Source organism: Lissotriton vulgaris, chromosome 7, assembly GCF_964263255.1.
Source record: "Lissotriton vulgaris chromosome 7, aLisVul1.2, whole genome shotgun sequence".
Classification (NCBI taxonomy): Eukaryota; Metazoa; Chordata; class Amphibia; order Caudata; family Salamandridae; genus Lissotriton; species Lissotriton vulgaris.
Window position 1 is genome coordinate 547,273,248 of NC_141695.1, and position 576,716 is coordinate 547,849,963.

Below are 576,716 nucleotides of genomic sequence, written 5' to 3' on the forward strand. Positions count from 1 at the left end.
AAATTAAATACAGCTATTTACACCATTGCAAGGTGAATGGGGTCGGATGTGTTCCAAGAAAACAAACCTTTAGTTTGTCTTTCTTGAAGCAAGACATCCCTTTGACTTGGGTGATTGGCTTTGCAGGGCCTTCTGTCAACAATCACCCCAGACACCTTGCGGTTCCATTGGATGCCTCTGCCCCCGAGTGGTGCAGAATGATGCACCGTTGTTATTTTCCTTGCTCTTTAAGTCCCAGGTGTTATTTTGACTCGACACTGTTGCTCTGCACGCCTGGGATCCAGCCTGGAATGCACTGCATTCTTCCAGAAGAATGGAAACAAAAGAGAAAAATGCAGCTTCGGGCAATGTCTCCAACCCGGCGTTTCAGAGGACATCCTCACCAAAAGATGCTCAAAATCAAATCAACATTTGTTTATGCCATTCTCTCTACAAGGTGCGTGTGGAGTGAATGAAGCGAGGTATGTGTGCATTCCCACCAGAAGAGATGGAATGACTAATGGGCGGAGTAGGAGATTTCATCAACATGCGAACTGAACCAGTGCTTAGTTTGTAAAGCAATAACTGCCAGAGCTATCATCAGGGGGCCACTGCAGCTTGCACCACACTGTCCCTGGCATGCTGACAATGATAGTAGCAAATGACACACTGATGATGGACGGAATGTACAGCAAATCAAACATTCACCCCAGTCAAAGGGTCTGGGTTAAATTCATCGTTCTTTTTGCTCACCATGCCGCCCTATTCTGGGGTGTCATCTCCACTGGATTCAAGCTAGCTGGGCTGATGAGGGCTAATGCCCTGAAAGCTGTCCCTGGATGCTTGTTTCCATGCCAGGGATTGCCTGGCTTGGCAGTTCGGTCTGGATGGCTCCCATGAGGCACAGGGTCAAGACAGGTTTGCATATGGCTGAGTCTAAACTGGGGTGCTATGGTAAGCCATAGAACAATAGATTTAACCCAGATCTATCGAATGGGGAAGAATGTTTGATTTTCTCTGCATTCCATCCATCGTCTGTGTGGTTTTTGCCTTCTCACCCTAGGTTTGCCGGGTATGCCCAGACGTGGGTCCTGGGCTCACTGTGCCACTAGATTCAAATTAGCCTGGCTGATGAGGTGTGATGCCATGAATCCGGTTCCAGGATGCTTGTTTCTGGTCCAGGGAGGACTTGGCTTGGCAGTTCGGTCTGGACTGTTCCCATGAAGCACAGGGTCAAGACTGATTTGCATATGGCAGGGTCTTAACTGGGGTGGCATGGTAAGCAAAAGAACAATGGATTTAACCCGGATCTATTGACTGGATGAGAATGTTTGATTTTCTCTGCATCCTGTCCATCATCTATGTGTCTTTTGCCAATGATAGTTGCAGCACAACTACTAAACATCGCACTTCTACAAGTATGACAATTCGGAGCATTTCAGGCCCCCAAAGTTAAAAGACTGACTTGGGTGGAAGTTAATAGTCATTTTATTTGTATATTTAATTAACTGTTGTTGTGGTCATCTCTAAATTAGCCAGACAGCTCAACCATGTGGCAGGCTGTCACAAGCTTCAGTGTTGACAATTAAGCGCTGGTGCCGAGCACCGGAAATCCCCAGTTCAAATTAAGGGCTGAAATTAACACTGCATACACTCTCACTAGAGAGGGAATAGGTTGAAGGAAACATTTGAGATTTCTGGTACAGTTGGTAGGCTGGAGAACTTTTAAACATGTATCAGGCCAGCCATGTGATTGACTCTGCCCCTGACCGTTTGACAATTCAGACGTCTTGGCCTCTTGGAAATCTTCACTTATATGACTGGTAGTGTGCCTCTGCATGGCTGTCGCTACAGGTAGAAGATATGTTTGCTCTGAGCACTTACAGGCCTATTTACAAGGGCATTTTTTATTAAGTAAAGTTATACTCCTAGGCTACTGTTTAACATTGTATTATATGCCTTTGTGAATTGGCACCAAAACATCTTAATTAGGAATAAAATTGAAATATTCAGGGAATATTCAGATACATTTAGTGCAAAAAGGAATCTGCCTGCTTTGCATTTGTACTAATAAAAAGCTAGCCGATCACAAAGGCTTGTAAGGAAAAGAGTACTCATGAAGTATTACTTCTGAAACTCATAAATGCTCAGTGATAAATGCGGTGCGATGCCATGCAGGTGATCAGGGTATACAATTACTATAGACCCAAGCCAGGGTAATAGGGGCAGCTGATTTGAACAGCCATCAGATACCAAAAAATCAAGCAGGCATTCATTATCAATATCAATTCAATATCAAATCAAGAACAATTATGAATTTTACATTCATACATTAAAACCCAACAGAGCAGGAACAGGAAAGCAGGAAAATTATTTCCCTACATAGATTCAATGACTGATAGGTTAAGCACACTTATAAACTACACTCATAGCCAGTGAAGTTCTCAAGGCCCTCATGGCTGGAATCTGCGGTTAGAATAAATGTACCTTAATGAGGCACTTAAAAGTTGTCAAGTTTGGATTGTTGGACTGTTCCAGATTAAGGCTTCCTGGGCAGTAACCCTACTCCCTCTTCACAGGAAAATGTCCTTGTGGAATGTAAAGTGTTTAGGAGCATTACTGCATGATTTGCTGAAACAGATTCACCATCAAAAAAATCTTCATAGGTATAATTCTCATAGGTATAGTTTGGGGAAGTAAAGGGGCTCCTAGAAATATATGACTGATGACATCCGGAAACTACTCCAAACATAAGGTGGAGTCTACAGTATTAGACTTCTGATTTTTTGAAGCTGCCCTTGTAAAATAGGGCCCATAGTGATCATCTGAAACCTAGAAATAAGGCTGTATTTCACTCCTTGACTTGCAACCGAAACGGTACACTGGAGGCATCATGGTTTTTTAGGTCTCGCCTTTTCCATTCCGAAGGAATGGGAAATGGCGAGAATTCAAGTGCTCAAAATGCTCGTCAAACCAAGGGCTTTTCGGTGCGGTTTTCTTTGAGTTCACGTGAATCACGTGACCAAACAAGCACGCGCATCAGCCTCCCTCCCTTCCTCCTAATTGCATTTTTTCACGGCCGCCACCACATCAAAGGGCTTCTCCCAGCGTGCGCTCTGCAGCTTCTCCTCCCCTAATTATTCATGGCTGGCCGGCCGTACTTTCAGTTTCCCGGCCGCTCTTGTTTTATTTGAGTATTTTCGCATGGCTTTGCCTGCAGACTCATCCCCTATGCTTAACTCGGTTTTAAATGCAAATCCAGCTTGTTAGACAGTGTGCATTTTAATGGAGATATGAGAACAACGTGCCTGTTTATTGAACATTCACTTTCAGCGGAGTTCCTCTCATTTGCAGTGCTTTTATAAAAGCAAAAGCAGCTTTACACAAAATGTCAACACTGTTAGGTATTTCGAAAAAACACCGATGTTTACATGCAGCTACTTAATGAATGGAAGTGCGGGTTATCGGCTTACCACACTCCTGGAAAATACCACAGGCGAACTCAGCAGCACACACATTCGAATGTTGCATAATGAAGACGCACACCAGCATGCAAGAAATGCTGAACTAACAACAAAAGCGAAAGAAGGTAAAGAAACAAGTGCCTGCCTCGAAACATCGCAGTTGCAGTCCGGGAGGTCGTCGGAATCCACGCTGCCGCTGCCGTCGTCGGACCCGCTGCCCACACCGAAATCTGAAGCTGCAGCCGCGACCACCATGGCCATCAACGGCTTGAACATCACAAATAAGTTTATTGGAAGCAAATCTTCCGAATTTCACAGTCGAATGTTAGGTTTTCCCCTTGTAGACACAGCAGTGTGCCAACAGCACTAGTGAGCTTCTGACACGCTGCCCCGCGCATATCTTACGTATCTTGTTACGCGAGCCTCGGCGCAGACACAAGCTGGTCATGTTTCTAAATAAAACTTTTGCTCTGCGACAAGTGCCAGGCTAAGTCCCTTGGAATGCGCGGCACAGGCCCGGAGAGCACAGCCCTCACAGTCACAGTGATTGGGGAAAGACGAGGGCAGCAGCAGCGGCGCAACGCAAGATGGAGGCGTCCCCCAGCAATAATGACCGAATGTGCGGTATGAATGAAGAGTGACCCCCAGTCCCGCACCTCAGGGACAGGAGAGGCCTATGCTACACAAGGCAGTTGTACTGCCCTCTGAGGACTGAAAGTGAAATGCCACTGTTCCACCGAGGAAGAGGTCAGCAAACGGAAATGCATAAATTACTCTGCAGTTTGAAGGGGAACATTTATATACAAAACATAAACCTACGGACATCTACATTAATTTCTTATAATGCTTAAGTTAGACATTTTGGAAAGCAGTAGTAGTCAAGTCAGGAGGCGCGCAGAAACATTTGTATAATACACGGAAGTATGCATCACTTCTTGACAAACCTGCTCCCAGATGCAGCATCAGTATGCACCTGTAGACCCAAGTTAGTTATCTTTGGTAACGCTCTTTCTGTTTCCGATGAGTGCTCTATCACGCCACAGATTCCTCATCTTTAGAATATTCGCTGGACTGAGCCCTGGAAACTTTCAGCAATTCTAAAGTACGCTGACATCAGCCAAATATGAGCATCACCCCAGTGCTCCTACGTCAGTTTCTTGCTTGGCTCGTCCAGCGCTCTCAGAAGCAGAGCATTTAACACTTGTCAGTACCAGTGTGCAGATTTATAACTTGGGATCTTTTTAATATGTTAAAGGAGGCCCTTCACAGAACGCTTTTTGCCCTTGGCGCATCTCCAGGACCCGGATTATTGCAGGTAAAGTATCAAGAGCCCACACACCGTGCCCCCAATCAAGTAAAAAAAAAGCCAGTTGCTTTTTCAGCAACCAGTCGCCAAAGAGGAAAAGAGGTGAATAACGTGGAAGGATAAACTTACCAGGCGGCTGCGAAGGGGGGGCCTCCATCATGTTGCAGACGGGGATTTGACTGGACACGGAGCGCGCGCTAATAGGATAATGTGGCTGTGATGTGAGCGAGTACAGCCTGCTCCTCGTCCTGACCTGCCGTAGTTTACGAATGGTGCTGGCGGCTAATTCCATCTCAGCTTGCAGCGCTTAGGCAACGCCACCTGCAGATAATTACCCGGCCGTCTGCTGAGGCAATCAGCAGCGCTGCTCTCGAAGAATAGCACGGGGGTCCATAGCAGGGCCATGCGACCGGTCCGGCGCGATCTCCTCCCTGCTACCGGGGGCCAAGACAGGCAGGGATATCCTTGAATTGCACAGCCAACGAAACTCCTGGGCAAATGTGGTAAGGGGATAAACAAGGGCACGGCGAAAACATGGCAACAGTCACCGCATGCAAAACTCGATTGCTGTTTAATTTCCTACACCACCACCATACACGCATACAACCACTCACACATACAACCACTCACACATACAACCACTCACACATACAACCACACACACATACAACCACCCACACATACAACCACTCACACATTCAACCACTCAAACAACTACACACACAACCACACACAACCGCACACACACAAACACACACATCTGTCGCCCTCACTCTATCTATTCCCCTCACTCTATCTATTGCCCTCACTCTATCTCTCTATCGCACTCACTCTCTATCAATCTATCTATTTATCGCCCACACTCTATCTATCGCCCTCACTCTATCTATCGCCCTCACTCTATCTATCGCCCTCACTGTCTATCTATCTATCGCCCTCACTCTGTCTATCAATCTATCGCCGTGACTCTGTCTATCTATCTATTGCACTCTATCTATCTATCGCTCCATCCCCAGCATCACTCAGGGTCACCACAGCATCACTCAGCACCACCACAGCATCACTCAGCACCACCACAGCATCACTCAGCACCACCACAGCATCACTCAGCACTACCACAGCATCACTGGTTCAAATATGTCCTCTCAATGTTTGAAGCTTTATTGCAAATGTCACAATTTTTTTTTTAATATTTCACTTCTGTTCTTGGATTTTAGTCAATGAACATAATCTTCACAACAGTTATTTACGAAAGTTTAAGCTATTGCCATTAAAAAATACAAACACTTTTATTTAATTATTAATTAAGTAAAAAAATTAAAAGCCAATGTTAATTGTAATATCAATACATCTAAGTAAAGGCAATACAAAACATGTAAGAAGAAATTAATGAGGAGGCCCCCTTTAAGTAATTGTCTGGGACTAGGGGGAATATGTATAAAAAATATAGGATGTCCCACGTTTGTGGATCCACAGATCCTATTATCCAATAGGACAAATCTGCGTGTGTCAGAGTCTGGGGAGGTCTAGTTTGGATTTGACAATGATATACGGTTGCTGTTTAATATGCTTGTTTGTAAGTAGACAATCATAGACCCTTTGGAAACATATTCAAAAGACAAATTAAAAAGACATAGAATACTTGTACTACAGGGTGACTCTGATAAAAATTAATGTGAATACAAATTAAGTTCTGGTAGAAAAATACAAATGTATTCTTTCAATATAAATTAAAACATGTCATAGTATTAAAAACAATGGTAAAAGTCGTGAATATCAATACACACAATATTATACATATAAATAAAAACAAATTGGGTACATAACACCAAGAATCGAAGATTTAGGTCGACGCGGAGTTTCGGTTTTCTTTATGTGACACCTTCTTCAGGACAGATTCTAAAAGGTATTTTAAAAACATACAATTACACACTTTATTGATTTGTACATGTTCTACAGTTACAAACTACATTGTTGTTCCTATACATATGACTATTTAGCACCCTGCACTTGTGCAGTTCTATAGTTTTGATAAAAAAGCATTGAAAACATCATTTTGGTGAAAGGCATGATTAATTATTAGTCAAACAGCAAATTTTCTACAGGTCATGCTGTTCTCAACCGTGTTTATACAGACTGTACATAACGAGAGGCTCCCATGTTATATAGTGTCGCTGGTTGGTGGTTCAAATCCACACTAAAGCCCCTCACCCTATCACCCTTTCAACAAATAGTCTCTATTGACTACATTCGTAATTGGACATCTGGAAATGGGACTAAGATGTCCCTACCACTCTCCTGTGAATATATAGACTGGTATTTGGGGGACGTGACTATCATTCCTCCATTCCAATTTGGATTCGGTTTTTTTTTTGGGAAAGAACAGCTTAATTTGACTGACCCAGGGTAGGTTGTCTTACCTTAAATTTCACTCTTATCATCCACTTTTATCAATGTAAATGGGAAATATTGCCACAGTCTTATACGATCTGTTTGGCCATGAATCAATGGGCTGTAAGGAAGATTATCTATTTAGGAGAAACAAAAATGTATTTATTCATCTTTGTCCTATGTGATTTCTTTTTGCGCTAATTATTAGAAAAGGTGATTTGATGTACCTTTTTTCTTTAGATGACAGGCCTTATACACTGTGCAAGGGAGCCACCGTTATGTCCTTTGGTGTGGAGTTTCCTTTTAAACGAATAATGCAAAAAAAATTCAAATTAACCAAATTGAGCAGATGTTTGGGAGGTTTTTGGAGAAAGTCTTTTTTGCTCTATGGTTGTAACAACTTTACTCACCAATAGTTATGGTTGCAAACCGCTGCAGTAGGCTGCACCTATTTCGGAATATGCCCAGGAAGTTTTCTGAAAGTTTTCTCCTGTTCAGGTTTTCTCATGCCACCGTGCTCTATGGATGGATTACAATAAATATATATGGTTTTACCTGATATATTGATTCCATTTGTGTCTATATTTTTTATGCCCTTATGTACAACAATTCTTAATTATTGTGGCTCTGTTCGTGGACTTGTCCAGGTTATTTACTTGTCACACGCTGTGATGAACAGATTTGTGTCTAGACTTTAACATCCTATTACATCCTTATGGGTGCGCAGGGGTGACGGTAGATTAAATAGAAGCTTTAAGGGCTTTCTGATCACATGATTTAACTCCAACCTAGTTGATATTTTCTGATGGGAGTGATGGCTATTTAAAATATAGCTGCCCTTATGGGTTCTAATTCCCCAACGGCCGTTCTTACTTTGGACATACCTTTTAGAGTAGATCCGGCCTCCCTGCTCCTCGTCACAGCGTCGCCTGATTACCTTCGTCTTCGAGTCCGAAAGTAATGTGGTACTTTTTCGTCTTTGTTTTTATAAGAGGGGTTTTAATTGGTTAAACCGTCATCTAGTTACTGATTGGGCAAAATGTGACCAATAGTAATTGGGTTGTCATGGGGATAAGACGCATTTCACTCTCCTGCTGTATTACTTCTCCCGCGCTGTTACGTTTGTATTCATGTTTTCATTGGATAGAAACTAGCCAATCAGATCGCCGTAACCACGGTTACTGAGCGCGGAATGTTTTCGTTTAGACTCTTCTCAAAATACACTTCGGGACAACTGGATTCCGTTTGTGCAATATTGATACAATATATTCGTCTATGATCAATAGTATGTGTTGAAAGAGGTTTCATATGATTTGTTCTCCTCGCATACTGCATTTGCTACGCTGGTTCGCGGGTTTCCATAAGCCTGATTGGCCTGGATTTGGCCAATGGAATTACCGTTACTATGGTAACCTGACGCTGTATGTCTGTGTTTATATAGACTATACAGCTACGTCAACGAAGTGTTTGAATCTATGAGCGAGTGTGTTATTTTTAATTGTTAGTACCGACAAAAGAGTTGATTTAACGTCTCATTGCTAATTATATATTACACATTCCTAATATTATGAATTCAGTAAACGTCTTCCTATGGTGACGATTACACTAATTTGTTGCCATCTTGGTTATCTGTGTTATAGTTCACCTATTGTGGTTGTTAAGTGCAAAAAATGCTTAATCGAATTCCCGCTGTTTCATTGATTAAAAGCATTATGTGTTTATTCTGAGTTGCCCAGTGTGTATGTGAGCTGTTTAGGCATAGGATTAACCATTGAGGTAAACTATACCTACACCCAACACATGACACCAGCATGTTTTTCTTTTATTTTTAGCTCTCACCATCACTAGGTCCTGAAGAATCGCGGGAAATTATTTCCATGCGAGAAACATGTCGACCAACCCTCACTCTAGTCTCTTCTAGGGTTACGCTACCTAACCTGCCGTCACCCAGCGAGCTAGATTCACGTTTTTAACTGCAGTAGGGGGACCCCCAGAATAAAGTGTTTTCCGGCACCCCCTGCTACATTTTAATCACTTTCTCCAGGAAACTTACTGCCCTAAGCCACACACCCGCACTTCACCAATAGGCTGTTGGACAAAAAGATCTCCGCCAAAGAGCCCCTCTCCGAGGTGAGCCCATCGGGGATTGCACCGCCTCCCCGACGAGGAGCAACGCCTATGATGAAGCATGACACCCTTTTGGGTGTGTGAGGCAAACACGTCCAACAAAATGGATGTCCAAAGGTGTAACACACACACCTCCCGTCACGCCAGTCTCGTTTAATTCCTCACTGTCTATAGGAACAGTTCAGCAACCTCCTTTGTTTAACGTTTATTCTGAGTTGCCCAGTTTGTATGTGAGCGTAGTTCACTACACTCACCCTTCGACGAGCCTATGCGTGTACACTATCCGTTAGATACATGTCAGAGTGTATAGACCATGGTTATTGGCAAGTGTGTCATATGAATGGGGAATATGTTCGATTTATATTAAAGATATAGCATGTTACATTTGCATTATGAGGAATGTGACTCGCTTGTACATTCATTGACTAGAGGGGATTTTATTAATATTCACTTATATCTAGTCGTGATAGGTAAATACTAGGATGTGTTAAGGCAATCCTTGTTATAAATGAAAAGTAACATTCTCTGAGGTTGATCTATATGTACACTTAAGGATTAAAACGTATCTATGTCTAAGGGTGACATTGTATGTACTTGATCTTCTGGGATTGGTATGTGTGTACTCTTGAAGATTAAAGAGTATCTATATCTAAGCATAAAATTGATCTTCTGAATAGTTATCTGGTTGACACGCGTGATGTGAACTATTAGTAGGGACCCTTCGGATTTAAACGGACCTGATTGGGTTTAAATTAATGCACAATTTTCTCCCAGTCTTCTCTGCTGTTTAAGCCGCATCTTACACTATTGAACCTTGACATGAAGAATTGTTCTCTCTTCTTTCTTTTGGCATTTGTGTTGTCTCTACTGGAATTCAAGGTTACAATTTCAAGACCACACCATCTAAGGTCTTCTACTTTATGGTTTGCTGACCGCCAATGGTCGGTGAGAAAGAAATTGAGGAACTTGAAGCGAAACTAAATGACAGTACAGCTCTAGATGATGCTAAATCCAAACTGCATGACATACAAAATGATGTAGCAGGATATAGTGACTATCTGGCGAATAAAAAAAGCAACAAACTTAGAAAAGACATCTCTAATTACAATCCTGAGTTTGTGTATCCATACCTACAAAAAGACTTCTATGACCGCCCAAGGGAACAATATCAACAACGTAAACCATGGCAACATCAGCCCCGTAATTTCCCTAAAAAAAAGGTACGTTTCTTTGATACATCATATACCAGCTCGGACTCTGAGGGAGAACAATCAAGCGACAAAAGAAACAATAACGAGAGAGACATTCCAACAGGCCCAAATAGGGAGGGTCTGTATTTTTTAGAACAAAGACATCAGAATTTTGGACAGCCGAGAGGGAGGGGGAGAGGATGGGGGAACTACAATGCTCAGCCGCAGTTCATTCAACGTCCAAGGACAAGGAGCCATAAAATCTGGGACTAAATAGGCAACAGAAAGCAGCCATTATATACCTTTCCACATACACATTAACTCCATCACAAACAACCCTCTTAGAAAAAGGATTAGGATATGCAATCTGCACCCCTGTGGACAGGTACTCGTTGGAAAGAGACCTACAGAGTTTTTTTTAGGAAAATTAGGCTAAGCATCTTTTTTGAAGGAAAAGACAAGCATCAAACTAGGAATAAATCTGGGTTAAAAACAAATCAGCCTGGACCCCTGCGCTTAACATGGTCAATAAAGACATCGAGACATTTGAAAGAGTAGTGGATAAAAGTATAGATTCCCTCTTAAATCAGTAAAATTGGATTAATTGTAACCTAAACAAAACAGAATCTGAAGCCCTAAAAACGTTAGAATTAAGAGAGGACCTAACAATTAAACCAGCAGACAAGGGTGGCAGCATTGTCATAATGTCCACCCCAGACTACGAAAATAGGATGAATCTCCTGCTAGACAAGACAGACCACTACTGCAAAACCAATAAAAGAGAGTGGGTTGATCTACAAGAAAAAATTCAGAGATTGCTGAGATATGACAAAGACGACGAAATCATTTGTGAGGACGAATACGCGTTTCTAATGAACACTAACCCGGTGATCCCCGCGTTATATGGCCTTCCAAAGGTACATAAAAATATAGGAGACCCTCCAATGAGACCCATCGTATCGAGCATAGGCTCACTAACCGAACCACTCAGCAAATACGCTGATGTATTTTTACAACCCCTTGTTGTCAAACAAAAAGTCTATATCAAAGACACTACATCAATGATAAAAAAAAATAGAGTGCCTCAATTTTAACCCTGACACCCAGATTTTAGTAACTCTAGACATAGAGGCACTCTATACAAATATTCCACAAGATAGTACGATCATGATGATCAAGGATATGCTTACTACAGAAGGGCAAGACCTAACAGCACACCAAACATTCATAATAGATTGTATCACAATAGTCCTGAAAAATAACATCTTTTTATTCGGGAGCAACCTCTACAGGCAGGTCATGGGGACTAGCATGGGGGCTACCTGTGCCCCTAGTCTGGCCTGCCTGTACGTTTCCCACTTCGAAGAGAAGCACATTTTCAACACCAATGCACCATTCTTTGATAACATCAGTGAGTGGTCTAGGTATATAGATGACATTTTCTTTATTTGGACAGGTGAGATGGATATGTTAACTGAATTTTTGGAATGGCTTAACTTAGGCGACATGAATCTCAAATTCACTTCACTCCAAAACCGTGAACAATGTGAATTTTTAGACATAATCATCAAACACATAGACGGAAGGCTTAATGTGGAATCGTTTACTAAAACAACTGATAGAAACACAATGTTACACTATGACAGCAATCACCCACCCTGCCAAAAAAACAACATCCCGTTTGGTCAGTTTTTAAGATTAAAAAGAAACTGCACAACAATGAGTGATTATGAGAAACATTCAGATACCCTTAAAAAAAAGTTCACAGATAGAGGGTACCCTAGACGTCTAATACGTCAAGCGTATAAAAGAGCAAAATATTTCAATCGTGAGACCCTATTTGAAGAAAAAGCAACTTCCACCACCCAAGCACAACCATTAATCTTTGTAACTAATTTTAGCCAAGTCAGTAATAAAATTTAAAACATAATAAACAGAAACTGGCATCTAATTACCAACAAAGCTCAAGAAAAACTCCCAAAACCAATGTTTTCTTTTCGAAGAAACATGACGATTCGCAATAAACTGGTTCATACTTACAGAGAAAACAAACAACAATCGCAACCATGCATAAACAATGCACCATTGCCCAAGGGCACTTTTCCATGCCAGGGCAGCGTGAACTGCACGAATATCATCAAGGGCAATCCTATAGTTACTAAGAATGCAAAAGTTCATATCAAAAACTTCATAAATTTCCACACAAAAAATCTGATATACTTAATACAATGTCCCTGCCAATTATGTTATGTGGGGGAAACATCGAGAGAGATACAGGTGCGCCTTAATGAGCATAAATCAGCCATTAGAAACAACAAAAAGGGCGCCCCTCTCACCGACCATTGGCGGTCAGCAAACCATAAAGTAGAAGACCTTAGATGGTGTGGTCTTGAAATTGTAACCTTGAATTCCAGAGGAGGCAACACAAATGCCAAAAGAAAGAAGAGAGAACAATTCTTCATGTCAAGGTTCAATAGTGTAAGATGCGGCTTAAACAGCAGGGAAGACTGGGAGAAAATTGTGCATTCATTTAAACCCAATCAGGTTCGTTTAAATCCGAAAATGCCAAAAAAATGCCAAAAAACAACATCCTGTTTGGTCAGTTTTTAAGATTAAAAAGAAACTGCACAACAATGAGTGATTATGAGAAACATTCAGATACCCTTAAAAAAAAGTTCACAGATAGAGGGTACCCTAGACGTCTAATACGTCAAGCGTATAAAAGAGCAACATATTTCAATCGTGAGACCCTATTTGAAGAAAAAGCAACTTCCACCACCCAAGCACAACCATTAATCTTTGTAACTAATTTTAGCCAAGTCAGTAATAAAATTAAAAACATAATAAACAGAAACTGGCATCTAATTACCAACAAAGCCCAAGAAAAACTCCCAAAACCAATGTTTTCTTTTCGAAGAAACATGACGATTCGCAATAAACTGGTTCATACTTACAGAGAAAACAAACAACAATCGCAACCATGCATAAACAATGCACCATTGCCCAAGGGCACTTTTCCATGCCAGGGCTGCGTGAACTGCACGAATATCATCAAGGGCAATCCTATAGTTACTAAGAATGCAAAAGTTCATATCAAAAACTTCATAAATTTCCACACAAAAAATCTGATATACTTAATACAATGTCCCTGCCAATTATGTTATGTGGAGGAAACATCGAGAGAGATACAGGTGCGCCTTAATGAGCATAAATCAGTCATTAGAAACAACAAAAAGGGCGCCCCTCTCACCGACCATTGGCGGTCAGCAAACCATAAAGTAGAAGACCTTAGATGGTGTGGTCTTGAAATTGTAACCTTGAATTCCAGAGGAGGCAACACAAATGCCAAAAGAAAGAAGAGAGAACAATTCTTCATGTCAAGGTTCAATAGTGTAAGATGCGGCTTAAACAGCAGGGAAGACTGGGAGAAAATTGTGCATTCATTTAAACCCAATCAGGTTCGTTTAAATCCGAAAATGCCAAAAAAATGCCAAAAAACAACATCCTGTTTGGTCAGTTTTTAAGATTAAAAAGAAACTGCACAACAATGAGTGATTATGAGAAACATTCAGATACCCTTAAAAAAAAGTTCACAGATAGAGGGTACCCTAGACGTCTAATACGTCAAGCGTATAAAAGAGCAACATATTTCAATCGTGAGACCCTATTTGAAGAAAAAGCAACTTCCACCACCCAAGCACAACCATTAATCTTTGTAACTAATTTTAGCCAAGTCAGTAATAAAATTAAAAACATAATAAACAGAAACTGGCATCTAATTACCAACAAAGCCCAAGAAAAACTCCCAAAACCAATGTTTTCTTTTCGAAGAAACATGACGATTCGCAATAAACTGGTTCATACTTACAGAGAAAACAAACAACAATCGCAACCATGCATAAACAATGCACCATTGCCCAAGGGCACTTTTCCATGCCAGGCTGCGTGAACTGCACGAATATCATCAAGGGCAATCCTATAGTTACTAAGAATGCAAAAGTTCATATCAAAAACTTCATAAATTTCCACACAAAAAATCTGATATACTTAATACAATGTCCCTGCCAATTATGTTATGTGGAGGAAACATCGAGAGAGATACAGGTGCGCCTTAATGAGCATAAATCAGTCATTAGAAACAACAAAAAGGGCGCCCCTCTCACCGACCATTGGCGGTCAGCAAACCATAAAGTAGAAGACCTTAGATGGTGTGGTCTTGAAATTGTAACCTTGAATTCCAGAGGAGGCAACACAAATGCCAAAAGAAAGAAGAGAGAACAATTCTTCATGTCAAGGTTCAATAGTGTAAGATGCGGCTTAAACAGCAGAGAAGACTGGGAGAAAACTGTGCATTAATTTAAACCCAATCAGGTTCATTTAAATCCGAAGGGTCCCTACTAATAGTTCACATCACGCGTGTCAACCAGATAACTATTCAGAAGATCAATTTTATGCTTAGATATAGATACTCTTTAATCTTCAAGAGTACACACATACCAACCCCAGAAGATCAAGTACATACAATATCACCCTTAGACATAGATACGTTTTAATCCTTAAGTGTACATATAGATCAACCTCAGAGAATGTTACTTTTCATTTATAACAAGGATTGCCTTAACACATCCTAGTATTTACCTATCACGACTAGATATAAGTGAATATTAATAAAATCCCCTCTAGTCAATGAATGTACAAGCGAGTCACATTCCTCATAATGCAAATGTAACATGCTATATCTTTAATATAAATCAAACATATTCCCAATTCATATGACACACTTGCCAATAACCATGGTCTATACACTCTGACATGTATCTAATGGATAGTGTACACACATAGGCTCGTCGAAGGGTGAGTGTAGTGAACTACGCTCACATACACACTGGGCAACTCGGAATAAACACATAATGCTTTTAATCAATGAAACAGCGGGAATTCGATTAAGCATTTTTTGCACTTAACAACCACAATAGGTGAACTATAACACAGATAACCAAGATGGCAACAAATTAGTGTAATCGTCACCATAGGAAGACGTTGTTTACTGAATTCATAATATTAGGAATGTGTGATATATAATTAGCAATGAGACGTTAAATCAACTCTTTTGTCGGTACTAACAATTAAAAATAACACACTCGCTCATAGATTCAAACACTTCGTTGACGTAGCCGTATAGTCTATATCAAAACAGACATACAGCGTCACGTTACCATAGTAACGGTAATTCCATTGGCCAAATCCAGGCCAATCAGGCTTATGGAAACCCGCGAACCAGCGTAGCAAATGCAGTATGCGAGGAAAACAAATCATATGAAACCTCTTTTAACACATACTATTGATCATAGACGAATATATTGTATCAATATTTCACAAACGGAATCCAGTTGTCCCGAAGTGTATTTTGAGAAGAGTCTAAACGAAAACATTCTGCGCTCAGTAACCGTGGTTACGGCGATCTGATTGGCTAGTTTTTATCCAATGAAAACATGAATACAAACGTAACAGCGCGGGAGAAGTAATACAGCAGGAGAGTGAAATGCGTCTTATCCCCATGACGACCCAATTACTATTGTTCACATTTTGCCCAATCAGTAACTAGATGACGGTTTAACCAATTAAAACCCCGCTTATAAAAACAAAGTCAAAAAAGTACCACATTACTTTCGGACTCGAAGACGAAGGTAATGGGGCAACGCTGTGACGAGGAGCAGGGAGGCCGGATCTACTCTAAAAGGTATGTCCAAAGTAAGAACGGCCATTGGGGAATTAGAACCCATAAGGGCAGCTATATTTTAAATAGCCATCACTCCCATCAGAAAATATCAACTAGGTTGGAGTTAAATCATGTGACCAGAAAGCCCTTAAAGGTTCTATTTAATCTACCGTCACCCCTGCACACCCATATGGATGTAATAGGATGTTAAAGCCTAGACACAAATCTGTTCATCACAGCGTGTGACAAGTAAATAACCTGGACAAGTCCATGAACAGAGCCACAATAATTAAGAATTGTTGTACATAAGGGCATAAAAAATATAGACACAAATGGAATCAATATATCAGGTAAAACCATATATATTTATTGTAATCCATCCATAGAGCACGGTGGCATGAGAAAACCTGAACAGGAGAAAACTTTCAGAAAACTTCCTGGGCATATCCCGAAATAGGTGCAGCCTACTGCAGCGGTTTGCAACCATAACTATTGGTGAGTAAAGTTGTTACAACCATAGAGCAAAAAAGACTTTCTCCAAAAACCTCCCAAACATCTGCTCAATTTGGTTAATTTGAATTTTTTTGCATTATTCGTTTAAAAGGAAACTCCACACCAAAGGACATAACGGTGGCTCCCTCACACAGTGTATAAGGCCTGTCATCTAAAGAAGAAAGGTACATCAAATTACCTTTTCTATTAATTAGCGCAAAAAGAAATCACATAGGACAAAGATGAATAAATACATTTGTGTTTCTCCTAAATAGATAATCTTCCTTACAACCCATTGATTCATGGCCAAACAGATCGTATAAGACTGTGGCAATATTTCCCACTTACATTGATAAAAGTGGATGATAAGAGTGAAATTTAAGGTAAGACAACCTACCCTGGGTCAGTCAAATTAAGCTGTTCTTTCCCAAAAAAAAACCCGAATCCAAATTGGAATGGAGGAATGATAGTCACGTCCCCCAAATACCAGTCTATATATTCACAGAAGACTGGTAGGGACATCTTAGTCCCATTTCCAGATGTCCAATTACGAATTTAGTCAATAGAGACTATTTGTTGAAAGCGTGATAGGGTGAGGGGCTTTAGTGTGGATTTGAACCACCAACCAGCAACACTATATAACATGGGAGCCTCTCGTTATGTACAGTCTGTATAAACACGGTTGAGAACAGCATGACCTGTAGAAAATTTGCTGTTTGACTAATAATTAATCATGTCTTTCATCAAAATGATGTTTTCAATGCTTTATTATCAAAACTATAGAACTGTACAAGTGCAGGGTGCTAAATAGTCATATGTATAGGAACAACAATGTAGTTTGTAACTGTAGAACATGTACAAATCAATAAACAGTGGGTAATTGTATGTTTTTAAAATAACCTTTTAGAATCGGTCCTGAAGAAGGTGTCACATAAAGAAAACCGAAACGCTGCGTCGACCTAAATCTTCGATTCTTGATGTTATGTACCCAATTTGTTTTTATTTATATGTATAATATTGTGTGTATTGATATTCACGTTTTTTACCATTGTTTTTAATACCATGACATGTTTTAATTTATATTGAAAGAATAAATTTGTATTTCTTCTACCAGAACTTAATTTGTATTCACATTAATTTTTATCAGTCACCCTGTAGTACAAGTTTTCTATGTCTTTTTAATTTGTCTTTTGAATATGTTTCCAAAGGGTCTATGATTGTCTACTTACAAACAAGCATATTAAACAGCAACCGTATATCATTGTCAAATCCAAACTAGATCTCCCCAGACTCTCACACACGCAGATTTGTCCTATTGGATAATAGGATCTGTGGATCCACAAGCGTGGGACATCCTATATTTTTTAATACAAAACATGTGACATTACAAATACTAAAAGTGTCTCATATGCTAAAGTTAAAAGTATTGGCATTGTAAATCACAAAACATAAATATAAAATGTCATTTACAAAACCAATAGCTCCAACTTTCCTACTGCGAGACCTATTGGCAACGCCAGTGCTTGTGCTTAGATGGAGGCGGCTCAATGGCAATGAAACGAGCCAAGTAAACAATTGCATCTTATGGTATAGTGAAAAGGAAAGCAATCTGGAACTGTAGAATAAGGCACCATCAACAAAATGACAGTAACAAATTTAAAAGATACATTTAAATCACATACACAAATGCACATTCACATATCTGGCCTATCAGAGTCCTAACTCACAACAAGAAGGTGACCATTCATTATGGTCAAATATTCAAAAGACAATTCCAAAGTTATAAAAATCTGTTCAGATTATTCCAAGACAAAAAAGAATAAGTGTAACAAAACATTTTGGGAAATAGTTTGAAAATGTACATTATGGTATTTGTTCAGAAGAGTAGCAATGTAAGGTAATTACAGAATAGAAAGATTCAATGATGTATACATGGCAATGCACGCACATTGCAGTGCTTTGATCTGCTTATGAAGCACCTCCCGAATGACTGGTCAACATTATTCTTCAGGGTTTATCCTGCTTTCTTCTTTCTTCTTCTGGTGCTACACAGTTATAAGTTATGAGTTTATACTCCCAATTAAATATTTGGTATCTGGTATGCACTTATTTGTACATTTATTTTTAGTCCCACAATGCAATACGTTTATGAAGTTGGACTAGGACAAAAAACTGCCCGGGGACTAAAGTAAAAGTGGCCCCATTAGTGAATCAGATAGCTAAAAAAAGTGGCCACATTGGCATATAAGGCTAATTTTGAACATGTAAAGACATGGGGCCTAATTTATGAAGGCTTTGCGCCACTGGTACGTCACTTTTTCCCATATTAAAAGTGACGCACCAGCGGCGCAAGGCCTTCATAAATAAGGCCCATGGTGTATGGGTGTTTTGCATTATATGGGAGACTGCATGAATTTGCAAATACTGCAATATTTGTGGTAATATTAGGGAAATCAACAATAAAAACTGGCCTACATGGCCATAAAAACAGCCCACAAACTGCTACAAAGTGGCCCACCGACTGATCTGTCAGACAAGTCCATTGGACTCTGCTTGAATGCCCTATAGGCCAGTCCTACCCTGGGGATTAGTTGATGTGTTCACAGCCTCAGGAGCAGGTCTAGGTTTTCTTAGGGGTCATTACGATATCGGGCGGATTGCCTCCGCCAGGCTTGCGGTGGCGACTGCATGCCTCGCGGAGGTAATCCGCCCGATTTCGTCTTTCCGTTTCCCCCCGCCATATTAGTATGGCTTGGGGGACCTGAGCGGTCAAAAACACCGCCCGCTACTCTTCCGCTCCGGGCGCCTTGCGGCCAGGGCGAAAAAGGAATAATACGGTGGCGGTGTCTATCAGACACCGCCAGCCACATTATGATGGGGTTTTCGGCAAGCCCGAAAGGCAGGCGGTCTTCACTCTGGGGGCCCCCTGTGGGCCCCCAGAGTGAAGGTGGGTGGGGGGGTGCACACGGGGGTACCTGTGGTACCCCGCCTGCATTTGCATAATGAAAGCGGCAGGCACCATGCGGTGCCTGCCGCTTTCATTATGCAAATACATGCATTTACTTTTGACATTGTGGCGGCCGGTGCAGTGAGCACCGCCCGCCACAATGTTAAATGGAGGATTGCGCCCGCCACTGTGGCGGGCGCATCCTAATTGCACCCCCGGGACCCCCGCCCTTATGGCGGGCGGTCCCGATTCACGATGGAATGACGGGCGGGCAAAGTCCGCCCGTCATCCTAATGAGGCCCTTAGAGTGCACAGGTTCACAGTTACTAACTTTCATTAATATTAGGAAGACTGTGGGGCCCATTAGGATGTAGGGCTGATTGCCACCGCCCGCATGGTAGTGGCGATCCGCCCTACATCCTAGCCCTCCCGCCCGCCACCCATTTCCACCCGCCTTATTAGTATGACGGGTGGACCGCGGTGGACGGGAAGACCGTCCACCGCTTTTCTGCCCAGTCAGTGAGTTGACCGGGCGGAAAAGGGTTTCATATGGTGGCAGTGTCTGCTAGACACTGCCATCCATATCAGGATGCAGGCGGGAGGGTGCCATTACGTGGCGCCGCCGCCATGGAAAGGCATGCAGTGTTTGTGCTTGGGGGCCTTTTGCGGGCCCCCAGGATGTTGGGGGGTGGCACATGGGGGTACCTATGGTACCCCCCAGCAGTTCCATGTACAACATGACAGGCACTGCGCGGTGCCTGCCATGTTGTGCATGGAAGTGCACAACAGGCCTTCCTGGAATTGTGGCGGGCGGTGCTGGGTGCACCGCCCACCACAATGCCAGGAATGCAGGATGCTCCCGCCACTGTGGTGGGCGCATCGTAATAGCCCACACCGGACACCTGCCCTTATGGCGGGCGGTCCCAATCCCCGAAAGGAAGCCCGCCATCCTAATGACCCCCTGTGTGTTGAGTGAACCATCCCCCCTATTCTATTGAACACAGTGACCGATGATGTGTCATTAGTAAGGTTATGGTGGGAGAAATGTCTGACATGATATCGACGTCAAGAAAATCAACATCAAAAATATCGGAGGCAGAATATCGATGTCAAGAATATCGAAGTCTTATCTACATTAAGGTAAGTACAAAAATATCGCGAAAAAAATATTGTAAAAAATATCGCTGTAAAAAAATATTGTTTTTTTAATTTTTAAAAATAATATAAAATTAAATAAATAATACATATAATTAAAATAAACATAGTTAAAATATGTTTAAAATTATAAGTAATACATATAATGTAAAATAAGTTAAACATATACAAATAAAATATAATATATACTTAATAATATTTACAATTGATAACTGTAATACTTATAAATTGTTAACAAAACATTCAATACATTATAAATACATACACACACATACAATAATAAAAATAAAAATATCAAAACTATATATAACAAATTATAAAAAATAATTTAAAATACATTATACACTATATTAACTAAAACAGTAAAAGTTGGATAGCGTAGGGGTAAAAACTTACTGTTCCAACTCCAGAGAGTGCAACAGTAGGGAAAGTGTTGGATAGCGTAGGGGTAAAAATTACTATTCCAACTCCAGAGGGTGTAACAGTAGGGAAAATATATGATAGCGTAGGGATTAAAATTATTATTCCAACTCCAGAGGATGCAACAGTAGGGAAAGTGTTGGATAGCGTAGGGGTTAAAATTACTATTCCAACTCCAGAGGGTGCAACAGTAGGGAAAGTGTTGGATAGCGTAGGGGTTAAAATTACTATTCCAATTCTAGAGGGTGCAACAGTAGGGAAAGTGTTGGATAGCATAGGGGTCAAAATAACTTGATAATAATTAAAATATTTTTTGGGTAAAAAATAAGAATTTAATTATTAAATCACAACAAATTTATTAACAATACCAATAAATAATTATTTTATAATTATTACCAATTAATAATAAATTAACAATTAAAATAAATACAATTAAATAATCATTATTTAAAATGTATTACCAAATAATAATAAAGTAAACATTTAATTTTCAATACCAAAAAACAATAATTATTAAAAAACATTTAGCAATTAATAATTAACAATACATTATTGATAAAAACCAATACATTATAAATGAGCAAATTTAATTCCTAAATATTAATTAATGAGCAATAAATTAATATTTTGTTAATTATCAAAAATGTATTTCCAATTAATAATTGATTAACAATAATTGTATTACCAATACTCAACACTAAAATAAATAAAAACTTAATTTAAATTAAATTACTTCCTACATTATTACTCTATAACCTCACAACACACTTCAATAATACATTAATTCACTTAATATAATTACCAATTAATCAATTCATAAACATTAATTACCAATTAATAAAAAATAATTACCAAATATCAATTATTTAACATAAAATTAATTAACAACCCACCCTATTCCCCTATAAACCCACAACCCACTACAGAACTAAAACGCACAATTTACTTAAAATAATTTTTTCTAAGTTCTAAAAATGTAATATATATATATATATATATATTTTGAAAGAAGTACAATAATTAACAAAAATTTTAAAAACAAATATATAAAATACATAGTAAAATACATAACACTAATATTAATACCGATATTAGTAACATCAATATTTTTGCTAAGGATATTACTAACTTTGATATTAACAAAAACGATATTTCTTACCTTCAGGTCGATATTCTGGTTGTGGATATTCTTGATTTCGATATTCTGTACCTACGATATTTAAAACTCGATATTCTTGTGGGTTGAAAAAATAAAGTGGATATTTATACTGTTTAGCGGTGGGAGAGCCCAGGGATAACAATCATTTTGTGATGACATACTGTTAATCGTCACTGTAGCCACCCATATCCCAATGTATTGTGGGTAGAAACAGGGAAACCCCCTTCAGTAAGGATTATGACTACTACGAACAAATGCACACTGTTGATGTGGAACATTAGAGGCAAGGGGGGCCTGGCTAAGTGCTATAACATATACTCTTACATAGGGGGGAGGGGCTCAGACATATTCTTTGTAAGAAAAGTACTTATATACAATAGAGATGTTGAAGCTCCAAACTAAATGGAGGAGGGAGATCTTTGGAACTGGATTCTCTTCTTATTCCCCACTTGGCCCACCAACTGATTCAAACTTCATGTCCAGCCATCAGAGCTCATCTGCTGTTTTTGGAGTAATTCTCGAGAGGTCACTGTCCTCATACGAGGTGTGGTTCGGGCCAATCCATCTGTGGACTATTGGGATGAAACAGCTGCATTGAGCCTTCCTAAGCTGTTCTTGGGGCTGAGTCCACTTCTACCACCACATCCTGTTTCATGTCTAACTGAGAATTAGTTGATTTCTTCATGTTTTTTTGGGATGGTCTGGGTTTTTGTCTCTTTTGTAGTGCAAATGTTGTTACCAGTGACTGATGTCTGTTCTTGCTTTGTGGATTTCCATTTTAGTATTTGCGGATGGTTCAGTGAAGAAAAGTGATTTCCCATCCATGATGATTTTTTGGTTTTGCTGAGAACAGTGGATTCCATATTCTCTCAGGCTTCTTTTAACTTAAAAAAAGGAAGCCCTCTTCTGCTGGACTACAGCGAAATAGTCTGGAATGATAGCCACTGAGTCATTCTTTGTCTTGAAGTGCCGTGCAGTTCTGCTTTTTTCTAAAACCCTATTTCGGTCTCTGAAGTGGAGCCGCCTCCCAATCCCCGATCAGGGTGCTGCTCAGAGTGAATGCCTCCTCACTTGGAATCTTGTGTGCTCATTCCAACTCAAACAAATTGGACAGATAAGTCTGTGCCACGTCCTCCTTCAGCCACTCTTCCCCAAAAATTCCCATGTCAGGCCCCTTTGATCCTTTTGGTAGGCCAGTCACATTTATGTTATATTTTCTGTTGCTCCCCTCAGTCTTCCTCCGGGTATTCAAGAAACCTCACTCTTTTCATCAGGCCTTTAAGCTGTAGTTGAATCAAAGGCAGGGCAAGGCTCTTCTATGGTGTGTTTATTTGTTGACTCTCTCCCGCAGTTTCTTCTAGTCTTCCTGAAGTAAAGACATTTTAAACTTCTATTTAGCTTTGTCAGAAATCCCTGTGTTCAAACATTTGAATAAAAATCCTTATTTTAAAGGTGCAGAGATTGCAGGTAAATATTTTGTGTCCCTTAAATTATTAGACGCTGCATATGCTCATAGGCATAATTTGAATTGCTTCATGTCAGATGTGGAAAATAAAATTTTGTATTTGTTAGAAGATCGCAGAAGAGAATTGGGGGCACATTAGGATGGTGGGCGGACTTTGTCTGCACGCCACCCTAACGGAGAACCGGACCGCCCGCCATAAGTGCGGGGGTCCCGTAGAGGGAATTAGGATGTGCCCGCCACAGTGGCGGGCACATCCTGTATTTTCAGTATTGTGGCGGACGGTGCTCTCTGCACCGCCTGCCACAATACTGAAAATGACTGGCAGCATTTGCATAACCAAAGCAGCAGGCACCGCGCGGTGCCTGCCGCTTTGATTATGTAAATGTGGGAGGGGTACCACAGATACCCCCCGTGTGCACCCCCCTATTCTCCTTCACTCTGGCGGCCCACATGGGGCCCCCAGAGTGAAAACCGCCTGCCTTTCCGTGGCGGCATTGCCGCCACAGAAAGGCATGTCAATTTGCCCATTGTAATATGGCTGGCGGTGTCTCACAGACCCCGCCACCATATTAAACAATTTCCGCCCCGGCCGCAAGGCGACCGGGGCGGAAAACAGGCGGGCAGTGTTTTACACCGCCGCAGTCCCCCCCGCCATCCTAATATGGCGGGGGGGAATTGGGCAGTGGATGTCGGGCGGATTGCCTCCGCCAGACCAGCGGTGGCTGCCGCCAGCCTGGCGGAGGCAATCCGCCTGACATCCCAATGATCTCCTTAGAGTCTAGATCTGGAAATGATGCAAATCTTCAGAGACAACCTGGATGCAGTGCTGAAGAGATTAAACATCAGTTGAAGGGAAATTTACCTGCTCTAACCTTAGATTGGTAGCATGAAGGGACGGTATGTATGCATGTTGACAAGAGTTTTATTGACCCAATATTTTCGGGAGAGAGTGATTGTGAGCATGTTTTTGAGGCAATAGGAAAGAATGATCTTTATTTGGCGGGACAGGGACCTCTGATTCCTGGAGTATATTTTATATGTGCACAATGTGTGTATTTTAAAGGGCTGCATCGTGGATGGCATGGTGCATGCTATCTTGGTATTGTTTTTATTAAGATTTACCATGTAGAACATTTTAATGATATAGTGTAGGACAAGGAACACAGGACAAAACAAGGTGTTAGTGCAGCTGAAGTGGTGGGTGATATATTGTTGGTGCCATCATCCCTTCTGTAGCTGTGATTTTGAATGATCTGAAGATTAGAATGCTAAATACTATTGTGGACAAGTTAGCTACTAGTACTGCAAATTCCTTATTGCTTGTAAATACTGATTAGGTACATGGTTTTGCAGAACAGACTTGCGTTAGACCTTTTCTTTGCAAAAGAAGGCTTATAGTTCAGCAATGCTGTACTTATATAACAGGTGAAAGTTATGCTCTGGATAAATACATCTGAAATATATCTGGGTTGGCGAAGGAGTTTGAAGGGTTGGACACAACAGGAGCTTGGGAAGCCATTTGGAATATATTGTCTGCTGTAGACAGGTGGTTTGGAAATCTGGAAAGTGGAATTCTTGGCTCCATTTTGAAGCCCCTTTTGTTAATTTCTCTGTATGTGATACTTCAATTCATGATCTTTAAGGGATATAAGTATGCTCAAGTTAGATGGATAGTGAACAGAAAGAGAGCAGATGTAGAGTTAGAGAAGAGTCAGAGTAGATACTATGATGATGATATGAAATATCTGGAGTATTCAAGGTTAACAATGCTTAAGACCTCCAGTTTTTAGATGGTCCGTCTAATAAGATCAGATTGTCATGTGATGGCTTGATACTCCATCAGAGGGTGGACTGGAGCAGTGCAATTTTAGCTCCACCCTCATTATTATTGATTAGGCCACATATATGCTTATTAAGGATCGTATGTACTCATATGGTATGATGTGATAAATTAAATGAAGTGTACTTAAAGCCCTATAGAAATTGCATCTACCATGTAAAATCAATATTTATATATGTGTGTATACTAATGTTTCTTTTACATGTACAACAAATTGCAGTTCTCCTGTATATTTCCACGTATGTGTATTAATAACATTGATTAATTTTCATGTATTCACATATTTGCTTATTGGTATCCTTTATTTAATTTATAATGGAATATGTATCTATCAGAATTGCATTTTATACTTATAATGTGTCTGTCTTAGTAGTTGTATTCATGCAATTACAACGTATATTGAAATATTAGCTTTCCTAACTTGACTAAAGGCCTTAATTATTTGGATTTAGTAATGTTTGACCTTCAACGTGAATGTTTTCTGTGGGTATAGTGTTTTGCTTTCCTCTGAGGGGCCTGGTGCATGATATAATGAATGGAGGAAGGCCCATTGTGTGAACAAGATAGGGAAGCATGAGGGGAGTGAGGATGATAAAAATAAATGAGCAGAAGTGTGGACTACTATCTGTGTGGAATGAGAAGATGGAATTCAAGGTCGCTTCAAATATGTGTATCAAAGAAGAGGAATTACAGGTGTGTCTGCCAAAGAGTATCGTTTGAAGGTGGGTACTAATTGGACCTGTGATACTGTTCTAGAAGGGTATTTTGTGGGTATAACTAGGGAATACTTTTAAGATTTGTTTCATATTCCTTTCAGACTAGGAGCGGTACAGACCTCTATGCTCTATTCTCATTGTTTGGCTTCATGTTATGCAATGCTCCACCTTTAGAGAACTTCTATAAAAGCTATCCTATGCTGACAACTTTCCATTTTGAAGGATCAAATTGGGATTTCATTTAGCATTCCTTCGTTTAAGTTAGCTGAGAAATAAGAATTCCTTGTGCACAATAGACAAGAAGACCGCAACTTTCTATTCCACCAACAGGTTGTCTTTATTATACCTTGCATTATTGCTACTGAAGTCCTCATCTGTTACTTGCTATTGAAGATAAACTTTGTAAGTTCTTTTGGCTTTACTTTGATAATCCTGCACTGCTATACTATGTTTCTGAGACTGATTTATATTACTTTGGCTTTGAATTTGTAATAAATCCATACTTAATCCTACTTATCAACTCCGAGCTTCACTGTGTGACCAAATGGGCTGCACTGCAATTGTGAAATGAAACTGAACCTAACTCTTTTATTCCTCAAGCACTCTTAAAAGGTCCATCGCAAGGGGATATATTAGGGGACCTGACTCCACTGAGTTAGCAGGACTTTTCCATGTCTACGGGGCACAGAGCCATTTTCTCCGCATTGTTTAGAGGTTCTGCTGAACTTGTGCAAAGTGCTCCAAACTAAAGGCAGTATTTTATGAATCAAAAACTCACTCTGGTATTTATGAATTTGACCTAATATAATCTGTTTCCCAATACCCTATCAAAATTGACATCTGACACCAAGGGGTCCATTAGGATGTCGGGCTGTGGCACCACCGCGGAGCTGGCGGTGTGTAAAAACACATTTTACCGCCCGCGAGCCACGGGAAACAGGTCCGCCATATTAGTATTTCCAAACATAGGCAAATTCCCATCCGCCGCGGAGCGACGCACACCGCCATCAAAGTGCACCTGCCACCGCGGCGGAGTGAGCCAATAGAGACTCACCACCATGCGGAATGATGTCCGCTCCGCAGATTAGGATGGCCCAAACAAGCTGATGCACCGCAGCGGAGATGCCGCACAATCAGTCACGACCGCCATGTACCGAGCTTTACACGTGTTCCCGATGCTGTACCTGCTACATCACTATGAACTCATGGCTCGCCGCGGATGCCACGGCAGGTACGCAACTACACAAATACAACCCATAACACACAGGCTGAAACAGGGTCCAAATCCACAACAGACACCGTGCTGGGGCAGTAACACATCCACAAGGGCACCCACACATGACCCAACTGCCACCATGTGACCCCTCTGCATCCAGGAAACACATATACCGCGAACTTGCAGCAATGTCCCGGTCACGTCACTGCAACGGTGAATACAAGGGAATACATGCACACAATGCAGAAGGCAGGACCAGTCCAAGGCATGGGCAGGGCACTAAGACCTCAGGGACACACCTCCCCTCACCACACATCAGCACACCCCCTGAAGGCACAGGCCATGTGCCCATCCTGTGCACAACAAGCCAGTTGAATCCACACCCTGCACCACACAACAAATAACCAGGGAGACAGACACTGTAGGAATGGCTGCACAGGTACACACAACACACAGCACAGTGCCAGGGGAACACACATACTACAACACCACCACATACATGGAAACAAACATGAGTACAAGCACCAAATGAACACCTACAAGGAACAAACATACACATGGACACACGGCCTGCACAGTCACACCTACATACCACACACTGACACACAGACACCCAAAATGCCAACAGCAATAGAGCACAACAAATCAGCCAGCCAAAGTGGATGTACACAATGGAAGGCCATGGAGACACACAACAAACATGTGCACTTCACGTGCAAGACAATGAACACAGAACACCTCCCTCAGACCATCAAACCACACATGGCTGGTACAGTCAGTGAAGTCAAACCAGAGACATCACAGTGCAACAACACAGGGAGACAGCAAGGCAAACCATGTTTAGGCACAAGGATGAAAGGAAGGCCTGGAAGTCAAACTGTGTACAACCACAAGTGCATACAACCACCTTACAGGAGTACACCAGCAGCACAACACACAGGGCCCATTGACACGCTCCATGACTGCCAAACACCAGGAGGAATGTACACACCTACCCCTTCACCAGCAGCACACAACACCAGTGCCACACACTGAAGGCTGCCAATACTTGCCAGTCCATACACACAAAAACAAAAACACAGCCTGGGTGTAGCCACAAACATCACACACAGGGATGCCACAGCAAATGTCTGAATTACAACACCACACAAACACATAACCCAAATGAAACTCACACAGAACCGCAACAAAAGCAGACATACCCTGTCAGCCAAACTGTGGCAAGGCAATGGGAGCACAGACACAACAGGAGTGCACAACCTCATCACTCAGGAACAGAGCATACACAACATACCACAAATCACACAAAAAGGCACCATCACAGAACAACACAGCCACATCAAACCAACTACAGATGCACAGGCCAAACAAACTAAACAAGCACTGCATGACATTAGGGGCTGCACCTCAGGCAATGTCAAGGCCACATACACACAGCACTGTACGCACAACAAGCAGTGTGTGCACACCACGCATACCAATCACACACAGACACGAGTGACACAACACCAACCCATACAACACAAAACAGCACAGCACAAACACAACAGCACGCCCTGGAAGTAAAGCAACAACACAGCCAACACACATACATCCAACACAACCACAACAGATGCACAGATCTGTGACACAATGGTGGAATCAAATTGTACCTAGCACTGACCAGCACACACAGCTGAACAGCAGATGAGCAACCATGACTGCCAAACAGCACAAGAACACCACAAAGGAACAATTAGGGAAAGAACCTGAGTGGTACATAGCCCCAGCCCAAAGAAATGCACCACACAGCACAATGTCACAAATCATGTGATGACGAGGCACAGACACACACACAAACCAAGGGGACAGCCGACATCCAAGTGAAGTGAACTGCACGTCATTAGTGTACATGGCAAGAATGCACAAAACACAATCAGAGAGAGTCCAGGCCCAAAAAGAGTAAGCACCAGAAGCACACATAGGGATGGCATTACACCACACACACCATGCCATACAGGAGGATAAAAGGCACCATGTGCCTGCAATGCATGAGAAACACAATCACAATGGCAGTGTGGAGCAGCAGGTCTGCAGAAACAGAATAAAGACACATGGATGATCAAACAAACACAACACTGATGTGCCAGTCACACACTCACAAGTGACTAAAAAAACAAGTAGGAGTCACACAGAACAGCATGGACACACCAACACACTGCACACATCTTGACAACCCAAGAGCACACATCTCATGTAGGCCATGGGACCAGGATGACGGCCCATCACAAGATGACCATATACATACACAGCTGGGCACACAAAAAGGAATAACACACATACATGATGACATTGCCCAGCCTGTATGCAAACATGTGTACAGAGTCACACTCTGTGCTGGCAGTGTCCCCCAACCTGACATGTGAACTATGTAGCCAATATTTGAAAAGCTGGAAATTGAGAACTGCAACACAGGGTAAATTGACACTACAGATGCCACAAGTCCCAGTGTCAGTAAGAACTTAAGTCCCTGTCAGCCCTATTAAAAAAGACTAGGCGAGCAAAGACCTTGGCAATGTATAAGTGCCACATAGATCATGGGGCATAGATAGGCACCAACAGTAGAGTAGAGCAAGGTACAAAATGTACAGCATATCCATGAGAATCTGCACAGGCAAGGGCAAAACAGCAAGGCCAGTGGCCAGTCCATGGTGCAGAGCCAGTACATGAGAATCTGCGCAGGGAACAGTCCAACAAAGCAGAGTAACAGAGCCAGTGTCCAGGGCAAAGTTCACAGCAAGTACATGAGAGACTGCACAGGGAATAGTCCAACACAGCAGAGCAACAGGGCCAGCGGCCAGCTCAGGGTGCAGAGCGAGTACATGAGAGGCTGTACAGGGAATAGTCCAACACAGCAGAGCAACAGGGCCAGTGTCCAGGGCAAAGTTCACAGCGAGTGGCCGGTTCAGGGTGCAGAGCGAATACATGAGCGGCTGCACAGGGAATAGTCCAACACAACAGAGCAACAGGGCCAGTGTCCAGGGCAAAGTTCACAGCAAGTACATGAGAGGCTGCACAGGGAATTGTCCAGCACAGCAGAGCAACAGGGCCAGTGGCTAGTTCAGAGTACAGAGCGAGTACATGAGAGGCTGCACAGGGAATAGTCCAACACAGCAGAGCAACAGGGCCAGTGGCCAGTTCAGGATGCAGAGCGAGTACATGAGAATCTGCACAGGCAAGGCCAGAACAGGAAGGCTAGGGGGCATGGCAAAGTGCAGAGCGAGTACATGAGAATCTGCACAGGGAGTGTGTGCGACTCTTCCATGGGCAGCAACACAGTCAGGGGGGTAACAATGGGCAGACCAGGCCCACCTGTGAGAGCGACAGGTGTGTGAGGGGGACTAGCACTCAAACCTGGCTGTCAGGCTTACTGGGAGCTGGCTGTGTGTTGGGGACATCAGGAGCACCTGCTTGGGGAGAGAGCGGCCCAGGTTAGGTAGGGCTGTCAGTGGCTTGTCAATCCAAAGGGCTGCTTGGACCAGGTGTTGTAGTGGCATGTGGAGGTGGAGTCATGCAGACCTGAGACACAGCGTGGGTGGGAGAGGTTTGAGGGTGCCTTTCCACTTCGTGGGAATTCGAAATGGCTTCCCTGTATTGGGGTTAATGGGAACTGGTGTTGACACAACAGGCACACACACCAACAGAGCCGCATCAGGTGCAGATACTGGCACTCCCTCTGGGGACGTGCTGGATCCTACGGAACGCTTTGTCTGGCTACAACGCTGGCCCTCCTTCCCCTGTTTGCCAGCTGTAACCCCTACAGTGCCTTCCTTCCCCTGTTTGCCAGGTCTACCCCTACAGTGCCCTCCTTCTCCTGTTTGCCAGGGGTAGCCCCTACAGTGCCCTCCTTCACCTGCTTCACTGGGCCTGGAATCAGTGTCGATGTGGTGGGGGAATGTGGCCCTGAGCCCTACCTAGGTGTACCCTTCCTCACTCACCAAAAAAGCCGCTAAACGCTTTAAACACAACTTACTGAGGTCCCACCCAGAAACCCCCTTTGCCGACACCTACTTCTCACCGGTCAATGGATCCCTGAACATTGATATCATCTTCTACACCACACGCAGAGCTCAATGGAGAAAAGCGTTCCTCACCTTACTCACCGTCTCCACCTCCAGGAAATCCGCTCATGGCCTAACTCTCTCCATCACACCATCACAACTCTTCCCAGGTAGATCCACCATTACTATATACAACAACGGGATTGTCCTAATTCAATCCACAGACAGGAACTTGGAACTACTAGACAACCTGTTCCCCACTTTCAAGGAGCACCTCTGTAATCCTCGGACCTCCACTCATATCTCCTCCAATACTATCACCCCTGACGTCACAGCCCCCACCCACAACACTTCTAACCTAGCTCCGCACCAGAACGAAGCGCACCTCACCTCTACCCCCAGCACCCTAGTCAATCACCCACCTGTTGTAACCACCCCTCACTCCTCAATCGCAGACACAATCTCTCCCCTTCATACACCAGCCACCCCACTACCACCAACCCTTGGACCCCCATTCATACCTCTCCCATTCTCTCCCCTGACTTCACAGCTCCCACTCACAACCCCTCTAGCATAGTTCAGCACCAGAACGACACGCATAATGACAAATCCCACCCTCTATCCCCTCCCATTCTCAGTCCCCACTACCACCCTCTAACCAACCATGCAGAGCACACCACATCCATTAATTTAACTCCCCCTCCCCACAACAGGACCCTCTCCAATCCCATTTCCCCCCCCCACTCTCAGCCCCTACTACCCTACCTGCTCCCCCACCACCACTAACATACACTCAACCCCCACTCGGCTCTCTCCGCCTGCCACCAATGCCCTCATCCACACCACCAACCTCCTCCCTACTGCATCGACACCCATCCCCCTCAACCCCTCTCTCCTATCTAACACCAACCCGTACACCGCCACCATGGAGCCTTGCACGAACACCAACCCACCCCCCCCACCCGCACGCTAATTCACAGGTCAGTCACTCACCCATAATTTCTATCCCAAACACCAACATTTATCCTACGCTGGACAAGATTATTTCCACCCTCCTCCAGCTCAAAGAAGACATTCACACCATCAAAGAAGACACTCACACCATCAAAGAACTACTCCTCACACACCCCAGACAAACCTCGCACACCACCATCCCCCCTCCCAATCTGCGCCCCACCCTTCCGGATGACTCTCCCACTCTGCACCCCTCACTCCAGACCGCGATCCCTGTCCACAATCGCAACAACCGCCCCCGTCACCCATGCAACCCTCTTTCGGACCTCGACACACTCACCCTCCTCCGCTCCTACGACCCAGCTCCCCTAAACCACACAACCGCCACACACCTCTCCATTTCCAGGGTACACTCAAATCCCCGTAGACCCCTCACACTAAACAACAGAATCTCCGTCCCTAATAACCTTAGAAAAGTCCCCCTCACCCTAGAACCCTCTACCTCCCCTGACACACCCCGTCTCAAGTGCACTCTCCTCAACTGCAGATCGGCCTCTAGACACTCCTCCGCCATCGCTGATCTCATATTAACATTGGACCTTGACCTAATCATCTTGACGGAAACCTGGCTAACCGAATCTTCTACACCTATAATGGACATTCTGGTGCCCCCCAACTACCACATCATTAGACTTGACAGGTCTGGCAAGATAGGTGGTGGAATCGCATGCATATACAGGAACAATCTTTCTGTTCTGAAAGTCACCGCACCTTCCCTACCCTCCCCAACTTCCTATGAATACATCTGCCTCGATATTATCAGTGAGGGCAAACCGATATGCTCTCTTCACGGCATCTACCACCCATCCAAGGACAACCTCACCTTCGCCCAACAAATCATGGATTTGATCTCTATTAATTCCGGACGACAGGTCACTCAGATTTACCTTGGCGACTTCAACCTCCACTGGAACGATCACAATGATGGAGTGGTAAACAGTCTTAAAAACTTCCTCAATGCCCTTGACCTCACACAACTATGCAACAGCCCGACCCACGAGAAAGGCTCTATCCTCGACCTCATCATCTTCATAGAGGACACTATCCAACTTGAGTCTATTCAACCCTGTGACTGGTCAGATCATCATATTGTTACATTCTTCATCAAGGAGAAAGTCAAATTCAACACGGTTCAATCCTCCAAGCCTAAAGTCTGGAAAAGAGACCTGAAAAAACTCAACCCAAACTCCCTACCCCCGAACAGTTACGACCTCCTACTCCCTCCGACTGGTGCTTCAGACGTCCAATCCTTGACTGACCACTATCTCAATGCCATGACCTCAATAATTAATGAGGCTGCACCCATGCAGCTAAAAAGAGTCTCCGCCAAAATCTCCAATCCATGGTATGACGGGAGTCTTAATGAGGATAGACGAGCCATGCGATTGGCAGAGCGCACCTGGAGATCAGCCCCCTCTACACTGCACCTAAAAACTCTGAAGGAAAAGAGAAACGCCTACTTCAGGAAAATAAAGCGCTCAAAATCAGCCTTCTTCAGCCTCCAGCTCGACCAAGCAAAAAACCGCCCGAGAAAACTTTTCGAGCTAATCAGAACACAATCTAAGGAACAACCCCAACTACCCATCACTGTGCGCGAAGCACCCTCCTGTGAAGACTTTGCTGCTTTCTTTACCCAAAAAACTGACAACATAAAGAGTGATCTCCTCATTGACGCAAGCCTTTACCCCAAACGCCACTGCATAGCACCTACTGAACCAAAAAAACAATGCTACATGCTCATCCTTTGACAACTACTCTGAAGAGGAAATTGGCAAACTGCTCAGCACCTTGAAACCATCCAATCACCTCACGGACCCCCTCCCTGCTAACGCTGTCAAAGACTTCACCCCGTTGCTCCTTCCACTCTGGACTAAAATTATCAACAGCTCACTCCAACAAGGAACCATCCCTGACTCCCTCAAAGTCGGACAAGTTACACCTTTACTAAAGAAACCTACAGCCGACCAATCTGATCTAAACAACTACCGTCCCATTACCAATACTCCCACTCTCGCCAAACTCCTGGAAAAATGCGCACAACTACAACTGACCAAACACATTGATCAGTTTGATCTCCTCAACTCTCATCAATCAGGCTTCCGAGCAGGACACAGTACAGAAACCGCTATGACTCACATAATTGACGACGCCCTACAAATCCTTGATCAAAATGATACCTGCCTCCTCATCCTTCTTGATCTCTCCTCAGCATTCGACACCGTTAAACATGAGAATTTACTCGAACTATTAAACACAAGAATGGGTCTATCTGGGACTGTCCTTAAGTGGTTCACTTCCTTTCTACACAACAGGTCGCAGAAATTCAAGTGCAACAACCTTATGTCCTCGCCAATACCTGTATCGTTAGGCGTCCCCCAAGGATCCTCCTTATCCCCAACTTTGTTCAGCCTAGTTATGGAACCTCTCACCACCTTGTTACAAACATCCAATGTTCTCTTTCACATGTACGCCGATGACACCCAACTATATCTCAAATTGCAATCCCCAAAGACATTGTACTCCTGAACTCAACGATCGGAAGCACCCAATCCTGGCTTGCCAATAATCATCTCAAACTCAATGCTTTGAAAACAGAGTTCCTTCTGATCTCACCTCCCGCGAAGATCTCTACCACTCAAACTTGGCTTAACCTCTTGGCTGCTAGGCGTTTTCCCGCTGTGTGCTGGAAAATGCCATTTTAGTGGCACTATGACGAGCTCAGCTCGTCATCAGCACACGACACCCGTGGGTGATGACGAGCTGAGCTCGTCATCAGCATTGAAAGGGTTAAACACCTAACTGCACTCAATGTCCAACCAACCATTGTAGACTCAGCAAAATCTTTGGGCATAACACTCGACACCAATCTCAACATGCAGCAACACATCAGCAAGGCAACTAAGGGTGCGAACTACCAAATCAATACACTGAGGAAACTTAAACCCTTCCTCCCAGCCAAAGACTTCCAAACTGCAGTACAAGCACTAGTCATCCCTCAAATAGAATACGGCAGCATCGCCCTCTGCGGTCTCCCTCTAACTACTACGGCACCCCTAAGAGCTTCTCTAAACGCTGCAGCGAGACTCATCACTGGGTCAAAAAAACACTTGCATATCTCCCCTGACTTGAAATCCCTGAACTGGCTGCCTTTTGAAGCCAGAATACATCTGAAAATCGCCTGCATGACACACAAGGCTGTACACCTGAGCTCACCCGGTTACCTCACCCAGAAGCTGACAATCTCTGGCGGCTCTAGAAACACTAGGGGCACAAACAATCTTCTGCTAAAACCTCGAAGATTCCGGAAGGAAAAAACTTATAAACGCTCCTTCTCAGGAATGGCACCCAGGATCTGGAACTCACTCCCTCCTGAAACTAGACTCATCCCCTCCACCCCTCTTTTTAGGAAAGAAGTAAAAGCTATCCTCATGGCTAAATACACTTGATCTATTAACGTGGATTTTTAAAGTCTCTGCACCGATCTGTATTATCTACGATCCCTCGATTATTCGTATTACTTGTATTATTGAATTACCAGACGGTCTATGCTTACACCTATTTTTACTATCTGCATTATTGATGTACCTGTTTTACTATGCCCCCCATGTACATACCCCACCCCACCTATACCTACAACTACGCTGTACCTAATGGCCTGTTATTCACTCTCCTGTTGTTATTCTATGCTCTGTAAAGCACTCTGATATCTGCAAAGATCTTGTTCGCGCTATATAAAACTTTCAAAATAAAATAAAATAAATAAATCATTAGTAGGGAGTGCTCATAGAGATTGGTAAAATATAGTAGGTAGGCGGGCCTCCTACCTCTCTACGTCCCCATCGCTTTTTAATTTACCTAGGATGTTACAAAGTGTTTAAATGCATTCTAGCACGATGAAAATTGTTAGTAGAGATTGTATTTTAGGTATATATTAGACCTAGGTTGTTACAAAGTGTCTAAATTCACTCTAGTATGATTAAAATTTGGGGAGAAATATCAGTTGAGACATCATTAGGTATAGACATTTTATCATCCTTAGAACACTGTCTAATTGTACCTATTGCTTTATATAGGTTATTTATGCCATTATAAGATGAAAGCTTGCTTTACATACACATTGTCCTGAAGAAGGTGGCATAGAGAAACGCATGCGCCACCGAAACGAGCCGACGCATCATTGAATCTTACATCCGAAGAACCGCACGGGTGTCGCCCTTGATGAAATAACCTATAGACACCTGCTTTAAGAGATACATTTTGAGTTCTACATGGAGTAACCAACTAGAGATGCTTTTCATTTGTTTGCACTAAATTTGGTCGCTAGCTTTCATATTCAGATCTATGTACCCAGTGGTATCTTTTTTTGTATAGTTTGTTTTTTATTTGAGGATTGTGCTAAAATGACTGGTCAATAGGACTTTTAAATGGTTTTGTATATACAAATTGTTTTATAAATGTTGTAGAACATACTATTACTAATTTTATTAAAGATACATGGTATTTTTCATATTTAGTTATGTTGTTTTTGATGTCACTTCTCTACCTTTGAGGAATTGAACCCGGTATGAATGGATGCATGATATAGCTGAGTGTGAGTTATTGGTTAGGGTAACCTTCCACCGTCAATACTGATTGGTGGGGATTTTAACAGTCCCAGGAGAAATCCTTCTATTTGACTTACCAGACAGAAGAAGAACAGGTTCAGGCAGATGGAGAACAAACTACAATAAGACCTGAACAGGACCAGTTAGAAGTAGAAGAACAAGTACAAGAACAGGTAGAATAAGAACAAAATATAGAAAATACAGAACAAAGACAAACAGAAAGTGAGGGAGAGCAAGAGCAAATTGTGCCTAGACAAAGAGAAAATAAAAGTACCTTAGAGAAAGACGGAGAAGGTGAAAGTGCGGTTCAGGTCAAAAGAGTTAAAAAGGGTGATAATTGGCCAAGTGGAGTTAAAAGACAAAAAAATAATTAGGAAAATCAGGGAAGAATCCTGAACAAGTAAATGAGGTTTCAAGTCAAACTGAATCACAGAATTAATTATCAAAGTCCACATGAAGAAGCCCAAGATTGGGAGTTTTGAACAGAAAATATAAGGCCCCTGAGTGTTCCTGAATTATACTTGAGGAATTTGAAAATGTTGATTTACGTGAAGAATCAGAGAGAGTCTCTGTTATTCAGATTGTTGAAAGCAAATTTAAGCCACCTTAAACAAAAGATCATATTCTTTCCTTCAGAACTGATTAAGAAAAGAAAAGAGAAAAGATTAAAAATGGCAGAAGTTGAAGTCACTGAACAACCAAAATGAAGTTGGAAAACGAAAATGTCTTAGAGTTTGTTTATGTAGTATTTCATTATTAATATTAACATGGTTATTTCTAACAGTGGTGGTACCTTTATAATGGTACCTAATAACAGGAACAATACAGTTACTAATGAGAGAGTAGATAAAAATACAGAAAGAACTAAAATGGGATTAGAACAAGTAGATTAATTTATGTATCTTCATGATGAATCTAATAATGATTCATTTTTGAATGTGTTTACTAAATTGTTGTTTCAGTATGTTGATACAGGGCAGATTCATGATTTTTACGTCTGTATGAAATTACCCTCATCCGTATCAGAAGGGGTAACTTATCACCATATTCCTTTAACATATGGCGTGTCATGTAGTGTATTATCTAGTTTATTTTATGTCATTGGAAAGTTGCAGTATTTCTATTCAAACATAGATGTAGTGTTTCCAGAATTACCTGTTTGAATGAATATGAATCCAGTATTTAGTAGTAAGGATGCACAGTTCATGGGTGAATGAACACCCATGAGCCCAATAGATATAGAGCAGGCACACAAGAATAATCTAACATGTATATTACATGAAGAAAAAATTGAGTTTCTTAATGTAGTTGAATAAAGGAGACAGGATTTAACAAAGAAAGCTTATGAAGAGAAAACCCATGTACCTCCATGGGTTGGGAAGAGGGAATTTATGCAAAGAGAGAGGCTCATGCTGCAATGTCCCTAGATTTTGTGAAGAAGGGACATTTTTGCCTCCGTAGGTTAAAGACAGAGTATAATAACATTTTCATTGGTTCCAGGGAATGTGAACACAACTTCCTGATCATAGGGGAATGGGGACTAAAAGGGGGACTGATCCTGTATTTCCAGGAATATTATATGTGTGCAGAAATAAATGTTATTATAGGTTACCTGCCAGGTGGTACGGTAGCTGTTACTTTGGAATAGTATTTCCAAAAATCTATCATGTGGACAGAACCAATGTAATCAATGAAATATCTAATGGACTAACACAAATTAAAAGAGCTATTTTTTCTGAAATAGTGGGTGATATATTTGGTGCATTAATACCCTCAGTTGGAGTCCTTCTGAATTCACACAAAATTTGTAAATTGTCTACAGTAGTTGATCGTCTGCCGACTGATACTGCTGGAGGTTTCTTGATGATTAATACAGAAATGGTTGCAATGAGATCTATGGTTTTCCAAATTGTCTTGCTCTTGACATTTTATTAGCAAAAGGAAGAGGAGTCTGTGGAATGTTGAAAATTCAACATTGTTGCACTTACATTCCTGACAAAAGTAGGGAAATTAAAGGGGATATTAAAAATATTACAAAAGTTCATGAAGATTTGACCCAACTGGAGGTTGACAGTGTATGGAAAAGACTAACAAAGAGTATCACTTCAATAGGGAATTGGTTTTGTGATTCTGGAAAGAGTTTCCTAGGTCAAATAATAATACCAGTAGTTGTAATAATGACAATAATGTTAATGCTAATGATTACAGGTAAGTGTTGCAAGGGCAAGGAAAAAAGGAGAATACATGCAGACATTTATTTATTTATTTATAAAGTTTTACATAGCGCGAACAAGATCCCGAGGAATATCAGAGCACTTTACAATAGAATGGGAGGAAGGACATAAATGCAAAATCGACAACAGGTAGGAGTAAAAAAAACAGGAATTATAGCATATTCAGCGACAGTTACATAAGAAAGAACCATAACAGATGATTTTCCAATGGAAGTACGAGTGATTGTCTTCAAGCAGGTGCGCCTAGCACACTTAGGGTAAGAATTTATTCATAAAGAATTTTTTGGCTTCCAATTTGAATGCCGTTGTTGAAGAGATTTGGCGTACTTCCGGTGGAAGTGAGTTCCATAGCAGACATATATGGGAAAGGAAAGAAAAGAAAGAGAGAGTTTGAAGAAATCCAATTAGAAGAGATAAACAGGAAATTATATAAAAGAATAAAATAATTAAAAGGAAAAGAATTAAAAGATGAAAATATAAAAGAAGAGGAAATTGAGAATTATTGTTGTTGGCATTTAGAAGGGATGGGTAATTTTGTGATGGCTCAAAATGCCACCAGAGAGGGGATTAATGGAGCAAGGTCTCGGAGAAAAGAGACTTGCTCGAAAGCAAACCGCTAATTTAACTCACTAACAAGTTATTAATAAAGTTTTGTGAAAACGAATGCGCATGCATGTACTAACGAGAATAACAATGAAGAAGGACTAATACCGCTTTCAACGGGAAAATTGTTTTGCACATGCGTCAACTACGTCTACGTAGGATGACAAAGTAACGCTTGGAGGGAAATTCTTGTGCATGAGCAGAAGCTTATAAAATGGAGTCTTGAAGACTCGCGTGTATGGCACCTGCTCCGCTGAAAATAAAAGCTAGCTATTATATTAATGCTAATGCGGGAAAAGTATTAATAAATAGGATGGGATAGAGTAGAGGTGGGTGGTATACAGTGCAAACATTTATTTGAGAAATTAACATTTGTATTCTAACTTTATCATTAGTGCGTATTTGGGCCTTTCTCTCATAACTGAACTGAGCTGAGTGAAGCGAAGTCTGCGCATGCCCACTGAGGGGAGCTATGAAGGCCATGACTGTGCATTTGAATGAGTTCCAAGATCAAGTGCAACATCATGGGAACAGGATAGTGCAAAGTTCAACCATGAAACACGTTCATAATAAAGTCAAATTTGTATCAACATCATTACATTAGCACATGGGAATAAAGTTATGAATAAAAAGTAAGAGGTTGGGTTTATGAACAATGGTTTAACTGAAACCTGTGACATGTAAGTATGGTGTGATGAAGACCCCCCCCCCCCCCCCACCCCTCCTTTGCCGGACCAATCAAATTTCGTATTTTCCCGATATTGAAACATCAGTGGGTGGAACATTCAGAACAAAAGGTATAATTAAAATAGCTTTAGTTAGTTAGTGGGAGATGGTGAACCCTAGCTGCTTGGGAGAGGAGCTGATGCTGGGAGATGTGGGAGTTGCTTATGGAGAACTGATTGCAGAATCTAAAGCAGAACTTTCTATCTTAATTTAATTGGGTTAGATCTGAAGATTGCGGAAGAATCTCGAGAAGGAAGAGAGTGTCAGAGAGGGGTGCAAAGCAACCGTCAGTATCTCAGAGAGGTCAACTATTCTGTTGTGATTCCTGTCCTGAAGTCTTTGTCTCCTGAATCTTTCTCAGGGGACCCCTACCAGCCCTTTGACCAGGGGGTTGGTCTTCCATACCATCCTTGGTAATTATAAATTTGTTATTTGCTGATTTTTTAAAAATATTTTCTTTTGTCCTCTCTCATTGAGCATTGATTATTGTGTGAGTCTGAGATACATGCATTGTGTTTATTCATTGAATTTTCTCTCCCATACATGATGGTGACTGCACTGTATTTGAGTTTGTTCACATGCACCTGACATTTTAGATAAAGATTTAAAACTTTCTTGAGTCTGAGGTTATTTACTTTAAAGTATAGAAAAGTTACTTTATGTTAATTATCACCGTTAACTAGTTCAACTAATGGTCCATTGACCAGAGTAAAGAACTTGTTGATCTGTGAAGGGTTAGTTACAAATGATCAGAAGTATTGAATAAACGAATTCTAATAGCTTCTGAATTTTTTTTTTTAAGTTGACCAACCAGTGGTTTTAACCACTCTGAGTATATGGGCCCAGGTCAGTATATGGTAGTGGAGAATCTGTTGTTGGTGAATCGCTGGATCACAATGATGGCTTTTTGGGCCTTAAAAACCAGGTATGTTTTACATTACTTCATCATCAATACACTTTATTTGACTTTTTAAACAAACAATAATAAAATTACTTGAACATTTAAAATACATTGCTATTGTAAAAACAGTACAAAAACACAAAACTAATCAGCATTAGTGAAAATATCAATAACATCAATCATTGTTTATAATTTAAAATAGAGATTCAAAACTTGAATTGATTACATTTGTGTAAAGCAGCTTTTAAAAAACATCCCACAGAATTTCATACAAGCTGACCGGGTAGCAAACGTGAAAAGTAAAGAGCTGGTTTGCATTGATAAAATCCAGGTATTAAAAAGTTCTTCATACAAGGCACATAATATTTACAAAAGAAAACAAAATAAATATATCATGTTCTGGACAGATGATTCTTCACACTGCAAATCAGTACAGATGCAATAGTAGATTGGCCAGAGGGAAACACAGCTGGCTTCTAATGGTCCCCAACCCAAAGTTTTGTAAAAAGCAATCTTTTCAATTGGTTCCAAACCCAAGTCAAATATGGTTCAATACATTATTTGCTTGAACTATTGCATAGTCCTGCAACAAAGGTTTGCCCAAATCCTTCACTTCTTTGGCCACATTCGAAAATAATGAATATAATTTTTTCACCCCACAAATATTAGCTTTCTTTAGCGAGTAAGGGGATGTGTACAGGTCAGCTCTACCAATTGCTTTTGAAATGTCCCTAGGATATTTAAAAAGTGGGATTATATGGCACCTATTGCATGAAATGTAGTCAGCTATAATTTGTTCATTACGGGCTGCGTGTTTGCTACCCCATACGGTTCTAATGTAATTCGATCTTCCCCTTAAGTTATAACTACCTCCTGGTGGGTAAAAACATGAGGTGTGGAAGATCTAATAAGCACCCACAGAAATAGCACTCCTCTACTTCCAATTTTGTAACATCAAGAAATACCCAGATAACTGCTTCATAAGTCAAAATATTGTATATAAAGGGGGGTAACCCATATATACTACCTGACCTGGGTTAGACAAAAACAGTATTAAACAATGTGGTCGCGGCAGTTTGAGCAACTATTCATGTATTTACAGCAACACAAAAACACAACACAATTAGAAATGTGGTCATTAGATCCACTTCTGTATCATTTGTATTGTTCAAGAGTATCAGATGCAGTACAAATCAAAGCATCTAACAATATGAGTCTTACATATGCTCAATAGGACAAGAGTGCAAAAGATCCTTTTATATATACAGTGCTCAAGGTGACATGGAAAGAAAGAAAGATGGGGATAAAGTGTTCACGTGTGGGTAGGGGACAAGGAAAAGTAGTGGTGACATATATACATCAGTATGATTCGCTGTATATGTTTCCATACATGATCAACATGTTCCCATTACAATACATAACTCTACATGATCCTGAATGTATCTTGTTGTGTGTCACTAGAGTTTGTATTCGGATTGTAGTCAACGTTTTGACCCCGGATAAGTAGTGGTCCTTGTGGTGGGGTCTTCATCGGGAGTAGGGGAGCACGTGTAGTAAAAACGGGGGAAAGAATCCGCTGTATTCAGTATGTGTTACTGTACATACATGAATAGTTGCTCAAACTGCCGCGACCACATTGTTTAATACTCCATAAGTCAAAATAGGTAGACATTTGTGTTCATAAATTTCCAAAAGGGGATGAATTGGTTTAGTACCAACACTGCTGGCAAAATCAAATAATGCACCCTCCGAACAGGTAAAACGAAAACATCTACAAGAAAGGCATGTCAACCATGTGCAATGAGAAATAAAAATCATGCCTAAGGGTGGGAAATCATAATACTATCTCCATGTGCTTCTCTTTGATGTAGATATAGCCTATTGTTTTTAATTGGAGTAACACAGGGATGCATTTTAGCTCCTTTCTTCTTTCTGGTTTATAAAAATAGAATAACAGAACACTTACTATGGGCGGGCGCGGATGTTCCAAAGATGGGAGATCAATCAGTGCTCATATTTTTATACGCAGCCAATGCCTTACTGATCGCCTGCACGCCAAATGCACTCCAAAAGCTGTTAGACTATTTTAGACTATATGTAGGGGTTGGATCTAAAAGTGAATCACTCGAAATCATATACTATGACTTAGGCCATTATGCGCGAAATCTAAGCCCTGCTGAAAAGGCAAGTGATTTTAGCTATCTGAGAATAGTTTTTAGCTCACCCCTTAGATGGAAATCACACTTCCATATGAAACTACAACTAATGGGAAGGAATATGGAGGCCATGCTCCTCTTTTAAAATATACAACCTTGGCGGAGATGAAGCCTGTATAAATCAAAATGCATCACTGCTACCTTACATGGAGCGGGGATATAAAGGTACCAAAAAGCGGACACGGTCTGACACATAGAAAACTGTTTTACACATCGTTGGCTTGCAGTCCCAAAAAATACCGCACATTTTATATGCCACGATGAACTGGGCTTAGCTTTGATAAGAGATCAGATAAAAATTGCACCACTACTCTTATGCATCAAAAACCAGAACAAAATCCATAGGCGAATTTGGTGAGAGCATGTATGTCACACTGTCTATCCCTAGATAATTTGAACAGGATACCGTGACTGATGTATGTAAAATCATGTTTTCACAAACTGGGCCTAATAAAAATGTTTACATCCCCCATCATATTATGGTCTAGGCTAAGGCCAGTGTGAAATGTCTCCATGCGGTGAGATTACGGGGTGTATTGAAAATGAGAACAGTTGAGCAATATCTGCAATTTTCAATGGTCAAGATTGCTGAGCCATTTTTGGGATGGACCGAGAATGCAAATTATCAACTTTATTTAATTTATCTAAGATTAAATGTAATTCATTTTAAAGTTGCTGTTCCAACACAAAGCACATGGCAGTGCGAATTACCCCCATGTAATTTTAACAATGTTACAAAGCAGTGCACATGTCACTTAATTTTATTCTGCCCACTATACTTGGGCCAAGAAGCACTTTTTTGGTACCCTTGCAGCGTATCGCAGAGATTAAGCAACATTGTTTATCAATAGAACTTTTACAAAAACTGACAACGATAGACATATGCCACGCAGTTTTAAATTTGATTAGAAGTGCGATCCAGATTAGAAATCGTTATGAGTTTGTAACTCTCTAATGGATATTTTAATGATATCTTGCTCTTATTACCTTTTAATATTATTTATGAGGTAAAAATCTTAGAATGTCAACTAATGCAAAGTTTTTATTGATGTAATGTTTGAAATCATATTTTGCACACGTTTATTTATGATTTAAGATATTTAATATGCTTTTTATGGCAAACTGCCAAAATAAAGATGTTTTGGTTAGCTGATAGTTTTAGAGCTATTCATCTCTAAATCAAAATAATGCATAAATGCAAATTTCAGTTAAAACCTCTTGGACCATTTGGGGTGCATGAAGGCAAAATTGCATCATGGGTATACAATAGGGCCTGGGTTGCATTTGAATTAATCATTGGCATATCCTTCCCAGAGGAGATCAAGCAAGCGTTCAAGCTGTTAATATACAAAAAAACAAAATTGGCGCCAAGGCACACACTTGGCGTACATCTCTCGACAAAAAACCCAATTCAGAGCATTCTCCCCCAACCCAAATCTGACTATTGGATATTCCCTAGATAACCTTGGTTAAGCCGGTCATAGGCACTACTGAGATCCATAAAGGGGAGATACAAAGCCTCCCTTTTGCCACATAATATTTGCTAATAATCAGGTGTAGGTTGAAGCTCTGTTCCTGGGTACCAACATCATCCAGAAAACCATACTGCACCCAAGAAATCACCTTGGTCTATTCTGCCCAAGTATCTAAACTCCTGAGGACAATACTCCTAATGATTTTAACTATGGAATCTAACAGTGAAATCTGCCTATAACACCAGGGATCTTGGCTACTGCCCTTTTTATAAACGGGAGCAATCACAGTCAAGTGCCGGGAACTGGGCAGCTTGGTAACGAGAGCACAATTGAAAATGTTTGTAATTATGAGTACCCAGAACTCAGTGTCTTAGTTATAGATATCCAAAAGGGCCCCATCTGGGCCGGTGGCCTTGCGAAAAGGACTAGATCTCATTTCTTGTTTATTTTGGTGCAGTTCGCATGGAAACAATAAGAGAAAGACTGGGCTTTACTGTTTGCTTATCTGTAGTAAAAAGAAGAGACAGCTGTTTAGTTATTATGTTCAAAATGCTGGAGGGCACATCTACAAGGAAGTGCCGCAGCATTGTACCACAAGCACTTTGGCTGTGCCACGCTGCAGCACTTCCGAAGCACAGGAATGCTACATACTTAAAAATATATGTTGCATCTCAGTGCTTCCCCCTGCGCTGGCGTACAAACTGCAGCCATGCGCTGGCACAGGCACCCTTGTGCCATGGTGCAAGGATGCCTGCGTCGTGGGTAGATTGTTTTTGTGCAGGAAGGGGCACCTTCCTGCACAAAAACAATCACCACAGGCATTTTCCTCTTTCAATACGTGCTGTACAATGCAGCATGCATTGAAAGAGGAAAAAACAAGGAGAAATTAAAACAGTTCTCCTCGTTGCGCCTCGCTACGCCACCTCTAGGGTGGCATAGCATTCAGGCGCATCTCCAGATTTACGATTTCTCTTAAATCTGGAGATGTGTCTTGTTCCATGGGTGTTGCGTGGGAACGCCCACAGCAACTCTCATGGAACGCCCCTTCAACGCAAAGTGCTGCATGTGAAGGGGCCGTATTTACAAGGAGACGAAAAGTCACGCAGGGTGGCTTTTCCTGTCCTTGTAAATATGGAGGAGCACCCTGGGCCACCAGTACGTCACGAAAAGTGACGTACTGGTGGCGCAGGGCGCTTGTAAATCTGCCCCTCGGTTTTTATGACAACGTTTTATTGAGTTAAGAAGGACATTCTACCTGTACATGGATTTTGAAGCTGCTGGATGCAAGGTTCAGTTAACTGCATTTAGAGTCTTCAGGTTTTGTTTACCTGTTATTAAAAGATTCTTATTAAACAGACGGCAATTAGTAATCTTAGATCAGTGAGTTGGTGGTTTCATTTTATAAAAACATTGTCATGCTTAGAAGCTAATGTACTGCTGTCAACAAAGACTAATAATAGGCACCCACAGGGTAAAATCGAAAGTTGATAGGAATTATGTAATTTCTGTGAATTATGGAAGATACTTAGTGGGTACTACATTTGCTCCATGTAATATGGTGTTTAAACAATGCTTTTATTCCAATAAAGTCAGACAAACATAAACAAAAGAGAAGGGGAGAGTGGTGTGGGTGAGATAAAGAGTAATAAAGAGAAAAGGAAAGAGAGAGAGACAGGGACAAAGAATGAGACAGAGAGGAAGGGAGAACTGAATGAGTTAGTGATATGAGAGAAAAGGAGAGGCGAGGCATACCTAGGTCACGTCCAAGGTGGCAGCTTCCTGATCAAATTCCTTAAGTTGGAACCTTAGCTGGACTGACACCAGGCTAATGGAAGCTGCACCACAGTACTAAAAGGAATGAGGGATGAGGCATATGGACAAGTTCATCTTTGATCTCATCTTTCAGACTTCAGCTGAACATAGTTAATGAGGTTCACTTTATTCACTGGGTCTCTGCAGCCAATCATCTTATCCTTTGGCCGGATTTAATATCTGGAGGATGGAGTAGTGTCCATCAGCATGGTGAGGAACATTACCTCATCGTCCTGAGGGTACCCCACCCACCAAATTTAGAGATGACCACCAACCCTGCGGTCATCTCTATGCAGTGAAAGGAACCACTGTGGTGTTGGTTCCTTTCAGTGCACTAAAGGTTTGGTGTACAGCAGCTGTCGGTTTTGACAACTGTACACCAAACTACTGACTTTGAAAGAAAAAAAACAGAGTACCAAACTGGAAGTTTGTTTTCAAAAACCAAAAACATTAGGACCCTCTCACCCAGATAGTTTTCTCCCAGTGTATGGGGGTCATTATTGTATTTTTTGTTCACTCATTACCACGTTTTTCCTGTCAGTGATGGACAGGGGAAAACTGGAATTATACCATAAGAAGGACAGATGGTGTAATGTCTTTCCTCTGAGGACTTTACTCTGTCAAGCCATCTGAGGAAGTATTACATTGACAGAGCCAATGGGTACTCTGTTGACAGAATACTTAGGTCCACCCTTCTCTAAATGAGGCAAGCAGATCAAGAGTTTAGTGGGCAGGGTAATCGCTGTATTTGTGACAGACACACCCCTGTGTGCCAAACTCTAAATCTAGCTCTTAGTTACATGACTCCGTGAAAGCCCTGTTAGATTTTGCAAACAGCCTCTTTAGCTGAATATTCCACATCAGATCATCTGGCAGAACTCATTAAGAAACTGATTATAATCATTTAGACTGGTATCTTAGGAGTTTCCCAATGGCATAGCCCACAATAAAGCATCTCCAGTCGCAGAGCTAACCAGGTAACCCAACTTCATTTTATCCCAGAAAACTGTGTGGGTCCTAAGGAAAAATGGACAATCAAGGCATCAAAAAAGTCCCTCAGTGTCACTTGGTTACCATCAAATCCTAAGGCTCCTGCATGCGCTAGTGGCAGATCTCCTGACTCATGAGACGCCAGGATTGCAGTAAAGCTGTATTCTCATTCCTTAATTATTTAGTTTCAGAATTCTGTTGCTGAATTGTAGCTTAGAACTCTTGTGTAGGGTCCATATTCTCTGGACATGCAGGAAGATGTTGGTGTTGCGATCTCTCAAGAGCTGGTTGTGACAGACATCTCTAAATCCATGAGAGCCCTCCTCCTGTGGCTTGTTGGAGGATGAAGTACCCTTGGCTGCTGAGGGTGCTTGGGGGCAATAACCTCTCCAGTTATCACCAGTAAGTGTCACAGCGGGATTGCTGAGAGTTCATCGGAGGCCCTGCTCCCTTTCTCAATGACTCTGCAAACATGCCTCCTGTTGGACTACTCGTTGGGGGATGACGTCCTCTTGGATGTTGGAGGTCCTCGGGGCCAATGACCCCTCCTGTTACCACCAGTAAGTCCAACACAGTGGGATTGCTGACAGCTCATTGGAGGCACCACTCTCTTTGTCCATCACTCTGCCAACGTGCCTCCCAGCACACTACTCATTGGGGACAGCTACTCACACACCCACATAACCACTCACACCCCAAGTCACAGACCTATACAGCCACTCATACACCAACTCACCAACCTATACAGCCACTCAAACACCCACTCACTGGCCCATACAGCCACTCACACATCCACTCTGAAAGGTTGCAAGTTAGAGTTAGGAGATAAAATTTAAAAAAAACTTTGAAATTCTCTGAAAAAACAAAAAATTACAGGGACGGTATAGTAGGAAATAGAATTTCAAAAACCTTAGAAATTCACTGAAAAAACAAAGATTACAGGGACATTATAGTTAGGCTCACATTTCACTTGTGCAAAACCATAGAAATTCAGCAGTTATAGTTATCTGAGTAACTAAAAAGTATATCCCCGCAATGCACTGCTTCTGATCTGACATACTACATCACTCATGACATGGTCAGTGACACTACTGATGACATCACTGAAGACATCTCAAATGACATCACTGATGACATCATCCACAGAACCACTCACAGACCCATACAACCACTCACACACCACACAACCACACATACACCACACAACCACTCACACACCCACTCACAGATCCATACAACCTCTCACAAACCCATACCACCACTCACATAGCCACTCACTCACCCACACAGCTATCAACAGAGCAGACACCCAAACATCCACTCACACACCCATTCACTCACCAACAAAATCAGTTACATACCTATTCATACAAGCACTCACATGCCCACTCACCTATACAACACCCACACATACACTTAGGAAGAGATATGACCACTTACACACCCACTCACTAACCCAATACCCACTCAAACAAGCACTACCTCACCCATACACTCACTTGCACACTTAGTCACTCACTCATAGAGCCGTTCACAGAGTTACTCATTCACTCATACACCCACTAAGGCACCCACTCATAGAGCCACTCACATAGCCACTCAGTCCCCAATACAATCACTCACACACATACTTATCCACCCATACAGCTACTCACATAGATAGATAGATAGATAGATAGATAGATAGATAGATAGATAGATAGATAGATAGATAGATAGATAGATAGATAGATAGATAGATAGATAGATAGATAGATAGATAGACAGATAGACAGATAGACAGATAGACAGATAGACAGATAGATAGACAGATAGATAGACAGATATAGACAGATAGATATATAGATAGATATGTCTATATCTGTAAATATACACAGACAGACAGACCGGAAATCTTTGCAGAACTATTCTTTTTTCTACATTGGCAAAAAGTGATACAAAGTTTTGTGGTGATTAGTTAAGGGGTGCAAAGAAAAAGGGATGACCCCAAAACATGTTTTTCCGTCAATGCATTTTCCATAGACTTTGTAAAAGACGTAACTACAAAGTGGCTGAACGGATTTACATGAAATTTGTCAGCAAAAGATTATTGTATGGAAAGGGTACTTTTTGCTATTTGATCTGAGTTTCTTCAATTGTTTGTAAGTAATAAGGGACAAAAACATAGTCATATATTGGGGCGCAGTATACCACTGTACCTTTGCAGCATACCATGGTACATGGCGATGATGAAACAAAAGCCCTTGCCAAATAAAAGGCAGTGTTAGACCTGGCACCATTGGCGTGGGTCTCCCTTCCATTTTTGCTGTTGCCTCATGTATTTTTGCTGGTGTTAGATGCTTTGGGCACTGTGCCACTGCTATCCAGTGCCACAGTGCAACTGCTCCCTATTGTAAATTGATGTATTAATAAGTGGTTCCATGTTTGGCTATTTGGTTTACTTGTCAGACCCTAGCCTAGTGCACTGAGTGTGCCCAGGGTGTGTACATCCAAATGTTGCTGGTGGGCCTGCAGCACTAGTTGTGCCACCCACAAAAGCAGCCTTGTAAAATGTGTCTAAGGTCTGCCATTGCTGAGCCTGCGTGCAGTCTGGTACTGTCATGCCATTGCTGACTGGGCAAGTGCACCCACTTGCCAGTCCCTAAACCTTCCCTTTTCTTCATATCCAGTCACCCCTATGGTAGGCCCAAGGGCAGGGTGCATTGTAAGTATAAGGTATGACAAGCCCTGATGTGTGTGGCCTGTCCTAATAGCGAATTAAAGCCCTTTTCGTTTTTTTCACTATTGCAAGGCTACCGGTTCTCCATAGGCCAGAATGGGCTGTTAGAATTACTACATCTTATTATCCTTACTGACTCAGAGAACATGGTAGAAATTCGAGTTTGGTATGTCTGAACTCAGAATGATAAAATACATCTTTTAGTGAAGTTGGTTTTAACATTCTGTGTTTGCTAATACCACTTTTAAAAAGTAGGTATTTGCTTGTCTAACCTTTCAAGTCTGCCTCTGCTAGGTTGTGTATTCCTTTGTCTGGTTTTGTGAGTGACAGGGCTGGGGGGTTCCAAGAGACAGGATGAGTCAGCCCAGTGGTGAATAGAGAGATCTGCATCTAGATGGGAGGGAGGAGTTGCACCTGAACCTTGAATAGGGCTGTGCCTGCCTTCCACAATGCTGGCTCCACCTCCTGGGGAGCGGCTGATGTATCTGCCCTGCACACTGAAAGAAGAGAAGGAGTCCTGTAAACAAAGTGTTCCAGGGCTGTAGTTTCCTACCACAATGCAGGCTCCACCTCCTGTGGGGAGTCTGATGTGCCTGCCCTGCACTGTGAAAGGAAAGGAGAAGTCTGATAAACAGAGTGTTCAGAACTGGTTTGGACTGGGCTAAGGCCCCTCTCCCCTCAGAGAACAAAGGATTTTGGGGTATAAATATTTGGACCCTGATCCCATGAAATTAGATCACTTTGGACTACAAGAAGAAACCTTTACTGAGAAGAGGAACCTGAAGAAACTGAGGAGAGACTATTCCCAATCTTAAGTGCTGCTTGGGGGATTGGCCTGCAGTGGTTTGCTTAATGCCAAAGGAAGAAGAAAGGAACTTTGTGTACTTTGCTTTCAACTTGTGAAGGATCTCCAAGGGCTTGAAAAAGAGCTTGCCTCCTACTGAAGTCTCAGCGACAACAGATTTCAACCCCCAGCTCCCCAAGGTTCTTTGGAAGTGCCTGCTGCTGTTTTGGGCCTTCTGAGGGACTGTGTGTCGCAAGGAGCTGGAAGCGCGACTCATCGAAGAAGAAGCATGTCGCCGCCGCTGTGCCTGCCGTCGCAACTCCGAAGGAGGGTGTCGCTGCTGAAACTGTCACACTGCACCGCATCGAGAGAAGCGTGCAGCAACGAAGAGGAAGCCTGTCGCCGTCGCTGCTGCTGCTGTCGCAACTCCGCAGGAGGGGGTCGCCACTGTAGCTGTCGCATTGCACCGCATCGAGAGAAGAGTCTCGCAATGAGGTTGGAGCGTGTCGCCGTCGCTGTGCCTGCCGTCGCAACTCCGAAGGAGGGTGTCGCCGCTGGAACTGTCGCACTGCACCACATCAACGAAAAACGCCTTGCATCCCCAAGAAGTGCACCGCCATCAGAGCTGCTGTTGTCGCATTGTGGATGTCGCCGCTGTAGTTGTCGCATCGTGCGGAAGCTTCACGCATCGTGGGAGAAGAGTGTCACAAGTGGAGCAGCTGCCGTCGCATCGCGGAACAAGGGTGTCGCCGCTGCAGTCCACACATTGAACCGAGAACATCTTGCATCCCCGGAGAAGCCTGCTGCATCTGGAAGATCTTCACGTCTTTATTTCTTTGCACCTGAACTTTGCCGCATTTCCCTCGCTGCGACATTGCTTGTCGTGGAAGCGTGACGCAACCTAAGGTACATTGAAGCAAAGTGTTGCATCTTAAGAACTGAAGTGAACTAAGCTAAGTCTACCATCTTAAAGTAACAGTATTGTGTATTTTTTTCGTTTATGGTCTTGTGGTAACTCTATATAAAGAATACTTATTTTGGATATAAAACCTTGTGTGGTGTCCATCTGTAGTGTTGTCACTGAGTTACTGTATGTGGTCACAAATGCTTTTCACACTGCCTCTGAGAAAAGCCTGTCTGTTCGTGCCAAGCTACCAAGGGGGTGAGCAGGCGTTATTTTAGTAGTGTAATCCCCTTATCCTGACTAGAGGCAAGGGTTTCTATTTGTCACAAGTACCTACCTGTGCCAACTCGAGACCCCCAAATCTAACAGGCAGCCATATTGTTTAGACTAAAGTTTATCTTGTGTTTTAATGTGAAATATAGCTTCTTACATTGGTTGTAATGTATATGAAGAAATAAGCCAGTTTAGCAAAGTCTGTAGAGTAAGGAAAAAGTATTTTTATTGATGTATGTGCTTTTGAAAGGTTTACGGAGTACTGTGTTACTTTCTCGAAACTGTTGAGAAAGCACCACAGTGCTTATTGAAATAAAAATAAATATAGACTTTTGACGAAATATCATAGATGATTGGCAATTAGTAAACTACATCATACTGGCAACTTATAATAAGGACAATTATTGGAAGCAAAATGATCACACAGACAACTCTGACGTTAAAAATAAACTTTTACCTAATATTTGGCCAACCTGTAAGCGAGCGCTTACAGCATGAGAGATGGCTTTTATTGCCCGATATTAGCCTTCAGCTATCCACAGCCTGTGGTTGTTCACAAGGTTGATATGCACAACCTACCCTAGGGAGGTCACCCGCCACCGCCCACCCATTATGCCTCCAAACCCACACAGCTGGACAGCTTTTTAATTGACAGCTAGCCCCGTTGCATACAACCTTTGGGGTGCACATCAGGGGGCCGCTTCGGCTGTGTGCAGTGTGGGTTTGTGTGCAGAGCCTTACTCCTGTGCTCAGCGGCTCACAGGCAGTCAACCCACACCTGCACATGACCTTCAACAATGTACAGCGTGGGGAAGCCCAGCGCCCAACTCCCTATGGGCAGTCATTCGCCCTTGTGGCTGAACCCCTGCTGCGCACAGCCAAAGGCCACGCACAGCAGGAATTGGTCATCTGTAGGTGGGATTGGTGAGTCATGGGGGTTGGCTGCAGGTCCTGGCTGCCTGCCGACCGGGCCCTGCCCCAAACCCTCACAGATGGCCAATCCCCCTGCGGTCAGCCAACCCCCATTGAGCATGGCTTTTTGGCCATGCGCAACAGAAGGTCAGCCAGAAGTCCTGACCTGTGGCCAGGCCCTACATCCAGCCCCCTGTGGATAGCCTACCCCTGATGGTGTCTGGAGCAGTCACAGAGGAGACATTGTGTTCTGTTCTCTGGTCGTTTTCAAGAATAAACTTTATCTAGAAATTTTCCTTTTGGTTCTCACCCTGCAAGATCACAAAATACATTCAATGATGTAGAAGCAAAAACCATTACCTTCTATACACTTCCTTTGGTTTTAGATAAAACTGCACCCACACCATCAACACACACATTCACAGTTCATATGCATGCGACTTTCCACTTACTTCATTTTTAATCCTTCTGAAATCTTCCTCCTATGTCTTCCCCACATACATTCTTTCCCATTTTAGAGTTTAGCATATGGCATACTCTGTCACAAATGTGGTAAATATCCCTTCTCCCTTAATATAATTCCCATATTATATAATGTCCTATTACTTACCGGTAATCTTCATTACTCATCTCACTGACAGAAAAAAAGAACGAAGGAATGCTGGACCTACCCTCCCCCTCCCGCTGGGAATACATAAGTGTACAGGTCCCAGCATTCCCTCTAAAATACCAAGCCAAGGATGAAGGCGGGCAGGTCGGGAGGGAGGGAGGGAAGCCATGAAGGTGTTGAGGATTACGGGACCCGGAGTAATGAAGATTACCGGTAAGTAATAGGACATTACCCCCAGGTCCCTACGTCCTCGACACCTTCATAACAAAGTGAGAAATACCAAAGCAGACCCCGGCATTCATCCAAAAAACACAAAAAACCACCAGGACAGCAAAGAAACCCAGAGATTTATTGACAATTCAGAAGAATCAGGAGCGAACACAGCCCAACACCCCCAAAGCAAACCCGCCCTCATCCCCCAGCAGATCGAGAAGGCGGTAATGCCTGATGAAAGTATTAGAAGAAGCCCAAGTGGCCGCCCTACAGATCTCAGAGAGGGGAACACCCCGGACCGCCGCCCAAGAGGCCGCCACCCCCCTCGTAGAACGACCCTGAACACCCACAGAAGGAGGGGACCCAGAAAGAGAGTAGGCCAAGGAAATGACCTGCTTCAGCCAAGGACCGATCGACCCAGAGGAAGCCCTACTCCCACGGGAAGCAGCCCCAAAGGAGACAAAAAGTGAATCAGTCACGCGAAACAACGCTTTGCGCTCAAGATAAATGCGCAAAGCCCGGCACACATCCAACAAAGACCAACTGGGACACCAGGGGAATCCAGAACAGAGCCCAAAGCAGGCAAGACCAATCCTGGCATCTGTGAAACTGCGAAGCAACCTTCGGCACAAATGACGAATCAAGGCAAAGCACCACCCCACCCTCCGAGAAGGACAAGAAAGGCTGACGCACCATCAAAGCCCCCAACTCGCCAAGGCGACGAGCAGAGGTGAGGCCCACCAGAAAAACAACCTTGAGAGTAACGAACTTCAAGTCCACCTCAGCCAAGGGCTCAAACGGAGGATCAATCAAAGCTCGAAGAACCAAGGACAAATCCCACAGGGGAAAGGAAGTGCACGATACAGGACAAGAAAGAGAAAAGCTGCGTAGCAGACGAGGAACCAAGTCCTCACCATCCAAAAGGTCCCCCAACGGGGAACGAAATGCCCGAACAGAGGTCCACTGGACACGCAAAGTGGACACAGCCCAACCCTTCTCGAAACCTTCCCACAAAAACTGAAACAAGACCTGCAAAGAACAGTGCAAAGGGGAAAGGCCCAATGCCGAACACCAGTGACTGAAATTACCCCAATGCCGATCATATGATTTGAGGGTAGACAGCCGGCGGGAACTCTGAAAGGCCACCGCTAAATGTTCAGGGAAACCGCGCTGCCTCCACCCCTGCCTCTCAACCTCCACACCAACAGCCGCTATCGGAGAAGAGACGGGGATGGGGAAGACCTCAGGGGAGATGGGGACAAGGGAAGAAACCAGGGGCCCGCACCGCCAAAAGACGAACCGTCGGAAACCACGACCTCCGAGGCCAAAAGGGCAGGACCACCTCCCGATCCCTGGACACAGAAATCGGGGAATCAGAGCCAGGGGAGGAAAGGCATAGAGAAGGCAGGAAGGCCAAGGAATCGACAGGGCATCCATCCCCCAACAACCCTCCTGCAGAAACCGGGAGCAAAAGTGAGGAAGCTGTGCATTGTGCCGAGAGGCAAAGAGGTCCAGAAAGGGAAGACCACACCTCCTGCATACAAGCTGAAACGCAACCGGGGTGAGAGACAACTCCAGAGTACCCGGAAAGCAACAACTCAGGACATCCGCCATACAGTTGTCCACTCCCCGCACATGAATTGCAGTCAGAGACAGCAGATGACTCTCCGCCCAACAGAACAGGGGAACAACCACCGCGTTCAAAGAGACCAAACAAACCCCCCCTTGATGATTGAGATAAGCCACTGTCACCATATTGTTGGACCGCACCAAAACGTTCCGGCCGAGCAACAGACCCCGAAACCCCATCACAGCACGGAACACAGCCGTCAACTCCCACCAGTTGGAAGACCGGCGACTCTCCAGGAGAGACCAATAACCCTGAAGGGACCGAGACCCCAAGGTCACCCCCCACCCCAAGGAGCTGGCATCCGTCGTTAAGACCAGAGAAGGAGAAGCCTGCAAAGGGAGACCTTGAGACAGATGGACACTCACCGACCACTAAAGAAGAACCGGGAGGACCACAGCAGACACCGGCAGAAGAAAATCCAAATCGCGGTACACTGGATTCCAGCGAGACAGGAGATACACCCAAAGGGGGCGCAGGTGAAAACGCGCCCAGGCCACCGTAAAGACAGTCGCTGCCATCAGACCCATAAGACGCAACCAGAGGCGCACCGGAAAGGAACCCCTCCGCCCGGAAACGCAGAGCAAGTGACACCAGGGTCACAACCCGTGGACCGGGCAGGAACACACGGTTGAGATCCGTACGGAAGCGAGCCCCAATGAACACCAGGTCCTGAGACGGAGTCAACTGGCATTTAGGCAAGTTGATCAGAAACCTGTGTTGACGCAACGCAGAACACACCAACTCCCGGGCCTCCAACAACAGGACCCGAGATGGAGCATGGACCAACCAGTCGTCCAGGTATAGATACACCATCACCCCGCTGAGATGAATCCAGGCGACCAAAGGTGCCACCACCTTCGAAAAGACCCTCGGGCCGACCGAAGACCGAAGGGCAAGACCTGGAACTGTTAGTGACGCCCCTGAACACAAAACCGCAGAAAGCGGCGGGACCGAGGATGCACTGAGACATTCTAATACGCGTCCTGAAGATCCAGGGTACACATGAAGTGACCCAGAAGCACCAAAGGAATCACCTTTTGCAAAGTCTCCATTCGAAAGGGCAACCGTACCACCCACCGGTTCATCACCTTTAAGTCCAAAACCAGGTAGAAACCCCCCGTAAATTTGGGTACCAGAAAGATCAGGGAATAGAAGCCCGTCCCCACCTCCAAAGGAGGAACCTCCTGAATGGCACCCTTCAGAAGAAGAGCCTCCACCCCTTGAGAAAGATGAGCCCTCTTGGATCGGCAAGCAGGCCAGGGAGTCGGGCGAACGTCGTAATCCAGAGGGGGAACAGAGAACTCCACAACATAACCCACACGATTGACATCCAACACCCAGGCGTCGGAACAAGACTGAACCCAGGCATCCAGGAAGAAGTGCACCCACCCTCTTACCAACAACCCAGGAACCACAGCCAAAGAGTCAGGAACGCGGCTTTGCAGGAGGAGGGGACCTAGCCTTACGATCCCGACCCCGGCCAGAATCAAACCTCACTTGGCCCCTCCCAAACTGCCTACAATAGGAAGGGCGAAAGAAAGATTTAGGCTTAGAAGGGACAGGAGCAGCAGAAGAGACCTTAAACGAAGAAGAGTGCTTCTTCTATTTTTTTTTTTGGTTTTTTTTGGTGTAAGACATTTATTATGAGAAAAGGGACAAAAGGTTACACTGCGTCACGCCAACAACCCGGAGGCAGGCCGCTATGAGGTTTACACATAATCCAAGTCAGGAAAGCAGTCAGTAGTAACATAACTTTCATGGAGCTCCGAGCTCCCAGCAGGGTTCACAATATTGCAATGAATTGTACGTGAGCGATGTAACCTTAGCACAGTTAGTGATCTTACTTTTTTCAGTGCAGTAGATAGATGACCATAACAGGAGCTGTGGAAGCTGTCTCGGGGCAATCAGCAAGCCCCAGCTCTAAAAACAGCAAGTGGGACACATACATCTAGTAGCACTGTTTTCGCCCAACCGTCCCCAACAAAATAGAAAAGGAAAGAAAGGAAACTTAAACAACGTAACATTGGTGCAATCACAGCAATTCAATCACGCAGTGCCCCACACTTTGACGGGGCCGCGCGTGTCTGCGCCAAGGGTCTGTCGGCTGGTAGCGATCTGTGGCAGTGGTGGAGGTGTGGCAGGCAACAAGCATACATGGCGGAAGCGGAGAGGGGGGGGGGGGCGCAGGGGGAGAAGGGAGATATCGAAGCAAGACAAGAGGTTGGGACAAGTGGCCCAAGGGGAGGTAAAAAGGAGAACAGGACACGCTGCTAGTGCAAAGTTAAAGAGGGACAGCAGGGCAAGCGTGGGTCATGGCCAGGGCATGGCAGTGCCAGAAGGGATCATCAGTGCCAAAACAATTCAAGTTCGCACAACAACCATTCAGCCCATATCATCCGAAACACCCACATCAGGCGATCCTCCAGATACGACCGATCCCGCCTGCTCTCTCGTCCATTGCAGAAATGGCTCCCAAATGTCATTCGGTCTAGAGGCAGTGGGCATGGTCTCCCAGTAGTGAGTAAGTTGTGCATGCCCACAGGTGACATCCCCGATCCACCCAGTGAACAATGGTAGCGCCTTCCTGCCCCAGTGTAGTGCAATCTGTCGTTTAGCATAAAGGAGGAGGAGTGCATGTAATTTTCTGTCACAAGGTTCAGTGTCCTTGACGTAGCCCAACAGGCCCAGGAGTGGCGACGGCGTGTCGTTCCTGCTCAAGATTTGGTTGATAGCTGTAAAGACATCTGTCCAGTAGTCTGTCAGTTTGGGGCAGCTCCATGCCACATGTATGAAGGACGCATCCTCCCTTCCGCACTTCCAGCAGGACGCATCCGTGCGGATGCCCATGCGATGAAGTAGCATCGGTGTCCGATAGTATCGGTGTAAGAATTTAAAGTGAATGAGCCGCAGCCGGTAGTTCGGGGACAGTGCCGTCAGCTGTTTACAGCAGTACTCCCACATTTCGTCTGTGAGAGGGACTTCCAGGTCTGCAGCCCAAGCAACTTTGGCTGTGGCCACAGTGATCGGGCCTGTTCTTGCATGCAGTTGTAGAGCCTCAATACCAATTTTTTGGGAGAGGGTTTCGACAGCAGGTTCTGTAGGGCATCCAGTGCCTGCGGCTCCTCCGGGAAGTGGGGTCCCAACTGTTTGCAAGATTCCCTAAGGGAGTGGTACAGCAGCGTGTCCGCAAAAGATTCAGGTTGGTCCCCAACATCTGTGCGCAACTCAACGAAGGTGCCTTCAGGGTATAAGTCGGCGAATGTGTGTAGCCTTTTCCCTCGGAGCGTGAGAACATCGCCTCTGGCAGCTAAGCAGGGCAGCATCGGGTTCCCACGCAGTGGGACTGCAGGCGCGTACAGGGAGGAGAGGCCAGCTCTTCTCTGCAGTTCTCGCCAGGTCCAGCGTACCATTTCTATGGTGTCGACCTCCACTGAAGGGCGCGTAACTTTCCCGTATAGGGCCACGCGCAGAGGCAACGGGGTTAGCGCAGCCAATTCCACCGCTACGTGCGGTTGGTAGGGAGTGGGGAAGGCCCAAAAATGCAGAAACTGCGCCTGTGCACACAGAGAGTATAGCTTCAAGTCGGGGGCTCCGAGGCCCCCCTGCCGAAGTGGGAGTGTGAGCAAGTCCCAGGAGACCCTCGCCTGTCCTCCAGCCCAAACCAGTTTCAACAACAACGAGCGCACCCGCGCATGGAAGTGCGATGTCATGGGCAGCGAGATGATCACAAACAGATACAGGAATTTGGGAAGAATCACCATTTTCGCCAACGCTATTCGTGCAACTAGGGACAAAGGTAGTTTGTTCCAAACCTCAATCTTCCCTTCCATCCAATCCACTGCCCTTCCAAAGTTCAGGGACCATAGCTCCTGCACATCTCGACTGATCCATATCCCCAGGTACTTAACAGCCTCAGCTTCCCAACGTATAGGGTAGTCTGCAGGTGGCCGACTCGTCTCGTCCGTCAGTGGGAAAGCTACGGACTTAGACCAATTTATGGATATTCCCGCCAGGCCCTCGAACCTCACAAACTCACGGAGAAGCGGGTTCATGTTGTCCTTCGGGTTGACAATGTACAAAGTCACATCGTCAGCATATAACGAGATCAAAAGGCTCCGAGAGCTAAACCCGATGCCCCTCGCAGTGTGGTGTTGTCGTATCCGAGCCGCAAGCGGCTCCATCGCGATAGCGAAGAGGAGGGGGGACAGTGGGCACCCTTGCCTGGTTCCTCTAGTGATATCAAAAGATTCAGAAACCAGGCCGTTTACGCTCACTCTGGCTCTGGGTCCAGTGTACAGCAGTTTGATCAGGGTCATGAAATTGCGACTGAAGCCCATTCTTTCCAGCACCTTAAATAAATACGGCCATTCCAAAGAGTCAAACGCTTTGGTCGCGTCCAAGAACACCACCGCCGCCTGCACAGATAGGTGTAGGTAATGAAGGACCGAGAAAATGGTTCTGAGGTTATGGGACGTGGCTCTACCGGGGATAAATCCGGACTGGTCAGGCAAAGCTATAATCGGCAACATCGGTTGCAGCTTGTCCGCGATTATTTTAGCATAAATTTTGGCATCTACATTAATGAGGGAGAGGGGCCTATAGAAGTCCAGGAGCATCTCATCTTTGTCAGGTTTTAGAAGTGTGATTATTAAGGCTTCGTGCATGGAATCAGGCAGGGAGTTCAATTCAAGGGCCTCCACAAACACGGAGTGTAGTTTCTGCGCCAGTTCATCCACATAAGTTTTGTAAAAGGACGTTGTCAGGCCATCAGGGCCAGGGGCCTTGTTAGCCGGCATGCTTTTTATCACCTGAGCAATGTCCTGGATGGTAACAGGCAGGTCCATGTACTGTCTGTGGTTGCTGTTAAACCAAACTAATGCAATGGAGTCAAGGAAACTGGCTAAGGAGGCCAGGGCAGTGGGTTGTTTAGAGGCGTATAGGGACGCATAAAAGTCAGCGAAGGCGCGCAATACAGCCTCTTGGCCTACGGCTAAAGATCCCTCCTTGTCATATATAGTGTGGATGTAGTGTGATTGTGCACGAGAGTCTATCAGCCTGGCAAGTGTTCTGCTGGGCCTGTCTCCCTCTCCGTATCTGCGGGCCTCAGCTCGTCTCCCCAGAAACCGCACCTCTCGCTCTGCTTCCTCCTGGAAGGCAGTTTCGTCTTGATATCACCTGCAATTGCTAACGTCGGGTCTAAGCTAAAGGCCGCATCTAGCCCTCGTAACTCTCCCTCCAGTTTAGCCAGGGTGTCACGTATCGTGCGCAGCACACCTGCCTGTCGCGCTATGCACTGGCCCCTTATCACTGCCTTAAAGGCATCCCATTAAACAGCCTCCGAGGTGACGGAGCCTGCATTCTCAGCAAAGTATTTAACAATGTCATCTCTCATCTCCTCAACGAATACCTGGTCCGTGAGTGCGTGTGGGGGTAATCGCCATGTGAATGCTCTGTTAATGGTGTCAGGAAGGCATAGCTCAAGCTCACAAGGGGAATGGTCTGATAGGGACCTAGCCTGTATTTCGACCCTTGTCACCCATGTCGCAACCTCAGGAGACACCAGCCAGAAATCCAATCTTGACCAAGCCGCTTTGTGGCACGTGTAACAGGTCCCCATTCTCACATCTGGGTGACGAACTCTCCACACATCCGACAACAATCCCTCACTCATCACATCAAGGACAGCCTGGCGCGCACGGGCATGCATAGGTCTACTCACACCTCGTCTGTCCATGTCATCATCCAGCACAACATTAAAATCTCCCCCTATCACCACTGATGAACAGTCAAGCAACGCAATCTGCGCCCATACGTCCCTAAAGAAGTCCGGGTCATCTACATTAGGACCGTAAACAGCGGCCAGCACGATAGGCCGCCCCTGCAGGGAGCCATACAAGATCACGTATCTGCGATTCACGTCTTGCACGTGAGCACGTTCCCGCCAGTCCAGCCCCCTGCGCACAAGAATAGCCACCCCTCTTGCATAGTTAGAGTAAACAGCAGAATACACCTGAGACCATCTAGAGTTCTTCAATCTGGGCGAAGGAGTTATATTAATATGCGTCTCTTGCAGAAAGCAGACGTCAACCTTATGCCTGGCCAACGTGCCAATCATCAATCGGGCTTTTCTGTAGTCCCCGAGGCCTCTAATGTTCCAAGTCCAAAGTTTAATCCCTCCCATATCCAAAGTACTTCAGTGTCGGGACCATCCACGTCCCAGCCCGCCCCCCACACCCATAACGGACACCACATCCCCTTGCCACTAACCGCGCGCATGAAAGTGAGAATATAGCATCAGGCTCTATGCACCATGTCAGAACAGAAATTAAACAAGTCAACAAACCCCCCCCATTCCCCTCCACCCTCAGCAACCTCCCAATCAGGTCGTGAAATACCCCATAGTAAGGCACACAAGGTGTAACCTAAAACCAACAGCAAAAACAGCGGGAGGCACCCCATGCGGCGTGGTGTGCCCAGCGAACAGCCCCGTGTGAACGGGGTGGCTACAATTAGGGATAAGGTTCCATGAGTTCTGCGAATCCCCCACCTCGGGGTCCCGTAGTCTTACCGCCTTCAAAATGTCCATAGTCAGTAGGGCACCATGAAACACAGCCGGAAGTCCTGAGGCAGGACACGGTCCCACCCAGCTCGTCCCCAGGGAGCATGTTACAGCAGCGATCGTAATGAATCCGCGCCAACCCATGTAATGCATAAGGTGGCAAACTCACGACGTCTCAGCACCCACACCAGAACACCATTTAGTCATTGTCACTTAGCTAGAGTGCTTCTTCTATTTAAAGAGTTTATGCAACTTGGATTCCAACTCCCCCCCCCAAACAGCATAGTACCCTGGAAGGGCAAACGCAAAGCACAAGCCTTCTGAGCAGAGTCCGTTTTTCAGTCTTTAAGGACAAGACTGCGATGCGCCACCACACAAGCCCCACTGGACAGTGCAGAAGCACGCATCACATCAAAGGGGATATCGGACAGAAGTTCCACCTGACTATATATCTGCTCAAGAATACCGGAACAGTCAGTGGCATCGTCCATCGACTGATAGAGCATTTTAATGTCAGACAGCAGCGACTGCGAAACATATGTCTCATAGACACCAGCTCGCAAGGCCAGGTGGGAACAGGAATGAACCTTCCTGAGTGCAGCATCCGCCTTTTTATCCACCGGATCCTTCAGCACTGCGTCCTCAGCCAGAGAAGTGCGACCCACCAAACTAGCCACAAAGGAGTCAATAGGTATAGAATCAGGAAGTTCAGTACCCATCTCCTGCAGAGGATAAAGTCGAGCCATAAAACGTGGAACCAAAATGCGATCTGGATCAACCTACTCCCTCTTCAGGACATCCCTAATGAAGGGATGCACAGGAACATCAACCGTGGCCGCACTCTGAAATTGTCGCAACAAAGGACCCCTAGAGCTACTGGGAACTGCCTCATACGGAAATCCCATGTTCTCCTTCACATGCTTCAGAATGCCAGGCAAAGCGTCCTTATCAACATACTTGCCCGTCAGGTCAGCGTCCCCAACCCAGGCAGACTCATTGCCAGAAGACTTAAAAGTCACTGGAGCCGGGCCCCTGGTGCGGGCCCCAACATCACACATCTCAGACAAAGTCTCCCTGATCAAGCAATTAAGACGCGCATCCTCATCCCCACCACGGCGCCTGGACCGGGCAGGAGACGGAGACAGGGAAGCATCCGAGGACGAGGAGGAGGAAGACCGTTCCCTATGACGTCGCTTCCTCGAACTTTTCCCCATCTTACACAACGTATGTGGAGGAAAAAAATCAACTCAGCACAAGTAGCCGTGAAAAGACTGCTATGCGGTACTCACCCCACCGAACCGGTTTTAACAGGAGCAAAACCGCCGGGAAATGAAGCGCCTGATCCTTGTCCGGAAGGAAGACAGGCACCATCAAACCGGAAGGCGTCATCAACCAACAGCCAATCCGGAGATACGGAGATGCCCTCCCTCCCCCCCCCCCCAGTACGCCCGGCAGACCAGGAGGGGCGGCCATCAGGCAAATTCGGAGCCCACGCGGTATTACCATCGCCGCGCGACTCGGGAATCATGCAGCACAGCCCGCGCCACTTCCACCAAGCCCGGCAGGGAGGGAGAGGCAATTACTACCGGAGGGACCGAACATCAGCCCCCCCCACGTAAGTACAGCAAACACAGGAGCGCCCACGCTCCTGTCACGTGGGCGCTCCTGTCACGTCCAAGATCACTGTCAGAATGACAGAAAAAACAGAACAGAGGGAATGCTGGGACCTGTACGCTTATGTACTCCCAGCGGGAGGGGAGGGTAGGTCCAGCATTCCTTTGTTTTTTTTTTCTGTCAGTGAGATGGATTATCTCACTTTCTTATGAAGGTGTCGAGGACGTAGGGACTTGGGGGTAATGCGCTTGCAATAAGTTTGTTCTTTTTTTCTGTCAGTGAGATGGATTGTCTCACTTTGTTATGAAGGTGTCGAGGACGTAGGGACCTGGGGGTAATGAGCTTGCAATAAGGCACACAGGATATCACCACGTTTGTGGTGGGGCCAAACCCTCTGTCTTTTCTACAAAACTGCTGACCAACTTTGAGTGGCAGTCAAGAAACTCCATGAATGCCAGGAGTTGGTCCTTTCCTTCGGGAGACGGAGGTGGCCTGGTGGCCTCTGAGAGGTTACCAGCATTATAAAAGTAAGAATGGAAGAGTAGGACCAGCTCTCACCTGACCTTGAACCCTACACCAATAATATTCCACAGTTCTTTTCTTCTACACAAACACATATCCATTCCCGTGCTATTTACTGGTAATACTTCACAATTCCACACAACATTCCTTTACTGCCTAACCTATTGGCATTGCTAGTGCTGGTTTCGAAATGTGCTTTTGTTTATTTCCACTACTGCCTATGTGCGTAAAGAACAGCGAGGACAGGTCTTATGAACGTGTTCTTTATTTTATGCTGGTTTGTCTCATGCGTATTGTGTTGAAGAGTCGGGACACGCCTTTATTTTGATGTTCACGAACACAACTCACGAGCCGGGGGAAGAGGTTTTGTGGGAGTGGCTGCGGACTCCGCCCAAACCCACATGGTTCCTTATTCAGGCTCTTACAGTAAGTGCTTTCTACACCCTGTGAATGAGGTGGGAGGATGGGGTAGTCCGACAGTTCCTGTTTCGTCTGACATCAGTGTTTACGCAGCTACTCCACAGGTGGGGGGGGGGGGAGGTAAGATTTCCTCCATCTACAATAGTCCTGTTCCACTCCTCCCCTCTAAGTGCCCTGGGCACTCCCTTTCTCCACCCTCTCGCGCCTTCTGAGACCCTAGCAGAGACTGTCCCCAGGCAGAGAGGATGTATTCATCCTGAGTCCTTGGTACTCGAGGGGGCTGAGCTGTAGACATGGCAGGTGTGAGAGGACAGCAAGATGCCCCCTGCGACATAAGCCGGCCAGACAAATAACTCCCACCACTAGCAAGCGATATCCTGGCAGCTAAAAGCCACTAGAAGCAAAACAAGTCAGAAGGAGGAGCTGACGGGGACCTATCTGCCCCCAGGGGCAGGTGCCAACCTCGCATCAAACTGCTGCCAATACATTCGGAGAAAGGTCAATGTTTCCGCGCGCTATGGACGAAACCGGCCCGGCCGTTCCGGAGAGCAACAGGTGAGTAGTGTCACTGTTTGCCCGCACCACTTGCCCCTCGCCCCCATCTCCAGCACACACGCCAGCCCCAGGTGCGCGGGCGGCTCCCCCTCGCAGAAAGAGCATCACCGAGCTCTGCTTGGAGCAGGCGGACCTTAGAGTGTTGTCACGGAAAGCATCCCGTGAGCATCCCCCGGGGGAGCCTCAGAATAGGGCCCGGGATGTGTTTGGACAGCGCTTGTAGGACCGCCATGTATACCACTCAAAAGCTAATCTGCATTACCATGCAGGACCACCTCCCTGCTGCATCATATGCAGTGCGGCCCCATGCGTTACTACAAGCATCATATGCAGTACTAGTACTTTTGTTATCACTGGTGTGCCGCCCGCAGTACTTCTCTTAGACAATCGTTGGCACCGTCTGCAGTGCTACTGGAGGGACTACAAGCAGTGACAGCAGTTCCTGTTTCAGTATTACTTCGAGTAACACCTGGACCGCCACACCTGGTACCACCCGAAGTTCTACTATCTTCAGTTGCAGCTGCATTGCAACGTCCAGCACTTTATTCAGTGCCACCTGCAGTACTATCTATGCACACCTTACAGCGCCACCTGCCATTCCATGTACAGCAGGCCTGCACTACAACTTGTAACACCACCAGCAGTAAACCCCCGAGAATCACTGTCTGCTACCTGCATAGGCCACCTGCAGTAGAGTCTTGGATAGTACCCGCATTACCACCCCCAGTAACGCACCCATCCATGTGGAAGTATCACCTGCAGCGCTTCCAGCACTACCACCTGCCGTAAAGCGCACAGGACACCCTGCATGTTTTTGTCTGACGCACATCCATACGTGTTTGGGGTTGTTGATTTCGGGGATATTTATCTCATTGTGTGGTGGGAGAACTGTAACGAGTGATGCCATTGAACAACATACCATGGCTCAATAGAACTGGATACAACATGAGCCGACGGTATTGGGGCCGTTTCAAAGGATGATATTATCATGGGTGCAGGCCATTGCCATTAGGAAATGTTTCATGACGTGATGCTGTTGGAGATACTCGCTGGTGGACGTCTCTAGGGCATATTTAATGAGCAGTGGCGCCATCCCATGGGACTTTTCATTGTTAATGTTGGTATTTCGTGTTATCATGTTATGAGTGCTGATGCCTTATGGGAGGGTTGTTTCTGTTGCTGTGGAGTAGTTCATGAATTACCGGATTACATTTCAGATCTATTTTTACTAAGTTTTTGGCAACGTTTTTTACTTAATTTTGGTAAGAAAAACAATCATTCCAAATTTGGGTCAAGGCAACCCCCTTCTCAAAATTTGCCACTAATATACATTAATTTCTGAGAAATCTGTTAGGAAAATGACGATTAGCAAATGCACGATTTTACTTTGGTTTTTTCTATTCATTGCCCATGCACAAAATAAACGTTCACTTTATTTCGCTGAATTTTATAATGCTTTGGCTGATAGCCAGTCCAAAAGTGAGAATATTTTCAAGCTGGCAGACGGTTTGGCTCGTCTCCTGCCTGCCACAGCTGGGCCATCTCATTCGTTCCTGGGATCACTACCAGACCCCGGCAACTGCCTGGCTTCTGTCTCTCCTCTGCCCCTTGACCGGTCATCTTAAGTCTACCAAGGTCTGGATAGTTTTTTTGTTGAAGGGTGGCATTTGCAGGTTGCAGGCTGTGAGCTATCACTAAACCCCATACTTAAAGTTGGAAAATTTGAAACTATATATTCCATAGCACTCAAGATGAAGGCCAACACGTTTCTGTTCACAGCCATCGGAAGGGGAGTTGTTTTACTAAAGGCGGGGTTCCCATTTAATTTCATTTTCATTTGCACTTTTTACCCTCGCCTTTCGTGGAGACAGTGGAGAATCGTGAGTTCTTAGTGGGCAGTTATGGCAACCTTAAGAGGAATTCATGAGCTTTGTGACTGGACTTCACACATACTTTGAGAACTGGGAATGAGTATTTTTAGGAAATCTATTAGCAGCATGGTGGAATTTATGGTAGGGGTGGGCATAACTCATAATTCAGTGTAGTGTAATTAATCAATCAATCAATCAATCAATCAGACATTTGTAAAGCGCGCTACTCACCAGTGAGGGTCTCAAGGCGCTGGAGGGAGAGGAAAGACGCAGCTACTGATCGAACAGCCAGGTTTTGAGGAGTCTCCTGAAGGTCAGCAGGTCCTGGGTCTGCCGCAAGGGGATGGGGAGGGTGTTCCATGTCTTGGCAGCGAGGTGGAAGAATGATCTTCCGCGGGTGGTCACTCGGCGGATGCGTGGGACGGTTGTGAGGGCGAGGTCAGTGGAGCGAAGCTGGCGGTTCGGGGTGTAGAAGGAGTTGCTCGTTGAGATATGCTGGTCCGGCGTTCTGGAGGGCCTTGTGAGCGTGGGTGAGGAGTTTGAAGGTGATCCTCTTGTTGACCGGGAGCTAGTGCAGGTCTCTCAGGTGGGCGGTGATGTGGCAGTGGCGAGGGAGTCCAAGGATGAGGCGTGCGGAGGCGTTCTGTATTCGTTGGAGTAGTTTCTGGAGTTTGGCAGTGGTTCCCACATAGAGGGCGTCGCCGTAGTCCAGTCTGCTGCTGATGAGGGCTTGGGTGACCGTCTTTCTGGTTTCGTTGGGGACCAATCTGTAGATTTTGTGGAGCATGCGGAGGGTGTTGAAGCAGGAGGAAGAGACAGCGTTGACTTGCTGTGTCATAGAGAGCGTTGAGTCCAGGATGAACCCCAGGCTGCGTGCGTGGTTGGTGGGTGTCGGGCAGCTCCCAGCGTGGTCGGCCACCAGGAGCCATCTCACGCGCAGGGGTTGGAGCCAAGGATGAGGACCTCCGTTTTGTCAGAGTTCAGTTACAAATGGCTGGTCTTCATCCACTCTGTGACGGCCTTCATTCCCTCGTGTAGGTTGGATTTGGTGGAGGCTGGTTCCTTGTTGAGAGAAAAGATCAGGTGAGTGTTGAAGCAGGAGGAGGAGGCAGCGTTGACTTGCTGGGTCATAGAGAGCGTTGAGTCCAGGAGGAACCCCAGGTTGTGTGCGTGGTTGGTGGGTGTCGGGCAGCTCCCAGCGTGGTCGGCCACCAGGAGCCGTTTCACGTGCAGGGGTTGGAGCCAAGGATGAGGACCTCCGTTTTGTCAGAGTTCAGTTACAAATGGCTGGTCTTCATCCACTCTGCGACGGCCTTCATTCCCTCATGTAGGTTGGATTTGGTGGAGGCTGGGTCCTTGGTGAGAGAAAAGATCAGCTGGGTGTCGTCAGCATAAGAGATGGTGTTGAGGTAGTGCGCTTGGACGATGTCGCGTGCGGTGCCATGTTAATGTTGAAAAGGGTCAGGCTGAGGGTTGATCCTTGGGGTATGCCGCAGTTCATCCTGGAGGCTTCAGATTGGAAGGAGGGGAGGCGGACCCTCTGGAATCTGATGGAGAGGAAGGAGGTGATCGGGTTCAGGGTTTTGTCCCGGATCCCTTCATCGTGGAGGCTTGTGCGCAGGGTGTGGTGGCAGACGGTGTCGAAAGCGGCCGAGAGGTCTAGGAGAATGAGGACCGCTGTTTCGCCGTTGTCCAGCAGGGTCCTGATGTCATTGGTGTTGGTGCTGTGGTTGCAGCTGAAGCCTGATTGGGATTAGTCCAGGATGTTGTTCTCCTCCAGGAAGTGGGCCAGTTGTTGGTTTGCGGTATTCTCAATGACTTTCGCCAGGAATGGGAGCAGGGAGATTTGGCAAAAGTTCTTGAGGTCCTTTAGGTCTGCTTTGGGCTTTTTAAGTAGGGCATTGATTTTGGCATGTTTCCTGCTCTCCGGGAAGGTGGCAGTTTCGAAGGAGCTGTTGATGATCTTTCGGAGATGGGGTGCGATGATGGAGCTTGCTTTGTTGAAGATGTTGTGTGGGCAGGGGTCGGAGGATTAGCCGGAGTGGAAGGTGTTCATGATTTTGATGGCGTCTTCGTCATTGATGTTGTTCCAGGAGGGCAGGAGGTTGGTATGTTTGGTGGGAGTTGGGTTGGGGGTGCAGGCAGCTGCCGCCGGAGTCTGGGTGTCGAAGCTGTTGTGGATGTCAGCGATCTTGCTGTGGAAGAAGGTGGCCAGGGAGTTGCAGAGTCCTTGTGACGGTGGGATGTCATTGGAGCTGGAGTTGGGGGAGGCAAGTTCTTTCACAATGCTAAAGAGCTCTTTGCTGTTGTGTGCATTGTTGTTGATGCGTTCCTTGAAAAAGGTCATTTTGGTGGGTCGGATGAGTTGGTGGTGCTTGCGTCTGGCTTCCTTGGTGGCCGCGTGGTTGTCTGGTGTCTGGTCTTGGCGCCACTGCTTCTCGAGTCTTCGGCAGGTTTGCTTGGAAGTCTGGAGGTCCGAGTTGAACCAGATGGCTCTTGTGATGGTGCGCCTGTTAGAGGTCTTCCTGAACGGGGTGAGGATGTTGGCGCAGTTGTTGATCCATTGTCTGAAGTTGTGGGCTGCTGCGTCGGTGTCTGAGGGCTTAGATAGTGGGTCTCGGGCGAGGGTTGTGAGGAGCTGGTCTTCGGTGACTTTTTTTCCAGCTGCGGTGTGGGATTCATTGTGATTGGCTGTGCGCTGTGTGTTTCTAGAAGGAGAAGTTAATGCAGTGGTGGTGTGTCCAGTGGAGTTCGGTCGTGTGGCTGATGGTGACATGATTACTGACAGAAAAGATGGGGTTGAGCGTGTGTCCGGCGGAGTGGGTGGGAGTTGTGACAAGCTGTTTGAGTTCAAGGTTCTCAAGGTTGTCGATCAGGGTTGTGGAGTTGTTGTCCTTGGCGTTCTTGAGGTGGAAGTTCAGGTCTCCGAGGAGAATGACGTTTGTGGAGGTGAGGGCGTGCGTGCTGATGAGGTCGGCAATGGAGTCGCTGAACTGTGGTCGAGGGCCCGTGGGTCTGTAGACAAGGGTTCCTCTGAGGGTGGTGTTGTGATCGATGGGGATCTGGAAGTGTAGGTGTTGGGCCATGCTGAGGGAGTCTTCAGCATTGGTTGAGATTCTGATGGTGTTCCTGTGGAGGATGGCGATTCCTCCTCCCGGTTTGTTATTTCGGTTCCTGCGGGTGATCTTGTAGCCGTCCGGGATGGCTATGGCTATGTCGGGCGCCGAGGAGGCGTTCATCCAGGTCCTCCATCAGGAAGGTACATCCGGGGAGGTAGAATCGAGAAGGTCCCAGAGCTCGACGGCATGCTTGTGGACTGAGTGGGTGTTGAGAAGTATGCATCCGAGATTGGTGTGGCCTGCTTTGTTGGGATGGGCAGGACGCGCTGGAGTGCGCTGGCTGGTGTAGCTGCAGTTTTGGCAGGTGAATGGTCTGTGGGTGAACTTCTGGCGTCCTGGAAGCAGGTGGAGATTCGGGCGTCATTGAGTGTGTGGTGGGAGTTGGAGTCGTACCTGCGTCGGGTGTCGTGGCGTTCACTGGGGCAGGGGTCTAGCGCTGGGCACCGTCCAGGCGGGGACGGGCGCAGACTGGCTTGTCTTAGGCATGCACCGCTGTGCGCGTCCGCTGCGTGACCGTGCAGCGGTCTCCATTATGTAGGGGCGGGGGAGGGAATAGGAGCAGCATAGAGGCGGATGCGGCGTGGGCGGGAAAGACGAATGCAAAAGGACGAGCCAGGGGACAGAGAGAGGAGTCAGCTGGGCCAAAACAAAATACCAACAGGACAGAACCAAGATGAAATATAGACCAGACAAGGCAAAATACAGTGACACAATCAAATAAAATAAAGCAGAAAAAAAACAGTACCAGCAAGGTGCAGACTCGAACCCTGCCTGGGCAGACCGCAGGCACAGGACAGAACGGAGGAGCTGGCGGGAAGGAGCTGATCACTGGCCAGAATGCATTTGATTTTGCACTAAGAAATAGTGCAAAATGCAACAGAACATGAACAACTCGCGCGAGCAGCTGCTAAATATGCTCTTGGCCGTAGGATTTTCCCCCACTTTACTCCTGGCATTTGGTGCAGTTTTCTTTGCGCAAAAATGTACTGTTGTGTCCAAAAGGAACTCGAGGATGCATTTGCGCTAACAAATAGTGCTAAATCCAGCAGAATACAAATAGCAAGTGCAAGCAGCCGCTTGTGATTTCTAAATGTACTTACGTCTGTGCTAGTATTTTCTTCCCCAAATTACTCTTAATATCATGAGCAGGAGTAATTGTGGTATTATAGACAATTGTGCATCATTAACAAAATGACTCTGATTACACCCTAGCGTAATTTAAAATCCGCCTGGGTCTAATGTATTAATTTATGGACACTGCTGGAGTAATTGATTGGTGCAGACTGACAGCACTGCATGTGGAATACATAAACAGTGTAAAAAGAATTCAGGCTCACCATCACAAAAACAGCAATTGAGTTCGTGGAAATGTAGTGGGGATCTATGGGAGTGGCCAGGTCATTAACTAGAAATGTTAGGGTGGTGGCTGGCCTACGAGGAGGAATGTATGAAGAGAGTATATGCAATTCATGAAAATGAATGGAAATATGAGAGTTGTAAATGGTTAGAAGGAGGGAATTTGTGGTTACTGTGGGCAGGGCATGCGTAGTGTTTGGAAAATCCCAGAAAGTGTAAATGGAGTAAACACAGATAATTAATGGAAAGTGTGTGGGCAGGTCATTGTCAATGAGGTAATATTCACCAAAGGTCAAAGGGAATTTAGTGTAACGACAGGTCATGTGCATGGACAGCGTGGGGGAATTCATGGGGATTTTACAAGTGCGTAATGGGGAGTATGGGAACAATGGCTGGGGCTTGACAAGGAGGAACTGGTGGAAAGTGTGAGATGAATTTGTATTTGCGATTAATAGCGTAGCAGGGTTGCCATGTGTCCCATGTGTCCTAATACAAACAAGGAAAAGGTCCCTATCTCCTAGTTTTATTGTAAATAAAATGCTGTAAATGGGGTGCAGTGGGCTCCTCCTACCTCTAAGCCTGGGTGCCACTACACCTACTGCTCTACTGATTGCTAAGCCCCTGTACTTTGGTGGAAATAGTAGTTGTAGTGATTAAGGAATTCCTGGATAATGTGCAGTTAATTAATTGGAAATTCGGAGAGTAAATGGGCACTGTGGGGAATTAATAGTGTGAGTGGAAATCCATGAAGATTTGGCAGTAGTGAATGAGAATTGGGTGGGAATTTGTGGAAATTGTGAATGGAATTCATGGATGCTGACAGTTGTGTTGGAACAATTTTCAGAGTGGGAATGCTGCCATTAGTGTGACATTACTGAACTCATTAAGATTGTCCCAAAAAATCCAAGCGTCACGCAAAGACCCAGGCCCTGATTCCGAGTTCAGTTGAATCAAGGCGCTGTTTATCGCACCTCATAAATAATGATACCCCATGTTACGTACTCTATCGGGTGCAATAAATAGCGCCTATTCTGAAAGTTTGAAAAATAACATGCGGATTTTGGTGCTTAATTAATTAATTGTGGGTTTGTAATGCGCTAGAATCGACTCCCGAAGGAATATCTCTGCGCAGTATACCGCTGGGGGACCCGTCCTGGCTTTCCCTGTGAGATGGTCCCTACTGGGTATCTCCAAGGTGAAACCAGGCATCCCCGGCATATGTGGGGGCCATTGTGGAGATGAGGCAAGCTAATGCCCAGAGTTGCTGAGTGTGATCCCTGGTTAGAATAGGCACAGAGGTGAGAATTATCGAGTCCGCTGACCCTGGTTCACGACCCTGCCGCATCGGGAATTGAACCCTGGTCCCGGGCCATCCTCTGCTCTCGGGTCTGCCGCCTCTAACCAGTGAGCCACACCACTCCACCAAACACCAGATGGTATGGTTTACATTTTTTACCGTTCACTTTCCCTCTGTTAAATTTCAACAGGCTTAGCCTGTTGAAATTTAATGAAGTGTGAGGTATTCATCACACCCATTTATTAATGGGTGCATTGAATAATACCGGGAATAACATAGTTTGCTCAGGGTCAGTAAATACCAATCCTCTCATAGTCAGGCTCCAAGTGTAGAAAAGGAGCCACACATATTCAACTAGAGCGGTGCAGGTATTATCTAGTTAGTAGTTTCTTTTCGAGCACACTGCTACGTGTATTTATTTATAAAGTTTGGTGTGGTAGCACGCTGTCATTTACACACAGTACATTCTCCTTTGAAATGGCCACTTCATTTGTACAGACATATTTTACTGATAAAACTCACAAATAATAATGTGTGGACATTTGAATTCCGCAAATATCTCTCATTTGTGGAACACTAAAAAAAGTGTCTTGATTTGTTTTGATTCTATTAAAATGTAGGGCCTGATTTAGATTTTGTTGGACGGGTACCTCCGTCACAGCGGGAACGGATATCCCGTCTGCCGAAATATCAATACCATAATATCCTATGGGATTCATATTTCAGCACACGGGATATCCGTCACCGTTGTGACGGAGGAACCCGTCCACCGAAATGTAAATCAGGCCCTAAGTTTCCATCACACTTCGGAATTACAAAACAGTGCTTCTTTTGTGCTTTCATGACTGTTGATATATTTTGAAATTTGCACATTTATAGGTATTCATCATAATTTGTTGTGTGTTTGAAAAAAGAAACACCTTACAACCTTTCCTTGCACACCAGCAAGATTATCACATAGTTCACTTTTCAAAATACTCTAATTTTGCAATTTGACAAAGAAAAATAAACATCAATCAGCATATTAAAAGGATAAACAGCAATTTGTCAGAGGAAATAGCCTGGCATTTGACGTATGCCTTGAATGTACAGCAAATGTGACAAGATAAAACCTACGTTTAAAGGCATCTTCATTGCTCATTCAACTTCAGAATTCCAGCATGGGTGTTTTGGGAGTGCTGCAGCACCCCTGCACCCTTACTCCCAGCACCTATGGATGTTGCATGTACGGTTCATGGATTCAGAACAAAAATCAATAGCTTTACAAGGTGTCGCTGAGTATTTAAGAGAAATTCATTGACAATGCGGGAGGAACAGATAGTTGATGGAGCCTGGAGGAAGTGTGGAGTCACTGAGAAAGTGCTGTGGGAGTTATAGGGATGCTCATTGACAATACAACCCATGCATGAACATGGTGGATGGATGACAAACACTGGGGCCATTCACTGGCATCAGGGAAGAGGTTTGTTTTGTTGAATTGAAAAGTTGGCCATGTGGAATTGACTCTGTCGATGATGAGACTCGGTTTGTGACCTAAGGATGTGCTTGGTTGGCAGAGTGCGGGAGGCTTGTGTTTGCATGCATGTTGGCTTTGAACAAAGAAGCTCAGTTGGTTTTGAATCATGGCTGACTGTACAGAGAGGTGTAGGTGGCATTAGCTTCATAGAGAGGAATGGTTGGTTTTGGCTTAGTATAGCGAGCCTTAGTTCGTTCTGAAGGCTCGCTGGTTGTGAATAAAGCGTGAGCTGGTTTTGAAGTGTGTGTAGCTCATTAGGCTTAGATTGTGTTGAAGTGTTGGTGACTCTACTTAGAGGTGTGTCCTCGGCATCCTCTCCAGAAAGTCTGAGTTAATTTTTTGAAACTCATAGGTTCCATACAAAAAGCTCAGATGAAGGTGGAATTTGGTCGCTTCTGTTAGGAGAGGCTTATATATGTTTGAAGCATAGTTGCCTCTACACAGAAAAGCCTAGAGAAACCTGAAGCTTGGTTGATGAAGAAAGACTCTGTTTGGTTTATAGCTCTATTTCTAGGAGTTGGTAGGGTCTATGGACGTGTCCTATTGAAGCCACATTTTATTGCACTGTGTACAAAGAAGACGCCAATTGGTCTGAAGTTCGACAGAATCTATTTACAGAAGCTCATTTGGTTGAAGTTCTCTGTTGTCTCGTTGCAGAAAAGTCCCATTGAAGTCCGTGTCATAAGCCTCTACACGGACAGACTTGTTTGGTTCGGCTGCTCGGTTGGCAGTCTGCTAAAAAGCTTAGATTTGTCTGGAGCTCGAGTTAATGTATACACAGAAGCTCAGTTAGTTTACGTTCTATGTTGTCTCAGTGCAGAAGAAACACTTGTTTGGTTCTAAAGCTAGGTTGACTGTCTGCCGAAAAACTTAGGCTAGGCTGGTTTCTTGCTTATTTGGCTCTGTACAGAAAGGCTCAGTTGGTTCTGACGCTCAGTTGTCTGTACACAGCAGGTCAGCTGGTTTTGAAGCGCCTTTGGTGAGGTGCAAATTTCTATTTGCTGTACGGATAGTCTCCGTTGGGAGGGAAGGGTGGGGGGAGGGAACCAGACCACAAACTCGGTGCTGTGTGGTAAAGGCCGCTTTATTGAAACAGGTGCACATCACATAAAAAATTCCTTGGCAAACGCCTTACAAAACTAGTCCTCACTAAATAACTATACAATGACCTTTAACCTTGTCCCGCCCCTAAATTTTCCATGAACCCGCCCCCACCCATACATTACAAAATTACACCATATAGATCAATGCCTCAAAACATAAACACTTTAAATTCAACCCATCCGTTCAACCACTTCCCCTGCCTGCTTCTTTACCCCTGTCAAACCCTGAACATGCGTGATCGAACTATCACATAACTTGCCTACCCTTTCTATGATGATAATCTATATCCAACAATAACCTAACAAACTTTGTCAACTTTGACCAAAACTTCCAATAATCCCCGCCACCCAGAAAACAGGGAGGGAGCGAAACTGACCCCCCTTTCTGCCCCCCAACTAGAGCCACTGGTTGTCCTCTAATCAGAATGCTCCTGAACCTTCAGACATCTCTCCAGCACCTCCCTAATCTCCAACAAGTAGAGATCCATGCCCATCCTCGATAAATGCACCCCATCACCTCTGAAAAACTCCACAGTCTCAAAACGCAGCTCCTTTTGGGTAATTCTTCCAAAGCCTAGGTGACGACAGAACCTAGATATTTCCGAATTCACTTTCCTTCGGGCCCTGTCAATGTCCCTTGGGTTCAAAGCATCCCTCCAAACTCTGCGAGGGACCAACTCCGTCCACAACATATGGCACCCAGCCCACTGCTCCTTTAACCTCGACAAATTCTTCTTCATGGCCCTCATCAATACCACCCCTTTCACCTCGCACAAATCGTTCTACCCCAGATGAATCAACAAAACGTCTGGGCACCGCCCCTGCACCATCCATTTATTAAGGCACGGCAGCAATTCCTTCCTCCGCATCCCACCTTTACCTTTCCAAACGATGTTAAACAAACGATCATTAGAGCCCAACATTGCCCCAAAATAACGCTAACATGCCTGGACCTGTGCCCATTTAATAAAAGAATACCCCACAATCCAAATGGTCATTTCCTTCACCTGGGGCCCAGCCACCGAACCTGTAACGAGAAAAAAGGAATGAGACTCACACAAAAGAGGATGACGCATGCGCCTCCTCCACATTTCGTCACACGTATCGAGTGTAACAGTCTGAAGACCAGTGCCGCAGCCTCATTATGCCCCCTTGCGACCAGCCCCTGTTATGCGGTTCCGTTGCCGCCCTAATCCTGAATGAATGCGTCCCATACTCCGTCCCATCCACCCTAATTCTGACCAAAGCTTTCCACAGCACCATGCCCTTTTTCCATTAGCATGTGCAAAAACCACCTCTGACCCCAGGCTTCTTTACATACCTCGCCATCAACGTGCCCACCGCAGTGGGCATGTTGTGGCTGGCACCGATGCTTCCAACCTGACCCCCTTTCCTACACCCCTCTGGTCCATTTTTGAACTTGCCAACCAGATATGTATGCCGTCCTCCCCATGTACACCTCTTCCCAACGCACTCGATTCTTGACCTTGCTGCCCAGTAGTTCAGAAACCCTGAAAGCCCCAAAAAACATCCATACCATAAGGGTGGAGAAAAAAACATGCTTCAAAACCCTCCCCACAGACTACCGGTAGTGCTTCCAATATCTGCGCACGCTTCTGCCAAGAGAGGGGGCGCCGCACTGCTCTCTCCCCCCTTTTCCCTAGCCCAACCTTCCAACATCCTCCTACCCACTTCTCCTGCCGACTGAGTGTACCCCCACAGAAGTTTCCCCATGACCGCAATGACCGCCAACTTGCCAGCAATAGTAACTTTCATAAGACCTTTGTCAATGAGTGTCAGAATAAACTGTATTACATCTTCAGACCGACGGCAGACCTCTGCCCTTTTACCTGCCCCGGATGCCAAAAAATCTCTCCAGGCCAGTTGATATGCTACCCATGTTGACGCCGACAGAGAACCTACCAGCAGTTGTAGCACCCTATGTTGCCTACATACCAAAGGTGTTCCGGCATCAGGGTAGCTGTCCTGTCTGCCTCCTTGGCCAGCCCACGGAATCTCACCCACTGCGAACGAGATAAAGCATCCGCTATGTCATTGTCCACACAAGGTATATGCAATGCCCTGAAAGCAATGTTGTGTCTGAGACAACCAAGCACAAAAACCCGCAACAGTTTCAGAACTTGCTCCTCTCTGGCGAAATGTATGTTAATGACCTCCACTACCGCCATATTGTCAACCTGAAACAACACTTTTTTGTGCGCCAGCTGCTCGCCCCACAGTGTCAAAGCTACCAGTAACGGGAAAAGCTCAAGGAATGCTATGCTCCTCCCACCATCCTTCCACTGCCACGGCCACTGCTCCGCGTACCACCTGCCCTGCCAATACACACCAAATCCTTCGCCGCCTGCCGCATCTGAAAAGCTTTGCACATCCCACTGTACGTCCTTCGACCTCACCAAAGGCACTCCATTAAAAGACTGCAGAAAAACCGCCCACATGCGCAAATCCTCCTTCACTCCTGCTGATAAGCGAACATGGTGGTGAGGTAGCTGCCTTCCTCCCAACAGCCTGCAAAACGTCCTCCCTGCTCTGACCACCCTGCATGCGAAGTTAAGATGACCCAGAAGCACCTGAATGTCTTTCACTGTCACTTTCTGTTGAGACAACATCCTGTCTAACAACTACATCATTTTAACGAGCCCGCATTGCCACAGAGGCAATCTCAATCCCTAGGAAGGCCATAGCCGTACAAGGACCCATTGTCTTCTCGGGAGCCAGCGGCATCCCCATGTCACTCATGAGCTCATGGAAGTTGTCCAGGGCTGCCCGGCACTCTGTGGAGCCTGGTGCACCGACAAAGAAGAAATCATCCAGGTAATGTGTCACCTATGTGTGACCTGAACGCTTCATGAAGTGCCACTGTAAAAACGTGCTAAAGCATTCGAATAAAGCACATGACATAGAACAACCCATCAGTAAAGCTATATCCATGTACCATTACCCTCGAAATGGATACCCAGAAACTCCCAATCATCTGGATGAACTGGCAGCAACCGAAAAGCTTTGGGCCCAGCCCCCTAAGGCCCCTTGCCTCCCCTATTATTCTAGAATTGCTGAGCTGTACTAGGGGCATTGCTGCTTCCTTGCTGCCTTTGCTGGGTACCCTGTGGATTGACGCCCCAACAATTAACAAGGGGGTTGCGCTTTCCACATTTAGAACACTCATGGCGGAACTTACAGTATTCCCTTGTGCACAGGCCTTCGTTAAAGTCCCAGCACGCTCCAGTCCCTGTCTGTGTTGTCGCAGCGCTTCCCACCCCTCCCCGGGTGGGCTTCCCCTGAAAGGGCCGATATACCAGCGGTAAGCCGCTAGCTGTGAACACCGTCTTACCGCCTGTGGCGGACCCCATTGTGTGTTGCCACAAATCTGTATCCAGTTTCCCCCACTTCGCCTCTGGGTCCCATGCCATGTGGGCCCGAAACTCCTCATCACATTGAGACCAAGCGTATCCACCCCCTGTGAACTGCGCCTTCCTAATGACGTCCATGTATTTAAACAATGCCACACAGCGCTCGGGGAACTTTTCGCAGTAAACACTAGCGTAAATTAGAAATGCTGCCGTCCAATTCTCTATAGTCACCGGCACCTTAGGCCTTTTGGCCAGCTCATACTCCTCCTCCTTAGAGCCCTCTTTGGACCTCACCTTCCTGTGTAGCAGCTTCAGTAGCTCTACATATTCTCCTTTCCAGATACGTACCTTGGTGGCGAGCATTAGATGCGCCCCAAATGGTTTTGTCACCCCCATATACAGCAGTTTTTAAATCTTTAGCTCCTTAATTGGCAACGGCTCTTTGCCCCCCCCCCCCAGTAGTTCCTTTGTTTGACAGCGCTCCTTGCCCCTACAGCAGCCTCTGTATTGGTTCCGGTCTCCACCTTCGCGCCCTGCCCTGCCCCTCCGCCCACCGTCCCTACTCCAGTATCCCTGACATATTTTCCTTTATGCAGTCTCCCCTCAGTCCCCACGCTCTCCTCATTTCCTGTCCCCACAGACACCATGTTTGGTTTGGCCTGTAGTCTAAGGATCTCACCTGGCTTTAAGGAGGGTGCCTGGACGGGCGCCGGCCGCCATGCCACTCCGATGGGCTGTCCTCTCTCCTGGCTCTAGCCGCCGTTGCTTTTCTCTCTGACACTTTCATAGGTGCCTGTAAAATACTATGAAGAACATGAGACGACCTCCCCCCTCTTCAAACCCCTCCCTTCCCCTTCCTCTGGGCTGTGCTCGTCGTAATCCAGAACAATAGGCTCCTCTGCCTGAAACATCTCTGTTGAAAAATTCACTTCCAGGGCCTTACCGAGCCCAACCTGCCCTATGCCGGCCTCATCGGGCCCATCATGTCCTCGGTGCGGGGGAGCCGGCTGTTCCCGCCAATACTCCCCCATGCGTTGCCGCCACTGAAAATCCATCTCTTCTGATAAAGCTGGCAATCTCGTGGTGCGTGTGGTTGGGGCCAGCGAGGTCGTGCTGGACCTTCTTGCCCTGGCCGCGCCAGGATCCCCCACAGGTACAGGCTACTCCGTGCAGGGCTCTACCCTCCCTTCTCCTCGACGTACATGGGCCACACCCCGCCCTACCGAGTCTGCCACATCGCGCCGCTCCCTTACCTGTAAAGCAAAAGGTTGGACTGGTGTGCTGGGCCCCATACTCCTGCCTATAGACCCCTCACTTCGCAAAACCGCTGAACACTCCCAGGCCCTCCTGCCCGTGACCTGCCCTGACCTACACGTACTCACCAAGGTGGGGTGGGAATCCCCCATCCTCCTCCCCACTCCACTCCAACATTGCCTGCACCACCACCGAGGTGGGTCCCAGGGGCCCGCCTGCCCCCCCCACAACTGCCCCCCAAATCCCTCGGGCGCCCCCCCTCCCCCCCCCCCCCACAGCCCCATTCCCCAGAAATGGACCGCTGGGCCCCCCAAAACCTGTCATACACTCCTGGGTGAGATGTCCCAGAACGTCTTCACCCCTTCCGATGCCCCGGACCCCTCCCGACCAGGCAGGGAAAATATCTAGGCCCTCCCATGCTGGGCCCCCGCTGGCTCCTATTCCGACTGCGGGTCTGGCTCCCCTCTAGAAAGTCTGCTCCTGTGATCTGGCCCCCCACCTGGTCCCTACTGCACGACTCAATAGCCCCAGGCCACACATTGCCTGATTGAGGGCCAAAAATGACCTCCCAGACAACCCTGTCTGTTAATAAACTAGGCATGCTCCTCCAACCCCCCACCTGAGCCCACTATCCCTCCCCCGAAGAATCCCCCCCCCCCCCCCCCCCCCAGATAGCCTCACGCCTCTCAATGAGCCCTGCGGGGAAAAAAGGAGGGGGCTGGCAATATGCCCCTCCAAATATGCGTTCCCACCCACTGTAATGTGGGCCGCTCATCCTGCTTGTCCCTAGAGTAGTTCCCTGCCCGAATCCTGCGCCTCCGGGCTGGAGATGCTGCCAGAGAACCCACCCCACCCTCCACTCCGCTGGGGATGTCGTTTGTGAAAGGCGCCCGCGCTACGTGGAAGGTCCCGCCCCCCTGCCCCCCTGCCTCCCTGCTGCCGGCGTCCGCTAACTGAGGGTTGAAAGATACCCCCGGCCGGCCCGACCTCACTTGCCGCCCGCCCCTCCGATACAAACAAGAGCGATGGGAAACGCCGTTTCCCTTAGCTTTCCCAACACAGCGGGGGCGGAAACGGCCAGATCCCCTGGCTCAAAAACCCCGCTCGGCTCTATGGCCCCCACCCGGCCACCCTCCTGCCCCCCCCCCCCCGCGGCTCCGTCCCCCACCATCCCAAACCCGCCTGCTCCCACAGGCCCTCCTCCCACTCCCGCCTGCCGTATAGCTACCGGGGCTTCCTTTTTGGAGCGAGGGAAGCCTGTTCGCTTACCGGTGACGACTTGGATCTTTAAGGGGACGTGCAGGCGGCCACAGCCGCCGCCACACCCTTGGATGCAAGTCGCGGTGAGCACGCCGGCCAGGCCACCTCACCCATACATGCCAACATTTCAGAAGAGCAAAGTGGGAGATTAAAAAAAAAAAATCGGGAGAATGTGGTCTTGAATCGGGTTACTGGCATGTATAGGCTTTGGAAGTGTGCCACTGCAGGATCGGACATTTGAAATGCAAATGCACTTTTTTCTTACCTTTCAGAAGCATGGAGTGCAATGGCAGGCAGAGAGAGGGTGATGCAAGTATAGTGCACTGGCCTGGCAGGTTGCTGGCAGTGCTTGCCCCCCCCCCACCTCCTCTCCCCCTCTCTCCCCACCCCCCTGCCCTGTGTGGCAGCCCGGGCTGAAACAGCTTCCCGGGCACACACACAGCCGCCCCTACCCCCCACCCCCAACAACTTAACAGGTCTTTAAAAGACCATTCCCTTGTTAATGACGCTTTGTTTGTTTCTCACCTATTCTAGAGCCCCTGCATCGCCACTCTGACGATTGTTGGAAGAATTAACACATTACACAATAAATACCAAGCCCTGTCAGCTGAAACCCCTGAGGAATCGGGTTTTTGCTTGCAGGAATCGGGAGGCGGGAGACTAGCCTTGAAATCGGTAGTCTCACGCCTGAATCGGGAGGGTTGGCATGTCTGACCTCACCCACTACCAGGTCCATCCGGCCCGCCTCACTTAGGAGCTGGAGGGCCTCCAAAACACGGTAGTCTTCCTGCACCATGAAAACACCCCAAGACTGCGCTCTGAAATGCTGACCAAACAACCCCTAGACACAATCACCTAAGCTCCAAAAAACAATTACCACCTAAGCTCCCCAGCCACCAGGTCACCAGAAGCTAAAATGGTGGCTGGGAGCAGGAGCCCAACCTATTTATGGTTGGGCTCCAATTGGGCTATATTTGGACTGCAACGTTTTGTAGCCCTTCGGTCGGCCGCACCACCCAAGCTCCCCTTGAGGCCAAAGCTCGACTGGTTCAGTGCAGACAGGCTTGTGTGTTTGAAGCTCAGTTGGTGAACTGTGAAGTTCAGCTGGCTGCAAAAATAAAGTCTATTGAGACAAAGCTCGCTGGCCCGACACAGAAAGACTTTTTGTTTTTGAAGCTCACTTGGTGAATTCTGAACCGTAGCTGGCTGTAAAGATAAGCTGCATTGAGGTCAAAGCTCAGGTTATACAGAAAGGTTTAGTTGCTTTTGAACAGCTGCTGAGTTTGCACAGAAAGGTTCTCTTGGGTTAATGCTCAGTTGGTTGTGTACAGAATTTCGCAGGTGGATATGTTTTGAAACTCGGTACAATAGGTTGTGAAGATGCTTAAAAAACTCTCTACAGAAAGGCTCCGTACGTTTTGAAGGTCGGTTGAATGCCTAGGAGCATGCTGCCCATGCCTGTGACACTGTGACAAGGCCATGCAGTCAGCAGGGTGACTGTTAGCTCACCCCTGGGCTTGACTCACTCACTGTGTTGTCTTACCACTGGTGGGAGGAGAGGTGGTATCGCCAGGGCCCCCAAGGCAGGCAGAGTAGAATTGCCCTCGAGCCTTTTTCAAGAAGACCAGGAGGGAGTTTCCTGAGGCCATTTTACCTCTCTGAGCCAAGCACAAGCAATGATTCGCAGATCACACCTGTGCGCATTCACCCACCTCTTCACTCACTCCTCTCCCTTCCCCCTGGTGCTTTCCTAGGCTTTCCTCTGGTGACCACTCACGTCTTTAGAAGGGCAGGAAAGGCCTGCCTGTGTCTGTCTCCACTTCCCCCACGCACTTTAATGCTTGTGGCGCTTTGCTTGAGTAGGTTTTTTTTCGGTGGCTTCCCCAGAGATGTGGGGATTTTACAGAGCGGTGGGGGAGGGGCGAGTGTGGTCTTCTCTGAATGGTTCCATATCTGCACTCGCGTAAAGCTCGCTGTCCACACTCTGCCAGGTACACTCACAATGTTTATCAGCTTTATACAGGTACAAGGTTTCAGAAAGAATCTGCTTACATGCACACCCTCCAGTCCACAAGATAATGTTCTTCCGAGCTCAGCCCATCCGCTAGCGAGCACCCAGCGTCCTGGGGCTGAGCCTCGCTCTCTCAGAACACTCTTACCCATGACACCCCCGCACCCTTCCAGGCAGCACACATACACTGCATTCACAGCACACCCACACCCCCACCTGGATGGCACAGTCGTGATCTCCGCTGGCAGATTGTGAAATGTGACTGACATTTCCTTGCTCGGAGCCTGATGCACAGCTGACTCTCTTTCAGACTTGATTCTTCTCAGAGACACTGGCTTGATACCACACATTTACTCTACAACTCACACTAGCTACAATCAGTGTGCTGTCAAATACCAGTGTGCGTCACAGACAACACCGGCCTTTTGTTGTCATATCCTATCTACTATGTAATATCTTTACCATCTGCCACCTCCCACTTATCAGTGTTATTGGACCGTAAGACATGCTGGGGGGGTGAGCGCCATGACACCGGTCCAGAGGGTCTACTGAGACTGGTGTCTAGATAGGTTGGGGTCAGGGCCGGACTCGGAACCAAAGCAGCCCTGGCAATTTTCTCAGACCAACATAGGGAAAACCTGCCTGACCCTGGAATGCCGGAAACGCTTGCTGCTATTGTTACTGGGGACCGATATCGCAGCACTCCTCTGAAACCGGTCCCAAGTAACAAAACTGGCCCCCATCCTTGCAAAACTGGTCCCCACCCTTCCAGCTCGATGCCCGGTCCGGCCAGTCCTGGGCAATAACTTGTTGGCAACACTGTCAGCTAAGAGGCCATGAGCAGAAGGGGCATATTCATGCCTGCAGTTCTCAAACAGATTATTACTCTTGAATCTATTCATATACTAAGTTGATGAGATATCTCAGGAGGTTCCTGCACTTGCTGCAGAAATGGCTGCTGAAATTAGTATGGGTTCAAATTATCTAGGGCCGAACTGGAAAGCAAAATCATCCCTCAATCAATCAATCAGCCGATTAGTAGAGCGATACCTGTCACCCGTGGGGGTATCGTAGCGCTGGCAGGGTCCAGTTGATTAGCCAAATAGCCAGGTCTTTCGGGACTTTCAGAACTCTGGAAGAGCTAGGGAGGTCCGTAGATAAAAGGGTAACTCGATATCTAGCCCCCCTGCTGTAATGGTGGACTGGTTCAACAGTAATATCTTCTGAAGTTCAAGCGCCAGGATTCCCGTGGGGTGACAGTTTTTGCGCTATATAAGTGCCTGTTACATTACATTACATTACATGTCTTCACTGCTAGGTAGGAGAAGGAGCAACCTCTACATCTGCTGCATTGGATGTGGGGGTGATGGTTACAGAAAGGGACACAGAGGGAAGGGGTCTGCTGAGCTGATGGAAGTTCAGGCAGTGGTTCAAGTAGGCGGATCCACTTGTAGGGCCTTGTATGCATGAGTCAGGAGCTTGAACGGGCATCTTTTCTGTACAAGGAGCCAGCGGAGTTCCCTGAAGTAGGGGTTTGTCTAGGGAGTTCCAGGATAATTCTGGCTGTTTAGTTCTGAATGGTCTGTAAGGTGAGCTGCGATTCCTGCATAGCAAGCGCTTCTGTAGTCCAGTCGGCTGGAGATGAGGGCCTGGTTGATGGTGTTTCTTGAGCTTTGCGGTAGTCATTTGGATATCCTACGAAGCATACGGAGGATGAAGAATCAGGAGGAGGAGACAGAGTTGACCTGACTCGTCATACTTAGCTTGTCCAGAATGATGCCTTGGTTCCACGCGCAGTCATTGGGGGTAGGAGTAGATCAGAGTTCAAAGGGCCACCAGGATGCGTCCCATCAGGAGCCTATGTTTCTGAAAATTATAACCTCTCGTCCGTGAATTATAACCTCTGTCTCGTCCCTGTTGAGTTTCAGGCAGTCGCTAATCATTCTGTTAGTGATGTCTGTCATGCAGTTGTGGAAGTTGCTCTTGGTGGTGGTGTCTTCAGAGAGGGAGAGAATAAGTTGTGTGTCGTCAGCATAGGATATCATTAATATTATACATTTGTATTTATTGAGCTCATAGCTACGCTTTGGCATCCCAGCACTAACAGCAGAACAGGGGGGAAGGTTTGATGGCTGAAAGGGTGGTATTCTGAAACAGCCAGGTTTTGAGGTGCTTTCGGAATGGGGAATGGTGAGTTTCTGAGCGTAAGTGCAGGGGAAGCGTACTCCAAAGTCTAGCTATGTTGTAGGAAAAGGAACTGCCCCCACTCCTCATCCTTTGGATCTTAGGGATGGTGGCTAAAGTCAGGTTAGCAGATCGGAGGAGTTTCCTGGGACGGTAAAAAGTGATAAGGGAGCTATTGATAGAAGGGCCTTTGCCCCAGAGGCATTTACATTTTATTCTTTCTGGGATCTGCAGCCAGTGTAAGGTCGTCAGACCTGGCTTAGCCAATTAAGTTTTAGGAATGCCAAGCAGCAACCGAGCGGCACAGTTCTGAACAACATGAAGTTTCCTTGTTGTAGATTTAGGTGCTCCCAGATATATGGAGTTACCATAGTCCAGGCGAAAGAGAACCAGGGCCTGAACCATAATTCTCCTGACCTCCCCGGGAAGGAGGGGTAGAACTTTCCCCAGCATTCTAAGAATCCCATAGCAGACTCCTGTTACTTCCACTTCTTGGTGGTCAAATTTGAGTGATTTGTCCAGCCAGACGCCTAAGCTTTTAAACTTGGACTTAGGGGTCGGTCTAGGTCCAAGGCAGGTTGGCCATGCATGTTTGAGGTCAATGTTAGACGAGTTGCCCAAGAGCATTATTTCGGTTTTTTCTCCATTGAGCCTGACACATGAGTGTTGCATCCATGTTGCCACCTTCTCCAGACAAGATTCCAGATCAGAAGGAGAATCCTGAGGATGGTCAAGGGATACTACTAACCCTGGGCAAAGCACTACTCTACGCTCGTGTAGTTTGCGAAGTTTACGCTACTTCACATTAGGCGAATTGCACGAAGCACAGTGCAAACACGCGTAGCGTGGTGTAGCTTAGTGCAGCGGTAATTTTTTGCTTGCTCGCGGTCTCAACGTCAAGTAGGGGACCACGAGCAAGCAAAATGACATTCTGGCGAGACTTTTTCCTCGTTCGCGTTCAGCAACATCAAGATACCGATCGCGAGTGTGGAAAATAAACATCCTGGCGAGATTCTCAACGCAGGGAGGTCAGGTTTCTCATTGCGAGTGGTCGCGTATGCTAGCGACCGCTCGCGATGAGAAACTACCAGTCCGCGTTGATAAAGTAATGTAAATGTAAATTGATACTTGTATAGCGCACTACGCACCCGCAAGGGTCTCAAGGCGCTTGTATGAATACTGCTGTGAAACCCATCCTGGCTTTCCCTGTGAGGTGTCCACTCCTGGGCACCCCCAAGGAGGAGGCCAGGCATCCTTAGCATTGTGGGGGCTGTTGTGGAGATTAAGCAAGCTATTACCCAGAGTTGCAGAGTGGGACTCCATGATTGGAATAGGCACCGAGGCGAGAATTATCAGGTCCATGGAATTTTGAGCCCAAGACCCGCCGAGGTGGGGAATTGAACCCTGGTCCCGGGCTAGACCTCTGCATCAGGGTCTGCCGCTCTAATCATTGAGCCACACTTCCGCTTGAGTAGAAATCTACTCGAGCGGAAGAAAATGACCGCTTGCACTGTGCAAGATGCAGTTTACACTGATTGCACAGTGCCATCAGTGAAAACTGCATCTTGCACAGTGCACAATGCAGTTCACGTAGCTACGCGTAGCGCGAAGTGCACTTCGCTTAGCTTCATGTAGCTCTACTTCGCGAACTACGTCCAGGGTTAGATACTACCAACTGAGCATCGCCCGCATATGTGGCAATTTTAATCCCATATGTCAAGATAATATCAGCAAGCGGTCTCATGTACACATTAAATAGAGTAGGGCTCGGAGATAAGCCTTAAGGGTACTCCACAACTGAGAGATAGACAACTTGAAGTTGTTTCTCCCGCAAAGATCTGGAATGTTCTATCATTTAGATAGGATTGAAGCCAGGTAATGGCTCCAACTGACACCCCAGCAATTCTAAATCTGTTAAGAAGAATGTCAAGATTAACCGAATCAAATGCGGAACTAAGATCAAGGAGGATGATAGCTACTGCTCCTCCTTGGTCAATTTTTCCCCCGATTCTTTGGCTACAGCAAGGAATGCAGTTTCTTTTCCATGTTGAGGATGAAAACCAGTCTGAGCGTGATGCAGAAGACTATGGGTCTCTAAGAAGTCAGAAAGAATCGAGTTGATATACTTTTCCAAGACCTTACAGACCTTAGGCAGCAGAAAGATAGGGCGATAGTTACCCAGGACATCAGGGTTTAAGCTTGACTTTTTCAACTAAGCTTTCACCATGGAGAGAGATCATTTTGTGGAAACCACATGATTTAAGCATCGACAATTGAGCCTATATATTGTATTGTACTGTTTTTTATTCAAATTTATATAATGCTTACTACCCCCGATTAAGCTCTTTGTTCATTATTATTTGTTACCTATTACTAGTAAATTTGACTTCGGAGCCATCAATCAATCACAAGACAAAGGGCAAGTCCTTCTGGGCAAAGGACGTGCCAATGTTTTTTTAAGTGATTTTGCAGAATGTAAAGCGGTGGGATTTGTTAACAAGGGGGCATATTTATGAGGGCTTTATGTCATGCTTGAACAATGCAAAGAGGTAGATGCATGAAGCAAACCTCTAAGTCATATTTGTGAAGCTACGCAAAGCCACTTTGCAAGCCTTTGAATGGTTTATAAAATATGGAGTAATGCAACGCAGCGCAAATCGCGGCGTCCCATTACTCTCTGCAAGGGAGGCACTTCATGGGTGTTGCTGTGTTTGTTCCCACACAAATCCCATAGTTTTTGACACAATCCCAGATTTACCAATACGGGTAAACTTGGGGATGCACCAAAAAGATACTCCTCGCGAGGTGAGGCGTAACTAGAAGAAATATCTTTATTTCTCCTCGTTTTTTCCTCTTTCTATGTATGATGCATTCTGCAGCACACATAGAAAGTGGAAAACGCCTCTATTGATTGTTTTGTGCAAGAAGGTGCACTTCCGGCACAAAAACAATCCTGCCTACAACACAGGCACCCTTGCTCCATGGTGCAAGGGTGCCTGCGTTGGTGCTAGGCTGCCGAAACAGCGCAAGTGGAAAGAACAGAAAATCGATATATTGGATAACTACAGCGCATTCTTGCCCTTTCCCTGTGACACAGGGTAGTGCAGCAAGGTTTCTTGCTGTGCTGCCCTGCGCCACAATTTTCGTAAGTATGCCCCAAAGTTTTTTTCTACAGTCTATACAGAATTTCATATAGCTTCAGAAACCTCTAGAAGAAGCCCAATATTTAGAATCATTGCTCTGATGAAAAACGAGAAAGAGCAGCGCAGTTCTGCAGAAGAGGAACTGGAATACTGGAAGCTATTTGTGGTCACAGTGTTGGTGTTAGTAAATAGCTCTGTTTCTTAGAGGCGCAGCTATCACTAGTACTTTAAGTGCAGTGGGATCAGGACCTGGTATGCTCCTGTACCCTACTTTCAACTGCATTAGGCCCCATTTTCTTGCTTTAGTGTCCTTAGAACATTTGCTACTTCATGGTTTTTGTAGAGTTCACCAGGTTGTCCTTCAACGCAAACCTGTCTCTCCTCTCATTCTACCCCACATTTCCCTCCTCCCCACCAGCTCTGCTTCCCCTGCCGTACCGACGAAAAGTCTAAGATAAGCTGTGAAGCTGAAATTTTGCAACATAAACAAAGTCTTTCTGCCTCCTGCTGTCCCTGGTTTACTCATGATGTGTTTGGCTTCAGAGGCAGGCAGTGAGGCAGCCTGCAGTGCCATCTTAAATAAGGTTTTTGGGGACCCAGGACAACCGTATTTTTGACCCCTGTTCAGAACAACTTGAATGTCTTAGCATTTTTCATCTTTTTCAAGTCTTCATGATTCCCAAAAATATTGAAAAAAGGGTAGTGCTTAATTTGAGCCGGTTGTTGCCGGTAGGGGGCACTGGCACTTATGGTTTTGGAACCGGCACTTATTTTTCATTATCAGATATTTACCGAGTGTAAGGGAAGGAAATACAAAGATCAGAAAGTCGAAGGAAGACAATGACGGTAAAACCACCACAATCCGAAGGCAGGAACCTGCATGAGCGAGAAAAAGGGGCAGGGGTGTCTGGTAGTGGATTCAAGCCTACCAGCCTTGGTATTCGGTATTGCTCCAACCGCTAACTTTTCAGGAGAGCTTCTGGCACCAGCACTCTTTCTTTTACTAACTAAGCACTGAGAAAGGGGACACAAAAGCTCTACCTATTTCAAATATCAAAAAGAAAACTTGATAAGGCATTGATAAAGCTATTTCTTTTTGAGACTGGATCTATTTTTCGTCTTGCACAAATAATTTAAAATTCAATGTCTAAGCACTTGTTTCTCACATTGTATAAAAGGTGCATTTGGGTGACTAGGTGGGTGCTAACTAGAATAGGGTATAGTGCACAAATAAAACATACACCCTTAGTGTATATTCATAATCACAAGCATATCCCTTTCACAATGAGCATTCTCACTTAAGTAGTGAAGATCAAAGCACCAAAATTCTCTGCCTTCTCTCTCTCTCCTCTTCCTATCGTGTAGCCAGTGACTCCAGCTCTGTCGAGTAAGAGAAATTGGAGGGGCCGAGAGGCAGGACAAGGAAACCGAGGTGATGAGACATGCATAGTGAGAGGTGAAGTCGATGGAGAAAAGATGAGGTAGGGAGATTGGTTAGATGGGTGAGAAAGGGCGAGGTGCAAGATCAAGTAAGGACAATGCGAGGCACCCCAAAAGAAAAATACAAAGAGATAGAAAGAGATCAAGAATGAAGACACTGACTGAAGTAGAGAGGGGTAAGGCAGACAGCGAGGTGAGTTAGAGAAAACTAGAGTTAGTTGATGAAGTGCAGTGAGCTGGAGGGTTTAGAGAAGAAAACATTGAGAAATCATGTATAAACTGCACAGTCAGGTAAAAAAAATAGTGAAGCAGAGAGCAAGGTAGAGCAAGATGGGTGAAGGGGAGAAAGAGAAATGACTTTTAGAGAGGTAAGAGGTGAAATGGAGAGGCACGGGTAAGGTACAGAAGTAGAAGAGAGGCTAATGCAGAGGTAGAGAATGTGTGTGGTGGCGAGCGTGGTGAGATGGAGCCAGAGGTGAGTTAGACATATAAAGAGAGAGAGAGAGAGAGAGAGAGAGAGGGAGAGGTAGATAGAGAGGCAGAGCAGGTGGGTTTATAAAGAGGGGATACAGTGAAAGATAAGTAAGAGGAAAAGAGAGAAAAGGTAATGATAAATTGTAAAAGGCAGGGGCAGCGAAAGAATAGTAGCAAAAAACGAAATTAGTGAGAAAGGGTACGGAGAGTCAATAGAAGCAAAAGGAGGATGTTGATCATTTAAGGAGCAAATCAACTGTGAGGTCAATTGAAGTCAATTGAGAGAGTGTGTATTAACAGAGGGGGTAGGAGATAAAGATGAGGTTGTGAGTGAGGTTATGAAGCGAGTGTTAGAGAGAAGTGAGGAATAGAGAGTGAGAGAGAGAATGAGGTAAACAGAGAAATAAGGTTGAGAGAGGTAGACAAGGTTATGAGAGAGAGAGATAGAGGTGTATTTGAGATAAAGAGATGTCATAGACAGATGTGAATTTCTTAAAATAAAACAGTGGTTTATCTGTAACACATTAAAAAAAAATCGAATGATTTTGCAGTGGAAATCAATGCATAAAACAAATGTCACCACAATGCAGTAGACAGATGTGAGGCATGGAGAGTTAACACAGTGCGAGATATGGTCGGTAACTAGAAATGTAGAGAGAGAACGAAAGAGAGAGAGATATGGTATCAGAGAGGAGGTGGTGTTAAGGGGAGACACATGAGTGAGAAAGGTGAGTGAGCTTCAGTAAGAAGGATAGTATAGAGAGGTGGCCCTTAGCCATCAGAGAGGAGGTGTTGTTAAGAGGAGACACATGAGTGAGAGCGGTGAGTGAGCTACAGTAAGAAAGATAGTATAGAGAGGTGGCCCTTAGCTAGTCAGCGAGATGGAGAGAGAGAAGCGTGTTGGATGTTGTGATTGAGGAGGTAGAAAGACACGGTTCAACAAGATAAAGAGGTAGAAAGGTGAAATACAGCAAGGTGATGAAGTACGAGGAGAGAGATAGAGAGCAAGGAAAGATCGATAAGGACAGGTAAGGTGGTAGAAATGCTAAAGCAAGGGACAGGCAAGGAATGAGAGAGGTAGATAGAAAGATAGACATTGGTGAAATAGTCCAAGTAATAGAGGCACTTTATCAGGGGCCCTCAGAAGGTGGAGACCACGGACAACTGGCCTATTTCCCTGTGCCTCAAAGCGGCTCAAAGTGTTGTAGTTTGCGATATGTAAGTGTTCTCTTGCACTCAATCAGGCCTTAACTTGTCTAAACTAAAAATATACCTGCATGGATTAAGAATTATGCACTGGGATTTAACATTGTCATGGCAACAGCAATGGCACTTTCGTGTCTGAGAGAACGGCAGAGGCAATAAATAGCACTATAACCCTGATGTGCAAATTATCTTTTGCACTTCCAAGGACAGCCATTAACAAACTCACTTGGTTTGTGACCACAGAATACCCTTTGAGTGTATTACAAAAGCCTTAGTATGAGTAAGAAACGTTTTTCTATCTTGTAAAAGGACTTTTGCGACTGTCTAAATCGCAAATAAAGGAGGTCTTGAAAGGGCTGTCCGCCTCCTATCTGGGATCTGTAGAGGAATGTATCAATAGTTTGTGACTGCAATTGAGGTGAATCCATTGATCAGAAACTGACCCTCCAAAGGGGGTGGTATCTGATTCGCAAACGGGAACCAGTCCCCATGAGACATCTTCCCCTTTAGGAGTTGAGACAGCGACCTCGGGTGGACCAGACAGTGTTCTAGAAAACAGCCCGCTGCTTTCCCTTCTTCCAAAATAGGAAACTTACCGTTTTTAAAAGCAGCACTGGTGACTTTAATAGAAAAGGGCTGCTTTAAAAACAGAATGTTTCTCAGTCAGTCAAGAGGTCTTTATTCGATTTACATCATAAAAGACAAAATACATAAAAAAACAGTTCATACAATTTTACATATAAGATAATAAATACGTTACATTTTAAAACCATGTTAAAAAGAGTATTACATTTAGACAATGATGTACAAAGGACCCCTGACTACATAAGAGCAATACTAAGTTGCAACTAAAAACTCATAAAAACAAATACAATGGTAACTTCATTTACCAAGGTTGCGAATGCGGAGTGACCAAGCCCAACTCACGAATTTTGCTACACCAATGGCGATAGGGGCAGAAGTATCCGTTTTTAGAATCCTAATAGCTGCAACAGCAGATCTAGTACCTAATAAGTGGCAAACTGGTAAAAGCCAAACATTTCTGGGTAACGAGTACATAGGGCAGCAGAAGAAAAAGTGTTCAATATTCTCTACTGCTGTTACACAGAAAGGACACTTATCGCTGCCACCAGTCGACCAGGAGTACGTAAGCCCCGCACGGGTAACGAGCCTACTCGTAATTGATGATACAGTTTACGATCATTTGGCTTGGTTATTAAGTCCCAGTAAGCTTCGTATTTAGGGACATCCTTAACAACCAAAAATTCCAGTGACATGGTAGGACCAACAACCATGGTGGATCTCCTCTCAGCGATCCAGTGCCAATAAATATCTTTGAGTGCCTTTTTTGATGGAAAGGTAGCACGTGCTGGATCAACCCATAGTGCCTCCAGGCTCAGATTTTTCAAAAGCATCCTGAGATGAGAGAACCAGGGTACCCTATGGGCCCCTTCGAGCCCCCTCACCTCAACGATGGCCTCAGCAAACAGGGATAATTCGGGTGTAGTCCACAGACGACGCCAGAACGCCAGTGGTCTATACCGTACCACGTCCTCGATAGATTTAACACCTAAATCAAGCTGCAGGGGTAAGCAAGGTGTTGATTGTGGGAGACCAGTTGCTATTCTGAGGAACCTATTCTGAGCCACCCTCAGAGTGGATAAATCACTATACCCCCACAGTTCTGCACCGTAGATAATTGCAGGAATTATCTTGGAGCCATAGATTTTTACCAACGGTGCCAGAGGTTTAGTGAAAGATTTTGCGTGCTCCTTCAATAAGGCTCCCCAAAGTTGAGCATGTTTCAGGGTCATAAGATCCAATTGGGGTTTCCAGCTCAAGTTCTCACTTAATGTGACACCCAAATATGTAAAGACCTCCGTTTGATCCAAAATGGCTCCGCTCATCGACACCTTGGCCTTCACAGCCTTGGGGCCTCACAGAACCATAAATTTGGTCTTGCAGACATTCACCTCTAACTCATGCTCACTACAGAAACACTCAAAACGGGCCAGCATGGACTGAAGGCCCTGCCTCGTTTTAGAAATAATAAGAGTGTCGTCCACGAACATGAGGAGGGGAATTTTCCTTCCAGCAAGGGAGGGGGCCGTTGGAAAGTTAGAAAAATACTTGGTCACCCCATTAATAAACAAAGAAAAAAGGGTGGGGGCCAACACACACCCTTGTCTAACTCCCTTGGCGACTTTGAAACTGTCGGTGACCTCCCCGGGACCACCCCATCTTACTTTGGCATAGGTGTTTAAATGCAGATTGATAAGCAACACCACCTGCTCTTTGGGCATGCCCAAATCCAACAAGACTTCCCAGAGCTTAATCCTAGGCACTAGGTCGAAAGCGGACCTAAGGTCCACAAATGCCGCAAACAGCAGACCTCCCCTAGGTAGACCACCTTCCAATATAATAGCATAAATCTAAAAACTTGCTCTAAGGTCCCCATATGTTGCCGAAAACCCGCCTGGAGAGGACTTAAAACATCATAATCAGAGATCCAACTCTGGATCCTACCCAGAAGTAGGCGAGCCACAATCTTTTGTACAGCATCAATAAGGCTAATAGGTCGATAATTAGCCGTTACTGAGCGATCACCCTTCTTATGAATTGGGAGGATCTCCGCCCCCAGCCAAGAGTCAGGGACTTTCGCACCCCTTGCCAGAGCATTGGCTAAAAGAACAATGTATGGGACCCAAAGGTCCTGTTCCTGCTTAAACAAATCAGCTGGTATGCAGTCAGGTCCTGGTGCTTTACCCCCCGGGATAACCCTTAACACTGCCCTCACTTCAGTAGAAGTAAAAACCAGGGCTTCATCAGTAGTGATGGGCAGCAGAGTGGCAGAACTAGTGACATTCGCTTTGAATTGATTCCCATAGTAAACAGAATGTTTCTCATTTGGTAATGGGAGTGCAGGGAGGGAGGTCTGCTGTCCCTTGCAGGCTTCCATTCCTGTGTTTGCAGCCAATCACAGGGGGCCGCAATCTGCACCTGTTTAAGTAATATTTATTAAACAGTCCATTTTGCTAACCCCTTGGAAGGTCGTTTCTGATGCAACAAAGTGCAAATTGCATTCCCTTTTGCAAAGCACTCGGTGTGCAAACTGCACATCCCTGGTTTGCGAATGGGAATTGTACATAAGGCCCCCACAGACAGGTATACTGCCTGTCATCCGACAGGGAGGGGTGATGTCAGAGTCCACGGATTACGGGTGCAATTGACCTTCTCCTGCCCTCCGCAGACTTCCTCTCTGCTGCCGCCACAGATAGTGAGCTGAGAGGGGGCTTTGTGCCAAATGCAGAAGTGAGAGGCTGACCATGAGATTGGCTTCATGTTTCAAAGCCTGTCATGGTTGCCGGGAAGGCCCAGCCATTTGCCTAGTTAAATAGCTCAAAAAGGAAGGAAAGCAGCTGTAGGTTATTCATTTATGTTTGTCTTCCTCTGGTAGTTGCTTTGCATACACATCATCTGGAGAGAGCCTGTGTAGGGCGTAGATGTATCTGTCGTAAAAGTGCTCCAATATGATCTGTGGGCAGCCGCCAAAAATGGGAGTATATGACGTCCTTTTGGTAAGGGTACTGGTCAGTCGCTTATTGATCTCTGAACGGGCTGATGTATGTTGTTTTGTGATAATGCAGGTTAGCATTGCTTAATCCTGATGCAGGTGTGTAGTTCTCTGTGATAATGAAGCTGTTTAACGTTTTGAATGCGAGTGTATATTGCTCAGTGATAATGCAGATGTATATAATCTGCGACAGTGTAGGTGTATATCTCGCTGTGATAATATAGTAATCTGTCAATTTCTGATGACGTTGATGTATAGTGTTCTAAGAATATTCTGGTGTATAGTGGTCTGTGGAAATGCAGACATGCAAGCCTGCATTATGAGTGGCCGGATTATTTCCAATATATGTGATAACATAGGAGAACATTTGTGTTACTATGGCTTCTGTTTGTGACCTTCTTCAGGACTGAGATTACAGGAAAAAGACGGGGAAGTATAAAGAGACAGTGATAAAAGCCAGCAGCAAGGAATAAAAATAGATGGCGGCTGAGAGCGGTGGGGCTGGGCGGTGGCGGGGCAGGAGTGAGGGAAGTCGAGAGACAACCGAATAAAGAAAATTAACTAAATAAATAAATCCTATTCCATTGTCTATCGACATCCCCCTGGGAAGGGAAGAATAAAACATTCACAGGGGAAACAGAGGGAGGCAGAAACTGAAAAGAGACAATGGGGGAACAGAGGAGGATGTCCCCATTGTAATCATCAACATGTTTAGCTTACACATGCAACTAGGAAAACACAGTACCACCAGCCTGGGTCACAGTCTGGAACACAACAGCAAGAAACACACACAGATGAACTAGGGCAGCTAAAGGCGATAGGAAGGGGCCCATCAAGCTGAGTGGTGGCCACTAGAGCAAAATACCATACAAACCACTAACACAAGATCAGGTCTGTTTTTGTTTTTGAGATTTTACTCTCAGGCTTACAACTCATTTTATTTGCATTAGCACAGCTTACTTGCTCCCGCTCTACACAATCCTGCCAGTTTGTGATAACGATTAACAACTCTTTTTCTATGGGCGACATGCTTGTTTATATAACACTCCTTAGCACACGTTTATCAATCTTTGAAGTAACACAGGTACGTAGTGTGTTCAGTAACTACAAACATAAATAATAGACAAGAAATTGTTCTTCTTTCTTAGTCGTTCAATTTAAAATGTAAGTCTTCACAAATTGTTCTCTACAGCCAACACGTGTTTCGTCGCAACCGGGAGGTCGTCCCGCGACTTTCTCAAGGCTATTTGTTGTGTAAAAACTGTTTTTGTATATTGTGATATTTCCAACCCACAATGGGTTTCTGAGGTGGTGGCGTCCTTGTTCAGTATGCTTTTCTGACAGGTGCATGCAGTGCCACTGCCTGTCATCAGAAAGGGAGGGGTGATGTACTCAGCATCTTAATCGAGCGGTGGCGTCACAGAGGAGATTTTTACAAGTTAGCAAGCTCTGAGAAGAGTATTTGACATGAAGGATTAGATAACAGAAAAGCATCAGGCCCTTAGTGTTAGAAAACTCAGAGAGAGAGAATGTAGTGAGGTTAGGAGAATCTGGAAGGGCATCTTTTGAAGACTCAGAATTACATCAGGAGCAGCTCTAAGTAGATGAGGAATTTCCCTTTGTGAATCTTAATCATCTCGTCAACCTACAAGCATCTTGTTGTCTCTGATAGGAACCATCCGTCTTTCTACACTGGTGACGCTCATGGAGTAAAAATAAAAACGTGATCGTTGCATGCGTAAGCATTGAAAGTGAGACTGCATCCTTTGAGTACAAAGTAAATACTGCATCATTTGTTTGCCCCAGCTGCTGTGCAACAGTTTGAAGACATCACAATTTCACAGCACTCTTGATGGCAAATTATTTGGTCAATTGGGGAGAGTTTTTTTACTTTGTTGCAGTTGCATTAACTGCAGCATCCTATTTTAACGCAGGGTTGTATTCCTTGCGCATTCTGTAGAGTGTAGATCTGTCATACATAAACGGTGCTTTAAATGGGCAGGTACTGCCCGGTACTGAGTACTGGCACTTTTTTATTTTGAGAGGGAGAGTACCGGCACTACTCAAAAGAGGCGTAATACTTTTGATTGGAGAGTACCAGCATTTCTCAGAAACAAGCAGGTACTTTTGTACAGAGTATTTGCACTTTTATTTTCCCATTTCAAGCACTGTGCATAAGTGATATTCTGCCCAATTTTGCTGAGAACCAGTATCTGTATATCTCAACAGTTCAGGTCTGTGAGCACGATGTTGTTCTAACGTTTTCGATGTTGGTCTGTTTCTGTTTCAATCCTGCATGAGAAGAGCTGCCCTTTTGAGTGGATGTATGTCGTTACTACGCATGCTTTTACAACGCATGCCTTTACCAAGCAGGTTTTACAACGCAAGTCGTTACAACGACTTGCGTTGGGGAGGCGCTGGATAGTGAATAGTTTAATTTACTATTCCAACTCCAGTCCCCGTGGATAGTAGGGAAGGTTTTGGATAGTAAATTAAACTATTCCCTATCCTACAGCGCCCCCAGCGCAAGTCGTTGTAACTACTTGCATTGAAAAGTTGCGTGGTAACGGTACTGCGTGGTAAAAGTTGCGTTGTAAACGCTGTTCACCCTTTTGAGTTAATTGAGATAATCCAGAGAACTGCACCCAGTTCTACGTATGACGTTCAACTCGCTCTTTTGTTGGTCCAGCAGGTCCGCCTACTGCAATGCACTACGTTAGATGTGACTGTTTCTTAAACTAGGAAGGGTGTATGTGTAAATATGGCATTTGATTGGAAAAACAAAATCGAGAAGGGAGTCTGTATAAAAAGAACCGTGGCGGACTTTAGCGCTGGTGGTGCCCATTGTGACAATCTTTGTTGACTCCCCCCCCCCCCCCAAAAAACTCCTTCTTCATGAATTCCCACACTACCACTCTCCACCAGTGCCCCTTTTCTCTCCATAGACCCTCTCTCACATGGATCTCACTTGTTTTTTAGCACTACTCATACGAGTATAGGGTGTCACAGTCAGACATCAAACAAACATATAATACGGAGCCAAGGATACTTGTGTAAATCAGCGTACTGGAAGTGTTTCATATGATAATGAGGCTTACAAGGTGTAGTACTGATACTGGTAGGCCGTATATTTTAAGTGTGTGGTCTGGAGAAGCCCAAACTCAGAATTTAAAATGCACTACAGTGGCTAGCTTTACTAGTAAGAAAGTATTTCTACCCAAATTAACCCCTTTCAGCACAATATGGATAATGAAAGACTGGGGAAAAACACAATGTTTTAACTTATACAATGCAGCTTGCATACACCTCTTTGATGAACGTTCATAGGTAACTTTGCTATATTAGGGTCATAAATTTTGAACTGCAAGTAACAAAAGGATCTGTAACAATAGCAGTAACCTAGTTCTTTGCCGTAGGCCTCTTAACCCTCTGCGCTACTTTAGCAGGAGTGGAAATACCACTACATAACACTCTAATCTAACTCCAGAAGGAACATTAATCACTAGAGTATCTTGACATTTTAATTGCTGCCGGAACACTTCTGGACAAACCAGGAACTCTGCAGCTGGTGCTTTTTAAATCTCTGTTATTTCTAAACACAGCACTCCTGAGGTCAGCCCAGGTGCGGCTGCAACGGTTGCACCACCCTAGAGCCGGCCCTAAACAGAACACCCCCTTAGGTAACTTCTAATCTCTGTGTTACATTACACCTGGTGTGACCGTTCCTTGGCAATTTCCAACCAAGAAAGGTGCTTTTGGAAAACAAAACACAGAATAGTATAGACTAGCATGACTTCAGTTAGTCTAGCTGGAATTGGAAGAGTTTAAAAAAAAGAGGAACCAAGCACAAAAGTATGCACTCTACCATCCGGAAGCCAATGACATGGTGGAGAGACTCAACAGAGTTCTCAAGGATGCATGTCCTACAAATTGCCAAAACTAATGATGAGGATTGGAAACAGGTTCTATTTTCAAGAGTATAGATGTGAGAGAGCGCAATTTGAATATAAAATATATAGTAGCCATATTTAGACGTATATGTTACAAATGTAGGAATGAAACGCATATCGTAATGTAAAGTTGACGATAATAGCATAAAGGTCAACTAACGTGATAACATGGTATAGGAAATGTAAATGTATTCACATGTTAAAACATGCATTAGAATTAGAAGGCCCGTATATATGATGGGTAGACATAGAAATGTGTAGAAATGCTTATGAAATTTAGAACGTGCAAAGTAGAATACATGTACGTGTATAACTTTAAAATGGAGTAACATGAGAGAAAAACGTAGGGAAATGTAACGTGGAGAAATGTGCAGAGAATTTATATAGCGATGTAACCAGTGAGAATATAAAAGTTATACTCTACGTAGTTTATATTCTAGGTAAAATGTGTTCAAGCATAACTAAGACTTTGCTAAAAAGTACGAATATATAAATGTATGTTAAAGGTTACACTGTGTAGAGGGGTTTTTGTAGGAATGCTAGAAGAGTTTAGGTCATTTGTGATTATAACCTGACTGACCAAGAGTTCGCAGGAGCTTAGTCAAATGTATGTAATTTAATGGGCTTGTAAAAGTCGTAAATAGCTTGATGTGGACGTGAGAGCCAAGAAGTCTAGCACTTGTTAGATTTAAGGTGACAATGCCGGACGGAGCTTATTGCTCGTACGTGAGGAGAGACACTTAGAATTTGAACTGTGTTTTGACAAGACCATTCACAGGACCTAGAAGGGTCAAGTTAAGCGACATGGAGTTGAAGTTTTGTCTGAGGTCGTTTGACTTTTGCGCTAAAAGTGTCAATGAAGGTAGCCAGCGAGATGATGAAGATGACATCTAAGAAGAAGGGTCAACTTAACGAACGACGCAAGGAGTGGACCAATGGAAGAAGCAAGAAGTTGACATCATCGGGGAAAGTCCGTGGTGGGCGTCAAGGGGCGTTACACCCACACGATGATTGTGTATTTTAGGGACAGCACCCCGGGGATAAGATAGCAATTGGAGATTAGGAACAGAAAGGGAATTGCTCAAGAGAGAAGGCAAGGGTAGATGCCTTGAGCAGATGCGCTGAGAGATCAGAGCGCAAGGGAGCAGTAGGCCGAGGACCCTTAGAGAGAGCGGATGGGTAGGCAGAGAGGGTACTGCTTCTAACATTTAAGAATTCCTTTAGAGGCTAAGAGAGTTTGAACTTCTTTGGGAGTCAAACTGCTGACACCTTTTTAGGGAAGAAACTTGCGAAGTAGGGATGTCACATAGCATAGAGTAGGGACAGTTTTAACTTGATTATTTTATCTTACTGCAGATGACGCAGAAGGAACCACTTCACACTGAAGCTTTGATTGCGGATCTAGAGATTGATTTTGTATTTTGTATACTTTGAGATTTATTCTGTAAGGATTGTATTACATTCAAATTAACCTTATATAAAACTCTTAAACTTTATCAGTTGTAAGTGGTTCTTCAGAGTGGCGTCAGTTAATGGGGTTTGTCTAATCTATGCAGGGGTGGTCCTTTCCTCAATGACAGATACGAGCGGTCCAAAACAGATGAATGAGAAAATTTATTAAATTGATCATAATCATAATTTGATATCAAAATCTCATTCCCCGCAGTTGGTAGCAGAGTATGATGGTTATCTTCTTGAGGAAGACGACCTAGGCCAGGTTAGTTTACCCCAAGGTCCCTAGTCATCGTCGACCAGAAGAAGAATTTCAGCCGAAGACGGTGCGTCGAGAGAAAAAGCAGCAGAGTCGGTCGAGAGTGAGTATAAGGGTCATGCGTTGTAAGATTGCGGTGTTTTATGTTGTTCCTGTGTTATAATGTCAAGCGGAGTTGAATGCCTGTAGTGTGATTGAGGGAAGGTTGTGAGCGCGCGCAACCGGATGAAATCTTATGTCCAGAGGACTTAAGTGGTTCGGGTGTATCGAACACCCAGAGTAATTTGTCTACCATTGAAAGGGGGTCATGAGGTACCATTGATTTCCCGACAGACCGATGATAGGGGGAGCGTATGAGTGAGTGTATGAGTAACGGACGCTGGTCGTACGTTTACTGTGTGTAAGTAACCTATCAGTTGAGGCGATCGTCGGACCGTAAGAGGGAAGACGTTTCGTCAGTTGAGGTGACAATTACAGGTAGACTGTGGCCGTACAGTCAGAGAAAAGTGATCGCTTGGACGGAAGTAGTCATTTTTCAGTGTATGAATGAAAACGCATGTGAATTCGTGAGACAAATTGAGAACGGAGGAAAATTGCTGCAAGAGGAAACTGAGGACGTCAGCATAGAACCGCGCTGAGATTGGTTAGTTTGTCAGACGTCAGCGAAGAGTCGCATAGAGATTGGTCGGTCAGCAAAGAGTCGCGCTGGGATAGGCTGATTAGCGAGAGTCGCACGGGGATTGGTGGTTGTCATCAAGACGCAAATAAGGAAGAGAATTAGTAAGGAACATCGTACGTTATCGAAAATGAAGTGTTTCAAGGGTTTAGGGAAAATCTTTAGGAGAAAAAGGAGAAATTTATATGCAGGAGAAGAAGCTCCACCAGAGGGCACACCGGCTTATCATATGGCAGTAAATGTAGGCTTACATTCGATACTGTGGATTTCCGAGTGGCACAGGCTAACTGAAGGGCATAAAGAACTGGCGTTTCCGAGATTCGGAACGTTTAAACTAGATGTGTTGAACCAGCTGAAAGCGACAATGCTTTCAACAAGACCTCTACCGAGGCCAACACAATTTGAAGCACTTGGTGTATGGTTTAGGACCGCACACGAAAAGAGCGTAAAAAGGCGCCAAGAAAGAGTGAGAAGATCGGTAAAGGCAGTGCAGGATGCTAAATGGGACGAGGAAGCTAAGAAATGGAGGGTTCAGAAGATAGAAGCAGAGAAACTGTACCCGATGCTAGAAGTTACGGGAGAAAGGAAACCTATAGAACAGGAAGATGAGGAAAGCGAGTCGGAGGAGGATCTGATAGAGAGGCTATTAACAGATAAACCACCTCCATACAGCGGTGAACTTGCGAGTCCCATATTACCACAAGCGGACGGAGCTAGGTGGGGGGAATATAAATCGATCCCAGTAACGGAGTGGGACGCTAACAAGACTGAGGAAATACCCCAAACTAGTTCTGAACAGAGAGTAGTGGGAAGATTTGTGGTCCAAAAGGTTCCTGAGACGCAATGCGCAAGGTCGTACCAAATGCCAGACGCTTTACAAGTTCCTGTTACCATAGGCCCTATTGTGTCAATCTACAACCCAGAAGGGGTCCAGCAGGAGGAACAGGCACGATGGGACAGTGAAAGAGCAGAAGTGGAGAATAGGAATGCCACGATGAATCCCCAAAGGCAAATACTAGCACCGATGAGTCGGAGTACCCCATTAGATTCTGCAACGGGTCCCAGGATAGAACAGGGAGGTCAAAGAGGGCCAATGGATTTGAGGGGTCCTAAACCGAAGTCTTTTAAGGAGTTAAGAGAATATTTGAAAGAATGGGAAACTGCCGAAGAGGTTCGGGGTAGGAGTTTAGAAACGGGACCTGAGTGGAGAGAAGAGGACAACAGGATTCTCTCGCATTGTGGAGCTGGCGAAAGCAGCCCCGAGTGGGAGAGAGGAAGTCAAGAAAGCAGAAGAGATACTTGTTCTACCATTAGCGGCAATAGACAAATGTGCGATGACAGGAGTGCAGGGTGTGGCGAAGTGCCTCGCGTCACCTTCAGTGAAGGGGAACGTAGGACACAGGAGTACCGGAATACCTTTAGGTGCACACACCATGCCCCAGGTGAGGATGTGAGACACTGGAATCACGGAAACATGGAGAGTCGCGAAGCGTCTCGACATGCCTCCGGCGATAGTGGACGGAGTCAGGAGAACATAGAGAGTCGCGAAACGTCTCGCCATTCATCCGGTGATCACGAAAGAGATCACGGGAACATGGAGGGCCGTGAAGGACCTTATCGTTTATTGAGCGACACCAGACAACAAGCGGGTTACAGTGGGTTAGAACAGAACGGTGGATCCTATCTCGTATCTGGAGAAACTGAGCCGAAAAGACGGAATGTAGGGTTGGGGGACGGAGCATTATTCCACCATACCCCACGCGAAGATGGAAAGGCTTGGGATCTAGAGAGGTGGGAACAGAGAAATGGAAGCAAGACTCCTCATAACTCACCTGTGCTCAGGCGTAGGGCGCATAGTGGAGGTGAGAGGGATATGAGAGAACAACACAGAACAGAAATGCTGAAAGCTGAAATAAAAGCAAAACGGCTTGACGTAATGAGTTTGAAGTCAGACTTGGATGAAATGATTGATGGCACAGTGGCACTAGAGATATTAGATTTATATACACCAGACGAAATATTGTTCTTATCCAAGGATATTACTCGGAGGGCGAGGTCAGCTCATGAGAACCTATCTAATTTGGCAAACAGGTATATGGTAGACCTGTCACGAACTAAGGCCTTACAGAATAACCATAGGCTAACTTGCACAGATCGGGATCTGGATGAGCGTAGAACGATCGCGCTGAAGGTACACATAAGGGAATTGATCCTAAGTATCAGAATATGGAAAGATCTGGATAGATGGGAGGAAAGATGGTCCAAGAAGGGCTCTGTTAGACGGAGTACACTTGGGAAGTCCCAGGACGCAGATTTGATGCGAATGGAAGCTTTCCCTTTGCGAGAAATTGCGAATGGAAGCTACGTTCACGTGCCCTGGAGTAGGGGGGATTTGGCGGCATTTACCAATTCCTTCCCAAAGCTTAGGGATAATCCCGTCGAGTGGTACAAACAGGTAGAAAGATTCGTGAAGATCTCGAAGGTACTGTGGATCGATTTGAACACACTGTTCGATATCGTAGTACCCGGAGATTTGTGGACGGCGTGCAAGCTTAGTGTCGAATGGCCTAATTGTGAGCCTCCGAGAGATACCCGGACGAATGGTCCATCAGTTAGAGTCATGGAAAAATACGAGAGAGTAATAACATGGCTAAAAGAGAAAGTGCCGGTGCAAGATATAGACTGGGTTAAGATAGATCGAACTACTCAGGAACCGAAAGAGACAGTTCATGAGTTCTATGAGAGATTACTGAAAGCATTCAAGCAGTACAGCGGGTTAGATGTAATGGATCCTAAGGACATTGGACAGTTTGTTTCAAAGTTTGTCCTCGGATTGAGACCGGAAATATGCCTAATGATCCAACAGCATCTGATCTGTTGGCAGAACAAACCTTTAGATGAAATTCTGAGGTATGCAAGGTACTGTAGTGACGAAATAGACTCTAAAGCAAAGAAGCTTAAAGAAAAGTTAATGCTAGTGCAAATGCAAGCTGCTGGAAAGGATAAACCACGGCAGCAGGGAACAGGAATGCAGGCGAAGAAACAGAATAATCAGAGCAGAGATGAGGAAGAAAGACCGAGACCGAGAATGGATATCGCGACACTGAAAAAGACGACGAGATGCCATCAGTGTAACGAGGTGGGACACTGGCGACGCGAGTGTCCTTACAATGTTGAGTCAGGGGAATTAGAGCTGGAGGAGGAAGAGGTTCAGAACAACATGGTTAAGGGAGCCACAGTCCCGAAGGGCAAGTTTGTCAAAGGGGGGACTCAGACTCCTCGAGCCCCGTTTCCTCAACCACCTCGCATCTCAAACGGAGGGAAAACCTACAGACAGATGCCATTGTTTGTAGGAGGAGAGGAATGCTACTACGTTGATCCACTTACAGGGCAGCGGGCGAACAGGGAGGAAGATTGTACTCTAGGAGCCGCCTTGGAAGTAGATCAGAGAGGACCATACGTAGAGGCTGAAGTAGCGGGATGTCCTACAACCTTTTTGGTGGATACGGGGGCCACTCGATCCACGTTGAGATCTGCGGTAGTCCCAGGTCTGCCAATATCAGGAGAAATGGTTCAGGTGGTAGGAGTCGCGAACAAAAGGATGACGAATCCCCTGACCGAACCAGTGTCAGTAAGGATAGGGAATTACAGTGACGAACATCAGTTTGTGATCTGTGATTCTAGTCCTGTGTGCTTACTAGGGAGAGATTTGCTGTGTAAACTGAATTGCACGATACATTGCACACCAGAAGGAGTAGAAGTGCAGACCAATGACGAGGATGCAGATTTCAAAATCGTAAATTCACAAGAGTGTGTGGAACTATATCCTACCTTAACAGTGGAGGAGCTTCCACAGGACTTGAGGGAGAAAGTCTCAACTGAAGTATGGGATTTTACTGGGGAAGAAATAGGATTGATCAAAGGAGTAGAACCAGTAAAGATCTTGGTAAGACCCCACGCTGAGTACCCAAGAACACCACAGTATAAGCTAACGCCAGAAACGATTGCAGGAATAAAGCCTGTGATCGAATCCATGATCAAACAAGGAATACTGAAGGAGATCGTGGGTAGTCCATGTAACTCCCCGATTATGGGTTTGCAGAAGCCTAGTGGAAAATACAGAATAGTGCAGGATCTTCGGAAGATTAATAACATTGTTGTCTCATGTTATCCAGTGGTACCGAATCCATCAGTGATATTATTTCAGATACCGTTCCAAGCTGAATGGTTTACAGTGATAGATTTGTGCCAGGCTTTCTTTTCGATACCTTTAGATGAAGAGAGCCAGTATCTTTTCGCTTTTAAGCTGGAAGATCGCGTCTTAACATGGTGTCGTATCCCTCAGGGGTATACAGAAAGCCCATCGATCTTTAACCAGTTATTAAAACGAAACCTTGAAAGTCTAGTACTGCCCAAGAATTCGGTTCTAGTCCAGTACATAGACGACCTCCTAGTTGCGTCAGAAACTGAGGAAGCTTGCAGGGAAGACACTATAACCTTGTTAAATCACTTGGCCGAGAACGGACACAAGGTGTCTCCAAGTAAGTTGCAATATTGTAAAACTGAAGTGCAATACTTGGGCCATAGGATTGAAAAGGGAAAGCGGAAGGTGTCTCCAGACAGAATAGAGGCGATTATGAAAATGAACGCGCCTACGACACAAAGAGAAGTCAGAATGTTTCTGGGCATGGTCGGTTATTGTCGACAATGGATAGTAAACTTTTCACTGAAGGCTAAACCGTTATTACAACTGACGCACAAAGGAGTAAGTGATCCGGTACCATGGGACAAAGATTGTTTGATGGCATTTTTGCAGCTGAGGGAGGACTTATGTCGCGCCCCGGCTTTGGGAATGCCAGATTACACTAAACCTTTTTTGCTTTACTGCTGCGAGAGAGAGGGATGCGCTTTAGCGGTTTTAGCTCAGATCCACGGAGATGCGCGCAGGCCAGTGGCGTATTTTTCGGCTACATTAGATCCAGTAGCCGCAGCGTTGCCCGGATGTCTCAAATCCGTAGCTGCAACGGGTGTCAGCATCGAGAGATCAGAGAGCGTGGTGATGGGACACCAGTTAGTGGTGTATGTGCCGCATTCTGTGGAACTGTTAATGACCAGGACGAAGACTCAGCATCTGACGAACAGCAGGCTCACACGCTACGAGCAAGTCATACTGGCTGCCGAGAATGTGACCCTAAAAAGATGCTCTGTCTTGAATCCTGCAACCTTGATGCCACTTCCGAATGAAGTGGATGATGAAAATTGTACAGATCATGACTGCCTCGATGTGACTGAACTATGTACCAAACCGAGACCTGATATCGTAGATGAGCCATTGACAGACCCAGACGAAATTTTCTTCGTTGATGGTTCATGCGTAAGAAACGATGTCGGTCAGCTGAGAGCAGCTTATGCAGTATGCACGATTACCAGAGTTATAGAAGCCGCCTGCCTGGAAGGAGTACACTCCGCACAGGTAGCTGAAATTGTTGCTTTGACTCGTGCTTGCTTAGCAGGCGACAAACTTCGAGTCACCATATACACCGATAGCCAGTATGGTTTCGGGGTAGTTCACGATTACGGGCAGTTATGGTCTCAAAGAGGTTACATGACCTCCTCGGGTTCTCCCATTAGGAACGGAGAATTCGTGAGACTTCTGTTAGAGGCTTTGCAAAAACCTATGGCCATAGCAGTGGTCAAATGTGTGGCACATACAAAGAACCTTGATTTTGTGTCACAAGGAAACCGCTACGCGGATGAAGTAGCACGTTATTGTGCAGAACAGGGATATTCTCACACTAATGTCAAGGTGGGGGGAGTCCAGGAAAGAACTGAATTGACCATGTTGCTAGATACTGTAGATACGTGGGATGAATTAAGAGCTGTACAGGAAAATGCACCAGATGATGAGAAAAGGAGCTGGGAAACAGCAGGGTGTGTAAAAAGCGAGATGAATTTTTGGGTTTCTGCCGACGGAAGGGCAGTTTTACCAAATGAACTCGTTAGTCCAATGGCAAGGAAATTGCATGGATCAGCACACATAGGTAGAGATGCTATGGTGAGAGTATTCAGACAAACGTGGTTCAATCCTAAGTTTAGAGTAGCGGCAGAAGCAGTATGTCAGCGATGTGCGATCTGTCAACAACTAAACGTGGGTAAGAGAACACCAGTTACATTGAGTCACATTGGGAGGTCTGGGGGGCCTTTCAATAGGATGCAGCTTGATTTTATAGAAATGCCTCCATACAACAGACTTAGATACGTTTTAGTGATTGTCTGCATATTTTCTAGATGGGTTGAGGCTTACCCTACACGTAGGTGCGATACACTTACAGTAGCAAAATTGTTGCTTAGAGAGTTGATACCGAGGTTTGGGGTGCCATCCTCTTTGGAATCGGACAGAGGAACTCATTTTAATAGCGAAGTGGTGAAGATGCTATGTTCAGCTTTGAATATTGATCAGAAGTTACACTGCAGCTATCGACCAGAAGCTTCAGGGATTGTAGAACAAATTAACAGTACCATCAAGTCCAGACTGGCTAAAGTTTGTTCATCGACATCCCTGAGTTGGCCAGACGCACTTCCAATGGTTCTTATGAGCATACGTAGCACACCTGATAGAAGAACAGGCCTCTCTCCACACGAAGTGCTAATGGGGAGAGCTATGAGATTGCCATCGGTTCCGACTGCAGCGCTAGTGAACATCACAGACGATTTGATCTTGGACTACTGCAAGGGACTATCTGATGCCGTTAATTCTGTGTCCCTCCAGGTCCAGGCTGCAGAGGTTCCATCAGCACAAGACTTGTGCCATGACCTGAGTCCGGGAGACTGGGTCCTGGTGAAGAAGCATGTCAGGAAGAACTGCTTAGACGTGCGTTGGCGAGGACCGTTTCAAGTCATACTTGTAACGAGCACTGCGGTGAAGTGTGGAGGTCTGCCAAACTGGATACATGCCTCACACACCCGAAGGGTGCCAACACCTCCAGAAGAAACAGCTCCTCTCTCGGATGAAAATCCGACGGGAAGCGGAGAAGCCATAGAGGGGGAAAGCCAAGCTGTGGAGGTGATCGAAGAAACTGAAACTGTGTTGGAACAGGACGACGAAGGTCAGGACACTAGTGGGACCGAAGTCGCCTCAGGAGAAGAAAGTAATTGGGAGTCCGACACAGATATCGAGCAGACTGAGAGTGACCAAGAGACAGGTCCTAGAACAAGGAGCGGAAAGACAAGGAGTAACGAAGCCAGTTGGCCGGAGAGAAAGAAAAGGCCAAGTTCGGAAGAAAAGAAAGAAAGAACCCTTGTCCCGATCGCTGAAGAATCGGATCAGGAGGAAGAAACGACAGACTCAGGAACTGAGAGTCCACGAAGATCGAGAAGGGTACGTGTGCCCTGCAGAAGGTACGCCACCCCAGAGTGGACTTATCTAGCAGATGTCTTGGGGACAGAAATCTGGGAGAGTGAAGAGCGTGAAAGTAATCGATCTCGATCCATTTGTGGCAGTGGAGATATGGATGTTGACGCCTGGACTCGAGACTGAGGGGTTACTGACTTTCACACTCCCCATACCCCCATACTTGAGTCGGATTACAGATTTAGTGTTGAACAGATTACAATTTCCAACATTTGGTCATCAAATATCAGAGGAAGAAGATAAAGTCATTCGGTTTGAATTGTTGGAACTTGTTGCAAGAGCTGCAGGTACGAGAATAATTGTTGATACTTAAAGACTTTGGATATAAGTTGTAAAGAAGAAGATAACCTAGCGCCGAGTGGAAAGAAGAATAAAATTAGGGATTACATTTAGAGGACGGAGAAGGGCTAGGGTTGTCTGCTGCTAAAAAGAGATATGACATTTTTGTGAAAGAAGAGACTTTGTTGATAAAAAGCACTTTAAAGACTAAGAAAGCAAACAAGCAACCAAAGATTGGAAAGGAGAACTTTCGCTAGAGAACGAGGTACGCTGTTTGATAACATGGAGAACGGCAACCCAAACAGAAAAGCTAGATGTATAGTAGGTACACTTATAGCAGTAGTGATATCTCTCATAATTACAGTAGTGACAATATCTTACATAATAGGACATGAGAATGATAAAGAAATAGCAAATGTAAAAACTGTAACGACTTTGAAACCTGCTCTTGTGGGGAAGAACGAAGAGAGCAATGTTATACGTGAAAAGGCGTTACTTGCAGATGAAGCTCGTAGATTGCACGTAGACGAGTCACAGGGAAATTTTAGGTCAAATGCATACGCTAAACTGTTATATGAATATATCGATGCCATGGAGGCCAAAGATTGCTACGTTTGTATGCAATTGCCGGCTTCTGTAGACGAAGGCATTAGATATCATCATCTCCCATTGACTTATGGGATAACATGTAGTTTACTGCTTAGTATATTTTATGGTAGAGAAGGATTTGAGTACTACTTTTCAAATTATGATTCGGTACTGCCTGAAGTTCCGAATTATAAGCAAATGAATAAGTGGGACTATTACAAAAAGGAGGATAGACTGGCTAAATTCTTTCTTCCTTGGGATACATTAGATACATCATATGCACGTAGAAATAATCTGACTTGCAAAGTGTCAGAGGTAGAGAAAAGGTTTATTGCACAAGTAGATGACCGATACAGAAGGCAGAAGATTCTAAAAATGTCAGGACAATGGAAAATAGATTGGACAGAAGAAGAGAAGGCACATAAAAAGAAAGGTAGCAATGGTCCAATAGCATTGGATAGAACGCAGAGAGGAAAGTTATGTTTAACTCGAAGCAAGACATATTATGAGAGTGAATTTGTAGGTGAAGTTAGTTGCGAGCACTCTTTTAAACTGGAGTACTACACGAAAGATTTTATGAAAGGGATGCAAGTTATTCCGAATGTGTATTTTGTATGTGGGAGAAATGCCTATGTAAAACTACCAGACAATTGGTATGGTTCGTGTTACTTGGCAATTGTCTTCCCCAAAATATATCATGCAAAGGATTTAGCGATCATAGAAGGAAAGGCTTCGACGAGAATGAAAAGGGAAGTAGGAGATGCAGAGGTAGTAGGAGATGTATTTGGAGCGATGTTTCCATTGTTAGGCTTGATCCTCAACGATGTTAAGATTAGGAGGTTAGCGACAGTAGTGGATAGATTGTCTGCCAGTACTGCAAGGTCATTAATGCTAGTAGAAGGTGAGATGCAGTCGATCAGAGCAATGGTTCTTCAGAACAGACTTGCTCTAGATGTAATACTAGCAAAAGAAGGCGGAGTTTGTAAAGCTTTGAAGGTTCAGGAATGTTGTACTTATATTCCTGATAATTCAAAACCACTTGAGAAAGTCATACGGAACATTACACAGATCCATCAAGAAATCGAAGATTTATCAAAAATAAATGTTTGGGAAAAAGTTGGATATGGAGTGGGAAAGGTTGGAAGTTGGTTTGCTAATCTTGGCAAAAGTATAATATGGTACATATTAAAACCTGTATTAATTGTATTAATTTGCATAATTACATTATTAGGATTAGTAAAATTATATAAATGGTATAGGTCGAACCAGTTACAAAGATCGATGAGAGATCAAGAAAGGAGATTAGCTATGTTACAAGATCAACAGTATAAAAGTCTGAGAGCACTCGAATCGATAAAAAGAGGAAATGAGGTAACTAGTTCTGTATAAAAGGTTGTATTCAAATTGCTTTTAGTGATGACTCCTAAAAGTCATCAAAGGGGGGAACTGAGAGAGCGCAATTTGAATATAAAATATATAGTAGCCATATTTAGACGTATATGTTACAAATGTAGGAATGAAACGCATATCGTAATGTAAAGTTGACGATAATAGCATAAAGGTCAACTAACGTGATAACATGGTATAGGAAATGTAAATGTATTCACATGTTAAAACATGCATTAGAATTAGAAGGCCCGTATATATGATGGGTAGACATAGAAATGTGTAGAAATGCTTATGAAATTTAGAACGTGCAAAGTAGAATACATGTACGTGTATAACTTTAAAATGGAGTAACATGAGAGAAAAACGTAGGGAAATGTAACGTGGAGAAATGTGCAGAGAATTTATATAGCGATGTAACCAGTGAGAATATAAAAGTTATACTCTACGTAGTTTATATTCTAGGTAAAATGTGTTCAAGCATAACTAAGACTTTGCTAAAAAGTACGAATATATAAATGTATGTTAAAGGTTACACTGTGTAGAGGGGTTTTTGTAGGAATGCTAGAAGAGTTTAGGTCATTTGTGATTATAACCTGACTGACCAAGAGTTCGCAGGAGCTTAGTCAAATGTATGTAATTTAATGGGCTTGTAAAAGTCGTAAATAGCTTGATGTGGACGTGAGAGCCAAGAAGTCTAGCACTTGTTAGATTTAAGGTGACAATGCCGGACGGAGCTTATTGCTCGTACGTGAGGAGAGACACTTAGAATTTGAACTGTGTTTTGACAAGACCATTCACAGGACCTAGAAGGGTCAAGTTAAGCGACATGGAGTTGAAGTTTTGTCTGAGGTCGTTTGACTTTTGCGCTAAAAGTGTCAATGAAGGTAGCCAGCGAGATGATGAAGATGACATCTAAGAAGAAGGGTCAACTTAACGAACGACGCAAGGAGTGGACCAATGGAAGAAGCAAGAAGTTGACATCATCGGGGAAAGTCCGTGGTGGGCGTCAAGGGGCGTTACACCCACACGATGATTGTGTATTTTAGGGACAGCACCCCGGGGATAAGATAGCAATTGGAGATTAGGAACAGAAAGGGAATTGCTCAAGAGAGAAGGCAAGGGTAGATGCCTTGAGCAGATGCGCTGAGAGATCAGAGCGCAAGGGAGCAGTAGGCCGAGGACCCTTAGAGAGAGCGGATGGGTAGGCAGAGAGGGTACTGCTTCTAACATTTAAGAATTCCTTTAGAGGCTAAGAGAGTTTGAACTTCTTTGGGAGTCAAACTGCTGACACCTTTTTAGGGAAGAAACTTGCGAAGTAGGGATGTCACATAGCATAGAGTAGGGACAGTTTTAACTTGATTATTTTATCTTACTGCAGATGACGCAGAAGGAACCACTTCACACTGAAGCTTTGATTGCGGATCTAGAGATTGATTTTGTATTTTGTATACTTTGAGATTTATTCTGTAAGGATTGTATTACATTCAAATTAACCTTATATAAAACTCTTAAACTTTATCAGTTGTAAGTGGTTCTTCAGAGTGGCGTCAGTTAATGGGGTTTGTCTAATCTATGCGGGGGTGGTCCTTTCCTCAATGACAGATACGAGCGGTCCAAAACAGATGAATGAGAAAATTTATTAAATTGATCATAATCATAATTTGATATCAAAATCTCATTCCCCGCAGATGCATAGATTAACTCCGCATTCCCCCACCAGAACGGTCCCTTTTGAGTTGTTCAGGGGCAGAAAACCGAATTCCTTGTTATGTACTGCATGGATGAATGAATGGGAAGTTGTTTGAAGAGAGATGAATTGGATAGCGGGGAAGATAAACGGGAAGAAGGTTTGGTTTGATAAGAAAAATGTTGCCAAAGAGCAGCTGCGTTTCTGTGGGTGGTTTGATCAGAATCTGTTTCTGGTGAATAAAGGAGCAAGTACTCAGTTCTCAGCACCCAGGGGAGTAATAAGTTGTTTTTAAATGCTGGAAAGACTGTAGATCCCAGGATCTCAACAGGGTCGTTTTGGGCAAACGATGTAGTAAAGAAAAGTTATCTTTTAAAGATATAAAAGTGGAAGAGAAGTACACCTTAGGAAGAAGCACATGTTTGGCAGGAGAAAGGAGCAGAAGCAGAAGGAGAGTAATACTTTATAAGGTTTGATTCCATGTGTAATATATTCGTTTTGTTTTCTCGTCACATTTTATGTGTAAATTCATTTTTTAAATTTTCCTATCACATTCTGCGTATTTTATGTGTTTTCCATGTATTAAGAGAGAGGAGTGCATAAACTTGGACTGCGAGTTCTAAAATACTCACCGAGTTAGAGAATGTAGTGAGGTGATAAAAATATGGAAGGGCATCTTTTGAACAGTGACAGATAGATCTGGCGATAGGTACAAATGTTACAGTGGGTGATACATTTTTCTTTACAATACATCTTAAGTATTTCAGCAACCTACCAGCATCTCGTCATCGCTCACGGGCACCATCTTACTTTTCTACCCATGCTTTTGTAAAAAAAATATATATATATCCTTCAAACTGAAAACACAGCAAGAGAAAGCCGCCAGGATGAATGTGCAAAAGTCAAAATGCTGATAGAATATCCTCATTTGCAAGGAGGGCTCCTTTACTAAGGGTCTTGAACATGGCTTAATCTTGGGAAGCATACGTCACTGAGCATAGGGCAGGATCAATTGCATGATTCACAGATTCGCCGCTGGGGGCAGACAAGTTATGTATAAGCCTGAACTCACCAGGCTCCTTTTTTGGCACCACTGCCAAAGCGGAGCAAAGTTGTCCAGTAGTTCATGCTAGAAGGGACCAACTACCCTGGCCAAAAGTCACTTCTTCTCAAACTTCTTCCTGGCTATCTTTATTAAGTGCTGGGGACTACTGATTCTTGCAAAACTGGCTGCATAACATTCCTATTGCAGGTAGTCTGAAAGCATAACAGAAGCCTGAGCGAATTTGTTGAGCCACTTGTGGATTAAAATAGGAGTTAAATAAAGGAAAACCCCTGTGCTGCACTTTTGGGCTCCCTTTTATTTAGACTTATTAAAGCATTTAAATCTCAGGGTGGGCGGGGAAACCACAGAAAGAACAATTGTACTTGAATTTGAAAGTACCAGCTGGGTATGTACAGGCTTTTGAAAAAGGCCCAACAAGCCCTGCCTTTTCGCTGTTTATGACCACATCCTTCCCATTAGCAGCAGGATTTTGAATATGTCAACAAAAGCCCCTTCCTTAATCTTTTCCTTTACCTCCTCCATCATATGCAAATTCAGTGATCCCTGGGTGAGAAAACAAGGTTACAAACCTCACCTTTCTTTTAGCTGTTCCTTAATTTGTCCTGCAGTGAGGCGGTGACTGATGCTGCTGGAAATTATTTTGAGAGCACTGGAACATGTTGGCCAGTGATCTCCACCACCCCTGGAGAGAGAGACACCCCTGGCCCACTTGTAGCATTCCCCAAGTTAACCGACTGACTAGAGGACTGTAAGTTTGCTGCTCTTTCCCCCATTAACAGATCAAAGACTCCTGGCAGTGGCTGGGTTTTGAGTCCTCCCGCTCACATTGGCCTGTGTTCGCCAAGCTTCGGTAGCCATGGAGCACTCGAGCCAAGCTGGATACCAAATCCTTACCTTCAGGGTGTCCACCCCAAGGTTCTTTCCTCCATTATGGTCTCTGCTGCAGGACAGCAAGGGTCAGGAGACACCACCTGAGTCCCTAATACCCCAACAGGGTGTGAGGGGGCTGCAAGTCAGGGGGTCGGAGGATTTGCTGCCCTTAGTGCAGCATTATCCTTTGAGAGCTTGACCACGAGGGACAGACAGACGTATGAAACACCCCACACCTGCGGGGGCATTCCTTCATGGAAAGTGTAGAGCTGGTATGACTAGAGCAATGGCTGAGGAGTCCACTGTAGTGCGAGCAACTCCACTCAGTGCAATCCAGTCTGCCCATCACTATGGCAAAGAACTAGCATTCTTCCCTTCTGGCTCTTTTCTCTTAACCTGCTTGGGTACCATGCTCTTCAGATGACAGCCCAAGAACACACCATCACTTGTGTTTGACCTGTGGCAGACTACAGATGAGGAGAGGCAGGCGTTTACAGGTACAGAGAAAAACAGCCCACAACTCCACACAACATGTGACATTCAGAGCAGTAACAAATACAGGGAGCAGTAGATCAGGGGACAAGCTGTAAATACACTATTCTGGCAGGCCACAGCAGTTGAACAAAAACTGAAATCAGGGGAGGCCTTAGAGCTGCAGCGCACCCAGCACATTAGCAGATGTGTATATGGTATTTGTTGCGCGAACCTAGTCTAAGGGCGGCGGAGAGCTGTGGATGGGTGGGCACAGCAAGCGTGGCTCCCAGAGGGCTGTGGAAACTTGGCCAATGGGTGGATGCTGTGGTGAGCGTCAGTCTTGCAGTCAGCAGCGCAGACCTGGGCTTCTAGAATGTTTGCTTGGTATTTTGTGATAAGCTGATGCATGTCTGTGATGACGCAGACGTATGTCACTTTGTGGTAATGTAGGTGTATCGTGCTCTGTTCTAACGAAGATAGGAAGGTTATTGTCATATTGCAGACAATCATTATCCTGTGATAATTTAGGTGTTATCACTAATATAATAAAGGCTTCCAGTTTTTATTTTAGCATAATAATATGGAGAAAAAAAATAATTATTCTATTTGTATTTTTATTTTCAAACATGATTATCTTGCCATACTGTGGCAAAGTCTTCCAGAGCAATGACCCAGGAGCATCCATTATCAGCCCTGCCATAGCACTCACCCAATGAATTACCGCAGAGGACTGACAAATGCATTATTTCGGATATGTCAACAAAAGTGTTACTTTGAAGGTCTTCTCTTACTTTGTCCATGTCTGATGCTTTAAGGTTTTGCATGCAGAAGTCTCCATGAGGGAGAAGCTCGTTTGTAGTGTATGCTTTGATTGTTAGGCCTTGCTACTCTTAGGGAGCCAAGAGTGCACAGGAAGTAGAAGGGAGTAACCTACTTGTTGGAATGAAATAGTCCCAAGTGCCCTCATACACCTTTGTTAAATAGTATTACCACCACGGATACCTCTTCAGTAAGCACTGGCTGCCCTGTACCTAGGGAAAGGGCTTCACATGTTGTCACCACCAGTTTTTGATCTGTCTGTGATTGACATTACCAGTGGCTGTCAGATACACAGCCAGCGTCATTCGACACTTTCTTTGCAAGTGAGCTCTCCTTTGGTGTGCACAGCCCTCAAGAAGAGGATTTCAATGTCTGTACGTCTACAGAACCCATTGCTTAAAGGTGTATAGAGTGACACCCTATGGACTCCCCTGCCCCCGGCACACTTTAATCCAATCTGTAGTATGTGGCAAGGAATTTGTGAAGATCTGTGTTTTCATACAGACTGCAAAAGACACACAGATGATGGACGGAATGCAGAGCAAATCATACATTCACCCCCAGTCAAGAGATCTGGGTTCAACTCATTGTTCTTTTGCTCACCATGGGACCCCAGTTTAGACGCAGCCATATGCAAATCAGTTTTGACCCTGTGTTCCAGCCCGAACTCATACAAACTGCACTTGCTGCTACTCAATAAGGCATCTCAGCTGCAGAGAGTACATTAGATCATGTGACAGGGATTGTCGCTACCACCCGCCCGGTTCTTTTATGATTCACCCCCCTGGATAGGGCCATTTTAGGTGTCACTGAAGCCCTCAAGTCTTACTAAAGCTGGAAGAAGCATGGATGGAAGGGGCTAATGAGGAAGAGCATTAGCCATGCAAGAAGTGTTGTAAGGCTATAGTCACAAGTCCATGAGTCAGTAAAAGAACTTCACATCAGCAGAAAATATGGAAATATTTCAATTGTAATGAAGTGCAGAATGAAGTCAGTCATGTGCTGGGTAAAATGGCATTGATCTCAGCAGAGTTCGTGATTTGTTTTTGGAGATTTGTGGACTGGAGCTGCAACAGAGTCAACAACATGTTATGAGATGCCTAACTGTGGGGCCCATTACGATGTCGGGCGTATCGCCACCGCCATGGTGGCGGTGGCGATCCGCCCGACATTAATGTCCGCCCGCCACCCATTCCCCCCCACCCGCCATATTACTATGGTGGGGGGACCGCGGCGGAAGTAAACACCGTCCGCCGCTTTTCCGCCCCGGCGCCTTGCGGCTGGGGCAGAAAGTGTTTAATATGGTGGCGGTGTCTATGAGACACTGCCAGCCATATTATGATGGACTTCCTGACATGCTTTTCCGTGACGGCAATGCTGCCACAGAAAGGCATGCGGAGACTCCTCCGGGGGCCCGTTGCGGGCCCCCTGGGAGTCTGGGGGTGCACATGGGGGTACCTATGGTACCCCCCGCATTTCAAAGTGCAACATGGCAGGCACCGCGCTGTGCCTGTCATGTTGTGCTTTGAAATGCACAACAGGCTTTCTGCACCGCCCGCCGCAATGGTAAAAATACAGGATGCGCCCGCCAGCGTGACGGGCGCATCCTAATGCCCAAGGCGGGAGTGCCGCTCCCATGGCGGGCGGTCCCGTTTTGCACGAGGATCCTAATGGGGGCCCAAGATTGTGGGCATGCCAAACCAAATATTGTGAATGCAGTCTGGGTGTGATCTATTAATAAATCAATCAATCATTTATAAAGTGCTGCAAATCACCGAAGAACATCTCGAGGCCACGGGTTGCTAGCTGCTGCAAGGTGATCTGTTCATTAGGATAGCCAGGTCTTGAGTTCTCGCCTGATTTTCTGAAGCAATGAAGCTGTACTGAGGTGAAGGGGAAGGGATGTTCCAAGCTAAGATCTCCAGATGTGAGAATAAGCGTCCTCCGCTGTTGGCTCAACAGATCCGGGAGGTGTCTGCGAGGGAGAGAGTGGTGGATCGTAGGTTTCTGGTCAGTTGGTGGAAGGTCATGCATTTGTTGCTGTATGCTGATACTTTGCATTGCAGTGCATTGTATGCATGGGTCAACATCTTGAACTGGGATCTTTTCTGGATCGGTAGCCAGTGTAGCTTCCTAAGGTGGGGTGTGAAGTGGGTCCATCAAGCAAAGTTGAAAATGAGTCTTGCAGCTGAGTTTTGTATTGTCTGAAGTCTCTCCAGGAGGTATGCAGTGATTTCTACTCAGAGTGTATTCCCGTAGTCCTGCCTGCTGATGATGAGGGCCTGCGTGACGGTCCTTCTGGTGTTAACTGGGTGCCACCTGAATATCTTGGGGAGCATGCGTAGAGTGTGGAAGAAAGTAGGTATGACAGTGTTTACCTGTTGCTTCATGGATAGTTTGATGTCCAGGATGATACCGAGGTTGAGGGCATGGTCTGTTGGGTCGGTTGGGTGGATGAGTTCAGCAACCCACCATGCGTTGTTCCATGTCGAGGTATTGTTCCCAAAGATGAGGACTGCTGTCTTGTCTGTGTTCAGATTTATTCAGTTGTCCTTCATCCGGTCTGCGATATTCAACATTCATGGGTGGAAGTTGGCTTTGGTGGGCAGAAGGACCTTCTGACAGCGAGAGGATGAGTTGGCTGTCATGGGTGTGAGAAATGATGTTGAGTCTGTGCGATCTGACGGTGTTGGCCTGGGGGTTCATGTACATGTTGAAGAGGGTGGGACTAAGGGATGATCCTTGGGGGATGCCACAGATGATCTTCGTGAATTCCAAGGTGAACAGTGGTGGACAAATTCTCTGGGTTCTTCCGGTGAGGTATGAGACGATCTATTTGAGGGCGTCTCCCTAGATTCCAATGTGGTGGAGTCTGTTGACCAGGATGTGATGGGAGACAGTGTCTGAGGCGGATGATAGGTCCGAGAGGATGAAGAACCATTTCACCATGGTCTAGGAAGGCCCTGATGTCATCGGTGGCTGCGATCAAAGCTGTCTTGGTGCTGTGGTTGGCTCGGAATCTGGTTTGAGAGAGATCCAAGAAGTTATTGTGTTCAAGGTGTTTGGTAAGTTGAGAGTTGTTTGCAATCTCAAGAACTTTCACCGGAAAGGGGAGGAAGGAGATGGGTCAGTAGTTCTTCGGTTGTGCTGGGTCAGCGGATGGTTTCTTCAGGCGGGGCCTCACTTCAGCATGTTTCCAGTCCTCAGGGAAGGAAGCAGGGGGGATGCAGGTGTTTAGGACTTAATTGAGCTTGTCACCAATAACCTTGCTCCCAAGGTGGGGCCAGGGGTCTGTGGGTGATCCAGAGTGCATGGAGATCATGATGGTGATTGTGGTAAGGGTGGTGAGAGGGTCCCAATGGGTGAGCAGGTGTTTGGGTTCTGTGTGCGTGGCTGTGAGCAGGCTGATGCTGTCAATGGCTGAAGTTTGGGGTTCAAAGTTTTTGTAGATGCCTCAGATCTTGTCATGGAAGAAGTCCGACAGGTTGTGGCACGCAGTTCTCGAGAGGGGGTGATGTTCTCGGAGACTTTGGGGTTAGAGAACTCCTTCACGATGGTGAAGAGCTCCTTGTTGCGGTTTGTGCAGGCTTCCATGTGGTCTGCTAGCATGTTCTTCTTTGTTTCTTTTAATCAGCAGTGATACTGGTTGAGTGCAGTCTTGAAGGCTGTGAGGTCTCTACTTTCTTTGCTGGTGTGCCTTTTCCTTTCTAGTTCCCGTCAGTTGCATTTGGCGGATTGAATTGAGCTAGCAGATCATCACAGACTGAAGAGAGAGGGTTGGAAATGTCTGCCCTATGTAGTATAAAGGTAGTGAGTGTATGGAATTACTCTAGAGTGAAGCGATTTAACTTTCTTCTGAGGTCAGTACGCCAAGGGTCTGATTATGAGCCAGACGGGAAGAAATCCTTGTGGGATACCTCTTCCTCTGATGACAGCTGGCACAGTGTTCCCTCACCTGGGTTTTCTGGGAGTAGTACCACCAAGCCCACTTTTAGTGTCCCGTATTTCTGATCAGTAAAATTGCATGAGGCTTTGGCTGCAACAGCAACCATTTCTCATCCCTCACATCATACCAACATTTTTCTCTGACAAGCGGGAGTATTCAGTGCAAAAACTAATCAGTATTATATGGCCTGAGCAAAAATACAAGTAATAATGTTGAATAATCTTGCATTTCACTTAGCCTGCTTGATCTGTGTGAAGTGAACATCCTACTGCATCTCTTATTTGTATTCCAGCCTCCAGCTCACCTTTTTCCAGAAAATTTCCAGATTCTGCATGATCGACACTTAAGAGCATTCTTTGGGTTCAGAGAAGCTTCATATCTTTTAGGGAGATTAACTGATCTACATTTACCGGTAGCATGGACCCTTCCTGATATTAAAATATATGACTTTGGTTGCACCTCAAAGGTTCCAGAGTTGAGATTCAAGAATTGGCATCTAAGTAATGACAAACCGATCAGCTTGGCTCAATGTACACATTCTCTGACCTACACAGTTTCAAGTAGATAAGAATAAAAGTGATTAGACATTATAATCAGTGTAGTGAGATGTTTGTACATTTTGCTACATCCTGAACGATTTTTCTTTTCAACAATAGTGATCCAATAGTTTGTTATGCCGAATCTTTCAAGATTTTGCAACATTGAATGCAACACTACGTAAAGCAACTAGGCAAGGTTCCTATTGAGGATATAAGTATTACTTTTCTCTTCAATTGTAGCCACTATTGATGTCAAAAAGCATAAATCACGGAAAACGTTTGCTTCCAACATCCTGAATGACTTATCTTCTCTACTATACATAGATCTCTTTTATCACCCCTCCGAAATTATTTTAACACAGACGTTTTTTCTTACTTGAAAGGAAGCTAAAATGAAGATATCTCATTGTTCTCTTTGCCATTTTGAAAGGTGTGATTATCAATATTTGATAGTAACAAATGTACCTCTTCATTTAGATCTTGTACTTTCTAAAATGTGTTTCATATAAACGAACCCATTTTTCAGTCACTGAGTCCACTGTGCATAATTGATATATGGCAGATGTACACACTTTATCACACATAGGGATTTATCACTTTAACTGTTATGTTAAGGAATTTAAAACATACATTGCATTCTTTCTACAAATAATATTCACACATTGAAATGAAATTAAATGAAAAGATTTATAAAGTGCTACAAATGCCCAAAGGCATCAAGGCGCTAACACATTAACACATCAAGAGTTTTTCTTTGCATTGGTAGCCTTAGTAGCATCTTGCCTTAGTCTTGTAATTTTTTTGTCTGAGACATAAGTTCCTGTTGTTTGGCTTCCCCTTTTTTTGTTTTTGTTGCTATTTTTAAAGTGAACATTGCAGCTTGTTACAGCAATAAGAGTTAGACAGACTTTTACAGGCATAACTGTTCCCTAGCATTTTGGCTGACTGGGTAAGGTCAACCTTTGTCATGTTGTTTGCGTGTTACTCACATACACAAAAACAAGTTGGTTCTAGGTCCAGCCTCAGAAGAAGATCCTGAATGTAGAAGCTGAGGATTGAACAATAATAGTACACAGAGAGTAGACTAATAGTTGCCCGACACGTTTCGGAGCCAAATGGCTCCGGAACGCGTCGGGCAAGGATTTGCCAAAGAATGCAATACATTAATTTCATCACTAAAAACGGATTTGGGCTCGATTCTTTTGGTGCAAAAATACCGAAGATTTGAGTAATATATATATATATATATATATGAACCAAACGATCTTCAAATAACCACACTCCTGTCGTGGAAAAAACGAAGACACGGACCCAATGGCTGTAGTCAAGGAAATCTTTTAATCAATCCCCCGCTGGTTACGCGTTTCGAGCACCGAGTGCCCTTGGTCACACACCGCGCACCAGGTCAGCTACAAATTTATACATTTTTTTAACCAGTGATGCTCCACCCATTTTCGTGGGTCTCAAAGTATAGACATAGAAAAAACACGCGTTCACTTGACAACTACGTGCTCATCTCTATATACAATTGAAACAAAAACCTGTGTTAAATGAAAAGTTATAACTGCATGAATGCAATATTATTAACTCATTTAACCATGACCATGTACATATAATAATATATTAGTACAACTACATATATATTGTATATACACCCATACATCCCATATTAACTCATGTCCATTTAATTTCAAATCCATCTATATACACCTTAAGAAATAAAAAAAAAAATATATATATATACGTGCTATCCTATATACAGTATCAAAGTGTAATATACAAAAATATATATAAAAATATATATCTCTATACACCTATACCTATATACACATCTATACACCACAAAAATATATAATCCCTTCTTATCTACAAATATACATTCATTATAATCCTAATTTGGAAATTTCATAGCATTTATATGGACAAAAGGACCTATAACAATGTATAGTTATTGACAATACTTTAGAAGGATGTATGACATCAGCCTGTACATGTATTTATAGCATGGCAACACAGATGTTCGATTGACCCACTGGTGTTAAATCAAAATATGATCTGTATTGGACAAATCGTGAAAGTGCAAAATCGTGAGTTAAAAACAAGTTGTTGGTTGACTTGAAATTCATTAGTCACCAATATATTCTTTAGAACAGGAAAGAAAGATATAATTTACATGAAGGCAAAAACCCTATAAGGTCAATGTGATAAATGAATCCTTGCTGGACTCCCATATGATGCCTAGCTGGCGCCATCTGGTATCAGTTGTTATTTTCAGAACGACCTTGAGGAGAAAAATATGGAGAAAACCACGTAAGAATTTTGCGATGGATAAAGTTATAACAGATGATGCAAATCTTCAGTGGTGTTTAGCCCATTTGGGTACTTACTGTCTAATTCAATAATATATTCGGTTTCTTTTTTTCGGAGCAGTCTTTCTCTATCGCCTCCTCGCATGAGGGGCGCAACCACATCAATAACATAATATGATAAGTTGGATAAATCATTATTATGTGTGGATTTGAAATGACGTGCTACTGGGTATGTATTGTCACTGTTCACAATTGCACGTAAGTGCTGCAAAATTCTGGCGTGCACCTGTAGCTTGGTACTACCCACATAACGTAGGCCACAGGTGCACGTCATATATATATATACATGCAAGTAAGTCGTCACCAAGAGAAAAAGGCTCCTGCCTTTGAAAATGACGAAGAGCAGACCCAGGACTCGGTGCTTAATCAGAGTGATTTATTTCCAGCCAGCCAGCCGCCATAAAGCGTTTCCCTTCCACTGAAGCTTGATCACATGGCATATTGCGTTTGGCAGAGACCAGTATTTAAAGTGCTAGTGCAAATGAGGCAGAGCTTAAACAGACATAAACATAGAAGAAATACTTTCTTGTAGCTGAGACTGACCCCTGTATTTTTGAGGAGATAAATCGGGCTGATACATAAACATTGAATAAATATAAATTATTTAAAATTAAAAATTACGTATAAAGTTCATAAAAATCACATCTTAGATTCTTAAAAACTGGGAAATGCATAAAATCCGCATATATAATGCTTTGTTCCAATATTACAGCCCTGAACAGTATATGATCACTGCCTAATACATAGTATACTGTTTGTCTATAGCTACTTAGATAGAATTTTCAGAAAAATACATTAATTCTGTTTGATAATGTTGCCCATAGTGGGCTTAGGTCAACTCTGGCAATCTCCCAACTCTGTCTCAAAAAGCCATGTCTCCATCTACTGGTCCCTGGTAGTCAAGGTGTGCAAAATGAATCTATAAAATGCCAGTGCAAATATGAGACAGTTAGAATAAACCATCAAAATAACCCCCACCATAAAAACAATCTGAGTCCGACTTAAGACTAAAAAGTAAAAGCTTCTGCAATTTTTTCTGGAATAATACAAAAGAGTCATCTTGATACACAGTTAAATATTATAGCCCCTCAAAAAAATCACAATTGAAAGTTGGTGGTCCCTCAGCAAACAGGCTCCTCAAAGACAAGTGTACAGATCCTCACTGGCATTCAGTCCATTGGGATTTTTACTATCCAGTTCTAGTATATACCGTGTTTCAAGAAGACGAAGCCTCGCTTCTCGGTCACCACCTCTTTTTAAGGGCCCGACTGTATCAAATACATAGTACTGAAGATGGACTGGATTAGCTTCGTGAGTTAATTCAAAGTGTCTCGCCACCGGATAGGCTTGATCTTTACCTGTTATCGCCCTTATGTGCTGGAATATCCGTTTGTGGACAGGCAGCCTAGTACTTTCCACATACCTCAACCCACACGGACACTCCAGCACATAAACCGCGAAATCTGTTTTACAAGTGAGTCTTTTAAAGATTTCCTGCGGATGTTGTTTAAAAGGGCTTATGTAACTAGTTTTGTTACAGCCATGCCTGCAGGCCTTGCACTGAGTACACTTTTTAAAATCTTTGCTGAGGGCCATCCATGTGCTAGAGATCTGGGGCTCTAGAGTGTTCTTGACTAATGCCTTGGCCATAGACGGACATCTCCTAAACGTAAGCAACGTTTTATCTGGAACCCTCTGACCAGTGACTGGATCCCCTTTGATGAGATTCCAATTCCGATATAGAATTCTTCTAATGTCAGAGTGTTGCCTACTATAGGACAAAATCATGCAAGATTGTATGCCCCCATCCTGTGTGGCATTATGATTATCCTGAGATTTCGGAGTTAAGGTTAGAGTCCCAGGCATTTGTTAAGTCTGAGTAATGGCGGACTTAACAACCTCATTAGAATACCCCTGGGGCAAAAATCTCAGTCTACTGGCTTCCTGTGCGGCCGCACATTCAGCCTCCGAACCGCATATCCGTCTAATGCGAAGCATCTCCCCGTAGGGGATGCTCCGGATAAGATGGTGCTCGTGATGACTTGTCGCATGCAGAATCGTATTGCCTGCTGTGGGTTTTCTATAAAGTTTAGTGGCTAAGATGTTATTATCCACATAAACTTGCATATCCAGAAAACAGATGGAGGTGGCATGAATATTAGATGTAAATTTTAGGTTCAAGCTGTTGTTATTGAGTTCCCTGACAAATTCCTTGGTGCATGCCTCTGTACCTCGCCAAACAAAAAACAAATCGTCAATATAAGGGAGGTACAACATGATGTTCTGTTCTATAATGCCTTTGAGTTGTTGTGATAGGACCTGTTCCTTCCACAGTCCCATGTGTAAACATGCGTAACTGGGGGAGAAACAGGCCCCGCAACAAATTCTCTAGTCTGTTGGAACATCTGGTTATTTAAAAGAAAATAATTCTGTTCCAGGCACATTTTTATCATAGACAGTAACATCTTATTATGAGCAGCCAAATGCATTGGTCGTCTGTCAAGGAAATTTTCAACAGCTTTCAGCCGGTCCTGATGTCTAATAGAAGTATAAAGGGCCGAGCCGTCCAAAGTCATTAAAAACATCTCTGGTCCCCAAATGATATGATCAATCTTGCGTATGAAGTCTGAAGTGTCCTGGACATAGGACTTGAGTCCTCTCACCCAATCCTGTAAAAGAAGTCAATATATTTCGAAACATTCTCTAATGAGCTGTCAATGGCCGAAATAATGGGTCTCCCCGGGGGATTGTTGGAGTCGTTGTGAATTTTGGGAAACAGATAAAAACTTGGAATGACCGGATGTTCTTTTTTTTAAAACCGAAATTCTTGCTCCGATATCAAACCACCACTCCTCCAGGCCTGGAGTTTTGTGTACTGATCCACCCATGTTGCTTTGACCAACTGTATATTGCTTTTCTTATAGCATGTATTGTCCCCTAGCTGTAATTCGGCTTCGGCCAGATAGAGACTGCGGGGCTTTAAAACTATGTTTCCACCCTTGTCGGCTTGACGCACTAGAATATCGTTGTTGGACTCTAGTTTGTTGATCAGCTGTGTGTAGCACCGATTTTGTTTGCAGATGTCATGCCTTTTTCTATTGGTGGAAATATATAGTTTTTTAAGGTCCTGTACTACCAAATCTTGGTAAACATCGATGTTGTTGTGTACCATTATTGGCTGAAAGGTGGACTTCGGCTTAAACGGGGTTGAGCATTTACCCATATCAGCCGGCCGGATAATTGCCCCCCCATTGTCTCCATCCTCTGTTTCATTTTGCAAAGCCCAAATCTCCTTGAATGCTTCATGGTCCGCCACATTGAGTAGTGATGGACTTTTGATGACTTCCAATGGTGCCTTTTTCTTGGGTGCCTGACAATGAAATTTACTGAGTTTCAGCTTCCTTATGACTCTGAAAGTGTCCATTCTTGTGTCCGCATAGTTGAAATTGCAGGGCGGACAGTAGGATAGCCCCAATGCCAGGACTGACTCCTCCCCTGTAGACAACTTCAAATCCGTTAGGTTGACTACTGCATTAGATTTGCTGTTTGCACTGTTGGGCGGCTTTGAAAACAATTCCATCTCCTTCTTGTGGGTTTATTTGCTCTGTTGCCCCCATCTTTTCCTGTTTCTGCGCCTTTGGTTGCGCTTGTAATTTTTTCTTTAATTTGGGTGCCAGCCGGCACCCGGAGGCACAGGGTGTCTCTCCGATCCTGGCAGTGGCAATTTACTTCCTCTGCCAGGGACAGTTTGGTAAACCCCAATTGTTGAGATGTCACTTCGTCTCCTTCTGGGTCACTTTCAGCCGCTGAACTGAATTCAGAGGCTGATACTGATACTGCCATCATTTCTCTCGCCGTTTTCTGTTGTTGATTGTTAGTTCTAGTCTTCACAGCATCGTAGCGACGTGTGAAAGTAAAGACCTGGCCATTGAGGTAGTCCAATCGGTCTCTTTCAAATTTATATGTTTTTCTTTTTTTAATGACCTCCTCGTCTTTTCTTAATCTGGCCATCATGTCTTCTCTTAATTTTTTCAATTGGTCATTATTATCCAATTTACTGATTTCAGCCTCCAATGTCTCTATTTCAATGTGTACCTTTGCCCGGTCACTCTCTCCATATTTGATTAATATGGTCATCAATTTGCTCGAGGATTCCAAAATAGATTCGGCCCATTCTGTAAGCATAGCAGGATCAGGTGTATCATAGCTGGGGGCTAAGGTGATGCGTAGCCCCCGAGGCACTCTCCCAACCTGTAAATATCAGGATAAGGACCGGTGCTCCCACTACTTGGATTGTTCAGAGCGCATGAGTTTTTCCAACCTCTTGAACAAATCCCGAGTGGTGGGGTTGCCGGTAACTGTGTGAGTCATTTGAATTGCAGAAGTGGATACCACCGCCGGGGAATCCAGAAACATAGTCTCTGCTGCTTCCTCACGTTCACGCAACACGTTTGCGGACATTATGGCAATACGGCTGCAAGCAAACAATTGCTTGACACTTCAATAATCAGCCGCTGGCACACAGTAAATTTCCCCTGCCAGACTGCCGTGCACACTCCTTACCGGTCTCTCCGTAGGAATTCCACCTCGACTCGACTACCGGTACTAGTTCCTGTCAGCCGACACGGAACATGCCAGCTTCGTAAAACGGTTGGAACAGTCAGCGGTATCCGGGGGCTCCTGCGGCTTGCTCCTTGCCAGAATAAGTAGTTCCTCTTCCGGGTGAACAGAAAAGGTGGGGCTTCCTGCCATGCTGCCCAAACACAAAGGAGGGTTTCTGCACGTACCTTGGAAGCTTTGGGGAACACAAGTATGCAAGTAAGTCGTCACCAAGAGAAAAAGGCTCCAGCCTTTGAAAATGATGAAGAGCAGACCAAGGACTTGGGGGCATATTATCAAGGGGGTTTATCTCCGCTTTTTTGGCTTTAAAAGCCAAGAAAGCGGAGATAAAATTATCTCCCTATTACCAAGCTGTCGCTAACACCAGTTAGTGACAGCTAAAAGGAGATAGCGACCATCTTGGGCCCCGCTTTGCATGTCAGTGATATTTATCACTAATGACATGCAAAGTGTGCGTGCCAAGATGTTAGCGACTGGAAACAGTCCCTAACATCGCTATCTCCTAATACCAACTTTTGGAGATATTCGCGCTAAGCGCGAATATCTCCAAAAGCTAACACCTGCCCTGAGCAGTTCTTAGCCATGTTATCCAATGGGAGGTGGATAACATGGCTAAGAGCATTTGCTCGATAATGGATGAATATCGCTGACTTTTCAGCGATATTCATGCATTGCGGCCGTTTTTTATCGCATTTGCGATAAACCTTGCTAATAGCAAGGTTTATCTGCGATAAAAATCGCCGATGTGCGGCGATAATTTTTGTCTCTAAACAAGTTAGAGACAAAAATTATCGCTAGTTGTTGGTAATATGCCCCTTGGTGCTTAATCAAAGTGATTTATTTCCAGACAGCCAACCGCCATAACGCGTTTCGCTTCCACTGCAGCTTGATCATATGGCATGTTGCGTTTGGCAGAGACCAGTATTTAAAGTGCTAGTGCAAATGAGGCAGAGCTTAAACAGAAATGAACATAGAAGAAATACTTTCTTGTAGCTGAGACTGACCCCTGTATTTTTGAGGAGATCAATCGGGCTGATACATAAACATTGAATAAATATAAATTATTTAAAATTCAAAATTACATATAAAGTTCATAAAAATCACATCTTAGATTCTTAAAAACCGGGAAATGTATAAAATCTGCATATATAATGTTTTGTTCCAATATTACAGCCCTGAACAGTATTTGGTCACTGCCTAATACATAGTATACTATTCGTCTATAGCTACTTAGATAGAATTTTCTGAAAAATACATCAATTCTGTTTGTATATTCTGTTATATATATATAATTACCTCAAATTAATATACAACACACAAATATTTTTAATAAGTTTTTCGAGTTAAATAAACCTTTTTATTTTTCGTATTCTTTACAATACGGAGAACCCCACCCTGACTGCGAAGTCTCAGTACGTTAAAGATTCGCGAAAAATAAAATGATTTAGCTAAAAATACAAATGTAAAAAATATTTTCAATATAAATATTTTCTTTTTAATTTCCAATATACTTTACTTAACGGAAACTCTGCAGTCAGGGTGGATATCACCTCATGGTAAGGTATAGGGGAAAATGAAAAGTGTAATTAACTAAAAAATAAATATTAAAAATATTAAATATTAATATAATCTCATTTTATATATTTATTTGAAATATGAAATTAAATGTTATGGCACGTTTAACTTAATTCTGAAATAAATATTCAATTATTGGACATAAATTCAATTAAATTAAAGTTACATTTTTGAAGTTTATATTACAAAATATATTTCCACTTGAGTAAATGTTTTATTATGCATGAATTATTATTAACATTGATGTGTAAAGGTAATGGGGGCCTGAGCATGTTCCCCTTCAGGCTGTAATGCATCCTGCGTGGGAAATGGGGGAAGATGCGCATGACTGTTTGGCCGGTCCCAGAGGGCCGGCCAAACTGCCATGTGCACTTAGGAGAGCAGAGAGCAGAGCAGCCTAGCCCGCCTGCCCGCAAAGCACCAAAGAAACATAAATTGGTAATTACTCAAAGTTATTATCATTTTATGTTTCCTTTATTTCCACTGCTTAAAAGCAGTGGGGCGATGCTCCTCTGCCATGGCAGTGGAGCCGCCACTGTCTGCATTCGACAAATCTAATCTCTCTCTCTTTTTCTCTCTGTCACTCATTCTCTCACTCTTACCTCACCTCTCTCGCTATTGCTCCCTTTTTTATGTTATGTTATGTTATGTTATTAGTTCATTTTTATAGCGCACGGCTACTCAAAAAGAGTGTCCCGGCGCTTTTATTGGAGAAGGCAAAAAAGCTGCAACATAATAACATAACACCAAATGAAAGACTAAAAGAGCAGTGAGCCAGGAATTCAAGAGAGAACGGCTACTGAGTAAAAAGCCACGTTTTAAGGCCTTTCCTAAAAACCAGCAAGCTAGTGGCTCCCCGCAGGGCCAGCGGCAAAGAGTTCCATAGCTGAGATGCCAGCAATCCAAAAGAGCGCCCGCCAAGGCGCGCTTTCTTTACCCGAGGGACAACAGCAAGGTGCAGGGATTCCGACCTCAGAGACCTGGTCGGATGATAAAAGACCAGTCTCTTTTGGAGGTACTTAGCTCCCCCCTTGTGAAGAGCTTTATAGACCAAGGTCAGAGCCTTAAAGGCGATCCTCTTGCGGATGGGCAACCAATGTAACGTTACCAGCAAGCCCGAGGCACTGGAGCGCCTACTAAGGCCGAAGATTGCCCTGGCCGCGGCGTTCTGCACCACTTGAAGGCGCTGCAGCAAGTACTCTGGAAGGCCCAGGTAGAGAATGTTGGAATAATCCAACCTGGACCCAATCAGAGCCTGAACTGTCAGCGTCCTATGTTCCACGGATAGCAAAGGAAGGAACCTCCGCAGCATCCTAAGGATGCCAAAGCACATGCCAGACACCCCCAGGATCTGCGATTTCAAGGTTAACCCCCAGATTCTTTGCAACCTGAGAGGAGCAGGATGGAGGGAACATATCCTGTGGCCACCAAGTCTGCCAGTCAGGCTCGGTGTCACACCCAAAGAAAAGTACTTCGGACTTGTCGGAATTGCACTTAAGGCTGTTTAGATGGAACCAATGAAAAACAGCCCCAAGGCAATCCCGAATACTCTCCCCATCAAAGTCGCCTCCTCTCGTACAAGAGAAGAGGAGCTGGGTGTCATCCGCATAGGATACGATCTGGGCACCATGCGACTCCACCAGTGCCGCCAACGGGGTCATAATGATGTTAAAGAGGGTCGGGCTCAAAATAGAGCCCTGAGGGACCCCGACTCCCAGAGGCGGCATCACGGCGGAATCAGGCGGGGCCCAGATCGTTTGCCGGCGGCCGGCAAACGATCTTTATCGCTGTCTTTCCCTCTTTCTCTTGCTGCCTCTCTTTCTCTTAAGGTAAAACCCACAACAGCACGACACACATGCGCCTTACACATAAACACAAGCATGCACACGTGTACACACACAGAAACACATGTACTCTAACTAATGTTACCACAACATTTTACTGAAAATAGAAAAGGGACCAGGAGGCCACAAGTGTTTTGTTCAGGTCCAGTGTTGTTAACCACCAACTACCAGAAGCACAGAGTTGAAGCACACACACCCCTGTTCTCTCACATTGAACCCCTGCTTGGGTGAGATCCCACTACCCACCTGGGCTCTTTGGCCAACCAGGGGAGAGGATGTAGCGAAAGGGCTAAAGCTGCCTACTTTGGAGCTGGGGAATTGCGTTCAATCCTCGGCGTAGGCTCAGCATCCTGTGATTCTGGGCAAATCACTTATTGTCCCAGCACCTACCAAAAAAATGAATGTGTCCTTGTATAACGTAACTGGTGCTCATGTAAGGTGCTCCAATACCTTCGGGTCGAGTTCACGCTGTATAAATCTGCATAAAAAAAACAAGAAGCGACTCCTTTCATTATTGTCTTTCTGATTCTCATTTCTCCGATATTTAAGAACTAAAAAGACAGAAGCTTTGACATAGTTGTGTTTCTGGTGTTCACTTGGAAATCATTCTCGTTCTGACAGCACTTCCTGTAACATGAGGAATAGAATCCACCATTGCGTGTTTCTCCAGCAATGAGTAGCATCAAGTGTAGGAGTAAGCAAAAATTCTGTTTTTCCACTGGTTGACCAAATCCTGTCTGTCCGCGGGTAACCTCAATGGGTTTCTGTTGACACACACACTGTAGTTTTTACTGGGTTATGTTTTCGAAATGTCACCAAATAGCTAATAAACGGATCGAAAAAAAATAGCTGTGCACATACAGCTGAACAGATAAACTAAACTGTTGTAAATAATAGATGACTGTTAAGTAGAATTCGCAAGCAATTTTGCAGCGAAAAAGAAGTTTAATCTCACAAAAGGAAGCACCACCGGCTACAACTCTTCCAGCACCGGCAGGCTAAAGGAAACTGACAATCTCGGCTCACAGGCCCGATCAGATGCTCTATTCTAGAACATCGCGACCGTGCCATGAGCCAAGAGATTCAAACGAAAACACACAAGGCAAAAGCGTTCATGAGGCGTCCGCAGGGGGGGCAAGGAGGGGCGCTTGCCCCCCCCCCCCTGAAGCGACCCTTCTTGCCCCCCCCTGCGGACACCCATGAAAACCGTGACTTCAAGACGGGGTCCTCACTCTCTTTCCTCTCCTTTCTTTTATTTGCTTCCCTTTGAAATGGATCCAAAAAAAAAGATGCTTTTGCTGGAAATGTAGTATTTTTCTGACATTTTATTCCCAAAGTGCAGCATTGGGAATATAAAGCTAAACATATGAAAACTAGATAAATAACTAAAGAAAGTAAGACAGAGTGGCAGCAAACTGGCCAAACTGATTTTATTCACACTGAAACACATTAGCACCACTTTTACAGAGTTTGCCAGTGAAGCGCTATTTTTGTTTTCTTGTCTTTGTTTTCCTTGGACTTGGAACTAGTGCACCAATCCTGGAGGTACCAAAATGTGTGGATTGGAAAACAAAACGTGTGCTGTGGCTCTGCGTCCAGGGATGTGGTCTTTTTACCATACTGCTTACGTTTTGTAAGGATATAAGCAATGGACTTTGAAATGGGTCCATTCAGGGCCCTGTAGCCGTGTCCTTAACTTTTCAGGCAAAAGCACTCACTGATTTCTGAATAGTGAGTGTAAAAGCATTAAGGTAACCATGTTGTTCCTGCTTACATTTCCCATGGTTTGCTAAATTTTGCATTCCCTATAAGTGTTTGCTTCTTCCAGGATGTTGTTCCTTTTTTTTTTGTAGGCCGCATATTGATCTTGTCTAGTGCGTAATTTAAATTGCGCATCCAGGTGTTTATAGCGGGCAACAATTGGGTTGTAGTTGAAAACAGTGGGAGTTTTTCTCAGTGGGGCAGTATGGTGTTAAATGGGGGATAGGATGTGGCATTATGGTCAGAGCTGCTGAATTTGGAACTGGGAACCAGGTTCAGCCTTAATAACCAGCCCACCAGACCACCCTCCTGCGAGAGCACAATCACATGCTAGACCTTAGAAGGGTTCACAAAACCTTAGAAGTCCTGGTATCGTCGCACCAGCAGGTGGACCCTAGCATGACAAGTGTAGGTTAACCTTCAAGGCTTGTCCACCACTATCCATACTGAAGTTCACCTCCAGTCTTGCGGGCTTGCCTATGAAGCAGCACACCCTAGAACAACCGTCACTGAGGTGATAGGACCCTTGAGAAGGGACAGCTCTAGGGCGGTGCAATCAGTGTGACCGCACCGGTTGCTGACTTTAGGTGAAGGCATCATGTTTGCAAGTATATTATGGTTCTAAAAACGCTTGCTGCCTCCTTCCTGGCTTCCAGCAATTTTCGGCAACAATAAAAATGTCATGATGACTCTGGTGATTAATGTTCTTCCTAGTGAGAGATCTGAATTTTGTCTAGTGGAAGTTTTGACTCATGGAAAGGTAGCTCAGATGGTTAATGTACCGGCTGCAAAGAACATGCACCATGCAGATCACAAAGTGCACATAATGTAAATAGGTCAGTGGGCTACTGCTTTTGTCGGAGATCCTTTTGTTACTGCAGTTTATAAGGTAAAATCCTAACATAGAACAGTGAGCTATTAACTGTCATCTAAGAGTTGCATACAAACTGCAAGGTATAAATTTGAGTGTTTTGTTGCACCCCCCCCCTACGTCCCCAAGTCTTTGATTATCCTAATGTCCCAAAAAGTGTTCTTTTGGACAGAAATCAATTCTGATTATTAAGGAGAACCCCCATCATGGTATTACGTTTTAAATTCCAGGTATTGTGTTTCTCCAGACCAATCACTATAAAACTATACGGGCTACTGGTATGGTTGTCATGTGACTCCTGCACCTTGTAGTCCTTAGTCTTATGTAACATTTTCTATACAGTGATTTACACACATATTGATTGTCTCTGTGTAATGTGTGTGATGTAAAGTGCTCTGACACTCTACAATGGTATGAGTGGCGCTGTAAATCAAATTAAATGCATCTGAGAGAGAGTGGTTATGGAGACTTGAGGGGCACTGTTAAAGGGTGGTAGTGAGGGAATCCATGGCAGAGGTGGTCATTGTGGGCACTAACAAACATTAATGCACAGGACACCACCAGTGCTATGGCTGGCCCTGCCCTTGACGCCAGTCTGCCTCACTCATAGGTACCTCCATTGGCCTTGTTTCAGCAGCAGTAGCTGCAACTCACTAGGGATTGGCAATGCAGGATTTTCATACACCAAACAAAGTTCGCAAACTTCACAGTCTCCCTGCTTCATTCACAAGCACTTTTAACATGTGCTGCCTGCTGTGGAGGTCACTGGAATTAATTATGCAGCAAAGGATGACAACATTATGCCGTAGTGTTGACTAAATTATGCATTAAAAAAAGGCTGCAGCGTAATGCAGTATATTTTCAAATATTTTATTATTTTGACGTGTGTACACATGCTAACAGTCTCCGGAAGATTTTGCCTTATTAGTACCAGTGTAACATACAAATGCAGCATTGAGAAAGGTGACCAGTCAACCTTTACAATAGGCCATCCACTCCGCAGGAACTAAAGTCACATTTTATATTAACTTTTGATATGTTTGAGCTACAAACAATTTATTAGTTTAAATGGTCAGATCATGCAGCAGATCTTGCATTATGAGGTAAATATGGCAGAGCCATAATTAAAAAAAAAAACATTTGCAAACTAGGATATTTTGCCATTCATGTTTGAACTGCTGTTGTTGAAAAAGGGTGAAGTGCTGATGACAGAAACTCCATGGCTCGAAGACAAAGTGCTTGTGTTTCCACATTTTATCATATTAGGTAACATTCTGTGATTAGAAGCATGTCGCACTTTGTGAATATATTTTAATGTCAATAACTCATTTTAACCTTAAGTAATCATGTGTATCCATTGGTTGATTAAACCAATGAAATGCCAAACAAATACTAAAAATTGGGATGTCTGCACATTCTAGCCACACCTCTGGCTCCACCCACAGATCCAATCCTTGGGTTATTCCCGCCCTCTGATTCTCCGCCCAGTGCTCCCCTACTTTTTTCCCCCACTTCAACCACTGTGTAAGACTCAGCATCCCTGGACCTGTGATGTGGCGCAACTGCGGGCGCCGCATGTGCCACACATTTACGGTGCCGGGCTTCCGCATAAGGGAGCTGGCCATTATTGCATCCCTAAACGTGCGCACAATGTCAGTTTGACATTGACTACATGTAGAGGGACTCTAAGTTTCTTTTCAAAAATATAGCTAACATTTGGACCTATACATTTTATTTTGTATAAATGAATTGAATGTGTGTAAAATTTAGCAATGCCCGGGGAATTCTAGTAAAGGGAGCACCCACTGTCAAATCACTAGCGTGTGTGATTGCTGCATTATTTATTACTAACTTTGACTTTGTGCTTTAACTTTGGATAAAAGTTATCATGAATTCTAGCACCAAGAATACAATATTCGTAAATATGTGTGCTACAAATAATCCCTAACATACACTGTGCATACAGTATATTTAATCTGGAGCTTTAATCATAGGCTGTTTTAAAGTATTCTGATAAAAATCGAATCGTGCTGAAGACAGCCTTGATTGGTGTTGGATCGAGCACACCTAGCAGACAGAGATAAAGGACCTTGTCAGAAAGTTTAGCGTTTGTTGGCCATTGGCAGGGTCAGGCACATGTCCTGGATTCCTGGCATTTAATTGACTCTATCCTAGTTCGGCGCCCCAGTGTTTCTTGTGCCCCACCTGGCACACATCATGTCGGAGGATGGTGATAACGTTAACATTTTGCCCCCCCCTGGAAAAATTTCTGCAGACGCCCATGCAAGCACGAGAACAAACAGAAGATTCATATGCATCACACCTTCCCCCTTTAATTAGAAAATATATATATATATATATATATATATATATATATATATATATATATATATATATATATATATATATATATATATATTCCTTCGCACTTTGTCATTTGTGCAATTATTAGTGTTAAGATACACTTCTTTTTAGCTTTGAGAACAGCAATTCTGCTCAAATTCCAGACTTTGTTATTGGTTAGCCTTACAGAGTTTTTTTAGAACCTCTTTAATTTCAAATGGGCCCATGAACTGGCTTTCACCTTTTTGTAACTTTCCAAGGTTTCTTCACTTTAACAAGCATACTGACCTTGATAATGGGATCTTGTTTAGAGCCTTTCTTTTTATCAAAAGATTCCTTATTGGTAGCATGCGTCTAAGCAATTTTTCCCTTGATAGCTACCAAATCTAGGTTGTAAGAAGTGGAAGAAGCTAACCATGCAGGATTACATTTGGTTGTAGGTAATCTGCCCCTCATGACCTCAAATGGAGAGCAACCTGGTAGTGGTCCTGTACATCCAAACAGTTAAAGAAATGTGCAGTTCCCAATTGTTGTTATCCATCCCAGCTAATTGTATGGCGCCTTTGAGGACTCTGTTAAACCTCCCAATGATACAGTTACCACTGGGATTGTATAAGGAAGTGGTGCAATGAGTTATACCAATTCTTTTGAAATATGTTTTGGCTTTATTGGGCAAAAACTGGACACCGTTGTCTATGGAAGACATACAGGAAGCCCTTCTTCAGTGAAGGTTTCTTCCAAAAAAGTAAAAACATTGTCAGTGTCAACTTTTTCTACACTTTTAATAACCGGCCATTTTTAAAATACATCAAGGACAGCAAGAATAAACTTAGAATGCAGTCCAATGGGTCCCATAATATCCATGACAATGGTATTCCATGGATTATCAGGAATTATGTGATCTCCCATATTAGGTTTGAATGTAATGAGAGATTTGTCAGAATTTGTGCACCAGACACAGTTACTCACAATGCGTTCAATGAACATGTCAACACCAGGCCACCAAAAACCTTTCTTCACCATTGCTTGGTTCTGACAATACCACTATGGCCTTCATGACCATGTAAAACTATGCTGTGTCTTAACTTGTTAGGAGGAATGGCATGGTCGCCTCTTCTAAGTTCACCATCAGTGCAAAACAATTCATTTCTTACCTCCTAATAACATCCTAGATCAGGACTGATGTTTTTTTATTTGGCCAAAAATCCAAAATATAGCTTTCCACTTTTTTCAATAAAGTATCTCTGGCAAATTCCTCACTCCACACTGCCTGGTCTATGGGCTTACATCCTTCATCATGTACTAAAGCAATTTGAAATTCATCCCACTCATTACGAATGTCTTCTTTGAGAGGTAGAGGCGTTCTAGACAAGAAGTCGGCAGTGACATTATCCTTGCCCGGAACATAAACAATAGTGTAGACAAAATCCTGGAGTTTCATAGGCATGCGTGCTATGCGTGCGGAAGTTTTCAACATGCCCTATGTGGTGAGTAAACGTATTAAAGGTTTGTGATTGCTTCTTATTAAACATTCTTTACCCCAGACAAATATCCTAAAGTGTTCCAGAGCCCAGACGACTGCTAAGGTTTCTCTTTCTATAGTTGAATATTGGCCATTACAGGAACTCCGTCGGCAATCGTAATGCTTTTCGGCGGTGTTTAAATATCTTCCTGTGGCCACAGCTGAAGTTAATTCCCTGTGAAAACCACACCACTGTATATTTGGCGAATAGAAAATAAAACCGTGTAGTCTGTCTTCTCTCTCTCTCTCTCTCTCGGCCAATACCTACCGAACGAGATAACAGGGCCACTTCTGCACCAGCAGCCTTTATTATACACCAGGTTCCGGCACATATTATTAAATACTGCCTTGTCCATCATTATTCCCTAAGGCTAATTATAATGTGCATACATGACAAGCTGCAGATAACACTACACACATACGCAGCATGGTCTGCTGTCTGTTTTGACTCTTTCCTTCCCCAGAAGCTACTCGCGCTGAACGGGCAATTAACTTCCGCTGTGGTCACAGGAACACATTTATACCTCGCCAAAAAGCATTACGGTTACCGATGGAGTTCTTGTAATGGCCAAGTAGGTTTGAGCTGCAGGTCCTGAGCCGTGATGATGTAAGTGGGGAAAATGGGGGGATACTCGTCGGAATCCCCAGTTTGTGGGATTTGCGTCCGTGACTTTAGCTTTGTCATGTCTCACTCTACTTTCTTTTAATTACAGCCAGAGTGTGACAGAAAGCCGGACCCCCTCCGGGGACTCATGGAGTTTGGCTCTTTTAAAATGAGAGTAAGAATTAAGTGTTTCTCATGTCTCCCTCAGCACTAGAGTCACAAAATGTACTATCAGTCTGCCGTCTGAATATATAGCACAGTACCGAATATTTCTCAATATGGCAAATCTGAATCACGCGCCGACACGTACCGCTAGACACCTCGGCATTTATTTTGATTATCACATAGGCACGGCATTATGAAGTCACACAAAAATAATAGTGCCTAGCCTGATAACAACTCATTGTGTGTATGTGTGTCTTTCTGTTTGTTTGTTTCTTTTACCTCCACAGGTACAAACCTAGAGGAAACCATCCTCTTACACTTACCACACCTTAGCATTTGCGTCACTTAGGAGCATTTATACTCTTTGTAAACCCCCTTATTAAATCACCATTCACACATAGGTCCTGATGAAAGCCAGAATTAACACAAGGCCTGGCTGAAACTAGTTGACCACACTGGATATGGGAGCCCATAATTATCTCCAAACAAATCTGCAGCCTTGCTTTTAATACTGCCAAGGGCCCATGATTAAATTTCCCTCGTGGACTTTGGGACCCTTAGGACAGTTTTTAAATCTACACCCTTAACACCATTACTGCACACTCACCTAACACAATCTGCTCCGTGTGTAAACAGACGTCACAGCACACCCGAGGCACACTCGGTGCTCTGGGTGGGGCCCGATGATGAAGCATGCAACCAACTAGGTTGGTGGGTGAGGGCCTTCATAAAAAATAAATGTGTTTTTTTCTGACACACACTACATGAGTTTCTACATAATAGCTAGCTCCTTTTGATTATCCCCAAGTTAGATTATGTCTTTGTGGATTACAAGAAGAGCTCAAGACAAATTAGTCTCTGCTCAACGTCCTACTTATTTTACTAAACTTAGTGATACAGCCCTGTTAGATGACCACAGACTTCAGCAGACACATATTGCAAGAAAGGAGTCACGAGTGGGGTCTTGTGCTTCAAAGAGATCCCCCTCCACAGAGCAGAAAACAATGTCAGCTCTTTGTTCTAAAACAAACTCTGCAAACAACATCTGCCAGATGCCCTTTGACAGGACTAAAGAGCACACCCTTGGAAGGCTGAATTGTGCTTGTAATCTGGTGATTCTGGACATATGATTCGTTCCTGAGATATCCATCCTCAAACGGGTCTGAGTAAACAGCCGATCTCTGAGAAAGAGAAGAGAGTGGGTGTGTAACGGCTCCCTAATATTGGATCTTCCATAAATGTCAATCAACTTTTCCTTTTGCCAATTTCTCAAGAACTGAAGAAGGAGGGCCTGTTAATATTACAACAGCATTGGCATGTCGAACCTTCGTTCATATTTATTGGGGGGCTCTTGGAAACAATATCCTTAAGAGATCAAAATACATTTTTGTGATAGTCAAACTGTTGATAGTATACCACAGGCCTCAGGGTCAGTTCAGAAGGCTTCAGTACCATTACAGTACTCTTTTACTCTTTTGGAGAACATACAGAAATACTTTCTTTTGAATTATTAGTCTCTACCAATTGTGCTGTGATTTTTGGAATAGCTTGGCTAAAAAAGCACATTCTGTGAATCTTGTGAGGTACTACAACAATATCATTATTATAGTTTTGTCTTGATCATATCTATTCTACTGTAGGATATTGGTCACCTATTGAACAAGTTAACCATACCACGACTACTACAGGTCAAATAGTGGCTAGTCTCTCTTCACTGCTGCCTCAGTGCAATGCATATGCGGCAGCTTTAGTCAAGCACAAGGTCTACCCACTTCCCCTTCACAGGGAATATGATTGCTCAATACGAATTGCACCCGGTACTATGTAGACACATCTACTCCAGCACATCAGAGCAGCCTCCTCAGTTCTTGATTTCTCACAAAACTGAGACATGGTGCTTCACCTAGTTTAGACCCTGGCTCAGCCCTCACTGCTCCTGCTTTTTAGTCCGAGGACACCCTCCTAGGTGAGTTGTGCACATAACGTAATTTAATGTAATACAGCACAACGCAACGCAACACAACACAACACAACACTTCTATTGTTGAATGAGAAGGCTGTACCCAAGGCATTTTTTACTGAAGAACTTGCAAAATGGATTGATTATACATTTTTCATCTCCATTTGGGGCACATCTGTATTTCGTTCAATGAAAAGATCAAGGTATCAGACTCTGTATACACTATATAGAGGCTTTGATCACCGCCGAAGGATCGGCATACTTTCGCTTTAATTAAAGACATTTTAGAATCAGTACTAATAGCAAAAATATCCACCATCTCCTGATTATAAATAAGGCAACAAATGGAAAGCGGGATTATGCCCCCCTATTAGGCCTTTTTTTTAAATTGAGTAATGCCATTCAAGTTGTGCAATGCTTCTGCCATTTTTCAACATTTCATGAATTCAGTTTTGAATCATTTTTGTTGATTTAGCTGGATGACATTTTATTAATTTTTAATACCCTTGCAGAAAATGTAAAATATGTAAAACCTTAGTATTGTTTAGGCTCCAGAAAAATCATCAGTATTACAGCAACCCAAAGTTTGCTTTGATTTTCGAATTTTATTAACAGTTCATTAAGTATTTAGCAATTTATTTGGTGACATTACCCTGGCTCTAAAGCTGGAAAAGAGGAACAGCGTTTACAACGCAACTTTTACCACGCACTACCTTTACCCCGCAAATTTTACAACGCAAGTCGTTACAACGACTTGCGCTAGGGGGGCGCTGTAGGATAGGGAATGGTTTAATTTATTATCCAAAACCTTCCCTACTATCCACGGGGACTGGAGTTGGAATAGTAAATTAAACTATTCACTATCCAGCGCCCCCCAAGGCAAGTTGTTGTAACGACTTGCGTTGTAAAAGTTGCGTGGTAAAGGCATGCATTGTAAAAGCATGCGTAGCAACGACATACATCCGCTGGAAAAGCTTTTAATTGTTAAAAATAATGTTCACACTGATTCCATTTTGTGACTTTCTGAAAACTCTAAAAAGTTAACAGCAGAGATTGAGACTCCCAAAAGAGCAGCAGGAGCATCTTAATACAACTGCAAGAAAGTGATGGACATGAACATCATGTTTTCAGTTCTGCCCTATGTGTTGTGAGAAAATAAAAGAAACTGTTTAGTTCTAGCAAGAGAATTACTAGCTGTGAAAACGGCCTGTACCGAATGTACACATCTTTTGATAAGCACCAGGGAAACATTTTAACTTTGGTTTCACCGTAGGGACTTACGATGCCTACACAAATGTCAAAGTAGGAACAGTTATCAATCCACAGTGCAACTATACTGCAACCTATATTTCTAGTACCAACATTATTTTGGTTGATGCATTATCTTGTGTTACCCAAAGTGATCACTTACCTAAGACCAACATATTATCTCTTCTCACAATGTGGTTGGAATGGTTCAGTCTTTCTTAAATATAGGCAAAGAAGCTCAACGATATTTGAGTTTTTTTTAGAGCTACAGTATATTGATCTTTAAATTCCACTTACAAGATGTAACAGTTTGTATTGCAGCCAACAAGATATTGGTATTTCTACCAAAGAACTGCAGCTTAATGTGGCAGAGGAGGTGTGTTCACTGAGTAAGGGTAGTGGCCTAATTTAGCAGAATAGGTGAAACCTAGCAGCATACATTCATCGTTTCATTTCTGTAGCACTCTGAGCCCTTGGACATTCATACCAGATTAAGTGACCCTCAATGGAGGGTGAGAATATGAGGTCCACTAAGCCTTCATATGTGAGATGTTCACTGTTGACAGCTGGCATGAGGTAGCACCAAGAAAAGAGATGGCACGCCGATCACGTATGGTTTCCTTGACAGTAGCCTTGTGTTCAATGTGGACCGTTACTATGTGGTGTTAACATACTATGGCTTTTTAATATATCTTTGGACCAAGATTTGAAAATCAGCTATGTATTCAGATGATTACAGGAAATATTTGTACTATAACTAGGGCATGTCGAACATGAGGTACTCTACATAGAATAATATGCTGTTCACGATATGATATTTTTTAGGCTTGAGCGAATACTTTGTGTGATTTGTTCAAGGGTATGCCAATGAAGAGTTAACAATTTATAGAGTCAGAGAAGGTGGACAATGATTCCAAAAATTTTTATGTGTCTGCTCTAACACTTTTTATGTATGGTCAAATCTTTCTGATTACGCGTGATGCCAGTTCTGTAGGTTTGGGTGCTTCACTTAATTGTAGGGCTCAGAGAATAAAACAAACAGTAGCTTTTGCTTCCAGGTTATTAATGGCTCATGAAACTAAATACAGCACAGTTGAACGCAAGGACCTTGCATGTTCATGGTCTATTGAAAAGTTCAAAACAAATATATGGGGTACCCTTATCTATATGCTTGAAAATAGTTGCTCACCTCGTCTCAGTCTATGAAGCCCATGTCTAAACTACAGGAGCACAATGTTGGAATTAAGTACATACCTGGCAGAAGAAATATGAGAGTGATTTTTTTGTCTAGGATGCCAGTTTTAGCCTTAACATTACAAGAGAATGAAGAGAGTTGATACAAATGTGTCATTTCTGCTATTGAAGCTGTGCAATAGTATAAAGGGCTTAAAAATGAAGTTGAGAAGGATCCATGTGAGAATTATGTCGTTCTTTGACTTTTTAGATATTTTTAATGGTTGGTTTTGTGATTGGATTTTAAATGCAGAAATGTCGAGTTATGCTCAATAGCTCCCTGTTGGCCATTATATGATGGTTATTTTGTGGTGCCAGAAAAGTTTAGGTTATGTGCCATTTAAATGGCACATAAAGCCAAGTTGGGTGTCAGCTAACATGGGTAAACTTAAACAATTTTATTGGTGGCCTTCTATGGATAAGGATGTCGGAGAATATGTTGATAAATGCAAACAGTGTCTCCTGTCTGATAAGAACTGAGCCGTCATACCAAAACCTTTGCTACCAGTAGCAAGGCCGGATGGTTCTTCAGAGAAAATCACTTTCATAAATGCTCTTAGGAGCATTTACTTTGTCAGAATTAGACTAAAAAATGTGATTGTTGCAATGGATTATTATTCAAAGTGGGTGTATATCTCTTTTGTAAGTGCATACAACACTTAAAATGTGATTCATTTGTTTTGAGTCAAGGTCGAAACCTTGGCGTTTCAGTGGACATGCAATTTGTGATGCATGATCAAGCCTTGATTTTAACACACTTAGGGGGTCAATAGGAAGAAAAAGTCTGTTAAAAATAAGTTTGATCAAAAATTTAAGGCAAGGAATTAACTGTCTCGCAATTTAATCTCCGTTATGAATATTAAAGAGGTAAGTCACAAATTGTGACCTACTAGGAATTGCAGCCACCATCGGGATGGTGGCATGCTGAGGTCAGCAGAACACCATGTCTGTGATTGATTTTAAATAAAGCATTTTTTTAATGCAGCTTGGTTTCCTTAAACGAAAATGGGAGGTGTTTAAAAAATATTGTTATATTTCATGAGAGTAAGAAGTGGTCCATCTGACCTGTCACATGAAGTCTAGATTTTCAGCACATGTTCAAGTTTTAAAGGCAACTAAGGGGTCTTTATTGTTGGGTGGAAAAGGGTGGTGGAATAAGAACAGTGTGGTGCAAATTTCTATAGAATAAAATCAATGCACTCTGAGCAATGGGATGGGTGTGAGGATGATTCTGGCTACTTTGATCAGTTGTCGATAAGCTTTATGATGGTACATGAGTTTCAGTAAATCCCGGTGTTCATGATAAAGTTGAATCCTGTGTTTCGGGCCTGTCTGGTTTTGAATCCTGTGTGTAAAATGATGGGTCACAAATCTGGGATTTTTTTCTGCAGCCGAATGTCTCAAATTCTAGCACAAACTCTGGTCTCTCTTCTAGGTTTTCCAGATCCGTAACAAGATTTAGTTGTCTGTTAGAATTGATTGATGTTTGTTATGGCTTCACTTTTGAATCAACTCCATTTGGTTTTGAAAAGTATTTGATATTATATACTGTTTAATTTAAGAGGATAAATATTAAGGCTTGATATAGACTATATATATTTGTTCATTTAATATAATTTGTGCATCCTATATTGTTATTGTAGTGCTGGCTTATGTCTCGGTGCAGTGATGGTTTTAAAAGGTTCTTTATGTATGTTGATCGACATTCTAGACTGCTGCCTCCCTGGAGCCAATCCTGGGTTTTCTTTACTCCATTAAACCTAGACTGTTTTATTCAACATCTTTCCTGGGTTGCTTTCAGGAAGAAATCATTTCAATAATCTCTCAGACTGACTGCTAAAGTCCTACTATTGGCCTCCTCTGGCAGCAAAATCAAGTATTCACTGTAGCTAGAGGGCAACAGAGCAAGCAATCTATGTTTTACCTTTCTGAGGCATTGGAAGACAAAAGAAGGAGTGATACGTGTTCTATATATAACAGCTAAGCAGCAGTTGGCATTCCATTGTCCGGTTTATACATTTTGTATGCAATAATGTCACTTACTGGAGTAGCATCTGCTTATTTCATCCATATTAACATGAGGGAAGAATGAAGTATCTTATATCTCTTTCTTGTCAGTGCTCAAGATTATCACATACATTGCAATAAAATAGGTTGGTTTTGTGAAAAGGATATTTATCTTTCTCTTCTCCACCGTGTAAAATATTTTCTTTACAAAGAGTAAGCCAGAGCTATTCCATAATATTTACTAATTTAATCGCCTGCTCTTGCTTCACCTTAGAACTTAGAAGTGACCATCCAAAGCGTACAAACCATTGGCAGGGGTTCGTCACTGCAATCCACTGGTATGCAAGGCTTCTGCACCACATAACTGAGAGTGAGTGAGTGTGTGCGTGTGTGGGGTGAGTGCATGTGTGTGTGTGTGTGTGCGTGTGTGTGTGTGAGTGTGTGTTGAAATGTTAGAATTATTTAAGGAGCAAAAGTGGCCGTCTTCAATGCTGCATGTCTGATCATTCTGCAGAACGAAAAGGCTTCCAGTGTACGAGATCAAAGGTTCTTCAGGTAGGCGTATGTTTTTCCAATGCATGTGATGAAGTTCTTTACATTAGACATGAAGGTGGTGGTCCACATAGGTGGTGTGTGATGTTTGGACTGGCCAGGCATTCTTGGTCCTTCACTGCAAAGCACACTCTAACTGAATGCAATGCAGGGTGGGTGAACAGTGTGGGCTTATGAGGGTCCATCACCACCTACATGGTCTGCATTAGGCTTTTAGGGCGCCACAGAGTGGTAGGAAGCAGTACAGTGTCAGGGTCAGCGTACAAGAGCAGCACGTCAAACCTAAGAGGGGAGCAATAGCATCACAGTCGAGCACTGGAAACAGTGGTTCCCCTTATAGTGCCTTATGCTGTGCTCTTTCTCTCCAGCTCTTGCTTTCGGCAATGACATATTTGGTGCATTGTGTGAATCTGTAGCTTTTGTGCAGTCATCATTACAGAAAGCAGATATGCAGATGGATCTGGTGTCTAGACATGGTCAGTCATTATTTTTTCAGCTCATATGGCAAGCTAACTTCTTTTCTACAGTCCTTTGCAATTCAGTTTTTGCTCACTCCTTTGAGTCAGGCCCCTTATTGATGGGCGGGCAGCGAATCTTCCTGTCTCTGTTGCAATTGATCCCCGACTGAAGCCAAAGTTTCTGCTCCAAGTTCGGAAAACCTCTTCCCTTGCAAGCAAGGGTTATCTTATTTCCTTAGAGCGGGAATCCGAGGGTGCGGGCGCTGCATTTACTGGGGAGCCAATGGGGCTCAAGTAGCTCTTGTTTAAACTTGAGTGCATTCTCTTAGAAATCACATCCCATAATGTTCCTAGAGCTAGGCTGTGTTGTGATATTATTATTATTATTTTTTTACTAACAAAGACAGTGTCCGATAGGTTGTTTTTTAATTACTCATACGAGACTTCAGTGCTTTGTTCTCAAGCCCGTGTGGTTTTTTTTTCACTTCTTTTTATACTTTTTTCAAACAAGATTAAACGATTATTCTCATGTCTTTTGTCGGGCCACACATATTTTTCACAAACATATTTACACATTCAAAACGACATATAGTATTGTAACAACACAAAATGTATAATAAAAATCACAGTGCAATACATATAACATTAGATAATTTTACAGATACACCTGGCGGACACTCAAATATAGTCCCAAAGGCTCCTGCCTTTTGTCCTGCCTATGTGTAACTCTCAGGGAGAACTTGATTCAAAGGGTGTTGTCTGTAAGGAGACAAAAAGATGTATAAATTCCCTCCAAGCACACCCAGCTGTTAGTCTCATGAGCACAAGCCAACGCGTTTCAAACCCTATACTGCTTGAGGGTTCTCCTCAGGACTCGGAATTGGTGGTCTTGGTGAACTAAAATTAAAGCCTAAGAATGTGTGTTTTAGTATTGTCACTCACCCAACTCCATTTGTATATTAAAATAATTTTATTTTACCTACTTTATTTCAGCTACTGAAGGGGCTGTTTCCTTGTTACACCATTTTCTCCAATTCTCATTGCTGTATTGAAATAAGACATAATTTTACTCTAGAGCAGAGCACTTTTAGCCAGTAGTCATAGATAATTTAAAGGAGACATATAACATGAACCTTATTCTTTCTTTTTGTGTCTGGTGCCTGATTTATTTTGAACACTCTGACTCCTGTATGATCTCGTTACTAAAAACCAAGAAATTACATTTATGTCAGTGGCATGTCGTTCAAATGCTATCTTTTTGGCAGCTGTTCTCTTTCAGTTGCACTTGAGAGCTTATCCACGCATATTTATTTAAACACATTTAGCAGCGCGCGGTTGGTTGGCAGTTGAAAACGTTCATAGTTACTGCGTGCTACAGTCCCCAGTCACTTGCCATTCGTGGGATATTTGGCTTCCCATAATGTCACAATGCTTACTGTATTCAACTCAAATCATCCTTCAGCCAATAGCAAGAGTCAAAAATGCAATTTTGCGAGTCATTGACTCGCAAAATATCATTTGTACATGCTATTTCCCATTTTTGCGTCCGCTAACGGGAGGATCCAACTTTAGCGGCCGCAAAAAAGGGTTGTACATCTGGCCCAGGGTTCTGTATTAGTGAATAAAGTAAAATATGTTTAGTTTCAATGACGTCTTGTGCTGAGGAGCTGTAGCCCCCCTCTGGATGTAGGGAAGGCGGGTGTGTCCCATTGGCCACCGGGCTGACAATGATGGAGTCTATTGGGTATTACAATGAAGTAACGTCTGAGGTCGATATGGCAGAGGTGGTTTCACTGCTTGACTTCAGACTCAGCAGAGGGGCTCAGTGAGTGAGCGGAGATTCACTCCTGCGGAGAAGGAAAAAAAGCAACCACCACCTCGGCTGAAGCAAAAGGAGGCTATGTTAGGAAAGGGAATCTCACAGGGGTCACAGAATGGAGAATTAGTTGCAGGCCTCATAGAGTGCAACGGGGAAGTTGGTCAAGGAGTCCCAATGAAAGCTCAAATAACAAGGGCCACAGCTAGAGAAACTTAGTGGACCAGGAGGGATGTGACTCAGTGACACGAGAGTGGAATCTGCAGTCCAGAACATAATTGTCAAGAAACGTTCCACTGTGAAGAAACCTGAGTTAAAAAAAAAATATATATATATATATATATATCTTTATTGAAAGTAGTACATCACAATCAGGACAATGCAGTATGTATACCTGCCGTATAAACAATAATACAACATGGTTCAACAGGCGTTCCAGCAAAAAATACAAATGTGGTGGGGTAACCCAACACACTAGGGTTTATAGACTGTTTCATTGATCTCACCATGTATGGTACATGACTGCACATTCCCAAGGCAGTATACAACTAGTAACAAGCCAGCCCAGGCTAGTATCCCACTGAAAAAATATAAAGAAAGAAGAATAACCTTCAACAAATCAAAAAGAAAGTGCAGTCGCTGCCGGCATGTCTCACAGGTGGGGGGTGGGGGGGGTCGCGCAGGGGTTCCCTCATGAGAGGGTTAATTAAAAAAAATAATAATAATAAACTTACCTTCCCGGGTCAAACTCCAGCTCCCGGCTGGTTCGAGCATTTTCCAGGAACAGGAAGCAGGCAGAGCAGGCAGCCTCCCTCCCCTCCCCTAAGCCAATCACAAAGCTGCAATGGCAGCTTTCTGGTTGTCTGGGACGCCGACTCCACAGGCGTCTATGGGGAGGTGATACAGGCGTCTATGGGGAGGTGGTTTTCTCCATGCAGCCTACATGGAGAAAATGCAGAGTGCGTATGACTGGTTTGGTCGGCCCTGAGGCCGACCAAAAAGTCAGCTCCCTCAGAGTGGACAAGTCACTCCTCCCCTGGACTCCAGCAGTCCCGCCCAAACCAAATTCTTCTGCTTTCTCGCAGTGCGAGAAGCAGAAATATAAAATAGTAGTTTTACCATTTTATGTTCCTGCTTCTCGCACTACGAAAAAGCAGTGGGGCGATGCGCCACCGCCCTAATGGAGGAGCCACCCCATGTCCAGTGAATGGTGATGTGCCGCTGAGCCAATACCAATCCCAACAGCGCGAACATATGTTCCATCCTAGCCCCTCGCTTGGAGTTGGGGAGTAGACCTAATAGGCCGTGTTTAATCGAGGCCTCCAGCCGGACATAAGTTAAGATAATGTGGATTGTTCAGAAATTTCGCAATTCACGTGTTTGATTCTCCGTTCCTGACATGATTGTTTGGTACACATACTTCGCCATGTAACCCCATTTATCATTTCTTCTCTTTTATTTTCTCAATTACGTCTTTCGATGCGTTCTTAGCTCATCATCAGCCTAACACAATCTGTTTTACGTTTTGTTTTGCGCTTCAGGTGTTGACCCTTTTCTGACCGGACACAGTACAGCATCAAAAAACTTTGCACTTTGTTTATGGCTGAGATACCCGCCACCCCCTCTCAACACAATCCCCAAGAACGGGAATACGGAAACGGTTCTGAACTTTTGGAAGGCGGGAGGGAGTTACCCTCCCGGCCGTATTTATTAAAATATGAAACAAAATTAAAACATTAAAAATAACAGTTTCATATCGAGTACAATTTCATTTCCACATTACGATGTTCTTGGCTAACCTTAACACATCTCTAATACAAAGGTTCTCCTAGCCGATACTAAACATCCTGCAAATGCATTTCACCAAATTGAAATTGTACATCCTAACATTACGGGCCAACGGCAAGGTCGTAACCGGTGTCAGATCCCTAACCCAGAACTCACCCCTCACTTTGAGGGGCGGTCGCACAGAGGACTGCACCTTTGTGCCCATTTCCAATTTCCCTTGTCTTGACGGGGGCCCCATGTTAACTCGACGCCATCTTAATGGTCGTCCGAGGACTCGTGTGAGGTGTCTAGAAGGTAGCGTAGACCCCCCTCCCACCCCACACAACTTACCACATCTGCCGTCGCAGATGTCGTGGCCCCGGGAAATTCCCAGGAGAGGCCCTGCAGCCCCTCCTCCCCCAGGGAGGGGCCTACGGCCGCCTTCCCTTTCGGCGTCCCCATCCTTAGAGGGGACCGCCTCCCCGTTCAGGGGCCAATGGCCGCCTCCCCCCGGGCGTTCCCATCCGTAATGGGTGACGCCCCACCTCTAGGGATCTTCCAATTACTGCTCACCGATCATGACCTTACCGCCACAGGCCGGATAGTTGACCGGCTATCCGGACCCCCCACAAAACTCCTACTTAAAGGTCATGACTGCAAACTCTTTAACCAGGCTACGAGGTCTCCTATGAGTAAAGAATTCCCCACCCGGGACAAATGGACCCCATCTTCTATATACATCTGGTCCCCCCTGATACACCCATGAGGAATCGAATGCAATGTACTTGTACGGAACAGTCTACCAAGCTTGTTATTCACTTTCTTCACTGACTGATTTATAGCAGACACAGAATTAGCCCCCCGCCACACCTTCCGTGGAATCATATGGGACCATGCAATTGTGCACCCCGGAACCCTTCTTGCCAACCAACTTACAGTGGATAGTATCAACTCGAGAAGTACCCGTCGACCCGTGGTCACCAAATCATTGCCCCCAAGATGCACTATGATTATAGATGGCGGTGACCTTGTCCGCCCTAACAGACCCTCCATAAAAGTTTGAAACTGGTCAATACAGAGCCCGCCCCTTCCGTAGAAGGTCACCCTGTACCCGTATTCCCCAGCCATGTGAATCATGTCACCTGCTTTGAATACGTCCGCGGCACGCCTCACGTATGAGTGGCCTACGACCCACACCACTCTCTCCTCAGCCGGTGATCTTTGACCGCTGGTTCCCAGGTGTCGGGTCGACTGCACAGTCCGCCCCGCCTCGTAAGCTTGCGAAACTGTAAACCAAACAAAAAACAAGAAGCGTGAGTGCATGATAACGGCTTCACAACATGTGCAACCGCACATACCTTTTGTAACAATTCGAGGACCAACGCCCCAATTGTTTCACCTTTTCAACACTCAGACCCCTGGCTGTAGCCTCTGTAGCAGCACCTATCCGGAAGGAATGGGTCCCAAACTCACACGGGTTCAAGCCCGCGGCTGTAATTACCATTGCAAGCACCCGCTGGAACTGAAACCTCGTCAGTGGGGTGGCGTCAGCGTGCCTCAGCAAGGTTCCCCCACATGATGCCGCCCTTTGCGCCAATTACTCCTCAACGCATACGACCGGGCACATGGGAGATCAGGGAATCCGCTGGACTACTACACTGTCCCCGATCGCACCCTGATCGGTCTTGGACCTGGCAAACGAGACAATCATCGTCTCCCCCTTAATTTGTATGTGCTCTCGGCGCAGACCTCCCCCCGTATCCTGCTTGTTCTTTGCTACCAGCTCGCTAACCCGCATAGCCCCATGGAATGCTAATGCAAAAGCGGCCCGGAATAGCACTGTCTCTGATTGAGATGAACATGTTGGAGGGAGTAAGGACAGTAGCAGGGCCAACCTTTCCAGACCTATCGGGTGCCTTTCATCCACTCTGCGACCCTCAAGGCGTTGCCACCCACGCAGCGCTTTCTGTACCACAAATGACGCTGTGGGGTCCTGGATACCATGAGCCCGTGCCATAAAAGAAATGGCGGCCCGGTGCCTCTGGGCCGTAGCTACCGATTTGCCTGCCTGTTGTAACGACAACAAAAATTTCAGGACATATTCTTCTTGGCCCCAAAGCTCCCCCCTAGCAGAACCCAAAAAGGACCAATAGGAACGGAACGCCCCTTCGTATGCCTTCCTTGTCCTGGGTGCTAAACTCTCTCCCACGCGGTTTTGTAGTTCGGGGCACCGAGAGACCAGAGAGCTTCGGGAAATGGTGCCGCCACCGGGTCCGCTGTGGGTAGAAAACCCCAGAAGGCCTGCATACGGAAACAAGAAAGCGCATCAGCTGCCTGATTCAGCACCCCTGGCACATGTCTTGCCCTAAAAAAGGACGTTCAGTTGCAAACATAGCAGGACAATTTCTTTAAGCAATCTCAAAAATCCATTTGCATCGTGCTGCCTGACTATTGATACACTCAACCACGGTCATGTAATCGGACCAGAACACCACAGAGTGATCCCGAAACCCCTCAGGCCATGTTTTCAAGGCCACCAGAATAGGGAACAATTCGAGAAACCCAATGTTACCTGTAAGCCCACTCTCATCCCACGATGACGGCCATGTCCGTGCTGACCAGTGATTACCCAATATGGCGCCAAAGGGGAGAAAGGGCGAGCCATTGGTATCACTCTAAGGGCAAAATTCAGCTGACCCACAGTCTGTTGTAATTGATGTAAATTTACCTTTGTCTCGCTAAAACATGTTTCCAGCGAGGCCTTGAATTTTATTACCTTCGCCTTGGGCAACCGGAAGCACCCCTCTTCGGAATCGAGCTCTATTCCAAGAAACTCGAGCGAAGTAGACGGCCCCACAGTTTTACTTGGCGCCAATGGCACACCAAATTGTCTCATGATATCGCAAAATTCATTCAAAGCCTGTGCACATTCCGAGTCCCCGGCTGCCCCCAGGAACAGAAAATCATCAAGATAATGCATAACATGAGTAAACCCCGTTATTCTTGTGAACGCCCATTGCAGAAAACTACTGAATTTCTCAAAATACGCACAAGAGATGGAGCAACCCATTGGCATACATTTATCCATGTAATAGCGTCCCTGAAACATGAAACCAAGGAGACGCTGGTCGTCTGGGTGTACCGGGAGCAACTGGAACGCTGACTCGATGTCCGATTTGGCCATCAGCGCTCCGGGCCCCAGGCGATTCAACATGGCGACGGCCTCATCAAAAGATGCGTACCGCACCGAACAAAGTCCTGGGTCAATCGCATCGTTCACCGAAAGACCCCTCGGAGCTGACAAGTTATGTATCAACCTATATTCCCCTGGGTCCTTTTTGGGGACTACTCCCAGGGGCGAACAAACAAAATTAGCAACTGGCGCTATGTCATATGGTCCGGCAACCCGACCCCGGGTCACCTCTTTCCCAATCTTTGCTTGTACCACAGTCGTATTCTGCAGAACCGACAGTTGGTTCCTACATTGTGTTTTACCCTGAAAATCCCCCACCGGGATGCGGAAACCATACGAAAAACCATCTGTACATTCATGCCTAAACTTGCATGACCCCTGGGGCCTTGTACACTTGCCTCTGTTAAAACTCCAGCATACCCCTTTCTTACCTGAGTTGCCATTAGACCTTGAGTGCTGATCATTGCCTGATCCCGCCCGAAAGGGCGCCCCAGATGCGTGGCGGGAAAACTCGCCCCCGTTCCCCCCCAACGATGGTGACTTTGTCATGCCTGATTTCTCCATTTTTTGCCAGGAAATGGAGTCGAAACAATCCCACGTCAGAGATGTGTCAAACTCCTTGGATTTACGGAATATGTTATCGTAACAAAACCATTGATTACCCTCATATGTCTGAGAAAACTCCATGATACGTGTCTGATACACAGGTAGTTCAGCCAACAGTTCGGGCCTTCGTTCCCCCATAATTGCGGTGAACATCCCAAACGCTCTGCCCCAATTACCTATCGTTTCATCAACTCTGAAAGCGGCCATCTTAGCGCGCCAAACACTAGGGTGCAGAAACTCCTTTTGATTTTTTACGTGCTCAATCTCATAATGATCAGTTAGTAAAGAAAACATGTTTATATATTTTTCAGCCCATATCCTCTCTTTAACGTCCATCGGGATATGCTGAGCCACTTTTTCCCTTCTCGAGGGTACCGAACCCTTCCCCGCCATCGGCAATAGCTGCTTACCTGGACCGGTAGCTGTAACCGTAGTTGCTGCCGAACTCGCGCCCGCTACTGGTTGTTCCACGGGAGCCTGTGGGGGAACAAGAGAACATGGTGCCTTTGCAGCCTCTCTCGATTGCCGCAACTGCTTCATCACTGCCCTGGCATCTTCAGCCGTGGCCCCCTCGTTATCTTTTCCCAACCATGCTGCCAACTGTGCTGCCAGTTCGGGAGGCATATCCTCCCCGTTCACGGGGGTGACCAGAACCGGAATTGGCTGCCCCTCATTCGGGACCGGTATCGGGGCCTCAGTCGGTGTAACTGGGTGCGCCGGCGGCGCCGCGGGAACTGGGGCCTCCCCCCCTGACGCTCCCTTCTTGGCCCTTCTACCTCTCCCATTCATTGCCGCCATCTGCTTCTTCATCTCGGCCATGTCTTTCACCAGCATGCAGAGCATCTGATCAGTACCGACCCTCTTTCCGACCTTCTTGCCCGGCATCGTCCAACGCTGACTTTCTGAAAGAACAAATACAAAATTAAATCCTTCAAAATTGGCTCTTCGTTCCGTCTCGAGCTCACGTGCAACGGGGAGGTGCAGCTTCAGAGCACAGGAACAAGAGGATGCTTTCTTGACTTGTTGCTCCTTTTATCCTTCTTTGGGCGGGCGTGGACCCACCTCCAATCCGCCTCCGGGGCGTGGCTAGCGGCTTCGGTGTCTAGGACAACCCACTCTTGGGCGGGAAAAGGCGCGCCCCGGCTACGCCGCTTCGGGCATACCAGCCGAGACTCGCCTCCCGCCCAAAATGGCTTCCCGGGGGGATCGGGGTACTCCACCATACGTTCGGGGGGACCGAGTGGTCGCCCCTTTCCATTCTTCCGGGTTAGCCTACGTTTGCGCGCAGCACTCACCTGCACAAACACACGTGGTCTGGTTGACGCTTCTGATGGGAGGTGTTTTCCATTCCTATTTTCACTGTACATCTGATCATCACTGTGCTTTGTCCAGGAGGGATCGTATTTTGGGCAGGAGCCCATAATATGCCCAGGACGTGGCAAGGAAGTGCACCGAGCAGCTCACCGGGCTCAAATTAGGTTTGCTATCAGGTTGCAGCGTTTGGGGGATTTTTAGGGCAGGTTTGTTCCTGGTCTGTGCAGTCCCAATGATTAGGACTTTCCCATGCTTACCTAATCAACAATGTATGTTTTATACTGTAGGCCAGTATTTGTTGGCACAGATACCAAGGGTAATGGAAACTTCTAAAGTGATTAAATGCTTAAAGACTTCTTGGCGCTAGTGAAAAACTAAAATGAACTGTACCGAAGAAAGTCACACGATAAAGATGGCATGTCCTTAATAATAATAATCCACATTTGTAAAGCGCACAGTCACCGGTAAGGGTCTCTAGGCGCTGGGTGACGTCAGGAAGATTAAGCAAATTATTGTCCAGAGTCACATGGTGCTGGGCTGATCTGCCGCCGGTGCTGGGTATCGAACATGATTCCCAAATTTCCGGAGTCAGTCGCCCTAGCCGCGGCGCCACACCGCTCCTTGTTCTTGCTCTACTCTGTGTACATTCTCGCATTAGTCTCTGTACTCCTGGGGCGCGTTTCACACGGTTCTGAGGTTTCCATCACAGACAGGGCATAGCTATCAGTAGCGCCGCAGTCCATAATAAAGAGGGGGGAAGAGGTGGCAGGGGCCCTGGCACCACACAGCAGTACAGATTGCATCAGACATCAATTGTTTGTCCTCAAGCAACTATGCAGTAATTATACATTTTTTCCCCAGTTGTGACATCAGAAATGAGACGTGTGTGGGGCTGCTTGGGGTTGATATTCCCTACCCTACAAGCATGTGCCACAGGAGTCTAGCTGCCACATTCTGGATCCACACACACTGGGGTGGCCTCCTGCCCCTCTAAACGTCTTCCACCAGTAGATGCTGTTGTTATTGCCGGGGAGATGCTATGGGGTGGTTGCTGTACTGCTGTATTCTGGCATCCTGACAGATGTGGCAGGTAAGGCTGTCGGACTGCCCCAACAAGACTAACTAAGACTTACTAACCCATGTGGGGCGCTGAAGCGCTTGCCTACATGAGCAGCAGTCTACAACATGTAGGGCGTGTAGTTGGAAGGGTGTTGTCGTTTGTTTCAATCCTATGTGGAAGTGCTTCTATGTTGTGCAGGATAACTGAAGTGTATTTATTGTGTTATCGGACAGAGCTCTTAGCAGCAGGTGTGAGAGATAGATTTGCATGTTATAGTTTTCATTAAGCTGAATTAAAATCTAATGCCCGACAGCTAAGTGATGGTATTAGTGTGCGCCAAGAGGCTTATATACTGTATTTTATTGTCACTCTGTTTAAATGGTTCTTACTCCCTAGACAAGGCGTTGAAGTGCTTTATGCTGGGCAGCAAGCTGCTCCTGGACCCAAGGGTAGTGTTGTCTTCAGTGGTTGTTGTTGGTTATTTGAATTAGTCTTGCATTCTTCAGGAAACCATTCAATGCATTTACTCCAGTTTCAATGTTTTAGATTAAATTTATAGGAGTTAGGTGTGATCTTTACGGGAATAGCAGTATGTGAATTCAGAGAAATGGTTGGTAATATTAATAGACGAGCTGCAGGAGATTAAGTATTGTTAGGTGTAGGCGTATGGCTTTTAAAAGAGAGATAGTGAATGTGATCTTTGAAATGAGATCTGGGAAACTTGCTGAAATACAGTAATAGGGATTAAGGCAAACATGGAATTGACTTAGATCGGCCTGTTCAAAGAGAGAGAAGGAATGCAGAAGACAGAAACTAAGGAGGGGTTAATATGAAAGAAAATGAGAGGGAACATATAGAGATTTTACGTCAAGGGTAAATTTACATGGGTATACAGAAGTTTTTTTTAGATCGCATGCAATCTGACAATGCAAAACTGTACAAAGAAATAACATTAGTTGCATGTGAGATAATGCTATATTGGGTACTGTTGATAACCATTGGGTTCAGGCAAACAGTCTATCGCCTGAAAGTCCACCGTTAGAGCACTGATTTAGTAATAAAAATTGATCAGCTCAAGAGCTGGTTTTCAAAATAGGGCAAGGCATAGGTACTAGTGATGCAATGTTCTTCATGCTGCCACACTCTCGGCTAAGGTTGACTACAGGCCAGTGTTTCAAGTAGTTTCATGTCACTGCTGGTGTCATTCCCATGGGTCTGTGTGCGGACTTGTTCCATCATCTATCCCAGTCATTGAGGAACATATGCTGCCACGTCATTGTTATTTCTACATGTTTCATGAGGAGCCATGATTTTGCTCCAATCCACGAAACCCTGTCACTGGGTGGGAGACATTCAGAAGGGTTTCAGGAGAGGCCAATTTAGAGCTATCAAGTCACCCCTTGTTGGGGGTGAGTAGCTCACCCCATTGTGGTTATTTTACCAGAATGCAATATAAATCCAGGATGGGTTGAGCTGCACACACCTGACATGGGGAATGCTGAGAACTTTGCCATTATACACAACACGTTCAAAATTCTAACTTTAAGTTGGCAACAAGAGTTCACCTCAGACCAGACCTTACCAACATCACACGCAATTCAGATTTCCAGCGCAACTCTGCTTTCTAACGACACTGTGATCCTAACCTCAGGTGTTCCTTGCTCTTCCGCTCTACGAATCATACAAAGCTGTGCCATGTTGTTTCTAAACTTTAGCCCCTCAGCTATTCAAGTCAGGGAGTCTCACACATATCTGCCATAGGACCTCACTCCTTCAACACCAACTGCTGTTCCATTAGAAGGTCCATGAATAGCTCCATTGCATGTATCTTGACTGGCAAGCTCCCATAATATTCATGTATGGGGGTCCTCATAACGGCCACTGACCTGCAGTACCCTTCTGTCCTTTTCAGTGCTGTGGCACTCCTGTCTCTATGTTAATACATGTCTAAGACGACTGATGTAATCAAAAGGATGATGGACACTTCATGTTAGATTATTCAAGTTACTTTATTAAGATAAGTTGTTAAGATATAATGATAAACCCCATCAGGAGCAGTTGTCCTGCTGCTCAGCCCTCACCCAACTAACATTCACAAACCACTAACATTCCATTCATCCAACATTCCACATCACATGCATTCTAGCTGAGCAACAGGAAGATATAAGATACAACAAAGACATTCAGTGCTCTACAGAAGAGGAGGGACGGTTTTCTATTTTTGTCTTTGTGCTTTATCATTGCTTCTTCAATTCTGCCTCCAGGCTGAGCAATTTTAAATTCACTGCTTCCTCCATCCCCTTCTAGTATGGACTTTAAGAAACATATATTTGTGAGAAATATTCTCCTACACACTAGGAAAGATTGCTGCGTGGCACCATCAAATGTAATAACATGCCTATACTTAGTGAAGCGTGTAAGAATGCCCGGACTTAAAGGGCTAGCCATGCATAACATTGGCTTATAATGCATAGGTGGGTAGTATCACTTGCCCTCTGGTGTGCAGCTTTGTCATGGGGTACTTCTTCCAGCCAAACTATGCCTTGGGTGTTAATCCCTGCCTTTAGGTCGCCTCAGTAATATGGGTCCACTCCCTGGAATGGGGTCCCCTTCCTATGCATCTAGTGGCATTTCCTGGCATCTGGAGGCCATCATTTACAAGAGATAATCATCCTGGGCATACTGTGGCCAGAATGCGCATACGAGCGTGGTGGATGTGGGACTGAGTGAGTCTGGACATGTGCAATGTGCACTTTAATTCTTGCCAATGATGGTGGTGCATAGGGATAGGAGGCAGTGCTTGAAATGACACAGTGGAAACTGGGGGCAGACGTTGAGCATTTTGAAACCGAGGGCAGAATTTGTGCATTTTCTAAAAAATAAATTGCTAGTTTAGGGTAAAGTCGTATGTTATAAAAACTGCATGCTGCTCTTTATACACAAAATGTGTTTTTACTAAAAAAGAACAACCTGGTATTTAGGAAACCTGTATTTTCAGAAAAGTATTGTTTTTATTGGTAAGGGAATTAATCGTTCCTAAAATAGTACGCTGGTGTCTATGAACTCAGCATGCAAATGCTGAATATGCCATTTGCATATGGCTTGGCGCACGCCAAAGGGCAATAACGTGGTGCAGTTTCATGACTTATGAGGATCTGTAGTGATATCTTTTTATAGATGACTATCTCTATTTATAACTGCTTTATGAGGCTTGATAATAAATGGTACGCAATGGGTATGTCTATTGTAAGAGGGCCGAGGTTGTGAAATCTGTGTACGTTCTCTTTGGAGGCATGTTGAAATATATATATTTTGGTAAAATGGGTCATTTCAAATTTCATAGCCACAATAATTGAACTCCTCCCGAGCCTAGTAAACAACAAGATGATGAGATGGGGACATTAGTGAAAACAATGAACTACTAGGATATGTCATGAGTACCCTTTCAAGACTGTCTTTAAAAAGTAGATTTTATTTTAGTTTTTTATTTAGCAAATATTAGGTTGTAACATTTGCCAGCTGTCCCTTTTTTTCCTTGGGTAAAGGGAAAAATTCCCACATTTACAGTCGCCCTATGGGTAGAGGATGTGCTAAGATCATGGTGACTAGGTTTATGAGGTCCCCTCTCTTTGCTTGACACATGGGTATAAGCTTTTCGTGCAGCAGAGGGGTGGCAGGAGGACTTTAACATTATGCTAGCCATCTGCCTATAGCCATGCTAATTAGCTGTTGAACGGAACTAGCCTTCCCATGGTATTGCTCCGTCTGGGGCCTGTTTGTATTTGCGCTCTTGATGTCTCCATTGTGGTTACTGTTGTTGGTATCTTTATTATATTATGTGCTGAGGTAACTAATGTTTTTTGTGAGTGGTGCGAGGACGGCATACAAGAGCAGTGTTGGTGTATATGTCCTGTCTGTTGGGTTTTGTTATGTTTACAATGTTGGTGACATGTGCTGATGGGGCAGCGGACTCTGATATAGTTGAGCTATGCTACTTGTTGGTTAGCAGTTCTGCCAAATGTGTTCTGTTGGGTGTTTGTGTGTGACACCACATTGTGAACAGTGGTGTTGGGAGCCCTGTGATAGCAACCTACCTGGAATGTATTTGTTTTATTGGACGCTGAGAGCGTTTCTGTTTAATGTGTCCTCTTAGTTGTTCATGTGTGCTGCATATTGGGGGTTGCTGCGCGTGAGAGCGATGTTAGATTGACAATAGCCAACCTTTCAGTCTTTTTCTAAATGACACTCAATTGGGAGTTTTGATAGGATGCGGCAAAAGAGAATTCCATAGGAATGGACTCAGTGGGCTTAATGATGACCCAACCAGCCATTATCTGGGAAACCAAAGAGTGGCAGGAAGAAGATGTATGTTTGAGTGTTGGGGGAGCGATGTCGTTCAGCGCTAGTGTCAATGACGGATTTATGTTTTGTGTTGTTCTAGTTCCTGTAGTCCAGCCTATGTGTTTTTAAGTTTTTCTTTTCTCTGTGTACAGAGAAAAAGGGAGATGTTGCAAAATACAATTGACACTGGCCATGCCTAAGTGTCCCACACGGTTGAATATCTGGTACATAGCAGTACAACTGGTTTACTACAGTTAAACTACAAAAAGTTTCTTGACATCCACCATCTTATTTTAGAGCAAGTGACAAACAGTCTCTCATTTGTGTTGTTTAAAGTGACAAGGGAAAGGTGTGGTGCAGTGGCCAAAGAGTCTGACTTCTGGAGCCAAGGGTCACTTTTCAATCCCCGGAACTGGTGGCAGCTCAGCTCAGCAGAATGTGACTCAGGGCAATAGCTCACTTAATCTACCCAAAGGATGGATCGACCGCCCTCAACATTAAAGACACCATAAAGACTATGATGACCACCCACTCTGGGGCCCCCACAGACTCCTGCCCTAACCACCTCTACCACAGAGCTGCAGACATCATTGCCCCGAGCTGCAGCCAATCATCAACTGCTCCTTCGAGACTGCCTCCTCCCTGATGACTGGGAACACGCAGAGATCAATCCTCTCCTGAAAAAACCATCGGCGGACTCCACCGACCTCAAAAACTTCAGACCTATATCCTTACTCTCATTCCTGGCGAAAGTCATGGAAATAGCCGTCAACAATCAACTCGCCTCCTTCATAGAAGAAAACAACATCCACGACTCCTCCCAATTAGGGTTCAGGAAGAACCACAGCACCAAAACTGCGCTACTCGCTGCGACAGAGGACAGACAACATCCGCTCCCTACTCGACAGAGGAGAGGCTGTGGCCCTCATCCTCCTGGACCTCTCGCTGCCTTCGACATATTCTCACATCATACCCTAGACCGCAGACTGCACGAAGCAAGAATCCAGAACAAGGCCCTCAACTGGATCCGCTCATTCCTCTCCGGCAGAACACAGCGGGTCAGACTCCCACCTTCCCTCTCGGAACCCACTCCAACCACCTGCGGAGTCCCCAAAGGATCATCCATCGGCCCCACCCTGTTCAACATCTACATGGCCCCGTTCGCATCCCTCGCCAGATCACTCGGGCTCAACATCATATTGTACGCAGACGACACCCAACTCATCCTCTCCCTCGCCAACAAACTCCACATCTCCAAACACAACTTTCAAGAAGGAATAGATGCAGTCGCCAAGTGGATGAAGAACAGCTGCCTACAACTCAGCACGGACAAAACCGAAGTACTCATCATGGCCCACACCCCGACACCTGGCACAAAACCTCGTGGCCCATGCCCGCGGGAACCCTCCCTCCACCACAGACCACCCACGCAACCTCTGAATCATCCTGGACACTGAACTCAAATTGGCGCACGAATCATCCCCAGGGGGATCTCTCGGCGCCTGAGAGAAAAAGACCTCATGCAATGTAAGATCTTAAAATAGAGCATTTTTTAAAATTGAGGCAGATTAGGGCATGCACAATTTTGATCGGGGAGGTCATTCCAATGTTTGGGTGCCAGATAAGAAAAAGTGCGAGCACCCATTTTAAATTTCCTTATTCTTCAACTGCGGAGCAGGCTGCGATAACTCCATCTGAGTTGGTGTCCAGGTTGACACCGCTCAATTTTGTTGGTCAAATAGACCTGTCTTGTTCCATGCAGGGACTTGAAGACCACGCAGAGTAGCTTGAAGATGTCTTGTTTCCTGACCGGAAGCCAATGTAAATGGCGCAGGAGAGGAAGAGAGGGTGTTTGTGCTGGTTTATTCAGGGCAAGACGGGCTGCCGTATTTTGCACGACCTGTAATTTAGATAACATATTCTCCCTAATTCCTACCAGCGAAGAGTTGCCATAATCAAGACGGCTGATTAGGAGCAACTGAATAAGAGCCTTCCGGGCATTAAGCGGAATCTATGGGAAATACAGGGTGTGTCCCTGGTTTCCTCCAGCATGGCCAAATCACTCCCACCCTCAAAAATGCCGACCTCAACAATCTGTGTCCTATCTCTAATTCTTCCTCTTCTATGTAAGGCCCTCAAAAAATGTGCCTTGCTCCAACTGGACAAGCACATTGACTCTTTCAGCCTTTTGGACACATTACAGTCAGGCTTTAGAAAGGGCTGCAGTACTGAAACTGCTATGCTCAATATTTTTTATGACATCCATTAGTCCCTCGACAAGGGAGAGGCCACTCTTCTCATTCTTCTTGACCTCTCTTCTGCTTTCGATACTGTTAACCACTCCGCCTTACTCAACGCCCTCAATTATCGGTTTGGCTTCAATGGTCCTGTCCTCGAATGGTTCACCTCCTTCTTTCAGCACAGAACCCAACAAATTAAAATCAGCAATTGCCTCTCTAAACCTATTCCTGTCTCCCTGAGTGTTCCTCACTTTGATGCCGCAATTCCGAAGGGGTCAATCTTATACTTCATTTAGGTGAGTGGTCACACGTGTTACTACTCTGCTGCCTGCTTGCCACAACCTATGGCTTTGTTTTACTTTATTTTAACACACAAAAATCTGCATAACTAAACGCCACTTGCACTCTGTATTTTTCCATATGTAATTAGTACCATAATGCTGTGCTATAAACGTGTGGGACACCATGCAGACAAGTGGCACTGTGACAATCCGACCTGGGTTAGTCAGACTATAAGTGACTATTGTTTTTATACACTTGTGCTCTCTCCTAGATTGTCTACTGAACTTACAGACACCGGAGACCGTGAGTGCCAACTAGACTGGTAATATTCTGGTTACTACACCGCATGATCAGTCACTTAGTGTAGATCACAATAATTTTCTAGCTATAGGTCCAGAAGAATTGCAGCTTGATCCCAGATGGGACATACAAGGCAAGAAATATGTTGACCACATGAGATGTTTTTGAGCAGCTGCCTATACCATCATTATAGACAGTAGCCACCACTTCCCTTTTAACCACATGGGTACTGATGACGAGCTCAGCTCGTCATGAGGCGCAGCGGAGCTGCACTCATGATGAGCTGAGCTCGTTACGGCTGTTGGAACGTTCGCACGCGGGGTAATTACCCCGCTGTGCTGAACGTCCTAAAAACGGTGCAGCCGTGACGAGCTCAGCTCATCATGAGTGCAGCTCCGCTGCGCCTCATGATGAGCTTAGCTCGTCACCAGCACGGCCGGGCCACGTGCGGCTCCACTCCCCCCCCCCCCCCGCACAGTAGGGGTAAAACACCCAGCAACGAAGGGGTTAACCAAGGTGGGAGACAGGATTATTAAATTAGTTGCCCTGATCCACCCTCTCCTTGTTTTTTTTAACTTCCTTTTTAAGACACAACATTTCACTACATTTCTACACTCTAGGGCCTCTTACACGCACTCTCCTTTATGGCAAGGATTAAAAGATCTCTGACAAAGAGCCCCCACTGAGGGTGCCCGTCGGGTATTGCAGCGCCGACCCGATGAGGAGCATGCCCAATGATGAAGCATGACACCAAGCTGGCTGGGTGTGTGAGGGCCCTAAATTCGAAAGGAGGAATTCCCCATCCTTCTTCCTGATAGACAGTCATTTGCACATTTCTCCCCAGTCACTTATGGTCTCTTTAGCAACTGCATACTCCGTTTCTTGAACCTATTCACCTGGGTTCCATTCTCTCTCCCTCTCTATTTAACCTCTTCATGGAACCCCTCACCCTCATTCTTAAGCAAGCAGGAATCAACTAGCACCTCTATGCTGACAATACTCAGCTTTACTATAAAATCAAATCCCATGCTGATATTCTGCACCTCAATGATGCCCTGACTAAGATTCAACAATGGTTCCATCACAATCACCTAAAACTCAACCCTAAAAAAATGGACGTAATTCTCTTCACTCCTAAAAATAACCGGCTCCCCATTCAACGCTGGATCTCTGACCTTAAAGCTCTTGACTGCTCTTTGTCCACCACTAACTCAGTTAAATCCCTCTGAATAAGCATTGACCAGAACCTCAGCCCTTCTCCCCACATAAAAAATGCAGCCAAAGGCGCTCTTTTCTCTCTACATCACCTCAAGAAAATTAAACCCTTCATCCCTGCTGATGACTTTAAATTAGTTGTTCCATCACTAGTACTTTCTAGATTGGACTATGGTAATTCCATTCTCTCTGGAACACCGAAAGTCCACCGAAAGTACACCTAGCTCTAATCAAATCAGTCCTTAACCTCGCGGCCAGGCTTATTTTGGATTGTAAGCGGTTTGATCACATCTCCCCCATCCTCAAAGATCTCAAATGACTTCCCATCAAAGGCAGATCCACCTTCAAGAATGCGTGCATTACACATAAAGCCTTGCACCATCTTACCCCATTGTATCTCACAGACAAACTCCACAAAGCGGGCTTCTCTAGAGAAATGAGGAGCACAAATACTCTCAAGCTGGTACCTCCCTTGGTCAACAAGAAATCTACCCAGTTACGCTCTTTCTCCGGAAATGCGCCTACTATCTGGAACTCACTCCCCAAAGATCTACGCTGCAACCCCTCCTATCTCAGCTTCAAAAAAGATCTCAAGCGGCAAGTCAGTCAAGTCAAGTCAAGTCATAACATTTATATAGCGCACTACATACCCAGAGGGTTTCAAGGCGCTTAGGAAGGGGAAGAGGATTATTTGTCAAATATCCACGTTTTAAGCTGCTTTCTGAACGCTAGGTGATTCTGGGTGAGGCGAAGGTAAGCGGGGAGTGAGTTCCATGTTTTGGCAGCCAGGTATGAGAAGGATCTGCCTCCCATGGTGGTCTTGTTGATGCGAGGTACAGTGGCGAAGGCTTGGCTGGAAGAGCGAAGTTGGCGGGCGGGGGTGTAGAAGGACAGACGAGAGTTGAGGCAATCTGGTCCGATGTCGTAGAGTGATTTGTGTGCGTGGGTAAGCAGTCGGAAAGTAATCCTCTTATTGATGGGTAGCCAGTGGAGGTCTTTAAGGTGACCAGAGATGTGTTCGTTGCGTGGGATGTCTAATATGAGCCTGGCTGAGGCGTTTTGGATTCGTTGTAGTTTCATCTGGAGTTTAGCGGTGGTACCTGCGTAGAGGGTGTTTCCGTAGTCCAGTCGGCTCGTGACTAGAGCGTGGGTGACTGTTTTCCTTGTTTCGGAGGGGATCCAGCGAAATGTTTTACTGAGCATGCGAAGAATGTTAAAGCAGGAAGAGGATACGGCGCTGACTTGTCTGTTCATTGAGAGTGAAGAATCCAGGATGACGCCAAGGTTCCGTGCGTGGTCTGTCGGGATGGGTGCATTTCCGAGGGCTTCCGGCCACCAGGAGTCGTCCCATGCAGAGGGGGATTTACCTAAGATGAGAACTTCTGTTTTGTCTGAGTTCAGTTTCAGACGGCTTTGTTTCATCCATTCGGCGACTTCTTTCATTCCTTCGTGTAGGTTAGTTTTGGCGGTGCTGGGGTCCTTGGTGAGAGATAGGATCAGTTGAGTGTCATCCGCGTAAGAGATGATGTTGAGGTTGTGTTGGCGGGCTATGGCCGCGAGGGGGCTCATGTATACGTTGAAGAGGGTGGGACTGAGTGAGGATCCTTGTGGTACGCCGCAGATGATTTCAGAGGCCTCGGACTTGAATGGAGGAAGGCGGACTCTCTGGGTTCTTCCGGAGAGGAACGAGGTGATCCAATCCAGTGCCTTTCCTTGGATTCCGATGTTTCTGAGGCGTTGTAAAAGGGTGCTGTGGCAGACTGTGTCGAAGGCTGCAGAGAGGTCGAGGAGGATGAGGGCGACTGTGTCTCCATTGTCCAGTAGAGTTCGAATGTCGTCTGTTGCTGCGATGAGGGCGGTCTCAGTGCTGTGTTTGGCTCGGAAGCCAGATTGTGAGGGGTCGAGTGATTTGTTGGCTTCGAGGAAGGCGGCGAGTTGGTTGTTGACAGCTTTCTCGATGACTTTGGCCGGGAATGGAAGAAGCAAGATGGGGCGGTAGTTTTTGAGTTCGGTGGGGTCTGCTGTTGGTTTTTTCAGAAGGGCGGTGAGTTCAGCGTGTTTCCAGTCTTCTGGGAAGGTAGCGGAGTTGAAGGAGCAGTTGATGACGTCTCGGAGGTGCGGAGCTATGACGGAGTCTGCTTTGTTGAAGATGTGGTGAGGGCATGGGTCTGTGGGGGATCCAGAGTGGATGGAATTCATCAGGCGGATGGTGTCCTCAGTGGAGATTGGGTTCCAGGCGTTAAGGGTGTTAACGGGGGGAAGATGGTCAGCTGATGGTATGGTGGGTTGGTTTCCGGGTTAGTTGTCAAAGCTGTTGTGGATGTCAGCAATCTTGTTGTGGAAAAAAGAGGCTAAGGAATCGCAGAGGGTTTGAGAGGGGGTGATGTCGTTGGAGTTGGCCGAGGGGTTGGAAAATTCCTTGACGATGTTGAAAAGTTCCTTGCTGTTGTGGGCGTTGTTGTCAAGTCGATCTTTGAATGCTGTTTTCTTGGCTTTTCGGATCAGTTGGTGGTGAGTACGGATGGCGCTTTTGAAGGCGTCCTTGTTGCTGGTGGATGGGTCTTTTTTCCAGGCCTTTTCAAGGGAGCGGCACAATTTTTTGGACTTCTTGAGGTCGTCGTTGAACCATGAGGCCTTCTTGATGCCAAGTTTGTGTTGACGTTTTTTCAGTGGTGCTAAGGTGTCGGCGGTGTTGGATAACCAAAGGGTGAGGTTGGAGGCGGCTTCGTTGGCGTTAGAAGAGAGGGCTGGGGAGGTTAGAAGGAGCGATGTGGAGATCTGATCTGTGGTGATTTTGTTCCAGTTTCTTTGTAGAGTTGGTTGGAGGTGGATGATGGGTTTCGGCTTGTTGTAGGTGAAGTGAACGCAGCTGTGGTCAGTCCAGAGGAGATCCGTAGTGTGGCTGAAGGAGACATGGTTGCTGGAGGTGAAGATGGGGTCGAGAGTGTGACCTGCGATGTGGGTGGGGGAAGTGACCAGTTGTTTAAGTCCGAGGTTGGCGAGGTTGTCCAAGAGGGTGGCGGTGTTGCGGTCGTTGATCTTTTCAAGGTGGAAGTTGAGGTCTCCCAGAAGGATGTAATCTTTGGAGGGGAGCGCGTGAGGGGTGATGAAGTCCGTGATGTCTTCACTGAATTTTGCGCGTGGTCCTGGTGGTCTGTAGAGGAGGGTGCCTCTGAGTGTGGTCTTGGGGTCGATGTGGATCTGGAAGTGAAGGTGTTCGGAGTTGGCGAGATTGACGTCAGAGCTGGTTGAGATGTGGATGGATTTTTTATGGACGATAGCGATTCCTCCTCCTGTGTGGCCGGAACGGTCCTTGCGTATGATCTTATAATCTTCTGGGATGGCAATGGTGATGTCTGGGGCGGAGGAGGCGTTCATCCATGTTTCTGTCAGGAAGGCGACGTCCGGAGAGATGGTGTCAATGGCGTGCCTGTGGACCGATCGGGTGTTGAGCAAGATGCATTGTAGGTGGTTGGGGTCGGGAATCTGAGGTGTGATCGTTGCGGAGTTGGTGACGGTGCCGATGAATTTGCAGGAGTAGCATGAGAAAGGTCCATGGGTGTGTCCAGGAGCGGCTTGGACGCAGTTGGGGGAGCGGCCGGGGTTAAGGGCTAGGAGGGTGGTGGCATCGTAAGTGATGCAAGTGGGCTGGGCATTACGGGGGCCAGGGGGTCTGGCACAGGGCGCGGTCCAGGCGCGGACGGGCGTAGACGGGCTTACCTTTGGCGCACCTTCGGCGAGACCGCTGCGCTAGAGTTCATCTATCATATGCGGATAGTGGAGGGGAGGGGCGAGGGAGGGTCAGCAGGGAGGCGGGGTGGAGATCAGGGGAAGGAGGCAGGGCAACAATAAACAAAATGGCAGCAGCAAAACAGGCAAACTTACAACAACACTGGGGCACAATGGAGGCGAGCGCGATGTCAGAGGCGGCGGCGCTAATACACAGTGCAATAGCAGGCAATCTTATCTATTCAGGCAGCACGGTGCAGGAGCTGCTGTCACACAAGCGCACTTTGGGGGCTTCAATATGTTAATGGCCTCGGCGGAATTCTAAACAAATGCTGGAAGGTCGCGGCAGTCTAGCGCTACACACAAGCTAGGCGCTTCTAAAACTTCAAAAGCTGTGCAGGCTTAATCAACTCTGCTAGCGCTACACACAAGCTAGGCGCTTCTAACACTTCAAGAACTGTGCAGGCTTAATCAGGTGAGAACTCTGCAATAACGATACCAAATCCGGAGGCTGGGAGCGTGGAGTGGCCGCTTCTGCTGAAAGCAGGACGGTCACAGCGCGATCGTGGAGGGGCAGCGAGGTCAGTAACAGTGGGAGGGAGGGTCAGCAGGGAGGCGTGGTGGAGATCAGGGGAAGGAGGCAGGGCAACAATAAACAAAATGGCAGCAGCAAAACAGGCAAACTTACAACAACACTGGGGCACAATGGAGGCGAGCGCGATGTCAGAGGCGGCGGCGCTAATACACATCCTGCCACCTAACAGGGAGTCTCAACCTGCCCATGATGGTGCTATGTTCTCACCACATTATACCTGACTTACTACTCCCCCTCCTCTCATTCTCACATACACTTCCACCCGCCCCCCTACTGGTTCTCTTTTAATCTCTGCTTACTCCTACATGCTATCTCCTCTCCCATCACCCTCCTCAGTTTCCCCCTACCTCCTCACTCTCCCCCCCTATCCCTCACCACCCACTCTAGCTCAACTATTCAATTCAGGTTATGGACTAATTGTACTCCTTATTTTCTTGTCCATGTGTTTACTGTTCTTTGCATTTTGTTCTTATTATCTTGCACTTTTCCTTTTTTGTACACATGTACAAATGTTATATTGCAATTTGTTCCACTCCCAACCCTTGTAAACCGCTCTGATACCTTTGGGTCTAGCCAGCGCTATATAAAACCATTTAAACAAATAAAATAAGTGAATGAATAAAAGATCTTCCTAAGCATCCGCATGGTCCCGAAGCAGGTGCCTGCAAGAGTCTTTACCTGTTCCTCCATTGAAAGCTTATTATGTATTCTGACCCCTAGGTTCTTCGCCCAACCTCTAGGGGAGGGAGGTTCTCCTAGCTCTAATGGCCACCAGTCAGAAGCCCACAGTTCTTCTGCCCTGCCAAACAGTAGTATCTCCGTTTTAGAGGGGTTTAGTTGCAAATAATTCTTCCTCATCCAGTTGGCTATGCTAATCATACAATTTATGAACTTAGCTTCGCCTTACCCAGAACCACCTAGCATTCAGAAAGCAACTTAAAACGTGGTTATTTGACAAGTAATCCTCCTCCCCTCCCTAAGCGCCTTGAGACCCTCTGGGTATGTAGTGCGCTATATAAATTTTTGACTTGACTTGACTTGACTTTGGTTACAGCAGGATCATTGTCTATGTGCCCTATCAGCTGTGTATCATCAGCGTAGGAGATGGTTTCAAACCCACTATTCCTGATGATTGCGGACAAGGGGGCAACATATAGATTGAATAATGTAGGGCTCAATATAGAGCCTTGAGGGACACCCTTGTCCACTGCTGCTGTATGTGACACATAGGAGTCCAGCTGGACACATTGTGTTCTGTTGGAAATGTAGCTCTGGATCCATTTAAAGGCCAAACCTCGACACCAATCTCTTGAAGCCTGTTCAGCAGGATACGATGAGAGATGGTGTCGAAGGCTGCCGACAGGTCCAGCAGCACCAACATCACTGGAGAATCCTTATCCAGAGACATCCTAAGCTTGTCGGTAACCTCCAATAAGGCAGTCTCAGTGCTGTAGGATGCCCGGAAGCCGGACTGAGATGGGTCCGGTATCTTGTTCTGTTCTAAGTAACTGGAAAGGTGTCAGTTAATTAGTGTCTCCATGATTTTGGAACAGCAAGGGAGAAGAGAAATAGGTCTGTAATTCTGTAGTTCTGCTAGAGCTTATTTGAGCAGGGGCTTAATACGTGCATTTTTCCATTTACGTTGAAAGGTGGCCATTGCTAGTGAGATATTGCAGATATCTGCCAGGGTGTCCGCTAAAATCGGGGCTAGCTCAATAGGTGGTACAGGGTCTAAGGCTGAACACGATTTAGCCTGAGACAGAAGAACGCCCACCTGTTTCCCGGAGATGATGGGGAACCCCTCTAGGGTCTGGGAGCTGGGGATCACCTCTAGGGGTTTCTCTCGTGGGCTACCTTTTCCGGTCCAAAGGAGCGATAAATTATATCGATCTTATTTGTAAAATGGCTCGCTAAACGCTCACACAGCTCCTGTGTGGCAGGTGGAAGAGGGTTATTTGCCCGTGGATTTGTGAACTCTCTCAAGATGATAAAGAGCTCCCTCGATGAGTCCTTGGCTTCCATAATACGGGAGCCTAGATGGGCTCTTCTAGGTGCATTTCAGCTATTTAAATAAGTTCTATGGGCCTCTCGATAGCATTGTTCATCTGACGCGACTTTGGATTTTCTCCACTTTCTTTCTTTTATTCTACATAAGGCCTTCTCCTTTCATAATATGGCTGTATACCACGGAGCAGGGGCTGCTCTAATGTGGATATTTACCATACTCAACAGTGCAATCACGTCAAGTCCTTCTATTATAGAGGCCTCAAATTGTTCTAAGGCCAGATCACAGTCATTATAGTTCAACAATGCAGGGGGGGAATAAATCTTGCTAAAAGCAGAAGCTGTTACATTTTTCCAGACTCTACGAGGTTCTCCACGGGATTGCGGACAATCGTATGGTTTTGAAGGGGCCCAAAAAAAGTGTAGAACTGAGTGATCTGTCCAGTCTACCCCTAGTGGGGATCTACTCTTAAATCAGAGATATTGGAAAAGATGGTGTCCAAAACATGGCCTGCCAGATCTGTTGATTGTGTTACTCTCTCTAGAAGTTCAAGGGACTCCATGGCTGCAAGCAAACTTGCCGACTCAACGTTAGTGAGAGCCTCCAGATGGTGATTAAAGTCCCCTACAAGTAGGAACAAGGCCTCTCTAATATTGCTGTTCAGAATTCTCTCTTGTTTCCTCCGGGAGGGTGATACGCTAAGGCACCTATCCATTCAATCGTGTATGCTTGCTGCAATCTGAAAATCAATACCTCTAGATTGGGAGTAGAGAAAGTGTCAAGAGTTGTGATATTGTAGGGGGGATGCGTGGCGATTGCCAGACCCCCACCTCTCTTCCCTGCTCTATATAGGCGCACAACGGAGTAATCTGCTGGGAATGCCATTGCCAGGGTTGGAGTGGCCTCGTTGTTTAACCATGTCTCGGTGAACAGACAGATGTCTGGTTTGGTATCGTCAAATAAATCCAGAATTTCTGCCACAAGTTTTGGGATAGATCTGATGTTAAGATAGAGTCCCTGCAGGGGTACTGATAGTTTCCCTTTTGCCTGTTTCTCTACCCCATCAGACTGCTCCCGGTCTGCAAAGTGACCCAACGAGTCGGTCTGAGAGATGCATGAAGTGCAAGCAACATCTGCCAAAAGCCAGCCACAGTGAGGGCAGTTAGCAACTATGAGGGTCTCTGATGCTGGCGAAATCTCTCTACCCTCAGGACAGAAAGGAATAGCATGTTCCAATTGTATCAACCACTCTCTCGAATAGTGTGTCCTATGCACAGGGTATATCTGTTAGAAAACGGGCAGCATCTCCTGGCAGCCGACAGCGTTCAGTCATGGACGGGTCCAGACGGGCTTTCCTTAGGCACGCCTTTGGCGCGCCAGCGGCGCGGCCACAAGCGCGGTGAATTTATGCCCCCGGAAGAGTTCTCTACTAGAACGCTAACTGACTGCTAGGAATGGCAGTCCGCGACTAGCAGGAAGTGCGAAGGCAGACTCTCTCCACACAAACAACCAGCTGTCAGGTTGCGGTGGACCGGAGAGCTGCCGAGGAACTGCACAAAGGACCCGGTAAAAGAAAGGGCTCCCCCACTAAACAGATAAGCAGATAAGCACGCTCTGAAATAGCAAGAAATAAATGTTTTTTTTAAAATGCATACAATTACAAGAAATGCTCTCTTTAAAAAAACGAAGTGTAACACACATTAATCACCACCTCTTGTTATACACATCCCAAAGATCCCTCCGCTCAGCCCAAATCTCCCTATCAACGGTACCACGCATCAAGAAGATCAGAACATGAGGATGCTCCTTCTCCCTTCTCACAGCCAAGGCATGTAACTCCCTCCCTCTCCTCCTACGACAGACAACAACACTCCCAAGTTCTTGAAGGACCCCAAGACCTGGCTCTACAATGAAACACGGTGAACTCCCAGGAGCTGCGCACCCTCTTGCACACCCCTCAGCGCCTTGAGACCCTTTCGGGTGAGTAGTGCACTTTACAAACCCCCTGATTGATTGATGGCCCCAGTGCCTGTATACCCTTAGGGGAAATATGCTCACGCTTCTCAAATCTGGAAATATTGTTATTATTAGTAATCGTGTTTTATAAATGTACATTTAAAATCAGTTGTAATGTCCATGCAATATACCTGCTAGAGGTCTGATATAAAAATTATTATACCGGTGAGGGCACTGTTGTCCATAGGGACAGCCACTTTTAGTTCCCACTGATCTGGAATGTTTGGTGGGAGAGGACCTCTCTGTGATATGTTGGAGGGGAACGAACTGTGTAGATCTGGTGTAGTCCCACAAATTTCACACAAATGACGCCAGGTTGTGGTTGATGCCGTTGATTGGTCTGATAGCCCCAGCACACCAGCACATCTGTGCTCACTACAGAGCACTTTAAAGTCAATATGTTCTACTAAGAGAAGCCTTAGTAAGTCCTTCAACTACCGGAGACTTGGGCATATTTTCAGACACTGTTCAGTACTTTCTGGTAATTTGCAGTCACCGGCCTCTCAGAGTCTATCCTGGGTCCTTCGTACCTGATGACCACATATGCTCCATGTTTGTATAGTTATTCATGTCTTTCTTGTTTTTTTTAAATTTGTATAACAGACGCTGCATTGCTGAGGCATTGCAGCTCATTCTGTAGCCTAAGATGTCTTTCTGTGCCTGCATTGCTCTCGGGCAGCTTTAAAACTCAAAGGAGAAGTCATGGAAAGCAATGGATGTGCAGGTAGAGCAGATAGAGACCTGGAAACAACAGAGAAAGGGGAAGTCGGTGAGGGGTACTTTGGGAAGGATGCAGCTAGAGCAAGCCATCAAATAAAATGAATGGATAGTGTGAAGGGCTTGCAATTGGATTGACAGTTAAGGTTTGGAAGAACAGAAGGAGCGCCCACCATCCAGCTGGCTGGAAAGTGTCAGCTCGCTCCAGGGCTCTAACTGCAATGAAAAACTGTGGGGGTCTCTCAAAGGGGGATAGCTGATGTAATCAGGGCATGGCTTAAAAAATGCAAGGTAAAAATGTATGCTTATGATACACCTGCTGCTCGGCCAGTATGAGTGTGCTGTGTGGAATGTTGGTGTGTGATGATGTTTTGGAACGTTAGGGCGCCTGTGAGTGTCATTTGAAGAAGGGCTGAGCAGCAGGGAGACTGCTCCTGGTGGGACTCATCACTATAGCTCTTCATTGAAGCTTATCATTGCAACTTATTACCTACCTGCAAACAAGACAATAAATCATCGTATGGAACATATACCTCAGCTTCCAAACTTTATTTACAAAAGCTTAGCATAGTGTGCTACCCGACTGGTAATGTGTTGCTTCTGTCATTGCCTCCAGATATATAACACACCAACATGACACCTGCAACAAGCCAGGACTATTGGCTTTGCCAATGGTTGTTAGTTGCATAAGATAAATAAGCAACAACTATGGCTTCATTGTATATAATATTGAACATGCCTTTATCCTGAAATGATGAGACTGTAAAAGAACTCTAACGAGTCTCTTTGAAGTTACATCAGAGGCAGTGAACGGTGGTCCTGCTGCAGAGCTAAGATTTTGTTTTCATCCTGAGGGTGAGGGCAAAAATGAAGCACCTGCGCTTTAGCACCCTGCCCACTTAAAGCCCCGGCTCGGTCTCTGATTTGTTCGTTTCTCAACGATAACAATACTTCGGATTGGAAGCGGAGTTCATCCGCCAGAATGGGTGGGTATGAGTGCGCGCGCCTCCTCACCCGTGCCCATGCCCAGGGACTTGTTTATCACCGCAGACGCCCCGGGATGCAGAAATGCGCACCCTTATCGCGCGCTCATCTCCGCCCGCCTCGGGAGGCGCCTTGGCATCCGTCCCAGAGCGACTGAAGTGGTTAGCCAGAGCTCGAGACTTCAGAGGCAGCAGCGTTTGCAGGCCTGCTTGTTGATGCGTAGCTCTCTAACCGCAGGCCTATCACTGCGGCAGTCACAGCATCAACAACAACGCCCTTTCGAGATGCTCAGCCAGGCCTGCCTCTCCAAGAGCAGCTTTTTTTTAATATTAGATGATGTATGGTGCTTTACATAGAGCCATTATGTGACACCCTTTGGTCAATATTTCAGAGTGTTTTGAGAACCCCGGGAGAGGGTGCAAAAGTAAAGAAGGGTGCACAGGTAAAGGAGAGTGACAATAGTTGGAAGTACAATAATGAGATTGCAGGTGGAAACGTAAGGTTACGTCACATCACTGCCTCCTGTAGCAGAGCTTTGCGGTAGGAGGTGAAATTGTAAATGAAATCAGGGGTGACGGGTAATCAGAGACTGGCATTGAGTTACAAGTAAAGGAGTCCGGAGACAGGTCTCGGGGATGCAATTGACAATTCTGGATGGTAACCCTTCAACTAAATCAGAGTAATATTAGGTGCTCGGAGTGCTCCCCACAAAATGTCATTTATGACTTAGAATCCGTTTTTGAAGGTGACAACCGGACAATATTCCCTTTTCAATGCAGATTAACCTTCTCATTTACCTCCTGCTGTAAGTACATGGTAAATGTGAGCCGGGTGTGAGTGAGGGGATGTGGTGGGGGGCAGATGCAACGGGAGAATGTTGCCTTTTGGGGGGATGCCTCTTCTAGTCCAGTAGAAGTCAACAACAAGTGTACAGAGTTCCCCACAGTGGGTAGACTAAAGTAACTAAAGGAAACCTCTCTCTCTAGGAGTGTATGTGGCAAGGAAAGTGATTATCCCTTAGCGGAATTAAGGATGCCTCACACAAGTCAAAGGTTGGACGACTATTGCCATCCCACCCGATGATCGTACAGTGTCATCATTGGCTTCCTGCTCCTGCGGCAGGCTGGCGGTGCAATGCCCGTCGGGTAGCACTGAGTGCCACGCTTTAGCGGAGTTCTTTTATTCCTTAGCCAATGGGTGCATGTGTGTGAGGGGCCTAAGAGATGAGTGCAATAGTGAGCATGAGTGAGGTTTAAAAGAGGTCAGTAGAGTCCATTAGGAAAACTTTAATAACATGGCTCACTGCCTTATTAAAAATTGGTGAAGATGAGGGGTACTGAGGCGTAACAATTAGGGTGATCAAGCCTCATTCAACCCTCAATCAAGGTGTGGTCGACATGTTTCATGCCTCTAAGGCAATTCATCAGGACCAAAGTGCTCATCAACTTGCTACAGATTCCCCCAGTGATTGAAGGAATCGAGTATACGACCTGTATAGTGTCGCGGGATCAACCCTTCATTGAGGCCCTCCCTAGGGCTAGGAAAGGAAACAAAAGAAGGGTACAGTCAATAATATGTCTGTTTTGAGTATGCATTTACATGTGATAATAACATGCTGATAGAGTTGTGGTTAAGAGGATCACAACCCCGGTAAAGTGATGACACTCGTATCAGAGAGGATTCTAAAACTCAATAAAGGAAAAACGGGGAGAGGTTTGTCCTGCAACCGCCATATGCGATCAACAGTTGGGATGCATTATTTTTCATCAATGAAGGGTTGATCCCGCGACACTATACAGGTCGTATACTCGATTCCTGAAGGCATGAAACATGTCGACCACACCTTGATTGAGGGTTGAATGAGGCTTGATCACCCTAATTGTTACGCCTCAGTACCCCTCATCTTCACCAATTTTTAATAATGAGTCAGTGAGCCATGTTATTAAAGTTTTCCTAATGGACTCTACTGACCTCTTTTAAACCTCACTCACGCTCACTATTGCACTCATCTCTTAGGCCCCTCACACACATGCACCCATTGGCTAAGGAATAAAAGAACTCCGCTAAAGCGTGGCACTCAGTGCTACCCGACGGGCATTGCACCGCCAGCCTGCCGCAGGAGCAGGAAGCCAATGATGACACTGTACGATCATCGGGTGGGATGGCAATAGTCGTCCAACCTTTGACTTGTGTGAAACATCCTTAATTCCGCTAAGGGATAATCACTTTCCTTGCCACATACACTCCTAGAGAGAGAGGTTTCCTTTAGTTACTTTAGTCTACCCACTGTGGGGAACTCTGTACACTTGTTGTTGACTTCTACGTTACAGGACATGTACATTGGACCCCGATAAATATTGTCCGCCCCCTGTTCCCCCTCCTTGTTATAATTTCTAGCGTGCACCCTGCACGGGAACTCTCAAGGTTACCAATCGTGAAGAATCTTCCACCACTTTTGGTCCACTCCTAGTTAGTAATTACTGACTAATAATTACTATCAAATACGTACTGCTCTGGCTGGCATAGTCCTTTGCACCACATTCTATCGTACACAGAAAATCCATTTGCCAACATGGAGGATGTTCCTGGTCTCAGCTTCGATGAGAACACCATAGCCGAGGCATTAAGAACAACACCATCAATACTGACCAACCCTCCTGTCTCCACATCGGGTACATCTTCCGATGAATGGACAACCCTGACGGAGATGAAAAAAGAACTTATAAGAATTACGATCCACGGGATCATGATGACGGAATATCTGAGGAGCAACATAGCCCCACAGGGCTTAATTGTCAACATAATCCCAAGACTATTCTTGGAAGACAAACGATTTAAAGTAGATTGGTGCCAGGTATCCTGGAAATGTACTAAAGATCTCCTATTTTTGATCTCACAAACAGCGAAGCGCCTCTCTGACGCCTTGTTAGAAAAGATCTCAGCCCTAGAGGCTACTATGAAGTACGCAATCTCCAAGAGTAATAAAACGGCCTTCACCACAAAGTTAGCCGAGATCAATCAAGAGATGTCTGACCACCATGAGTTCTTACTTAAACAGAAGACAACAAAACTTGAGAAAGACATCGCCAAGTTTGAGAAAGAGAAAGTTTACCCCTATCTCAAAGACGGTTTTAAAGGGAAAAAGAATAACTATTCATCTGATGATAATTCAGGCGGTGACAACAGGCGTGGGTCGACAAGCAGCGATTCCAGTGGTGGCTATCCCTCTAGGAATCCACGAGCCCCACCACGCACTTGGCAACAAGGTTATCAACAAGGCCCAGTATTCCACGGCCCACCTCATATGACACCAGCGTGGCAGTACCCTTTCTTTCCGCAAGGCCCCCTGCAATTTTACCCCCTCAATCCGCCACCTTTTCAAGGCAGAGGTTGGGGCAGAGGAAGAGGGCGAAAGCGAGGCGGGCAGAAAGGAGTACAATGGCAAGATCAGCCGCCAATGTCAACAGCAATGGAGACCAGGAGCACAGCAGCCAGGGGGAGATGAGTCTGATCGTCAACTTGTCCAAGAAAATCCTTTCACCAACGGAGAAGAGTATTTTGGAAAAAGGTCTCGGGTTCGTTCCCACCCCGACCCCTGATAGTTTCCAAGAAATGATTGAGATCAAACAATTTTTCAGGAAAATACATCTCCGAGCGTTCTTCGAGAACCGACCTGAGCTTCCCAGTCAAGATACTGGGTTGAGGAAACCGTCTACCTTCACCCCGACTGATGGGATGGTTCCACCGGAAGTCTTAACTTTCGAGCGAGCAGTTTTGACGAGCCTGCGGAATAAACCAAATGTCAAACCCTTCCACAACCTAACATCCGCGGAAAAACAAGCGTCCAGAGATCTGGGTAGGGATGATTCTATTGTCATCAAACAGGCAGACAAAGGGGGAGCCACGGTTATACAAAACTATGAGGACTATGACCGTGAATGCAGACGACAATTGTCAAATACTACACATTACAGACCACTCATGGAGGATCCCACGAAACGGCTGACTACAACCATCACAAGCCTTATTATTGAAGCCGAGACCAACGAGTGGATCAGCAAGAAGGAAGCTGAGTTCCTGACGACAACGGATCCTGCCACACCTTATTTCTACACCCTCCCCAAAATTCACAAGGGTACTACCCCAGTCCCAGGGAGACCCATTGTCTCTGGTATTGGATCACTGTTGGAGCCCTTGTCCCAATTTTGTGACGCGTTTTTTCAACCTTTGGTGAAGCAAATTCCGTCGTATTTACAAGACACCAGAGACGTCCTCCGTCTGATTAATGACATGGATGGAAGAGAAGACGTCGACCTACTCCTAACCCTAGACGTAGAGGCGTTGTATACTAACATTCCGCAACAAGCCACATTAGAAGCTGTGGACTCACTGATGCGACAGGAAGAATGGATCTCACCTACCCCAATATCCTTCATCATGGAGCTAGCCCACATAGCCCTGACTGAGAATTTCTTTAGATACGAATTGCAACTGTATCATCAGGTCCGCGGAACCTCGATGGGTTCGACTTTCGCACCGAGCCTGGCCTGTATCTACATGGCCACTTTTGAAAAGAATTACATCTACCCTCCGGAACAAAACCCCTTTCGAGAGAATCTAACACTCTGGCGTCGATATATCGATGATATTTTGGTTTTCTGGAAAGGTGATCGCACTAGCTGCGAGGCCTTTTGCACGTGGATCAACCAGCAGGACCCATTCTTAAAATTCACGGGCACAATCTCTGAAACATCTATACCCTTCTTAGATCTGACCATTCAGTTAGATCCCTCAACGATCACCACAACCCTGTTTAAGAAGGAGACCGACAGGAACAGTCTACTCATGTATAATAGTCATCACACGAGAGCCCTGAGGGAGAACTTGCCATTTGGGCAATTTCTCTGCCTTCGTAGAAACTGTAGTTCTGTACAAGACTACAAACAAGAAGCGAGTATCCTGCAACATAAGCTCCAGGACAGGGGATACCCCACACGACTCCTAAAGACATCACTCAAAAGAGCTCTCAACAACAACAGAGAGTCATTGCTTGAAGTCCACACCAAAGAAAAAGATGACACGATCACATGTGTGACGTCCTATACCAAGCATTCCACGTTCATTAAAAAGACTGTGAGCTCACATTGGGGGATCCTCAACACAACGGGCATGGAACTGCCTCGCCCCCGGTTTGCATTTAAGAGAACAGCGAGCCTTAAAGACACTTTAATCCATACTCGCCCCAAAAAACCAAGTACCCGCCCAGTTAATACCTTATGGGACCTACCACCGGTTACGGGACACTACCGGTGTGGATCCTGTGTAGTCTGCCCTCAAACTATCCAGGGTAAAACTATAGAACTGCCAAGGGACTTTACCTGGAACATCAACAAACACACAAACTGTAATAGCTCTAGGTGCATTTATGTACTAATATGCCCCTGCAGGATGATCTACATTGGGATGACGATGCGTCCGGTGAAATAACGCATCATGGAGCATAATAGCAACATCCGCTGTCAAAAGACCCATACAAGGCTATATGACCACTGTAGAGAACAGAATCATTTGGCAGAGAATATGCAATGGACTATCCTGGAATGCCATCCCTCCATAAGTCAACAGGCCCTCTTTAGAATGGAACAAAGATGGGTACATCGTCTGCATGCTGATGAACTTGGCCTGAATGATGCTGTGCCCTGGACTATGCTGGCTAGATAATTAAAACTCGGACTTCCCCACCCATGTCCGAGCAAAGATTAACCCTAACATTGTAGTACTCTTCCCCAAACCCGTTCCAATATGGCGCCTACCGTTACCAAACCACTGACGCGTGGTAATTCTTCCTTTCTACACCTTACCGCGTCGCGCTACCTAGCAACACTCACGGGACACGCCCATCACGGCGCCCGCGCAACTCGCTATCTTATGCGGCTGGGTCGCACAATGGTTCGACCGGCTGTCCTGCGAGTTTACCGATGTGGGCTGGGTAGGTGACTACATGCCCTATGCCAGAAGCGAGTACGGTAAGGTGCGCTGTACCGATGCAAAACTAACCAATGGAATCGGTTTATGATCGCCATGGTACAATGGTACCGCAAATAATCGTAACCTGTACCGCTAACTAGCTCCATAACAAGCGGTGCAATTGATTCCTTCCAGGTGACTTTCACACAGCTCTGGCCCCACGAGGACAGTCTGTGGGATTTACCGATCAGGGACTACGGGTAAGATCTTCTTGTTTATACTTACCCGGGTTGATCCGGCACAAAACACCTCACTTTAGGACTATCCTTACAGTACGGGTGTCAGCTTTTGATATGCCCAGCTTTTAAGCAGTTATTTTGTTTCAATGGTTATTTCTTCAATGTTAATTTCTTGTGTGAATGCGCACACCTATCTATGCCTGCATGACACACATGTGTGAGTTAGCATGGTGTGGCATGCCATATATGTGAACAAAAATAATGCATCCCAACTGTTGATCGCATATGGCGGTTGCAGGACAAACCTCTCCCCGTTTTTCCTTTATTGAGTTTTAGAATCCTCTCTGATACGAGTGTCATCACTTTACCGGGGTTGTGATCCTCTTAACCACAACTCTATCAGCATGTTATTATCACATGTAAATGCATACTCAAAACAGACATATTATTGACTGTACCCTTCTTTTGTTTCCTTTCCTAGCCCTAGGGAGGGCCTCAATGAAGGGTTGATCCCGCGACACTATACAGGTCGTATACTCGATTCCTTCAATCACTGGGGGAATCTGTAGCAAGTTGATGAGCACTTTGGTCCTGATGAATTGCCTTAGAGGCATGAAACATGTCGACCACACCTTGATTGAGGGTTGAATGAGGCTTGATCACCCTAATTGTTACACCTCAGTACCCCTCATCTTCACCAATTTTTAATAAGGCAGTGAGCCATGTTATTAAAGTTTTCCTAATGGACTCTACTGACCTCTTTTAAACCTCACTCACGCTCACTATTGCGCTCATCTCTTAGGCCCCTCACACACATGCACCCATTGGCTAAGGAATAAAAGAACTCCGCTAAAGCGTGGCACTCAGTGCTACCCGACGGGCATTGCACCGCCAGCCTGCCGCAGGAGCAGGAAGCCAATGATGACACTGTACGATCATCGGGTGGGATGGCAATAGTCGTCCAACCTTTGACTTGTGTAAGGCATCCTTAATTCCGCTAAGGGATAATCACTTTCCTTGCCACATACACTCCTAGAGAGAGAGGTTTCCTTTAGTTACTTTAGTCTACCCACTGTGGGGAACTCTGTACACTTGTTGTTGACTTCTACGTTACAGGACATGTACATTGGACCCCGATAAATATTGTCCGCCCCCTGTTCCCCCTCCTTGTTATAATATCTTCTAGTCCAGTACCAAAGCAATTGTACTGTCCATATTTTCCACCCGGTAAAATCCTATTTGTTGTAGCTGCACCGGGAATCCAGTGTCGGAACGCCAGGTCATTTATTATTGGACAGAATGGTATCCCACCTGCTCCGATCAAGTTGTAATTGGCCCCAGAGTGTGTAAATAAACCTTTGTGCTTCTTTGGCACCACAGTTGAAGGTGTGTTCTGTGGTCATCATTTTAGGGTCGCAGCTGCAACCCCTGACTTCCCCTTGCGACTCCTGGCACTGCCTTTTGTGAACCATGGCCTCAGAGGTTGAAAAATCAGTGCCAGGAACATAGCTGCTGCTTGGTTGGGGCTCCAGTCTTTGTTTTCTCTCAATTTTCTTATTACACTAATAAGGAAAGCTTCACTACTCACTATTAGTGTAATAAAAAATGGAGTACAATTAGCTGGAATATGACCTTCCCTGGCAACTGAGGAAAGTAAAAAGGAATGCTTTTAAATGTATGTTGTGTGCATGCTTACGGGTGAGAGTGTGTTTACATAAGAGAGAGTGTGTAAGTTTGAATGTTTAAGCGTTTGTGTGACTGAAATTGAAGGTTAAAGAACGTGTGATGTGACTTCTGCTAACCCTGGCATTTTGATGAATTGATGGTCATGGCATGTTCAAACACAAATATTTCCCTTTGACTGTCATTTGGAATTGTTATTCACATTCAAAATAAAAAGAGAAAATTGTTTGAAATGTTAAATACTTGGTGACATACAGTTTGACACCTCCTGATTAATGAGAATAGGGGGGGTCATAGCAGAAGAAATAAGCACAAGCTATTCTTTCTGCAATTAATGAACTGATATATAATTCACCCAGAGGACAGGGTTATTGTTGTATTGATGTTCAAACACAAACACACAATGCACACACTTACACACATTAACATATTCTGGATTGCCAGCACAAGTTTTGGTTGCTCCTTTTATGTAGCCAGCAATGACATGTTCACTCTTTATATCCTGCGAGGATGCTGTGATTGTTGGGTTCGAGTATGTCTTACATTTATTACTAGACATCTATGATTACTAAGAAGCATTCATCTTCTGCAGTGGCTAGAACCATATTTGAAATGGGGGAACCTCCAAATTAGCTGCTATGGCTAGTGGCCTGTGCTCCTTAGTCTTACTGGCCGTTTCCTATTCTACTGGAGTTGCCTGGCAACAGTTTTGTGACAAATAGTCTGCAGGGTTACCTGCCCTAGGCAGTATTTCTCTATACACGGGTAGTCTTGAAGGTGGAGAATCCACTTCTCTGTGGTTGAGTGGTGATAGGAATGGGACAAGGATCTGACCCACAAAGAATACCATCCCTGTTTTATGATCTCTGACTGTCTTGAACAGGTACCATGAACATATTTGTGTAAGAACCAGTACCTTCTAAGAAAGGGAATGGTCTACAAATCAAATTAAGCGTATATTTGCTCAGTGAAGATGGAAACCTATCAGTATAAGCTTCCTCTTACAGCTACTTGTGATCATCTTCATGAAGACCAAAGTGGTTTTATCCAAAACAGGATTTGGGGGCACATTTACTATTAATTCTTGCGCTACAGTAAGGAAGCTTGCTGCATTGCGTAGCATGAAAGGGAGAGAGAGCAGAAATGCTCCTTATTTATAAAGCTAGGGAGCATTTCTGTTCTCTTCCTGTACTGGGGTACTGTGTGCTGCCTAGCACCCATCCAGGCATCCCTGCACCATAGTTCAAGGGGGCCTGCGTTATGGGCAGATTATTTTGGTGCAGGAATGGATACTTTCTTGCACAAAAACAATCCAAAGAGGCATTTTCCTCTTTCTATGCATGATGCAGAATGTTATATAGCTAGTCACTTTTTCATTCTTTCCTTGTGCCCTACAAGAGAAACGGTTTTTCTCGAGGAAAACCTTTATCTTGTGACCAAAGTGCTCTTACAATTTGTGATAGGCCATTTGATAAACATATGTGTTTGAGAAACATCATCTTTTTCTTCATATAGCCTGGAATCTTTCAATCTCCCATACACCTTCCTTCCATGTATCCTTAAGTTGTGTAAAAAGATATTTTGTCCCTCAGAGGAGAAAATCTTTTTCCTCCCATTGCTATCAAATAGGAATCAAACTGTTTCACTCACTCCTTCTAAGTTAAAACTGGATATCCTACTTCATTCGAGCAGGGAGGGGGTTGGGTCATGCTTGCTGCTGCCATTCTGAATGAAGAGTGTTAACACAATTGGAAATATTTTTACAACAATATCACACTGTTGGCAGGGCTAAACTTGTGTAGTTACCATGAATACATATATATTTTAAAACAATTTAGTGAAACCTTATCCTAATTACTGTTTGTGGTCCATCCACTAATATTGTCTTCGATCACAGTGCCAAAGCACAATATGTACCTCAGGAGTACTCTAATGCAGCTAACTCCAGAAGGTGGTTTTATTTCTATTGTAATCTAGAAGACGGAATGTAATTATTGTAAAATGACCTTTTTCACTGAAGTACCGTTTCTATTTCCCGCTTGGACAAAACAGGTGGAATCTTGGATTGTTACCAGAGTGATGAATGATATTACCACATATTATGTCATTGACTTCCTCACACACACAGTTATGACGGACGGCATTTTAGCATTCTGATAGCGGATAATGGGGTACACCTCACTTCAGATGTTATGAAAGAGTTCCTAATCAAGATGTCCATCCTACATCTTAAAACTGCCTTTTTTTATTGTATTATATGGCGTGAACTAAGCCCGAGGATATCAGGTCTCAGAGTGCTTAGCATGAGCACAAGTTTTGTTACAGACGGACACATTCATTTTTGTTAGGCACAGGGAGATTAAGTGATTTACCCAGACTCAAAGGATATTGAGCGTAGTTGCCGAAACTCAAACTTGGTTCCTCAGCTTTCGAGGTCGGCCGCTCTAGCCGTAAGGCTACATTCTCTCCCAATCCTCGCCTTGCATTGCCCCAGAGCAAACAGGTTAGTAGAGAGGGTACAGTTCAATAAAAAGAGAGGCAGGGAAAAGGTAAACATACACTCTTAGTCCCCGATTATACTGGCTTAAACAAGAAAAGAGTGTAAGAACTCTAAGAAAAGGCACCTAAAGCACAAAAATAGGGATACACAAAACCAATTAGGTTTGTATAAAAAGCCCTCACTCACCAACCTGGTTGGTGACATGCTTCATCATAGGGTCCCACCGGGAGAGGCCGAGTGCCTCCCCAGTGTGCTACGACGCCAGATTTACTGCGGAGCGGGTATTGTGAAATGATGAGTGATAGATGAAAGTGGTGATTAAGTGGTTTAAAAATGTCTAAGTTGTATCACAAAAATAAATTTTTAATTTTTGATCAATTAGACATATTAAAATCAATGTGTTGAGAAACAAGCCAAATAGATTGTTTGGCTATTTCCAGAAAGATTTACAAGTGGGTCAACATGTTTCTGCCGTAAGGTGTACATTTACCAGGCATTCATCAGGACCAAAATAGTGGACTAAACCCTTGCGGTATGGGTGTGCTAAGACCCACCCTACCTAGGGACGTGAATGTGAAAATATGTACAAAGTGCATGTGAAGGAAAAATCCTTCTCTGGTACTCTCGAATTGAGAGACCATTCAAAAATTGTGCACTTGGATAGTGTGAGGGAATCACACCATGGATCTCGGGAGGGGGGTGGTGGCGAATTCGGCACACCGCCCTCGACGCCAGGCACCCTCTGGAGACCTGCAACTTGAAGATCTTCGGGATCCGGTTACTGAGGGCGAGTTTCAGGTTTCCAGAGCATTGCTGGAGTTGCGTCGAGCTTACGACACAACTGCAAAAATGCGTGACTTTTCCGTCAACATATGCGTCAAAATTTCTGACGCATCTGTCAATCCTTGCGCCATTGTAGATACGGCACATCCTTGGTGACGCAAGGGTTTTGCATTGTGGCGCAGGGAAAGTGACGCATCTCTACAGATGCTTCACTTTCTTGTAAATCTGCCCCTGAGCATTTAAATCTGGCAATTATGTTATGAAAAAGTAAAGCTATGCAAGATCCACAGTGTTAAAATTATTTGGCATAGAGCTCCATCTTCTGTTCATTTCCGTCAAAACTATGAGCTCGATTACGATGTCGGGCGGGCTTAAGTCTGCTTGACACCATGGCGGTCTCAGGACCGACTGACTTTCGGTCAGCAGTCCCGACATGGCTATTACGATGCGACCGCACATGGTACAGTCGCATACTCCCATTTTACTAACACAAGCAAAACCAAAAATTCAAGGTGTTAAACAGGATGATGTTCTGTTTAAAAATAGCAGGTCCAAAGATAACAAGCAGAATAACAAAATTCCCAGATTGATCACCACCTAGAACAAAAGGTGCAATCATTTCAGAAGAATTCTGAAACATCACTGGTGTCTATTAAAAACAGACCCAGTGATAGGTGGAATGGTGGGCAATTCACCTCTTATTACATATAGAAAAACAAGGTCCCTGAAAGACAGGTTAGTTTATAGTTTTCCAGCGATCCATCCATCGGTTTCTTCGCTAAGAGCACAAGGAGGTTCTTTTAAATCAATGCTCGCAGAGCGTGTAAAAGCAGTCACGTTGTAGGAGCTATACTGCATATAATAGGAAGACTAAACAAATTCAAAAATGTATCTCTTGTACTATGGTTTTGCCATATATGTTTTTGAATGCCTGTGTGGCCTTAGATATGTTGGCAGTGATAAGGTGCAAATAAAAATGAGAATTCTCAAGTGGCAAGACATTTTCATGCAACACAGAACGCTATTTGTAATTTTACTGCATTTCTTTGGAAGGATCGAATCATGAAGCATAGCAGGGGAGATGACAGAGAAAAACAATTGCGTATTCTGGAATCACGTTATGTAATTGATATCAATACCAGAACACCAAATGGAATGAATAGTGGGGAAGAGTTGGCTACACATATCGGAATTTAGCTATATTGCCTAAGTGGAAACCAGCCATTATGATATACTGTTCCATTCCTGTATAAATGTTAAGCATTTTCTTTTTTTCACCATATATACTATAGAATCACATTTTCACTTTTAATATTTTGGAAATAGAGCATTACCCCTAGCTACATAGGCATTTGCCTGGAATGAATAGTCACCGTCATACATGTGTCAATAGGTTAGCAAATTCCAGTAGGCATCATAGGGGCACTGACCCAAGCTCATGTTTTACATTTAATCTAGATAGGAGGTTACCAATTTGGCACTTGCCATACATACACTTCCGACAATGGAATAGTTTCTCATTTTGCATTTGTAAATTACAACTAAATTATGGTACTAAAATTTTGGCCTCAATTTCACCAGAATTATTGAGAGCGGCGTGCTCATATGTTGAAATTCATCCACTATAAATGTTAAGAAGTAGTATGTATAACACCTCCTAGTCCAACTAATAATTACAGATGAACTTGCTTGGCCTTTCAAATGTAAAAAGTGGGAGTTTTGTCATTCCCTTTTGTATATAATATTTCGTGTATATTTTTTTTAATGAAAGATTTCCCATTTACACGAGTAGTGGACAAAAGGTATAGGTTTTGTACTAACATGTGATTTTGAATTGTTTGCATTCATTTCAGAAAGTGATTACCTGAGAACAAGGGCATAACAAGCACTGTTTTAAATAATGAATCTTTATTAATCATGAGATGAACAATGAATCATATATGAAATTCTTTTTAATTGAAGAATCATAATGATATTTGTTTTAAAATGATTTAAAACATATGATTTGATGATGATTCATTAAGTAGTTTGTGAAAACAATTGAAACAAATTCCTGTTTATAATCATACTGTGTGATAAACAGGTAGTATTTTATCTATGTCTAACTACTACCTGTTTTTCACATACCATTACCCCGCACGTCTGACGACTTGCAGAGGGGGGAGAAGGTGTTGGATTTAAAATCCAACTCCTTCTCTACTGTCCGCACAGACTGGAGTTGGAATAGTCAATTATACTATTCCAACATTCAGCGCCCCCTCAGTAAGTCGTTGTTACGACTTGCTGGGTAATGGTATGCGTTGTTACAACATGGTCGTTGTAACAACATGTGGGGTGACGGCAAGCGGAAAAGAGGCATATTCTTTAGGTGCTACAGTATTGTCATGGAAAGCTATGTCTGTGGCCAGAGTTAGCAAATTGTGTACCTGCTTTCCGTCTCAAGTGCCAATGTTGAGAGGGCCTTTTCACAGATAAAATTTTACATGAGAAGGAAAGAGCAAGCGTGCATGACCAAAGACTCACTGAAAAAGTATTGTACGGAGTACTACAAGAAGTATGATTTGTATAAATGTATTTGGACCTCATATACACTGTATGTACACTGTCTGTATACCATGCACTATCAGTGCGGAAAGCAATAATAAAAGCAAAACGTTCCATAAACACCAGAAAAACACTTTAAATCGATCTACAGTGGTTCAGCACTCTAAAAAATGAAAATCTCATCCGGACTAGCGGACTCTTTACTTAAAAACAACACTACGGGACGCCATGCCAGGAAAAATATTGGAATGTGGCCTTCATCAATAGGACATCACCAACTGGGCTGGAATTTTAACTTGAATATTGGATAACATGGCACCATCCACAACATTTTTGAATTACTGATTTGACACAGTAATCACTGAGTCACATTCCCTAACTAAGAGGATGACATTGTCTGATTTTGCAAACAAATTATGCACAAAACAATAGATACCACAGAATATTCTACCTATTCTTCAAGGGGAGATTTGATTAGAGACCTGAAGAAGTCCGCGAGGACGAAACGCGTTGGCTACGGTCTTGAATCGATTGTCAAGACAAGAAAATGAACAAAGAATTTTTAACCCAACATGCCTAATGGATATTATGTACTGCAAAAACATGGATTATGTGTGTTAGGTATTTGAAGAAGTTATGCTGAACCCTTCCTTTAACATGAGTGATGAGATTTACACTTTTAAGAGTGCTAAACCACTGTAGATTGATTTAAGGTTGGGAGATTCTCCCTTTGAAAGTTTAGGGGTTTTGAACTTCTGGTTCTATGCACCTTGGCAAGCATCTGACTGTCCCTACTGTTAGGGTAAGTGAAGTTGTTTATTGCCTCAAACCCTTTGCAGTCAATTGGTTACCGGCAAAAAACACTGTTTATGGTGTTACAAAAATGTGAAACCTCTGATAAGCACTGTTTTGTTAAGGTATTGAAATCACTTGAAAACACAGAAAAAACCCTACCAGAATTTACCAACAATAGAAACTGAAAACAGGAAAGCCAAAGGATTGTCCTTGATTGTGTGGAGCTTTGTAGGTGTGTGTGAGGATCTTGAACTGGCATCTCTTCTGGTTGGGGAGCCAGTGGAAGCGATTAAATGATAAAAGGTGTTCTGCCACCTCCCTTGTCTCCCTCCCTCTCACACACGCTCCTGAGCCACTAAAGGCCATAAAGAAGTAGTGTAAGATTGGGCAAGCTGTAATGCCACCTCCTCTGGGTGCTGCACAGACATGGGACACACCACATCTCTGCATGCTTTGCGGCACCTATCTGCTAGCAGGGCGTTTCTGAGCACGAAAGACAGCAACAGCAGTGGACTGATAAAGGGATTGGCAGGGGCGGCCGAATGGAGGTGTGGAAGGGTGGCAGGATGGCAAGCATTTATTTCCATTAACCACTTTGATGCTGATGACGAGCTCAGCTCGTCATCAGGCTTACCAGCCGTGTGCTGATGACGAGCTGAGCTCGTCATGTAACGCGGTAATTTCGAAAATGCCGCACACAGCGGGAAAAGCCGCCGCATCGATGCGGTTATTGGAAGGGTAAGGGGCGAGTGGCAGTGTAGCGCCTCGGAGGTCAGCATGTAAATTAAGTTCATAGGAGTGTCTGTTTAGCAGCTGCTGGCCCAATTAACAGTATAATTTAGCCTAAACAGGATTCACTGCAACAGTTGTCTTGTTTACCACAAGAAAACTGCATTTTGCCAGGATTTTCATTGGCTGTGTATCTGTGTAACATGGTTTGTGTGTGACTGTTGTAAAGAATGCTCCAGTGCCAGCCAGAGGTGAAGACTTCTGCGATATCATTGTTGGGGTTGTAAAACACTATATTAAGGTCGATATTATCGACCTGTAAGAATACCGCACCCACTATATCAACCTAACCACTCCATTGCAGGGTCCTAGGTATATACATACTATTCTTACCTTCACCTATAGATTTACCATGGATGCGATATTATTTCATGCAATGTAACACGTTATTTAGCGGGGCATACACATCTCCGAAAGGCCTTGTATAAATGCCAGTAGATTACATTGGAATGTTGGAGATTGTGTTGCTATGGTGAATGCCAGGTAGGTGAGGCTCAGAGAATTAGGAGCGAAAAGTTGTAGAGAGAAATGGTAACGCCTAGCAGCCACATGCATTATACAGGTAACCCTGAGGAATCTATTCTACTGGTAGACACTGGGTTGCTCATATTTTAGAAAATTAACCAGTGCTCTCTTAGGGAAGTTCCAGGTTCCTCAAAGAACACATAGTATTTATCAGTGAGCCACTCCACTTCCTCAGTCAGAGCACTGCTGGATCAGAGGTGGGCTGGACACCGGTGTAAGTAGTGTCCAGGTCATCTGCCAAAATCTGATCATTCTAACAGCAGTGAGGCAACAGAGTCTTTTCTCTGTTTTTGTGAGAGTGTCCAGGTCATCTGCCAAAGCTGATAATTCTAGCAGCAGTGAGGGAACGGAGACTTTTCTCTGTTTCTATGAGAGTGTCCAGGTCATCTGCCAGGAGCCCATTGTTTTAGCAGCATTGAAGGAACAGAGTATTTTCTCTCTTTCTGTGAGAGTGTCCAAGTCATCTGCCAGGAGCCCATAGTTGTGAGGAAACAGAGTCTTTCCTCTGTTGGTGTGAGAGTATCCAGGTCATCTTCCAGGGGCCTATAGTTCTAGGAACATTGAGGGAAAAGAGTCTTTCCTCTGTTTCTGTGAGAGTGTTCAGAGGACTGTCAGGCTGGACTGCCAGAGAGTGAAAGTGTAATGTGTCATGTGAGGGAGGGCTAGTGGCGGAGGGGCGGACGGCCTGCAGAATGTGATGAGAGGCCTCTCAGTCCCACATATCTCACAGATAATAATTGGCCTGGGGTTGAGTGTCCTCCTTCCTCCCTCCGAAGGGCTGGGCCCCAAGAGTACTAGGGGCTGCAGAGGCTGTTAAAAACCTGCTCTCACAAAGAGCAGCACATATTCACAAAAGATACTCACTAAATGGAATTAGACGGGGCAGCTATACTCACCTTGAAGAGGTGATGTGCCTTTCAGTATGACACCTATACTTATTCTAATTCAGAAGTGGATGTATATTTAAATGTAATCGCAGGCCTTTGCGGAGAATGCATCAATTTGTAATCAACAAAAGAAAAATATGTATATAAAGCCGTGTCGCGCGGAGCCTGGACCTGTGTCTTTCAGGGGCCTCTTCAATGCTAATGAAATGTTTTGCATCCACTGGACGAGGGGGCGGCAGCTCATTTCGTATCAGCTGCACCCTGAGTGCATCATTACTGCACTGCGGCATGTGCGCGTCTTGCATAGTACGGAATCCTAAAAGTACTTTTAGTGTCGGTGAAATGGAGGCACTGTATATTTATTTTAGGAATAAGTTAATGACAATAAGCTATCAGGTTTGTTTGCTTGAAGTTTCAGAGTGGCCAGGCTGTCTTAGCCTCAGGTAAACGGGGTGAGTCCCTTCTCCTGATACCACGTTGCGCCAAGAAGGAAAGTAGAAACGGCTTTTCACATCTTAAATTGTATAAACTTCACCACATAATTCCAAGAGTGGTGGCCCGGCGGTCCACCGCCGTCTCTGTGTGGATTGCCTCTCTTCTGTATTTGTTTGGGGCTCGGGTGAGGAGTTGGCTGCAGCACAGACACTCCACGCTGCCCATTCTTTTTGCGGCTCGACATTAGTTCCTCCTCTTTGTGTGGCTGGGGGAGCTGTTTACTGTAAGAGCTGTAAGGGGAAATGCGCCATTGTGGCACAGACAGCTGCTTTCCTCTCCTGGGGAGGATGTTGGGGCTGGCTTCGGAGCATTGGAGAGGCTGTCAGAAGCAGGATACGAAAGGCCGGCGATTGACACTTGGCGCTCCAAGGACTTCTGGTCCTCGACTCGAATGTGTCAGGCCCGGGACCCGTCTCCTCTGACTCTCAGGGGCGGCGCACCTGTCTTGAACTCACGCGAGCCTTGGGGCGCAGGTCTCAGGTGCGCCAACATTACTCTGGAATCCATAGGACCCTTTGTGGACGGAGTTCCATTCCTCTGCAGCCTCCTGCAGAGTGCACTGAGAGGTGAGTGTTTTATGTATCATTTTTAACAGGCTCCTGCGGGCCCCGGCCCTTCAGGCTTTCAGAACGCCTCCATTCAGGCCAATGCCATTTAAAAGTTGTGAAATTTGGGAGATTGGTGGGGTGGGGGTGAATGGGGTTACTTTCTGCAGGGAGACCTATCGTCTTGCGTCACACCCTGGGGGAGGAGCTGGTGTTCTAACCCTTCAAGACCCCATGCATATCAGTGTGTCCCGGAAGTACCGGTATTTCCATAACTCTTGTCAGTAACGGAAGCGAGGCACATAAATACTCCCAGATACTCAAAAGGTGATTAACTTTTTCAAAAACTGCCTTCCAATATTTGGGGAGTGTGTACTTCTCTGGACTTTGCCATAGTCTCAACAAGCAGAGAGCGTGAAAATACCGCAATGTTAGTAGTGCACGTGCTCACGGTGCGTCTTGTGTGCATCATTAAGTGATAGGCAATGACAGACAGATTGCTTCAACTTTAGGGGCGCACCTCCTGCGTCAGTCCAATGCCGCTGAAAGGTCTCTGTGGCAGGGTGGAGTATGGCCACGTCATACCGGGTGAAGCCAACTAAATGTCCCAGTCCTGCAGACCTTAGGGCTGGGGAAAGAGTTCCCAGAAGGTCAGATCAGCTCAGAAGAACGTCTAGTCCCATGTTTCATCATGGGACACGACTAAAACAGTGTGTGCCAATCGCCTGCCTTTGTCACCTGGGGATGTTTGCTTCTGAAAAGTCAAGGCGCTTCCCCTTTTTCTCGCAGCGGAGATCCGGAGAGCGGGCACGACCGCATCCGATTTCAATTTGACCACATCTTTTTTTCTGGACTTCCAGTCAAACGCTGACGTAGCGAGATACATATGCATATATAGATTTTATTTGCACGTGATAGCAGCGTGTGATGTAACCCGTGAAAGCACGCCGTCGCCGGGTGACCTCATGGGGAGGCCCGGAACAGAGCCACTGCCTTCAGTGGACTATTCGTGTCACTCGGTTCTGTGGCCGCTCGAGGGAGAACGGCAGCGGGACACCCGTGGGCCTGACGGCTAGTGCTAGCCAGAGACACTTTGAAGACAAGGGCGAGTGCTACAGGACGCCTCATGAGGCCCCGATGAGAGTGCTGACTCCGGGAGACGTGCAGCACTCTGAAGTCACCGAGAGAGTGACAGGCGGTGGGAGCCTGCCCGAGACACCTGAGTAGCAGCAGCCGGAAGAGTATACTGTCTGGGTTTCCCTGAGGGCCCGAATTCTCTTAACTCTGGAACAGGAGGAGGGTTTGCGTTTTTCACCCCATTGTATATGAAATCCTCACAACAAGAATTTTTGGAGAGTTTTGTTTGGTCTGGATACCTTTTTTCTGTCGATACCTATTGCGTTGAGAAGTCAGGCCTGCCGCCTGCCCCTTTATTCTATCGGGCATTTCTCAGGTGGGCCGGTGGAGACATTGGAGACGATTTTTGGAAGCAGAAACCGCCGCTGGCGTTTCTGACACTTTACAGGTAATTTGGAAGAGGGGCGGGGCGAAGGAAGCAAATTAATGAAAAGTCTTATTCTCAAGTTAAAAACCCTTAGCTAACCTGACATTCACCACAGGCAGGGAGAGCATGTGACCGTAGGCTACCGGCATCTTGAACTAAGTGTTCACAGAAGCAGCCAGGTACTAAACTTATCGGATAACGTGGCACGTGTTTCTTTCTATTTTGTCTCATTGTGACTTCCGGTGACATTTGGCACGTAATTCGTGGCTTTATTCTGAATATTTCTGCGGTAAGAAAGGTGTAACTTCCCCGAGCTTATTCTTGGAAATAGCTTTAGAAATACACTCTTTTTCTAAAAGCGAGTGTCAAACGTTGTCACGTCGCTGGCTAACAGCTAAGGCTAAACACTTTTTCAATACCCACGATATAGTCATGCTTCCTGGCTGCTTACAGGGCGCTTCAAAGCACTACAGGGGATTCCAAAAATCAACAGAGAGATCAAGGTAGAGACGGGAGAAGCTCTGAGGGGTTGACATTGAACATTGGATGTTCAGGATTTTCTAATCTCTCTCTCGATACATCGAGTCTGCTGACCTTTCACCCGAGAATCGCTGGGGCGCATTGTGCTGAAGGAGGGGGCACCCTCGGACTACCTCGAGGAGTAAGTTTCTCTTCTGTTCATTTATGTCCCTGGAGCACAGTGGTGCTAGCTAGACGAATGGTCCCGCCATCGCCATCCATAATAAAAGACGGACAGACTATGGATGCAATGGGCTCCTAACATCACTGGGTCTCGGGGCCACAGTATTTCATGCACCATGGATAGCTTCGCCCCTGACTGGGCCGGCCTGGACGTTCGGAGGTGTAAGTGGGATGAAAAAACTGGGTGGTCTCTCAAAAGGGCTTGATCGATGTAATTAAGGGCGTGGCTTAAAACATTTCAGCTAAAAATCTGTTTCGCATAGTGTGCCGCCCGACTGGTATATTACCTCTTTTTTCATTGTATCCAGATATTTAATACAACATGTAACATTTCACTTACAAGAAGCCAGGACTATTGGCTTTGCCAATCGTTGTTAGTTGCCTAAGACAAATAATCAACAAGTATGGCTTCGTTGTATAGAATATTCAAAATGCTTCAGTTCTGAAGTGATGAGATTGTGCAAGAACTAGAACAAGCCTCTTTGAAGTTACGTCAGAGGCAGCGAAGGGTGGCTCTGCTGCAGAATTACGATTCTTTTACCACCCTGATGGAGAGGGCAAAATGGAGAGCCCGCTAGAGACCCGTCTCGGCACCTGCTTTTTAGAACTGCCAGTGCTCAGCACCTGTAGGACCCGGCCCACTTAAAGCCCTGTGGACGTTGTTGTATTAGAGCGAGCGACAGGACGCCACGGAGGAGCGCAGTGCTTAGAAAAAGGGGCTCCAGGCACCCAGTGTGATTTCCCTGATCCAGTGTATACCATGCTTGCTAAAGTGAAGTGACAATGAAACTCGTGTAGGGACACCTGGGCGTGCGCCTAAAGTGATTCTTAATGAAGTATAAACTATCCACCATACAGCTTTGACACGTCCTTATATTCGGTGTCACAAAGTCATCTAGACTTATATTTTTGCCCAACACCTTTTTACACTTACGGTCCTTAAAACCATACTTGTACAAAGCAAAAGTAAGTCTACAAATCATACAGTGAACAATGCCCTGAGCTAATTGACAGCACTTGCAGAAGGTGTAAGCTATGACTGCTTGACAGGTGTGGCATCATAAATGTAACTTTGCATTGTGAACTACAAGCCCGGATAACTTCTTTATTCCTTGATTATTTGATTTGAAACTCATTCATGGTGAAAGAAACCTAGCTGGTCTTTCATGCTTTAGACAAGGTTGTCCAATCTACGTTTAGGATGGCCAGACACTTGCCAAATGTTCAGGAAATCCTCATAAGGCACATTCATCTAACTTCAAATAAATGGAATTTACTTATCTAGTCAGGTGCGCAGCTTCAGGGAGGTGGGGGCTGGGATGTGACACCCCCTAAATAAATGCAATCTTGGTTTGGTAGTTGGATCTGGGGGGCCATGAGACGGGTTTGCTATGTCTGTGTTGTTTTTTTTCTTGTTGTTCTCCTTTCCCTAAGAGCTTTAAATTTGTTCATTTTTTGTAGCAGAAACTTAAGTATATTTAGATAGTGACTGGTTTACCTAACAAATAGCCAGCTTGTGCCCATGGAAGTGCTCCTTGAATGGGCAGGTTTACTACTTGTTGGTATTCACAAACATTGGCAGTGGTAGGCTTGGTAAGTTCCACTCGGTTTAGGGTTCCAGGCATACCGCTGGCAATCACACACCCTAAAGGTAATGGGAGAGAATGCTTGCAAATAGCCTAACCAGTGTCAATCGCTCATGCTAACATTCCAACCCATCGTTTTTCACCCACTGTGCCCCTCTAAACAGAGGCCATCCTAATGCAAGTCTGTACTGACCAAGTTTATCACAGACACAGTCCACCATCTCAAATCGTGGTCATCTCACCTCTCCAGCACTACTTTTTTAGTTTGAAAATGCAAGATTCACTCCTCCTCTCCAAATCTGACAAAGATATGCTCCAGCAACTAGTCAGGAATCACCAAAAAAGTATGTCCCCCCTGGACTTACATTGGACATCCCTCCTCTAGATGCAGAGGTGATCGTCAGGAAACACATTTTGTGCAGCTTCTTCCTAGAAAAGGGTTATACATGAGAAATCTGGTCACTTGCAGGTACAAATTAATCTGGACTCCTATATGCATATTTCACCATGCTTTCAGGGTGTGTCATTAGGATAGTCCCTCTGCTGTACCTGTAGACTTTTATCTAACTTTGTCTGACTGAGAGTGGAATGTGCATTAACATTTTTCTAAAACATTATACCGAGTAATTATATAACTGTTTAAGATAACTCTTTACAGCTTGAGGAAATCCATGCATTATTTTCCACCTTCAGTTAGATTTAATATGATATTCAACCCTTTCAGACAGATATACGATATGTAAATCTATTTTAAATAAGGTTTTTCGGTATTATTTTGGATTTTACTTTTCTTAGGATTTTACCTGTTGTGATGTCACTTCTTTTGATGTCATTGGGTTTAAAGGCCATTTAAAGAAACTGTAAGGCTGCCCTGTACTCCCACCCTCGATTGGGAGCAGGGAGTTTTCCGAGGGAGTGGACTACCCTATTATTTCATAGGTCAACGCCTGGCATAAAATGGCTGGGTGGCTATTCGAGCGAGCGCAAATGGTTTTAGACCAACCAAAGATTGTATCTGCATTTCTGTATGTTCTAGGCTCATGGTTATATGTCTGCCATATTTATTTATTTGTTTTTTTATCTTAACCTGGTAGCCTGTTATCCCGCTGCCACTCAACATAAAAGTGTCATTATAAGTACCATAAAGACATTAGAAGAAATACATATCAGAAGTTCTCTGTAAAGGTGCCTGATGACTACATGATTTGAGTGTGTCTCCCTTGACTTTCACAGGAGATGAGTTAACATGGAGCACACGTCCTGCACGGAGGACAGGATCCACCATGCCCTGGAGAGATGCCTGCACGGGCTGAGCAGGCGCGAGTCTTCCTCGACTACCTGGACTGGTAGGTGCTCATTCACTGCCATTCACCGCTCCAAACCTGTGCAGGCCGCTGTCATCCACCAAACGTCAGCATCATTTGTGCATCTCCCAGCTCCAGCTTCAGGCGATTGGGCTCTACGAAAAGGACACAATAGGTGTCAAAACCCAATCCAACATCATCAAACGAAGGAAGACTATAGAATGCTTATTGCTGGTGATTGGTCAGGGTGAAGAGAAGTCTTCTCATCACTGGATGGCCCCTTTAGTGTAACAATGGTCTTGGCATCTGCCAGCAGAATAACCTAAACTGTGAGGTTTGGGCTGGCCAGATGGTGGGTCAGGGCAAGGCTACACATTTAGATCATGTTTTTAGCCATCTCTGTTGCCAATACGGGTGTTAGACAGAATATTGGAAACAAAAACATAGTGGAACAGAAGATTATCGAGAACAAAAATATGATGAAGGTAAGCTTGTAGGTAAGCCAAGTTTTACTATATGCAACTGCACATGAATGTACCTTGCAATATATATATATCTTCGATGTACGTAGAGGTGAAGAGTCAATCCGTACTTACTTATTTATTTACGCTTACCTTCACAATATTTTGGTCCTCTATAGTTTTGACACGATATTCTGCCCACAAAATACTTTTGTTTCTGATATTCTGTCAGTGATCCAGGTAGAATACATGAAAATCACACTCAGTTGAGAGCCTCACTTAAGTATGTGCATTCCTTTAACATGTTCTTGAGTAGTGTGTTATCACTGTTTGATCAAGTTCCTTCCAGTTGCATTCTGGTCTTTGTAGTCAATAAAACATATTCTCTCGCACATCTCTATATTTAAAAGGCAGAGCTACAAAAATGGAATTCACCAACCTATGTCATGATATGTCTCCACCTATAAAAGAAGAAATGTAATTTCATGTGATAGGCAATTCAAATACATCCTGAGTTAAACGTTGGTCAAAACTTGCAACTGTGCATGCAGCGACTACTGTAACTTACCGCAGCTCCTTTAGAAATCACCACTGCAATTTGCAAGATGACTGCCATTTACTCCCTGAGATCCTAATATCAGTACGGATGCCAAGAAAAGTAATGCACTTTCATGTCTAGCAAACTGTAAAAGGCAAGATGGCCGACAGCAGAACTTTGGCCGGTGACCAGATGGGTGGTCGAGTAATTCTGCAGTTATAGGGAATGCGTTACTTTAGGGTAGTGCAATATAGGTACAGAGGGGGTCAAAGCTGCATCATTTTTTCAGGATAACTACAAACTTCAATTTTGATCAAATGTCTGTTTAATAATTATTGTATGTTTACATCCTTTAAATCTGGCCTTGATCCAGCCCTTCTGGAACTAGGGATGACACATCTCCTTTATTCACTAAAGTGGGAAGCCCTTGATATGCCTGGTGGATGATTGATGTCCCAGTGAGGCATTAGGGTCTGTGTATTTGGATGAGCCGATTAGGGGCAATTTTCCATCCTGCATATTTAGGAGTCACCACCTCAAGGCAGGTATTTACATGTGGCCCTTTGATTTGCGCAGACTGCTCACCAGCCAGCCCATTCACTCTTATGTCCTTCAGTGCTCTGGAGCACCGGTTGGTCCTGCTTTCTAACATGTGCCTCTGTTTTTGGCAGCTGGCCTGTGCCTGAACTGGTGGAGCTTGGAAGAGCTGGTGAGCCGAGATGCAACGAACTACCTCATCCTCATCGAGAAGATCCTGCAGCGAACTCAACAGGTGAGATTGTGCCGCGTGGATGCTACCTGCCCTGCACAGGTCCTGCCCCTTGCGCCTCCCAGAGTCATACCAACATACACAGAAACAGAGGTGACATTATCAACAGGGTAATGCACCGATAGGTGGCGGCCTGGTGTGGGAGCTCACAGTTATTAATACAGAGATACAAGCATTGGTTTCAATGATCCTTTGATTCCTCAAGGTGATAGGTTGGAGCAAATACTGGGGATTCGATCTTGTGACTCCTTGCTTTGTTCGCCTCGCTCATTGCTCTGATCCTGGGAGTAATATGTGTATAGTATGTATTTCTTGCTTCCTAAATGGTTGTGTATTCCCACTTTCATTTCCGTTGCGCCCCAGTTCTAGAAGTCCTTGTACCATGGACATCATTCAACCCAAATGCCAAGGAGCCAATATTAGCGGAAGTGAGATCACGCACCCTTTGACACCTGATGACATCATAGGGCTGACCCTCTGGGCTCGAGTTGGGGGACCACGCGGGTGGACGGCGTCCCTCCACTTATTTTGTCAGGGGGGCGCCGTGCCCCCGCCAAACAGCTGATCTTCACTCTTTGGCCACTCTGGGACGAGGAGCTCGGCACCTTTCGTGACGTCACTCCCTGCCGTGACGTCACTTCCGAGTGTCTGGCCAACATTTGCCTCTTCAGCAACCTCTATTAGCTTCTAATGGGTTTAGTAAACGGAGGGAGCAGAACGTACATGTAGCAGTGCAGCTTTTCCTGGTTTCCGCACAAACTCTGCTATTGTGGATACAGCAGGATAAACCAGGTTTAGTAGATACTACACCTTGCTACCCCTAATCGACGTTCAAGCATTGCACCAGGCCCCTGAGGAGTAGGATCAGATCCTCCCTCTGTGAACTGGGACTGCCCTGGCCTTTCAGAGACAGTCTCTGGCAGCATACCTTCCTTTATCATTCTATTCTGACCTACCTCAGATATCACACAGTTCTAAGACCGGAGGAGAGGGTGTGGCTTAACGGCCCGGGCAGCCGATTTTTAGGCTGCAGAACCAGGTTCGAGTGTGGCGGGAGGTTCAAACATCCTGTGATGCTGGGCAAATCACTTAATCTCCCTGTGCCTAAAAATGAATGTGTCCTCCCGCAATGCAACTGGTGCTCCTATAAAGCGCTCTGAAACCTTCGGGTCAAATTCGCGCTATATAAAACTGCAAAAAAAAGCGCATGGTTCTGTGAGGTGCTGGGTTTCCGAGTTAAAGCAAAGCCCCTGTTGCATGCAGCCACAGAGACGCAGTTTGACGTGGAGCTGTGGCGTTGGAAACATCGAAGTCCTGTGTATGTGGGAACAGAAGGAAGGTGGCAGGTGGAGGGAGGCAGACCGGTGCTATTCACAGAGAGATGGCTTCCTGCTTCCTGCCCTGGTGGGACCGGGACTTGCACACAGAGACAATAGCGGCCGCCCACGTGTAGAACCTCCAGCAGTAGCTGTTTAAGGGGTCTCAATTCTGCATTGTGTTCTGTCTATTGTCCTATGAGGTTGAAAACAAGGTCGGGCTGGGGCTGGGGTTGGGGGAGGTGAGTACCGAATCTGGAAATGCTGGGCAGAGAGCCTGCGTCTTTACTGTATACGAAAATGCATGAAAGCGCACCTGTAAGACACTTTTCCAGCTTTCATGCGTTTCTAGTATATATTTCAATTTTAATGGCCTGATTTAGAATATGGCAGATGGGTTACTCCATTACAGTGTGACAGATACCGCGCCCGCCTTATTACAAGCGCATTATTACCTTATGGCCTTTGTGATGAGGTGGGCAGGATATCCACCAGGTTACGTCTGCCAAACTAAAACAGGCCCTACAGGTTAACCAAATGCATGCATTCATTTCCAGAAAGGATGGGGCTTGTTAAGGGTTAACGGGACCGGGGATGCGTCAAACATTCGACTGACTGACCTCTTTGCTAACCTGCCAGCCTGCCAACGACACATATCCTGATTTTCACGTGACAAGTAAGACGCTCTTTGTGACCGCTCTGGCCAACGATCCTTATGTTTGGGTGTTTTTCAGGTTCAAGCGAGCAGTGAGTACCACCTGGTGATCCCGCTGGCCCTGATGTTTTACTCGGCTGTCCTGTGTGTGAGTACTCACTCTTTCTGGCACTATCTCAGCTGGCCTTCGAAGAGGATGAACGAAGAGAGAGTGAAAGAGGGGACAGTAAAGCGTCATCTTGCTCTGTCCTCTGTGCACTAATGCCGCGCTGCCTCTTTCGAGCTCTGTCCTTCTTTCCTGATGGCAGGGGGTGGGTCTTCCTGCTTCGACATACCCCAACATTCACTGCAGGGACCTCATGCTCCTCCCTGTCTGGGTGAGGGTCTTATATTCGGATTTGAAGAAGGAGACTATTGATCCACTTTCCATCGTAGGCGCTCCTCATTATGTGAAGCTTTGGGTTCCACGCTCCCCCAGCAATGGACATATTTGAGAGGCCTGGTGCCCTCCCTTTCTGCATCATTATGTTATTTTATAAGACGACGCATGGACTTCCTGCATTTAACCAGGTCTTTGATATTTGTGGCAGTACCCATCATCTCCCCGAAGGGGGAGTTCTCCACATCGTGAGATACCAAATGTCTGACTCTTAATCCTGGGGGTTCCCTCCACAGTGACGTGTCGTGCATTCCTTCTCCGAGGCATTCTTCTCACTATGAATTGTCACGAGTGCCACTTCTGGCTCCCTGGGCTACTCTTCCATATAAGGTGCCACATGCCCAACTCATGCCGCATGGAATGAATCCTCCTGCTGGTATGCCAATATTATTTCTCTTTCCCCCACCTGAGTATTACACTGAGAATACTGTTTTTCATCTGTAGCTCCTCCACTGTCCCCACACCCTTCTCTTTAATCTTGTTCCACTACGAACGCTCTTTTGCTTCAGAACAAATGTGACAAACTGTGTAAGGTTCATTCAGAGGTACCAGGATTTACTTCCTCCCATTGTCTCATCCCTCCATCCATCAGATCTGAATTCCCTGGGATTAAATCCTACCATTGCTCCTGTGGTGCTTTCTATTCAACAGAATCCCAGTGTTCATAGACCCCTGTGCCCATCAGAGCAGTTTGTTGGTGCTACAAAGGATATCTATGCCATGGTTGGATAATAATTAACCTGAATTTGTCGGTGACATTGCTTTCTTCTTCTCTAGACGCCGTACTTTTCGCCGGCACCGCACCTCCTGCAGCAGGCCTCAGAAACTTACCACATCTTCCTCACCTGGCCTCTGCCCTACTGCACCATCTACAGGGAGCTGCTGTCCTTCATCACCGATGAGCTCAAGGCGCCAGGTACGTGCCAGGCTCTGTGCCAGGAACCTCTGGACCTCAGCCAGCCCTCATGTGTCCATTGAAGGCCGCTCTCTCTGTTCTGATGTGAGAATGGGCATTGAGGGGGATGCCAGAGATATTTAATGTGTTGGTGTTCAAGTGACTGTTGGAGCGAGTTTCATGTAGGGTGACCGTGACATGAAAGGGGGGGGGGGGCGCAAATATTCCACCGGGTAGCACAACCAGGTGACGCCTGTCGAAATACTTGCACCAATAGTCATTTCAGGATCCACACATCACAGTGTACTGTCATTGTTTTTCCAATCAAAACCATTTCGATTTGGTGCTTATAAGTTGTAAGCTATGATTGGAAAAACAATAACAGTACCACCAAATCGAAATGGTTTTGATCTGAAAAACAATGACAGTACACTATGATGTGTTGATCCTGAAATGACTATTGGTTTGGTGCTTTGTGTTTTTATTGTTAATTTTATTCTCTGTTATGATTATTATTTCATATATGTGAATCACTGATTTAATAGATAACAATTGATTTGTTGTTTTATTGTTTTTTTCAAAGTTTTTATACATGAAAAATGATTTATTGAATTAAACATTCATATATTAGCTTTAGGATTCTGTGATACTCAGTGATATTAGTTTGTGTGTTTATGGATGTGATATGAATCAATGAGGGTAGGCTTCTAAATAACCCAAAGGGAAATGGTTTATGACTTATTAATGGAACACATTATGCTTTCGGGAAGTTGCAGTTCGGATTCTCAGCGATTGAACCAATCAGACTGAAGTTCCACACTGTAAAGGTTTGTAGATGAGAACTCTGCACTGGACTGTGGTTCCCCATGTGCAGTAAGTCCTTCCGGCATCACTCCTGGAGGCCAGTTAACTGAAAGGCTAGTACTCCGACGGATTTAGTCACATGTGAGCCACAGGTGACTGAACCTGCTGCCGCCCTGCCATAGCAAACTCTGCCTTGCTTCGTTGAAGCGAGAGCAGGAAACCTGCTCTTGCTTCAACGAAGCATAGCAGAATTGCCTTTGAGCAAGGGGAGCTGCATGTCAGCAGCTCCCCTTGCTCAAAAGCAATGCCAGCTCCAGCAGGAGGCGGGGAGCCAGCTGGGTCCGTGGGGGCATTGAGGCTCCCCCCACGGTCCCCAAAGTGAAGAGCCGGCCCGGGGGATGGGGTCCCTGGGGCCAGAAAAGGCCCGAGAGGGGGGGCCACTCGACCTCCCTCCCATTTAATTTAAAAAAAGAGGCCATGCCCTGGGTGATGGGGTCCCAGAGCCAAATTTGGCCCAGGGACCCTTCCCTAGAAATAAATAATAAAAAGGAGGACATGCCCCAGGGGATGGGATCCCCGGGGCCGAAATTGGCCCAGGGAAGGTGACCAAGTGACCCCCTTTTCTATGAATAAATACAACAAAAGGAGGCCATGCCCTGGGGGATGGGGTCACCGGGGCAAAATTGGCCTCGGGAGGAAGGCGGCGTGCCCCCCTTCCTGTTTAAAAAAAATATATATATTTTAAAAAGGGGTCAGCCCCAGGGGGATGGGGTCCCCAGGGTTCCAAAAAAACTAAAAGAAGGGGAGCTGCACAGCCCCTCTTCAAAAAAAAAAAATATATATTTAAAAAAAGCATCTCGCCCAAGGCCCCACCCCCGTCCCTGTACCACTCTGCAAATGCGCCCCCTGGGGAATTAAGTTGTCTTGAATACTGAGGGTCACTGTGGGCCAACTAGCCCACCAGGTACCTCCAGTAAGTGACACAGAGCTGGATTGCAGAGAGGTGGTCCGAGGCTACGCCCCTTTTAACACCACTCTTCAAACGCAACCCTTGGCGCACTGCTGTTGGGGTGATGAGGTCCTCTTGTGTCCTGAGTACCTCAGGATACAAGTGGACTTCATCCCCTGAGCAGTAGTGCACCAGGAGGTGCGTTTGCAGAGTGGTGTAAAAAGGGGGCGTGGTCTTGGACCACTCTCAGCAATCCAACTGTGTGGGGCTTACTGGAGGTACCTGGTGGGCTAGTTGGCCCCCAGGGACCCTCATGTGGAAAGGGTACTTCATCCCCCTGCCAAGAGTGCCCCAGGAGGCGAGTTTGCAGAGTGGTGGAGAAAGGGGGCATGGTTTCTGTCCACCTCTTAGCAACCCCACTTTGTGGGGCTTACTGGAGGTAAGAGGTAGGCTAGTTGGCCCCTAAGGACCCCCAGCAGTGAAGGGAACTTCAATCCCCATCCAAGAGCGCCAAGGCCCCCAAGGATGTCCTAGGGGGCCAACTACCCCTCTTGTTACCTCCAGTAAGTGCCACACAGTAGGATTGCTAAAATGTCTTCGGAGGCCATGCACCCATACTCCACCACTCTGCAAACATGCCTCATGGAAGACTATGGGATGGGAGATGGAGTCCACTTTACTCCTGAGGGACTTTGTGGACCAAGAGCCCTCCTGGTACCTCCTGTAAGTCCTACGCAGTGGAATTCCTGAGCGCTGGTCAGAGGCCCAGCACCCTTTCTCTACCACTCTGCAAATGTGACTACGACATAAAGAAGCATATTTCTGCACCTCTGACTTAGAGGTAATTTCAACCCCCCTGTCCTATTATGTACTAGGGCCTTACAGAGGAGGTTATGCCAATCACAGGGGTGCCCCAACGCATAGTGTTCGGCATATGTATGTAGTTGTTTTCACTGTAATCTAAGTGTCTTTTAGCATAGCACTGGCTCTAGGCCTGGTTAGTCAAAGTCAGTACCACCAGCACCAGTCAGCAAAATTTGGGGGCACAGGATGATTTGCAACCAGGCCTCTTTCTGCACCTCTGTTGGTTCTTGATGCATGTCTCTTGCTTCTTTCTGCACTTTGCTTCTTCTTTCTGGACTTCTGTTGCCCCTTTCTTCATATCTCTGGCTTCTTTCTGCACCTTTCTTTGACTTTCTGGACTTCTCTTGCCTCTTTATGCATTTCTCTTGCTTCTTTCTGCACATGTCCTACCTCTGTAGGCATAGTTAGAAATTAGCATTTAAAAAACCTTAGAAATTCACTGTAAAAATGTAGGTTTCAGGGACATTATAGTTAGAAATTAGCATTGAAAAAACCTTTGAAATTCAGTGAAAAAACATAGGTTTCAGGGACGTTATAGTTAGAAATTAGCATTTAAAAAAACCTTAGAAATTCACTGAAAAAACTACAGGTTTCAGTGACGTTATAGTTGGTTGGACATTTCACTCGTACAAAACCAGAGAAATGTGTCCGTTATATTTAGTTCAGCTAACTATAACCCGCGCTCCCGCAATGCACTGCTGATGACATCACATATTACATCATTCATGGCATGGCCAGTGACATCACTGATGACATCTCAAATGACACTAGCACTTTATAATGATAGCGCATTGAGGATTAGTTTTTTGACAATGTCGGGAGGCTATTAAGGTAAAGAACTATTGTACTATTCTTATTTAAGACCTGAATTGTAAATATGTAAAGAATTATTATTTATATTTTTTGTAGAAGGTATTGTTTGGCAGTGTTCTATTACCGGTGGCTATAAGGTATTCACAGAGAAGCACAAGGCTGAGAATTCTAGTGACGTCGTATTATGATCTATTTACAGTCTGTGGTTTATATTTGTTAACTTTGTCTGTGAGTTTCTAACACTGATACGGCATGTTCAATATTTATTGGTCAAATGTCAGCGGCAGGTCATTTGATCAAGACTGCATCCCAGCGGTCAAAACGCGTCATAGCAGGCATTAGTCTGATGAACACTGAGGTTTATGCAATCAATTAAAGCTCTTTGAACGAACAACCTTTGAGGCAAAAGTTACGTTTGGTTAATAATGTCAAATAGGTCTGTAGGTTTAGTTATTTCTGATTTGTGCCAGTTGTGTACATAATAGTCCGTAAAGCATTCAGACAGTTCTGGATTATCTAACAAAATGGTATATGCATTAAAATCTAGATTTTAACAAAATTCATTGATATCACACAAGACAATGCCCATGTTGCTGATCATTTTCAATCTGGCTTTCTTAAAAATGCTTGAATTCCCTATTTTCTATTGGACTATCTATAGCTGTCTTTGAGTAGCTCCCATTTTTTGGGGAGGTGTTAATATAGTACAAAGATATTTCCCAATAGCATACTCTTCAGTCTGATAAAACCCTTCCACCTCAAATAATAGGTAGCTTAAGCTGTTTACTAGATCTACAAACAAGTGGACTTCATCCCCTGAGCAGTAGTGCACCAGGAGGTGCGTTTGCAGAGTGGTGTAAAAAGGGGGCGTGGTCTTGGACCACTCTCAGCAATCCAACTGTGTGGGGCTTACTGGAGGTACCTGGTGGGCTAGTTGGCCCACAGGGACCCTCATGTGGAAAGGGTACTTCATCCCCCTGCCAAGAGTGCCCCAGGAGGCGAGTTTGCAGAGTGGTGGAGAAAGGGGGCATGGTTTCTGTCCACCTCTTAGCAACCCCACTTTGTGGGGCTTACTGGAGGTAAGAGGTAGGCTAGTTGGCCCCTAAGGACCCCCAGCAGTGAAGGGAACTTCAATCCCCATCCAAGAGCGCCAAGGCCCCCAAGGATGTCCTAGGGGGCCAACTACCCCTCTTGTTACCTCCAGTAAGTGCCACACAGTAGGATTGCTAAAATGTCTTCGGAGGCCATGCACCCTTACTCCACCACTCTGCAAACATGCCTCATGGAAGACTATGGGATGGGAGATGGAGTCCACTTTACTCCTGAGGGACTTTGTGGACCAAGAGCCCTCCTGGTACCTCCTGTAAGTCCTACGCAGTGGAATTCCTGAGCGCTGGTCAGAGGCCCAGCACCCTTTCTCTACCACTCTGCAAATGTGACTACGACATAAAGAAGCATATTTCTGCACCTCTGACTTAGAGGTAATTTCAACCCCCCTGTCCTATTATGTACTAGGGCCTTACAGAGGAGGTCATGCCAATCACAGGGGTGCCCCAACGCATAGTGTTCGGCATGTGTCCCACCCTCTTCAACGTATACATGAGCCCCCTCGCGGCCATCGCACGCCAACACAACCTCAACATCATCTCTTACGCGGATGACACTCAACTGATCCTTTCTCTCACCAATGACCCCAGCACCGCCAAAACTAACCTACATGAAGGAATGAAAGAAGTTGCCGAATGGATGAAACAAAGCCGTCTGAAACTGAACTCAGACAAAACAGAAGTCCTCATCTTAGGTACTTCCCCCTCTGCATGGGACGACTCCTGGTGGCCGGAAGCCCTCGGAAAAGCACCCATCCCGACAGACCACGCACGGAACCTAGGCGTCATCCTGGATTCTTCACTCTCAATGAACAGACAAGTCAGCGCCGTATCCTCTTCCTGCTTCAACATTCTTCGCATGCTCAGAAAAACATTTCGCTGGATCCCCTCCGACACAAGGAAAACAGTCACCCATGCTCTGGTCACGAGCCGACTGGACTACGGAAACACCCTCTACGCAGGTACTACCGCAAAACTCCAGAAGAAACTCCAACGAATCCAAAACGCCTCAGCCAGACTCATATTAGACATCCCACGCAACGAACACATCTCTGTTCACCTTAAAGACCTCCACTGGCTACCCGTCAATAAGAGGATCACTTTCCGACTGCTTACCCACGCACACAAATCACTCTACGACATGGGTCCAGAATGCCTCAACTCACGACTGTCCTTCTACACCCCCTCCCGCCAACTACGTTCTTCCAGCCAAGCCCTCGCCACTGTACCTCGCATCAACAAGACCACCATGGGAGGCAGATCCTTTTCATACCTGGCTGCTAAAACATGGAACTCACTCCCCGCTTACCTTCGCCTTACCGAGAACCACCTAGCATTCAGAAAGCAACTTAAAACGTGGATATTTGACAAGTAATCCTCCTCCCCTTCCTAAGCGCCTTGAAACCCTCTGGGTATGTAGTGCGCTATATAAATTCTATGACTTGACTTGACTTGACTTGCTTTGCCATATACATTTAGAGATTGTAGAATTTATTTGCTTAAAATACATGGCCAAAATGTAACGTGGCAAGGTGAGGAACAGATTAAAATCAGATTAATGCAACCTAGCAATGAGATTGGAAGATTTTTCCACTTGTCTAGTAGATTTTTGTCTGTTGCAATAGGGACATATAATTGTACTTGAAACATAGTTTAAGTGTCTGTGCAATCATAATTCCCTGATATTTGGCCATTGGTTTAACTCGAGAATCTGCTTCGGTGGCACAACCAGCTAGAAAAATGTATCTTGCTGGGGTTCCATAATAGCCTGATAATTTTCTTTTGCTGATTGGTCTATAATATTCTACATTGATGTAATTGTGTGTGCAAAGATGTCTGCATCATTTGCATACACTGCCAATTGAGAAAATATTTTTAGTGTGGAATTGGAGGCATTTGTATATGAAGTTGTCTTCTGTATGTCTCCATATACAGAGCATATAAAAGAGGCGATAAAGGGCATCTTCGCCAGTACCTCTTGATAAAGATATTGAAGAAGAGATGTTACCACTGTTGTAGAGTCAACCTTTTGTGATAGGTGCAAAACTCATGCCAGTTTAAAAAGTTCTAAGTGTATATTACATTCTTCTAACATCTTCCACGTAAAATCCTGGGACACCTGATAAAATGCTTTTTCAGCTTCTAAATGTTTAATAGTCAGATATTCTTGTAATGTGTCAGCTCTATCAATAAGCATGGTAGCAACATTTATTATGTTAGAGTCTGGATTCAAAAGGGATAAAGGGTAATATGATTTACAGTCAAGTGGGTCTTTGTCTTTTTTTCCACAACATTGCCATGGTAGCTTTGTTCCATGAAAAAGCAGAGCAGTTAATACGTTGAATGCCTTGAAAAACCTCTAAAAATAGGTGGGAAATAGAATCAGTTAGTATTTTATAGATTTCTACTAGAATGTTATCAGATCATGATGCTTTACCAGATAGCATATTGCATATATGTGTCTTCTATTTTGAATTCCACCATTAGCACAGTATTACCACTTTTGTAAATTTTTGAAAGGCAAACTTTTTTCAAATATACACAGATGTGCGGAGAATCATTCCCAGATTATCATGATATTGCTTGCAATAATATTATGTAATAATGGTAATATCTCCTGATAATGATATGAGATTTGACCTGTCTAACCTAATTTCATGTGAATGATTAGTATTTTTCATTTGTTTGCTCTTAAGGGCAAGTAGTTTTCTTGACATATCTCCCATATCACATATCTGAGTTTGAGATTGATAGCCTTTTTTCTTAGTTGTAGCAGCTTCAGTAACTAGGAGTCGTCACCATGTGGCTCCTTCTGTTGATAGGTATTATCACAATTGGACAATGTTTGGCTAATCTGTATAATATAGAATTTAATGGGGTCATCTTATTGTCTCCTTAGAGTTGGCTCTTCATGAAGCTCTAGTCTCTTGATCTGACAGGCGTGTGAGCACGAGTTTCCTATAATATAAGCTTTCACATAGTCCCACACAATGGTTAGCGATGTGGAATGAAATGTGACGTTAATAAATTCTAAAACTTCAGTTTGTAAATATTTGGTGTAATCTTCATGTTTGATAGCAAACGTGGAAAAGAGTAACAATATTGAGTGGTGTGTTTATCTTTCCTCTTCCATTTAAGTGGAATTGCTGAGGGATGTGAAAACATCAAATGGTGACTATAAAGCAACTATTTGAGATTGTACGACTGGCTAAGCATAGATCAACATGAAATCATTGTTTATGTAGTTTTAAGAATAAAGTATAGCATCCTATGTTCAGGTTTTGATGTTTGGTGAATTTCCCAAGGGCCAGATGTTCAACCGGCATGAGTCCCCAGTAGGCCACCATCCTTGGGATTTCTAGCCATTCCTAATGGGGTCGTAAATTATGCTTGCCTCATGAATATTGATGAGGCATGCAAGTTGCGACCCCATTGGGTAAATTGCTAACAGTGTCTGTGACACTGTTGTACATTACATATTGCGACTCGCAAAGTGCGACTCGCAAAGCGACGCAAATTGCGACTCGCAAAATGCAAGCGTCGTATTACTGGCCCCAAGTCTGAAATATCTATCATATTAAATATACTTTTGCTCATATTTTCCATGCGTCTAGTACAGGCGATATTAGTGGTATTGAACTCGGGATCTAGTATACAGATAAAATCCACTGTTAAGATGATAGGCTGGTGATTAGTGCACAGTTCTAATGGGGAGTCTGAGAAAAATCTAGGATAGTCATAATTAGGGACTTATAAAGGTATTAAAAGAAATAGCAGGATTACAGATCTATATTTTAATGCTAGCTCTCATCCGACTGCATTGCTAGTTTTGGGAGTTTTAATCTTCAATTAGATATTAAACATTAGAACAGTAACCCCTCTTGGTGCAACAGTATAGAAACAGCTGGCAAGTCATAGATTCTTGGTATGGAATAAACTCTGCTGCGCTTGATCAGGTTTTTTGTTGTGGTTTCTGGTTTTGTAAGATGAGTCTATCGCAAATTTACAATGTCTGGTTTTAAACCCAGGCTTTCGAATATACTCTAGTGTTAGTTTTCCCCTTCATGATAGTGTTTACATTCCAGGTCAGGATTCTAACCATCTTTTGTTTTACTCAAATACTGTCTGTTTGCTACTGTTTTTCCCTGCTGCATATCACCCTCCATTTGAATCTGCTTGCTCCATTCCCTGCCTATCCATTGTTTCCACCCATACCTCCTACTCAAACCCTTTGATCTCTGCTTTGTTCCAGCCTCACAAGGGAGCAGACGATCAATACCTGATTTGGGTGTAATAAAATATATCTGTAAATATGCTAGGGGAATTTCCCCTTCGGTCACTTGTACATAATATCATATTGTAAGTGTAACTCTGTGCCCTTGAAAAAAAATATTATGTCTAATTGCTACACCGGCATTCAGTATCATTCCATCAAATATGCTAGATAATATGATTATATGATCTGGTTAATATCTTCCTGCTAGGAATTGTTTTCTCACGCCAATGAAGGGGTCCAAGAGAATATTGTTGGATTCCTGCCAATGTATTCTTATAGAGGCCCCAGAAGCAAAGGTTACTGGAATAAAAAGAACCTTTATTTCGGGAATCAGTGCTTCCATCTCTTGCTGTCTTGATGCCATTTCTCAGGAAAGATCTTGAAAAAAAGAGTAAAAATACCATTCCAGGGTAAATGTCTAGTGTTCTTTGGCAATAGTGAGTACTTATTTAATGCGATTTTATATAGCGCGAACTTTACCCGAAGGTGTCAGAGCGTTTTACATAAGAACCAGTTGCAAAACATAAGGACTTAGGATTACATGCGTTACATCAAAGATACAAACAGAATAAATTGCAAATGTACAAGATGTAGGGTCACACAAGGAAGAGATACAAACAGAACGAAAAATTGCAAATGTACAGATAGTAAAGTCACTCAAGGAAGAGATACAAATGGATATACTCTAAGAGTCACATAGGAATGGTAGAGAGTACAAAGGTCTACTGCATATACTAGTGATTAGAGTTATCTCTATATACATAAGAAAGGCATACGAATGGATATACTCTAAGAGTCACATAGGAATGATAGAGAGTACAAAGGTCTACTGCATATACTAGTGATTAGAGTTATCTCTATATACATAGGGAAGGGATACGAATGGTTATACTCTGTCATATAGGAATGGTAGAGTACAATGGTCTACAGCATATACTAGTGATTAGAGTTATCTCTTCTATACATAGGGAAGGGATACGCATGGATATACTCTTAAGAGTCACATAGGAATGGTAGAGAGTACAATGGTCTACAGCATATACTAGTAATTAGAGTTATCTCTATATACATATATGTACAAATAGTAGAATTGAGTGGGAGTAGGGAGGGTGGGAGGGATACTGGCTTATGGAAAAAAAGGCAAATCAGAAACATTTGAGGATCGTCAAGGGGGAAACGAGGGAGAAGGGTAAAGGCCGAGGGAACAGACAAGATGGTGGGCCTGGGTCAGGAGAAAGAAGCGGCTGAGAGCAGCAGCAAAATGGCGGCCATAGAGGAGCAGAGCAGAGGGGGGCAGCCACATAAGCAATGAGGGAAAGGTATTGGGGGACCACCGAAGCCAAAACGAGTCAATTAGATGGGCAAACGCTCAGGGGCCACTGGGCAGCAGAGTCGCCGAGGACGTTCAAAGTCACAGTCTCTGGGTCGCAAGGGCAGCAGTGTCCCTCAGGCTGCATGCAGCCCGCCTGGTCCCGGGAGAGCCGTCCTCACCAGATCCAATGCTCGGGGTCGATCGGCAGCCGCCATTTTAGCCCGCGGCCCGAGAGCTTTTATGTTAAAATCTTGAAAGAAGCTAATGATGGTAAGTGGTTTTTAGCCTGGCCAAGGGGTAGCCTTAGCCTATGTGCTCTTGCAATTAGACAGATATCGATCAGGTTGATCTGCATAGTCCATTTTGTTTTTTTAGGGTATATTGTGTGAGAATGGTTACAATCCAATATTGTGATTTGTTCCTTCAGTACTGTAAGGTATTCCCAATATCTGAAGTCAGGAGCGCTATGTGCGATTATCTAAGTCTTCACTTTTTGTCTAAGAGTTTTTACATGAAGAGCTGTAGTTTCTTGATATTCTTTCGAACTGTTCTTCAAATTGAGAGATTTTAGTTTTTGATTTCAATGAAGTCAGTTTGTCTTCAACAGAGTATACGTTTTGCGCAAAGCTCTCAAATTTTGTAGATTGTTCCACATAGTTAGTTTTGAATATTAATTTCATAGACATGGAGGCAGAGGACTGGGGAAGAGTGGTCCTCGGAATCTTCTATACCTGAAATGTTCGGTGTAGACATGCACTTGTATTGGGCATTGGTCGGTACTTCTTGTGAAGCAGGAGCCTCCTTTACTCTCTTGGTGGGTGTAAAATCTGAAAATGATTTGGGCTTTTAGATCCCTGTGAAGTTGATTGCAAGATATGTGATGCATACTCTTTTGTTTGGCATCTTTGCCATTACTGGTTTTAAATAGTGTGTTTTGCTCCTGAACATTAGCTTTAGCCAAAATGTCCCCTGCTCTCTTAGTGTAGGCCTGCCAAGTCCAAAATCATCAGCTATTAGGGCTGCTTGCTGTCTCAAGGTATTTGGTATGCTTCTTTATGACAGCAGTTTAATACATTCATCAATCCTTAATCCTGGATTGTCATGATGCTCGATGATAAGCTCTTGTTGGAAATTTTTCTATTTTTCTTTCTTCTTTTGTCGTCTTTTTTTCTTCAACTGTAGTCACTGTTTTGCTTCTAGTAATCTGGGGAAGGGTGTCTGAAGCTGGGCATTCTGTATTATCAGTGAGTTCGGTAAGGTTTGCACAGACTTGCTCCAATGAGTTAGCTGAATGGGCAGGCTCTCCAAATAGTGGTGTAGAGAGGTTAATCAACAAAGCACCACTCCATTCCGCTTTCCCTTCTTATTCTCCATTGCAACAAAACTTTCTTTCGGTCATAAAAGGCCATAAAAAGAAAAAAATCATATGCAAGTATAGCATTAATAGAGACATTTTAAGAATTCATTGATGGAGTATTACATAGTATATCCAAAAGAGATTTTTGTGTTTGTCCAATATCTTTACACCAGTTAAAAATAAGAATGATTAAAACCAGATAAAAGATGTTAAAATGTTGAAACTAAAAAGGACAAGAGTGCAGAGAACATTTTTTACAGTTACAGAGATGTGCTAAAAAAGGCCCCACGCCTGTGCCAGATAGAATTAAGAAAACGGGACACAGCAAAGACTATAGGGGGATGTGTGTCAGATCTTAAAATTCTATACACCTCCAATCACTGTGTACAGCCCATGTTTCTACATAATGGTATGAGCCAACACCGTCTGGCAGATATATCCAGGGCAGAAGAAGAGAACATGTATGTCAGTCTCATCAGGGCTGTTGCAGGCAGGACAACCAACAAAGGGATCTTTTGACCATTTATTCATCTTATTCTAGTTTATGTTCTCAGTTATATGGGCCTCAAGAAATGTCTATTTTTAGCAGTTGACTCTTTGTACATTTTTGTTGCCAGATCGTCACAGATTATAATAACAACTTAATCAATATGATGCATATTGTCACTGTTTTTCCGCGGTGAAGGAGCTGCCTTATTCACTCTTTGCTGTAAAGGTGAATTATTATGAACAAACAAATGAAGACGGTGACTGTGTTCAAGGCTTTTTCTTAAGCAGAAACAGAGTTTTAATTTCATGAACCTTATTGACTTTCAATAATACTCTGTGGACTGCTTCTATCTGGGTTTAGAAAAAAATCTGTCATCCTCCAGGTAGTTTTAAATCTTTCATGGTGTCCTCTGCTTACTCCTGCCCTGCTTGCAAGCCTCATTTGTGGTGATTTACTTTAGCTTGATTATCTTGGAAGCTGTGGCATTTCATTTCAGTTGGGCCCCCATCATTATGTACAAGGTTTTACAGTCTCAATATAAGGCACGGTGAATAATGAAATGTATATTGATGAGGAGCCCCATCTTAAACAGAAAAGGAAGGTCCATCGTATTAGTGGACACTAGGATAAAATTGCTAATATCATTAGTCGAGATGCCTCAAAAGCAATATATGTCTCATGAATACTCTAACGGTGATGGTATGGGACATGAAGATGTATGGATATATAAGATCAATAGAAGGAAAGTGTGTGTGATAAGTATATGCAAGATGTGGAGCATTTAGGGGATAGTTTGAATGGCATATGAGACCGACACTTCATGTAATAGAATGATTATACTTAGTCTTAGTCTGTAGATAAATAAACAAATAAATAAACATACTATGAATAGAAAATGTGTTGATTAATCAAGTTTTAGTCCTTCTTGTTGCAACCCAAGACTTTCCTTGGAGTGAGCGTTATTGTGGTCATGATATCCAGATGGATTTAGCCTCCCATAATATAAATTGGAAAGTACCAAGCCGACTTCTCCATCCTATAGTGATGAAATCCAATATTGAGGTTCTGCTTCCTAGTTTATTACTGTTCACAATTCATAGACTCTCTCTTGGTCTTAGTATTAATTCCTGATTGCCAATTCTTAACGGTTTCCTTATGTTGTTTGTGGTTGTTATCATTAGTGTCCTGAATTTTTCCTTCTTATAACATACCACTGTCATCTTATAGTTATTTTTTTGTTTATATATGAATAAAATGACTCTAATCTTTTGTCTATGTTTACTATTTATCTGACTACTACATAAAATATGATTCTACCCCTTATGGGCTGAGTGCTGAAAATAACCTTCCAGTTACCTCTTCTCTATGTGACCACTGTCCGGTTTGCCTCATAACAGGTGTTTCATACCAGAGGCTGGTCAGAGCGGAGCAGGGTCTCACGACGAATAATCTGCCAAACCGTACAATGTGAGTAGTACTGCAGAATCTATGTGGCTAGTAATTCTCAGATAATGAGCCAGTATAATGTAGAAACTGTGAAAATACATACTCTAAAAACAGACTTGTCACTTTTACTGCCAAAATATGTACTGTGCATAAATATTGTTTATGAATTGTTTGAAATGTACCTTAGCACACTGTTAATGCACATATCCTCAAATATATTGAGTGGAATTTCAATTGTAAATTAACCCGCCCCTACAAGCGGTAGCCCTCATTCTGTCCCGAGTCGACTACTGCAACGGACTCATGGCAGGGACCAAAAAATCGACCCTTGCCAAATTGCAAAGTGTCTTGCACACTGCCGCCCGGCTTGTCCTGAAACTTCCACGAAAATCCTCCATCTCCGCAGCCCTTAAGTCCCTGCACTGGCTCCCCCTACACAAGAGAATTCTCTTTAAAATTCTCATCGTAGCTTTTCGAGCCTTCAACAAAACCGGCCCTTCCTACCTAACCAAACGTTTCCCTCATTACACTCCGTGCCGATCCCTAAGATCTGCACAAGACAACCTCATGACCTTGTCTAAATTCAATCTAAAATCCAAAGGCGGAAAAACTTTAAGCATCCTATCCATAAAAGCCTGGAACAGTATGCCAAGGCACCTCAGGCTTCAAACATCTGAGAAACCATTCCGGAAGCTGCTCAAAACCTGGATCTTCACGCTCCCTGACGACTGGTCCAAAGCCGCCATTTAGCCTCCCCCACTCCCCTCTATGACTGGAATCAGGACCTATAGCGCCATGATGCTCCTTCCGGAGCGACCGCTTGCGCTTTATAAATACTACTCCAAATACTCCAAATACAAAAGGAAAGAAGTAAATTTGGCTGCATTTAGGGTTTTTTGTGAAACCGTTTACAGCATGTTTATTAAGGTTCTTCATAATGTCCCCTTCTTTTACAGGCAAAGTACAATGGAAACAATTGTTAGGAAAATGTTGGAAATACATATGCTACCGGGTAACAAAAAATATGAAAATCAAAAATTCAAGAAAACAAGATATTCTACAAGTGGTCAGTAAACATGACTCTGGGGCTCATTACGATCGCAGTGATTCCACCACCGGTAGCCTGCTGGTGGCGGATTCACCGCTAATTTGCTGCTATTCACCACCTGATAAATTATGATAGAAGGCAGTTTTCTGTCGGACGGGAATTCCGTCCTACAGGGTTCCAACACAGGCAATTATTCGCCTGGCGGAAACACAAAGCATACCCAGAATGGCGGCAGTGCCTAACAGGCACCGTCCCCCACATTAGGATGCTTCATATCCGCAAGTCTAGAATGGCGGTTCACCTGCCATTCAAAGGCTGGCGGAGATAGACTACGGGGGCCCATTGCTGGCCCCCCTTCAGCAGGGGCACTTCCCTACTGTACTTGTGGGGCACCTATGGTGCCCCCGACATTTCCCAGTATGATGTGACAGGCACCGCATGGTGCCTGCCACGTAGTGCAGGGAAATGCAAACCCCTACATTTTTACGATTGCGGGGATGCTGCAGCTTGCGGCACCCACCGCAATGGTAAAAATGCCCAATGTGACTGCCACCGTGGCGGTCGCATTGTGATTCCATCAGCGGGACTACCGCCATATAGGTGGACGGTCCCAATTCCCGTAACGATGGCGGACGGACTCAGGTCCTTCCGCCATCGTAATGAGCCCCTATGTTTCTTGTCCTCGTTATTACTATTAAGGTGCTCCCACCTCACTGAGACCGAAAAACTCCAAGAGTGCTGCAAATTAAACCTTGAACCTGTTATCAGATGCCATTAAAAGGCTCTCAGTCCCAGGATCCTCCTTGCAAACAAAGCCAAGATTAAAGGCCATTATGTCAAGGGAAGGTAGGTTGTAATGACTGGAATGAGAGGAAAAAGGAGTAAGAGTAATGAAGATTACCAGTAAGTAATCATGACATTACCTCTACGTCCCTCATCCTCGTCCCAGCCATTACTAATGAGGCATACCAAAGTAAAAACATGGACTTCATCTAAATACAAGCCCAGACACAAGATAATTCAATGCACACCAATGTTTTAATTGAATTTAAAAATAATCTGTGGCATAAAAGAATGCAGAACGTCGGCTCCAAAATATTTGTCAACATTGTGTAACCCCCGGAGTCTATAATGATGACCAAAGTTGTGGCAGCCATGAAAATCTCAACCATTGAGTTCTGCACAAGACGCTGCTAAACGTCTCATTGATTCACCCTGAATTCCAGGGGGTACAAGCAGATCAGCAATAGAGGAGGCCAAAGCTATAATGGATCTTATCCAGTGACTAATAGGTAAAGATGAATCCTTTTTCCCTTGACCTTATCCACCAAAAGCTACAAAACATTTCAGAATGCTTAAACAATTTGGATCTATCCAAATAAGTCTTCAAAGACTGCACTCTATTTAGGGTATGCAGACTCCCTTCCTCATCTGAGGAAAGATTATGAAAAAAACTCAGATCCAAGATCTGTGAAAAGAGGAAGCCATTAAGTAAAAAATGGAAGAAGCTGTTTTTATGTTCTTTGGAATGTCTCAACCCCTCCCATTCTTCCCTTCACATCACTTTCTTCTGAAGTCTCTTTACTTTTTTTCTCATCTTTCCCCTAGTTCAGAAATAGCAAATAGGAGGCTGTTACAAGTAGTCCAGGAAAAATAAGGGGGCAGCCATGTGTGTTATCAATGCTGTTCGATTAGGGGTTAATGTAACTGGCATAATTCTCTGTGGCGTAAATATTCGTAAGTATCACAAAATTACTTTTAATTATGTGTAATTACTTAAGAAGCGTAATTCTGCAGTTAGTGTTGTTTTCTTATCACAAAATGCACTCTGGTATCCAAAATGGGCCTGAGGATGCATTTTGCACTAAGCAAATATCACTACATGTTACATGATTGTAACAGAAGTAGACAGCAGCAGCTCGCGCTCTCTCGGCTCTTCCTGTGCTCATGCTGTAACTTTTTTGCCCCAGATTACTTTTAATTACTCAAGCTGGCATAATTGCGTAATTCCTCCAACATAATTAAAAAGTTGCCAAGACCTAGGTAGGATGTGCTGTGTCACTTCAACTAATCCTGACATTTTGATGAATTGACGTCCATGTACATCATGACGTTGTTTCTATTCATTTGCCTTAATTTATCCACAAAGCAGTCTGAGGTCAGTCAACGGCTCTCATGTGATCAACTAGTCAATCAATTTGATTTTCAAATTGTGACCAATATATTAATGCTGTCAGTGTTTGTCACAATCCAGTAGAAGTTGTTTGCTAAAGTAAAATGGGTACATATCAATGTAATACAATAAACTGCCCGCATTATGTAGTTTTAAAGTCTTGCCTACTGAAAACGTCCAGAATGAAGAAGGCCTTATGACATTAATCCCTCTTCTTCTTCAGCACTGTCCTACTGGTGAATCCGACTGAGGTCCCTGATGAGTTTGCCACTGTAGCAGACAGGCTGAGTAGCAACCAGCAACCCCAGGACATTAAGTACATCACGCTCATCAAGCACATCTACCAGTCCAACTTTGGCACTCACTATGATCTCGCAAGCCTGTGCCAAACTCTGAAGGTAGGCTGGGGCAATTTTGCAATGGGGAAGACATGTCCTCTATTAGTAGCACCACACACTAACCCAACAGGTCAGTCAGGAGACAAGTGGGCACCCTTTCTAAGGTGAAGTATGCAAGAGTACAGGACATAACCATACCAGAATGTACCACTGTGAAAACGCGTCCAGGAAGCAATTGTATGAAAATAATTGCTGAGCCCATTCTATTCTTCGTTCAGGTGTAGTCATGTTTCTGTGTCTCATGTATTTTTCTTCAATTTAGTCCAAGTCCCTTGAAGAGCTGGCAAGCATCTTCTCTGAATCCACGGAGGCGCTGGAGAGGGCGGCAATCACCAACTACCCGGCCAAGGCCACCGAGTGGCTGAAAAACAAGCTTCAGGACATTGGACAGAAAGCTGGCTTTCTGAACCAGACAGGTATTGAGTGATGAGAGAGGAAGTGAGGGAGTAGGTGAAAGGAACGTTGGTAAATGGAGACTCCTCTGCCTTAATCTTGGTAGAGCAGTAGTAGTTGATTGCAGGCTTGCCAGCACACACAATGGACCTGTGTGCCACAGTATTTGCTATCTTCACTCAGTCTTCCACTGAAGACCCTATATCACACAGCAAAAGGAAAGATGAACAGAGTGGGTTTCCAGGTCTTCTGCAGAGATAATGCCCTACAGGATCTTTGCAACCCCCCACTCCTACTGCCCCCCAGACATGAGTGGTAGCTTTTCTTTTTGGTGATTGTGAGGTTTGCTGCCTAGAGTGGGTTTGGCTCCAAGGGCCGCCACTCTCCTGCACCCTGTCCACTCCAAGCCCCTACATGGCTGTAGAGGCTCTGATGGGTTCAAAGCTCCACCGCCACCTCTAAGTCTGCCCCTCCAAGGCCCTCTTCCTTCTCACATATAGTGAAAATATTTTAATAATTGACAGTTCAGTGATAGGTTCTTTGACAAACTATCATCCATTTAACTACCTATTTTAACCAATCATCTTTGGTTGAAGTGCTAAATCATCTCTATCCTACAAATCTTAGAATTGTAATTTGGAATTAAAAGTACCTCTGATTTTTGTGATTTTTATAGACCATAAAATCAATGCACATGTTTCTTTTGATCAACCTAGATTAAGGCGGGCAAACACAGTTATCACACACACACGCACACGCGCACACACACGCACACACACACGTACACACACACACAACCACACACACACACACACACACACACACACACCCTCCCCCCCCCCCAACATCAGACGGGCACAGAAACCGATGTTTGTTGCTCTTAATGTTGTTTATTGCAGTTTAGTCATCATGACGAGTTTCGGACAATGCTGACCTTGATCACATACGCACTGCAAGAGCTTAACTTTCATTTACACTCATTACATGGTGCATAAACATAGAAAACATCCTAAAACCCGATGAAACCCAACTGTATGTAGGTAAAGTTAGGACCTAGTTTGCACAGGAAAAGAGTTTTTTGACTTGCCTACATCTTTGGCATAATTTGACAAATCTTCACAAAATGTTCCTAATTTAGTGCCCCAGTGTTTTTTGTTGTGCAAGGAATGTTTCGGGCTGATCTGTGAAGCGTGAACTGCTGAACGGAATTACATCAAATTTGGCAGAAATGCAGATATTGGTCCAGGGAAGTGTTGTTTTTGTGATTTGGGTTAAATCTGTTCAGTAGTTTTAGAGATATTAACTGAAATCCAAATTTGTATATATTAGGACGTGGATCCTCCAAGGGTTGGACGGAGCCCGTTCTCAAATGTGACTGGTTGCCAATAATTCAAACGGGGAAGTGTTGACAGCCATCGTGAGTTTCAGCTCAAGAAAAAACAGAAAACAATTGAAGAAGGGGGCAGGGTATGTATACCCTGATCCCCTAGGCCTCTTGGTGGAGGGGAGTCTCCAGTGGGACCCCACCAGGGAAAAAAAACCTTTTTTAAATAAATATTTTAGCGCAAGTCGTGCTGGAGCCGTGGCTCCTGTCCAAAAATTAAAAAAAAGAGAAATTTATGCTCCTGTGTTTCTCTATTGCTAACCCCCAGGGTGGACTAGTTCCTGGAGGCATGCAGCCATAAATGTTGTATATTAATAGGGGGGTCTCATGGACACCCCATACTCTGGAGACCGGCACCTTCCCGGGGCTATTTAACAAATGAATGCAGAGAAGGGCCATACAGCCTCGCCCGCAGCCCCACGGATCACCACCTCCCTTTACGCTAATAAAAAAAAAATTTGGGGGCCACCACCTCCTCAGAGTCAGCACTGGTTACCGTACTGGACAACCTTCGGACGCGTGTCGACAGTCGTCGGGCAGTCTTTTTAGTGCTACTCGACATGTCGGCCGCGTTCGATACGGTCTGCCATCAAACCCTCATCAGAAGACTGGAGGAGTGAGGGGTCACAGGGAGTGCAAGAGATTGGCTGGCTTCTTATCTGGGTAGCCGGCAACAGCTGGTTTCGCTTCCTCCATTCCGCTCTTAGTCAAGGAAAGTGGGACAGGGGGTTCCACAGGGCTCGGCCATCAGCCCTATACTTTTCAATCTGTATCTTCGCCCCCTGGTCCAGCTTATAAAATCTTTTGGTGTCTCGGCTTTTAACTATGCCGACGACACCCAGCTGGTCTTTTCTCTGGAAGGAAACAACGCGGTCTCGCTGGAGACATTTCATCGCTGTATGGCAGCCACAGCGGACTGGCTTCGGGCCAACTCCCTCCAATTTAACAGCTCTAAGACGGAGATGCTCCACTGCTCCAGTGATCGAATTCCGCGGGTTCTTCCAGAGAACTTCTGGCCCACCGCCTTTCCTGAACCAGTAGCGGCGGCGGAATCAGCCCGTAACTTGGGGGTAATTTTTGGCCCGAATCTACAGCTTGACTTGCATGTAAACAAAACCATCTCTACGTGCATGATGCTGTTACGCATGTTGCGCAAAGTTCTGACCCTTCTCTCCGCCCAGGCCAGGCCAGAGGTAGTTTGCAGCACTATTCTAAGTCGTTTAGATTACTGCAATGCGCTGCTTCTGGAGGCCCCAAAAAATCTGGTGGGGAAGCTACAACGGGTGCAGAACATGGCTGCCAAGTTGGCTCTCTCGCGGGCTAGGTCTAGCTCTTCCACTCTTGCTTTAAGAGACCTGCACTGGCTCCCGGTGCATTTGCGAGTGGTGTATAAGGCCGCGTGTTTGGTGTTTAAGGCCGTACACCAACAGGGCCCAGTACCACTTCGTGACATGTTTGCTTGGTACTCTGCCTCGCGGCCCCTTCGCTCATCTTCGGCCAACTTGTTGGTGGTCCCAAGGTTCCAGAGAGTCAGGATGGGTGGCCGCTCATTTAGTGTTGCGGCTGGCAGACTTTGGAATTCCCTGCCTCTCTCTCTGAGAAGCCATAAGGATTACCTACCATTTAGGAAAGCGCTGAAAACGCATCTGTTTCCGAAAATTGTCTGAGCAGTGAGTTGTGTTTCTGCCGAAGTTCAAAGCGCCAGGATGCCCTCTGGGTGATAGGTTGCGCTCTATAAGTATACAAAATAAATAAATAAATTTTATAAAAGAGGCCCCCACAGACAAAGCCCCCCCCCCCGGGACCACCACCACCCTGGGGCCAAATTCTTTTTTTTTTTAAATAGGAGGGGGCTATGCAGCTCCCCTCCCGGACCATTCTCGTTTCGGGGACCACCATTTCCCTGGGTCAAGCCATACAAGATTAAAGGAGGGGGGGGCTGCACAACCCCCCACCTGGAGCCATAGATGGCCCTGGAGACTGCCACCTACCTACGGCCGGCTTCAGCAATGTCCCTGTGTGCCCACCTCTGGGACATAGCTGTTTGCTGTGGCTTGGTGGGAGCTTCACTGCTTTCGCCAAGCCACAGCAAATGCTCCTCTATCAATAAGCGAGTGCTCAGAAATGCTCTCAATTGCTGGAAGCAGAGCAGAATTGCTTTCAGACACAGGGTGCGGCATATTTAGCAGCTCCCTATGTCTGAAAGAAACGGCGGGTCCCGCAAGAGGCGGGGAGCTTGCAGGGACTGTGCTGACCTTCTAGCTCCCCTTGCAGTCCCCATGCAGACTGGGTGCCCTAAGGGCAAATGGCGGGTCCCAGGGAATGGGGCCTCCAGGGCCGAAATTGGCCCAGTGAACGGGGTCATGCATCGTCCCTCCCCTAAAACTATTTAAACATTTTAAAAGGCCCAACCAACTACCCTTTCTGTTACCTCTAGCAAGTCTCACACATCGGGATTGATGAGCGGTTATCAACGGCCCGCCCCTTTCTCCACCAGTCTGCAAATGTGCCTCCTGGAGCACTACTGGTTGCTGGATTCAGTCCCTTTGGATGCTGAGGGTCCTTGGGGGCCAGGAACCCCTTCTGTTACCTCCAGTAAGTCCCACACAGAAGGATTGCTGTGAGCTGGTCTTAGGCCCTGCACCCTTTCTCCACCATTCTGAAAATGTGCCTTCATGTGCCCTACTGGTTGTGGGATGAAGTCCTTTTGGATGCTGAGGTTCCTTGGGGGCTCAGAATCCTTACTCTTACCTCTAGTTAGTCCATCAAAGCAGGATTGCTGTAAGCTGGTCGAAGGCCTCGCCCCCTGTCTCCACCAAATTCACTTAAAAAACAACGCTTACAGGGACATCATAGTTTGGAAATAACATTTAAAAACAAAGTTTACAGGTACGTAATAATTACAAGATAGAATTAAAAAAAAACAGAAATCCCCCCCAAAAAACTAAAACCTATGCCCCAGCCTGCACTGCTTATGACCTCACATGTTATATCACTCATGACCTGTTCAGTGACATCACTGATGACATCTCAAATCACATCACAGATTACATAATCTACAAACCACTCACCCCCCACTCCACCCATACACTCTGTTGTGTGCCCACTCACATACCCATACAAGTGCTCACACATCCACACTAGTACTCACACACTGACTCACTCCTCCATAAAGCCACTCACACAACCATTCACTCACCCATACAGCCACTCATACAACTAGTCACTCTTCCTCACAGCCAGACACTCACCCATACTGCTATTCACACACAGACTTATTCACCTATACAGCCACTCACACACCCATACAGCCTCTCAAAACAGCCACTCACTCACCCATACAAGCACTCTCATAACTGCTCATTCACCCATACAGTCATTCACAGACACTCACTCTCCAATACAACCATTCACACACCAACTCACTTAAACAAACACTCACTGAAACAGTCATTTACTCACCCATACAGCCAATTACATATCCAGTCACTCACTCATGCGGTTTTTCAGACACCCACTCACTCACCCATGCAGTCACGCACACAGCCTCTCACTCACCCATGTTGCCACTGACACACCCACTCACTCAGCTACATAGCCACTCTCACACGGAGGTGCGTTCCTAACCAGCCAAGATGGCGGAGGCAACTCTGTAGAGCTCTGTCCCAACAACCTCAAATAGCCTGAATAAACAGCGTGAAACCCCAAACAAAAAAGCCTGCAATGGAGCGATATGGACACTCGAAGTGAAGTGCCAGTAAGAAACTCTGTAGGAATGGAACAGCGACAAGTTGCAGACCGGAGGCGCAACAGCACACTAGACCTGACGCCTGAGGCAAGCCACCGACGAGACAGCAGAGGGATCCCAGCCTTCGGCGAAGAAGCACCTGAGGCACCCCCGTCAGCCATCAAGAAGAGGTGAATGCCGAAGAGATAAGGCAATATCAGTAACACAGCAGCTCAACCTCAGTGATCGGAGACGGGCCCTGTCGCAGCGCGCGCCTCAGATAGGAGCAAGAGTGAACCTGCCTACAAGCGAGGGAACACCCACGTAGCCATCGTGGGACTCAGGACGCCAGCGCACATCCCTGGGACCAGGAAGCAACAGGCGTCCTCCGGCATAACAAAAAAAGACAGAATCCAGAGCTGGGAACACACCGCAAGCTGAGAACTGCACAGCGGTGAGAGGACATTGCCCGCCAAGTGAGATCCCCAGCCTCCTCAATGGTAAGGCGCAAGACCCGGGGGAACATGGGAGGAGCTGGAGCTCCTAGCCAGCATACACCACAAGGCACTGAATCAGGGGGACACCTCTCTCTCACAAAAAACAGGGAACCGAGCCTATGAGCTAGCAGGTAACAATTGTAAGAGGGGACAAAAATGAACGTCGATCAACACCGGCAATAATTAGATCCGGGAGCTGTAACTAACAAACAGAGATCCCTACAAAGGGAAATACGCATGAGTTGCAGACTGGACTGGATGAGCACAACCCCAAGTCTGTAGCCCCAGGACACACAAAGCCTAAGCGGTAACCCCCTAGGTGGGATTGCAAATCAGAACCCAACCATCGGAGACCCACAAGAAGTAAGACGGCAATCTACACCGCTAGACCACACCACAGGCTGAAACCAAGTAGCACTTGGGCCTACTCCATCAGGTCAGAATTGAATCATTCTAAGCACCCCACTGGGACAAATGAAGTGAAGTGCACCAACTTACGCGAGCATAGGCCCAGAAATGACGTGAAGCCCACCCCGCACAGAATACAGAAATTACTCACAACTGTAAAACTCCTTAGTGACAAGAAGCTACATCCACAGCGCCCTCTATCCTGGCCAAGCACAAAACTATATGGCGCAACTCCACTACCTAAGACTTGACACTGTGAGTGGCCCCCCTAACAGCTCTCGACCCACCCCGGGAATATGGCCAGAGCATAGGATTATACAGTAAACACCTGTGAAGCGCCTGGGGCGAAACAAGTGTGAAGTGGGCGCCAGACCTACAACTGCCGCCCTCCCGACTGCACTTGAATGCATGGGAGTGTAGTCGCCCGACACCTGCTATACGCCGGTTGATAAATTCTCCTTCCTCCCCTGGGGTGAACTTCAATGCCCACGAGTGGCTGGCCCAGAAGACAGCAACCTTAAGAATAGAATTGCGATACAATATCTGATAAGTAGAGATTAGTGAGCGTTTGGGGGTACAAAATTGACAACCAATCTGGTAAAGATAGTGCCTAACGTAAGTCACCCAACAGAATATCTGAATGCTCTCAGCATAAAAGTTAGCCATGGGCCGCTTTCCGGACAAACACGCAGCAACCCCTGCACATCCAGAAGCGCAAGGGACCCAAAACACAGTAGAAGAGAGAGTGGGAGAAGTCCCAAACCTAGCACTCTTGACCAAACTTGACTCAGTCCTAGCCACAGTGGAGAATATTGGAGCTGCCCTGAACCACACCTGATCTACACTGGAATCAAAAATAGGCAAGGTCCCATCAGACTTTACCCTGCTAAGAGCTGATCACCGAAAGGTGTCGGACAAAGTCCTGATAAACGAGCAAATCCTACTGGAATTGAAACCCCGAACCCTCAGCAATGCAGCAGCACTGCAAGACATCATTGACTGTGTCAGCATACTTGAATACCAACTGGAACACGCGGAAGGCCGCTCGCATCGCAACAACATACGTGTGGTAGACCTACCAGAGGGAGAGGAGGGACAAGACCCTATCTCAGACATTGAAGGCTGGCTGCGAAAACTCCTCCCAGAAGACACTCTGTCACCACAGTTCATAGTGGAGAGAGCACACCGTGTACCGGCCTGTTGCCTACCCCCGGGAGCCAAGCCACGACCGCTGCTTTTCAAGCACTTAATTATAGAGACATGGACACAGTGCTCAGAGAAACTTGCAAGCTTGCTGAAATGAAAGTGCAAAACCACCGACATCCACTGTTTCCTGATGTTCCCTGCTACACTGCAAATAGTCACAACAGGACAAGCATGTGTTTTTCGATACACCCTCTGAAGTCTGGGACTGGCTAGACAAATCAGGACAATTAACGGGGCCCAGACTGCCCGCAGACATACAATCACTGTGCCAAAACAAGAAGAACCGCCCCTGTGGCAGAGGAGGGAGCCCCAGGCACGTAAGAACACAAGCAGCAATACCCGGCATGGAACAAAGAATGATGAAGCGTCAAGAAGCTCACCATGTAGCCGCAACCATCCGAAACCACCTCGCAACCCCTTGTACCAGACACATACACAAATCTCTTCCAGAGTTCTGCGGGGCCCTCACCAGTTTTATCAGAGGACCGAGACTCCCTCTAGATGCCGGATAGGACGCCACAGATGTCCGAAAATATAATATGATCAATGGCAATTGATCAGTATAGTGTCTCCTTTTAATGTTTAAGCACCCACTTCACTTTCAAATTAACATAACACAACTTGGCGGAGGCAACCTCAAGCACCTATCGCCACTAATAGATATTATTAAATCGGCGCACTCCTAATGCAGTATGCTCTCTTCACCAAATCTGTTACACTCACGACATAAACTTAAGAGATACAGGGATTCACAAATTAATCCTAATCAGGACCGAGGTGAGCACTAACAAACATAAGCGCATAACGCGCTACCCGTGGAGTGGTGTGGCTCACTGGCTAGAGGCGGCAGACCTGTAAGCAGAGAACGGCCCGGGACCAGGGTTCAATACCCGACGCGGCAGGGTCTTGGACCAGGGTCAACGGACTCGATAATTCTCGCCTCAGTGCCTACTCTAACCAGGGAACACACTCGGCAACTCTGGGCATTAAGCTTACCTCATCTCCACAACGGCCCCCCACAGATGCCGCGGATGCCTGGTTTCACCCTGGAGATACCCACAAAAGGGACCATCTCACAGGGAAAACTAGGACGGGTTCCCCAGCGGTCTATAGCGCCAGGACACTCGGGTAGAGTAACAGTGCGCTTTACAAGTATCCCACATTTACATTTACATTTACCCCGAGTTCAGTCATTCCTAGCATGACAGTTGCCACCATTTGACCTCACGGTCTGGACGAGCATCGACTATGATTTCGCCCTTATAAAGTTGTCCGCAACCCAGTTATAGCCATGCTTTCCATTATGATCACCTCATTGCCAGAGACCCTATCAGGCACCCTGGTCACCGACAGTACCCTCAGCCTCCCCTACATAGGCAGAGAAAAACCGCACACATGGCACGGACCAATGTTTTGACATGGATTGTGAGGGGCATGCATACACCCACCCGCAGATATTCAGTATATGCATACCTCCAACGCAGACACGCAGTAATTGTTCTTTTACAAGAAATGAACATCACTCAAATTGAGGCAGACCACCTCCACAAACGTTGGAGGAGACAAGTATTCAGTACAAATTACTCCACTCAGGCAAGAGGAGCACTGGTATGGATATGGGCAGGTGTCCCACACAAGGTAGAGGAAGGAGTCACAGACCTGGAGGGACGATACGTATTCGTAAAGAGCACACTGAATGGTCAAGCGCTACTAATTGGCTCCGTATATGCCCCAAATGTAGAGCAAAACTCATTCCTTAGGAAACTCACGGGTGTACTAGCTAAATGGTGCGGACTCCCCTGGCTCATTGAAGGAGATTTTAACTCTGTCCTAGACATGGAATTGGACAGGACATACCATTCCCTAACATGCACCATAGCAACATCCTATGCGCAGGCACTGAAGAAACGGCTAATGAATTGGTTGCTAATAGACACATGGAGGACTCTTAATTCACAACACAATTTTACTCATTCTATTTCTCAGTACATGATCTTCATGTCTGGCTCGATCGCATAGTTGGATCACCATCCTTTTTTCCACTTATTAAACACACAGAATATTTACGTTGCAACACTCTGACCACAACCCCCTGCTACTGCAGCTCACATGGGATATAGGGCCTTCCCCAGTCCCTACATGAACCCTTCAACCAGCAGTGTTTGAAGACCAGGTGTTCCGTTATTTCCTAGGGACATCCATACTAGAATATTTCGAGGTAAATGAACAGACTGCAGAGGACCACCCATAGAGTGGGATGCCCTTAAGGTGACCCTAGGAGGCCACTGCCTGCTAGCCACCTGGAATATACAGAAGAAGCTGAATGAAGAACTCAGTCACATAAAGCAACAGCTGTTGCGACAAGAGATAAGACAGTCAGCTGGTAACAAAAACATGGGAAAGCTAAACGCACTGAGAAGTGAACACACATACCTGTTAGGAAGGCCTTGCTGCCATAACTATGCAGCCCACCCAGCACGCACAAACGACACTACAGACTGTGCAGGTAAAATGCTGTTGTGGCTACTATGACAAGAACAAACACACCATCCTATAGGAGCCCTGTGATCTGACACTGGACAACTAGCATAGACACAGCACAAAATACACGAAACAATTACACACCACTATACTAAGCTGTACCAATCAGCGAGACCCCACAATGAGAGGCTGCTCACAATGTTTTTAGAGTCTGTGCATCTACCTGAAACACAATAGAGCAAAGCAAACTAATAAACAAACACATAACACCCAAAGAAATTTGAAACGCAATCCTGGCGCTAGCAAATGTGAAAACACCTGGCCCAGATTGATTCCCAGCAAGATTTTACAAAGCATATGCCACAATACTCGTCCCCCACTTACCCACGCTATATACAGAGGCACTGAGCTAGCAGAGACTTCCCCCGTCTATAAGAAAGGCAAAACTGGTGTCCTTGCCCAAGCCAGATAAATTCTCCACCGAATTGGGATCTTACAGATCACTAGCCCTCCTTAATGTTGACTATAAAATATTAGCCAAGCTACTAGCTGACAGGCTCACACAGTTGGTGTCCTCTCTGGTACACGCTGACCAGAATGGGGTTGTGTCTTCCAGGAGAACCTCATTGAATCTGAGACACTTCAGAATCGCCACTTATTCAAACACCCACTGGGCACGCGCAGGATGTCTTATATTAGACCTAGAGGAAGCTTTTGATTCTTTGGAATGGGGGTTCCTCTTCACGGCGCTCGAGAGTTATAAACTGGGGGGCTTCTTCCTAGCATGGTCATACTGCTTACAATGCTCCAACAGTGCGAGTAAAAACAGGCCCTTACATATCGGACATCGTAAATCTTCAAATAACTAGGCAGGGATGACCCTCTCTCGCTGCTGCTCTTTGCAGTAGCAATTGAGCCATCAGCAGAGTTACTCAGGTTCGAAATGGGGGACGGCATCCCACTAGGCGATGGCGCATACACACCATTTTGTTATACGCCGATGATCTCCTGCTATATATAAATGACGCCCACCAAATTCCCCAACAGCTGGCCCTCACTCTGGATAAATGTGCCACCATATCGGGACTAATGGTGAACATCTCTAAGTCCGATCTGTACTCCTTTAGCAAGAATGGCATAGACTCAGTGCACACATTCAAAGGCATACAGGTCTGATGGTGCGCGGACACATTCCGCTATCTCGGAATTCGCATATACCGAAACCTGATGGACTTACTAGATGGAAACCTCGACAGAGCCATAACCGCGGTCCAATCCTAGATGACATTCTGGAGGACACTACTCTGTCAGTGACGGGAAGGGTAGCTCTCACAAAGATGGTAATTCTATACCGATTCTATATTGTTTTATGAATCTCCTGCTATATGTTTCTCCTTCCTTTTTCTGCTCATTAGAAAAATTGCTCAAAGACTTTATATGGGGACACTCCAGACACTGCGTAGCAATTAAAAAACTCTACCTGCCTGTGGACCAGGGAGGCCTAGCGGCCCGAACCTGGAACAGTACTACCTGGCTGCTCAACTGCAGTGGGTGACCAGGTGGATGGCAGATCCACACAGAGGAGACCCAGCGATCACACATCCACCTTATAGCTTTGGACCTGATGGGACTCTTCTACCCCTGTGCAAAAAACAAACCACCAGACTCATTGCTGCTCAACTTGGCACACAGAGCTATCGCAGAGCGCTATATATAACCCGCGCAGTCAATCCGTATGCAATGGCCCCGCCACTTGAAGGGACCCCAGAGGTACCGTAACCACCACAGTGAGGGAACTGCAGCAGTGGTGAAATGCAGGAGTCCAGGACATAGGAGACCTATATCGTGAGGGGGCTCTACTTCCGTACACCACTCTGGTAGAGGAAGAGGAATTACCCGCCCAGACAGTTCCTGCTACAATGCTCCCTCTTGGCAGCACTTACCGCAGAGGTGGGGTGCCTTATTCACTGAACCAACTACACACCTTACGGTACAATATACACACGTCATAAGTCAGTGCGGACATCTAACCAAATGGGTCGAGGCCTCACTAAGACACCACAGGGCGGCTGACTTGTCGTCAGTCAGGTAGCCCTGCTAGAACGCAATGGGCTGCCAATTTTCGAACCTATAATGCTCCTCGGTATTGTTGATACTTGTAGAAATTCCCAGGAATGCACGCCTTACGTCAGATTCAATTCTATATTATATACAGGGCATATCTCACACCCACGTAAATTAATCAGTACTTCAAACACCGAGACGCTGCATGCCCTAGATGCTCACTTGCTGACGCAGATTTACTGCACATGATATGGGGATGCCCTACCCTGGTCGACTTCTGGAAAGCGGTAGCAGACACTCTGCACAGATAGAGTACTCCAGCTTGACTGGCACACGTACATTCTGCACCTGTACCAACAAAATCGCAATAACAAAGTCACTTTCTGGTTTTTGGACCCGAGGATGATGGTAGGGAAGAGGCTGATCACCAAAGGGTGGAAAGCCCCTGACCCCTCACATATCATAATGTGCAGACAATAGATGGTCTCCTGGGTGAAAGCAGAGAGCACCGTCCTCCACCAAGAAGACACACTGGGCCTTCGTAAGATCCCTATAGCCAATAACTGGTATATAATCCTGTCTACCCTGACCCTCATCAATAACAATTACACATCGCCCCTGGACTCAGCAATAGCTGCATCTTAAAAACATATATCACAAACAGATTAAGATGCTGAACAAGAAACCTCGTCAAGCGAACACACAGAAAAGGCGGGCATGCCCACCTCACAATCTATCGAACGCCAGTACCAAAATGCCAGCTACACACACTAACTCACAGAACACAATGACCAGGGTGCCCAAGTGACAATCTCAGAGCTCAGACTTGACCCTATTATGTATTATTTTGTCATTGTTCCATTAGAACCCCATTTCCACAGTTCAAGTCGTTTTGTACACCTTACCATTGAAAACACAGAAGAAGAGCGCATGTCCCAACAACTCCAAACAGGTTGTGGCACTTAATAAGCTGTGCAACAGATAACCATTAGAAAATGTTATTACATGATGCAAACTGTAACCATGCAATAATTGGTGAACTGACTACACGTATGACCACTGTAAGCACAATGGTGTAATGCTACCCAGAAGACTTTTGTAATAAGCAATTATGATAAGCACCAATTTGATGTATATGTAAAGCTCAATTATAACCTGCTAAAACAAGAAAACTAATAAAACAGATTTCCCAAAAAATTGTCGCTCACACACCTATTTACTCACCCTCATAGCTACTCACATACCTACTTATACATCCATACAGCCACTCACACACCAACTCACACACAATACAGCCACTCACACACCCACAAAACACTCATGCACTCACTCACACACCAATACAGCCACTCAGATGCCTACTGACACACCTATACAACCACTGACACAACCACACACACACCTACAGACGTAGTCAGAAATCCACTCACTCACCCATACAGTCACTCATGCATACACTCACACACCCGTACAGCCACTCACACACTGATACAGACAATCACACCCACTGAGATCACATGTTACAAATAATATCACTCATTAGTAGTACAACTAGTATACTAATTTAAACACATATATATATATGTATATACTAAAGTTGATGTAAATAAACTCTTTTTCCCTGAAAATATTTTTTGATTTTCAAACATTGACAATAGCGCAGAGCCAATAAAACTATGTTCTTGACAGTTGGTTACAATGTGATCGCCATATGATCTGTGTATAAGGGGTGGTAACTGCTCAGATTTGCGTATTCACATATAGAGTCTTACTAGGCTTCTAAGTTTGGGCATTTTTATCTGGTTCCAGGCTATTCAGTTCACAATCTAGGGTGAGCAATCCAGGCCAATTTGGAATGCTGGTGACACGCTCCCCTTTGAGGTTACCACAGTAACTGTGCTTCAGTTCCCTAGGAAGCAAGGGTGAGCGGATAAGAGCTCAATTGGCCTTTCCCACTAACATAGCTTCACACACAACTTTATAAAGTTTAAAGGTATGGAATATTTTGACGAGCTGCATTATAATTTGATGATTAATTTCCATTGAACTAAACCAATACAGAGAGCACACATTTTTGCTTTCAAACTCTTACATTGGGAGGTGGAAATTTCAATATTCAATGTTTCTAAACCCAGCAGATATTTTCTATTTCATCTTCTGTTTGGCTGGTTTCATTGATATCTGTGTAGTTTTTCACAGTTATTACAGTGTGCCACCCTGAGCTTTTAATCATGCACTGAAAGCTTAATGAGAAATGCTTTGTTATTGTATTCATTTTCAATTAACTAAGTAACTAAAGTAATACTATATCTGACTGTTCTATAATTATCCCCAGTCAGAAGAGTTGGAGGATTCATCGAGAGGAGGGACAGCGCTTTGCTCTGGACATATTGACGCCTGTAGGGTCTTTCTTCTGAGCATGCCACCCTGCCAGTAGCATATGGATCTAGTGGTCAAGTGTACCTCATTTGTACCTTAATGAATCATGCTTTAAAGCACCCTCTTTGACTTTCCACTTGTCTTTTCAGAGGATGCCAGCTCAAGTCACTTGCAGACGATCCCTCTGCTCACAGCGACGTGCTTCACGTACCGATGGGACGAGGATCACTTTGGTAAGTTAAGTGGACATGCAAGGAATGCAAGGATCAAGGGCTACCTCTGGGGAAGACATAACTTATTTAGTGATCTTATGAGCCCACCAGCATGTTTTGTGTGCATTTTACTGACAGGTTTGTTCCACTTTAGCATTTGTCGTCCATTGGCAGATATCCGATTTACAATATAGTACTAAAGTTGATGATGAGCAAATGTGATTTTTGTAAAGGAATGATTAAACATACTTAGTATAGTGCAACAGCAATCTTGCTGATGTTTACTAACACTCTGATGTCCCAAGAAACAGGGGGGTGACCTGGAGTAGACAATGTTATCAGGAGACATGAGCAGACAGGTTTCGATAGCTTCCACAAAGGGGGATTGAGTGGAAGAAGTCGAAATGGAAGTTGGTCTAAGTTCCAAAGTTAAGACACAAGAAACCTAAAAGTATGACCCTCTGCCCCTGATTGCATGTGGCTCTTTGACTCGCCGCTCTACTCTTGTTGGAGCTCAACACCATGAGGGAAGCAGAGAGGAGCAGCATTTTGTAGAGACACTGTAATATTAGGGATAGAAGGAACTACCCACATGGCCCTTATGCAAAAGCTATAACACTTTTCTACACACTGGGGGGCATTTGTGGGACTGAAAATATCTATTTAAATAACCTCTCACTTTTTTGTGAATGTCATTTTCTCCATCTGTGACATTACCATGCACTGTTATTTGCATATCAGCTGTGCCTTCGAGTAGTGCAGAGATGCCCCAAATTCCAGAGTATTTCATGTGCTCTGCAACTTTTTCTGTCAGTGAAATATAACATAGGCTCACTGTCAACATCATAAAATACAAGGTATGGCATTGTTTCATGAACTATTGCAGTGTTTTGGAGGTCCACCTTTCCTCTCTATGTCAAATCTTCAGATTTTGTTAGCTAAGAAAAACACTCTCCAAAAGAACATTGTGTCCCTTTGTATCAAGGGTTAACTTTGGATATTTCTTTTATGTTTGAGGTATCTTGAAAGAAGTCCTGATAAATGAATGTGATATCCTGGAACCTCTCAATTTAAATGATGATGTGGAAGAGGAAGGAGACGAAGATCTGGAGACAGACGGGAGCTACCCAGAAAGGGACTCTGTCATCTCCACCCTGTCCACCAGCTCCAAAGACTCGTTGATGTCCTCCTCTTTGTCTATTGCATCCAAAGACTCCATGAGATCTTTTGTTTCCAGTCTCTCCAACCATGTGGATAGCGGCTATGTGGACGATAGCGATGAAAGTCCTATAGAGCCGGAGTCCAAAGAGGGGAAGAAGCATAGGGTGGGGCATAAGCTCACCAAACAATTTATCAAACTCATGAAGAGCAAGAGCAACCTAGCCCTGAAGCGAGACAAGCTTGGTGAGATAGACTTAGCGAATAGCTACCCATCCTCATCTGCTTCGCTACCTCTGCGTAGAGCAGAGAGCCTGTACAGTGCTGGAGCTAGTGAACGAATTCTAGGTCGCTCTCGGAGAGCTCACTCACTGCCTCAACACACTCTGAATCCCTTCTTTACTGAAAACCACCTGGCTCAAAATGTCTTCTTCAAGAGGAGGCCCTTCCTGAGCTGTGACGATGACGGCAAAGTATCCACGCTGCGTGTTCTAGTCTTTGGGTCGGACCGGATCTCAGGAAAAGTAGCACGTGCTTACAGCAACCTCCGGTAAGTCTGGCCAAACACAAGTCCATCTTGTGGTAGAATGGAACAATTGAGTTGCCTTTAACTTTTGATTTATATAACATGACTGCTAAAATCTACCATTCTACTCACATAACACCAGGTTTGGAAACAGTAAGATATGTATTTAAATGCCAGCTCATTCACTTGACATTTGACATGATCTTTAGCAATGTATCATATCTCTATGGTCATCAGGTCCAGACATATTGTTTAGGGGTGCTTTGTTGCTGACAAAGTTTTATATCATTGGATTATCTAATCTAATAATGCTACAGGCGGATGTATGATGGTGCAACGTGATCAAAATGATTGCTGTACCATCACAATGCATCTTTTACAACTCAGGTCATTACCACGACTTGCGCTGTAGGGTGCTGGACTTAGGAATAGTAAGATTTACTTTTCCAACTCCAGCCTACGTACAGTAGGGAAGGTGTTGGAATAGTAAATCTATTATTCCTTAGTCTAGAGCGCCCTCCAGCGCAAGTTGTGGTAACGGCTTGCGTTGTAAAAGACGCGTCGTAATGGCACCACAGTGTTTTCACCGCGTTGTAAAGGATGTTTCCCCTACAGGCGGAGTACACAAATAATATTCACTCAACAATATTCACAAGTCTATGGTTCAGCCTCACAATTCAAGTTTCCACATTGGTGCTCATTGTCTGTCCTCTCTGTCTCAATTATGAAGAACACCAAGCCTCCATCTGCATGCTTGTACATGTTCCACTGATGGAAACCTTTGGAACTACCTGTGGTAATCACCATTCTCATGGTGCAGGTGTTTCACTTCAAAGAGTACATCTACCACATTTCATCATGCATAAGCAAGACCAGTGTCGTAGTAGGAGATTCTAAACATGTGCAATGTGAACATTTTGGTTCAATATTTAATAATTAAACACAACTATTGTGAGGCACATGTGCGCAGCTCTGTTAACATTAATGTGACAATGAGACTGATCAAGAGTGGTGCTTTGCTATAAGGTCTTGGATTCAGAACCAAGGAAGCAATGCCCTGTAATGATTGTTTGCTGTGTTGGTGTGTCTCCTGGCTACAAAATGCTGCAGTGTCTTGTTGCCTCCTAAGCAGTCATTCTGGGGTTTATTATTGGTGTCAACATTTTCTCTATTATTAAAATGGTGAATTGGCCATTGGTCATTAGAATGGACTGCCACTCAGTAACCTGATTCACAAACTATTGATGCACATAAGCTCACCTTACAAATGCACAAACATGCAAATACAAAAGCTTGAAAATTGCTGAATTTTATGAGCGAAAGCAGTTCACACAACATTAATTTGCTCTGTATTATATTAGTATGATCATTTCACACTTTGAGCAATTTTGGGGGTGTTCCATTCTCAGTCCGGAAACCATATTTCTCCTAAAATAACAGTATAATGAATATCTGCACTTTCTTGTTTATACAGATTTTAATATACGTAGATAAACTCTAAAGAACATTTTAAAGAAAGCAACACACAACCCCGAGTAATTAATTCATATGAGATGGAAAGCTAAACAAGGTTTACAATACTAGCATTAGTGTTTGCTTGTCTCTACCTGATATTAAATGATTATGAATGATGACTAAAACCAAACAGATTCTGCAGATTGGTTTCAGGAATAAAATGTTCTATAATCAGAGGACATGGTAGGAAGCAACATTTTAAGTAGATGAAAGAAATTTCATTAAATAACTGTCTCTCATAAGCCAATACTTTAACCACATCGCTGCTGCGGCTATTGCCCCGCAGCGCTAAGTGGGCGGGGCGGCTGCGCGGCGGCCGCATGATGGTGTCAGAACCGCTCCGTCACCAGCCGCGGTTGGGCTGTGCTTGTGACGGAGCGGTTCCGTCATTGCCCCGCCCGCTCAATAGAACGCGCCGCGCAGGCGCGAAATCAGCGCCGCGCAGGCGCGACTGCAGGGCCATGACGGAACCGCTCCTTCATCAGCACAGCCCAACCGCAGCTGATGACAGAGCGGTTCCGTCATCAGCATCGAACGGGTTAATACAGTTTGCAGTAAAAGGGTGACTCGTATAATCTAAATATTATTAAAACATGGCTTCCAGGCCATCTTTATTTACAAGTACTGGCTGCGGCATGTAAGTTCCCTTGGGAATACAGCCACTGACCCCAAGGGGGTGCTTTCTACAGTTTGTACAGCTCTGCCCTATATTGATCCTGTAAAATTTGCTTCCTCACTTCCTGGGGAGTTTTTTCCAATATACCTCAGCCGACGCAGACATTTTGTATAGTAGATTACGACGTTTGTCTGGCAAGAAGTCTATGGCAGAATTTTCTGATTCCCTTTGCTCAACAGAAAAACTCTTCAAATTTCCTGAAGTCTTAGACGTGGAACACAGTCGCCACATTCATAATGTACCATCATTTTTTGACCCCACAACTCCATATTGACAGCGTTTTGGGGTAGTCGATGTAGGCTTTTACTAGTTCATCATGGCTATTGGGTGATCTTTTGAATCAAAACACTAGGGAATATCACCAGATCAAAAGATGTCATTGTTTTTTTTGTACAGCACGTCTCATATCATTGCTCTGATTGCCATACGTGGGTATACAAACTGGTTTGGATGGGTCTAACTTAGCACTACTCACAAACAAAGCATATCTTTCATTGTACCACACTCATTTAAGTGCACGGCATACAAGCAGCTAAGGGTAACTTCATGATATCAAATGCTGTGCAAAACGGTCTTCTTCCTTTAAGTAATCAACATAATTTGTATGATTTCTTTTTATTCTAGGAAATTGGCCACATGGCACATTATCTCTGAGAATACAAGAGTAGGGCACTACCGTAAAGCTGTAGTGCGTTTTTATCTGTTAGCTTTCTAAAAAAGGTTGGTAAAGGGCATACCATCTTCCAGAGCAATTGACAAATCAAGAAATCTAACCCCTATTTTGTTAAAAGCCAACCTGAACTTCAAGTTGTCATTCCTAAAATTCAGCCATTCATGAAATATCAGTAATCTCTCTATGGGTCCCTTCCATATCTTCAACACATCCTCAATGTAACACTTCCAAGATTTTATCCAACTATTGAATGGGTTTGTCTCATGATATATCATCTCATCCTCAAATTTGAGCTACGTACGAAGTAGCTGCATTTGGGGCACAAGCTGCACCCACAGCAGTCCCCTTAATTTGTTGGTAAAAATTGTTCTCTACCAAAAGTTAGTTGTCTATCAAGGCAATGCGTATAGTGTTGCCTAATCTAATCATTCTATTGTATTGTATGAATTGTTTTTAAAAGAAACTATTTTTAGAAATAATTGAAAATTTTCTTGTATTTTTCATGTATAATATTCGACTGTCATTGTTTAATATGTGTTTTAGAATTATTTTTAACTGTAGTATTTATTGTAATAGGGTTAGGAAGGATGCTTTTATGACAAATGTCGAATAAAGCTTTGAAATTTGAATTTGATATATCATCTCATCCTCAAATTTGAGCTACGTACGAAGTAGCTGCATTTGGGGCACAAGCTGCACCCACAGCAGTCCCCTTAATTTGTTGGTAAAAATTGTTCTCTACCAAAAGTTAGTTGTCTATCAAGGCAATGCGTACACTTTCCATTATGAATGAAGGTAGGACCCAATTTGGTCTAGGTCTTTCCTCCGAAGTACTTTTAGTAACCCATAATGCTTGTAATTGGGTAATGTTTGTGTATAAGCTTTCAATAATCCCTGGTTCTAGAAAATCAGCCTCTGCCCTGAGTACTAAGCCTTTTTAACGTTTGGATCACCATAGCACTATTGCTCACATAGGATCGTATATTTGCACCAAATGTTTTAAGGAAAAATCAACATACTTGAAAAGAGGTTCCAGTACAGATTGACAACCTGCCCCAATGGTACGACCTGGAATTCGGATCATTATGAAAGTAAAATTCATACTAGCAAATCCAACCCTACCTTAGGGCTAAATAGATGAGAGCACACCTCTTGTACCGTTGATTCATGTGACAAAGGGCACTTGTATTAGTTATTAGAGAATTTGCAATGAATTTCAACCATGTACCCACAGCTTTTCTGTAACACAATCCTTCCTGCTATATAGGTGGGTTTCATGATTAAATCACCAATACACTCCAGTTTCCCATGTAAGAGGTTAAATTGTATATACTTGTTACGCTAAAAATGTAAGTCCACCTTTGCCAAGATGATGTTCTCAAAGAGTGTAATCTTCCTACTCACTTGATGACTCAACGGAAAGAATATGGAGAGTAATCACAGTCCTGTGATGTCACATTCTGCTATATAACCCAGTCATTAAAAAAGATCTAGAGAAAACAATACCGGAATAGAAAGGCTATTTCCCATAGAGGGGACACAGGTCAGGCCCTTGCTCAAAAGCCTTATTGCATCTTCATTTACAATATGGGGGACACATTAAAGACAGGGATGTTCATTTCTTTTCTTTTATCAGTTGTAATACTCTCTTTTACCAATCTTAATATACCTCATTGCTGAGGGTCTGTTTTTGACCCAGAGTGTATTGATTGCAATACTACCCCCTATGGCCCTTTCTTCCTCCCTGTCATTGTCAGCCTCTAGGTTGGCACCTGAACTAAAAAGAGAGGGCTGAGGATTACTCTCTGACATTCACTGTTGTTTAGACGTACTTAGGTGTTGGTCAGTATCAAAATCAACAGATGAATCTGAAAATGTAACTACAGTTCTTAGAGATCAAGAATTCTCACTGCTCCTATGCTGTTGCTATACATGTTTATGCAGATGTGGGTATACCACTTCCTTGTTAACAGCCTGATGTCTCAGTGTCATTTTCAGTTAAAAAAAAAAATATCTCTTGAAATTCTCTACTCTATCTGTTAAATTTGTCTTACAAACTCTTAGCCTCAGATAAGGAATCTAGGAGAAGACTCCTTTTTTTCATATTCAATAAGTTGTGCTTGTGTAACCTTCATATGTGATAATGCAGTATCAATACTGACTTCATCTTTTAGGAATACAGCTAAAGTTTGTTTTAAATTTGGGTTTTCAAAAATGATATGGATATTTTTTATTTGAAGTCTGACCGCAATAATGATTGAAGACAATCAGTCCAAAATTTACATTGAGATCAGTACAAATCAATTTTCTATTCAACTGTTCATACTCCTCAAGTTTTGAGCAGTCTTAATTATGTCATTAATTAGTATGTTTGTCTAGTAATGGTTGGCCACCTGCTGTTGTTTGTATGTATTCTTCTGTATAGTCCAAAGTCTCGCTCTCAGACATACAAAATATGATTGAGAGGACACTGTAAGGGAACCACAATCAGGAAATCACCTTTAGTATCAAACCATTACTTTATTAGACCTTGCTACCTAATGGGTACACTCTTATAACCCTACTAAAACATGGGTTTACCCAGCAGCCCCACAGGGGCTGGGATGTAAACAAATACAAAAAACAACTACTACCCAATAGGGATGCTATCATTCAATATAATACCTTACTTTTTGAGCAATTAAAGCACATTTTCCTCAAACATAAAGAAGGTAAATGTTGAAGTTGCAAGGATAAAATAAATACATATTTATACATTTATTGCATGAGTTAAATAAAATTCAAGTAATATTTTTTTTTGTTTTATAGAGCTGCAGAGTTTATCTTGTACAAAGCATGTAAGAGACAAGCTAAACAAAACATACAAGACGTAAAAAACTTAGACATATTGAAAAACACCTTCAGCCCAATTATACGCTTCCTACCAGACAAAGGGATTGTGAATCAATCTTTTATGTAAATCTATTGATGATAAAGAAGTCCAAGTTTCAGTGCCATTATTAAGTCAGAAGGACCATTCTCAGGACTAGCTTGTTAAAAAAGAACACGTGTTGTCTCACTGCTGAAAGAACCAAATGGCCAAATTTGGAAACATCATATATAAAAATGGATGCAGTTTAGTGTCCCACCCAACATAGCAAAATCATTGTCTGCATGATCTACTCCACATAATCATTGATTTGACTAGTTTCTTAATAATACATCATAATTATACATGAATAATTAGTGGAAGAACCCAAAAAGTATAATTAACAATGGGAAATTGAGAAATCCATGTTTCCTCATTTGGATGAAATTAAAAAGGATTATTCATTAAACAATTTTCATTTCACACATTCCTAAATAATCAAATATCAATCAGTTGAACCCCCTACTAGTCAAATAGCCTTAGACAGGTAATTATTCAACAAAGCATGTGTTAAAATAATTTTGTCCCATTCTGTCAATATTGACAGAATATTGCCCTTAGTGTTGCACAATTATATTGTTGAAAATATATGTTTAAAAAAAATAGATACATTGAGTGTGTAACCATTTTCATTCACTTCTCTCATTCCTTGATAGTCATGTATTAGACCATTGATATCTTTCATGGTCTAATCGCCATAGACAATAAATTATTCAATAAATCATGTTTTCTAACCATTTCAGTTCGACAATAACGAGGCTAGTATTATTACTCAACAGGCTTGTTTTTAGTAATTCTTACTCTATCACATAAATACAGCAGTAATGAGACTAATATTCTTACTACAAATGTTTACATAAGTAATTTACACTACATAGCATGACGCCGCCAATATTATCACCATAAGCTTTCATTTCCTAAAAGAGGGAGCCCTCCGCTCACCCAGTTCTAGCCATCTGAGCATACGGTACTTATCTATACTTTGTTTAACATCCAACTTCAACAAATACTCAACACAATATTTTGTGCTCAATGTGACAAAAAGAGGGGAGGGGGTATTGCAAAGTATGCCCAAAACAAAAAAGGCTAATGCTAACCTCCCTAATATCAAAGACAGTAATACTTCAACAACAACCAAATGCCTAATTAGAAAAGCAAAATAAAAGCCAACAGTGACATTGCGGGTCAATGTTTGGCTAAGGGTCGGTATCCAAAACATAACTTAATTCAAGCACAACATTACAGCTGCCACAAAGCTACGACATATGAAAACATTTAGATAAATTACCACCCAGACACTGTGGTAGTAATGGATCGTGCAGTGCTAAATACAGCAACCCTCAAAAGGTGCATGGTATGGAGCTTCCATGTACTGGTGCCTATGAGAAAATCTATCAATTGTGAGTTGTATATTATTTTGAAAACATGTGAACATCGGTTACTATCCCCTAATAAACTTTGCAACAGTTCAGAGGCATACACCTAACTGCTTTTTTCCATGTCCACCATTCCTGTCAATCATGCCTTTTTGTGCCTGCTGCTAACACCTAGTTGAGCACTTTATTTACCTGAAATCAGATCTGCAGGAATTCGATTGCGTTCCATAAGAGAGACCCGTAACATCTCTTTACCCTTAAAATGACATTGCGGCATGAAAAACACTTGGCCCTCCATGTAGGACACTGGCTTTAAAGCATGGGAGATGTTGCTATCTGTCGTCCAGCTACCTGCACCCGGTTCCCACATGCCCCAAAACAAAATTTACATTTGACTTGTCCCATTATCCGCTCCTAATTTTTCATTTCCAGCACCACACATTCAGGCCTTCCAAATGCATTTTGCCTCACCCGATCTACGTGCCCACGTGCCTACAGTCATTAGTGTGCCCAATCGTATCATAGATATTACAAGAGTATCAAAACAGTGATCCATCCAGTGCTCCCTGTTAGAGTTCACCTATTTTAACAACAACTGTGCTTGCTGTCTATCTTGTTGGGCATCCTTCTGTGTTTGGTGGTAACGGGAAATCATGCATAACGCCAAATGAGAATTACCTGGTGGGATTATATCTTTCATAGGGGTTATACAATGGAGGAAATTACACTGTTGGGTCTCCTCCGATTTTATCATTTCCTCCAGAAATTAGGAGATTTTTTCTAAATCAAGCAGCATTCATCTTTTAATTTTAATTTCGGACTCTTTGAATTGATTTCAAATCTGTGGTTATTTCCAGACTGCATTCACTTTTGAGTGTCACACATTTTATTATGTACTCAGCACCTGTAAACGAAGTTTGTAGTGATTGTTTGAGGCTGATTCAATAGCAGTTTTTGCAAGACAGACAGAGCACAGCGCCACAGATTTGCATCAGTAATAATGGCAGGAGTGAAATTAAGTAATTAAAAAAAAAATCCCAGGAACATATACTTTCTTAATTTTTTTCAACTGTGTTGTTAGGCGCCTTCAATAGACTGCATTGAATCATTTTTGATATTGTTGTTCCAGTCATTTTTCGGTTTATAGTCTGATTCCTTTTTTTCTGTGTGTACAGAGCAGTAGCAGCATCAGCATTGCACAGGGTTCTTCCTGTACGCTTCCTTGTACGCTGACAGGGTGGTTGAGAGCTCTAAGATGTTACTGCTTTTACGCATCTCTGGTGTGTGAGCACCACCATTGGTTCCAGTGAGCATGTCCTCTGCACACACGAGCAGAAGGGGGACACAGAGCAGTGGATTCCATATCTGAGGTGGCTGTGTGCAGCTTGTCTCCTCTCAAAATATTATAGTTTGCAAACATTGTACACATGATTCTGTTAAATTCATTGAAACTGGCTTGTAGGTGTCGCCAACTGTTCGTTTGGATCCGACGTTTTACTTCTTGTAGTGTGACATCGGCTTCAGTCGCTTCGCAGATGGCCTCCAACGGAACGGCTGGGGGTCTTGATTGATCTACAACAAAGTGAAGGTATTCGTCTGCGATTGATTGCTCTGAGTGACTGTATTTGGTGGGGTGTCTGGACATGTAGTCTGCAGGATTTGCGGCTTTTCCTGGCTTGTGTATGATGGTGTAGGTATACTCTTGTAGCCTGAGGCCCCATCGCTCTATCCTCGGTGGCATTTTCGCTCGAGGGTTTCCAAAGATCGTGGTTAGTGCTTGATGGTCGGTCACTAGGGTGAAGTGTTTTCCAATGATAAATATGTGGAAGTGTTTGCACGCCCATACTACAGCCAGGCTTTCTTTTTCTGGCTGGGAGTATGCTCTCTCAGTGTCTGTGAGACTCCTACTGGCGTATGCCACTATGTGTCGTTGGTCTTCTTCTCTGTCGTATTGTGCCAAGATGGCTCCTAGTCCTACGGGGCTAGCATCCACTGTTATTTCCATTTTCTTCTTTGGATTAAAGTAAGCTAGATTTTTGGCTGACTCTACCGATATCTTGATCTCTCTGAATGCTTCTTCACAGTCGGGGGTCCACTGAAATGGCTGTCCTTGTTTGGTGAGTGTTCTCAGTGGGTGGCTTATTGTGGCATAGTCAGGTATGTAGCGGAAGCAGTAGCTGGCCATGCCTAGGAACGAGCGGACGTCACCAACATCATCTAGGCTCGGCGTGTCGTTTAGCGCTGCTACCTTTTCAGGGTCTGGTTTCATGCCATTTCCAGAGAACATGTGACCAAAAAATTTCAGCGTTGGCTTGTGAAACTCGCATTTTACTTGTTTGAGTGCGAGGTTGGCTTCCATCAGGGCATGACAGACCTGATCCAGTGCTCTGTCGTGTTCTTGAGTGGTTGCTCCGTAGACTAGGATGTCGTCACTGTAATTTAATACATGAGGGATGTGATGAATTGTTCTTCTGATGGCTTCTTGGAATATTTCTGCTGCTGAGGACACCCCAAAGCTTAGTCTTTTATACCTGAATAGTCCCAGATGCGTTGAGAAAGTTGTGATGTATCTTGACTGTTCGTGAAGTTCAAGCTGGTGGTATCCTTTGTTGAGGTCTAGTTTTGAGAATATTTTTGCTCCATTCAGTGACGTGATCATGTCACTGATTTGAGGGCCTGGATATCTCTCCCTCTCTATGGCTGTGTTGGGTGCTCTCATGTCCACACATAGACGGACTCGGCTAGTGTCTCCATTCTTTGGGACTACCACCACTGGCGAGACCCATAGTGTTGGTCCATCGTCCTTTCTATGATGCCGGCTTCTAGAAGTTCGTATAGCTCTTTTCCTATGGCTTCTTGCAGGTGAAAAGGGATTTTCCTGTGGTGCTGGTCCACCGGTGGGATTTGTTCATTGATATGCAGTCTTATTTGGCAGTTCTTCATTTTTCCGAGGCCTTGGAAGAGCTTGGGGAACTGTTGGATGACGGTTTGTTTGTCCTCCACTTGGAACAAGACGTCAACTAGTTTTAGTCGCTCGGCAGTAGCCAGACTTAGGAGGCAGTCTGCCTCGGGCCCTTCGATGACGTGGATGTAGGCCTGTATAGTGCGATCTTGGTACGACAACTCAGTTGCAAATTTCCCCAGACACGGTAGTGTTTTTTTTTACATCCATTATACTCGTACGTGAGCGTCGACTAAATCAGGAGGTGGTCTCATGCGTTGGTACTCCGCTACGGGTAGGTAGTTCAGTGACGCCCCACTGTCCAGCACGAATTTGGTAGGATGAGAACCTACCCTGATGTCCAGTCGCCGATATTCCTTCAGGCGGTCTGGGTGTTCGTTTCAGACTCTTGGGATGGGAGAGACAGATCTGTACTCCCTGGATGATGATCGTCGTGACTGATATGTTCGGCAGGAGTGGCCGCTCGATTGTGACGACCCAGTGGATGAGTCTCGTCTATCCTGGACTGCTCGGACGTGATGACGACTGCTTGAGTGATTGTGTTGTCACGGTGGTCCTCGCGGGTCTCTTTTGTACACTGTTCCGCACATACTTTCAAAGTGATCATCCCGGCCACACTTTCGGCATCGTTGTCCTAGTGCTAGGCAGGCGTCTGCATGTGGGAAGTCATAACCACACCTATAGCATTTGAGTTGTTTGTCGGAGTGTCTTTTGTTGTGGCTTGTGATGGTGTGTCTCTTGGATGATTGTGAGTAGTGTTTCTTTGATCTGTGAGACCGCCCTTGAGGCGTCGATCATCCATGCGCTGGTCGAGATTGCGTCCAGAATGCTTCTTCTCGTTTCTCTGGTTCTCGTTTCTCCCCTCTGTCGGCTTCTATTTCCTTTGCATGTTCATCGGCTTGCTCTTCTATTTTCGTCATTTCTTCAATGTCCTCCAGCGAGTAGCTTTTCTTGAGCAGTTTGCGTCTAAGTGTCTCTGAAGTACAGCCTTCTATGATTCGTAGTCGAAGAGCATCTTCGGTGGAGAATTTGTCGAAGTCACAGTATCTCGCCAGCCGTCTCAGGCGTGTGACAAATACACTTATTGATTCCCCTGGTTCTTACATGGCGAGATTGAATGTGTGCCGCTCATAGTCTACGTTCTTCTTGTGTGCAAACTTGCGATCGAGTGCTTCACATACTTTATCGTACGAGTCTGCAGACTCCGTGGGTAGTTCCTTTATTATTTGACCAACTTCTTTTCCGATCAGGTTCTTGAGAGCCATCAGTTGTTCTTCTTTGTCCATTACTTTCGATGCTTTCATAAAGTTTGTGAAGTCCTCCATCCATTCTTGCCATCGTAGGCCCATGCCCCCGCCATATTCAAGAGCGAGAGGCTCTGGGCGGCGCAAAAACGAGGCCCCTTACATCCCCATGGGAGTTTGTTCAACCATTTTTTTTATTGCTCTTGACTGTTCTTGCGGGCTCTTTCTCGCTCTTCGTTGCACTCGCTGGTGTTTGTTTACTTCGTTTGTTGCACTCACCAGTGCTTGTTTGTTATTTTTGTTGCAGTCGCCAGTGCTTGTTTACTATTTTCGTTGCACTCGCCAGTGCTTGTTTACTGTCTTCTCTGCACTCGCCAGTGCTTGTTTTTTAAGGTCTGTTGCACTCATCAGTGCTTGTTTGCTATCTCTATTGCACTCACCAGTGCTTGTTTATTGTCTTTTTTGCGCTCGCCAGTGCTTGTTTGTTGGGTCTATTGCACTCGCCAGTGCTTGTTTGTTGTCTTCTTTGCACTCACCAGTGCTTGTTTGTTGGGTCTATTGCACTTGCCAGTGCTTGTTTGCTATCTCTGTTGCATTCGCTAGGGTTTGTTTGCCAATTCAGGTCTTCTGCCTGACTTCAAAATGGCCGCCGATGATCTCTTGCAGGGGATTGGACAATGTTTCCTGACTCTAAGATGGCCGCAGAGAAGATTTTGGCCTATTTCTTCACCGGAGACACTCAGGGCTTGCTTTCACTCACCGATTGCCGGTTGCAGTTACCGCTCCTGCGCCAGGTGAGTCTGTTATTTCGGCTCTCGGTCGGTCTTCTGGTAAACCTGCTCCTGCTTCAGTTGCCGCCGAGGTGGGCTCTCGGTGGGCCGTAATCAGACGCGCTCCAGCCCCACACGCGGGGCGAGCTCTGGGACAGTTGCCGCCTCGGTGGGCTCTCGGTGGGCCGTGATCAGACGCGCTCCAGCCCCACACGCAGGGGAGCTCTGGGACAGTTGCCGCCGAGGTGGGCTCTCGGTGGGCAGTAATCGGATGCGCTCCAGCCCCCACACGCGGGGCGAGCTCCTGGAAAGTTACCGCCGAGGTGGGCTCTCAGTGGGCAGTAATCAGACGCGCTCCAGCCCCCGCACACGGGGCGAGCTCCGGGACAGTTGCCGCCGAGGTGGGCTCTCGGTGGGCAGTAATCAGACATGCTCTGGCCCCACACACACGAGGCGATTTCCGGACGGGCCACACGGCGGACGTGCTGCTGAGTTAGCCGTCTGACACACACACACGTGTGAGCTCAAAGTACCCTCGTCGCCAGTTGTAGTGTCTGACCCAGTAATCCACACAGACACAGGGTGATCTTCAAAGACCTTCTTTATGTGCGTGCTTCCTCTTCATAGACTAACGGCTAACTGCTGTTCCTGGTCCCAGACTCCTCCCTTTCCGCCCACCCTCGTCCCACTTCGGGCAGGTCCTAGTAACTGCCATGTGTGGGCATCACTACATTTAGGTGTCTCAAGTTTATTAACTCCACCAACAAGTTTCATCAGAAAGCTATCACTACCGCACCAGTCAGTAATGCTCCATCCCCCTGTCACTATGGTTCCCATGTAGCCATGTTCCTCAAGATGTATCTTGGGCATAAAAGGACGTGTGCTAGGATACTCAAGAGAAAGATTATAACAGATTCTTTGTAACTTGCTCATACATTTGGATATCTACCTGCATCTTGAAAGTTTTCTGCATCAATTATGCCAGTGCAAGGATCAGCGTTGACCAGGGTTATTTGACATGCTACATCGGTCCATGTTTTGCCTTGAATTTTCCTGCTTCCGTCAACAAGTCATCACCCTTTGTATGTTACTTACAGTCATTTCATGCCTCACTCATCTGTACCGGCTCCCTTAACCCCATTACATTTTCCAGCCATCAAATGGACTCTCTCCGAAATGATCTGGGGGTAGAACATCAGGAGGCAGTCCGTAGGCCATAGGTTGGAGTCCAAGTTCACCAATCGCTCTTCTCTGCGCTCAACAACATGAGACGCAAAGAGGTCAGCAGAGACATCTGTGAGAAAACATTTAAGTGTAGGCTGAGAAACATTTGGCACCACTGCTGCCTAGACATGGCTACCCTTATCGTTGACAGGGGTGAGCTGATTGTGCAGTTACTTACACATAAACAAAGCAAATACCAGGGCGAGGAAAACTATACCTTTAAAATTCAATTTGTCATACCTGGTGGCATTGGGAACTTAATGTAACTGTGCCTGCGTTCCATCAAATGAAATGTGTAATTGATATGCAAGCTCAGGCTCCATTATGAACCCTTCAATAGAAAACAAATCCCCCAGAGCTTGGTTTAAGGCACTTAGAAACCTTTATGTTCATCTTAAAAACAGAGAATTGGATTGACATACAAAAGCTGTATGTTTGCGAAATACACCTACTCCTACGCAAGGGCGTAAAGGTATGACTTTCTGAAATTTACATACATTTCCAATAGTATAACAGAAGAGCTGATTCATTCACTGTTTTGTAGGCGTATTACTGGGTATGTTATGTGATATCATCTATTTCTGTAAAGCAGACTTGTAAGCACAATACAACTCCACACTGGGGAAATGAAATACACATGTTTTAGTTCTTGCTACTGACAGGTTCCAGCTTTCTGCTGTCGAGCACCTATTATGGACAACACCAATGTTTACCGTTTGCTTTTAGTCAGCCCATTGCTTCCCATTGGCTGGCTTTCTTGTTCAGCCACATTGTTCAGCCATAGTCGTGGCTTTAATCATCTCCCGCCTCGACTATGGGAATGGCCTGTACGTGGGCATACCTGCTTACGAAACTCGCCGGCTCCAGGCCATCCAAAATCAGGCCGCTCGCCTCATTTTGTCTCTCCCCAAATCCTCCCATATCACTCCTGTTCTCAAATCTCTCCATTGGCTTCCTATCCGATTCAGATCCTTTTTCAAACTGGCTTGCTTAGCTTTTCGAGCTCATTCCCGTTCTGCCCCCTCTTTCATCACTTCTCTCATCTCTTCTCACGCCCCTAGTCGCACACTTCGATCTTCCTCCCTCTCTCTCTTGCACATCCCGCGTTTTCGCAAATCCAGAACTGGCGGTACTCGGTTTTCTGTCCTGGCCCCCCAGTTCTGGAATAGCCTCCCACTTTCTATTCGCTCCATTCCCATCTACACTCACTTTCGTAAGGCCCTTAAAACTTTCCTTTTTTCTCAGGCTTTTCCCTCTTAGTTTTCCTGGTTTCCCGTTGTGAGCTCTGAACAGGTCCCTAGCGCCAGGAAGCTGCTTGGCCGCAGTGCGCTTTATTAAATATTTTTTTCATTTCATTTCATTTCTTATTCAAAGGACTCCTTCCTCTTCCTTGTTTGCCCCTCCCCTGGAGCATAGCTTTTTCACCATCTTTTTGATTGAATAAGTTGTACCCTTCCACTGCAGAGACCACATTTTTCTTTTTATTTCAGCACACTATGGGAGTGCATGTGTTTTCCTGCTCTCTTCCTTATGTGCTGCTTCCCCCTCAAGTCTCTGCCGCCACTTTTTACGTTTTGCACCCCATCCATCTACCCTTCCCCATTAGGCTTTTGCCATGTTTTAATCATTTGGAGGGGTCGACAGCTACAATTTGCAAATTTTCTACTGGGCTGCTTTATTTCCTTAAATACTTTTTTGCATATGTTTTTAATGTATTGCTCCAAAATTAGTGCCCGCCGTCTTGGAAGGGTACATTTAAAAGTAAAAAAATGAAAAGCAATGGGTGCAGTACCATGTCACATACATACCCATTTGTGTTGCAGCAGGCACATATATAGGTCATCACACTGCAGCAGCTTGTTTTGTTTTTGCTGATGTTGTTGAGCTTCACCAAACAAGTGTTTTTGCTATGGAACAGCATTGGCAACAAACATTGGGAATGCCAATTGTTAGGGTGCCACAATTTTAAAGATGAGACCTATTGGCTTTGTTAATGCTGGTTTATTTTTCTTGCCATCTCTTCCCTTGCACCTCCACAAAGGTTCAAACGTAGCTGGTACAGGTATGTGCAGTGGGGCTGGGAGGGACGGAGGATGGGGGAGGGAGTCAACAGATGACTGGATAGGAAAAATTAAATAAATAAATAAATAAAACCACTTGCCTTGCGCTCGTTGCATCGCCCAGTTGGCAAGTGGCGAGTGCAAGGTAAGAAGTTGTATTTATTTTATTTTTCCTATCCTGTTGTCTGTCGACTAACACCACCACCCCTCTCTTACCTGTAACGGCCGCGCCTATAAAGGTTTTGGGGAGTTCTGTTCCCATTCCTCCATCCTGGAAGGGAAGTTGCTCCAACACATTCCTATAGTAAATTTCTGATCTTTTACTGAGTAAGAAAGGGATACTCACAAGTTTGTGGGCGTTGACAAGCTGTTCTGACAAATATGTGCCTTGATCCACCCATTCAGCCCCCTTTTTCTTGGAAGATTAAGATATGTGTTTTTAAAGCACAACTACAGCCCCATATGGTATCTTGGTGCTAACTAAAAGATCTTTATTGTCATTCAAGTCAATGATGCACATGTTACCTAAGTCAATGATACTCATTTTATAGATTGCATTTGCCCTTTAAATCAATCACAGATTCCTGGAATCTGCGACCCAGATCTGAATCATATGGGATTCATCTCCGAGTCTACAATTATGGCTTACCTTTAGGCAGTAATATATCCATTTATCACTTTCAGGTGTTCTTTTGTGGATACCTACCAAGCGGGAGCCATTTAGGCCATAATCGTAGATTTTCAGATGTTAAATGACTTTGTAAATCGGACTGATAAGTACTGACAGATATGCGTTTGCTTTTGGATGTAGTGTTTACACTTTAGAGTGTAGACTGAGTGTGGAAGGGTCAACCTCTGAAGACTAGGATTTATTTTACATTGAAAATCAGGATACAGCTATTTCTTTGGTGCTCAAGTTGATGGTTTGTACTAGTGATGCAATAGTAGTGCAATTGTATATCTGTATTTTTGTATTTCTGTTGACATATTGTATTGCTTTAGTTGTACTGTGATGTTGTAGTTTTGTAGATGTTTGGTTCCTGGGTTGTATTTAGTGCTGTAGAGTTGCAGGGATGGAGTACTAGAATTGTAGAGGTACCGTTTTTATTGTGATAGTGTTGTAATTGTGTTTCTGTATTGTTGCAATGTTTTTGTTGCCGTGTTGTATTGTAGATTTAGTGATGTAGTTACATTGTTGCAGTTATTTAACTGCAGTGTTGTTGGAGCAGCCTTGTAATGGTGTAGAGTTGGAGCGTTATAGTTTTATTGTTATAGTATTGCCGTCGAGTGATTGTGTAATTGTGTTATCGTTTTATAGTTCCCTACTGGTAGACAAACTATGGCGTTAGTGCTTTAGTCGTTGAGTTGTGCTGTATATAATGTGTTGTGATAGAAACTTTGGAGTGGTAGTAGTGGTGCTAGCTTTGTAGCTGTAGTTATAATGATAGATATTGTTGCAGTTTTGTTGTTATGGTGTAACTTCAGTCTTCTGGGCTTTGCTCTCTTCGGTGGAGGTGCCCAGATATAGGTCCTGTACTCTTATTCTTGCAGGTGCCTCATAGGCAGGGATTGGTCCCTCAAACTCCATTCGTGGAAATGGTTTGTCACAGCGAAGATGCCCAGACACCTTTACATTGTGCGTGAGGGCAGATTGCTGCTCCTGCCTGCTTCCAGAAGTTCTGCAGTGAAATTACGGAAATCTTCACCCTTCATCCTCTACGGTGCAGTTAGTATGCATCAAATGCAATCCTCATCACTGCTGGACAAATGGGATTCTCATGAGCAAGCACCCATGTTGCCCAAGTATGTTTGAACAGCATGAATCTATCTAACAGGTACTGAAGCAAAGATATCTTCAGCGATGGGCTGACTGGTTTCTGAGACAGGAAGTGGGCTGATGACCAGGAATAGGCCTAGAGCCTACATCAAGTCAGTCTTGGATGCCCCAAAGGCATAGTCAGTGTGACCATTAAGGCCATGTCCTCTCTACTGGAACATAAACAACTCCATACAACTCTCTGTGGGCAGAGGAGAAAGTAGGAACAGAAGGTGCTGCAAGACGGTAAGTGTCTCCAATAGATCAAGCCTCGCTCTACTCTTTAATGCTACTTTGTACTTGTGGAGGCACACAGAGAAAGTACTTTGAAACAGGACTGTCCTCAGCTATTGGGATCCTCCACATACTCACTTATTATGTCCCCAAGAATATGCCACTCTAAGGAGCGAGTTATCAAGACTTTGCGATGCTGCAAAGTCATGTAAAGTGATGCAAAGCTGTGCAAGGGATACTTGCGAGAGTGAAACTTTTTAGCATGGAAAAAGTACCAATTTATAGTGCAAATGGTTGTTTGTGGTGCTGTATGCCACTTTGCATTAATGGTGCATTACGTGGTGGAAATTAGGTGTTCCATTAAAAGCACATATGGCTTGTGAAGCAAAGCCTCATCCACTAAAATTGTTAGGGGGGATTTGTGTCAAAAATAACTCCTCCTTGAGGCGGATGCAAAGTTGGGGAAATATATTTATTTCTCCATACAGTTCACAATGCAGGTGTGCTGCACTGTACAACACTTTACAACACACGTCCAGTGTGTGAAATGTTTTAAACATTGTCTAGGAATAGAATGTTGTGCTGGAAGGGCATACTTTCAGTTTAAAGTTTATGCCAGATTTCAGGCATACACCTATGCCCAATAATGCATACTTTTTTTGTGTGGCGCTAGGCGGCCTGTTTGTGTGCCAGCGCAGGGGAAGAGAGCAGCAGCCCATAGTTAGTAAATATAGTTCTGCACTGCTTCCACCCTCTGCCCCCACCTTGCGCTACACAGCGCAGCAACTTTAGTTCCTGTGTTGCACCGAAAGTAAGTAAATCTGGCCTCAAACATTTTGGCCTGAAGGGAAACCTAAAAATGTCTTAAACACCATAGCCCTCAAAATTGAAATTTGCTGGCTGACCTGCAGTAGGGTTCTAGAACATCTTGAGTATTTAAAGTAATGTCAGGTGCTGTTGTTCTTTGTCCCAGTTTGGTCTCTGATGAATGAGCACAAATTAGGTAACAACTTGAGCACAATAGACACTGACAAAATCATCCTTGGCACACTTGGGCCTAGAAGCATGTAAAAAACCTGGCCAAGCCGTCTTAGTTGTCACATCGCTGAAATGTTTTTTTTTGTTTTTTTTGGTTCTACTGCTTTGGATACTTCAGAATAGGTATTCTGGGTGGTGAAGTGTGGGGTGGACTGGGTGCTGCCAGATACCACTCATTGCAGTGTGTTCTGGGGTTCTGTTCGGCTGGCCTGAAACACGCTAGCATCTTATTTCCCTTTCCTTATCATGGAGCACATTAGTGGCCACATTATTCAGGAAGGTTGGTCATACTTCATCTTGACTATGTTGTCATCAGCCTCGCTTCTTGCCGTATAGGCAAATTGTAAACAACGTTGTGAGATACTTCCTGATCAGGGTAAAGAGTACCGAAAGATGCACCACTATGGATCATACGGAGTTTCATGCCTCAAAATGGGGAGCACACTCGACTGCAGCTTGTGTTTTACCTGGACCAGGATGCAAAAACCCTAATAGATGCATTTTTATCACACAAAGTCCGTTGTGCTTTACCTGACAAAATGCATCCAGCCGGTGTGGTATTTGGTGCAAAACTTTGAATTCTAATTAAGGATGAAAACTTTTTTTTTGAAAAGATTGACATGAGTCCACTTTGGTCATCTGCTGGTGTACCTCACCTGTCCCAGGAATGTGGGATACCGTGCCAAGGGACCTGCGCTACCTGCCAATCACACCTGCCCAAAGCAGTAAAGTGCCCTATGTCAGTCTCCGCAAGAAACGGTGGAACTAGACTCACATTTGTGAGGAGGGCTCACAAGAAGATGGGAACATGAGTGACGATTTCACACGCAAATTGTAGCCAATAAGGGCCAGATGTACGATCCGTTTTTGCATGCACAAACAGGTTTGCGACCAGTTTGCGTATGCAAAAACCTACAAGGCCATGTGCAATTCCTAAATAGCGAGTCGCAATTTATTTGTGACTCGCTATTTAGGAATTGGAAGTCGCAATTAGAAAGGGGCGTCCCTTCCTAATTGCGTGCACAAATCAATGTACAAATGTGTTGTGACCGCAATTGCGGTCACAAAACACTTTCAAATTACCATCCTCTTCAGGAGGGGGTAATGCAGTCGCAATTACTGTTTGAACAGCATGTACCCAGGCGGTGCTCAGAAGCTCAGTTTTAAGACTTTGGGGTCCATTACGATGTCAGGCGGATCGCCACCGCCATGGTGGCGGTGGCGATCCGCCCAACATTCATGCCCGCCCGCCACCCATTTCCCCCCCGCCATATTTGCAGCAGAGCAGTACATTCAGACCACAGTGTCTCATGATAGTGTTTGGTAACTGTTTGGTTACTATGGCGGGGGGGACCGCGGCGGACGTAAACACCGTCGCTTTTCCACCCCGGTCGCCTTGCGGCCGGGGCGGAAAATGTTTAATATGGTGGCGTTGTCTATTAGACACCGCAAGCCATATTATGATGGGCTTGCAGACATGCCTTTAAGGCATGTAGAGATTTCCTGCGGGGGCCCATTGCGGGCCCCCTGGGACTACGGGGGTGGGGGGTGCACATGGGGGGTACCTATGGTACCCCCTGCATTTCAAAGTGCAAAATGGCAGACGCAGTGCCTGTCATGTTGTGCTTTGAAATGCACAACATGCATTTTTACCATTGCGGCAGGCGGCGCTTTCAGCACCACCCGCAGCAATGGTAAAAATACAGGATGCGCCCGCCAGTGTGGCGGGTGCATCCTAATTGCCAAGTCGCTCCTATGGCGGGCGGTCCCGTTTTGCACGGGGATGGCGGGCGGGCAAAGTCTGCCCGCCATCCTAATAGACCCCTATGTTTTTGTGGGTAGTCCTGAGGGATTTGCATGCCATGCTTTGTTTAACAACAACATTATGCGCTCTGGCGACTGATTTGTCTAATTTTCCAATTATACTTGCACTATGTCAACCATCATTGCACTTTTGAATCCATTAACCACCCCTGACTCTTTCTTGCATGCACCCGCTACACACACACAAACTAAACAAGCCTGTGCAAGGTAAATTAAAATAACAATAGTAGAAACGCATGCTGCTGCATAAATACGATGGGGATGAGCTTTTAAGAAAATATAAGCAAGAAAATGAAACATAACAGTGAGTGTTCTTCTTCGAGTCGTTTTGGGCATAGTGTATCATTCCTGTAACAATGCAAGATGGCCAACGTGTTGCTTCTAAACATGACACCTATCCTGGAATGGTAAAAGAATGAAACGCTATGTACAGCACCATTATAAGATATTCAAAAAACTATTTTAGTGTCCTTCGTTTCCTTAAACTAAATGACCATTTCTTTTGACTATAGATATCCAAACTTCTGCATTTCTTGACGGTTCACCACAAAGCTTGCTACACTGACAAGCGTCACACATGTAGGCTACTATAGCTAAAGCTAAATGAATGTCTTCTTTTTGCAGAAAATTGATTTTGCCCATCCACCTCTGTGATCTCCGGGCATGTTTCCTATTTGGCAAGACTTCCTTTAATACTGGGAATGTTTTGCCATGCCTTAGACTGTAGGTATGCTGCTGCATATTATGATGCTGTTGTACCAGCTACATTGTTGAAGCAAATTCCTTTCACTTTCACCAAATGTACATTTTTGCAAAGGTGGGTGCAGATCACCCATGAAGTTATTTTCTTCTTCAGGCCATCGCGTTAATCAACAACTATCAGGATTTGTACTAAAACCATGTGGCTCCCACACGGGCAACGATGTAGAAATGTTTCACACCCCCCAATAAGGGTATGAACACCTCTCTTGTTTGGAGATCTCACAACATTTTCACAGAAACTCAAATATTAAGAGACTTTACATGAGCTGAAAATCAGCAGTATGTCTTTGGCAATGAAAGCAGTTTTAAATATGTATGGCCTTAATTTGTATTAGCTTGTCTACGGTGCATTTAGAATTTTCAGCAGGAAAGGAAATAAATTGTGCACAAGGGATCTACATTGGCTTTTGAGTGAATGTGGGGCCACTCACTGGACTTTGAATATTTCTGTGAGCTAACTGCATATACAGTAGCTATCTTGGCTTTGGAGGGATCCGTGTGGTCAGTGGAAATGGGATGACCATCTTGGCATCGAATTACGCATCGGGAAACATGTTTTTGTATATATATCTTTCATTTCATTCACCCACCAAGCCTGATGCCTGCCTACTTCTTTAACTCTGATTGTACAAACAGGAAACTGACTTCAACAATTTAGAGAGTGACCCCTTTTACAAAGGCATAGGGGATAGGGTTCAGCCAACAGTACAACGTTTTTCCCCTGGACATGTCGTTAAAATCTCATCTACCCCATGTGGATGCTTAATTATCAAGCTAAGAGGAACAGATATATTTCGATGTGAAAAATAACCAACTATGCTCCAACCACAATATTTAGAATTTTAACAAGTGCAGGGTAAAAACTTGTGTATTGGTCTGACTGCAGACATTCCATCTAAAATGCTTCACAACTCATACACCACTATCACGGTAACTTTTCAATGTGCACATTTATCAAACTCAAGCATTTAACGACTGCAGACAATTTCACAAAACACAGACAATAACTCAAGCTATCAAGGTAGATTTGTGCTGGCCCCATGCGATAAACACAACTCATCATGCACAAACTTCTTGTTTACAGTGTGCATCTGCACAGGCGGTTAAATAGACTTGTGTATTTAATGTGGCCCTTGTCTTGTTGCAGGAACCCATGCTTGATGCAGCAGAGCAGTACATTCAGATCACAGTGTCTCATGATAGTGTTTGGTGACTGTATATATTAAGCACGACTTAATGACCTATGACAGTTGTGTACTTCAACTACACTGATCCAACAAAAACAGAACTTTGGTGAGCAGCGAATATATCCTATGGCCACAATCCCCGTTTGATAGATGTGAGTGATCAACAGGGATCCATTGTAACCATTTTTACAAGTCCTCTTCGCTCAGTCAGTCAGTGGTCGTGGACTCTTGTGATAAACACAAGTCACAACCTTCCATTGATGCAGTTTCATTGACATACTTGTTCATGTTTTGGCGAAACGTAGCTCCTGCTTCATAGAAGCAGCACACGTATATCACAAAGGTCAATGGGATATCCATGGCTTCCTGTGGCCATGGCTGGTGTTTGCTGGATGTTAGAATAAACACTTGTTTTAACAGAGGCTGTTGTACCAACAGCCACAGCAAACACTGACTTCTGCCTGCAGCTGTAGTGTGTGTTCACCTGATCTATGTAGTAAACTCGGTACTAGTTTACAACTGAAGTACAGAAAAGGTCGCAGTTTAATGTAGTGGAGTGATGGTGATGGCCCACCTTTGTATGGATGTATGTGGTGTTTAAAGTATGAATTCAAAGCAACAGCGTACTGTGAAATAAGGGGGCGGGCCGTTTCACAGTTGATAGTGTAGATGAAGTGGTGGGAGGGAGGAGAGTGATAAAGGATACTGCCTTAACTTGATAGAGTATTTATTTTTTATCTTAAAGGTTTTATACAGCGCTAGCTAGACCCAGAGGTATCAGAGCACTTTACATGAGCATCAGATCATAGTTACAGGTTACATCGTTACAAAGGTTACACAGTTATTAGAGCATGACAACATAGTTACTTGTAAGGTCGAGATAAACAATAAGCACAAATACGTAAGGGGAAAAGCAGCCAAGGGGAGAGATTCAGGGGAGGGGTAATGAGGGGGGAAAGAAGAGGAGGGTGACAGACACAGCATGGAAAGAGGAGGGGAAGGGCGACGGGGACACAAAACGGTAGATGAGTCAAAGCAAAGTCCAAAGTCCAGTAAGCTGTGATCCCAGGGGAAGTGGTATCATTTCCCCATCTTTGTTGCGAGAAGCTCCCTTTACGCAGTGGACTCTCTCAGAGGGGTCTCTGAGACTCCATGGCCTACATACTGAATCCTTCCCCAAAAAGGGAGAGGGAGTGTGTGGCATCGTGGTTCTCTGTGTCTTTCATGACATAGCTGCGCTGATGTCATGGAGCACTGGAACCACAAAACCTCATATGGAATGTTATGCTTCAACCTTGAAGCAGTTGCTGTCATACCTGGATGCTGGCTGGATGCTGACCTGTGGCTGGGATCTTTCTTCTAATAAACCACTACTTTTCATCTACAAATTGTTGGTTCCTATTTTACATTTGGCGACGCAGGATGGGAAGAAGATAAGATCTCAACAAGTATCTCATATTTTTTTTTCTCTTCTAAAAACGATTATTTCCTTGGAAATTTGTGGACTAAACAATTTAAATGACATTAAAGGAGATACTACGTGGCATTCAACTTTGAAGATATGGAAATACTTCACTGGCTTTAAACTTCTTAAAGGACTTCATTTTCGTCTTTCCAGGGTAAGAAGAAACATTTTTTTTTATATATTAAAAGGGAACAGAACTTTCGTTTTCAATTTTAGCGGTTTAATGCTGTTCTTGTTGCACCTTTGCCATCGCTTTGTCAGACGTTGTGCGCTTTATTTCACCATTGGAGAAAATGCACTCGATCTACCATGCGATCTGCATCTTTTAAAAAGGGCCCTACCTGCCGACTCTTCGCGAGCTGCATCCTTTAAACAGCGCTGACGCCATTGCCTAGCAGCGTTTCGGAACCTCGAAGCCTGGAAAACAAACACACCGGTTTGGACGTCTTCACGGCTTTCCGCAAAGCTTGCTGGGAAACACGCAAACGTGCCGCAAGGTACGCTGGGAGTCACGCTGACGTGGGCGCCATCTTGAATTGGTCAACTTCCTTGTTTTCAGCTCGGAGTGCGTTTTCATCGCGTTTCATTACTCCGATTACCGCTATTCATCGCAAATTCTTCATTATCACCCTGAAGTTTCTTGTTTTTGTCAGCCTTGCCACATTTTCGATGAACAATACAAAGGTACTGTGTTAAATCAATTTTTATTTTTTACCTTTTGGAGACTCTCACTTGAATCTGTTTTGTGTGTCCGGCTCCTGTGACACACACACTAGACTTTGCACCTACGATTTTTGTTTGTCTTGTGTGCACCCACTGTGACACACACACATTTGACATTCAATCTTCTTTTTCCTGTTTTATTTTTCTTATTTATTTTTGTCTTATCTCTTGTTATCTGCTTGTTAGTGACAACAACATGCAAAATGTAACTGCCCCCCCCTTCTTCTTATCCTCACCTGGAGATCCACCTATCAGATGGAAAAAATGGCGTAAAGTGTTTGAAAGGTATGCCAGAGTGTGTGGGTCTAGTTTGAGTGCTGAAAGAAAGACCGCTTTACTGTTACACTGTTTGGGGGCAGAAGGACAAGAGGTATTCGATCATTTGCCTGACCTTGATGATGGTACTTTAAATGAATATGAAATTTGTATTGCTAAATTAGATGAACATTATCTTCCTAGAGTCAGTACGATTTTAGAAAGATATCATTTTGGTCGGAGGACACAATTGGAAGAAGAGACAATTGAGAATTATATTACAGCTTTGAGAAAGCTAGCTTCGTCGTGTAAATTTGGTGCAAGTCTTGATGAACACATAAGAGATCAGTTCATGCTCGGATGCTATATTGAGAAGGTGAGGGAGGAATTGTGGCAAAAGGACGAACCCTCTTTAGAGGAAGTTCTTACTATTGCTAAGAGGATAGAACATTCTATCAAGTGTGTAGAAGTTATAAAAAAAAATGGGGAGAACAAAATTACTAAAGACACAGTAAGTGTTGTAAAATCTACTCCTAGAGTAGGCGGAAATCATCAGAAAGAGTCTACAAATGGAAATGGTGCAAGCAAAATTCCCTATAAAAAGAAGGAGAACAGCTTTGACCTCTCCCAAGTAAGATGTTATAGATGTGGTAAAATGGGGCATTTTGCTACGGATAGACAATGTCAAGGTTGGAGAGCATATTGTGGTAAATGTAAAAGGAAGGGACATGTTACCTCATGCTGTAAAGGAGGAAACTACAAAAGTAGAGTGAGTGAGATATTTTATGACTATGAAAATGAATGTAATTCTGATGAAAATCTAGATTGTGGTCAAATTTGTATACAGACTGTAAGTGCTGAAGAAGCAAAGAATTCACCTTCTGACGAAATTTTAATAGAAGGTTTCCCCACAAAGGTTTTGTTTGATTCTGGAGCGAAAATTACTATTGTTGCAAAAGATTTTTTCTTGAATAAGTTAAGCCATAAACTTGAGCTGTCTCGCCCTGACATAAGACCTTTCGGCTATGCGGGACAACCCATTAAGCTACTTGGGGTGTGTGAAGGAGTGATCAATTATAAGAATAGGTTGATCAGAGCAAAAATTTACGTTTCTCAAAAGGGAGATAGCATAATAAGTTGGTTTGCTCTCAAGGATTTGGGGGTTATGCTTGATCCAAATTCAACTCCTCCTATTGTGTTAAAAGAACCTTTTCCCTCTACCTCTCTTACTATTTCTCTAGTTTCTCAAGATTTCACCACTGAGTTGAAAACGAGGTTTCCAAAAGTATTTTCTGAAGATCTGGGGTGCCTGAATGATTATTGTCATCGCATCATTTTGAAAAAAGGTAGTGTACCTGTTTGCTGCAAAGTACGTAATGTACCTGTGGCTGTCAGGGAGCAAGTTAAAGCTGAACTTGAGAAGCTTGTCAAAGGAGGTATTATTGAAACAGTAGAGGGGACGGAATGGGTTGCCCCGATTGTTGCCGCTAAAAAATCGGACAACTCTCTTCGTCTCTGTGTTGATTTAAGGGAGCTCAACAAGTGTGTAGTCACTGATCATTACCCTTTACCCAAGATTGCTGACATGCTTATGTTACTCAAGGGTGCTAAGATTTTTAGCACCATTGATCTACGGTCCGCATACCACCAGATTAGGTTGGAGGAAGATTCGAAAGACTTAACCTCTTTTGTGACACCTTATGGCACTTTTAGGTTTGTCAGACTACCATTCGGTTTAGTGTCAGCCGCATCGGTTTTCCAAAGGGCATTGGAAAAGGTCTTAAAGGGTCTACAAGGTGTCAGAGTATACCAAGATGATATTCTTGTGTTTGGCGTGGATAATTCGCAGCATGATTTGAGGCTTTTTGCAGTCTTAGAAAGACTATGTACTGCAGGTTTAACTGTTAAGATTGAAAAGTGCAAGTTTAGGAAGACTTCCATTGACTATTTAGGTCACACAATTACTCAAGGAGGAATTTTACCTAAGGAAAACTTAATCTCTACCATTTCCAAGTTGTCTTCCCCACAGAATAAGGAAGAATTGATGAGTTTTTTGGGACTTGCTGAATATTATAGTAAGTTTGTGAAAGATTTTGCTTCTTTGTGCGTCAACATGAGATATTTGTTGAAGAAGGGAGTGGATTTTGTTTGGGAAGAAAAGTGTCAACATGAATTTGAAACCATCAAGGAGAAGTTAGCTTCTGCCCCTAAACTGAGTAGTTTTGACCCTTCTGAGAAATCTATTTTGATTACCGATGCTAGTTTGAAGGGTTTAGGTGCGGTACTGGTACAGAAGTTTGAGGGCACCGAGAGGGTCATCCTTTTCTTGTCAAGGAGTTTAAAAGGACCTGAAACTCGATACTCAGTTGTTGAGCGTGAAGCTCTCGCTGTTTACTGGTCAATCAAGAAGCTTAAAAATCTATTATGGGGAACCACTTTTGAGGTTAGGACGGATCACAAGCCGCTTTGTGAAATTCTGAAAAAGAAAGGAATTGATGCTGTGTCTGGAAGGATCACTAAATGGGTTGTTGGTTTACAAGATTATGATTTTGATGTAAAATATCTACCTGGAGTGGAAAACAAGGTAGCAGATGCCTTATCCCGCCTTGTTCCTACTTCTGAGGCTAAGGATGAGGAAGATGGTGATGAAGACGATGAGATGGTTTGTGTTGTAGAGGAGGCTGTCATTGATAAGGAAAGGTGGTTGAAGATGGTTCAGGAGGATTTGGTTCTCGTGGAGGTTCTTAAACTGTTGACGACAGGATGGAAGGTCAAACCCAAATCTAATGATGGTCTCGAGAAATTTTGGCATGTCAAAGATCAACTTTCAGAACAGGATGGCTTACTTTTTAGGGGAACTAGATTGGTTCCACCTCTGGCTCTTCGGGATGAGCTTATGTCTTTAGCACATATTGGCCATTTAGGAGTCTCTAAAACCAAAGAGATATTGAGGAGGTCGTATTGGTGGCCTAATATGGATTTAGAAGTGGAACGTAAGGTTAGAGATTGTATTGACTGTGCCCTTAGTGAGAAGGTAGCGAAACCTAAAGTCCAACCTATGGTGATCAGAGACAGACCGAATGCACCCTGGAAAGAAGTTGGTTTGGATATTTTGGGGCCCATTGTGTCTGCTGGTTGTGAGTGGTATGTTCTTGTCCTTGTTGACTTCTTTTCCAGATGGCCTGAAATTGCCATTACTCGTGGCATCGAGACTAAACATGTGGTGGCCTTTTTAACTAAACTTTTCGCAAGGGAGGGCATTCCTAACACCATTCTCACAGATAATGGTCCCCAATTAGTATCTAAAGAGATGGAGCATTTTCTGTTAGAACAAGGTGTAAAACACAAAAAGTCCTCTTTGTACCACCCAGAAACAAACGGTATGGTTGAGAGATTCAACCGTGTTCTTAAAGAAACTATCAGAATGGCCAAGTCTGCTGGTACAGATTGGAGAACAGATGTCTTTAAAAAGGTTAAGGTTTACAGGATATCTCCCCATGCTGTTACTGGGAAGACTCCGTTTGAACTTTTTAGGTCACGCATTCCCAATACCCTTGTGGTACCTGCATGGGTCAATGACCTACAACCTTGTCCTCTTGATGTTCAGGATGACTGGGTGCGGCGTGAATCTTCTAGAGTTGAGAATAGAAAAAGGATTTTTGATGCAAGGAATTCTGTAAAGGTCACGCCAGTTAAAGTGGGAGATTGGGTACTCATTAAAAATCCCTGTAAAAGCAATAAGGCTACCTTTAAGAAGCCCATTCGGGTCATTAAAGTTTTTAAGAATGCCATCAAGACTGCAGACCATCGTGTTTGGAATTTGAACAGGGTGGTGGTGCTTAGTGATAATCTTGTGGAGGCTTCTTGCAGTTCTCATTGCCAAATTCCTAGTGGTGAACCCTTTTCACTTCTTCGCAAGTCTGCAAGGGTCTCTCATTCTCCTGAGTATTTAAGAGACTATGTGACCGTGTGATTTATGCTTTTATGTTAACTCTTTTCCTCCTCCAAGTTCGTTACTGATTGATGTTTTCTTTTTGTAATTTTGTTATTGTTGTTAAGAAGGGAGATGTGTGGCATCGTGGTTCTCTGTGTCTTTCATGACATAGCTGCGCTGATGTCATGGAGCACTGGAACCACAAAACCTCATATGGAATGTTATGCTTCAACCTTGAAGCAGTTGCTGTCATACCTGGATGCTGGCTGGATGCTGACCTGTGGCTGGGATCTTTCTTCTAATAAACCACTACTTTTCATCTACAAATTGTTGGTTCCTATTTTACAGAGTGCTTTGACAAGGTGTGCCATTCCATACCTCAGCTATGAGTGGCTCCCTTGGCGCAGTGGACTCTCTCAGCGGGTACGTTGAGACTCTAGAGTATACATATTGGATCTTTCCCCAACAAGGAGAGAAGGAGTGCTTAGTCAAAAGGCACAAAGGACAGGGTGCTAGGCAGACTAGCAGGCAAGGTGAGAGATTCAGGGGAGAGGGGATAGGAGCTAGGGAGGTAGACAAAGGGAGAAAGAGTACTAAATGGGAACAAATGTAATTAATGTAAAAAGCAAGTATTCAACCGGAAAATGGTTTCAATGTGCCAATACAGAGAGAGTGCAGTAGTACTTCTATGTGTGTGGTATCTGTAGAGCACACATGTTGCAAGGTTTTGGAGAGCTGTACAGGGTCAAAGGTAAAAATGCAATCAACGAGTGACTGGAGAGGTAGTTGGGTTCTGAGAGAAAGGGTGGACTATCACAGTGCTGGGATGAAGTGCTCCTCAGAGATCTGGTTTCCCAAAATCCCACCATGCACTTTGTCTCTATTTGAGGGTGTCCTGCTGCAGGCGTGCCAACAGTGACTGGAGATGGGAGCTTTCCAGCCAAACTCACTGGAATTCTGGTAGGAAGTGATGAGGATGCAGGTGGAGCTGATGCCAGGGGGAGCCCCTGGAGTGCCATCTTGCTGCAGACATGGTATTTTAGATGAGTGAAAAGGAAGGTGACAGTGCCGCTGGGTGGCTTCCATATTTCTATTTAGATTACCTGCCTATGGCCAAATCATCAAAACACTATCACAAAGCAATACTTTCTAAATCGACGGAATTCCTTCTAACACTCTCCCCTCTTAAACAATATCTGCAAATGTAAATTTCACTAGAGATCTCGTGAAGCCCATATTTGATTTCATCTCTTTGCTGTTCTTCCACCAATAGCATAGTCAAGCGTACGTCACCGGAAGTTGTCACCTAACATCTCAAGCGCTGTCATTTCCCCAATTATAATAATATTACCAATATAAACAAATATATGTATTAATATTTTTTTTAATATAGTATCTGTACTCACTGATACAAGTTTACCTACCATTCAGCGTAGAAAAGAAAAGAAAATAAAGTGGTCAATATAACAATACGGTACAGGCAAACTGCAACAACAGACATTCTTTTAGGAAATACTGCACAGGTCCACCAAACACTATCTGCAGCACACTGAAGCAGTCAGTTTTCAATTCTCCTATACATACACAGACCAGAGATACTCTTTAAGTAGTGTAAATCCACTTTCAGCCGCGAAGCTCCTTGTCAAGACTGTGGCTTCACTATGATCCACAGATTTAAGGCAAGCTCAACAGACACTCAATGCCTAAACATTTTAAAATCCCTATGTCAAAATAAGGCAATTGTTCAGATTTGGCGGAACCTGGTGCCAAAACATGTTACTTTTGTGCCAAACACAGAGCCTTATTATCGGTACACTTTTGACATTTTGTAAATGATTTTCATAACACCTGAAAATGTTCCTAAATCACAGGTTTTCAGCCAGACTTCTGGGCAACTTTCGTAAGTTTTTTATTTTTATGGAAGTTTATACACAGGTATATTTCACATCCAAGAAACTGAGGAAGTTCAAATAAGAAAAAAGGGAAATATTTTGTAGGCACCTATCTTTAGTTTCTTCATATCAGATTCACAAATTACTTGTATGTGCTAGTTGACCAGATTGATTTAGTTTATTAGATATTGGATTCTTCAAAATCGGTATGCAACAGTTACCACGCATTTTTTACAACGCGGTACCGTTAGCACGCTACTTTTACCACGCAGGTCGTTACAACGAAATGCGCTGGGGGGCGCTCCAGGATAGTAAATACTTTAATTTACTATCCAACTCCTTTCCCTAGAGTCCACGGGGACTGGAGTTGGAATAGTAAATTAAATAATTTACTATCGAGCGCCCCTCCACGCAAGTCGTTGTAACGACTTGCGTGGTAAAAGTAGCGTGGTAACGGTACGTGTTGTAAAAGTACGCGTGGTACCGGATCACTGAAATAGTATAGAGGGACAAAATATCGACTTGCAAAAATATCGTGGACAAAATATCGACAGTCAAAATATCGAGTTTGTATCTACAAACAGGTAAGTACAAAAATATCGAGTACAAAATATCGTTTACAATAATATAGTTGTAAAAAATATCGACTTTATTAAAAACAGTGTTAAATTAAATTAATATTCAAATTTAATTACTAAAATATACTTAAAAATACTTAAATTAACTTATAATAATTAAATAATAAATGAAAATAATAAAAATAATTTTTTACAATCTTATTTGTTAAAACATATATATATAGTAACATACTATAATTAAATAAGATACTATTATATTACTGTACGATACCAGAAGTGTAAAAAATACTATTCCCACTCCAAAGAGTGCAAGCGTAGGGAAAGCATTGGATAGCGTAGGGGTTAAAATTACTATTCCCACTCCAGTGGGTGCAACAGTAGGAAAAACTGACCCTGAACCCAAAAAATACCCCTTTACCCAAGAACTGAAAACTGACCCTGAACCCTAAAAATACCCCTTTACCCAAAAACCCAAAACTGACCCTGAACCCTAAAAATACCCCTTTACCCAAAAACTGAAAACTGACCCTGAACCCTAAAAATACCCCTTTAACCAAAAACTGAAAACTGACCCTGAACCCTAAAAATACTCCTTTACCCAAAATTAATTAATATTATTTAATTACCAATTAATTATTAATTAACAATAACAATAAAGTAAATATATTAGCACAATAGCTGTAATTAATTTAATTTAATAATTAATATTATTTTTTCCCAATTAATTAATTACCAATAACTAAAAATAATATATATAAATAAATTACTCTAATTAATGTAATTAACTAATTAATATTATTTAATTACCAATTAATTACTAATTAAAAATATGTACAAAATTGTATTAATTAATTAATATTAATTAATTACCAATTAATTAATAATTAAAAATATTTACAAACATATATTAATTAATTAATTATTATTAAATTACTCCCCACCCTTATCCCCTATTAACCCAACATCCCGCTCCTAAACATTAACTACAATTTATATTACTATTAATTAAAAAAAAAATGTTAACCTTTTTTCTACATATTATCTATATATTTTACTTTGACTATTTAACGATATTTTGTCTTGTCAATTTTTTTGAGTCGATATTTTTGTACTCGATATTTTTTTATCATTATTTTATTCGATATTTTGACCAACGATATTTTTGTTATCGATATTTTATTATTGTCGATATTTTTAACTCGATATTTTGTCCATTCGATATTTTGGAGTCGATATTTTGTATGTGCACCGTGGTACCGTCATACATCCTTCAAAATCACCACATCAGCAAATTTAGTGAATGAATCGATTAATCAGATTCCGTACCTGAGCAAAGTTCATTTAAAAAAAAAAGTTTTATCTTCATCCAGGGTGAAAATATTTTTCTCTATGAATTAACCCCTTTTCTTCCACCTTCCCATTTTTAAGGGGTAATTGCTTTCACTTCTCCCTCTGGAAAAGGATCCACTCTTGCACTTGACACAGTCGGGTGAGAAGGAGACAACTGGTGAGAGAGGAGGGAGTGAGTGGGGAGGAGCAACACAGAGGATGGATGTGGCGAGGAGAAGTAACAGGACACAGCGCAACATAGAGGGGGTGGGGAGAAGCAAACGGGCAATAGACCCCAACACGGGCGACAGCTATATAACACACGCTTTGATGAAGTGCTTAAGCCAAAAGAAAAAAGTCGTGTTTGAAAAGCAAGCAGTGGAAGCATAGAAGCTAGCAAATCAAAAGAGCTGGTAAAGAGGCTATGCTCCATTGAAGGGATAAATGCAAGGTTAACAAGCTGGAGGATGAATTAGAAGCTGGCAAATGAGAGTGACAGGAACGGAAACCAGTGGTAAGCATTGCGCAGACTGCAAGCACTTGTATGTTCTCGGTAAGTCCACAATATGTCTCGCAACAGACAGCGCATGCGCTGCCTTGTATGCTCGACCTAAAGAGTAGCGCCTCATTCTGCCCATACCCCCGAAAACATCTTGCGTACTATATTTATAGCCAGCTGAGTTCAAAGGCAGCATTCTTTTCAAATCATGCAAACTGGAAAGGTGAGAACACAGCATCACAATACAGTTTTTGTCTTCAACAAGACGGTATTTTGAGTTGAGAATGCAAATTTAGCCTTTTACTCGAAATGGATAACAAGCATTTACAATGCAATGGTTTCGCCTTTGGAAAAGTTAGAGCTATTGGCATTGCTCATGACATTTCTTTTTTTTTTTACTTATAAATAAATGGCATTGTTATTTACATTGCCAACAGCTCTCACAGCCCACACAGCTCTCTCAGCCCACACAGCTCTCACAGCTCTCACAGCCCACACAGCCCACACAGCTCTCACAGCCCACACAGCTCTCACAGCCCACACAGCTCTCACAGCTCTCACAGCTCTTACAGCCCACACAGCCCACACAGCCCTCACAGCCCTCACAGCCCACACAGCTCTCACAGCCCACACAGCTCTCACAGCCCACACAGCTCTCACAGCCCACACAGCTCTCACAGCTCTCGCAGCCCACACAGCTCTCGCAGCCCACACAGCTCTCGCAACCCCCACTCGGGGTGACAAATGCAAAAAGAACTACTGATGGACAGAATGCAGAACAATGTCATACATTCACCCCAGTACAGAGATCTGGGCCTAAATCCATCTTTTCTTTGCTCACCATGCCATTCCAGTTTGGACCCAGCCATATGCAAATCAGTCTTGACCCTGCCCCCAATGGGAACAGTCCAGCCATAACTGCCAGGCCTGCACTGCTCGGCCTGGATTCAGCTTTGCTCCTTCTGGGAATCAGAGAGTGGTCAGAAAGGTGTGGAGCCGATGCCTCAGAGAAGGACAGTGGCTTGTGTAAGGAGGGAACAGAGCAGAGCACTAGAAGTTTGTGTCTCTCACCTCACAGGCTGTGTGAGGAGCTGTTGGAGAAGCTGCACCTGGACATTGCCATGCTAAGTTTGATCTCCAGTAGTTTTGAGTTGACGTTGGCTCATTGGCTCTGGGACTTTTGGATACACCCGGTTTATTTCAGAATTGTGGTGGAGGGTACACGTGGTTGCCATGTTCATGAAGTGTCTAGGCTTTTCCCTAATCTCTAGATGCAAACCCGATACGTGTTACCTACACATACTAGGGGATGCTGCAGACGATAGAGCAGCCCTCAGTAATGGTACCTCTGGTGCGCCGTTAGGCGTGTCTGCACTCCTCTCTTTGTTGTGCATACAAGACCAGAAGATGCCACCATGAGCTAGTATAGGCAGTTGCAGAATGGTTTGACGCTGGGTGTTTGTTGCCATATGCTGGCATACGTCACCTCCTTCCTGATTGGTCCACCCTGGTGCGGATGACAAACTCAGAAGAAGGGACTCCCCTCGAGGTGGCTCCTTCCTTACTTCCTCTGCAATGCTAATGTGATGCAGAAACAGTAGACGAACCAGGAGGATCACGTTAAGAGTGAAGCATCTGAACTCAGGTCTGCTTAATGTGCGCTAGAGACTCGTAACCATTCACCACTGGGGTCAGCAACATTTTGTTATGCTGTTCTCTTCGTTGATCAAAAACAAGAACCTGCGCATTGTGGTTCAGCAGCTGTGCACACTTTTAAGTGCGCGCACATGTTTGTTGTAACTTGTGCACTGTGATTAAATGTTAGCATTTTGTCCATGACCGGTCATGGTGCATTGGGTGAATAGTTCCCGCTCCACAAAAATGAATACCGTTGCCCACCGCCTGCAACCACCGGGACAAATTAAGCATTGCTGTTGGGTTGTGCAATGCTCTGGAAGCCTGAATTCAGAAAGCCAAACATTCTCACCGATTCTCCGCCGCAGCGAAGTCCTGGCTGCCTTCACCGGTGTTTCTTTAATCTGTAGTTGGAGTTTAGCCCTGGTATGTGGCTCTCTTCCACCACCTTGGATTACCAGATCTCAGATACAGGCTCTGCCATTGTGCTGTGCAAGGGAAAGCTCGAATGGTGTAGAATCTGTGTCCAAGCCTAGGCCGTGGACCTTAGGAGCCACCCTCCACTGCCCAGACCCTGCCACTTGACGCTGTGCCTCTCTTCCCATGGGTGCGGTGGCTGCCTGGAAGTGGAAGGAAGCTAGAGTGGGGTGTGTGTTTCTCGGGTTCCCTTATTAAGATCCACTGGCGCACAGCTGCCCTGCACTTGCTTTTCTTGGCAGGCGGTGGCTTTACTAGTAACAATCTCTGATCCATTTATAGGCATCTTGTGAAACTAGGCATTCCTTGACGACCAGAGAGGCTGTGAGAGCAGAAGAATAACAAGCGCCCCACACCGCAGCACTCAAGGAGGCAATGTGAGGTGCTGGCTAAGGAGGCAGTGACAGAGGAGAGCTGCGGGCGGAGGGAGGTGGGGGGGAGCGGGACGCTTGCCCAGGAACACCTCTGCCCCCACACGCCCACTCCGAGGACGAGCAGACACCGCAAAAACATGACGCCCACGCTGCAAGGAGTGACGGGGAACAAACGTGGCCGTCGTCCACAGCAGACCTCGACTGTAGACGGAGAGTGAAAGGGGAGGGGGGGCGGGAACGGGCACACGGGGAGGGGGGCGGAACGAACAAACGGACAGCGGGAGGGGGGGCGGGAAACAGAGCTCACAAGCCAAAGTACATAACCGCTCACACGACACGGCGGAACCGACAAAGGAAACAAAAAAAAGACATTATATAAAAAAAATGCTCCTTACCTGATCGCTTCGTGGGAACTCAAATCTTGCAGCCAACTCCAACAACAAACACTTGTAAAAAGAAGAAAACAGGGCGACTCGAAAAAAAAAAAATAACACACACCCACCGCCGCGATGACGATCAGAAGTGGGTGGAGAGGGAAAAAATCGCGGGAACGCCCCCGAATCTGGTCCGGCCTTGACGGACAGATCGGCTTCCAATGGCTAGCCTCCATTTATGGAGCTAGCCAATGGGAGCCGGGGGACGTTCCTGTAGCCCATATTGTAAACAATAGATTTCACCTGCGCCGAAAAGCTGCACAGAGCGCAGCCTTCGGCAGGCGAAACCTAAAGACAGTGCACTGTGTTGTACATATACCTAAAAATGTCTATTCAATTTTCGCTGAAATTGCTCAATATGTGAAATGATTTGAGACTAGCAGATAGCCTTTATGCTTTTCTAGCTAATTTCTCTGGCTGCTGACATGCATCTGCAAGGATTATATAGCCATCCTTTCATTTTGTTTTCCACAGATTTTTTTAAACAAAAGGGTTAGAATTGTGTTAGCTTGAGCTCCCTCTGAAATACATAGGTGGGTACAGCATATTCATCTAGCAACTGGTTTTGCGAGTTTATCTTTTAGTTGTAAGACATAAAAGACAGTGAAAAGGTTGATTTAAGCTTGGTAAAGAAACAAGCAGATGAACTGAATTCTTAACATATTTTTCAAACAAGTGTCTTTTCGTTTTTTCTCTTTGTAACATGGAAGATAAGGCATTTTTGGATTTTGGTTTCTCCGTCCACTTCACTCTCTAGGCAGGCCAGTCCTTTCAGTGCTAGGGGCTCAGCTCGACAATTCATTGTTATTCCCAAAGAAACTGAAAGGTAACTCATCAGGAAACTTAGTGGATGTAACAAGACAGACACTTGCCCCCCCCCCCCCCCATCCCACTATGGCCAGCACATTCAATGCTGCTCGCTTTATTTTGCATTTGATTAACGCCCCGGTAGCCTATTCGGAATGGGTGGGAGGAGAATGAGGTGAGGGTGTAGTACTAGGGGGATAAACGTGAGTTGAATGCTGCCCCTTTGTCCACTCCTTTTTACCCAAGGGTAGGAGAGCACCAGTGGTGTAGCGATGGTGCCAGTGGCACTAGTGCAAGTTTGGGAAGTGGGCCCCTGTACTGTCATTGTGAATAGTACAAGTACCCATAACAGGCTTAAAAACAAAACCTGCTGCACCCTACATGCCTGGAGAGCATTGCAGCATCACACACCAGCAAGGAAAGTTGTCCCCAACTTCTTCCAAGCTTCTGTGTTATGTAGCTCCTGTCTATGTTATGCTATGCTGCTGTTGTCGATGGTATGTTATGCAGGGTCTGTCTTTTGTTGTATGTTCTATGTTGTGTTGCTACTATCTAGGTTATGTAATGTAACTGCATGTTTGGCTTATCCATACAACTATTTAGCAAAACTTAGGTCTTCTCTGTGACTCAGAAATAAACATTTAGGGTTTGAGATGTAAATTAATTTTCTGATCGGCAGGTGTTTAGGCTCTTAGAGCCATGTAGGAATCCTGGCTCGGCTCTCCCCTTGATCCCTAGCTTGTCCACCTCTAGTTTTGCATCATTTTTGTCCGCAGGGAAGACAAGCCTGAAGGTCTGGCAAAGAAGAGCTCTGTCCGTGTTACAGACACATGTGAACAGCCTTCTGCCATGGGTTGTGCTCACTAGAATTGTCAAAACATTTCAAAGTATGCTAAATAAGCACATTTTGAGAGATCAGTGTCAATTTCTTAAGCGGTCATCCAGATAGTCCACCAAAAACAGAGTCCATCGCAGGCGTCCTTGGCACGCAAAGGACATACGATCTCAGCCTGCATTGCAACACAAGAACATGTGATTAGGAAGACCTGCTATTTGCTACTCCCCTTCTGTTGTTGTGTTTTCATTTACGTACTCTGGGTCGCCTTTATTCAGGGTCTTTTGGGGTTTCCCCACTGCTGGTGACTCACGGAAGTAAGAATATGGCCCTATGCCAGACTCGATTTCGGTGTCACAGCTTTATCTACAGTTTAAGTAAAGTATTCCAGTCATGGATGGAGAATTCCCAGATAATGATTTGTAGGTCCTGTGTCATTGGGCTTGGTAAAAGTATCACACTCAGGCTTTAGGGAAATCTCTGATTGGTTATTGGAACAACTTCCCCTCCCCCCCCCGCCCCACCCCCCGCAAAAAAAGGATTCAGACAGGGTTCGCCTTTTAAGATATATCTATGCTCTGTATGATAAACATCAAGGGCTATGTTGGTAATAATACAGAAACTAATCTGACCAAGAACCTAAAAGGCCAGGAGGCCAGACCACTGGGGAGCACTATAATACAAAAATGAATAACATAACTTTCCTATGCTTCCTTTCCTAGTGTACAACACTTTTGAAACCCTATTGTAAACCCCACAATAGACATCCTGCTTCCTTCCTCCTTGCAGAGAGAACAGCAGTTTCTTCACCTACTAATGTGAATAGATTCAGACAGTTGAACACAGTGATTCAGGCAGCAGCATTTTCCTTTTTAAAGGGCCTGGGTCACCTTGGCCTGGATGCAATGTGAAGGGGTCGGAGGATAGGTATGCAGATTTGTAGTAGGCATTGGTTCTGCTGCCGGTTCGACTTGGATTTTTTAACAGCATTTTCTGTGTAAACTGTTAGTGGCAGCTGGCTTTCAATGCCACGAAAAACTGTTGACCCATCTAACATTTTTTATTTTTTTCAAGACAGCCCCTCACTTTGGGAGTTTATTTTTGGCAAATGTTAACACAATATCCCAGTGGCTTTCACTATCCGCGTTACATTCGATCTTTACATAGATGACAAGCGTCACGGTGATTTTAAAGCCCACATTATAGACTTCAGCAAATCCCTAAGCATCATCCTTGATAAGAAGCTCAGCGTCCAAACATTTACTAATGTTACCAGGTAAGTCCAAGTCCAACTTAGGCTCCAGAGGTAAACAGAATTTTACATTCCTGAACAACCTTTTTTTTTAGCATTTTTTATTATTCTCCAAGCAAAAACAAAGAAATTGTAAAGGCCTCCTACCCAAAGGGGACTCAAGCAAGAATAACACTCATATTGTGGTATATTACTTGCAATACTGTATTTCTGCACTCTTAAAACCTGTTGGAGAAGGCTTACTCCCTAATGGCAGGGGGTGGAGACCTGCAATTCTAGATCAAAGTGTAAATATACACCTAGACTTATGGAATAGCAAAAAGTGAAGAGTTACACCTAACAATAGTGGTAAATATGCACCTGAATAAATACTCAGTTGTAGAGTTACCTTTGTGAATAGGTCCAATAGTTTGTGAAGATGCACAGAGATAGCAAAACAGTACACATGCTTAAATCACCTAATGGTGAGCCTTTGAAAAATGCTCTAGCCAGAGATGGGCCAACATCTTAGCCCTAGAAGGGTTAGTTAGAGCCAACAGCAAAGCCTAAATGTGAAGTGGTGAAAGGAGAAAGAAACACTTCCTCTCACTGATTCTCAAAATTGTGGTTACCCTACCTGATGAAACAGTTGACTTGGGTGTAACAAATCTTACCAACCCGAATGTCGGTCATGAATTGATTTTTATTTCGATGGCCGTATTAAGAATTTGTATAGCCTCAGCCTGGCTAGATCCCATGGCCCCATCATATCAACAGTGGTTTTCAAGACTGTTAGCAATCTTTAATTTAGAAATGGCGATATATAAAACTAAAGGCAGGAAGCGTCGGATAAAAGGACAAAAAATTTGGTCACCCTTAATAGAATGCTCTCAATCTCAGTGACATATATAGTAGTAATTTGGTTGTAATGATTTAACTGTCACCTGTATCTCTGTAAACTTATGTTCATCTGTCTTTGAATGATTATCTGCTAATTCATTAGTTTACTTTCAATATTTTTTTATTTTTCTCTATACTACTTTCCCTGTTTCTAATCTCTTTTTTTTTTATATATGCTTTTTTGCTTATTTTTCCTTTTATGACCTGCTCGACCAGAGGGGAGGGTGTTGCATTATGTGTTATATTGTCTTGTCTTTTTTGTTATAAAATCAAATAAAGGTATTTAAAACAGAGAAAATGGACTCAAGGAAAGGCTTCTATGTTGAATGGTGCATTCCAAAAATAGGCTTTGTTTTATACCTACATTATTGAATGCCACATTATTATGAATGTCTGCTACGGGCATTGTGTGACAGGGATTTACTCTTCTCTTCCAGACTTCAGGAGAGCAAGTCCCCTTTGCTGACAAGGTACTTCCGGCTGCAATTCTTCTATGTACCAGTGAAGAGAAGCTGGACAGCCTTGACTGGATCACTGACAAATGCTTCCGTTTTAGGAGACACTCAACGCAAAACCTCAGTCCAGATGGTAGGTGTGCCTCCGACTACTAACTTACCGCCTCCAGTCTGTGTTTTTAATCAGTATCATAAAATGTACAGATTCTCAATTTCAAGTCCCATTGTAAGAGTGGCCTTTGTGGCTGGGCATGTTTGGAGATTATGATTTTGTCCTCCAAGATGATACCTGTGGCTGCTGACGGCAATTGTGTCAGCGAGCAGAGATGGGCATTTCACCGTTTGCTGGGGAAGCCAGAGCAGAGCAGGACATTGACGCAGTCTGCTGATGATGGAGACCCGGTCAGAACAGGCAATGCAGCAGCACTCATTACAGCCTAGGGTACTACGCCAAAACTCTGAGTTTTTTTTTATATCGACCAGAACTTAAATTGACTCTACAGTATTGACTACCAACATAACTTCACTGTAAATATATTCGAAGTTACGAATAGCAAATCTTTGCTTACCTTGATGAAATGCTGGTAGATAATATTCTGGAGTTGATGTGTGGGTTGGTCGATACTGTTGACCTCAGCAGTCTGACATACAACCTACTACAGTGCATTCAGTGAATCAAATAGATCCCTAAAGTGTCCCCTTCTTGCACAATATTTTAGGATAATTTTTTCTGGCAACAAACAACAGCAATAATGCATTTCTGGAAGATCCTTCCTTAAATGTATGTTAGTATTTGGTATTTGTACAGCAGAAGAGTAGCTGTAAAATACCACTCTATTGTGTCTGTTCAAATGACATTAATATTTCAAACCAGCCTGCTCTCTTAGCACACAGCCCCATATAAAGCAACAGCTCTACCTAGTTATGCTAAAGAAACAACTCCATTTTTATAAGTTCAATTATTTTTTCTTTTCATTTTAATCTATTTCCCCTTTCATTATTTTAAAGTCCACGTTGACTTCCTCATGATGTGAATTTACCAGGAATGAAAGAGGTCGACAGGTTATTGGTATGCTTTATCTACCTTCCCTTTCCTCCACAATATCACTTTTCCAATGTTACTATTCTGCATTTGTATATTATCGTAAGGCACACTGAATGTTGTAGACAGTGTGTACATCTCAAGTAGTGGTCGGTTGATTTCAATCACTAGAAAGCATAGGTGTCTAGGGTCTGTTGCATCTACTCACGTGGGACACCTGTAGATGCGCGTGCAAGCTGCAAAATAGCAAACCGCTCTTGCTCCAACCTGGAAGAGACCTCCGCTTGGCTTACCTCCTCATTTTAGATGTACCATCCTTGAGTCTTTGTCTTAAGAGCCATTGATGCTCTGCATCAGGACCGGTCATCAGGTATGGGGGAATTAATAGTTGATGCTAATTGATCATTTCACACCTCGCTCCTGGAGCGGGGACCAATAACACTTGTGCCTTACTGCTCACCTGGCTGTTGCTTGAGCACACATGACTTTAATTATTCTCTGTTCTCTGCAGAGCTCTCTGCCAACTACAGATGAGGAGAGCACTAATGAAATCTCGCACTATATTGGGATGTTGGATCCATGGTACCAACGCAACATCGTGGGCCTGATGGACCTCTCCACCGCTGTCCTTTGTCAGGTAAGGCCACTTGTCTTTGCTTCACCCACCCCACACTCAGCTCAGAAATACTTATTGCAAAAGAGGTAATACCTGGGTCACTGTGGCTGGAGTCAATGTGAAGGGGTCGGAGGGTAGGTATGCGGATTTTTGTAGCCAATGGTTCTGCTGCCGGTTCGACTTGGATTTTTTTTAACAGCATTTCCTGTGTAAACTGTTAGTGTCAGCTGGCTTCCAATGCCATGAAAAACTGTTGACCCATCTAACATTTTTTATTGTTTTTCAAGACAGCCCCTCACTTTGGGAGTTTATTTTTGGCAAATGTTAACACAATATCCCAGTGGCAATCACTATCCGCGTTACCAATCTATCTTTACATAGATGACAAGCGTCACAGTGATTTTAAAACCATGTATTCTTTGCTTACCAGAGTCTCGCACAGTTATCTACATTGGTCTTCAAAGTTGCAAAGCACTGGACATGGTTTCACATAGTTGCCAACTTTTGGAAAAAAAGTCCCGGGACACTTTGCAGCACAGATAGAAAGTTCTTGTTTGCGTACCTGTGTGTAATAAAGAGGAACAGTTTCTGAAACAATATTACACGGGACAGGGTCCAGCTTGTCTGGACTATCCCTGCAAAAACAGAACAGTCGGCCACTATGAGTTGCAGCATTTTTAGTTAGACCAGAGGATGCAACATTCATGTGAGGGCTAACAGGAGTGACTGTCAGGGTATTGTCCAGGTGGTGAAGGCGTCAGAGTCGAAGAGAGTGATGGTAGATAAGGGTGTAGGACCTCATGCCTTGCTAGATAGTGCTACTCCTACTTTTATCTGCCCTCTGTGGGGTTGAGGCATATACTACAAGTAGAGTTAAAAGGGGTGATTATCAAACACACTCCTGAGAGGCTGGGCCACAGCTTGTTATGCGTCACTGGTTTGTTGCACCATTCTAAAGTCTCTTCTTGCCCCAGTGTACCAGTTCCTGTCCAGGCCAGTCAAGAACAACAATGACATCACTTAACACACAATGAGGTGGGATGGTGAGAAAACACATGCTATGTTGTATGAGCCCAAGGCGTCATCCTACACAGGGAAGTATATTCGAGGAGGTGTTTAGGGTGGCACATCCCCCAATCATGTTTTAGCGTCGGGTTGAGGGGGCCCATGTCAGAGTTGTGAGGTGATGGTCAGGCCTTGTCCTCAGCATCATTTCACTGCTTATAGTAAGCTATGCGAGGGTGAACATTTGTCAGTATGATGAGCACGTGATCGCAGGCATGACCCTGGGATACCGAGGGCAAGTCAAGTCAAGTTTAAAATTTGTATAGCGCACTACTCACCCAGAGGGTCTCAAGGCGCTTGAGGGAGGGGGGGTAATTTACTTATCGAATATCCAAGTTTTTAGTTGTTTTCTGAAGGAGAGGTGGTTCTGTGTAAGACGGAGGTGGGGGGGAGAGAATTCCAGGTCTTGGCCGCTAAGTAGGAGAAGGATCTTCCCCCCATGGTGGATCTTTGGATGCGTGGAATTGCGGCGAGGGCTTGATTGAACGATCGAAGTTGGCGGGTGGGGGTGTAAAAGGACAGGCGTGTGTTGAGGTATTCGGGTCCTAGGTCGTAGAGGGCTTTGTGTGCGTGGGTGAGGAGACGGAACGTTATTCTCTTGTTGACGGGGAGCCAGTGGAGGTCTTTCAGGTGACCGGAAATGTGAGCTTGGCAGGGGACGTCTAGGATGAGTCTTGCTGAGGCGTTTTGGATGCGTTGGATTTATTTCTGTAGTTTGGCTGTGGTTCCGGCGTAAAGGGTGTTTCCGTAGTCCAGTCGGCTTGTGACCAGTGCATGGGTGACCGTCTTTCTTGTTTCGGTGGGGATCCAACAGAAGATTTTTTTGAGCATACGTAGGATGTTCAAGCATGATGATGATATGGCGTTGACTTGTCTGGTCATCGAGAGGGAGGAGTCCAGGATGAAGCCCAGGTTACATGCGTGATCCGTTGGTATGGGTGCGGTTCCCAGGGTCGGTGGCCACCATGAGTCGTCCCATGCGGAGGGGGATGATCCTAAGATGAGGACTTCCGTTTTGTCCGAGTTCAGTTTTAAACGGCTGTTCTTCATCCACTCGGCTACTTCTTTCATCCCTTCGTGTAGGTTGGTTTTGGCGGTGTTTGGGTCTTTGGTGAGGGAGAGGATCAGCTGGGTGTCGTCTGCGTAGGAGATGATGTTGAGGTTGTGTTGGCGTGCGATGGATGCGAGGGGACTCATGTATACGTTGAAGAGGGTGGGACTGAGTGATGATCCTTGTGGTACGCAGCAGATGACTTCGGTGGCCTCTGATCTAAAAGGGGGGAGGCGGACTCTCTGGGATCTTCCGGCGAGGAACGAGATGATCCAGTCCAGTGCTTTTCCTTGTATTCCGATGTTGCTGAGGCGTTGTATAAGGGTGCTATGACAGACTGTGTTGAAGGCTGCGGAGAGGTCAAGTAGGATGAGGGCAGCTGTTTTTCCGTTGTCCAGTAGAGTTCGAATGTCGTCTGTTGCTGCGATGAGGGCGGTCTCGGTGCTGTGTTTGGCTCGGAAGCCAGACTGTGAAGGGTTGAGGGATTTGTTGGATTCGAGGAAGGCGGCGAGCTGACAGTTGACGGCTTTCTCAATGACTTTGGCAGGGAATGGGAGGAGCGAAATGGGGCGGTAGTTCTTAAGTTCAGTAGGGTCTGCTGTGGGTTTCTTCAGGAGGGCGCTGAGTTCGGCATGTTTCCAGCTTTCCGGGAAGGTAGCTGAGTTGAGGGAGCAGTTGATGACTTCTTGGAGATGGGGTGCGATAGTGGAGTTTGCTTTGTTGAAAATGTGGTGGGGACATGGGTCGGTTGGCGATCCTGAGTGGATGGTATTCATCAGGCGGATGGTATTTTCAATAGTGATTGGGTTCCAGGCGTAAAGGTTGTTGGAGGGGGGTTTTAGTTCAGAGGTGGGTGGGGTGGACAGGTCTCCAAAGCTGTTATGTATGTCTGCGATTTTGTTGTGGAAGAACGAGGCTAGAGAGTCGCAGAGGTCTTGGGAGGGAGTGATGTCGTTGGTGCCGGCGGTGGGGTTTGTAAACTCTTTGACGATGTTGAATAGTCCCTTGCTGTTGTGGGCGTTGTTGTCGAGTCGATCCTTGAATGCTGATTTCTTGGTGGATCGGATCAGTTGGTGGTGTTTGCGGGTGGCGTTCTTGAAGGTGGCCAGGTTGTCAGTGGTTGGGTTTTTACGCCAGGCTTTTTCGAGGGTGCTACAGATCTTCTTGGATTTCTTAAGGCCATCATTGAACCAGGGGGCTTTTTTGCTGCCTTGCTTCATTTGATGGTTTTTCAAGGGTGTTAATTCGTCCGCGCTGTGGGTGATCCATTGTGTGAGGATTGGTGGCTGCTTGGTTTGGGTCCGATGATTTGTCAGGAGGATTTTGGTGGAGTGATGTGAAGAGCTGGTCGGTGGTAATTTTGTTCCAGTTTCTGCTGGGAATTGGTTGTGGGACGTTGTCTTTTTGTAGTTGAAGTGAACGCAGCTGTGGTCCGTCCAATGGAGAGTTGTGGTGTGATTGAAGGAGATGTGCTTGCTGGAGGTGAAGATTGGGTCGAGCGTGTGTCCGGCATAGTGGGTGGGGGTGTCAACAAGTTGTTTGAGTCCGAGATTGGCGAGGTTGTCCAGAAGGGTGGTGGTGTTGCTGTCGTTGTTCTTTTCCAGGTGGAAGTTGAGGTCTTCCAGTAGAATGTAGTCCTCGGAGGGGAGGGCGTGTGGGCTGATGAATTCAGTGATGTCTTCGCTGAATTGTGTGCGGGGTCCTGGTGGCCTGTAGATGAGGGTGCCTCTGAGTGTGGTCTTGGGGTCGGTGTGGATCTGGAATTGTAGGTGTTTGGCGGCTGCGAGGTTATCTTCGGAACTGGTTGTGATGCGGATGGTGTTCTTATGGACGATGGCAATGCCTCCTCCTGTTTGGTTGATGCGGTCCTTTCGGATGATCTTGTAGTCATCCGGGTTGGCTGTGGCGATGTCGGGTGCTGATGAGGCGTTCATCCAGGTTTCTGTAAGAAAGGCGACGTCCGGCGAAGTGGTGTCGAGTAGGTTCCAAAGTTCAGTGGCGTGTCTGTGGACCGAGCGGGTCCCTGCCTGTGACTAACATTGTGTCCCCATTGTGAGCCGATGTGCAAGAGCTAATTAGGACACTGGAACTGTGTGCCAGGCAGTGGATTTTGGGCCACTCCTCTGCACAGCAGCGCCCTGTGAAGTAGGAGCCGGGTTTCACTCTGTGTCCTCTGCATCATCTTTAGTTCCACCCACACCTGTGGGTGTAAGCACATCAGACCTGTGGGCTAATGATCTTTGGTGACGCCTCCGCTCGGGACATTATCAGCTTGTCCTGAAGCACCCCAGCTCTGGGCTTTCATACGCTTTCATGTCCTCACACCCATCCTGCATGCGAGGTGATTCTGGGGATCACCACAACCTTGCCACTAAATCATTTTGATCTTATCCAGAGAAAGATATGTTGTAGTCATAAATCTTTACACTATCAATGTGCCTGCTGCAAGTGTATTGCATGTAATGATGGGTCAGACATTTCCAGTCTAAAGAACATAGGTCAGTGGGTTACTGTTTTTGTGGCTGACCGACACCATATGTCACTTGTGGGTAACAAGAAACAGTCTTGTTAAAATATCTCTGTGAGTTATGCACCTCCTACAAACAGCTGCAAGTAACATGTAAAGCAGGAGTTTGTATCCACGCAGGTTTTTAATGAACTAATTCAGCTGGGTAGTAACAAACACCATTAAGACACTTATTATGAGTTGATCAGAGCAGTATCCCATGCTGTGGGCAACTGCGTGGCACCTTGCCCTTGTCTTCCTACTGCAGCAAAGAGGAGCAAAAATGCTTTCTCAGCACTTTCCTCTACTTCCCCTCTCCCCTATACTCTCTTCTAACTGCGCTGTGGGGTAATACAAAGCCCCCACATCCACTTACCACTTGCTTAAATCTGGTGGTAAATGGATGCAGGTTTTGGGGCCGTTGTTTTCCAGAGAATGAGGAAAAACACACATAGAATTGGCACGGTATTCCTGGGTCTTTGCAATATTCCCAATTCTGGGACAAATAATTTGTAATCCCATAATTTGGTGCGGGATACGTGACAGAATTGATAATTCCTTCCCTCAGTACGCCTATCGCAAAATGTAGGACACTCGAAACAACGGTCTAAGTGCGAAAAAAGTCTGATTGTATTTTGCTATATAAAAGGAAATTAGTGTATAAACACATGAGCATCTTTCTACTGACCCTGGTCTGGATCATTTCCCTGCCTGATTCCGTCATTTGTATGTGGTCCTTCAGTGAACAGTGTCGGACTTCTGTACTCATGGAGGAGGAAAGGGAGACTGATCAGACTGCCAGGGTATTAAGGATAGGCCCATATTAGCTGGTTGTTGCATATACATTCAAGAAGCAGGGTGGGGATCGGTGGTCTAGTTCTTATCTGACTTATCTTGTTGGTGGTAGTAAAAAGGAATGTTTCTCCTGCCCTGTGTCACACGGCGAATTGGAGTTCCTGTCCTTAGTCTGATCTCTGCCTCCATCCCTTTTCAGTCCATTAGGACTCTCTGTTCTGCTTGGGGAAGTTGATGGGGGGGGGGGGGGGATTTTTTGGGTTAAACCCACCCTCTCATATCAGCATCGTCTATGCTTCCTACCATTATCTCCCTTCAAGGCAGTCTCTTATCGATAGCAAATCAAGGCTCTCGTCAGGGTTGGGCAATTGAACAAATTTATTCTAGGAACTAAAATGCTGAGTTAGTGGAAGACAGGGAGTGGAATCTTCAGAAGCTGAACCAATGGCAGTCGACGCTCCGTGAGGTCATACACATTAATTGTACACACTCTGCCCCCAAATGATTTGACGAGGAAAATGAGATAGGTAATCTGTTTTGCCTTACTTAATTCGTTAAAATCTCTATTTTAAGATATAAGGACCTACTGCAGGGGCCTATGTGTATCCAGCAGGTTAAAGCTTATAATTATGTTAAGAATGCTCAAGTGTTTAATGTAGTTAACGGTGACTTCGATGTGTAATCCCTATCACGGGTCTGAATCACCAAGTAGTTAGGGTTAATATATCTACTGCAGATCACAGGTTTATACTATGTATAATACTTCAATTGATTCATGTAGCTATGGCAGGGATATTTGTGCAACCTGCAGCAGACAAGTTACAATAGTGGTAAACCAGCTCACAGAGCTTTATGTCATCTGCAAACAACTGCATTCACATGCAAGATAACTTAATATTTTGTCATTCTAAAGTTGTTATAACTAGTTCTGTTGAGTGGATTGTACTGTGGAATATCAAGGCATTTGTCCTCGTGTCAGTAATTTCCACTGGTAAATAGGTGGAAGGATTTGCTAGGGCCAACACAAATACAGCTCAAAATTTGCTTCAGAAACTAGTACCAGGCCTGCTCCACTCTTCTTTAGCACTGCCTCCTGCCACATTAACACTCCCTATCCTTCTGAGTTGAGTGTGCCACAGTGCTTGTTGTGACCCTTCCATTAACAATATTGGCTGAGATAGGCCCTGACCCTGCAAGAGGTATGGAGGGGTTCCACATGGATGATATTGTAAGTGGGAAGGCCAGTGTCTGTGGCCTTTTATTCCTGATAAGAGCACTCATCTGGGCACCAAGAGCACCAAAACATTTCCCTCAGAGACCACGCTATAAGCCCACTCTCTTCCAAGCAAACCCTCACAGTAGCTTTAATCAGGTCTACTACAATGCGCTTCAGGGCCTTGTCAGCGGTGTTAGGTGCTGTGCAAATCGAACTACAATGCAATACAGCAGTGCCCACATGTGTAAAGACTTTGAAAGACATGTTCTTTTCTTATGATGTGTTTCTTCACTTTTCAGCAATCAGCCAAGCCAGAGAGCGAGTCTTTGATGGCCACTCGGGAGCCACTCCCAATCCTGGCCGATGTGATGCTCTCCTACTGCCGATTCGCCACACGTCCGGTGCTGCTGCAGCTCTACCAGGCCGAGGTACTTGCATCCTGTACTTATTTATTTTGGATATGTCCCGGTCATGTGAATAGCTGGCACAGGGGCATTGGTGACCTTATGGCGCGTAACACATGGAATGAAAGTGCTTCTCTACAAGATAGGACATGAGTCATGGTTCCTTTGGGTGCTTTTCCAAATCTCTATCTGCCCATGACATACCCTCTATCTTACTGCTTTCTCCCTGGATGCCTCCCTCTTGACCGGCCTGGTCGCTGCCCCACTTTCTCCCACGTTCTCCCACTGTACACCATTTACTGGCTTTCTGAAAGTCATTCTGGGCATGAGCAACAAATAGAACCTCTCAACCGGAAACTGTGGACAACACTGCACGCACATACAGCCCAACAATGGCACACATTTGGGTATCCCTGTGCTCATAACAGTACACATCTCTAATCTAAGGTCCCATTCATGACATCCTACAGTAAACTTTAAGCAGAGTATAGCACACACATGCAGCACTGCATAAATATAATACATGGGTGGATATAATTGGCTTACAACAGCATTCTCCACGACCATCAGGACACACGTGCATTATTGTACAGCGAAACACATTGAGACCGATCATCTCACACGTATCCTTATTTCCATTAGTCTTACATATGTAGATCTGCCAAGCAATGGATACGTGCATGCAATTGAGTACAGCCCTCCAGTCTCACCCATCAAACACTAAGAACATTCACCCACAATTCTTTGTAGTCGACAATCACCTACGGCTTTTTGTTTTATTGGGGGTTTTGCAATGCTTCATACCACCATGCAGAAGCCACAGAATGCTTTGAGAAAGGGTATAGGCAGGAATATGTTCAAGTGTTGAGGTTAGAAGGTAGACCAGTGAGCCAGGACATGGAGAGTATCTGTCGACTTGAGTCGTCATCCAGTTTATTATGATGCAATGTTAGACTCTTAGACAGTCCAGAAATGTCCTTCGAGGTTAAAATGTTGAGGCAGTAGCCAGATTTTGGCATCGGATCGATTGGACATATGGCAACAGAGAAGTCTTAGGGCAATCCATACACCAGGTAATAGAAATATGTTTTGTACCGCTCTACCTATTGAGTACATGCTGTTCCAATACTCATTCTAATACCATTATAAAACACCCTGACAACTCAAGATGGTATCCTGCTGGCAACCCCATTGACACCCACGTGTATCTGCATGCAACTGAAGGGGAGTTGCTAAATCTGTCATTCAGTTACACATAGGCATGACTGGGAGGCGGACAGGGAAGTCCTCTCGGGCTAAGGTCCCAACCTCCTTTAATCTATAGACAGCACGAGTATAATCATATTTCGATCTTTGATCATCAACTCAGGACCATTTAAGTCATCCCTCATCCCTAAACTACAGAATGATTTGCAAAGCCGTACCAATGGTATGCCTGGTAATAATGTAACATAATATTGTACCAGTGTACCAGTATCCAGGGCCATCTTCTAATCTGTATCCAAGAAGTGGAGCTGAACCTCATGCGAGCATCCAGTCTGTACCAATGATGCTGTGTCAGTTTTCACTGAAAGGTTAAAGGATATCCCCATGATATAGTTTCGGTTTTGCATGCCATCTTCTGATTTTACCCATGATACTTCGCAAGAATCCCATGCCAGCCTGAACACTGTAGCCATGATGCTGTGTCAAGATTGCATGCCAGCTTCCAGTCTGTTCCCATGATGTTCCATGCCTGGACCCGTGTCACTAATCCTGTGCCATAATTATATGCGTGGCTAAGAGTCTGTTAACAAGGCGCTTTGCCAGTATTCCAGACTAGCTTCCATTAACCATGATCAATACTAGCTTCCAGTCTGCCCCTTTCTTTCGGTGTCATTGTCTAGAACTGTCTATCCATGTATGCGATTTATGCTATGCCCCATGTCAACGTACAATCTGTGCCAATGATGCAGGGGCAGTATGTTTAATACATATGACATTCCAGGGATGGCTCCTTGCTTGAATATTCAGGTAACATTGATGCCTGGTTATGAAAGCCAAAACATTGTGATTACCTGGCACTTTGTATTCCAGAATATCACTGATAAAAGATTGCTTTACATAAATATTTTGTCCTAAGAATCATTTACAAAAGTATTATCTCTTTGGGTATGTAATTTCTACTATTAACTCCAGAAGAGCAAAATGTTTTTAACAATATTTAGAACACAATATTGTTATCAGATGATATTTCGTCCATAATTGTATGATGGCATACTACCTGGCCCCGTGAAGGTTTTACACTCCTAATGTTTGCCCTATATCTGTGACAGATAACGTTCCATAATGGGGAGAAGAGGACAGAGGTTTTCATTCACTCCTTGGAGATGGGCCACTCTGCAGCTACCCGGGCCATCAAAGCTTCAGGTAAGCACCACCGCCAGTCACATCTTCACTGTCCATTGTTTGGCAGAAAGACCACTAGAACTTTAAGAATGTCTCTAAACTGCTCCTGTAAAGACAGATTCTAGTTATCATGGATCCTGACTGGTGCGACAAAAGGGCCAGACTACAGGAGTGCCTCTGGTGCGCAGTGAGTATTTGCATCTGTTTCATGCACCCCTGGAGACAAATACACGAGTAACAGATGCTTGCATGGCCTCATTTGCAATGCATATTGTGCATAGACACATTTCATACCTGTGCAATATCAGCAGTGTGTTTCCTCATTTCCAAAGGTCCCTTGCAAATGAGGAACCATCTCGGCCCATGCATCTGTGCCAAATGACCAATGCAGGTGCAAGGGTAAACAGGCTCTTAAGAGGCACACTATTTGCACCACCTGAAGTGGAAATAGTTATTGTGTTCCCTAAGAGGATCTTTGGGGTTTTGCCGAGATGGCCCAAGGAAGCTCCAGACACCCCTATAAGAGGGTGCAGTTACAGACCCCTTCCTCCCTCAAATTTTACTTTCTGCAGGGACACTTAGCAGGGACAGAATAAGAGTAAAATGGGCTGTTTTTGTACTGGAATTAGAAACATATTTACTCTATAAACCTCTTTGAAGATTAGACAAAGTGTCAGAGGCATCTGACACCCGTGGTCAAAACCAGTGTTGTCACAAGGACTGTGCAATCTAGGAAACCAACGGAGAATCTCCTCCAAAGAGTTATGTTTGAGAGAAAAGGATAACAGAATAGTTCTGGTGGGACCCATTGACTTGAAATATGATAAAATAAGAAAGTTGTCATAAGGTTTTCCTGGGGGTAAGAAGCCTTTTCTATCATTGTCAATGACCCTACAACTTCACAAGGGTTCCTGGTGCTTAGCCATTTAGTAGGAATCCATTGACACTGATGGGATCATTGGTGCTGAGAATGCTTTAGATGTAGAGGTTTGAGTTGACACCAAGGCAAATCTCGGCATAAAGAGATGTCAATTCCAAGCATAGGGATATTATAAAAATGGGAAAGGGACTGATGAATGGGAGAAGTTTATGGTACTTCACGATGTTGTGAAACTAGGTTCAGGAGATATCGTGAAACTCCAAGAAAGTTGTAAAATGAAGAAGTTAATTAACTGTGAGAGCTGTTGAACTTTTTAATGAAGTACTAAACAAATTGAAGCAGGAAAAAAGAGTTGTTGTACCAATTCTTTTCTATAAAGTTTTCAAACTCCTCTTCCTTCACAGTGGCCAGAGATGATTCAATGTCAATGACTTGAGGATGCCAGATGCCACTAGCGCTGCTCTTATAAGCTCCCATATAAATTTAAAGTCATGTCCACCTCTAGAATCTAGGAAAGACATCCTTCTAAGAGAGTTAAATTAGGAGAAGTATTATATTGACCAGGAGGAAAGGGTGTCAAGAGGTCTTTGGAATGGTTGGTGGCACCAGAAGGTAAAGTTTAGTATCCAAAGCTAGACTGACAGTTAGAATTAAGCATAACCCCATATATTGCAGCAATATGGACCTCCAGAGAATTGCCGCTTACCAAATAAATATATCTCTGTATGTTCATACGTGAATAGCCAGACTAAATCACATAATTTAGATGTATATGTACAAATTGTACGGCAGTGATAACGCTAGCGCTGCTGAAGCATGGAGTCCACCTGGTCTAGTCATCTGATAAAAAAGTACATGCGCATTGAGACAGGCAATCCTTTTATAAACAAAGATGTATTTTCTGCAGTCAAAGTACAGTGAGACCTAGTAAAAAGTGTTCCTGCTATAGTCTGTGAAATCCAATGCAGAGTAGAACTTAGTAGCTTTAGGGTGAGACTTTAAGGAGGAGGAAAGGAAGAGTTGGGTTGAAAACAGTTGATTCAGCAATTTTTTAATGAACAGAAAGGAGAGGAGTGGAATAGTGCAAACTGAGAAGGAAATGGAGTTCCAGTCTTCAGGAGCAATTTCAGAAAATTATTGATTTCGACCTTGATTATGATTGAGCTGGATTTTCGTTCATGGATTCCTGATGACTAGAATGAACTTTTCCGCCTGCTACCCTTGCACCTAAATTTAGTTCTTCCAAGTTGCCCTGCAAAAAATACAAACCCAGAATTACTGGGTACAAACCCACAGGCTGAGTCCCGATTTTGAGGACAAAACTGCTCCAATTTTCTATCTGCTCTTAGCAGGTGCTAAATAGGAGCGGGGAGGCACCTCTCGGGTGGGAATGGCGTCATGAGACAATGGAGGATGGTGACAGAAAGGCGGAGAACAACATTCTCTCCTGTCCCTTGGAGAGGGTTGGGCAGAGGTCCAGGTTGTGGTTGGATCTGCAGTACTGACACAATCCTCCTGCGATCTTACTGACCTAATTTGCTGACTAATAATTTTGGGTTCCAATTTCTGTACCCAGATTATCTTGGAATCCCAAATCTCTTGTGGCCAGGTGCAGCGGTGCCCAAGTGTTCCTATTTTCTTGAAAGCTGTAATATCAAGGAGAAGCAAGTCAAAGCTATGTAGTAAGCAAGACCCCCTGGAGGTCTAAAGTTCGCTCATGTTGTGCACTAAATTCTTATATTGAAAGATCTCAAAGTTGACGAACTCACCCTAACGAGTTTGTTGATTGATACTGCCAACTCGCAGAGACAGCTCACATTATTTGCAGACGTGCTGGATTGATTGGTGTTTTTGTGCACGGTGTTGAAACTAGGACCACAAAAATGCAAATTAACACAGCAAGGCTCACTCACCAGGAACTGGGCGGGGACCTCCGAGCTCATCTTATTGGCAGTAAAGGGAACCTAGCAGAGGTGAAAGCCATACTGCGGTTCAGGAAACAGATAAAAACCCTCATCCTGTCCATATGACTGCGCCCTACTTAGGCTGAGAGTATTTCACAACATGCTTGACCAATGAGCGAGCACCAACAAGCACCAAACGCAGACCTTCAGTGCACATGAAACATAAAAGAATCTTGGCACCAGGGTGACCACTCGTGCGTGTAATTCTCATGGAGTGTCTATAAATTAGCCCTAATGTGTGTTGTTCGTGATTGATGTCCTAATGCACGGTATTTGTCTGTAAGTTTAGCTAAAGGACAAACGTTAATTCCCACAATTGGGATTCCCCAGCTGAATTGAAAGGGAGGGAGTTTCCTGTGCTGTATTTCCGAGGGAGGGGCAGACAGCCAGGGTGTCTGCTACCCCACGAAATGCAAATGTGTACATTTTCGGAAGATGTAACGGTTGCTTGGGGTGGGGGGGGGCTAATTCATGGAGTCACTTGAAGATTCCAGATGACAAGACATTCGTGTTCCAAACTGAGCTATGGAGTTTGTGCTTTTAATGTACAGAAATAAAACATGTTTCCACTAGAGATAATATGCATATCACTGAAATCTATACATTAGAAGCAATTTTTATCTTTATTCTAAATGTATATGTGCATTTAGTGGCATCCTATATTATACTGTGTGTAATGTACATTTAAATTAATGATAAACATTCGCAGTGCACTAAAAATACACAAGTCACTTTTCCTTGCTGCACCAAACTGCACATTCTGTGGGCCTCTGGTGGCACACATATACACCAGTAAGTATCGCATTAATCAATAAAGGTTTCATAACATAAAATAGTGCATTTTTCACTGATTAGTTTAACTTTTAGTTATTTTTTTTAGTTAAGGTGATCGTTATGTTATGTTATAGATGATTTGTAGCGCGCGCTGATACTTGGGAGTGTCCTGGCGCGTAGGTAGGCTGAGGCTGTAGAAAAAAAAAGAATGAGGGTGCTTAAGAAGGCTGGTTAAAAAGATGAGTTTTGAGCAGTTTCTTAACCGCATCGCTGCGGCGGTGATTTCTGCGCTGCACGCTTTTTTAAAAAAGCCGCGTTACATGACGAGCTCAGCTCGTCATCAGCACACGCCCCCCGTGGCTGATGACGAGCTGAGCTCGTCATCAGCATCGAAGGGGTTAAAGATGCGGAGGTCCTGAGTATGGTGTAGGCTGTCCGGAAGGTTGTTCCAGAGAATGGGGGCTTTGGCCGAAAGAGACTGGCCCCCCAGCCTAATACGACGGAAGCGTGGCACAACCATCCGACTATGAGAGGCCGAGCGAAGTGTGCGGCTAGGTGTATAAAAAGCAAAACACTTCAGAATGTAAGAGGGTTCCTGGTCGTGCAGTGCCTTATGAGCTAGGGTGAGGACCTTGAACGGAACCCTCTGTGCTACGGGGAGCCAGTGCAGATCACGCAAATGCGCTCTCACACTAGATCTCTTAGAGATGTTGAATAAGAGCCTGGCCGCCGCATTCTGAATCAGCTGAAGTTTATTCAGCAGATAGCCGGGGATGCCGATGAAGAGGGCGTTGGCATAATCCAGCCTCGAAAGAATGAGGGCACGTGCGGCCATTTCCTTGGCCGGCATAGGAAGCAAAGGGAAGAATTTTCTCAGGGATTTCAAGGTTGCAAGCAAACACCTGTAAGATTATTGATGTGTTCAGAAAACCGGAAATCTTGTCCGAACAGCACACCTAGGTTCTTTGCTGGGCCACCCTCATAGGAAGGTGGTGGATAGTCAGGGGGCCATAGGGCTTCTCCAAAAAGTGGGGGAAACTGACCGTACAGCAATTCCTCAGATTTTTCCTCATTGCACTTGAGTTGGGCCCGAGCCAGCCAAGTGAATACAGCTGACAGGCACCTATGCACAATGCCTACATCTAAATCAGGGCCTTTCCAGGTGAATAGTAGTTGGGTATCATCCGTGTATGCCATGGTTTTTGCACCCAACTCCTCAGCCAGAAAGATCGGGGGTCAAATAGACATTAAAGAGCAGAGGGCTCAGAGTCGAGCCCTGTGGGACTCCGATTGCTAGCTTCCTATCAGTGGATGAAAAGGGGGGATCCACGCCTGTTGGGAACGATCGTCTAGATAGGATTTAAGCCAGGCCCACACTGACCCCTTAATGCCAATGGAAGATAGACGGGCAAGAAGAAGCTCGTGAGTCACCGTATCAAAGGCGGCAGAGAGGTCAAGCAAAATCAAGGCCGCTCTGCCGCCCCGTCCAGGCACTCTCTAATGGCCTCCGCCATTTCAACTAGCGCAGTTTCAATGCTAAATGCTGACCTGAACCCTGATTGAGCCGGGTGAAGAACCCCTGTCGTTTCTACAAAAGTCTCCAGCTGGCAGAAGACCATTTTTTCACATACTTTGGCTAGAGCTGGCAGTAAGGAAATTGGACGGTAGTTGGAGAGAACGGAAGGGTCCGCAGTGGGTTTTATATGTAGTTACCTGACAGTGAGAAATGAACAAAATAGTTACAGAATATTTTGCTTCTTTTAGCCATGCCTTTTATTCCACGTTCCCACTGACCCATGGCAGTATGCATACTTTTTAATGCACTTCATCCACTTCATTGAAAGCCGAGCCCAGTGTCTGGCTTGGATCTTAAAGTTTGTTCACAAGCTAATCCCTGACATGTTCGCTGTGTAAGTCATCTAACAAACATCATGTAAAATATGATAACATTCAAGAGAAGTGTATGTCTTTAACATGTGAAGTACTGACGTTATTATGTCACATTAAAGTCTATTAAATTAAATACAATACGTTTTTATACAACTGGTATTCGGAACTCATGCATTTTGACAGTGCTTTCATATGCATTAATGTAGAAAAAATAGTATTAGAGAACTAAAATATTTGTCTAAGATCACACAATTTAAGCAGGGAAGCCACAATGTTACCCACTATTCTAATTTAACTTTGTACAAATCAGCCAAGAAATGGGTATTTGTCTTTCCTTATGTTAAGGCTTTGTTTTTTACTTCTTTGAACATGTTTCTGCAGTTTTATATAGCATGAACTCAACCCAAAGGTATTGGAGCACTTTACATGAGCGCCACTTTAATTACATAAGGTCATATTCATTGTGTATCCTCATGGGGAGATGAAGCAGTTTGCCCAGAATCACAGGATGTTTAGCTGATACCGAGGCTCAAACCCGGTTCCCCAGTTTCAAAGTCGGAAGCCCTTGCCCTAACTCCACATTCTGTGTAGAGGGAAGGATGCAGGCAGAAGCCACATGAAAGTTCTGCTTGTTTTGGGCTTGAGGTTCCAACAGGACTTTGAGCTGAGCCAGGCTTCAGGCTCAAGCTTTATTAATAATAATAATAATAATTCCACATTTGTAAAGTCCACATGTATCACCCCTAAGGTGCAGGGGGGCCGTCGGGGAGATTAAGTGAGCTATTGCCCAGATGCACATGCTGCCAGAGTCAGCCGCTCTGGCCACTGCACCACACCTCTCCCTTTAGAATAGCTATATAATGTCTAAAAAGTCAGGGATATTAGCATATGATGTCCTGATAATCTGTGATCTGTATTTATTTCACACAGTACACCATTCAGCTTACAAAAATTGTACAAAAACACTTCTGGTCTTAAAGGGGATTTAGAAAAATAAATAAATCTAGTCAGTGACTTAAGTGCACTGTGTGAGACTGGGAAGTATGGATTCAAATCCCAGATTTCCTGCATTTGAGAGCACTTTCAGCTAATTCAGTTTAAGATGGACTGTGAATAAAAAAAACACTTCTATGTTTTTTTAGCCTGGAATGTTCCATCATCTAGTACAATAATATTGGCCATGATGTAAGGAACACCAATAAAAAGGTTAATGCAATGTTGTGATTGAATGCACTAAACTGAAACACTATCACATGTTTTCAAAAAGATTTTATTGTTGTATGCCAAAAGAGGTTACATAACATGCTGGTAGCCAGATATGTAGCAATGGATTCCATTGTACAATTACAGAAAAAAAGTGTGGGGCTATTATGAAGAGCTAGCATACAATTAAAAAATAAATTCTGTAAGACAAACTGACCCATAGAAACTGTCCCTCCCCAACCCCTGCCCAGTTGAGCTGCTTTAACTATCAGCACAGGGAAGCAGAGCAATGAACCCTGTGATGCATAGAAGAAAGTGTTCTAGAGGTGAAAACATGGCATGGCGATGTAGATAGGTGCCCTTAAATCACTGCCTTGAGCAGTTGCTTAGATGTGGCACGGACAACTACTATGTGCAAACCATGTGTGTGTGTCGGGCAGGTTATGGGAGGAGAGTAGCATTCTTGGTGCAGTCTTTAAAGCCCTACCCGAAAATATCCCACTCCTGCGCAATATAACATTGTATCAGACTAGCTCATTCCTCCCTGTGTAACAGGGTGCTCTCAGATCGAAACCAAGAGAGCGAAACCTTGGTCAGACTTACAGTAACCAGAGAAAGCGAATCCCTCCAGAGCAGTGCAATATTGCGTTTTGCTGAAAGAAGAGCCAGGTTGAGGAACTTGGTGGAGGATTTCTCAAACTTAGTATGCCCATTACGACCACTTCTGGGGAATTTGTTAGTACATGGCCCATTGTGGTAGACAGCCCCTTTAGAACTCTCTGCCAGTATGAAAGCAGTGTGGGGCAAGACAAAAGTATATGAAGCAAATCGGCATCTAATTGCACACAGCGAGGACATGCAGCTGCAATCCCAGGGTGTATTTTGTAAATTTGGGCAGGTGTAAGGTAGGCTCAGTTCAGAATATTTAATTGAATGTAAATTGAATATAAGTAAAATGGGAGCCATGGGATACTCTATAGCAGGGGTCTCCTAACCGGTCCTGTAGGGCCGGATCCATGCCAGATTTTTTGGATATCCCCATTGAGATACATGTAGGAATTTAAAAAATCTGGCATGGATCCGGCCCTCCAGGACCGGTTTGGAGACCCCCTGCTCTATAGGGATATTCCAATATTTTAGCCCAGTCTGCATTGTGCAGAGGTTTGGCCATGTCAGTCACCCAGTTAGTACAGAGAGAGAGAAGCCCTACAGTGGTTCCCATGGTGCAGGAAAGCTCTGGACACCTATCTTATCAGCTTGCTGCCAGTACCTATGGAGTAGAGCTTCTTGTACATTTTATCTGGGGTTGGTTCTAGGCGGTGGACATGAAATAGAGCATTTAATGATTGTTTAAGATGTTCGTGAGAAAGGAATTGACCTGAGTGAATACTCCAGTTTCCCACAAGGGTTTGGAAATCTAGTAGCTTGCCTTCAACAAACAAATACCCCAGTTTTGAGAGGCCTGCAGCATGCCACTGACTGACATGCCCTGAGAGAAGCTGTCCTGTGTGAGTGGGGAGGCCTAGCATAAGTGTTGCAGGAGCATAGGGTTTTTTCATGTTAGTGAGTTTATGGGTTCTAGTAAGTTAAGAGAAAGCAGGGTGGAATAACCCTGGGTGGAGTTGGGTAGAAAGGTTGGTAGTAGTAGTAAGCCCTCCCTGAAGTCTATATGGGTAAACTCAGTCTTATGCAGGGAGGCGGCCAGACAGCCAGCAAAATACACATTGGAGCTGTGCAGCTAAATGACGGCATTCTAAGACCAGATGGGCTAATCCTGCTAGAGTCATGTGTAGCTTTAGAGTGGAAAGAGGTACCCAGAGCCGCACCGGTCCCCAAATTAGATGAGAGATGTGTCAAGTTGTCTGAAGAAGGAACCAGGGATGAAAAGGTGAAGGTTTGCAAAATGATACAATAAATTGGGTAGCACCACCACCTCCACTAGTGACATGTGGCCTATTGCTGAAAGTGAAGAGAAGACCAAAAGGCAAACTCAGCTCGAAGGGACTGTGGCGCTCTGCCCACATTTCAATCCTGCAAATCAGTAAGGTAATAGTAGATTTTAATTCCTTATTATAGAAAGGTAACCGATTGCCAATTCAAACTGGGGTCTAATTGCACATAAAGGGGAAAACAATACCAGATTGTTAAAAAAAGACTTCTTACATTATAAAATCTTTTAAATTCTAAATATTATATTATTTTCTTAGAGACCGTATGGAAGAGAAAGCATGAAATACATACATACATGAAGCCTACTAGAACCTGCTAATGTCGGTAAAGATATTTATTGCTCCCACATACAAACTTGTACAAAGGGGAATATAGACAAATTGAGTCAAATGTAAACTTGTCTGCAGGCAGACGGTGATGCATCACAACAGCAAGGGCAACATTGAGTTTCGCTAAATAGAGCATATAAAACAGTAATGCATACTCCTAGCAAACGCGGATGTGGGCAGTAGGCATACCCAATATGTAGTTAGAGAAAAGAGGTGGGGAGATAGAGGAAGTAGTGGGGAGGGGAACTGCCCTGTGCATGAGAGACATTAAGAAAAGTGTGAGAATCACAGCTGTGATCGAGGACGGAGCTGAGTAGAGCAAGAGGGCATCAGTTGACTGCCACAAGGCTATCCAGTTTGTGCCAAATGGATTGAGCTGCAACAGGGTCCCCCAAAGAGGTGGGTAAACATTTACGTAATCTTCTAAGATACAAGACCCATCCTCAACATGTGTGAAATTACACGTTATTTAATGCCTTCCAGTCCAAGTCCTACAATATAAAATCTTCATTATGTTCTTACATTGTCCTTGTGTAATTAACATCCCAAATAGTTCGAAGATTCTGCATGTTCTTTGGCACTGAAGGATGAGCCAGATCACTGGCTCGGCCTTGGCTCGAATGCAGAACCATTTTAAGACATGGACAGAGTGTGCAATTGCCCAGCGCAACCTTCCAAGGCTTTTGGCCCCAGCTAACTTTTCACACGCACGACAAGCGGACCATTGTACCAGCAGAGTTTGCCAGGCTGGGTGGGAGCTGCTTATTCAACCACCTGGCAGTGCCTCTTCTGGTTCTCTTGTCTGATTTTAGCATCACGCATTTGAATCAGTTGCTGTGGATCTCCCATCTGATCCCGATTTCATCCTGCTCTTTAATACTATTTGTCTGGTGTTCGGGGCTTACAGTTCTCAGCTAAATGTAGAGTCCTAGAAGCACATTCTAGTGCTGTGAGACTACAGGCGCATTGTGGGTAGCTGATATCCCAACATTAGTTGTGAGATTGTCGCCCACACCATCTGCTTGGACTCATTCATTTTTCTTAGGTTTCCCATAGACTGGAGGTTGAGGAGAGCTAAATGCTTTTGTTCAACATGTCTAAACTAGCAGATGGTCACTTAAAACATCAATTTTTCCTAAACTGTTTTCCATAGATCTTAAAATGTTTAGAAACATAATCAAATGCTGCTGTTGCTTTCTCTCCAAGAAAGTTTGGGCAATGCTGGTTAGATGTGATGGCATTAATTTACTATTGAACAAGGACATAATGTTCCTCCTGAATGTAGCACACCGTTAGGCAATCACATAAAGACCATAGTGAATAAATAATGCTATGTGGAAAATAGTAAATACATGCACTGCTAGGTTAGTGGTGTATGGCCTCACCTTAGATGTGTCTGTAAAATGTACATTTTGTCCTGAATTTTGACCCTCTGTACTGAATTTTTGCCCTGAACTTTGTACATTTTATTGTCCTGTCCAGAATTTGCCTCCCTGTCAGGTGGTCCCCGTACGTGGTTCACCCTTGCAAGTGATTTCTGACCTATAGAATGAGAATACATCAGAAAAGCTATATTCTCTTGTTCCTAGAATAGTGGGTTGCATAAATGCGCCTGGCAACTACAATGCTGCATTACTGTTGCCTGGACTACTATTAACATCATCTGAAAACTGAAACAAGCATTAGCAAAGTCAATAATTCTGAAATTGGCAAGTTGATGCGATGCAATTGTTATTTTCCAACTGTTATTTTATTTTAAATGAATATGACAAAAGTAAAATCAAGAAAATCAAGAAAAAAGTGTGCTGCAGCCAAAACTTTTCCTGTACTTAGTGGACCGATCCGTTCAGTAATAATTACATTTGAAAAATAAATTAACCATTTAGTAAAACAGTAAGGATGCTTCATGGTGGGTTAATGTACTTAGAACTGGTATGAAAAACATTTAAGTTTTAACGTGCAAAAATATGATTCCTATATTCTTATTATTATTATATTCTTTATGATGCAAGGAAAATATAGTATTTGCTTTGAATTACTGTAACCTGAAGGCAAAGTTTAGACACAAGAATGACTAATTAGAAAAGTAAAAAGTATGGAAATAAAAAAAATCATTAGCAAAGTAACATATTAGCCTAAAAGCCCTGATGCCAAAGAGCAGTTGTGTTAAGGTGGATGCGCACATGTAATCAGATTTATACTGTGACTCGTGATGTAAAAAAGCCAAAGACTGAAGTCGGAGGACTCATTGTCACATGCTGTATGCACTGGTGGGTGGAAGTAAGATGGGAATGACAATTCAGCAGCTTAGTGCATGAAGAGGACTTACCCAAAACCCCTCTCTGGGTGTATATATTTATGTATTTTTAGGTCTCGCTTACGCAGTGCGCATGCGTTGCATAGGAGGACCTTTAGCCGTAGCTCTGGTCATTTTCAAGCACTCACTCGTGCTTGTGGCGGCATCCACCTTGCGGGAGTGAGCAGGGGTGCGCCACAAGCATGGGTGCAGTGCTTGAAAATGAGCAGACTAAACGTGCAAGCACGCAGCACTCCCGGTCTCTCTCTCTCTCTCTCTCTCTCTCTCGCTCTCTCTTTCTCTCTCCTCTCGCTTTCTCTCTTTCTCTCTGTCTCTCCCGCTCTCTCTTTCTCTCTCTCGCTCTCTCTCTCTCCCCCTCTCTCGCTCTCTCCCCCCTTTTCTCTTTCACAGCCGTGCGGCCAATGTTTGTTTTTAAAGTCTACAATTACAAACCTTCATTTCACGGCCGCGCGGCCGTGGCGCTTTCACGGCCGCGCAGCCAATGCTTGTTTTTAAAGTCTACAAAGCTCTGAACTTTCAGGTATTTTTATTAGTCTTTTCCTTTGGCACCGGTTGCTTTGTATTGAAATAATTCAAGCTTCAGATGAGAGTCTGTGTTAAAATCGGTTATCCAGTGTAGGGCAGACATAATTTGAAAAATGTACACATCTGGCTGCTGACCTATGATGTCTTACAGCTTTACACACGCCACAAACTTTAATCCCAATATGAAAACATAATAAATATTGTTGTGGGTGTGAGATTTGCTCACTGCTGGCCTCTTCACAGAACCCAGTGGCCTATTTTTAAGTAACATGGAAAGTCTAGACTTCGCCTGACAGTCTACCCTTTTCTGCCAACTCCCATAGCAGGGGTCAAGGCTGGGGAGAGCAGGTCTTGTCCTGCAGTCGTTGCCATTTCTTGAAACAGCTATGCCTAAATCCTGTGGAATAAGTCGTTGCCGGTGGTACACCCTCAGGGATTGAAGCTTAATGCCCTCACAGCTAGAAGTCTGATAAGTCGATCTGCCCCTTGCAGCCGCTCTCTGTTGACATGCCAAGCTAACAAAGCTCCAGCGGGGCCTCTGTGGAGAGGTTAGGTGCCCTCTTGGAGGAGAAAGGCCATTCAACGCGTGCTGGAATGTTTATCGTGCGCACGGTTATGAGTGCACATTCTTTACTCTCTAGCATCTAGACACAGATTTTGCAGTAATACTAAAGATAACCCGCCGACCAGTCTGATAGACCCCCATCCCCTAAAAATCTTTGGTTTAATTCCCAGAACAATTTGCGGAGCTAGTGATCGCGACATACCACCCACATCTGTGGGCATCCAGCCCGAAATCTGTGTTGTCCCTTGGACTCGGGGTGAATGGTGACTCTGGAATGTTCTACAGAGATACTGCATCCAAACAATATGCGCAAATCACAAACTCAACATTCTTTCTTATTCACAAATGTTTAAATTCATATACATTATGATCATATTCATGTCTTCAATGAGTAACTATGCATCCAGGTGCCTAAAAAGTTTCATGGTAGTGATGATCTCCGTGACTAAGAAAGTCGTGAATGTGATACCAAGTAGTGACATAGAAAAGGTGTGAGCAGATGATTCAAAACGCCGTAGACAGCTATAATCATGAAAAACTAAGCTGATGACAAACTGTTGACTCCATGCAAAACCATTATAAAAACTGTACCGTGTGGAAACGTGAAACGAGTGAAAAAATGTGCAGAACGCAACAATAAGCCAAGTCGTGCTCGGGGTAAACGCAAGTTAACTTACGACAATGGTGTAGAAATTACGTCTGTCTGAAATACAGAAAGATGTGTAAGTTAGTGCTAGCATAAGCAAAGAGATAGCCAGTGGAGCTCTTGCAATGTGTAAATCCACTTACGTGGTAAGACGAAAAAGAGCGTCTTCAAAAGGGTCTCTCGTGACGATTTATAGACAGCGAGCAAATTGCAGGCTGGTATCGATGCGAAGCATCTGCGGAAAAGACATAAACCATAAAACGTCTGTCTGAGGTCCATGACTGTTAGTGAAGTAGGTACGTAAGCACCCAGCCTGTACTTACATAAATAAACGGACGTGATGGCCAACAGGTACCGGTCCGGTCGCAGTAGACAAACAGTTGTCGAGCGTTCAGCATTCGCGGGGAGAGTTAAAGTAAATAGTTGTGAGGTCACGTGACCGCGTGATTAACGGTGGCCATTTTAACATGGTGAAAAGACGGAAAAGTGAGAAACAGTGCTCTATGGTTAAAAAACAGAGTGAAGTGGAGACAAAATCTCACAAACCGAAAGCAATATGGTGCAAATGAAAGTCTGAAAAAGGACGATGTTAATTAATACTGGGTATGATGTGTGAGTGTAACAGATACCATAAATGGAATCACCGGTGTGATATGCATGCAACTATGTTGCTAGTACTAAATCCTCTTGTTAACAAGACATATATGACCGATATCAGTGAATGTTACTAGACTTTCCAATCTCATAGATCATATAAAATTGTCATGTATACCAAAGAAAATTGTCATGTATACAAAAGTAAATTCATAATTTGTGCTAGCATAAAGAGCACGTATCAATTATTGTATACACATTACAAATAGCATAAGAATTCCATCCTATCATTCAGTCCATTAGGATGCATTGTGTTTAGAAAACTGATCCAAAAGTTCTCTCTTTGTATGAGTCTATTATTGTTGTCCACTCCTTCTTTAATTTCCACAGTTTCCAATACTAAAAACTTTAGTTGAGCAATGCTGTGGTTTTTGTCTGCAAAGTGGGCTGCTAGACCTGATTTGGAATTTTTCATCCTTATATTGCTCTTATGTTGAAGTATTCGCGTTCCTATTTTCCTTGTAGTTTTCCCCACATAACATAGGCCACATGGGCATTTGATCATGTATATGGCATTCATTGTGTTGCAAGTGGCATTCACTCGGAGTTTGATTATGGTGCCTTTCATGGGGTGATTCATGTTTGGTCCTCGGATCACGTTGTTGCAATTACTGCAGTTTTGACATGGTTGCAAACCCTTAAAGGTAGTGACATTCCGTTCAACATCCGATTTTGTTAGCAATTCCTTGAGGTTAGGACCTCTGGTATATGTAAATATGGGTGGTTGTAGATAAATGCCATTGAAATCCGGTTCTGCTCTCAATATAGACCAATGTCTCAGTAGAACTTCATAAAAAGACTGTGCGTGGCATTATTGATTTTTATTTGTAAACTCCCATGAGGACTGGCCCTTTTACTTCTGTTTTTACACAGTATGTCTTATTTAGTCTGGAAGCACTATTTTCTTGATTACGTTTTTCCTACTGCAGGCATGACATGCTTTCCTGCAACATTCAGCGTGTCATGCGCACTTTCATTCTCCAAACCGTCCGTGACAATGGCGGTCTCTTCTTTGGAATATAATAGGTCTCACATTTACAAGAGTTTGAGCTATTGGCTTTGTAAATGACAATTCCTTTTATTTATGTGTTAATTATCAAAACAGATAAATAAAAGGCACTTTTATTTACAATGCCAATAGCTTAAACTCTTGCAAATGCGAGACCTATTGCATTGCAAATGCTTGTTTATTTTGTAACTTTTTTGTTAAACGTGACTTGCGATAGAGCTAAAGCAGTCTCCTAGCCAGAGCTTCAAGTTGCTGCCTCCCCACTCATCAGTTACTTCTACAAGCAGAAATATACTGTTTGAATACCGCCTCCTTATTTCCTCTTTGAGACCCGCCCTCTTTCTGGTTTTAGAAGAATCAGTCACTTCCCAGCCTTTTCAGAGCATTTGAATGTAACAATCTGTTGGTATTCCTAAGATCGTAAGATCACAGGTTTGCATAAAACCTAAAATATAGTTTCTAAATATATTCTTGTTTATCTGCACATGAAAAGCAAAATTTGAATTTGAGTAGGTTTGTGGAGATGTGGTGTCAGCAAGCTAAGAAAATGCGAATAAGCATTGCTGGGGGCCATTTCTTTTTGTGCATGCATCTATATTTTTATGCTATTATATGTCTTGTAACAGCATTTTACAAGGGCTTCAATGTCTAACAAGTTTAGTGGACTAGTGAATGATATTACAATTAGACATATGCACGTTGCGCTTTAAGTCACAGCTTTGGGGGCCGTGGAGTGTGATGACCACTTGAACGAGTGGCTTCGCCGATCGAGCCTGATTATCCTTAGCAATCCAAACAAAAATCCTTCATCTGGGCAGGGGTGAGGTCCACATGGCACACTGCCCTCTCCGGCATTATTTGAGCCCTGAACATACCCCAGATCGATCCTGGATGGGAGGTGGGCGGTGAGAGGCCTACAGACGAGCGGAGTCCCCTAACAGACGTAACGGAGTAGGCGCTCTTGGAGAACCGCATCGTGGGGATCCAGCGTATGGCCCACCTGCGGTGCGCTCAGAAAGTGGGGACCGGGTCTGCTACAGCCCAAGGCAATACGGGTGCCACAGCATCAGGATGCAGGCTGTTCGGCAGATATGTAGACAGAATTGAGTGCAGTATGGAACCTGGTGACTGGGAGAATTAGGGTGGCCAGACGCAGAGGCAGAGGATCAACCCACACTGCCTGAAGTGACTCCAGAGCATGTGAGGTGGTGAATGTACAGAGTGCGGGACAAGCACCAGCGAGAGCAAGCGCAATATCAGGATCGCATAGGAGATTTCAAAACTGTCCACAAGGAGAGAAGACGATCCTGGCGCAGCCATTTTGGGGAGGCCTTGGCTGAAATCCGCTGGCCAGTCGACCGCACACGTGCCCCCCCTGAGAACTGGGCCTACGGTGACGATACCCAGGTACTGCAGGAGGGTCACGACTAGGTGTGGAAGAGGCTGCCAGAGTAGAAGAATGAAGCCTGGGCGCTGTGCACAGAACAATACTGGTCCTGGGGCCAGCTTCATAGAAGAGTGTTCGTGGGCACAGCCGGAGATGATCGGAAGTTGCTTGGTCCTCTGCTTAAAGTGGCGGTCCCACGAGAGGCGTTGATGCAGTCTTGACAGGACATAGGTCCAAGTGGCCCCCCCACAGACCAGACTAGACAAATATGTGGTGCCAAAGGACCAGACAGCCAATTCAGATGGGGCAGATACACCAGGGTAACAAACGGCGTCCCCCCAAGCGGAACAATCGGATCCCACATTGCAAGATTTTATGACCACAATACAAGGGATTAAAGCAGACCTGGTGGGTTTAATCAACACAGGAACCACGGAGGTGTGCCTACTCAGAGCAGACCTTCGCAACATGAGGGACAGAGTGAGTGAAGTGAAGGGTATGACAGCGGAACTGGTGGCGGACATGAAAACCCTGAATAAGCAAGTCCAAGAGTTATTGCAGACGGCAAGGGACCAAGAGGACAAGTTGAAAGACCAAGGGGGGTGTTCCTGCCGCAATAATATTCGAATAATAGGAGTGTCAGAGTAGGCAGAGGGACGGGCAGTGGACCTGTTTGTAGAGGACCTAATATCCAACTCACACCAGCCCACAGGTCTATCAAAATTATTTTCGGGGAACTCGCTGATAGGGTTCCTGGAGTGCGGCCAAAGCCGGGGGCCCTGCCGCATGCCATAATTGCAAGACTATTCTATTACAGAGACAGGGACGTGAGCCTTCAGGCAGCCAGGAGCGCCCAACTGCTGAAGTATGAGAATGCCCTCATCACTTTCTATCCAGATCTTACACAGAAAGTGCAGCAGAAAAGACAAACCTTTCTGGATATCAAAAAGAATCTACGTGACTGAGACATTAAGTACTCTATGCTTTTCCTGGTAACACTTAGAGTAATGGCAGCAGGCAAGGATTTGCGGTTTGACATTCCTAAGGAGGCCCAGGACTGGTTAGACAGCTGGAGGACAATTTCAAAGTCACGTCACCGGCAGCAGACCACATCCAGGGAGAATTAAGCAAATCCCGATGGCGGGCTAGACTCTGGATGCTGATAGATAAGGAGAGAGACAGCTCTGTGACTCCAGAGGCGGCGCCGCAAAGGGAAGCTCTAGGGGTTGGGGTTCCGTGGGACCATGGTTGGTTTAAACTGGCCTAGAGCAGATGTGGTGCGATAACAAGACATTTGTGTCAGCTGGGGACCCTATATGCAGATAAGACTTGCGCCTTCTATGTGTAGCCAAAAGAAAAGTTAAATTGTTGTACTTGCCTAGATACAGCTGGGTAAGCAGAAGATCTTGTATGTAGATGGGTCTTATGCTCCCAATGTACCACCAAAAGTGATGTTAAAGTGTGATATTTGCCTAGATATAGCAGGGTCAGTTGAAGAACCTGCATGCAGATAGATTTTATGCTTCCTACATACAGCCAAAAGCGATGGTAAATTGTTGTGTTTACCCAAGATATAACATGGTACAACACCTACACCACACATATTGACAGGGAATGGGTTAGGGGGATAGGCGGGCTCTCTGCCGCTGAGCAGACTCCAAGTGGGTTTGTTATTCTGTGTCGACAGGCACCCTGCAAGTTTGGGGGTGGGTGGTTTTTAACCCACAGTGCAGGGCGTCAGGGAGGGGGAAGGGTTACTTACAGGGTTGCAGTGTTGGAGTGGCCACTGAAAAGATAGCACAGTTTTAAAGTTATACAAGTTGATTGCCTGGCAGGGCATGGGAGGACGACAAGTTGTACTAATGAGAACTACAGGGCAAGGTAGACTCTTCGCAAACAAATGGTATCTGGGACGAAACTCCAGTTCTCAAACATGTAATAATGGCGGAAATGGGTGCAGATCAGCGCCGGGCATCCCCTGGAGCAGAGTCAGGATTGACTTGGTTCTTGACCTGGATTGTCTATGGACTGTGGCACAAGATCAAGCGTACAGTGATACTGTAGTACCTACGTAGACAGATCCCTGACATAGTATTAATCCAAGAATCCCACCTTGAAGACACCACCTGCAAGGTGTTAGATAGTTTTGGATACAAATTAGTGGCGCATGGGGGCTTCACCACAGGGTCAAGAGGGGTTGGGGTCCTACTCAAGACAATTCTGCCCTTCATTCTCAGAGGGTATGGCACGACCCACTGAGCAAATATGTAGCTATCACAGGCAAATGGGAGGGCAGGGTGCTTAATTTATGCTTGGTTTATCTACCACCAATGTTGCACTCGGACACGTTGATGGAGTTGGGGGCCTTGCTATTGGACCTGCTGGACGGTATCCTAATAATGGGTAGGGTCTTGAATGCCACAATGAATCCAGGGTTAGACAGGATATCGGCGGTAGGCCAAGCGAAGGGACAGGAAGCACTAAAAGATTTTGTGGGTGCAATGGGGCTAGTAGGTTTGTGGAGACTGCACAACCCAGAAGATAGACAACACATGTTCCACTCCAGCTTGCATGGGGGATACTTCCACTTGGATTACTTACTGACGCAAACGATGTACGCACAGTGGTTTATGGGGACGGTGCACGAGGAAACTCTGTCCATTCCCATAACTTCCCATAACTCTCCTGCCTTATGGTATAATGAACAACTGAAGTCTTCCAAATCCAAATGTAAACGCTTAGAACGCCTTTGGAGGAAAGACTATTCCCCGGCTGCAAGCTCACACTATAAGAGCGAGCTCAAACTCTATCATAAAGCCTGTAACAAAGCAAGGGCAAACTTTGTAGCCAAATCTATCTCAGAAGCCACCAACAAGTCGAAAACTCTTTTTAATCTTGTTAAAGAGTTAGCAGGCGCTAATACTTCAGCCAAACCTCTTCCTCTTAACAGCTTCCAGTGTGAGGAACTGGCGAAACATTTTACATCCAAGATTTCGACAATATACCAGGATATAGCTATACAACAATAAGTTCAATCCAAAAGTGCGCAAGACCCCTGCCCCAATACAGATGACATCTATGCCTAACCTCATCTGTCCAACGCGCCGCTTACCTCCTTGCCCGGGATCGATGTCCAAGGTATGCGTGACATCTTAGGGAAGGTTAAATCTGGTTCACCTGCGGACCCCCTCCCGATCTCAATCCTCAGACTCCTGGACACTCCTCTACTTGCCGTGCTATGTCACACCTTAAATCCATCCCTTTCCACAGCTAAGGTCCCGCAATCCTGGAAACATGCCATGGTCTCACCCATTTTAAAAAAAACATCGGCTGACCCTAAAATCCTGTCCAACTTCCGTCCAATATCCCTTCTGCCTGTTCTCTCCAAAATTTTGGAGAAGCATGTCCATAAACACCTCGCACATTTCGCAGAGGCAAACGCCATCCTACACTCTTCCCAATCGGGTTTCCGCACCAGATTCTCGAAGGAGACTACTCTACTTGGAGTTGTGGAAAATCTTCACCTCCTGGTCAACAAGGGGGACTCAGCTGCGCTGATTCTACTCGACCTCAGCGCGGCGTTTGACACCATTTCCCACAATTTACTACTTGCCTCTCTCTCCAACATGGGCATAAAAGGAAAGGCACTAGACTGGATTGCATCTTTCCTGCATCTCAGGACTTTCCAAATCTCCTCCAGTACGGCGGCTTCTGATAGATACATCTGCCGTGTGGATTCCTCACCTTGTGAATATCCCCCTTGCGCCAGCAACGTTCGGAAAATTCTTCGTAGCACGCCGGCGTGGACGACGTCATAGGAGCACGGCATCGCGCGCGACTCCGTCTGACGTCACCGACTCCATATAAGGCCCACGTCGGCGTGATGACGTCAGTTCCCTTTTTTCCGCGTTGTCGACGCTAACGGTTTCTGGGATCTTCTGCGATACTTTTGTATCTTCTCTGTTTAGCTGTTACAGTTTTCTCTGTTGGATTTCACTTCTTCGCCGAGGATGTCGTCGAGGAAGACAGGTTTCAAACAATGTGGTTCCTGTTCAAAGATGATGTCGATCACCGACCCGCATTCCGACTGTCTGTGGTGTCTTGGTTCGGGTCACGATGTTAAGAACTGTAGTTCCTGTGACAAGATGAACCCCAAAGCCTTGCGAGAACGGGAGGCGAAGCTTCTGCTTGCAAAGGTGAAGGAAAGAGAAGCCGGAAGGTCTTCGAGGTCGGTATCCAGGCGCTCGAAGTCGAGGCAGCTGTCGCGGTCGAAGTCGAGGTCGGCTTCGAGGGCCAAGGCGAGGTCGAGGTCGAGAGAGAGATCAAGGTCCAGAGAGAGGTCGAGGTCCAGAGGGAGGTCGAGGTCCGGATCCAAGTCGGCCTCGGGCCATGCTTCGAGCTCCTCGAGAAAGAAGCATAAGAGGAGTAAGCATCACTCCAGACGCCACTCTGGCAAGGAATCTTCGGATTCGAGGAAGAAGTCACGTAAACATCACAAGGACTTCGTGTCTCCCTCTCCGGCTCGATCTCACGTTGGTTCTCCAGTTCAGGAGCCGGAACAGGATCTGGAGTCGCACCATTCATCGGTGCATGAAGAAGAGGTTCCTCAAGCACCGACTCCGGTTGTGGAGCCTGAAGAACAAGAGGGCCAGGGTGCGCCTTTGCCGGATCAGCCTCCTTCGGAGTGGCCGTTGGGTTCGTACCCACCCTTTCCAGGTCCAGGTCTGGATCCCTCGCAGTTTTTAAACGCCATGTTTGGGGTTTACTCGAGGGCAATGTATCCCACTGGTGCGCCTGTTGGTCCCATGGGTCCTTTGTCTTTCAATTTGGGTGTGCCCCAGGCTTATGCCCCGGCCCCCTTTATGCCGTTTATGCCGACGCCTTATACTCCTTGGCTCGGTACGGCGCCGCCGAGGTCGTCGACTACGCTTGCGGCTTCGCCGACTCCGGATCGGCTTCGTGGTGATTCGGATCGTGGTGCTTCCCGTCCTCAGGCTCCTCGCTCGACGTCAGCTCCGGCGCCGTCGGAGTCGTTGCCGGATCCATCGACTTCGGTCCGCATGGAATGGTCGAGGCGCAGGGCTCAACGCCTCTTGGAGGAGAAGGAGTATATGGACTCCGAGGTTGAGGAAGGAGAGTTGCAAGATCAGGGGGATTGTTTTGAGGATCTTCAAAACGCAAGTGGCCTGGAACTTTCTCCTGAGTGGGGTTTGCCATCCGTTTCTGACACTCCATCTAAGGACTTGGCACCCTATCATGTTGGTATTAGGAAGGCTGCAGATTTGCTAGGCTTGACTTTGCCCACAGTTGAATACAAGCCCAACATCCTTACGGAAGTTTTGCATTCGCCTTCTTCAAATTTGGAGCCTACACTTCCTTTTACAGAGGCATTGACTGAACCAATAAAGGAGGTCTGGAAGAGACCTTTGTCTGCTCCTGCGGTTTCCAGGTCAGTGGCAAGGCGTTACAGGGTGGCTCCTGATGACCCTGAATTTCTTTCCTCGCATCCTGCACCGGAGAGTCTGGTAGTGCAGGCCGCCTGTTCCAACAGGGCTGCGGGCTCTTTCCCACAGGTGCCGGCAGACAAGGACTCTAAGAAATTGGACCAGTCTGCAAAAAAGATTTTCTCCTCGGGTAGCATGGCCTTGAAGTCCACCAATGCTACTTGCCTTTTGGGGAGATACGTTCATGCGTTGATGGACTCTGTTAAACAACTTTCTCCTAAGCTTCCGGAGGACGATAGGAAGAACTTTAACGAGGTGGTTGCTGATACTCAGGCTGCAGCTCGTATGGTTATACAGAGTGGTATGGACACGGTGGACTCTGTTGCCAGGATTATGGGCTCTACTGTTGCAACAAGAAGGGCCGCATGGCTTAAATCCTCCGATTTTTCTCCTGATGTTCAGTCTACATTGTTGGACTTGCCATTTGATGGGACAGGCCTCTTTGGCAAAAAGGCTGACGTAGCTCTGGAGAGATTCAAAGACAGCCGGGCTACGGCGAAGTCTTTGGGCCTTCAGTCAAGGGGCTCTGCGGCTAGGAAGTTCAAGGGTTTTGGCAGATCCAATTTTCGTCCCTACAACCAAGGACAGCAGCAGCAGCAGCAGCGTCAGAATCCTCTGTATAAAACCTACAGAGGAAAGCAAAGGGGCCGTGGTCGTGGACGCCAGGCCTCCTCCTCCTCCTCCTCTTCCTCTAATAATCAACCCCCTCCCTCTGCAGCAAAGCAGCCCTAGATCCGCCATTCTGGATCATGTAGCTCCGGTGGGGGGTCGGCTTACTCATTTTCTACGGGATTGGGAATCGGTTACATCAGATCTTTGGGTTCTCAATCTCGTAGAAAATGGGTATGCTCTTCCTTTCCAGGAGTTCCCTCCCAATTACCCTCCTTGCCAGGGTTTTTGTTCGGAGGACCACCTTGTTCGCCTACAGGAAGAAGTCCTGGCTTTGTTCAAAAAGGGTGCGATAGAGGTGGTTCCAGAGCAGGAAAGGGGTCAGGGGTGCTACTCCCGGTATTTCCTGATCCCCAAGAAGGATGGCAGGTTACGTCCAATCCTGGACCTCAGGATTTTGAATCTCTATCTCAAGCAGGAGAAATTCAAAATGCTCACTCTTGCGCAGGTTCTTCAAGCGCTGTTGGAAGAAGACTGGATGGTGTCAATCGACTTGCAGGATGCGTATTTTCACATCCCAATCCTGAAGTCGCACAGGAAGTATCTCCGTTTTACGGTGGGATCGCAACACTACCAGTTTGCGGTCCTTCCGTTTGGTCTTACTACTGCGCCTCGAGTTTTCACCAAGGTGATGGCAGTGGTGGCGGCACATCTCAGGAGGTTGGGGATACCTGTATTCCCGTATCTGGACGACTGGCTGATCAAGGCGGAGTCGCCCGAGAGGGTGCTTCATCACCTGCAAGAGACATCGCAGCTGTTGTTCAGGTTGGGTTTTTCAATAAACGTGCCCAAATCTCACCTGGTGCCCTCCCAGCGCAACCTGTTCATAGGTGCGGTACTGGACACTACTGTATGTCGTGCATTCCCTCCTCCGCAAAGGATTCGCGACATTCAGGAAATGATTCCTTTATTTCACAGTGGAGCGGTTGTTCCGGTCCTGAAGGTCCTTCGCCTGCTCGGTCTGATGGCTTCTTGCATTCTCCTGGTCAACCATGCACGCTGGCACATGAGGGCACTCCAGTGGTGCCTCCGCAGGCAGTGGTATCAACACAACGGGGATCTCGGATAGTCAGTGAGGATCTCCAGAGAAACTGCGGCGGATCTGTCTTGGTGGGGCGTGGAAGGCAATCTCTCACAAGGAAAGCCTTTTCAGCTTCCTCCATCGGTGGCCACGGTGATAACGGATGCATCCACTCTAGGGTGGGGTGCTCATCTGGGGGATCTGGAGGTCAAGGGTCTTTGGTCTCCGGAGGAAAGGTTGCTTCACATCAACCTTCTAGAATTGCGGGCCATACGTCTGGCGCTCAAGGCGTTCCTCCCTTCCCTTCGCGGTCGGTCGGTCCAGGTCCTGACGGACAACACGACCGCGATGTGGTACATCAACAAGCAGGGAGGAGTAGGGTCGTGGTGTCTTTGCAAAGAGGCTCTGAGTCTCTGGTCCTGGGTTCAGGACCACCAGATATGTCTGATGGCGAATCATCTGGCCGGGGTCCTGAACGTGCGTGCGGACATTCTCAGTCGGCAGTTCTCTGCCGACCACGAGTGGAGGCTTCACCCGGAGGTTGTTCGCAACATCTTTCAGATGTGGGGAACTCCTCGGGTGGATCTGTTCGCCACTTGCGAGAATGCTCACTGCCCGTCATTCTGCAGTCTCCAGTATCCGATGCAAGGAGCATCGGGGGACGCGTTTCAGTTGAGCTGGGGAGGTCAGCTCCTTTACGCGTTTCCTCCCATACCCTTGATTCCTCGGGTTCTGAGGAAGATTCGCCAAGACCGGGTCGCCCCGGATTGGCCAAGAAGGGTGTGGTACACAGATCTTCTCCACCTCTCCTCTCACCCACCGCTCCGTCTCCCTCTCAGGGCAGACCTCCTCTCTCAGATGGAGGGGCAGGTTCTACACCCCCACCTCCAGACATTACACCTTCATGCCTGGAGATTGAACGGGGCAATCTGAATTCTTTCTCTCTCCCTCACGATGTGGTGGATGTCATACTTTCTGCCAGGCGCGACTCCACCAAGTCCATTTATTCGTATAGGTGGTCTAAGTTTGTATCTTGGTGTAGGGAGAGGGATGTTGACCCGTTAAAGGCTCATTTATCTGATATCTTGTTGTTTGCTCTTTCTCTGGCGCGGCAAGGGTTTGCTGTTGCCACTGTTAAAGGTTACCTTTCAGCCTTATCGGCTTTTCTCTGTTTGCCGGATCAGCCCTCTCTTTTTAAATCACCTGTGGTATTGAGGTTTTTGAAGGGACTCACTAATAGGTTCCCTCCTTCTCCCTTCATTGTGCCTCATTGGGACTTGAATCTTGTGTTGACCTATCTGATGGGTTCGCCGTTCGAACCCTTACACAAGTTTCCAATGAGGCTTCTTTCTTTTAAGACGGTCTTCCTGGTTGCAATTATCTCGGCAAGGAGGGTAAGTGAGCTTCAAGCACCAGCACCCGCCAAGTCGAACACCAGCAGCACCCACCTCAAGTGCATCCTGCTCAACACCCGCTCCGTCCACAGACACGCCATCGAACTCTGGAACCTTCTAGACGCCACAGCCCCTGAAGTTGCCTTCCTCACGGAGACCTGGATGAACGCCTCTTCAGCTCCCGACATCGCCATCGCTATCCCAGAGGGCTACAAGATCGTCTGGAGGGACCGCAACGCCAACCAGATGGGAGGAGGCATCGCCATCATCCACAGGAACACCATCCGTCTCACGACCAGCACCGACAACACCCTGACCAGCGCCGAACACCTGCATTTCCAGATCCACACCAACCCGAACACCACCCTCAGAGGCACCCTGATCTACCGACCCCCGGGACCACGCACACAATTCAGCGAGGACATCGCCGACTTCGTCAGCCCGCATGCCCTCCCCTCCGCTGACTACATCCTCCTAGGGGACCTCAACTTCCATCTGGAGAATAACAACGACCGCAACACCAGCACCCTGCTCGACAACCTCGCCAATCTTGGACTCAAGCAACTGGTGTCCACCCCCACCCACCTCGCCGGACACACACTTGACGCAGTCTTCTCTTCCAGCACAGACGTCGACTTCAGCCACGCCAGAGAGCTTCAATGGATGGACCACAGCTGCGTCCACTTAGCCTTCAAGAGAACGACGACCCACCACCACCAGCAACAGGCCGCCCGCAGAAGCTGGAACAAGATCACAGCAGACCAGCTCGCCACCTCCCTGAGCCAGCACCCTCCTGCCAGCTCAGCGAACCCCAGCCAGGCCGCCGACAACCTCACGAAGTGGATCAGCATCTGCGCGGACGAACTCGCCCCGCTGAGGACCCCGCCCAGCAGACCCGGCAGCAAGAAAGCCCCTTGGTTCACCGACGAACTCAAGAGCTCCAAAAAGAACTGCCGAGCCCTCGAGAAAGTATGGAGAAGGGAACCTACACCGGACAACAGGACCTCCTTCAAGCTTGCCACCCGGAAGCACCACCAGCTGATCCGCACCGCCAAGAAAACAGCATTCAAGGACCGGTTGGACAACAACGCACACAACTGCAAGGAACTCTTCAACATCATGAAAGAGCTCTCCAACCCCAGCGCAGGAAACAACGACATCACCCCATCGCAAGACCTCTGCAACTCCCTCGCCGCATACTTCCACAACAAGATCGCGGACATACACAGCAGCTTCAACAACCAACCACCGCACACCATGACCGAACAACCACCCCCCACCACCACCCTCCACGCCTGGACCCCGATCAGCACCGAAGACACCATCCGCACGATGAACTCCATCCACTCCGGATCACCGACCGACCCCTGCCCTCACCACGTCTTCAACAAGGCCGACGCTGTCATCGCACCCCACCTGCGAGACATCATCAACACCTCCTTCGACACCGCCACCTTCCCTGAGAGCTGGAAGCACGCCGAACTCAGCGCTCTACTCAAGAAACCAACAGCGGACCCCACCGAACTCAAGAACTACCGCCCCATCTCGTTCCTCCCGTTTCCAGCCAAAGTCATCGAGAAGACCGTCAACAAGCAGATGGCCGCCTTCCTCGAGACGAATGGATCCCTCGACCCCTCACAGTCCGGCTTCCGAGCCAATCACAGCACCAAGACCGCCCTCATCGCCGCCACCGATGACATCCGAGCCCTGATGGACAACGGAGAAACAGCGGCCCTCATCCTCCTAGACCTCTCCGCGGCATTCGACACTGTCTGCCACCGCACCCTAGTACAGCGCCTCAGCAACATCGGAATCCAGGACAAGGCGCTGGAATGGATCATCTCCTTCCTCGACGGAAGAACACAGAACACAGAGAGTCCGCCTACCACCGTACAAGTCAGAGGCCTCCGAAGTCATCTGCGGCGTCCCTCAAGGATCATCTCTGAGCCCCACCGTCTTCTACGTCTACATGAGCCCCCTCGCGGCCATCGCACGCAAACACAACCTCAGCATAATCTCCTACGCCGACGACACCCAGCTGATCCTCTCCTTGACCAACGACCCCGCCTCCGCCAGAGCCAACCTGCACGAAGGGATGAAAGAGGTAGCCGAACTCTGACAAGACGGAGGTCCTCATCCTGGGCTCTTCACCCTCCGCCTGGGACGACTCCTGGTGGCCTCCCGCCCTGGGCACCGCACCCAAACCGACAGACCATGCACGCAACCTGGGCTTCATCCTGGACTCCTCCCTCTCCAGGACCAGGCAAGTCAACAACGTCTTCTCGGCATGCTTCAACATCCTACGCATGCTACGGAAGATCTTCTGGTGGATCCCCACCGAGACCAGGAAGACCGTCACCCAGGCCCTCGTCACCAGCCGACTGGACTACAGCAACGCCCTCTACGCCGGTACCACCGCCAAGCTCCAGAAGAGACTCCAGCGGATCCAGAACGCCTCAGCCAGACTCATCCTCGACATCCCACGAACCAGCCACATCTCCGGACATCTGAGAGACCTTCACTGGCTCCCCGTCAACAAAAGAATCACCTTCCGCCTCCTCACCCACGCACACAAAGCCCTACACGACCAAGGCCCGAGCTACCTCAACAGCCGGATCAACTTCTACGCTCCTAAACGCCACCTCCGATCAGCCAACCACGCCCTCGCCGCCGTCCCCCGCATCCGAAGAGCGACTACAGGAGGAAGGTCCTTCTCCTACCTGGCCGCCAAGACCTGGAACTCCCTCCCGGCCGACCTGCGCCTGACCCAAGACCACCTCTCCTTCAGAAAGAAGCTGAAGACCTGGCTGTTCGAGCAGTAGCGGCACCCCCCCCCCAGCGCCTTGAGACCCTACGGGTATGTAGCGCGCTCTATAAGTGTCATTGATTGATTGATTGATTAGTTCCAAGCCCCCGTTTTTGTCCATCCATGCTGAAAGAATGGTTCTCAGGACCAGGGCTGCTTTTCTGCCTAAGGTGGTTACTCCCTTCCACCTAGGTCAATCCATTACCCTTCCTACCTTTTATCCTCCCCCACACCCTTCCAAGGAGGAGGAGAGGCTTGATCGCCTGGACCCGAAGAGAGCGGTTAGCTTCTATCTTGATAGGACTAAAGACTATCGAATAGATGATCAGCTCTTCGTGGGTTTTGCTGGCTGCAAGAAGGGCAGAGCGGTGCACAAGCGCACACTTTCCAGATGGATTATTCTCTGCATCAAGATTTGCTACTCTCTGGCGGGTAAGGACCCTCCTGAGGGTATTAGAGCTCATTCAACTAGAGCGAAGTCTGCTACTTCTGCATTGTCTAGAGGTGTTCCTGTTGAGGACATTTGCAGGGCCGCGACTTGGGCCTCCCTCCACACTTTTGCGAAGCACTACTGCTTGGATGCTGAGGTGAGGAGGGACGGCCACTTCGCGCGCTCTGTTCTCCAAGATTTCCTGGTGTAGCAGAGTGGACACCCTCCTCCGGGAGTGGGGACTGCTGTGGGACTCTATTCACAAGGTGAGGAATCCACAAGGCAGATGTATCTATCAGAAGAACAAGTTACTTACCTTCGGTAACGCTTTTTCTGGTAGATACAATATCTGCCTGTGGATTCCTCACTGACCCACCCGCCTCCCCGTTGTCCACTCTGCTATACCTGGGTTTATGTGCAAATGTAATTATGGTTTTGTATATCTGATTATGTATAGTTTTGCACTTTAATTGCTTTTGATTTGCATGTACTGTGTACATTGTGTATGTATATATATATATATATATATGTATGTGTATGTACTCGTTGGTCCGTCCGGGTGCCTCGAAGGCACGGAAAAAAGGGCGGAACTGACGTCATCACGCCGACGTGGGCCTTATATGGAGTCGGTGACGTCAGACGGAGTCGCGCGCGATGCCGTGCTCCTATGACGTCGTCCACGCCGGCGTGCTACGAAGAATTTTCCAAACGTTGCTGGCGCAAGGGGGATATTCACAAGGTGAGGAATCCACAGGCAGATATTGTATCTACCAGGAAAAGCGTTACCGAAGGTAAGTAACTTGTTCATCTAGTGTACACTTCTCCCCGTATGGAGTGCCACAGTGTTCGGTCTTAAGCCCCCTGCTTTTTAACCTTTATGTAGCCTCGCTCGCCCAGATCGCAGAATCAGCTGGTCTTAATATGTTTACATACGCTGACGATTCACAAATCGTATTCTCACTCTCCAACGATAACCCCGACGTCCCGTCGCGCCTACAGACTGGCCTTAGGAACATCTCCACCTGGATGAGCAAAAACATGCTTAAACTTAATGGAAGCAAAACAGAGGTCTTGGTAGTAGGTCCCAACCAAGACCTCTGGAATTCCAGACATTGGCCATCCGAAATGGGCCCCCTGCCAACTCCATCGCAACAAGTCCGCAATTTAGGCATAACTATTGACAACAGCCTAACTATGGAGCCCCAGGTTAACAATCTTACAGCTACCTGCTTCACAATGCTGAGATGGCTCAGAAAAATCCTATGGATGCTCCCGGACGACACTCAAAAGACGGTGATCAACGCACTGATTACCTCCCGTTTAGATTATGGTAACGTCCTATATCTAGGGACATCTCAGGCAGTCATGAGACGTCTCCAACTGGTACAATATGCTGCAGCCAGACTGCTTTGTAAATGCAACAGGAGAGATCGTATGTCCAGTCACCTAAAGACGCTCCACTGGCTAAAAATTGACAACAGGGTCAAATTTAAAACCCTCTGCCTCATGCACAGAATAAAATGGGGTAATGCACCCAGATTCCTCCAAACCCTCGTGCATACATATACGCCTGCCCGATGCCTGAGATCTGCCACTCAAGGCCTTTTTTGTATCCCTAAAACACTCCGCGCGAGGATGGGAGGAAGATCCTTCTCTCTCCTCGGCCCGAAGCTTTGGAACTCCCTCCCGCAATCTCTCCGTCTAGAAACTTGTTACATCCATTTCCCCAAAGCCATTAAGACCTGGCTTTTCAACCAATGACCTGTTCCGGTTTTCCTCCTGTAACTCTTTTCTGCCTCTTTGTTCAGTATCTTTTATAGCGCCGGGAAACCCTTTTTGGGTAGCTGTCGCGCTCAATAAGCCCAATAAATAAAAAATAAAGAAAAAATTCACCTGTAGAAACCCACCTGAAGAGAGTAACAAGACACTTTACTACACCTCCCAGAAAATACCCCTGGCTCTATAAGGACAAACAAGTTAAGTACCAAATATGTGGCAGATGCAGCAACACTTCAATGATAATGTAGGAACAGTAGACTCGTTGTGCACACAATGGGAGGCATATAAGGCAGTGATGAGGGGGTACGTTCAGGGACTGGTGGGTGAGGGAAAAAAGGAGAAACATATTCAACTGGATACACTGGAAAGGGAGATCCTCCACCTGGAGGGGAAGGCTTTGGAAAGTAGTGAGACAGCAGCGCGGGTTAGACAGCAGATCCATTTCAAGCAAAAGGAGATGAAAGACATAGAAGAAGAAGCAGCCAAGAAACATGCTAAAGCGGCCCAGAGGCGACTATATGAGGTTGGGGATAAGGCTAGCAAGTTGTTAGCATGGCTTGACAAAAGGGATAAAGAGCGAAGCTGGGTTTTAGAGAAAAGGAATCCACAGCAGGAGACTAAAACGACAGGGTCTGACATAGCCTCCGCGTTCGCAGATTACTATGAGGCCTTTTACACATCGACATCCACCAGAACGGTCGAAGATTGCGCAGAGCTGCTAAGGGATCTTCCAGTCCGACGACTTTCAGCAGAAGACAGTTTAAATAACTGGGTATAATAATTTCTCAAGTAAACCACCGCTACCTAGAAAAGAACTTGCTCGCCCAGCTGGACAGAGTGCACAGGGATATTGTCCACTGGAGGAAGTTTCCCCTGTCCCTAATGGGGCTTGCAGCCCTGTTCAAATGATGGCACTGCCTCAATTCCTTTATGTTCTACAGAACACCCAAAGTACAATACCTCCTATTTTTTATTAACAAGTAGATTCTGAACGGAGACTGCTGTTGTCGGACGGGGTTCAGGCTAGAATTGCCCTCCATAAGTTGCAATGCAGTGTTTACGAGGGAGGACTGGCAGTTCCTGATATTAAAAAGTATTACTGGGCAGCACAACCGACAGCCATTAACAAGTGGGTGTTCGCTAGAAGAGAGGAGCCTGCCTATAGAATGGATCGTCACAGTCTGGGAGAAGGTGGCTACCTAGTGGCGGCATGGGCGAGGCAGTTATGGTAGAATACCCCCACACACACCAGGGTGACAATACAAGACTGGATGGCAGCCACTGAGTTTCTGGGATGGAGGGGCAGATGTACTGAACGGATACCACTATGGGTCGGCGACCACCTTGAGGAGGTGGTTCACTTAAAAGGTTTTCAGAAATGGCAGACCATTGGGATAGACTACCTGGTAGATTTCTGGAGAGGGGGTAAATTGATAAGCTTTGAGGACCTCAAAATATAGTTCCAGATGTCCGATAAGGAGTCCCTGCGCTACCTGAAGCTATGACATGCGCTAACGAGACATATAGCAGAAGGGGAGCAAATAGCAGAATACTCTGTACTTGAAGACAGGCTGCTTATGGATCCCATGCAGAAAAAGGCTATTTAATTGGTTTATAAAAAAAATTATGAATAATTCCCCTGACTTTTTGCTGACTCTTAGGATGGCGACAACTGGACAGAGGCGATTCAGAGTCCAAAAGAGGTGGCAATAAGGGCACGATTCTGGTTAATACAGTTACGAATATTGCACAGATCATACACCTCCAAGGTACTCCTGCACTGGATTTGGCGCAGCAATACTGACCAGTGCACACAGGAATGTGGGGAGGTAGGCACTTTTTTCATATATTGTGGTCATGTCCCAACATACAGCAGGTCTGGTAGGATGTTGTGCACGTCATGACAGATGTGGTCACCCTCGCTATACGAGGCCAAATGGAATATTCTTTGTGTAACAGGGGAGGGAACTTGGCCTAAATATTCTAAAATATGCCTTATAACAGCAAGCATAGTAGCTAAACGCAAAATAGCAAGGGAGTGGGGAGCGAGCCAGCCTCCGAGCGTGAGGAAATGGCAGGAGGACTTAGATTGATGCTGCAGCGCAGAGAAGGTGGTGTTCAGGAGTAGCGGGAGCGATTATATACGATAACACACTGAAATGTACTTGCCCTTACCTTGGTGTGCTGACTTTGCCTAAAATATGTAAAATGATGTTAAACAAAACAAGAAAAACAAAACAAGAAAAAGAAAACGGAACAACGAACAGTGTAACTATGTAAATGTATGGAATGTACTTGTTGACTATCCTGATGCCAGGTTTGTTCATTTAATAAACAGTTAAAAAAAAAAAAGAAATTGCAGCTTTAATTGGCAGATATTTGTAATCACAAATGGATCCCCATTGACAACAGGTCACTTCAGCAGAGAAAATCAGAACACTACTCCCTGGATTTTCACAATTGCATTGGAGGAAATATAATATTTCTCTCTTTTTGCTCTTCCCCTGCCATATTCGTCCTCTCATCTTTATATGCATAACCTTCTCTGGCTGGACAGTGACCTCCGGAAATAGAAGCGGACATGAAACGGGAAGGGAAAAAGTGAGCTAGAGAATAGTAAGCTGGACAAAGGGTTGAAAGAGTTATACAGAGGTGAGGTATATAGAGAAGAAGAGAGAACTGAACTAAAAAGTCTTGCAGTTGAGAGAAAGATGAAATGATGACATGAGAGGCAGATAGAGAGCAGTGAAGTAGAGAAAGGTAAGACAAAGAGAGGAGATGTAGAGAGATGCAGGGTAGACAGAGAAAAGTAAGAGACCTTTAGCGGGAGATAGAAGTGGGGAGAGGTAAAGAAGGCTTAGCAACAGAAAGAGAGAAGAGGCGATAGCTTGATAAACCAGTGACATAGAGAAATAGAGGTAGATATAAAAGTAGAAATTGGTTATTAGGTGGTTGAGAGAGAGAAAGAGGGACAACATCAGGGGTAGAGGTTGACCCAGAGAAAGAGAAAGAAAGAGGAGAGAGAGAGAATCTTCTTACTATTGCAATCACCTTACATTGGGACATTTTGGAGATAGTGGCCATGGGCAATTTTCCACTTTGCACATGCCTTAATACTTTTCTGAGTGGATTGTAGTTTTAAATGGTGAGGGCGGGAGGGGGGCGGGGGGCGTTGTGGCAAAGTCATTTAAATATTTTCTTGTTCAGTGTTCATACTCATTATCTTTACTAAGATTATTTGATACATATGCCTAAAAAATGTTTGCATTGTCTCAATCTGTGACTAAAAAAAGCATAGCTAAACTTGAATACCAAGCCTGGCACCTGCAAATGGAGAATTATGTAAAACTGCAAAGTGTTACTGGAAGCAGCCTTATGAAGGCCAGCCAAAAATCAGAAGAGACATTCATTAGTGGCTTGATGTTTGATTATGAAAAAGATGTTGGAGTATATTCAATTTGAAGTTTTAGTTTTAGGTTGATTTAGAAATATCTGTAAAACAAATAATTTGATCATTATAAATTATGAACAAGGGTGAATACTTGCACGATATAAAATCACAATGTGAGAGAAAGCTTTTTTACAGATAGTAATAAAAACCAAACCCAATCACCACATTTACGGGACGGACATCTTTAAAGATCCTCAATGTGTTTGATCAGGATATTGCACTGTATTGTTTGAATAAACGTTTTAAAATCAAACGAGCCAAAGATGAAAAACGAAAACAGACTATGGAAATTTGAACCCATATGCATTTATAATTTAAAACAAATATAATGTGACTTTGGAAATCTGAACACCACTCCTGTGACTGAGAGCAATGGATTTAAACCTGATCTAAAATTAAATACCTCAATTGTGAGTAATATACAGAACAACATACTTGCTCACCCAATCAGTCCAAGGTGACAGATGATTTATGTCCAAAATACCTTGGGGCGGATTTACAAGCCCCTTGCGCCTCTCTTACGCCGCCGTTGCGTCACTTTTGTGACGCAGCAGCAGTGCTAAAGATGCGCCATGGTGCGGGGTATTCACAATGTGACGCATCTAGAAGATGCATCACGTTGTAAAGCCCTGCGCCATAAGGAGGCGTTCCGGCGTAGGGGGGGCGTTCCTGCGCAGGAACGCCTCCTAAAAGTGGCTGAGTGAAATCTACAAGATTTCACTCAGTCACTTTTAGGCCAATGCTGCGTCAAAACCCTGCGCCTGCTTGAGGCAGGCGTACAGCTTGACACAGCATTGGACAGATAGGGCCCCCCAGAGCATTGCTGGAGCTGCATTGCGCTTGCGATGCAACTCCAGCAATTCGCCGCCTTTACGGCACAGATGCGTCATGCATCTGTGCCATTTTTGCCCCATGGTGCGCCGCATTTACAATGGGTGGCAGAGCTGCGGCGCACAGTAACTGGCGGATCCCTGGGGATGCACCAGTTATTGTAAATCTGCCCCCTTCAGTCTTCTTTATTTGGAATCATCAATGTGGTCTGCTGTAGTATATTCTTGAAGGATTTACTGTTCGGGTGCTGAAGCTCACCTACAGATCTATGCAAGGCTTTGAAAATATTTATTTTATTAATACTGATGTCTTCCATCTTCTCTCACTATCTTGGATCTCTTTCCTACACAATTTAGGGATTTGAAAATCCTCCCAAGAGATAAAAAATGAATACATCTTTAATATGGAATCCTACCGTATCATTCTGTAAGACCAAACTCACATCTAACTGCCTGTATTGTAATATGTGGGGGGAATCCATATAAATTTCCATGTAAGTCCTCAATTAAGTAACAGGAATCTGTGTGCACACATGCCAAAAATTCTTACCATACATAGTTTTCAGTGGAATTTTCCTTTTACAGCCCGAAAATAGAAGCAACAATGATAAACCTTCAAACTCGGAGTTAAAAATAAACAATCTGCTTGTAGAGGCCATTACCTGAGCTACTTTAAATTGTAAAGGTTTGGGCCGCATTAAAGAGCAAATAGAAGTTACAACTCTGTATTTTTAAGAATCAGCTCACTCGACTTGCTTACCTTCAAACTGCCAAAGAAAATGTTATATGATTCTTCCTTAAAAGCAAAATCTTGGTTTTGTCAGTATTTACTGTAAGATACTTGAAAATGCAGTATTTTTACAGGGTCACCAGATTCCTTTGCATACCATTCAGGATGTAATCAATTAATAACAAATTGTTCGCATAAAGAAAGAAAGACACGTGAGCATCACCACGTTTGGGATATAATGAGGTGAGCGCTAACAATTTGGATGGTATGTCCCCAAGATATAAATTGAACAAGGCTGGCTTCTAGACACAGTCCTAGTGTGCTCCATTATTTACCAAATCTTCTGAGACAGACAGCAAGTTCTAGCAACCTCTGACTGCACCCAATTAAATGAGTGTAAAGCACATATAATTGAGAAAAGGTATGGAAAGATCTTCCAATCAGTCTGCTTCTTCCGAAGGTGATCTTGCTACTCCAGGTCAGAAGGTGCACAAAGGTTGATAGCAATATAAAGTTCCTGCTTATTCGATTGATTTCAGCCTTGTTGCCCAGAGAGCAAACCAATAATCAATATTAAAATGGTCCTCCCTAATGTCTCCTTGTTCAGGTGATATTAGGTTACAGTCTATAACTTAAGCATTTGGATATTGAACAATCGTATTTGGTTAGACTTTAAATGATATATCAATCAGGCTTATGAGTCTGTGGTTGAAATGGAGATTGACATCACACAATTGTTTATATATGAGCTTCACCATTGCATCCTTTGTTTTCATTTGATAATACCTGAAGGGTTTATGCTTTGCGGTGAAGAAATCTTCCAGGTGAGAAGATGGAAATCTACAACAAGTGGTTTTCATCTAATTTCGTTGTCAGATGAGGAGGATACTCCACCAGAATAGAGAGAAACATATTGATTGGGGACATCACACTCTCATACAAATTTACAATGAGGGGCCAAAAATCACTAACATCTTGGATAATGACGTGTTTTATTCATTTTTTTACAAGAAAACAAGCAAAAACAACAAGCGCCAGACAGACAAAAGACAATGTGCAAGACAATCCACCAATGTCAATCAGAAGGAGCAGTAGGTAGATCTAACCCTTCTTACACCCCTCCTGTCAAACATCTGTTTTCAAGAGAAAAGTGGTCAGCCGCACACTAAGTTGTATTGGAAAAAAGGGTATAATAGTGTCCCTCTATGTCAGCAATAATCCCCAGATTTTCGATTGTTTGTGCGGGCACCCCCAGGCACGATAAACCATCAGAGCAAATCATGGAGAGGTCAATCCCTGTTGGCCTGGGAGAAGGGAACTATTATAGCCAACAACATTTGGCTATATCACATCTAGCCATAACCAATCCCAATTAAACCAAGTTCTTTTTTATTTACTAGGGTGAAGGTACATACTGATATGTAGCAATGTATACCTTGGGTCATCCGGCATTTGTCAGCCCAATACTTCACCTAATGTGTCAATGATTCCTCTCCAGAACGGCATACGTTTAGGTGCCAAGTGGTGTGGATAAGGTCTCCCATCTTTATCTTATATCTGAAACATGTCAATCAATCAACTAATCAATCAGGATTCGTAAAGCGTGGCTTATAACCAATAGCATATCCAAGCGCTTGCAGGTCCCGGAGGCTTATTCAAACAGCCTGGTCTTGGGGCCATTTGGAGTTACTGAAGTGAGGTGATTGTCCCGAGTTGCGTGGGGAGCTGTTCTAGGTCTTCGCTTCTATAAGGGAGCAGGAGCTTGCTCCACTTCTGCTTCGGTATATGCAGGGAATATAGGCAAGTGAGTGGAAGGTGGAGCGTAGTCTTCTCAACAGTTGGTGGAAGTTCAGGCACTTGTAAATGTAGGTGGGTCCTTTGTTGTGTAGACCCTTGTGTGCATGGGTCAGCAGCTTGAATTGGCATTTCTTCTGTACGTGGAGCATGTGGAGTTGTCTGAGGTGGGGTGTAATGTGGGTTTGTTAGGGAAGGTGAGGATGAGCCTGGCTAGGGAGTTCTGTATGGATTGAAATTTCTGTAGGGGGTGTGCGGCTATTCCTACGTAGAGGGCATTGCAGTAGTCCAGTCACATGCTGATGAGGACCTGTGTAACGGTGAGTACTCATGGGCATGTTTCTAGACTGTTCTAAAAAGGGTTTATTGCTCCTGCCATTGCATTGACCAGGAAAGCCCACAAACCCATATGCTTACCCCTCTGTATCTTTCGGCCGTTTCACAAGTCGTACCATAGTTTTTGAAAGAGTTGAGACTTTATCTTCCAGTTTGGTCTCAGTTTGAGTGATTCAGTCAACTGCATACACAGTTATTGTCACAACAGAGAGATGTCTGTCCCCACTTCTCTGATTTTCAATTCAAAATCGTTCCTATATTAGATCTCCTGCAGAATTTTGACTGCTTAAAGCAAGACATGTTCCCCCACAGTTTAGCACTTATGCACGTGCGACAGCGGTATCCACACAATGTGACTCAGAAATGTGCACTACAAGTAAATTGGGGGCTCACATGTAGATCCTGGTGCCCCCTGGCCAAATGGTGCTTGATCTTTCAGCATCAAGGTATTCCTATTTAAAGCCAGTCACTGACTGCCATGATTCTCCTTCATTGCTTTGCGTATGTTCTTTTAAGGCCATTCATCTAAGGCCAGGACTAAGGGGGAGGTACCCCAGTTGGTCAGGAAAAGAGGCACTGCAAACACATGCTGGAGGCTGGGAACAATCACCTGGACCTTGACCAGGAAGCCAGGTGAATCTATGGTGCAGTTGAGTGCCACTCACTTCTCCATCGGTGTCACTCTCTTCTGAGCTCTGCTCAAGGACAGCTGCATCGCATGTGACCACCTTGCTGCTGTCACTGTATGGGAGCCTGCCGACACTGGTACCTCTGTCCCACAGGTGATATGCAGAGTTTCTCCTCTCAGTGCAGGCCTCCATGTTGCTTAAAGAGGAGTTTGTCCAATTTAGCACAGTGGCCACAGGCGCACTAGGAAATCTGCCTTGTCAAAGAGATGGACCCAGCCAGTGGATAGGATGAATCCCCCTGCCTCTTGGGTGAAGCTAGGGCAGATTATGATGGATTATTAATTGGGAGAACAGTGGAGATCTCGTAGGCACAGTCTGCCATCTTGGATGACCCCTTGGAGAAAATTTCGAAATTGTTAAACAACAAAAAATTGAAAGTAGGAACAGAAATATTTAATTGGCAAACTAGATCGCTAAATCTAATGAACGTTCACGATGTAGACAAGAATCATTAAGGAGGCTGTATATTCAATATTATTTATGCTAGATGTATAGCAAGACAACTAATATATTCAATATTTTGATTTTCCCCTTAGAGAGAGCAAATATAGTTATTCACATTATATGCTGAGTATATACTAATTATGTATTACGTAACTCAGTATTGTAATGTTGTTCTTTTGAAGAGCTTACACTGTCACTGGCCCATTGGTTTTGCAGTACTTTTGTAAGAATACACTTTTACATACGTAGCATACAGATTTAACATAGCATAACATAAACACTACAGTACACAATACCATGGCATGAATAAACAAAATCAACTTAATGATAAACAGATTAACACACACAAACAAAACCGTGAACAGGAGCAGCAATAATACAACACAAACTTACAATATTATCAACAAACAAGGTATGTATTTATTAATTAGCACACCATCACCAGTAGCTGAATACCACTAAAACTAGTGAAGGAAGAAGGAACACAGATCTCGAAAATCAACAAATAAGAGGTTTTTAGGTTCGAACTGAACTCAAGGTGATTTTTTGTTTGTCTGCAGTAGAGGAAGATTATTCCATGACTTAGGCGCAAGGGAAGACACAGTTATTTCAAAGATAGGCTCTTTTCTTCTGTGATACATATAACAAAAACTATTAATCTAGTTGGCGGGAGTGGACTGTAGGGCTGTATAAGTGAGAACAATTGTGTTTTTTCTAGTCTACATAAGATCTTATGCATTGGATAGAGGAATTTTAACTGCACTTGTAGTTCATCCGTGAGCAAATGAAAAACATGAATAGACTGGTGGATATTAAATAGGATGTTGACTCCAAAATGCTCAATACACTATAAAAAGATGAACATAAGCAGTAATCCTGGAATTGTGCAACCTGTGGATAGAACAACAACTTCCACTAATGGATGAAGTAGGTTATGTGAGTTTTGAACGCATGTCTTCGTCTATTAAACTGCAAACAATAAGATGAACTTAAACAAAAGCATGCATATGAACATAAAAATAGCATAACACCCAGAAATACAATAAACATACTCAATAGCATTACCATCAATAATACTATAAAACTTAAATAGTGAAATGCATATTAATATAAAAAATACCAAAGTTAAACATAGAGCAAATAATCCATATGTATCAATATAATAAACAGTAGTTTAAGAAAAAATCTAGACTTACAGTGGGTAAGAAAAAAGTTCACAGGGTTTTGAGAAAACAAATTTTTTGAGGGACTTGAAACATTTTGTGAGTTTTTTGCGAGTGGGGGTGTAATTTACCTAATTCAAGTTGCACAGATCTGCTGGTCAGAAAATAAATGAATCATCTCTCTCTTTCCTTGTTTGTGATTCTGATTCTTTGATTCTGAACAGTAGTATTCAGCATCTATCATAGGAGAAGAGAGTGAAAAGACCTAATGTTATTTTAAATCATAATGAACAGAATAATCCATATGTATCAATATGATAAACAGTAGTTTAAGAAAAAATCTAGATTTACACTATAGCTTACACATAGCATCATATCACTATGAGCAACATCAAAAACAATATAAGAAACACTGTATTCATAGTAACAATAAAGCGAAATAAGCACAAAAGCATTAAAAGTTAATTCAAAGCAAGAGTATAAGAGCATGAGCGATAACAGTAGTATTAAGAATAATGTTCAAACACAATTGCATGAAACATACAAAAATGAAAGCTACATATAAATATGTGGCCAAAGAAGAAACATAGACTAATAACAAATATAAAAACAATAAAAGTCATCAAAAACATAAAACAAATAAGCATGTTCAAGAGCGTGAAACAACTAATGTGTTCCAAATAATGAACTATAACATCTATTGAATTTGCTTTTAACATTTTTAGTGCTTATACCCTGTGGTATCAATTCTTTGAAATCTCAAAGTTGTAAGTTTTTTAAGGTTCTGGCGTATCCCCATGACCTAATGAACATTTCATCTTTTAAAGAGACATGTATTGAGGATTGTAATGTTAGACGGTACCAGAATGTCTTGGCTAAATATTGCCTGACAAAAACGTTATGTCCTAAATATCATTTACAAGATATCACCCATTTAGAGTTATTAGTAGATCATTTACCCAATGAAACAATTTTATGTCAGCAAGATTTAGGGTAAGATATGTATATCAAACTACAATATTCTGACAACAAAGCCAATAGTAGTATGTTTTGTATTCTGAATTGTTTGAACAAGTATTTGTGTGCCCCTTTCATATGTGTCCTGCAAGTTTTGGCCTCCTTTTTTATTAGCGTACAGGTTAGAGGATGCGTTATAGGATATAAGGTTTGATCCATTGTTGGAGGTATTTAAGATCATATCTGTGCAAGTTTTTTTGACTCGTGACTAAGCTATGGTATTGTGACTAAACTTGAACCTAATATAATTTTCTGGTGATAGGAGTGACATATAAAATGTTGGGTTTGTACGTTCTAATGCTTTTGGGATTGGTGTTTTGAGTTGATCCCGGTACAAGATCTGATCATGGTTCATTTTTGCCCAAATCATTGCCATTATTATTCCGGAGTACAATAGTTCCTAGAGGACTTTTCACCCTGCCTTCAGAAGTGCCTGTGTAACAATGGGTATTTTGGGTCTCAAGACATTTGGCAGATGAGTAAGTCAGAAAGTGTTTCTCTTTGTTAGTGGCAGAGTCTACTAGTAGCATCTCTTTCTTGGCAAGGTTGCGCCTGGCCAAATTGCATCCACCCAGTGTTATATTTATAGAAATGTGGCTTTGAGATTTGACCATGTGCCCAATGAGGTTCTTAAATGTTTTAAGGGAATTTGATCAAATGTTGGCAATTAAGTCATGCAGTGGGTAAGAAAAAAGTTCACAGGGTTTTGAGAAAACATATTTTTGAGGGACTCGAAACATTGTGTGAGTTTTTTGCGGGTGGGTGTGCAATTTACCTATTTCAAGTTGCACAGATCTGCTGGTCAGACAATAAATGAATCATCTCTCTCTTGCCTTTTTTGTGATTCTGATTCTTTGATTCTGTCCAGTAGTATTCAGCATCTATCATATGAGAAGAGAGTGAAAAGGCCTAATGTTATTTTAAATCATAATGAACAGAATCCTTTTTTACGCGAAGGAGAACTGTGTAAGTGTTGTTATATTGGGCTGGAACCAGGTTAGCAGTTGCAAAGAAGGTTGAAGGTATGGCCCATGCTTGATTTATTCTGATGCTATGGATCCACTGCCATCGATGTGTGGACTGGGCTGTTATTTCATGTGCATACACATTCTTCAACCACATTTGATGACCATGCATTACCTCTGTAAAGTGTGGGTGGAGTTTGAGCTGTTGATAGTATGGGTGACCCTGCTGCATGGGAACTACACATCACACATCACACCTGGAATCCTAAAGTCCAGCTAGTGTTTAATGGAAAATAACAGACAGCACAGCACAAAATCAAAGACAATTGTCATTAGAACTGTTCAGTGCTCTTTCTGGAAAATGATCCGTTGGATCATGGAGCTAAAATTAATTGAAAATCGGACCAATCTATATACATTTGTATGTTTTTTGTACTTATCTAATCAGGAGGACTCCTGGGGAAGACAGCCTTAAGAAGAAGATAACATTCATATATATTTAATATTAGGTTCATCATTCTCCTGAATTGCTGATACATTCTGGGCTATGGATGAGAGGAGTATATGAACATGATACAGGCAAGATTGAGGTTTTCGCACCCTGAACCCTTCACTAGATTAATGAGGCTCGGATATATGTTCATGGTTGCTTCATGGCTGCTTCAGTGGCTTCTTGAGAGTTTAGATTGGGGTGATGAAACCTGTGCCATTTCTAGCCTCTGATATTGGCTTCTGTTGTTTCCTTTTAAGTTCAATAACATGTTTTTTGCTGATGCCTGAATATAATTTACACCTAGGGGCTTCTAATCCTGTGATTGTATTTTGTCGATTTAGCACTTGGATTAACCAATTTTTCGTTTGGGTTTATTATTATTATTATTATTATTGTTATGTTTTGCTAAACCATATCTGCAGTGATAGTGTGGTGGTCGAAGTGGTTGTGCACATGCTGCTCAAACAACTAAAAATACCATGAATAACGCATTGCTTATTTGTTATACACAGGGCCTGGCAGCAAAAGGCTGGGCATTTATGGAGACCGGGAAGCTGTCCCCCTAACACTACAGATTGTTCACAGCAAGGTACAGTAATGTGGGGGTTTGAGGGAATAATGCACACATGGTTGACGCCTTGCATTTTGAGGAGTTTAGAACAGCTGGAATTTCCAAAGCTGTGTGAGTAGAGCAGACGTGACCTGTACTATGTATAGGAGATGTATCACATCACGCACTGACCCTGTGGCAGACATACTATGGCCTGTACTAATCCCAGATGTAGCCTTTGCACTGATACTTTTATGGGCATGAGAAATACAGTGTCCCAATGCAGTGTCCCTAATACAGACATGGCTAATGCAGTGCCCTAAGAGCAGACAGATCACTATACCAGTTTTCCAAGGCTGGACAGGATGAATATAGTCAGTTATAAAGTCATTCATCATCATTGCACTAGTCCAAGGGCAATAATGACCACAAAGTATCCATAGGCATACATTACAATTGCAGCTCCCCTAGGGAGGACTTACCAATGCAATGGCCATAGAGCGGACCTGATGACAATGTTCATAAGGTGAACATGATAAATATTGTGACCCTAGAGCAGATGTACTGATAACGGGTCCGCTTCATCAATGCAGTGCCCACAGGTCTAGAACAGTGCCTTCAGCTGGGCAGAGCTACTAGTACAGACATAGTCAAACCAGTGCCCCTTAGATAGACATATCCATGACACCGATCATAGGGCATACATACAGATGTAAGTGATATGCATAGATTACCACAGTCGCTCCACATCTGTGGGGCAGGTTAGCCATCCCCAGACCCGATGGAACGGTCACTCTTATGTTTGTATGCAAGCTTGATGTCACTCTCATGAATGGGGTGTGATCAGCTAGTCTATTACTAATATCTAGTCACTGCCAATTGGACTAGCATGCTGTGCCAAAGAGATCTTCTACACACCGCTGGCCACCGGAGGCATCCACGTCACCCACACCAGCAGGTCCCGACTAGCCATGTATTCTGATGATTGGTTGACATCTTATAGCTGAGAACTCATCACAACTGCCATGCAAAGGGCGACTGCTACCCAGTCCATCCTAAGCATCACCGCCCAGATCCATAGGGTCTCGGAGTGGGCAAACTCTTGCCACAGCGAGCCTAAAACTCAGAATCAGAATATACAGTAATCTGTCAGTCAGTCAAAGAATCTTTATTCGATTTAGTTAAAAATCATACAAAGAGAATAAAAAAATTTATGTACAAGTAAAACACAATTAAACAATTTCATATCAATCGAATTCATGTGGCGAAGTATATAAGCTAAAAACAGGATTATAAAAAGGAGTATAAAAAGCAATTCATACGGGGAAACCTTATAATGTCTTACGTGATCTTGATCCAGCTGCCGTCACTAAAAAGTTTGCCATACAAAATGTGATACGGATGTTACACAATGATTGGAGATAAAACATGGCTGCTCTCACCTGGGAGAAACCAGCTTCCCTTAGAATAGGTAACAAATATGTTTTTCTCTGATCAGAAAAGAAATCACAAAACATAATAAAGTGCATGGTATCTTGTATAGAAAAATTATCACAAGTGCAGGGCGGTACTGACTTTGGTTTCACCCATGTGTTAAAACTTCCCAAGTAAAAATGTATAAGATTAAATCTAAATTTAGTTAAAAGGAACCTGTGAAATGGCTTAGTGACAAAACATAGATATGGTTCTAGTGCGATGGAATTCACTAGCAAATAGTGTCGTCTCACTGCAGGCTTTTGCAGTTCCCTTTCCTCTCGACACACTTTTGCCCTTAACATAAATTGTTTTTTAATGGTATCGGAGTGGGCAAACTCTTGCCACAGCGAGCCTAAAACTCAGAATCAGAATATACAGTAATCATATACATAACAATGGGAACTGGAGTGACAAACGCATTACTATTACCCTCTATAAACTCATCCATCACACCACTAAGCACTGCATCCCAAAGAAGATAAGAGTACTTCTGAAAACACATCCTATCCTACGTAGGCTCAAAACAAAGACAACAATCTTCCAAGCACACACTCCGCACAGTGCAGTATGCTACACAGCTCTGTAAGTGTTTCAGCTTCGGCTCAAGAGCCTGTAGTACAGGGAAACCTGCTGACCTCGTGCATGGCGATACTCTTACCACAGGATCTGAGCCTGGCTCCAGGACCTTAATTCCTGAGCTGAAGGTTGGTAATTTGCACTCCAAGGTGGATTCCAATACTTGCTACAAGGGCAGCCTCGATGGAACAGTCTGCTCCCACTATGGACAAAAGAGACATGTAGCTCTAGATGAAAGCTCTTCAGCACCAAACAAGCAAACATAACCATGTCAGACCATTGCTCAGGCTGTACTCCTGTTGCTTTAGGTCTTTCATATTGTGCTAATATGCCACCTTAACCCCTTCCACGCTGATGACGAGCTGGGCTCATCATGGCGTAGCCTCCTCGCACGCTGATGACGAGCCTAGCTCGTCACATAACATGCGTTTTTAAAAATCTCAGCGCAGGAGCGGAATTCCGCTAGCGCGCATGCGGTTAAACCCTAGCGAAAGTGCCTTGGAAACTTTTCATCCACCTCGGTAGATTAAACTATCTGGTGTAATGCTTCTGTAGGACAGAAGTGACGTTTTCCTACTAATTTAAAGTGCTGCTGTGGGTCAGTTGTAGCACATACGCTCCTCTATGTAAGGTACTAGTGTGGAACACTAGCTCTACCTGTCCTACCCATGTGCCCATTATAACAGAGGTCTGCTTTCACTTGCCCCTGTTTCCCCCTTTAGGGATGATGAAACTCCACATTCCTTCTGCACCTACAGCCTGATTGGTGACCTCTTTCCCTTCTCCCTCCCTCAGACTGCAGTAAGTGGAAGAAACCGATGGACTCACGGCGAGAAGGTCTGCACGTCGGTGAACCTGAGAAAGTCTTGCAAGCTATACGAAGAGATAGGTGAGTGTGATGTACTTGAGTAAACTGTTCAAATAGATTGGTGAGTGTGCTGAACTTGAGTAAGCTGTACGAAAGTAGAGGTAAGTGTGTTGAACTTGAGTTAGCTATACAAACAGATAGGTGAGTGTGATGTACTTGAGTAAGCTGTACAGAAGGAGAGGTGAGTGATGAACTTGAGTAAGCTATACAAAGAGATAGGTGAGTGTGTTGAACTTGAGTAAGCTGTACAAACGTAGAGGTGAGTGTGTTGAACTTGAGCAAGCTGTAGAAAGGAGAGGTGAGTGTGTTGAACTTGAGTAAGCTGTAGAAATGAGAGGTGAGTGTGTTGAACTTGAGAAAGCTATACAAAGAGATAGGTGAGTGTGTTGAACTTGAGTACGCTGTAGAAAGGAGAGGTGAGTGTGTTGAACTTGAGTAAGCTGTACAAACGTAGAGGTGAGTGTGTTGAACTTGAGCAAGCTGTAGAAAGGAGAGGTGAGTGTGTTGAACTTGAGTACGCTGTAGAAATGAGAGGTGAGTGTGTTGAACTTGAGTAAGCTGTACAAACGTAGAGGTGAGTGTGTTGAACTTGAGCAAGCTATACAAAGAGATAGGTGAGTGTGTTGAACTTGAGTAAGCTGTACAAATGTAGAGGTGCGTGTGTTGAACTTGAGCAAGCTGTAGAAAGGAGAGGTGAGTGTGTTGAACTTGAGTAAGCTATACAAAGAGATAGGTGAGTGTGCTGAACTTGAGTAAGCTATACAACGAGATAGGTGAGTGTGTTGAACTTGAGTAAGCTGTAGGAAAGTAGAGTTGTGTGTGTTAAACCTTAGTAAGCTGTAGAAAGGAGAGGTGAGTGTGTTGAACTTGAGTAAGCTATACTAAGAGATAGGTGAGTGTGTTGAACTTGAGTAAGCTATACGAAGAAATAGGTGAGTGTGTCAAACTTGAGTAAGCTGTATAAAACAAGAGGTTAGTGTGTTGAACTTGAGTAAGCTGTATGAAGAGATAGGTGAGTGTGTTGAACCTGAGTGGACTGCTCAAATAGATTGGTGAGTGTCCCAACTTGAATAAGCTGTACGAAGAGATAGGTGAGTGGGTTGAACTTGAGCATGCTGTACGAAGACATAGGTGAGTGTGCTGAACTTGAGTAAGCTTGCAAAGAGATAGGTGAGTCTCTTGAACTTGAGTAAACTGTTCAAATAGATTGGTAAGTGTGCTGAACTTGAATAAGCTGTAGCAAGACATAGGTGAGTGTGCTGAACTTAAGTAAGCTGTACGAAGAGATAGATGAGAATGTTGAACTGAAGTAAACTGTTCCAATAAATTGGTAAGTGTTCTGAACTTGAGTAAGCTGTACAAAAAGATGGGCTGATGTGAGTGAACATGAACACTGTGCGTATTAAATGACTGGTGAATGTAAGTGAACCAGGAACTGTACGAATGAGCTTGACTGAACCTGAGTAAACTGTATGATTAACCTGGAGTTAAGTGCTTGTGTTTGAATCAAAGAAACGGGTATGAAGGAATGTGTGAACGTGTGAGTAGTCTAAGTAAAATGGTTGTAGAGATTAAGTGTAAGTGGCCTTGAGCAAACTCAACAGATGGAGGAGTGGGGAGGACCCGGCTTGGCAGTTCGGGCTGGACTCTTCCCATGAGGAACAGAGTAAAGACTGATATGACATATGACTGGGTCCAAACTGGGGTAGCGTAGTGAGCAAGAGAACAATGGATTTAACCCAGACTTGGGATGAATGTTTGATTCATTCAGCATTCCATCCATCGTTTGTTTCTGCGCCACTCTAGATTTGACTACTAACACTTTAGGGAAGGGGTGAAAAAAAATAGGAGACACAATGCCTTTGTATTTTATATTTGGTTCTCTCATAATAGACGTAGAGTTTGGCAGACATGGTATTCCATCCGAAACTTAACAGAGTACCCTTGCCCTTCAAACTCTCAGCCCACCTGCAGCCTTTAGACTGGGACGGACTCTAAGCTTTCCAATGACAGGGCACCCATTGGCAACAGTCCACAGAAGTAGGTGCTGTTACAGGAAGGCCATTACACTGCCCATCATATCTAGGGTGCACTGTGTAATGTCCATTTCTTCCGTCTATCCCTGTCAGGTAACACTTGGCAATAAGGAACAAACAAAAACAAATAATGACCCCCAACAACCTGGGAGGGACAAACACAGTTTACCCTCGGAGGTAACTCCCACAACCCGGGAGGTAGCTCCCAGGGTGTGGGTGAATGTTTTTTTTTCTTCAGAAGCAAAACTTTGGGAATTTTTTACTCAAAAACAAAACCAGTTTAAAATGTTGGTGGACAGCTGTCAAATCCAATGACGCGCAGTCACCCAATATTTTAAATCTAAAATGGAAACCTCATGACAGTGGTTCCTTTCAAGATACAGAAATGACGCTGGTGGTCATCTCTAAATTCTATGGATGAACACTATTCCATCCATCTCAGTCTAAAGCAGACTTTCAAAGGTGAATAGGGATTGTGGCATTCAATGAGCTGTTTTCCACCAAAGAGTTTCGAGTATGTTCTCGATAGAGAAATGGTCCTTAATAGGGTGAGTGGAGGAAGACTCAGTTAGATGTCAAACATATTCATTATCTAACTGACTCTACTTTAGCTGTACTAGCATGTCATATGGACTAGTTTGACACTATTGAGTCAGATCACAAAACTTTGTTGGCGTTAATATATGTCCTTAATGGTTAAGAATGGAGTGCTTGATGCAAACTCACTTTGTTCTGCCAAAGCCTCACCTACAGGTAGGTTGGAATTTAATGGGAAGTTTCCAGGAGGCTTGAATTACTGTTACGATTGGTATCTCTCCGTGTAATTCAACTTATTATGACTTCCCCAGTGCCACCCTGAATGGGAGTACCTGTGTATTCATGAAATTCCATGCGGTGTTCTCTACACTGAGGAATGTAACACTCCCCTGGTACATTTGAGCAGCGGCTTCTCTGTGGGACAAGGATGGGGAGGTATGAAGGACACTGGAGGGAAGGGGAGAGTGCCTTTGCAGGTGGAAGCATTGCATGCACCCTCCCCGCCACCCGGCGTAGAAAGAGGTTGGGTTAGAACGGGAAGATAGGCTTGGATATTGTTAGAAGTAACAATAAGATGTTCCATGTGGTTTCTATCTATTTAAGCTGTCCACTTAAATACACATCCACCCATATGTGCCCCCATGTACAGACTAAATGCCTTGTTGATAGTCCAAAAATATCTCCACCTTTATTAAAAAAAAATTTCACAAAATCTTTTTGTTTTATACACCATAAAAAGTTCAGAAAAGCAATTTCAATTCCATTAAAAACACATTCAGTGAAAACGTGTTTTTTGTTCAGATGGTTGTATATGATGAGTGTTTTTGAACTGAGGTACAACGAGACAACGGCATCAAACAAAACTTCACATTACAGTAACACCATACTACAATAATACACTAGCAACATGATAGAACAATGAACAACACGAGAAAAAAATCAAACAGCAAAAGCATTAAAAAAGTACACACACACAACACAACAATATAACACACCAACAAATAGCAGCAGTGACAACAGAAAACCACACCCAAAAAACACTAGCAACCCAGCACAACACAACAAATTAACCTAAAAAAAATTACAGCACAACAATAACTAAAATACACATCAACTCTAACATTGCACAGTACCTACTCAAAACCACACCCTAAAATATTGAAACAAACCAGTAGCACATCACGTCACAACATATCCCAATATTAAAACAATTACAGTGTGTCGTGTTTTCGTGTTAGGTTGTGTTGTTTTTGTACTGAGTTGATAGTTTGTTGTATTTTTTTGTCATTATTGTCTTTTGTTGTGATTGTATTTTATTCTGTTTTCTTGAATTGAGTTAGTGTGTGCACTGTTGCATTTCTTATGTGTTGAATTATCGCGCTGTGGTGTTTCGTTTATTATTGTGCTGTACTGTGGTGGTGGTGTTCTTTTTTTGTGTTTGGTTATTCCAGTATTATTGGGTTCATAATTTCACTGCAGGCTTAAACCTTTAATGGCGTGTGGTGTTTCCGCAAAAAAGCTAGTACGATTTGTTAAATTGTCAATGAACAATATACCAGAAATACACTTGCCTTTACATTAGCACTTTCGTGTTCACTTTATGTGACCTAGCACTAAATGTCTGGCTTTGAAACACGTTACAACCCCATTTTGTCTAAATTAATGGTCCAATACAAATTACTCCATCTAGAAGTGTCTAATTTATTTTCTCCGATCAAAATCCCAAACATTAGTTTTGTAGTAAGCACTAAATTTGGTCTGAACGTTTCCATGCTTTGCCTATAATAATGTAGTCATCATAATGAATTTGTGAGATTGTGGTTGCAGTTAAGGGCATTTCCGCTAGATGGCAGTGTTTCCCCACAAATCAAGTTGCAGCTCTATGCAGTGTAATCGGATATTATCAAGCTTCAGAAATGTAAGAGTCGGACGCTGCTTATCCTCAGGAGCTTTGGAATCTCATTGAAAGACAACTAGACGAGATATAGAGAGAAGTAGTCATTATAGGAAGGGCCATGGAACAGCTGGAAACCGGGTGGAGTCAGGAAGGAGTGAAAGCTGCGCCTTGAAGCGCTTTGCTGTGGTTTATGTATTTGTGGCCACGGATTTAAATCGATCTAAATAGTACCATCTAGTAAAATAATAAGGTAGATCTGATGTGATGTGTACTTCTATGGGCCTTCATCTTGTATGCGCCATGAAGCACAATAATTCTCATTTCACTGACCTCGGAAGAATGAGATGCTGGCTGTGCCCGGCCAGCATCCAAAGTCTTGAGCTGCACCATACACCCTTATCTTAGCAGCACTAATCTACGGAGAGGTTTACCGACAGAATCACATAAAAACATTTAAAATATTTAAACGGCATTAAAATACCTGTTAACTATGGACGTGATTTTTCTCTAACCTTGGGATAAGCAGGAACTCTAAAAACATACGGCCAGATGTACAAATATTAGGATAGTTACTACCTAATTGAGATTTTCCGTGAAATGCAATTGGGAAAATCGCGATTCGTAATGTATGAAACTCAATGAGTTTCGTTTAGCAATTCCTAGAGGGTCACAAATCCACCTACCTTATGAATATTAATGAGGTGGGTTGCAGTTTGCAATCCATTCGGAATAGGAACCATCACGAGGATGGGGGCCTGCTAAGGTTGGCAGACCACCTTGTCTGTGATTGCTTTACAATAAAGCAATCTTCTTTTACTGCAACCCGTTTTTCTTAAAGGAAAACAGGATGCATTTAAAAAGAAAGAATTGAAACGTTTAAGATTAATTATTTAAGATTAGGAAGTGGGACCACTGCCTACTCTTAAAAAAATATTTGTGTTTCATTCTCAAAGGGAAATGGGTCCAACTGGGACCCATTCCCATTTGTGAAAGGGATCCCACCTCTTTCAGGGAGTTGGTAAAATATGAATGTTTTGTAACTGTAATTTTGTCGCAAAACATTCCTACATCCCATTCACATTTGGTAATTTAGAGGGATGCCTTAAACATGCACCTTCCAAAGACCTCATTGCAAGCACAAATCGCGATTCAGTAACAAGTTACCAAATCGCAATTTGTATTCTGTACATTGGAAATAGCTGTTTTGCGGTCCCAAACAGACCGGTTCTGTGAATTTGGCGTTTGTGACCTCAAAACAGCTTTGTACATCTAGCCCTTAGCTATTATAAAGGGGCCATGCCTAGCATGCTCTTTATGATTGCAAATGCCAATAACAGCGTGTGTAGAGGGGGCTCTGAGCAGCGGCTAGTAGGCCTGTAGCGAAATGAGATACATTCTATTGCGCCAAATACTTTGAAAGGCTGGTAGGGTCCGGATAGAGTCAGTTGTGTGCCAGGTGTTCGAACAACACTTTCTAGATTCTGCCTCAGCCCTACCTGCCTTCTGTTGCCATCTGTTAAGACCCTGGCATGGATGATTTCTCCCCAGTCCTATGAACCTTTCAGAAGCCAATACTTGTAAGGAGATCTCGTGAATATCATGAGGTCTGATCTTCATCTAACCCCAAAATACTGGATATACAGCTAGTATAATTAAGTGTTGTAGCCGCTTCTAGGCAAGTACCTAAATGAGGTTCAAGGACTTTAGCAATTATTACAGCATTAGGCAGAAGAGCTGTAAGGCTATTAGTACATTCCAAATAAATGAATATGGCTGTTGTTGTGAGTCACCAGGACTCCAGTACGCACTACTTCAATGCAATTTTTTTGGTGTTAATACATTCTATTTATTTCAACAAAGCATGTTAAAGCAATCATGTTATTCACTTTACTATTTTTACTTTCTTTACAACGATATCATTATTCATATCATCACATTCACAGAAATGCAAACAAATTCAATGGTTTATGCAACTTAAATCATAATAATTAATCTACACCCAATGCATTTCGGGGCTGAAGCCCCTTCGTCAGGGGTCTGTGATTGAAAAAAGAGAGAAAAAGAAAGGAAAAGAAAGAAAGAAATCTTGTTACTCATGATGCAAGTATGAAACTAAATTCTTTGATATTGAGTTTCTGTAGTTAAACAGCTTCTTACCACGGATATGGAGGAATTATAAATTCCAATTGAACTTCATAGTACCCAATGAATTTGTATTTTCTGAAAAGGGGGAGATGTTACAGGATTTTAGTATGCGGAATCTATTTATTGAAACAGACACTGTATGTGTCAAGATCTTAAAAACTTTTACCTGAGTGTTTAACTGTGAAAAATCTGTAAAGAAAATCGAAGGCAAGGGGAAGTTTATATAAATGGATTTACACAAAAAAACGCATGTTTGAAATTTCAAAAATGCTCATTTAGAGAGCTCACCTGCACTGTGTTCCGATATTTCGAGAGCCTAAACGAAACAAGAGCCATGGTCAGAACGCTATGTCAAGTCGCGTGTAACGAAACTGTTCAAATGATTTTATGGCGAGGGATTTACCTGCGAGCCTTGATTGTTTTGTTGCGGTCTCGCCAGGATCTCAAAACAAATAATCCTGCCAATAAAAAATAACATTCATTCAAAAAATTGCCAGTGTGATGTCGTTCTAAAACGACCGTAGTCGTCAGACCACTGCCTACTCTTACCGAAAAATAGACGATCTGCCGCACGTAGTGGCGTACTTCTCGAGTCTCGCTCTACAAGGGACTAGTCCCTTCTCTAATTTAAATTGTGTAAATCCATTTATATAAACTTCCCCTTTTTTTTTAATATCTTGACACATACAGTGTCTGTTTCGATAAATAGATTCCGCATACTAAAATCCTGTAACATCTCCCCCTTTTCAGAAAATGCAAATTCATTGGGTACTATGAAGTTCAATTGGAATTTATAATTCCTCCATATCCGTGGTAAGAAGCTGTTTAACTACAGAAACTCCATATCAAAGAATTTAGTTTCATACTTGCATCATGAGTAACAAGATTTCTTTCTTTCTTTTCCTTTCTTTTTCTCTCTTTTTTCAATCACAGACCCCTGACGAAGGGGCTTCAGCCCCGAAATGCATTGGGTGTAGATTAATTATTATGATTTAAGTTGCATAAACCATTGAATTTGTTTGCATTTCTGTGAATGTGATGATATGAATAATGATATCGTTGTAAAGAAAGTAAAAATAGTAAAGTGAATAACATGATTGCTTTAACATGCTTTGTTGAAATAAATAGAATGTACTAACACCAAAAAAATTGCATTGAAGTAGTGCGTACTGGAGTCCTGGTGACTCACAACACCAGGCCATATTCATTTATTTTACATAGTTTGCAGGCACTAGTCCAGTACAGCACACATACCGGATTAAGATTTTGATTGATGTGAATTGAGTGCAGCACCCTTCTATATTCATTCTATATTAGTACATTCCAGCAACTGGAGGGAGAATGTTAAAAATTAAGAAGGGAAAAACAGAAAGACAAGTATTGGAATGTCAGATCAGAAGATCTATACTAGCTATTATTGTCCACTTCATCCTTTTCTATGGAGCTTTCAACATTCCAGTGTTCTAATATCTGCTGCCTTCATCTTTCAGATTCCAAAATGGAGTGCTTGAACCTGACTGTCACCGAGGTCATCAAGAGGCAAAACTCCAAGTCAAAGAAAAGCCCGAACCAGGTAACCCCTTAACTCTAATTCCAATAGCTGCCAAAAGAAAACCCTTAGTGTTAACTGAAGTTACAAGGATGAGTGTAGCACCCTCGAGCAGGGCTGCTGCTTTAATTCATGTGGTGTTTTGTAATCACGTACCCTGCCCAATTACACCGTGAAGTGAAGCTCTTTAGTTTCAGGAATGCTGTGATGGGATTCATTATCAATATTTAGTAAATATGATGACTGACACAGCGAATACAGCGCTTATGGAAGGTTCTGCAAGCATTGTATCCAATGAACACTAATGGACTAGTGTCTGACCCTCCCTCCATTTTTGATTGGGAGGGGGCAGCCATTTTGTGGTTCAGTCGGACACTGGAAAAAACGAATTCCAAGCTGGATTCTGTGTGCTTCTGCAGACAGGAACTGGTTGTCATGTGTGGAAATGAAGCTGCTTCAGGCTGCCGTTGGGCATAGTGAGGCCCAGCTCCTACATGCACAAAGAGACTTTGGCAGAGTAATTTGCCATAAATGGCACTCAGACAGTTCAGCAGAAGTGCTGGAAGAAAGACTACTGTCAGTTAAGCGAGACAAGGAGACTGGCTCAGTGTTAGGCCTTTGCATCCTCTGGCCTGCTGATCAGAATGCCACGGCTAGTTCACTACGTGTGACTGAAGGTCACCATTTTCTTACTAATGGTTCACAAGACATTCCTACCTACAAGAGAAGTGACTCCACCATTTCAAAGGTAAGAGCCAGCTGAACACTGTACATGGAGGGAGCAGCATGGAATACACCTCTCAGAGAGCAGTACCTGGTGCTGTGACTGACACTGTGTTCTCACAACAGCATTCACTGTATCTTTAAAACTGCCAAAGAGAAAAGAATAGTGTTAGAAACAGAGTCTCTAGTTTGCAGGGGTATGTTACCCTAGTCCAAGTAGGGACCACCGGTTACGACAAGGTAGGTCCAAGAGCACCCAGGACCACCCTCTGGTTGCTTGGCGCAGAGCGGTAAGGCCAACTCAAGAGTCAATGTGTAAAGTATTTGTGTAACACCCACCTACCGTAACACAGTGAGACACCACAAACAGACACCACACCAGTTATTTATAAAAATATAAATATCTTTATCTCACGTCTTAGGCAAGATCCAACCAATATTAATTCACATAGATCATGATCTCTTATCTGCAATGTCTGCCGTCAGTGTTCTTTAGAAAAGGAAGTAAGTTTGCAAGTTCTGTCAGTTTTTTAGGCAACCGTTTGTAGAATCACTAGCTCAGTCTCAGGTACTGTGAGAATGACCCCGTTTCCCAGGCGTGGGGAAGGTCAAGAGGAAAACAGTCACAGGCTCAGAATGATGTGATCCTTTAATGTTGGCGCTATCCCTACTGCGCGGTGTTCCTCCCGCTACTTGGTAGGTCTTAACTTCACTGCTGGGCCCCATGGAGGGCTCAAGCGCTGCCTCCGTTCTTAATGTTTGCGCAAAAATGAGTAACAATTGCGATGTGCCACAGATATGCTCTTAGGAGGCCCAGATTGGCCTGGTGCGGTCACTAATACGAGCTGTCCTGGAAGCAGTTACTGAAGGTGGGAGGCCCGAGTACTCCATCACAGACCTGCACCCCACTGGCGTAACGAAAAGTGAGGGGGCCTCCCTGCACAGTACTTAGGGGGGCCCCCTCCAGGCTCAATCAGGAGCTCTCCAGCCAGACTGCAGGGCCGATGGGGCCCCTTAGAGCGATGGGTCCCCCGCACCGCGTGGGGGCCTGTGTTACGCCCCGGCTGCACCCTCGCCCCAGATGGTAACGGTACCCGCTCCCGGGATGCTCCCGAGCAGTTACCTGGGAGTGGGCATAGTCTCTCCTTCTCCTTCGCCAGCAGTCAGCTGGTCACGGTGACGGGTCGGGACGCCTCTTCGGCCTCAGCGCGGCTTCCCTGATGACGCTCCTCGTTGCTGGGCAACTCCCACGCGGGCACCAATCCCAGTGCAGCTCTCGTCTTACATCAGCGGGGGAATCTGTGCCGGCGGCAGTGAAATTTGACTCGCAGGGCTTTTGGAGACCCCTGCATCGCTCACAGGTTACAGCGCGTTAAGGGTCCCGGACTAGATTACTTTTTAAGCAGGGCCTTGAACTCTAGCTGACCAAAAACATCATTATGGCCACTTAAAATAAAATTTTTGCTTTCCTTATTAGTGTATGGTTTTTACTTTTGCCATGAGATTTTAAGCACCGGCTGCTATGTAAATGATTTATGTCTCTGTGAAGGTTTTAATTAACCAATCAAATAAAGATATCTTCTTCTGATTGAATTAGGTTATTGTGTTGCTCGATGCGTTAATTTAAGGCCACATAAATAGTACACATGACTACTGACTAGCTTCATAATTCAATAATGGCGTTGTCATGGTCGGGGGCTGTGAGCCCGAATATTTGTAAGTTCATGTTTAAAAACTGTCACTTTTAATAAATGCCTCTCAATGCAGTGATATAATCTGATGTACTAAACTGAAACGCTTCTGCATGCTATGCATGTTAAAGAAGTACACTTTTTAAAAAAAAATTGAACAGCCTTCGGCATCTGTTTATATGGACTTTATTGCACAGTATACGTGACTAACATTTCAAGGGCTCGGCTCGTGCATGGGCTCTTACAGCCAGCCAGACAATTGGCTCAGCTTTGACTCAGCTCTCCCTGTTATTGTAGTGGCTTGCCCATCTCTGTGCACATCCACGTACACTACTGTAACAGAGTAACTCACTTTCGTTTCATACAAATCATGCTTGTGAAGTCACATATCCTTCACCTGCAGCAGTGCACTCTTGTAAAAAGCTGCATCTTGTACGATGGTACGCTACTTTTGAAATCCAGTACATTTATCGATCTCTAGGTGCAAACAGAAGCCTGGCTTTCTAACAAGGGCTAATGTAATGAAAATAATGCACAACCTCCTTACTTATCCTCTTTGAGTCCAGTGACAGCTGCCATGCTGTAATGGAACAACCTTGAGTTCAGGGCAGGCTAGTCTGTAAAATGTGACGGATATTCCCTCAGCCATATTGTAAGTGCCATAGGATATAATCAGGCGCGGTAAGTCAAACTCCGATAGGGCTGCAAAGGACAAACTTATAGACTACCTTGGCGCCCAAGGTTTAGAATTGAATAAATCTAAAACCAAGGTGGTAAGATTAGCGGGCCCAAGACAAGGAAACTATAAATGGTACGCAAAGAACTGTCAAATAGAGGAAACAAGTGTTTATAAATACCTGGGCATTAAAATGTCAAGAAATCTGTCAACGGTGGAGCAAAAAAAGGAGATCACATCAAAAGCCCAATCCTTAATATTTGCCTACAAACAATTATCCAAGAAACTGGAAAGCCCTTCACACGGGCATCTCTTAAAAATCATGGCAGCCCAATTGCTACCAACCTTGTCCTACGGTCTGGAAACCTGGCATGGCCAAGAATGTAACATCTTAAACAAATTACAAACCAAGGTTTATAAAACGGTATTCAACCTCTTCAAAGGTTCATCGCCAGCACAAATTTGTTTGGAATTCGGATTACAGAACCGGGAATTCCAAAGGAAGGCAACTATGGTAAATCTATGCGGGAAACTCAGAGCAGCAGAGTTGGGAACTTTAAACAACTTATGCTGGTTGGAAATAAAACAACAAATGGAGCAAAGAACCCCAAATACATGGGGGGACCAACTGCGGATAGCACTGGATGAATTAGAGATCAATGGGCTTTGGAACAGCAAGATGGAAAAGTCCACTTTTAAAAAAGCTTGCAATAACAAAGCAAAAGCATTATCCTTCGTGGAGGATAAAAGGGGATTACTAAGACGCCGCCACGCATGGGTCATAATAAATTCTTACACACGGCCAAGACCACAACCCTATCTAGCAGCTCATTTCCGATTGTCTTTAAAAAGGAGATTCGTGGCATACAGATTTGGAGATCTTTGTTCATTAGACTTGGCGCCCTCCTGGAAAAATAAGCATCAAACAAAGACATGTTGTTTATGTGGCTATCACACTGAAACTCTGAGCCACTTGCTGTGTGTCTGTGAAACTGTGAAATCAGAAAGAAGGAAGCTGCTGAGAACAGTTTTTAATGATTTAAATATCCGCACCTGCAGACAGGCGGCAACAAGTTGGCTGGGTGCTGCATCAAACATTTTAATATGCAGGGGGGTAAAATTTATCATAGCGGTAGAAAGCTTACTTATAAATATGGGCAAAGACTGAAGGCTTGGTGCCACAAAGGAAGTATGTGGAATTTTAAGAACTGAAAAAGTTTTAAATGAAATGTGTTTTATATGCTTTATGGTTTGTGAAAACCAAATAAAGTTATTTTTGACTGACAAAAAAAAATAATTAAGCGCGCAACACCCATTGGACTCATCGGGCTTCAGCCCCTGACCCCCCTTTCCCCACCCCCCCCCCGTCGTGTGTGGCAGCCCGGGATGAGACAGATCCCGGGCACACACAGAGCCGCAGCCGAACGTTTCACAGGTCTTTAAAAGACCATTTGAATGTTAATTCGGCCTTGCAGTTGTTTCACCCCTTCTAAGAGCCCCTGCAGCTCCACTCTGCCTACTGATTAAAGGTTCAGCCCCCCCCCCGAAATTCTTTCTTACCCCCCCGAAATTTGGCTCTAGTTGCGCCTCTGGATACAATGCACATTAATAAGGCGGATGGGACAGCTGAGCTGCCCTCTATGCGTGTCCGCATCCTGGCTCAGGCTTTTGTGGTCACATTGCATTTGAACTCAGGCGTCTACATGTTTTCATTTGATTGTTAATGTTGACCAGGATGAAGCCAGAAGTTACTAAAAAATGTCATGTATTTATAAAATGTTTATGCAATGCTTCTCTTGCTTCCAGACCAGTGTTTTAAATAGGCAGGCCAGGTGCTGTCAAGCACTGAGCGCCAGCACTTCTTTAATGTTACAGGGAGAGTAACTGCACTTCTCAACAGAGGGGCAATGCTTAGAATGGGAGAGCGTTGGCAATTGTGGGAACATGGCTGGATATGATGATTTACATGAAGGGACAGAACTGGCCTGAATATCACTTCACATACAGGGACAGTATTGGCTTGGCTGTGCCTCTTTTCATGATGGGATTATGGAAACTGTCCTGGCCATGGCGCTTTATGCACCGGGTCTCTGTGGGAACTTGCCTTACTTTGGGGGTTTTACGTGCTGTGGTGAGGTGGAGCTGGTCTGGCTGTGAGAAAGTGCAACATTTCAGTAATTCCTCTCCAAAACCTGTACCTGTACTTGTAACAGATATGGCATTATCGCCAATACATGTTGTACATTTCTATAAAATGCACTGTTCGACTCCATACATTCCAGCATTGTTTATGATTATAAACCCCAAAGCCTTCCAGAGGAGGGCTGAGCAGGCTCACTTTGCTCACTTACTCGGTGCAGCCTGGGACTGGTTTGAAACCAAAATGCAGGGCTAACCACTGTTTCCAGTGTAGCCCTGTGCACAGAACTTCTCATTCCAGAATGATGCCAGTCTTTTGACCTCTGGTGGAGGAATCCGCGGTGTTAGGGCTCCTGGCATCATGCCCCTAGAGCTAATGCCCTCATGAGACCGGTGACAATATTTATTTGCCTTCCAGGAAACTGACTGTTTTGCTATCTTTGTTAGTGGAGGAGAAAGTATGTCACTACCGTCCCAATGGTGTAACAGTGACACCTTGTGGATAAACACAGTACAGCATTACCGAGTCTTGAGCCTGCATTACGAGTGATTCTCATGTTGCTTGTAATAATAACAGCTACCAACCAGGCCTGCAGGCAGGAGCAATGCAGATCTGGTTTGTTTCGCCTGTAGTTATTGTCTTCTACACGTAGCCACACTTTCCAAGACAAGCCCCGGGAGAAAATAAGGAATTACTGATGCTCCAGGTAATTCCTCATTCCTAAAAAAATCTAAGTTACAATCGACCTTTGATTTCATGTCCTGGAGTCCAACATAGGTATTTTGGGGAAGGATAGTTAACAGGCTATACACTGAGGCACTACTCAAAATGATGGCCTTTGAGTGTGGGTGGGGCATTGCTTGTGTGTGCACAGAGTTGAGGCCAGGCTAGCACTTAATTTTTACACATCAGAAATATACTGAAAGCAAAAGAGGGAAAAAGACACAGAGGCAAGATGGAGTAAGAGAAAGAGAGGAAAAATGTCACATAGAGATGAAGGAGGAACAAAGTTGAGATAGAGGGGCAGGGAGTGTCTGAAAGTGCATTAACCCCTTCACTGCAGTGGCTATTCCGCCGCAGTGCTAAGGGGGCGGGGCGGCAGCGCGGCGGCCGCATGCTGGTGACGGAACCGCTCCGTCACCAGCGTCGGTGGCGCTGTGCTTATGACGGAGCGGTTCCGTCATGGCCCGCCCCGCTCAATAGAACGTTCAGCGCAGGCGCGGAATTCGCGCCGCGCATGAGCAGCGAGCGGGCCATGACGGAACCGCTCCGTCATCAGCACAGCGCCACCGCAGCTGATGACGGAGCGGTTCCGTCATCAGCAGACAAGGGGTTAAAGAGGCTTGAGATGGATGGATGACTACGCAGCCTCGGTATTTGGGGGTGACATTTAATATCAGGGGCCACGGGCTTCTGAGCAGCTTCCTCATTCTTTTATAAATTAAGACCTGTGTACGCCCCAAGAGTCCCTTCAGGGCATGCTGCTAGTAACCTAGTACAAGAGACAGCATGAGCACTGTCACATGGAACTCAAAACCCTGTCTCTTTGAAGAACGGCCTCTCACTGTAAAGGCTAGAACTACCCTGTGGCCCTAATGTGAAAGAAAATGATTCCATAAAAGGTGTGTGTTTGTCACTGGCAAGAAAGCATAATGCCTCAACAACTGCTTAGGAAAAGAAACTATAGGAGAACTCAGTGGGTTGAGAGCCTGCTGCAGAAATCTTTGTTTAATTTGCATGTCACAATTTGGAATCTTGATGGACCAGCTTGAATTTTCACCCTTCTGCGCTCAATAAACAAAAGGAAAGCAGTTCGTTCTCTGGTGTGTGTTATGGTGTTCTCATTAATGAATGTGCTCCCTCTCTGCAGCAGATTGCGGTCTCCCAGATCAAGGTGGACAAGGTGCAGGTGATCGGCGTGGGAGGCAGCACCTTCGCCCTCTGTCTGGATCAGGACGAGAAGATGATTCTGCAGAGCGTCACCAGGTATGAGCGAGACATCTGTGCACCCATAATTCACTTTCAGGGGGGGGAGGGAGGTATCAATGCATTTAACGGAAGTCAGTCGAACCTTTAAATCACTAGGTGGGCCCAGTGAGCCGGAAGTCAGACAAACCTTTGAATCACTGGGTGGGCCCAGTGAGCCGGAAGTCAGACAAACCTTTGAATCACTGGGTGTGCCTAGTGAGCCGGAAGTCAGTCGAACCTTTGAATTACTGGGTGCAGTTGTTGGGGAGCTGTTTCCCCAGATAACTGTTGGCAATTGGCAGCTGAATAGTTTGGGAACAAATGGATTTGATTTTGGCACAAATGGATTTGTTACTGACCAAATTCGACCAATGTTTGGCACAAGTCCCTTATGTTTACTCAATGTCTGAAGTAGTTAGGAAGTTACATGGATTTAGGCCGCACTTGATGGTTTTTGCCAACTCACATTCAGGATGAAATAGGCCTTATCTTCTCCCAGAGGCAGACACGAAGCTAGGGTATTAAATAAATCATACAAGTAGTCACCACCCTTTGCTGTGACATCATTCTGAGCTGGGTTTGGGCATGTAGGTGTGTATGACTCGGAACCAGAAAGAACACAAATGCGAACAATCTCATTTAGTTGTAGGAGGAAACTGAGCATCCATTATCCACCAGTAATGTCTCATCCACCCATCTCTCAATTCCTCGTCTCATTTATGGGTGGGGCACCCACTGTGTTTCTCCATCACCAGCTCCACCATCAGAAACACCTTCACTGTTGGCCAACCGCTGCAAAACCATCAGCTGTATGGCATTTAAAACAGTGGTGAAAGTGGGCGGGATCGGTAGGGCACGGGGTGCCCCTACCTCTTAAATTTCATAAAGTCCTGCGTTCTTATTTTACATATGCCTCCCAGATGGCAGAAATCGCCAAGGCCGATAGTTAAGGCTCGGCTTTTGGGGACGGAGCTAAAGAGCAGAGAAGGCAAAGGACTCTGTCTTTTCCTTCGTGCCCAGAGAAGACAGGGACAGTGTCCAGTGATTGGAAACCTATCCCACTTTGTGACTGTATTTTAATGTCAATAACACATATTAAACTTTAAATAAACATGTGTATCCATTTGTTAAATTAAATAACGTAATAAGCTGTAACCGGTTAGTGCAATGAGAAATAAATACTACAAATTGAGATATTTTTCTCTTTCTGCCACTTCTCTGACTCTGCCCACTGACCCAATCCACGGGTTATTCCCCCCTCTGATTCTCCTCCCGCAGTACCCCTACTTTTTCTCCCCACTTCGACCACTGATTTAAAGGCCTACTCTATTTAGGATAAGGTTTCCAGCGCGGAGACTACCAAGCTTTTCCTGCCCAGGCCCACCATGCATGGCCTAGTGAACCTGGGCTAGAAAACTGTTAGTGTTACCCTCTCACTGGGAGAAAATGCTCATTCAGATTTCCTGCACTTGCGAGGTTTTGAGTCACGCTGTGTGACTGACGAAACAAGACCTAATTGAGCACTGTCAATCACCATATTAATGTGACTCCCAGGAAGCTCTCTGCTACAGGGCAGTGTAATACCTACCTACTCTCAAAAATAGCTCTGCTTGTTAGCACTCTAAATATGCAAAGAGCGCGTGTCAGGATGGCAAAGTGTTTCTTGCTGGAAAAGACGCGCACTGTTTGTGCATATTGTTTCTACTACCTCCCTGGGAGTTTGACATTATCAGATGTACAGCTGATGACACTCATACTGGCAGCATAAAAATGGATACTTTCACAAAAGGAGCCTAAGAGGGAAAAAAAAACAACAGGTCGCCCTCCACTCACGAAAAAATAATCTTTACAACAAGACCTGGTCTCTAAGGTGCATACTTCCTAATTGCTTTATAAACTGGGTGTGATATGCTATATCATACAGCATTTAAACAACTCCTACAAGGTAGCCCCAACACGCTTAGCACCTCTGCTAAACACATCAAAAATCTCTATAAAAGACAGTCGCCAAAACAGAAAAGGGTTAAGTTTCTCCTTTTAACTCTAAAACCCAATCATTCACACTTTCAGTGCTACGAAAAAAAATTGAAAAGGGCAAAATGACCCCTCACATGTGTACCACCAACCGGCCCACTGGTCGGCACTCACCAGTTGTGCCCACTTTTGTCATCATTGGTGGTCCTTTTGCCACAAAATAAAGAGAGGTGTCTAAGAAAAAAGATGCAGTGAAGTGAAGCAGGCCACACCTCACAGTGTGACCAGGTGCAATTACGATAGACAACATACTCCAATAGCAACCACTTTATTATTTACTGAGTATAGTTTGTCTACTGATTAAAAACGGTAGCTAAACATGCATACCATCACAAGCGCCAACATGTTACATTGCCAAGTTGTTTGTAAGCAATTTCTTCAGGCAAATCACTTCGCAGAGACTCTAAAATTGGACACTCCATACACTGTTATGGAAGACTGTCAATTCTCAACCTGGGTTTTCATCAGAAAGTGTTATCTACATCCTGGCTCTCATATTTACCCTTCACAAGCTCCTGTTTCGCATACCGGCTGGTACATTCAAAATTCAAAGTCCTTTAGGAAACTCCTTATGTGAGTCCTCCTGGTGAGTGAAACATTCACATAAAATGTCAAACTGTCCCCACAAGAGAAACAAAACATGTAATTAGCAACTGGGAATATGTTCTATCATTCTCAAGCATTCTCAATTGTTTATCATTATCATGAAAATGCGTTTCTCTTATTAAAAAATGGGCACTTGTCCTCATTTTCAGTCTAATTTTAAATCTGATTAGGTTTAAGCATTTGCTATAATTTTCTTCTCAGTTACAGGTCACAAAGAAGCACCCACTTGACTGTTTACCCACAGGGATGTACTAAGCTTCCTCTCCTGCCATATTAATAGCACAATGTAATGTATCCCATTCACATCTCGCAGGGAATACCCCACCTCTATTTATTGTCTGCGTTACCAGCTCGTTTCTACTACAAAGCCAAACTTACTAGATGCGGAGGACAAACACTTCCACTCCCCTTCACTCCTTACCACCGAAAGCCTCACGGAGCACGGTTGCTCATCTTGGTGTTCTATCGAGGCTCCACGCCAGTTTTAATCCTCATCAGTACTCGCTCGCCCCTTTCCAACCCTAGTAGCCCAAAGATGGGTGTCACTCCAAATGTGTACATTGAGTCCTTGTATACATTGACACTCTCTTCTTTGACCAGGAAACAGGCTCAGGTGAGAGCAACAAGCTTTTTAACTTTACTAAATTTCACAGTTGATAGATGACAGGTCTCCACAATTTGATGCACGGTGCAAACGGAATAACTGAAAACTAGAACACCTTCATCATTTCTGAGACAGAACCCATCAACAAAATATACCAATTCACCAACAGTTATTGGTACATACGTCAGATCAATACATGGCTTGGTAACATGGGCAGTAACGAGTATGCAGGTATGAGGCTCCCCATCCTCACGGGTGGGCATTAAATTAACTGGACAATGCACCAGGGTAATATGAGAAATAGACAGCAACAGTATTTTGTATCAAGGCACTTGGGCTGTGGAGAGGTGCTGAGTTTCCATAGTGAGGAGGAGAGCAACCACAGAATGGGGCAATGCAGAAGTTAAAGGAAAACTCGACACATTATTTTCAGATGCTCACCGAGATGTGTGGCAGCTACCACAGACCATAACCATGGTGGACGCCAGGCTGTGGCTGGGTCCAGAATTGAAGAGTAAGAAGCTACAGCATATTTTGATTCCCATGTCTCTGTAATAGCGCTCAAAGTGCAAGTCCATTACGTTCATGACATTACAAAGTAATTTTTTTACATAATCAGGAAGTTCTAAAGCAGGTGCAAATAAGTCAAAGCTTATTTAATTTTCCCAAATTAGTTTTCAGCTTCAGTAAATCACTGCAAGGGTTCAGGGGTACCTCGTCAGATATAATCTTGCAAAGGCTTAACTTCAGCTCAACTATCCTCTGCATATATTTCACAGTTTTAATTATATTAACTTTCATTCAACCTTTTTTCTTTTTCCTCTTGCGAGCCCACACAATTATTGGCAACCATCACCAGCTCAGCCAACTTCTTTAGTTTGAGATATAATGCATATTTTAGTTAACTAAGTCCTGCACAAAAGCAGCACCTACAGCTTTCTGAGTCATCTCTGTCAGACTGACATGCCAGAATACTTTTCAAGCACTTCCTGAAGTCTGTCCAGTTAATCTGATGGTCCCTCACTCCTATTTTGTTTACAGTTCTGGATCTTAGTCCAATCAAATTTTCGACAATACACTAACCAAAACATTGTAAGCCAAGCAACGAAGAAAACAAAAAAACGATAATCGCAGTTAGATTGTATCTAAAATTGTGCTTTCATTTGCACTCATACTTTCAGCCAATTCACCATTTCCCCACCTCGGGATCAGAGAGGGGCATGAAATCGCCTGAGGCCCCGGATATTGCTGCAGGCACTGGAGGTGCCAGCACTGGTCGTGCCCTCTCAGGAATTATTCAAGATGGCTGCCGTTGCCTGACAGGAGGCAGAAGCCGACACCCAATGGAGTGGGGGGACCTGAAAGATAGCAGCTGTGGGCCTCGGCACCTAATACACACCTTCCTAGACTGGTTGAGACAGCAATGAAAGGCCTCTGGCACTGCTCGCCCTACTTGTGGAAGCGGTGTGCAGCCCCCGGGGGAAAACTTGAGGCTCGGGGGCTTCAATCACCATGCAATGCTGGAGCAATAATGGGGTGAGGGAGGGGATGAACCCCAAGTCCTATATTTGAATTGAAACTCCTAGGGTGTCCCACTGGACATAAGAGGAAGGATAGACCTACGTGGGTGCTGCAGCGAGCAAGTACTGTTCATCAGTGGGGGGGTCGCAGACGGAGTGCTGCGTGGTGGGGGAGGGGCTGGATGGGGTGGGAGTGGAGTCGAACATACGACGGGCAGGAGAAAAGTAAGTAAATAAATAAATAGAACTATTTACCTGGCTCTTGCTGCATCGCCACTCTACTCCTGCCTATCGTGTCTGACTCCACTACCCCCCCACACTGCCCCTCCCCCACCCCGCACCACTGCCTCTGCGAGCCGCCACTGCTGTTCATCAAAATAAGGCTAGGGGCACCCCCCGCCTCTGGTGAACCGAGAGCATCCTGGGCCTTGTATTGATATTTACCAGTTGTGGTTGATACTGAGGTTTCTCCCTGAAGATGGGGAACTGAATGTGGATGGGTGCATTCTGCACCGAATACCGTATGTATCCATCGTAGCCATCGTCCACAACTCCACCCTCAAGGTCGCCACCCACGCAGACGACACCCTCAACACCGCCGAACACCTGCACTTCCGGATCCACACCGACCCCAATACCACCCTCAGAGGAATACTCATCTACAGACCCCCGTACCCCGGGCTCAGTTCAGCGACTCCATCGCCGACCTCGCCAGCACCCACGCACTCGCCTCCATGGACTACATCCTCCTCGGGGACCTGAACTTCCACCTCGAGAACAACAACAACGCCAACTCTGCCACCCTGATCAACAACCTCGCCAACCTATGCCTCAAACAACTCGTCACCGCACCCACCCACGCCGCCGGCCACACGCAGGACCCCGTCTTCTCCACAGGCACCCACGTCGCCTTCGACCACACCACCGAACTCCACTGGACAGACCACCGCTGCATTCATTTCACCTTCAAGAAACCAGCCACACACCACCGCACCCAACAGCTGCCTCGCCGCTGCTGGAGCAAAGTCACTGAAGACCGGTTGATCACCACCCTCGCCCAGAACCCACCCACCGACCCCACCAACCCTGATGCCGCAGCCAGCAACAACAGACAGTGGATCAACAACTGCTCCAACACCCTCGCCCCGCTCAAGAAACCCTCCAACAGCCACGCCAGCAAGAGAGCCACCTGGTTTACCGACGAGCTCCAGACCTCCAAACGCACATGCCGGAAACTGGAGAAAATATGGCCCCACGAACGCACACCGGAAAACCACGCAGCCCACAAGGACGCCACCCGCAGACATCACCACCTCATCAGATTAGCCAAGAGATCCTCCTTCAAAGTCAGCTTGGACAACAATGCACGCAACAGCAAAGAGCTCTTCAGCATCGTAAAGGAACTCTCCAACCCCAGCGACAACGCCAACGACATCCTGCCCTCATAAGAATTGTGCGAATCTCTAGCCATCTTCTTCCACCGCAATATCGCTGACATCCACAACAGCTTCAACACCACAACCGCCCCGACTACGCCAGACTCCACCTCCCCTGTGAACACCAGCAGCGCATCCGCCTGACCTACTGGTCCAACGTCAACGACGACGAGACACGTAAGGTCATGAACTCCATCCACTCAGGATCTCCGTCAGACCCGTGCCCACACCACGTATTCAACAAAGCAGACACAGCCATCGCACCTCAACTACGGAAAATCATCAACATCTCCTCCGAAACAGCGACATTCCCGGAAAGCTGGAAGCACGCCGAAATCAACGCCCTCCTCAAGGAGCCCAAGGCGGACCCCAAGAACCTCAAGAACTTCCGGCCCATCTCCCTGCTCCCGTTCCCGGCAAAGGTCATTGAGAAAATCATCAACAGGCAATTGGCCCGCCACCTGAAAGACAACAACATCCTGGACCTGTCCCAGTCGGATTCAGACTAAACCACAGCACCGACACAGCCCTCATCATCGCCACTGACGACATCAGGCGCCAACTAGACAACGGCGAAACATCAGCCCTCATCCTCCTGGACCTGTCGGCCGCCTTCGACACAGTCTGCCATCGCACTCTAAAGACACGCCTTCTAGAAGCCGGAATCCAAGAGAAGGCCCTTGACTGGACCACGTCCTTCCTCTCCGGCAGAATCCAGAGCGCCCGCCTCCCACCCTTCCGATCCGAAGCCACCGACATCATCTGCGGCGTCCCCCAGGGCTCATCCCTCAGCCCGACGCTGTTCAACATCTACATGGCCCCCCTCGCACAAGTGGCCCGCCAGCATGACCTCAACATCATCTCCTACGCCGACGACACCCACCTCATCCTCTCCCTCACCAAGGACCCACACACCGCCAAAACCACACTCCACAAGGGAATGAAGGCCGTCGCCGACTGGATGAGGAGCAACCGTCTGAAGCTGAACTCGGACAAGACGGAGGTACTCATCCTCGGACCCACCCCCTCAGCCTGGAACGACTCCTGGTGGCCGACCACACTGGGAACAGCACCAACACACACCGACCATGCACGCAACCTAGGATTTATCCTCGACTCCTCCCTCTCCATGGCTAAGCAGGTCAATGCCGTCTCCTCCTCCTGCTACAACACCCTCCGCATGCTCGGCAGGATCTACAAGTGGATCCCGACCGAAACAAGAAGAACGGTGACACAGGCCCTCGTCAGCAGCAGACTGGACTACGGCAACGCACTCTACGCAAGAATCCCAGCCAAACACCTACGACGACTACAACGCATTCAAAACTCCTCCGCCGGACTAATCATCAACGTCCCCCGCCGCAGCCACATCACCCCCCACCTGAGAGACCTACACTGGCTCCCCGTCGACAAGAGGATCACCTTCAAGCTCCTCACCCACGCACACAGAGCACTCCACAACGCCGGACCAACCTACCTTAACAACAGACTCAGCTTCTACACTCCCACCGCCAGCTCTGCTCCGCCAGCCTCACCCTCGCAGCTGTCCCCCGCATCCAACGAACGACCTCCGGCGGCAGATCCTTCTCCTACACCCCCCCTCCCCTCAGCGCCTTGAGACCCTCACGGGTAAATAGCGTGCTCTACAAGTACTCTGATTGATTGATTGATTATGTATCTGAATTTACTGGCCATTCTGTATTTGGTTAATATCACCAGGTTTGTTTTCGCCATTGTGTACTTCGGGAATATTGAAGAGGTATGGTGTTTGATTCAAAACTTATAATTTTGCTCCATGTGCAAACAGTAGTTTGTACTGAAATAGCAGTTTACTCGCTCACACATGACAAATATCTTTGAAACAGCAGAAATTTGGTATTTTGCGCTACATAAACAGTTATTAGTATTATTCTTATTAGTACACATCAAAATTATGCTTTTATCATTCCTCCCTTTGGTGTATTGCACCCATTTTGCTCATGTACAACTTGCATTCTTTTCATAGCCACGTACATTTGTGTGCCTAAACCATTTTTTGAAGCAGACCATTAATATAAGCCTTTTACTTATATTCCAAACATCTGCTTGGAAGGTATATTTCGATTTCCAGTTCCCAGATACCTCTGGCTTGTTGGTGGTGTTTTAAATTCAGTAATCTGAAGCAGTTGATTTTTCTCAAATCGGAGGCGGACTAGTGACTCCGTAAGGTATTTGTCTTTCGAAAGTAGCTTTACGCAGTCTGATGGGCACCTGAGCTGTCTAGTCAACTTTCACTCTGAATGGCGTTGTTTGGATAAAATAAATCAGCACTCAGGAGATTGAAGATTTTGGAACACAGTTACAAAATCTGTCCAGAATGCACTTTTTACTACTCATTAATCTTATTCCCTAGCAACATGCTCTGAGAAGAGCTGTTTTTCGGACGCCATTTTGTGCGTGTTTACTCCGGTGCGGTGCTTTAAGGTAGCAGAACAGGCTTCCTGTCTTCTTCATAGAAAGCGAAAGCCCGAATGAGCAGGTTGTTTTGCAAGAATATGTGTTCGAGGAAAGGATGATTTTGTGGCAACCACTTGGCCCAGATAAGAGCGTACGGGAAGCGCAAGCGCTTATCGTACTTCTGCAACCTGGTGTGCAGAATGTACTTTTATCACACAAACTTAGATTTTAAGACTTTGGTAATAGTTCGAGCCATGTGGTTTCAATCCTTAATTCTTTTCATGGTTACTTTGTTGTTTCTGTCATATCAGCACTCAGCCTTTTTGTGTTAAAAAAAGAGACGAGTTTCAAATTCTCAATGCTTTGGGGGGAGACTTCTACCGCCGCTGCCAAAAACTAACAAAGCCAAATCTTGATTCCACCTCATGCCTCCACCTTTTACTTCCTGTTCTTCATATCACTGTTACAGGGTCTTTTTCATGCATGCTTTCTCCTTATGCCACTTTTTACAGTTCTGTTTTTCTTTGTTTTTAAGTGTGATGATCAAAAATAGGTCCCAGTGCCCACACAAATGAGTGTGCTTGTGGTGACCACTCTCAATCACCCTAGTGGCACAAACGAGGCACAGTCAGAATTGATCATCATTCAATAGTACCAAAACTATTCAACCGCGAAAGAAAAGGAAAAACTTCAAAAAAGATTTAAGATGAGGCAGTTATGAAGGCCTCAACATAGGGAGTGTTCCTCGTACGTTGACAAGGCTGAATCTATCTCAGATTTTCAGTATACACAGATAGGAAAAATGTGCATTCAATGATTCTAAATGGTTCTCATTGTTATAGTTAGTGGTTATTTCAAAATCTGGCATGAATTGTGCCTTCTGGCACCTGTGGCCCAAGACAAAGAGCTGAGACTGCGTCTGACTCTACTCCAGCCCGTGCAGCCTTTCTGAAGCGCTGGACTGATGATAAATTATCTCTATTTGCCCCACGCCCCAGTCTGCCTATGTTGGCATTCCCGGCTTTATTCAAAAGGTTGAAGTGATTTAAAAACATGTGTAAGGTCCTAGATCTGCAGCCTCTAACACCAGTGAAACCTGTCAGACACCAGTGATAAAATTGAATGGGGTGGAGAAAACACTTTGCCAAAAGTGAGTGCTAATCCATTGATAATCAAGACAAATATATGGGAAGCCATGACAGAGAGAAGCCACAGCGCACCTCTTCTGGCGCATTGACATTTCAACCAGGAACAAGTTAATTTCCAACTGTTTCTGTAGACAAAGCACATGTTGGTACCCATCGCCAACCACCATTTATTATAATCCATCAATAGACAACCTCACTTGCCAGTATTCAACATGAATCACCTCCAAACCAGTACCAAACACAAAACGCAAACAAATACACTTTCCACTTGAACTCCTGTCAACAAGAATCCCATAACCATAAAAGGTGACCAGACACCGAAAGGGCTTCAGGACCGTATAGATGGTGGGAATGTGCTTCACAAATGCACTACGCGTAACATAAGATATTATGTATACCATCCACAAAGAATGTTCAAAAAAGAAATCGTAAATTTACAGATTACATGCACTAGAATTATAGCTGACTAATGTTTATATGTTCCCCATCTGACAGTAATGACATTTAAAATGTATGGATTAGAGCCTCGTCAGCAAATATTTGCTGTGGTGCAAGTTAGGCAACACTCGGAGCATCTCTCATTTACACCTGCTGTACTGTACGGACTTCCCTTGACCGAATATTTACTGCATCTTGGCCATGTTCTTCAGGAAATCTCTTGTGTAGAATGTGTAAGGGGTCCAGACATCTCCCGGATTTGCCCCAAAAGAAATCTTTACAAAGCAGACTCGACACATTTAGGCAGGTTGTGGAAATTGATCGCGAGGTTGTAAAGAATGCAAAAGATCGTGCAGCAAAGTAACATACCTACTATGTATTATGGTACTAAAAAGAGTCTTTGGGCACGTTAGCATAAGCCAGGCAGTTTATGCAACCCCCCCCCCCCTCCCCCCAGCTATTGTGTGAATTGAGGTATTTACCATTACACAGTGTCACTGATTTTACTTTAGCTGGATGAAATGGGTTATAAATGAACACACACTAACGAACTCCTGATTTTCCCTTAAAGGCCGGTTCAGCACTATTTTAAAGTATGTCTTGGAGATTGAGGCAATAATTAATTTTAAACACAAACCACAAATTGAAACCCCTCTCAAAATACGTATCCCTCACAGTGAGAGCCAATATACATCATATTTAACTTCCAAATAATCTCCAGGTAGAGGAAAATCAAGAAATCTCATACTTCATAGAAACGTTTCAATGCAAACATATTCCTACCAAATCTAAGAAGCTATATTTTGTAAAGGTAACTCGTTTTCAGCAAAAAACACTTTAAACTCGAACCTGTGTGGCTAATATAAAAAGTACAATTCTCAATATGTTTCAGAGAAGAGATTCAGTTCATAGCTCACTGTGCTAGATCTAAGCATGAGCGAATTTTGCGGATCTCGCGTTCGCGAATTTTGCGGATTTGCGGATTCGCAATCCGCAAAATCCGCGAATTCCCGCGAATTTGCGGATTTTTTTTTTTTTTGTGTTCGCCCGTGTTTCTGCCAGTTCGCGAGGGTTTTGTACACTTTCGCAAATTGCGAACTTACCTGTCGGGTCGCAAGTTTCGCGAACTTGTTGTTTCTACGTGTCCAGCCTGTTTGGGACACTCTTCTTCATCACTGCCACTCTCTGTCACCACTGCCACTCTCTGACTACTCATGCCACCCTCTGGCCCACCCATGCCACCCTCTGTTTCATCACCACACCCTCTGGTTGTCCAGTGTACATTATTTTCGGCAAAGCAAAGCACACCTTCCCTGCCTCAAGTGACCTGAATTAATTTGGGGCTGATTCATGTGTCACAGAATATTTTTTTAGCTGGCACCTGCTTCCTTAGTGCGCCCTGATTAGTGATCTTTTGCACTTGCTAAGTGCTTTCATTGTTGCAAAATTAGTTACAACACCTGCCCTGCCCCAACTGACAATAATGAATTAGGGGCTGATTAATGGATTTTAACTTCCAGCCTGGCTCCTGCTTGTCTCCCTTAGCTGTAATTCAGGACCTTTGTGGCATATGTGTAACTATTCTGAGGTTCAGAGCAGGGTCACATACTAGTTTCAACTGGCAACTGAACTCTGGAGGGGCCCCTCAGGAAGCACTCCAGGAAATGGCTACTAATGATGAGCCTGAACTTTTGAACCTGGTAAGTAGTTACTTTCAGTTTTGCTAAAATCGTATTTCTGCAATTTTGCACTTATTCGCGGGGCGCGAACTCACGCGAACAGTGCGAGCAGTGCGAGCAAAATCCGCTGCTCGCGGATTTGCGGATTTTGCGGGAAATTCGCAAATCTCGCGGATTGCGGATTTCCCGAAAATCCGCAAAATCCGCGAGCGGAACGGATTTTCCGCCCACGCCTAGCTAGATCACGATTATAGCGTATGATCTGCACAGTAACAAACGCATCTCTATGACAAAAACAGTAACCCACTGAGCTATACACATATACTTTTCTTTGTCATGCGTGGTACGTGTTCTTGGCAGCAGGCTTATTAACCCTCTGCGCCTCCTTAGATGAGTCAACTGCACTAGACAAAACTTCCATCTCTCTCCAGCAGATCCATTACCCACCACCCCTGTGCGTTAGCAAAGTTGTTAGGAAAGCAAACTTCGTTCGGCTGGTGGAGAGTGCCTGCCACGAACAATCTTTAAAAAAAAAAAAAAATGAACAAATGTGTGATTAAATAAAATGGGAGTTGCCTATGACTGATAGTTTAAGTGACTCAACATAGTCTCAATGTCAGCATTGTCCATAGAGATATCAACTCAGTACTTAATTTGTAAAAATATATATATAAGTGCCAGGCCCTTGTCAGGAGACAACTGCACCATGCATCACTCATTGCCAATGTCAGCGCTACCAATGACAATTCAGACTTTTTATTCATTAAAAATTACTAATATCAACCTGCCCCAGCTATCATTTTATGCTTTGGGTGGCACGTATAAGTCATTTTTAATGTATCTAGAATGATTAAACAACTAATATTGTCTTCATCACAAAATTAGACAAGCAGCAGCACCACCATGTGGCTGGCTGTCATAATTGCTGGTGTTGACAAATAAGTGCCAGAGCTGAGTACCGGAAATCACCAGCTTAAATTGAGCACTCCATAGCATGCATTTGAGATACCTATTTCTGGCAAATCTCAGTATACTTTGAGATGCAGTAAACCTTTCATGGTTGCCTTCAGTTATAAACTCTCAACAGTTGCTGTGGATCTTTTTCTTTTTCTGGTAAAAACGTCCCTAATACTTTGTGTGTGGTGCCACTGTGCTAACATAGCTAGAGCAGGTAATTCCCATCTAAAAATGATCTTTAGCTATTTTGAGGCCATTTTGCGTGGTGTAGGTTATGACAGATTTCAGATCAATAAATATAATGTATACAAAATCAAAGTAAACGAAAATATGTGCAGATCACAACCTGGTTACAAAGACAACACATCAGAGATAAAATGTTATTAAAGCATAATGTCCAAGTTAGCAAACTTGAATAAACAGAAATATGGAATTATATAGCCAGTTCAAACAGAAAGATTTGTGGAGCCCGAGTAAAAATTGTGTTTGGGTATTTGGGTGGATCGTTTCCAGTACACCTAGGTCTGTTGTTGTAATGTGGTACCCTCTACTGCCATTTGTGGTGGTGTGGTAACTACCCTCAAAGGTTTTAAATATGTGCAAAGTATAAAGGAAAACCGTACTATGTAATTGTATAGAAAAACAAAATGATCTTATGCATTTCATCATATGGCCACCTCCACCTCTTGATATTCATCACAAACTAATCAATGACCAACATTAGAGATTGGGTAAATACTGATACTTAATCAATGTGTTTTTTGCCTCCAAAAGGTGTGAAGTCTCTCCCTGCTACAAGCCTGAAGGCAGCGAAGCCAGCAAGATAAGGAGACCGAATCAATATGATTTTGGACAAGACCACTCTGAATATGGCTCACTGCTCTGCTTGCCCATCGCGACCTTCAGTGGGGCACTGCCATGAAAGGGGTCCCCAGGGAAAACAATGAGCCTTTAGGACCATGAGTTAGAAGATGATGGAATCAATGCTCAGCACATTCTGGAAGAACTTTGTCACCAACAATAATAATTTTATTTATGATCTGAAAGCACTTTTTTGTTAAAGTGAAATTTGAATGCGCAGACATTTTGGAACAGCATGTTGCATCCAGCTTTGGGGTGGATTGTCCTGCTCAGCGCGTCATTGCGTAACACCAGTTTCTAATTGAAAGAAGAGACAATGGAAAGTGATGTCATATCCTAATGACAAGTTGGGAAACTAGAGCACAGTCAGTAGTTGTGGCCCACTCAGCTTTGTACAGAGAGACACAATTGAGTCTTGGACAGAGACTTGTGATTATGGTTGTTGTGCACCTCCCTCTTCTGTGCAATAAATATGCTTGAGAGATTTGGGTCCACCCAATGAAAACGTGGAGACATTACTGGCAACCCTTCAACGCCAAGAAGGCAGATGTTTTAAACATTTCCAGCTGTAGCCAAATAAGACGTTTTCATAAAGTGGTGCTTTAAAAGGGTTTTATGTTGTAGGGACACACCAACATTTTTTCTCTAGTGTTACAGTGATGTCATGTGGCATATTTTCAGTTGAGAAATGCAATTATATTTTTGGGATTTTAAATGTACAGCTTAAGACTGAAGATGGTCATGTAGGGAAGGACACTTTCTGTTCATATTATTAGCACTCGGACCTGCTTGTACATTAAAGATCCATTGTTTTCACCTGGTCTTCCTGCTAATATCAAAACCCAGCATATGTCCAGTGCTGTTGAGGTTCCATGTGAGCATTGGGTCCTCCTGCTAAATATTCCGATCAAGCAGATGACGTGTGCTTTCCCCGGTTACCAAATGAGCAGGGCAGGTAAATGGCTTCCTGAACAAGAAGGACTCCTTTGGGAACTCACTGCCATGCACCATGGGTGTGATGGTGAAGAATCCAAGGACTGGCTACAGAGTACTGCTCTTTCATTTCACAACATTGTATGTGACAAGTTACTCAACAAGTCAAAAAGCAAAACATGTTGCACTGCCAAGGGAATAAGTTGCTGATTTCTGATTGGTGCTTAAACATAATGGGCCATATGCATGAACACATTTGCCCATAGACACAGAATGGGCAAAACTCTTTGAGGCATTTGGCCCTATGTTCTCTAATTTTAGAGATGCTTTTAACGAAAAACAAATGTATTTGATTCGGTATACTTTTATCAAAGAAAAGAGGAGGGGTTGTCTTCTGTGCAAAGCAGTGGCCTCCTGAAAAAAAATGTTGGGATCAGTGTCAACGTTCTAAACTAGAAAACGTGTTCTCGCATCTGTCTGCCTGGTGTTTGTCTCCTGATAAAATGTGTACATAATTTGCACCACGTTGGTACAAAGGGTCATAAATATACCCACATTATGCTGGTAATACACCAGATTTCTGAAAATTATTTTAATTGTTGAAGTACTGTGTTTGTTTTGCACTGCAGACATTGGATGAATTGCACTGTTTTTTCAACTTAAGCACAGAGGTCCTGATTATGAGTTGAGTGGTTAATTTCAACCCATGCGTAAACCCCTGTTTACACATGGGTTGGAATTACGACTTTTCATATATTTAACTCGTCCAATAATTATCAGATGGGTTAAATAACTGAACCTCTGTTAAATTTTTGCAGGTCAAAACTGCCGAAATTTAATGGGGAAAAACCATACAGTATTTACTGTATCAAGTAGAATTGGTGTGTTAAATACCAAAATCCGCATGTTATTCCCCAACCACTTGTAATAGGTGGTATATATCACACTTGATAAATAATATACCCCGTGGTATTGTTTCATATTATATGCGATAAATACCACCTATTTTCGTAATCAGGGCCATATTTGCCGCTACTGCAAAACACACTATATATAGGTTTTAGCAGTGCTATAGAATTGGTTTGCCACTGGCGGGATTCAGGGGCTCTGATATTTCTGATGTGCCTTGTGTGTTTGTCTGCTTCAGCTACTTTGACTCACGGATGATATGTAATTGAACTTAAAATATTTCTTTATTTTTAGAACGAGTTGGTTAAAGTTTTTTAAAATATATATTTTATCCTATTTATTAACATTTTGCATCACGATTGCCTGCTTTTAAACGTCTATTGCAAGTTTCTGCTGATTAGGACTAATTCAAATAATCCAATCAGTAGCAGATAAGGAAAAAGAAGGCAGAAGCTTGGAATGCAGATCTATTATACACTAACTTCACTTTGGTGCATGAAATGGTTTACCTTCTTCTCCGTATTTACCAGAATCTTCAGACTTTTTTATTGGAAGTGAGGTGTTTTCCAAAAAGAAAGCAGTGCTCCTAAAGTTAAATAATTTTGAAATTTTAAGAACGCTCTGGTGAGGTTTCATCCCTAGTTAAATAGCATTTCCTAGGGCACAGCGCTTGGAAGAGCAGTGGTCTGTGGTGGCCAGAGAGTAAAGGGCGTTGGTCCACGTCCTACTGTGGCCCAATGGCCACAGACATCTCTGTATCATCTCTTGCAATATGTGAAGGAAGGGATGGAGTTTCCAGACAGGGTCTTAGTCATCTGACCTCCAACCTCAGACTTCTTTGAGTCAGCCAGTCGGGTATCAAATGAAATAAAGTGTGTTTACAGGAAAATGTCTGAAAACAATTAAAATAAACGAAATCATCTATAATTGAGTGGCAAATTAAAATTCTGCTTCATCCTTTGCTGCCGCCCCTTTAGGGGTCAAAAAAGGGGGTGGGTGGTTTACCAGTATCCTAGCGTTCCTGCTGGCGACAACCTTAGCTAATATACTAAAATGTGTTCTCAATCTCAATCACAATCAAGCTAAAATCAAAAGATGATTGCATTTATATTCAGGAAAGGAAGTGAGCAAATGGGCTTTTTACAACAAAGGGATCTAGAATTGTTTTTTAACCCAATTACAGTTAGCAAAAAATAGGAAATGTGAATAATGCCAGCAGGGCCTTTGCAACAATTTTTGAAGCCCCTGGTGAATGGAAGTTTGCTGGCGTATGTAGTTTTTGGACAGGCAGGCGGGTTAGAGCTGACGAGTTTTAGAATTCAAGGGGCTTATTTACAAACTCCTTGCGCAGCCGGGGCGTCACTTTTTCCCATATTAAAAGGGAAGAACCGGCGACGCAACGGACTTGTAAATAAGCCCCTGAGGGCCAGGCGGGTCAGGCATAGGCCTGTCAAGAGACCTTTCAGAGGCACGGGCCTTTGTTTCCTGACCGATAATCCCTTTCTAGGAACTTCCCACATAGCTAGCTGTTGTTGCTAAACGCACTCTTCTTACAGACATTTTTCACAGCTATTTCCTGAACCAGAAGCATTTTTTTCCCCAAAAGTATTTAGTACATTTTAGAACGTTTCCTTGTTCCTTTATCGCTCTGAAGGCTGCTGAGCTGAGTAAGGATTGGAGCACCAGCAGACTGCTGCTCTTAGTAATGTTTTCAAAAATCGGTTGAACGCGATCAATAATAGACGACCTAGACTCGGCCGTCGCAGCCTTTGGTGTCACGCGAGGGTGCTTTTCATGTTCATGAACTCAACGATGGAATTTAAGGTGCATCCGCGGTTTTTGTAGTACATTGTTATCGCTCTAGTCTTTCTAGAACATGTTAGTGCATGCATGCAGAGAACAATAACCAGTAAACTGCCACAGAACAGAACACAGAGGCATAAGATCACAAAGAACACTGTAATGAAAGCATTCCTAACATTAAGCATTCTACTAACATCTTCTAGAAAGACTAGAGCGATAACAATGTACTACAAATTGACCTTGGGTCGCGCCATTACACCCAGTGTGCAGTCCATCTTCACTTTCTAGCACAGCCACCAGACAGGTAAGGGCGCAGGTTGCTTGCTACTTCCTATAGGTATCTACTATCTCGAAGATGTCCTCGTTGTAGCATAGAAGGTGTACGAATGTGTAAATGAATCATTGCTTTCAGACACCCGTACACTGTAACCAGGTGCAGCATAGACCAATGGCAACATTCCTCTTCCAGGCACGGGGAGGTGACTTCATTTTCCCAGAATCAATGTATTGTGACGTACCCAAGCCAGCATTACACCCAAGCTCAGAGGGTCCAAGGTCAGCATGGCCACAGGATCGACGCGGGGTCTAAGACTCCGGTCTCCTGAGTCCAAGCTCAGAGATGTCCTCACTCGTCTACCTCAATGCCCTGGGACCTTCTTGAGTCACCCAAAAGCCAGCATTGCCATATAGGTAGGCTTGTAAACCTCTACAGCAGGGTCTGATTGGATGCAAATCCCTTTGCTTAAAGTCCCTCCATTTCCTTCGTTTCACGAGCCAACCAAGGATGTCCCTGGTCTATGTGCACCTTTACTGTCCTGTCAAGTTACATAGGAGCAAGGGTGGGATGTCACGTCCCGAGACAGTGCAGTGTGTCAGTGGTTGAGATGGGATTCGAGCACACTGCTCTGCTATCCAGATCCGTGTTGGGCTGCTGAAGTTGTGGGGCTATCAGCCAGGAACATGTTCGTGATGCCCTCATTTCGCACCTTAGAACTCTGCTTTCTCATGCACAGTGGAACCTACCCTAGCGCTCAGACCATACATTTCATCCTTTCGTGGAGTACTAAATGGGCTATATTAATAAGCTTATGCAAGTCCACAACCATAACCCCAAAACATATTGGCGGATGGTTCCAGGATAACAGGTGCCTACTTGTGCAATGCCGCCACCTCCATTTGCCGCTGCCCCAGTGTGCCTTTGTTCACTTTGCAAGACTAGGGGACACAAGGGCCATATCATTTCATGCATTTTTTGTTAAAAATATTTGTTGTTGAAGAACGGCTTGTAAAATATTCTGTACAGTTATTTGTAAATAATGTCTAAATATTTTAACATGAAATTCCGATTTTAAAATAAATGTGATTTTTATTTCAAAAGCAGCGTCTTTTCTTTCTACACCATTAAGTGACATTGTTAGAAGTGAGCATATCTGCACTCTTTTATAATTTATTTATTTATTTTTAGTGTATCTTATATAGCGCACGGCTACCCCAACGGGGTGTCCCGGCGCTTGCATTGGGAACCCGTCCTGGCTTTTCCCTGTGAGATAACCCGTACTGGGCATCCCCAAGGTGAAAGCCAGGCATCCCGCCGCGGGGGGCCGTAGTGGAGATTAAGCAAGCTATTGCCCAGAGCTGCAGAGTGTGAACCCGTGATTCGAGAAGGCACTGAAGTGAGAATTATCGAGTCCGTGGACACTTGGGCTCAGACCCTGCCGCATCGGGAATTGAACCCTGGTCCCGGGTCTGACCTCAGCTTCCGGGTATGCCTCCTCTAACCTTTGAGCCACACTTCACTTAATGCTCCAAGATCCGAAATCTACTAGGTGCCTAATTATGTGTAACATTGTGAATTGTGATTACAGGATGGCTCTGTCCTACTATTATAGCCTTAGAGCCCCCCCAGCCATTAAAGGCCTGCTCCAGTGTTCGGCTAGGGCCTTTAGCAAGGGACCAGGCCTTTAGTGCTCGCTAGAGCCCGCTAAGGAGGGCTCTAATGCTAGTAGAACATTCCGCTCCTAGAGGGCAGAATGTTCTAATTTGTAAAACAAAGGCCTCACAAAGCCGAGAAGATTTGAGGCCTTTGCTCACAGCAACATCGGTGAACAAACATTGGAATGTTGGAGCTCCAGGCTTCAATTGGCCATTAGAAGCCCAGAGGACTCCATTGTTTTCAATGGAGCGCCCAACATTCCAATGTTCTAATAATCGGGAAACACTTTTCATAGTAAGGTACATGAGCAGTCTCTGTAATGCCAAGACTGACTGAAGCAATCAAATGATGTATTTCTGTCTTCTGCTCCTGCAGTGCAGAGCCTTGGGTCTTTCGATCTACCTTTCTAGATCAGCAGAGATTGAAGGTATGTGGTAAGGGAGCCTTGCACTTTCCCACTAAAGTATTGTCAAAGTTTCTCCCAGAGTAAGATGTCTCCACTTGTCTGTTTGTTCTAGACTAGAAGTGTGGCTCTCCACCAGCAGTTCTGTTGGATCTGTTGATCAGGCCAGAGGTATTCCACTACTGTAAGAAATGGGGTGCGGAAAGGATGTTTGGATCACATTACTGTATTCCAATTCTGTTTTATTCAGCTTATGAATTACATACCGTTCAAATTCCTGTAGTTCTTTTCTATCCCACTGCATGGTTAGTAGGTAAACTGGAAGAGAGAGATTAAGGTACAAGTAGCCTCCTTTCCCTTTTTGTGTGTTTCATGTACTGCCTGGAGTGACGTGGGTATGCCCAGACATGTCACTAGAATCAAGCTGTACCTGGACGACGAGCCCATAATTAGGACAAAATCTATCCTGGGTTGCTTGGGTTCTCGGTTCAGGGAGGACCTGGCCTTGCAGTTTGGGCTGGACTGTTCCTAATGGATCAGGTTCAAGACTTATTTGCATGTGGCTGGGTCTAAACTGAGGTGGCATGGTGAGCAAAGGAGCAAAGGGTTGGAGTGCTACCCTGAGCGATTAAAAGTGGTTAGACTTATTGGAAGCAGCCTCCCATCACCTTTTGTGTGCTGCAAGTCCTATATTTGTCATGCCTTCAGCAGGAAATAATGGAGGGGTTCATTTTGCAAGAGAAGACTCAGAAACAGAAAAATGGGGTGGTTTCAGGGTCGAAACTGGCTTTACAATTCAGAAGATACATCATCATCATGTAAGTAGTGGGATGAAGGCCAGAGAACCAGAGTAATGAAGAGTGTTGGAAATTACACAAATATTAACATCTGTTGTTTTTATTCATTCTAACTTTAATGAATATCTGAAGCAGGGACATTGATCAGAGCAGAACTGGCTTCTTTGCCCACAGACAGAGAGGTGAAATGGAGGGAGTGCCTGCCCATAGACTCATTCCGCACATGCTACCAGGCATTAACAGTTTCTAATTTCTCTTGGCCTTTTTCATGCACCCTAGCCTTCGGTGCAAACCTGGAATTGCAGGACGGGCATTTAGCAATTCCTAACAACCCAGTAGACCGTAATTATGCCTAAGTGCTTTCTAAATTATCACAGATAATCACATTTATGAAAAGCCATATTCACTGATGCTAATAGGGTGTAATCAGGATAAGCAATTGTTTGCCACAATCTACAAAGTCGATGGCTTCAGGAGACAATGAAGCAGTGCTTATGGACTATCTCAATGCCTACAGTTTATTGTTAAGAAGCCTTCCCACCAGAAGAATCAAAATAAAAGGGTTTATTCCCAAATTGTTAGTGCACACCATGAAGATGGGGCTTGTCTGACAGGTACCCACAGCAACTGCTAGAACTCAGACAGCTTGTACTGCACTGCATTACAATTTTTGTAACATGTAAAGCTTCCCAAATATAAATAAGGTGTGAACATTTTGCATAAATGCGTCCATGTAATTATGCAAAATGCCTCAAATGTTACAGTAATTACCTCAAACCAGGGTTGGATTGGGATTAAAAATTGGCCCGGGTAGGCTAAAAACAAGCATTTGCAATGCAACAGGTCTCGCATTCGCGAAGGTTTGAGCTATTGACATTGTAAATGACAGTGCTTTTTATTTGTGTGTTTGGAAAACGTGCAAGCGCTGCATAAACACAAACTTTGTAATTATAGCAGTTACTGAAAAGCAAGGCTGGCAGCAACTGCATCTCTTTTACTGCCTGTCTTGCTTCTCGTAAGCACCGACTAGAATGCTGCTGACCGCGCGACACGCAGGGGAGCATGGGCGGGCAGCGCCCTAGTCCCACACGACGGGCGAGCCGCAAGGGTTTACAACCAACCCAGAAAACGACGGGCGAGAAACTTACAGAAAATAACAGGTAATTGTGAGTAAGTAAATACAGGAGGTAGCAAACAGTACAACAGTGTGCAGGTTACAAGGGAAAATACAGTATAATTAGAGGTGAAATACTGCAATACAACAGAGAACTGGGAATGACATTTGACGGTTACGGGCATCTGCTAGTTTGTGCTCTAACCAATCTCAAATAATGATCTTGCAGTGATTTGCCAAGACATTCACTGTCATGATTATTACAGCACTGTACACGACTTTCACAATCCCACCACTTTGCTTGGATGAATATCACTGGTTTGCCATTATCAGCAGATACAATAATGCAAATAGTCACTTGCCGATCCCCTGTATAATGTGTCCGGACAAAAACAACTAACCGCCAAGGAATCTCTGTTAGAGGTGTGGCTTATGTAACTAAGGGCGTGGCCTAAGAACAGTATCTAAGCAATCCCCATTAGAGGTGCGGCTTATGTAACTAAGGGCGTGTCCTAAGAACCGTTCTAAGAAATCTCCATAAGTGGTGTGGTGAAGGGTACTATGATAGAGGTGCACTAAACAGCGACTGAAAGTAGCTAGGTGGGTGGGGGGCTCTGTCATCGACGTAGGCCTCCTCCAGAGCTGTGGCGGAGTACAGGGCGATCTGGAAGCAGATGGACAGTAGGGGTACCTCTGGGGCAGAAGTATACAGTCTAAATACCTCTGCCTGGCACAGTAAGGGTGCCTGAGCCAAGAACCTGGAGCCAAGGGGGTTCCAGGAAACAGCGTCGGCGCCCCGTTAGTCCTTCGGGCGGTCGGGGGGCCTGAACCGACCGGGGGTGTGCCTCATCACTCCGCCCTGACAGGGGGGGCGGGAGTGGGCGAGAAACTTACAGAAAATAACAGGTAATTGTGAGTAAGTAAATACAGAAGGTAGCAAACAGTACAACAGTGTGCAGGTTACAAGGGAAAATACAGTATAATTAGAGGTGAAATACTGCAATACAACAGAGAACTGGGAATGACGTTTGACGGTTACGGGCATCTGCTAGTTTGTGCTCTAACCAATCTCAAATAATGATCTTGCAGTGATTTGCCAGGACATTCACTGTCATGATTATTACAGCACTGTACACAACTTTCATAATCCCACCACTTTGCTTGGATGAATATCACTGGTTTGCCATTATCAGCAGATACAATAATGCAAATAGTCACTTGCCGATCCCCTGTATAATGTGTCCGGACAAAAACAACTAACCGCCAAGGAATCTCTGTTAGAGGTGTGGCTTACGTAACTAAGGGCGTGGCCTAAGAACAGTATCTAAGCAATCCCCATTAGAGGTGCGGCTTATGTAACTAAGGGCGTGTCCTAAGAACCGTTCTAAGAAATCTCCATAAGTGGTGTGGTGAAGGGTACTATGATAGAGGTGCACTAAACAGCGACTGAAAGTAGCTAGGTGGGTGGGGGGCTCTGTCATCGACGTAGGCCTCCTCCAGAGCTGTGGCGGAGTACAGGGCGATCTGGAAGCAGATGGACAGTAGGGGTACCTCTGCGGCAGAAGGGGCAAGTCTAACTACCTCTGCCTGGCACAGTAAGGGTGCCTGAGCCAAGAACCTGGAGCCGAGGGGGTTCCAGGAAACAGCGTCGGCGCCCCGTTAGTCCTTCGGGCGGTCGGGGGGCCTGAACCGACCGGGGGCGTGCCTCATCGCTCCGCCCTGACAGGGGGGGCGGGAGTATAACGAAATAAAATGGTAATTTACTGCACCGTCAGAGCATCGACTCGCCGTGCAAGATGGCTCCTTAGGCATGCGGGTCAGCGAGGGGCTGCCGCATTGAATCGCCTGTAAGATGACCCACCTTATCAGCTACCTGTTGTACGAAATAAACCTGCAGCACTGCTTTCCCCACAAATATGTCTCATGAGTTTTCCTTGGTATATAAGTGTTAATGTGCGCAGTGCGGAGCGAGCGCTGGTGGTGTGGGCACTAGTACAAAGTGGGTGTTTAGACACTGCTTGCATGTTTTGTAAACACATAAATAAAAGGCATTTTCATTTACAATGTCAATAGTTCAAACTCTCGCAAATGCGAGACCTATCACATTGCAAATGCGTGTTTCTTTAATATATTCTGTAAAAAAGGCTGCTGATTTCATAAAGTAAAGAAAGTAATTCATATTCCACGCCTACTTGTCTTTAATATAACTGAAACTTTCTTTATCGTTAGCTAGGAAATTTCTCATTTGTCACAAATGTTTAAAAATCCATGACAAACAAATCCCACCACTGTATTTCTTATTGTGTGCAAATAATAGAACAAAATAATAAATCATGAATCCACTAGTATATGGATATTTATCATAAGCCTCCAATGACCAAGTCACATAGAAATCATTGATTCTTAGCGAAATTTCTTTACAGAATATATGAAGCCATGATTCAATGCAATTGTAAGTAAAGTGCATAATACTGTAAAAGAAAAGTGATGCGGTGCAAAGTGATCATGTGCCAAAAAATAATTCACAGTGGCATGTATGTAATTAATATCTAATGATCAAATATGTAACTTATCAAATATGTAACACAGGTGGTTCCCATTCATTGTGTATTCTGGTTGCAGCGAATCCTCAAAAAAATAAATATTATCTTGTCTTAATAATTGTCAACATCGCCCGAATGCACGTAGCGCACAATTATGAGCTGCAAGCAACTCTGGAAACATAGGGGCATATCCTTGAGTATTTAACGAGGACCCCCTGTGGATTCGGATACAGAAAAGTTCCTAGGCCAGGGAAAAGGAACCATTTGACAAAAAACAACCTAGGCAACTTATATGGTGTGATCACAGACAAATGGCTACAACAAGTTAAGAAAATATATGTTATTTTATTCTCAGGTTATCTTAAAAAGTGTATAACGTACAATAGACAAGAGACATAAATCATCATGTAAATAAAAATACAATAAATTTATACATTAGTAACCAAGTATATGTGAGTTGTATTAAAAGAAAAAGCATATAAAAAGTGGCCGATAGGCATATTACCAACAACTAGCGATAATGTTTGTCTCTAACTTGTTTAGAGACGAAAATTATCGCCGCACATGGGCGAATTTTTATCGCAGATAAACCTTGCTATTAACAAGGTTTATCGCAAATGCGATAAAAAACGGCCGAAATGCATGAATATCGCTGAAAAGTCAGCGATATTCATGCATTATCGAGCAAATGCTCTTAGCCATGTTATCCACCTCCCATTGGATAACATGGCTAAGAACTGCTCAGGGCAGGTGTTAGCTTTTGGAGATATTCCCGCTTAGCGTGAATATCTCCAAAAGTTGGTAATAGGAGATAGCGATGTTAGCGACTGTTTTCAGTCTCCAACATCTTGGCACGCCCACTTTGCATCTCATTAGTGATAAATATCACTGACATGCAAAGTGGGGCCCAAGATGGTCGCTATCTCCTACTAGCTGTCGCTAACTAGTGTTAGCGACAGCTTGGTAATAGGGAGATAATTTTATCTCCGCTTTCTTGGCTTTTAAAGCCAAAAAAGCGGAGATAAACCCCCTTGATAATATGCCCCAAAATTCATAAAGTTATACGTGTATATATTGTGGTTATTCACAAGTTAATTGTGGACGATTATAGGGTGAAATACTATACGTCTGTCCCTAGCTAGTTTGCATCAATTTGCACTACTTACTCCCAGAAAGGGCCCTCTGCCTCTCACCGTCTCCCAGCGGGCTGAGAGATACGGCCACAGCCGTCTGCCGCCTCCAGCTCCAGACCAGGCATTTGTGTACCGGAGGTCTCAGCTTTGTGCATCAACAGGGTAGCAGTACAAAAGCGTCCATCAGCGCAGCTATCTCCTGCAGCGCGCAGCTTCCACGTTTCGATTTGAAAGATTCCCATACCTACCGGAAACAAACCCTAGCGACAAAGGTTCCGAGGTTGCTGCGCAAGGCGTGGGATCTCACCCCAGCATGAGGCAGGGTAATGCGATCGGACTGCAAAACGGGGCAGTGGGCCGTGTGAGGAACATAGTGCCAATATGGGCCCACTCACCAGCCCTCCCGCAGCAACATGCATGTAAAGATCCTTATGAGCATTATAGCAGGGAGATTGGCCAAGTTAGCCCCTCAGCTTATGCAAACAAGTTTTATCGTTTACACACATCACTTTGGATTTGAAACATATAATCAGTTATTTGTTTCCAGTTTAGAATGATAAGTAATTATGCTTTGTTTCTTCAGTTTTTGACTGAGTCAATACATAGAGGCATTATTACACTGTGATGACCACATTTATATGACAACCTAAGTGTTCCTCTTACCCTCCAGCTTCTAGACAAGGGCCCAGCAATGCCATTCATGTATGAGTATTTAACAATTAAACAAAACTTTGAACTAAAGTTGTGTAGGAGTGTGATGTATATGTGCGTCTGGGGTATCTACTCAGTGCTGATTACCAGCCTGCAGCTGATATCCAGTGAGGCCTACTGGCTTTATCTGGACTCAGCACAACACTCCCTCCCATGCCATTGCTATGAACACCTGTGGTGCCAGGGGGTAACGTCTTCGGTAGGGGTATGTGGGTGTTTTGTTTTATTAATAAAGGACTGCTGTGAACGGATACTTCCTACTGGTCGGTCGCTTCCCTAACCGTCACTACTTGTCTGTGTTGGGTTTTCCCAAGCTAACAAAGTCTCTTTCCATTGATGTGCTGCAGGGTGCTGCCGCACTCCCATAGATTCTTCCCAACTCAAGGCTCTGACTTCGGTTCCAGCCCAGCTGATTACCTCACAATTCCAGGTTGTGACCTGTGTCCCACTGGCCGATTTCCAAGCCCGAGCTATCCTCTTTTGGCTAAGGGCATGGCTAGGTCTATTTGCCGGCTCCCAACTTTGCTCTTATGTGTCCAGTGGAAGAGTCCCAAAAGACTTCAACCGTGGGGGACAACTTTCGCCCTAAGGAGGCCTTAATCTTAGTATTGTGTCCCAGATTTTGCGTACCATTGTACATCCCCAAGTCATGTGTATGAAGTCTGCATCAACGTTTTCACATCTCGGGCACTTTCGCAGCTCCGCTCTATATGTGACATTAAGGCGATAGGGCATCATAAATGACATGTGAACAAAGTTAGATTGTATATATTTTAATCGTGCGTTGTGAGAGATCTTCTTAGGGGATTGTAGAATCTTGCCCCACTCTGCGTCAGTGATTTCCCTATCTATGATCCTTTCCCATTTCCCTCGTAACATGTGAAGCGGGGGAGAGATGCACTCAGCAGTGTAGCGTAAAACCATTTTACCTAGTGCCCACCATCGCCCAGGGTAATCAATGAGTGCAGTACTGGATGCGTCTCCAGTTCCTCCCAGTCCATTACCCATAGCTGCCCAGAAGTGCACACCAAGGCCTCATATTGTAGAAACTGTCCCGGGGAGACCGGGAAACATCCTTTACAACACAACTTTTACCACGCAGTGCCTTTACAACGCAAATTTTACAACGCAAACCATTACAACGCATTGCGCTGGGGGGGTGCTCTAGGATAGGGAATATGTTTAATTTACTATCCAACACCTTCCCTACTATCCACGGGGACTGGAGTTGGAATAGTAAATTAAACTATTCACTATCCAGCACCCCAAAGCACTATGCTTTATAAAGCCATGCGTTGTAAAAACCACGTTGTAAAGGCATGCGTGGTAAAAGCATGCGTTGTAACATCATACATCCGGGGAGACCACAGCTATCTACCAACTCTACAAGGGGTATTAGTGTTTTCTCTTCGTAACATCCGCCTACCGTATCTAGTCTTGTTTCCATCCAGAGGGACAATTGGTCTGCCGTGAATATTGATTTTGGGTTGCCGTGTGGTAAAACAACTAACAGCAACATTGGAGTGTACCTTGGGGACACAGTCAGTTTTGCCAGGCATGGTTTCCAGCTCTGCAAGGCCGTGGCTTGCAACGTCGATCCGTACGGGACTATGATCTTAGGATTTAACAGCTTGGCCAGCAGGAGGTTGGGGGTGTGTTGTGCTCCATCAGGAAAGTTCCTTCTGTGTTCACTTCCTCCAGCCATTGTGCCAACCGTTGGAGCGGGGCAGCCAAGAGATACAGCTTCAAGTTCGGTATCCCCAGGCTTCCATCCGTCATAGGGCTCACACATGCCTACAAAGCCCTTTACAACACAGGACCCCAATACTTCAATCAAAGAGTCTCCTTCTATGCCCCCAGGAGAAACCTCCAATCCGCTGACCTGGCCTTGGCCAAAATCCCCTGCATCCACAGAACCAGAACAGGAGGTAGATCCTTCTCCTACATCACCACCAAGACCTGGAACAAATTCCTTCTCAGCATTAGACAAAGCCCCACACTTCAAGCATTCAGAAAGAGCCTCAAGACCTGGCTTTACGGATGACCGGAGCTGCCCAAACCCTCCCCCAGTACCATGAGACCCTCATGGGTTAGTAGTGTGCTCTGCAAATCCCTGATTGATTGATTGATTGAGGACACTGTAGCATCCTCAGCGACACTCTCCTTCGCCCATCTCCCCAAATTAGGTCCCGCAGCAAGGAGTCTAGCTGTTGGAACCACTCTAGGGCATCAAGACTGTTAGTTTGACAAAAAAATATAGAAGACAGGGTAGCATGACCATTTTGGTCAGTGAGATCCTGGTGAAGATAGGTAGCGTACATCAGAAATGCACACAAGACCGGAGGGACCGGAGTGCCCTGTCCAGGTTCCCCTCTCTTTGATCATCTAGAGAATGAAAGATGTGGATGCCTAGATATTTAAATGAGTGCAGCTTCCAGTTAAGGTCAGCCGGCAGAGTTCCAGGCCTGGGCAGGGTTCCCGTCATGGGGAGTAGGTACGTCTTGGACTTGTTGACCCTTAGGCCCGATAGTATTCCAAAGCACTCTGAGTCCCATTCCCTCACCTACCTGGTGAAATAGCGCCACAAGTGGTTCAATTGCTAAAGCAATGCTGAGGGGCAAGAGGGGGTACCCCTGTCGGGTACCACGTGAGATCTTATACTGTGCCAATACTGTTTTGCCTGTCATTACCCTTGCTGTTGAACATGCATAAAGAAGTTGCACCCATTTCACCCAGCCCTTCCTGAGGCACATGCACCTCATTGTCTTGAACAAGTAGTCCCAGCCTACTTGTCAAAGGACTTTTCCAGGTTGATTGAAAAGACTGTGGCCTGTGGCATGGATCTCGCCTCAGAATGGTAGAATATGGAGTAGAGTCTGCTTAGGTTATAGGAGGTGTTGCGGGACGGGTTGAAACCATTTTGATCAGGGTGTGTAAGGGATTTCATATGCTGGAGTAATCTAAGTGCCAGGACCTTACTGAGAATCTTGAAGTCCATGTTGAGCATAGAGAGTGGTCTGTAATCCTTCACCCGGGCACTTACCTCTGAAGTCTTGGGGAGTGGGATTACAAGCGCATTCTGGGAAGTTTTGGGGAGGCCTCCCTGTCATAAGGATTCCATGTACAGAGTCACTAGCCAATTTGGGGCATACCTTGCATAACATTCCATGAGGAGGCTATATGGCCCAAGTGTTTTTCCAGTAGCCATGTCTGTGATAACTTTTCGAACTTCCTGGGGTCACTGGGCTACCCAGCTCCTCTTGCATCTGTCTGTCTACAGTCCGGAGTGGTACAGGAGCCTGGAATGCCCTAATTGATGATTGTGGGACTGACGGGGCAGTATACAGCGTCTCGTAATACTCCTGAAATAAGGTGTTAATGGCTTCAGGGTCATCAATAGATTCACCTGTTTCAGTCTGGTTGTGTAATCGGTGGTCCTCTGGTCTCTGGTTTGATCAACCACGCTAGTAGGTGGCCATCATTCCCCTCCTCCTTCTGCACCCTATCAAAAGTATTCCCTAAGGTTGTGACACCTAAGTATCTCTAAGGTATAATTGTAGTGCATAGCTGTTCTCCTGCAGTCTCAACGAGGAGCGGGTGTCAGCTCCCGGTGCATTATATACTGTTGTAGCTCATCCTTCATGTCTTTCAGTTCCTGCCGGATTTTCCTCTGTGCTCTGATTAACTGGCCCAGGCAATGTCCCCTCACCCTCACCTTAAATGTCTCCCACTCCACCAACACTGTGGACGCAGGGTGGGCATTAACGGGAAAGAATGTATCAATAAGGGTACCCAGGGACTCTTTGAATGGGGTATCTTCTGGCATCCCAGGGTTAAGTCTTCATAGGGGGCGTGGGAGGCGCTCACCCCGGGCTTGATAGGTCATCAATAAAGGGTTATGATCTGAAAAGGTCCACCCCAAGTATTCAGTATGTGTGATAGAGCTGCTGAAGGCCGGTGTACCCAGGAAGGTGTCTAACCCAATGTGTAATTGATGCACGAAAGAGTATTCTCTATTTTACGCGTGCTGCACCCTGCAAATATCTTCTAGCCCCCAATGATTCTTCCTGTCACGGTACCTCGATGCTGTATGGTAGGCCTGCGCACCAAGCTGGGGGGGATGAGAGCAATCCGCTACGGTATCAGCCACACAGTTGGAATCTCCACCCAGCACTGCATGTCCCCCCATGAACTCGCAAACACAACAGGTGATGGACCGAATGTGGATCAATGTCACACACTCATCCCAGTCCAAAGATCTGGGCCCAAATCCATCGTTTTTTGCACTCCACACCACCCCGGGTTAGACAATGGCGATATGCAAATCAGCTCTGACCCTGTGCCCCATGGGAACAGTCCAGTCCGAACTACAAAAGCCATGTCCTTCCCAGAACGGAATCAAGCATCCGAGGACCGGACCGGTTTCGAGGTAACACCTCTCATCAGCCCGGCTAGCTTGACTCCAGTGGTGTGGAGTGCCCGGGACCCACGTCTGGGCATCCCCAGCGCACTTAGGGCGGAATATGCAAACACAACAGGTGATGGACCGAATGTGGATCAATGTCACACACTCATCCCAGTCCAAAGATCTGGGCCCAAATCCATCGTTTTTTGCACTCCACACCACCCCGGGTTAGACAATGGCGATATGCAAATCAGCTCTGACCCTGTGCCCCATGGGAACAGTCCAGTCCGAACTACAAAAGCCATGTCCTTCCCAGAACGGAATCAAGCATCCGAGGACCGGACCGGTTTCGAGGTAACACCTCTCATCAGCCCGGCTAGCTTGACTCCAGTGGTGTGGAGTGCCCGGGACCCACGTCTGGGCATCCCCAGCGCACTTAGGGCGGAATATGCAAACACAACAGGTGATGGACCGAATGTGGATCAATGTCACACACTCATCCCAGTCCAAAGATCTGGGCCCAAATCCATCGTTTTTTGCACTCCACACCACCCCGGGTTAGACAATGGTGATATGCAAATCAGCTCTGACCCTGTGCCCCATGGGAACAGTCCAGTCCGAACTACAAAAGCCATGTCCTTCCCAGAACGGAATCAAGCATCCGAGGACCGGACCGGTTTCGAGGTAACACCTCTCATCAGCCCGGCTAGCTTGACTCCAGTGGTGTGGAGTGCCCGGGACCCACGTCTGGGCATCCCCAGCGCACTTAGGGCGGAATATGCAAACACAACAGGTGATGGACCGAATGTGGATCAATGTCACACACTCATCCCAGTCCAAAGATCTGGGCCCAAATCCATCGTTTTTTGCACTCCACACCACCCCGGGTTAGACAATGGCGATATGCAAATCAGCTCTGACCCTGTGCCCCATGGGAACAGTCCAGTCCGAACTACGAAAGCCATGTCCTTCCCAGAACGGAATCAAGCATCCGAGGACCGGACCGGTTTCGAGGTAACACCTCTCATCAGCCCGGCTAGCTTGACTCCAGTGGTGTGGAGTGCCCGGGACCCACGTCTGGGCATCCCCAGCGCACTTAGGGCGGAATATGCAAACACAACAGGTGATGGACCGAATGTGGATCAATGTCACACACTCATCCCAGTCCAAAGATCTGGGCCCAAATCCATCGTTTTTTGCACTCCACACCACCCCGGGTTAGACAATGGCGATATGCAAATCAGCTCTGACCCTGTGCCCCATGGGAACAGTCCAGTCCGAACTACAAAAGCCATGTCCTTCCCAGAACGGAATCAAGCATCCGAGGACCGGACCGGTTTCGAGGTAACACCTCTCATCAGCCCGGCTAGCTTGACTCCAGTGGTGTGGAGTGCCCGGGACCCACGTCTGGGCATCCCCAGCGCACTTAGGGCGGAATATGCAAACACAACAGGTGATGGACCGAATGTGGATCAATGTCACACACTCATCCCAGTCCAAAGATCTGGGCCCAAATCCATCGTTTTTTGCACTCCACACCACCCCGGGTTAGACAATGGCGATATGCAAATCAGCTCTGACCCTGTGCCCCATGGGAACAGTCCAGTCCGAACTACAAAAGCCATGTCCTTCCCAGAACGGAATCAAGCATCCGAGGACCGGACCGGTTTCGAGGTAACACCTCTCATCAGCCCGGCTAGCTTGACTCCAGTGGTGTGGAGTGCCCGGGACCCACGTCTGGGCATCCCCAGCGCACTTAGGGCGGAATATGCAAACACAACAGGTGATGGACCGAATGTGGATCAATGTCACACACTCATCCCAGTCCAAAGATCTGGGCCCAAATCCATCGTTTTTTGCACTCCACACCACCCCGGGTTAGACAATGGCGATATGCAAATCAGCTCTGACCCTGTGCCCCATGGGAACAGTCCAGTCCGAACTACAAAAGCCATGTCCTTCCCAGAACGGAATCAAGCATCCGAGGACCGGACCGGTTTCGAGGTAACACCTCTCATCAGCCCGGCTAGCTTGACTCCAGTGGTGTGGAGTGCCCGGGACCCACGTCTGGGCATCCCCAGCGCACTTAGGGCGGAATATGCAAACACAACAGGTGATGGACCGAATGTGGATCAATGTCACACACTCATCCCAGTCCAAAGATCTGGGCCCAAATCCATCGTTTTTTGCACTCCACACCACCCCGGGTTAGACAATGGCGATATGCAAATCAGCTCTGACCCTGTGCCCCATGGGAACAGTCCAGTCCGAACTACGAAAGCCATGTCCTTCCCAGAACGGAATCAAGCATCCGAGGACCGGACCGGTTTCGAGGTAACACCTCTCATCAGCCCGGCTAGCTTGACTCCAGTGGTGTGGAGTGCCCGGGACCCACGTCTGGGCATCCCCAGCGCACTTAGGGCGGAATATGCAAACACAACAGGTGATGGACCGAATGTGGATCAATGTCACACACTCATCCCAGTCCAAAGATCTGGGCCCAAATCCATCGTTTTTTGCACTCCACACCACCCCGGGTTAGACAATGGCGATATGCAAATCAGCTCTGACCCTGTGCCCCATGGGAACAGTCCAGTCCGAACTACAAAAGCCATGTCCTTCCCAGAACGGAATCAAGCATCCGAGGACCGGACCGGTTTCGAGGTAACACCTCTCATCAGCCCGGCTAGCTTGACTCCAGTGGTGTGGAGTGCCCGGGACCCACGTCTGGGCATCCCCAGCGCACTTAGGGCGGAATATGCAAACACAACAGGTGATGGACCGAATGTGGATCAATGTCACACACTCATCCCAGTCCAAAGATCTGGGCCCAAATCCATCGTTTTTTGCACTCCACACCACCCCGGGTTAGACAATGGCGATATGCAAATCAGCTCTGACCCTGTGCCCCATGGGAACAGTCCAGTCCGAACTACAAAAGCCATGTCCTTCCCAGAACGGAATCAAGCATCCGAGGACCGGACCGGTTTCGAGGTAACACCTCTCATCAGCCCGGCTAGCTTGACTCCAGTGGTGTGGAGTGCCCGGGACCCACGTCTGGGCATCCCCAGCGCACTTAGGGCGGAATATGCAAACACAACAGGTGATGGACCGAATGTGGATCAATGTCACACACTCATCCCAGTCCAAAGATCTGGGCCCAAATCCATCGTTTTTTGCACTCCACACCACCCCGGGTTAGACAATGGCGATATGCAAATCAGCTCTGACCCTGTGCCCCATGGGAACAGTCCAGTCCGAACTACAAAAGCCATGTCCTTCCCAGAACGGAATCAAGCATCCGAGGACCGGACCGGTTTCGAGGTAACACCTCTCATCAGCCCGGCTAGCTTGACTCCAGTGGTGTGGAGTGCCCGGGACCCACGTCTGGGCATCCCCAGCGCACTTAGGGCGGAATATGCAAACACAACAGGTGATGGACCGAATGTGGATCAATGTCACACACTCATCCCAGTCCAAAGATCTGGGCCCAAATCCATCGTTTTTTGCACTCCACACCACCCCGGGTTAGACAATGGCGATATGCAAATCAGCTCTGACCCTGTGCCCCATGGGAACAGTCCAGTCCGAACTACGAAAGCCATGTCCTTCCCAGAACGGAATCAAGCATCCGAGGACCGGACCGGTTTCGAGGTAACACCTCTCATCAGCCCGGCTAGCTTGACTCCAGTGGTGTGGAGTGCCCGGGACCCACGTCTGGGCATCCCCAGCGCACTTAGGGCAGAATATGCAAACACAACAGGTGATGGACCGAATGTGGATCAATGTCACACACTCATCCCAGTCCAAAGATCTGGGCCCAAATCCATCGTTTTTTGCACTCCACACCACCCCGGGTTAGACAATGGCGATATGCAAATCAGCTCTGACCCTGTGCCCCATGGGAACAGTCCAGTCCGAACTACGAAAGCCATGTCCTTCCCAGAACGGAATCAAGCATCCGAGGACCGGACCGGTTTCGAGGTAACACCTCTCATCAGCCCGGCTAGCTTGACTCCAGTGGTGTGGAGTGCCCGGGACCCACGTCTGGGCATCCCCAGCGCACTTAGGGCGGAATATGCAAACACAACAGGTGATGGACCGAATGTGGATCAATGTCACACACTCATCCCAGTCCAAAGATCTGGGCCCAAATCCATCGTTTTTTGCACTCCACACCACCCCGGGTTAGACAATGGCGATATGCAAATCAGCTCTGACCCTGTGCCCCATGGGAACAGTCCAGTCCGAACTACAAAAGCCATGTCCTTCCCAGAACGGAATCAAGCATCCGAGGACCGGACCGGTTTCGAGGTAACACCTCTCATCAGCCCGGCTAGCTTGACTCCAGTGGTGTGGAGTGCCCGGGACCCACGTCTGGGCATCCCCAGCGCACTTAGGGCGGAATATGCAAACACAACAGGTGATGGACCGAATGTGGATCAATGTCACACACTCATCCCAGTCCAAAGATCTGGGCCCAAATCCATCGTTTTTTGCACTCCACACCACCCCGGGTTAGACAATGGCGATATGCAAATCAGCTCTGACCCTGTGCCCCATGGGAACAGTCCAGTCCGAACTACAAAAGCCATGTCCTTCCCAGAACGGAATCAAGCATCCGAGGACCGGACCGGTTTCGAGGTAACACCTCTCATCAGCCCGGCTAGCTTGACTCCAGTGGTGTGGAGTGCCCGGGACCCACGTCTGGGCATCCCCAGCGCACTTAGGGCGGAATATGCAAACACAACAGGTGATGGACCGAATGTGGATCAATGTCACACACTCATCCCAGTCCAAAGATCTGGGCCCAAATCCATCGTTTTTTGCACTCCACACCACCCCGGGTTAGACAATGGCGATATGCAAATCAGCTCTGACCCTGTGCCCCATGGGAACAGTCCAGTCCGAACTACAAAAGCCATGTCCTTCCCAGAACGGAATCAAGCATCCGAGGACCGGACCGGTTTCGAGGTAACACCTCTCATCAGCCCGGCTAGCTTGACTCCAGTGGTGTGGAGTGCCCGGGACCCACGTCTGGGCATCCCCAGCGCACTTAGGGCGGAATATGCAAACACAACAGGTGATGGACCGAATGTGGATCAATGTCACACACTCATCCCAGTCCAAAGATCTGGGCCCAAATCCATCGTTTTTTGCACTCCACACCACCCCGGGTTAGACAATGGCGATATGCAAATCAGCTCTGACCCTGTGCCCCATGGGAACAGTCCAGTCCGAACTACGAAAGCCATGTCCTTCCCAGAACGGAATCAAGCATCCGAGGACCGGACCGGTTTCGAGGTAACACCTCTCATCAGCCCGGCTAGCTTGACTCCAGTGGTGTGGAGTGCCCGGGACCCACGTCTGGGCATCCCCAGCGCACTTAGGGCAGAATATGCAAACACAACAGGTGATGGACCGAATGTGGATCAATGTCACACACTCATCCCAGTCCAAAGATCTGGGCCCAAATCCATCGTTTTTTGCACTCCACACCACCCCGGGTTAGACAATGGCGATATGCAAATCAGCTCTGACCCTGTGCCCCATGGGAACAGTCCAGTCCGAACTACAAAAGCCATGTCCTTCCCAGAACGGAATCAAGCATCCGAGGACCGGACCGGTTTCGAGGTAACACCTCTCATCAGCCCGGCTAGCTTGACTCCAGTGGTGTGGAGTGCCCGGGACCCACGTCTGGGCATCCCCAGCGCACTTAGGGCGGAATATGCAAACACAACAGGTGATGGACCGAATGTGGATCAATGTCACACACTCATCCCAGTCCAAAGATCTGGGCCCAAATCCATCGTTTTTTGCACTCCACACCACCCCGGGTTAGACAATGGCGATATGCAAATCAGCTCTGACCCTGTGCCCCATGGGAACAGTCCAGTCCGAACTACAAAAGCCATGTCCTTCCCAGAACGGAATCAAGCATCCGAGGACCGGACCGGTTGAATGTGTGACATTGATCCACATTCGGTCCATCACCTGTTGTTTTTGCAAACTCGCTATAAGTGTACTGGGGATGCCCAGACGTGGGTCCCAGGCACTCCACACCACTGGAGTCAAGCTAGCCGGGCTGATGAGAGGTGTTACCTCGAAACCGGTCCGGTCCTCGGATGCTTGATTCCGTTCTGGGAAGGACATGGCTTTTGTAGTTCGGACTGGACTGTTCCCATGGGGCACAGGGTCAGAGCTGATTTGCATATCGCCATTGTCTAACCCAGGGTGGTGTGGAGTGCAAAAAAACGATGGATTAGGACCCAGATCTTTTGACTGGGTTGAATGTGTGACATTGATCCACATTCGGTCCATCACCTGTTGTTTTTGCAAACCCCCCATGAACTCGGCCATCTGGGTCGAAAGTCAGGTGATCAAAGTGACCTGGTCCTGGTTAAGAGCATATAAACTGCTCAGCATTATCTACCGACCAAATAGCCTCCCTGGGACGAGCACGTATCTACCCTCCGAGTCTAGGAGGGTGTATGTAGGGTCGAAAGGGACTCCAGCCCGCATCCCTATCAGCGCGCCCCGTGCATAAGCTAAATCATTTGTTGCAAAAATCTGCGCTCTCCAGCGCCAGCGCAATTTCCTACCTCATACCTAATTATGTGAGTCTCCTGGAGGAGGGCTATATGTGCACCCCGTCACCTTAGGTAGGTATACACATTGTGACGTTGTTGTTTTTCATCAATCGACATATCTGTTTGATTGTCCCAACTAGGGTAAGCACCCAGATCAGGAATGGAAGGGGCATTCAGTTTTTTAGAAGTAGCCAATCCAAAACAAGTGGTTTGAAAAATAGTCGAATTTAGAAACAAAATATGGGCTGGGATAAGGCAAGCACAATGTAAGGCTTCAGTGCCTTGTACCTGCCAGGCTTTAGTACCCCAAACAGATTTAAGATCATTGTTATCTTTCCACAGTTCATAAACACCTATGGTTAACTGATCATTAAAAGACATAGGGCCAGATGTAGGTGGCCCAATACCGGTCGGTAACAGCCGAAATTACAGAATTTCGGCGGTTACCAACCGGTATTGGGCATTTGGGATGTAGGTGGCCTAAATTGCTAATGCAGTAATTTACCGATTCGGTATTTTAAGGAATCGGTAAATTACCGATTCCTTAAAATACTGAATCGGTACCACCAGCATGTCAGTATATATGTATACATTTTCTCCCTGGCATTGTTGTGACTCGCATATCTGTACTGAATATAATTACTGTTTCCTTATCCCTTCTCTATGTATAGGCATAGGAGGATCCACTAAGGTAACAAATACAACATATATGAGACTAGCATGTTGTTGTTTTCACTTTGGTCCTGAAGAATCGCGGTTAATATAGCCTTAGCGAGAAACATGTTGACCACATTCACTTCTAGCCTCTTCTAGGGTCACACAACCCTAATTAGTTGACACCTAGGAAGCTAGCCCCACCTTTTAACTGTAGCCAGAGGACCCCCAGAATAAAGGTCATTCCGGTACCCCTTGCTACATTTTAACCAGTTCAATAGGAATACACCATCCTGCCCACATACCCCCACTTCACCACAAGGCTGTTGGAAAAAGATCTCCGCCAAAGAGCCCCTCTTTGAGGTGAGCCCGTCGGGGGTTGCACCTCCTCCCCGACGAGGAGCAACCGCCGATGATGAAGCATGACACTCTTCGGGGTGTGTGAGGCAATTACATCCAACATAATGGATGCCCCAGGGTATCATTGTAACACCCTTGGTCACGCCAGGTAAATCTTTCCCTAAAACTTTCCCTACTTCCTCACCTCTCTCCAGGAACAGTGCAGCACCCCCTCTTTTTGCTTGCATCTCTAGTACTCAGTACGGACACTAAGCTGCTACTGGACCTTCCACCATCTTGAGTGGTAAATAGTGTCCTTTCGCCTCCCTTCTTTTGGAAACCCATTTTCAACTGTGCCATGTGGCAGACATACATGCTCTTAGGGCATGTATGTGTGCCACATCTGCACACAAGCACGATTCAGGGGTGCAACAGGGTGTCAAAGTGACACCCTGCCACCCTTGAATGTTTCCCCCATTTTACCGAATCGGTATTTACCGATTCGGTAATTGCCATTCATTCCTATGGTCAATCAATCAAAGCATTTGTATAGCGCGCTACTCACCCGGAGGGTCTCAAGGCGCTTGTGGAGGGGGGGGCCTGCTACTGCTCGAACAGCCAGGTCTTGAGTTGCTTCCTGAAGGCGAGGTGGTCTTGGGTCAGGCGGAGGTGGGTGAGGAGGGAGTTCCACGTCTTGGCGGCCAGGTAGGAGAAGGATCTTCCTCCCGTTGTGGCTCTTCGGATGCGGGGGATGGCGGCGATGGTGTGGCTGGTCGATCGAAGCTGGCGGGTGGGAGTGTAGAAGTTGAGGCGATCGTTGAGGTATCTTGGTCCCTTGGTTGTGAAGAGCTTTGCGTGCGTGAGGAGTCGGAACGTGATTCTTTTGTTGACGGGGAGCCAGTGCAGGTTTCTTAGGTGTGCGGAAATGTGGCTGCATCGGGGGATGTCCAGGATGAGTCGTGCTGAAGCGTTCTGAATCCGCTGAAGTATTTTCTGGAGTTTGGCAGTGGTTCCGGCGTAGAGGGAGTTGCCGTAGTCCAGTCGGCTGGTGACGAGGGCCTGGGTGACCGTCTTCCTGGTTTCGGTGGGGATCCACTGGAAGATCTTACGTAGCATGCGTAGGATGTTGAAGCATGACGAGGAGACGGCGTTGACTTGTCTGGTCATGGAGAGGGAGGAGTCCAGGATGAAGCCCAGGTTGCGTGTGTGGTCCGTTGGTTTGGGTGCGCTGCCCAGGGCAGGGGGCCACCAGGAGTCATCCCAGGCGGATGGCGACGATCCCAGGATGAGGACTTCCGTCTTATCCGAGTTCAGTTTCAGGCGGCTGTTCCTCATCCACTCGGTTACGTCTTTCATCCCTTCGTGAAGGTTGGTTCTGGTGGTGCCGGGGTCGTTGGTGAGGTAGAGGATCAACTGGGTGTCGTCGGCGTAGGAGATGATGTTGAGGTTGTGTTGGCGTGCGATGGCCGCAAGTGGGCTCATGTAGATGTTGAACAGCGTGGGGCTGAGTGAAGATCCTTGTGGTACGCCGCAGATGACTTCGGTGGCCTCTGATCTGAAAGGGGGGAGGCGGATTCTCTGTATCCTTCCGGCGAGGAAGGAGACAATCCATTCCAGTGCCTTCTCTTGGATTCTGACGTTGCTGAGGCATTGCAATAGGGTGCTGTGGCAGACAGTGTCGAACGCCGCGGAGAGGTCCAGGAGGATGAGGGCTGCTGTTTCGCCGTTGTCGAGCCGGGCTCGGATGTCGTCAGTGGCTGCGATGAGGGCGGTCTCGGTACTGTGGTTCGTCCGGAAGATGGACTGCGAGGGGTCGAGGGATCCATTCGTCTCAAGGAAGACGGCCAGCTGTCTGTTGACGGTCTTCTCGATGACTTTGGCAGGAAACAGGAGCAGCGAGATGGGGCGGTAAATCTTGAGGTCGGTGGGGTCAGCTGATGGTTTCTTTAGGAGGGCGCTGAGTTCGGCATGCTTCCAGCTCTCCGGGAAGGTTGCGGTGTCGAAGGAGGCGTTGATGATGTCCCGGAGATGGGGTGCGATGACGGAGTCGTTGTTGAAGACGTGATGAGGGCAGGGGTCGGTTGGAGATCCGGAGTGGATGGAGTTTATCGTGCGTATGATCTCTTCGGTGTTGATCGGGGTCCAGGCGCGGAGGGTGGTGGTGGGGGCGCTGGTGCGGTCGTAGGGTGCGTTGGCTGTGTGCTGAATCTGTTGTGTATGTCTGCGATCTTGTTGTGGAAGTACGAGGCGAGTGAGTTGCAGAGGTCTTGCGATGGGGTGATGTAGTTGTTTCCGGCGCTGGGGTTGGAGAGCTCTTTGACGATGTTGAAGAGTTCCTTGCTGTTGTGGACGTTGTTGTCCAGTCGTTCCTTGAATGCTGTTTTCTTGGTGGTGTGGATCAGGTGGTGGAGTTTTCGAGTGGCGAGCTTGAGGGTGGTCATGTTGTCTGGTGTCGGGTCTCTGCGCCAGGCTTTCTCAAGGGCTCGGCAGTACTTCTTGGAGCTCTTGAGTTAGTCGGTGAACCAGGATGCTTTCTTGCTGCCGGGTCTGCTGGGAGGGGTCCTCAGTGGGGCGAGGTCGTCTGCGCCGTTGTTGATCCACCTCGAGAGGTTGATGGCGGCATGGTTGGGGTTCGCTGAGATGGGGGGAGGGTTCTGGCTCAGGGATGCTGCGAGCTGGTCGGCTGTGATCTTGTTCGAGCTTCTGCATGGAGTCTGTTGCTGGTGGTGGTGAATGGCAGTTACCGAATCGGTAAATACCGATTCAGTAAATACCGAATCTTACAGATTCGGTAATTTTTACAGAAAATGTATCTACATCCCATTTACCTATTCTTAAATACCGAATAGGTAAAATTCGGTATTTAAGAATAGGTAAATTGGGATTACCTACTGGCCCTTAGAGTACAATAATTTTGAATGAGTGAGTCTAACTCTGGAAGACGATTTGATAGCAGTTTTAAAATAATAGGCTTCCGGATTGGTTTGACCAAAATCAATGAAATATGTCAATTTTTTCAACAGAGTTTACAGGTCCCAAAAATTCAGATGTTTTTTGCATGCCTTCTTTCTTGAAGGTACTGGAAGTGTGCCTGGTCCAACATGATTGCTTTACTGTCTAGTACTTTGTGGTGAAAACGAATATCTTAACTGAGTCCTATCCAGTTTCCCAAACATAACCCCCAATCTACTACAAGTTATTGCCTGCATAAACTGTCTTCTGAATGTTTTAACTACTGTTAGGTCTCCTGGGTGACCATTGGATTGCCCTATTGTCCATAAAAATATTAGGTTGAATAAAAGCAAGTGTTTTGACATATAATGCTTTCTACTGTAAGATTTCACAATTATGTTGAAGGAAAAACACGTTTTTTAAGGGGGGAAGGGGAGTCCAGAATCCTTAACCCAAAAGAAGAAGAAAACTCTAGGCTTCAAATATCGAGAGATTGGATTAACAAGTTGTCTCGTGTTTGAGTGCCGCCCCCCACCCTCCTCAAGATCTATCTCGATTTGCGTTTGGCACAGTAGGGATCTGGTCATCGGAGGTATGCCTTCTATTGTAGCTCCTGTGATAATTGCATGGTGATGGTACCACTCTGCTGTATTGATATTTCTGGGTTGTATTATTATTTTAAAGTGTGTGCCATATGTTGGTTCAGTGGGTTGTACGCCTGGGAGTCCACAGTTTGTTGTGGCCAAATTGATTGGTCCTACGTGGTAAAGTAACAGCTCACGCACTACCTGACATGAATTTTCTCAGTGGCCTCTTTGGAGTTGGAAACTTAAGACCTATTGGTTTTAGCCCAAATATAAATATAGTTGATCACGTTCAAGCACTGCTGTGATTCTCCGATGCATGAAACCCCCGAGGTGCTGAACATCTTACAACTACCATGGCTACCAGATCCTTCGGTGTCCACTGTAACTGAATACCTGGGTAGTACCCAGGGCCACTGGAATTATGCAGTAGAAGAGGAGGTGATTATGCAGCAGGTTTGAGAAAATTATGCAGCAAAAAAAGTATTACGCCACATAATTTGGCAGCACATTTTGTGACCCTATTACTTTATTATTCTGTCATTTTTAGGTGGAGCCTGGGCGGCGAATGCGCTGCTGCGAGGTATGCTGTATTGGAGTATGGACTTCAAGACCTGCCCACTCTCCTCTCATATTTTTTTTATTAGCTTAAGTCATTGTCCTTCATAAGCGCTGGCTTCCGATTCGTTATTAGGCTTGTTAGTCCCTCCTTTGTACTGCCTTGTCTGCATTTGTTACCTCCCATAACGACTGGACCTTTTATGTGTCTTGTTACATGGTCTGCATTAAAAGTCGGTGAGCACTATTTTGTTTATTGAATAAGGGGGACAATGGCGGATGCTTCTTGTAATTGCATAGCGCCCCCACCGCACTTGCGGGACAATGGCGGACACTTCTCGTATGGAGTGTTATGCCGCTCTAACTTTAAAAGTGGCTGCCACACAGCACTCACAGGACAATGGTAGATGCTTCTTGTTTTTTAACACTTTTAAGCTGAACACAGCGTCCGCTTCAGGAACACTGAGCTTTCTTTTAGCTTTTAAAAAAAGTTTAATGGTGATCGCAGCGCCCGCTTCAAGCACACCGCGCTCTCTGTAAAACAATAGGTCTCGCTTATTCAAAACTTTGACCTATTGGAATTGTAGATGGCAATGCCTCTTATCATTATACAATGCATTGCCATTTACAATGTAAATAGCTCAAAATCTCACAATTGCGAGATCTCTTGCATTGCAAATGCTTGTTTCTGTGGCTATTATGATATTCGATGAAGGACAATCTTATTACCCCTGTTGAAATCTCTGAATTTTGTTCAGGTTATGCCGGCCCTTATGCATCTTCAGTTGCTCCTGGATGTTCACAAAACCTTTGCTGTTGCTCGCTTCCTGGCCTCATTACTGAGGCTGCGGATAGAGGTTGTGAGTGGACCAGGTTTGTCTTTTGCTATGCACTTTATCGTGGTTGCAAGAAGTTATATGACTGTCCTTAATGCACTTTAGTCTAACCTGTTTGATAATTGCCTGGATTGCTTACATATTTGCCTAGTTTGCAGAATATATTTATAGCCCAGAAATGAAGAGTCAGTCGGTCAGGACTGTAATGCAACCTTATTGTGATGGGTTGTTTTTTGCACAATATGCTTATCTGTTTTTTTTTTTGCCTAAGAATGATAAGCTGATTTATTTTAACGTATTAATTTCTTTTTATCTGGTCTTTTTCAGTGCTTTTATCTTGTTGATATGGATGTATTCTGCTTTTATCGAATATGTCTGTATTGTTATTATCGTGTACTTTTATGGTCTAGTCAGACCAATAAAGTTCAGGGGCGTAACAAACGCCCCTGCAGCCCCCGCAGTGCGGGGGGGCCTCACTCTCTACAGTTAATGAAGGGGCCCCCAGAGGGCCCCGGCCCCTTCAGCTCTTCTGAGAGCTGTGAGAGAGGTTTGCGCTGAAGCAAGCCTTTCTCCCTCTGCATCTGAAGCAGGTGCAGCCTGCTCGGAGCCCTTCGCCCCCTCCCTCCGACTGAAGAGAAACAAAGTATCAATATACATTGTTTCACTTCAGTCAGAGCCAGAGGCAGTCCCAGAAAGAGGACTGGGGCCCCAGAGACAGCAGTCTCCACTGCTCCTCTGAGGCAGCACAGAGCCCGGCCCCCACTCTCTCCTCTCGATAAACAAAGCCCACCCCACAAGAGAAGAGAAGAGACAGGGACACAGATGGGGTGGGGGGGTCACAAGAGAAGAGAAGAGACAGGGACAAGGATGGGGTGGGGGGCCCACCCCACAAGAAAAGAGAAGAGACAGGGACAAGGATGGGGTGGGGGCCCACCCCACAAGAAAAGAGACAGGGACAAGGATGGGGTGGGGGGCCCACCCCACAGGAGAAGAGAAGAGACAGGGACAAGGATGGGGTGGGGGCCCACCCCACAAGAAAAGAGAAGAGACAGGGACAAGGATGGGGTGGGGGCCCACCCCACAGGAAAAGAGACAGGGACAAGGATGGGGTGGGGGGGTGGGGGCCCACCCCACAGGAGAAGAGAAGAGACAGGGACAAGGATGGGGTGGGGGGCCCACCCCACAGGAAAAGAGACAGGGACAAGGATGGGGTGAGGGGGTGGGGGGCCCACCCCACAGGAGAAGAGAAGAGAAGAGACAGGGACAAGGATGGGGTGGGGGGACCACCCCACAGGAGAAGAGAAGAGACAGGGACAAGGATGGGGTGGGGGCTTCACCCCACAAGAGAAGAGAAGAGACAGGGACAAGGATGGGGTGGGGGCCCATCCCACAGGAGAAGAGAAGAGACAGGGACAAGGATGGGGTGGGGGGGCCACCCCACAGGAGAAGAGAAGAGACAGGGACAAGGATGGGGTGGGGGGCCCACCCCACATGAGAAGAGAAGAGACAGGGACAGGCCCCCATCCGAGAAGAGACAGGGACAAGGATGGGGTGGGGGGCCCACCCACAAGAGAACAGAAGAGACAGGGACAAGGATGTGGTGGGGTGGGGGGCCCACCCGAGAAGAGAAGAGAAGAGAAGAGAAGAGACAGGGACAGGCCCCCATCCGAGAAGAGACAGACAAGGATGGGGTGGGGGGCCCACCCCACAAGAGAAGAGAAGGGACAGGGACAAGGATGGGGTGGGGGCCCCACCCCACAAGAGAAGAGAAGAGAAGAGAAGAGACAGGGACAGGCCCCCATCCGAGAAGAGACAGGGACAAGGATGGGGTGGGGGGCCCACCCACAAGAGAACAGAAGAGACAGGGACAAGGATGGGGTGGGGGGCCCACCCACAAGAAAACAGAAGAGACGGGGACAAGGATGGGGTGGGGGGCCCACCCCACAAGAGAAGAGAAGAGAAGAGAAGAGACAGGGACAGGACCCCATCCGAGAAGAGACAGATGGGGTGGGGGGCCCACCCCACAAAAGAAGAGAAGAGACAGGGACAAGGATGGGGTGGGGGCCCACCCACAAGAGAACAGAAGAGACAGGAACAAGGATGGGGTGGGGGGCCCACCCCACAAGAGAAGAGAAGAGAGGGTGGGGGGCCCACCCCACAAGAGAAGAGAAGCGACAGGGACAAGGATGGGGTGGGGGCCTCAGAGAGCAAGAGCAAGAGACAGCACAGAGCAGTGCTCGGGACCCTGACAAGGGTGGGAGTGGGGGCCCCCAGACAGTATTCTCCAGAGCAAAGCTCACATGAGAAGGGACGAGGCAGCAAAATGGTGCCCTCAGGTAAGCGCGCTTGTTAGAACACACCATGGTCGTCCGCAGGGAGAGGGAAATGGGGGGGCGAGAAGGGTGCAAGGCAGAGGGGGAGAAGGGTGCAAGGCAGAGGGGGAGAAGGATGCATGGTAGAGAAGGGTGCAAGGCAGAGGGGAGAAGGGTGCAAGGCAGAGGGGAGAAGGGTGCAAGGCAGAGAGGAGAAGGGTGCAAGGCAGAGGGGAGAAGGGTGCAAGGCAGAGAGGAGAAGGGTGCAAGGCAGAGAGGAGAAGGGTGCAAGGCAGAGAAGAGAAGGGTGCAAGGCAAAGAGGAGAAGGGTGCAAGGCAAAGAGGAGAAGGGTGCAAGGAAGAGAGGAGAAGGGTGCAAGGTAGAGAAGGGTGCAAGGCGGAGGGGGAGAAGGGTGCTAGGTAGAGAGGAGAAGGGTGCAAGGCGGAGGGGAGAAGGGTGCAAGGCGGAGGGGAGAAGGGTGCAAGGCAGATAGGAGAAGGGTGCAAGGCGGAGGGGAGAAGGGTGCAAGGCAGATAGGAGAAGGGTGCAAGGCAAAGAGGAGAAGGGTGCAAGGCAGAGAAGAGAAGGGTGCAAGGCAAAGAGGAGAAGGGTGCAAGGCAAAGAGGAGAAGGGTGCAAGGCAGAGAAGAGAAGGGTGCAAGGCAAAGAGGAGAAGGGTGCAAGGAAGAGAGGAGAAGGGTGCAAGGTAGAGAAGGGTGCAAGGCGGAGGGGGGGAAGGGTGCAAGGTAGAGAGGAGAAGGGTGCAAGGCGGAGGGGAGAAGGGTGCAAGGCAGATAGGAGAAGGGTGCAAGGCGGAGGGGAGAAGGGTGCAAGGCAGAGGGGAGAAGGGTGCAAGGCGGAGGGGGAGAAGGGTGAAAGGTAGAGGGGAGAAGGGTGCAAGGTAGAGGGGAGAAGGGTGCAAGGCAGAGTGGAGAAGGGTGCAAGGCGGAGGGGAGAAGGGTGCAAGGCAGAGGGGAGAAGGGTGCAAGGCGGAGGGGAGAAGGGTGCAAGGCGGAGGGGAGAAGGGTGCAAGGCGGAGGGGAGAAGGGTGCAAGGCAGAGGGGAGAAGGGTGCAAGGCAGAGGTGAGAAGGGTGCAAGGCAGAGGGGAGAAGGGTGCAGGCAGAGAGGAGAAGGGTGCAAGGTAGAGAAGGGTGCAAGGCGGAGGGGGAGAAGGGTGCATGGCAGATGGGAGAAGGGTGAAAGGCAGAGGGGAGAAGGGTGCAAGGAAGAGAGGAGAAAGTGCAAGGTAGAGAAGGGTGCAAGGCGGAGGGGGAGAAGGGTGCAAGACAGAGGTGAGAAGGGTGCAAGGCAGAGGTGAGAAGGGTGCAAGGCAGAGAGGAGAAGGGTGCAAGGCAAAGGGGAGAAGGGTACAAGGCAAAGGGGAGATGGGTGCAAGGCAGAGGGGAAAAGGGTGCAAGGCAGAGGGGAGAAGGATGCAGGGTAGAGAAGGGTGCAAGGCGGCGGGGGAGAAGGGTGCAAGGCGGAGGGGGAGAAGGGTGCAAGGCAGAGAGGAGAAGGATGCAAGGTAAGTGTTACTTATAACGGCTGTATTGGTGACAGTGGCATAACAATCGCCCCGCATCCCCTGCAGTACGGCGGGTCGCTGGCCTGAGAGCCCTAGACTGGCACGGAGAATGGGAGGGGGGCCCCCTCCATGTAGTTTGCAGGGGGGCCCCCTCATGTTTTGTTACGCCACTGATAAAGTTATTTTGATGATGATGAACTTCGAACTCTGTTGCTGGTGCTGGGGAATCACCTCAGCTGACCCTGGCCGCCGAGTTGCAGGGCACTCCAAAAATGCAAACTCCAAAAGCAATGACGCCACTCCGATGAACTGGTAGCTGACTATAAGTAACGCTTTAGAGATTGCCCGACATGACATGTCGTCAATCGATAAGCCATTGTTTGTAAACATTAGAGCACAGAGGAGTTTTCATCCAAGGCCCAGAACCTCTGATGCACAACCCTCACTCTATTTCTGAAACTGTATTCGCATAATTCTGCTCGCCTTCTTACAGTCCTGCATGCAGGGCTGGCCTTAGGGCCGTGCGACTGGCGTGGTCGCACTGGGCGCCGACCTGGAGGGCGGGGCACTGACCTGGGGGTGGGGAGCGACGTGTTGAGCAATAATTTACGATTCAAAGGCACTTGCTACAGAGTTCCATGCTTGTCCAGCTTAGCTTTCACACCATAATAAAAATGCCAAGATAACTCTTGTGATGAATGTTACTAGAGAGAGAAAAAATTAGTTTTTTCTAGTTGCAGTATTGACTCACCATAAAGTAACACAGAGGGTTAATCTGCTTACTACAAAGAGCAGGCCTGTGGGCCTCATTTATGAGGCCTCTTTAGCCACCAAATCGTCACTTTTGTGACGTTCCAAAGTGGGGTTCCGTGGCGCAGGAGCCTGCTCCATACTTCCGAGGTACCACCAAGCCACTTATTTTGGCTTAATGCTGCCTTATAAATATCATTCACTTTAATGCAGTTTTTTTTACATTAAAGAGGTGTGTAATGGGTGGTGCTGGGTGCATTCCCAGCTACATCTATGGCTTTTTGACACTGCCCAATCGTAAATCTGAAGCAGCGTCAAAAACGTACGCCTCCCAGGGGAGCGGTACTGGAGGCACAATGAGGAGAAATATCTTCAATTTTAGAAAGAGGAAAAAGCCTCTTGCGATTGTTTCTGTGCATGAAAGTTTCCATTCCTGCACAAAAATATTCATCCGCACAGTGCAGGCACCTTTACACCATGATGCAAAGGTGTCTACATTGGCTCACGGCACCCCATTGTGCGCTGGCGCACGGCAGCCCATTGTTGGCCGGCGCAGGGGAAATGGACAGGTATGTGCCATACCTGCCTTTTTCTTTTGCCGTAGGGTAGCACAGCAGGAAGGCCTGCGGCGCTGCCCTATATGAGACCCTGTATTTTTGTGGATAACTGAATGGATTAGTAAACAAACCAACCTTTACCAGTGCTTTAAAACAAATTACATGTATGTGAGAGAGTGGCTATGGGCACTTTTGCTGGGTAGTAGTGATGGAATCCCAGGTGAAAGTCATGGAGGGGGGTGTCAAAAAACCTTGTTGCACTGGGTGCCACCAGCCCTAATGTCAGGCCGACCTGCATGCATTTCAGCATCGCAAGGCTCTACAAAGTGGAATAAAGTGGTATGGCGGCACTTTTGCACACCTAACATAAACTTACATAATTCCCATTAAGACAGAACAGGGGAGGTAGCAGAACGAAACATCAGTAAGTTTAATAGTAGTGGTGAGTAAGAATGTATTGTATAGTTAATAAAAACCATTGCAAAAGTAAAAGTACATTAGTTTAAAATTGGTCAACATGCATGCCTGTTTTTAAAAACATTAATAAATATTTATAGTCGTAGAATCTCAGGTGTGAAACTAAACTACATAGTGCGGTTTTATATTGGTTCTATACAAAAATTGCTCTTTTTTCAAAAGCTTAATGTCAATTTAAAACGATCCATTTGCTGATGTAAAACGGATCGTACAACTCTTCCTTCTCAAAATTGATATTGATTTAGGTCAATCTACTGCGAGTTATGTGAAACCATTGAATGGCGAGAGACAGCAGGTGCGGTTTCTTGCTTGAAAGTAAGACAAGGGTTCTTATTGCCTCTTTACTTTACATCTTGAACTGTATTTTTAACCACCCTTTACAATGACACCTCTTTTGTTCTTAAAGTTCATAACAAACTTGACTGATCTGCAGATTAATTGTGGATCCGCTGTACACAGGACTTGTATAATGGCAGATCGACAGGTACGTATTCCATGGTCATTAAATTTTGCCTTTAACCAGCGCCGTCGTTCCTGGTCCAGTGTGGGGCAAATGCAAAATAGGTGAATAAAGTCTTGTTTTGTGGCACCACATAAGTCACACTCCTTGGTGTCCGGTTTCCTCCAATCTGGTTGATCTGCATTTGTTGGCAGGCTTCCCATCCTTAAGCTAAGGTATTTCCGTTTGACAAATGATGAAAAGGATAACCCGAAATAGACTGCGGGTTTGGGCGTAGTGTATGATTGAATTATCATCCAGGCATGTGCGCGATGACTAAAGGTTGACTTGTCGTTGATCAGCGAATGCCTGTTTGCCGCCCTTTTGACTACTTGCTTAAATGATGAAACCGGTAGCTTGGATTCCCACAATGATGCAAGTTCGGTGGTATCAAGAGACTGGTTTAGGAACTTGGTGCACTGAGAATTGGGACTATTTTGCATTGCCTCCCACGTGGCAGAATTGATCTCTGTTTCCCTGTTCATCCAGATGTCATACCAGAACTTAATGGTCTCATACTTTTTTTGCAGTTCTTGAGATTGCAGGCCAAACAGGAGTCGGACCTGTGCCGGAGAGGCATTGCATGGTAAACTGAATATACGCTTATAGAATTTAGTTTGAATTTTGTCTAAAAGCTGTGCGCTTCTCCCTTGGTGTAACACACAGCCGTAGGCTATTGTAGGGAGTAGCTTGGCTTTGATGACTGCCAGAAGCGGATTAAACAGAGGGCCTTTTAGCTGCTTGGAAATACTATTGAATGCATGTAACAGAGCTATTCCCTTTTTTTTGATGACCTCAAAGTGCAAGGAAAAATTGAGGCGTCTGTCCAATTGTATTCCCAGGTACTTATAGCTATCCACTACCTCCAGTTTCTTATTGTCGATGACAAAAAGTGGCAGGGCTTTGCGTTGGTGAGTTATTATCAAGATCTTTGTTTTCTGGCTATTTATTTCGAGAAGATTCTGTTTAGTGTATTCAGCCAGTTCACGCAGGAGGCATTGCAGACCTATTTTAGTCTGACTAAGGAGCACCACATCATCGGCGTAAAAAAGATGTGTCAGCCATAGTGTTCCCAGCCGTGGTGGGTGAGCGTTAATCCCATCCAGCCTTGTAGTTAGGTCTGCCATGAATAGATTAAAAAGATGGGGCGCCAGAACGCAGCCTTGTTTCAGTCCGTCAAATGTCCTGATCTTCCGTGTTAGCTGGTGCCCATTTGCGATCTTTACCTGCATCCAGGTGTGTGTTTATAAGTCCATTATTGGATTTAGAATTGTATCCGGCAGGCCCTGCTGTTTTAACTTGGACCATAGTAGCTGACGGCTGACATGGTCAAAAGCCGCCTCGAAGTCAACAAAGCAGGCGTACAATGCTTGACGGCTTTTCGGCGATTAAACTTATCGCCATGGCATTAGCCATGGTGCCTGTACCCCTGCGAAACCCTGTCTGATTTACCGGAATTTTCTTATTATCTTCAGACCATTTAATAAGGTCAATTAGCACCAGGGATGCGTAATATTTTGCTTCGGCATCAATAAGTGCTATCAAACGGTAATTAGCTGGGTTTTTTCGGTCTCCCCCTTTGTAAATCGGATTTATAATTGCCCTTCTCCAGCTTTCAGGGAGCCGACTTGTGTTGTTTATTGAGCTAAATAGTATGTTTAATTTGCATGCCCAGTATTGGGGGTCCTCCTTGTAGATGGCCTGGGGGACACCATTCGGACCTGGTGCGCTATCTTGCCGGCATCTCTTAATTATTTTTAATATTTCTGATTCCGCATAAGAACTGGATGTCTGATCTCCACCTTGCTGATTGGTACACAGGTTGTTTAGTTGTGCTAGGTTCACTACATTTAATGTGTTGTTTGCTGTTGTTATGGGCGGCATCAATGGATTTACTGAAAATGTATCAAGTAGATGTTGTACCCATGCCTCTTCTGTGACACAGGTCATGTTTATTGTTTGTGCTGATCTGTTTAGTGAATTTACCTGTGACCAGAACGCTCTGGAATCAGATTTTTTTATATTGTGCAATAATTTAGTCCAAAAGTCAGTAACTCGGGTTTTTTTTCAATCCATATTTGTCTCTTATATTGTTTCCTCACAAGTCGGATTGTTTGCCAAATGTGTGAATCTGAACTCCGACCCTTTGCTTGCCTCATGATCTTCCGCAGACGCCTTCTTAAGGACAGTATGGTCTTACTGAGCTGACTGTTATTCTTTTGGTTGGACTTCATGCTCAAGTTGGCTCCAGTCTTTGGTAGTTTGCTCAAAAAGCATGTTTCTGCGCACATTGCATTTCCATTGGTTATATTTTGGAGTAGGTGCTTCGCTTCCTGTGCTATTTGCGGTAGCGAATTATTTCTCCATCTTAGTCGCTTCAGGTTAATTGTCGATATTTCCCCAGCTAATGATCGAGCTTTTAAATGTTTCAATGGTGCCAGGTTGACTTCAATATGCTGCATTGAATGGTCACTGTCAGCCGAACATAGAATTTGGAAATTTTTGATTAACCCCAGCAGCGGGAGCGAGTCGATGGTATAATCCAGAATTGTACTTGCGCTAGGGCCTATATAGGTTTTGGAGGGGGTTTGTCCTGTTTGATTCTTCCATTAAGTACTCGCAACCCATGGTTTTCCAGGGCCCACATCAACTGTTTTCCCACTTGGTCGGTCTTCTTGGTAGGCGGGATCTCCTGTGTTTCAACCGCCCAGAATTCGTTGGCAGTGATGATATTATCCTCCTCTTCTGGGGGCTGTATAAGATTAGTATTGAAATCGCCCGTGAGGATTATCTCCCATGCTGGTTGATCAAGACGGAACCCGGATATTACAGTGTTAATACATTTGAATAGCTCTTTTTTTACCTTCATTTTTGGGTGAGCGTATATATTGATTAGTATTATGGTTTCGATACCAGACTGGGATAACCTCTCAAATTTGATTATTTGCATGTCTGTCGTGGAGGCTGCTAGTTGGGAGGCTTTGATGTTTAATGCAGTACTTATGTAGACCTTTCGCTCGACCATGGCGCTGGGTGCGGGTTGCTCTGACATGAAAACTGATTCGACCTGAGACATCAATTGGCTCTGTTAGCCAAGTTTCCTGTAAGGCAATGATGTCATAAGTGTCCCAAGTGTCCATTTTACAGTTGTTATTTAAAATTTCTTTGGCTCCAGCGATGTTCCAAGAAAGGACTTTTACTAAGCTTCGTTCGGTGTTACACGCTCGCTGTTAATTCAGTCTTCAATTGGACATTGCATTGGCCTATTCTGTTGCTCAGTTTTTGTAAGTTCTGCACCCCTGGCGCCTTGCAATACCGAATATGTTTGTCGACTTGTACCGGTATGATCTTGTTGTTTGGTGTGCTTTCTTAATAGGGACGAGGGATAACCTGTTGTTGCCTCTTCTTTGAGCGAGATCCCCCACACTTCAACTTTTGTAATTTCATTGATTAACTTTAACTATTTCCACGCCACTCCAGGTTGTGAGGGTGACTTCCTTGGCTAGGTTGTTCCCAAGATTAACGAATTCAATTGTCAATAAGTCTGCAGACGTTATATGGGTGAGGCTCGGGATAGCCGATGTCAGGTGTAGGATGTTTCCTCGGTTTAAATAGTCTTGTGTGCTTTGCATTTTGTAGTTGGGTATAAAAAGTAACCTTCCAGTTGTTGTTGGTTTTATACCATGCACATTGTGGTGCAGCCGAGTTCTCATTGTTTTATTGCTTCCGTTATCCTTCAACTCATCCTTTGTGCTTTTGACCTGTTGGTTGAAGTCATCATTCCCTAATTGCTCTGGTGGCATGCTTGCCTTGGTTTTTACTTTCAGAATTGTTCTTTTTTGTCCGCCTGATTCTGTGTTTGGCGTACGATCGTTAATGGTGGTCACTAGAATAGGCATTGACCTTGTTGCTTTTTACGGTCCTATGCTTTGATGTTGGTTATACCGCTCTGTGATAATCTTTACTTGTAGCTGGTCCTGCTTATTCTTATCAGCTTTTGCTGTAACTTGTCTTGTGTTGGTTTTGTCCCTTTTGGAGGTGATGTTGATACTCATGGTTGTGTCAGGGTTTGCCGTGACTTTATATTTATTATCTAAACCTAAGGAATCGCAAAATTGCGATTCCTTAAATGCTATAGCAAAATAAGGAATCGCAAATATTTGCGATTCCTTAAGATGCGATTTTTTGATACATATCAATTAATGCAAAACAGCCTTTTGCGATTCGCAAAGGCCAAAATTCGGCGAATTTCGGCCTTTGCGAATCAAAAAAGGCTTGATACATATGGCCCTTGGTCACTACCCTTTGACCTCCTTGTTTGATAGACTCATATCTGCTGAGCTCTTGGTTCATTACTTGGTTGTTGGTGCCTTGCTGCTTAGCGCAGATTTTTTGTTGTTGTTTATACCCCTCATTATTTGGCTCGGCCTTTGAACTCCGTAGCGCTCTGCGCAATGGTGAGTAATCATACTCGATACTTTCCAGACTCCAATCCACACTGCTTGATGTTGTGGCTAAGGTTGCATGTTCATCCTTATTTGGGTCATCTGTATCTGAGCTTGCAACATGGACCATCTCCCCTTGTGTTGTTGATGTTCTTGATCTCTTTATTTGGGCTAGGTCGTTGCAACATTCCTCTTTGGCAGTGTGGTGTTGCCCTTCTGCTTTATAGCTCTGCTTCCGGAGACTGCCCCGGGATTTTGGTGTTATTGTTAGGGGATGTGACCCCTCTTCATTACCAACTTTCGGTTTAACTAGTGGTTTTGGGCGGTTGAAGATCGGGAAGTGGATCAAGGCCTGCTTGGTTGCCGGCATATGGCTTAGTAGTTGATTTCTATTTTTCCTCGCCTGTTTTTTCTGTCTTTTTGTTAGGGGTTGATTGGTGTTCGGATTTATTGCACTGTCCTGTACAAGCTGTTCCTTTTCTGATGAATCATGACAAATGCTATTCCGAACTCCTGGGTTTGTCCCTCAAAAATTTTGGACATCCTGTTGTTCTTCTGTTGTTATTGTTTTTATTGACATGTTTTGTTTCAGTTCTTTATCTGTCATTTGTTGTGCTACTACTTTTGTCAGGTCCACCTTTCTCTTTTCTTGATTTGCTGTTTCATCTTTGAGTGCATCTTTTTGTTGCACGATGAGGTCTCTTGTATTGAAAGTACTATTAACTCCCTGGTTTGCATGCTTGCATTCCTGTAGAATGTCTTTAAGTATTGACGGCAAATCCTTTAACTTTTCCAGTATTGGACTGCACGTGCAATTTGGGGGCTGATTCCGAAGACGAGACTGTTCCTGAATTATGTCAACCACCTCTCCCATGGTATCTAGTTTTTTGTTTATACTGGATATGTGTTTGGCTATTGTGCTCATTAGGTGGATTTGAATATCAAGTTTGTCTGACTGCATGTTCAATGTTTTGATTGAGGTTTCCAAAATGTTACCCAGTGCAATATGTAATGTTATTATGGATTCCAGATTTTGGTTGAGACTGTGTATTCCTGCTTGCTGGCGTACGTTTGCTTTAGTAGTGTTTGGCATAGGATTGCTATATGAGTGTTCATCATAAGTCACTTGGATTCCATGATCCTCATTTTGTTTCTGTGGAGGTCCTTTATGTGATGACCCTTTTGCAGGTGGTGGTTCGCAGGATGCTGACACGCTTGAAATTTCTATTATTGATGATTCCTGACTGCGCTCAACAACAGGGCAGTTGAGCAAAGCTATTTGTTCTTGTGTTTCTTGGGTTTCTAAGTCCTGATTTGACCCACTAGATATCTCAATTAAATTATTGTTTTGTGTTTCCTGGGTTGATTGAGTGCCTCGGTACTGTTCGCTTGAGATTTTTCCTCGTACCTTTGTTGTTGGAGCTACAGACTTATTATGTAGTTTTGTTTGTTTGGAACCAGTCAGACTTATTTGCTTGTCTTGTTTACATTGCGCGACATTAAGCATTGTGACTTTTCCGAAAGGATGTGGGAGTCCGACCAAGGATTACACCCCTCTCTGTTTTCGCTGGACTTAAGTTTTATTTGATTTAGACGTGAGACCAGTCTTGGGGTCGAGTGGTTGTTTTGTTGTACCGTGTACGCAGTGTCGATCGTACTAGCGTTATGGCTTTCTTCATCAATACCTACGACCGGAAGGTTACTAGCCCTTGGTAGATCTTGGTTTATGTCATTTATTAATGGAACTGACGGTGTAGGAGTCGTAGTGGTCCTCTGAGGCCACGTGTTTGACATACTCTCACCCAAAGGTTTTTTACTAGGACTGACCATTGTCCAGTCAATGACACCAGGCGGCATTGAGCGATTCATTTGTTCTAATGCCGACTATTGTTGTCCGTGTGTTCCGTGTGTACCGTGTGTACTTGAGCTTGTATTTGTATCTTGTGCTTGTTGGTCCCCTGAGCTATTTGTGAGCTCTTGTCCAATTCATCTATTCCAATGCCCTTTGCTCGGGTGGTGTTTGCACCGGGCAGGGGGAACTATGGAGCAACTGACTGAGTAAAAGCCTTACTTGGGGTCATTAGTTTTTGTAATCCGTTTGGGGTTGCTGGCATTGTGTAAATAGCAGACACAGGATCTTTGAAAAATGTGAATTTTCCATTGGACTTCATAGAGCCAAATATTGAATAGATTGGGGATATAAGTGAGGTGGTTGGGGGATTGGCTACGGTATCTTTGCCGGGAATAGTTGTTGCTTTTGCTTTGGATTTCTGTTTTGTGGTCTGCAGGGGGTTTCCTCGTGTTCTCCCCGACCTCATTGTTCCCGCCAGCTTGACTCCAAGGCCTCTTACTGCCCTTAGGGACCTTGGCACTGCGTGCACTGTGTGCTTGCTAGGTGTTTACTTGTGTGGTGGGGTGGTCAATGAACACTTCAATGAACACGTGAAATGGCCATTAATGAGTGAAGTAACCTGGCCCAAGCACCCCCTCTGCACTCCACTTCACCCCTCTCCAAAACCTTTCCAAACAGGTACTCCAAACTGTGGCTGCCTTTGCTGCTGCACGCCACCACTGTCACCTCTGTTGCCTCTATTGCCTCTAGCACTCGACACCCTCCGCCACTCCTCACCGGGTTTGCTGGATATGCAGCTCACTGCTCACTGCTCACTCGCGGTGCTTCAGGGGTCCGAGTACCGCCAGCGCTTCAACCTGGGAGCAGCTCTCAGCCTACATCCGGCACCCGACTCCCGCTACTGCTTATACTTCGGCGGGGCGGTGCGGAGCGGTTGTGGAATGCCTCAAGGTTTCGGGAGCGGAACAGTGCAAGACGCCTCAGGGCTTTCAGGGCTTTCGGAGTGCCACAGCCACGGCCACGGCGCCTCAGGGCTTCAGCTCCACCAACGCTCTCGGCTTTAGGCTCGCTCCCGGTTTCAGTTTTTACGGCGTGGTGTAGTGCGATATACGGATGCACCGTTTTAACACAGTCTTTAATTCCACCAGCGTTCTCGGCGTACTCGGCCCGTTTCGACTCTCTCCTCTCGACTCGCTCCCGCTGCAGTCCACACTCGACTGCTCCACGCTGCTCGACTGCTCAGTTCAGGTCAACAGCACCCTCCAGTGGAATGCCTTGTGATCGTCGATTAATAGTAGTGAATTTACTTTGGTTATGGATTGTTGCTTCAAAATGTACCCAGTCATCTGTAATTCCTTGCTCTGCCCACCTTTTTACAATGAATGCCACAACATCCTAGATAACCTGCATGATTAAGGTGTGCGGAATTGTGTATTACAGGAAAACAATTGTGTCAACAACTTTCTTTTTTATTTTGGGGAGTTTTGTGTAGCGCGAACTAGATCCGATAAATCAGGTATCAGAGCACTTTATGTAGCACCAGTTTCGTTACACAAGGACACATTCATTTTTCTTAGGCACATGAAGATTAAGTGATTTGCCCAGAAAAACAGCATATTGAGCATGGTAGCTGAAACTCGAACCCGGTTCCCCAGCTTCGACGTCGACCGCTCCCCACTACTCTAGCCATAAGGCTTCATCCTCTCCCCACAATTTTGTCTGAATTTCATGTTCTACGTTTAATTAGTTGTCACATAAACTGTACGGTGCCTTTCCAGGGCTTGTTGTGCCTTTTGACTATGATTATTGTGTACTTAATCTTACTGAGGGTGTGTTTTTGTTTTATAGATATTGTTCCACTCTTGGCTAGGGAAGGTGTTTTTTAATCCCTTTTATTTTAATGAAGACTTCCTTTAAGTATTGTTATCTCATGGTACACAATGTCTGGTTCATATGCATGCAACTGGTGGTTCTGTATTCTGTTTATATACAAGAGTGACTCATTTCAGTCTGTTATTGTATTCTCTAAAGTGCTGCACTGCAAATTGACATCTAGTTTATTCAAACAATAAAATCTATTTGGCCCTCTGAGAGCAGCCACGATTTTATGGCATTACACGGAGGCCAATATTATGCAATCTCCTTTTATTGCCAGCTCACAGCAGCAACAATTAGAAAGAATTTTAGAACTTTTAAAACATTCTCATCATCTGTAAGGAATAGCAACAAGCAGTCATCTTCCTCCTTTGTTGCGGCTGCTCACTAGATAAGGAACCTTTACTTTACTCTTCTAAAATAAATTGTTTAATTACTTTTACTGCAACCTACGGGATGACTGTATTCCTGGTATATTGCAAATTAATACTTCGTCATCTGTTGTTAAAGCTTTTTATCCTGTTTATGTTTATGAGTTTACATTATAGACTTTGTTTAAGCCTCTTTCCCTTTCGCGAATTATATTGGATTTATTTAATAACATTCAATTTTATTTAAAATAAAATACCAAGGGGCAGATTTACAAGGAAGTGCCGCAGCGTGGCACCGCAAGCACTTTGGCTGCACCACGCTGCGGCACTTGCGAAGCACAGGGATGCAACATATTTACAAGAATATGTTGCATCTCTTTACTTTCCCCTGCGCTGGTGCACAAACTGCAGCCATGCGCTGGCGCAGGCACCCTTGCACCATGGTGCAAGGATACCTGGGTTGTGGGAAAGATTGTTTTTGTGCAGGAAGGGCGCACATTCAATACAGGCATTTTTCTCTTTCAATGCGTGCTGTAGAATGCAGCACGCATGAAAAGAGGAAATAACGAGGAGAAATTAAAACATTTCTCCTCCTTGCGCCTCGCTACCCCACCTCTAGGGTGGCGTAGCATTCAGACGCATCTCCAGATTTACGATTTCTCATAAATCTGGAGATGTGTCTTGTTCCATAGGTGTTGTGTGGGAACACCCACAGCAACACCCATGAAACGCCCCTTCAACGCAAAGTGCTGCATGTAAAAGGGCCGTATTTACAAGGAGAGGAAAAGTCACACAGGGTGGCTTTTCCTCTCCTTGTAAATATGCAGGAACCCCCTGCGCCACTGATGGAGCAAGTATTCGCACATTATGCGACTTGCTTGTATTCATGAACCTCGAATAACGTTAACGTCATAATCAACATGTTTGTCTTATTAATATTGCACTTTTACACTACACGGGGGTGTCCCAGTGATGCTTGCCTATGTGTTTGCTAATCCTAACTACGCTTGCATATTAAATGGTCGCTGCTTTGCGGGATTCTAGTCTGCGCATGCGTCGGTCATACCCATGTGATGTGATGCACTCGCAGTTCTGGAGGGAACTTGTCGCTCATGCGCAGTACTGCTGAAGATGGCTGCTTTGTTTCTCAGATGCTCTTCGCTTGCATTGCTGCTTTAGCCCAGCTGTTAGTTCTGCTTAACTCCTAATGCTATAGTTATTATAAAAGTAAGGGTGTAGTATAGCCAATCATGGTATACAGTGTATTCATTTTTCTGTGTTTCTAAATTGTTTTCGCTTACTTTGCATGTATAATTCTCCGGGGGCCTGGGAGAGAGGTGCTACTCCATCTTAGAAGCCTGTGTGGTACCAATCATGTGATGGGGGAAAAGAGAGTCATGCCGCAGTGGAACTCAGCCAGCTGGCTGCTGAAGCTAAGATGCTCCTGGGAACCTGAACCATGCCCCAGCGAGGAATGGCTGATTCGCACTTGAAACTGTTACATTTGTAATGTTTTATTCTGTACTCTATTGTATTCTGAATTTCTATGCCATGGGAACTGGAATGTAAGGGGTGGGTTCGAAAATTGAATATTAAGTCTGAGAAAGTTCAAATTATAGGTGGTGTCATGACCTAACCACCTCTCTTGTCCAATCCGAAGTTGGGGATCCTTTTACTTGCAACATTGGTGGGTGGTACACTGACCCGAAAACAGTATAACTAGCCTAGGCTTAGCTAGAGAATTTGTCCGACTTGTCCGAATAGCTGACCTGTCACTGACCCAACGAACTCTATAGGTGATTGATACAGAGAGCTGCGGAGCACTCTGTCCGTAATTTCCACAAACTCAGTCGGAGTTTGGAAACCTTAAAGTGCTGGCGAAGCACTTTGCTGGGAGATTCGAGAACCCAATCGGGGTTATTGGCAGATTCCTTGCAGAGAGGGAGTAGCGCAGGCGTTGCATCCGAAGCTGCAGGTGTTGGTCGTACCCTTTGGTGTGCCCGGTCCTGATCCAAATCCTGGGGTTATCCTGTCCTGACTGTCCATGAGCTGTACCTGCTCGCCTACTGGCATCCTAGGTTCTTGAGGGTCCTTTTCCCGCCTTTCCAAACTGACCCGTGGCCAGGGTTAGTCTTCATTCTGTCCAAGGTAAATATAATCCGTGTGGGTGTATGTCTAACCTAAACCCTTTTCTCTCTCCCGTTTTAAATAAAACATAATTGCCTTCTGTCATTTTCCGGTCTTTCTATAAATTAGATTTTCATGCAAAATTGTCTATTAGCTTGTTCCACTTTTTCCCTACCTTTAGTCAAAATACTGAATCATTGCATATATAGTATGTTCCATTTCTTACCTTCCCTATATAAAAAATAAGCATCAAATTCATGAGCTCTGTTTCTTCTCAGCTGTTAGCATATTCCGAAAGCTTACGTTGATCAGTATGTTCCCTTTCTTTACCCACCTTTAGTGACGTTGTGAAAGTCTGATAGACTAAGTAGCGTGTTCCTTATTTTTCCCCTCCCTTTACTTCTTCGTATATAGATGATTCTCACTTTGATTCATAGTTATACTATATTCCTAATCTTAGTAATTGATAGTCTGATCTGTGTAAATTTCATTCTCATGGCATATGATGACGAAGAATAACTAGATAAAGGTGTTGAAAACCTCTTGCTTTTGTGGTTATTACAAAAGTATAAACATTATTCAAATGTATAGGGTATTTGTGTTGTCCATTTACTCCCACAGCTAGCTCCTGATCCATTGTGATCTTAGGTACCTGTTTCGAGGATTGGTAAGTCAGGTACCCGGAAATAAATAGAAAGAAACAAGATTGCTGATAGTAGTGTGTAGGTTACCTGATTAAGTATAGTGAAAATATTATTTTAGGGTCCCAAGTGTGCCTTATCCGATGACAAAAGTTAGTCGGGTGACCTGCAAGCTCTATCAGTAATTTTCTGGTAGCAGTAGTATGGTTAGGACTAGTTAAGATAGGTGGACAAGTTACTTGCTGATAATTGAAAAATATAATTGCTGCTAAAAATATAAGTGCTGCTAAATTTTAGTGCTGCTAAAACCGATCGAAATATTGCTTTGCAATGTTATAAAACGTTTTTAAATTTTATGAAATGCTGCTATATTAAGTGTATATTAACAAATTGTTAGTGAATGTTACATGTTGTCTGGAAATCCCCGGGGGCAGAATAGCGGGTGGTGAGGAGAATCCACTCCGCGGAGAGGTCACTTACTGTGAGGAAAATTAGTGCAGGGTTAGGTAAAACTGGAAGCGCTAATTAGGGTTTTTCTGTATGCATAGGTGAATAAATGATAGCAACGAGTTCGCTAATGAAACTTCAGTTGTGATATAACCTAGTAAGGGCCACACGAGGAAGGAGTAGTAGGTTCATCGGAGCTTGAGTGATAGCAAAGGAGTACGCTAGTGAAACTTAGTATATATCCCGGAAAGAGTGGATGAGTCAAAGAAGTAGCAGGTTCTCTAATGCTTGTCTGAAGGATAGGCAGGAGGGTCTATCCATAGTGTATGAAAAGTAGACAGAAGAGGTTTACTTGCAGTAAAATAAATCTTTCTTTATAGACACTCGAGTACAGTGGCGAATGTTATACGTTGTAAACTAAACTGAGCACTTGCACTTTAAGAAAGAAATCAAGTTTCTGTTCCCTTGTGAAGGAGGGAGTCGGTCGCGGAGCTGCGCTGACGTCACTCTGTGCCGCGCTGGTATTGGTCGAAACAGCAGGTGTGTAGCGGAGATGGAATTGTAAAGGAGGGGCGAGTGCCGGAGCGTGAGACTGAGTCTCACGAAAAAGGCTGCGCACCCATTGGTTGGAGTTGTTTGCAATCACAGTGCTGATTGGTTGTGGAAAAATTAAAAGACGCGCTAGCATTGGAAAGGGATTGTAAACAAAATACGTAGTTCTCACGCAAACTAGGTTTACGAAGTATATGTGGTATCCTGAATTTTTACCTGATCCGAAGTATTTAGGTTTTGTAAAAGATCAGATGTTAAGAGGCAGACCTTATAATATGTACGGAAGCAAGAGAAAAATGACTTTCGCAGACAAGGTCAAGAAATATTTCAAGAAAGATAAGCCCATAAAAACTAGAGAAGGTGTAATCATTCCACCACCAAATACTCCGGCATCATTTATGATGTTTGACAAAGGGTATCATACCTGTGTATGGTTGGAAAATTGGGTGGAGTATACCAAAGATGACGTAATTTTAGCATTTCCTCTAGATGCTACCTTTAATGGTAGAATTTTGTTTAATTTGAGGACTCGAATGAATGACTTACACCCCAGACCTAGATTGACACAATATGAGGCTTTAGAAGAATGGGAGATTGGGGCCTTGGAGCGAGACAGACCCAGAATGGATAAGGGAATAAGTAAATGGTTCCCGAAAATGCAGAGAGAGACCAAAGAGAAAAAGATGAAACAATGGAGACAGAATATGATGGTCGAGGGACTATTTCCAGTATTTGGTGTAGACGAACCCGTATGAGGAAAAAGCACAGAGAAAGCCAGACACCTAATGGCTGCGGATGATTCAGAAGATGACTATCTAGAGGATTTGTTAATGAAAAATCCACCACCATATGATGAGGAATCTAGGTCCCTGAGTTCGAAAAACCCATTTTTCAGACATCCTAGGGATAGAAGGGCCAGTGCAACTGAAGCGACAGGACAAGGTTACAGACCTAGTGGTAATGAGGGATCAAGTATGTCTGATCCGACTATTCCCTGTTATAGACCGAGTTGTGTTGAGGGACCTAGTAGGACAGTTCCAACTGCCCGAGTCTTTACCCTCATTTAATTCCACACGTGATACCTGAAACCTCTCTGGAAAAGATTTTACAGGAACGAGAAAGGGAAGCCTTAGAGAAACAAAGAATTGAACTCATTCAGAAAATATCCCAGCTAAATACAAGTCCTGAAGCTTTGACAATTCCAGTAACCATTGGCCGAGTTGTTCCCCTCTATGGGGATAGACAAGCTAGTCCAAAAACTCCAGTTATTACTCCAGCTGTAGTACCGCCCAGAAAAGAGCCTTTAATATTTGATGGCCAGACAAGTGAATGCGAGTCAGAAATTTCTCTAATGGATTTTCCCATAAAAGAACCAGCAGGCAGTGCACAGAGAACGAGAAATTAGACTAGTGCAAGAGAAGTCCTGATAGAGTCATCTGCAGGTACACGAAGTGCAACGGTAGTATCTCCGGAAGAAATAGACCGATGGACCCGAGAATTGGAAAAGGTAAATCCTCAACCAAAACCATCAGATATTTACAAATTAAGAATTGAATTGGAAGAACTAATGGCTGGGAACGTGGGACTAGACAGGTTAAACACCCTTAGTGAGGAAGAGTTATTGTTTATCTGTAAAAGTATTACTCGAAACACCAGAGTGTTCCATGAGAAACTAATGGACACAGCAGCTAATATGGGAATAGATGTTAGCAGATCCAAAGTATTGCAGAAGCCCTACAGAGCAGAATTTTCTGACAAGGATTTAGAAAACATGAACGTGTCAGGGAGAAAGGTGCAGATAAGAGAATTGCTGAGCCTGTTACAAAAATGGGGAGACTTAGAAAAATGGAAAGCCAGATGGGCAAAGAAAAAGGAAGACAGTAAGTCCAGACAAATGACTTCTGAATATGTCCTAAAAGAAGTTGACAAGGCAGAAACTTTGTATCCTATGAGAGAAGTGCCAGGTGGAAAATATGTACATGTTCCCTGGTCACGACAGGACATTGTGTCATTTACAAATGATTTCCCGAAATTATGAGAAAAACCTGTGGAGTGGTACAGACAGGTCGAGAGATTTATTAAGGTTCAAAAGTGTCTCCTGAAAGATCTAGATGGGTTCTTTGACATTGTAGTTCCCGTAGATTTGTGGACAGAATGTAAGATTGCGGTTGACTGGCCAAGTGAGGAGTACGCTAGGGACCCAAGAACAGGAGCCCCCTCAGCGGAGGTAATGAGAAAGTATGACCGAGTAATCCTATACCTGAAAGGAAAAGTGCCTGCTAAAGAAACTGACTGGACCCGTGTAGATAGAACTACCCAAAATCGTGATGAAACTGTACATTCATATTATGAGCGACTGTTGCAGGTGTTCAAAACGTATAGTGGAATGGATAATATTGAGATGAAGGACATGGCCCATTTTATTTATCGGTTCGTGTTAGGGCTAAGACCTGAAATCTCACAGTGGATTAGGGACAATAAAATCTGTTGGCAAGGAAAACCTATAGATGAGGTCCTGAAATACGCCAAGTATTGTGAAGATGAGATGGAAAATAAACGGAAAGCATTAAAAGAAAAGGTCATGTGGGCACAAGTAAAATTAGCAGAGCAACAAGAAAAGCAGTTAGGTAAAATGAATAATAATACCCAGAATAGAGGCCCTGGGGGTGGAGGGAAACCCAGAGTAAAAATGAGCCGAGAATAAGGCCTGAAGAAATTCCCCTGTCACGGGTGCGGACAGATAGGGCACTGGGGAGACGAGTGCCCCATGCCACAGAATGGTAATGTGCCCAATAATGATTTAAATCCACAGGTGCAGAAAGAGGGGCCACGAAAGGCACAGCAACAGGTAAAGCAGAATCAGTTGCCTCGTGCACCTAGGCCAAACTATAGGAGCAAAGCACAGCAGGGCGAGGACATAGAAATATGGGAAGGAAAGGAGGATAGAAATGCAGCACCTTCACAATTCCTGTTGAGCGATACATTCCTCTGTGATGAACCTTACTGACGGTGCCTGAGGGGGGAGGACGAGGAGTGCGTACTTGGCGCCTCCTTGCCGGTAGACCAGTCGGGCCATACAATGAAGGAAAGGTTGAAGGAAATGACGTCACCTTTCTGTTGGACACTGGTGCTACCCGTTCTACTGTGAGAACAGCAGATGTTCCAAACCTACCCCTCTCGGGAGAAGCAATCCAAGTAGTGGGTGTTTCTAATCAGATAATTAGTACCCCAGTAACTGAACCCATGGAAACCACTATAGGGAACTTCAAGGAGCTGCACAAGTTTGTAGTCTGTGACTCCAGTCCTGTGAACCTGCTAGGACGTGATTTGCTGTGCAAAATGAACTGTACCATCTTTTGCACACCAAAAGGCGTTGAAATTCAGACCCCAGATGAAGATGGACTTTACAAATAATGTTAATAAGGCCTGACTCAGAAATTAAGAAACTGACAATACAAGACTTACCTGAAGAACTTCAGCAGACAGTGAAACTAGAAGTATGGGATTTTACTGGAAAAGATGTAGGAATAATGGCAAATGTTGACCCAATTAAAATAGCCATAAAAGGAGATGCAGTTTACCCAAATACCAAGCAGTATAAAATGAGTGCAGAAGTAAAAGCAGGGGTTACCATTGAAATAAAAAGATTGCTAGAAGCAAACATCATACAAGAGGTGATGAGCAGTCCTTGTAATTCGCTCATAATTGGAATCAAAAAGCCTAGTGGGAATTACAGGGTAGTGCAGGACTTGCGCAAGGTAAACAAAATTGTTGTCCCTTGCTGTCCTATTGTGCCAAACCCTGCAGTGATTTTGTACCAAATCCCATGGAATGCTGGATGGTTTACCATCATTGACTTATGTCATGCATTCTTTTTAATCCCATTGCATCCAGACAGCAAATTTCTTTTCTCATTTGAATTTGACAGCCATGTCTATGTCTAGAATCGTGTTCCTCAGGGGTACACAGAGAGTCCTTAAATTTTCAATCAGATTTTGAAAAAGTGCCTTGAATCATTGGTTTTACCTGGTGAATCAGTTCTAGTTCAATACATAGACGACCTCTTGGTGGCGTCTAAAAGCAGGAAAGACTGTGTAGTTGACACCATTGCCTTACGGAATCATTTAGGTGAAGGAGGACAAAAAGTATCACCAGACAAATTACAGTTCTGTACCAGTTCAGTTAAATATCTGGGGCACCAGATAGAAAAAGGTATCAGGAAAGTCACTTCAGAACGAATTAGGATAATTCGAAACATGCAACTGCCCAACACCCAGAAAGAAATAAGAATGTTTCTTGGAGTTGCAGGGTACTGTAGACAGTGGATTGTGGGACTTGCAGTTCTAGCAAAACCATTAATTAAAATGACAAAGAAAGGAGCAAAAGATCCAGTGGAATGGGATGATGAAAGCATGACATCTTTTGTGAAATTGCGAGACTGTCTATGCACAGCTCCCGCATTGAGAATGCCTGACTATTCAAAAGACTTTGCCCTGTTTTGTGACATACGAGACAATTGTGCACTTTCAGTCCTAACTCAAATTCATGGTCTGACTAGACGTCTGGTGGCATATTTCTCTGCTACCTTGGATCCAGTGGCTGCTGGATTACCTGGATGTCTGAAAGCGGTGGCTGCAACTTGCATGAGTCTCGAACAAAGTGAATCCATCGTCATGGGACATCCAGTGACTGTATATGTTCCACATGCGGTTGTAATTTTGCTGACCCGAACTAAAACCCAGTATCTCACTCCTAGTCGGCTGACTAAATATGAAAGGATTCTGGTGGGTGCAGCAAATGTAACCATTACTCGATGTAACATACTGAATCCAGCAACTCTATTACCAGATACACTGGTGGCAGAAGTCAAAGGAGAGGTCGAGCATAATTGCATTGATCTGACTGAATATAGTTCAAAACCACGCCCAGACATCAAGGAAACGCCCCTGCCTATAGAAGATTTCGAGCTGTTTATAGATGGCTCATGTTTGAGACATGAGGATGGAGGCCTAAGCGCTGCCTATGCCGTGTGTACTTTAGAAAAGACTGTAGAAGCATCCTACCTATTTGGAGTAAAGTCTGCACAAGTAGCCGAATTGGTTGCATTGGCAAGAGCCTGTAAATTTGGGAAAAACAAGAGAATAACCATATACACTGATAGCCAGTATGGTTATGGGGTTGTGCATGACTTTGGCCAGTTATGGCTGCAAAGAGAATTTATGACTTCTTCGGGTACTCCTATCCGAAATGAAAAAGTGGTGCAGAACCTACTGGAAGCAATCCAGTTACCAAAAGAATTGGCAGTAGTCAAGTGTGCTGCTCACAAATCCGGCAACGACAATGTGACAGCCGGAAATAGATATGCTGACCAATTAGCCCAACATTGTGCAAGATATAAAATGGCTGTCAATATCAAATTGGGGGAAGTCGGAAACAGCTGCCAATTTATGGTGTTTGAGGATGTGCAAACATGGGAGGAACTAAAAGATTTGCGGCTGCCGCAGGACCAGAGGAAAAGGAAAGATGGAGAACGTTTGGTTGTCGGCAAAGGAATGAGGATGGTGTCATTGTTTGTACTGATGGTATGCCTGTGTTGCCAGACAGCTTGCTTGCTCCTATGGCCCGGCTGATACATGGAGACACACATATAGGTAGAGATGCAATGCTCTGTGTTTTCAAACAGACATGGTACAATTCGAAGTTCAGGAACATTGCAGAGGCACTCTGCCAGAGGTGCTTAACTTGTCAACAATTTAATCCTGGGAAAAAGACAGTGGTGTTGCCAAGTACAATTCGAAAGGCAGAAGGCCCGTTTGTTAGATTACAAATTGACTTTATACAGTTACCCATCTGTAAAGGAATGAAGTATGTCCTTGTCATAGTCTGCCTGTTTTCAAAATGGGTGGAAGCTTACCCAGCTAAGAAAAATGATGCAATAACTGTAGCAAAATTGTTACTAAGGGAACTGATACCTAGGTTCGGTTTTCCAGTCACAATTGAACAGACAGAGGTGGGCATTTTCAAAATGACATAATAGGCCAGCTCTGTGAAGCATTCAAAATTACCCAAAGACTGCACTGTGCATATCATCCAGAGGCTTCTGGAGTAGTAGAACAGCTGAATGGCACTATAAAGTCAAGATTGAGGAAAATGTGTGACACTACTGGAATGAATTGGATAGACGCTTTACCCCTTGTCCTGATGGGACTAAGCATTATTCCAGATCGAAAAACAGGCCTGAGTCCCCATGAGATACTGATGGGAAGAAAAATGCGGCAAGCCTGGGTACCAGGACACAAACTGCTAAGTATTTCTGATGATTTGGTACTAGAGTTCTGCAAGCAGCTGGGTGACCAAGTGCGTTCTATCTCTCACCAGATAGGGGAAGACGCTGTCGCCAGGCCAACAACTCCAGTCCATAATCTGAACCCGGGTGATTGGGTTGTACTAAAGAAACACACCCGGTCGAGTTGCCTTGCACCGAAGTGGGGAAAACCAAGACAAGTGATTCTTGTCACCACAACAGCGGTGAAGTGCGCAGGTGTGCCAAAGTGGATCCATGCCAGTCATACGAAAAGGGTGACAGAAGAAGAAGCAACTGAGGCTGAAGGTTGTGCAGCTGAAGGGTCTCCAGACGTTCGTCCTGTGATAGCTGATGACGAACAACCGAGCACCAGTCAAGATGAGTGGGTCCCAGGAATCGATCTGACTCTCGATCCAATAAGAACCCAAAGATACACCTACTTAGATAGAGAGTGGGATAGTGAGGATGAGACAGGAATAGAAGAAGATAATCAGATCATCGATATCCATGTCAAATCTGGTGAGGAGGAAAGTCAGATAGGGACAGAACAGGTTATCGACACACCTCCAAGAACTCCAGAGATTGAAAAGGGACAGTTAGGAATTAGGGCTGAAGTTCAAGAAGAAGAAAATCAAGGGTTCAAAGTGCTTGAACAGGACCAGATTGGAATAGACGAATGCGTTCCGGAAACAGAATTTGAAACGAACAAAAGTCAAAATCAGTATACACCTGAACAAGGCCAGCTCAGTAACCAGGCAGAAGAAACTGAAATAAGACCTGGGACTAGTCAGACAGGAAGGGAAGAAGAAAGCGTTGAAATAAATGTGCCACAACTGAAAGAAAATAAAAGACCTTTAGAAGAAAGCAAATTAACAGTGCCAGTTAAAAGATATAAGAAGAAGAAAAGTGAACCAAGGTTCATAAAAAGACTGAGAATAAGACTGAAAACTGTAGAGGAAAAACTAGAAGACAGAAAACAGGCCTCCAGTGAAAAGGAGAAAGCTGGGGACAAGCATAAAAGAAGAAGTGCCCGAATAAAGAAATTGAACACTAAATATCAGAATCTTGAATGGACCTATCTGGTGTTGGAAGAATTCGAAGACCTTGAGATAAGTGACGAAAGTAATGAAGAATTGATTGCTGACCAAGTTTCCGAAGAAGAAGACCCAACCTGAAAGTTACCTTGTGTAAGCGGCTTGTGAAAAGTAACAAGGAGGGGTTGAAAGAAGCTTCTTTAGAGCCAAAATGTCTGATTCTAATGTGAATGGAAGACCTAGATGTAACTGTTGTAAAACATGCTGCAAAGTATGTTTGTGTAGGTAGTGTAGCAATAGTACTGATGTTATGGATAGGACTAACAATTACTATTCCTTTCATGATGAGTAAAGACACTAATCTGTACCCAACTAAATCAGTGACAAAAGACACAGAAGTTCTGCAAACAGAAGAGACACCACGAAGTGTAGAAAGACATGAGAAAACACCTAGCCTTAGACAGACTAAAATGGACTTAGATGCATCAGATGAGGGAGGACTACATTATCACAGAATAAAGAACAGAACTCATTTGAATGTATTTGCAAACCTGTTAGTACACTACGTAGAAGCAATGGAAGTAGAAGACTGCTATGTATGTATGAAGCTACCTACTTCTGTAGCTGAAGGTGTGACCTATCACCATTTACCCCTAACCTATGGCATTTCCTGTAGTATTTTAGCTAGCTTATTTTATAGAGGAACATTACAGTATTATTATTCTAACTCTGACGTAATCTTTTCTGAACTTCCTATACGTGGAAATCTGAATATTGTACATACTAAAAGTGATGTGACACGGTATATGGGAGAATATTTTCTGACTATAGGTGCAATAGATTTAGGTGAAGCACACAGAGGTAACTTGACCTGTTCATTACATGAACAAGAGAAAATGTTTCTAAATATGGCAGAAAAGAGAAGACAAAGTTTCCAAAGAAAAGCAAATGATAAAAGACAGAAAACTCCTAAGTGGGCTGAAAACCTGGGAAACACCTCAAATGGTGGAGCTAATCCTGCTTTGTTGCTGGATTTCGAAATAAAAGGGAAACTCTGTCTTTATAGAGAAAAGACTAGTTATTACAATAGCATATTCATCGGTTCCAGTGAATGCGAACACAATTACAAGGTAATTGGAGGTTGGGGTTTCAAAAATGGGTCAGAACCTGGGTTTCCCGGAATTTATTATATATGTGGAAACAAGGCTTATTTCAAATTGCCGGATCGCTGGTATGGAAGCTGCTATTTTGGAATTGTCTTCCCGAAAATATACCATGTGAATGAAGCCGCTGGAAGCAATGAAAATCCTAATGGATTAATGCGTAGTAAGAGAGAAAGTGTAGGAGAAATTTTAGGTGACATATTTAGTGCATTGATTCTGGTTCTGAATACACACAGAATTTGCAAATTGTCTACAGTGGTGAATCGGTTATCAACTGACACTGCTGCTGGTTTCCTGCTGGTCAACACCGAAATGGTTGCGATCAGATCTATGGTTTTACAAAATCGACTTGCTCTTGACACCTTATCGGCAAAAGAGGGCGGAGTCTGTAGAATGTTGAAGGCGCAACATTGTTGCACTTACATTCCTAACAAAAGTGTTGAAATTAAGAAATATGTGAAGAACATAACTAATTTGGAAAAAGAGCTCAACCCACTGGAGGTTGATAGTGCCTAGAAGAGACTCTGGTCTCTCCTCTGTAGGTAGTTGGTTTTCTAACATAGGTAAATGTCTTGTGAGTAAAATACTGATGCCAATAGCAGGGATAAGTTTAATTGTGCTAATCATAATAATTTGCTGTAAATATCCAAAATTTAAAAAGAAGTATGCTGTGAATAAGAGAGGAGTGAAACGAAATGTTGATGAACTTGAATTAGAAGAACTGAATAATCAGATTTATAAAAAATTGAAAAATTATCATCCTAATAAGGATGCAGAGAAAAGGCTGAACAAAAAGTTCGTAGAAATTGAAATGGGTGAGCTGTGAGAAGTTGGCATCTGGTTCCATTAATAGTGATGATAGTAAATATCATCAAAGAGGGGATTAATGGTGTAAGTATTCGCACATTATGCGACTTGCTTGTATTCATGAACCTCGAAAAACGTTAACGTCATAATCAACATGTTTGTCTTATTAATATTGCACTTTTACACTACACGGGGGTATCCCAGTGATGCTTGCCTATGTGTTTTCTAATCCTAACTACGCTTGCATATTAAATGGTCGCTGCTTTGCGGGATTCTAGTCTGCGCATGCGTCGGTCATACCCATGTGATGTGACGCACTCGCAGTTCTGGAGGGAACTTGTCGCTCATGCGCAGTACTGCTGAAGATGGCTGCTTTGTTTCTCACATGCTCTGCGCTTGCATTGCTGCTTTAGCCCAGCTGTTTGTTCTGCTTAACTCCTAATGCTATAGTTATTATAAAAGTAAGGGGTGTAGTATAGCCAATCATGGTATACAGTGTATTCATTTTTTCTGTGTTTCTAAATTGTTTTCGCGTACTTTGCATGTATAATTCTCCGGGGGCCTGGGAGAGAGGTGCTACTCCATCTTGGAAGCCCGTGTGGTACCAATCACGTGATGGGGGAAAAGAGAGTCATGCCGCAGTGGAACTCAGCCAGCTGGCTGCCGAAGCTAAGATGCTTCTGAGAACTTGAACCATGCCCCAGCGAGGAATGGCTGATTCGCACCTGAAACTGTTACATTTGTAATGTTTTATTCTGTACTCTATTGGATTCTGAATTTCTATGCCATGGGAATTGGAATGTAAGGGGTGGGTTCGAAAATTGAATATTAAGTCTGAGAAAGTTAAAATTATAGGTGGTGTCATGACCTAACCACCTCTCTTGTCCAATCCAAAGTTGGGGATCCTTTCACTTGCAACATTGGTGGGTGGTACACTGACCCGAAAACAGTATAACTAGCCTAGGCTTAGCTAGAGAATTTGTCCGACTTGTCCGAATAGCAGACCTGTCACTGACCCAACGAACTCTATAGGTGATTGATACAGAAAGCTGCGGAGCACTCTGTCCGTAATTTCCACAAACTCAGTCAGAGTTTGGAAACCTTAAAGTGCTGGCGAAGCACTTTGCTGGGAGATTCGAGAACCCAATCGGGGTTATTGGCAGATTCCTTGCAGAGAGGGAGTAGCGCAGGCGTTGCATCCGAAGCTGCAGGTGTTGGTCGTACCCTTTGGTGAGCCCGGTCCTGATCCAAATCCTGGGGTTATCCTGTCCTGACTGTCCATGAGCTGTACCTGCTCGCCTACTGGCATCCTAAGTTCTTGAGGGTCCTTTTCCCGCCTTTCCAAACTGACCCGTGGCCAGGGTTAGTCTTCATTCTGTCCTAGGTAAATATAATCCATGTGGGTGTATGTCTAACCTAAACCCTTTTCTTTCTCCCGTCTTAAATAAAGCATAATTGTCTGGGTCATTTTCCGGTCTTTCTATAAATTAGATTTTCATGCAAAATTGTCTATTAGCTTGTTCCACTTTTTCCCTACTTTTATTCAAAATACTGAATCATTGCATATATAGTATGTTCAATTTCTTACCTTCCCTATAGAAAATAAGCATCAAATTCATGAGCTCTGTTTCTTCTCAGCTGTTAGCATATTCCGAAAGCTTACGTTGATCAGTATGTTCCCTTTCTTTACCCGCCTTTAGTGACGTTGTGAAAGTCTGATAGACTAAGTAGCGTGTTCCTTATTTTTCCCCGCCCTTTATTTCTTTGTATATAGATGATTCTCACTTTGATTCATAGTTATACTATATTCCTAATCTTAGTCATTGATAGTCTGATCTGTGTGAATTTCATTCTCATGGCATATGATGACGAAGAATAACTAGATAAAGGTGTTGAAAACTTCTTGCGTTTGTGGTTATTACAAAAGTATAATCATTATTCAAATGTATAGGGTATTTGTGTTGTACATTTACTCCCACAGCTAGCTCCTGATCCTTTGTGATCTTAGGTACCTGTTTCGAGGATTGGTAAGTCAGGTACCCGGAAATAAATAGAAAGAAACAAGGTTTGCTGATAGTAGTGTAGGTTACCTGATTAAGTATAGTGAAAATATTATTTTAGGGTCCCAAGTGTGCATTATCCGATGACAAAAGTTAGTCGGGTGACCTGCGCGCTCTATCACCACCAGTATGCCACTAAAAGGGACTGTAGTAATGGGTTTGTATTCGAATAGAATTATATATAGAAGGTAGAACATGTTTATATTCTATAGAGTGTCACTGTATTCTGGAATAGCATGGAATGTAGAGCGCAGATTAAGCGTAGCTTGAGACTTGTCCAGAGCTTCTCTTGTTAGCTGGAAGAGGTTACTAATAAATACCTATTTGTGGACAATATCAAGCCAATACCGGCTCCAGGAGGGGTCGCAGCGCTCCACATCACGCCGGACTTACCTGCTAAAGCCTCACAGCGCCGCTGGGTCCCTGACGTTGTGGTCGCCCCCGCCGCCGAGCAGCACCATCGCACGGCCGCTGAGCGGGGCGGACCACAACTCCCAGCCTGCCTTACTGAAACACCACCCACTTCCTGCACTCAGCGCCAGGAGGCGCACAAAAGGAGACAGCTCCAACAGTGGAGCGGGGGACAATATCAAGCCAATACCAGCTCCACGAGGGGTCGCAGCGCTCCACAGCACGCCGGACTTACCTGCTAAAGCCTCACAGCGCCGCTGGGTCCCTGACGTTGTGGTCACCCCCGCCGCCGAGCAGCACCATCGCACGGCCGCTGAGCGGGGCGGACCACAACTCCCAGCCTGCCTTGCTGAAACACCGCCCACTTCCTGCACTCAGCGCCAGGAGGCGCACAAAAGGAGACAGCTCCAACAGTGGAGCGGGGGACAATATAAAGCCAATACCGGCTCCAGGAGGGGACGCAGCGCTCCACAGCACGCCGGACTTACCTGCTAAAGCCTCACAGCGCCGCTGGGTCCCTGACGTTGTGGTCGCCCCCGCCGCCGAGCAGCACCATCGCACGGCCGCTGAGCGGGGCGGACCACAACTCCCAGCCTGCCTTGCTGAAACACCGCCCACTTCCTGCACTCAGCGCCAGGAGGCGCACAAAAGGAGACAGCTTCATCCGCGTCGCGGACGCGCGCGGGCGGCGCCGGGCGGAGCCCGGGCAGAGGGCGGGCCATCTTAGGCCATCTAGGGACGACGAGGGACGGGACGGGCCCCCCCCTTTTGAAACGGTACACAAAATGGGTAAGCGCAAACTACAAACTTCTTCCAACGGGGGACCAGTTAAAGCCAAAGTAGCGCGCAAAACCATTGCATCAGCCAGCATTATGTCTTATTTAACTACTGCTGTGGGTAAATTGAATAAGGAAATTGCTGCGAAAGAACGTGAACTGGGTCTAGATCAGATAAATCTGGACAGCCAATTATCCCCCACAGTAAATAGTTTAAATAGTCTTCCAGTCCCACTGGAGCCAGCAATAGTTGTTGATAATCGGTCTGGTAATGGCCCAGAAGGTCCAACGAATATCATTGCACAAGAGGGTCCAAATAACACGAACCCGGACATCCAACAACCCGAAATCATCTGCACTCAGGTTCAAACATCCCACGCTATTAAACGTACTAAACGGGTAATCCAAAGATCGAACAAACAAGGATTATATATACGGAAAAAGGTCCGTCACCCGTTAACTGGCATTGAATCCTCATTGAAAGACATGGTGGAGAAGGTACTTGAGGACAAAATAGAAGCGACACTTGTGCAGATTTCAAATGACATAATAGAAACCCTAAAGGAATGTGTGTCAGATATACTTGGGAAATGTGAAAGGATTAATACATTTTTGTCTTCTAATCTCAATAGACCGTGTACATGCACTACAAATAATGCACCTCGGCCATCTTTTAAACCAAATATACAAACACAATCCCCTATGGAACTAGGAAATGAAGTACAACATCTCCCAACACCCACTGCCCCGCTCCAAGTATCTGAGGGTAATGTAAAGCCTCAAACTGACATCAGTATAGCTAGGGTGCAGTTGTCAAGTAAAACCTGCCCTGCTCAAGTTACACCTAGAGTACCAGTAACGGTCAATTCCAACTTACCAGGGCCTAGAACCCAACGTACAAGACCACCGGTACATCTTCCCCCGGAAGCAACACCTTTTGTTGCTATTCTGGTGAATGTACCAGTACTGAAAAATGGGGAATGTGAATCAGATATTGCACAGTTAAACAATATTAAGATGTGGTGCGACGCAAACTGTACTGGCCCCAACAATATCTCGGAATACATTCAAACAGGCAGAAGGGTCGACTGGGTGGGGTATACGCCCAAGAAACTTGAAGGTGATTGCATGATTGTCAATTTTAATAGACCCCATGAGGCCCAACGGTTATTCTGGGATGCTACCGAAGTAAGGGAAGATGGGATTAGAGCGGTACCGCTAGGCTTCTTTTATCCTCGACCTACAATACATAAGTTCCAATCTGGAAGGGCCATTCACGGCGCACTACCTAGACACACTCCCTGTCCAAGTTCTTGGGCCACACAGAAAACAGGCATGTTACCAAAAACTAGTCATATACAGGGAGATGAAGCCAGAAATGGTCTTGTGCTAACAAATAGGTTTGCTGCCTTCTCCAACCTAGAGGAAAATGATTGACTAACCTCTCCTGGTAGGACCACAAATCAGCCACAACCCCCCTCCCCAACTTTAATTGAAAAGGGTCACACAGTAAATCTGATGACCACCCATGATAATGCCCTCTCTCCATCACAACACACTCAGCCACAAATCACCGACAAGGGTAGTAGAGTGAAAATGATGAGTTGGAACATTGCAGGATTACACTCCAAAAGGGGCGATACAAGATGGTTGGACCTGCTAAAAAAATGTGATGTGGTGGCCTTGCAGGAAACGTGGGATAGGGACTGTGATTTTTGGCTAGATGTATATACTTCTCACTTTTTAGCTGCTCAGACATCAAGCTCAGGCCGAAACAAAGGCGGCTTGTTGTTTTTAATATCTGTAAATGTGAAGGGTACTGTGAAGGTATTAAACACATCATCCCAAAACTATTTAGTTCTGGAGGTTACAATGCCTAATAGTTATAAATGTGTTTACATTAACTTTTATAATTCCATACAAAGTATAGTACCAAACGCAAATATTAACTCCTTGATGGAGTTTTTATGTAAATATAAGGAGGGTCAAACCACTTTTGTATATTTTTTCCTGATGGGAGATTTTAATACTCATTTATGTATGCAGAACTGCCACGTCATAGATACCATTAACACTGATATGTTACAGCTACCACACTTTGAGCACTCAGAAAAGGGGTCTGCCCTAGGAGAACTTCTCTTAGAGAATGACCTATATGAACCAGAGTTTTTCAATAGAAAAGAGCGGGTGCCAACTTATAGTATGGTTGACTCTTTAACGCCGGTTTTATTATATGCCGACGATACGGTACTGTTGTCAAGAACCCCTAATGGTCTACAACGTCTTTTAAATTCTTTTGGGGCTTTTATGCAAAGCTTGGATTTATTAGTTAACATTGAGAAATCCCATGTTATGGCAGTAGGTAAACGTAAGAACAGCTTTAAAACCCTTACCTGTAATGGCTCAGTGTTATCTAAAGTTAAAGTTTTTACTTACTTGGGTGTGGTGTTCGATGAGAAGGGGACATGGGCACCACAAATTACAAGCAAAGCAGCGGCAGTAAAAAGATCGGCTGCCGCCATCCTAGGCTTTGCAAAAAGGTTGGGAGGCAAACCAGCTGAGGCAATATTAGCAATTTATAGAGCCAAAACCCTGTCCATTGCGAGGTATGGGGCAGCGATATGGGGGTATAAAAATTTGGCCCATATACAAAGAGAGGAGAACTTATTTTTACGATCCCTACTGGGCCTTCCTAAATCCACCCCAGCTTTTTCCGTACACATGGAATTGGGGATAGGGTACATTGAAGACTCATTGTCTTTGGCCCCACTACTGTCATGGATTAGGACATGGCTTAATCCAGCTTTAATTTTAAATCATATGATCATTAGGGATTGTATGGGGAGGGAAAATGTGGCTAAGATTGGTTGGCTACAATACATTAAAACCATAGCAGTATACTTAGGCCGACCAGAGCTATATACAAACCCCGAGAGCCTGATGAGAGAGGACATCGACTGGGTGAAGAAAAACTTCATAGGGAAAAAGGAAGGAGTGAGAGAGGCCAGCGAAATTTCAAAACCAACTGTTAGGGCCCACTACATGATGATTACTTCGTTAGCCACTCAACTTTATTTGACGATAGTAAACATACCTTTTCATAGGTGGGTCCTCACAAAATTCCGATTTAACCAAGCTCACCTTCTGCTAGGAGATTATGAAAAATGGTGTAAGCCTCATGAATGTGCCCCCTGCAAATGTGACCACTTCTCAGATCAGGATTTATTACATTTTGTATTCTTCTGCCCCTTTTATAGGGATGGGAGGGAAAGATATATTAAACCAATTCTGAGAGGTCAAGATTTTATGCAGGTTAAACCAGCCTTACTGTATCTGCAGCTCATGGAAACTACAGTAGTAATGTATGGGGTAGCCAACTTCCTGACAATGTCAATCCGATCTAAACAAAAAAGATTAAGTTTGAATAATTAATGTTGATTGATTGCTGGAACTAAACAATAGGTCAATGTTTTTCTGTAATTCTGACCCGTGTTAAATATGAACTTATGATCCGCACGTTTTGCACTTTTTCCCCAGGCTGCTAGTACTTTGTACATAGAACTGTAAAGATACTCTTGTTTGTTAACATTTGTAATTTTGTACACTGTTAAGGCCTTATAAGATTGTTATTATTATAAATATGATGGTAAAGATGTTTCTATATGAATTCTTCTCTTTTTAATATTAACTTTTAACACGATTTTAATAACTTGTTTGTATGATTGAAATTGGTTCTGTAGCATACTTTTATGATTTTAAAACAATCGAATAAAGTGTTTTTGACTCTGACTCTGACTATTTGTTTAAAGAATTGTTCTTGGATTGTTACTTCAGAATATGGCGACGAGAGGGAGGTAGCCTCTCACCGAATCCACGTAATTTTAATATTGGAGGAATTTTGTATCTCGTATGTGAATTTTCAACGAGGAATCCAGCATTTATTTAAAAAAAGGGGGGGGGAGAAAGAACCCAAGAAGAAGTTTCTAGACTGATACAGCAACTACCGCCTTGCGGTAAGCAAGTAGAATATTTTCTTGAAATGTTAAGAAAATTACTTGCCTGTTGCTGCAACGGCTGTTAGAAGCTGCATTTTTTGAACATGAGCGTTCCGAAAGCTCGAGCAACATTGCTCGCGAGCTCTCTTTCGTGACGCCTCAGAAACGCTGAATCGCAACTGTCCGCTTACGTCACCACGATGGCCGGATGCGTGATGATGTAATCACGGAGGCCGTAATCTTGTGTGGCGCCATTTTGAGTCTTGGTAACCAAGGCTACACAATACATCGGACGATTGCAGCTCATTTGTGAGTATCGGAACCGGATTTTCACATATTTTGCATTCCGGTATATTCTCCTCGCAGAAGGAATAGAGAAGTAAGTTCATTTTTGTTCATTTTTGTTACAATTTGGGCAATTTTCTAATTTGGCTAATTTCACAATGTCTACAGAAGCCAATACTCGAAGTGAAGCACCCCCAAGAGGTGATTCTGCTTTTCATTTAAACACCCCAAAATAATTCTTATCTTCTCCTGGAGAACCCATTATTCAATGGAACGAATGGAAAGAATATTTTTTGAATTACATTGCCAATCTCGAGGATTGTAGTGGATTGTATACTCCAGAGAGGAAAAAAAAGAATTTTAATGTACTGTCTGGGCCCTGAAGGATTACGTGTTTATGGTCAACTACAAAAGCATGACAGATCTGGAGATATTAACGTTTTCAAAGCTGCATTATTAGATCTAGATGAACATTTTTCTCCTGCAGTCTGTGTTGGAGTAATGCGTCATGCTTTCTTTCAAAGGAATCACGAGAAACAGGAGTTCATTGAAGACTACGTTTCAGCTCTAAGGAAGTTGTCAATTAATTGCAAATTTGGTACTTTGCATGAGGATTTATTCAAAGACCAAATTGTTATGTATGCCTACAATAAAGCTATCCAAGTTAGGTTGTGGGTAGAAGGAGATTCAAGCTTAAAGGACATCATTGCAATTGTCAAAAAACCTGAATTGTCCTAGTGCTGTCCTAAAGCTACCTTATCTACTGAAAAAAAAGATTGTTCCCATTCAATCAACATCATTTCTTATACTAAGAGCAAGACTTCTCATGTAATTGAATCTAAAAATTATAAGAAAGATATAAAGAAAGGAGATCGTTTTGTTAAAAAAAGAAACAATCTAAGTACATTTGCTATTGCTGTTGTAGTAGTTCTCATGCTGCTTGGTATGTTAGATGTCCTGCTAGTTCTGCTAAATGTTTAGAGTGTGGATTAGTTGGGCATTTTGCAAAAGCATGTAGGCGCAAGAATTAAAAAAAAAAGAGCAATGTAGCTTGTGTAAAGGAAAGTGATATTGATGATGATTCATCTGATGACAGTGAGTATGAAAACAATAGTAAGCAGTATAAAAAGAAGGTTTTTTTGAAAATTTCAGGTGAAGGTGATAACGAACCTTTATGTTGGATTTCTTTTGGTGGTGTTAATTTACAGGTTGCAGCGGACTCAGGTTAGCCTTATACAATAATAGCAGAAAACATTTTAACTCCACCATTGGATGCCAGTTAGAAGAACCTGATATTAATCCCGAAAGTTATACTGGTAAAAAGATTGATGTTATTGGATTTCGTGAATTAATTTTTAGATTTAAAGGTAGACATGCTTTATGTAAATTATATGTTGCCAGGTAAGGACCATCCATACTTGGATGGAAAGACCAACGCAAACTAAACATCATATTGGATCCATATAGTCCAGAACAAATTTTAGTAGCTTGTGATGCGGAAGATACAAAGAAATGGGTATTAAATGAATTTCCCAATGTTTTTAGTGGGAGAATTGGAAAACTAAAAGGTTTTTCTGCATTTAATTAGGCTGAAAAGCAATGCGGTCCAAAGAATTCACAAGGCACGGAACATTCCACTTATTGTCAGGGATGAAGTAAAACTTGAATTAGACAAATTGATTGAAGCTAATAAATAAAACCTATAGGATCCTCTGAGTGGATCTCTCCGTTGGTCGTCAAGGCGTTCCAACGGAAAGGTCAGCATGTGTGTTGATTTAAGAGGGTTAAATAACAAAGAGGTTACTAATAAATACCTTATTATTTAAAGAATTGTTTCTGGATTGTTACTTCAGTGACGTACTGGTGGCGCAGGGGGCTTGTAAATCTACCCAACGTCTCTATCCAGACTGCAAAGATATTTTAGATCGCCCGAGCCCGCATTAAAAAAACGCGCCGGGACTCGCGCTCATCCTCTCAGCTTTTCAACTAAGAGGCTCACACGACCTGCAGCAATGCTGCCAGCTTGTGCGCGAGCCTCGCTTTACTAATTAAAACTTACAGAGGGGACATTTTCCAGCCTCCTCCGACACCGACATTCCAAATAGAGGGGCACCACTACTCACCTCTATCTGGTTGTGGCCATAACTGTAAACGCGACTGCACCAGGAGCATTTCTCAATAACGAGGAGGTGAAGCCTCGTTTCTATGGTTAGAGGAAAATACCGTACACTATCACAAGGTACTCCACATAAATGTCGTTTCTTTGTCAAAACTTCAGTTGTAAGGACTTTCAATGCGTCTGATCACCGAGGCTGCCCCCTGCTGCCCACATATTTACTTAGAGGCTGAAATTAATCAGTTTACACGCCCACCTGCCCCTTTTAACCCCTTATACACAGGCAACTATTCCTTTACTATTCTATTTATAGTTATTTAAAAAAAAATGTCTGATGAACAATTTCACTCTGTAGTTGAGGGAAGATTAGAGGAGATAGTGAACAGGGCCATAGGGAAATTGATGGGGTTGTTGGATGAAACCATCAATAAGAAATTATAAAACCTTTCACAAATCCAAGTAAGTGATCAACCTTGGTGCTTTTCTTGGTCTAACTAGCCCCAGAGAAAAAGACCATCAGGTAACGACCTTCACAAAAAATGTAAACAATCACAAGGAATAATTGAGGGTTTACCAGAGGAAGCCCGTGATGGAGTCAGTGATCCAGCTGTTCACCAACAACAGCTGGATACCATATACTCACCTGGGCCCATAAAACTCACAGTGGACAAACCGCTGGTGGGTCAAGTTTTATAATTTCACAAACTGTTTAGGATTAGTCTAAATAATAACCTATGTTCATTTTTCAACTAATCCTTCGTAGGTCGACAAGTTCTTTTTTCTGGTCGATGGACCATTAGTTGAATCTAGTTGATGGCGATAATTAACATGAACTCTCTTCTATACTTTAAGTAAATCACCACAGACTCAATAAAGTTTTAAACCTTTATCTAAATTTTTGGTGCATGTTAACAGTCTCAATACAGTGCAGTCACCATCATTCATAGGAGAGAAAAATTCAATCAATAAACACAATGCATTCATCTCTGAATCAAACAATAATCAATGCCGGAAAGGGAGAGGACAGAGAGAAAAGATCAAAATAACATTTACAAATAACTGAAATTTATAATTACCAAGGATGGTGTGGAAGACCAGCCCCCTCGCCAAAGGACTGGTGGGGGTCCCCTGAGATAGATTCAGGGGATAAAGACTTCGGGCAGGAATCAGGACAGGATGGTTATCCTCGCTAACATACCAGCGGTTGTGATCACATCCCTCTCTGACACACTCTTCCTCCTCGAGATTCTTCCGCAATCTTCAAATCTCACCCAAATTAATTTAGGATAGAAAGTTCTGCTTCAGGTTCTGTAATCGATTCTTCATCAGCAACACAGCATTAGCTTCTCTCCCCAGCATTCAACAAGTCATCATCTTCTGTTCTCCATCTCTCGGCAAGACCCCATCGGACAGCGTTCTGTTCCGACTCACTAACTAAAGCTATCGTAATTATACCTTTCATTCTGCATGTTCCACCCATTAATGTTTCAATATCTGAAAATACGAAATTTGATTGGTCCGGCAAAGGAGGATCTTCTTCACACCATGCTTACATGTCACAAGACTCAGTTAAACCATTGTTTGCAAACCCAACCCCTTACTTTGTATTCATAAATTTTACTCTCATATATTACTTGTATCCATATGGCAACAATAAAACATTTCAATCAATAGAACATTTCACTGCTGAACTCTGCTCCATCCGTGCCCAGGCTGTGGCACTCGTTTTTGGCATCCGTTCAACTGCTCTGTCATTGACCTTCATTGCTTCATTCAGTGGGCATGCGCAGACTTCACGTCACTCAGCTAATTCAGTTATGCGAGAAAGGCCCAAATACGCACTAATGATAAAAGTCAAAAGACAGATGTTAATTTCTCAGAATAAGTGTTTGCACTGTATACCACCGACCTCTACTCTATCCCATTGTATTTATTAAACGTATCCCCGCATTAGTAAAATAACGTGCTCTAATTTCAGCTAAGAAGGTGCCTTGCATGTGAGTCTTCCAGCCGCCATGTTAGTAGCTTCTACTCACGGTCTAGAATTTCCCTCCAAGAGTTACCTCGTCATACTACGTAAATTTAGTTGATGCATGCACAAACAAATTTCCCGTTTAAAGCAGTCAATGTTATCTGCGTTAGTACATCCATACGCAAGCTTCGCTAACCCAAAAGTGTTTGTGTAAATGCGTATTATTTTCCACAAAACTGTATCATTAACTTGTAAGTGAGTTAAACGAGCGGATTACATCCGAGCAAGTCTCTTCATTCCGAGACCTTGCTCCATCATCATTGTGTATGACTCTGTGGATGGGCATGAAAAAGGCTCAGTTGTCTCAATATCTAGTGAGTCTGATAATGACGAGACATATCAGCCAGAGCTGGAATTGTCCTGCTCTTCAGAGTTTGACCCTGACTATGAAGACTCTCCCACGACAAAAAAAGGGACATCTCATGAGGCATCAAAGGCCTCTGGGTCTGAGATGGGGATTCTAGACCAACTAAGAGACAATATATTATATCCCCTCCTTATAAAGCATCCCCTGTCACATGAATGGACCCCTTCTCAGCACGTTGCTGACTATATTGCCTTCTGGCTAAGAAGGAAAATTCCTAAAGAAGTGAGGTCTCGTATACGCTCCAGATGCCCTCGGCCGTCCCGCCCTGATAAAATAACTGTTACACCTGAACTAGACCCAGAGGCCTAGATTGAGGTTTAAAGTCCTGCCAGGACCGGCTGCTAGACATCAGTGGCCCTCTTACCAAGATCTTTGAGATGGCCGAGAACGCTTACCTGAGCGAAACACAGGTGGACCCCAAGGAATTGCGTGATTGGGCACAGAGAGCAGTTTGCCTTTTAGGAAATGCAAACACAGCTCTTTCAAAAGAAAGAAGGAAAAGTATCCTCCTGAAGTTCGATCCCAAACTAATGCCAATAAGGAAGGAGGAACATCCTCCCAGGGGCAACTTTTGGCGACGATTTAATAAAAGAGATGGCAAAGTATATGGGCATTTTCAGTTCAATCCAGAAATTTCAAAAAGAGATAAGGAAGGTTTTCCACGTCAACGTTTTTGGAAGGGCCGGGCGCAGAAGGGGTCGGTTCCTGGGCCGAGGTATACCTTCCTCAAGACACTTAATGGCACGAGGCAACAGATGTTTTCAACCGGCCTATGGTTCATACTCAAATTCCTACCCCCAAAGACAGAGGTCATTTCAGAAGTACCAGAGGTGACAGAGGACAAAAAAGCTTCTTTTCAGGTAGGTCATATGAAAGACCTTTTAGATTCCCCTATAAAGGTGGGAGGGAGACTAGCCCAGATCTGTGGGAACTGGAATTTAGTGACACAACACCCTTGGGTGTTACAAACGGTCAGGGGATACACAATAGAATTCAGAGACACACCTATTCAACCAAAACTCCAAGGGAAATCACTTTTTCGCAAGAGGGGAGGCAGCCACTGCAGGGGTTGGCTTTATTAGCAACATCTTCTTGGTAGAGAATAAGGTCAAAGGGATGAGACCGGTCATAAACCTCAAAGATTTAAACAAATGGGTGGTCTACCGACATTTCAAAATGGAGGGGATATATCTGTTAAGAGACATCATTACCTCACTATTCCAATCTGGCCCCCTCATCAAAAATACCTACGCTTCACATGGCTAAACAAACTTTGTGAGTTCTCGAGTCTCCCCTTCAGACTATCCTCAGCCCCTTGGTGCTTCACATAGGTACTCGGCCTAGTAGGAGCCTGGTTCAGAGCAAAAGGGGTAATAATAATAATATACATAGGTGACATCCTGATAATGGGTCAGTCCAAGGACCTTGTATCCCTGCATACTCAGTAGACAATAGAGTTCCTAGAGAAACTAGGATTTGTAATAAATAAATAAAAACTATGCTTACCTAAAGAAAAACTACAAAAATCATGCAAAGAATTTAAAAAGGTCTTATCAGAAAAGAGTATTACCCTAAAGACTCTAGCAAGAATCCTGGGTCTTCTATCCTCAACCATCCAAGCTATATTCCCGAGTCCCCTCTACAATCGAGCCCTCCAAAGAATAAAAAGGAAATTGTTATAAATATGAATTCTACATGGTTATCTTTTTCCCTTTTTTTGTAATTCAGTTTTCACCTTTTGTTATCCTTTCACACTAATGGTTTGCTTTTCCCCTGTGTTTCTTGGATCTTGGTTCCACCCTGGAACCCTTGGGAGTGCACTGTAGAATGTTGGGAATAGAAGCTGAGGAGCATTAGACTGACAGTTTGGAAACCTCTGTTTTACAATAAACCCACTTACCTTTTACTTCATCCTGCGTAGTGGACTTATTTTACTTCAGAAATGCCTTCGAATAAATTATTCATACTCTCAAACTTTGTCCCTAGATCGGGAATGAAGGGAGGAACTAGAATAGTGACTCAAGAATGCACAGGCTTGGAACGAGAGCGCAATCTTCAGGGAGGAACCCGAACTAGTGATAGATTCTGATGCATGCCTTGAGGGATGGGGAGTGAAATGCGGAAGTTCTTCCACAGGGGGACGTTGGTCAAACCAAGAGAAGAAAATGCACATCAATTGCTTGGAACTCTTAGCAGGCTCCTTTGCAGTCCGCAGTTTCACACAAGAGAGGATGAAATACTGTGTAATTCTTTGCATGGACAACGGTTCAGCAGTGTAATATGTCAGCAAGATGGGGGACCACACTCCAAAGACCTAGCAGACTTAGCAAAAGACTTTTGGGGTTATTGTTTGAGCAAAGGAATTTCAGTTGTAGCACAACACATTCCTGGTTTGAGCAATGGAGTAGCAGATTGGTTCTCGAGGAACTTCAGAGACTCCAGCAACTGGAGACTTAACAGGGAGATATTCATAAATAGCTAACACATATGGGGTCCTTTCAACATAGATATTTTTGCGGACAGATTGAATACTCAACAGACACAGTTTTTCAGCTGGAAACCAGATCCTCAAGCTGTTGGGTTAAACGCCTTCCTACAGAATTGGAGAGATCTAAGGCCATATGTTTCCCGCCTTCTGCCATGCTACCCAGAATCCTCCTCCAAACACGCAGATTCAGGGAAACAGCAGAAGTGGTAACCCCACTTTGGAAATCCCAAGCATGGATCCCAATAATTCTGGAAATGTCAATAGACTGCCCCTACTAATACCCAATTTCGAGACCCTAATTCTAGGCCACTGAGGAGAAATTCATCCTCTACTGGAAGAAGGCTCCCTCACACTGATGGCATGGAAGATTTCCGGAGACAACAGGAAATCCCTGGCCTTTCGCTAGATGCTTTCAGCCTCATATCTGAGTCATGGGCATCTGGCACACGAAAAGCATATAGACTGGCATCAGATGAATGGATTCGTTGCTGTGTTCAACGGGGTATCAATCCCATTTCAACTGAACTAGTTCATATAATTAATTATCTGACAGAACTAGTTGCGTCAGGTTCATCATACAGGACGGTAAATGTCTATAGAGCAGCCATTTCTGCTGGCCACTGTTTGATTGATAGACTAATTGTTGGTCAAAATGCATTAACTAGGAAGATAATGAGAAGCATTAGGGTCCTGAAACCACCCATACCAAAATGCACCTCTCTTTGCGATGTTAAACTGATCCTACAAGTATTAGAGAACTGGGTGATAACCGTCTTTAGCCCTAAAACAAACTTATGTCTGGTTTCATTCAGACATACATTTGATGTAAGAGCTTTAGATATCACCAGTAAAGCATATCAACCTGGGGGAGTATGTTTTTATATTAAAAGAAGAACTAAGACTCTTTACTCAACAATTTTCTACCCTTATTTCTCAGGAAAACCAAGACTGTGTGTGGTGCAATGCTTGAAAGAATCTTAAAGGAGAATTCATAATCTGAGAAACAGTGTTGCTCAACTAAGAGTCTCTCAATAAAGGCCTCATAAAGCTGTTTCCCCCCTGCCTTAACTAGATAGGTGAAAGATGTGATGAATGAAAGGGGTGTGGACATCTCTATTTTTGAGGCACATTCTCTTAGAGGTGCCACAGCCTCTAAAGCTCTCATCTTGGGAGGAGGCTTACAAGACATTTTAAGAGCGGCCGATTGGTTCAACAAGAGCAAGTTCAAAAGTTGTTACTTTAAACCAATGTCTAATGTAATTGATAACGTATTGAATACACTTTGAACTTGCATAATATTGCCCTCCGTGTCATGCCATAAATTGTAAATTTTCCACAGCCTGATGAGCAGAAAATCTGGATTTGATTAAGGAAACGGAGGCTAAGATTATCCGACCACTGATACCTGCCCCGGTTAATTAACTTCTTTTTATACTTTCTTTCAGAGTAACACGGTTTGGATTTAGATTACGTTTAATTCTTTTGGATTCATTCAACTGGAATGTTATTGAACTTAAAGTTTGTCTTGTTCATAGCGCAGAAAGAAGGAAGATGGATGCTTGTTGCTGTGACTTATAGATGATTAGAATGTTTTAAAAGTTCTAAATTCTTTCAAATTGTTGCTGCTGTGAGCTAGCAATAAAAGGAGATTGCATAATCTTAGCTTCTGTGTCCTTAATAAAATCCAGATTTTCTGCTCATCAGGCTGTGGAAAATCTACATTGTTTCTTATTGTTATGTGAAGGTTTTGTAAGTTTCAGCATATCTGTAGTGCTGGTACCCTCAGTAAGGGTTTCTTGGAGTACCACCTTTAACATAGCCCAAAGAAGTTACAGCAAATATGGGAGTTGCTTGCAGAACAGCCGGGTCTTGAGATATATATGGAATCAAGAGTGAGTGGACACAGATTGTGTGTGGGGAAGAAAGTTGCTCTAGACAGAATTGTCCAGCACTGAGGAGGCATAGCTGCCCTTTCGCCGCTGTTAGTAGAAATATGGAGCAATTGATCAAAGAATGTGTACAGGAATGTAGCCCAGACGTTTATCTTTCAAGATAGTCGGAACACAGCCATTGATACTTAATGTGTTGTAGTCTACTGTGGCTGAGCTATGACGCCACTAAGGAGAAAGAGCAGAGGCGCTGCTGCAGTATATTTCTGAGACAGAAATTAAAGATGACTAACTAGTTAAATGGATAAAAATGTAATGCAGAAATGGAAAATAGCAATAATAATTTTTAAGTAATCTATGAAGGGGGCCTTGGGTCATTGTCAGCATGGGGTATCACCTGGGAGTCACATATGTTCCGATACCTCGGGTCAGCTTATATCACAGAATCTGAGGATCCTATGGCTGGTAATCTGAGTTCAGCTGAGGAATATGAAAGATAATATGGGCTTTTGACTGACTTTGTACTACCCGTAATGGGTAGGCTGACATTGATAACAAAGGTTTCATCCCTGCGTCTGCTGCATTGCTTTGCCAACATCCCCATGTGGATCCCAACAAACAGGTTAAGAAAACTCGGGACCATGCTGTGGGGTTTTACCTGGGCTGGGATCGTGGAAGAGCAGGTTTGAGCACCTTGCCGTTGCTGATAACTGAAGGGAGTCTCAGACAGCCCACGTTTGAATTGTGTTATCTGGCATCGCAGATGAAGTGGTTGGCCAGATGGTTGGATGAAAGGTTGGTTCCTTAATTGGGTCAAATGAAGATGACAGTATCCAAGGGTGAACTGGTAACACGTATTCTATAGCCTAAGTTGAAACAGAGCACCCCAAATGTTCTGATCTCTATGGCCCTACTTTCTTGGGGGGTAGATCTATGCGTAAGGTTTTAAGTGACCCATTGTATGTTCCTTATCTTCCACTGGTGGAGTTAACAGACAGCACTGCTATCTTTCTGATAGACTGGACAGTGGACAATTGTTGACCTATTTAAAGAGTGTCTTTTAATCCTAGTTGACAGAGTAATAGAGGAGTTTCCGCTCCACCCTCCCGGTTGCTGGTTTATGGCGCTATCACCTCATCATATCAGAGGCGGATGAGGGTACAGCACCTCAGAGTCAGATACCTAGGAGGTCTTGCAGTTGTTATTTTATAGTAGGCTATGGTTCCAAATATAATACTTGGTTCTATCAATCCTGACTTGTATGGCCAAACTTGGTCTTTCACCTTTTAAAGGGAAGTGGGAAGGGAAATTGAGCAAGTCCTTACTGAAAAGGGGTGGGGGGGGGGAGATTTTAGTGCACAAACAAGGTTTTTAGGAATGTCAAGCTAAAATATACCCAGTTCAGTTATGTGCACATGATGAACATCCAGAGACTCCGTCTCATATTGGGAACGGAAGATCTTAGTTGCCGTAGGCGTAATCAGAGTGGTGCAGATTTTTATCAAATGGTCTGGACCTGCCTAGGGGTGCAAGTATTCTGGAGGGGATTACTGACCAACTTGAAACCCTCTTGGGCAGGGAAGAGTTGCACTCACCGCAAACATGCCTCCTGGGTATATACTCAAGTCTGGAGACTTAAAACACAGGTTCATTCAAAAGAGTGGTACACATGGAGTTGGCCCTCGTGTTGTCCTTAAGAAAAGGTGTAGGGGACACCTTGAAACATGTCGACAGGATATTAGGAATCATGACCACATAACAGTTATTTTTCCTCTATCTACCCCTTTTTATCATAACAGCTAGGAGCAGGAATAAAATGTTGGCTTACTAGTTAGGTATTTTGAACTTGCACAAATCACCACTCCACCATACACTGCACTACACATAGATTCACAAACCAGTGCTCCTAGGTCTCTTTCGAAAGTCGCAGCACACCCCAAGCAGTCGATGCTTGGGATGGCCCCAATGATGAAGCATGTCAACTAGGGGCAACCCTGGGTGTGTGAGGGGACTCAAGAAAAGAATTTTTCTTTTCTGAAAAGGCACACCCTAAATCTGGGTAAACCTAAAAATTCTTTCTAGCTGGGTTCCAACGGTCTATTATATATGGATTTTTGTGTTGCACTTTAAACTTAGGAGGTTGAACCTATCTGTATCGTCCTACTCCCTCATTTTTTAAAAGACTTAAAACACAAGCAGTAGATTCATAGATCTAGTGCTACTACTGGCCAAGAGGTATGTAGCTATGCACTGGAGAGCAGCATCCCCTCCACAAGTGGATAAATGGTGCTGTGATATAAGTAGCTGGGCTGCATCCGACAGCCCAGCACAGATTGCAGAATAGAAGAGGCACATCTAAGGTAAGCCATTACTTGCATGTGGGACTAAATATTTTTGAATTTTACTGCTACTACCACAGCCAATTGAAATGGGTTCCTGTCTCAAAATGTATGTATACACAAGGGGTATGTCTTGCCCTCTCACTTCTTTTGCACCAGAACACAGAGGAACCTCGCCCAGATATTATGTTTACTATCATCAATAAATTTAAATTGCAATAAATTTTGTTTACCAGTTTTTTTTATTAAAGGTTTACGTATAGTTAATGGATAATCTGTGACAATCTGCACAAATTGTCTTGTAACTGAAATTTTCGGGCAGAGTAGTAGAATTTATTTGTTGATTAATTAAAATCATTACAAATAAGAAAAAAGAACCAACAAAAAACAAGCAAACAAATATACACAAAACTATTAACATCCTTAAAATGATCCACCAGTAATGAGATGATAAATAACATTTCCATAAAAAATATTAAAACATTACTAAGAAATAATTAAAATGCATTATACTTGCTAAAATGCCTTATACTAGCAGCAAACACTATTATAGCAGCATTTAACTAAAGTGACATGTGTTAGCAGTGGGAATTATAAATACAAATGTTTAGCTGTTTTCCATTTACAAGCAATAATAAAGTGCAATGTGCATCACTAGATTAGATTGTACTAATAGTCCCTTAAACTGGAATAACACTTTGCTTCAAACAATTCTTCAGTTATATTCCTTAGATATTTTATTTTGAAATACATTTACTTACTCCATCAACTCTTTTGAATTTCTTTTCTGCAATAATGATGAACTTTACAAAAAGATAAATAAGTTTAATATTGACCCCACTCAAACAGGTAATAATTTCTTGCCTACATGTTCTAACTCCTAGTTTATTAAAAATCGGTTTTAGGATAGTCTTCAGAGCGTCTGCCAATGCTGGGCATAAAGTTACTATATGCATTATTGTTTTCTCCCTTAGCCCACAAAGCCTGCAAATACTCGATGACCATTGATTCTCCCATTTTGGAATTCCATCCTTTGTCGGATATCTTCCCAACCTCAAGTACATAAATGTATTCTTAAGCAAAGGTCTTAGATGATATGACAGATAGGGTTGGGGCAACAACCTACCAAAAGGATAAGCAATTGACCAGAAATTATTTTTTTTCCTTAAGTCCTCCTTATCCGCTATAGTCGTTAGTAATGCGGCCATTTGATTCATTTCTTTCTTAAAAACTATTCTACTCCTCATTTCCTCTTCTAATTTAGAGCAATCAAAATTACATAAGCATTCATTTAAGTACAGCTGCCAATTTTTTGAATATTCACCTTCTGAAATTTTGAGCCAACACAGCTTTGCTAAAGATCCTTCCTCCGAACGGACTAATGATAATAAGGACTTCAAAAATGCTGATTGACGCGCCAGAAATTGATTCTTCAATCCAAATTCCAATCTTATGTTTGCACGACTGATATATTTAGGGATCTTAAAAACAGTTTTATATGTTCTAATTTCTATATCGTCGAGCAATTTCGCGTCTTTGCCCCTAAAGATGATTGAGCAATAGTCCAAAGATGGAATTAACTTTGCTCTCATCACCTTCATTAGATGTTCATAGTTAGGGCATGATAATTTGTCTCTTAATTTTCTAAAAGCAAATGCGAGAGAGCAACCCCTGGCTTCAAGATTATTAAAATGCTGTCTAAATATCAGTCCGTCATCAAAAGTAATCCCAAGATATTTATATGATTTCACATTTTCAATTAGAAGGCCGTTGATATTCCACTCTTTAATCCTCGGTTTCCCTTTTCCCATAGTCATTATTTTTGTCTTATATTAATTGTTAGTCCATTTTGTATGACATAACAATTAAAAGAATCAATTAACCTTTTTAACCCTATAACTGTTTGGCTCATTAAAATGGTATCGTCTGCATATTGCAGATATTTAATCTCTTGACCATTAATCGAAGGTGAATGCGAATAAATATTTTTAAAATGAGCTGGCAAAGTGGCCATAAAAAGATTAAAAAGGCAAGGAGCCAGAACACAGCCTTGTTTCAATCCCACATTAGTAGCCAAACGATGGGTCATATGTTTCCCGTCGCCAATTTTGATCTGTACCCAGGTGTCGGAGTATAAAAGTATAATCATTTTTAATAGAGTTTCTGGTATTCCCCAATTCCTTAACTTCCACCAGAGAGTATTTCGTGGCACAGAATCAAAAGCGGCTTTTAAATCAATAAAACAAACATATAGTCTTTCCAACCTAGTTTTGTCTCTCTCACCTAACAGTGTTAATAAAATTAAATTAGTATGGTATAGTACCCTTTCTAAACCCAGTTTGAAAGTTAGGAATCAGCTCCTTTTTTGTGGCCCATGCCTCTAACTCATCCAGCAGGCACCTAGCAAACATTTTTGCCTCTACGTCTGTGAGTGTGATTAAACGATAATTAGCCGGATTATCCTGGGGGCCACATTTATATATTGGTTGTATAATACTTCCATGCCACTAAAATTATGCTTACCTCCTATGGTGGTTGCTGTTTTAATTAATTGTATCACTTATATGTTGCGCTATGTAAGCTACAGACTGCCGATATAGATTCCTATTGTAATGTTGACAATTGTGCTGCTGCACTATAAAGGAAGATCAATAAAAAGATTTTAAAAAGAACATGCATTGAGTAGTAAATATATAACCAATGAGTGTACCTTATTAAGTTTTAGCATAAATAGTAAGAGAAGAGTAGAATGGGATGCCCTAAAGACGGGTAGGTGATGGTCACTTCCCTAAGTGAAAATGTACATGCAGGGTTCTTCACACATGTAGATTCTTCCGAAGCCTAGATGGAGGACCTCCCCTGGATGCTGTTCACCAATTCCAGGCAGAAAACTCCTCCTAGAAGTAGGATTCATGAGTCTCCACCCCTTACATGAGGAGGTGGAACCTCCTATAATTTAATTATGAGTGTGTAGTACATTTACATTCGGATTTCTACTAAACTCTTTTTGTGGTAGTTCTCCCGCACAGGGGTGGAGAAGTCTGAAAGGAAGGGAGTAGGAAAACACCATGCTTATGCTCAGCCGTGATAAAAGAAATAAAGGTCAAGAGGGAGGTCTAGATACTGGTTGTGATTCAAATCCCAAACACCTGACATGTTAACATTATCATAGGGATAGTGAAAAACCCAAGTGTCACATGAAGAACAAGTGCAGCAAATGAGTTACCCCCATTCAACATGAAGAGGTAAGAGTGAGGTATGCAGAGTCTGTGGTGCATTTTGGAGCACATTTATTACATTGTCATTGTCACAAATATATTACTAAAGCATAGTGTGGTAGCGCACTGTCATTTACAGACAGCACATTTTCCATTGAAATGGCCACTAAATTTGCACAGACACACAGTTTTACTAGTCAAACTATATGGGGTACAAATGATAGGTAATCTGTGGGATGTCAGCAAGTATTTATCATTTACACATCACTGTGTAAAGTGTCTTGATTTGTTTTATTATTATTAAAACATTTGCTTCCATCACACTTCAAAATTACAAACAATTTACTTCATTTGTGCTTTGCTAACTGGTGATATATCTTGAAATATTTGTACAGTTCATTTACAGGTATTTGCATTTTCTTGTGTGTTAGAAAAGCATAGAGATCCTACAGATTTTCCTTTAACACTCCATGAATGCCAGGCAAGATTGCCACATACTTCACATTTCACTTTACAAAATCCAACAAAATTGCAGTCAGAGAAAGAAAAGTAAACACCAGTCTCCACATGAATAGAAAAAGCAGAAATTTGTCAGAAGACAAAGACTGGCATTTGACCTCCGACTTTGAATGCACATAGGGCTGGACTGGCCGTAGTGGAAACCGGGCATTTTTTCTCAGCGGGCTGGAAGGGTGAGGGCCAGTTTTGGAGCAATGGGGGCTGTTTTTAGGTCGCGTGTAAGCATACAACCTCTTTTATACTTTAGTATACATATATCTCTGTAGGTCAAATGCCATTTCTTGCTTCTCATTATTTGTTTCAATGTCCTTTAAAAATCCTTGCTTACTAATGGCCAGTCCTGCCTCTTTGTCCCTCCTTTTTCCTACAAGTAGCAAGGACTTAGTACAATATCATTACACTTTTTTCAGTTGATCTGCTCGTGGAGAGAGTATTTTATTCTGTTTTCAACCTTATGTTACACTGTGGCTACTCAGACCCGTAGCTGCTTACATTTTATTGCAGAATTCACCCTCTCAATACCTTCCATGTGGCTGGCATTCTTTTGTATTCTTCCTGAATACAGTTCCCAGGCTGGCTTGGAATGCAAGAAATTATTTATTGTGGGTTTAAGTCTAAGTCTGCCTCGTTTAATTTCCTCCAGAAACAGGCACAAAAACACTGCAACAGCATGCCTTCTAGCTACTGCATCTCTAAATCATGCATAAAAGTTAAACTACTATTTAAAAACAGCCATTGTTTTAGTTCCATTAAATGAATGCTTCAAATTATACTTCAATATACATGCTGCGTGTGTTCTTTCCTACCCTCCAGGACATGTGCTTGGCTGCTGGCTGAGGGGTCGGACATCTCTGCTCCTGGTTTAGCACTGAGGCCAAAATGTTTCTTTCTGGAAGAATGTCCCCTGTAAATGTGCATTTGAATGTAGTACATTTAATACAGAACAAGAACGGAGGGCGGTGCGATCCCACAGGATGCTGACTCCTGAGCAGAAGGGCTGTGTTTCCCAGTTTATTTTGCTTTTAAAAGCACTCCCTGACGCATTCCTGGCCTCAAGCATTTCAAGACAATACATATTTCGAGATAACTCCAGTGATTAATGTTCCTGTTGGAGAGATGGAGTTGTCCAGTGGAAGAAGATTTGACTCATTGGAAGGTAGCAGAGGGTTAATATGCCGGCTGCAAAAAAAGTGTACCATGCAGAACACAAAGTGCATAAAATGTAAATAGGTCAGTGGGTTACTGCTTTTCTGTTACTTGGAGCTTATAAGTTAAGATCCTAACCTAGAACAGTGAATTTATACCGGTCATCATAGAATTGCATGCACTGCAAAGTATAGATTGGAGCAGATATTAATGTTGCAAAAAGGGTTCATCTGGGTAGAAATTGGTTCTTATTATTTAAGAGAACCCCTACCTATGGTGAGCTGTTTTCAATTCTTAGTCTGTGCCTCTGGGGCCCAAGCACTCTTTAGCAATGCTGCCTACCAATATGCATGACTTGTGAATCCTACATCCTGTAGTCCTCCGTCTTATGTAACATTTCCTTTACGCTGATGATTGATTGCCTCGGTATAATTTGTGTGGGATGCAAAGTGCTTTGAAACCCTACACTGGTATGAGAGGCGCTTTATAACTAATTAGATGTAGCTATACGTTAGTGGTTATGGAGCCCTAAGGAACCCTGTTAAAGGGTGGTGGTGATAAAGGAATCAGCAACATGCAGCCTTACCTCGAAATCCCCTCAGCACCATGTCAGCATCAGCGCAGCACAACTTCCTCATCAGTGCACCACCACCAGTGCAGCACCAACTCAGCATCAGCGCAGTACCAGCGCAGGACCATCTTAACATCACACTGCACCATCTTAGCTTTAGCACAGCACTATCTCAGCATCAGTGCACCACCACCAACACAACCCCACCTCAGCAGAAACTCAGCACCAATTCAGCATCAGTGCATCACCGCCTCAGCACAGCACCAACTCAACATCACTCAGCACCACCTGAACACCAGCTGCACGCCACCTCAGACCAGTGCACAACCTCAGCATCACTCAGCACCACCTCTTCATCAGTGAGCCCACACCTGTGCAGCACCAACTCAGCATCAGTGCAGGATCACCTCAGCATTGGTGCAGCACCATCTTTATATTAGCACAGCACCACCTGAATACCACCACCTCAGTATCAGCAAAGCCCCATCTCAGCATCAGCACAGCACTACCTCCGCACCAATGCACCACCACCAGCACATCACCACCTCAGCACCAAAGCAGCCCCACCTCAGAAGCAACTCAGCACTAATACCACGCCACTTCGACATCAGCACAGCATCACCTCAGCAAAGCACCAACTCAACATCACTCATCGCCACCTGAGCACCAGTGCAGCAGCACCACCGTAGCATGGACCAGCACCTCTGCATCACTCAGCACCACCTCATCACTTTAGCATCACCTCCTCATCAGTTCACCACCAACACTGCATCAGCGCAGCACCTACACAGCACAACATAAGCATCAGCACAGCACTATTTCTGCATCAGTACAGCAGCACCTCAGCATCAGCAGAGCATCACATCAACACAGCACCAACTCTGCATCACTCAGTACCACCTCAGCACCAGCGCAGCACCACCACCTCAGCATAACTCTGTGCCACAGCGTCACTCAGCACAACCTCCGCTTTACCAACACCGCCTCAGTAACACTCAGTATCACCAGTGCACCACTACCTCAGCATCACTCAGCACCACCTAAGTATCACTCAGCACCACCTGAATATCATTCAGCATCACCTGAATATCGTTCTGCATTACCTGAACATCACACCTGCTCCAGCACAACGCCACCTCAGCCCCACTTCAGCATTACTTAGCACTACCTCAGTTTGACCTCAAAATCTGGCATCTGATGATTCTCTCCTAGTGCTCGTCCACTGCTGGTGTTGTAATTCAGGTGCTATTTCTCCTTCTCCACCCTTATAAACAGGCATTACAATAGGCAGGAAGCAGTTGCCAGCATTGCAAGGACAAAAAAACTAGAAGACATTTTTTGTTAATTCTTTTTTTAATAGTCATTCAGTTGTACATAATGTCTTCTTTAAACTCCACTACATAACACTCCACAACACAAAATACCATTTCACATACTTACAGTCCATTACACACAGTCCCACTCCAATACACTCAAAACACATATTACTATCCACATAATACAACTGCACATCATGCCACTTAATTGCACTCCACAAATCCACACCACAGTTTCACACCACACAATACCACAACTAGCCAGTCCTATCCGACCCACATAATTGGTACACACCACATACATCCACTCCAATCCATAACACATAGATAAGAGACATTTACATGTACAATGGCAATAGCTCCAACTCTTTCCTTTTTTTAAACACACAGATCTGATGCTTAGCTCCTACCTATTTGTTCTTTTCCGTCACCAAAAACGCAAAGCTATCACACAGTTCCGTGCCACACAATTCAGCTCTACAGATTTCCAGTCCGCACACAATTACACAACACACTACATACATCCAATCCACACCACACAATTCTACATCGTGCTGCGAAATTCAATTGCACAATACATAATTCAACTGATCTACTTACCACTCCACAACACACAATTCCACTCCAAATAATGCCACTACACTGAACGCTCACATAAATTGCTCACCATATATTTCCACAGCACACCATGCCACATAATGCCACTACCAGTGTTCCCTCTATTTTTTTGCCCTCTGTGTGCGGCACTGTAAGGTCTATGTGCGCGGCAACCAAGGCTACGTGCACCAGTAACCAGACTGTCCGTGTGGGTGCAGCGCCAAATATCACTCCAAACTTTTTCTTAAAAAAGTGGAAAGACAGTGCATTTCCTCACATACAGATCCACCTGAATGGTGTTACGGCAGGTTTGAAATTGTCCCACATAACAATTTGAAACCTTGGTAGCTATGTTGCTGCATTTCTTTTCTTAATAGAGCTAGGCCAACATGGAACTATTTGTCGAAAGGTTGTTGGTACAATTGTTGGGCTGTGAAATATTCTCAGATGTCTTCGTCATTAAGCGAGCACATCGTTTGTTGGGGCCCGCGGCCTCCTCCGAGTGCGGTGCCTCGCCCTACTTACTTACAGGGATAGGGATGCTGCCCTTCTCTAGGAAGGCTCTGAATTGTCCCTTTTTCCAGATTTCACTCTGGTCGTACAAGAAGCAAGGAAGAAATTTGGCCCTGTGAAGCTCAAATTGAGAGAACTTCAAGTGGATTATCCGATGTTATACCCGGCCCGGCACCGCGTAAACTTTGATGGCTGTTCCAAACTGTACACTGACCCCAATCCGCTGCAGAAGGACCGCACAGAAAAGGTGTCTAGGTCAGCTCCATTAACCTCGGATGGTGCAGTCTCTTCCGGAGATGCTGATAGGGGGAGTGCAGTGAGATCAGATGAGCCTGCGCCATCATTCTCCTGAATGCCTTGCTCTCGGCCAAAGTGAACAGTTTGTTTTGGACGCTCTTCGTCATTGGTTATGCCTGACTTGCACAGCCATGTTAGTATGGTATTAACAGTAGCCATCTTTGCTCTATCATAATGTATTGCTACAACATAATTGAACTTGAACTTGTTGGCAATGATATAACTGGGCGGCCCTGACCTACTAAATACCACAACGGGTCTGGCCGCCGCTGCCTCTGAGTGTATACCACCTGGGTACTATCCATAGGGGACATGATCCTATTGGGCAGGGTATTTTGGAGACATGGTGAGGGTGGGATTGAGAGGGCACTAAAATGGCTCTATCTTCTTTTTTTATATGGTGTGGGTGGGCATTGGGGGTTGTTCTTGTTGCATTTGAGTCAATCTATATTCATCAGCAGGAGTATTGCACTATGTTTGGTTATGCCACATGTGACGTGTATGCTATGTTGTTTTGGATGAGTAATTTAGCACATCTTAGGTAGTCAAGCATCATGCCACTATCAATTTTATGTCCTGGAACATTAGGGGTCTTAATGACCAGAGAAAAATATGTAAGGAAGTAGCATACTTGTGAAGACACAACGTAGATGTAGCTATACTACAAAAAGCACACTTATCCCCTAAGACCGGGCTGTTATCCCAAAGAAGGATGAAGGGTACATGTTTGGCAGCTGGGTATACGCCGCATGCTAGGAGGGCGCTCATTTTGGTCCGTAGACACTCAGGCATACAGATACATTGATGCTGGTGGCAGGTTCATGCTTGCAAAGTGTCGTAGAGACCACTTCAGCGCTCTCGTGGTTGGGATTTATGGACCCAACTAGGATGACCCGCAATTTTTTCACTCTCTGCATCATAAGCTTAGTCATAGCCAGCATTGCACAAGCTGAGGGATGTATGGCGTCAGCTTGCCCCTCTGGGAAGGGAATACACGCATTCCTCGGCGGCCCATGATATACATACCTGGATAGATTATGGGTTTGCCTCCAGTTCACTTCTCTCTTCTATCAGTGACTGCAAACATATGGCCCGCACCCTGTCCGACAACTCTCCTATTTTCTTTAAGTTGGAACTCCCGGCTGCAGGCACCAATAGGCAAAATTGCAGATTTCCACAATACTCCCTCCTTGACTCAGTCTTCCGTACGGAAATAGGTACTACGATTGATGAATTCTTTATTACAAACTTGGATAGTTCCTTCACAATGTGCTCTATTTGGGAAGCCTTCCAGCTCTACATAAGGGGAATCACGATCTCCAAACATTTGGTGGTCCTCAAATCTATCCGCACCCACCTTTGCAAAATAGAGACTACATTGAAGACGCTGGAGGGTAGGCTACAAAAAACAGATGACCCTCAGATTTTGGCACAGATCAGGACACTTCTCAATGAATACCACGAGCTAGCAGATGACGAGATTAAGCACCTCGGAAAATACGCTGTTGCCAGGGCATTTCAGAGGGGGGCCTGCCCAGCTCCACTCTGGCAGCAATGGTCAGGCCACATAGTGGGGACAGTCATATTGCAAGTGTATATAATGCAAAAAATGCACTAGTGGGCACTACGCCAGCCATTCTTGAGGCTTTTGCAGATTATTATTCAGACCTGTATACCTCGAGGAAGGAAACAACCCCTGAATCTGATGATGAATACTTAGCTCACATTGCCATGACTTTGTTACAAAACAGTGACAGGGAAAGACTCATAGGCCCGCTCACCCACACAAATAATAATCACACTTAAAGCGGGAAAGCCCCAAGTGCGTATGGTCTTTTGCGTACGTAGGAGTGCGTACGGTGGTCTTTTATAAGGCGTATCAAGATAAATTGATGCCTCATCTAGTAAATGTATTTGAAGAGATGGCTAAAGCTGGGACAATGCCACCTTTGATGAGGGAAGCCACTATAATTACTCTTCTCAAGTCCGGGATACCACCTGAGTACTGTTCTTCATATCGACCGTTGTCATTATTAAACACTGATACCAAGTTGTTTGCAAAGGTGTTTGAAAATAAGCTGTCACCCTTGCTTCCTAAAGTAGTAGGGCCAGAACAGACAGGGTTTGTGCCCGGCAGGTCCTTATCCAGCAATCTCTGCACACTGTTTGGCACCATTGCACACATTAATCCAAAAATTACGGCCGCAGCCCTGTTCATAGATTACGAAAAAGCTGTCAATTCAGTGGAATGGAGGTTTTTATATGCTGTCCTGCGTAGGGTGGGTGTATTTTTCTGCAATTAGTAGAAGTGCTATATACGCAGCCACTGGCACAGGTGAATATTAATGGTATGTTGTCCAGCACTATCGCAATAACTAGGAGCACAAGACAGGGCTGTCCGCTATCCCCTCTATTGTATGCCTTGGTGGCGGAACCTCTAATGTGTGCAATTCGCGAATACCATGCCTCTTCTCTGAAACCTAGCTAAATGCCTGTTTTTCTTGGCGTGATTGCTCACAGGGGATGTGTGTGTGTGTGCCACACACACAGCTCTGCATGCTCGGGGGCACCGAGGTGCGCACATGCACAGGTGCACACATTCAAGGGAACAGTTGCTACTACACAAATCCACTCCACACAATTACACACCACACAATTACACACCACACAACTAACTCATCCAATTCAACCCATATATCTCCACTACACACTCCATAACAGATAAGAAAATTACATTGTCATTTACAATGCCAATAACTCCAACTAAAAAAAATGTGAGTCCGGTTGCATTTCGAATACTTGTTACTGTGGGCCGGTTTGGTTCAGCCCCTTGTAATAAAAGCAGCAGCAGTGTTTCCCACCATCACCCACTCCCCACATCATCTTCTCCCCCTCGTGGCCGGTCTGACTTAACTGCCAGGGCTGATTTGCATCCTCAGTCCGGCCCGTGAATGCACAGCAAATGCCACAAGTTAAACAAATGTAAAGGCATCTTCATTGATCATTCGCCTTCTGAGCTCCAGCATGGTTATTTTGGATGTGCTGCAGCATTACCTGTACCCACTTTCTGTGCCTTTGGGCTCCTCCCACTCCCCCTTGGACTGCCTAACTAATAGGCTGCCACACAATATCTACAACACCTGCAGGCAGCCCTACCCAAGAAGAGGAGGAGCTTTATGGAGGACACAGATCTTGTTGCTTCTTCTCATTTTTTCTTATCAGCCAGTTGTTTTAAAACTAAAAACTTTGGGCCATATGTAGGTAAATGGCATTTACCGAATCGTAAATACCGAATTTTACCGATTCGGTATTTACAATTCGGTAAATGCCATGTAGGTAATTATTCTTTAAATATTACCGAATCGGTAATATTCGGTAATTACCGAATCGGTATTTACCGATTCGGTAATTGCCATTGATTCCTATGGGCCCTGAGGCCCATAGGAATCAATGGCAATTACCAAATCGGTAAATACCGATTCGGTAATTTTACCGATTTGTCAAGGGGGACAGGGTGTCACTTTGACACCCTGTTGCACCCCTGATTCTGGCTTGTGTGCAATGTGACACACATACATGCCCTTAGGGCATGTATGTGCGCCACATGGCACAGGTGTACATGCACAGATGTGCATGTTCACAGAAATTCGTTATTTACCATGCCATTGTATTTCATGGTAAATAACGAATTTCTAAGGGCCTGTGGCACTGTTTCCAGTGCCACCTACATCCCAAATTACCGATTCTGTACATTTACCGATTCGGTAATTTACTGATTCGGTAAAATTACCGATTCGGTAAATATACAGAATCGGTAATTTTCTGGCCCCCTACATCTGGAATTACAAATACCGGTCGGTAACGGCCGAAATCGGCCGTTACCGACCGGTATTTTGCCACCTACATATGGCCCTAAGAGGCTTACAGGGCTAAATTGGAGAGATTCCTCTACAGCTAGGAGATCACAAGGACAAGGTAATACTGATAACTGCCACTCACAGTGATATGAAGGCACCTGATCATAAGCAGAGGAACTATGTGAAAGTAGGGCCGGAGTCTTCTTCACAGTGGTTTTCTCAGTGAAACCAGGTAGCATATTTACCGATGTGTTCATAATCTGTTAACATTATATCCACTTGGATGTGTATTTCTCATTTCTAAGAGATGAGTGACACATCCATCAGGGAAAGCAGGCAGCTTACATGGTGAAGCCATTGATTCCAGTAAGGTTCTCCCATACTCACAGCAGATGCAGCACAGACAGGAGCAGTGTTTTCTTTTGTCTCTCCTGTTGCCTCTGACACACTCTTCACTGTCGTACTCATTACTATCTGCTTCCCTCTCTCGTTTGTCTCTTTTTATTTTTTTTATTTATTTATTTATTTATTTATTTATTTTTTAGTCCTCATCTAGCAAAAAGATTGTAGAGTATGGAGGAGTCAGAGGCCTCTGTTCTTTGATTCCTTCGGCCCTTGGTTATTCGAGGTGTTCAGTTTACCTTGGCTTTCAGGGGCCTCCTTTTGTCCATCTCTTAGCACATGATTTTCGGAGGGAGGAGAGCTAGTAATTTTGACTACTCAGTTCAAGACTAGCTTGAAATCAGTGGTGCCTTTGCTATTAATCATTGGACTCCCTTTCAGTTCCCCCTATATATTTTTCCCAAATATTCCAGAACCTATTCTTATTCTTGCTCTGCCTTCCCTGTTTATCCACTTTATATACCCTTAAGATGGAGTTTAACCAATCTGAGTGACTTGGTGGTGAACTTTTCACCCATTTAATACATATTTCCCTCCTGGCCAAAAGGATTAGTAAGAATAGGATATTTTCTTGCCCCTTAGACAGTATAAAATTGTGTGTATATTTACAAGTCCCAAAAATAACTAGTTCATCGCTTACCTCAATAGGATGTTCTATGACCTCGGAAAGCGTCTTACCAATCAGGTCCCAATATTCTGCCAGCAGTGGACATTCTCGGAACATGTGCAGATCATCCGCTCTTTCCATTTCGCATTTAGGACATTTCTTTACTGTGCTGTTTTTAAATTTTGACAGTTTTTTTGGAGTCCAATATGCTCTATGTATTGTGAACAGATGATTCTTCTTGTGTGGAGCAGATTTTATCACTCTAGCTGCTATAGTATTCGAGTCTTTCCAAAGGTCTCCAATTGGACGATTTAGCATGGAGTTACCCCAGATATTTTGCGGGACTTTATATTCTTCTTCTCCAGCTCTTATCAAGGCCCAATACCAAAATGATATTTCCTTTTTAAAGGGTGCTGTATTAAGAGTCTTTTGTTCAATATCTTCAACCTTTTGAACAATTTCTTTCACTCCTTTAAGCCAACTTGTTAATTGATAATACTTAAATCTTGATAGCTTCCCCTGGGTCTCTCTGTCAAGTGTCTCCCACTCTGTGATCTTATTTCCTTTTATCAACTGGCCGCAGTACATTATGTTGGCTTCTTTTAGTGGGTTAATTAAGCTATCTTTTAAGCATTCTGGTGTTCCTGGAGAATCCCAAATTGGGGAGTATTTGCTATAGTACGGTATTCCTAATGTAGTTCTCATTTCGTACCATATTCTTACTGCTGATCTTATCGTCTTCAACTTGATTTTTTTGAAATATTTGGGATGACCAAATTTGTATAAGTAATGATCATTTCCTGGTCCAATTATTGCTTTCCAAAACTCAGGCCATTCATCACTTCTGCCTAGTAAAAATCTTATATTTTTAAATTGGAACGCTTTACAATATTCCAATACATCCGGACTAGCTATTCCTCCTTGTAGCTTGTGTCTTCTCAGTTTTTTCCAACTGATTCTTACTCCTTTTGCCCCCCATATGAAATTGGATATTTCCCCTTGTAGTTTTTTGATCTCTGCTTTTTTAAATTCCAATGGAAGAGAATTAAATAGATATGTGCACTTCGGTACTACTGTCATTTTTACTAGGTTTGATTTTCCTAGGAAAGATAAGCGTAGACCTGACCAGGCCTTTAGAAGTCTGCTGATTTCCTTGTGTACTCTTTCGAAGTTTAGGCTCGCTATTTCTTCAATATTCTTACTATATTCAACTCCAAGATACTTTAATTTGCTCTTCACTAAGGGATTTCCAGACATGATGTTCCATTCCAATATTTCTGATTTAGATTTATTTACTTGGTACCCTGAAACTTCTCCAAAATCATTTATAATCTTCTCTATTTTTGGAAGGGAGTTATTTAAGTCCCCGGTGAATAACATCAGGTCATCCGCGAATAGTGCAACTTTTTTATCCCATCCATTAAATTTAAAGGGTATAATCTCTTCTTCCCGTCTTAGGAGGCTAGCTAGTGGTTCTATGTAAAAATTAAATAATAATGGGGACAGGGGACATCCTTGCCTAGTTCCTCTCTCAATGTGCACAATATCAGTAAGTGTCTCATTAACCAATATTTTAGCCGTTGGACTCTTGTAGATGTTTTTTACAGCTGTCTCAAAGTTATTTCCCAGGTTAAATTTTGTTAGTGTGGTGCTAAGAAAGGGCCAGCTGACCCGATCAAACGCTTTGGCAGCATCGAATGTTATAACTGCCAAAGGTATGTTATTTTGGGTTGCAATATCTATGGTGGCTATAAACTCGTGAGACAACTCTGTGATCTGTCTGCCCTTAATAAAACCCTTTTGATTTGGGTGTATTAGGGACCCTGCCACTGCCCCCAGTCTTTTTGCTAATATTTGTGTGTATATTTTGTAGTCGCTGTTTAACAGCGATATGGGTCTATAGGACTCACTTATAGTGGGGTCCTTTCCTGGTTTTAACAATATACTTACTATCGCTTCATTCCATGATTTTGGAAGTTCTCCATTATTCAAGAAAATTTCATTAAGAAGATTTGTAAAAGGGGTCAGAACATTCTCTTGAAGTACCTGATATAGTTCATTTGGTAAAGAGTCTGGGCCGGCAGCCTTTCCTCTTTTTAGTGATTTTATTGCATCTGCAACTTCCTTCTCACATATTTTCAAATTCAATTTCATTCTTTGTTCCGGCGATGCTTCAGGAATCTCTACCATTTTGAGCAAACTTTGTATCTGATCTTCATCGCAAGTATTTTCTTCTTTGTATAGCTCGAAAAAAAATCTGCGAATTCCTTTCTTATTTCCTTGTTTTCAGAGACACATCCAGTTTGACCCTCTCTATGTATTTTGTTAACGTGATTCCTAGTTCGCTCAGTTCTTGCTTTCCAGGCGAGAATTTTCCCACGTCCTTCACCATATTCATAGTTGGAAAGTTTGCTAACTTCCCATCTTTCTTTTACTATTGTTTCCAGATACTCAGACAATTCCAATTTCTTTATTTTGGCTCTTTCTCTTAGTTCTTCACTTTCGTGATCTTTTGTGGCCTTTTTTAAATCTCTATCGAGATCCAATAAGTCCCTTTCGATATTTTGTATAAAGACTCTTTTTTCCCTATTTTTATGAGCCATTATGCTCGTGATATTCCCCCTCATATAGGCTTTAAAAGCATCCCACGTTATTTGTTTGGAGGTTCCTTCTTTATTCAAATCAAAAAATTGCTGTGTTTCCTCTACTAGTTTAGCCACACTTGCTTCGTCTAAGAATATTCTCTTATCCACAGTCCATCTTTGTTGCGTTTGAACCTCCGATATCATCAAATTTAATTGCACTGCTGAATGGTCAGACAGATGTTCTGGGATGTGTTTCACCTTACTTGTATATTCTGCAAGATTATAACTAAGAAGAAAAAAGTCAATTCTGGATTCGTGTCCTAGCCTCTTATTCTTAAAGGTGAATTTATGTTCTTTGTCCCCCTTCACTTTCCAAATATCTATTATCTTTAGATCTTTCATGCAGATTCCTACCCACTCTCTCATTTTCGGAGTTGATGGTAACTTCCCTACCGGGTATCTGTCTTCTTTTGGATTTAATAAGATATTGAAATCACCTCCCATTATTATAGGAGTATTTACTGTGAGTAGGTGAGCATATAAATCTTGTATTGATACCGGATCATCTACATTTGGGCCATAATATCCCACTATTGTATATTGATTATTTAGTACTTTAGCCGTCACACTTGCCCATCTCCCTTTCTTATCTACTTCTGTTCTCTCTATTATTACTTTAAGAGATTTCTTGAATATTATCGCCACTCCTTTAACGTTGCAATTTTGATTTGTGCAGATGCAGTGATCTATCCAACTTTGCTTTTTCTTTATTGGATCCCATTCTTCTTTTGTTAAATGCGTTTCTTGGATTATCAGTATCTCACAATCAATGTTTTTTAAATATTCCAAAATTCTTGCTCTTCGATTTCTTAGTCGCAGCCCATTTACATTCCAGGTCAGGATGTTGAGTTTTTTCTCCTTCCCTCTCATATTTGTTCTACTCATTTTTAACCATGATTTTAAAGGCCTCTGAATTCTCTTTTGACTTGTTGTAAGGACTTCGATTTTTTTTCTTTTTTTTCCCAGTTTGCTCCCCACCCGGTGAAACTTCTGCTTTTTTACATTTTATTTTTTGTGCGTATTTCCCAGGTATTTGCCCCCCCCCCCTGGAGAAGCCTCCCTCTTCTTTCTTCCTTTGGGCTCAATTGCCCTTGCTTCGAGCTCCCCCTCTCAACTTGTATACTTTGATTTAATGCTCCTTTTACTTCCAACCTTTAGTTTATTATTTATGCAACCATCGAGTGTTTTTTTTTTTTTATTCTCCATTTTATTTTTAGAGTGAACCAAGACTATTTGTGAGTACTAGCGTAGGCATCTTCTTCCTGCTGGGTCTTTATTTGTTCTATTAGTCTTTCCACCTCCTTCGGGTCCTTAACATTAAACATCTTGTTTCGCCACATAATCCTCAAAGAGGCTGGAAAACGCATTTGAACATTTGCGCCAAGCGATTTAAGCTGTGGCATAAATTGGCCCAACTCCCACTGTCTATCTTGTGTGGCTTTTGAGATGTCTGATCTAATTCTACAAGTCCAATCGTCTTTGGAGAAAGATGTTGCTTTTAGACCTTCACTCAAGATTTTCTCCTTAAGTGAGTACGTCAGGAAATTGATTAATATTTTCCTTGGATTTTTCCTTTGGTTACTTTTCCTGAAGGGATCGCGATGGATCCTTTGTATGTCGTCAGCAAGGTTTACTGTTTTAGTCCAGGGTATCAGTTCTTCCAGGAGCCTAATAGTGAACCCTTTTATATCATTCCCTTCCAACCCTTCTGGAATGTTTAAAATTTTAAGGTTATTTCTTCGGGCGTGGTTCTCTAAAGACTCCATTCTCTCACTTATCTCTGCTTCTTTGGTTTTCAATTTGGTTATCTCTTTACGATTGTCTTCTGTTTTTTTCTTTAGGCCTTCCACTTCCCCTTTCATATGCGTTACTCTTTCTATCAAAGTGTTTATTTTGTGGTCCAGCGTTTCGCATGTCTCCTGTATCTTGATCTGATTCCGTTCAGAGGTCGCAAATTTATCCCTTAGCTCCCTCATCATCTCTCCCATCTCCCCTAGGATTTTTTCTGTTTGAGACCCTCCTGTGTCTTCTAGATTTTTGCTTTTTTCCTTTGATTTAGTAGATTCCGGTTCTGGGGCGGTGTTGGGGGGGGGGGTTGTTTGAGCCTGAATTTGCGTCTTTTTTGATACCTGGTCTCTCCCTGTAGTCTCCTGATTACCAAGGTTCTCCAAAACCTGGTACTGATTGCTTACTGGGACTCCATAGCTTTCTATACTTGGTTTTTCTGCCATCTTTACCTCCTTTCGTGTGGTATCTTCACTTTGAGAGTCTCCAGATCCCTTCTCACACCCCTCACTCAGACCCTTCTTCTCTTGTATTTTAAAATACAGACGTAGGGAGGGGGTGATTTTTTGCAAACTTTTCCCACCTGGCTTTGACAAGATGAGCCGTGCTGCGTTTGACAGTGGTACAGTGTTCTTTTTTCTTCCTTTAGCAGTCTTTGGTGTTTTGCAAGGCTTGTTTTTACCTCTGCCAGCGTCCTTATTGCCTTCCTTGGGTATATCTGTTGGTTTCAGATCTTCAGTTTTGGTTATATCTTTAACTTTAACCCCCTGGTGGCCACCCTTCAGACTTCTCAGGCTATAACCTCCTCCTGTAGACCTTCCTTCCGGTAGGGTAATTTTCGCTGGGGGGGGCACCTTAAGTTTATCCAGTTTGCTTTTGGGAGATGCTCTACGCAGCTTTCCTGCTCTGTTTTCAGGCTTACTATACGCTGCCTCTGCCTTGGCCTTAAGGCCCCCTTCCGTACCTCTAGACCTCAAAATAATATAAGAGAAAGTATTTTCTGGAGTCTTTATTTGGTGCACTGCTTTCCTGGAACCCTCTTTTAGATTATTCAGTGCAATGACTATACTGTAGTCCGAGATTATGCCTCCTTCTCCTCTGATTGAAACATGATGTGGGACACGGTGTGCAGTTTTAATGCTTATTACTCGAGCATGAGCCGCTTTCGCCCACATTAAAGGTGAATTCCTCCAGAAACTGACCCCCTTGTTTGTTTGATCAGGGTGTTTGCTTTCAGTTCCTCCAGTGCTACACCCGTCTGCACCTCCTCTTGCCGTGGCGCTGTGGCGAGCTTCTCTCTGGGCTCCAACCACCTTGCCTCCCCTGCTCCACAAACCCTCCGTCTCTATCCTCCTCCGGAAATTGCACCAGAGTCTCTGCGCCGATATTCCAGCTTGACTCTGCAACCTGCCCGCCCCTGTGCACCGTGCTCACTGTAAGGTGCTCTGCAAATGCCACAGAGAAAAGCCAGACGCCGATACCTGGGTTCGAAGGTGAGAGAGGAAGCGAGCGAGGAGACCGCAGCAGGCTTTCAACAGCGCCCGTAAGTATTTTCACAAGCAGAACAACCCCCGTACAGAGTTGTTTCTAAAGTCCAGCCCCTCTAATGCCACATCACTTCGACCCGCTCATCATGACCGCATACCTGCATTTTTTTTCTTTAGATGTATGTCCACTTCCCAAACAGTATTTCTTGATTCTTGGTTGCTCGGTACATCCAAATCACAGCAAATCACCTCATAGTTAGCACAATCTTCTTCTTACACTCGGCGCCGGTTTGTGGGTTCTATCGTCTGGAAGCGTTACATTATAAATGCTCAGAGAGACGGGGGAGCTCGCGACTAGACTGCTTAGTCAGCCGCCATCTTCTCCTCTGTCGTACTCATTACTATCTGCTTCCCTCTCTCGTTTGTCTCACTTTCCTGCCCTTCTCTGTCCCTCCCTTGGTGCTGTGACTGCATCCCCCCTCCGACCCCACTTAATGGAACTCTGCATGTCTGTATATAGAGATAACTGTAATCACTAGTATACGCAGTAGACCTTTGTACCCTTTACCATTCCTATGTGACTCTTAGAGTATATCCATTCATATCCCTTCCCTATGTCTATAGGGATAACTCTAATCACTAGTATATGCAGTAGACCTTTGTATTCTCTACCATTCCTATGTGACTCTTAGAGTATATCCATTCGTATCCCTTCCCTATGTATTTAGAGATAACTCTAATCACTAGTATACGCAGTAGACCTTTGTACCCTCTACCATTCCTATGTGACTCTTAGAGTATATCCATTCGTATCCCTTCCCCATGTATATAGAGATAACTCTAATCACTAGTATATGCAGTAGACCTTTGTACTCTCTACCATTCCTATGTGACTCTTAGAGTATATCTATTCATATCCCTTCCCCATGTATATAGAGATAACTCTAATCACTAGTTTATGCAGTAGACCATTGTACTCTCTACCATTCCTATGTGACTCTTAGAGTATATCCATTCATATCCCTTCCCTATGTATATAGAGATAATTATAATCACCAGTCTCTTCTTTGTGTGACTTTACATCTTGTACATTTGCAATTTATTCTGTGTGTATCTTTTATGTAACACATGTAATCCTAAGTCCTTATGTTTTGCAGCTGGTTCTTATGTAAAGCGCTCTGACGCCTTCGGGTAAAGTTCGCGCTATATAAAATTACATTAAATAAAAAATAAAAATAAATAAATTAAAAAGTGTAAGCATCCTTTGGTGAATGAGAAGATACAGGGCTTGTCAGCAATAGGGCAATGGTGGGGCAAGCGCTGCTATGGGCAGCACCGGAGCCACCTTCCTTTCAGTGCATGGAACAAGTTGCAATGAGCAACAGTACTGCAGATTCAAACTCAGTAAACAAATACAAAGCAGCAGAAGTGTACTGCAACCTCATGGAACTGATATCACACAGGGCAGAAACAATGCAACTTTCCTTTATGCAGACAAAATGGGTAGCGCACTGTGCAGCAACAGTAAACGTGTACATCACTCACACAGAACTGAGACAGCACAGGAAGAAGAAGGACAAGCTTCCCTCCCACACAGAATTGTCTAGTACCCAACACTCACTGAAATCCTCCCACTACTCCCCATTGAGTATATTTTTTTCTGTTCCACAGGGGTAGTTTATGGTGGTTCAGTTGTTCCAGGACACTGAGGTAAGAGGGCCACACTGCACCAACCCTTTCTGGACCAGAGCCTGGGGCAGTGCTAAGGGACAAGTAAAGCCTTACTGATGCCCCTCAGGCCACCTTAGAGGCCCCATTGCCGTTCCAATATTGTAGCTGGCTATACTTAGAAATCTTGTATCATGGCACTGCTCACAGATACATACAAATTAGCCTCTATTCTGCCCCTATTGAAAAAACCCAGTTTTGATCCTAAGGAACCAAACAACTTCTGCCCTATTGGAATCAACGATGGGAGCACCCTGCTAGCCTCTCCGCCGGATCGCCCCTCCGCACTCTGGTATATGCAGTGTGTATGACTTGAAGAGTTGGGAAAAAGTTTGTGAGTGTTTCACCAAGGTTGGTGCAAGTAAGTACTTGATATTTCCAGTATATCTAGACACGAGACATGGCTCGTGTTTCGGGAAAGTACTCCTCATCAGTAGAGAAAAGTTCTGGGGTGGCAGAGAAAGCCGCCAAACAATCGTCACAGGCTTCATTGCCCCTCAGGCGCGTCGGTGCGTCTCCAAAAGCTTGTCAGCTTGGGGGCTCACGGGAGCCCTATAACAGGAATCCATGATGGGAGCACACTGCTAGCCTGTCCGCCGGATCGCCCCTCTGCACTCTGGTATATGCATTGCGTATAACTTGAAGAGTTGGGAAAAAGTTTGTGAGTGTTTCACCAAGGTTGGTGCAAGTAAGTACTTAATATGTCCAGTATCCCTTCCCTATGTATATAGAGATAACTCTAATCACTAGTATATGCAGTAGACCTTTGTACTCTCTACCATTCCTATGTGACTCTTAGAGTATATCCATTCGTATCCCTTCCCTATGTATATAGAGATAACTCTAATCACTAGTATATGCAGTAGACCTTTGTAAGATCTACCATTCCTTTGTGACTCTTAGAGTATATCCATTTGTATCCCTTCCCTATGTATATAGAGATAACTCTAATCACTAGTATATGCAGTAGACCTTTGTACTCTCTACCATTCCTATGTGACTCTTAGAGTATATCCATTCATATCCCTTCCCCATGTATATAGAGATAATTATAATCACCAGTCTCTTCTTTGTGCGACTTTACATCTTGTACATTTGCATTTTTTTTCTGTGTGTATCTTTTATGTAACACATGTAATCCTAAGTCCTTATGTTACACAACAGCTTCAACACCCAACCAACGAACGCCACGTCCGACACGACCGAACCACCGCCCCCCACCACCACCCTCCGCGCCTGGACTCCGATCAGCACCGAAGACACCGTCCGCATGATGAACTCCATCCACTCCGGATCTCCGACCGACCCCTGCCCTCACCACGTCTTCAACAAGGCCGACGCTGTCATCGCACCCCACCTGCGGGACATCATCAACACCTCCTTCACCACCGCCACCTTCCCTGAGAGCTGGAAGCACGCCGAACTCAGCGCTCTACTCAAGAAACCAACAGCGGACCCCACCGAACACAAGAATTACCGCCCCATCTCGCTGCTCCCGTTTCCGGCCAAAGTCATCGAGAAGACCGTCAACAAGCAACTGGCCGCCTTCCTCGAGATGAACGGATCCCTCGACCCCTCACAGTCTGGCTTCCAAGCCAACCACAGCACCGAGACCGCCCTCATCGCTGCCACCGATGACATCCGAACCCTGATGGACAACGGAGAAATAGCGGCCCTCATCCTCCTAGACCTCTCCGCGGCCTTCGACACCGTCTGCCACCGCACCCTAGTGCAGCACCTCTACAACGTCGGAATCCAGGAGAAGGCACTGGAATGGATCATCTCCTTCCTCGACGGAAGAACCCAGAGAGTCCGCCTACCACCGTACAAATCAAAGGCCACCGAAGTCATCTGCGGCGTACCCCAAGGATCCTCGCTGAGCCCAACCCTCTTCAACGTCTACATGAGCCCCCTCGCGGCCATCGCACGCCAACACAACCTGAACATCATCTCCTACGCCGACGATACCCAGCTGATCCTCTCCCTTACCAACGACCCCGCCGCCGCCAGAGCCAACCTTCACGAAGGAATGAAAGAGGTAGCCGAGTGGATGTCGACCAGCCGCCTGAAGCTGAACTCGGACAAGACGGAAGTCCTCATCCTAAGATCCTCGCCCTCCGCCTGGGACGACTCCTGGTGGCCCCCCGCCCTGGGAACCGCACCCAAACCGACAGACCACGCACGCAACCTGGGCTTCATCCTGGACTCCTCCCTCTCCATGACCAAGCAAGTCAACGCCGTCTCCTCGTCGTGCTTCAACATCCTGCGCATGCTACGGAAAATCTTCCGGTGGATCCCCACCGAGACCAGGAAGACTGTCACCCAGGCCCTCGCCACCAGCCGACTGGACTACGGCAACGCCCTCTACGCCGGAACCACCACCAAGCTCCAGAAGAGACTCCAACGGATCCAGAACGCCTCAGCCAGACTCATCCTCGACATCCCACGACACAGCCACATCTCCGGACACCTAAGAGACCTGCACTGGCTCCCGGTCAACAAGAGAATCACCTTCCGTCTCCTTACCCACGCACACAAAGCTCTCCACGATCAAGGCCCGAGCTACCTCAACAACCGCATCAACTTCTACGCTCCCAAACGACACCTCCGATCAGCCAGTCACGCCCTCGCCACCGTCCCCCGCATCCGAAGAACGACAACAGGAGGAAGGTCCTTCTCCTACCTGGCCGCCAAGACCTGGAACTCCCTCCCGACCGACCTGCGCCTGACCCAAGACCACCTCGCCTTCAGGAAGAAGCTCAAGACCTGGCTGTTCGGGCAGTAGCAGCCACCCCCCCCCCCCCTAGCACCTTGAGACCCTCCGGGTAAGTAGAGCGCTCTATAAATGTCTATGATTGATTGATTGATTGATTATGTTTTGCAACTGGTTCTTATGTAAAGCGCTCTGACACCTTCGGGTAAAGTTCGGACTATATAAAATCGCATTAAATAAAAAATAAAAATAAATAAAATAAAAAGTGTAAGCATCCCTTGGTGAATGAGAAGATACAGGGCTTGGCAGCAATAGGGCAATGGTGGGGCAAGCGCTGCTATGGGCAGCACCGGAACCACCTTCCTTTCAGTGCATGGAACAAGTTGCAATGAGCAACAGTACTGCAGATTCAAACTCAGTAAACAAATACAAAGCAGCAGAAGTATACTGCAACCTCATGGAACTGATATCACACAGGGCAGAAACAATGCAACTTTCCTTTATGCAGACAAAATGGGTAGCGCACTGTGCAGCAACAGTAAACGTGTACACCACTCACACAGAACTGAGACAGCACAGGAAGAAGAAGGACAAGCTTCCTTCCCACACAGCATTGTCTAGTACCCAACACTCACTGAAATCCTCCTACTACTCCCCACTGAGTATATTTTTTTCTGTTCCACAGGAGTAGTTTATGTTGGTTCAGTTGTTCCAGGACACTGAGGTAAGAGGGCCACACTGCACCAACTCTTTCTGGACCAGAGCCTGGGGCAGTGCTAAGGGACAAGTAAAGCCTTACTGATGCCCCTCAGGCCACCTTAGAGGCCCCATTGCCGTTCCAATATTGTAGCTGGCTATACTTAGAAATCTTGTATCATGACACTGCTCACAGATACATACAAATTAGCCTCTATTCTGCCCCTATTGAAAAAACCCAGTTTGGATCCTAAGGAACCAAACAACTTCTGCCCCATTGGAATCAACGATGGGAGCACCCTGCTAGCCTCTTCGCCGGATCCCCCCTCTGCACTCTGGTATATGCAGTGTGTATGACTTGAAGAGTTGGGAAAAAGTTTGTGAGTGTTTCACCAAGGTTGGTGCAAGTAAGTACTTGATATTTCCAGTATATCTAGACACAAGACATGGCTCGTGTTTCGGGAAAGTATTCCTCATCAGTAGAGAAAAGTTCTGGGGTGGCAGAGAAGGCCGCCAAACAATCGTCACAGGCTTCATTGCCCCTCAGGCGCGTCGGTGCGTCTCCAAAAGCTCGTCAGCTTGGGGGCTCACGGGAGCCCTATAACAGGAATCAATGATGGGAGCACACTGCTAGCCTCTCCGCCGGATCGCCCCTCTGCACTCTGGTATATGCAGTGCGTATGACTTGAAGAGTTGGGAAAAAGTTTGTCAGTGTTTCACCAAGGTTGGTGCAAGTAAGTACTTGATATGTCCAGTATCCCTTCCCTATGTATATAGAGATAACTCTAATCACTAGTATATGCAGTAGACCATTGTACTCTCTACCATTCCTATGTGACTCTTAGAGTATATCCATTCGTATCCCTTCCCTATGTATATAGAGATAACTCTAATCACAAGTATATGCAGTAGACCATTGTACTCTCTACCATTCCTATGGGACTCTTAGAGTATATCCATTCATATCCCTTCCCCATGTATATAGAGATAATTATAATCACCAGTCTCTTCTTTGTGTGACTTTACATCTTATACATTTGCATTTTTTTCTGTGTGTATCTTTTATGTAACACATGAAATCCTAAGTCCTTATGTTTTGCAACTGGTTCTTATGTAAAGCGCTCTGACACCTTCCGGTAAAGTTCGCTCTATATAGAATTACATTAAATAAAAAAATTAAAAAGTGTAAGCATCCCTTGGTGAATGAGAAGATACAGGGCTTGTCAGCAATAGGGCAATGGTGGGGCAAGCGCTGCTATGGGCAGCACCAGAGCCACCTTCCTTTCAGTGCATGGAACAAGTTGCAATGAGCAACAGTACTGCAGATTCAAACTCAGTAAACAAATACAAAGCAGCAGAAGTATACTGCAACCTCATGGAACTGATATCACACAGGGCAGAAACAATGCAACTTTCCTTTATGCAGACAAAATGGGTAGCGCACTGTGCAGCAACAGTAAACGTGTACATCACTCATACAGAACTGAGACAGCACAGGAAGAAGGACAAGCTTCCTTCCCACACAGAATTGTCTAGTACCCAACACTCACTGAAATCCTCCCACTACTCCCCACTGAGTATATTTTTTTCTGTTCCACAGGGGTAGTTTATGTTGGTTCAGTTGTTCCAGGACACTGAGGTAAGAGGGCCACACTTCACCAACCCTTTCTGGACCAGAGCCTGGGGCAGTGCTAAGGGACAAGTAAAGCCTTACTGATGCCCCTCAGGCCACCTTAGAGGCCCCATTGCCGTTCCAATATTGTAGCTGGCTATACTTAGAAATCTTGTATCATGGCACTGCTCACATATACATTCAAAATAGCCTCTATTCTGCCCCTATTGAAAAAACCCAGTTTGGATCCTAAGGAACCAAACAACTTCTGCCCCATTTCTAGGCTTCCACTCCCAGCAAAACTAATAGAAAAAACATGAACACACAACTCAGTACCTTTCTAGCAGAGACACAAGCTTTGGATACCTCACAATATGGTTTTAGGGAGGGCCATAGTACTGAGACTGCCCTCATTAAAGCGACAGATGAGATCAGGAGAACTGTGGATCAAGGGGGCAAGGCAGCGTTGGTGTTGCAGGATTTGTCAGCTGCCTTTGATATGGTCCATCATGATATCTTGATGGACGGTCTAAAGGCATGCAGGATCCTTGGGAAAGCCTCGGCTCTTTTGAGATCCTTTCTATCAGGTTGAAGACAAGTTGTAGCTCTTGGGAGACTATCAGTCTAAATCTTTTGTACTGCCCTGTGGGGTGCCACAAGGCTCCTACCTTAGCCCCACGCTTTTTAATGTTTATGTTTCCTCATTGGCACTTATAGTCAGGGCGTTTGGATTTGACCTGACATCATATGTGAATGACACCCAAATTGTGGTGTCCCTGCTACCTGGAGATGAGGCAGGTCTAGTCAATCGATTCCGGGAATGCATTCTATCAGTGGGGAGTTGGATGGCAGAGAACTGCCTGAAACTCAAAATGAATAAAACCAAGGTTATGTTGTTTGGCAACAATATTATCTTCTGGTCTCTAAATTGCTGGCCTGCTTCGACAGGCTCTCTCCCCTCACCCACAAATAAGGTGAAAAACCTGGGTGTGATAATGGATGATTGTCTTACCGTCAGTCAACAGGTTAATTCTGTAGCATCAAAAACCTTTTATGTGATAAAAACAGTCAGAAAAATATTGCCGTTCCTGCCAATAAATCTCTCCCAATTCTAATACCACAGGAGATGTAACTAGTCCCAGGACACCTCAGGGTACCAGCTGCGCTGTATAAAGATCATTAACATTAGCGTTAACATACACCACACGTGCGGAGGATAGTAGAGATGTCAGAGGAAGGAGAGGAGTAGAACCTAAAGAAACCGGAATAGAATAGGAACGGATTTGCAGAGGTCTTCCAAACAAGGCACCTACAAAAATGTTTTATTCAAATTCATGGTTCTGTAGGCATTCATGAACCATGACCAGGAGTTTAACAGACGCCCTCTTTTCTCGGTTTACTCCAACAAAAACAAGTACTGAGGAGGAAAAACTGAGAAAGCGACAGATTGGTTAAACACTGCAAGGTTTTGGCTGGACATTGGGGGCAAGTTTATGAGAACTGTGATGCAGTACAGCATAGCAAGTCGCCTTGCTGAGCTGCAATGTGCCGCTGGGAAAGGGCAGGAATGTGCTGTATTTAAGGCATAAGAATTTTCCCCCTGCGCCCTTTTGGCAGCCTAGCTCCAATGGTGCCAGAGTGCCTGTTTTGCATTCAGGAATATTTGTATGCAGGAAGGAACACCTCCCTGCACAAAAACAATACTGAGAGGCATTTTCCTCTATTTGTGCTGCAGCACACCTTAAAAGAGGAAGTAACATGGAAAAATAAATATATTTCTGCCTGCTACACCTCTCCTGGGTAAGCGTATCTTTTTGGTGCATTACCAGGTTTACCAGTTCTGGCACATTTGTGAATGACCATGGGAGTTGCATGGGAACACCCACAGGAGGCCATGGAATACCTCCCAAGTGCAGACCAATGTAATACAGTGATTTGCGTTGCTTAACTTGAGATTTATGAAGCCACTCAGGGCGCACAAGGTGCGTGGCTACATAAATCTAATTTCTGGTGTTGTCACTCTTGCACCAATTTACGTGGTGTAAGAGCGATGCAACGGGGCTCATAATGTATACCCAGAGTCATGTATGCTTTTAATGTGCTAGACCTAAAAGCGAAAGTTGAGATGTAGAACAAATACAAATTGTTATAAAGCTCAACAAGATAGCCCTTATCTTAATTTGTGTTGGTAACTTAACTGATTGTAACCTACCATCTGACCACATGGGTTGGCACAACAGATCTGCACGCCCTTTACTTACTAAATGAAGTCAAAGGCCATGCAGTAAAGGGGGTGGTAGAGAGCAAAAGGAACCCATAGATAAAGAAGCAGGGAGAGGGAGAAGAAGGAAAGAGACCCAGTGGGGAGAGACAGAGAAGGGGGAGAGAGAAGTAGATGGGAAATAGTAAAAAGATAAAGGGAGCAGGGGAGAGGGAGAGATAGAGACAAAGAGAAGGTTGGTTGCACTGAAGCAATTGGAAGAAAAGGGGAACGCGGGGAAGCCGCATTCGTTGGGAAGCGATTGGGAGAGTGCCAGGAGGGGAGAGCGGGAGATGTCATTTAGTGGCTAACCCCAGAACCATGCAACTTGCGTTCTAATCCCAGTTCAGTCAAGGTAGGCGGTGGAGTTGCAGCTATTATCCTTAAGGACCATCAGTTTAAGATATTAGATATTAAGGGTTTGCCCTCTGTCGACAGTTTAGTTTTTAAACTGGAATCTCCCCAGTCATCTTTTACATATGCTCTTTTCTACAGACCCCTTTGCTACATGCCTACCTTCCCACAGGCCTTGGGTGAAATGATCTCTCATTTGGACATTATTCACGCTCGACTTCTCATCATTGGTGATTTTAATTATTGGCCTCAAGATGAACTGGAGAGTGCCAGCTCTATTAAGCTGACAGATCTTTTGTCCGGAATGAATTGCACCCAACATGTGCATGAATCCACTCATATTAAGGGACACATTTTATATCAGGTCTGGACTGCTAATATGGTGATTCCGACCCCTTTAATTTCCCTGTGCACTTTGTCGGATAACCACCTCATTTCTCTTACCCTCCTTGTTGTTCACCCCTCAAAAACCAGACTGACTAAAAACTGCAAGTCTAGAAATTGGAGAAGTGCTAACATTGACCATCTCTGTTCTCTCTTAACCGCTACAACCCTGTTAATCTCAGAGTCGACCCACATACAGGCTGAAAACCTTAAGCTATGGCTGGAGTCTGCATGTGATTGCGCTGCTCCCCTTATGCTTACAAAGACTATTAGACCTCATGATGCACAGCGATGGTTCTCTGCTGATCTCAAGACAAAAAATCTGGCACTGAGACAAGCAGAACGCAGATGGAGACTTCACTATCATATGGCTGATAAGAACATTTTTACCAACCTGCTGAAAGAATACAAACACTCTATTCTTCAAACTAAAACTGATTATTTCTCTAATAAAGTCTTACATTCAGTTAGTAAAATGAAAGAAATCTTCTCAATAGTCAATGAGCTTTCTAAACCTGATAGACTTGTACCGAAACCTATCCCTTCACAATCTTTTTTGTGACTCCCTCAATATATATTTCATGGAAAAAATCACTGCCATTAAGGCTAGCACTCCGACCTCTGATACTCCTGTTAACGCTCCTAATATCTGTGGTCTCTCACCTGAGCTGACCTTGATTCCCACTATTACTTTGGAGACCTTTCTGGGCTTACTTAAGAGAGTTGGCTCTGGCGTTGCTCTCCGACAGATGGTTGTCCTCCTCATGTCTTCCAGGAAGTCTTTTCCAAATGCCCAGACCCTCCGCTCTCTCTCCTCAATAAATCACTTGAGTCGGGCATAGTTCCTGACCTCTTTAAAAGTGCGAAATTCATTCCCATTTTGAAAAAGCCAGGTGCGGACCCTTTTATTCTTGGCAATTACCGCCCTATTTCATTATTACCTTACCTGAGTAAGATTTTAGAGGCATATGTCTCAACTCAACTAAGCACCTTTATTGAACAGTCTCATGTCCTGGATCCCCACCCGGCTGGATTTCGACCCTCTCACTCCACTGAATCTGTCATTCTGACAGTTATGGACAACCTCAGAGGGGGCGCAGATAGAGGCCTCAGCCAGGCCCTGGTTGTCCTGGATCTGTCAGCAGCTTTTGACACGGTCGATCATAACATTCTGATTGACCGTGTCAGCAATGCTGGGATCCAGGGCCTGGCCCTAAAGTGGCTCTCCTCTTTTCTTAGTAACCGGTTGCAATCGGTACGTCTTGCTAACTTCTCCTCAAAAAAGATGGAACTATCTTGTGGAGTGCCCCAGGGCTCCTCTCTTTCCCCGCTTCTTTTTAATTTGTACCTCCTTCCTTTAATTTCCTCTCTTCGGGAAAGGAAAGTCATGACATATAATTATGCGGATGACCTCCAATTAATTTTTGACATTAACCTTCATCCTTATTCTGTGTCTCATTTTCAAGACACCATGATTTTGTATAAGCAAGTGGATGAATGAAAATCAACTGAAGCTTAACCCCGAAAAAACTGAGCTGATCTTTACTGGTGGACTTGCTAACCTTGGAACTCCAGCTTTTGGCCGTCTACCTTAGGCAACCCTCCACTTCCGACTAGTTCAGCCAAGAGTCTGGGTATAGTGGTGAGCAATGATCTATCAATGAAAGCTCAGATCAGCTCGGTGGTTTCTGCTGGGTTTTTCCAGCTACGCAGAATTAAGAAGATTAGTAGATTTTTGTCTCAGGAAGCTCTGATCTTAGTGATCCTGGCCTTGGTCATCTCCAGACTGGTCTATTCTAACTCTCTCTATGTAGGCATCCCGGCCTTCCAACTTAGACGCCTTCAGCTAGTCCAGAATCAGGCTGCCAGATTGATCTTCCATCAACCCAAATGGCACCGCATTCACCCCTGATGAAAAGCCTTCATAGGCTCCCTGTGGGCATGCGTGGCCTGTTTAAGATGGGATGCACAATCTTTAAAGCTCTCCAGGGCACGAGTCCAGCATTTATTTCTTCCAAAATTTTACGCTATGTTCCCACTCGAAAGTTACGATCTTCCCACTTGAATCTGCTAGTTACCCCAATCTTTAAACGTAAGAAACATGGAGGCTCTTGTTTTGCAGTTATAGCCCCTCAGTTCTGGAACTCGCTTCAGATGGAGCTAAGGTCAGTCTCCTCCTATGCACCGTTCAGAAAGCAGCTGAAGACATGGCTGTTCCATCAGGCATATGATAACTAGGTCTCCTCCCTGTACTGCTGCCTCACACCTCCCTCAGCAGTAGAAATCGTTGGTGAACGAGCGCTTGATAAGTTCTTTTTAACATAACATAACATAACAGTCAAATCAATTGGAAATCTAATTGTCCAATTCAGGGCAAAACCTTTATTCCCTGTGCCCCACAATGTAATAATACCTAAGGTAAATTTTTTATACTCAATATAACTGTTTTGCAGACTGAGCTATGCCATCTCCTGTTTTATTTTCTGGTTACTGGTTTTAGTGCCAAGATGCCTTTGTTGGTGCAGGGGCGCTTTACATATGTTCCAGGTTCAAAATTAACAATCACCCAAGAAGTACTGTCCTAACAACATCGGTCTTAGCACATCATTACACACAAGTTTCTGTAATCTGCTCTCTTTTTGACTTAATAAACTGTGCAGTTCCATCTACCTTACAATATGTCTGAGATCTTCCTGATAAAATTCCAATGTTCTTCCAAATGTACTGCTGTAATCACTGAAGCTAGGTCTGTGTGTGACCTTAATAACATGAGTGTGCTCCAAGCTGACCATAAAAAGAGTACATTGCACAGAGGGGACAAAGGGAGAGACAGCACTGTGCACGAGGAGCCGAGAAGGGAGGCAGAGCACCAGACCAGCCACTGAAATGGGAAACAATTGAGAGGCAAGATGGCCGACGCTGGATTGCTGTGAGCAGTCGCATTTTATTCCCCTCTCCAGCCTGAGGATGAAGTAGTAGGATGTACAGAAGCTGGAATCCATGGTCTTCCGAGCTTCTTCTGAATGGCACTGATATTGCTAGTACACGACGAACCAGAACTTTCAAAGTCAAATTATTCAGGGTTCATTGTAAAGCAAGCTTACTACTGCTACCGAGCTTTCGACTGGCTAAAGAGAGGTGCCAAAAGCCTGATGAGTACGATTGCGCTTAGGATTAAAAGGAAAACCCTGATACAGCAGGCTGAAGTACAAGCGCGAGAGACTGTAATGCCTACAATGCCTACAAGAACGACGAAAAGTGAAAGGCAAGAGAAGCAAGAAATTCAGAGAGAAAAAGACAAGAAAGACAAGAAAATGCCGAGTGGGCCGAGTGACTCAACAGGGAACACGACTGGGGCGAGTAAAGCCATGCGTAATCCAGGTGCCAATCCGGGTGCTATCCCTAAAACAGGGGTCGTGGTCGGAGGAAAAAAGAAATCGGATCAGAAATGCAGCAGTTCAGATGAACTCACTCTGCGCGCAATAAATCTAAGTAAAGCCGGCAGGCAGCAAGATACACAGAAAGGCAGAGATACATTGTTGCGGCAGCCTACCGTTGCTGAAGCTTTCTCCCCGAGAACCCTCCAGCGTATGGACGGTGTGCAAGGTCCAAGAGGTAGACGGGGGAGCGGTAGCGGTAGCAGCAGCAGGATCGGCGGCTCCACTGGTCCCGGGGAAAGCAGCGGAAAACCGGACGCTCAGGAGAGCGTCCTCGAGGACGCTGACGACGCCAAAGGTGGGGTTGCTAGGCAACGCCCGAATCACGGACTCGGCAGCAAGCCAGAGCTCGGGGAAAAAGCCGCCGCCACTGACACAGCAGAGGCAGAGGCAGAGGTGCCAATACGACAAGAGAAGCTGCAGCAACTGGAGAAAGAAGGAAAGATGCGGCAGCCAGAAGGTAATAATGACATTCCTGAGGTTGGAGAAACTCTGGAAAATCAGGAAAGTCAAGGCCAGCCTGCGGTTGAATTCGGCAACGCAGATATGCTAGGAGCCTTGTTGATGGTGGAAAATGAAATGAAATTAGCGAGTATAGAGCCCTTGAAAACATGGGGGAGCACCCTCAGCCTGGCGAGCAAAAATGGAGCTGGTGAAGGAGCAGGTAAGGCCGAAGGTGGCTCTGCTGAGGGAGATTGTTTCTTCTCATTGAATGAGGAGTCAGACCCTGAGCAAACAAGTATTGGAAGTTCAGAGGAGGGTGCACACTCAGACTCAGACTCAAGTATCGATAAAGATACCACCCTTAGAAGGAAGTCCTTGAAGCTATCTAGACAGCTCGCAGGGGGGTTTGAGGCGGCCCAGAAGAAGTTATTATGGGATTATTCAGCGACATCACAGTCATACCAGGATGTGGATGATAATAACCCAGGCCCCCCCCCAGCAGGTTCAGATACAGCGCATCAGCTACCAGTTGAACTCCTGTTTAATACCCTTAAGCAGATGCAAGCGAAGGCTAGAGCAGAAAGCCGTAGAGCAAGACAGGACGCTAAAAAAATTCAAAATACAATGAGGAAAATGAATAAGCTGTATGATGAACTAGCTGAAAGAGTAACAGAGGCTGAAGTACGTACAGGCAAGCTGGAAGATGAGATGGGCGACTTCAAATCTTTTAAGTCAGATCAAGAAAAACTTTCGGAGGATTTCCAATGGAAGTTGGAAGATTTTGAAAATCGCCAAAGAAGAAATAGCATTAGACTTTTGGGTGTGGCAGAAGGGATTGAGGGGCAGGACACAAGGCGCTTTGTGGTGAACATGTTAAAGGGGGCTTTCCCAGAGTCAGATTGGCAGTGGGATAAAGAGATACAGCGAGCGCATAGATATCCCTTTACATTGAAACAGGGGGCCAGGAAAGATGGGCAGGGCTCTTATCCCAGAGCGATCTTGGTAAATGTAGGGAACTTCTTGCTGAGGGAAGAGATTATCGCCAAAGCTAGACCAGATAGCAAGAGGGTATTTGAGGGTACCGCATTTTTCGCTAGGCCCGATTTTAGCCACGTGACGGTGGAGAGAAGGTGGAGGCTCAGACAGCTGATTGCACCATTTCAGGCATTAGGGTCAGAGGCATACCTCCTTTTCCCTGCTAAACTGAAAGTTGTAACAAAAGGGAAAATAAGAGTGTTCAACTCCGAAATTAAAGCACAGCAGTTCATTGAAGAGCTGAAGAATAGGAAGGGGGGTTGAGTTGCTGGTAAGGATATAATAGACGGGTTTTCACTACAAGTATAGCTTTTTTTAAACGATAAGAGGAGCCAGGGACTCAGCTAGTGATGAGATTAGGCTGAGAGGGGAAGCGACTGACGCAATTCAAAAGCGGCCACACATAGGTCTTTTGACCTATTTGCCCGTAGAGGGGGGGGGGACCGGGGTGGGAGGGGTGGGAACTGAGGAGACGGGAGAGAGGGGGGTGGGTGGGGGAGGGGGAAAAAAAGTACAAATGCACGATACACAATATTTGACTCAGCACAGTTACACATCCTACAAATTCCAGAGTATCTGGTATACAAAAAGATCAGTCTTTCATATAAGGAAATTGTGGCATTATGATGACGTGTAGAATCGCCTCAATTAATATCTGTGGTCTCAATTGTGTTAACAAGAGGTTGAGGGTGGCAGCGTTGCTAAAATCTCTGAGATTGGACTTGGTGTGTTTGCAAGAGACACATATTGAAGGTACAAGAGGCTACCTATTGGAACAACTTGGTTTTAGATTATTGGCCAACCCTAAACAAGGGACAAAAACAAGAGTAGTAGCAGTTTTGGGTAAGACTAGGGAGATAACGGTTAAAAGAAAGAAAGAAGATCAGTGGGGTAGGTGGGTCATTCTCGAAATCTGCTTTAAAGGAAAGACCTTTACGTTGACGTCAGTCTATGGTTCTACTGAGGATGATCCTGACGTTTTACAATACTTGGACATTGAATTAGCTCAATGGCCAGAGCCAATAGTATGTTGCGGAGATTTAAACATACATGTTCCAGATAGCTCTTGTTTGCAGGTGGGTGGACATTATGGTGGTAGGAAGAAGAAAGTATATAAAGCTTTAGTAGATCTGGTTTCACATAATTCCCTCGTAGATCCTTGGATTAAATCACAACAACAGGTAGATGGTAGCACATTCTTCTCGGCCCCACATAGGACTTTGGTTAGGTTGGATTATTTTTTAATTTCTAGTACAATACTCCAGGAAGTTCAAATCGAGAAACAACCTCGGATAGTATCAGATCATAGTCCGTTGATTTTAACTTTCAAACTAGGACAGGGTCAGAATATCAGGACACAATGGACTTTTGAAAGATCATTACTAACAGACGATGCATATAGAGGTCATATGGAAAAATGGATAAAATTTTATTGGGAAATTAATAGAGGATCTGCCACTTCAGGAATCGTTTGGGACGCCTTCAAAGCGGGAGTAAGGGGGGAGACAGTTAGTTTTGTCCTAGCAAAACAGAAGAAGGAGAGGGCGAGATTGGAGGAGGTAAGATTGAGACTGATAAAGGAGGAAGAAGATCTTGCTTTGGCCTTAACACAGAATCTTCCAGTGGAATCACATCTGTTCAGAATTATAGCTGTGAAAGCAGAAGCAGTAGAAGGCATTGTAGAGAAGGAGGCAAATAATTATCTGTCCAAAAAGGAGAGCGCATATGAACTAAGTGAGAGGGTAGGACATATTTTGGCGGTCCGCACGAGACAGAGAATGGCTACTTCGGATATTAAAGAAATTAAGGATAGCCAGGGTAACATGGTAAGCGAGACAGAACAAGTGAGAGAGGTATTCAGGGAGTATTACACAACCCTCTATACCCCAGAGAAGGAAGAGAGTTTTACTGATATAGAGAGGTACCAAAGGGGAGTTGAGACCTATAAATTGTCTGAAGACAGAAGAGAAGAACTTGAGATGGCAATACAATTAGATGAGTTTAACACCGCATTGAATAGCCTACCATCAGGTAAAGCTGCAGGGCCGGACTTGATTCCGGTGGAGTTTTATAAAGTATTTAAAGATGTATTGATTAATGATATGTTTAATATTATGATTTCAGCACAAAAAGGTGATGGGGCTCCCCCATCTTGGGGAGGAGCAGATATTATTGTAATCCTAAAAAAGGGGAAGGACCCAAAAAACACAGGATCTTATAGGCCGATCACCTTGATGAACGCTGATGTCAAGGTCTACTCTAAAATACTAGCTACAAGGCTGTCAGGGGTTATTGAGAGTTTGGTAAGCCCTGTCCAACATGGATTTATACCTGGTAAAGGGACAACGCAGCATACCAGGACGGTTTTAACTATGTTTGATGCGGCAGGTGGCCTGGGAGACCCTATGGCAGCACTTTTTTTAGACGCCGAGAAGGCATTCGATAGGGTCTCTTGGAAGTACTTATGGCAAACTATGAGGTGGTCTGGGATAGGCGAGGGATTTATTAGGGCTATACAGGCGTTATATAATGATCCTATAGCCAGAATTAGAGTTAATCGAGGGTATTCAGCAGATGTTAATATAGGAAGGGGGACAAGACAGGGGTGCCCATCATCCCCATTGCTGTTTGCCCTGTATTTAGAACCACTGCTCCATAGATTAGAAGGCAATCCTTTGATCACGCCAGTTAGGTTGAATGGTTGCGTTGTCAAATCCCTCGCCTATGCAGACGACGTGGCAATACTTACTCCCGACCCTCATATGTCAATTGGTGAAGTTGAACGGGAAGCGGAGTTATTTGGGCAAATCTCTGGTTATAGTCTTAATAAAGCAAAGACCCAGATAAGAGAGTATGGATATTCTAACTGTAATGATCCACGGGTGGTTACCTCGGCAGTTTATTTAGGGGTGGCTATTTCGTCAGACCTTGATAATGTTGTGGGAAATAATATCGCTCCCCTATTGGCAAAAGTCAAAAATGATCTGGAAAGGCTCAACAATTTACATCTGTCTCTGGTAGGAACTACAAATGTTATCAAAATGTTAATTCTTCCCAAGTTCCTTTATTTTTTCAGAGCTATTCCCCTTTTTATCGAGAATAAGTGGTTTAACTCACTAGAGATTATTCTGAATAAATTCATATGGGCACAAGGCAAGACCAGAAGGGCTTATAGATTTATGGCTTTGCCGAGAGAAAAAGGGGGGTGGGGAGTGCCTGATTTCAGGATGTATTATGTTGCTGCTGCCCTGCAGTATATGCAGGGGCTAATTGGGGGAGGAGGTAAGACGCAAAAAGTTACAAGTATGTCGACAGAAATTTACAAGGCTGTTTTGGGCGAAGAAGCAGAAAATTGCTTCTTAAACTGTACGGAGTATGGGTACTACAAAAGGACCAGGTTTAAAACACTGAGGGGCATATTATCAAGAGGGTTTATCTCCGCTTTTTTGGCTTTAAAAGCCAAGAAAGCGGAGATAAAATTATCTCCCTATTACCAAGCTGTCGCTAACACCAGTTAGCGACAGCTAGTAGGAGATAGCGACCATCTTGGGCCCCACTTTGCATGTCAGTGATATTTATCACTAATGAGATGCAAAGTGGGCGTGCCAAGATGTTAGAGACTGAAAACAGTCGCTAGCATCGCTATCTCCTATTATCAACTTTTGGAGATATTCTCGCTAAGCGGGAATATCTCCAAAAGCTAACACCTGCCCTGAGCAGTTCTTAGCCATGTTATCCAATGGGAGGTGGATAACATGGCTAAGAGCATTTGCTCGATAATGCATGAATATCGCTGACTTTTCAGCGATATTCATGCATTTCGGCCGTTTTTTATCGCATTTGCGATAAACCTTGTTAATAGCAAGGTTTATCTGCGATAAAAATCGCCGATGTGCGGCGATAATTTTTGTCTCTAAACAAGTTAGAGACAAAAATTATCGCTAGTTGTTGGTAATATGCCCCTGAATGCTGCTGTTAGAATCTGGAATGTTTTTTTAAAGAAGTCAGGCCTTGGTAGGTTTAATAGATATATTAGATTATACAAGAATAGGTCATTGCCTGCAGCAATATTTGCGGATAGTACAATGGCTGGCTGGGCTGAAAGGGGAATTGTACAGATTGGGGACCTCAGAGGGATTGAAGCGATGTTACAGTTTACAGATCTTGTGACGAAATATGATATTGATAGGAGATCTTTCTTTAAATACCTTCAGGTTAGGAGCTTTTTGGGCAATAAACAAGGAGGACCTGCAGGATATCAGAGTAATGAAATTTTAGAGAAAATACAAATCTCTGCAGACTGTACAATTAGGAGCCTGTATGCATGCCTGGTGAAAGGAAAAGCAGATGATATGGAAAAATTTAGTAACAAATGGGCATCTAAACTGAGTATTCCAAAATAATTATTTCAAGAGTCACTTGAGCTTGCGCGTACGGTTTTGTGTTCGGCACCTTTACAATCACAGCATTATAAAACGCTGTACTTCTTATATTTTACCCCAGCAAGAATAGCTAAATGGGGAGGTACTACGGGTATCACTTGTCCAAGGTGCAATCACTCAGAGGCGGATATCCATGTTTTCGCCACATGTCCACAACTGTATACTTTTATTGAAAATATAGAACGATTTCTAATTAGGTCATTGAAGCTACGCATAACCCTCACATCATCAATATTATTGTTGGGGATAGATCAGGATGGAGGTATAGTACATAAAGGGTTTATCTTTGTGGCTGCTGCAGTTTATAGACTGACTATAGCTAGAGCCTGGTTAGATAAAAATCCACCTATCATGCAAACCTGGTTGGCTAATTTATTGGCAGCCTATAATTTGGAGAAACCTATTTATTCCCGAAAAGGGATAAGAGGTAAAATGAGAGGATTAAAAATATGGGAACCCATAACTAGATGGAAAGAGAATATTGGGCCTCAGTAAGATTAAGGGCTGTCCTTTTGCTTTTGGTTTTTTGTTTTTCCTTATTGTTTTTTTGTACATATATCAAATGAGTCGTTAGTGCCGATCCTATGTTTTACCTCATAGGCAATTAATATGAAATGTATAATATGGAATGTATAAATGTATGATGTGTAAACTGTGCAAAGTATGGAAATAATAAAAATAAGTAAAAAAAATAAATAAAAAAAATGAAGACATGGCTGTTCCATCAGGCATATGATAACTAGGTCTCCTCCCTGTACTGCTGCCTCACACCTCCCTCAGCAGTAGAAATCGTTGGTGAACGAGCGCTTGATAAGTTCTTTTTAACATAACATAACATAACAGTCAAATCAATTGGAAATCTAATTGTCCAATTCAGGGCAAAACCTTTATTCCCTGTGCCCCACAATGTAATAATACCTAAAGTAAATTTTTTATACTCAATATAACTGTTTTGCAGACTGAGCTATGCCATCTCCTGTTTTATTTTCTGGTTACTGGTTTTAGTGCCAAGATGCCTTTGTTGGTGCAGGGGCGCTTTACATATGTTCCAGGTTCAAAATTAACAATCACCCAAGAAGTACTGTCCTAACAACATCGGTCTTAGCACATCATTACACACAAGTTTCTGTAATCTGCTCTCTTTTTGACTTAATAAACTGTGCAGTTCCATCTACCTTACAATATGTCTGAGATCTTCCTGATAAAATTCCAATGTTCTTCCAAATGTACTGCTGTAATCACTGAAGCTAGGTCTGTGTGTGACCTTAATAACATGAGTGTGCTCCAAGCTGACCATAAAAAGAGTACATTGCACAGAGGGGACAAAGGGAGAGACAGCACTGTGCACGAGGAGCCGAGAAGGGAGGCAGAGCACCAGACCAGCCACTGAAATGGGAAACAATGGAGACAGGCTCCCCTTAGAAATCCAGTGAGGGTCCTGTTGTTTCCCTGAGCACTGCAGGTTTGGTATATAGTGTGAGGGGTGGGATTGTAGTTTATACTATTCAGGGGAGGAAGTCGGTAGGCAGCTGAATACTGCTGCAGGAAGGTTGGATGACAACCAGATGCACATTCTCACACATTATGCCTATGCTACTTGCCCAGAGAAGCATTATTTTACACAAAATCACTAACACAGACTCCATTCTCCTGTAGCCCATCCTGCTCATCAGCTCACAAAATTGTAAGTACAACATTCCTGTTTTGTGTTTTCCTTCCATCTTTATTTTAATTCTATTTACCCACCGGTGACTGTTATGTGTGTGCACTGGTGTTCTTATGGCCCACAATGATATTGCAAGATTGTACTACTCAATCAATCAATCAATCAATCAATCAAATAATCTTTATTTGGATAAAATATCCATAAAAGCACAATTCATCACCACCAATAATAGAAATACAGTACAATTTTTAAAAAGCAGAAAACACGTAAGTACACATTATCTTCTAGTACAAATGCGATATTACAAAAAGATAAAATAATGTTTAAAAGTTGGACGGATGTACAAAATCTAGCAGCATTAACGGCATAGTCCAAATATAAGATTTAGACCAATGTGCAAAATTAGCAGTATATTACAGATAAAGTGCGGTAACGTGCGATAAGTCGGACAGTAGTTAGCATCAAAGTGCAAATATGATTAGATTAAAACCCCATTTCTATTTGTGCCAATACTAGCAGCAACATAAGCAATGTTCGGTTCCAAGCAGTATTAATAGGCAACATAAAGAATCAAACGGTAATAAATGCATTTAACCAAGCAATATTACAAAGTTTTTGGCATATTAAAATTCACTCATGGAAGCACGAGAGCGTACCGCAGCTTGTAGGGACATGCTTACGCGAAAAATCAGATCGTCGCTTCCCAGCTGTAAGATTTCAAGATATGCTAATTTAAAATCCAAGATGACCCGAGCCATAAAATATGGAATTAAATACTGTTTTGTATATCTTGCATAGAATTCACAAAAGAGTGGAAAATTTAACACCGTTTGTTTGCTACCAATGCCCCAAAGGGCATCACAACGGCTCAAGGTTGCTGTTAAATCCTATCGGGAAACAGAGTAGGTATTTTATGCTGCCATCCCTGAGGCGGAAAAGTAGACTCCTTTTCCTTCTCCCTATGCTTTTCCTGAGATAATTATGTGGCATATGATGTTGGATGTCAGGTACCTCCCGAAGTGGCATATACCGAACAACCGATGGTTTAGGGCACTCAATGTTCCGTCTTTCTTTGTAGTACAGATCATACAGTGCCCCCCTAAGTGATTTTGTGCTTATGCCCTCTAGTGCGAGTGGACTTGAGAAAATATGTTCCAACTTTACACTGACTAGACTGTTTTTGACTGCGGAAAGCCAAGGTATGCTGCCGCCCTTGTCGCATTTAAGACAATCTGTGATTATCTCTCTCGTTAAAATTGCAGCGGGGTCTGCCATATTTTTAGGCAAAATATAACTGGAGAAGACCTAATAAAATGCTCCACATGGTACAGGTTCAATTCCTTGTGGCATATATAAGTTGGAGAAGAAAATTGAGCCCCGAGGACTTTTCTGCAGAATCTATTCTCTTCTATTTGAATCCCACTGCAATTTGTGTATCCCCTGACTTCTGCCCCATAAGTGGCCGTTGAAACACATTGTGATTTATATATCTGGGTTTGAGGTAACACCACCTGTGCTTGTTTTGGCTGCCGGAGGCTAATAATAGAGTTGACTGCTTTACAGAATTTGCTTCTACTATGGGCCACGTGGGCCTTCCAGGAACCTGATTCTGAAAAAACTAGGCCCAGGTAAGGGAAAGTGCTTGTGCAAATTAAGGATTCACTGCCCGATATTATAGAATTAATGCAGTGTTTTTTTGGGCCACAGGTCATTATGTAAGATTTTTTTTAATTAATGCACAGCTCCAAGTCGGCCATAAAAGACACAAACCCCGTAACTAAAGTGCGAAGTGCATTAGGGGTGCGGCTCATAAAGACCGCGTCGTCAGCGTAGGGAGTAATTTACCATTGATTTTGGGGACGTCACTGGTCAAGTTAGTCAAAGAATTATGTAATTCATTTATATAGAGAATAAAAAGTAGAGGGGCTAGAACACAACCCTGTCTAACCCCTCTACCAAAGACGATATCCCCAGAGACCTCTCCGTCATTACTGGTCCTCACCCGTGCCTTCAGACCCCTGTGCAAATGTGCCAAAAAATAAACAAAAGCCTCGTTTAACCCATAATTTAAAAGAATCTCCCACAAACGCGATCTATTAACAAAATCTAAAGCTGAGGTCAAGTCCATAAAACCCAAATAAATAGGTGTTTTTTGGGCAATCGTATATTTGCCCATGATGAGATTTAAATTCAAACACTGTTCAACAGTTCCAACATTACTTCTAAACCCCACTGACAGCAATTTAAAATTTGATTGTCTTCATCCCAAGTCCTAATCTTATTGAAGACAACCCTGCCCAAGATCTTCAGAATATTATCTATCAAGGATATTGGGCGATAACAGCTGGGGTTGGATCTGTCTCCTTTTTTAAAAATGGGCACAATGATACTAGTAGACCAAGTGCTCGGAATGGCTGTGTTGGTCGAGTTATTAAAAACATTACATAATAGAGGAGCCCAAAAGTCTGGTTCATATTTTATAAGGTCGATTGGGAGCCCATCCGAACCTGGGGCTTTATTCCCTATACACTGGTGTATGGCATCCTCAACTTCAGTTACTGTTATAGTGACCTTTAAGGCATTCAACCAGATGTTAAAATTAGAGGTCAATGTCTGCGCTGTATAGATTCTGGCAAAGTGCTCCTCCCATAATTCACTCATTATGTTACAGTTTATGGGGGTAATGTTCAGGCCCATAGACCTCATGGCTTTGACCTCTTTCCAGAATCCAATTACATCCTTAAGGGAAGCCGCGCTAGCAAGATTATCCTAGCGTTCTTTCAATATCTCGTCTGAGCGTAGTTTGGTTGCTTTCTTATTCCAGGCTCTTAGTGATCTAACTAGAGCTATATCCCTGGGTGTAGCCGCTAATGCTACACGCAGTTTAATATTAGCCCGCAAGCATGTGCCATCAAACCAATTAGGATTTTTGCTAGTGTTCGTAACTGTCTTAAAATTATATGTTTGATGCCAAAACATAGGCTGCTAAAAGCCTCGATTATCTCTACGCCAAAAATGCTACTTGATAAGCATGTCTCTATGAGTGAGGGATACAATTTTATCATGCTTACAAATAGAGCTTTGTTATCTATGCTCTTCCAGATCACTCTGAGTTTGTCAGTAGATGCCACTAAATGTTTGGCCCCTATTTCTCTTTTGGTGGTGGGTTTTGGAAAAAAACGCATGGTTATCAAAATTGGGTTACGGTCGCCTTGACTAGTACATAAAACCTCAGCCTTTACTAAAAGATTTGCCAGTGAGGATGATATAAAAACATAATCTATAGTAGATGAACAACCACGTCCTCTATAGGTAGGCAATGGACCATTGTTTGAGTGAACGCCAGCCCTTTTCATTACATTAATTAAGTAACGCGACAATAAGTGGTTATGAAGTTCCACCCCTCTTTTGCATATTCGTGCCCTAACCGGGCGATGGTGATTTTATCAGTATTGCTAAAGAGTTGTGCATTAAAAACCCCTCCCAGGCAGATTCCATCAAGTTTATCATACATGTGTTCATCTTCTAATTTATCAATAAACTCAAACAGATAGTGATGTAAAATCATTATTATAAAAATTAATTACACATATCGAAGCCCCCCGTGAATAGATCGTGGCTTGAAAGTTCTCACTATTTGTCACCAGGGGTTTTGTGCTAACCCCAGCTGAAATCTTTATCCAGGTTGATAACCCCCCACAGGGATGGCCTATTTTGGGACTGGGTACAATGCTATTATGACACACAAACCCTTCCATAAATTGATCCTTTGTGCACCATGTCTCCTGGAACATTAGAATGTCATATTTGGAAACCAGATCGACCCACTCTGTTGAATTTAGCCTGGATGCTAATCCTGCAATATTCCAACTAAGCATGCTTAGATAGGTATCTTGGGGTCTGGGTTCAATGACAACGGGACAGGCTATTATAAATTTCATAGGCTCAGGTGCGACAGTTAATGACTGATCCGATAGTCAGTCCAAGCTCTCCAAGCTGGACAAAACAGTGAACCGATTCTGTGTAGTGTGTATAGGAATAGTAATGTTACATGGGACCAGAGGAGGTTTATAGAAAAAACCCAAGGGTAGTGAGTGTATGAGAGTTGGGGAGTTATTGTGCTACGTTTGTGCTTTCAGTAGCCATTGAAAGCCTGGACTGCCTGTGACCTTGTCTTGTGCCCCATGTGCCTGCCCGCCCCCTTCTCTTTTTTGTATCCCAAGTGTCAGAGGATTGAGTGAGTGTTTTTCTATTTTTGTTTACTTGGTTTCTTCGCCGGGCTCCTCAGCCCCGTCTTACCCGCCGCTGCTTCCCGTGCGGCCCAGCACCCCCTGCATCCCATTGGACCCTTCCCTCCCGCCTCCCAGCTGACCCCTCCTCCCCTCCTTCCCTCTTTCCCTCTTATGGCGACCGCTGCGCGGCCGCACCGCTAGCGCACCGAAGCCACGCCAAAGGCAAGCGCATCTGCGCCTCTCCGCGTCCAGTGCCAGGACCCCTGGTCCTTAATGATGCCAGCTCACCCGACGCACTTACGACGCCGCCACCCTCCACGCACTCAATGCTGGCCGGAACCCCGCCTGCTACCGAGCCACCCCGAGACGCACCCACGGACCCTTCACCTGCCAAGCCTGCCAATTCACCTGCCTCCTAACCTACACCGCACCCGCCAAGCCGAGCACCAGCAACAACCACCTCAAGTGCATCCTGATCAACACCGCTCCGTCCACAGGCGCGCCGTTGAGCTCTGGAACCTCCTCGACACAGCATCACCAGACGTCGCCTTCCTCACAGAAACCTGGATGAACGCCTCCTCAGCCCCCGACATCGCCATAGCCATCCCGGATGGCTACAAGATCACCCGGAGGGACCGCGTAAACCAAACGGGGGGAGGCATCGCCATCGTCCACAGAAACACCATCCGCATCACGACCAACTCCGACACACCCTCACCGCCGCCGAGCACCTTCACTTCCAGATACACACCGACCCCAAGACCACCCTCAGAGGCACCCTCATCTACAGACCCCCGGGACCATGCACACAATTCAGCGAAGCCATTGCAGACTTCGTCAGTCCGCACGCCCTCACCTCCACAGACTACATCCTCCTAGAGGACCTCAAATTCCACCTGGAGAACAACAAGGACTGCAACACCACCGCCCTGCTGGACAAACTCGCCAACCTCTGACTCAGGCAACTGGTGAACACCCCCACCCACTATGCCGGCCACACGCTTGACCCCATCTTCTCCTCCAGCAAGCACATCTCCTTCAGCCACTCCACCGGACTACACTGGACAGATCACAGCTGCGTCCACTTCAACTTCAGGAGAACCACGACCCACCACCACCCGCAACAGGTTCCCTGCAGAAGCTCGAGCAAGATCACCGCCGACCAGCTCACCGCCACCCTCAGCCAGAACCCCCCCACCAACACGACTGACCCCAACGAAGCCGCCCGCAACCTCACACAGTGGCTCACCAACTGCGCCGACCAACTCGCACCACAGAAGAATCCTCCCAGCAGACCCGGCAGCGGGAAAACCTCGTGGTTTACCAACGACCTCAAAAACTTCAAGAAAACCTGCTGCACTCTCGAGAAAGCCTGGCGCCACGACCAGACAGCAGAACACATGACAGCCCTCAAGAACGCCACCCGCAAACACCTCCAGCTGATCCGCACCACCAAGAGGACAACATTCAAAGAACGACTGGACAACGGCACTCACAACAGCAAGGAACTCTTCAGCATTGTTAAGGAGCTCTCCAACCCCAGCACCTGCAACAACGACATCACACCCTTGCAAGACCTCTGCGACTCACTCGCCTCGTTCTTTCACCGCAAGATCGCCGACATACACAACAGCTTCGGTGCGCTGACCGCGCACCCAACCACCGAACCAGCGCCCCCCACCACCACCCTCTGCACCTGGACCCCTGTCAGCACCGAAGACACCACCCGCCTGATGAACACCATCCATTCCGGCTCCCCTACCGACCCCTGCCCACACAACATCTTCAACAAAGCCGACTCCATCATCGCACCCCAACTCCGGAACATCATCAACAGCTCCTTTGCATCGGCCACCTTCCCAGAGAGCTGGAAACATGCTGAGCTGAGCGCCCTCCTGAAGAAGCCCACTGCGGACCCCACGGACCTCAAGAACTTCCGCCCCATCTCTCTCCTCTCCTTTCCAGCCAAGGGCAACGAGAAGACCGTCAACAGACAACTCTCCGCCTTCCTCGAGACCAACGGATCCCTCGACCCCTCACAGTCCAGTTTCCGAGCAAACCACAGCACCGAAACCGCCCTCATCACAGCCCCCAACGACATCAGGTCCCTGCTCGACAATGGGGAAACTGCTGCCCTCATCCTCCTGGACCTCTCAGCATCCTTCGACACCGTATGCCACCGCACCCTGATACAGCAACACCGGAATCCAAGGAGCGGCACTGGAGTGGATCATCTCGTTCCTCGCCGGTAGAACCCAGAGAGTCCGCCTCCCCCGTTCCGATCCGTGGCCACCGAAGTCATCTGCGGCGTTCCGCAAGGATCCTCTCTCAGCCCCACCCTCTTCAACATCCACATGAGCCCTCTTGCAGCCATCGCTCGCCAACACAACCTCAACATCATCTCCTACGCCGACGACACCCAGCTGATCCTCTCCCTCACCAACGACCCCGCCACCGCCAAAGCCAACCTCCAGGAAGGAATGAAAGGCGTCGCAGAATGGATGAAGATCAGCCGTCTGAAACTGAACTCAGACAAGACGGAAGTCCTCATCCTCGGGCCATCTCCTTCTGCCTGGGACGACTCCTGGTGGGCCCCTGCCCTGGGCACCGCACTCAAGCCAACGGACCACGCACGCAACCTGGGCTTCATCCTGGACTCCTCCCTCACGATGACCAGGCAAGTCAACGCCGTCTCGTCATCCTGCTTCAACACCCTGCGCATTCTCCGAATGATCTTCCGATGGATCCCCACCGAAACCAGGAAGACGGTCACCCAGGCCCTCGTCACCAGCCGTCTGGACTACGGGAACACCCTCCACGCTGGAACCACAGCCAAACTCCAGAAAAGACTCCAGCACATTCAGAACGCCTCAGCTCGACTCATTCTGGACATCCCTCGCCACAGCCACATCTCTGCCCACCTGAAAGACCTGCACTGGCTCCCCGTCAGCAAGAGGATCATGTTCAGACTCCTCACCCACGCACACAAGGCTCTCCACGACACGGGCCCGAAGTACCTCAACAGCCGCCTCACATTCTACACACCCACCCGCCAGCTCCGTTCCGCCAGCCTCGCCCTCGCCTCCGTCCCACGAATTCGCAAATCCACCGTCGGAGGAAGATCCTTCTCCTACCTGGCAGCCAAGACATGGAACTCCCTCCCCACTCACCTACGGCTGACCCTGGACCATCTCTCCTTCAGGAAACAACTCAAGACCTGGCTGTTCGAGCAGTAGCGACCCCCCCCCAGCGCCTGAAGACCCTATGGGTGAGTAGCGCGCTCTACAAATTTTGTTGATTGATTGATTGATTTCACCAACGGAGGGCATCTAAAATTCACAACTATGCAGTCTCCTATGATGTTCTTATCAGACGGACCTACCCATCCCACTCGGTGAACCATTAAAATTTCACTGGCGTTTACCATCCCTAGGCCCTTATCCTTAGATAGCCAGTCAATACTCTTATTCCTAAGTTTTTCCCAGGACTCGAATTGGTCTTTCTTCAGAGGGGGAACGCCAGCTAAAATTACAACATAGGGGCAAGCTTCAGGGGGTAGGTGGAGAACGTCTGCAGATGGACTATTATCAGATTTGTTAAAAGTAGGAAGCATGTTTGGAGCAGTTACTATACTTGTAGGAGCGGGAACCAGCGGCACAGAGGTAGCTGTGGCTAAATTGGAAGGCAGATTTTTACTGCTCGAATTGTTGCCAAATGCTGCATTTATCAAAGGCGTCATGCTAGGAATAGATTTGGGGGGGATTGCTCCTAAGGTTACCACACATATCACAGGCAATATTAACAGTATTAACAATAGGAAGCATACGATCACCAATCTGCTGTGGTGTACCCTGATCAATTATTTCCATTAGTTTTAAGTACTGTTCCCCCCTAATGTTATCAACAATAGTGGCTGCATTTTTATGAGTGTCCGATTTCTTAACCAGATTTTCCAGTCTGTCCAAACGCTTAACAAGCGCATTAAATTGTTTGTCTACTAGATTTTTTAAGCGTTCATAGACAGAGTCCACTATGGTATCAATTGAGATATCACCCGATCTTACACGGGTACTAGGGGCAATTGTATGCTCAGTTTGAATGTGGGTAGAGTTAACTGATGTAGTCAGGTCCACAGTAATATAATTTGTTTCCTCAATAGAGCGCGCAGTCACAGTATTTGTATTTGTATTTGTATTTGTATTTGTGGTATATTTGTAGAGCGCAGACCTGTCACCCCAAGGGCATCCTGGCGCTTTGAACGGTGAGCCAACAATTCAGCGACTTAGCCTATCCTGGGGAAAAGGTGGGTTTTTAACACCTTCCTAAAGGCTGAGAGATCCTCAAGACTCCTTAGAGATATCGGCAGTGAGTTCCAAAGTTTGGCCGCCGCTACTCTGAATGATCGGCCGCCCATCCTCACTCTCTGAAAGCGCGGTACTACAAGTAGCCTGGATGTAGAAGAGCGTAAAGCTCGGGGTGGAAGGTACCAGGCGAACATTTTCCACAAAGGGACCGGGCCCAGGCCATGAATGGCCCTGAACACAATGCACGCTGCTTTGTAGCGAACGCGTAGATGGACCGGCAGCCAGTGGAGTTCCTGTAGCGCTGCCGTGGATGAGCTGTGGTAGGGGCGGGAGAGAGCGAGTTTGGCAGCCATGTTTTGCACCCTTTGGAGCTTACCCAGTAGTGTTATCGGGGCCTCCAGAAGTAGTGCGTTACAATAGTCGAGTCGACTTAAAATGGTACTCCGCACTACTTCGGGTCTGGCTTGCTCAGGGAGGAGGGGCAAAACTTTACGCAGCATGCGGATCATCATCATGCACGTTGAGGTGGTCTTATTTACGTGCAGATCAAGCTGCAAGTTGGGACCGAAAATGACACCCAAGTTGCGCGCCGATTGTGCAGCTGACACCGTCTCTGAAAATGACAAAGGCCAGAAGTCATCTGGGAGATCACGGGGGACTCGGTCGTTGGAACAGTACAGGACCTCTGTCTTAGTCCCGTTAAACTGCAGCGAGTTCAATCGGAGCCATTCCGCTGTAGCCTGCATGCATCGGTGGAAGGTTTCCAATGGGATTGCATCCTGTCCCTCCAGTGAAAAGACCAGCTGGGTGTCATCCGCATAGTTAAATGCGGAGGCGCACAGTGGTGGGCCCTTGTATCCACAGACTCAGAGGTGTGGGTTGGGTTTTTAGGCGAGGTGGCTGTTTCCTTTTACTGCTAATGGGTTTTAGCGTGCCTCTCTTCCTTTTCGCCCCCATTGCTTTAGTAGTTGGGGCCAGGTTTCCAGTACTGACGTCAACTTGAGGCCGCGATTGACGATCAGAAAGCTCCCCGTCAGCCTCATCGATCTCAGGACCCACTAGCAGCGTATCTGGGTGGCTAGTGGTAGTAATTAATACATTAGGTGATAAGGGATGAGGGGCAATTGAGTTACCCCACTCAGCTCCTCAAGACAGATTGGGATGCTGGTACGCCCAGGGACAGTCTCCTCTCGGTTAGTTCGATCTCCGATGAGATCATGCTAACAGCTTTTTCCAGCATACTTTCAAAGGTAATAGTAGTCTTTGGACCTGTTATTACTGTGCGCCTCACCCATTATACTTAGTGCCCCTCACCTTGATGCGGCGCTAAGAGGGATGGCCCAGCCCGGACTCCTTCGTCCCCCGATGGCCACAGACGGCCCGCCCTTTGCCCACGCTTAGCCTTGCGCCGCCCGCGCGCGTTCCGCCTTGCATGGGGCGGGAGCGCTTTGAGTGCTGGTGCCGGCGCTGGTCTGTCGTGACTCCCCTGCAGAGGCTGCTGGGAGATGTAGGCCGTTCCCCTCACGGTGTGGCAATGGAGCTGGAAAGCTGTTCCCCTCACGGCGTAGCGGAGCCTGAAAGCAGCCATTCCCCTCACGGCAATCTGGTAAGTGTGAAAGCGCGTCCAGTGTTGCGTGGGAGCGGGAGCGCTTTGAGTGCTGGTGCCGGCGCTGGTCTGACGTGACTCCCCTGCAGAGGCTGCTGGGAGATGTAGGCTGTTCCCCTCATGGCGTGGCGATGGAACTGGAAAGCTGTTCCCGTCACGGCGTAGCGGAGCCTGAAAGCAGCCGTTCCCCTCACGGCAATCTGGTGAGTGTGAAAGCGTGATTGTACTACTGATTATAGACACCAACAATATTGGGGCATACTAATATCGAGGATAGAATAACAGAATGTAAGTGCATAGAGAGAAGTATAGATGTACTATCCCTAACTCCACATCTGCCTACCTTGAAGATATATGTAGCACGTAGGTAAATATATGTACATATATATGCAGTTAGGTATAGAAAATCTAGACTTACTTAACTTTTGGGATTTTATTTTTGATATTCTATCCTCGATATTCTGTCCCATCAATATAACTGATCGATTTTCAGGGGGCATATCGTAACTCAACACAAAAAATAATAATATTTCGTTCTGCAGGTCTGCATACAATCACAAAAAGCCTCCAAAACTTTCCTAAAATCCCTGCATTCTCGACTCCTTTTTCTTTCGAATGACTCTTTCCTTCTTTTCCATCCTCTGCATGGCTCCTCTCTGAGCACAGCTTACTCTAATTTACATGTATGTTTTACTTAATCCTGTCATGTGTCTCAGTTAGGCCTAGAAGGAAACACTGCCATTTTACATACACACTGTTTTTTTTTCCTAAGTTGTCTTCACTCTCACACAATAGCTTTTGGCACACATTTGCGCCCATGACAGTGCCGTACAGTATACTGGTTTAGTGTGGAGTGGCGTGGAGATGCATAAAGTGGAGGAGAGTGGCGTGGACTGGAGTGCCGTAGAGTGGTGTACAGTGACATAGAGTAGAGTGGGATAGAGTGGGGTGGCATAAAGTGGTGTGGAGTGTGGTGGTGTAGGTTGTAGTGGTGTGGAGTGGCATAGAGTGGAGTGGCATAGACTTGAGTGGCATAGAGTGGAATGGAGTGGCGTGGAGTGGTGTGGAGTAGAGTGGTGTAGAGTGGTGTAGAGTGGCCTAGAGTAGGATGAAATTGCAGCCTCTGGCTCATCACCAATAATAAGTGCAGGAGCAGCTACAAAAATACTAAAATGGATAGCAACCCTGGATGCAAATGGGTAAAGCCATAGCCTAGACATAGTAAACTATGAAAGTGGTGGAATAACATATCTGCCTCAAATTGGACCGAGCAAGTGAGACATGATAGGAACTCGGACACACTTTAAGAGTGTTTAGAATTAAATTCCTTCTCCAAGAAAACTTTTAAAGATTTATGGCCACAGACATGAGCTAGAAATTCAGAACCTTTTCAGGGACAGTAATGAAATATGTACATTCTTTTGAGATGTGAAAGGTAAGCCTTACCCTCCCCCCACCCCCCCCCCATTGGTGTTAGGGGTCTCCTTTCACAAAACCTTGAAAAGTTGTAGTAAAACAATGGATTTCCATCACAATATCCCTAACAATTGGCTGAAAAGGTGTATGGACTCTGATAATGCAATGTCACACGAGTTATCTTTTTTATAATATGGATGTAGCATAGTTGTTACTTTATTTTTTTCTCCTGCCCCTTCCAAGGAGATTTTCTGTCATGTGTTATGACTGACCATCTCCTTGGAAGAGGTAGGGTGAAAAAATAATTCGTTATACGAGTCCCACATTAACAAATCAAAAAATAGCAGGTCTATACAATTCCAACGGGTTCATAGAACAATGTTCCTGCTCATTTACATACAGGATTATGTATCAAAACGGGTACACACCAGTCATGTGTGCTAATGCCTCAAACAACAGTAGTGATGGTGTCATTGCTTCATCAATGTAAGAACTACTGTAACAGAAAGAGCCCTTGGTACCAAGAAACCAAAATCAGTAATAAGCTTCCTGAACCAGCATCATTTTTTTTCCCTAATATAGTTTTAATTATATTCCTGAAACAAAATCATTTGGTCCAAAACACTTTGATGATGTTGCTCTTGAAGCGTTCCTCTATGTCCTCAGCTCAGTCCCCACCAGTAGCCTATTGTGAATCCTGCTCAGAAACCTCGAGCAAATCACAGTGCATGTCTGTTGGATGGATTTAGGGATATCTAAGAGGTGATCAAAGCCAACACGGTAATTTCATGTGAGAAAGGAGGTATCAGGCAGGGCTTTAAGTGGGATGAAAAAACTGAGGGGTCTCTCAAAGGGGCGTGGCCATTTCAATTAGGGGCGTGGCTTTACACATCTTACGATAAAAATCTGTGTTTAGCATAGTGTGCAGCCCGACTTGCGTTCCTGTCATTGCATCCAGATATGTGATACAACAAGTAACATCATACCTACAACTAGACAGGACTATTGGCTTTGTCAATGGTTATTAGTTGCATAAGATAAATAAGCTGCAACTATGGCTTGCCTTGTTACATATAATATTGAAAAAGCTTCCACTTAAATCCCTGGTGACCCCGCCACAATGTTGCTGCTCTTGAGTTACAGAAAGAGAAGGGAAATCCAGAAAGAAAATGACTCTTTAAAGGATTTCCTTTCCCCTACAACTCTCAGCTGCCATGACGTCATGGCGTAACTTCTTCTAGTGAGAAGAGAGCAGTGAGGGCGGAGCACATCGATGTGCCTGCTGTCTCGAAACGGGTCTCTATCGGGCTCGGTTTTGTGCCCTGGTGCTTTTCTCCGGACTGCAGTGACAGCAAACTGATGTCTCTGCAGTCAGGAAAAAACAGACCACCTGTGCCAGGGCTCAAAGCAGAGCCCGATAGAGACCCGTTTCGATGTCCCCTTAAAAAAACTGCCGGTGCTCAGACTCCTTGAGACCCGGCCCACTTAAAGCACTGGTATCAGGAGAGGGTCCCAGTGTTGCGCATTGTAGGTCCTTGCAGACATATAGTCCAATAGGATGGCAGGTGAAGGAAGAAAGAGGCAGGACCTCGGTGTATTGATTGCAGATGGACTACATGGTGTTTTCCAGTCAAGACAACCAGACATGGAAAGGAACTGCATAAGTGGCCAACGTTTTCAGACCCCCGTCACACTTCAACACTCATACTAGCGATGTCCTCTGAAGGGGTAAGGGGGACAGGGCATACACCATGGAGGGAACCGGGGTGTGAAAGGAAAGGATGAAGCTGAGTAGAAGTGACATGGAGCGCTGCAGACAGGATAAAACGCGAGACAGGTGTAGTGTCCTAGCATAGACACGTTCTAGTGTTCAGGTGTGATGTAACTTACTTTACACACACCCACCACAGACGTCATGGTGTCACATGACGCTGCCAATAAATGGGGCCGAGCGCACGTGCTCGTGGCCATTCCCACTACCCTCATCTGGTGTCTGTGTCCATCATTGCTGCTCTCCCAACATGCGGGCCTAGGGCCCTCCACCCCAACTCCACAACAGGGTCTACAAAAACGAATTGGTCAGAAGGACGAAGTCAAACAGCTCAATGCTATTTTCTGTTTTTACAAATAAAAAAAAGCAGATTAGAGGACGCCTAGGCGCAGGTGCACTGGAACTGGCAGGGCGATGCTCAGCACTCCATTACGTGCAACAACAACCGAATTCTGTGCTCAGGCGGGAGTGCCAAGCGACGGGGCTGGCGCACGCATTAATCGGATCTGTGAATGTTATTTCAAATTCCTGCAATAAATTAAAAATAAAGGTGCTGAGGAAAAAAATACTGGCAGGTGGCAGCCCTTGGGGGAGATTGCAAATCTGCAGTGGTCTCACCAGGTCGAAAGCTTTTACTGTCCTACAGAAACAGTAGGACACGTGAAGTTGACATGATCCGAAGTCAAATAGACCATCTTCCATTGCCCTGAAGTCCTCCACTAACTACAAACAACACTACCATTCAATATAATCACGTTAAACTGTAACAACGTTTTATTGGCATGTCAGAGCCAGAGAATAACACAAACAAAGGAAACCGCACTTCCGCGTTGTGTTTAAACTGAGAGCTGTAAAAAATGCTGTTACCAAGACGAAAAGAGTGCCAAAGAAAACAGGAGCGCGATACTTGGCAGCGGGGGGTTTAGTTTGTGTTTCCGAGAATGACTTTTGGCAGTGGTCCATATTTAAGCACTGGACGAAGCAGAAATCGCCGACAGACCCTTGCGGTTTAAACTTTAAACATTTACAGTAATTTTTAATGAAAGGGAGAGTTTACCTCAAACCGTGCACCAATATTTTACTTTACCTTATATCCTGTATTTGTGTACAATGCAATTATTGCGGGTACCGTGATCTCGCTCTTTAGGTTTCTAGATCATGGAGGTCATTTCACCAATATGCCAGGGGTAGTGGAAGTGACTTCGAATGCCATGTGACTCACCCCCCTCCTCCCAATGATGTCACAGGAAATCACATCACAAGGTCTTTGATCTGGTGGCATCACAGGGAGTTACATCATGTGACCTTTGTGGTTCAAATCTTTTTATTGTTTCATCCAAAAACAAAATATTCCCCACTGGCCTTTGGATGTAGGTGGTTTCTGTTGTAACAATAATTCAGGGGAAAGTGAGAAGGAGGGAAGAAGAGATAGGAATCAGATCCCAAAGTTGAGGAGAGAGAAAGAAGAAAGAAAAAAAAGGCCCAACAGCGATCGATGGAAATCCCAGCCCATAGCTACCTTATTATGGCAGTGCCCCCCACAACCTGGCCCATTGAGCCACCCCTCTTCCTGTGTCACCTGAGTCAAGCGAAGTACGCATAACTAAATTGGGCATGTCAGTTCGGTGACTTTGCCAGCCAAAATTTGAATGGTTGTTCCCCATGTTTTCTCAAAGCGAGTTAATGTGCCCAAAATTCCTGCCGTCAATGTTTCCATACACACGAGCTCCCACATTTTATGTGTCGAGCTACCTCTGTGCCCCATCGGGACAATAGGGTCTGTTTGGATGCTCCCATGTGCCAGAGCGATAACTCTCCCACGGTTGGAACGCAGGGAGAAGTCAAAGCATTAGGTAAGCCCGGTAAGGTTTAGCTTGGAAATCTAGGTATCTCCGTTTCGTGAATAGTATCAATGTCTGACAAGACAGTGGACCAAACTGTTGAATCTTGGGACGGCTCCACAGTAAGTGCGTTAGGGTACCTTCTGACCGCAATGTCTCCAGCATGGTGGGTCTCCCCCACCTTCCATTGTGCGATTCGCACTGGGCTATAATACCAATAATGCGTGATTCCTTCCCTGAAGTGCTACATGAGGACGCCCTTGTTCTGTGTAGGATATCCTACCATTCCTTGGTGGAGAACTCATGCTCACATTCATTCTCCCATCTGCACTGCGCTGAAGATTCAACCTGATGTAGGGGGTGCGATGAGAAAGGCTTATATGTCTGATAGTCTCTTATCGGAGTGTCGGGTGACAAACCACTTTTCAAATGTTATCAGCGGACGACTGGCATGTGGACAGTGCTTAATTTGTAAAATATCAAGTCCCGGTGCTCAAAATTTTGTCGGAGGCCACACCTACTTTTCTCTGTCTCCACTCACTTCCTCCACTGGCTCCACCCACTTACTATATTACCCTGCCCTGCCTCACCTGCGCAGCTTTATTTATTTTTTAAATCATGATCATTTGGCTGCCGGCCTACCCCAGGCCATCATGACCTCTCCTCTTACATGGATACTCAGTAGGATTGTCACAAAAATTCTCTTACATTGCAGTGGAGAAAGAAATGTAAACACCAAGCTTCTTGGAAGAGAGAGCTTGACATTTGACCACTTCTTAGAACGCATAGCAAATGTGGGAAGATAAGAACAAGATTTAAAGGTCTCTTTACAGAAAGAGTTCGTAGAAGAATGCAGTACACAATGTTTGGGCACTGAGAGGGATTAACTAAAGCTGAACAGCATAAAGCAAATAAAGCTAGCACATAGAAATCCAGAAAATGTACGTTAGAAGTCACAAAGCCAGTGGTAAGCAACAGGTGGAATGCATTCCTAGGTCAGCTTCCTGAATGTCCCCAAGATGTCTTTAGCAAACCAGACAGAGGCTCTGACCAAAAAAAGAAACATTTTAGTGGCTCCTGACAGAAGTAAACTCCTTCAGAGGATAACATCATAAAGCTAGCATTGTTTCAAAAGAAAAATGCACCAGAAAACTCCTTCAGGGACTAGACAGTAACCAAGTTCAGTTTAAATAGATCTGGAAAGACCATTTATGAAAACTGATGCGTAGAGATTCCCTCTCTTGACGGGCAGAAGAATAACCCGAAGAAGGCCTCTAAGGGCAGAGCTTATGCCATTCACTATGGTAGAAACTGGAGGAACGAATCATTTTTTAATTGTATCCTGGAGATGGCTAATCTTCCAACAGGGTATATTTAAACATGTTAAACTATGGAGGCTCCACTAGCATAACTCATTTGTAGGATTGCTGTTGCTTGTAATCAAGAAGTAAAATAAAATATACAGTTCCTGAGGTTTTATGGAAAATACCCCATACAAGTGAATTATTTGCTTTGAAACAACTGTTTTTTGTGAAAGGAATTCTAAGGAAATGGGTAAAGATGGCACAGCCTTTGGAGATGCTCTGCACCCAGTCCCTGTTTGTCATAGCCCAGCTGAGGCAGTGTGCACCAAGGTGAAGAAACCAGGGCATAAACATAGGTCACACCCTGCACCCAAGGCCTAATCTGCATCCCGACCACTGTGCCCTAAGGGTTCTGAGCCAAGACCACTGGGTGCAGAGCCAAATAATGTGTTTCTCCCTTGTATAGCGGGTAGGGATTCTAGGAAATAATGGTAGCTTGTAAGATATCAAACTACAAAAATCTTGGAAATTCTCCACAGTAGGGAACCAGAGGCAATTCTGTTCCTAGGGTGCGCTGGCCGCCAATCATAAATGTTAAACACAAGTAAAGCCACACAAGAATGTGTTTACTTGTTCTTTTTATAAGTGATTGTCCTCCCCAAGCCTGTCACTGGACACACAAAAATGTGACGGTATGTACTCATACACCATCAGGTGTTATGCTTTATCATAGGACTACCCTTGCTCTTCAAAAACCCCATTTGATGAAGAGCAGGCCTACACTTTAATAGTATAGGAAGCACTTCTACCAAACACTTGAACCTGTGATATGACTACGCTAAAAACCAATGTTATGTAAACCACCTTTTAACTAAAGTGAGATTGTAGTGTAGTTCCGATATATTCCGAATAGGCTTTGCGCATTGGAATACCATAAACAGCAGTGTAGACGTAGGACTGAGGTCTCTAGGTCTCTACTGACTATGTTAGACTTACTTAGTTTTGCCAGCTAGCTCAGAGGTCACTAGAAACTTTCTCGAATGAATAGGGAGGAGTTAACTTCCCTGATTTAGACAAGAAGGGATTCAGCTTCTGACAACCATATAACATGACAACTTTGCTCCCGCAGAATAAGAAGTATATCTCCAGAGTCGTGTGAAAACAATAGACGGCTATTTCACTCAGTCAATCGTGCATGCTTAGTTCCACCAGAGTGCAGAGAAATAGAAAGACGGGTGTTTTCAATAAAAAGGTGTTATTTTATTGAGCAGTCTTCTTTCTCGTGCAAGAGAAGTGAATTGCCACAATTGCAATACTTATCATGAAGTAAAGTGCGTACGGTAAAAGGAGTATTATAAAATAATACTGTAAAAGCATTGATATGGTTTTTTAGCCATATGTCACTTTAAAATATATAAAATATTTACCTACATAAAAACATTGACTAAACAAACTCATCTGGTGCTTCTAAGATACGCCTACCCCGGTGTATCTGACCTAAGCCTAATACGTGGGAAGGAGTAAGTAAATTGCTGTTTTAAGTTAAGTTGGGTTTTTTGCCAAGACTCTGAATCAAGAATTCTCTCTAAGGTTTGAATCAGCTCCGTACCTTGGTTATAGAATGAAGGACGTCTTGTATCTCGTTTCTCAGGAAGGGATCTCCCAGTAACCTGCAAGGGTGACTGGAAACACCGGAGCTGGATTTCTTGGCATGAGAAAAGGCAGCTTCTCCAGCGTGTTAAAGGGGAGGGGCGGCTTCTTTCGGCTCTCGCATCAGCTGGGCTTCGGATAAGTAGATAGCCGCTCTGCTCCACACCACCGTGTGTCTGCTTAAGGCAAGTGTTGGTATATTTATACCTGGAAGGTGCCGTGTTTGACGTAAGGTTGGACATAAGACGTCAATATAGATGTCACTAAGAACTGACTGTTCCTTTAGTGCTCGCAGGAGTTCAATGACAAATCAAAACAAAGTCATGGGGAATCACCAGGTTACTGAAGGTTTGGTGTGTCGAAAGAACTCGTTGTGCTCTCTAGGAATCTAAGGAAGTAGCCTTGCCATATTTGGGCTGCGTGGGCTATTGCTGAATATGGGTAAGATTTGTATGTCTTCACTAGGACATGATTTATCATAACCACATAAGGACATGAATCAGGGATAATTAATTAGGGTCCTAGATATATTCACAACAAGATATCACTTGGTGTTACAAACCAGTGTGGAAACTCGGGGAACCAATACCCCATTACCACTCAAACCTTCAAGATTTTCTGCCACTTGGCTCAAAAGAGTCTGTGGTAGTAGTCAGAAGTGTATGCCACAAATGTATTCCGTGTTCGGTCCTGTCAGTGTAACTATAAATCAGGGCTGGCCTTTCTCATCCCCCACAATACAGATAGGTACCTTAAATGTGGTTCATCTGGGCCCCATGGAGAAAGGGCTCAGGAACCCTGGTCGTCATGAATACTCCAAGGTGCGTCCCTCGAGGGTTTCACCTAGTGCTGCGTGCTCCTTCCTCCCGATGATTTTGTAAGGTATATCCTAAAAACATCCACAAGCTTACAGAAAAAAGTTCACATTAACTATAACCACTGAGATCGGTAACTACATTGGAAGAAAAACCCTTAAACAAAATTTGGTGGAATGTGGTCACAATTATCAAGTAAAACATAAACACATTGAAATTCACCTACACTATAACGTTCGTGCCTCCGCACTGTCATATCACATCACCTTTGGAATTGTTAAGGACAAAACCAGGCTGCAATCAAACTGTCTTTTCCACATTAGTTTGTTGAGAGGAAAAATAAAACCTTATTTACATTGCGAAGACATCTGTATGCTGAAAGAAATAGAGCAGCTTTCCAACTACAATTACTGTTTGAGGATATGTATTGCTAAAGTGTGTAATTTCAGCAGCATTTGTTATCTAGATCCAGAGAGAGGACGGAATAAAAAAAATCACTTGAGATCACGTCACTGAGCAGTTTTTGACATTTAGGAAAGTAGTGAACATGGCTGCTAATACTTGGAATCAAAATACCAACAACCGATAGCAAGCGTAGACATGGAAGAGGTCAGCATTAATTGGGACAACTAGGATAAAGGGTACAAAAGTGACGGACACCCTTTGGGCTCAGGCAAGGGAGTATATAGTGAATGTTTCCAGTACATCAAGGTTCACATTTATTCAATTTAGCTTCGGTCATTGGACATATTAGTTATTCCAGTGTTGTATAGCAAGGTTTTTCCACAATGTGAGGTTCAAATTCATTCAATTTCTATTGTGTCCCTAGTTGTTGATGCATTGACTACACCTTGCAATATAACAGCGCTATTGCCCACCATTGTTCCTTCAGTGTGTACTTGGTTTGTGTGTCTCACGCCGTATACATTGCTTCAGAAAACCGGGAAACCCCCCAGTCCTCTGCAAATGTTTACAGTATAATTGAGTGGCACCTCGAAATTAAACCAAAGAGGCAGCTAGCCAAACTTGTTCGTCTATCTGGACTCTCCAAGCCAGGTACAACAGCCATCATTGTGCATGGAAGGCAAGGGGGCGCACCTGCATATAAACCCCTTAGGACATCACAATTATAGAAGGACTGCTGTATCACCAAAGTTACGAAACTCCTTCTATCGGAGCTTCTACTTTATCGATTGTGTAAATGCGATTGAGCATGAACTGACTGTCGTTATCGGTGGGGTGTGGTGGCAAAGCAGTGAATGTGCGCGCATACAATGTGAAAAAATGTGCGCACGCTGCTTGCCGACCACAGCCCCAACCCCCACAGATTTTATGAGCGTGCCCTGCCCTGAAAACTAAACTGAATCATCTATCCTGTGGCTGTCTAGTACTGATCTGTCCAGGCAGTCCAGCCCGCAACTGCGCAGCAAATAGCCACTACTACCCACTGCAGTGCACTGCTGGCAACAAAACATGATCGTTGATGTCGATCAAACCAGGGAATCAAAAACAACCAGTGACGTGACCGTAGGCCTCAACTGTGCAACTTAATTATTTTTTATGGTAGCTGGCCTACTGCTACGCCGCCTATCCCAGGCCATCATGATAACTATAACCAGTCACCAATCAACAATTATGATTAAAAAAAAAACAGCGATCCTGCGCCTGCGGCCCCCAGGCCCTGCCCTGCCTCACCTGCGCAGCCTAATTTATTTAAATCATGAATATTCGGCTGCCGGTGCCGGCCTACACCAGGCCATCTTGTCCAGACGCTGGTAGACCAATGAATCAGGATGATTTTAAAAAAACCTGACCAGTAATCACCGTTACGGCGCCTGGCTGCGGCCTGCCAGTCCCTGCCTCGCTCGCCCTGCCTCACCTGCTGAGCAGTCCAGAGCTCCCAACTCCCGCTACTTTGAATTTGAAAGGCGACATGCGTTGGTTGAGTACACCACCACTGGCTACTCGGTGGCTGGTGAGGAGAGGTGCGGGTATGCTGGGGCGGGCAGCGAAAATGCGCGTGCATTCAAATGCATTATCTGTGCGTGCGTCGCTTCCTCTGCCACGCGCAGCTCCAACCCCCACAGCAAAGCCCTGCCCTACAACAACACTAACTAGTGTCCCGCCCACTGGGGCTGTGGCGGCCTGATCCGCGCCCTGGAAGACAAGAAGAGAGACTGGAGAGTAAGGTAGGACTTGTGACTCAGAGGAGGAAATTGAGAATCAAATCACTGGGAGTCAGTGTCAGTCACCGTCACGTCAGTGACGTCACGTCACCAACAGCAGTAAGTACTGTTTTTACAATTTACTAACTGCATGCATCGAGTCAGTCAACAACCCTTATGGCACCACAGCAGTAGCGTGCCAGTGCCGAGCACGAGTCACGACGACTTTCATAAATCAATTTCCATGGCAGGACAGGTGCACTTAATGCCGCAGCCGCCATGACTATAGACCCGGCCCTTATAATTAGGTGCCGGTGCTAAGCACCGGCAAGCTCCGGCTCAAATTAAGCCCTGCATGTGGACATATGTGGGGCTGTGTTACTCAGTGTCTCAGGGCAAGATATTGTCACTGGACATCCTGGGGGAGTTCATACTCGGAGCAAAACACTTAAAAGTCCATCACTCCTTGTTCACTCCTTGTTCATCAAAGTGTTCTCCGAGTTATTAGGAACTCTCTGCTACAAAGAATTCAGGTTTTAACAACACAGCGATACTCCGATCCAACTTGTAATGTCCAGAAACAACTTAGTGAAGCCAAGCGGGAACTTAGTGCCCATTATTTTCTCAGAGTGAAGAGGCTTTTCGTAGACAATCTCAAAAAGTCTATGAAGAAAGTTACTTTACGGGGACATTTTTAGCCTGGCAGGTCAAAGAACAAGCCGCCCCGAATATGATACATTCTTTAAAGAGTCCAGTTTCTCATATTGAGACATCTGATCAGGCAGAAATAAGTTCAATAATGCTCTCCCATTATCATAAAATTTATAGTAAACAGTTAACCATCGACCATCAAAATTTGTCTGATTTTCTGGGGAGATATGCACTTCCCAGTCTATCATTAGACGGTCAACTAATTATGGGAAGCCCATTCACTAGGGAGGAGTTGGAATTGGTTGTTAAGGATCTTCCATTGGGTAAGGCCTGCGGCCCGGATGGTTTTCCTGCAGAGTTTTTAAAGTTTTTTTTTAGTTCTTTCCGTGATCTGTTTCTGTTATTATTCAACTCCATGCTCGATGGTGGGAGAGTTCCCGCTTCTTTTCATGAAGGTAGTTTTTTGAAAAAGGAGAAAGAACCTAAGGACCTTAATTCATACAGACCGATCACGTTACTAAACACGGATTATAAAATCGCCACCAAATTACTGTCACTTCGTTTCAACATTATCACGGCGGATTTGATTCATCCCGATCAAAATGGGTTTATTTTAGGAAGGCAATTATTCACAAATACATATTTTTTGATTGAGGCACTAGATTATTTTGAGTCACGGGGGATACCGGCTTTGGTCCTACTATTAGATGCAGAAAAAGCTTTTGATTTGGTGGTCTGGGACACACTTTTTATTATTTTGAAATATTTTGGGATTCCACAACAAATCATTAATTTAATACAGAATCTGTACACTGGTGCCATAGCTAATATAATCATTAATAAACTTTTAACGGGTTCAATTTCAGTTCAGCGGGGAACTAGGCAAGGTTGCCCTTTGTTTTCTATTCTTTTTGCCTTTTTTACTAAACCACTTGCTGTAGCTATTCGAACTTGTGTATAGATCATTCCCCCAGTCATTTCTTTGGCCAAGATAAAATTATATGCGGATGACATTATGTTATTAATTAAACGGGATCTTCAATCACAGACACAGGCCCTACAGATTTTTGAAGAATTCTAGGCTTTAGGGGGCTATCGAATTAATAAAAAAAAGACAGAAATTCTGGTTTGTGGGGGGCGGGGGGGCAGACCCAGTATTACATCCAGACTTGTATGGCTATATTAATCCAAAGCCTAAAAGATACTTGGGGATTTTTTTTCTCCTACAATTCAGGATTTATATACACTTAATTTTGTCCCTTTGCTTCGAAAGGTCCGCTTAATTTTCGCTCGGTGGGATCCACTACCGTTATCTATTCTGGTCCGGGTTGCCCTGATTAAAATGTCAATACTTCCCCTTTTCAACTTTTTATTTTCTACTATCCCTGTTTTTTTGCCTGGCTTTTTTTTCTCTAGAGTAGAATCTATGTTTTCCGCATTTGTCTGGGCAAAAAAAACGCCTAGAATTGGCATACGGACTCTATGCGAAGAAACAGAATATGGAGGCCTTTCATTACCAAATTTAAAAGATTATTATAACGCATACTTTGCGCAGTACTTAGGCAGATTTAAAAATACAATTCCAGGTGTGGGCTTATTTATAAATTTTTTCTTTGAGTTAATCTGTTTAGAGATTCCAATTCCATTCCCTCTTCTTGTGCCCAAATCACCTAAATTTCTTCGATATTAGACCCTGAATTGGTTTTTCAAACGACGGGATGCCATGCTTAAGAGATACTCCCTCCCCCTCTTTAATTTAACAACTCCCCTATTTGCTGCTTTTGCTTTTTTAGGGATCAAAATTGAACCCATAATTATTGTAAACTGGGGGCGCGCTGGGTTTAAAACGTTAGCCGATTTCATGGGGAATGGGTCCAGGTTAGCTGTTGATGCAATGATACGTTTAATTCCTGGCAACTTTTTGTTAATTGGGTCCTACAATGTGATCTATAAAACTCTGGCGCAACTAAATCCCAGTCACATTAGTATCCCTTTCCCGTTGGCAGAAGATCTCTTTGTGAATCTCTCAATAAAGAAACCCGGGGAATGGAAACATTGTTTGGTACAGAGTAGGGAGGAAGAGTTGAGCTCTAAAGCTATACGAAAATGGCATGTACATGAACATTTAGTGTTACCTATCGATATATGGAAAACTATTAATAATTTCAACTTTGGATCATTACGTGGCGCCAACTGGCGTAAAATGTTATTTTTTAGTAAATGGCTTTTGTACCGCAGTCCTTCAGCTATCGCCGAAATGTATGATAATATGTCTGCTAATTGTTTTAGATGCCTTCAAGGCGACCTAGCCAATTGATCTCACATTATGGCTTACTGTCCGAAAATTAAGTCATTCTGGGATTAAATCTTTGCCTTTCTTAAAACTTACTATGCGATTCCGATTTCCTGCAACGTAAAATTATTACTGTTTGGTTTTGATCCTGATTGCAAACTTTCAGATTATTTGGCAAAATTGGATTATATTGTAATGGCAGTTGCTAGATCACTGTTACTGCAGAACTGGCGTTCACCACATGTTCCGGTGATTCAGGAGTGGTTTGACAAAATGAAAACGGTCAGGAAATGTGAACAAATGTATGCAAAATGGGTTGGGGGATAAAAAAGTTCGAAAAAATTTGGGGATTGTATTTCGAGTAACTTCCTGTAAAATACGCTTTATTGAAAAGAATGATAATGTACATCTGTGAGATTTATACTTTTTGTATCCGATTTAAGAGGTTGCAAATAAACTTCAATAAAAATCTTTAAAAAAAAGAAAAAGTGTTCTCCGAGTCTATTATAGTATGCCACTTGCTATTTAAGATAACTGTCACTAGTCACCGCCAGGGGAAACTCCGGGTGGCCAATGAAGGGGGTCAATGGGGATGTCCCTGTAGAGAGATGTCTTTTTTCCAGCACTTTGTCCCATGCCCCCACTATTGCCCTAGTAATGGGTGAGATATAGACTCCGGGAGGTCGACATTTCTTTGGGAGCCATGGCACCTTCCACATGTGTATTCCAGTGGTCGAGCGGCCAATGAAACACCAGTGTTTCTAGGATTCTCTTCTATACTATTCTATCATGTAGCGTAGCTGGGCTGCCTGGTAATATCTTTCCAGGTTCAGGCACCCAGTCCCCCATCCGTTTGTTTGAGATATGTTTGGCTACGAGCCATGCAGGTTTTCTTTCCACCCATATGAAGTCATTTATAACCTGTTGCAGTTTAGATATCGCAACGGGGGGAGGTTACAAGAGCAACGCTTACATGACATATATGATCCGGGGGAGTAGGGTAATTTTATATCAAAGCCAGTCTACCGAGCCATGACAAAGGGTGTAATTTCCATTTCGCAGGTTCAAATCTCGCCATGGCAAGGAGGGTAGCATGATTTTCTTGGGCTGTACATTCAGGCGTGGGGAGGATCTGGAGGCCTAAATATGTCACTCCATCAGGGGCCCACCCAAAAGGCAACACTTTTGCCAGTCTCAGGTTGTCAGTTCTGGGGATAGTCAGACTTAGAGCTTGCATTTTCTGCAAATTGACCTTAAAGCCGGAGAGACAGGGTTGGAAATGGTAGTGTCATAGTTAATAACACATCATCCGCGTAGAGCGATATTTTATGTTCCCTATCTCCCATGTGTATCCTAATAATACCAGCGCATTAGCAGGTGTGCTCAGCAAATGGTTCCATGTAGAGTGCAAACAATAATGGAGAAAGGGGGCACCCTTTACGGGTTCCCTGTGATATTCTCAAGGGGTTGGAAGAGATCCCATTCACTCTGACTCTAGCTTCCGGGTTAGCATAATTGCAGGCAACTCAGCGTCGGAACCTTTTCCCAATTCCAAATCTGGCCAAGACCATCTGTAGTTAGGACCAATGTACCCGGTCTAAAGTTTGTTCAGCATCCACTGACAGGTGTAAGGCTGGCACCCGGGTCCTGTGCGATTTATGTAGAAGGTGGCAGAGTCTCTTAGTACCATCACTGCAGTTCCTTTCGGAAATACACCCAGACTGGTCTGGGTCAATAAGGCCTTGCAGGTAAGGTGCCAGGCGCACCACCAACACACTGGTAAATATTTTCAAGTCAATGTTTAACAGAGAAATAGGCCTGTACGAAGCACATTTCCCTGGTTTCAGGTGTACCACAATGGAGTCCATTTGCATTCATGGCGCAAGACTCTGAGTCTGCAGCAATCGGGAGCCTCGAGCCAGGCCCACTCTTCGAATCACGGCCCACGAGTGTGGTTTCCTACGGGCAATGTGGTAGATCTGTGCTTGTGTTCTTCTCCCTAGCCTGGTGTTGCATGTGCCGTCCTCTGTGTTGATGAGCCCTGTCAAAAGGACCACCAATTGGATTACTATGTTTCTGGTTGAGCATCTCCCAGGCTGAGTGTGCCAGTGACGGTTTTTAAGAGGCACTAAACACCCTCACTGGCAGTCGGTTATGTGTGGACCCAGCACCGCTCCTGGTCCGTCCACCGTGTCTCCCCCTCATGTTCTCTCAATGGTGGCTTGTCTCTGCCTCTTCTCTGGACCCGCCTAAGTTTCAAAACCACTGTGGGGGCACCACTTCTTGCAGGAGCTACATAGGGGCCAGATGGAGCTCCCAAAAGGGTCTCAGCCATCCTTCACTGCTGCAGCATGCGGGGGGCGTCAGTTGTGCTGGGTTCCAACGCTTGTGCCACCTCACCTCCTCAGTTGCCAGACGATCTCCAAGCCCTACTCACTTTTCAGGGGACTCGGGGAGCCAGGTACATATGTGCTGGGTCAGAAGGGATGTCCAGGCAGCACTCTACCCACTGCAGGAGCTGCTGCTCACCCAGCGACTCCCCTTGCCGCCGCAACATCTCCTGGGGCCTGGTCCCGCTTCCGCAATGTTCAGGCATGGCCTATTCACTGCCCCCAAGTCTGAGTATGCTGCCGCTGTCCAGGGGTCCGGCTGGTCTCCATGGGGACAGTCTCTCGAGTCCCTGCTCTTCCGTCTCATGGCAGGGACCGAGCTACATCTGTGAGGCGAGGGTCACCGATCCCAGCTGCCGTCTTGTGCTGAGGGTTGGGCCTCTCACCCCCATTCTGCTGCATTTACTTCAGGATCCCGGCGGGCTCCCAGCAGCCTCTCCACCCGGCGACTGCTCAACCACCCATCAGGCTCTGTGGACACCTGCTGCAGAGGGTCTGTCCTGGTGCCACAGACACTGGGAGGAGCTGGTTATGTAGCGATTAGGGCCTCGCCTGGCGGAGCTCCAAAAGTTGAGCTGCTACATTGCCGCCATCTTGGTCACACCCCTCCATCATGTGACCTTTGGACCACGTGACAACAAAGGAAGTTTGAACTCCAGGACTTTTGGCCTGGTGTCATCACAGCAATTGATGCATCTGACATTTGGTTAGTTACATCACACAGAAAGACTGGAAAACCTCCACAAATACACAAAAAACACCCTATAAACAAACATACTAAAATCATATTACATATAGTGCTACATACATTGCCCTGTCAAATTGCATCTTCAGATGCAGGTTTAAGATAATGCATAATTGTCGAGAACCTATTAAATAGTGTGTAACAATGGAAAACACGCTGGCCAAGTTGAAATCAGCCAATATCAATATCAAATTATCTATATTCAGAAGGTTGATGGACCCATGATACTCAGTACACATTCACTTTGTCATTTGTTTTAGAAAGTGTACCAAGTAATTAAATCTCAGTCTGAGAATGTAGGTGACAGTGGTATTTAACACAGAAGTTCTCCCAGCAACCTTACTTACCATGACATGGTATACATACTTCCCCAGCTGAAGAGCCATCACACTTTTCAGGTTTACAATCATCAACCTCCTCTACAAAAAAAAGACACCTAACCAGTAGAGCATTTGTGTTGATCAATGGTATTCTTATTCCACCTTAGAATGTTTAGAGTATCAAGAAAAGGAAGGCAGATGTTACGCACATGGACAAAGATACAGATCGACATGCTGATACTCTATGACTGATAAGAAGACACTAGTGGGTGTTAAGAAGTCCTTTGATGGCTGCAATTCAAGAGGCTGATAGACATCGCTGTTATTATGAGGCTACTTCTTGGCTTCCTTGAATAGAAGAAGGCACTGACTGGGTGGTAAATACTTGCCTGAATGGCAGGGTATAAAACGGCCAACAATTCCAAGTACTGAGAGGAAATACTATCTGCTACCATGAGATCTGGGAAGATGTACAATGTTTTTTGGCTGTAAGTGGAGAAAAATATTTAAACAACTCCTGTCTAAGACACATTGAGCCTGCCTGACACTTGACAGCAAATTAGCTTCTAGATTCAAATACGTCCAGCCAATAAGAGTAAGGAGAGTACAGCTGGGCATCAGCCACTGTAACTGCAGTTGCAAGCATCCATGGTGCACTGAAGCATAACCCGGTATTGGGAAGTTGATATTTTGCCCTGTTCCTAGTCTAGTTTTTAGTGTCAGCCAGGTTGGACGGGCGAGGATGGGCTCCTGTGACGTCCGCGAGTCGGAGTGATTGCTGCATTCCAAAGTGGTCATGACTGCTTGGCAGGCTTATTCCCCACCGGCTCCATTACACAGCCTGGTGAAGAACATGCCCAGCCTCCCATTCTCCATCTGAGTGCTGAGCCACAGTGCTCAGACCAATCACAAAGCGGCAATGCAGCATTGTGATTGGTTTAGGGGAAGGAGCCTGTGTGCTTCCTGCTTCCAGCCACAGAGAGACAACAAGGGGTGATGGAGGAGAGATGACTGAGGACTCTAGACGAAGAGGTAAGTGTTTTTTTTGTAGCCCTTGTGTTGCCACTGAATCGCGCACAGCAGCAGAAAAGCTTCAGTGGCATTTACTAAGTCATGGCAAAGCCATCTTGTGTGGCTTTGCATGGCTTAGTAAATCTGGAGTAACAGAAGGCCGCACGAGTTGCTGCCTGCGTTACTTTGCCCTGGGCAGGCATTTCATGGGTGGAGCGTGGGTGGTCCCATGTATCCACACATGCATTTCAGCGTTTTCCAAGATTTACTAAAGCTAGTAAACCTGGGAATGCATCAAAGTACTATACCTTCCCATGTGAAGAACCATGAGGAGAAATATCCTTATTTCTCCTCGTTCTTTCCTCTTTTTACGTGTATTGTATTCTGTAGCACACTTAGAAAAAAGGAAAAGCCTCAGAGGACTGTTTTTGTGCAGGAAGGTGCCCCTTCCTGTAATAAAACAATACGGGCTGTAACAAAGGCACCCTTGCAGCATGGTGTAAGGGTGCCTGTGTTGGCACTAGGCTCCACTCAGTGCACGAGTGCAGTGGGAGGAAAGGACTGTGCCATACCCTAGTAGATATTCCTGCTCTCTCCTCGTCATGCAACGCAACATAAGTTGTCTTGCTGCATTGCGTGACTTGTTGGTAAATCTGCCTGAAGTACGTATTGAAGATATTGCTAGCCACCTCAGAGGTACACGCCCCTATATAATCATGAACCTTCTCATCCATTGCAATAAACTGATTATGGCAATGAACTGTGTGAACGGCAAGAACATGCATACCCTTGTCCAAGGGCTACTCTTTCAAATACATTTTCCAACGGCTATTCACCTTTCACAAACGCACATTCAACACACAGATCACCACAATGCAGTATATTTGTATCACATGACTATGGGGGCATTTATTTATTTATTTATTTATTTATTGACATTTGTAGAGCGCGGCGAATACCCGTGGGCGTGAGTGGGGAAAAATCCCAACTATGGACTGGATAAGCTAGCGCTGGGGCGGGATGTATACATTGTAGAGATCAGTGTCATGTAAGCCGAAAGTCACAGATTTGATATATTGGTAGCTCCACTCCAACTTTCATTCTTCTTAGGTCGATACAATGAGTAATATTTGACTAAATTATAGAAATTAACATCTGTTATCAATGTGAAATTATTATTATTATTATGGAATTTTGTAAAGCGCATGGCTACCCCCACCTGGGGTGTCCCGACGCTGAGGACAGGAACAGCAGTGAACCTCTATTATGTCCTTTAGTAAAGAGAGACAATTATTTATGTCACCCTTCAAGTGAAAATATATTGTGGCGTCCTTCATGTATTTCTCACCGGGAACAGAAGTCAGGAGTGGCACCTATGTATGAGTGGAGGAGCGTCGTCCCACAGGCCAGAGCTGGAAAATAAACTGGGGATAAAGTTTATTTATACCATTTTATTTATTCTTTAATGCACTGCGAGAGGCCGCTCTCTCCAATACTGGGCCGTCTCTCATGCTATGAGACGTGCCAATGGTGAGTACAATTTCCTGGTCCTGCGTTGGAACTTGCCTGGAAGGGAGACGACCAGTGAAGGAGGACGTAGCGTCGCACCTCAAGATAAGTGTTTTATTATTATTATTTTTTTTTTTACCCTCCCTTGCCCCACTACCATCAGTAAATGGCAGCCACCACTGAAGCTACTCTTTAATTATGGTAGGGAAGGAATGCAAACAGTGAAAGCAGTTATTTGTTTAAGCTACTCAGAAAACGAAAACAGTTTTGAAAATAAAAAGGGTTGTACCTACAAACCATTAATCTTCACAAAGTAATAAAAAGAATAATTCTACAGTGCGATGATGCCATAAGCTAATTAAGCACCTACTGTGCTGCCTGATCACTGTACTTGTTCCAGGCCCACGTCCACCTTTGTGCGCACTACCAGCTCGGTATCGACCTCATTGAAGAAACATCGGAGAGCCAGCCTGGGGCACACATTGCCACTGTGCCATGCTCAATGCTCCACTGCTCTTGCTGCAAGCTTGCCAGTTAAGGGCAGTGGCTTTAATGGGCTCTGCACTCACTCGCTTCACTGCAGTGACTGCGCACTGCACAAGATGTAAATGTTCCCTACTCTACCCCGGACTTTAACTGCCAGATGCCTGACCTTAGGATGGCCACCAGTGTACAGTACAGTCCCCTGCCTGAACCCCAAGATGACTTCCATAGTGGCCCCCTACACGTTGTTTTACTTCCCTGGGACAACAATTGGACATTGACCAGACCTTGAACCCATCCCCTAACCTGCCTACACATCAGGACTTGGAACCTGCGAAACTTACCCCAGACTGTGGAGACCTAGCGATTAGGCTGATGCCCGGTGAAGCTTCCATATAGCTAAAGAGGAGATGGATTGTGGACTCCCCCCCCACCGCCACCTACCCAGCCGGACCTTGGACAGATTTTCCCCACGTCCTATCTTCCTCCTACCCCTTTACCCCATCCCCTTACCCTTCCTTTCTCCATTCACCTCGCCCCCTATGTTCTTTAAATGCTTTTCTTGATACTTATGTAACTTTTAACTGATGTAAATTGCAACATTATTGTTCCTCATGTAAGGTGCTCTGATTTCTTCGGGTCTAGCCAGCGCTATATAAATTTGTTCCCAGTTAGTACTCTTTCTCTCTTTGTCTACCTCCCTAGCTCCTAGCTCCTATCCCCTCTCCCCTGAATCTCTCTTCTTGCTTGCTAGTCTGCCTAGCCCCCCGTCCTTTGTGACCTTTGACTAAGTTGGGGAAGATCCAATATTTATACTCTGGAGTCTCATCGTACCCGCTGAGAGAGTCCACTGCGCCAAGGGAGCCACTCACAGCTGAGGTATGGTTTGGCACCCCTTGCCAAAGCACTCCCTCTCCCCTTTTTGGGGAAGGATCCAGTATGTAGGCCTTGGAATCTCAGAGACCCCTCTGAGAGAGTCCACTGCTTAAAGGGAGCTTCCAGCAACTGAGATAGGGAAGTGATACCACTTCCCCGGGGATCACAGCTCACTGGACTTTGGACGTTGCTTTGTGTCCCCGTCGCCCTTCCCCTCCTCTTTCCATGAGGTGTCCTTCACCCTCCCCTCCTCTTTCCCGCCTTCATTACCTGTCTACTTCCCCAGCTCCTTCCCCCTCCCCTGAATCTTTCCACCTGCCAGCTTTTCCCCTTACGTATTTGTGCTTATTGTTTATCTCTACCTTACAAGTAACTATGTTGCCATGCTCTAATAACTGTATAACCTTTGTAACGATGTAACCTGTAACTATGATCTGATGCATATGTAAAGCATTTTGATACCTCAGGGTCTAGCCGGCGATAAATAAAACTTTAAAAAAAAAAAAACCTTAACAGTAGAGTCTATTAGGGATATGGGACGTAATACTGTGGGTCGTCCCTGTCACCCTTCTTGAAGATGGTGACAATAATAGCAAAAGACCCCGACTGAGGCATTGCTGTCCATGCTGCTGCATTTAAAACCCTAGTCAGAATCAGGCCCAGACGTCTAAGTTGTTCTGTAACAGGTCAGGAGGGATCCCATCCGGGCCAGGGGCCTTGTTCTGTGACAGTCCCTCAATGGCTATTTTAACCTCATCCAAAAGAAAGTTAATCTGGTCATCAGATTTGAAAAGCACCAGGTCAACAGTTTCTTGTTCTCCTTCTTTGTGATTATAGATCACCTGAAAGTGTGCCTTCCATTGATCCTGGGTTATATGATGAACCATTCCTGGTTTATCTGGTTCAGAAAAACAAGCGCTATTAATGACCTTCCAGAACAGGGTGCTATCCTTTAATTCACTTGCTTGAACCAGCTCATCCCAGGCTTGGTTCTGTAATAACCTCCGCTCTTTTAGCTCACATTTATAATTTTTACGGCAAGTAGGTACCCTGACTTTATTGCACGGTAACTCTTTCAATGCTACTTTTAGATTCCTTAACTCCTTAGAGCACCCACTGTCAAACCATCTCAGACTATCCAAACAGGCTGGGACTGCCGGCACAGTTAACAAGCCCACCACTGTCTGTGCAATAGCGAAAAAGGAACTAATGAAATGAAATGAAATTGGATTTATAAACCGCATGGCTGCCCGTAAGCGTCCCAGCGCTGCCTAACAAATAACAGAAAACTCAAAAGGAACAGAAAGTTTTATTAAGGAATTTTAGGGAAGAGAAAAAATTTAAGAAGCTTTCGAAATTTGAGAAGGGAAGGTTCAGTGCGAATGTGCCAATTTTTTGCCGCATTTACAGAAAAGCGGCGGCCCCCCGTGCGGGGTTTTCTAACTCTGGGAACTATAGCAAAATGTTCAAGATCCGATCGGAGGGCACGCGGGGGTCTATATGGACAAATCAGGCTCCTTAGGGCCTGGGGGCCTTTGACTTGGAGTGCTTTGTGGACCATACAGGATGATTTAAAGGATATTCGCTCGCGTACTGGGAGCCAATGGAGGGCTCTCAGCAATGGTTTGGCGGACGCTCTTCTTGGGGCACCCATGAGCATCCTGGCAGCAGCATTTTGCACCCGTTGTAAGGTGTTAATGGTGGCTTCGGGTGCTGCCAGGAGTAGCGCATTGCTGTAGTCCAGTCTGGACAAAATCAATCCCTGGATCAATAATTTCCTGGACTGAATGGGTAACAGAGGGAGAACTTTCCGCACTGTTTGGAGCAAGCCGAAGCATACGCCCGCCACTTTCTGGGCATGTGACCTAAAGGTTAGTTCGGGCTCAAACCATACCCCTAGGCTTTTGATTTTCTCTTTCGGTGGGGGCACCTCGCCCATACAGGGCGGCCAGAATGCTTTGGACAGAGAAGTAAATTGGTGGCCCAGAATAAGAATCTCGGTTTTTGCTCCGTTCAATTTGAGCTTAGAATTAGTCATCCAGGAAAAGATTCCAGAGAGACAGGCCGAGAGGTTATCTGAGCATCCCACTTGTTGCGTCAGTGAGACGACTAGTTGGGTGTCATCTGCGTAGGTGACGCATTTAATCCCGAACGGGGCTACTACCTCCTCAGTGATGAGCCCTGGGGAACTCCACACTGGAGGGGAGTAGATTTGGACATGACGCCATTTTCCCAGATCCTGAATGCTCGTTTGTCCAAAAAGGATTCCAGCCACTCCAGGGCCGTTCCTGCAATCCCTAGTCTAGCAAGACGGTGGACTAGTATTTTATGGTCCACCGTGTCAAATGCAGCATTTAGATCCAGGAGGATCAAAACTGCCGATCCCCCTGAATCTAAGATGCACCTAGCCTCCTCAGCCACAACTATAAGGGCTGTGTCGGTGCCCTGTCCTGGGCGACAGCCCATTTGCGAGCCACTCAACAGGCCATTACTTTCTAAAAACCCCGAGAGCTACTGGTTAACAATTTTTTCGGCAATTTTTCCCAGACCGGGTAGCAAGGAGATCGGGCGGAAGTTGGCTAGGTCAGCTGTATAAAGGCCCGGCTTTTTTAGGAGTGTCTTAATTCTGGCTTGCTTCCAGCTGGGTGGAACCACCCCTTTAGTAAAAGAGGCGTTTAGTAGTTCCGTTGCGAGGGAGGCTATGGTGTCTGCTGCTTGTTTGAGGATGTACATGGGCGCTGGATCGGATGGAGAGCCACTCTTCACAGCAGAGAGCGTGTTACAGAAATCATCCTTAGAGATGCATCTAAGGGCATCCAGCCGGGGCGCGGTAATCGGGACCAGGAAGGCTTCATCACCTGCAGTAGGGACAGTCTGTGGTAGGCTATCAAGTATTCGTTGTACCTTGGTATCAAAGTACTCAGCTAGTAGGTCACACCTAGCTTCAGTGCATTCCTGGTTGATGGTTGGAGTGGATGTTTTAAGCAGTTGCTTTACAATTTTGAAGGTCTCCTTAGAGGGGTTGGCAGACAGGTTAATTTTATCCTCAAAAAATGATGCCTGGGTTTTCCGCCGTGCCGCTTTGTAAAGTCTCAGGGCCGCCTGATAGGAGGCTTTGCTGTTAGCTGCCCAATCCTTCCTCCAGATACGTTCCAGCTTTTTTACAGCTTTTTCTAAGGTCTCTCAGTTCAGTAGTGTACCACGGCGATTTAAAAGTACTACTTTTTTTCCTTCCTTCTCTTCCTTCTCTGCGGGAGATTATTCAAGGCACTTCATGATCTCTTTTTGTTTTAATTTAAAAAGGGAGCTGCTGGGGGGCGTGGCCAAGATGGCGTCGGAGTAGGACGCTTCCTCGAGCCTCTCCGACGCCGGACCTGCAAAGCGGCGTATAGCGGGGTCCCAAGGCGTGCTGACTGGTGCCATTTGGTCGGTGGGGGCTGCCGATCCCTGGCGGCGTGCTCCGGTGCCGTCAGCTGGGAGAATTGGAGCCTCCGGTGGCCGGTGGTGAGGAGCCGAGCTGCGGCCTGTGAGGCGGCTGCCTTGCGTGCTCAGGAGGCCGGCAAGGGACTGAGCGGATCCGGACCCTGGCGGAGACATCGGGCGCTGGTGTCCCCGCGTCGGCTGGGGGAGCGGAGAGCTGGACTCGCCGGCGGTGTTGCGGACGACGGAGGCGGCTTAGCGGAGGACTCGGCTGTACATACAGGTGGCTGGGAGCCGCCGGTGATCAGCGGAGAGGAGCCGAGCTGGGACCTGTGTGGAGGCGGCCTTCTGGGACCCGGGGCCGGCCCGAGCAAAGCGGCGACTGCCCAGTGGGGGAGAGTACGGATAGCCCCCATCATATCAGGAGGAGCAGATCGGCGTGCCTGGCCTACGGAGGAGCTGGGTGCGAGGCGGAGCAGTGACGGGGCCGACATATCTGCCGTGGGAGCTGGTGCCACGGTGCCTACGTGAGCCGGGCCTGGGGGGGGCTTGCGGCTGGCGGACCCTGCGAGTGGCTTTGCCCGCACCCGTGGAGCGCAGGGTGGGCCGGAACGGCTGGCAGACCGCCCATAACGGTGGCAGTGCTGTGGGTGACATTGCGGGACGTTGGCTCTGCCGGTCTGTCCTGTGGAGGGTCCTGACCTCGGATCTGAGGTGGGCCTAACCCGCTGTGCCCAGGTGTCCTCATCAGCGTGGTCGCACCCTTGGCCTGTGCGTTGGCTTTCAGAAGTGGCGGAGGGTCTGCAGCTGGAGAGCACGGAAACCAGATTAAGGGGAGCCGAGGCTACCGCCCCCCGAGTGGTGGACCCCTCTTGCGACTGCGCACGTGGCGCCATCTTGGAGGGGCCTTGCATAGCGGCCTTTGGCGGCCCGGTCCTAATTGTCCCTGGACTTGGCTTCTGGCAGGGGCACTTGCTGTGGAGAGGTCGCGCACGCTCTGTGACTGGGCGCTGACTTCGGGGTGAGAGCTTTACCACCCGCTATCTGCCCCTTGGATGGGAAGGAACCCCTGGCACTCGCGGCACTGACGGGTTGTGGGTCGCCCTGGGGAGAGTGAGGCCGCATTGCTGACGGGACGTACCGGAGTGGAAAGTCGCCGGCCTGAGAACTATCCCCCGGCTGCGGCTACTCGAGCCTTGTGATAGGAGAGCTGCGGCCACTCACGGCCATGTCCAACTCACAACGCAGGGGGGGGGGAAACGCTGAAAGATAGGACCTCTAAGTCGTCGCAGCAGCCGGCGTCGCCGGGGGCCAGCGGTTCCTCAAAACAATCCGACGACGAAGCGCCTGCGAATAAAGCGTTCATGACGGAGCTCTTTGCCTCTATTAAGGATGACATTTCCGAACTCCGTACGCAGCTGGCCTCGGACCTCCGGGAGGTGCGGAGGGACGTGGATGGGATTGGTGAGAGGGTGGCGACGCTAGAGGACCACGACCTCAGCATGGCAAATGATGTACACCAGCTCCAACAGGACATCCTACGCCTCACGGAGCAGAATTTGGATCTGCAGACGCACGCAGAGGACTTGGAGAACCGCTCCAGGAGAAATAACATTCGTATCAAGGCGGTGCCGTGGGACGGTGAGGCGGGGGACCTGCGTGGGTACATTCAGGCCTTGTTTATCCAGATCCTGGAGGATGAAGAGGTGCGTGACATTCAGATGGACAGAGTGCATAGAGTGGGGCTGCCCAGAAGGGGCGGGGGCCCGCCACCAGATATCCTCGTCTGTGTGCATGACTTTCAGGTGAAGGAAAGGATTTTGAGGAAAGCTAGGACCATCACCTCGTTGCAATTTAGAGGCCACCGCCCGCAGCTCTACCAGGACCTGGCGGCGACAACCTTGCAGAAGCGGAGGGACTTCCGGCCTGTGACCGCCTTCCTCCGTGAGCGCGGGGTCTCCTACTCATGGGGCCATCCCTTCCGGATTATATTTCGCTGGGAGAATAGGCTGAGGCAGATCAATTCCCTGCAGGTGGCAAAGGATCTTCTGGGCATCGAGGAAACGGAACCTTCTCAGGAGGCACGCGGCTCACCATTCCGGAGGCGGCATCGCTCTTCTTCCTGGCACAGAATAGGCCCATCCCCGGAGCGGCGACGACCAGATCCTACGACTAGTGAGCAGGAGAGAGGAGCCGCAGTGGCATTGGTGGCCTCCGCCACCATGACGGATTCCCAGACGAGTTCTGGGGCAGCGTGACCCCGGCTTCATTGAGTGGCGTCGGAGGGGCTCTTGGCCTGAGGTCCCCGGGGTATGATGGTACTTTTGGAGAAGACACCCCGGACCTTGGACCTGGGGGTCACCAGGTTGACACCCCTGCCCCGATCCCAGACCAGTAGGGGACTTCCGAACCGTGACCTGCTGGAACTGATGACTACGAGGTTCAGGTTCAGTGCCTTGAGTTGCATTTTCTTGTTCTTTGTTCTTTGGGGGGGGTGGGGGGGAACGTTGGGGGGGTTGGGCCATGGGGAGGGGACGCGGGGCGAGTGGTGGCGGCTGTTGGCGGTGTGTATGGGGTGCTGCGTGTGGGGGCGGGTGTGTGTGCTGTGACTCATTCCTGATCTTCGGCTTTTGGGAGTCGTACTTGGCTTGCGTTTTGCTGTGGAGGGAAGGCTGGTGGTGGGGAGAGGGGTACGCGGGGTGGTTGGGGACGGACGAGGGGTTGGTAGAGGGGTGGAGAAGTATGCAGGACTCTTCCTCAGCTGTATGTGGCATGGGGCAGGGGCGATCCTTGATTTGTTATGACTATTAGTATAGGCACCTGGAATGTGAAGGGACTCAACTCCCCGCAGAAGCGGCAGAAGGTGTGGAAGTACCTAGCTGACCACCACCTGGATGTGGTTGGTCTTCAAGAAACTCACTTAGCCAGGAAGGATGAGCTTAGGCTCCGCCATCGGCACTTTCCGCTTCTATACAGGGCATCCGCATCCACTAAGCACAGGGGGGTGGCTCTACTGTTTCGAGCGTCCCTCCACTTCCAACCGGGGGGGTGAGCGGGGATAAGGAGGGGAGGTGGTTGATGGTGAAGGGGTTGCTGTATGGACGTATGTGCACATTTGTGGTGGTGTATGTGCCTAATGCTTCGCAGAATGGCTTTTTGCAGACTCTGTTGGATAAAGTGGGGGAGTTCGTGGAAGGTCAGCTGTTCCTGTTGGGAGACTTCAATATGGTGTGGGATAAAGTCCTGGATAGCTCGTGCACACAGAGGTCCGGGGCGGGGGTCTTTTCCGCGGAGACGCAGCGAAGGGTGGGGGACCTGGGGTTGGTTGATAGTTGGCGTTTCCTTTATCCCCAGTCTAGGGACTACACCTATTTCTCCCATGTACATTTGTCTTATTCTCGAATTGATCATATCTTCATAAGCCAAGCGTTAACGGGGGACGTCCAGGTATCCAGCATCTTCCCACTCTCAGTGTCGGACCACAGCTTGGTTGTGCTCGGGTTGCAATGGTCAATGGGGGGGGGACGGATGGAAGAAATGGTATTTCCCCGAGGCATTGACTCGGGATGACGTTGCATGTAAGGAGCTGAGAGGGGCCATTCGGGATTTCATGGAGCTTAACCCACCTTCGGACACCTCGGTGTATACCACTTGGGATGCCTGCAAGGCTTCACTGCGGGGCACCTGCCTTAGCCTTAATGCTAATCTTAATAGACAAAGGAGGAAGGAGCGTGAGGCTCTTGAATCTGAATTAGCGGTGCTGGAACAGGCACATAAAGCCAATCCGTCTCAGGTGACCCTGCGGCCGTTGACTGCGGTCCGGGGGAAGCTCCGGGCTCATTATAATAACAGGGCGGAATTTACGCTCCTGCGGCTGCGGAGAACTTCCTACTCGGTGGGGAACAAGGTGGGGAAGCACCTGGCGAGACAGCTTCGAGACAAGCGGGAGCGGGAATATGTAGGAGGGATTAAGGATGAGGCAGGACGGGAACAACACAGGGACGGAGACAAGGCTGCCATCTTTAGCCGTTTTTATGCAGCACTATATGGAGGGGAGGACTTGGATCGAGCTGCTCAATCTGCCTTCCTAGCTAGCCTCCCTATACCCCAAGTCTCCAGGGAGTGGAATGAGCTCCTCTCGGCCCCTATTTCGGGGGAAGAAGTGATGGACGCTATAAAAGCTCTTAAGCTCCACAAGGCCCCTGGCCCTGACGGGTACACGGCCTCGTTTTACAAGACGTTCGCGGGAGAACTATGCGACTTTTTAGTTACCCTCTTCAACTCCATGGCCACGGAGGGGCGGACCTCGGGATCGATGGCCGAGGCTTTGGTCACCATTCTCCCCAAATCAGGGAAAGACCCCACCCAATGCACCTCCTACCGTCCGATAGCGCTCCTTAACCTGGACGCCAAACTGTACTCCTTGATTCTTGCGAAGCGGCTCCAGGATCTAATGCCGGCCATTATCCACCCAGACCAGTCTGGGTTTATCAAGGGGCGACAAACCCATGACAATCTGCGACGAGTGGCACATTTGATCGAAAAGGCCGACCGATTTCACTTACCTGCCGTATTGGTGGGTCTGGACGCGGAGAAGGCGTTTGACCGTGTGGACTGGGGGTTTTTGATTTTAACACTGGAAGCCTTTGGGTTCTCCCCCCACTTCTCCCCCCACTTCGTGCGAATGATTCGGGCTAATTATGACCGGCGTTAGTTAACGGACATCGATCTGCTTGCTTCCCCCATTCCCGTGGTACGCGACAGGGGTGCCCACTTTCCCCGCTCCTCTTCGCGCTCAGCATAGAGCCTTTGGCGCTTGCGATTAGGGAAAGGGAGCAGATTACCGGCATTCCCTTCACCGGCGAACAGCATAAGATTTCTCTGTTCGCGGATGATGTTCTCTTGTCGTTAGGAGATCCGGCTCGCTCGCTGCCTCATGTACATGAAGTTCTTTCTGAGTTCGAGAAGGTTGCGGGTTTTAAAGTTAACATGGATAAATCGTACATTCTGAATCTGACACTACCCCCTGACGAGGTAGACCGTGTGCGAACGCTTACACCTCTTTCGTGGTCATCCTCCTCCTTGCCCTTGCTCTATCTGGGTATTAGATTAACCCCCACCCTGGGTGGGTTGTTTGCAGCTAACTTCCCTCCTGCATTAGCAGCGGTCCGTGGGGAACTAGAGAGGTGGAAGCCGAAGTTCATCTCTTGGCTCGGTCGCATTCATGCGATCAAGATGGTGCTGTTGCCCAAATTCCTGTACCTTTGCCAGGCTCTTCCCATACCTGTGGAATTGGATTTCTTCCGGCGCTTGAAGACCCTGATGTTGAAATTTGTGTGGCAGGGGGGCCGGGCGCGGCTTTCATTTGCGGTACTCCGGCGACCGCGGGGGGAGGGGGGGTGGGGTTCCCCGACATGCAATTATACTATAAGGCTGCGCAGTTAAGAGTGCTGGTGGAATGGTCACAACCCCTTTCGGAGAAGCATTGGCTACATATGGAGCGTAGTGTGGCTGGGAGATCCATCTGGGATTTGGCCTGGAAACCTAAGGTGGACCGGCCCAAGAATGCCTATATATGCACTCCTACTAGTACTGTCTTGAAAGTCTGGGACACGGTCACTGGGGATGATCGTTGGACCACCTTTCCGTCACCGTTTACCCCTATCCATAGGAATCCGTCCTTTCCACCGGCAGAGCGCGACGGTCCGTTTACGCTGTGGAGTGAGGGGGGCTGCAGGGCGCTTACCCACCTGTTCCATGGGGCGGACCCCCTTTCCTTCCACAACTGCATGAGGGACTACGGGGTCCCGCCCACTGAACGGTTCCATCATATTCAGCTCCTGCACTGGGCTACTTCGCCGGAAGTACGAGATGCGGCCACGAGACAACTGACGTCCTTCGAGGCGTTTATTACCCGTACTTCCTGTATGAAGGGGACGATCTCCTTCATATATAGACTGCTCCTGGACACTGCAATATTCCCAAGGCCCCGATATATGGAGCACTGGGAGACTTGTCTTGGGAGGGACATCTCGAGAGCCGAGTGGGAGGGGTTATGGAGAGACATCAAGGCCCATAACCACTCGATTGGCCTTAGGGAGGCGCATCTGAAACTTATGTATGACTGGTACCTCTACCCGTCCAAGCTGCATCGCATTTTCCCGTCGAGCTCTGACAGGTGCTGGAGGGGATGCGGCTTACTGGGGGACTTCCGCCATATATGGTGGGACTGTCCAACCATCAAGCCTTTCTGGTCAGAGATACTGGCTCACATTAAAGAGGTGGTTGGGTATCCAATCCCAGAGTCCATGGACTATGTCCTGTTGGGACTTCGTGACCCGATGTTGGTGCATCAGACTCGAGCCGACAAACGGATTGTTTGGCTCTGCTTGGGTGCGGCTAAACTGACACTGGCGGCGGCGTGGAAGAAGCCGACGGCGCCGGCAACCTCACTGTGGCATGCGCGGTTGTGGCGATTACTGAGTTTGAAGAGGGTGTCCGATATATTTCTGGGCAACTTTAAGAATTTCATGTTTACGTGGGGCCCCTTAGTCAGGTTTCTTTCCCGGGGTCTTCCATCGGCAGTATGTCCGTCAGCACTGCGAGCTCTACAACTGTTTCAGATTTGATTGAAGGGACGTATGCTTCTAGGTGTGAATGTGTACTGGGTCGCCACCACGGGAGGGGGGTGGTGGTGGGGGGGGTTTGGGTTGGGGACTGTTGATTTTATTTGTTTACGCGACTACCGGCAATTGGTAACGGACTATAGAGGACTCCGGCGCTGAGGCGTACCTGGATGGTGGCTTGGCCTCTCGATTACTGCAACTGATGGAGTTCTGATGTATGCCACTGTTACGATTGGACACTGGCGTTGCAGTACATGTGCAGCTTATCCTTCTCGCATTCCTGTGGTCTGTTGAGTGGACATTCCCGGAGTCCCCCCTGTGGGAATGATTGATCTTTGTCGCTATGTTTGATTGTTTTTTTTTTCTCTGTTTTTGAAATCAATAAAAATTACTTTGACAAAAAAAAAGGGAGCTGTTAAGAGCATTATTATCCTCTTGCGACCAGTGCAGTTGCCTCCCCTGATTCATCGGCATCCATGTCCCCGTCCTCCTGGTGTCCTGTGCTTCCTTCAAATGTTGTGCCCCAATCCCCAGAATCACAGGGTTATGATCACTAAAGGGACTATCCAAAATCCTAGAGGGATGTATAATGTGATTCATGGATGATGAAACAAAAATAAAACAATATTTGTGGCATGGCCTCTTCCTTTGTAGGAAGGCGGATGAATACTGCTAGGGGGCCTATGTGCATTTTGCAAAATAAACATCAAATCATACGTGTTTAAAAGGGCATTTAACTCACGGCCATCTAGGGAGTGCTCCAAGTGCCAGACTTATGAAGCCTGGCACATCGGGGTGTCCCTGGAACTTTGACTGATGTCTGGCAAAGATGACAATTAAAGCCAACAAGCATCACAAGATTTTCCTGAGGAAAATCATCAGCTTATAACATAATGTAATGTAATGTAAACCAGATTTATAAAGCGCAACTTATGCCCAGGGGCATCTTGGCGCTATAGGGTTCTGATCAAAGGTCAGCAGGGCAGAGCGTTTCATTAAATGTCATCAGGAAAAACTTTTATTTATACGGTGTAAAAAGCCACGTTTTTAGTGTCTTCCTGAAACTGAGAAGGGTGGTGGTTATTTTTAGAGAGAGTGGCAAACTATTCCAGAGCATTGCTGTTACCCTGTAAACACTTCTCCCCCACCCCATGTCCTTTTTTTAAATGGGGGCACCACCATGTTCCTGGCTGAGCATGAGCGCAGTGTTCTTGCTGGAATATACCATTTAAATCTTTTCATGAGCCGATCTGGCCCTAGGCCGTGTAGGGACTTGAATGCCAAGTAAAGGGCTTTGAACTTACACCTTTGTCTAACTGGCAACCAGTGTCGTTTTCTGATGGCTTCTTTTGCTGACTCATATTTAGGTATTTTAAAAATGAAGCGGGCTGCTGCATTCTGCAGAATCTGGAGTCTGTTCAGGAGGCCCGATGTCAGGGTGAGATAGAGACCATTATAGTAGTCTATCAAACTAAAAGCCATGGTCGCTGTTTTCAAAAGATCAGGGGGTAAATACTTTATAATTTTTCTTAACATACTTGTGTAGCAGAAAGAAACCGATGTTATTTTATTGAATTGCTCTTTAAGTGTTAACTCGCTGTCCAACATGACTCCCAGGTTCTTTACCTTGGTCGAGGGCATGGGCAATGTGTCTAGCTCAGACGGCCACCAATCTGGTGTCCAGAGACAGGGTTTATTGCCGAAGATGATCACCTCGGTTTTTGAGGCATTCAACTTTAGACAATTACAATCCATCCAATTGCTCACCTTTTTCATACATGAGCTGAAAGCCATATCATTACTACTTCCCCTGTTGGTCAAAGACACCACAATTTGGGTGTCGCCAGCCTAGGAGGCCAGGGAGAAGCCAGCGTTTTTGATAATTGACGCCAATGGCGAGACATAGAGATTAAAAAGTGTTGGGCTTAGTGCGGATCCCTGTGGAACTCCACATTGCAAGGAGAAATGCCTCGAGACATAGTTGCCCAAAGCTACATTTTGCTGTTGGTTTGTTAAAAATGATTTTGTTAGATCCATAGCTGTTCCTTTTAGCCCTAGATCCTGAAGCCGGCCGACCAAATTCTCATGCCTGACCATGTCAAAGGCCGCGGAAAGATCAAGCAGAACCAATGCCGCCGTCCATCCGCCATCAACAATTTCATGTATGTCTTCCGTAGCCACAATTAGTGCTGATTCAGTGCTATGGTGTTCCTGAATCCGTGTTGTGTATAATCTAAAAGAGAGTTTTCTTCTATGTAGGATGACATTTGTTGATTCATAACTTTCTCTGCTAATTTAGCAGCAAAAAAGGAGGCTTGAAATGGGGCGATAGTTACTCGGGTCAGCAGAGTCCAGGTTATCTTTCTTCAGAAGTGGAAGTGGTAACGACTTAATGAACCCAGAATACTCCGTCAAACTTGAAGAACCTTGCGTCTTATTTTTTGCGTTATTAAAATGTATTAGTGTAAACAGAAGACTTCTCCCCTCAACTATCATAAGCAATTGTACCACTCTGTAATCTCTTTTCAACAATTTTCAAAATGCAACAGAGTCAAGTGCTAAAAAATAATTAGACCCCTTTTTGCACGGCCAGAGGGTTACCCTTCTGCTGGGAGAAAAAATGTCTTATAACCTTCCAGAAATAATTTATTTTCTGTCTTCCAGGTCTCCTTTAAACATATGATCTTGTATGAAGTTATAAACTTAATCCATCTCTCGTCTCCAAATTTGGGTTCTAGATCTGCCATGGTCCATGATATCAAGCTAATATTCTCCCCACTATAGCAGCTAGATGATTTGGCAGGAACTATCTCGCCCCCCCGGTTGTCTAACTGGCAAGAAGGAATGGTGTTAACAATCAGTTGAACTAAAATAGCACTCTTTTGAGGATCCCTAGGCATATTATTATTATTATTGCATTTATTGAGCGCACAGCTACCCGGAGGTTTCCCGGCGCTTGCCTTGGGAACCCGTCCTGGCTTTTCCCTGTGAGATAGCCCCTACAGGGCATCCCCAAGGTGAAAGCCAGGCATCCCGCCGCAGGGGGGCCGTTGTGGAGATTAAGCAAGCTTAATGCCCAGAGTTGCAGAGTGAGAACCCATGATTAGAGCAGGCACCGAAGTGAGAATTATCGAGTCCGTGGACATTTGAGCTCAAGACCCTGCCGCGTCGGGAATTGAACCCTGGTCCAGGGTCTGACCTCAGCTTCCGGGTTTGCCTGCTCTACACCGTGAGCCACACTTCTCCACAGGCATAGTGTCCTGACTTAACAGTTCAGCTGGAGTTATCTGCGTTGTGCTATTTGCCAGGCCCTCTACAAGTCAACCCAAGCTGTTTAGATCAGACCATGGGTCCTTTGCTTGAGTATTTGGTGAGGGTTTATAGAAAAAACCTAAAGGGAGAGGTTTAATCCCTGAGGCATAGAAAGGGAACTCAGCAGAGTGTCTCAGGATGTTATGCGCCAGTACTGGAAATCTAAAGTTAACAATCATAGCATCCCCCCTAAATGATTTCTTCACGCGAACAATCCAGGTCGACCCTTCTTGCTATCCGAATGTCAGTGTGGCCTGAAACATTGAACCTGCTGTGTGTCCCTAGCCAGTGCACCACCTTGTTAATCAGGTTATCTGTGGTTTCTCTATTATATGTACCCAGACCTTGGACCCGTTCAAGGCCACAGTTTAGGGGCAACATTCCGCAGGCAAATCAATTATCGGCAGGCCGGTAGTGTTTAAAATGTCTCAATTGGCCCTGGCCTGCTCGTGCACATCTATTTTAGTGTATTGTGCCCCCCTTCCACTGGCACCCCTTGGCCGGCTACCCCCATGGGGATTGGAATTACCATGTGTGCGCCTACTTGGACCAATTGCTTGATTCAGTGGCCCTTTCTCTACCGGGAGCTTATTAACATGTACTTCTATTTATATTATCAACTGCCTTTAGTTGCACAATTGGGGGAGGGGGTATTATGGTGGCGGTGGTCAGCAGGCACTCTACTTTTTAAACAATTTTTTATTGGAGGCTGATAAAAACGTTGTCCAATTCAACCCAGAGCTGCAAAATTAAATCAGCTAGCACATCCGTGAGAGTTTTTTTCAAAGTAGTCCAGGAATCCCCCTTGTTTGTCCAGATAGTTTGTAGTCCGTAAGGGCTCCTTTTTCCTTCTTGTTTAGCGCAGTCTTTTAGGTGCCGGGGAAACAACTGGGGTCACCCCTTCTTTATTAGTAAATACGGGGGAGCTAGAACACTCCTCTCCTCCCTCTTGCACTGGATCTCCAGTGGCTGGGGCATGTGAATTGTTAGGGTTACTGCCAGGTAGATCCTATCTGACCCATCAGCTACTTCATCAGGCGAAAGTGCAGGTGCCGGAAGACCAACCAACCCCTCTGCTTCATCTATCTCTTTTGAGGTGGCTCTTACAGCTTTTGCTAAAAAGGAGTCAATAGTAGCCCTCTTGTTACTATTAAGATGGTCAGTGTGCACTGCCTTTCTATTCCTCATAGTTGATATATACAGGAAAATCCAGTTAGCAGGATGTTAAAATAGGACTCCGCCTCACCACAGTATTTGCAAAGTTTGCGAGGAACCAAGAATTACACTGACCAGTGATGACGCCGGATTCTTATCTTACTAAGCAACAAACTACATGAAATATCATACCTCAGTGAAAGCTGATGATATCGAATTCCCTTGTCCACTGAGGCAGGTAACTGAATACACACATACCAATCTTTCGCATCCATTGCATCAATATATTCATACAACAATTTAGCATACGCATTAAGCTTAAAGTCACTTCTAGAAAGATCTATATGAGACCTACGACTCTCCTCTAGCAGCAAAGCTCTTTCATCTCCTATAGTGACCTCTTTCTTGCTAGGAGTGGTAGGTGTAGGTGTTCCCTGTACCTCCACTGCCTGCTCACGTGGAACTAAATATGAAACTACAAGTACTAGGATTATGAAAACTATCACTCCACCTACAAGTGTACCTACTATACATTTAGCTCTACGATTTGAATTTCCAGCCTGCATGGTCTCGGAAAAGTTCTCAAAGTTCTCAGTTCAGCAACGAACACTCAAGAGTCTCTTTTCTCCTCCTTCAGTTGCTTGTGAACCAGTTTGAACAACACTTTGAAAAGGCTGGAAGTCTCCTTTTTCGATTTCAGTTCCTTATTTACATAGCACAAAAAGACTTCCTTAACCCTTCTCTTTCCTCTACGGAAAGTCCCTAAATTTCTTCTTTTTCCTCTCGGACCTAGGTTATCTTCTTTTAACTTATTTACAACAAAGTCACTTTAATCCAAGATAAGATTTGCTCCACTTATCTCTAGAACATGCTGCAAAAGTTCAAGACGAAGAACAAATATTTCTTGAGACAGAGCTTCAAAGGCAAACTTAGAAAATACCAGTCTGTTCAAACTAAGATTATGAATTCTGCTCAACACTGGGGGATTCGGAACAGTGAGGGTCAGAACTCCTTCAATTTCAAGTCCTGGCACCAACAACACCACGTCTATTTTCACGTTAGGACTATTACTGACTACTGAACTCAACACTCCTAGCATCAGTCACAACATATGTCCACTCCGGAGGTGCGTATCTCGTTCGTCTTGATCTTCTCAGACCTTCACGACCTTGCCCTTCTTCACCTTCTTCTGATTCAGAGTCTTAAGACACAGGAGCAAGATCTCTCTCAGAAAATAGTCGAAGATTCAATCGTCTCTGTCTTTCAGGCCATGCTTCCTCTGTGATTCTTGTTCTTCTGCTCTCCTCTTGTTCACCCTGCTCACAACTTTCTTCTGCTGATTCTGATTCCAGACCACCTTCACAGCAACTTCCTCCTTCTGAGGTAGTCTAAGTGTCGCTACTGTTGTGACCCTCCTCATCCTGGTCTGGTGAGCAACTAGCTTCGTCAGCCACCCTCTCAGCTTGACTTATCCCCACCATTGGCTCTGCTACCACAGCTGGACTTTCATTCGGGAGAGGAGCTGTTTCTTCTAAGGGTGCTGAAACTCTACGGGTGTGAGATGCTTGCACCCAGTTTGGCAATCCTTGGCACTTCACTGCAGTGTTCATCACCAATATGATTTGGTAAGGACCTCTCCAGCGAACATCCAGGCAGCTCTTTCTCAGGTGCTTCCGGACAAGCAAAGAATCCCTTGGACTCAGGTTGGGATAGAGATCACTTGAAGCTAGAACAGCAGCAGCCTGCACCTGATGAGACACAGCACGGACCACATCAGCGAGTCCCTTGCAATAGTCAAGGATTAGATCATCTGTGATGCCTATCAAAGCTGTTGATGGCACTGCTGGTATCCCCATAGCCCTCCCCTTCAAAACTTCATGAGGTGAAACTGCTGTACTGCGGATACTCATAAGCACCAAAGACAGGGCATCAGGCCACAGTTCAGATACGTGGACGATCACACTTTCGCCATCTGAGCTTTCAAAGTCCCATTAATCTGTTCCACTATTCCAAAAGCCTCTGGTCGGTACTACAATGGAGTCTCTGGTGAACATTCAACTCTGTGCAAAGCATCCTCATGATCTCACTATGGAAGTGTGTTCCTCTATCCGATTCCAAAGAGGTCGGAAAACAAAATCTGGGTATGAGTTCCCTCAACAGTAACTTAGCTACAGTGAGTGTGTCACACCTCCGTGTCGGGTAAGCCTCCACACACCTTGAGAACACACATACCACCACCAAAATGTACCTCAACCTATTGCACTTAGGCATCTCAATGAAATCCAACTGCATTCTATTGAAAGGTTCCCCCGATCTCCCAATGTGACTCAGTGTAACCAGGGTCTTCTTTCCAGCATTCATTTGTTGACAAGATACTTCTCGCAAAGGGTAGCTCCCTACTCCTAACATTCCTACTCCTGGAGGTGGTGTCTCTCCTACCCTCTTTTTGGTGCCCTTCTTTTTGGACTATCTTTCTTCCCACTTATCAAGAGTACTCCATGTGCGTATTCCTATGATTAATTATCGAATGTGAGTCCTCAGCCCAATGACCTTCTTCTCTTCGAGTTCCAGATCACTGTATTGTAACCTGTGACTCCCCTGTTGCATTTTCGTTTTGGAAAAATCCACTTCATATCTTTTTGCTAAATCAGTCAATTTCTCATGTGTCGACCTTGCCTTACGAGTCACATCCTTTGCCACAAACAGCAACTCGTCTGGTTCATAAAGTTCCACTCTTTCCAAGGGCAAGTTTCCCTCAATGATCTCATCCACTTCTGCTTTCAAACTGATCACATCTAACATCTTTGCCCTTTTAGCCACTTTCAGAGTGCCTCGACTAGATGCACGACTCGACTCTCCGCAATCGCTGTTCTGTTCTCTGCATCTATTCCGTTCAACTGTATCCCTAAGGACTGGTCTGTTCTCTGTGCTTCCATGGTCCCAACCACCTTTCATCCTGTCACTCTGATTCCCCACTGGCTGTTCCCACGTTCTTAAATCTGATCTCAACTCGGCAACTTGGCCTCGCCCCCCTCAGATCCATTGGTCCCCTTGACAAATCTTCTGTGGTTGGCAGTGCCGTACTCGATTCCATAGGTCTGGATAAATGAACTATTCCGATCCCTGTGCCACTCCCTCCACAGCTAGTCCTCTCTTCTACTACTGACTGTGATGAATTTCCACTCCTCACCTAATCTGGATCACACATTGACACAATGGGACCAATGGTAACCGGTACCGTAAGGGCGTCTGGCAACCTCCTAGCTTCTGTAGCCCCTTTGACTTCTGCATTCACTGGGATTTGCGTTGCCATCCTTCCAGTTGAGAGCTTCCCAACTACTTCTGCACTAGATGGAACTTGTGATTCTCTATTTCTCTCTGTCGGTGCTGATTTTCCCTCTTCTGAATCTGGGTTTGAGTTGCAGAGAAGCCTTGATTGTTTTCAACTATTACAACACTTCCAATCTAAAGGTCCCATAATCGGGAAATGTCAATTCTTCATTTCCTTCAGTCATCTTTTGCCAATTTTTGAGCCAAAGTATGGTTTGCAATCCCATATTCATAGCCATATAATGACCTGGGGTATCCTCTGGTGGAGCCTCTTCTCCTCCTCGAGTAACCACCCTTTTATCTCCTCTACACAAAGCTTGTAAAACTTTAAAACACTTCATGATAAAATCAACTTTTTCCTCCTTTCGCAGAGTTCTTTACTTCCTGATGACAATCCACCAATACCAGCGCAGCTTCACACCAACCGACCTATCACAGCGCAGCACCTTCTGACGTCCCTTTTCCTCCGCTCGCAGCAGTTCCCCTCTTTTACATTCTGTCTCTCACACACTCACACGTCCCATACATACGCTGAAATAACTGTTTGTCCGCCAAACGGCCAACCAGTCACTTCTCTGACTGTATGTCCACAGTCTCATGTGATTGTCTACCTCAATCGGGCAACTGTCTGTCCGTGAAACGACTGAACAATCACCTCAGCTGATAGGTTACAAATGCTCAATGTTCCTCATACAGCAATCCACAACCAGCTTCAGTTACTCATGCGTTCACACATTCGTTCCCCCATCTTGTTCTGGGTAGTCGATGATGTCTCATGATTCCCTTCTCAATGATCGACAATTACTCTCTGGGTGTCTTCTACACCACAACCTCTTAGACTACTCGTCGAGCCTAGGGTCCCCGGGCTGCATGCCTCATAGCCTGATCTCACAATCACTCAACACTCACTCCAACTCCGCAAGACATCACAACATTAAAACAACACCGCAATCTAACAATACATAAGCCAGTTCATACTCACCCCCCACAAACTGCAGCTTTCGCCGCACCGTCACTCTCCGTCAGTTTCAAATGAAACACCGTCTTCCTCTGCTGACAATCTGCTGGACAACCATTGCATGAATTCTATGGGGCTCGAGAAACTCTTTCCTAATCTAGATCTCCCCTTACTCTAGAGATAACCATCCTCGTTTGCTACCAACTGATGACGCCGGATTCTTATCTTACTTTGTGTTCTTATTTTACCAATCTTGAGAATCCAAATCCACTAGAGCTTTTTATCTACTAAGAAGTGTGAAGGGGAGAAACTCTTTTCATTTGTAATTTTATCAAGGACCAAATCAATCCAATTTAAAAGAACTACTGACTACGAAAATAAAGTTTGGGGGATTCATTACAAAGCCAAAAATAACTGAACTTACAAGCACCTCAGCAATAGGTGAAAAAAGTCGATGGGCACTAATAAAAACATAATCCTACGCAGAAGTCTCATATGACTCAGAATAAGAAGGATCATTAGTTTCAAAAGTAAGTATGGGCGAAATGCGCAAATCCGCGATCCGCAAAAAAAGTTTTTTTTGCGTGTTCGCAGGGTTTTTTGTGTATTCGCGGGCCGCTTGCAGACCGCGAAATTACCCATGTGGTCGTACATGGGCGCGGCCATTTGTGCGCATTGCGTATTTCCGTTACCGGGCGCTATTGGCAATCTCGCGTTGTGTTTGGCACGCTATTACAAGTTCGCGAGTGTTTTTGCATGCTCGCGGGGGAAATATTGCGCAAACTTACCCACGCGGTCCTCAATGGGCGCGGCCATCTTGTTTTTCATTCAATGTTATGGTTCTGGGCCTGGCTTTTCTATCCACTTTTAACCCCTTCGCTGCTAGGCCTTTTCCCCTCCTGTGCTAAGCCCTTTTTTGGCGATTTGAGGTAGTGCGCGCTTAGGCCCTTGTAACTTTTTGACCACATAAGGTATCCACGCCAGATTTGCGTCCTTTTCTTCCAACATCATGTGGATTCTAAAGGCGCCCAGGGTTTGTGGATTCCCTTGGAGGGGTCCCGGAAATTAACCAAAATATAGTGTTTTTTTGTTTTTTTTCAGAAAAATGGGAAAAACGGGCTGCAAATGAAAGCCTCTGGGTTTTTCCCTGAAAATGTTATCAAAAAAGGGTTTGTGGGGCTGAAATCTCCATTTTCTCAGCTTTTAGGAAATGACAGTCTTTTGTCAGAGAACCGACATTTTTTACACAGTTTTGGCATTTTTCTGGGACATTGCCTATTTTTGCAATTTTTAGAGCTTTCCACCTCCTTCCAGTTAATGGTAGAAATGAGTTTGAAAGCAATAATGGATCCTAGAAAACTGTACATTTTCGAAAAGTAGACAAAATTTTGAATTCAGAAAGGGGTCATTTGTCTAAATCCATGAAGGTTTCTTTATAGAAACTAACAGTTAAATATTGGAATAATTGAAAATTTAATGAAAAAAATAGCCTTTTGTCTCAACGTTTTCACCAATAACTTTTTCTAATTTTGACATCTCTTGGAAAGCAATATACCGTTGCATCCGTTAGACCTTCCTGGTTGTGGGGATATATAGGACTTGTAGTTTTACCAAGAACCCGACGAACCCAGATCCAAAAACTAAGCAGCAACTTGCAATGGTATTTTTTCATTTACTGGGTATAGAGCACTTTGTCTTGGAAAATGTATACATGGAAAAATCTGTATTGGGTACAAATTATAGAGTTCAGAAACAGTATATAATTGCTAATTTTCAAAATTGGGATTTTTTTTTTTTTTTTTTTACACAATGTTTTTCATTGAAAGGGAGAAATGCGCGAAAGCTCAGTTGAATTACAAATCTGAATTACCCCAAGTCTCCCAATAAAAATGGTACCTCACTTGTGTGGGTCGGCCTTGTGCCTGCGACAGGACACGGCGCAAAATGCAACGTGGTGACACATAAATTTTGCAGTTACAAATTGACCCTTTTTTAGCAAAGTGCCTACCTGTAGTTTTTGCACCCTAGCTCTGCCGACACCTAGGGAAACCTAGCAAACCTATACATTTTTGAAAAGTAGACACCCAGGGGAATTCAGGATGGGGTGACTCGACTGCCTACCACCAGGTCTTGTTACCCAGAATCCCTTGCAAAGCTAAGAATTTGACAAAAAAACAACATTTTCCTCACATTTCTGTGGAGGAAAGTTCTGGAATCTGCGTGGATCAACAAATTTCCACCCACCCAGTGTTTCCCCAGGTCTCCCGAAAAAAATGGTACCTCACTTGCCTGGGTAGGCATAGTGGCTGCGACACGAAACAGCGCAAAACGCAACGTGGTTGCACCTCAATTTCCCAGTGAAATCTTGCGCTCTTTGGACAAAGAGACTACCTTTTGTTTTTGCGCCCTACCTCTGCCAGCACCTAGGGAAACCTAGCAAACCTATACATTTTTGAACACTAGACACACAGGGGAATTCAGGATGGGGTGACTCGTCTGCCTACCCCCAGGTTTTGTTACCCAGAATCCCTTGCAAAGCTAGGATTTTGACAAAAAAACACATTTTCCTAACATTTCTGTGGTGGAAAGTTCTGGAATCTGCGTGGATCAACAAATTTAAACCCACCCAGCGTTCCCCCAGGTCTCCCGAAAAAAATGGTACCTCACTTGCGTGGGTAGGCATAGTGGCTGCGACATGAAACAGCGCAAAACGCAACATGGTCGCACCTCAATTTCCCAGTAAAATGTTGCACTTTTTGGACAAAAAGACTACCTTTTGTTTTTGCGCCCTAGCTCTGCCAGCACCTAAGGAAACCTAGCAAACCTATACATTTTTAAAAACTAGAATAACAGGGTAATTCAGGATGGGGTGACTCCTCTGCCTACCCTCAGATTTTGTTACCCAGAATCCCTTGCAAAGCTAAGATTTTGAGAAATAAAACACATTTTCCTAACATTTCTGTGGTGGAAAGTTCTGGAATCTGCATGGATCAACAAATTTTCACCCACCCAGCGTTCCCCCAGGTCTCCCGGAAAAAATGGTACCTCACTTGCTTGGGTAGGCATAGTGGCTGCGACATGAAACAGTGCAAAACGCAACATGGTCGCACCTCAATTTCCCTGTAAAATTTTGCACTTTTTGGACAAAAAGACTACCTTTTGTTTTTGCGCCCTAGCTCTGCCAGCCCCAAAGGAAACCTAGCAAACCTATACATTTTTGAAAAGTAGACACCCAGGGAAATTCAGGATGGGGTGACTCCTCTGCCTACCCTCAGGTTTTGTTACCCAGAATCCCTTGCAAAGCTAAGATTTTGACAAAAAAACACATTTTCCTAACATTTCTGTGGTGGAAAGTTCTGGAATCTGCGTGGATCAACAAATTTCCACCCACCCAGCGTTGTATTTTTTGTATTTGAGCTTATATAGCGCACAGCTACCCACAAAGGGTTTCCCGGCGCTTGCTTAGGGAACCCGTCCTGGTATTCCCCTGTGAGATAACCCCAGCAGGGTATCCACAAAGTGAAAGCCAGGCATCCCGCCGCGAGGGGCCGTTGTGGAGATTAAGCAAGCTATTGCCCAGAGTCGCAGAGTGTGAACCCGTGAGTCGAGAAGGCACCGGAGCGAGAATTATCGAGTCCGTGAAATTTTTGAGCCCAAGACACGCCGAGGCGGGGAATTGAACCCTGGTCCAGGGCCGATCTCAGCTTCCAGGTCTGCCGCCTCTAACCCCTGAGCCACACTTCTCCACAAGGTCTCCAGAAAAAAATGGTACCTCACTTGCGTGGGTAGGCATAGTGGCTGCGACATGAAACAGCGCAAAACACAACATGGTCGCACCTCAATTTCTCAGTAAAATTTTGCACTTTTTGGACAAAAAGACTACCTTTTGTTTTTGCGCCCTAGCTCTGCCAGCACCTAAGGAAACCTAGCAAACCTATACATTTTTAAAAAGTAGACACCCAGGGAAATTCAGGATGGGGTGACTCCTCTGCCTACCCTCAGATTTTGTTACCCAGAATCCCTTGCAAAGCTAAGATTTTGACAAATAAAACACATTTTCCTAACATTTCTGTGGTGGAAAGTTCTGGAATCTGCATGGATCAACAAATTTTCACCCACCCAGCGTTCCCCCAGGTCTCCCGGAAAAAATGGTACCTCACTTGCGTGGGTAGGCATAGTGGCTGCGACATGAAACAGCGCAAAACACAACATGGTCGCACCTCAATTTCTCAGTAAAATTTTGCACTTTTTGGACAAAAAGACTACCTTTTGTTTTTGCGCCCTAGCTCTGCCAGCACCTAAGGGAACCTAGCAAACCTATACATTTTTAAAAACTAGAATAACAGGGTAATTCAGGATGGGGTGACTCCTCTGCCTACCCTCAGATTTTGTTACCCAGAATCCCTTGCAAAGCTAAGATTTTGAGAAATAAAACACATTTTCCTAACATTTCTGTGGTGGAAAGTTCTGGAATCTGCATGGATCAACAAATTTTCACCCACCCAGCGTTCCCCCAGGTCTCCCGGAAAAAATGGTACCTCACTTGCTTGGGTAGGCATAGTGGCTGCGACATGAAACAGTGCAAAACGCAACATGGTCGCACCTCAATTTCCCTGTAAATTTTTGCACTTTTTGGACAAAAAGACTACCTTTTGTTTTTGCGCCCTAGCTCTGCCAGCCCCAAAGGAAACCTAGCAAACCTATACATTTTTGAAAAGTAGACACCCAGGGAAATTCAGGATGGGGTGACTCCTCTGCCTACCCTCAGGTTTTGTTACCCAGAATCCCTTGCAAAGCTAAGATTTTGACAAAAAAACACATTTTCCTAACATTTCTGTGGTGGAAAGTTCTGGAATCTGCGTGGATCAACAAATTTCCACCCACCCAGCGTTGTATTTTTTGTATTTGAGCTTATATAGCGCACAGCTACCCACAAAGGGTTTCCCGGCGCTTGCTTAGGGAACCCGTCCTGGTATTCCCCTGTGAGATAACCCCAGCAGGGTATCCACAAAGTGAAAGCCAGGCATCCCGCCGCGAGGGGCCGTTGTGGAGATTAAGCAAGCTATTGCCCAGAGTCGCAAAGTGTGAACCCGTGAGTCGAGAAGGCACCGGAGCGAGAATTATCGAGTCCGTGAAATTTTTGAGCCCAAGACACGCCGAGGCGGGGAATTGAACCCTGGTCCAGGGCCGATCTCAGCTTCCAGGTCTGCCGCCTCTAACCCCTGAGCCACACTTCTCCACAAGGTCTCCAGAAAAAAATGGTACCTCACTTGCGTGGGTAGGCATAGTGGCTGCGACATAAAACAGCGCAAAACACAACATGGTCGCACCTCAATTTCTCAGTAAAATTTTGCACTTTTTGGACAAAAAGACTACCTTTTGTTTTTGCGCCCTAGCTCTGCCAGCACCTAAGGAAACCTAGCAAACCTATACATTTTTAAAAAGTAGACACCCAGGGAAATTCAGGATGGGGTGACTCCTCTGCCTACCCTCAGATTTTGTTACCCAGAATCCCTTGCAAAGCTAAGATTTTGACAAATAAAACACATTTTCCTAACATTTCTGTGGTGGAAAGTTCTGGAATCTGCATGGATCAACAAATTTTCACCCACCCAGCGTTCCCCCAGGTCTCCCGGAAAAAATGGTACCTCACTTGCGTGGGTAGGCATAGTGGCTGCGACATGAAACAGCGCAAAACACAACATGGTCGCACCTCAATTTCTCAGTAAAATTTTGCACTTTTTGGACAAAAAGACTACCTTTTGTTTTTGCGCCCTAGCTCTGCCAGCACCTAAGGAAACCTAGCAAACCTATACATTTTTAAAAAGTAGACACCCAGGGAAATTCAGGATGGGGTGACTCCTCTGCCTACCCTCAGGTTTTGTTACCCAGAATCCCTTGCAAAGCTAAGATTCTGACAAAAAAAACACATTTTCCTAACATTTCTGTGGTGGAAAGTTCTGGAATCTGCATGGATCAACAAATTTCCACCCACCCAACGTTCCCCCAGGTCTCCCCAAACAAATGGTACCTTACTTGCGTGGGTAGGCATAGTGGCTGCGACATGAAACAGCGCAAAACGCAACATGGTCGCACCTCAATTTCCCAGTAAAATGTTGCACTTTTTGGATAAAAAGACTACCTTTTGTTTTTGCGCCCTACCTCTGCCAGCACCTAAGGAAACCTAGCAAACCTATACATTTTGGAAAAGTAGACACCCAGGGGAATTCAGGATGGGGTGACTCCTCTGCCTACCCTCAGGTTTTGTTACCCAGAATCCCTTGCAAAGCTAAGATTTTGACAAAAAAAACACATTTTCCTAACATTTCTGTGGTGGAAAGTTCTGGAATCTGCGTGGATCAACAAATTTTCACCCACCCAGCGTTACCCCAGGTCTCCCGGAAAAAATGGTACCTCACTTGCGTGGGTAGGCATAGTGGCTGCGACATGAAACAGTGCAAAACGCAACATGGTCGCACCTCAATTTCCCTGTAAAAGTTTGCACTTTTTGGACAAAAAGACTACCTTTTGTGTTTGCGCCCTAGCTCTGCCAGCACCTAAGGGAACCTAGCAAACCTATACATTTTTGAAAAGTAGACACCCAGGGGAATTCAGGATGGGGTGACTCCTCTGCCTACCCTCAGGTTTTGTTACCCAGAATCCCTTGCAAAGCTAAGATTTTGACAAAAAAAACACATTTTCCTAACATTTCTGTGGTGGAAAGTTCTGGAATCTGCGTGGATCAACAAATTTCCACCCACCCAGCGTTACCCCAGGTCTCCCGGAAAAAATGGTACCTCACTTGCGTGGGTAGGCATAGTGGCTGCAACATGAAACAGCGCAAAACGCAACATGGTCGCACCCTAATTTCCCAGTAAAATTTTGCACTTTTTGGACAAAAAGACTACCTTTTGTTTTTGCGCCCTAGCTCTGCCAGCACCTAAGGAAACCTAGCAAACCTATACCTTTTTGAAAAGTAGACACCCAGGGAAATTCAGGATGGGGTGACTCCTCTGCCTACCCTCAGGTTTTGTTACCCAGAATCCCTTGCAAAGCTAAGATTTTGACAAAAAAACACATTTTCCTAACATTTCTGTGGTGGAAAGTTCTGGAATCTGCGTGGATCAACAAATTTCCACCCACCCAGCGTTCTCCCAGGTCTCCAGAAAAAAATGGTACCTCACTTGCGTGGGTAGGCATAGTGGCTGCGACATGAAACAGCGCAAAACACAACATGGTCGCACCTCAATTTCTCAGTAAAATTTTGCACTTTTTGGACAAAAAGACTACCTTTTGTTTTTGCGCCCTAGCTCTGCCAGCACCTAAGGAAACCTAGCAAACCTATACATTTTTAAAAAGTAGACACCCAGGGAAATTCAGGATGGGGTGACTCCTCTGCCTACCCTCAGATTTTGTTACCCAGAACCCCTTGCAAAGCTAAGATTTTGACAAATAAAACACATTTTCCTAACATTTCTGTGGTGGAAAGTTCTGGAATCTGCATGGATCAACAAATTTTCACCCACCCAGCGTTCCCCCAGATCTCCCGGAAAAAATGGTACCTCACTTGCGTGGGTAGGCATAGTGGCTGCGACATGAAACAGTGCAAAACGCAACATGGTCGCACCTCAATTTCCCTGTAAAATTTTGCACTTTTTGGACAAAAAGACTACCTTTTGTTTTTGCGCCCTAGCTCTGCCAGCACCAAAGGAAACCTAGCAAACCTATACATTTTTGAAAGGTAGACACCCAGGGAAATTCAGGATGGGGTGACTCCTCTGCCTACCCTCAGGTTTTGTTACCCAGAATCCCTTGCAAAGCTAAGATTTTGACAAAAAAACACATTTTCCTAACATTTCTGTGGTGGAAAGTTCTGGAATCTGCGTGGATCAACACATTTCCACCCACCCAGCGTTCTCCCAGGTCTCCAGAAAAAAATGGTACCTCACTTGCGTGGGTAGGCATAGTGGCTGCGACATGAAACAGCGCAAAACACAACATGGTCGCACCTCAATTTCTCAGTAAAATTTTGCACTTTTTGGACAAAAAGACTACCTTTTGTTTTTGCGCCCTAGCTCTGCCAGCACCTTAGGAAACCCAGCAAACCTATACATTTTTAAAAAGTAGACACGCAGGGAAATTCAGGATGGGGTGACTCCTCTGCCTACCCTCAGGTTTTGTTACCCAGAATCCCTTGCAAATCTAAGATTTTGACAAAAAAAACACATTTTCCTAACATTTCTGTGGTGGAAAGTTCTGGAATCTGCATGGATCAACAAATTTCCACCCACCCAACGTTCCCCCAGGTCTCCCCAAACAAATGGTACCTTACTTGCGTGGGTAGGCATAGTGGCTGCGACATGAAACAGCGCAAAACGCAACATGGTCGCACCTCAATTTCCCAGTAAAATGTTGCACTTTTTGGATAAAAAGACTACCTTTTGTTTTTGCGCCCTACCTCTGCCAGCACCTAAGGAAACCTAGCAAACCTATACATTTTGGAAAAGTAGACACCCAGGGGAATTCAGGATGGGGTGACTCCTCTGCCTACCCTTAGGTTTTGTTACCCAGAATCCCTTGCAAAGCTAAGATTTTGACAAAAAAAACACATTTTCCTAACATTTCTGTGGTGGAAAGTTCTGGAATCTGCGTGGATCAACAAATTTTCACCCACCCAGCGTTACCCCAGGTCTCCCGGAAAAAATGGTACCTCACTTGCGTGGGTAGGCATAGTGGCTGCGACATGAAACAGTGCAAAACGCAACATGGTCGCACCTCAATTTCCCTGTAAAAGTTTGCACTTTTTGGACAAAAAGACTACCTTTTGTGTTTGCGCCCTAGCTCTGCCAGCACCTAAGGGAACCTAGCAAACCTATACATTTTTGAAAAGTAGACACCCAGGGAAATTCAGGATGGGGTGACTCCTCTGCCTACCCTCAGGTTTTGTTACCCAGAATCCCTTGCAAAGCTAAGATTTTGACAAAAAAACACATTTTCCTAACATTTCTGTGGTGGAAAGTTCTGGAATCTGCGTGGATCAACAAATTTCCACCCACCCAGCGGTCTCCAGAAAAAAATGGTACCTCACTTGCGTGGGTAGGCATAGTGGCTGCGACATGAAACAGCGCAAAACACAACATGGTCGCACCTCAATTTCTCAGTAAAATTTTGCACTTTTTGGACAAAAAGACTACCTTTTGTTTTTGCGCCCTAGCTCTGCCAGCACCTAAGGAAACCTAGCAAACCTATACATTTTTAAAAAGTAGACACCCAGGGAAATTCAGGATGGGGTGACTCCTCTGCCTACCCTCAGGTTTTGTTACCCAGAATCCCTTGCAAAGCTAAGATTTTGACAAAAAAAACACATTTTCCTAACATTTCTGTGGTGGAAAGTTCTGGAATCTGCATGGATCAACAAATTTCCACCCACCCAACGTTCCCCCAGGTCTCCCCAAACAAATGGTACCTTACTTGCGTGGGTAGGCATAGTGGCTGCGACATGAAACAGCGCAAAACGCAACATGGTCGCACCTCAATTTCCCAGTAAAATGTTGCACTTTTTGGATAAAAAGACTACCTTTTGTTTTTGCGCCCTACCTCTGCCAGCACCTAAGGAAACCTAGCAAACCTATACATTTTGGAAAAGTAGACACCCAGGGGAATTCAGGATGGGGTGACTCCTCTGCCTACCCTCAGGTTTTGTTACCCAGAATCCCTTGCAAAGCTAAGATTTTGACAAAAAAAACACATTTTCCTAACATTTCTGTGGTGGAAAGTTCTGGAATCTGCGTGGATCAACAAATTTTCACCCACCCAGCGTTACCCCAGGTCTCCCGGAAAAAATGGTACCTCACTTGCGTGGGTAGGCATAGTGGCTGCGACATGAAACAGTGCAAAACGCAACATGGTCGCACCTCAATTTCCCTGTAAAAGTTTGCACTTTTTGGACAAAAAGACTACCTTTTGTGTTTGCGCCCTAGCTCTGCCAGCACCTAAGGGAACCTAGCAAACCTATACATTTTTGAAAAGTAGACACCCAGGGGAATTCAGGATGGGGTGACTCCTCTGCCTACCCTCAGGTTTTGTTACCCAGAATCCCTTGCAAAGCTAAGATTTTGACAAAAAAAACACATTTTCCTAACATTTCTGTGGTGGAAAGTTCTGGAATCTGCGTGGATCAACAAATTTCCACCCACCCAGCGTTCCCCCAGGTCTCCAGAAAAAAATGGTACCTCACTTGCGTGGGTAGGCATAGTGGCTGCGACATGAAACAGCGCAAAACACAACATGGTCGCACCTCAATTTCTCAGTAAAATTTTGCACTTTTAGGACAAAAAGACTACCTTTGGTTTTTGCGCCCTAGCTCTGCCAGCACCTAAGGAAACCTAGCAAACCTATACATTTTTGAAAAGTAGACACCCAGGGGAATTCAGGATGGGATGACTCCTCTGCCTACCCTCAGGTTTTGTTACCCAGAATCCCTTGCAAAGCTAAGATTTTGACAAAAAAACACATTTTCCTAACATTTCTGTGGTGGAAAGTTCTGGAATCTGCATGGATCAACAAATTTCCACCCACCAAGCGTTCCCCCAGGTCTCCCGAAAAAAATGGTACCTCACTTGCGTGGGTAGGCATAGTGGCTGCAACATGAAACAGCGCAAAACGCAACATGGTCGCACCCTAATTTCCCAGTAAAATTTTGCACTTTTTGGACAAAAAGACTACCTTTTGTTTTTGCGCCCTAGCTCTGCCAGCACCTTAGGAAACCTAGCAAACCTATACCTTTTTGAAAAGTAGACACCCAGGGAAATTCAGGATGGGGTGACTCCTCTGCCTACTCTCAGGTTTTGTTACCCAGAATCCCTTGCAAAGCTAAGATTTTGACAAAAAAACACATTTTCCTAACATTTCTGTGGTGGAAAGTTCTGGAATCTGCGTGGATCAACAAATTTCCACCCACCCAGCGTTCTCCCAGGTCTCCAGAAAAAAATGGTACCTCACTTGCGTGGGTAGGCATAGTGGCTGCGACATGAAACAGCGCAAAACACAACATGGTCGCACCTCAATTTCTCAGTAAAATTTTGCACTTTTTGGACAAAAAGACTACCTTTTGTTTTTGCGCCCTAGCTCTGCCAGCACCTAAGGAAACCTAGCAAACCTATACATTTTTAAAAAGTAGACACCCAGGGAAATTCAGGATGGGGTGACTCCTCTGCCTACCCTCAGATTTTGTTACCCAGAATCCCTTGCAAAGCTAAGATTTTGACAAATAAAACACATTTTCCTAACATTTCTGTGGTGGAAAGTTCTGGAATCTGCATGGATCAACAAATTTTCACCCACCCAGCGTTCCCCCAGATCTCCCGGAAAAAATGGTACCTCACTTGCGTGGGTAGGCATAGTTGCTGCGACATGAAACAGTGCAAAACGCAACATGGTCGCACCTCAATTTCCCTGTAAAATTTTGCACTTTTTGGACAAAAAGACTACCTTTTGTTTTTGCGCCCTAGCTCTGCCAGCACCAAAGGAAACCTAGCAAACCTATACATTTTTGAAAGGTAGACACCCAGGGAAATTCAGGATGGGGTGACTCCTCTGCCTACCCTCAGGTTTTGTTACCCAGAATCCCTTGCAAAGCTAAGATTTTGACAAAAAAACACATTTTCCTAACATTTCTGTGGTGGAAAGTTCTGGAATCTGCGTGGATCAACAAATTTCCACCCACCCAGCGTTCTCCCAGGTCTCCAGAAAAAAATGGTACCTCACTTGCGTGGGTAGGCATAGTGGCTGCGACATGAAACAGCGCAAAACACAACATGGTCGCACCTCAATTTCTCAGTAAAATTTTGCACTTTTTGGACAAAAAGACTACCTTTTGTTTTTGCGCCCTAGCTCTGCCAGCACCTAAGGAAACCTAGCAAACCTATACATTTTTAAAAAGTAGACACCCAGGGAAATTCAGGATGGGGTGACTCCTCTGCCTACCCTCAGGTTTTGTTACCCAGAATCCCTTGCAAAGCTAAGATTTTGACAAAAAAAACACATTTTCCTAACATTTCTGTGGTGGAAAGTTCTGGAATCTGCATGGATCAACAAATTTCCACCCACCCAACGTTCCCCCAGGTCTCCCCAAACAAATGGTACCTTACTTGCGTGGGTAGGCATAGTGGCTGCGACATGAAACAGCGCAAAACGCAACATGGTCGCACCTCAATTTCCCAGTAAAATGTTGCACTTTTTGGATAAAAAGACTACCTTTTGTTTTTGCGCCCTACCTCTGCCAGCACCTAAGGAAACCTAGCAAACCTATACATTTTGGAAAAGTAGACACCCAGGGGAATTCAGGATGGGGTGACTCCTCTGCCTACCCTTAGGTTTTGTTACCCAGAATCCCTTGCAAAGCTAAGATTTTGACAAAAAAAACACATTTTCCTAACATTTCTGTGGTGGAAAGTTCTGGAATCTGCGTGGATCAACAAATTTTCACCCACCCAGCGTTACCCCAGGTCTCCCGGAAAAAATGGTACCTCACTTGCGTGGGTAGGCATAGTGGCTGCGACATGAAACAGTGCAAAACGCAACATGGTCGCACCTCAATTTCCCTGTAAAAGTTTGCACTTTTTGGACAAAAAGACTACCTTTTGTGTTTGCGCCCTAGCTCTGCCAGCACCTAAGGGAACCTAGCAAACCTATACATTTTTGAAAAGTAGACACCCAGGGAAATTCAGGATGGGGTGACTCCTCTGCCTACCCTCAGGTTTTGTTACCCAGAATCCCTTGCAAAGCTAAGATTTTGACAAAAAAAACACATTTTCCTAACATTTCTGTGGTGGAAAGTTCTGGAATCTGCGTGGATCAACAAATTTCCACCCACCCAGCGTTCCCCCAGGTCTCCAGAAAAAAATGGTACCTCACTTGCGTGGGTAGGCATAGTGGCTGCGACATGAAACAGCGCAAAACACAACATGGTCGCACCTCAATTTCTCAGTAAAATTTTGCACTTTTAGGACAAAAAGACTACCTTTTGTTTTTGCGCCCTAGCTCTGCCAGCACCCAAGGAAACCTAGCAAACCTATACATTTTTGAAAAGTAGACACCCAGGGGAATTCAGGATGGGGTGACTCCTCTGCCTACCCTCAGGTTTTGTTACCCAGAATCCCTTGCAAAGCTAAGATTTTGACAAAAAAACACATTTTCCTAACATTTCTGTGGTGGAAAGTTCTGGAATCTGCATGGATCAACAAATTTCCACCCACCAAGCGTTCCCCCAGGTCTCCCGAAAAAAATGGTACCTCACTTGCGTGGGTAGGCATAGTGGCTGCAACATGAAACAGCGCAAAACGCAACATGGTCGCACCCTAATTTCCCAGTACAATTTTGCCCTTTTTGGACAAAAAGACTACCTTTTGTTTTTGCGCCCTAGCTCTGCCAGCACCTAAGGAAACCTAGCAAACCTATACCTTTTTGAAAAGTAGACACCCAGGGGAATTCAGGATGGGGTGACTCCTCTGCCTACCCTCAGGTTTTGTTACCCAGAATCCCTAGCAAAGCTAAGATTTTGACAAAAAACACATTTCCCTAACATTTCTGTGGTGGAAAGTTCTGGAATTTGCGTGGATCAACAAATATCCACCCACCCAGCGTTCCCCCAGGTCTCCCAAAAAAAATGGTACCTCACTTGCGTGGGTAGGCATAGTGGCTGCGTCATGAAACAGCGCAAAACGCAACATGGTCGCACCTCAATTTCCCAGTAAAATTTTGCACTTTTTGGACAAAAAGACTACCTTTTGTTTTTGCGCCCTAGCTCTGCCAGCACCTAAGGAAACCTAGCAAACCTATACATTTTTGAAAAGTAGACACCCAGGGAAATTCAGGATGGGGTGACTCCTCTGCCTACCCTCAGGTTTTGTTACACAGAATCCCTTGCAAATCTAAGATTTTGACAAAAAAACACATTTCCCTAACATTTCTGTGGTGGAAAGTTCTGGAATCTGCGTGGATCAACAAATTTCCACCCACCCAACGTTCCCCCAGGTCTCCCAAAAAAAATGGTACCTCACTTGCGTGGGTAGGCATAGTGGCTGCGACATGAAACAGCGCAAAACGCAACATGGTCGCACCTCAATTTCCCAGTAAAATTTTGCACTTTTTGGACAAAAAGACTACCTTTTGTTTTTGCGCCCTAGCTCTGCCAGCACCTAAGGAAACCTAGCAAACCTATACGTTTTTGAAAAGTAGACACCCAGGGGAATTCAGGATGGGGTGACTCCTCTGCCTACCCTCAGGTTTTGTTACCCAGAATCCCTAGCAAAGCTAAGATTTTGACAAAAAAACACATTTCCCTAACATTTCTGTGGTGGAAAGTTCTGGAATCTGCGTAGATCAACAAATTTCCACCAACCCAGCGTTCCCCCAGGTCTCCCAAAAAAAATGGTACCTCACTTGCATGGGTAGGCATAGTGGCTGCGACATGAAACAGCGCAAAACGCAACATGGTCGCACCTCAATTTCCCAGTAAAATTTTGCACTTTTTGGACAAAAAGACTACCTTTTGTTTTTGCGCCCTAGCTCTGCCAGCACCTAAGGAAACCTAGCAAACCTATACATTTTTGAAAGGTAGACACCCACGGAAATTCAGGATGGGGTGACTCCTCTGCCTACCCTCAGGTTTTGTTACCCAGAATCCCTTGCAAAGCTAAGATTTTGACAAAAAAAACACATTTCCCTAACATTTCTGTGATGGAAAGTTCTGGAATCTGCGTGGATCAAAACATTTCCACCCACCCAGCGTTCCCCCAGGTCTCCCGAAAAAAATGGTACCTCACTTGCGTGGGTAGGCATAGTGGCTGCGACATGAAACAGCGCAAAACGCAACATGGTCGCACCTCAATTTCCCAGTAAAATTTTGCACTTTTTGGACAAAAAGACTACCTTTTGTTTTTGCGCCCTAGCTCTGCCAGCACCTAAGGAAACCTAGCAAACCTATACATTTTTAAAAAGTAGACACCCAGGGGAATTCAGGATGGGGTGACTCATCTGCCTGCCCTCAGGTTTTGTTACCCAGAATCCCTTGCAAAGCTAAGATTTTGACAAAAAAAACACTTTTTCCTAACATTTCTGTGGTGGAAAGTTCTGGAATCTGCGTGGATCAACAAATTTCCACCCACCCAGCGTTCCCCCAGGTCTCCCGGAAAAAATGGTACCTCACTTGCATGGGTAGGCATAGTGGCTGCAACAGGAAACGGTTCAAATCGTATGGTGGTGAATTTACAATACCCAATTGCAATGCCATACCTCCCTGGACTCCCCCGGGTGTCTACTTTTCAGAACTGTTTGGGTTTGGTAGTTTCCAAAGAATACCGCCGAGCCCCGGGCCAAAGACTCAGGTGCCCCCCCCCCCAAAAATCAAGGTTGTTTTGCATTTGGGTATTGTAAATTCACCACCGTACAATTTGAACCGTTTCCTGTTGCAGCCACTATGCCTACCCACGCAAGTGAGGTACCATTTTTATCGGGAGACCTGGGGGAACGCTGGGTGGGAGGAAATTTGTGTGAGCCCAGTGACGCCACGCTTTCCCATGCAAAAAAGTGTGAAAAAAATGATTTTTTTTAGCAAAAATTGAGGTTTGCAAGGGATTCTGGGTAAAGGAACGTTGGAGGATCCACGCAAGCCATACCTCCTTGGAAGCCCCCGGGTGTCTACTTTTCAGAAATGTATGGGTTTGGTAGGTTTCCCTAGATGGCCGTCTAGCACGGGGCCAAAAACCCAGGTAACCCCTCTTGCAAAAGCTGGTTGTATTGAATGTCAATACCGCCAGCTTTTGCAAGAGGGGTTACCTGGGTTTTTGGCCCCGTGCTAGACGGCCATCTAGGGAAACCTACCAAACCCATACATTTCTGAAAAGTAGACACCCGGGGGCTTCCAAGGAGGTATGGCTTGCGTGGATCCTCCAACGTTCCTTTACCCAGAATCCCTTGCAAACCTCAATTTGAGCTAAAAAAAATCATTTTTTTCACACGTTTTTGCATGGGAAAGCGTGGCATCACTGGGCTCACACAAATTTCCTCCCACCCAGCGTTCCCCCAGGTCTCCCGATAAAAATGGTACCTCACTTGCATGGGTAGGCATAGTGGCTGCAACAGGAAACGGTTCAAATTGTACGGTGGTGAATTTACAATACCCAAATGCAAAACAACCTTGATTTTTAGGGGGGGGACCTGAGTCTTTGGCCCGGGGCTCGGTGGTATTCTTTGGAAACTACAAAACCCAAACAATTCTGAAAAGTAGACACCCGGGGGAGTCCAGGGAGGTATGGCATGCGTAGGTCCCCCAATGTTTTCCTACCCAGAACTCCTTGCAAACCTTAAAATTAGGTAAAAATATCACTTTTCCAAACTTTTTTGCGTGGGATCTCCGTGCCGGCAAAAATGTCCTACCACCCAGCGTTCCCCTTGGTCTCCCAAGTAAAAGGATACCTCACTTATGTGGGTGCCCCAAAGCAGAACAGTCCGAAAATGAATTTAAAAAAAGTAGTATTTGAGTTTTACAAATTAAGCCCCCTGCCTTAGACACAGGCCTTTGGCCCACCCACACAAGTGAGGTATCCTTTTACTCGGGAGAACAAGGGGAACGCTGGGTGGTAGGACATTTTTGCCGGCACGGAGATCCCACGCAAAAAAGTTTGGAAAAGTTATATTTTTACCTAATTTTAAGGTGAGGGAGAAAATTTGTGAGAGCCCAGTGACGCCACGCTTTCCCACGCAAAAAAGTGTGTAAAAACTGATTTGTCCTGCAAAAATTGTGGTTTGCAAGGGATTCTGGGTAAAGGAACGTTGGAGGATCCACGCAAGCCATACCTCCTTGGAAGGCCCCGGGTGTCTACTTTTCAGAAATGTGTGGGTTTGGTAGGTTTCCCTAGATGGCCGTCTCGCACGGGGTCAAAAACCCAGGTAACCCCTCTTGTAAAAGCTGGTGGTATTGAATGTCAATCTGTTTTTTCACACTTTTTTTGTGTGGGAAAGCGTGGCATCACTAGGCTCACACAAATTTCCTCCCACCCAGCGTTCCCCCAGGTCTCCCGATAAAAATGGTACCTCACTTGCGTGGAGAATTAAGTTTTCAATTTGAGAGCGTGTGATTCAAGGAAATTGTAACAGACAATTTCAAGTTTGCAGGAGATTCTGGATAAAAATCACCAATAGACTTCACCAGAAAGACATGACCATATACTTCCATGGTTTAACAATAATAACTAAATTTTGTAAGTTATTTATAGCTATAATGTACACAGTAACAGAGTTACTCAAAAGTCAAACATTCAAGGCACGGCTAACTATTCCTCAAAGACACACACATACAGGTTGGATTTGGCACGAGGGCGAGTGATGGTTCAGTACATAAAATTTTATTAACAAGATATTTTAAAAAATAAAATGCTCTGTCAATAAATAAATGCATAAAAACCGAACCAGTGACTCGCAACTCGTGAGCTGTAAAGCCACGACAAGGCACCAACCGTTTTACAGGCCATTCACGCGCCTTTCATAACTGATACAAACCAGACCATTGACACCATCCGGAAAGAACAGCAACACATTACAATAATCACAATAAGGGACAAGGTACACCCTACTTCAGAAAGAGATAAAAGACAAACATTACTGCACAGCCATCTAATCCGCAAGCACACACACATTCTGGTTGGATTTGGCACGAGGGTGAGTGATGATTCAGTACATACAATTGTATTCGCAAGTAATTTCAAAAAAATGAAATACACTGCGTATATTTGAAAGTATGATAAACTGAACCACTGACTCACAGCTCGTGAGCTGTAAAGCCACGTCAAGGCACCAACCTCTTTACAAGCCATTCATACACCTTTCGTACGTGTGACACATACAAAACATTCACACCGCCAGCCGCGGACCCATCACATTTCAACACTCACACCAGCAGACAGCGCCATTCAAGGGCCCATCACTTTCACACGCCCACAATTCTGACATTGCAACAACACAAAATGATGGACTGCGTGGAGTGTCACTCACCTAGCAGTGTGTGTAGTGACCAACAGAAAGTAACTACTCACACACCGTCAGCCGAGCGCCAGTCCACCGACACCACCATCCAAGCACCAGACCATGCACACCACTAGCCAAACACCACTCAGCGCACACCGACAGCCAAGTACCACTCCACACACACCACCAGCCAAGCAACACTCCACGCACACTGCAAGCCAAGCGGCACTCCACACACAACGCCAGCCAAGCACCACTCCGTGCACAGACAGCCAAGTACCACTCCACACACACCGCCAGCCAAGCACCACTCCACGCGCACCACCATCCAAGCACCGGTCCATGCACACCGCCAGCCAAACACCACTCTACACACACCACCAGCCAAACACCACTCCACACACACCACCAGCCAAGCACCACTCCACGCACACCCCAAGCCAAGTGCCACTCCACAAACACCGCCAGGCAAGCACCACTCCGTGCACAGACAGCCAAGTAGCACTCCACGCACACCACCAGCCAAGCGCCACTCCACACACACCACCAGCCAAGCGCCACTCCACACACACCACCAGCCAAGCGCAACTCCACACACACCGCCAGCCAAGCACCACTTCGAGCACAGACAGCCAAGTATCACCCCACGCACACCACCAGCCAAGCGCCACTCCACGCACACCACCAGCCAAGCACCACTCCACGCACACCACCAGCCAAGGACAAATCCAAACACAACACCAGGCAAGCGCAAGAGCACGCACACGGCCAACAAAACACCAGACCACGCACACCGCCAGCCAAGCACCAGTCCACAGACACCGCCAGACAAGCACCATTCCACAGACACCGGCAGCCAAGCGCCAAACCATGCACACCGTCAGACAATGGACACTACACGCAAACCAACATCATACTTTAGTTTCTTTTGAAAATAAAAGAAAAACAAAAACAAATTGCAAATTGATACAAATCTACTAACTCAACAACTAAACTAAAAAGTCTACACAAATGCAAACTTTGAAACTGAACAATAAGACCAACCAGTTCACTTTACCACTCATTGATACTCCCAAAAATTCTTTTGCGTGTGGTACAATCTAAAACAAGCAGGTACACACAGCCCGGGGTTTGAAGGGCTGTCAGGGCAGTACATACGAACCTCCTTCCGCAAACCTCTTCGCCAACAGACTCTACATCTCCGACTGGGAAAGTCTTTTGAGGTTGTAGGAGGAATTGTATCAGGAAAGTGGCGATCTTTCAATCTGGCAATATCCTCCACCACTCCAACTCTAGGAACACTTGCCTGTTGCACTAAAACAAGGCTGCCTATTACAGACTCCTGAAACTTTTCAAAAGACAACTTTGACTGGGGACAAGATTTCTGGAACACAACAAAAGCATTAAAGGTTGCCAAGTGGAAAAGATGGATAGCCAACTTCTTGTACCAAATGTAAGCCTTACAAAGAGCAGCATACGGTTCCAACCTCTGATCCACTCTGTCAACACCACCCATGTACTTATTGTAGTGCATTATGCACACAGGTTTGCGCACTTCTGCAACCTGACCCCAAATAGTCACCGGTTCAGTGCTTTCATCATGTATTGTAGTCAACATGTAGACATCTCTCCTGTCTGAAAACTTCACAGCTAGAAGCTCCTCAATCAATCAATCAATCAATGACATTTATAAAGCGCACTACATACCCGTAGAGTCTCAAGGCGCTGGGGGTGGGGGGGGGGGTGCCGCTACTGCTCGAACAGCCAGGTCTTCAGCTTCTTCCTGAAGGAGAGGTGGTCTTGGGTCAGGCGCAGGTCGGTCGGGAGGGAGTTCCAGGTCTTGGCGGCCAGGTAGGAGAAGGACCTTCCTCCTGTAGTCGCTCTTCGGATGCGGGGGACGGCGGCGAGGGCGTGGTTGGCTGATCGGAGGTGGCGTTTGGGAGCGTAGAAGTTGATTCGGCTGTTGAGGTAGCTCGGGCCTTGGTCGTGTAGGGCTTTGTGTGCGTGGGTGAGGAGGCGGAAGGTGATTCTTTTGTTGACGGGGAGCCAGTGAAGGTCTTTCTGGTGTCCGGAGATGTGGCTGGTTCGTGGGATGTCGAGGATGAGTCTGGCTGAGGCGTTCTGGATCCGCTGGAGTCTCTTCTGGAGCTTGGCGGTGGTACCGGCGTAGAGGGCGTTGCCGTAGTCCAGTCGGCTAGTGACGAGGGCCTGGGTGACGGTCTTCCTGGTCTCGGTGGGGATCCACCAGAAGATCTTCCGTAGCATGCGTAGGATGTTGAAGCACGCCGAGGAAACGTTGTTGACTTGCCTGGTCATGGAGAGGGAGGAGTCCAGGATGAAGCCCAGGTTGCGTGCATGGTCTGTCGGTTTGGGTGCGGTGCCCAGGGCGGGAGGCCACCAGGAGTCGTCCCAGGCGGAGGGTGAGGGGCCCAGGATGAGGACCTCCGTCTTGTCCGAGTTCAGTTTCAGGCGGCTGGTCGTCATCCACTCGGCTACCTCTTTCATCCCTTCGTGCAGGTTGGCTCTGGCGGTGGCGGGGTCGTTGGTCAGGGAGAGGATCAGCTGGGTGTCGTCGGCGTAGGAGATTATGTTGAGGTTGTGCTGGCGTGCGATGGCCGCGAGGGGGCTCATGTAGACGTTGAAGAGGGTGGGGCTCAGCGAGGATCCTTGAGGGACGCCGCAGATGACTTCGGTGGCTTCTGACTTGTACGGTGGTAGGCGGACTCTCTGTGTTCTTCCGTCGAGGAAGGAGATGACCCATTCCAGAGCCTTGTCCTGGATTCCGACGTTGCTGAGGCGCTGTACTAGGGTGCGGTGGCAGACCGTGTCGAATGCCGCGGAGAGGTCTAGGAGGATGAGGGCCGCTGTTTCTCCGTTGTCCATCAGGGCTCGGATGTCATCGGTGGCGGCGATGAGGGCGGTCTCGGTGCTGTGATTGGCTCGGAAGCTGGACTGTGAGGGGTCGAGGGATCCATTCGACTCGAGGAAGGCGGCCATCTGCTTGTTGACGGTCTTCTCGATGACTTTGGCTGGAAACGGGAGGAGCGAGATGGGGCGGTAATTCTTGAGTTCGGTGGGGTCCGCTGTGGGTTTCTTGAGTAGAGCGCTGAGTTCGGCGTGCTTCCAGCTCTCAGGGAAGGTGGCGGTGTCGAAGGATGTGTTGATAATGTCTCGCAGGTGGGGTGCGATGACAGCGTCAGCCTTGTTGAAGACGTGGTGAGGGCAGGGGTCGGTCGGTGATCCGGAGTGGATGGAGTTCATCGTGCGGATGGTGTCTTCGGTGCTGATCGGGGCCCAGGCGTGGAGGGTGGTGGAGGGGGGTGGTTGTTCGGTCTTGGTGTGCGTTGGTTGGTTGTTGAAGCTGTTGTGTATGTCCGCGATCTTGTTGTGGAAGTATGAAGCGAGGGAGTTGCAGAGGTCTTGCGATGGGGTGATGTCGTTGTTTCCTGCGCTGGGGTTGGATAGCTCTTTCACGATGTTGAAGAGTTCCTTGCAGTTGTGTGCGTTGTTGTCCAGCCGGTCCTTGAATGCAGTTTTCTTGGCGGCGCGGATCAGCTGGTGGTGCTTCCGGGTGGCCAGCTTGAAGGTGGTCCTGTTGTCCGGTGTAGGTTCCCTTCTCCAGACTTTCTCGAGGGCTCGACAGTTCTTCTTGGAGCTCTTGAGTTCGTCGGTGAACCACGGGGCTTTCTTGCTGCCGGGTCTGCTGGGCGGGGTCCTCAGCGGGGCGAGTTCGTCTGCGCAGTTGCTGATCCACTTTGTGAGGTTGTCGGCGGCCTGGCTGGGGTTCGCTGAGCTGGCAGGAGGGTGCTGGCTCAGGGAGGTGGCGAGCTGGTCTGCTGTGATCTTGTTCCAGCTTCTGCGGGCGGCCTGTTGCTGGTGGTGGTGGGTCGTCGTTCTCTTGAAGGTGAAGTGGACGCAGCTGTGGTCCGTCCAGTGGAGTCCGGTGGCGTGGTTGAAGACGATGTCTTTGCAGGATGAGAAGACTGCGTCGAGTGTGTGTCCGGCGAGGTGGGTGGGGGTGGACACCAGCTGCTTGAGTCCAAGATTGGCGAGGTTGTCGAGCAGGGTGCTGGTGTTGCGGTCGTTGTTGTTCTCCAGGTGGAAGTTGAGGTCCCCCAGGAGGATGTAGTCGGCGGAGGGGAGGGCATGCGGGCTGACGAAGTCGGCGATGTCCTCGCTGAATTGTGTGGGTGGTCCCGGGGGTCGGTAGATCAGGGTGCCTCTGAGGGTGGTGTTCGGGTCGGTGTGGATCTGGAAATGCAGGTGTTCGGCGGTGGTCAGGGTGTAGTCGGTGTTGGTCGTGAGACGGATGGTGTTCCTGTGGATGATGGCGATGCCTCCTCCCATCTGGTTGGCGTTGCGGTCCCTCCGGACGATCTTGTAGCCCTCTGGGATAGCGATGGCGATGTCGGGAGCTGAAGAGGCATTCATCCAGGTCTCTGTGAGGAAGGCAACGTCTGGGGCTGTGGCGTCTAGGAGGTTCCAGAGTTCGATGGCGTGTCTGTGGACGGAGCGGGTGTTGAGCAGGATGCACTTGAGGTGGGTGCTGGTGGTGTTCGACTTGGCGGGTGCTGGTGCGGGGCAGGTCCGGATGCAGGTGAATTTGCAGGCGTGGCAGCTGCGATGAGGGTGGCGGCGGAGTACGTCAGGCGGGTAGGTCGGGGTCTTCGTGGGCCAGGGGCCCTGGCGCTGGTCGCGATCCGGTCGCGGACGGGCACAGACGGGCTTACCTTTGGCGCGCCTTCGGCGCACAATCGGCGCGCCCGCTGCGCGTTCGCACGGTCGCCATATAAGGCGAAGTGCGCGGGTGGGCGGGGCAGCTGGGAGGCGGGAGCGGGGAGGGAACAGAAGGAAAAAAGGGGCGGGGTCTGCGGTGGTGGCGGGAAGCGGGGAGCGGGGAGGGAAGACGGAGGGCGGCGAGGTAGGCGGGCAAACAGGAAGGAAAACGCTGGTACGGCAACAAAACAATAACAATGCAAAAGGAGAGCAGGACGCTAACACGGGCACAGAAATAGAATACAGGCACAAATGAAAGTAAAAACAAGGCAAAAACAACAACAGCGGAGTCGGCCGTCAACCAGCAACGAGGCAGGCAGCGAGGCAGAGGGCAGGCAAAGGGGCACACGCAGCAGCTGGTGGCCGTGCGGCGCGGGGGTGTCCCACAAGTGGGTCACACTCACCTGCGTCGCACGGTCACCATATAAGGCCAAGTGCGCGGGTGGGCGGGGCAGCTGGGAGGCGGGAGCGGGGAGGGAACAGAAGGAAAAAAGGGGCGGGGTCTGCGGTGGTGGCGGGAAGCGGGGAGCGGGGAGGGAAGACGGAGGGCGGCGAGGTAGGCGGGCAAACAGGAAGGAAAACGCTGGTACGGCAACAAAACAATAACAATGCAAAAGGAGAACAGGACGCTAACACGGGCACAGAAATAGAATACAGGCACAAATGAAAGTAAAAACAAGGCAAAAACAACAACAGCGGAGTCGGCCGTCAACCGGCAACGAGGCAGGCAGCGAGGCAGAGGGCAGGCAAAGGGGCACACGCAGCAGCTGGTGGCCGTGCGGCGCGGGGGTGTCCCACAAGTGGGTCACACTCACCTGGGTCGCACGGTCGCCATATAAGGCCAAGTGCTCGGGTGGGCGGGGCAGCTGGGAGGCGGGAGCGGGGAGGGAACAGAAGGAAAAAAGGGGCGGGGTCTGCGGTGGTGGCGGGAAGCGGGGAGGGAAGACGGAGGGCGGCGAGGTAGGCGGGCAAACAGGAAGGAAAACGCTGGTACGGCAACAAAACAATAACAATGCAAAAGGAGAACAGGACGCTAACACGGGCACAGAAATAGAATACAGGCACAAATGAAAGTAAAAACAAGGCAAAAACAACAACAGCGGAGTCGGCCGTCAACCGGCAACGAGGCAGGCAGCGAGGCAGAGGGCAGGCAAAGGGGCACACGCAGCAGCTGGTGGCTGTGCAGCGCGGGGGTGTCCCACAAGTGGGTCACACTCACCTGCGTCGCACGGTCGTCATATAAGGCTCACAACGCAATGCACTACACTGTCCCTGAGCAAGCTTCTGACACACAAGTTCTTTTGGGAAACCTTTACGGTTTGAGCGGATCGTGCCACAAGCAACAGTGTCCACTTTGCCCAATTCCCTGAACAACCGCACACCAGTGTAGAAGTTATCGACATACAAATGATGGCCTTTGTTAAAAAATCCACAACCAAGTTCCCGCACAATTTTCTCAGTCACTCCAAAAGTCGACGGACAACCAGGGGGGTTAATCCTGGATTCCTTACCAGTATACACCCTGAAATTAGAGACATATCCAGTCTCACTGTCACACAGCATATACAGTTTGATTCCATAGCGTGCCCTCTTACTAGGAATGTATTGCCGAAATACCAAGCGGCCTTTGAACAACAGCAAAGACTCGTCCACTGCAATTTCTTTCCCAGGATAAAAGATCTCAGAAAATCGATCAACGAAATGATCAATGACAGGCCGAATCTTGAAAAGACGGTCACAATCAGGGTGATCTCGTGGCAAAGCAAGACTATTGTCAACAAAATGCATCATGCGAAGCAGAAGCAAATACCGATCACGACTCATGACTGCCGGAAATATAGCTGTTGCCATCAAGGGACTAGTAGACCAATATGAAGCCATTGATGGTTTCCTAAGCAAGCCCATCAAAAAAGTTAAACCCAAAAACTTTTTCATCTCCTCCAAATTTGTGGGAGTCCACCGGGTAGCTCTAGCGTGGGGCTTAAGGCTGGCACTGTTCACCCTCAAAAAATTTTCAGCATACAAATTAGTCTGCTCTACAATCTCTGCCAAAAAACACATCATCCATAAACAACTTGAAAAAATCAATAGGCAAAAAGTTTTCAGTGTTCACCCTACCCCCTGGAACACCAGTAAATTCAGGCAATGCCGGCTGCACCATGCCTGGTGCAACCCAGAGGTCAGAACTTTCAACATCAAGTCTTGCAGCCGCAGGCTGCCGCCCAGCTGCCTCTCGTCTCACTGCACCAACTGGAAGTCTAGCAACCCCAGGCTGCAGCCCAGATGTCTCTTGCCACACTATTGGCACAGGAATGTCCTCCGCAACCACAGGCACAACAATGCCCTCTGCAACCACAGGCGCAGCAATGTCCTCCGCAACCACAGGCACATCATCCACACCAAAAGTAGCTTCATCAGCACTCAGAGTGTCTTCATCATCAGATGAAGCCATGTGTAGAGAAAACTCACTACCTGAATCTTCACCTCCCACCTCTGGATCAGAATCAGAGTCAGACTCTGGACCATGGTCAGAGGAAGAATCAAAAAGCAATCCAACAACTTGCTGAGCAGTAATCCGGCGGCTAGCCATTATCCTTACAAATAAAGGAGTCTGCACAAACAACTCAACAACCCCAACACTGCGCAAAGTAAGATAAAAAATGTAAGCCTTTTTAAAAAAAAACTAATTTAGAAAATATATACAATTCACTTACAAGACACACCTACACTCACCAGCACCTACTCTGCAAAGACACAGCAAAGAGGCAACGATATCCCACTAGAAAGAAGAAGAAAAAAAACTTACATCTACAGAAGGACACATCAAAAACAAATGCAAAACTTGTTTTACAATCACAACAAACAGAAACCAAACATACTCGTATTTTAATACACACTTTGCAAAAAAATACAATCACAGTACAATTGAACAAAAAAGAGGTCTCTTGCCAAACACATACGACTACAGAAACAGCAGAACAACAGAACCACCAGTAACGGAACCGCACACTGCAACACTCTAAAGAGAAAAAAAAACAATACACATTAGAAGAAACAAAAACAACACACATTACAACAGGCTATGTCACAAATGGGGGGTCTATCCCCAAGGGGGGGAGATTATAAATCATTATAAACGTGGGCCCCCTGGAAGCAACCCTACGGAGGGCAGAGAGCCCAAATAAAGACACGGCAGAACATACTTTTGAAATGGGCACAAGGAAGCAACCCTTGGCCAAGGGGTCGCTCCCTATAAAAAAAAAACCTGAAGTCTAGTGGGCTTTTCTATCCCCCCCTGGGTCCAGAAACGGTAAAAAAAGTTGAGGGGGGGCAGAACAGTCTACAATATTTATAATGCCCCCTGGAAGCGACCCTTCCCCAAGGGGTCGCTTCCTTTTCAAAATACAAACAAATCCCTGGTGACTAGTGGGCTTTTCTGCCCCCCCCCCCGGGTGCAGATCGGCCAAAAAATGGCCAATCTGCCCCAGGGGGGGCAGAAAAGTCTGAAAAAATATGTTATCCCCCTTAGGAAGCGACCCTTGCCCAAGGGGTCACTTCCTTTATAAATATAACCCAATCCCTGGTGTCTAGTGGGCTTTTCAGCCCCCCCCAGGGGGGGCAGAAAAGTCTAAAAAAATATTATGGCCACTAGGAAGCGACCCTTCCCCAAGGGGTCGCTTCCTTTTCAAATAAAAACAAATCCCTGGTGACTAGTGGGCTTTTCTGCTCCCCCTGGGTGCAGATCGGCCGAAAAAAACGGCCGATCTGCCCCAGGGGGGGCAGAAAAGTCTGAAAAATATTGTATGCCCCTAAGGAAGCGACCCTTGCCCAAGGGGTCGCTTCCTTTATAAATAAAAATCAATCCCTGGTGTCTAGTGGGCTTTTCTGCCCCCCCCTGGGTCCAGATGCGGCCCAAAGAACGGCCGATCTGCCCCGGGGGGGGCAGAAAAGTCTGAGAAATTATTTGCCCCCAAAAGGAAGCAACCCTTGCCCCAGAAAAGTCTAAAAAAATATTATGGCCACTAGGAAGCGACCCTTCCCCAAGGGGTCGCTTCCTTTTCAAATAAAAACAAATCCCTGGTGACTAGTGGGCTTTTCTGCTCCCCCTGGGTGCAGATCGGCCGAAAAAACGGCCGATCTGCCCCAGGGGGGGCAGAAAAGTCTGAAAAATATTGTATGCCCCTAAGGAAGCGACCCTTGCCCAAGGGGTCGCTTCCTTTATAAATAAAAATCAATCCCTGGTGTCTAGTGGGCTTTTCTGCCCCCCACTGGGTCCAGATGCGGCCCAAAGAACGGCCGATCTGCCCCAGGGGGGGGCAGAAAAGTCTGAGAAATTATTTGCCCCCAAAAGGAAGCGACCCTTGCCCAAGGGGTCGCTTCCGATTTTAAAAAAAGTAATCCCTGGCTCTAGTGGGCTTTTCTGCCCGCCCTGGGTGTAGATCGGCCCAAAAAACGGCCGATCTGCCCCAGGGGGGGGCAGAAAAGTCTAAACATTATTTGGCCCCATAAAGGAAGCAACCCTTGCCCAAGGGGTCGCTTCCTGCACAGTTTTTTTAGCCGAAAAACACTCCCTGGTGTCTAGTGGGGCATTCCTGGTGCACGATCGCGACGCTGTGCGCGATCGTGCACCAGGAATGCCCTGCATTGGGACATCAGGGGAGAGGAAACACAGTTTCCTCCCCCCCGATGCCTCAAGGCACCGAAAACCGGCCCCCCCGCCCCACTGGAGCACCAAACACGCACCTTGCTCCTGGACGCGCTGGAAACAAATGGCTTCCAGCGTGTCCAGCGCTTCCTGATGACGTCGGCGTGCGCTGTGCGCGCTGACGTCACCAGGAAGCGTGGGGGGCCAGGGGGTGGCAGCGGAAGGTCTTCCGCTGCCACCCCTGCAAAAACAACGAAGATCCCTGCACAAGGGGGGGAGCGCCAGCGCTCCCCCCCAGGGCTGTACTGATGACGGAACGGTTCCATCATCAGCACAGCCCAACCGATGCTGATGACGGAACCGCTCCGTCATCAGCATCGAAGGGGTTAATCATAGCAATCCTTTGTTTCTTTGAACTTTTTTTTGCTTGTGGCTCTTTTTTGCTCATTATCTATTTCTCTATTTGTCTAGATCTATATTTTGTGTTTTTTTTCAACTTTTTGTTACTTTAATAAATACTTTTTTTGTTTAGCTCTCTTTTTTATTTTATTAATTATTTTTCCCCAATTCTTTTCTTCTCTTGGTCCAGGACCATGGCAAAGGGAGCCGGCAAGTCAAAGGGGAAGGGTCCCGCACCCCGTAGCCGGCTCCCTTGCGGGCGATTGAGGGGAGTGGATGTAGTGGCCAGGGAGGTTTTTACCGCGGTGGAGGTGGCCCCCCTTATATTTTTTGTTCTGCGCCACCTCCCTAAGACCGGTGCAGCAGGGGGCAGGCCCGGTCAAGGGTATGGCCTCCGGCAGCGTCGCCAGTGGTGGGATATGGTGTGCCGGGCCATGCGGAGGGAGTCGGGGGTCCGGCGCACCTATGACCAGGCGACGCACCGGTGGCCCGACGCCCTCGATCGGGGGCAGGACCTGCTCCACCCGCTAGGTGTGGAGATCCCTGGCCTTGGTGAGTAGCTATTTAATAACTACTTTGCTTTCTTCTGCTCTGTGTTATATTACTAATCTATTTTTTTCTGGAAGAGTACGAATGCTGCTGATTCGATTACAATGCAGGTAAATTAATGTTTAAATAGCTTCTGTCATTGCAGTTGCTCGCCTGGTAATTTGCGTTGCTACTATGCTTACTTGTTTTCACATTTTTGCTCATTTGAGAGCATAACTGCGTAATGCTAGTGACAGTAGAGACTCAAGTCTAGTCCTTCTTTGTACTCCTGCTGCCACTAAGAAGAGATAGTGGTGGATTGATACGTTGAGTATATTATTTATTACTTGTTATAGGACATTTGTTAGTGGTATGCAATCATGATGACGGACTGTGTCTGTCACATGACGTCTCGTGCTACTGAGTGATGGCAGTCGTAGTAGAACCTTTTTGTTGTAGGTGTAGTTAGTGAATTACATAACTTTCCTATTAGACGGTCTGCGAATCCTGCAATACTGTACTATCCTCCTAGTTGACCAGATCAGATAGGTCAATACATGTAGTGCAATTGTTGTTAATTTGTTTCTCCAAGATAATTTTAGATTGTGTTCAAAGAAATCAAATATTTCAAAAAAACAATCATCCATGTTGTGTTTCTTTATTTCATGATCATCAGCACCTCCCAGGGGCAAGGCGACTAGCACCATTGAGACTCCGGTGGAAGAAGGTGGACAGTCACAGGATTGGTCCCTTGGAGGCTCTTCTGCTGGCCCCAGTAAGTTGTTCTATTGTTATATTAATACTTATACTTCCCTAACTTTTACAGCTCCTATTCATTACAAACTGTTTCCTAATTCTATTTTTTACGAAATAGTCTTTGATCTTCTTCTAATCTAGACTACTTTCTATATTCTTATTCTGCCTCTACCATCACTCTCTGTCCTACTACTATTTACGATTATGAGTCGGTCTGTGTAGGTAGCTAAGCTTGCCCAGTCGGCAAACGGTGTTAAACAAAACTCTGATCCAGCAATAGCTCTAGGCACTGAGTGCAGTGATCTGGGTTGCCCTTGCTGTCTATTCCAGTCTTCTTAATGTAAGTGATTTGACAATTTCCAACAACAAAATGTCAATGTTTACACCAAGAAAAAGGTAGCAGTTGCCTTTTTGATTTGCTAGGAGCTCATACCATACCGCTAGTGTTTCAGGGATTATTCTGCACATAAAGAAGTATGGACAAGAGAAATAGGACATTATTGATGATATTGGTGCAGTTCAACTTTCCACATACCTCAGTCTGAACAGAAGTTGAACCCCCAATCCCCTGACCGACTATCTAGTGTGTCTGACCAATGATTTTACGACCCAGAAGAACAGAGTCCCGGCCTATCTGAGTCACTGAAACATGACTGCCAAGTGCAGTAGTTCAAACCCTTCCGCTCACTCACTCGTGAACAAAAACCACACAGTGTTTGTTAGTTTTAAAGTTTTATTTTCAATTAAGAAATGAAAAAATGATTTCCTTATTTTTAATAGTGTAATATTCGGAGCGAGAACTGCTGATAGATGACGTTAAAGCTTAAACAACATTCCCATGAATCAAATTACTTTAACGTAATAGTTAACAGACACATGAAATTATTAGAAAAACTGTGTGGGAGCCTCCACCTTCTTTAAAGTACTAAAAGTACTGCTGGCGATGACTTACTAGTAGTTGGTGAATCGTCCTGTTGGCAGAAGGCCAATGTAATCTTCTTTCTGTAATTAGAAAAATGGTGCACGTTAAGCAAGCATTCATCAGTTGTCCTAAGAAGTGTAGCATTTAATGGAATAATTATATAAAAAGTTAACACCCTCCCCAAAACCATTACTTTTTTTCAATCCCAGTAATAAAAAATGTGTTATGTAACATTTTCTTCCATTACGAGACGAAATAAGCGGTTGTGTATGGCATCTGAAAATATGACATGTTTTTTCTAGACATCACAACATCTGATGCGGCACAGATGACCACCAGTGCCGGGGCCAGCAGTGCGGAGGGGTCCACTCTAGGGGCGGATGCGGCGGCGCCACCAGGAGGAGCTGGGGGGAAGGCTCAGCGGCGGCAGACGGTGGTAAGTTATTATACTCCTTACTTATTGAAATTTTTGAGTAGGCTCGCAAAGGATTGTATGATGTACTGTACAGTATACAGTACACTAGTACAAGTACACTGTACTATTAAGAACAGTTACTAATTTAGAATTTTTTTTTGGCTATCACAGAGAAGACAGTCAACCTTGACTTGTAATAGCATTAGCGGCGGTACTGCTCGGATAACCAATGTACCCCTCTATTTGACTTCAACTCAGCTGGCAAACTTTTATCGTGAAGCCAAGTCATATCAGATGTACTTTAGGGATGTGAAGAACAAAAAGTGAAAGAAGGGTGAAACGAAGGACGAGCAAGTCTTAACATTTATGACTGTAAAGAATGGTGTTTTTGAATGCAAGTCAAGAGAAGAAGACGGTGGTTTCCAAATTATAATGAAAAGGGTGTTAGTTGGTTGTTGAGAAAAAGAAAACTTGGTACATTTGAGACATTAAGAAGAATGATAGACGTACTTTGGAAGCCTGAATGTTATCTTCTTTTTCCTCATCGATAGCAGAGGTGCATGATGTAGTAGAGCGGACGCTGAGTGGATGAAGATTGTTACTTTGAACAGCATGTCCGTGCCACAGTAACAAAGCTGAGGAAATCCAAATACTAGAATGTGTGATTGTTCACAAATACTCCCTGCCTTGACTAACAGTACAGTACTTTACTTTGCAAGCACAGCATCTATTGTGCATGTATTGTATTGTTGACAACATTATATCAAGTCAAGTCCCTTCCTCCGGCAATTTATGGGTACCACACTCACTACCTATGTTAATAGTATTTTTTCAGCTGTGTCATGGGTGGACTATCACTGTAGTTCACTCTATCTATCAAAACAAAGCACCTAAAGTCATCCATCATATAACCAAAGATCATGTGACCGGCAGGATAATGATATATGCTCAGTATTGAATAATCTTTATTCTTCTTTTGTAGTAGTCAAGGCCCGGGGGACAATGCGAAAGATATCATTACCATGAGCAGTAGCCCTTGATGTAACCGAATATGGCCATGGCAGTGCCACCCCTATAGAAAAGTAAGAGCTTCCTATCCCCACCTGCATGTGCTGCTCAAAGTAATGCGAGTCTGCGTCACCATGGCGTGTGTCTGTTTTTCTTGGGTTCAAGCTGAGTGAGCTGCCATGCCGGCTACCACAAGTTCACGTACCAGTAATTTCTTTTGCAAAACAAGAGAAAAAAACAGAAGACTTTTTTTGTACTCTCTGACTATGTATGTAGTAGTGAGTCCATCCATAGTCCTGCTAGTGGAATTCCTGAAACTCCCAGTAATGTCACAGGCCTACAAAAATTGCGGAAAGATACATACCAAAATGTTATACTGTGTTTGCTACTTTCTGCTGTTACTGAGAGTCAAATTTCAGTTGAATTATTTTGACTCTATGTTAAAGACTATTGGCTACAGTATTTTTCTTTCTTTCTTCATATAGATGCTTCTCCGAAAAATCTCACAAGAAAGAAGATGGCTGTCCGGGCCAGGGCCCGTAGGCTGGAGGCTATTTGTGCCGAGTATCGGCAGCTGTGGGCTCGGGAGCAGAAGGAGGAGACAGCAACGACTGCATCCTCCTCCAGTACCCCCAGGTCCAGCAGCCAGAAGCCTCCAGCCAAACGGAGCTGTGGCCCGACAGCCTCCCGCCGCCGCCGCACAGCAGCAACACAATCAGCTGACCCCCCCCCCCCACCCCAGAGCCTGGATGGTACGTCAGCGATGCCTCCGTAAAAGAGTGGACTACCTGGAGCGGTTGGTCGAAAAACATCAGCAACAGCTCCGGGCCCTCCGCAAAGAGCTGCGGGAGGTGCGGGACCAGCTGTCCACAGGAGGACACCACCGGAGGAAGTGAATGTCCCTTGCCCCTTTTTTAAAGACTGTTGGGGGGGTGGGAATTGGGTGTTTGAGAAAGGGGACTTTTGGACTTTTGGACATTGGTTGGGGTTAGGCAGGGGGGTGAGTTGGGTTAATTTATTTTATTTTTTTACTACATCAATATATTTCTTAATAATAATTTTTCATACCAAAACATAGTAAACACGTTCATATTATTTTGTGTGGGGGTGGGCGGTGGTTACTGGGCGTTTGGTTTCTTCCAACTTACCAGCATGAATGAAACATCTAGTTCTGAAATGTACCAAAGTGCCAGTAACCGAGTTAGTGAATTCAGTAGCCCTACTAGTACTTTACTAGTAGTACTGGAAGTCTCTGCTCTCCTCCCAGTCCTAGCCCATTATTCTACCTCTCCAAAATGCTTATCTTACCTGTGATTCGTGTTTGAGAATAGGGGTAGCCACAGGGCTGCCTGCATGGCAAATGGTGATTAAGGTTGTTTGTTGACTTGAATCCTCGACGGATGAAATATCATTGTTGTGCTGGTAGTAGTAGTGGTAGCCACTGGCAGTAGCAGCATATGAAAAAAAAGGAAATGAAACATTGAGTGGCCTGAGCGTAGCATTAGAAACAGTACGATAGATAGTACGCTACAGAGCAGTGCCATACATTGTAGCCTAAGCAGTGCTAAAGTATTCTAAATATAAGTACTAGTTTTGTGGACTTTGGCTACAATAGGAAATATTATGAAGGCAAAGGATACTTAAAAATAAGAATCAACCATTTGAATCGTCATGTGTACGAGCATGATGTTTGATGCTCAATCCACGATGTCGCACATGAAATTCAATTTTCCAACATTTTTCTGTTGCTTAGACCTTATCCTCCCCTGCAAGTGTGTGAAATTTCTTGTTGTCATTTAGTCATACCTCAGTGAAAAACTACACAGCCCGGGGAAGAGGGTTAGGGTTTTTGAAGATTGGATGGGAATGGGGTTTTTTGGGAAAAGTTTTGTGGAGAGAAGAAAAAAAAACACAGCATGGACAAACAACAAATGAAGAGAAACAAATGTTTGGATTCAAAGATATCCATGAATCTTTTAAGGGACATAAAGGTAGTGCACTACTGCATGCATGAAGTTGTTTGCTAAACGGATGGTTAGGTTACTGAAAGGTTGTACTTACTACATCTTATTCGTAAGTATGAGGAAACAATTTGACATTGACACTAGTACAGGGCTGCATTAATTACGCAATTTCACTTGCCTTTCTGCCCTCATAGAGAATAAACACTTATTATTAGTACATTAAGTTAGTTATAAAAATAGCAAAGAAACGTATGAAATAGCTGGAGAGATGACTTTGAAGCAGAGAACAAAGAAACGCACCTACTCACGTTCGTAGAAGTTCTAGTTTACAACAATAACATTTAAAAGATAAGACGTTAAGAGAGAATACTGTAACTTTATGTTGTAGTTGTCCTGTTGAATTGGCGAAGTTGCATGCATCCAGCCATTCCTCTTATTCGCGATATACTCCTCCATTCCATCTCATGCTCCGTCAATCAATATTGGTGACCAGACACACTGTCCACTGGCTGCCTGATGAGTAATTGCGGATTGCTAACGGTAAGTCTGAGTTCATCGTTTGTTCCATGGCACATGGTAAAAGCCGTCCTGTAATTTTTGATGGAAAAAAACAGGAAGTGAACCAGTTTAAAAAATCTAAGGTACGCTGTGTAGTGCAAAAATAACACTTTCAGTTTTCAGAGCTGCATTATTATTATGTACAATCATCACTTCAAAAGTGCGTAACCTGGTTCTCCTTTACAAGGATAGTAATAGTAACTATGGTTGAATTCTGCGGATCCACCGTGGATTTTCTTTAAAAAAATTGCAAACAAAATTAGACATTCCCAGGAATGTCAGTCAATCAGAATTTATTGTTGAATTAATAAAAATCCTTACAATTAGAAAAAGTACAATTTCTGAATATCCACAATACAATTTGCATTAAAAATCAAAGCAACGATTGATATCAAAGTTAAAAACAATAAAACTTAAACTCTGCGTCGGACCCCCCACTGACTACGTAGAGACTATGGAATGAGCATGGGGTATAATACTTAAAAGTAAGCCTCAGGCAATGTTTTAAAGGATCATGCATAGATCTGCAGCTGCTTCCCAGTCTCTATCATAAATTTGAGACCCCTGCAAGTCAGAATTGGCGATGAACCTCCCAGCCAGATTATAACCGCTTGGCGACATGTTCTTATGTTCAGTTTGATTAGGATATCCCGCAAAAATTTTCTTCTAGCCACCATGAGGGCCGGGCACACACAAAACAAATGGATTAAAGATTCGTTTTTGTAACCACAGAGTCTGCATTTTGGGCAAGCATCATGGGGTTTCCAAGAGGGTCTTAGATCCTTGGACTCGTGAAGGCCCATACGGAAATCAATGAGGATCTTTTTTAGGTGTTGACTAAAATGTGTTGCCAAGTATGCCTGGGGTTGTTGACGTGAATAGGAAGAAATGACTGTCCAGGCATGACGTCGATGGGTCAATGTTTGTTTGTCTTCCAATAATGACTTTATTTTGGCATTTGAATTTGCAGTTTTGCAGAATGTAGCCTGATCAATTTTTTTACACCAAGCTTCGAGCAATCCAAGGTCTTAAAGGCAAGTCTGCAGATGGGTGGCCCAGGGCTGGGTGGAGTCAAAATTGATTTCCTGCCACCAGAGGTGGCTTAATGAGCCTGGTACAGCAGCGCGCAGTTTGTGGCAGAATTTAACAAACCTTGACTTGGACCTAAAAATTTGATTTTGAAGGCCAAATTCTAATCGCACCTGGGCTGGTGAGGCGCATTTCGGTACTTTAAATACAACTTTATAGATTTTAGTTTGTAAGGTGTTTAATAAACCGGCCTCCCCTCCAAACCATGTAACGAGACCATACGATAATGTAGGTAAAATCTGAGCGGCCATTACTTTTAAAAGATGAGTATAGTTTGGACCACCCAGTTTTTGAAGGAGTCGCCTGTATCCGAAAATTAGCGTCTGGGATTTGGCTTTTAACACTGCAGAATGCTCTTTTCTTGAGTTGTCGTTGGCTAGGGTGACCCCCAAATACCGGTAGTGTGGCTGTACCCCAATGGCTAGATGGTTAAATGTCCAACTAAATTTAATGGGCTTTCGCTCTATAAGACGTATTACTTTTGTCTTTTCTCTATTTAATTCTAGATGTTCTTCATTCAAATAGAGATATAGGGCATTTATCAGCCTTTGCAGTCCAATTGGGGTTCCGCTTAAAAGCACAATGTCATCGGCAAACTGGATGATTGGCATTGGGGTGTTACCAAGCTTCGGAGCATGACTTACGATTTGGCTGAGTTTTTTTCCTAGATCGGCAAGATATAGGTTAAATAAACATGGGGCCAGGACATAGCCCTGTTTCAGTCCGTCCTCCGTTGGAATTTTGGACGTAAGGCTTGAACCATGCCCTTGTTTGACCCTTGCCCAGGTATCTGTGTAAAGGAGCATGACAGCGTGGAGGACATTTTTTGGCAGCCCCCACTCATTGAGTTTTTCCCAAAGCCTCCCCCTACTGACTCGGTCAAACGCCACTTTAAAGTCAATGAAGCAGCCATATAACCGTTTGTTGTTTGTTTTGGCTCTTTCCATCAAGAGGGTTAGGGCTGTGAGATTTGTTATAGTCCCTGTCCCTTGTCTGGTAGCTTGGAATTAGGTTGTTGGTATTTACCCATTCCTGGATCTCCTCCAAAATACAAAAAGCATATCATTTGGCTTCCACGTCGATTAAAGATATCAACCGATAATTCAGTGGAGATCTCCTTTCACCCTTCTTGAAAATTGGGTGGATGATGTTACCGTTCCACGATGGTGGCTGCTTCTTATTGGCGAAGACTTGATTAAACAAGGCAGAAAGATGGAGTGCCCAAAACTCAGCGTTATGTTTATATACTGCGTTGGGGATGCCATTGGGCCCTGGAGCGCCTTCTGATTTAAGATGGCTAATGCAACTTTTAACTCTGTCGCAGGAAAACAATTCTGGCTCAATCCCCAGAGTGTTGAACCTTTCTATGTCGGGATGAGTTGATGGGTTATCTGTCCGTCCTTTCAAGTAGCTTAATATTGTTGTTGTGATAGAGCGGTACTCATTTTCTGAAACTGAAGGTTCCCTTTTTCGATAGATGTTTTTTACGTGTGATTCCCAGGTTTGTTTACTAATGCCTGGGTCCTGAGTTATTAAGTCCGCAGTGTTTAGTTTGTTTACGATTCCCCAGAAGTCCCTTGAATTTCGCTTTTTACTGGCTGTTAGAAGTTTTACCCACATCTCTTCCTTATAATCTTTCTTGGCTTTCCACAACATTTTGCGGTAGTTGTTTCTCATGCTCTTAACAAGAAGGTAGTTTGATGCGGAGGCCAGAGTGTTGTTCCTTAGTGCCATCCATTGTGCCTGGGCTATTTTTCTCTTTTCCTGCCTTAGTTTGGTATTAAACCAGGGTTCCCGTGGGACTAGTGGGCCTTGATACAGTGCAGTTGGAACCGAGTGTTTGAGAGACAATTTTTCTAACAAATGTATCCAGATTGAAACCAAGTCTTCATTTTGATCATTTTCATATTGAGAAAAGAAATTGCTTGCGGTTTCATAGAAGGCTTTCGTTCCACTGCCCCTCCAACTCAATTTTCGTAAATTAAACTTCTCTGGCTGATCAGAGAGGACTGTCAACTGAGCAGACTCCAACACCCCTATGTTGATCAAGTAATTTGTGGAAAGTGATTGCTTTCAGATCGTGTTGTGATTTCGTAGTCTGCTACTGAGTCAAGCAAGCTATTACTGATTAAAGTAAAGTCAATGGTTGACGCTGACTTGCCACTCAAATACGTTGGTGGTGCTAAAATTGCACCTGTTGTTGCGGGTTTTAAAATTGTTAACCCCAGCGTTGACAGTTGCTTTAAGGTTGATGGATTAAGCTTTCCCCGAGATTTGTGCCTTGGGGTATGTGTTATTAGGTCTGCATGATTTAGATTAGTGTTGAAGTCGCCTGATAGTATCAACAAACTTTGAGAATTTGATTTCTGAAGTGTTTTTATGAGCGTTATGAGGAGGGCCAGTTTCTCTTTTTTTTTAGTTTTATCAGGATGAATGTAAATATTTAATAATAGCAGTTGGAGTCGAGATTTTATGGAGGTCTTGGTTACCTGAACCCAGTTTAATCCCACGTCCTGTGATTCCGACTCCCAATTTAATCTCTGCGAGATATATGTGGATAGTCCTCCACTCGGATGGCCAAACTTGGACTTTCTCTCGGCAAGGATATGGTGCTCGGTGAAGCCGGGAATGGCGGGGGGTATTAGGTTCCAAGTCTCTTGTAATAAAAGGATATCGTATTTGTGGAAGAAAAGTTGTGTCTCACTATCTTGGTCCATACTGCTGAACCCGTGAATATTCCAACTGCAGATGCCTATTTTAGACATATTAACCCTATCCTTAGATGTGAATTTGCACCATATGCGTTGAGGTAGTTGTTCATGTTTTTTAGGAATACTTTTGGTTAAGGGTTAACGGGATCCAGGACCAGTCCTGTGAGTGGGACCCGCCAATATGTGGATGCGTTAGATGTAAGTCGAGTCCACCCACTTCTTGGGCTACTGTGGCCGAACGGGCACCCTGGAGACATGAGATCCGCCTGCACTTAGGTGGCTCCTCTCTTTTTATATTCTATATACTTTTCACAAGCGGGAAAGGGTTTCTCGGGCGCGTATGTTGCACGATGGTTATGCCCCAGTGTTCGAATGGGCCTTTATTTTCGAAGATCTTTACTGCTATCTCCTTGGAAGCCCAGGTGGTCACAGAGACTTCGATATTTGGGTTATCAATTTTTGGACCGAACTCGACTGAGACTAGGTCTTGCGAAGATATTCCTCTCAACTCGGGAACAAGACCAAAAGTCTTAACAAATTTCCTCTGTTTAAGATATCGTGCAGGCCCTTTGACTCATATTCAGGAGTGAAAGTCAGGATGGGTTCTAATTCTGCGATTGGGGTAATTGACGGGTCTTGCGAGCATGGAACTATGTAGTCAGACTGATTTACAGAAACAATTTTTTTTGTTTTTTGAATCGCGTTTCCTGTGAGGCCCTTGTCAGTGATACCCCTTGCAGGAGAAGGGGCAGTTCGTAACATATGGTTGCCGTTAAATTGAATAACGGGATTTGACCGAATTATACAGTTACGATTTTCCTGGGTTTTTGTTATTATAATCGGAGAGTTAATCCTTTGTAATTTATTGGTTTCTGTTTTGTATTGAATTGTTCCCGCTGGGGCCGTTGGATTTTGTTTTATGCACTCTCGGTCGATCCCAGTTCTTATTATTTTTATGGGGGTCAGGTCGTGTTTTGCCTGAGCGAGAGTTTGATCACTGCTTCGATGCGTGCCAAACGCTGTGTTATGGGTCCGTTGGTACTCGTTGGTGGTGGCTCTAGTGAGTGATTTTTTTTTTGGGTGAATCATCCCGAGAGTTATTAGATTTCCTTGTACAGGGTTCTGCCTTATTTTTGAGGAGGAGTGATGACTTTTCATCATTGATGTTGTTTCTAGTGCGGGAGTTGGGGCTGATTTTAAGTTTTTACAAGCAATCATTGCATCATAGGACTTGCTCAGCTCTTCAATTGATGCATGATCTGGGCCACCGGGCTGCGTCCCCTGTTTTGGTTTTGTGGACGAAACTTTTTCCTGTGATGAGTTATGGCCTGCCAATAAATTAGTGGCGATGTTTGAGGAGATGTTTGCTGATCCTAATTCATTTGGCAAGACGGACACAGGTTTTGTGAGGTAGTTGTCAATGGTAATCCTTTGGTTGCTTTTTAATTTAGACCTAGCTTTCCTCGCTTTTTTTCTTTGCTTTTTCGTCTGTTTTTCAAGGGGCGCGAGGTCGAATTTTTCTGTGCCTATGATTGGAGATGCTTTGTGACGAACCATTGAATGGTGTGACCATGCGGGATCCCTGTCCCCTTCTGGGCTCTTATGTGCTGTAGGGGGAGCGATTAAAATGCTTGATTTCCCCATGTTGTGGTTTTCTCCTGGTGAGTCCAATAAAGACTTCTGATTATTACCTTTTTTGACTGCCCACAAAATATCTTTCAAAATTGCAGGGAGCGATGCCAGTTTCTCAATGATGCTCCCGCAGCCACAACTAGACAAAGGACTAATAGAACTTTTGTTAGTTTGGGCCTGTTTTGGAAGGGGAGTAACCGTGATTTTTTTGTTTGTCAGAAGAGTAATAATAGCGTCTGTTTTCGAGCTAAGTTGGGCAATATGCTCTGCGATGATGTTTATCAGATCAATTTGAACCTCCATCTTATCTGATTGAAAGTTGAGGGCCTTTATGGCATGGTCTAAGGTACTAATCAAGGTGTTTCCCCAGGGAGCAGTGGGCACTTGACTACAATAGCTCTTTTTTTGCTCTTCCCGTTATGGGGTTGTGTTAGTTGAAGAGATTGATATGTGTGACAGTGTTGATTTTTTTTGTTGGCTGCTGTTATTTCCAGAGCTGTCATCAATCAGAATTCTGTGGTTTGAGCTTGAAGCGACAATTTTTTGAGGCGTGGATGCCACTGGGCTCCGTTTTTGTTCCAGTACCATTTGGTCATAGTTTAAATCTAGATTCAGTTCTTGCAAAGATTAATTTGGAACTGGAAGCGATGACGCAGTATCCAAGTTAGGAGGGTGGTAGCCAGACGGGGAGACAAGCTGGACTTCCAGTCTCGTGAACCTCTTAATTGAGTGCGCCGTTGGTTTACTGAGTCCAGGAGTAATTTGGGGATTGTTGTGGTCCCCCGTATTCGACTTGTTGTTAAAGACGTTAAAAAGCGCTTCCAGTGAATCCTGACCTGGAGATATTGGTGAGGGCAGGACAAGATTTTGCCCAGTCTTGATTGTTTTGAGTTTTTTTGGTGGGGAACTGGAATTGTGAATCATTGCCTGGACAAGTTCAGTTTTTTTAATAGCTCTGGGCAGTTGCTCAGTTAGTGACGCTGATTGATGTTGAATAGAGGATTCTAAGGTTCGAATATGATCCATCAGTGATTTGCCACAGTTTGAGGTTCCTGGGTGACTATGAATTGTCGTCTTGTCTGGTTGGATGGGACTTGGTAAGTTCCTTGATTCCCTTGTTGATGACAACAGAGCTGAGACGGGGTCTTTTAAAAAGAAAAATGTATTAATCTTTGGTTGAGATCCTGGTAAATGGCCTGGGCTGGGTGGAGGCTGAGGGGGACTTACTGACTTCCTAGTCACCTCACCATCGCCGTAACACCCCCTTTGCCGCAGAGCAACTAAAAGTGGGGTTGCTTGTGCTTGCTTTGGTGCGTCTGACTTCTTCGGCTTTTTGCTGCGTGGTGCTTTATATGATGAGGCCTGACGTTTGGTACCTGAGCGCATTTTTGTCCTGCTCGGTACTTTGAGGTTACGGCTGGCGTAGAATCTGGGTGAAAGGAGCTGAATGTCTTCTGGTTTGAATGGTTGGAATGGGGGTGGGCGGAGAATGGAAGTCCAGAGGGACGGTTTTTTTACATACGAGCGGAGCACTCAGGGGGTGCCTCCAGCCAGTCGGACCCAGTCAGAGTGGCCTAGGCTGCCCACCCCCGGGCTCTTACTTAGCAGCTGCCTCTACCGGCAGCCGCGCTGGTGCTTGTTCCTGGGCCTGTACTTGGGCGGCCTCTCTCCCTCTCTCCCTGAACTTCCCAGAACGATAGGGGGTGGGGCAGAGGCAGTAGGGGCGGCAAGAATGAAAGGCAATGAGCTTCAATCAGCACTCTGCAACTAGGCCCAAACCCCCCTTTTCCACCATGGATTTTCTTCAAAACACTTGCATTCAATATTAGACATTCCCAGGAGTGCTCCCAGACCCCTGAACTCAGTTGCAAACATGTAGAACCCCCCAATTAGCACCCTAAAATCATGCGATAGTGCTACAGGCCTAAGTTCAAAACGTGCCAATACGCACTCTGCAAGTAGGCCCAAACCCCCCTTTTCCACCGTGGATTTTCTTCAAAACACTTGCAATCAAAATTAGACATTCCCAGGAGTGCCCCTATACCCCGTAACCCAGGCACAAAACTGTAGAACCCCCCCAAGTAGCCCCCCAAAAACATGCAATACTGCGACGGGGATGAGGCCTAGTTGAAAATCAAGCAGAAAGCGCACTTTGAAATTAGGCCCAAAAGACCCCTTTTCCACCATGGATTTTCTTCAAAACACTTGCAATGATTATTAGACATTCCCAGGAGTGCTCCCAGACCCCTAAACCCAGTCGCAAAAATCTAGAACCCCCCCCCAAGTAGCTCTCCACAGAAATGCAATTTTGGAAAAAAAAAAAATAATTCACCTCGGATTTTCTTCAAACCACTTGCAATCACAATTACACATTCGCAGGAGTGCTCCCAGACCACTGAACCTAGTCGCAAAAATGTAGAACACCCCCAAGTAGGCCCGAGAAAAAATGCGAAAGTGCTAACCCTAACTCCAAACAGTGCCAAAACGCACTCTGCAACTAGGCCCAAACCCTCCTTTTCCACCATGGATTTCAAAACACTTGCATTCAAAATTAGACATTACCAGTAGTGCTCCCAGACCCCTGAACCCAGTCTCAGAAATCTAGAACACCCCCTAGTAGCCCCCTAAAAACATGCGATACTGCTAACAGGTTGAACCCTAACTTCAAATTGTGCCAAAACCCACTCTGCAACTATGCCCAAACCCCCCTTTCCCACCATGGATTTTCTTCAAATCACTTGGAATCAAACTTAGACTATTGCAGCAGTGCTCCCAGACCCCCAAACCCACCCCCAAAAACCTTAAACCCCCCTAACAGCCCCCCAAAAACAAGCAAGTGAGCAAAAACGGAAAAACGTTTTCACCATGGATATTATCCAAAACACTTGCATCCGATATTAGACCTTCCCAGCAATGCTCCCAGACACCTCAACCCACCCGCAAAAAAAGTAGAACACCCCCAAACAGGCCAAAAGTAAAAATGGAAAATGTGACACTTAGAAAATTTGCGGCCTACCAGTCAAAATCACTCCAAATGCACTCTGCAGCTAGGGCCTAACTCCCCTTTCCCACCATGGATTTTCTTCAAACCACTTGCAATCACAATTACACATTCCCAGCAGTGCTCCCAGACCGAAAAACCTAGAACCCTCCCAAACAGCCCACCAAAAATACGCAAGTGAGCAAAAACGGAAAAACTTTTTCACCATGGATTTTATCCAAAACACTTGCATCCGATATTAGACCTTCCCAGCAATGCCACCAGACCCCTCAACCCACCCGCAAAAAAGTAGAACACCCCCAAACAGGCCAAAAGCAAAAAATGGAAAATGTGTCACTTACAAAATTTGCGGCCTACCAGTCAAAATCACTCCAAACGCTCTATGCAGCTAAGCCCTAACTCCCCTTTCCCACCATGGATTTTCTTCAAACCACTTGCAATCAAAATTAGACTATCCCAGCAGTGCTCCCAGACCCCCAAACCCACCCCCAAAAACCTAGAACAGCCCCAAACAGCCCCCCAAAAACACGCAATACTGCTAGGCCTCAGTTTAAATTGTGCCGAAACGCTGTCTGCAACTAGGCCCAAACCCCCCTTTTCTACCATGGATTTTCTTCAAACCACTTGCAATCAAAAGAAGACCTTCCCAGCAGTGCTCCAAGACCCCTGACTCACCCCCACAAATCTAGAACACCCCCAAACAGCCCCCCAAAAACATGCAATACTGGTTTATTCAAAACATGGCAAATTGTGCTGTTCACATAAAATTGCTGTTTTCAGCACTTCCACTACTTCGATCCTCTTAAAACCTACCTGGACACTTGTTCCAGCGATTCCCAAGAATCTGAACAAGGCAGAACAAAATCTAACCACTGCGCTCTTTGAAGAAGAAGAAGAAGAAGAAGAAGAAGAAGAAGGTCTACGACTAGTTTACACTTAGTTTTCACCCAAACACACGAGCCCGCAAAACACCAAAAAAGGCCAAAATTCTGCCAATTCTGGACCAAAGAACGCCAAACCCCCCTAAAACCTTGTGAACATCATTATGAACGAGCCTGCATCGGGCCCTGATCCCTAGACTCAGCTGGAACCCTACCAACTTAAACCCAAAAACCCTAGTAAATCGCACTGAACCCTAAACCCTAGATATGCTTTGTCTGTCTGTGTCAAAGAGCCTAGGTGTGCTACATCAGGATGCTTCACTCAGTGGTGCCTGCCTTGACCGTCTGCATGGCCCTGCCGCAAGCATGGGCCAAAAATCCGTTCCGCTCATGAATTTGCGATTTTTCGGTAGTTTTGCGAGATTCGCGAAAAACCGAAAAACAGCAAATTTCGCAAACATAACGGATGTTTGACCCAAGCTTGAGGCAGTGCCATGCATACGGTCAAGGCAGGCACCACTGAGTGAAGCAACCTGATGTAGCATACCTAGGCTCTTTGTCAGACAGACAAAGCATATCTAATTGCATGCAGCAAGCCACATAGCCCCAATTTTACATGAACTGCTGTCTGGAGTGGACTCTGCCTGGCATAACAACAACAGTACACTGCCTCACCCTCGACCACTACATACCACAAATAGACAGACATATAGTTCTGCTGTAGTAGTTGTTGTAGACTGGTTTACCTGTTTGCCACTCTCGAATTGGCCATAGTCCTTCTGTAAACCGACGCTGATGATCCATCCATCCCAGTGAGTGACTGTAAAGAAAAAATATATATTATTTAATCAATCATCATGGTATATTGGCAAGTGAGTCCACTCCAAGGACATTTTGCATATTGTAAAATGCAACATAGTGGCCCCTGAATTTGAAGTATAATTTGAATTAAACAAGGTAAAAAAAACAGAGTAGTAGACATGAGTTACAATTACTGTGTAAAAGATTAAATAATAACTAAGACAAGACATATGATTCATTTCATGCACAAAAACCAAACAGCAATTGGTTTCATCAGAACCAGACAGCCATTGCTGTCCACTGCATGCCATCTTCTCAATTATTCATTACCTTTTCTACTTTTTGTCCACATCTTCTTCGGAAAGTGAGGGCACTCAGGGCAGCCTCTCCTGTCAATTTCAGAAGTAACTCTGTCAGCAATCAGCAAGCATGTAGTCAGTCAGTAACTTCAGTCCCACTTGAGGAGACTCGTCTATGAAAACAAAGTTTCTTTATTCATCGTTATCTATCCATCTGCCTTGAAGGAAATGGATAGGTGGAGTCTAGAGGAGGAGGATAGAGGAGCATGACTGAGTTGTGAACTTGTGAACCTCAGGAATGCAGACTGCGGCACCTTCAAATCAATAAGGAAAATAAGATGAAGACAGTGCTGCTGATGAACTTGTTGTGAGAGTTTTCTTGTGGTAAAGGTTGCAAAACACAGAAAGACACACAGGAATAAAAGTGAATAAGGACGGAAAAAAAGGAAGTCATTTTCAGGCCTCGGTGTCAGGGAAGTAGAGCTCGTCCTCAAACTCTATGAATTGAGACAGGAGTAGGTCAGCTAACCGAGAAGAACTTCCGTCACCTAAGTCGGTGTCCTCTTCTTCCTGCGTGCATTCACGTATTTTGTAATCTGATGGTATGAAGTGCTGATTCATCTTGATCAGTGTTAACCTCTCCACATTTTTGGGCGAGAGGCGGGTCCTTTTTGAAGTTACAATGGCACCAGCAGCACTGAAAACACGTTCAGAAGACACGCTTGCAAGTGGGCAAGGTAAATTATTCAGAGCCAGGTTGGTGATCAGTGGCCATAGAGGCCTTTTCCAACACCAATACAGAAATGGGCTCTGATTAACAAAGACCTCTGTTGGGTCATCCAGATAGGCCTGCACCATCGACTCAAGGTTTACCACGGTTGCTCCACTTTGCGTACCATCTGTGGCCTTTGCAGCACTGGAACGAGAAAACCCTAGATGAGTTAGCCAATCCGCTTCCGACAATATTATAGCTAGGCCTGGTGCAGGTGAGGGTGATGATATGGTTGCTGCTGGTGTCGTTAACGGCTGTGAGGGAAAGTGACTCCCTTCGGCCACAGATTCAGAAGTGGAACTTGACGCCAGATGGCCTGCTGATTCAGTTGTACTTCTGCCGGCTCCTTGAATTTTCTGCTGCTCTTTTTCGAACCGAGTGGCTGACACAGCTAGCCAATGTTTGTACTTTGAAACATCTGCTACATCAAAAGGAATGAATGCTTAGCTGGCCACTGCCTTTTTGTACTGTGGATCCAGAATAGTGGCACAAATGTAATGTTGTTCTGTATGTATGTTTTTAAGCCTTTCATTGTCAACTAGGCGGCTTAATAACCTCTCCGCCAACTGATATGCGTCTTGCTTTTCAGCATCATCTCGGAACGTTGAAGACTCCGCCTTTAGTTGGTGCTCTAGCATGACCAACAATGAGATAGCTTTGCCCAAAGAACAGTCCTCCCTGCTGACTTCACGCGTGAAGACCTCAAAAGGACGAAGCATGTCTGTCAGGCTTGCAACTAGCTTCCATTCCTCCAACTCTGGCCTCATATCTTTCATATTAGAACCCAGTTTATAGACATAATCATTTATTACCCCCCCACTGCTCAGACAGACGCTCAAGCATGTGAAAGGTTGAGTTCCAACATGTTGCCACCTCCTGGATGAGTCCTTTGACTGGCAGTCTACGTTCATGTTGAATGCTCCACAGCTTCTTCCGGGCCTTAAAAGAATGGCTGAAATGTGTGCAGATTCTTCGGCAGGTGGTCAGTAACTTGCTGACTGTGTTTTCTTTTTTCAAGAAATCTTGCACCACAATGTTAATACTGTGCGCCAAACAGGGCACTCTGAAATAGCCACCTTGCTGCATGGCCTTAACTATATTACTGCCATTATCCGTGGAAACATAACCATCCATTCGATTTCTTGGATGCAGCCATTCAGAGACCTTCCTATCAAACTCGTCCAAAAGGTTAGGTGCAGTATGAGTTTTCTCCATGGCAAACATGGCTAATGTTGCATGTTTCCGAGTAGCTTGAAAAACTGTGTCCAGGTCAACACCTGCATTTGTCTTGTCTCTAACCCCTGCAAAAGAGACCCAGTGTGCAGTGATGCACATGTAATCAAGGGCTTGGCAACTGGTCCACATGTCTGTTGTCAAGTGGATAGTGTGAACAGCACTCTTCTGCAAAGCTGCCCCAATCACCTCCAGCACATCTTGATGTAGTGCTGGAACCGCAACTCTGGCAAAATAGGACCGGCTAGGAACCTTCCATTTATGTTATGTTATGGGAATTTGTAAAGCGCACAGCTGCCCCAGCAAAGGGGCCTCTCGGCGCTAATCCTGAACAAAACACAACAGAGAACAGAGAGACACCTGGAAATTAAGGGAATAAATGAGTTTTGATGCCTTTCCTAAATTGGTACAAATCGTTTATTTCTCGAATGTGGCCTGGTAGAGTGTTCCATAGTTTTGCTGCTAGGAACCGAAAGGAACGACCGCCGGCTCTACTGCGCTTGAACCGGGGGACTTCAACCAGATTCTGACCAGCTGAGCGAAGGGCCCGCGTGGGCACATACATCTTCAGCAAAGGTTTTAGCATTTTGGGGTTAGACTGTTTTAAAATTTTAAAAGAGATACATAAGACCTTAAACTGTATTAACTGGGCTACTGGAAGCCAGTGAAGTTTGCGAATGGTTTTGGAGGTAGAGCTAAAACTGGGCAGCCCTATTACAGCTCTTGCAGCCGCATTCTGAACGCGTTGCAAACGGGCAGTTTCTGTTTGTTGGTCCCAAGAAGCAGAGAAGAGGCATAATCCAATCTGGACAGCACCGTAGATTGGACAATCACTTGTCTGGTATCTGGGTCGAAATATTTCAGAATTGCTTTTAAACTGCGTAGAATGCCGAAGCATGTAGCGGCAACCTTTTTTGTTTGGGTGATAAAACTTAGAGCAGGATCTAACCAGATTCTCAGGTTTTTTACTTCTGGCTTAGGTGTAGGAGCCTTTCCCAGGTTAGAAGGCCACCAGTGATCTCCCCAAAGTTCCGGGTTTTTGCCCACCAATAACACCTCCGTCTTGGCAGCATTAAGTTGTAGACAGTTGGCTGTTAGCCACTCTGCTACAGCAGCCAGGTCTGAGTTTAATTTGAGATGGTCCATGTCCTTTCCTTCCAATAGAGCGACCGCAAGCTGCGTGTCGTCAGCGTAGGACACGATGTTAAGGTCCCACGTTTTGGGGACAGCAGCCAGCGGCTGGACGTACAAATTGAACAGGGTGGGGCTCAAAGCCGATCCCTGAGGAACCCCCTGTCCAATAGAGTAAGCCTTAGAGAGGAAGGGAGGAGTGGAGACACAAAATGATCTGTTGGTCAGGAATGACCTAAACCAGGCAAGAGCCATATCAGTGATCCCTACCTCTTCAAGCCGGCAGAGCAGGATCTGGTGGGAAACAGTGTCAAATGAGGCACTGAGGTCTAATAGGATCAGTGCCGCTGTTTGACCCTGGTCCAGGGAGGCCCGAAGGTGCTCCGTCATAGCCAGGAGTGCCGTCTCTGTGCTATGCCCGGCACGAAATCCGTGCTGAGTATCATCCAGAGTGTTGTTGGAGTTTAAAACATTAGTGAGGATGGTATTTACATGGGACTCAGCGATCTTAGTGGCCCAGGGGAGCAATGATATGGGTCTGAAATTTTCGGGCTTTTGAGGGTCTAAGGTAGGCTTCTTTAGTATAGGGGAGACCCATGCTTGTTTCCATTTTGCTGGCACCACTCCTGTAGAAAAGGAGGCATTAATGATACTATGTAATGGAGCAAAACAGTACAGGGAGGAGTCTCGGAATTGGGCAGGCTTAAGGCAGACTTAGCTTAGTCTTAGACTTAGGCTTAGGGCAGACTGTTGCCACAAATTCTAGGAAGCCCACCCCTTCCACGAAAGAAAAAGGGAGATGGTCCAGCGCTAGCATTTTAACCAGCTTTGTGTTATTCAGACGTACCGTTGGGTGTTTGCGTTCAAATGGCGCATCCGACCAAAACATGCTTCTAATGGTGGGCTGGACCGTTTTACGTGATGATGATGATGATGCAGACTTCTTCAAACCAGTTAGGCTCATTGATGTACTTTTTCGCATTGGTGTCTCTCCCAGACTCTTAGTGTGCCTCATACATGTTGCAGGGGTAGAGGGCGTGGGCGCTACCACTGCAAAGGTGCTGCCATGGGTACTGGGTGTACCAGAAAAAATGTTGGTCGGTTCTTGACTCCCCCTGCACAATCAGCCCCCCATCAGCATCAGATGCAATGTGAATGGATACATTTGGATCAGTTCTACTTTGGCTTCCTGGATGTTCCTTAGGTGCGCATCCCACTGGATAGTGTGGTGTTTTTTGAGATGACCTCTCTGGCCATAGTTGGTACCAGGCTTACCCAGACTAACTAATACTTTACAAATCGAACAAACAACCATGTTTTCCGCCTTTTCGCTAACAGTAAAGAAGTCCCAAACTGGGGACTGGAGATGTCTGCTGGTGATGGAGGTGTTACTTTGACTTTCAATGCCAGATGAAGTGGAGGATGGGCGTGGCTGAATTTGTTTCTGTTGTTCACTTACAGAACCACTACTTAAGGTCGAGCAGGATGGAGGTCTCTGCCAGCCCTTCTGACTAAAAAATATGGAAGCTGTAGGTCGTGCTGGTGTTGTAGTTAACTGCGTTGGTGGTGGTACCAGTGCCACGCCGCCAACATACCGCTCAGCAGCCATTCGGGATAGGGTGAAAATGTCTGTCTGCTGCATGCCCGCTGGGGCTGGAGTGACGACTGTGATGACTGGGTCGTCGTCAGACTGTTCATCAGCAGCAGAAGACACCACTTCTTGTTCGTCGTCATCACCCATAAGTTGAAACTTTGCGGGAATCTTCCTTTTCGGCTTAGCTACCTTTGTTGGCTCATGGCGTGACTCACTCTCAGACTGCATTGCTGGGTTCCAATCAAGATCAAGATCATCAGAATGAAGGGGGCTAGAAGAAGAACTTGTAGTAGTAGTAGCCCCCCTTGACCTTTTGCTTGCTGGGGATCTGGAAGACAATGGATCATCATCAGGAGGAGTGGCTTCCTCGGATGATACCTCCACTTGAATATCAATTTCCTGACGTGCCCCTACTTCTGGAGGAACAAGCG

The 576,716-nt window shown here is 45.1% G+C and overlaps 1 protein-coding gene across 4 annotated transcripts; it reads left to right on the forward strand.

Moving 5' to 3' along the window:
• The first annotated feature begins 65,571 nt into the window (after nucleotides 1-65,571).
• Nucleotides 65,572-363,035, forward strand: PIK3R5 (phosphoinositide-3-kinase regulatory subunit 5). 4 transcript variants are annotated; one of them, XM_086930629.1, is made up of 19 exons: nucleotides 65,572-65,916; nucleotides 197,590-197,702; nucleotides 199,331-199,431; nucleotides 201,479-201,547; nucleotides 202,616-202,754; nucleotides 216,102-216,171; nucleotides 219,595-219,769; nucleotides 220,032-220,185; nucleotides 234,458-234,541; nucleotides 235,538-236,228; nucleotides 276,279-276,429; nucleotides 277,850-277,975; nucleotides 284,887-285,015; nucleotides 287,307-287,400; nucleotides 329,500-329,576; nucleotides 332,385-332,478; nucleotides 340,563-340,645; nucleotides 347,722-347,837; nucleotides 361,452-363,035. In XM_086930629.1, the coding sequence occupies exons 2-19, from the start codon at nucleotides 197,603-197,605 to the stop codon at nucleotides 361,597-361,599; spliced, it is 2,601 nt and encodes an 866-aa protein (XP_086786755.1). In that variant the 5' UTR covers nucleotides 65,572-65,916; nucleotides 197,590-197,602; the 3' UTR covers nucleotides 361,600-363,035. The 4 variants fall into 4 exon arrangements, with proteins under 4 accessions (XP_086786755.1, XP_086786758.1, XP_086786756.1 ...); XM_086930632.1 differs by having other exon boundaries at nucleotides 347,725-347,837; XM_086930630.1 differs by lacking the exon at nucleotides 65,572-65,916 and adding an exon at nucleotides 192,474-192,585.
• The last annotated feature ends 213,681 nt before the right edge of the window (nucleotides 363,036-576,716 follow it).

Bases quoted from the DNA above. Each gene is read 5' to 3' on its own strand.
- PIK3R5 (XM_086930629.1), top strand. From the start codon at position 197,603: ATGGAGCACACGTCCTGCACGGAGGACAGGATCCACCATGCCCTGGAG. The intron at 197,703-199,330 runs GTAGGTGCTCAT...TGTTTTTGGCAG, and splicing joins TTCCTCGACTACCTGGACTG to CTGGCCTGTGCCTGAACTGG. The intron at 199,432-201,478 runs GTGAGATTGTGC...GGTGTTTTTCAG, and splicing joins TCCTGCAGCGAACTCAACAG to GTTCAAGCGAGCAGTGAGTA.